The sequence below is a fragment of the Falco punctatus genome, assembly GCF_963210335.1.
Source record: "Falco punctatus genome assembly, chromosome: 8".
In the NCBI taxonomy this organism is placed as follows: Eukaryota; Metazoa; Chordata; class Aves; order Falconiformes; family Falconidae; genus Falco; species Falco punctatus.
Window position 1 is genome coordinate 28,192,485 of NC_137588.1, and position 576,716 is coordinate 28,769,200.

The window sequence follows — 576,716 nt, forward strand, 5'->3', positions numbered from 1 at the left end:
TTCAACTCCCTGACACTACGGACATGAGGAAGAAGGAAGAGGAAATGACTATTTCCTCACAGAAAACAATCATACTTAATTTGTTCAGCTTGGGGGGGTGGGGTGGGGGGGGGGGGAGATAAAAAGGAGATGGGGCAGAAGGCACAAAGGAACACTGGGCATTTTAATATTATTAAAAAAGGGCATATATTAGCTATGGATACATCCATAATAAAAATTGGATGATGGTTTCTGACCTCCAGAGGGATAAATACCTACCACTCCCTTCAAGTAGCTGGATAGCGTTTAGAATACCTGACTTGTTTTAAAAGAATCCCTTTTCAAAAGTACTCTGAATAGTTTAGAAATTTCTTTTTTTGACTGAGGAATGTGGCTTAGCTCACAGGGAATGTTGTGAAGAAAAATGAATGCATGACTGTGGGATGTCAAAACAGCTGCTAAATACTAGGTAGCCAGAGGGGTTTGGCTGTGAACTTTGCCAATAGCTAAACATGTAGGATGTAGGATGACTTGTCTACAGGCCATTCTGGAGTTTATCCTAGTGTACCCTTTCAAATTAGCCAGATTCCAGCAACATGTTATATAATGTACATGAGCCAGAGCATAGTGAATATTTTTCACACTCAAATAGTGGATTCACGTAGGTAAAATGAGCCACAGTACTTGAAATGTCAAAATCGTTAATATAGCTTTGCATGTGTTTGGGTGCTAATTTGTATTTATCGTCTAAGCAAAAAAGTGTGGCGAGGAACAGGTGACAGGCTTTCACCAAAGTATCTACTCCAATCATTTCTTAATGATAAAAGGATTTAGAATATGTCTGAGATGAAAGAGGATTTCTGATCAACTGAAACTAATATGAGGGTTAACCGTCTTCCCATGTTCTTGGATATATAGACGAAACCCCAAAGCACATAGCTTTGATATACTCTAAACCTTTTCAGGAGGTAGATTTTAGCAGCTTCTGGGTATTCTGTGAGCCAAAACTCTTTTGAAGTATGTAAGGCTAATATCTTTCTAACAAACAAAAGAAGCTGTGGATGTCCCATCCCTGGAAGTGTTCAAGGCCAGGTTGGATGGGGCTTTGAGCAACCTGGTCTAGTGGAAGGTGTCCCTGCCCATGGCAGGGGGGTGGAACGAGGTGATCTTCAAGGTCTTTTCCAATGAAACCCATTCTATGATTCTGTGATTCTGTGAAACACAAAGAACTAACACTTGATTTCAGGGATCTCTGCTGGAAATTGGGGATCTTCCTTTCTCTGTCACTAAAGCTGTTTCTTCAGGTGTGTATCAAACAGCTGGGGTGGGGGTGGGAGGGACAGCAAAAGAAAAGGTTTCTACAACAAGAAAGCAGGTATTCTTAACAGGTGTAAAGTGATATAATTCCAACATGCACTGCAATTACAATCCACACTGCTTATCATCTCCACGGTGGCTACTGTTGCAGCCATTCTAGCAGGATTTCCTATTCTAATCCAAGGAAATAGCTCAACTGCCAGGGTGAATTTACCTGATGTGCTGACTTTCAGTGGCAGCTTGCACTGGGGGCACCAGCCATCTCTCACTGCATGCTCTAGAAAGTAGAAATAAAACCAAGTTGTCTCACTTATGCACTTACCCGACGAGAAGTTTTCATCTCATCGGGCATGGTGTTGGTGCCTGGAATTCTAAGCATTTGGCCTTCTGCTGCTATAAACTGCTATGTGAGCTCTAAAGCAAACCAATGCACATTTGTCTTCTGTCAGTGTTTGTCTTTACTCCCATACCAAGATATTCCTTGGTGAGGTGGCACAATGGGCTCTCCTGCCTGCAAGCAACTTCTCCCGAGCTGACAGCAGAAGGCTCCAAAATCTGAACTGCGGCACTGGTTCTTGTTTATCTCAACAACAGGAAAGGGGAAGTTATGTGGAAAGAAACCTTATTTGACTCTTTCTTTCCCCCCTAGTTTCATAGCATCTTGAGCAATATATAGTATGTGTATGTGTTTGCGTACAAGTAAGCAAGAGTGAACAAACATTGGCTTGTGGTTAGTATAAATTGGGCACATATTTAGTTAACATCCTCTTCATAAGACCTCTTTTACAAGAGTAAATTGCTGTTTACTGCCCAGCTCCTCTGGCTTCAAGAAAGAAAAACAGAATCTTTTTTGTTTCTTTTATTATTACAGTTGTTGTAATTGCAGAATTGCTTATCTGTGATGTATTGAAAGTACATTGTAGAGATCATTAGATTTATTGCTCTTCTGTTTAGGGAAAAGAAAGAAGTGGCCAGGCTATTTGTATCTTTATATCAACACCTAGGCATGTCAAAGATTAAAAGATAAACTTAAGGTATTTTTCTGTTCTCTTCTGAGTACACTTCATAGTTCAAAATATAATTTTGTCTCATGCTGGTATATTTCCTACCACTGACATTTGATGTGTGCCTCAGTTACTCCTTAATCATCAAACTTTATGTATTTTGCTACTGATAAAATCAAGTTGTTAGTATGGATGGTCTGATCTAAGTTAGATAAATTACGTCTTCCGTTCTCTTTAGTTTGTACTTTTGAAAAGACTTGATAAGTGCAAAGCACCCGAATGCTTCTTAAAATTCAATGAGATGTGAGATCGTGTCTCTCTGAATAAGTACTCTATGACAGTAAGAAACTATGACAGTAACCTAAAAAGGTAACCTAAAGGTGTCCCTGCAGTCTTAAATTTAGCCTTCATATTCTTCTTAAGAAATCCCAACCGTGTAACTACAGATTATGTTAAATAATATTATATTTTTCTCTTATGCAGAAAATGCATTGAAGTATCTTAGTTGTACTCCATGTTTATAGAATGGTGGCTGCTTTGCCACTACGTCACGCCATGCACCAGTATTAGGAATATATCAAGGAAGCCAAAGAACCACGTTTCTTTTCTCTCTGTAGAGGCCAGTCTGCCAACAGCCTGACTTGCATTGCTTTCCTTAGAGCTGAAGATAGTTGTTCAGCAAGCATGAAGTTTATTCACATCTGTAAATTTGATTTGTCTTTTTCTTCTGAGGCAGAAGAAGGGCTGGTGTGCTACCCTTACTTCACGTGCACAAGCTGACATCCGTGGAAAAACCTGGGAAAGCTCTTGTTGCATTCAGTGGCAAAAGGCAATTTTACCAGCAGACTTGAGGACTGTGATTCTAGAATGAATTTATGCAGAAAGGTGTCCTGTCCTCCTTGTCTGCACCTAACAACTTTCTTTGGTCAAGAAAGGACTCACTGGAACCAAGGGTTGTGACCTTCCTTGCAAATATGCTCAGACACGCTACTGAAGGGGCCTGCAGTTGAATTATGTATATTTTTTCAACCTTTCTTCAGAGTTCAGCTGTCTCTGTATGTTGTTCTCCAAAGCAATTTTTCAAGCTGATCCTTTCTAACATATGTATGTGCTGGGGAAGACTCCGTGAAAACCTGCCCTATTCTTCTTTATTCAGAGCTGCCAGGAATTCCTTTATATTGGATTAGAACTCGAAACTTGTGAGGTGTTATTTGTCGGTTCATGGTTTATTTTGTGAAATGTAGCCACAGTGGCATTTCACATAGCTAGTGATTCTGCAGTCCTTCAAAGTTTACTACAGCTGGAGAAATGGCTAAATGATGAGCCATCCTCCCTGTTGTCAAACCACAGCACAGACTTGCAATTCCAAAGCAAGCCTGGTGCTGCTTTCTTTCCTGCCTCCATTGATTTCTGATTCCATATCATCACAAAGTGTGATTTTGTTCTTGTTCCTCACACTTCCCCTAAGCTAACTGTGACTGTTATTGTGTTTTGGATTTGGTTTCAGATTCCAAGTGATACTTTATACCTTTCATATAGAGTGTGAATTAAAAAAAAAGAATGGAGGAGGAAAAAGCTGGGGTTTAACGTCTATAGGCCTTTTGGTGTCTTGAGGTGATTTTCCAGCCTGATCTACAGGACAAGGTTTTTTTTTTTCTTATATTTTGTCTTTTAACTCCACAGTAACTATTGCAATTCTGCACATCATTTCATCAGCATTGATCGAAGGGTGAATATATAGGAGACTTCAGCTTCTCTGTGACCAAGCCCATGGAACAGGTCTTCTCTTACTGGGCTGCATGCTGGAATGTGCCCTTGGTTCATTGCACCATAATACATAGTTTTACTTACAGAAGATAAAGAGGAACAAGGGAGTGGTAGATGAAACCTGGAATTCAGGACCAGGAATTTTGGGTTGTTTCCAGCAGGCTTCCTCTGCCTGATGCTTCCATTTCTCTATAAATGTGAAAAACATTGTGGAAAAAGTTAAGCTCAGGTAAGTGTGGGGCTTAAATCTCCCTCAGATGTGGAACTAAAAAATGTCACTACATTTTGGGGTGGTGAGCTGTTATGGGGAAAACTAAGGATTATAGAGAAAGGGAAATGATCAGACTTTAGGAAAACCTTTAAGTTTACCTTCTTTATCACTGAACAGATTATGTTTATACAGTATATTCTACCTGGAATGCCTAGGCTAAATTCCAATCTCTAAGTATGGTTGTGGGATATAAAGCAGCCAGAAATTCTGGTCTGGTTTCTTGAGCCGACACAATATCCTCACCATCCTTGTTTCTATAAGCTTAAAATTGAAATCATCTATCTTCAAAGGGACAGCATGCTGATGATTTGTTTCATATCTCACTCTAAAAATGACATATTATTGTGAATCCATCACTTCTTGCAGTGAGTGTGTGATGATAAGGAATCACGGCACCTTTAAAGCAAAGGCAAAACATGAAACAACGGTTGCTGCTTTGGCATTGATGAGTTAACTTGAATTTCTTTTTTGCATCCCAGGCTATCCAGATTGAGGAACTCATAATAAATTGCTCACATTACATTTCTCTAAGGCTTCTTGTTACGGAACTTCTTTGAAAGGTTAATTGTCAAACTTTAGTTCAGGACTATATAATATACTTCACAACCCCATAACTGACTTAAGTATTAGCATAAATGTGATGTGTGATAAAAAGAGTTGTTTTACATATTATTTTGAAAGGTTGAACTCATATCATTATTCATGATAGAGTAAATAGATTTTTATTCTAGGGTACTAATAAATAGCCAGCACTATAAATACCCACTTTAAGGTTTCTGGATCTTGTGTGACCCCCATTGAAGTTGATGGAAAGGTATGTCTTGATATACATGCTCCTTGAATCAGAATCTTTATCTAGCGTAATTCACCTTTCCTTGGTCATTTTGGGCAGTATCTTCAAAACTGACTCAAAAGAATGAAGTATAAAAAAAGATGTTGTTTAGTCAAATGTTTGTGTTCCCTTTTCCCTTCTTTTCAGTGAAGTGATGCAGGAATTGTGCAAATTACTCTGATTGTTGCCCTTCTTCTCTCATCCATTATAACATTATAACAAGGAGTTAATAGGACAGATCTTTTCTATAAAGTTCCTGGAAATCTATTGAGGGAAAAGTGCTATGGAAGAGTTAGGTAAAAGAGGTATTGCAGAAATTCCTGTTTGTTTTCATTTTTCTTTGACCCTGTGTTACCTATTTGTGTCTTCTGAGCCCAATAACTCAGTTGGATAAAGCCACCTTCTGAATCTCACCTTGTACTGACTTCAACACGCATATTCTAACAGTAAGGATAAGAAGATAAGGAGCGCTGACACTGACAATGTCCTTGAACAGACTGTTTAGAAAAGTGGTGAATTTTCCATCATTGAGCATATTGAAGAAGAGGTCAGAGAAACATTCATCAGGAAGGAAACCACTTTCATTGGGAACAGGCAGCAGAGTAGAGAGCAAGTTGAGGTCCCTCCTTAAGGGGGACCATTTTTTTAGTTGATTCCAAAACTATCTTGAGGCAAAATAACAGCAGTTCTATAACCACGACCATTCTGATGATCAAATGTGTTATTCTAGCTGGTATCACTTCCAACATTTGGGAAATATTTGATGGCAGCTGTTCCTGTGGAATAATCTAGCATTGCAAGGGGTGACTCCACAGTCTATACCTAATGGCATGGAACCGGATCATCGGTTACTATACCGGGTGTCTGCTCTACTGCTGCTCACGAGGTACAAGGCAATTACAAAGGATCTAGATAAAAACCCATCAGGGAAAGCCACTCCTCTCAGTTGCCAAGATCTTTTATTAGGCTTTGCACAAGACTAGTTGTATGGCTCTGAATGTACAGTGAGGTATGGGACTGAATGTGCTGTAAGCAGGAGTGTGTGGGCACCTAGAGCTGCCAGTTCCTCACACCATGCAATTGGGCCTGGGTGGAGCCTCAGTTCTTCATTTTCCTCATGTTGTGTCCCGCACAGCTAAGTCACCGCTGACACAGAGCTTAGCTATGGCAGAGAAAGACCAGCTGTGTCTGCGTTCCCTGAAGGAAAAGTCAACTTTAACTTGGTCATTCCCTTGTGTTGGGGAGTTGCAAAATCTTGCCTGCTCCCTTGCTTAGGCCAGGCTGTAGGATGCCCTACACAATATCTACTGTACATATATATATGCCTCTGTGTGTGTGTATATACATGTATGTACATATAATATGTATGTCTACATACAAAAATATGGGTGCATCTTTCTGTCTGCTGATCTATGTACACACTATGTATAACCAGTGAAGCCACAGTAAAGAGATGTCTAAGCCAAGTAAATAATAAATGAAGATGATGTTAGTTTTGGACAGTGCTTTCCTGGCACGAAAAGTCCTATATATCATTCTGTCACTGGACCCTGGTCGGGAATTGGCAGCATCTCTGAACAAGTCCACTGCAGAATATTGTCTCCCGCAGATAAAAGTTTAGCGGCTATTTCTGTAAAGGAATTTTGTCTCTCTGAGCACAGATTCAGGACACAGCTGCATTTAAGTGAACCTTGTTATAGCATTTCTTAGATCATACCAGAGAGAGTTATGACCTTCATAAAGCCAAGAAGGACAAACATTGCTGCTTTAAAAGCTTTTAGGAACTGATCATTTTTCATGCCCACTTGTCTGTGGCAGTTATAGTAAATTTGCTGTTCTCTGCATGGCTCCAAGATATACTTTCCCTTATTACAGAATCACAACAAACAAACAAACAAACAAACAAACAAAAAGTCTGTGTTAATATATGATTCTGGCTTCAAATGGAGCTGTACTGCTTTGGTTCATTTCCATTTAACTTAGCAGTACTAACTGCACACAGGTGGTTCTCCCTCTAAAAGGTGACATCTAGAAGTCCATAGAAAGGGTATTGTTTTTAATTTACAGCTCACTTAGATCCAGGTGTCCCTAGAAGTATTCTGCTATAATAGTAGGTGCTTTTGCCATAATCCAGAATCCTTTTTACTCTGTTGAGTGTATCTACTTAAGTCCTTGCCCAAAAATCTTGCAATCTCAAACAATGTATGATTTCTACTGTTTTCATAACTATTATTATTAATGGAATAAGTAGCACAGTGGTTCCCAACCTTAGGATTTATTAGGCCAGAAAGGAATTAACAAACAGAAAACCTTACTGCCACAGAAACAGGAATCCAAACAGTTTTATCTAGACCCTATTGTGCTGAATGCTATACAAACAGAAAGAGTGCTCTTCTGACACCAGATATCCTATTACTTAAATGTAAGACAAGATAAAATAGGTGCAAACTCCATGGAAACAAAGGTAGACTCCTGGTAAACTCTCCTGAAAGTCCAACCCTCAAGGACAGCAGAGTCTGGCTTGATCTTTTTTAACAGTGCTGTGATATAAATAATTAAGACTTTGCTAGAAGTGTCCTTCAGGTAGAAATATACAGTCAATTAAGCTAACCTTAGCTTTGCTATTCTCTTCCTTTCTAACAGCTTCCAAAAATGTATTTGTGCTCCCTTTTTATGAATGGCTAAGGAGAATTTGCTAAGCGAGAAAGCACAATCTTAACCACAATCATTCCAGGATGTTTGTTTTGAGATGATTTGCCATGTTTCAGTTTGTTTGTGTAGCAGTGGAATATGGTGTTCTCCCAGGTGGCATTTGCAAGTTCTGGCATCAAATCTGCAAGGCATTGTGTGCCCAGATTTCAAAGAATGACTCTATTTCTTAATAGAGCTTAAAAGCTGAATTTGGAGATTGGAAACAGACAGAATATCCTCTGTGGGAATTTTCACAGGTCTTGGTCAAAAGCAATAGTATTCGGTTTTATTGATGTTATATATACATACCAATAACACAGCTGAAAAATATACTCCCTCTGGAATAGATTTCTGTAGAACCCTTAAAAACACCAAATTAACAAAGGAACAGAGCTACAGAAAGTGGGTCATGTTCTATTAATTTTTATAGCAATTACTCTTAAGAGCTCTAAAGATATATCAATATTAGGAGATAGTAAAGTGTGTTAAAGTAAACAGGAAAAAAAATAAAAAAAAGCTTGATTATTTTTATTTTTTTTAAATCCAGCTCATAGGAGAAACAGAAAAAAAAACCCCAAATCTCTTAAGGGATCTGATTTAGAATAACGAGAGGTTGAGGTGCAGCTAACACATAAGAATGCAGTTTCTGTTTCTGTAGCGCTATGTGTGCCCCTGAGTCATGTTTTGTAGTTGTGTGAGTGGGTCACAGCCTTTTGAAGTAAACCTGGGGACGTGGGTAGCAAGGGGGCTGCCCACAGTGCTGCAGTCCCCAGTCTGGCTGATCAAAGCACCAAATTCAGACGCATCCACAGTGGAGGTATAAACAAGGATTCTTGCCAGCCAAACATGTAAAAGAACTGACTCAGGCAGTGGAATTCAATATTTAGGGATTCTATGAGACTATTAAAAGAAAAAAAGGCATTGTGTCCTTTTTTTCTTTTTTCTTTTTTTCTTCTGGTTTCTGTGTTTGGAATAATAATAATGTTAAACAAAACAAACAGCCTCGATGTGCAGGCACTTACTTTCTTTAAGAAACAAAAGCTGAGCATTTCTGTGAACAAAGATACTACAAATACTGCAAGAATCAAAATTAATTGTTGAAAGCTGATAATACTGCAATTTTTTTAAGTTAAAGGAGGCGAGACCTCTGCCATGTAAGCCCTTCCTGCAAGCCCAGTGTCGCTGAGATTCTGTATATACTTCACCAGGAGGAGAAAATTTATTTTTTTTTTTTTTTTTTTTAACAAACTGGATGAGACACATGTTCTGTAGTTCAGTAATGATGACTCACAATGTGGTATCAAATATTAATGTTCTTTAGGACATCTGGAAAATACTGACTGGAAAATTAAGATGAGATTAATGTTCCTTTTGATGTTTTTATCCTCTTCACGCCTCATCACTATGCCCACTCTACCATGAGATCAACAAGATTAGATGTCTTTGAAACCTGCTCACCAGCAGAATGCGATATTCAGACTGAGGTAAGAAGCTAAAAGCAACTGACCAGCAAGATTAAGGTGACAAATTAGACCTCCAACAGGACATCTTTGTTCTAAGTAAGTGAGGTATGAAACCATGATGCATAGATGTGTTGACTTCACAGCTGAACTGTAATTCATAAAAGCTACAAACACACATTTAGTCGGCTTATTGTTCATGGTTCAAGTAACAATGAATAACAATCAACACACAAGGCAGGGGAAAAGAAAGAAAGAACTTTGAGTAAATAAAATCTAAATAAATAATAAATATTATGTAAGAAATTATTTATTATATAATGGTATTGTGTATATATAAATTATATATAATATATGTAGTATACATATACATATGTTCAAAATGTATGGCATGCATATAGGCATATATATGTATGTTTATATATAGAATGTATATGCAAAATGGAAATTTTAGAATGCACTAACATGTATTTTTTATATATATATACACACTTATTTATATATTTTATATATTATATATGTAAAACTCAACCCATTCTCCATGTTCCTAGAAAAGTAGCTCAAGATGGAATAGGCTCAAAATGCAGCTCCATAAGTTAGACATTGGGAAAAATACTAACATTTACGCTCACGGATCATATGGAACATAGTAGTTTACATACATTGCCAAAACCGAGTTTGAACAGGCTGGACAAACATCTGCTAGTCATGATATAGCTGTATTTTACCCTTAAGTCTAGATTTCTTTTCAGCATCCTTCCAGCCCTAGGATTCTATATCCTCTTAGACTTTTAAACTGTGAACATCAGTACTGCATTTAACCAAACTGGTGCAGCACTGAAAGGACAAAGTCTTTCCTTTCTCTGGATATGTCTGTTAAAAAAAAAAAAAAAGGTGAGAGTTATCTAATGAAGACCATGCTTTTCTGTCCAGCAGAGTAAGTCTTTGCAGGTTGTATCCATATGACTTAATAGAACACAGAGGCTTAAGAAACAGTGTGTTATGGAAGTGGAATAAAATTTAAAAGTGGTCACCACTTCCGAGACAGAAGGAGGGGGGGAGGTGGCAGGGGAAAAAAAAAAAAAAAAAGCCAAATAACCAGGTGTTTTTGTGCTAGTAATTCAATGTTTCACAGAATGTAAGTTTTATATGACAACGGGAAACTAAGCAATGTTCCTCTCTCTCTCTGACAATTACAGGTTTATTGTGCAGAATTCTTTTTACACAGACACCTAAAGGGTAACTAGTGCATCTTCTTTATAGCAATCTGTCCTGATTTCAGCTGGGATAGAGTTAATTTTCTTCCTAGTAGCTGGTACAGTGCTGTGTTTCGGATTTAGGAGGAGAATAATGTTGATAAAACATTGATGTTTTAGTAGTTGCTAAAGTTGCTAAATGTAGTAGTGCTTCTGTTGCAGATTATCTTAAAATTTTACTGAATCCTCCTATATGTTGTGTTTATGTAACAGCTAGTTATAAGAGCATTTTGATTTTAAGGAGTTAACGTTCATGATAGAATTATGTTAGGACTTATTAACCAATGACGTATGAATTGCTGTACTGCTTGTTATCCGAGACTGTTACTTGAAGTCCCTATGCTATAGACCATAATATCCTTAGTCCTTATTCTCCAGACCATAACCAGAGCACCTAGGTTCTACTGTGTATAGGATGAGTTATTGGACAGCTTGGCAAGGCCAGTATCTAGCCGCCCAACCTGGCAACAAAATTAACTTTTAAGGTGTCCTGAAGTGAACTACCTTCATTATAATACTGAAAATCACACCCACAGGTCAAGAAGACCCTTGCCCAGGTGAAGACCCTTCCCCTGCGCAAGTGTAGTAACAGAAAAGGATGACACAGCAAATATTACAATTATATGCAAATTACTAACCAATCATTGTAATTGGAAGTGTACGACCTTGTAATTTTATGTATAAATGTAACGGTAAATGCCACCGAGCACCCAGCGCTGCACTAAAGGAGTGCTTGCTTCTTAATGCTACATTGGTGTTAAGAGGTTTGATTCCCGATTTCAGCGACACTTCCTCTAAATCAAGGACTTTTCAGTTTCTCAGGCCCTGCCAGAGAGAGGGCTGGAGGGGCACGGGAAATTGGGAGGGGACACAGCCAGGACAGCTGACCCAATCTGGCTCAAGGGGTATTCCATACCATAGGATGTCACGTTCAGTATATAAACTGGGGGGGAGCTGGCTGGGGGCAGCAGATTGCTGCTTTTGTACTGGCTGGGCATCATCAGCAGGTGGTGAGCAATTGTGCATCACTTGTTTTGTTTGCTTTTTTTTCCCCTTGAATTTTATTTCTCTTTCTCTTTTTGTTATCTCCTATTCTGTTACAATTATTAGTTATTAGTATTAGTACTACAAAAATTAGTATTATATTTTACTTTATATCAATTGTTGAACTGCTCTTACCTCAACCCATGGTTTTTACCTTTTTTTCTTCCCCTTCCTCAATTCTCATCCCCATTCCATGAGGGGATGGGGGGCAGTGAGTGAGCAGCTGTGTGGTACTTAGTTGCTGGCTGGGGTTAAACCATGACAGTCACACAAGAATATTGTAGAGCTTTTAGGATCAGATAAGAAGGAAGCAGTTTGCAAAGGACACTAAAGAAATGCATTCTAAAAGAAATGATGAGCAATTCAATCATCAGAATGTATGAACAGAGTGAGCTCCGAAGTGAAACACAGTGACCAAAGAAATTAGTGGAGCCAAGTTGCTAAGCAGAGATAAATAGGGGTCTAATTGGTTTTATACATCTCAATTGAGGTACTTATTCATGTGCAAAAACTCACAACATTAAAAATAATTTGATTTAGAAATTGTTTTCATGGAAAGCATTTGGTATGAAGTTCCTCTATCAATGTAATATAGTGCTAGCAGAAGAGAAGATATTCCCAATTAAACACTTGAAAGCTTCATATCCATAAATTAGTTGGTAGGCAATGGAGTTCATATGAACTGTGGCTCTGGATGGGAAAATATGTTCTCTTCAGAAAAATCAGGTAATTGAATGATATAAATATAATCTGCAAATTCTGATAGGTCAGTAGTTATCTCTGTAGTTAAATGGAAATTACATTTTCTGATACGTTTAGCTGCTGTCTTCTACTGGTGGTTATCAAAGTAACTCCAAACATTTGGGTGCTCATATGACTCAGGGAAGCACTAGAAGTATGTACATCCTTTGTTAACTACCTCTTTCGTTTTATTTTGTATCAGTCAAAATTAGTTTGGGATGCCATTACCCAGAACTTTCGAACCTCATGCAGATAAAATAAATTGGCTAGTAGCTAGATTATCCAGTATCATGCCCTAGTTCTTTTCTCCTGTTTCCTTCTTACCCTATTCTTGCTGCTCAGTAAGATAAGAGGGGTGAGAACAAGTTGTTTAATAGCTGACATATTCCAGCTGGTGAAAGATGGGAACTTCAAAGCTGTTTACTCAAGATGGAATTAAACCTGGATGTCTTACTGGATGGGGTCTTTAATTGCTAGAGCTTGCAAGGTAACCTCAACTCTACTATGTGAGCTCCAACTCGCTCCTTCAAAAAATTTGCAAGGACCTAGAGCAGTAGTTCCCAACTATTTTGGTCTCATCTCCTTCTTTCCTTTGAGTTATAGGCCATGCTGTTGCACTGCACTGCACTGCTCTCACCTTACCTGCTGGGACTTTGTTGTGTAAGTGCCCTGGCTGCTATCGCTTTTCTTCGATACCTACTGGTTTTTGCATCACCAATACAGAAGTCACCATACTCTGTCCAAAAATGCTTAGCAGCTGAGACACTACTTTCACAGCAGTGAAAAACATAAGGTTGGACCTCACCAGTGGGGAACCTGAGATCTTGGCTAGAGATCCTGACTGGATCTATGTGGGACACGTTTCTTACGGAGGAACATGCCCAAATGAAGGACTTTAGGAACTTAGTTCACTGCAGGTTCCCCAGTGAGTTCAAACTCCACCTTGGGGCTATATACTTCCAACTTGACTGCTTTTATTTCACATAAAGAATGCTGTGGGCACAGAAGCCCTGTACTTTTCGTGTCTTTGAGAGCAAAGGCACTTGACAAAAAAGTAAAAGTTTAGCCAGAATACTGAGAAAACAGCCATGATTAAAGCAATAGTTCAGTAATGCATTTGCTGAACCAGTCTAAGATGAAGTCAAACACTGACCTTCTAGATTATTTCTTAGAAGGAAGGAAGGAACAGACAGGCACTGTTTTTTGCTGGAACTTAATGAAACAGGCATAATTCAATGAAAAGAAAACAGTCTTCTCATTTTAAAACATGCTTTTAAGACAAAGAGATATGTCATATAAATACTGACATAACTAAATTAATTTTGAGGGTTTAAATAATAAGCTTTAATTAAAATTGTATCTCAGTAAATGTAAGGTTGTAATAGTTCAGATAAAAAAATAATATAGATTTTTTTTTCTAAATGGAAATTAAACCCTTAACAATTTTTATCTTCTACATAATTTTCATCAAACTTAATTCCATAAAGTCCACTTAGCAAGGAAAAAGATGTGGAGAAACATATCTCTGTCAGATCTATATGTAGTGAATGTTGAATGACAGCTAGTCTGGAAAACATGGGATTTCTTGCTTTTTAATGAAAACCAAGATCTCCAAACTACTATCTTGCCTAGAGAGAGTTGCCGTGTACTACTCAGCCCAGACAAAAGGAACATCATTGTGAAAGTCCTGTGGGTGAGGTGAAGACATGGACTGATTCGCCACACCTCACTTCAATGCTTTGGATTGTGTGTAGCACAGATCTTTCCCCAAATGAAGAGAATGAGGATTTTTATGAACTGAAAGGCTCCTTACTCACCACTTCTCCTATTACTATCTTCAAAGGGGCTAGCCAGCTGGAGGTGGCATTTAGACCAATTTCTTTCTGCATGCTGTGGCATGGCTTCAGTCATTTGGTGGGTTGCAGACTGACCGTGTGGTGTATGGCTCTGTAATCCACTGTTGGACTGAACCCAGGTTCAGGTTGCTTACTGGAAAGCACCATGGGGTGTGCATGGACTTAGAATCATAGATTCACAGAATCATTTAGGTTGGAAAAGACCTTTAAGATCACTGAGTTCAACTATAAACCTTATACTCCGAAGACTATCACTAAACTATACCCCTAAGCACTATGTCTACACATCTTTTAAATACCTCCAGGGGTGGTGATTCCACCGCTTCCCTGGGCAGCCTGTTCCAATGCTTGAGAACCCTTCCGTTGAAGAAATTTTTCCTAATATCCAATATAAACCTTCTTCAGCACAACTCAAGGCTGTTTCTTCTTGTCTTATCACTTGTTATTTGGGAAAAGAGATTGACATTCACCTCACCACAACCTCCTTTCAGGTAGCTATAAAGAGCGATGAGGTCTCTCCTCAGCATTCATTTCTCCAGGCAAAACAACCCCAGTTCTCTCAGCTGCTCCTCACAGGACTTGTTCTCTAGCCCCTTCATCAGCCTCGTTGCTCTTCTTTGGGCATCCTTAGGAATGGAGAGGATGAATGCAAAGGGCAGAGCAAACCATTTCTGCTGAAAGCATGGCAAACTTGTCCTCGGGAAGACCTGAGGGAGAGAATGTGAGTCAACTGGAAAGACAGTAGGGACAAAATACTTGGAAAAATTGCTTACAAATGGTGACTGTGCTGCTTTCCATCAGTGTTCTGGTTTAACCCCAGCTGGCAACTAAGTACCACACAGCAACTGGCTCACTCCCCACTCCCATGCCCTGCAGGATGGGGAGGAGAATCACAAAAAAGGTAAAACTTGAGGGCTGAGATAAGAACAATTTCATAATTGAAATATAATATAATACAATATGATATGATATAATGTAATACAATGTAATATAATATAATAATGACTACAAAAATTGTAATGAAAAGGAGAGAGAGGGAGAGAGGAACAAAACTCAAAAAAAAAAACCAACCAAGTGATGCACCATACAATTGCTCACCACACACTGAACGATGCCCAGCCAGTCCCTGGCAGGCCCCAGCCATGTACCCCCTGTTTATATACTGAGGATGATGCCCTCAGGTGTGGAATATCCCTTGGGCTGGTTCAGGTCAGCTGTCCTGGCTCTGCTCCCTCCCGGCTTCTTGCACACCTGCTCACTGGCAGAGCATGGGAAACTGAAAAGTGCTTGATTTAGGGTAAGCGCTACTTAGCAACAACTAAAATGTTACCAACAGTATTCTTATTCTAAATCCAAAACACAGCATTGTACCAGTCACTAATAAGAAAATTAACTCTGTCCCAGCCAAAAGTAGGACAATCAGGGGACTGTTTCAGGAATGCTTAGCAGCATGGCTGGAGTCTGTTTTCAAAGATCATAACTAGTGATATGTCTTTTTAATTGCTTTTATTACATGTATTATACTAAAGGCAGCAAAGGGCAGAGACTGTCACAAAGCCTGGAAGTCAAGACTTGATCTTCAACTTTCTATGGGCTACCTTCAACACTTCTGTTCCCTCAGACTTCTGGGTTTCATAGCAGAGAAGCGATCAGCAGGAATCTGACCACAGAAAGAAATAACTCAATGACCTAAATTTTTCTAACCAGTTCACCTTTAAATTCCAGCAACAAGGGACTGTGACTCTCTCTTTGGGAGTCTGTTCCCTTTGCTTGAATTAACACAGTACAGGCAATTTTTTCCACTGATGTTTCACACAGAAGGTTTTTTCCCAGCAGTTAGAAGCAGATACTTAGCTGCTTTTGAAACTTGAGGAGCTTTGTAATTGAAACACTAAGATATTCTTTGCACAAAAAAACTTCAGTCAGTTGCTGCTCACTCACAACATATGCCAGACTTTGGGGGTTATGTTATTTTCTTTATTTTTCTATCAAAAATGTACAGATCATCCACTTTACAGAAAACTGAATTTTTCTGAACAAAAAACAGAGAGGGGAAAAAAAAACTTTGTGCTTTTTTTTTTTTCTTTTTTTTTTCTCCTTTTCCCTAATTTGGTAGTTCTAGAGGATAATGTTTTTCTGTGGTCATGTCAAACTGACATATTTTGGTGTTCTTAAAATCAACAGGTATAATGTTGAATGTATTCTAAATGATCAGAGTTACTCTGACCTTATCTTACAAATGTTTACAAACATCTTAAGGGTGAGTGTCAAAAGGATGGGGCCAGGCTCTTTTCAGTGTTCACCAGCGACAGGACAAGGGGCAACAGGCACAAACTGCAACACAAGAAGTTCCATCTGAATATGAGGAAAACTTCTTTATTTTGAGGGTGACAGAGCACTGGAACAGGCTGCCCAGAGATGCTGTGGAGTCTCCTCTGGAGATATTCAAACTCCCCCCCCCCCCCCCCCCCCGGATGCAATTCTGCACAACCTGCTCCAGGTGAACCTGCTTTAGCAGGGGTTGGACTAGATGATCTCCAGAGGTCCCTTCTAACCCTGACAATTCTGTAATTCTGTGACCTGCAAGGCTGTTGTATAGGATCTGGGGTTAATACTAAATATGGTAACCAGAGTAAATTTTAAACAATATGTTACAGCTACAGAAGTATACAGATGAGTCTTGTAGACCTGGTCTATTGAACTGGATACATACTTTAAAAAATTATCCTGAAATATGAAGTAGTGTTAACAGCCTGCATATAAAGACATATATTTTTGTACATATATACATACATATAAGCGTCTCTTTGTGTGTGCATGTGTGTGTGTATGTACGTGACTTTTTCTGAAGCTGTCTGAGAAATAATATGATAATGTCTGCAGAAAATATGTCTCACTTTAAAAGTTTTCAGGATATTGAAACAAATCAGCCACTTATAAAACATAATGCATCCTAAAGCCATTGACTTTGGAATATCTCATAGCAAATAATTTATAATCTATCTTGAGGGTATATGTTAATTTTCTTACAAGAACTGGAGCCCAGCTTCTTAAAGGTATTTTACTTTCTAATTCCCAGTGAAATCAGTGTGGATTAGGGACTTAAATTGGCATTAGACTTTTAAATAATTTTGAGAATCTGGATATAGTCTCTTAACTACAATGGCATTTATAGCAATTAATAAAAATAAAACTCAAATTATAAGTATAAAGTAGTTTTCATTATTAACTGAAACTTATCTCTGTCAATACAGCTAAGGCAGTACCCCAAATCGAAACATTCAACTGTGGATTGAAATTGTTGTATTTGAGAGGTCATGGAACTGAGCCACTGTCAACATCCTAGTAAAGGACACCTGTTGAAAATACAGAAAACTTTCAGTGGCTGTCTGCTGGCTCCTGGGGGACCCAGTGAATATCATCAAATGCTGCCTAGCCACAGACCTTAGCACTGTGTCTTGTCCATGCAGATGAGTTGTCCTCATCCCTTTATAGGGCACCTAGTTGTCCAGTCTTCCCATATCTTCATTGAGATGCTTCACTCTCTTTTTTTTTTTTCAGTTGCTTTCTTGCCCCTTCAAATATTTACTGTGCTGATGAGTGGTTGTTTTCTTCTGCCCTACAGGTGGCTGCATTCATCTGTGTGGTGGCTGAAATAACTCCCAGACAACATTTATGTTCATACACAGATGCTCATAGGCACTGGGGATGAAGGTGATGGATATGTTGTACAGGAAAGATAGTATTCTCCTCCTGCCTGGTGGACAAAGGTGGCTGAATTATGTTAGCTGGTGTAAGTATACACAGATACACACAAGTATGTTTATACAGTTTGTAAAACTGCTGCTTTTCTTACCAGGCCATTGTAAGTTTTTACATTTCAGCTAACCTGGTACAACATAGCAGTCCCATGCATTTACTTCCACAATCACTTTCCATTTTTATCCAGCAACTATCCTTTTAATTAGCTGCTGCTAATTAAAAAAAAACCTAACAAATATCCAGGCTGTTGTGACAACTGGTGGTAGTCTATGGATTAAATGACTAAGGACAAATAGAAGTTAAGCTCATTAAGGCTTACAGGGGTTAACGAGCAGAAACATTAGTAGAGCATTGCTGAGAATTGTAAAGGGAGGCTTCATTGGCCTGTGATCTAACACGGAGGCTGGTTCTAACAAGGTGTATGGGGACATGAACAAAATATCACAAGTGAGGGCAAGGATTTACAGACATCAGCCACTCCACAGTTGCTTTTATGGAATGGCCAGCATGTTGTGAAAACATATGTAGATTTTCCTGTGATAAAAGATGGGTGAATGGTGTTAACGGTGTGATGCAATGGCTGAGAGCTGTGAAACTTGTTAAAGTGAAAGCCTTTGCATGGAGGGCAAACACACCTCAGCCAGCAGTGTAGCTAATCATAACCATTTACATCTGGAATTGGTTAGAAAAGTCATGGGACTGATGCCAAGCAGCCCAGTAAGCCAAGGCTTTTGGGAAAGCTCAGTGTTATATGCAGATAGGAATTGCTGCAATACACTGAACTCCGTTGCTGCTTTAATGATGCATCATACATAAATGAGACATGACCACACTTGGGCTAACTTTGCAGATGCAACATATGTATGTGTGTGTGTGTATATATGTATATCTATAAATAAAATGCATGCAGTGTTTTAGCTAACTGCTGAGCCTGTGCTGCATATAATGTTGTTGTACAATACAGCTTATCCAAACAGCTCTCTGAATGTCCAAAATGTCAACTGCAACTATTTCCAGGTCAGGTTTTTTAGAATAAATGAAAAAAACAACCTAAAAACCTAAACCAAACAAAATTTAAACAAAACAAAACCCCTTTCCTTATTGTTTCAGACAGACTCAGCTAGATCTAGCTGCCCATGAGTTAGTATATGTTTCATAAGTTGGGTCCAGCCACACAGATGCTGCACCTGAAGTATCCAAGAGAATTCGTCTTTTGCAGTAAGAAGGCTGCTATTTTTGTAAGGCAGCAGAAGATGTTTGTATTGGCAGGAGGTAGGCACTAAATGTCATTCCAATTCTGCCTAATTTGAATGAAAAGGGGTAATTATGACGGTGGCTGGGGATAGGACAAAGAAACCTAGGCAGAAGTATAGGTGAAAATGGCAACTAGGAACAAGCAAATTAAAGACAAATGAGGCCTAACAATAGCAAAGATAAAAATGTATTAAAAAGAGGACATAACTAGAAGTCACTCTAGCCCTCATATACATACAGAGTGTTCGGTGTTGAATCAGGTTTTTGCAAAAGGTGTTTGGTACTGGCATCCTCTCTGAGGAGAGGCTGGTGGTTTTAAGAATCTCAGTGAGAAGGAGCTCAGCTGGTTTTAGACAAAGGGATAGGCTTGCTTTACATAGAAGTCTTAAATTACCTGTATGAAAGACTTGATGTTTCGGATCTCAGAGGAACTAGAAGACATTTACCTCAGGTGTTGACCATTCTTTAAGCATATTTGACCACTGCTTGGTACAAATTCTGCTGGGAATAGGGTGCATTGATTATTCTAGAGGAAGCTTGCTCTAGTAATCAGCTGAGAAAGAAAAAGAATCCCTGATGACTCGCAAAGGTTCTGGCTTATTCCTGGTATTTTTAGGTAAGCTAAAGTATGAGGTCTCTGAGGCTCAACAGTTTCATTCTGACTTCCCTGGGACCCAGAATCATGTATTAACAAAACATTGCAATAGGACTAGCTTTTTTAATCTTACCTGACCTTTGGTGCACAGATGTGCTGTTGCGATTCTTCATTGGTCATAATAACTTCTCTGCACAACATTTCTATGGAGCAATAATAATAAAAAAGTATCCAGTGAGTTCTCAGTAAAATGATTGCATTTGAAATTGTTCTTTTCTTCTTCCGATGTCCCAGATTTTGGGATTAGCCAGTAAACAGGAGAAGCAAATTAACCTTCATCCAGCTCTTTTATGTGCAACTCACTAGTCTCCAATATGAAGGGAAATGCAGCTGAACAAAGATGCAGATTATCAATATTAAAAGGTCATTTTCATTATAATTAATGTATGGGGAAATAACTGGGGTACTGAGGGATGCTGTGGCAATTAGTTTTGTTTGGGGTCTAGGGAACAGAGAGCAGCTGGTTTGAGTAGCACAACAACATTACAGGAAGTTCCTTTGAATTTGAATTTGAAATATGGAAATGCAATATAAGGTTAAGACCTCTACAAGTAGCACCCTCTCTGCATAACATAAAACCAATTTTCTGGTTTTACAATCATCAGGACCCAAAAAGCTGTATCAAGATGGGACAGCCGTCAAATTCTTTTCAAAGGCCAGACCAAAAGCCAGAAAGTCTAATTTGTCTGCAGAAAGATGCCAGACCTCTGATAAACCTGGGCCATGACCCAGCCTACCTCAAATCGTAAACTGGAAATGTGGTTAGCTGCAGGCCAAGCCCCCACTGCCTACAGGGCTCATGATAAAAGGGAGGGTTAGTATTAATTTCAAGGGGCAAGAGCTAAAGGGCCACATAACTATTTATTATTTTTAAAATTTTTTTGTCTCTTAGTAATAGCTGGATTTTCTCACAACTGACAAAGCACATGGGAGCATTGCTTTGGGCAGGGTGCTGTGGAAGGGTGCTGCTGAACCTTTGAAGGTGACTTGCACTGAGGTCTGTCCCCTCGATGGGGAATTTGGTTCCTGAGTCTGTTATTTAGGACACTTTTTCCTGCTTTGTGATTTATTCTTTTCCTTCATGGGAAATGGCATCAATTTTGTATAGGTCTGGTGCAAAAATCACGTGTTCAGATGTGTCCAGACTGTTTTGCAGACATTTGACTTCTTGAATAGGGGAAAGTTTCTGCATAGAAAGCTCACCAGATTTGGGGAGTTTGTATCAAAGAATCTAGTCACGCTCACTACCAAGGTTTATTTCAAGACCTAATGTCTTTAAAATTATTTGAAAACTACCTTGTTCTTTTGATAAGTATCTGGCTTGCTGTGTGAGAATATACAAAGGAGTGCTTCAAACTATGTTTTGCAGATAGTGCCTGTAGATATTTTGACTACTGGGTAGGGAGTTATGCCTTTCTATTTCAAAATACTTCCAAGTCTATTATTACTGAGGGGAGATGAATGTATATATGAACGTATAGTATTTTTGGTCCTCTGAAGGAGACAGTCTCCTGATCAATGTGTGGAAGCTGCGGGTGTATGAAACGTATTCAGTGTTGCCCCCCTACTAAGGGCCATTGTGAATTGGTAATGGTGGTCAACACCACTAACACATTCCGTATGGGTCAGTAACATCATGTGAGATGGTTTCTGCCAGGAAGCCATTAGTCTTCAGAAATTAGAAATGCATTATTGTAATGACTTCTGAGACACCTGCTACAGAGGCTCTGAACTCTTTAGTAGATGCTCTGAGTTACTTCAGGGTATGAAAGTCTTGAGGTGAAAGAGCTGGGATGATATCTTCAAAGAACTTTTTCAGAGCTCAGAATATCCAAAGGTACCTTGAAGATATTTAAGCCTATGCTTTTCCTAGTAAGTAGTTATCCTTTGCTTAGATATAAAAAAATCTAGCAAGTGTCCTTGAAATTCAACAAAGTTTTGACAGAAAATAAGAAATGGTTCTTTTCTAAAACTAGCTAACTTTAAAAAGGAGGCAAGATAATTAGAAAACAAAGACAACAACAAAAAAAAAAAAAACCCAAAGTTTTGAGTGAAACTGAATAATATCTATCCTTTGAATTAGTTTTGCCAATGAAAATTATAAATAATAAAGCAAACAGTGGTGTTTTGCTCCACTGTCAATGTTCACAGAAATACAACATCCTGAGAGCTTTTCTAGAAAACAATCTTGCAGGCTCTGGGAGGTTTAGTCGTATCATCTAGGAGGTTTACTGAATATGCTTGTATTTTTTTCAAGACTTTTCCTTACAAGGCTGAAGAAATAGAATCAAGCAGTTCCACAACCAGAAGAACCAATGAAGTCCAGTTTCACACGGCTTTGGACATTCAGATTGATTTCTCAGCTCTCATCTCATGAGGACCGGGCGGAAGCTTTCCCTGGAGACACCTGCCTTCCCCAGGCGCCAGCGAAGGGGCTCTCTTCGCCTGGCTTGATACACGGCTGAGTGTTTTCTCGAAACTCATAGGAACACAGAGCTGGTAAAGGCACACCCTCCCAAACGCCAGAATAGAGGGTGTCGGTACACGTGCAAGTCGCTCCGGGTAAACCCCCAGCAGATGGCGCTTGAGAGCACGCCGCGCTGCTGCGGGGGTCGGTTGGGTGATAAATCCTTCCCTGGGCGCCCTGGCGGGGTTTTGTCCGTCGATCGTTTTGCAACATCTCCAACAGGAGCCCCCTCATGGGAACCTCCTGGCTGCTGGAGGCAGCTGCGCCTGGCAGTTCAGAATCACCTGCAGCTGGGGTGGGCGCAGACACGGTGATCCTGTTGGGGGGCATTGCTTGTGCTCACAGCTGTGGTGTTTCCTTCTGCATGCTAAAAGCTGAGCTGCTCTGAGTGGGGGAGCACGGCTGTGCCTTGCCAGGCGGGCAGGCACACACGTAGCAAGTGCAAATTCCTGCGGTGCCGCACGTGGGGGCGATGCTTTGGTGGCTGCTCGGGGAGCGCCTGCTGCGGGGAGAGGTAATGCTCTATTTTACTGCTCCGAGTTGCTTGTTGTAAGGGAAGGGTGGCAAAGAGTTTGCTGGCCTTGTTGACCCAGTCCCCACACTTTGTTCAAAGCTCTGCCACCAGTGCTGTGATGTTGAAAGGCCTTTAAGTTGGCTTCCTTAATTATTTCCTTTTCATGTTATTTCTGCACTACTGAAGTCTAGTAAGTTAAATGTGCCATACCCAGTTATTCCTTTGTATGACAAAGGCTTGGCAGGAGATGTTTATTGTGACGGGGGGGGGGGGATATCAGGGGTGTGTGTGTGGAATTTATGTAATTTTTCATAGATATGACTTACTGTTTTCCTAGCAACTCTACCACAAGGGACATCAAAGCTGTAGATGGAGGCAAACAGCATGCCTTAATGTGAGAGGGGAATTCTGTTAGCACTTTGCTAGAGTAATGGGCAAAATTATGCAATTGTGTCCCCTGGAAAAGCTGGCATTGCAAAGGGCCTTTTCATCCCAAATAAGCACCTGAATAATGTTTTTGACAACTTATCATGAAGCAAATGCACAGTGGTTTTAAGAAGGGTTTTGGTTTTCTTTTGCATAGTTGCAAACAATTTCACCTTTATTCCATTGCCACATAATATAATGGAACTGAGCACCCCTTTCTAGCTTTATTAATATGGCATATTTCATATTGTGTAGAAGATTTTGAACAACTTACTCATGAAAACATTGAAAAATCTTTGTATTTCTGCAAATTGTTTATATGCAAATCAATCAGTTTTTTCATCAAAACTGCCTCCAGCATTCTTGTTATTACCAAGATTTACACTTCTTTTCTGTAAACCTTTTCCTGCAAGGTGGCTTCAGAAATACTAAGTCATTAAACCCTTCAGCCAGTCTTGGTGGCCCGAATCTGAATTTGTGATGCCTTAGAGTATTTGTTCAAACAGTTAGAGCAGTGAGAATCTTTCCATGGATCAAGCTCACACAGAGACCCTTAGGGGTGAAGGAGCTGGTTTTCTGCTGCTTGAAGCTGCAGCAATGTTCCTGCTGGCTTCATCTTGTGTTGGAGCAGGTACTAAACGTTTTGCCCAAGTTGCACGGTGAGTCAGTTTTAGTGGAACAGATTTCAAGGGTTATGCTACACTATCACCTGTTCCTGCATTCCTGTAGTTTAAATTCTGAAGAGAGATCAAACAATCCATTAACCTCCCACAATAAACCCTAAAATATTTTATAAGATTTAGAGCCGCCGCCTTGCAGAGAGGTGAAAAGGTAGATGAAGAGAGAGGGGTGAGGGAGAGAAAGGTAGTGAGAACTTATTTAGGTCTAGTTGACCCTTCAGCATAGATTGAATAGATGAAGAAAAAATAATAATTGCAGAAATAAGCAAACAGAGCGAATTGGACATCTTTTTGGAGGATGAGGGCAAGAATATATGCATGCTTTGATGCAAGACCGTTCTCAGTATTCAGAGGACACCTGACTACCATTCAGCAAAACCAGAGACTATACAAAGCTGAAAAAGTGCTAATACTTAAAAAAAAAAAAAAACCCAACAAAAAAACAAAAAAACAAACCCGTGGGGAAGCAAAGAAATTGTCGGGGAAATTCCCACTGAGATATTGTGGTAATGGTTTAGAAGGTAATACAGTAACTGTAATCCCGCAGACGCAGTGTATTAATAACAGAGGATGTTAGTTCTGGGATAAATGCCCTAGCTGAGTTAACAAACTGCGTCACTATCTATTATTTGCTGAAGGAAAATATAAGCAGTTAATTAATGCTTTGGGGACTTAGGGGGAAGAAAAAACCAATAACAGCAAAACAAAACAAAACAAAAAAAACCACTACCCACAACTAAAAACACAAAACCAAATCAGTTTTCTCCCAGATCCCCAGGGATAAGGAAATGCAGGAGGCAGAAAATCATTTATTATTTTATGTTATTTTATTTCAGCCAGAACTTTGTCACAGGGCTACAAAGTGCAACTCAGCTTTAATCAGTGGAAAATTTGAGCTTGATTCATTTCTGAGTAGCACTAAATTTCATTGGGTTTATAATGATATAAATGTAGAGCTCTCAAGGTGATCTAGTCCTTAATAGTTACTGGTGAATTTGGCCCACACGTTGCATTAGTTAACTGTACTATAAAGATGCTAATAAGGTGAAGAGTAAGTAGGTAATTCTTTGCTAGCATAATTCCAATGAACTATGAAGGAATTCATTATGGTGTAATTTGTTTGTTCTGGATAGCTTGGTCTGTAGTGCAAACTAATGGAAAGACCTTTTGGTTGGGTGGAGAAAGTTAAGACACCTACTTAGCAGTAGATGTTATTATTTATATATAAATAGTTAAAAAACTAAACCAACAACAACAACAAAAAAAGCCCCACACCACTAGCAAACGTAAGTATTATAAAAATAAATATTCAAAAATAATGTCTCCAGAAAAACGGTGTTCAAGTATTTTGAATGGGGGTAAGCTGTAAAAATGTGAAGATACTGAAAGAGAGAAGCTGGGCTGTTTGACGATTCTGTCTAACGATAGGAAAGCTGCTGGAACAATAGAGATGGGAAAAGTAGAGCTCCCCTCTGACTCACTCAGAAGATAGTTTTGACCTGTTGGAGTCATCAGAAACATTCTTGCTGATTTTCTAGGGACTTCAACTTGGGTACTGATGAACTGCTTAAAGCCTCCTGAAGCCCATGAGTAGTGACGGGGTGGAGCAGGAAGGAAGGCAGGGGACAGTTTTGAGCTGAAATGTCAGCGTGTCCTGACAGCCCAGATGCAAGTCTTTTGGAAAGCAGTCAGCTTCACTGTTTCACCTGAATGTCAATAGCTCCAGCCTGTCTGTATGTGGTGAACATTAGCAGTGAAAAACAGCTGTTCAATATTTTTTTAACTATGCTGATTATTTTTAGTTCAATGCCTCTTTAGACCTGAACTTCTCCCTTATCAGCATACCTCTGAGAAATCTGCCTTCTGGCAGTTTCCCTTTGAAATTTGCTTTTTGCCCATAAGGTGCAGATGCTTAGTAGCAAGCCTGTTTTCCTTCCTTCTCAGCCTTTTCCACAGAGAATACAAAAGGAAACTTCATCCAGATTTCATGTTGTTCAAGAAGTCAGAGGCTTATCTGGCAGACTTGAGTTCACTGGGTTTTGTGCCTGTGTGTGTAGATGTACAGATCTGATTAAAATGGGCACTTGGACTGCAAAGCTCTGCACGCTGCAGGAGATGTTTTGAAAGGGTGCAAAGTGGTGTATTTAAGCTTGTAATGCATATGCTCCGTGCGTGCACATGTGCACTCACACATGGATGTAGTTGTTGCAGCTTGACATTGTGGGATTCGGCTTGCAAAGTAGGGACACACCTACATTTATGTATTGACAAGTGAGTTAAGAGTGAAATTTGGTTGCCTAAATACTGGCATCTGGTGCCATTGTAGACATTTTTGGATACAGTACTTCTCTTGTCTCTCATAAGAAGTCCTCTATCATGTCTGTCAACCATATGTTTGTGTTGGATATTGGAAATGGCACTAGGACTGTATGTTAAGAAAGTGAATTGAACCCCTAAATTAGGTACCTTAACCTGAAGCTGAATCCCTACCTTGTCAAAGTCAGGATAGGTTTCAACCTCACATTCACATCTTTAATTTGACAAATAGAGAAGGATAGTGTCTAACCTTGCAAAGACATTAATTTATGTTTAATCATTAGAAAGACTCCGTTGCTGGCCTTTTTAGCTATGCTCGATAAGCATTGGTACTCTGTGATCTTCTCAATAGGCGTAAGCCCTTTCTGGTCTTGGCAGTGTTGCCCATCCTTACAGCTCTACAAATGCTGTAAATTTGTGTTTGGACTCTCAGTTGAGTATTCTGATACATCTTGTGAGACAGTAGCAGAGATAGTGCATAAGTATGAGAACTAGACTTTCAAAACACATGTGATACGGGTTTTGAGCTGTGAAAGCTGATTTTTTTCCAATTGTGCATAATGTTAAACCTGCAAAGTAATACTGACAATGACACTAAAGTTTTTGCATATTGAGCATCAGGCTCTTTTGTGGTGCTGAGAACTCAAAAGCCTGTGGAAGTAAATGGCAGGTTTGTGTGTTTCTGGCCCACTTATCATGCCCAAACCAATTAAATTAGTGCAATATTGACACTTGAAATTTAAACTCTTCTGAACATTGATGGAAGTTGCCCTGATACAGTCCCTCGTGACTGAACATTTCTTTTTAGTTCTGGTTCTGGATCTCTTTCCATAGTGTATGCAACATAGAATTTATGGCTGGAGGCAAGAGCAAACTTGTTACAGCTTTCTATTTTGGCAGCCTACAAGTTAGCTCTTCCCAGTATTTCTACAGAGACATTTTCTTGTACTAGACTCTAAGACAAGGACCAAATAGGAATTTGATAACGGAAGCTCTAGTCTGAGACAAGTAAACATTGACAGGTTTTTAATGCAAGATGGCGAATGTCGATAGATGAGACAATGTCATGGAGATTTAGGCCCCAAATGCGTAAAGCCTTAAAAATATTCAGTCAATCACCAGTCTTTAAACAAGTTTTTAGCATTTTATGAGAGTCCTGTCAAATATCTAATGCAAATTTAAAGCGAATTAATTCCCTACCAGGGCAGCAAACCCCTCTGTTGTTTAGTTTACGTGACTGCATTGATAGACTGGGCCTGAAACGTAATCCTTACCCAGAAAATGCTCTTTGAGTATGGCTCCAGAAACCATTTCCATAGTACAGATAAATACTGCTGCTGTGAATGTTTCCCATTTTTCCATCCCGGGAAATAATTTCTGCAGGCACTACTCCAAAACCAAGCCTGCCATTACTGGGATGGAACAGCAGACCCCATGGAGCTCTGAAGACCTGTTGTCCCTCACAAATCACAGCATGCCTAGCTCAGGAGCACCCAGCTCTCCTCCAGTTGGGCTCCCTTTCAAACACAGTTCCCTTAGCTACAAAGGGCTGTCAGTGCTGGACCCACCAGCTCAGACAGCAGCAGGAACCTGCTCTGCAGATCTTACTCGGTATGTTTCAGAAAGCTGCTGCTGTTCTATGAAGAGCATTTCCACAGGCTTTCTCATGGAGCTTCTCACTTAATGAAAAAGCTTCATGAAGCACGAAAAAAAAAAATCAGTCGCAAACCATTTTGTAATGTAGTTGCAGTTTCATTCTTCTTTTCCTTGAGGTGTTTGACTTTTTGCTCAAAGATGATCAGTTGTTTGGTTTTGTTTTTTTTAAAATAGTAAACCCTCATAATGAAAAGGAATGTTGTAATTAATTATTGTCTTTTATTTATTTTAATTACATCAACATGTAATCTCGGCAGTTGGCAGCAACCATGCTAGGATGTGACAGATACAGGAAGGAGAGCAAGTGAGGCAAATATAAAGGAGCCTTTAAAAAAAATCATGGAATTCATGTATTAGCCAATTTGTGGCTTTTTATCTCCTGTCTTTTTTAGTGGATCATAATATATTAACTAATTGTCCTCATTATTGCCATCATAAGAATGATTTTCAGTTTCTTTGGGCACCCACCGTACTAATCCTGGGTGTACTTAGATCCAAAGTCAGTCTCTCTCTCTCTCCACCTCTCTGCACTTGGAGTCAGCAGCTCAGCATGTGAGCTGTGGTCCCAGACACACAAGCCTTGTGGGTATCGGTGCCGGTTAGCAAGTGGGATTTAGGCTTTTAAATACCTCCTGGGATAAGAGGCAAGGAGCAGCACACCACTTTCTTTGCCTCAGCGAAGCCAGGTCTTCCTGCTGTGAAAGAAGGAATCTTATTCCGTGGAAATAGGGACTGGGGGCTTTTCATTGGCTGAGAAGTGGAAACCTATGCCAGAAGGGGGCTTATAATATACGTATAAATACATATATATATATATACACACACATTCCTGTATACATACATTTAGGTGTATGTATTTTGTCTGTGTGTATATGTATGGGGTGTGTGGTGTATATAAAACAACATTGACCTTGAGGAGTGAGCAATTCTCTCTGCTTCTCACAGTAGTGTCTCAAGGTGATGTGCTGGGTTTCAGACCCCAGGATCATCACCTGCCCTGATGGGTAGGAGGAGTCCCTCTAATAGCCTCTCCTTTTCAGCTACAGAGTTTCTTTAACTTGATGGTGTTGAGGAGCCCCTGCATCAGACTGTAAGGGTCCTGCACAGCAGTCTGCTCTGGAAAATAAAAGTAATTTCCTTCTGCAGTAACATTTAATTGCAATATTCAGTGAACTTTTGGCAGTGTTGGTGGAGGGGACAGAGACACAGTATCATCTTTTCCCTATCACTTTTTAAATGGTCTCCTCTGAGTGGGAAGCAGACATCTTTCTGTCTCCACATCAGCTTGCAGCCTTTTAAGAGGACAGGGAGAACTATCGAAGGGAGATTTTTGGTTAACCATATGCTGTTGAGGTGCTTCTCCATCCTGGGCACCAGCAGCAGCAAGAGACAAAGCTGATGTCTGTGCAGGGCATCTACTCTCTGTTGCATGAGCAGAGGAATAGCATGAAAGGCACAGTCTAGTCCTTGACTATACTTGGTATCAACAGGGAATTCTGGGGTGTGTGTTTTACTAAAAACGGGTTTTAATTGTCGGTCTTAATCAGTCTTTTGCATACAGCTTAGGCATATCCTACTCGTGGAAGACAGCACACATATATGGGTTCAGATGTATCCTGGGGCAGAGAAGTCCTGCCCATGTCACTATTTCCCATGCCTTATTATGACTGAGAGAAATCAGTAGGAAAACTGTTCCTGCTTTTCTCACTCCTTAATCAAATTCAAGTAAGGGATGACCTTAAAGAATAGAAGGTCCTAAGCAAGACTTAGGATGGGGTCCAAAAATTAAAAGAAATACCAAATTTCTCAGCTGCCAGTTAAAAAAGAAAAAAAAGAAGGGGAAAAAAAAGAATATTTTTTTTTTTCCATTTCCATTATTTCCATTTCCAGTAGTTGTCTTGTCATGGAAACTATGATATTTTAGGCATCAGCTCCTGAGATACTGCCTAGCACTGATTTCCGTATGGAAGTAAAAAGTCCATTGTATGTTTCACTTCTCTTGTTATCACATATTCCTACCCCAAAGCCAATACTCTGCTCAAGTGGGCAATCCTTCACTCGGGAAGAAAATGCTTCATTTTAACCATATAAACAATCTAGTAGACTGCTAGCTTAGGTTATTGAAGCTGAACTATTTCATGCTGAATCCTTCATTTGTTATGTAGCATCTTGTTGTCTTTTATACATTTATCATCCACACGTTCTCTCCATCAGATGCTGTTCGTTTCCTGCTCTTGTCCTGTTTATTACACATTATGTTACAGTGAAGCTTGTAACATACAAAATATTCCCTTCCATAGTAAAGATTTTTTTCCCTGTAGCTTAGCCATAGCACAGACCCAGCAGCCAACTTGTACTTTGACGTGGTCTCCTAATTGAGTGAAGGGTAAAGCAGAGCTCCTCTGCCAGATCTCTGTTCCCAGTTTCCTATTGCCCAACACCTGGCAAAGTGGGAATTAACTGAGAACTGGTCCTTTGGAGAGCTGGCCGCTCATTTGTACCTCCTAGTGAAGCAGGACTGTAATACACCACATGGTGGATTTCTTATCCCAGTAATACTTGCGGTGTGAGAGCTGCTTGTGGTAGAGTCTAAATCATGCTATTGGTGCCCCATCACTGTTTTGTTTTTGCAGCATGGCTTGGTCCCCATCACTGCAGAGGTCATTTTGTTAGTGATGGGTGCAGGGAGTAAGGTGGAGGAAAATTAAATGGAGGGGAGGGAAAACAAAAAAACCAGCAAAACTTCTTTAGATTAATTATGCTATAGTGAATGCTGACACCCCATCTGGTAAAAGATCTATCAGGCTGTTTTCTGTGATTGTATAGGGTTAAAAAAAACTGCAGGAAAAGTTCTAAGAGAAGTGGGTTTGCTTTGTCTGAAAACAAGGAAGGCTGAAGAGTGTGGGGAGCTGGAGGGATAAGACAGCTGTTAAACAGCGAAAAAAGGCTGCTGCATGACAGGAAGGGATTGAGCTGTTCTCTTCATTCCCTTGGGAATAGAACAAGCTGTAATGGGTTTAAATTGAGGCAAACTCTCTTTGGCTTCGGCTTTAGAGACGGAAAGAGCAATGGTCTCAAGCTAAGAAGAGTTAAATACAGACATCACTGCCGTGGGGGGCTGGAGGAACAATATGACCCTGTATGGCTGCATTTCATGATTTCTTGCTAGGCTAACAGGTATAGAAAAATAGGCACTGACTGCAGCAGCCTAGTACTCGTGCTGTGGGGAAAAAGCAAAAAAACCCCAACAAACCCACAGCTAACTATAGCAGGGCTATCCTGCGTTTCTTTCACAGCAGTGCTCACTTAATGGTATTTGCCTATATACATTTTGCCAATGGACCTTTGTTTGAAGGAGTAAAGCTTTAACATAAAACACTTGCTAGTCATGCAGATGCTGCAAAAGAAGAGAGGTGGGTTTTTTTGTTATTAGTCTGACAGAAAAGGAGAGCAGGTGCCAAGGAAGAGGGAGATTTGACAACGATGTACCATGATGTCTTGTCCCCTCTTCCAGACATTGCGAACTAGCCATAAACTGCAACTAACGATATCTTGCCAGGCTGTCAAAGAGGTATATGCATTTCCATTACACTAGTGTAATTAATGCATCCTTCTGAAAAAATACCTTGAACTCATCATATGAAAGTTCAGGAAGAAAAAACCATAGTGAATTAAAAAAAAAAAAAAAAAAGGCATGGGGGAGGCTAAAGCAGTTACCTAAGGTGTTAAAGAAGAAAATATAATATCTCTCCACTCAGAAAAACAGAAAACATGTCACAGTGACATTTCCAGCTGGTAAGCCACACAAACTTAATTTCCAAGGGTTGAATTAAAAATGAAATTGGACTCAGTACTGTCCTTACAAGCCTTAGAAAGGTTACTGCCCCCACTATATTAGCTATAAAAAAAAGAAGGCTGGAAGATTTATATATGTATTGGTCTGCTGTGCTCATTTTTTTCTGAGAAAAGTAACTTGGGATGGGATTCACTGCAACATGAAGTTTCTGCAAAGTCAAGTGATACCTACACCCACCTCCTGCACCCACCGGGAGCAAAAGAAGGCCAGGACACTGCTATTGAGTAGGATGGCTTTTGTGCCTGTGTGCTGCATGGCTGGTTGTGGACTGGGACACCTGTGGTAGGCTGACTCAGCCCTGTCAGATGGGCACTTTTGCACCATTGCCTGCAGAAAACCAAGGCAGGTGCCACAAATCTGTCCTGCCAGATAGCACACCTCCACACAGGACCGGAAACACTTATTAATCCTGTTTTCTGGCTGGCAGTCCATCCGGAAATGAAGGGGAAAAAATAAAACTCATAGAGAAGTTCCTAAGATAAGGAGACTACATCTCTCCTGCCAATATATGTCTCTGGCTAATTGAAACACAGAATGTGTAAGCACTCAAAGTTTAGGATGGGGATTGCACCAAATCCAAGCATGTGAAACTCTTGAAAGAGTCCTCCTCTTGGTACTTACTATGATTTGCTATTTTCTAAGTCAGTGTTTACAGCTTCTTGGTAGATAGTCTCCTTTGAAAATCACAGTCTTTGATACCAAGAGATTTGTGCTTTCGGTTTCCACGGAGGGTGGAAAAATAATCGGTGAGACTGAAGGCATAAAGCCAAGGCAGAATCACGGAGCCTGAGCCAGGCCCAGTTTCTCATGCTAGGGACAAGTGTCGAGGGGGCAGCGTGCAAGTGTGACCCTTGCGGCAGCCAGATGTGCAGCTGTTGCACCAGGGGACGTGGATGAAGCAGGACACGTGTCGTTTATGCATGGCAGGCTGGGGAGAGAGTATTTGTGTGTGCACATGTGTGTGTCAGTACCTGGAAGGTGATAGAGCTACGACTAAGCATGTTCTCTAACCAGAACTAAAGCACGTTTCCAGAATTGACTTTTAACCCCTTAGGCACCTGTGCCCTTATGCACTCCAGGCAAGGTTCTGCAAGCCAGCATTAATGAGTTCTGTCAGGGACGTGGGTGATGACCAGATATCCTCTGACAATAATTTTCAGCCGTAGCTGAAATCAATAAATCCAGGTTGTGGGCACATCAGCTTTTATTACTGTCCAGTGAGATCTGTTGGTTTAGAGTTAACATGTAAATGTCTGAAAACTAGTTTTTATATAATCCGCACTTCTTAATGTCCAATCAGCTAGAAGCTAAAATAAAAACACAGGAGGAGGCATTTGTCTTCCACACAAAATCATACAAAAAGTCTCTTTTTATTAAATATACATTAGTTACAGTTTAAGTCTTTCTTCTGTACAACAGTAACCATAGAAAACAAAAGAAGCTAAGGCTAAATTTATTCAGTCCCCGAACAGTGTATTAAGACATTTTACATTGTCTACAAAACTGACTTGGACTGAGGCAACGTCCTGTGGAATTCTCTTTAGAAAACCAGATAGTGAAAGGGGAATAATCTAAATCTCCATTTTGCTTTTTACTGTAACTGAAAGACTCTCACATTACCCTCGGATGAACCATTAAAAGAAGAAGAAAAAAACAAAGTACTTTTTTTTTTGCTTTGCTACTGAAATGAGCACTATTCTGAGAGATTTATTTATTGTAATTTTAGTAGAACAAAGTAAAATGAATGATGAAGGGCTCATCTGTAGAAAGAACCAATTTTTTTATTATTACAAGCACTTAATATCAGCTAGCTTTCACAGCCTGTAAAGCTGCTCTTTTTGCATTTTATTTTTTTTTTTGCTTTTTAGGGTGCCTTCATATTTTCAGGCAGGATGCAGTTCCCCACAGGCCACCCAGGGATGGACTCTATTAAAATCCCTTAAAATCCTTCCAAAGTCTGTGGGTGGGCTCCCAAGTTGGTTAACAACACACCACCCACAGACCACCCTGCCTCCTACGCACATTTCCAGAAACTCCTGAAGGTGACTTAAGCCGTGTCATGGGCTTAAATAGAGCTGAAGTTCAGTGCCTTATCCCAAGTTTTATCCACAGTTCTGCCAGAAGACACACACAGTTGCAGTGAATGCAACTCTTGTTGACAGCAGTAGGGGATGACAAATATAAGGTCCTGACTTGAATTCATATATGTCAGCCCCAGTTTGCAGTAGATCATCACTGCCCTTGCCTAGGGTAATCCAAGGCTAAATTCATCTATGATGTATCTGCATTGACCTCAACAGGATTACAACTAGGTCTGAAGCTGTATCTGTTTCTTTCACAAAGTGGGTTTCAAAGCAGGTCAAGTACTAAAATGTTTAGCTTCTTGCTATCATTTGGATATAATGGTCTATGTTAAATATTTCATTTGCAAAACTCACAGAGTAGAGATTTTTATGGCTAAATGCCTGAAAAAGCATGTAGCTGCTTGCTCTCCTAACCTTTACTTGAAATTTCATGGAGTGGGCTTGGGTGTCCGAGTACTCCTCTGTGCCATGAATGGGATGTGAGGCTGCAACTGGCTGTATCTAAGCTTTACCTCAGAAGCAATCAGTTTTCTTTCTTAACGATACACGTGCTCAGCATTGGCAGCAATGGCAAAACACATCAGAAAATGGTTTGCCTAAATGATGCAAGAAGGAACTGTAAAGGGCATGCAAAAGTGAGTAAATAATTTCCCATGCAGAAATTGTATCAGATGGATTCTCCTTAAGATTGTGGGCTTGGAATCCATGAAAAGTAATGACCAAGAATATAAAGAAGCAAATGGTGTTGCAACATGAACAGCAGTCTGCAGTTCAGAAGAAAGTTTCCACAAGCATCCTAAGTGAGGGAGGGATGGGGAGAGGAGAGCCTTTAAGTAAACACCATTCTTTGGGTCAGCTGTTGTACCCAACATTTCATTAAACGTTACACTTGTTTGAGGGAAACCATCCACAGTTCTTCTTTGGGGTATCGGGGAGAGCGCCAGGGATGTAAGTGGAGAGATGCAGATTAGTCAGCCAGAGGTTTGAAATCCTCTCCCACGGTTGAAGCACATCTCTGATACTTTACAGATCATCAGGACAATTGAGGCTATGTTTTAGCAGGCTAACTAGTAATTCATTCAATGGCAAAAATGAATTATGGCAAAAGACCTGAAACCTGATGGTTACCATGCCTTGTTTCCAACAGCATAACCTTTCTGAGAGCTTTTGATCTTGCACTGCCTCATTGCAGTTGTAATTTGGAGTGTTACGTCCCCACTCCCCCTTACAGGTCACCACCTCTAGGTGACTACATCTCCATGGTGGAGTGCAGCCTGCCTTCTGGTTGAACACCTGGCTGACATTCTGAGAATCATGTAATTTCTTCGAATTTCTGGTTTCTGTGACTGCCAGGACAAAAATCATAATCTTAGAACTGTAACACAAGTTCCTCTGCCTCCTACCATCAATTTGATAGTCTCACCTGTTAAAGAAAAAAGGAGAGAAAAAGAAAACAGAGGTGAACTAGACATGGAGTGACACTATCAACACAAACTGTTGCCTTAATCCTTCCTTAGCTGGGCTTGTAGACTCAGTACATTACAAACAACAAACAACGAGCTTACAGATTACAATAGTTCACCAGAAAGTGTGCTTTTTTTTTTTTCCCCCAGTTTTTGTCAGAGTAACTTAGTGCAAAAGATCACAAAAATAAGTACCAATATACAGAAATACCCAACCGCCTATATGCATGACTCAAAATAAACAACCAAAGAAAAAAGCTACTTCAGACCCAAAATGAGAGTGTGTTTAGAAGTTTCACAACAAAAGGAGCATGGAGGAGAGGGCCGCCCACACCAAAAGGGGATGCGAAGAAATTTTCATTGGGAAAGGAAGTGCAGCAAAGCGCAGAACCAAGGGAACAAATCGTGCTTTGAAACTGTGATAGTAACTTGTGGGGAAAAAATAACCCAACAACAAAACCCCCAAGGGCAACTCGTAACCGCAGTCAACCAAGAGGTTTCTCCTCAACCCCCAAAAGACTCTGAATAAGGCCCTTGGTTCGGCAGGGATATAACTGTCACTTGGCTCATTTGGTAAGTAGGCATTACAAAACTGAATGAAAGCTCTGAAATAGCACTTGTCTTACAAAGCTTCACAAGGTCCCAGTTTTTGCTTGTTTTTTACAAAGTGTTGCTTTCTGAAAAATAATTTAAAAATACTCAGAACAAAAAAACCTTTGTGTCTGTGAAAAGCTGTCAGTGTAGAACAACGCTTGAAACTGATCTTCTTCAGTGTAAGCGTCGTGTAGGTGATGGTAACAAACAATGCCATGAGATGGCGGAGCGCAAAGTCACATTCTGCCTCCTGTGACACTCTTGTTAAGCTGAGGTGAAGGGGACACTAGCTGATTGGTTTTCATGGATGGAAAGGAAGACTGATTTTGTTTTGAAGACAGGATTATCTTGCACCCTCCCCTGGACTGCTCTACGATCTCAGGAATCCCCATTTGGCCTTGGCCTCTGTGAAATGAGTTGGGCAGTTATGCGTCCCTTGACCGTACCAGCAATTCTTGCAGGGCTGAGGGGGAAAATGGCACTGGCTGTACTGGAAACATTCCTTATCTGAATCCTAACATATCCTAACAAGGCTTGGAACATTCCTTATACAGTACCACTGTCACTGGACTTCTGAAAAATTCCAGTAATTATCTACTTAGACTGTAGCCAGGATGGAAATAGACTGTTGACTAAAGCCATCTCCAACCCTATAAACAGTGAGGCCCTATTGAGCTATCCGGGACTGCAGTAGCTGCAAACAGCATCTCGCTCTGAGTGGAATACCTCTCAGCTTGCAAACTCCAAAGTCTGTAAAATTAGGAGGACCATCACTAAAAGCTAAAGCTGGAGCCTCAGCTGATACCCCCACTCCTTGAGGCTCAGCCTTTTGCCCATTGAGAAATGCAAAGGCATGCAACATGAGTATTTCACTGGACTGCAGGGGAACTTTTAACATGTATACCTTTATACATTTGTATATATAACTTAATACATCTATTCATTTGTGACTGTGTGCATGTGTGTGTGAATTGGTTTAGGTACCGCATAGTAAGTATAGTGTAAGTATTACCATTTTAAATCCATAGTTAAACCACTTTTGTTATTTAAGTAAATCCTATTGATCCACTTTGTAAATAATAAATTAGTTACTAATTAAGTGTTGCTAAAATCTTGTGATCAACCTTAAACTGTGAACAAATATTACACATTTTTTAGATATAAACCATTGTCCAAATCTGAGAATAAGATTGGATCTAGCCACACGTAAGCTCTGTTAAGAGTTTAGAAAGCAAAGGTGTCTCTGAACCTTGTGACTCAATAGGAGGGTCTCCCTTAGCCTTTTAAATTTTTAGTCTCTGTGTAAATCATTCCAGCTTAATTTTAATTTTATTCTCTCTGTGATTTATCTATGTAGTAAGTAATGGAGTGAACACTGCCACTGAACTTTGTGAAGTCACGCTCCCACAAATTCATATTAGAATGATTTCGTTAATATGTTTGATGGTGATTCTTCAAGAGACCTAAACCACAAAACTCATTTATCAAGAACTTAGGGGTTCTGGATGGCCACTTACCTGTTGGCTTTTTCAAATTATAGTATCAGACATACCTGCTTGGGGCTAGCAGGTGTGAGACATGAGAGAAACTCATCTCAAATGGCACCAGACACATAGGGCTAGAGAGGCATCTTAGGGGTCTGAGTTAGCTTTGGATTATGAAATTTGTGTAGATCTGTGTACATGTATGCTATCTGCCAAAGCTCCTACACGAGAGAATGAATGGATCTTGGGTCTAGAACAGAGTTATCCTCTCCCAAGCCCCATAAATTACTAATCAGGTGGCCACTGACTCAAGCGTGTGCTTTGATACCTGATTTTCATATATTCAGCTGTAAGTAGATGCATGCATTTCCTAAGCAGAGATGCTTAGTGTAATTTCAGATGCAAGGAGGTGTCCTTCCTTAATCCCAGCTGGCATCTCAATAAAAAGAAGGTTTCTTTTAAGACCTGAAGACAGCAGATGTATCTACTGGAGCTGCAAGATTAGTATAGATTCCTATATGTAGGCAAATTCAGCTAGAAGTAGTTAACCTATTGCCAGGAGCCCAACCCTGTCTCTGTAATCAATGGAGAGAAAGATGCACCTCTAGAGAGTGATACGCTTAATCTTACAAGATGTCTGAGACATTTGCTCTGTCCTCACTGACCACAGGACAGGACTGGATGACAAGTGTAAAACAGGTAGCCTGTAAAACCAAATGCAAAATGAAATAAACCCAAAAGACTCAGATAATAGCAATCTTTAGTGCTTCCGTAGGTCTAGGACTCAATCTTATGCTCAGCAAAATCAATAGCTGACTTCATTAGAAGAAGATTCATATCCCCTCACCATGGTGAAACTATATGATGTATCGATTGTTTCTCACCCAATATGTGAAATATGTGATCAGCTAAATGCTAATATAGACAAACATCTCATTAAAATAAGGGCTTGGCTTAGACTGTAAAAACTAAGCAATTGCTAAATCGGATGGGTTACATCTAGCTAGAACAGGTTAAAATAAAACAGAAAGCAAGCATCTCATGTTTGTATTTGGCAATCAGTTTTAACTTAAATGTCAGAGAAGTCTCATGGCTGAATACAACCTGATAACAGGACAGCCCTAAATGGCTTGTTTTCACAACTATGTTCACCCAGATGAGAATCCTGGTTTAGCCAATGTGAGTTAAAAGCCTGTCTCTTGTTTGGCTTTGTTTTCACTGCAGACATAATCTAAGTGCTGTGCCAGGCAAGAAGAAGAAAATTTAAAAAAAGTGTTAAAAATTTACTCAAAATATACACTGTCCTATCTCTAGTAAGTGAATAACAACAGATGAAACACTTAGTGCAAATTACACAGGTGACTTACTTAGGACCAGCATTTTATTTCCAGAAGAGAAATGGGACTTAGTATAAAATATTTAAATATTTTTGAAAATTATTTCAAAACATTTCACAGCAACGGAGAAGCAGAAATCCAACTGAAATTAAGTGCTCATCTTGTTTAGTCACTTAGAATTGATCCATATCCTCAGGCAACTAAATTCCTTTGAATGGCCACACTTCACTCAGGTGACAGCTTATGTCTCATGGAACATTAGTGGGATTTTGTTTTTGACAGACAGCCTTTATTTTTTTCTATAGCCAGGCACCAGGGCTCTCAAACAGACCTTCTAGGCATCCAACTCAGATTTTGCATAACTAAATATTTTTATAAGCATGGTTGTTATTGGCCAATTAATTTCTGGAAAACAAGAATTTGCAGTGCCTAAATCCATATTTAAGTGACTTAGACATTTCATAGCCTAAAAATCCCTGCATAGCAATAACAATTTTCAGAGGTTACACACTATTATCACCAGGAGTAAAAAACCAGACCTAGCACCCTTCTACCAACCCCTTAACTTTTGTTATGAAACTTGTCTTAATAGAAGGAAGAAAACCCAAACAATTCTTTGATATTCTCAGGTTTTCCATTAAAATAAATCCTGACATTTTACATATGAAAAGTATTATCCCCTACGTTTACTGAAAAATGTTATCTAGAATGATAGCTAAAAGAAAAAAGAAAAGACAACCCTCACCCCCACCCACCATTCAAAGAGCAATTTTAACAAAAATAGCAGAAATGGTTTGTAATAGATGGGAAAAAATTATAATTTGAACTGTAGAAAATGAAAGCAATTTGAACGCTGGTAGATTTTTTTTTTTTGTAATTGCATTTTTCTCTTTTTTTTTAAAAAAATATTTTTAATTGCTGTTAACTGGTACTGAAATAAACCAGATTACTCCCTCACTAAAGAGAGCATTATAACAAAAAAAGAAAAATAAACCAGGGGGAGGGGGGGGATAAAAGAGTATTAGGGTACTTCATATGGTATCTTTGAGCTACTTTTTAATAAGAATATTGATATCCTGATTTAGAACATAGGATTTTAAAATGGCAAGTCCATACAAATGTGTTCATTTGTCCAGCCCTGTAGCATATAACCATTCATATCTCATTACATCCATGAGTATAGATGCATGTGTTTCTGTATACTCACGCATGCATTTATGTATGTGCAGTTCTTTCTTTTTTATGGATGCATACCGACGTAGCTGCATTTTCAAGGAGTTTTACCAGTCTGGGCGAGATTAAATGAGGATAAGAAAAAATGGACAAACCAACCACTTACACTGTTTTTCCAGGTCTGGGCTTCCACCCAGGACTGAGCCACTGAGCTGTATCTGAATTGTTTGCTGCAAATCTAGTATCTATATTTGGGGAAGGAACTTGAGCGTTCTTGAAAAAGCTCAGCATCTTGCTGAATCAGGCCCTAAGATGACTGAAAGTAATTTAGTCACTTGAGAAATGAGAGGACTTTGCTTCATTGCTCCGTCTCCCTTTTCCAGCTACTCCACTGCTGGAGCTGCTTTGAGCTTTATTGTTGCCCTTTACAGAAAAGTTAGTCCTGGGAACTAACACGTAGGAAAGCAGAAGGGTGATTTGCATCTGTTAGTTTGGCAAGAGGAAAATACAGACCTGTGGACTTCCCATTCCTTCCTATTCCGTTCTTCATAAAGCCAATTAAGTACATTAGGACTTCAGAGATCTTTCATGCAGAGGCCATTTCAGATCAGATGACTCAAACACGGGCAGAGGAGCCCGCGCACTCACGTATTCCTCCCCTCATGCCATGCCAAACAAAGCAACTTTTTCTGGGGGAAGGAAGGAAAGAAGGCGAGGAAAATTGCTTTGCTAGGATTTCACTGCAAAAGATAAAGCAACGTAAAAGGAACACAGCTAATGAGTCCATCATTACACACCTCATCATGCAGAAACACTCTCAAGTAATCAGGTATCATGCAAACAGCCAGCATGAGGCAAAAGAGCTGCTGCTGACCACGATCAAGGAAGAATGGCAGCAATATTAATTTCAGCATAAATGGTTTTATAAAATTGTTTGGTTAGAGTTCTGGTTATAGGGCTGGCCTCACATATTCCTCTTCACTTGAGAGCAATATCATTCCAAGATTGCTTTCTCTTCACGGGTTGTTACTTCTGAAGTCTTCCAAAAGAAGTAGCGAAGAAACACCATACCCAAACTGTCATTTATCTATTCTTCCTTGTCTGTCTCTGTCCCCTCCTCCCATCATAAAAATAACCAGCTACGTACCTTTGTGATGCACTGCCTGGAAAAATAGCATCTGTTGCATGTGTAACTTCATCTCTAGTTTGCTGTGGGTTACTACCTCATACTGCGATTCTTTGATTTTAGTCTATGTAAAAAGGCTCACCATGCGGAAACCCCAGGATGACTGCAGAAGGATGTAGAGGGCAAAGAAAGAAATTCAGCTGCACAATTAATTATCTTGAATTATACCTTATTAAGAGTACTCCAATAACTATTTCTTTTTCTTAGCTGTTGGACTGATTTAACTCCTGTCAGAAACCTCCAAGACTGACAGCAAATTCTACAGTCCTCAGAAGCCCTGCGAAGGCAGCATGTCACATGGACACAAGCAGGGTGTGGAAACCTCCCTCGGTGGGACTTCTCCACTTCTCACCCACGGGATGTCTGTGAGGGAAAACAAGGTTTTTCAGCCTCACACTGAAACTGTGCAGCACAGGTGAAATGGGCAGGGTCTGAGTCTTCAGTATTGTTCCTAATCAGGAAAGGACAGAAGACTTTAGAAAAACAGGAGAGAAGATGAATTTGAAGTATAGTATTTGAGATATTTTTTAATTTGTTTCCCTAATGCTCTTCCTTGTAAACAGGGATGATTAAATATTAACCTTTTTAGACATGACATCAGGACATGACATCATGACATCAGACCTCTCTAGATTTGGCAAAGATACTCCAATTTCTACAAGCAGGAAATACCAATCAAACTTTCATGCAGGTTTTTTTGGTTGGGTTGTTGTTGTTTGTGTTTGAGGTTTTTTTTTGGGGGGGGTGAGTAGTTGGATATTTTTTTTTTTTTTAGAAGAACTGGCAGAAGGTGTGACTCATGTTTAAACTATTTTTGTTTTTTCTTGCCTATGTACTTTTTCTTTGCCACAGCAGCAACAGTGTTTAACCTCAGTGCGAGATAATCCTCCATATGGCATGAACAGGTATATGCTGCATTTCTAACATTTCAGACAAATATAGAGCACCTAAGTCCTAGCAGCTTCCTAAAACCCTTGGAGATTCAAGCTACTATTTTCCATGCTTCAGCTAGAGTTATGCTAGAGTACCTCGGGTCTACATAGCCAGCCTTATGAGATGGAGGTGAAAGAGGTGCACGGGAATGACATTTATTGTTGATACATATATTGTTGGAAAAGTACTGATAAGCCTAAAAGTTACAGTAAAACAACAGGAGGTTGGGGGAAAGAGCTTAATGAGGACAGGTTTATATTTCCTTATCTCATACCAGCTTCTCAACTGGTATAAATTAATGTAACACTACTGAAATCAATAGATATCTATCAATTCATATCATTTGAGAATTTGGCCAGTTCTTTATGATTGTTGTAAATGAGCCTGTAAAATACATCAGGCGTTTTGGTCTCATTCTTTCCCTCTATCCTGTCCCAGTATCTGTAGAGCTATGTGTTCAGCTACTTTACCTCTAGTTTACATAGTCCAGCTCTAGTGTAAAAGTGATGAACTAAAGGGCTCCAAACTAAAACATAAATAAATGTAGGGACTTTGAAACATCCATGAACCTACAGCAGAAACTAGGTGTGTATGTGGATATTGTTTTGTGTAGGGTGGGATAACAGGTCTCTTGAACTGCAGAAGTAAACTGTGACTGCCAGGTTCTTGTGCAGAGAATGAGGCACTGTGACTGTTTTCAGTGTTTCCTGTGCAGGGCGGTCTTTTCCAAATGAAAAAGAAGTTAGCAAAAAATGAATGTTAAAAAAAAAAAAAAAATTACAAAAAGAAAAAAGGAAGGAAGAAGGGGATAAAGGAAGGAAGGTTAGGGGAGTAAGATTAAGAAGAAATTGCGCTGTCCATCAGATGAAATATTCCCGTTTACACTCGGTCACTGTGTTTTGCAAGTCAATATCAGCTTTAAGGGAGCTCTCAAGGTTTTCTGGGTATTCCTTCTCCTTCGTCTGGCTACTTCGATGTGCTTGTTTGTGTTGATAGAGGAATCTGCTCATGATGGCAATGATGCAAAAGATGATGAATATCACAACTGCAATTACACCTGAAGAGGGGTAAAGTAAGGAAGGATAGAAAAAGTAAAAACCAAAATGAAACAAACCCAAACCAATATACCTCAAAAAATACATTACCAATGCACAACACCTAGTGGATATGATGGATAGTTCATCTCAGTCTGTACCCAATCATCTGCCTCTATCACATCCTCCCTGGTAGTTTTTATTTCTATTTTGTCACCTTACATAAGACTTAAATCAGCAAGCATTGACATAATTGACCTTCTAATTTCAGTCAAATTCTGCTTTCACTGGAAGTGGAGTCAGTGTGTTTGTTTTTTAAAAACTAGATCTGTATGCTCATTCAAATTCTTGCTCTGTCATATTTTCTTCTGTGTTATCTCTGGAAACCTTGCATGAGCCTTGTACACTTTGGTTTATAGCTTCTAGATATATCAAAGGCAGCTCCCTACAGGGCATCCTAGAAAATAAACCGAGATAAATTGCCTTCCATGTTGTTAAAGGAAAATGAAAACCATACATGAATCTATGGGACAACTTTCCCTAGTATATAAATGCTTCCATATGACCAAGTGAGTTCCACTATGCCACCAGCTTGCGAAGAGACAACTCAAGAAATACAGGATATGTGAATACGGTGTTGAGGCTCTCGTCAGTGGTGTGTAAAAGAATTACTTGTTAACTGGGTCTTAGATCACAGAATCACATGGAATCAGAGCATGGCTGAGCTTGGAAGGGACCTCTGAAGGTCACCTTGTCCAAATCTCCTGCTCTAGCAGGCATACAGACAGACTTTGGTTGTACTTTAGAAAACCCGGGTTCTTGACAATCCATAATGTCTTTTTTCTGGGTGATATCCAACATCCCATGCTGCCACTATTGGCTTCATACATAATGCAAACCCCTATCTAAGTAGCTTGATAGAGGTATGTGCTAATAAATACAGCAAATACTAGAACTGCATTAGATTACAAAAGACTTGAACTGGATTTTATGGGTCCCAGATTTAAAGTATCCTAGATGTTTGCCTTGACAGAATTATTCTTCAATTGCAATCTTTAAAAACGAAGTTACCTCCAATCACTGCTGAATCGCTTCTGACTGCATTGGTGAGAGGCTCTTTTTCATCTGTCTTCCCAAAAGGGTCTGCAGTTGGTGAAACAAAACAGGACTTATTTTCTGTATCAACTATATTCATTTTCTCTGTGGTTTAGACAGAAGCATCTTCCTAGCCTCATGAATTCTAATCTGTTTTCAAAAGATGTGATTTGGAGGATTGGAGAATCAAACCAGAAAGCTCTCGGGGCCGGGCCGGGGGGGGAAGTGAGCTTGCAGGACAATTTTCTTCTACATCTTCAGGAACAAAGTCTGTTAACGGTATATTTAAAAGGAAATAGAAAGGCTTACACTAACATCTGAAAGTCTTGTCTCAGTTTATCAGTAGAAGAATCAGAGAGATGTTTGAACCAAATAGCTCATTGGGAGCTTTGGGAACTTTCCTCAGTCAGAGCTTTTCTGTTACGGGGGGAGGTTGTTTTGGGGTTTTTTTTGTTTGTTTATTTGGTTGGTTGGCTTTTTTATTTATAACTAAGAAACAGTATCAGAAGAAAAAGGAAAGCAAGGCTAAATAGATTTAGACCTGACCTATGTTTGTAGATGCATATATAGCAGTCAAATTCAATCCCATTAAAAGAAGCAGCCTCTGCTTGGGACAGCTTCTTGGAAGGCGTGTTTTTCTCCCCACTGCAGAAATGTGGTGCTCAAATTGGATTCAAAACAGGGAGTGGACAGAAATTAATTTCTATATTAAAAGCATCTTGATGTTGCAGCTTTCTTGTACCCAATCTATACATGACTACTGTCAAAACATATGTCTAAACAATCTATACGCTGGTAGTTTCAAATTCAGACCCAAACCTGAGAGGTCAAGCTCTCCCTGAAGCCGGTGGAGCTCCAGCCCACTGTACTACGGGCCACTACATCCAGTGTACTTACTGTACTCCTTGCTGTTTCGGAAATGCTGTGTTTTCTACTGCTAGCAGAATCCAGCTTTTCTGCACCTTCACTTTTTTTTTTTTTTTTTTTCTTTCAGCTTACCCTCTCCTTTGATGAGATTCCTGTCTGTGTTTCTCTCCTTTACAAGTCTCCAGGCTATCGCACAGAGGATGTACATGAGACTTATGGATGACTTTGCTATATATTATACTGCTTTGCCAAACTAGTCTTTCCAATGCAAGAGGTGAAAGCCTAACTGAGAAATTCAGTCTTCTAAGGTTTGTTGTAATTTAATATCCTTGCCTTGGTAGCTGTAGTACATTTTGGTATTCACTGTACAAGATGTTTTTTATTGAAACAAGCAACAATTTCGTATTTGTGTATCAGGACGTTTAGAGTATCTATACATTAGAAAATTGACACAGACGTATACAGTTAACCTCAAAGTTATAGTTTTCGTCTCAGACACTCAATAATGAGAAATTGGGAACTGATTAATTGAGATATGAGCAGTAAATCTGAAAGTTAATCCTTAATTCTGTCTTCTTTTTATTTCTTAAAATGTATATTCCATGTAAAAATGTAAATCTCAAGTACATCAATACAAAGTATAATTTGCTAAAAATTGGAAATTTTTTTAACAAGAATATACCGCCCAGTGCTCTTACTTTAGCATATAAAGACATGAAGTCTTCAGAAGTAACTTGTTCTAAAGATCTTATTCAGGCTTTAATGAAATCCAGTGTGAATAGTGAGGCAGTAGTATCAGTTAATTTAACATATTGAGAGGAAATCATTTTTTAATGCACAGAGTGGCAAAGACAGGAATAAGCTTTTATAATAATTCTGACTTTCTGATGTAACAGTGTTTAATCTTGACAATAGAGTGCAACTGATTGTAAGTTTCTGATGTAACAGTGTTTAATCTTGACAATAGAGTGCAACTGATTGTAAGTTTCTGATGTAACAGTGTTTAATCTTGACAATAGAGTGCAACTGATTGTAAGCTTTAAACATTAAAGTCCAAAGATGCTACATTCTGCTCTGGGTTCTGTCCTGCAGTTCTGAGCCTCAGGTTTTACTGCTTTCTAAACTCTTTAGAAAAATTAGATCATCAAGGTGACAGATCACAGGGCAAGGAGTTCATATTTTCAGTATCATTGCCCATTTGGTATTTACAAGACACATTTCTTCTGTGTGTCAGAGCAGGTACCTTAGACAACTCTGGGCGGTGAGAAGAAAGTTGGGGGCTGGGGAGAAGCACTGGCAGCCATTCTCCACAGAGTAATCAGCAGCCTTTTTCCCTATGCAGAATGCTAATAGCATCATTTGTTTTCTGCTGAATATCTTAGGCAGAAGCTGCAGGAAATGGGGATTTGATGCAAGTGCAAATGTCAAAGGAATCATATTATGATCTAAACTAGAGTTTTATTAGCAATCAGAAAAAAAGAAAGTGGCTTCATAGGTCAAGGGGCAAAAAATAGCCCTTAATTTGTACCCCTTTCTGGTCATTAAGAATTCTGCCACATCCACTGGTGACTAAAGCAGCAACTTGATTGCCCCTGTTCCTGGTGACAACACTTCCAGCTGCTCTGAGTTTCCTTCTCTGCATACAAATTCACATATGCAAAATACTTAAGATTCCCAGAGGACAGTTTCAGAATTGCAAAAGATAAACGAACTATTGGCATCATGTTACTGGTACTGCTCAAGTAGTGCTCCTTGTCTTTAGCTTGAGAGAATAAAGTACAAGCATTCAATAGAAGTCACACACATGTGTCGAGGGGTTTGTACAAGGAGTTTTTGTTTGTTTCTGCTAGGGTGGGAAAAAAATTGACTTCTTTGTTGTATGACTCCTGTTGCTTCATCACCACTACAATACAGATTCTGTGCAACATGTATGTGCTTCTTTGAGATCTGCACACTGGAGCTATCTGGAGTGGACAGGAACAGCAAACCAGGTGCATAACCATACTTCCAATGCTGTTTCACTGCAGCTTTGGGACCTTTTTGTTTGTTCTAGGCATGTTTTATGTGATCTAGGAACTTAGTCTGAAAACTTTGGTTCAGTACAAGGACTTCTGAAGTGGCCTTGGCTAATCCTAATGCCCATCCTCAACATGCCTAATTGAGAGAAAAGGCAACTTCCAAATCCAACACTGATACTATCACAGTTGCATTACAGCAAAAAGGAAGGAAACCTCACTCTACAATATCCTTTAAATTCCCCATTCCCCTCTAGGCAGGACATACCTGATGAGGAATATATCGTGGTTACCGTGTTCACATCAGCTTCCATTATGGACGAACAGCTGGATTCAGTCAAGGAGCCTTTGACAGTGACTGGAGCAATGCTGGGATGGCGTAAGGCAGCTTTCAGGGGAGCAATGTGGTTGTACTGAACAGAGGACAGGCAGCCAGTGAAACCATAGGCATTTGCCTTTGCGACTTCAGGATCCAGTGACAAACTATCTGCAGTACAACAGAAAAACACTCCAGGAATTATCTATTTTAGGAAGGCATTAAAAAAATGAATCCTTGCCCCTTTTACTTCTCCTCATGCAATCTCAATTGTTCAGGTTTTATTTCAGCAGACACGTTGTCCCTGGCCTGAACCATGAGGTTCCCATCCTTCCTCTACAACACTACTTACTTCGAACCAAGTTGGCTCTGACATAAAAGCCTGCATCGTGCTTCTTTCCTCATCCATTTCCTCTAGTATCTGGACAATATCTAGCACATCATTGGTGCTAACTATGGCAATAACAATAATAACAATAAACAGTAAAACCAGCAACACTGAATATCACAGAATCCCGGGGATGATGCTCTGTTTCTGCACCCGTTAAAAACGTCAGTTTCACAGATATGGACCATATCTTCAAGGCATTCTATCTCCTCCACTCTTTTAATGAAGGAGCCTGCTCTCTGTTGTCTATTATACGATGCTTCATATGGCCAAATATTGAATCGCTTGCTAATACAGGCTTCCACCCTTCTTGAAGAGTTCATTTTTCACCTTACTTTGTTGATGCACCTAATCACGTTACTACATTTTAAAACCAGAGCTTCTAGGAATCCTTCTAGTTATAAGCCAGGCTCTCACTTTGCTAGCCCTATTCCACTAATAAAATAAAAAGCAAAACTATACCTCTCCTTTACTAAATCAAAACCAAAACCGGTATCTCCATGATCTTTTCCAGTCTAAAGTGAGAAAACACAATTAATTTATTTGTTGGTCTGTGCTCATATAAATTACACAAACAGAAAGCAAATTAAAAGGTAAGTTTTTTTAATTTAGTTCCTAAAGTTTTAATATCAAAGATTGTTTGGGAAAATCAGTGAAGGATGGTGAAGCCATCTTCTCTTTCCTCCAAGCTGTCATTTATTTACTTTTCAGAAACTGAAAGTCATACTGCTCAGAGAACTATAACATGATGCACCTTATATCTAGGTCAATCAAACAAGAAAAAAAAACCCAAACACAAATGCACACATATATATTACCAAAACTTATTCAAAGTCTTAAAAATTATCTGTTAATGAAAAAAGCTTCTAGCATTAAAGGTTTTAGAAATATGTCTGATGACATTGGACAAAAAGGATTCCCAGCTTTTTAAGTTGTTTTTTTCCAAAGCTTGAAAAGTAAGATAGTAAACTTCAAAATAAGGTCAAATTTTTCCACCATCACTCAAATACAATGATCGTACAAGCTCTTAGCCAAAAAGATTTCAGAAAAAAGCAGACCTTCTACAACTGACATTGCTACCTAAATTACAGAAACTCTTTCTATGTATAAGAAAACACAGAGAAGCCTCAAAAGTAGCCCAAATCACACATTATTGTGATGCTCAAGATCTGTGACCATTCTGTCATGCAATCAGACGGAATTAGCCAAGAAAGATTTCTAATCTTGTTTGAATGTCTTCATGGAAGTATAACGTGGAAGAGTTTGGCTGCTTCTCAGCAAAGCAAGCTATGGTGTGAGCTTGCTCTGCAAGGGGTCTTACAGGAGAAATACTCACTCTGCAGAGTTGTCATGGGGACAGTCTCTGGGCTGTGAGTAACTGCAAGAGAGAGAGATTGGAAGGGAAACAGCGAGGCTTTGCCACTGAAAAAACCTGTAGCCTTGCAGCAGTTCACATTTACTCTTCTCAGAGCGTGTAGAGATTCACTGCATTCAGGTTTTTAATGAGATTTGGTAGGGGTGTTATAAAACAGACAAAGAATTGTTTCCAAGTTTCTGCAAGAAGGGTTATATAAAACTAAAAGACTGATTTACAGTATTTGCCATCTTTGTTGAATTTATAAAACCTGTTGTAAACATTTCTACTCTCAGCTTTTCCTTTTTTTTTTTTTTAGCTCTGTCACAAAAGGTGGATTTGTTGGTATCTTTTAGACATCAGGCAATCTAAATTGCTCTGTTCTGCCCCAATGTACAGAAGGTAAAGCCTAAGAAATAATGAATTCCTTTTTCATGGTACAGTAGTCTGAAAAATCTAAGATACAGCACTTTTGGTGGCTTTTTCAAAAAGTCAAATTAAGGGCCAATTCCAGGAGTCTTTTGTCAAAGTAAGCTTTGCATGAATGAGACCTAGGAGATTTGTTATTGAAAGGCTTTGAAATTTGAAAAAAAAAAAAAAAAAGAAAAGAAAACAAAGAACAAACCAAAACCAACTTCAGAGTCCTCTGGAAAAAATCCCATGCGCACAGCTACAGTTTGCTTTATAATATGGCTTTAGGTGCATGCCTTCTGTCTTTCGGAAGTGGGGCTTTCACTGCTCTCAACAAGAGACTGGTGTAACTTGGAAGTGAACAACTTGTGCTGCCCTCTGAATTCCTGAATGGATGATATAAATCTGTAGTTATGACACGGTTACCTCTGTGAAAAGCTTATTAAAGGCCATTCTGTGTCTTGAAGTCTTTAAATCATGATAAAATATTTTTCCGAAAGATATTTTCACTACATGACACAGTGCTCAGTAAGAGACACAACTCCGTGAAGTTCCAAGATCTATGTTGAAACAAGGTCATATGTAACATCAGTGGCCTTCCTCTGACCTCATTACACTGTAAATCTTTCCATGCATTTGACTGGCCTGGAAAATCACACTGAATTGGTGCTGATGGCTTGGTTTGATCTTCTGATATTTTAGCATTGCACTTCTGTTCTTGGTACTGGAGACCAAGTTACTTTGGATGATTTCTATATGGGGCCAAGGCCGCAATCTTTTTTGGCTTTTGAGTAATTTAACTATTAATTCCCCATAAGTTAATTTTACCAATGTTTTTAGGAAATAATTTTTAAGCTTTGTCTGCCGAGTTGTGCATAAGTTGGCCTGGCTTCTTGCTGGGCCTTCTAGCTGCTCCCTAGAAGCTGTCTCCAATGTCACAGCTCAGTAAGCTTTGTGTCAGTTTTGCTTTCCTATTTTCCATGTACTTGCAATCGCTTTTCATGTTAATGAGGATTAAGCCTAACATGTAGTTCTATTTTATAAGCTTTATTGATTGTATCAACATAATTTATCTGCTGATTCATTCCTATTCACCAAAACAGATATCCTGTTCCACTGCTGTTTCTTTGTGCACCTGTGCCATATACAGCACACTTGTTTTAAGATCTTAAATAAAGCAATTTTAAGTCTCAATATCTCAGTAATGGAGAATTAATTTTCACCATAAATAGAACTCTGCTGAAATTCTCAAGGACCCAGCATTAAGCTGCTCAGCAATGTATCAGCAAATTGATACAGTAAACGATAACTAATATGACAGATAACTGGAATCAAAGGGAAATCAAAAGCATTCTTTGCATGCAGGGAGAGTAGCTCAAAAGACCTTCTTTCTAAAGATACCACTGTGGAAAATGGGACTATAAACATTATTCAATATCTTTTTGTTCTTATAAACAAAAATTTCATGTCACTCCGAAACTTAAATCTGAGCCTGAAGTTTACTTGTGTACTCATTTACATCCAGGAAGGCCCATCATGGATTTCCTTAATCAAAATTTATTTTTAACATCAGTGAGAGCAGACACAGCCTGTTTTAAATGTCTATGCCCTAATTAATTAATTATTCTAAGTGAATTGCTGGCAGAAGGCAAAGGGTAATTTACTCTGTAAACTGAAGCACTGGTTCTTTTTTTGAATCTGAGAGAGATGATTTTTGTGGGAGTTAATGTTTATCCCTCATTTCATTTTGACAAGGTGCTAAACAGCACAAGCAAGATTACTTCTTGGATGTTATAGCTAGATTTGAGCCCATGACCTTGAAGTTAAAGACCTGTAGTCTCCACACTGCACCTGTCTCAGAAAAGTTGACTAGCAGGTACTGTGTAGTTACCTTGAAAAATGTGCTGCTATGTCCTTCAACAACCTCAGTAAACTTTGCTGATCCTAACCATTAATTTAGAAAGGGCAGAAAGCATCTCTTTGATTAGAGAAGAACGCACAAAAAGGCATCTTTGGAATAATCTCGTTTCCTGGTGGAGCTTGCCACAAAGACAGTGGAGTGAAAAACAGATTTTTTTTCCTGGTTAGAACCTTTCTTAAGCTCTTGCTTAAGAAAAGGATGAGTTTGAACAGGAGACAGGCTTCAGGCATTCAATCCACCTCCAAGACACTTCCAAAAAAGCAACGGACAGCAAGAGCAAAGTAAAAGTACTTTTTCTCACAAGTTTTCCCAGGAATGAGCAGAATGCACCAGGATTTGCTTGCCAGCAACTGAACACTTTGTGCCAAGTGGAACATTTGAGAATTTTTGTTTCATTAGGCTTAGCAGAGATAATTTCAGGCGTTCATTTAGTATGTTTTCTTAAAGACAGTTTGTCATCAAAAATGAAGCACCGCTTGGAGTTGTATTGTAAAATTTTTTACGTGTCACAGTTTTTGACATTTAAATCCTAATCTGTCACAACACAGCCAGCCCTATGTGATTTTGCAGGGGCTCAAAATATAATCTATAAAAAGAAGAAAATATGCAAGAATATGGAGAGAGAATGTGCAAAAGAATACATGCTTTTCTCAGGAGCAGACAGCTAAAATCTATTCAAGTAGCAAGAATTCAGACTAAAAATAGAATTCCTGGATAGAAGTAGATGACCTTGGACACAGTATTATTATCAAGAAAATGGGGATGTAAGCATGGTGTTATGATCATATGGTAAATGATATTGCTGCGCAAAAAGTCTGAAAAGATTTGGTCTCCTTTTGATAGACATGATGGCATTATTGGCTTAGAGCTTGGATTGTTTAAAGTGCCTGGGGTTGCAAAACTTTCCTTATTTTAACTACTGCCATCTTGGTCCCAAATGTCTTCCACTTTCATCCTAAAGTGGCCATTTCCATTTTCTTAATGTTTTACTAAGCTACTTGGAGGAAAAACTTTTGAAAGTGCCCCATCATGCACCCAAGAGATGTTTTTCTGGAGTATGGTCCTGCTAAAAAATAGGTATTCAGGGTAAGAAGAGTGCAGCAAAGAGTTTTGCAGTGACCAGAAGAGTCCAGCCAGTATCTCTTGCACCCATTGGTGTATTGTTTAAAATGCTAGACCACAATATTCTGAGACTGCGTCTTTAAATTTCTCAAGCAAATTGTGATCTTGTGAGCTTAAAAAAGGGAATGACATTCCACCAAAAAAAAACGGACTTAAGTCTTTTCCATAAAAACTCTCTAGAAAGAGGTGTTTCTTAGGGAAGCTTTTGTATCTAAGAATTAATGCCAACTTACCCCTTCTGATTTAATTATCCTGTTATCATCTCCCCCAACATAATATCACTCTTGAATGAATTGTTTAGTGTATAGATTGCATTTTCTTCTTGTGAAATTTTAATAAGAAAAGCTATTGTAGAAATCATAAGGATTGTACTGAACCTACATAATGATTTTAATTAAATGACTTTAGAGAAATTTTCTTCTACATACACTTTATATCAAAGCTGAATGCTTCAGTGGAAAGGCTCCTACAACTTGAATGTGTTTTAGCTCAGGCTTTTAGAGATAAAAGATATCATGATCATGTGCTAGACTACACAGTTCTTTACATTGCCAGTGTGAGAAGGTCTGCTGATTCATCACTTTGAAGATACAAGTAAATTAGGTCAATATTAATAGGTGTTAAAGAAATCTTTGGAACCTTTTTCTTCAGAATACTCTTGAATCCTTTTCAGTGTTGCCCTTTTACTCTTGTATTACTACACAGCTGGTACACCGAGTTGCACAGAAGCAAATATGCAGACAATGAGATTCACTTCTCTGCATTAATGATTATTTTTCCAGGGACTATAATGGTGAAAGGTTTAGACGTGCTGGGGGAACAATAAGAAGTTTTCAAAGATTCCAACTCCAAAATAAATAAATCATATTTTCCATTGGGATAGTAGTTCTTCCTAGACAAGACCTAAACATATGTGAATATGTCTCTGAGATCAGAGAATGACACAATAATTTAAGTTGAAAGACACCTCTGAAGGTTATGCAGTTCAATCCCTTGCTCAAAGTACAGCCAGCTTCACAGCTAGGTCAGATAGCCAATAGAGCTCATGTGGTTAAATACAGCAGTACGATCTCTTCAAGGAGTACTTAAAGTAAATGAACTGGGACTCTGGTTAAGATTTCACTGAGGCTTTGCCATAAACTCTATCACCCACTTGGGGCCTGAATCCAGTACTCACTAAAGTCCATGGAAAAATTCCCATTGATACTGATGAGCTTTGGACAGGTCCTTTTGTGTCTTGCCTCTACATTTGTGAAGTAAAAATGACAACAAACTACAGGATAATAATAGTTTTCTATTACTGTTGGCTGCTGTGAGGATGAATCCAACAAATGTCTGTTGGTTACTTGAATGCTGCTTCTTTTTACTCCCTTGTCTTCAAAGCCACACTTATATTTAGATTGATCTTTCTAAGGCAGCTATATGGCCCCATTACTGTGGATCTCAACAGCTCACAGCCTTTAATGCTTTTATCCTCCTAGCACCCCTCTGATGTAGGGAAGCTCTATTATCCATGCTTTACTGATAGAGAACAGAGATAGTAAAGCTCAGACTGGTTCCAGGGGGAATAAAATGCCTGCTTACCTTTATATCTGCACATAAATGGCTTGCCCAAGGTCATTCAAGCAGTCTGTAGCAGAGTGTGCGTCCCTGTGTTTTGAATTCCAGGTTAGCCTCCTCTGCCTTAAATGGAGATTTTTTTCCCCTGGAATTCAGAGTTGGGTATAGGGCAGCCATTGGAAAATACAGCAGATTTGAAAAGCAGGAAGAAGTATCAGTGTTTAAGTAGCTTCTGACCAAAAAAAAAAGTGTAATGGGGCTGGGGGGGAGGGGTAGGAGGCGGGAAGCACTATTCTTTGAAAACTGGTGACTGTAGAAAAGTGCGCTTTTCGAAAGTTCCAGCTGTGTTACAATGATTATCATAAGAAAATCTGGTGAGGAAGAGGTTTCAAGCTTTTATGATGTCTTGCTGGAAGCTCTCTTGGAGATTTATCAGCCAGTGGGAAATGAATGGTGTAGTCAAGAAAGGAGGTGGTATAATCATCTGGTTAAGCAGCCAGGATCAGGCCGTTAGAGCAGGCAAATGAGTAGTGATGTGACAGGGAAGAAGAGAGACAGTTTTTCAGAAGACTATAGCATGTGTATGTAGGACACGAAGAACATTTTTTTATACGGTTCTATCTCAGCGGACACTGAAATGTTCCTAACGAATGCCTTTACCTAAATCCTAGCGGCATCCAACCCAAACACTACAGGAAGTCTAGGCCTATTTCAAAACATCACATACCTCTGGAAGACTATGCTTTGCTGAGGGGGTGAACAATGACAAGGAAGAACTTGCAGGATATTGGTTTAGGTCACCAGTATTCACCTTCTGGTGAGTCATTATTAAAAGATAGTATAGTTGAATTTTTATTTATATAATAATATAAATTCTATATGGACATATTTATCTAAGTTCTACATTCCTAAGATGACAAGGCCCAGCTCTCCTTTTAATACAACAAGGCAATACTCTTGGTTTGTAGCTGTATGGATTTGGGTTTGGTGGGGTTTTTTTTGCCAGTATGGGGCAGTGCAAAACCTGAGTAAGTTCGGAGATGATACAAAACTGGGGAGAGCAGTTGGTAGACCAGATGATTGTGCCACCATTCAGAGAGACATTGGCAGGCTGGAGAAATTGGGAAACAGGAACCTCATGAAGTTGAACAAAGGAAATGCAAAGATCTGCACTTGGGTTAATAACCCCACTCACTGACACTGTTTGGGGCTGACCAGCTGGAAAGCAGCTTTGCCGAGAAAGACATGGGGGTCCTGGTGGACAGCAAGCTGAACATGAGCCAGAAATGTGTCCTTGAAGCAAAGGCAGTCAACGACATCCTGGTATCAAGGGTTGCATTGGGAAGAGCACTGCCAGCAGACAAAGTGACCCTTTCCCCCTACTCTGCGTGAGTGAAACACCGCTGGACTGCTGGGTCCAGTTCTGGGCTTCTCAGCAGAAGACAGGCATGGACTTACTGGAGTGAGTCCAGTGAAGAGCTGCAAAGATAATTAAGGGACTGGAGCACCTTTCATATGAGGAGAGGCTTGATAGAGCTGGGAGTGTTCACCATGGAGAGAAGACTCAGGGGGATTTGTGCTTCTGTGGGAGCACAAGGACTCTACTCAGAACAGCTGCAGCTCTAGGATAAAACTTGGAAAATTAAATCCTGACATAAAGGAAAAAGTCTGCAGAAATTCACTTAACATATGAAGAAGAAGCCAAATTAGGACTAAGCTGGAATTAAAGTGACTTACGAGGATGCATTGTGTGATTCCTGGTACATCAATAAGATCACCTGCAACCTGGATGGCCAAGTTTATGGTGTTAGTGTCATTACAGAACATGAACTACTGGTATTATTTTTTATTATTATTACTATTACTGAAACAAAATCCCAATACACTTTGAGGCAAGAGAGAAAAAACAGAGGGATATATCCATTAAAAGCTGTCTGGAGACAAGTCCATGATGTTCAGTGGAACTGAACGTCAGACTTCTGGAGATACATCCGGGCTTTTTTGGCTTTGCAATAACATTGCAGTTGTAAAGTTAATCAGATTTTTGTGACCAAATCTACTTTATCTCCATGATGCTGAGCTGCACCTGATCAGTTTGCTGGCTACGTGTTTGAAGGTCTTTCTATGTTCCATCTTGCTGGTTAGAAAAACCTTGGTTTATTGGTTTGGTATCTATAGCTGGAGCTTTAAGAAGAAGCCATGATGAACAATATTCTTTTAGATCAGAGGTCCTCAAACTACAACCCGCAGGCCGGATACGGCCCCCCAGGGTCCTCAATCTGGCCCCCGGTATTTACAGAACCCCCCCCGCTGGGGGTTGGGGGGGAAACCAAGCAGCCACAGATGACTGCCTGCCACTTCATCCGCAAGCCGACCCCCTGTTTAAAAAGTTTGAGGACCCCTGTTTTAGATTTTGGGCACTGTAACTGACTGTTGACAAAATGAGATTTTTAGCTTAGCTCTGACTTGGGTCGAAAAGTGTCAGGTCTCCAGACCTGTTCATAAAGTCTTGGAAGACTGCTGCATTCTGAACAAACATTAAATATAATTAAGGGGAAAATCAGTTCCTGCCCTTAATTTACTTAGAAAAACATGATGCAGAATGCACTAATATCTGTATATACAATTATATCACACAAGTAGACACTAGAGGATGTCTACAATTCCTGTCCGACTACCAGTCCTGTAGACCTTGGGTGCTACTGAAAAAACATATGAAATTGTAATAGTGAAACAGATGTCCGGCTTGATATGGAGGTCCAATTCTAACAAACGACTAAAATGCCTATAACCAAGGAAGCTTTTAGAATGTTACTGGGAATAAAGGATACTCTTACATAAAGTAATATAACGTATCTGACAGCAAAATAGAGGAGTTCTACTTTCAAAATTTCAGGTAGAGTTTTTCTGGTCTTGTAATGGCTTTGTAGTGTGGAGGGGTAAAAATCAAGAAGTTCTGTGCATAGAATATGCAAAACTGTGGCCTTGGTGCTAGATGTAATATAAATATTCCTTGTAGAATTCAAATGGAAAAGGACTGGGAGTGAAAAAAAGGATAGAAAGGATGAAGGCTCACAGTGCTGTTCTTATTGTTAGGAATCAGGGATGGTTTGAGAGAAGCAAGCTGTAGTCAGCAAAATAGTATCATTAGCTAAGATGCCACCCTGTGCAGCCACATGGGCAGTATGAATCACTTTACTGGAGGGAGCAATAGCAGAAGTTAATATTGCTATCAGTGCAAACAAGTAAAGCTGCCAAATTTTTGCATTGATGAGATATACCAACAGGAGTACCAGGATGCTCAGGGCAGCTTTTCCCGCTAAACCAGCCAAATAAAACCCCAATCTTACTAAAAATCCAACACACAGCACAGGTTAACTCCAGTACTATAACAACTGATGAATCGGGAATATTTTCAGTAAAACCTACCTGTGACCTTGCCCAGTGTGAGTGATTTAATGGCCTTAAAATCAATCTCAGAAAAGTTGTGTTTGAGTTTGAGAACTTGGTCAACCTGGAAGAGGTCAATAAAATTAGTTCATTACAACAGCATGCAGACACCCCTAGATCTCTCTGTACTGCAAACTTCTGGAAGGCTCTCAGCTGCAAATCAGTTAATTCTGCCCCCAAGTGTGATTCAGTTTCTAAAGATAGCAAAGTGAATGTGCTTTGATTTTATCATGAGAAGCTGCAAGATAAACCAGAATAGTCATATAAAGGGCTTTGAAGAAACTTCCCTTGCAGAAAAGCTTAAAATATTTGACACTGAAACCCGCCTGCTTCCCGAAATCCATGTCTAGTCACTTCAGAATACACTCAAAGGAGGCCTCTCTAGAACTGTATTGTGAAGAATTAGTTCTGCATAGAAGAAAAACACAGTGCAGCAGACAATAGATGAGTGGTACTTGAGGAAAACCCTGGCTTTTAGCATAAGCCTCCTTCCTAGATAATCAGGCCTACCCACCCTAGTTGCGTGCCTACTGTGTTAGCATTTTACCACTGAGACATGGAAACTGTAAAGAAAAACTGTGACGCTCCCTGTGTTTCTGTCTCCTCACTCTATTCCTTAACACATGGCTTCTCTGTAGATTCTGCCACCCATCCCTGTTAAATGGCTGCTGTCCAGATCTAGCGATTTGTTTTGTAATATGAACTGCTATAATTAGCCTCAAAAGGAGCAGTAAGATGGTCCTCTTCTCCCTGCCTTGGAAAAATAGGCGATGCAGGGAAACGAGACAGAGGAGGGTGCTTGTCTCTCGTGAGGCTGTCACAGTCAGCATGGCTTGCTTCTAGCAAAGGGACACGGTATCATCACGCACATGGTGGCTGCACCCTGCGCTCCCTCAGCTTTTCCTTCTCTGTGAGAGGATAAGGCACCTGGGGTCATGTTCTCACTCGGGGCACATACCCCTAAATGAAATTACATTCCCAGGTGCTCATTCCCCAGCTGTTTTTCTCTCTTTGACAGCTTTTTAATGATCCATACTGTGTGCTTCCTCTGGGACTATAGCTCACACAGGCAGGCCTAAGCTCCAGAACCATTCCAGTGGTCCAGAAGAACTTCTGGGCAGCGGTGTTTCCTAATTCACTGACTGTCAGAGACAAAGGAAGGATCACTCAGTGGAAAACAACACAGCTGGGCACGCTTTGAGGCTGGTCTGGGTGGAGCTTTGGTTTTAACTGCAGCCCTGGACCAGCTGCTGGACCAGCTTTGGTTGCACCAGACCAATGTGAAACCTTTGCCTCAGGTGACAATCAGGTATTGAAATTAGTGGGTCTCTTTGTTGCGTGAAGTATTATTTAACACCCAACATAAGCCACGGCATACCTGAATGGTGAGCTCTCTGCCTTCTCTGTTAATCTTCAAATGGTGCATCTCTCGGTTGGCAAAATTTCCAGAGTCAATGGTGAAAATGAGGAGCCCATCCTTACTCAGCTTGTATCGGACCTGTAAACTTCCTTAAAAGCAGAGCAAAATCCTACGTATAAAACCTGTGTCAATAATGAGATACTGTTCAATACCTTTACACAATATATAACTCGTTTTCTTTTTATTACAGTGGAGTAAGAAGGCTAAAAAGTCAAGAAAGAGGTTGAAGAGAAATGAAAAAGTTCAAACTGTAATGAAGTGTGAAAAAAAATGCACTAGAAGAGTTTTCCTTCCTACTAGCTAACAAAGTCTGCTATGGAGACCATAATTTAATTGAGTAACTAACTATATCAAAGGAGAGTGTGTCTGTCTGCAGGTCAGGCATTTAGCACTGCCACAAAAGCTGATCTACACTAGTCGGCTAAGGATCGCTTCCACCAGAGGGCATGCAGGTCTTACACTGTTCTGTTAAACTAATATTGGTGGATCTTACTACTCCTTTTCATCAAGATGCAACAGACAATGCAGAAGACAGTGACAACTGTGAGAATTACTACTTAATTTCAAACAGTTAAAGGCCCAGACTCATTATAATTTATATGCAATACAATCAAAGATATATTGTAAATGATTATACATAAAAAATATTTTTACTTTGGTGTTCTAACATATTTGAGGAAATAAATATAATTCATATAAAAATGAATGCCAAACTTCTCTTTCAGTCTTTGTATCAAAATAGCATTGTGACTTCTGATAAATAACATTACCATAACAAATCAAATGCACAAGAAAACAAGGAATCCAATATGAATTTTAATCCTTTCACAAATGACTACAGGGATAAAAATGCATATGCACACATATATATAATTTAAAAGAACCAATTCTGATAAAATCCTTTCAAGCTTACTTTTCTGGGAATTAAGTAGCAGGGAGAAAAAAAAAAATCTCTGAACTTTTCAAGCTCTTTTTACGAATCAGCAACCAAAATACAGGGAACAGTGGTACCATAGAGTTAAAAAGCTTTCAGGGGCTACTTAGTTACTGTCTCCAAGGAGAAAAAGAACACTGACAACACCACAACCTTGAGCAAAGGGTCCTTCATTTATTTCCTGTTCTGAAAATCATCACAAAAAAGCCTTTTGTCCCTTTCCATTTCAGCTCTTCTGTTAGCGCGAGTTCAAACCATTCCAAGTATGGCTACGTTCTGTAGAAGGCTACAGGCAAATGTTTCCTGTGCTGAACGGCAGGGACTGCCTGACTGTCACTAAGGATGTGTTCACACTGTTTTAGCTCTAGGACCAGTTTCAGTGTTTGCAGCAGCAACACTTGCGTGCACATCATGATGCAGCGCCATGTCAGAAAAGCCCATGGTACACCTGCACAAGCTGCTGCATGTGCGTGGTGCGCTGACAGTTATTCAGAGGCACCTCTGACCCCAGAAGCAGTCTGGCTGTTCAACAAGGCGAATGGGCAGTCCTGCCTGGCTCCTATATTCAGCTGTATTAATGCTGGAAGACTGCTCGCAGGTCCAGAGTTAGTGAGAGAGGACATGGGGCAGTTCTCCTTCACTGCATAGCGTGGATGCATCTGCTCCCTTCAGTCTTCCAAGTCCTGCCTCAGTAAGGTCAGCTCTGTTGTCCTGCAAGCTACTGTAAAACCACTTAATAGCGAGCTTAGAATAAGGTGCAAATTTCCTGCAGCAGGGGAATTTTGCCACCTCTACACAACTCACAGTGAAGTTGATAGTCCTTCCAGATGGACCCAGAGTCCAGTTTAAGATCATCCCTCCTTTTCCCTCACCAGCATGTTTGGCTTCTCGGGCTCCTAAGAGCTGCACTTTTTGTAACATTCAGTGTATCCCAGGTGAGCACTGCTGCTTTCTGAGCTTTGGAGGATAGAAACAGCTTCCAAAAATGAAGGGGAAAATAATAATGAACTACTGGGATGAAGGCTTTTTAGCTGATTAGAGAGGGCGGCTGGATCAGGTGAGCTTTTAAAGTGAAAATCAAAAAAAAAGGAGATAAAAGGCATTTACTTTTTCACACGTAGTCATGGATGTTAGAGGAGAATTTGTGAAGAGATCAAGGTCAGTAACAACTGCTAAATTATTCAGTGTGATATTATAGGTCCTGATTCAGCTGCCCTGAATCATACTGCAAAGCTCCCATCCCCTCATTGCATAGCCAGGACAAAGAGCTACTGTCCATCACCATCAATGTCACATTTAAGGTCCAAAATGACACCACAATCTCATTTTCAATGAAAGATACATCAACAGGGAATAACAATGTAAAACATTTTATAAACCACTTTAGAAAGACCTGAGAAAAGAAGTCCATACACAAGGAAGCTATGGGACCTTCTTCAGACTTGTTTGTTAGGGCAGTGGGAGAGTTGATAAAAAATGGAAAACTTGCCTGACCCTGCACACGGCAGCTGAGAAACAGAAGATCACACAGAAGAAGCTGAAACTAAGATGTGATAGTGTAACAGATTGGTCCAAACTAAATCACGTCCCAGCAGAAGTATTTTGTATGCTGCCTCTTACCTGGAGCCTTTGAAAGGGAAGCAATGCAAAAAATGGAAGAGGGCCCAGATTTCGCTTGTGACCTTGTACTAGTTGCTTAGTTTGTGAATGCAAAAAAACTTTCTCAACTCTTTTCAAATGCTATGAACACACCAGTATATAAATAGTACTGCTATATTCAGGTGATCAATGTAGCAACCAGCACGTTTGTGTTCGGAGAGCCAGCAAGATATGCAATCTATCTAGGCTCTCAGGTGCTGCGAACAGGGATCTATCCATTGACTTCATGAGAGTAGCACTGATTTTAAACCAGAAACTATCCTTAACATTTTTTGGGACTCAATGGAGGAAGTCCTTGACATCCATTAAGAACAGATCTTACTTTTTTCTAGTGGTACGATTTTACTTTAAATGTTTTGAAGAGATCAGTAAATAGCATCTGATTTTACCAAATTGCTTTAAATTCCAATGGCAACTTTTTTGGGATGGCTACTCTTCAAAACTATTGAATTAAAGTTGGTATTTTGCAAGGGGGAGATTTACATTAATATTAACCAGAAGAACATGAGCTCATCTCTCCAGAGGTGTTTTGGAATTTGCACCACCATAGCTGAGAGCAGATTCTGGATAGCATTCAGTACCAAAACTTCTTCTGTTTTCAGAGTACAGCAGATTACATTGCCATTTTGCTACTTGACAGGCAAAATAAATGGATTATTAATTAAGATTATTATTAAGAATTTTTTTTATCCTTTGGATTTTCATTATCTGGTCCACTGACTTTCTCTATCTACATCAGCCCAGCATCACTAACTGCAAATAAAAATATGTGCATCAACCAGCTCTATTCTCCCAGCTCTCTAGTCTTTCGATTTTGCATCATTTTTGCCTCACAATAGGGATTCTCGCTAATCATGAGCAGTGTAATTTCTGGTAGACTTGTTGCAGTCATGCCTGTCATCCTCTTTTCAGCTCCCCGTGTCTGAGCATGCACACCTGGAGTGCCATAATGCTCAAGCAATGCACTACCTGTTGTGTTTTCTTCCTTCTCTAATGTATGTGGAATTGCTGAAGGTAATTTCTATTAAGCACATAAAAGAGGGAGGGAAGGAAAGAAAGAGGTATGCTTTTGGCCTTAGGCTGGAAAACTTTACCAGCGTAATTTTGTGCATATTACCTCAGCAGTGTTAGGTAAGAGTAGATTCACACTTGATTATTATAGTCATCCCTTTCAGCTTCAAATTCTGCAGACTGCAGATCAGCATGCAGATATGCTGTGCTGGCTCCAGAACAGCCCAAGAGGGGAGCAGGCACACTATAGCCACAGTGTCACACAGTGCAGCGTGGCCTCTTTTCACCACTTCTGGGCGACATGAGTCCGCACGGGCTGCTGTGCTACTGTGATGAGACCACTACCAATATCAAAGCTGGCTTGCTACATTACTGTGGTCTTCGGTGTGTAACCTGCAGTACTGTAGTCCATGACTTAGGGCTGAACCACGTCTCTCTACTGAGGTCAACAGCTACATTTTAACAGGGGTTCCCCTTGTGCAGAGAGAAGTTCTGGGAAACAGACCAAAGGGCAGTATTTATGCCATCCCATGCTGGTGACTAGGTTGGGGATAATTTCCTGAAACAAAACACTCCAGAGACACTCTTTCAGTGGTGATGGAGGCCACGGTTAGTACTTGCTAGGAGTACACTAATGACCAGCATCAGCAAAACCAGCTTCCAGGCAGCTACAGGAACAGCATGGTGTTCTCAAACTGCTTCTGTCTTTTTGCTGAGGACAAGAAAGATGTAGTAGCAGCTCTTAAGTATAGTGGTAACAAGGACATTAAACTAGTTAGAGATTTCAAAATGTTCAGCCTTAGGACCAAAAATATATTCTCAAACTCAACAGCATGAGAAACACCTTGGCCATGATGTTGCATGTTCTATGTCCAGACCCTTTTCTGACTGAACACGTCAACAGGAGGGTTGTCTTTCTTTTGCCTGTGTCTACAGCAGTGCCTGAGTGGAATGTCAGAAACATCTGGTGGCTTTGTGGCCTAAGCCCACTAACTTTACATTCATTCTGGACTGTCAAAGCTTGTGTTGAAAATAAAATAGCAATTTTAAAATCATCAGCTGGAAAAGGGAGCATGGGAAAATATTACAGAGAGTGTTCTAGCTCAGAAAAAGACTTCCTGGCTTGAAAGACCTCACCCAGCACTAGGAATTTGGCAAAAAGGTTAAAGCAGCTCTGCAGAAAACAAAAAACTTGGATACCAGGAACTTGGTCTGTAAATCCATCATGCATAAGCAAGGTTCTTGTCACATGTCACCAGGACCACAAGTCTGGTGTCATTTAGTCTTCAAGAACCAAACAGCAAGCAAGGGAATATGTCCTTGGAGTCTGACACTTCTCTGCAGGACCTTCATTTACAGAAGCTGGTTTTAAATGAGCCCAGACTGAACCAAACACCTCCACCAACTTCAGCAGCACTTTCTAATGACTTAAACTGGCTGGACCAGCTGGCAAGACACCTTGCACTGCTCAGAGAAGCTGAGATTCATTCGGGGAGCACATGTGAGTGGCACACATAAAACATACAACTTTGTCACGACCACGTAACAATAGGAAAGATAATTTAAATCAGAGCAGCTGACAACTCTGATTTGGAAGAAATGTGTACATATAAAATAACAGAACACTGCATCAGGAAAAGGGCCTTGGACTACCTGTGGATTTCCCATTGCCTCAGAGGCACGCAGAAACAAAGGAGTTTAGAAACAACAGAACATCTTACAGCTGTCACAAACCAGCAGTCACCGTCATCAGACTGTAAGGTGTTAACTACACCACTGCATCCACCCTCAACACTCACCTGGGCTATAGCTAAAAGGGAAAATAATTAAGGAAGGCACCAATTAAAAAAAGGATGGAATATATCAGCGAGGCTACTGATGTTGCTATTATAAGAAGAAAAAAATATCCCAGAAAGTAATTTTAAGCTCATATAGTGGAAATGTTTTCTCATTCCTGATTGCAGAACAGCACATGACAGTTTTCAGTCATCTCTACCACAAAATACCTCTCTGGCAACTTGCACAGCTTCAGCGTGACACTGTCCCTCTTCATAGCCTAGATACATAAAAATGAATCTCCGTTTCCTCGGTTAGGAGCAGCTGGCTAAGAAACCTGCTCCTTAATTAGCAGCTTCTCCCCAGGGATATTTACTCAGTAAATTTACTCTTCAGTGGAAGTGCCGCTGGTGATTTGAATGAACAGGGCCCATCTCTCCAGTGTTCAGTGGTGTTTAACTAAGGAAGTACTTGCACATTTTTCAGAGGTGACTCTTGCTATTTGTTTTGCATGGAGAAAACAAAAAGGTGAAGCTGTTGAACATGTTTGCTGATATGATTACTCAGCTATTGCATTTGCTTAGGTGACACTGTTTAATAGGGTTTAAAAAAAAAGTCGATCCCCCCAATTTGAATGCCTCCCACTCTAATGCTTGAGACATTCAGGACTTAAGAATTACATGCAGGCCATTCTGTACTAACAAAAACCACTTTTATGTTGCATTTCTTCAACTTGGAAAAAACCCACACCCCCAAAAGGCCCTAAAGGAGCCTATCTGGAAGCACATGACCTCAGTTCACTTTACAATCCTGCTAGTCAGCTGGAGCCAGATTGAGAATGTCACTTAAACATCAACAAGTGTAGCCAGCTCCCGCATGACTGACAAATGTGTTTAACATTCGTAGACATCTCATTCCCACCAGCAGCCAGCTGGCTTAACATAGGCTGACCAGCAATTAAAAAGGAACTGGCAGATGCTTCTTGCTCCAAAGCTAGAAAATGTTGCAAGTCTAAAAGATGACCCAGAGGACCAAAGTCATAGAGCTACCATGCACATACCGAGTGGCTTAAAGACAGGGCTTATTCCAGCGATTTTAAAGGGAAACTCATCTAAACAAAACGTCCCACGTCCATGCCGAAGTGGCTGGGCCTAAAACGGGAATAGAACTAACTCATGGATGTGGGACAATACTAAACACTGTCTCTCCAGGTTAGCTTATGGGTAAGCATACACGCTGGTGTATTTGTGTACCCTGCAGGTGATGGACAGAGCCCTGCCACAATTTGGGATCTACCAGCTTGATGACAGCTGACAAATTGTCTTCCTTCATTGTGTCACAGTTTATCTGTTGGTGGAATAGATGACTGTCAACATCCTTTGGAAAATTACATAAAACCTCTGGGTTTCAGCGATTTAAAAAAATATTACGTCGTTATCATTATTGCTTTATTCCTAGTTACTTCTTTCTGGTGAAGGAACTGATTGCTGTTTCTTTTACAAAGTGATGCTACATTAATGATCTTTTTTCCCCCTGAAGGTGGAAGATGAAGGAAGGAGCTGAGGGCATCAGATGCAGTTAAATCTCCCTGAAATTACTTGCTTTCTGATGGTGAGATTTATTCTGGTAAATTTTAATCTGTACCTTTTTTACACATTTTGTGGAATTTTGAAAGTCACCTCAAGACCCTTAATTAACAAAAGCTATCTGTATGGTACTCTTCAGTCTGCTGCTCAGATCTCTCCTCCCGTCTTTTAACACATGCTGGATACCATTAGCCTACTCATGGTAGGCTACATTCAGTAGGCCCTATGGTTTACTCACCTTTGTATGTGGAAGAATCTTACCTGGCTTTCATCTCACACTGTACTTTTCGTTTAAGAGTAGTGTAGCAGCCAGGCTGGCAGGAAGAGTTTTTATTCTTTAGCCAGTGAATGAAATAAAGAGTATCATCCTATGAATTTTATCTCAAAAGTTCAACTTGGCTTTGCAAATTATGCATCTTCCCTAACTGTGTGAACAGCTTGCAGGCAGAAAAGACTGAGATCCTCTGTTGTGATACCCGGAGGAATTCATACTAACCTGCCCTCACCGAGATCCTGGCTCATAGATTCCGTTCTTTTCCTAATATCTTTCAACTGTTCCTGTTTGAGTTTTGGCAGTACAAATACCTGTTCAAGCAAGGACTTGTTTCACACTGACCTAACAAATAACCATAATGTTCAGAATAAGAACATGGAAAAAGCAGACTGAACAGAAAAAAAAAAGCAATCAATTTGAACACTACATGATGTCTGTGGAAGAGAAGAGCTAGCAATACTGTTTTAAATAAAACTAGAGAAGAATAATCATACGCTTCTCTTCTCAAACCTCCTTTTTGTTCTTGACTCATAATAAAGACATCACAGAATTTGTGGGTTAATGGTTTTCTGAGGTTAATGATCCTTGTTTGTGTTGAGCTTTACAGACACTGCCTGGCTGGTCACAAATCTCTGGGAAATGTTCTGCTCCTCTGACCAGTAAGTCCATCTACTAAGCACAGCCTGTTTCATAGGTTATGTCAGCTCTGTCACTGGAGAAGTTGGATCCTTTAATCAGTGATCCCCTCCTGATTATAGCAAACTCTCAAGGGAAATCTTTGAGTTTCATAAAAAGCCATAACCATTGGCATACAAAGAACTGACTTATGTTCTTAAGTCATCTAATGGAAAAATTAGAGGAAGGATGAAACATTTGCTTAGTAACAATCCTAGTACAAGAACCATATAATGGTAGCATTATGATGAATTTTTCTGCAGCAAAATATGTGCTTATATACATATACTTTCACTACTTCACCTTCAAATGCATCATACTTCTGCGATCTGTCACAGAATCATAGAACGGCTGATGTTGGAAGAGACCTCTGAGGTCATGCCATCCACCCCCTGTCCCCCACTCAGGCAGGGACACTTAGAGCTGGCTGCCCAGGGCCATGTTCAGATGGCTTTTGAGTATTTCCATGGATGAAGACTTCATAATTTGCTACAAGTTGTGTCAGTGCTCAGTCATCCCCATAGTAAAAAAAAAGTTTCCTGACCTGCAGACAAAACCTCATGTGTTTCAGTTTGTGCCCATTGCTTCTTGATTGGCCTTGAAAAGCCATCTGTCAGCTCCCTCAGCACTCCTGGGTGCACCCTGCCAGGGCCCATGGATTTATGTATGCCCAGTTTGCTTAAGCATTCCCTGATCTGATCCTCTTCCACCAAGTGTACATCTTCCTTGCTCCAGACTTTTCCCCTGGTCTCAACCTAGGATTCCTGAAGGCAAATCTCAGTCATAAGGATTAAGGCATAAACACCCAATTTCATCAGAGAAGGACAAAGTCACCTTTTCATTACCCAGCCGGCATAACTTGTGTGTTATGGGAAAAAACCACATACTAATAGGGACACTACGAGCAAGATAGAGAAGAAAGTTTCCTTGGACTCAGGTTTTTTCAAGTAGTATTATCTTGGGCTTTGTGCTGTTTGGAAACAGCTACAGTGCTCCAAGGCAATGCCTGAGCCAGCAGTTCTACTGGGCTACAGCTCTCACTACACAGCTCTCATGTCCACAACACAGATAATTCACAATTTAAGAATAACTGAAAAGTTGCTACTATCAATTCTCAGGGCTAAACAATTTGGCAAAAATAGTTCTAAGACTGTAATTTCAGAATTATTGAAGAGCATATATGTATCAAGCATCTATTTAAACATAGAAGTTTGCGACCTTCTGTCCTTCCTCCCCACCCTTTTCAGGACAGCTCCACAGATATCCAACAACAAAAATGACTTTTCAACTGCAAAAATGGAGCTAGGAACTGATGTCCTCTAGGAAATGAACACCTCCTCCAAGCAAATGGGAATGCGTGCCTTCTTCCTAGCTGATTATTTGCAGCCAGTGGTCTGGGGTTTTATGCCAGATACCGGTGAGTTCAAAGTCAGTCTATATACATGCAGAGCACAGATCAATTATTAATTGCACGCTCAACCTTTCCTGCTCAATGTAATTCAATTATAGTTCCCTTGTTTTTCCCTTGTGGGTCTCTAGAACATCTCTTGACCCTTCAGTATGGCAAAATAATCTTCATAAGTACAAACATGTCCATGAATTCAGCTAATGAGGCAGATCTTTCAGTTCTCTCCTCTTGGAAAGCAGATAAAGAAATCTGCCGGTCCTTGGCTGAATGTTGTCGCTGCTTCTCCTTTCCAGTTAGTTTTGCATACTTAAGAGATTTAGTGCCATATGCTAAAACAAACAAAAAGAGCTGGGTTTGGGTGCCAAGTTCACCTCTTCCTGCAAAGAATTTTTAGTGTTGGATTTGAACTGAGAACTCTAAGCAGCATTCCTATTTTCTGTGATGTGTGCTTACAAGCAGAGAATCATCCAAGGCACCAGAGCTGTTTATACCCACAGGAGTTTCTCTGTTTACATAAGGACACTGGTTGGGAGATCTTCTGCCATCCCAACCCTATTTACTCACGGTGCCACAGCCAGCTTCCCATTTACAGGCCATGGGGAAGATTTCTTTTACATTCACCATTCCCACTCAGACTCTCACCGGCCCCTCACTCAGTAAATAACATAAGCTTTCAGGGCCAACTACAACAATTGCTTGAAGTTGTATTTAGAAGATATATAGTCCTATCTGCCATATGAAATCACGTAATGGCTGTGAATAGACTGGGGTTGCCCCTCAGTCACTCACAGACAGTTGCTTGAAAACTAGTCTCCTCAACAAAGCTGTCTTCTGCACTTCTGATCTGTTAAAAATAACTGTACCTGAAGCTTGGCACTATTTTCCACTTCAGTCACACATAAATTGTGCAGGTTGTTTAATGGGTGTTCGAAGTCTATAAGCCAGAAGGTGCTCTCAAAAAAAGACAATAGTGCTAGCAATAGTATAGCCTAGAGGGTCTTTCTGCCACAGTTATGTTAGCTACGTGGTACCCACATCCCAAAACATAAACCCGCAAGGTAGTAAAGCTAAAGAACCAGAAAAATCACCTCCAAAACCCACCTCAGTGTTTCAGTAAGTTTTCCACAATTATTTTAGTTTTGCCCCACTGAACTCCAGAGCACACAGCGTGAATGGAATCAAAAGATTCTTTGTCTCAAAGATTGAACTAGATTTTTTACCTTTCTTTCCAATGAATGACAATAGTTTTGGGTTTGCTTGAGAAAAGTTGCTGGAAATGCAGCTCAACAGACTTGTAAAGCAGAAACAGCAAGGAGAATTTACATGTCTTCAACAGAAAGGCTACTTCTGACTTAGAGACAGGAGGAGCTTACAGTAGATTTCTAGTTTATTAAAAAAAAAACAACCACCCACCCAGTAGCTTCTCACTGATGACATTTGCTTATTTTTTGTACGGTATTAATTCAGCTTAGCTCTATTACAGATTTTGTTTTCTTTTCACATTTACTTCATGTGTCAACTGATTTCAAGACCTTATAGGACAGGGCAGATAGGACTTGATCTAGGTCCTGCTATTTTCTGAGTATCAGAAACTTAACAGAAGAATTACTCAAGCTGCTTTCATTTGTACTTTTGTTTTTAACTATGTTTTTTCCTTCTCTTTAATCTTTCCTATGCGATTTCAGAGTCCTGCTTTACAAAAGATTTTGAGAACAGAGCTCACTGTGATGGCAATAGGTACTGGATAGAAACGAAGAAAAAAATACTGAAATTGTTTAGTTTCTTATGAGATCAGATAATAAATACAGATAAATTTTCAATCACTGTTTGAGATTCTATCTCTTTTCTTCCATCTGGCTATCTGCTGTTTTTCTGGATCAGGTATTGTATTGTTTCCACAGAGGAAGCCAAGAACATGGAGAATCAAAGACTTGGGAAAACATTTTCTAGACAATATACTTCATCATATTCATATAATATTTGATTATTTGCAGGGGGGGAGGAAGAACAGAGCATGGAGAAGCAGCAACAGTTTTTCTCCCCCATCAATTATTGTCTTTAGGGATTAAGACAAAGATAATAGTGCTAAGGTACTGGTAACTTGCTGAAATCTCTGTAGATGCAAAAATGTACAGTGAAAATTTAGCCTGGGAAAGAAAAAAATACTACTTTCTTTGCAGTAGCTTCCCATGATATCAAAACCTTCTGTGGACTGACCCACTGAAAAGGCTAATTAGAGATGTTTACCCATTTTCTGTAGCTTAGTAATGAGCACTATAACTTGAATTTTCTGCAGCACTGATATTAAAAAAGCACTGTCAAGTATTACAGTACTGCTAATCTTTTGGATGTGGGATCAATGGGACTATGTGAGCTTTACATACCACATATGTATATATCTATATACACATATAAATGCCCATCTATATACATGCACACATACCCATCTATATACAATGCATACACATCAATGTACGTGTGTAATTTGAAACTCCATGGGTACAATATTAAGACTGGGGAGGACAATGCTAAGTTATTGCCTGCAATTGTCAAAGATTTAGAAGCATAACTATTAACTAATGGCAGAAAGAATCCCTAAGTCATCTTTAAAAACATCAGCTTTTGAAAACTTACCCATAAGCTGCCAGGACATGAGCCAATTGATCAGAGGCAAGAACAACCTTGTGATATAGGTAAGTTCTTTGGGTGGGAACCATTTCTAGAAATATTAGATGCTAGATCCTATTGAGCATCTCATTTTATAGAAGGAGGTAATCAGTATAGGTCTAGAGTTGTATCTTCTACATTGACGTATGGTGGTACCCAACATCTGTCATAACTTTTATCTCCTTCATGAACCACCTGCCCTCTAAGGCTCCAAGCACTGCAGGGACCTTGTGTGTGGACAGCATTGATCTGGATGGGTGAAGCCACAAGTGGGCATGTGGAGATTTTATTTCCTTTCCCTGACCTGACACTGGCCTGTTTGATCTCTAAATGAATCATTTTGCTACCACAAATCTAGTGTCTCAATCAATACGTACTGTATGTTCTGATGATAGGAACTTCTTTACAGACTCTCAGTACAAAGTGTATTGGCATTAAATATGATTAAATTAATTTTACCAAACCCAATTGATTTTACAGGTAATATTTCACACCTGACTGCATTAGACCATAGCTGCCTATACAAGTTCACTTTCATATAAACCCCTTTTAATACAGTCTAACTACGAATAACCCTTGCAGACACTTTCACTTCTTTTATGTTAAATATTTAACGCTAGAAGTCTGAAGTACCAGAAATATTCTTCTCATTGTCACTCTTATTAACTAATAATTTGCCTAATTATTTTGTGGCTAATAGAAAAAAGAAATAACAAGATACACAAGTAGTAGCTTGTAAAATACTTACAAAAGGTGAAGCATTAACACAGGTTGTTCCAGTATAATTTCTTAACAAGTGGAAAGGGTCTTGGGGCTATGGCAAAGAATATTCCTGTTCACCTCTCAAGTGAGAATGCCCATTCCCATTTCACCAGGAGCCTAACCTTTATTTAGCCTATCAGTTATCCAGCAGGGACCTGCTCAGGTCCTACTACACACTGCCAGACTCAGCAAGCTTCCTTGAAAATGAGCCAATAAAAGAGACTGAATCGCGCTCCCTTTTAATGCTACAAAGGACATTGTTATTCATAGTCCAGTAACTTTATGGCTAGCATAAACCTCTTGGAGGAAGAAAGAGTAACATATCTCAACATTATTTTCATTGGAATAATTTCAATTCCAACAAGACCAAAAAATAAGAGGATAAGAGATTTTAAAAAATTATTACATTTGGGACAAAAGGCAAGGGATATACATGCTGAAATGATTGTCTTGAAAAAATGACACAGTAGCATGCACAGATCAACCCTGAAAGTGACTTTCAGGAGTTAACTAAGGTCAGCTCAGGAGTTAATCAAGGTCAGCTAGTTCTCTTAATAATTCTTTGCACATTCATAGTCCAGAGTTTTGGAGCCTGACATCTCACTAACCCTCTAAACTACTGTTATCTTCATTTTACAAGCAAGTAAATAGAGATACAAGTCTGAGAAAACCACCGTTGTTTCATTTGCCTGAGTGTGCTGAGAGCTGCTCTACCTAATTTCCAGAAGCACTGAGTTTCTATCTCTATCTGAACCAAAGCGGAGACCTGCAGATGGTGCAGCCACAACGAAAGGCTTATCTCTGCTCCCGCTGAGCTGCTACAAGAGATGATCCCAGTGTCCTAATCCCAACCCCTTTCGCAATCACCATTAGAGTCTCCCCTTCCAGAACTTCACAATTATAGCCTGCTTATGATTGTACTCCATCAATAAAAGTCAATTGGCTCATGTTTCTAAGGTCATTTTACACTACTCTGGCAGCAATGAAGGTGCTTTAAATTGATATTACATTTTCACTCACTTTAGGGCTACTTTTGATTGCCTCAGTGGCATCAAGAGACCCAAGTGTAACTGAGAAGCAGATTCCAAGGTTTCACCCTCAGCAGGAGCAAACCTCTGCCACCCTGGAGCTACACATTGGAATATTCATATTTCTGAAAATCATAATCACTTCCCTCCGAGAGCAAAGCAGAGATGGAAGTCTGGGACTGGGTGGGAGAGGAAAGAGGGTTTCCGTAGTAGTCCCACCGCACTGCTGCACCTTTGGTTAGGGGAGATGGGTCCATACTGATACTGTCCCAGCTGCTCCTCCCAGGGATTTGGATACTCATCCCATACCAGCCTGAATGCTAGCTGCATGACATAACTAGGAGATAAACCAGTGCAAAGCCCATACAGAGAATAAAACTTCTTTTTTTTGTTTCCCCCTTATAGTTTCATTTGATGGTACTTGAAAGCTTACCTACTTTGGAATTCACACACTTTCAGAGTGGTCTGGGTCATTGGGTCAAAAGTACATATTCAACCACATAGCATTAACTTTCTATTGTTCTGCCACAGGCTAGTGACTCACCAATACGCTTACTCATCACTTCCAGTGCTCCAGTGCCTGATAACTCTTGAATAATTCAAACATCCCCATTTGTCTAGGATGATGTTTGTCTGGAGTGAGTTTTCTGAAAGCATTGCAAGAACTCAGGAGCCAGAATCTTACTGAGAAGACATAGGGACTAAACCCCTAAAATCTTTACATGATTTCAAAAACTCCCCACACCATGTGCCTTTTAACAGAAAACAGATTTACAGGTCGTTTTGGTCAGTGAACCTAGAAAATGTTGACATTTTCTGGCGCTTTAATATTCAGGTGTGCTAGCCATACTCCATTGAAACAACCCAGTGAAGAGCAATGCAAAAGGTTAAACTGTACTATATTTCTGCACCGAGTGCTCTTGTACATTCATGGTATTTCTCATTCCCTTATCTTGGAGGCCTAATGAATCTCAGTGTGGAATAAATAGCAAGGAATTGCTATTGTACGGTCTTGCCAAATGAAAGTCAAAGCACATTTTAAGCCCCAACAACATGATTATTCAAAGACTGAATAGGCAAGTGTGGCACCGAATGCCAAATAAAGGGATATAAATAAGAGTGATGGCCATTTGCATGAGCTGAATACCATGAAGTTGATAAAGTTGCAGACACAGAAATGAACTTAAATCAGTGCAGAATTCTATATTATTCTCCCAAAAAAACACTTAACACAGTTATACTGGTGTCCCTTTGGTAGCAAATCAAGAGCACTTACCATTCTTGGAGAGGATCACAGCCAAATATTCATGAAAGTAGGTGTTGATGTACAGCAGAAGGCTTGGAGTATGCGCTGTGAGAAAGCTAAATGCAATATTTTCCTTGGACATGACAGCATCCGCATAAATGGCAGAGCTTGGGGTACTTGCATTTTTTGTGACAGGATAAGGTTCTTGGAAAATATAGGTAATGGAAGTGCCGGCTTCAAATACTGCAGAAACCTCTGAAAGCAGATATACACCAAGGGAATAATTTCAGTTACTGCATTTTCAGATCCCCCAGACAGGCATGGACATGAGCTGACTGTCTTGGAAGCAGACAACTGCTCCTGACCCAGCTGACATCACTGTTCCTTGGTTTGGACAAGCAGCATGTCCTTCCTTACAGTCTGTCTGTCTGGCACAGAGAAGGACAGTGTATGGGCACAGGCCTCTAAATTCAGCTATTTAAGTGCTGGAATCAGATCTCCACAACATGGAACAGGCCAAAATGTCTGTCAGCCAAACAAATGCCCAGTTCACCATCTTCTGACAGCCGACAGGTAAGGCAGTATTTTGTCTTGCCCCCGCAAAAGACAACATATTTGTCCTTTCCAGTCTCCTGTTTAAACAAAGTCATTATTAAAGCAAGACATTGACTCAAAGAAAGCCAGTCCGGGAAGCTGTCTTTGGTAGCTCCAGAAGAAGAAAAACATCTACCTGTGCATGCTCAGATCCCAAGAACTTGTGTCTTCAATAATCACGGCATAGTCTGGCCATGAAATACAGGTGTGATAAAAGCAATTTTTTCTAATGTGAGGCATAGTGAAGTCAGGATGGTGATATCTTCAGCTACAGACCAACTGCAAGTACTTTCCCTCGTAAAGCAGCTCCACCTCCACAGCAGCATCCCCTAACAGGGCACTGTGTGGTTATTTGTTACACCCCTAGTGGCACTGGTGTCAAACCCTCAGCTCCTGCTAGTGAGCACAGCTCCGGTACAACTAAGTGGATTTACACTGGCAGATGATGTGCCCCACTCAGTAACCCTGCTGCGTTTGTGAGGTGAGGGGCAGCCATGGAAATTAAAACACTCACATTGCACTTTGTTGTTATGGAGCAAGAGTTTTGCCAGTTCCTTCCACTCCCAAAGAGCATGCTGTATCTACATTGGATCTTTATTTGCCCTGCTCCTTTTTCTGGTCTTGGCAACATCTCCTGTGAGCCACCAGAAAGGTTCAGTGAGGACACATTCACCAGAGACCAAACTATGTGAACCATTTTTCTCCTGAATATTTCATGCTTATTTTTAAAATCTCTTAAAATTTGGATGGGTTGTCACAGGAATGGCAAAAAACCATAAGATGACTACCTCTTTTTGTCACACCATTGCCCCAAAACTCTGTAAAGAAAAGCTCTGAAGATTTTGTTAACGTGGATGAAGTTTAAAAACGGGCAAACTAAACATTCAGGCATGGGCAGGCAACTGTTATGAAAAATTTCAGCCCTATTTGTTAATGACTTACCCAACTTATATGCAATTGAATACAGGAATCATAGTGGGATATAGTTGGTAACTTTAATAGTACAACTATCAGCATTTTAATTTCTGGGGCCATCACTGAAATCCACAAAAGGAGGCATTACAGCCTGCTCAGGAGAAGTGCTTAGTAATGCTAAAGGGACAGCTGATATTAGAACTTCTTGTAACATGGGGGACACAAAGCTGACAAAGATGAAACTGTGCTGTAATTCAGAGACCACTAGGGACTTTGGCCCACCTTCCTTGCAGAAAGGTCCTTCGTAGGCTGAGTTGGTACAGTCACAGGAGTAACCATTATACTTCTCCACACACTTTCCTCCATTATGGCACAGGTTACCGTAACTGCTGCAATGTCCTGGACATCCAGGTTTAACACCAGGTGTCATTTTAGCTCTCTCTTCAAGGTCAAGTTTCTGCCCATTTAAATGCAGAGATCGAATGCATCCCAAAAAGCCCTTTTGTCTGGAAGCTGTTCCCCCTGAAAAAGAGAAAAAAGGACATTCATTCTTTGGTGAGTGTGCACAGTAATCAAAGTCCTGAAGTCCAATCCAGAGATACAAACATGAATCCATGAATTTTTTTAAATATTATCTATTACATCAATGCATACAGTGGTAAAAGATGACAGATGGACAGCCCTGGAAACTAAAGGTCTCTATTTATCTTTACAGAAGGACTAAAAAGCTGTATGTGACACTTTTCTTCTTGTCATTCTTCTCTTTCCTGCCTTATCTACTGCCCTGTCTGGCATTTAAACTGCAAATTCATTTGGGAAGAAGATTAGCTTTGTTATCGTACGTCTGCATATCATCTAATACATGAGAAACCCAAACCTAAAATGTTCTTTTTTCTATTTGTTGCCATAGTACAAAGTATAAATAACACCCTAATCCCAACAGCAGGTGAGTTACAAATGCTGATGGGTCCAGATAGCAGGGATGAATCATGTTCAGCACCAGACCTGCTGGCTGAAGGAAAATGGCTTGAGTCGGAATTTATGCATGACTGCCCAACCTGATGTTGCATGTTAACATTTGTTGTAGGCAAGAAACATGAGTTCAGGTCACAGTTGTGTTATTTATTACAATTGTTAAAAATAACTGCATTTCTTCCTAAAGACCAGGCCTGTATGGATATATGCAAGAAGGCAGTTCAGTCACCACCAGCTAACTAGTTTATCTGCCCAATGAAATAGCTAACAGTATTACAACAAAGACACTTTTCCCATGAGAGGTAGTCTCTGAGAATAATAATGACAAATGTTTGAGTACTTTGTGAAAACATCACCAGTTTTCTTACTGTAGGTTTCGTTTGGCAGTTGCCAATGTTTTGCTTTTGAAGATACTGCAATTCTGATTGCTGCTAAGAAACCTAATTCTAGTTCATGAGTTATCAGCCTTTGTAGGCCCTGAAATGCTAGCTTCATTGGTGATTCTCTCGCAAAAGCAGTATGAAGTAACCTTTCCAAATTATTCTTCTGTAGAAGTTTGTTCTATATCAAAGTGCATGAGATAAGAGATTACATCTTTCGGTAAGTACCTACAGAAGATCATCTGTTTTTTCATAAATTAATTAAAGCAAGACTTCTGCAAACTAAGAGAATGAAGCAACAGCATTAAGAGCAATCTCACCAAACCCCTACTGTTCTGTGATACTATTCTAGCATATTTTTCTTTCTGGTACACTAATAGCAAAAATAGTGGATTTGAATTAGAGTAATTGAACTATAGATAGTATGTGTGAGACAAGTTTATTTCATGCTAATTTTATGATGCCTTTCTCAGAGAAACAAATATTTTCAAATCCTTCTTTAACCAGCTCTTTTTTTGAGGTGAGCAAATGTTAGCTTACTTATTTTGAAGGTCATCTGAGCACAAGAATCAGGCCTTCTGCATTTGCTGCACTGTGCACACAATCCTTTTCTTTGGAGGTTTTGCCCCAAACCCAAACATTCCATACAGAATTTCCAGTAATGTACAAATAAGTAGAAATGTGATTTCTCCCTCTAGGGTTACTGGTTACTCTGTTGTTTTGTTTTTTTGGTTTTTTTTGCATGGGAGGGAATCACAAATATTACAAGGATAAATGACAGTTCCCTTGCCTCTTCTCCCTGCACACATACAAATCCCACCTGTAACATTTAAAGAATGAGTACAAACTATTGCTAACTATCCCACAGATGTCATATTTATTGAATACCCATATTCTTACTGCTTGCTCTCTAAAGCACTTTGGAAAGCCATATAAAGTAAATTTCTCACTCTTCTCCTCTTCTAGTGTCTGGAGAGTATAGAGGTTAACAAAGACCATCTATATGGTCCTAGATCCACAGAGTATCAATTAAGCAAATCTGTTTATTAGCTGGGCATTTATTTGGGCAGCGTCATTCAAATGACTAGACCTAATCTTAAAATACATTCCTGCAAAACAGAGAAAACCTGAAAACAAACAAACAAAGCTCTTCCCCAAATTAAGCATCACAGATTCTTCCTATTCTAAGAGGCCTGTGTGACTAGGCAATTTCATGGATGTGACCTAATTGTTTTGATCAGGAAAACAGGTTTTAGGATAAAGCTCAGGACCGTAAACACCAAGGTTAAAGGTGTTCGTTGTTGAGTGGAAGTGACAGTCAAATGAGACATGTTATGTTCAGCAAGGTATTTACGCAGCTGAATTTTACTGAGAAGCCTTGCGGCGAGGAAGAGAAAGTCTGAGAGGAGGGGGCAAGATTCTTACAACTGAGTACACATAGTGTAGCCTGGTAACACAATTGGCTAAATAATTAACATTCTATCAATGAATTGAGGATTTGCTTTAAAAAGCAAAGGACTTTTTGTTGGTAAGAGCTGGATTAGGGAGGCTTAAAGCAGTGTGAATAAGTATTAGGAGCATTCTTGCTTTATGTAACTATATACAAAGAACAGGAAAGGGCATGGGAGCATGAAAATCATAATTATTATTATTCAGAAGTAGAACTTGCTATGGTATTCCTCAGAAAAAATCCAAGTCACACTTGCTGGTCTCAAACTGAAATTTGTACAAAGCAGTCAGGGTACACAAGCATTATTTCCTCCTCCTGGCCTCCAGAATATTCCGAAGTGTCTACAGGTTCCTCTAAATACAGTAACAGTAAACAAATTATGTGTCTTCTTTTCCTCTCCTTCCTTTTCTCTGTTTCCCAAGGAAGTTTTTCAGATGTTGATTCTCTCTGGAGTATGTTGCATTTGGACTGTCTACAACAAGACAGAGGAGTTTCACCCAAGAATTCCTCACTTTGCTCTGAAGACAAAACCAGGAAACGAAGGACTTAACTTTGCTAGTCTTAATGTACCAAATGAGGCACAAAAACTACTGATCAAGGCTTTATGCATCAAATTAACTTCTTAGCTTTTGTATTTTGCTTCTCTGGTGTTACCAGTCTGACTGCAAACCTTGTTCTCAAGGAGGTCTGCAAGGACTCTTTTCCCTCCCCTTCCCACACTGGAGTGTTACGGTCATGCCTCCTCCACTAGATAAGACAGTTTCATCTCAGACTACACCATGAGAAGAGATGATGGCACACCTCCTCCAGGACCACAGGGATATACCAGGAGCCAGCTGCACCACCCAAAAGGATGTCACTCATCTTGAATGGTGAAAGTAACTGTCCATTGGAAGGAATGATTTTTGTCTGTCCCTTCAAAGCAAGTAATATGCCAAATGAGCATGTTGCTGGGCAGTTCAGTGCAGTTGATATTATCTAGCCTGTACATTTGTTTGGGGTTTTCTCCTTCAGCTGTAATATTTTTAATTAACAGAAGAAACATAGCCAGGTGTAAGGATAACCATGCTGTGACTGAAGATTGCAAAGCAGCCTGAAGCAGCCAGATACCCAAGACCCACAAAAAACCCCCCAGAGAAATGGTTTTCTAACTCTTTTAGGCTGCTTTAAAATCCAAGCTTGTTTGATTTTGAGTGTACTGGCAATGAAAAGTCATTTCTCCCCTCCACTCTGCACACAGAGAAAGCTACCACAGGAGCCTGCCACATAGAATCATAGAATCATTTAAGTTGGAAACCCCTTAATCACTGTCAGCATGCAGAACGCTGCAGAAACAAATATCTTGTGGATTATAGGGGGAGTAGTGAATAATATTATGTGCTGATGCTTCTTTTCTTTTTACAATGTTGTTAATGCATTTATTTTTCAGATGGGATAAAATTCACTCTGCATGGCTGAGGTATTAAATCAGTTGCTTCCTATTAGAGAACGGAATGAGACCTTCAGCAGAGACAACTAATGCCACATCTCTGTGTTGCTGGACTTCTGCCACCTTTTCCTGGAGCACACCCAGGGACAAACAGTGTCATAATCAGGAGGCTGCCCAGGTTTCCATCTCTTCTGCTGCTCTGAGGAAAAGTCAGGAAGTCACAGACAGTTTTGGCCTTCACTGTGGTAAAGGCATGGGCTGAAAAAACACTCCTAAAAAATTAGGTTTTCAGTCCCTTTTGCTCAGGGTTCAGTAAAAGTGTGGATGGACAACTGAATGCATCTATTTACTGCACAATGAGAACTTTTCACCCCTTGGCTGAGATAAAGTAACTATGTCCTAGAGTTCACTGTATATATTAAGTATAAGCAGAGAAAAATTTAGGTTGGAAGTCACTGCAGGGATCAACTGGTCCAACCTGTTCCTCAAAGCCCTGCTATATTTAGATGAGGTACAGATTCACTTATCCACCAAAAGCAACTTGACCTTTTCTGCACAGCTGCTACCTATCCACTCAGTCCTTAGCTTGTATAGATGCATGATGCTAATCTGCTCCAGGTGCAAGGCTTTGCATTTGTCTTTGCTGACAAGGGTTCCTGTTGGCACATTTCTCTGTTGTGGTCCTTAAGTACCATGAATTTCCATGATGCAATTCATCGATTATGTCACTTCAAAACCACCATGAAGTTTGTGGAGGTAACCTGTTTATTTTTCTGAGGCAGAGAAGCAAGCTTATAGGCAGATACTACTTTTCAGATGTGAGATGGTAAGCAGTAGATATAGATGACTTATGATAAATCCATCGGTTTTACTCCTTTAAAAAGACACAACCAAAAATTTGCAAAAGTCTATCCAGTCATTAAATTCAGTAATTTTTTTCTAAATGGAAACAGTACCTTGGCTAGATTTCTCTGATGTTTCTAAGGTGTCTAGCAGCCCAACCCCACTGCCTTCAGGCCTGGCCTCCTGTAGAACATGTTCTTAGGATCATATTAGCATTTGAGAAACAAGCGATCAGCAGCATGCTTCATACCAGAAGACAGAAACCTTGCACTGTGAGTGTTAAGCCTCCCTTCTGTGAGTTCTTCACTGAAACTTCCGCTGGCTGAGTCTATCAGAGATCATTTTATGTATAAATCAACAGCTATGTGGGAAGGACTCCTAGCCATTGATGCAGCTATATCTATTTATTAGATTCATTCCTTATGTACAGAGCCCAGTAATTACTGCACACAAACACTATAAAAAGCTCATATAATAAATACCCCAAAACCTTCTTAAATCAAAGGGTGTAGATACACAGATAAACTTTATTAAAATGAATTGACAGATTGAGGTTTGCTACAGCATTTCAACTAAGTAAGAGAATCCATTTTAAGGAAAGAATTGGTAGTTACCTGAGCGACCCCGAATAAGAAGCAGGTTACAACCCACTCCATCACTGAGCGGATTACTCAGAAAGACAGTGTTTGAATATAGACAAGGGAGAAGTCCCTTGGTAATCCCTGATTATATTCTCAAATACAAGCTGGTCCCAATTTAGATTTCATTTGCAAGGGAGATGGGGAAACAAACTATATGCAAACAGAGATTTTTAATTTTTTTTCCCTTTGAAATATCACTGTCAGTTAAAATAATTGTATTTGCTTTGACTGTGTTCATAGTTCTCTCACACATGCACTCCATGGCCAAATAAGGGTCTTGGCAGACATGCCTGAAGGAACAGACTTTAAGACCATATTGTCATCAGGCTTTGCCCCAGAAACTTATATGACAAATTTGTGCCTTTTACATTCCATCTAAAAAGAGAGATCACATTTCCTACAGCAAATTACACAGCCAGAACCGCACAAGAAGAAATACTATGAATTCTTCAGCAATAAATATGTTTCAAGCAATGTCAGACCCTAAAACCACCATCTAGTATAGTATGGTTAAACTATGGTTAGCGCTTTGAGTGTAAAGGCAGTAGTTTGGGTTAACTTTATGTTGCCTGTGCAGAAGTGAAGGAGGAGAGAGCAGAATTACTTCACCATATGCAAGCTCAATGATAAAACAATAGCATTACCAAGGTACGGACATAGAAATACTGTATGTATCTACAGAAACTCTTATATGGTCCTTACCTACAAATAGCTGGCTGTTGAGCTGCAAGCGGAAGTGCCCCTCCGCAGGTGCCTCCAGAACCTTCTTAGGGAGGTTGTCCACCTGGAGGGAGGTTTGCTTGAGGTTCCTCTCCGCTCGCACGTAGTGCCACTGGTTGTCATTCAGGGGTGTGGGAGACTGCACGGTGGCTTTTGTGGGGCCATTCCCAACATCTATGGAGAAGGTGATCTCTTTGGGGGCTGGAATAAACAGATGTGAAGAAGAAGTGAAGGTCTGAATTAAATTGGGGTTTTGACATCAAGAAATCTTACATAAATACAGGGTCCATTAACTTTTATGTCAGCAAATAGTACAGCATCATTTACCTCCCATCTCCTGCACAGCAGCTTATACATAAATCTAAGCCTGCAGCCTCACTCTTTGATCTCTGCTGTGATTATGCTTGGCTGTGGGTACCCATCCTTTTTTTGGTATAGCAATTACAGTGATCTAGAAACAGCAGTTCTCTTTTTGAAGTAAGAGTGCCAAATACTGTACAAAAGTCGTACAATGGCAGCAAAAGGTTTTGGACAAATAATGCCAAGACAGGAGAAAGGGTGAAAGAGCTCTTTCTGACTGAATCTTTCAAAATGTACGTACTTCACAATTACAGAATTTGGCTGCATGTGGTAGGAGAGAATCCTACAAGCATTCATTTGCCTGAATAAGCCTGACCCAAGAAGCAAGGAAAAACAGATGAGCAAAACTAGTTCACTGGTGATCCGAAACTAAAGAGGCATATGTAACAAATGTCCGGAGATAATAGGGCTCCTAGAAACAGGATGATAATCGGCAAACAGCCATATAAAGGAGTCCATCTTGCTCTGCTGGAAGCCTGAAGGGGGCCAGAACTTTTAATATTCCTGCTACTGATTATTATTCCTCTTTCTAAAATGCTAAATACAGCAGAAAGGCTAAGAACAAGGTCCGCAGACCATACAACCAGAAGGTTGTGGATTGAAAATTCATAAAAACCCTGTTATTTCAAACCCAACAAATTGGATAGGTCTGGTTTTGGAAGCTGCTTCTTAGACAGTTAAGATAGGAAACACTCCATAGGGATAGACAAAGATCTATTCTGAGCCCCTGCATCTGCTAAAAGGCTGTTTCCCTTCGAAGCAGCTGGTCTGCAGAGCTTCCTTGATACAAGGCCTTTAGGCTGCAAGTTCCATCTGGCAGCAAGAAACACAACACCAAACTACTAATGAGAAGCCTAAAGTTTAAAAGACAAGACCTTCCCAAACTTCTAAATAACTCGTTTCTCTAGGAGTAAAGATTTAACACACGCACAAAAGCTTTCACTACAATCCTCTTCACGGTTTGCAGCATTTGTTCTACTCAAAATGCCATTTTTACTTCTATTTCCCTAAGACTGAAATGCAGTACACTCAAGTACAACCAAATTGGACTTTGATGTGCAATTAACAGTAAATCATACTTCATTACCTTGTGATAATGCACCATGACATTTACCATTGGTTTAATGAATCAAAGGGCCTTGGGGCCCTGTTTTATTAAATTTTATGTTGGGGTTATTATAAGCATATTACAACATGCATAGCATTCAGTTTGTTTTTCCTAAGCTTGACAGAATTGGGAATACAGAAGTCATATTTCATGTCAAAGCCACAGTATTGTTTTGTCACTAATAAATATTTGAAGTCATCAGGAGTGAGGTAAAACCTCACTAATTAATTTCCCTGGTACTTTCCTTTATATACGGAGTAGCAGTTACACCGCAGTCGCTTACAAGATTTTGAAGTATTCAAGGCCTATTACAACTGTGACTGACTTATCTTGCATTAGCATCCTGTTCTTCATAGAGTCACCTCATAGCTGTACCATACACAAGAGTTCCTCTGAAACACTAAGGCTGCATCAGACTGGGTATGTACTGATACAGAAATAAAGGTAACCATCAGAGTGGTTGTATTAAATTTTTCATCTTCCAACTAAAATTACAGTCTACATGTACACCTAACCCATAGCTTTTTCTCTAAAGGGAAAAAAAAATTACATTGATATCAGTGTTGAAAAAGTGAATTCACTCACCTGTTTGTTTGCGAAAGATAAACCTAGCCATAACAAGATTAAGTGTAATGACCAAGGCTGTACAGGGAAACTGAGAGGAGAGGTAGGTAAGTCTACATTAATGGTTCTTTATGTCTCTACCTTATCCTTTTCAGGCATCTCCAACCATCTCAAGACAGAAGAAAATATGTCCTTCCCACCTCCCTGCACCTGCCAAATCACCAAAGATTCCTCGGCAGTGAAACTTACAGTTAATTTCAACTCGTATGAAGTCTTTAATCCCAAGGTTTTCCAAGAATACCCCAGAGACAGCGGAAGTTTTGAAGAAGAAGGAGATGTCTGCGCTGACCTCGGCGTGGAAGGTGGGGAAGTGCAGGTAGGAAGCCTCCGTGTTGAAGGAAGCAGCGTTCCAGAACTGCCCTGCAAACACAACCCCCTTCTCTATAGTTAATTGGCACAGGAGAGCAGCTGCAAGCTGCACATGGAGAGCTACCTTCATCAGATAAATACATTTTAAAAAATAAAAGTAAAAATAATCATAATCATTAAAAAAATAAAGACACACACCCCCCCAAACAAAAAGAAAGAGGGAACATTCTGTACCTATGGAAATTGAGAAGAGCTGGTACTCACTGTCTCCATAGCAACGCAAAGGGCCGATTTTCCAAGCAGCCTCAGAATTTGATCTGTTCGTGTCAGTGATGACTATCTGAGTTACAGGCAAATGGTCTTTGAAAGCAAGGAGGCCGGTATCATTTGCCCTGGATTATAATAAACAAACCAAAAAGAGACAGATTAACCACAGACAGGATCCCCAGCATTCCTTATGCGAAGCAATATTTGAAGATGCTCACTTAAAGATGAAAGGTCTTTTGCAGAAATGCCTACAAGAGTTGTGACCAGTACATACTGCTTAAGATACATATGTGCACATGTATGCTTTATGCTTATACATAGTATTGATCACTGAAGACGCTGTATTTGGTTATATGATACTGTCTGGTATGGTAACTGTGCAGCTGTGCAGAGTGATTGCAAAGCCAAGGCAGAGTGCTGCCACTCTGCCAGATGGGCACTGATGTAACCTGGGCTCTACTGGTTTTCCTCAGTGGGATGAATTCAATGTGGATCAGGTGTAAGTTCAAGTTTGCATTTCTGTTAAGTTAGCTGGAGACAGACAACGGCATTTATACTGCTTTAAGCTTTATCTGAACAGGAAGAGGAGACGCGACACCTGATCCAGCATCCTGCTAAGCACGGGGCAGCCAGGCAACGCCTGATCCAGCTTCAAGGTGGCTGGTACACAGCTGGCTCAGGCTGTGAAGGCAGTTGAATTGGCGGAATGAGTTTGCACTGAATCAGCCCTTTGCATTACATGCCTGTGGAAATTTTGGTTCAGCAACTGAAACACCGAAAGCTGATCTACTGCATTGAACTACAGTCTCGTTTGTATCAGTTGGGCTTATCCTTCAGCTGCGACTAACTTACACATGGCTGCTAGGAAGGGAAAGAAAATAAAGATTCCTAAAGGATCATTTATTTGTCTTTACTCTGAGTGTGCTGGGAAAATTATTGTCCTCACAATGCAGCATGGCATTTCATGGCAACCTTCTGGCCCCTCAGACAATTCATGCCTTTGACTCTGGCAGTGTATACAGATGTGTATTCATCCCATGGTACTTCACGAACTGAACTGAGTCCCTCAGGCGTCCAACCCTGACCTTACTAGAGCCAAACTGCCCTTTCAAGGTATTTATTGACTGATTATAGAAAGGCAAGTGCTACTCTTGGCTCTTTTTCTGAGGGTTGAGATTTGCTGTGCATCTAGGTACATAAGGCTAGCAAAGCATCCTTCATGGAGCTGAATCTCAATAGTTTTGGAGAAAAAGATCCCTACCTCTGAGCAATCTGCATGTAGGGTCTGAACTCAACTTTGTCTGCTCAGAGGTGAAAGACTACCTGCTGCACACGGGGATGGCAACTATGACTGTATCCAAAAATGCCAATAATCCTAAATTAACACCCCCTGGTTTTTCAAGCAGGTATGACACAAAGCCTCAGGAGACAGGTATCACTTTTTGAGTGATACCAATGCCAAAGAGTCTGACATCCCAAGCAGGATCCCAGACTACCTATGTGCTCCTTCCATAAACATACCTCTCATCATAGCTCCAGTTGTGGTAAGGGACATGGGACCTCAGCAGAAATAATAATCAGGATGAACACCGCAGCCGTACCCCGATACATAACCTCGGATATTTGCTTGACTAAGTGCTCTACTCTGATTAATGTTAGAAAAAAAAACAGAAGGAGTATTTTGATCTTTTTGATAAAGGCTGCATACATTTCATTTATTTTTCATTGTTTCTAATTGCATGCAGCACAGTTAATTGTCTCATAATTCCAAGGAGAAAAGGAGAGGTACCTTCTCCGACCCTAACTTTTTTTTTTTGCTTCAGTGGGTGTCTGACATGCAGATAATTACAGACAAAGTTCAGCAAAATGAAATTCCCAGGCATGAGACAGAGTGATGCCTTCAATGCAGACTCAGAAGGAAAAATACCATGTATGAATGAAAAGTACATGGTCTCCAAATCTCTTCACGGAGGTCTCTCAGCAGCATACTCATAGAGCTTATTGTATCAATCTTCAAAAGTTAGTGTAAATGGTCTCAACAGATTTTGAAACAGTTATAACAAAAGCTGAACTATCTGAGTATTTCTTAGGAAGATAATTAAATAAGGTGTTTCAGTGGATGGGAGGAAGATAAGTAGGCAGAATGAATGAAAGGCAGAGAGATGCACAGAAAGAGGACATAAAATTATGCAATATAGTCATGAATAACTAAGCTTGCATTTACTTTTTTAAAAATAAAATTTAAAAAAGATCACAAAATATTTAGGGAGGTTTCCTGCAAATCTATTTTCATTCAAAAAATAGTGCAGTCTTTTGACTAGCTATGATCAGCATTAAAATAAAAATCAGTATCTTCCTGCACCTACCACTGAAGATATCTACAAAAAAAAATGAAATGGTGACATTTTAAAGATATCTATTCCACGTCTCTGAAAACTGCACTGCTTATTAGATATTCTGTTATATTGCATGAAGTTCTTTTATAACGAATTTTATGACTGAGTTTTTACTAGTTATATGCCAGTGTCACAGAGAACTTTAGAAGCATAGCTCAACAGTAGAGAAAGAAAAATATTCTAGAACTAATAAAAATCTTCACTTTTATGTTAATGCCTTGAAAACTCAATCAAATTTCTCTTGAAGCTCAAACAGCACATTTTATGTATTTTATTCTCTCACACATGGGAAAAAAGTCTTATGTAAGGATATGTATTCTCATGCAGGCAAACACTGAAATAAAACCTATTAGAAAAACATTCTGCCCTTCAGAAAATGTGTTAAAGGCAGGAACAACATACCTATTGTCACAGCTTATTAGCATTATTTCATGTGGGAAACCAAGGTTTTGGTGAAAAGTCAACACCTCAGATGTTTCAGCTACGAAAAGCAAAAGAGAGATTTGAAGACTCTATGCAGGCCCTCATGGGAGCTAAAGTTTGAGTGTCTTAAATTCCTTGTATTCTTTAAGATGAACTTATTTCAAACTCAGTTTCTCACAAATCACCATGATTCCTCTTCTCGTTATGTGGTACACCATGGCAGCCTCTCAAATAGAGCATATTATGCCTCAGAGAGGAGCAAGAGAGCTTCATATACCTGTACGGTAATTTCCTAGAGGCAATGCTGTGGCACTACAAAATCCAAATATATCGGGCTTTGGACAAAACATTTGGAATTTTGCCTGAAGGGGGCTTATGGATCACTTTTAATGTACAAAAGTTTTCAAATAAAAAGTGCTATTTTTTGATAGAAAGCATCTGCACTATGATGTGCACATACATGATTTTGTCTTTTAAGCAAAAATAAAACCTTGTTAGATTCATTGGTTTTGCATTTGTTCCTGGAGCTAGTTTTTACTTATATGTATTTTAATTTAGCAGTTCACATACACTTAAAACCAAATTATATTTGGTTTTCCACAGCTGCTTCTCAGGTTAGCCAAAACCACTACCTTATGTCTCCTAGCAGGTTTCACATAGCACTCTGTGACCACTTCCAGCCAAGCATGCCTTGGGTACCACTCTATACTCTGCTTTTCAGCACTGAGAACTAGGGGTGGGCCCTGAGGGGTGATGCTTCTTGGCCAGGAATGTAAGTTAAGTCCAGATTTCACAAAAATCAAAGCAGGTTTTATCTCTTTCCTGAAAGGAGTCCTGTAGAAACTGTATAAATAAATTAATAATCTCGGGAAACAGACCTTCTGCTTACCTGACTTGGCACCCAATTCATCACAAATTCAGGTGAAAGTCTGAATGCTTTTCAGAGGGTGGAAAGCACCTTCAACAGAGATGTTTCTCTGAGCTCTGCATACAGGGTAGCATCAATTTGTACTTCCCACAAGCAAAAGCGAAACAAAACAAATCCAATAATGCCTATTAAATTAAATCACTGCAACATTTTTAGTTATGGGTATTAAATACAGTTGGATGTCATCTGTTTATCCATGTCTGAAGATTAATGTCTGTATCTACCCAAAAGACTTCCTCAATAAACTTTGACTCATGTTGCACATCAAAGAAATGCTCTATGTATGGGAGTAGGGGGCAAAAGAGAAAAAAAAGAAAAAAATTTGCTGCAAGTGCAGCAATGCTAAAGGTGATTGTGCAGCAACTAGATATTTTAACATGTAGCACAGGTACCTTACTTGTAAATGAAAAATAACTATTTTGTAACATTGTAACATGAGGCTATTTTTCTTCCTCCTGGCTACTAATAAAAGCATGCTCAAAAAAATCTCACTCTATGGTATCCTAACAGTGTAAGGCATCATAAACTGGTAATCTCTAGGTAGCTCTTTCCATATTTTTTCTAACAGATGGTAGAGCACTGGTGCCATTAAACATAATTTCTTCTCATATGATCCCCTATTGGTATGTTTTTTCTTGTACATTAATGGGGTACTCTGGTGGGGTCTGAGCCTCAGTAGCTCAGATATTCAGTATGGATTTTCATGAAAACAGTACATTTGGGGAAAAGATTACTATCATCATCAGATGTCAATGAACTGCATGAGGAAGCGGTCAGTGAAACAGGCTTCCATCAGAAAGTTTTGAGCCTTGTGTAGGCCATACCATGAATAATCCAAAGGAATACTTTTTAATTGCCATCTTACCCACCAGCTGCATCCAAAAGTGCTTTACTGGCTACGATAATATAAACTCACAATAAAGAAAAAAAAACAGCAGCAGAAGGGGACACACCTACTAGTTGAAGGCAAGATGTGGTGGCTATTTTTTGCTGAATTAGAGAAGATGTAAAAGAAAGAGTTTGGTAATGATAGTAATGAACTGATTCTTGACACCTCAGGGGCCTGCTACAGTCAGCTCTCTGCAGGCAGCTTTTCCAGTTTGTTGACAAATGCAGTCACGAAGGCAGATATCCAAGACAGCTCTATACAGGCCAGGTCACCTCCGGCAGGGTTTATTTATGAGCTCACAGGCTCTGTGGAGCTGTCTGCGCTGCTTCTGGGGGAATGGATTCTGTGCAGGATAGTGGCTGAGCAAACAGAACCTGTCAGATCTGGGCTCGTCAGTGGCTGGGTTTCTCTGCCCTGCTCTCCTAGCCACTCCAGTTTTAGCATCCTGGCTCTGACACAGCTTGGCATAAATATAGTTTGTCCAAAGAGGGCTTCACTCACTTCTGCGTGGCTTTGCTTCTCCTCGAACAAAGCTGATGTACTCAGTATATCTCTGGGAGCCAAAGTGGGTCTGACAATAGTAACATCCCCCCTCCCTTTCCCCTCTCCCCCTTCTTTTCATGTCCTGGGGCTTCCTTGTTGCTTGCAGTACCACAAAGGCACGGGAAAGAGGTGGATGAGTATTACTCTGGCAATGGAAAAACTCAAAGGCTCAGTTCCCCAGTGAAGAAGGCTGTTCTGGAAGATGAAAGAAGGGGATACTCTTAAAAGTCTGAATAGTAAGACAGGAGAATAGAAATAAAAGATGGCCAATCAGCTACTGCTTGGAGGCAACACTGTCCACCACACTGCTGAGATGCCTGAGCTTCCTGTACAAAATGACTTCCAGTGATGCGGTTATTTCTGCACAAAATAAAAAGCTGTAGATTTCTCCAAATTCACAGAGCTTCTTGGTGAATGCAATCAGTAAGAAATAGGTTTGGTTTGATGACTGACTTCAATTAAGTGTTTACATTTGAAGTGGGAAATGGATTCCAGAGAGACCAAAGCAGCAAACAGACTTCAGGACAGTCATGTGCCACCATGGCATGAAAGAGGTTCCTCCCATTTAAATGAAAGGTTTGGTGAGCAGCAAGACTGTCATTGCCAAGGCAAGAAAATTTTGCTTGAAGTGAAAGACAACCTGGAACAGGTATTTAAGGATCCAAAGGATTTCTACAATGGGCTTAAAATAATGCAACCCTTTCTGCATTTCAGAAATGCTTTATTCTCTAGATCACTGTAATAACTTTCCCCAGTAACGCTTGCATCAGGAATGCACCTTCTGTTTGAAACAGGACATATCTTTTGAAAGACAATTGCAAACCTGTCTCATCTACACATAACTTGTCCCAACAGTTAACAGTTATCAGTGTTGGGGAAGGGAAAGAGAGAGAAAGAAAACATTTTCTGAACGAGATTTAGCTTCAGCTTGCAGCCACTGGATTTCTACCAATGTCCCACCCACTAGCAAGGGCTTTCAACAGCCAGGAAATCCCTCTTTTTTGGAGGCATGCATAACTAACCTACAGGCAAGTCACATTTAACACCTTTCCAGATCCCTTGCTTAGGCCAGTGTGACAACTTATGCCTCTGCTCCCTCAGCAGAGGTCTTCTCCCATTCTCCAGCAAATACCATGAATTCTGCAGACAGAATTCACTGTCATCACACTGCAGAGTTTGGAACTATGGTGAGGAGCTGGGTCGAAAGGATACTTTTCACTAGAACGCTTTAATAAAAATAAAGGTGAAAAATACAAAAGCCTTCCCCATATAGCATGCAACCAATTATATTCCTGTTCATCTGGCCAGCATAACTTCAGGGGGACTAACTTGGCATCAAGCAACAACCCAGAGACAGCAGCTGGCTCAAGCGTCTGCTTAGATATCATTTAAAGGTCAGCATGCCCAGAAGTGCATATTGTATGCTGCCAAACACCTGGCTCAGGACTTTTTTTAGGCCTGTTTTATCTTGTTTTCCATTTCTTTTGCTACTCTGACAAATTAGTAGCTGCTTCTGCACCCAAGACTTAGTCTAGGGAAACCAAATCAAAGCAAAATCCTAAGCCTGTCTCCTCTTCAGAAGGACGCTCCAGCTATTGTCCTGAGTTCCCACCTTGGAGCTGCAGTGAGCAGTCTGATTTATTTAACAGGAACGAAAATGATTTTCTGGTTTTCCACTCTGTAGCACCCATTTTATTTCATGTAAGGCAAATAAATGCATCTACTGCTGTCTTGCTCCTTCCACTATAATGTATAGCAGGTTAAAGTCACAGTTCAGGTATCAGCAGGTTTCAGATTCAAATGCTCATTATATATCAGGGGGTCAGTGTTTTAGCAGAGAATCACAAAAACAATCTTCAAAAGGCATAAGATTTCTTATGTTTAAAAACATTTTTTAAAGGTCAGGGGGGTTCTAGCTTTTAAAAAGGCAACCTGCAATATAGAATACTATCAAAGTCCAAATTTCAAACATTAAAAACCAAAACAGAACACCTGAACCCCCAAACCAGAAAACAGTAGGCAGCTTAGCTGAGGAAACTTCTATGCATGTCCTGTTATTATAATGAAATTATGAGAAAGTAGCTCTGTGAGCTGCCAAGCTAATGAAGCATGATTTCCAACATCACTCTCCCATGAGGGTTTTCCAAAATCTAATAAAAGTGTACGCTTCCTTAACTTCCTTCTTGTGAGTTTTAATTGGCTTTTTCCCCTCAGCTTGGCATAAATTTTCATAGAATGTGTAATTTCTAATACTTTTGAGATTTCTCCCTTCAGTTAAAGATGTTTGAAATGCGTCTGCTTGTCCAAAATCATTGGGTGTGGGGGGAAAATGGAGTTAAACACATACAACATAACTTGCTTAGGTCTCATTTCCTTAGGAGACTCAGCTGAAATATTCTAAAACTTCATTCAGCTTCCACCTTGCGCTGGTTTGCACAACCTAGTGGTGCACCGCTCTGCCGTCTCAAACTACACCACCAGTGGCCCACCACATAACACACCCTGTTCCGCTTCAGTAGTAGCTCACCAAAAAGCAAAATGTAGATTATGAAAAGAGCCAAGCACCAGTAAAAACAGATGCTTTTGCTGCTCCTGTGCGAACCTCACCCAAGTGCACCTGATAACCAAACATTAAGGAAAAGAGAGATTAACATGCACAGCCAGGCCCTGCTATACTAATCACATTCATAAACCAATACTTACATAAATATCTTCCCAAAAATATCCCCTTACAGCTATGATTTTTGAAAGTGAATAGTGACCCCAGGGATATAAAGGGTCCAAGCAAGCGATCGCACTGTCTGGAAATCAAGCAACCAGAAAAGCCCACCGCTTACAGTGACAAGTCATTTCTGAATTTTTTATTTGTTTCAAGACCCCTTACACCTCCTTTCTACTCATTCTCTTTTAAGTGAAGGTTTCACAGGGATAATTTGGACACTATTTCAAACACAGTAGCCTATTACAGCGATACATTTCTTGTCTACTTCCATTATTCGTAATTTCTGAACTACTCAAGGTTATGGTATCTTCTTTTGGAGAAAGGGCAGCAGCTCCTATCAGTGAATGGTCCAGAAGGGAGAGAGGGTGAAGCAGAGTTTTCACATATATTTTCACAGTGTTTCAAACTGTACTTTCAACAACTCTCAGCTGGTGTTCCTATTCCCTCCAACACAAGTATGGAATTAATTGGAATGTTCACCAGCTAGTCTTAGCTGAGTCTCTGAAGGTGCAGAGAACGAGCGAAGGTTGTAAGGTGGCCTTCACAAATTCATGGGGTGTTGGGGCACAAATTCATGGGGTGTCAGAGCCCAAGGAAGGCTCTGAACGTTCATGCTCTAAGTTTAAAACTTCCTATGGCGACCAAACCAACATCTACAGAAGCCAAAGGAAGTCTTTCCATTGACTTCAAAAAGCTTGAGACCCAATGTAAAAGAAAATTAAGGCACATACAGATATATTGTTTCACAATAAACCCACAAGTCTTTCTTATAGTACCTGTTTCTTGTTCTTAAGCTGTCTGTACCTGAATTTTGCTGTCTATGCCTGAATTTTCTGTCTGATGTATACTCATGCACCAACCTCCTAGAGCCTTTATTCATGCAATGCTCCAATTGAATCAATGGAAATTTTAAAACAAATAAAATTACTTAATTTGGCATTCAACAACAAAGAATTTTTGAACACAACCCATCCCAGCAACCTTCTTCGGCCAGATATGTTGTCTTTGGTTCAAATAAGACATGTAAGACGAAATCAGGAGTCCAAATTCTAGTTTGACTTTCATTCTCATTTGATCATACTCAAGCCATTCAAGCTTCCAGACCTGTGCATCAGGAAAAGATTTAAGCCTCCTTGCCCTACTTTCTATCCCCAACTCTCACACAGGCACTACTATACACATGTTAAAATTATTACCATTCTTCTCTATCTGCGTCACAGTTGCAAAAATATCTCATATCCAGACAACTTTCTTCCAGTCCACACGCACACTGTTGAATGCCCGGAAGAGATCCTCCCCAGTAAAGATGCTTTTCATTGGCACGGCCAACCCACCAAGCAAATGGCATTCCATCTGGATGAAAGGGAAAAAGAGGGGGAAAGAAGAGAAAAAGAGAGAGAAAGAGAACTTGATAAGCAAATTGGATTTTCCTGAGAATGAGACAGAGAATGGAGGTGGACATGTTAAATAATACTGAAAGAAAAAAGGTGAACTACAGACCAAGTAACAATCCATAAACTTTGCCCAAGGTCTATTTTATGGAATACACATCGAGAAAGCAACAGCTCTATGGTAATCCCATTTGGTTTGAGGAACAGATGTTTTCCCCATAGGGATCACATGCCAATCACCCATCAGAACTTTGGTGCATTTCAGCTGCAAAGACATTTGACATATGAAACCAGCCCCACTGTCTGCACCAGCTGTGTCCAGTGTTTTTGTATGATGCTAGAGAGGAGACCTGATCACTGAAGGAGTTTAAAAACAGTTCTCCTGCCACGACTTGTACTGCACAGCTGTCTTGAACCATCAAGTGCTGGCCAAGGACCTCTTGCATGGGCAACCAGTTATGAAGGAGACTCTAAATCTTACATCAGGATTTTTTACCTTAAGACTCAACAGAAAAATCTTCAAAAACAACTCGTGGACACACCTATTACTAAGGGCTTAATACAGTTCCTCTCAAAACTGACCAGAATTGACATCAGTTTCTAAGGGAGCAGGACCATGGATTTCAATGTATTCTGCAAGTGTGGAATTTGCAAATGCAAAGCTCCATAAGATACTAAACCATCCAAGTGTAACGATTCAGGTAGGGCATAAGTGGGGAAAAAGATTTCCCTACTTAGGAATTAATTTGTCTCTTTGAAGTTATTTTCTGTCTACAGGAGCTTTAAGATCTATATATAAACCAAGATAGGTTTTGTTTACATTTCATAATCTGTTATACATCAAGCATTAAATATTACCAGTCAGATACAATAAGCATATTCAGATGTAATGAAATCCACGGATTAACATTTTGCCAAGACTGACTTTGTCTTCCAGCTTAGATAACTTTTTCATTGACTTCTTAATCCTTTGAAATGTAATCACTTACACACACAGGTAGATGGTAAAATTTAGCAAAATCGACATATCATGACTTTTAATCAAAGGAGCTTGGAAAAATAAACTGCACTGCTAATGTAGAAAAATGTATCAATTTATTCTTCTGCTTTACTAACATTATTAGTAGGGAGTACTCCTCATTACACAAAGAAGGAAGTCTAAAATGTAAAATGTAATCAAGGTTAACTGTAAAGTGTGAGGGACTAATTAAAATTAGTTTTAGAATCACTTGCCAAAATTAAATCATATTTGTTTTCCTTCTAAGCTTAGACTGCTTAACTGTAAATTCATGAAAAAAGGAAAATAAAAATAGGAAGAGTAACTCCATTCTCATGATACCAACAATTAAGACGTGACGAATTTGGCCAATACCCAGTGGTACTCATTAGAAAAACACAATTCAAGACCATCTAAGGATTCATCTTACAAAAATGTACGCAATCATTTTAGCTGTCATATTATTGTCAACACATTTATGTTTTCTTTTCAGCTGATTTTCTTGCAGAAGATTGCTGCAGCCAGTGAAACCAGTCTATACTATATTATTGGGAAATTACTTGGTAAAGCTTGGAATAGTAATGTTAATTGAATAAAAGGGTGATTTGTCTAGGAGTTGAAATAGATATTATACAGAAGTGCTTAATCTAATTTTAAAAGTGCCCATTCTGGAAAAAATATTTAGATAAAGACAAATCCTTCAGGCCATCAGCAGTTAATGGTATTCATTAATCAAATTCAACCTGTGTCAGATTCTTTTGGCAGAAATCATTATACACTTAAACATAACAGTGAAATAAGCAATCATTCACATGAATTAAGAGTAAGTAGTTTTCTGATGTCTTTTTCAGATCTGTTGTTATTTGTTTTATCGAGCAATACCAAGCAAACACATACACATTCAGATTTATGATATAGACTGGGGAAGTGGTAGAAGCACCACAGTTTGAGTCATTTACAACTAAATTAAATACAGTGCTAAAAAATAGAGCATTCAACATTATAAGAAGCAATCTTAGATTGTCAAGGGAACAGACTATAAAAAAAGAGTGTCATTTCAAAAATTCTATTTATTAGGCAGAGTTCTGCCACCCTTTACTCAAGATGACCGAATTTTTCTCCCTAACTAGTCCCTTAGAAATCAATTGTAGTATTAAGGAAAATTATGCCCTGATTCTTCAACTGTTTTCCACGTGCTTAATTTTTAACACATGAGAAATCACAGAGCTATTCAGCAAAGCTCTTAAATCTAAGGTACTTCAGCAATGTCTAAAGTGTTTAGGAATTACTGAAACATATATTGTATGTCGTATATCTGTAATGCTGAAGTAATTCAATATTTCACTACCAGTGCCAATCAGTCTATCCCTGAGTTCTTTCCAGAAAGTTTACATTGTCATACACTGGCAGAGTGGGAGGGTGTCTTGCACCGAGACCAAGTTTGGCCAACAGCTATTGATTAAGATCCTTTCTTCTAAGCCTGTAGATCTGTTGCATTATCTTCACTTTGGTAATCATGGTATTATCATTTTTTCAAAGCATTATCAATTCTCTACCACCTGAAAATAAATTAATTTACTTTCTGTGGCAAAGCCACAGAGTCAATTATGTTAATCAAGGAATTAACATGGCCCAATAAACTAATGCTTACACAGGTCAGTAGAACTGCTCTTTAAAATTTCTAAGCTAAAAATGCCATTTAATAAAAAGTGCTAGTAATTCTTCAGTTTGTGCTTACACTGTACCTAATAATACATTATTTAGTCAAACAGCGTACAAATAAAAGTATTATTTTCTATGCAGTTTTGTCTATTTAGAACTGGAAAAAAAAAAAAAACCAAACCACTATAATATTAAAGTTGTCTTTGAACTTCATATTATGGTTCCGAAGGACAATATGTGTGAAAAAAATCCCAAAGCAAGCAAAGCAAACAAGCCCCAAGTGACTGAATTCACCAGTAAAAGAAGAGAGACTGGTTTCTTTCAAGTAATTTTCTCCTGTACTGTGAAGCCTTTGGAAGGTTTTAATTTTGATAATAAAATCCCCCCAAAAAGCAAATTCTTTTTACTTTTTGCAGAGGATAATAACCCTTTCTGTGATGATGCTGTCTGGAAGCCTCTAGAAACAGCTGTGATATTTACATCACTTTTTTCACTATAATTTAATATGTTCTCAAATAAAAGAACCGAGCAGGCAGAGAGTATTTTATATCAAACCAAGTACTGCTACTCGTTCACACTACCAGGCACAGGCTGCAGAAAGGAAGGGTGGCACAAGTGTCTTGAAAGGAATAAATAAGGGGTCTCATCTCCAGCTGATGATGTTTCCCTCTACTGTCTCCACAGGCTAGGCTTTTCTGGTCTGACTGGTCTCTTCAAAAGCTACCGTGCGTAGCCAAGTAAGACTTCGGAGAACCTAGTATATACAATATAATATGGACAAGAAGCCAGTTTTTCCCCATCCAGCACAGAAAAGTAGGCTCCTTTCAGATGACAGTTCTCCAGCAGATCTCCAATAGCTGCTCTATCAATGGGCACAACTGAACTGCTCATCGTTAGCTCTCAGTATGAAATCTGTTTCAACAGAAGCAAGGCTGGCACAGACCGCGCAGTTCGCAAGCACAGAGGCTGAGGACTATGAAGAGAATAGCAGACACAGAGAGGTTGTTTCCAGCGATCCGTAGGACGTGATGCAGACTGAGATCAAATTCACCTGCAGTGCATATCTGGCTCTTCTAGTGACAAGAATGGCTGAAGATTTATTCAGTGTCCCTCTACCTGCTTACAAGAAAATGTCTGTCCTCTTAAATCTCCCTTGTACTGATAGCTCTCTCATTTTCTGTATTAGAAGGCATTGACATTGCTAGCAATACAAGTTATATTTAAAGGTTTTAGGCTTGCTCATGTTTTAAAGGGCAGATATTTTTTTCAAAGATTATTTGTATAGGCACTCAGAAGCTGGAGGAGGGGGAGAAGCCGCATACCCCAACAGCATTTAGGACTAAATTACTATGTATATAAATGCCAGACAACTTCTGTGGACTCAGTTTACCTTTATATAGGCAGAAAATCTTAGCACTGGCTTTGGCATTTATACAACGAGTTAAAACAAAGGCATGCATTTTTAACAGTATTAGAGTTAAAAGATTTGTCAAGATTTTCCTGCATAATTTCCTAGGTAGTTCTTGTTATTGTAACAAACAAAAATCTAATGATGGAAGTATAACAAGATCAACTGGATCCCTTGTTAAAACTCCTGTGCTGTATAAACCTAAAGTCTAACCCAGTAATTACACACCCATAAAACTAGTAAGGCTTTTGGGGTGCCCAAGTACCGAAACAGGTCAATTACAGGTCTTTTCCAGCACCACAGCAAGTCTATTTATTTGTATCTGTCTGTTGAAACTCTGAAACCATATTGCATTGAAACAGCATCCTCTTGGCAGTCTTCATGTTCAGGTTTTCTCTAAAATCAGAGTTAAGCAGAACTGAATTTCTTAAATATTACATCTATACATCTTACTGATGAAAATGTAGATTAATTTACACCTATGCTGTTTACTCTTAAAAGGATTCACATATCAAGAGATAGCGAAAAGTGGGAAAATATTGATTGTAGAATTGCACAAAGCAATTGAAGCCAATTCTTTGCTACTGCACTCAAAAATGTAAAATATCTGTTTGCACTCACCACATCAGCAATATCAAATCCTGCAGATGGCTCACCTGATACGTTGCTCATTATGTGAAACAAGCAGCTGGCAGATTTTTTTTTATACATGTATCTGTACATACACACACACACACATGTATACGAGGCAATTTCAACCTGAATGACTCTGGAGGCCAATTCAGAGTACAAATTATGATCTCAGCTAACTCATTGTTAAAAGGCTCTTGAAAAAGTGGAGAAAGGCATAAGAGACTGAGAACAAGTGACTCAGTATTTCTTTGTTAAGAGTTTCCCAAGGTTTTGTTTTCTCATGCTTGATTTTTTTTTCCATCACAACATTTTTCTACCCATTTTAATAAGAATTTTAAACATTAAACTGAAGTGAAACCAAACGTTTACCCCTCCTTTTCAACAGGAAAAAAAAATCTACTTTTGATAAATCAAAGAAAAAGTGTTTACAATTGTTCTGAACAAAATTATGGACAAACTGGAGAAATATTCCATGTTTAGTGGATAACAAAAATTTAATATATTGCTAGAGTCTGTTTGCTCAGTGAAGAGGTCTACGGTATCAATGACGTGGAATTAGTATTGGTTTAAACGACAGCTCACAGCTCCGGGAGAATACGCTAGCAAAGCAGGGTGAACTAAGGCTGTGCTGCATTAACCGGTTTGTGCTACCCATTTTTTGAAGTGGATGCTGAGATTTATCAGTGAAAAAAAGTTGTTCTTCAGTTTACAGCCCCCAGCAAGGGTCTCATGGTTCTGCCCCAGCCAGAGGAAAGTTACACCCACCCTCCAAGGTGGCAGGCTCTCTGCACTTCACAAAAAAACCCCCAGCTTTTAGCTCAAGATCAGGTAACCTTGGAAAAAAATTAATACATGTAATATGGACCAGGGGAAAAAATGAGAATCCCCAGTGGCGCAGTTCCTTTGAACATTATTCATTGACTGAGCCACCAAGTCATCCAGTTGTTTTTGTACCATACTACTCTGCTTCCATGCGGACACACTTGTTTTATGCCTGGCTCTTCTCTTTTCAGTACAGCTATAACGACCATCTAACACTTCCTGCCTTTTACTCAATACGTTCCCTACGGCAATCGTGCAACTCAGTTTTGTTGTCTTTTTTTCTTTCTTAAAACTGTAGCCCACACACCGCTGCCCTATTTTTTGAGATGACAAACATGACTGTGTTGAAAATCAAGCTGGTCAAACGCTGCAGCAAGACAGTAGTACAGAGCAGCAATGGTGCCGGTCAGCGTTATTAAGATTCGCACTGAAATTGATTTCAATTTCTGGTCAGATCCTGTAACCCTTATTCAGAGCTGTTAGCCAAAAGTGAAGTACTTCTGCTAATGCCAGTGAACCTACTCCCTGGGAAAATGTTACTTAGTCACAAAGTCTGTCCCTCATTTCAAAATTATTTTGTTAAGTGTGGTTAGGAAAAGGGTAAAGACAGACAGTACTTTGCTGACACTTTCTTTCTCATTACTCAGCTTTCTGCCAAGGTGCACTGCTTTTGTACAGGGTCTCTAGCTGAAGTAATTGCTTAAAAAAAGACAAGACAAAAACATGCAGCAGCATTTGTCTGCATCTCTTCCTTTTAAGCAAAGAAACTGCACCTCCCACTGAAGCAGCTGTTATCATGGTGTGCTTTGGTCTTCCCGAAGTTGTTAAGATATTCTCACAAATGAGAATGGGCAGAAAGAGGGAAATAAACATGGAACTTCTCTTCTTCTAGGTTTAACAGGAGGGTAATGAGCAGAACTGCTGAGCTGCAATGACAGTTGTGCTATTGCACACTAACAGCAAAAGCAGCATCAACCCTTTGTGAGACAGATTTGAGGATGGGCATAAGGATTTCAGACCCAAACACTTCTATACACTGAGGAAATTTAAATCTACATGCAAACTAAAATTTTATGCCTCATGAATGTCTTTGCTGAAGGCCAAAGAAGGCTGAAAAAATTATGAGTACTTGCATTCTCCTCTGCCAGCTCAGGCTGGGTTGTTTTCTCAATAAATTTCTGGCCAAGTGACAAGTTTCCTGAAAGATGCAAGTGGGACTCCAGCCAACAACAGAAACTATGGGAACAGCTGAAGACATGCAGGTTAGAAAGAAAAAGCAACAACAACAAACCGACCCAAAACCCAAAAATGCAAAGAAGATTACAGCTTTTAAGGACGAATGACTGAACAGAGAAAATATCATCTTTGAATCCTCAGGAGTTTTGCTGAAGATGGACTGGGTATCCTACTCTGTTGAAACAAAAAAAGGTAGCTTATTTCCTTTATCTCCCGCATTCCAGCCTAGCTTCACTCCAAATATGTCCCTCTTGTGTTCAACTCCTTTCCCTCATTCCAACCTTTCCCATTTTCTCTGTTTAACCTAACTCCTCCAGGTAAATTCAGTTAAACAAGCCCTGCATTGCCTTAGCAGTTAGGTCTATGGCATTGACATGTGTTCTGCCACATCCTTGCTCTGTTCTGGGACCAGAAACTTATCAGTGGCCTGGATTGAATTGCAAGTGAATGATAATCATGGATAAGCCACAGTAGTCTCCAGCATGACCCTGCCTGGGCCAAAGGAGCAGGTCCTGCTCAGCAGATGTCTGGACATTTTTTGCTGTGTCATAGGTATAGCCAGTAAGAGTGATGGCAGTAAGATGATGCCATCATTTGTTGAACCCACACTGCTCATGAAGCTCCTATGTGTTCACCAGTACCATCTCCCCCATTTCCACTGGAAGGTCACTCCAATACAGTGCACATGACAATGGACTTTTGTTCTTAATCAGTTCTTCTGTGTAAATATAAAAATAGTTTGTGAGAGTAAATAGTAGCAAGTGTTGAAGTAATGGATTCATAAACAGAAGATAAACCAGATCATGTCATTCCAGTTCTTGAGAAAATGCCATGGGATGCTGAAGGATCATACATAATTAAGTCCCGGGGTTCTCTGCATCTGCAGCAGAGCAACGCTCCTCAGTGGCTCTCTGGGGACTGAGAAGGACAGCAAGAGCGACATGTGCAGCCAGCCTGCGCGCAGCTAGTACCACAGCCCCATCCACCCACGGCCTGCTGAAGTGTTATCCACACTACATTACAGCCTCACTGGTCGAGGTGGCCTTGTTTTAGATCATCAAATACCACATGGACTGGAGGAAAGCATGGGAGAGATGAGTGAGTTTGTAAGTTTAGACACATCATATGCTCTTCTTCAGTAATTTCTTTTTAAAGTGTTTTATAAGAGATGTGAAAGGCCTACAGGGTAGACTGCTGAACTAATGCACTTTATAAACTACCATAAGGTGAAAAGAGTAGTTTAATCGCAGAAGTTTTTGTTCTTAAATGCTATTTCACTTTTCATAGAGGAAGGTAATTTCAGAGCTGAGAAATAACATCACTGAGGACAGAGGGAAATAGTTGAAGACTATGAAGACTATGAATGGTGTATCAAACTGTAAACCAAACATTTCCCCGCAAGAAAACTAAGTATTCAACTTTTATTCACTGAAATGTCAAAGTGAAACAACAACTATTACAGAACTGTAAAAACTACATTAAGAGCAACTGTCCCAGGAAAGAGTGCCAGGAAAAAAAAAACTTTGAAGCTCATTCATTCACTATTATTTACCAGGGATAAAAAAGGCCATATCCAGCAAGTGGTATAAAAGCATCTGGCTCCAGCAAAATCAGGGTAATCATGCTGATTTTCACTCACTGCACAGGCTTTTCACAGAAGGCCAGAATGGTTGAGGCTGGAGGGGACCTCTGGAGACTGTCTAGTCTAGCCCTCTGCTCCAAACTGTTCTCAAACAAATTTGTGTTGTAAGAATTCCTTAAATAAAACTCTGTGGCTGTCACTGGGACAGATAAAAGCACCATCTGCAGGTATGCAGGGACTGAAATAAAGGCCTGAAGGAACTATTTTTAAAGGGTGCAAAAAAAGGAAAAGTAATTCTATATTTGATCAATATACTCCTGAAAGATCCATCATGACAGCTCAGGATCTTGGGATACGGCGTAGATGAAGAGAAACCGAGGGACCCTACCTGCAGCACTTGCACTTCATGCACTCAGTGTGGTGCAGTGGTGGAGCCCCTAGGTCTGCACTGCTCCCAGGCTCACGTACCCTCACCTGCTTACCAGCCTGAGCCCTTCCATCGACAGATTCCACAAAAAGCCAGCTCTACAGCCTAGCCTAATGGTAGTCTGGAAGTCAGGGCATAACTCAGAGCAGGCTGCACATGTTTATGGACAGAAGTCAACTGGAATTAATACAAGGTTTAATCCATTTCTTGCAGGAACCCATGAAAGGTTTGCTGGATCATGCCCACAGAAAAATACAATTTGAAAAACTAGAAAAAGAAAATAGATACAATGGGGACATTTGGGACATTTAATAGCAGACTGGATAAGTTACAGAAAAATATGCTGTGGAAAGCAGTCTTTGCTTGGTCCTTTGGGAGAAACTACATACACTAATAACAGTTCTTCTCCCCGACCTTTAGTTTGAAAAGTGTCAGAGTAAAAATGGAATTACCTTACTCAACAGAACTGTTTCCTGTATATGAAGTTTTAACTACCAGCATTAATAATGAGAAAAAGTATCCTTATTATTACTTTTTTTCCTTCCTGCTCACATTGCATCAATACAGTCAGTAGTGACCAAAATGGACTGTCTTCTGATTTCACAACCCTCCACAAAAGACAGATTAGTTTTGTTCCCACTGTACTTGCAATGGCAGTTTCTAGAAATAGTGAAAACTAGATTTGGGTCTAGAGAATCTTTATTAGCAATATTGATTCACAAGGCAACGAGAACACACCTTGTCTTTCAGCTCCCAGGTTAATACAGCATGGCTGACAGACAATAACATCTATTTACACAGATTGAATCTGATCAGTAAGTCATTGGGACAATGTCATTTCCACAAAGTGCCTTTTTGAAGTGTAACCATTAACTGATTCCTGTAAGTATCTGAAAATAACTACTGAATTTCATGGTTTAGATTAATCTTAAAGAAATTTAAAAATAAAATAAGCAAATACGCTGAATTTCTGAACTGGAATAAAAACAGAAAAACAGTCTTAATAAAACATAAATTAGAAGAGGTAATAACATACAGTCAATCACTTTGAAGCTGCAATCCCTAATTAAATAAATGAGTGGATTTTCTTAAAACTGATAATAGCACTCACAGTTACTACTGGGATGATACTTCTGTTTTGAAAAGAATCCTTTGGAAAATGAGATGTGAGCATCTCAAGCTCCCTGTAAAATTAATTGGGCAAATGAGCATCTTTGGTAAGAGGGAAATCCAGTATCATTCCCCATGCAGCTTTATACAAAAAGCCAAAGATTTTTTTTTTTTTTTTTTTTTTTAAAAGGCAAAAAAGCAGCATATTTAAATTTATGTTAAACAGCTGAAACAGTCCCTGTGCAGAGCATGCAATATATTTGCTGTACTCTGAAAGACAACATTTGTAAACAACCAAAAAATGAAACCAACACCCGGAAAAGAGTTTAGAGACTAATCCAGGCACAGTTCTGAGTCTCACACTAATTATAAGCCAACAAGGCAGCTTGGACAAGAAGAGTGAAAACCACACTCTAAGCCTCTCCTCCTACTCTTCTGTCACATTCCTACTGAATTGAAGTCTCACATGGCCAGTTGACCTGGATTGTTTATTTTTTGTTCCCAAAACATGTTAGGTGGCAAAAGATAACACTCAGCTTTACTTACTATGATCATAACAGCATTCATCTGGATGTCCAGCACAGCAGTGGATGAAGTCTGGGTTTAAGTGCTTTATCAAAAGAACCCCTCAACTCATCAAACTGCATCCCAGCATCTCTGGAAAGCTACAAGCATTACTGCAACTCATTAAACTTCTTTATAGTCCAATGTGTTACAACACATTACAGAGCAATGGTAAATAAATAACTGCTGATTTGACACTGCTTTCAACTGCTGAGCAATTCTGCTTTCCTCAATGTTACAATTAATGTCAGCAGTTAACGCCTTAAGTAGTGGAATCGGAAATGCGACTACAATAAACAAATGCAGTCAAGTCTCAACTTAAGGATACAGCCAAACTGCAGCATGGTGTTGGTTCACCTGTCCCCATCTCAGGCTGTAATTAGAGTTCTGTTGGTCTGAGCAGCAGGGGCATCATTTGTCATCCTAAGGAAGGCTGGAGTGCTGTGAAATTGGGCACTTTGGAAAAATGCAGCTGTAGCAGAACACATGTATAGGCAAGACCATGAAATGAACTGGCTCCAAGCCAGCATATAAGGAGAAAAACAAGAGAATATAAATGAAAAAATTCATAGAATATTGTACTCAGAAGATGCTCCTATTGATATATCCTGACCAGCTTTAAAGGTCAGGATGACAACAATCTGTCTTCTCTGTGGAACAGCTTAATCAATTTGCAGCTCTTTTTTCTTCACTCTGTTAGCAATGAGTTTACATCTTTCAAACAGACCTTCTATTTAGTTTTTGTTGTTTAATTGCTCTCAGGTTCCTGTATGTATCTCTACACAGCTGTAGCAAACAGAAGGATATATACATGGTTGTGTATATACGTTCGTGCACAGACTGTACTGAATAGAACATGAACTGCTCAGCTATGCTCCATAGCTCTACTGTCACTAACAGGGATTATTATTCAGCTCAAGAGGCAGTTTTTTGCTCCTGGAGCAGAAGAAAGAGCTCAGCTATAGCTTCGCCACTGCAGTGAATACTCAAATGGGCAGAGGCTGCAGACCAACAACGACCATGCAACCACAAGAAGCCACCATCTTCTGATGCTGAACAGAACCATGTGGAGACACAGACTCCTTCCCCCACCACATGCCCACACACATATGCATACATTGCAGAGTGAGGCTGGGAACTTCAGCAGCTCTAGGAAATGTATTAGCATACACCCAGTATCAAAAAGTCAGCCACAAAGCTCAACACTTTCCAGAGACAGCACCTCCTGCTCTCTGGGCAAGATCAGGGCATCTTATCCCAATCCAACATAAGATGACCTGTCCTCAATCATTGATTTCTTGCCAGTACTAGAGCACAGCTCTTGACTCTTGAGACAGCTCTAGTTGCCACATCACTTGTGAGTATCACATAGGCTGCAATAGGCACATCAAATACATTTTAAAAATTTTCTTTCTTCCCATGGAATACAGTCGACAAGGTTACAGTCCTTATGTGCAGAGTAATTGATCTTCCACTCATCTAATCTAATTTGCAGTACTTAAATGAGATGGCTACATCTATGTGCCTTCTGTATTTAATGACTAAAGAAAGAACCACCATCGGAGCCATTCAGTCAACCTACAAGCTTCACAAAATAAGGATTGAGATCTTTACACACAACATAACTTCCTACTGTAGGATTTTCATCACAGCTGATGAAAAACAAACCTTTCTTGCGGACTGTATCAAGGCTTTGAATCAAAATCCCACAAGATCATCACATACATCACCATCTTTCCTTCCAATAGTAAGGCTCCTAAATTGAATGTACCTTCCTCAAGACCAGTACAGCCTCCGACAAATCCTGTCTGCTACTGGTTTGGAGGGACATAGGCATCTCCCCTCATGTAGTGATGCTCGGGGTGGAAGCAATACAACTGAGACAGGTAGGACTGTCTAAGACTGGCATAGGATTTTGGGAAGGTGTACATATGTATATATATATGTATATATGTGTATATATATATATATTGTTAAGAGTCCTGTCTAATCATTTGCCCGCTTTCTTTTCAGGACTCAGAGCCCCATGGGACCAGTGGTCAGAGGAAATGAAGTCATGGACAAGATCAGACCTAAGACTCACATTTTAGAGCCAGTCCCACACTGGGCAAAATGGGAATCCGTGAGGGGCAAACTACTTTTAAAAATATATGAGAGCCCATTTCTCCAACCTCTTCTCTCCATACATATGCCTCCATTCATACGTACACCTCCATAATGGAAGCTTTTCCACTCACATTTACATTAAGGAATTAATAAATATAAGTTACACATTTATGGCTGTAATACACTCCTAAGGATTATGCTTTTCCTCACATCTAAAGAGCAGAACGAATGCAAAGGAAAACATTACCCTGATGTATGCTTCATTACAGAACAGACTGCAGAAACAATCAGCAATACGCAACTTCTTGTAAATAAAACTGACAACTTTCCACCCCTCTCTCATCTCAGCATTGCTTTTTTTCCCCACTCACCCTCCGAAAAATGACATTTGGTAATGTTGACACTATGCTGTGTATTTCATTACACTCACATGGAACTGGTCAAGGTAAGGTGCAGATGTCCAGAGAGTCAGGTAGATGTAGCTGTATTATGCTGCAAATTCAGAGGTATGGAAAACAGACATGCATAAAAGAAGCAACCCCCTAGTACAGGAAAAAATGTATTTGTCTGAATTTGGGTTTCTTTTCTATTCCACATTGTGAGTAAAAGTTTTAACCATACAGCTTTACTTTTAAATGAAATACATAAATGACTCCCAAGCAGCTGGTCTACTTAACACTACTATGTAAACATCTGTTCACATTCATGCATGCAAATAAGTACATCAACTAGCAAGTCTCTTAGGCTCAGATTAGTCTTTATCAAGTCCTCCCAGAAACCACCGGGGTGGAGGTCAACAAGTGTGTGAAGGGGGAGGAAAGGGAATTCTTAAGCTTTTTTTGGAGAACCGACCCTTAAAGAAAAAGATGGATGATGGAGAACGCCAAAAACATCAATTCCCATGCTTTCTGTTTTTCAGTATGGTTGCTGTAACGGAAGTTTTCTTTCCTGTCTCTTTGTGGTGGTTTCCTACTTCATCACATATTTTAAGAGCTTGTTATATAAATGGACATTGTGTCAAATTTTTATTCCCCTTTATTCAAATCATCTTTTGAAAGTGCCAGGGAACCCAGGCCTGCTCCTGCTGAACTAAATGGGATTCTTGACATTGACGTGAACAGAAACAGGACTAGGCTGGCTGTACGCCTCATTAGATACGCGATTCTATAGCAGCCTCTAAAATTCTGCTGAACTCTCCCTTTCAAGCAAATAAAGCAGGTAAACTCAAAGGCCATGAAATGTCACTATTACATTTCAACACTTAAACTAAGGTACCTAATGAATTAGCCCTCGTCTTGCTAGGCATCTTGGAAAACTGCAGCCCCCAGGGGATCTACCCTGGCCGTTACCACTTATTGCAAAGTCAAAGAGAGAAAGCTAAGGTTATTGTTTTGCCTGTGGAATCAAAATATGCTGAGAGCGCATGTTATTCCCCAGACTTAGAGGTTTATTGTGTTTCTGTTTCACACCTAAGGTCACCATATGTCTAGTGACTATGCATTCTGCTACCATGGCTACTGTCATCATTTTAACTCTAATACTAAGTAGTCCTAGACTGGAACAATACTGGCTTAGAAACAGCACAATTTAGTACTTCTAGCAGAAGACTGGTCTTCCGATTAAAGATGGAAAATTAAATATTCTGGTTCCACCTTTGGGTTTGTCAGCCTCTCCAAAATCATACAAGTCAGTCAATCGCTCTGGACCTTCGTTTTCACACCAGAAAGCCCAAGAACTGAAAGCCCTGAATAAACAAAATAAACAAAGCTAGTACAGGAACAACTGTGTCTTCTCTATTGAGAAAGGTTACTAAATGAATCAATCTTTGATCAAATTTCATTCAGCATTTAAAACAAGATAAAGTTTGAAATCAGTTTCTTGTGGCCTGATACGATTATGCCATGATGACGATGCTTCCCTCTGTATAATACATTAATGTGAATTTGACCACACAATTGTCATTTCTTGTCATTTAAGTAGTCTTACAGTTAAGCAGCCATAATTGTCCTTTGGGTGTTATCTTAAATACATTAAAAAAGAAATTGAATGCTTTCAGCACATTATAGCTGGGACACTTTTTCAAAGCTAATTTCTATGTCTGTGAATTATTCATAATACACTTCAAACAGGCTCTCCTGGATAAGGTAATTGACCTTGTCTGCATTAAGCACCTACTACCTTGCCTTGGGATAATTAAATCTATGATGTGGTCCATTATTTAAAGGTAATGTCTTTTCATTAGGTTAGGCAATATATTATCACTCAACTAGTCACCTAATTCTGCATTTAGTGCATTCAAGTTTTCACTGTTTTGTCATGGGTTACACTTATCATAGCAATATCTCACATTAAGTAGCATGGTACAACAGTAAGACAGCATTCCCTGGATAAATGGAAGCAGGATTTTAAGGACTAAAGTTTCAAGATTTACCTCTGTATTTGCAACCTCAGTTGGTCGTGCTTGTTTTTTCTGTGAGTAAAAGCAATAAAATGTGTCTGTTCAGTAAAAACCAGTGTCGGGTCAAAACTCCGGTACAGCTAATATACCGGGTAGCAGGTACCTATATAAATTCACATACTGTTCAGCAGTAACACTTATGTGCTGTTGAAAGGTATGCTAAAACACATGTATTGAATTCCATGATATAAACTAGCTCAGGTACTTCTAACAGTGTTTTCTTTTACTGTGTAGAGAAACCCTTGGTTGGCCTGACATCCAGGAATTCAATTAGCAGTGCTGGCTGCTGCCCAGGATAGCTTTGAACCATTTCAGCCCTCCCTGTAAGAGATTACTAGGACTCAATTCCCCACTACATACTGCCTCAAAAGATGTTGCTCAGTGAAGACCAAACTAACTGATTATATATATGTTTTTGCATATTCACGGAGGGAAAATTTCTGAGAGAGAAAGGTAAACAGTTGAGCACCCAAGTCTCACCTGTGCTCTAACTACTTTGAACCACTTTTTCAGAATAAAGCAGCTCTGAATCTATTTTAGTCAGCCACTGACAAAGTCCTCCTACACTGGTGAATTCTTGAGTGGCACAGCAATCTGAAGGAGCTCCTGCCTCAATCTCTTTCCTGGCTCTGAAAAATGGCCAGAGATGGTATTCTAATTTATACTTGCACCACTCCAGCAACCAGAGTTCAAGATGCTTCTCCACCTCCCTCTACTTCTGATGTGCCGGGTTTACCTGCATGGAAACACTGTGGTGGCTTTTTCAATCTAACAGTGTTGAAGTGTTTAGGCTCTGAATGCAGATCCTGCATTAACAAGCCATGGATGAGCTCCTTAGCTTCTCTACGTATCTGAATTTTTACAATGTTTTTGTGTTTTGGAGTTTGTTTTACACTAAACTTGAATTTAATGAAAGATGCAGTAACTAAGGACTTAATCCACCATCTCAGTTGCCTAAATCAGTATAAACGTACCAAATCCAATGGAAATGATCCTGCATATCTTTGAGCTTTGTATTTTTTTAGTTGAATCACTTGATATTGTAGCTTCTCTCAAGCTGTCCATTAATAGAATTTTATGATGATGTTAGCTATTCAAAGCTTTTTAATTATGTTATACAAACACAGTTCAGCCTATGAAATGTTTATCTTGATTAGATACTGTTCAAGTGTTCACTTAAAATTGCAAAGCACTGTTTTAGAGCAGAAAAAAGACAAGGGCATGGAAAAGACTTCAAGGTGTTAGAGTTAACATTTACTCTGAAGGCCTTTGGCTGAATTCCTATTTGCATGAATATTCAGGAACAATTTGTTCATGCCTCAGGAACATTCCTGCAAACATAAACATCTTAGTATTATGGTCCAGAATAATATAAAAAAAGGATTGTGAAAATTATCAAAGTGAAATTGAAATAAAATTCCAGTAGGATAGGAAAGAAATAGCTGTCATTTATCATTTTCCGTCAGCTAAAACAAACTAGCCAAGGAAAGTACTGTTCTAAGCAAGATTACCTGCAACTGGCCTGTCTGCTAAATCATATTTCATAATGGTTGACTGCCTTCCATTGTGTGACCACAGTTGTGTACTATGCATTGATAGCTTTTGTCACTATAATACGATTATGTTTACCCATTAGTTTCTGCTTTTGTGCCACAAGGAAACAACTACAGTATTACAAGGGTTCTAATGGCCTGTTTCACTTTGTTGATTTACCTATTAATTTTGGCTATGGCATATTTCATGGAACATAAATTTCATCCTCTGAAAACATGACAACCTGTAGTACAATATGGTCAGAGAGATTCTGGAGCTTTGTACAGAAGTAAAAAGAATTGTCCAGGGTGGCATTTGGGAAAGAACACACCTCCCTCTGGAGGCATTGGTTGTATCTAAGATGATTACTTCAGCAGTAATAGGACATAATTATTCACTCAATAAAATTCAGCCACTATTAAGTAGGTACTTCTAATGCTCTGCAGATTGACTGGTGGCCCTAGCATGTCTCACAGAGGCAGTAAACAAAATGCAACACAATCTCTGGCTGAATCCAGAACATGAACGTGCACTGGGAAAGAAGTGACCCAGAAAGCTGGCACTGCTTTGAACCTGGAGGCTCTGGGAAACAAAACTCGAAAACAGAACCTGAAAAATGCTTATGGTCAGGAGGACCTTCTCCAATATATACTAAAATGGCAAAACAAATGGACCAAACTGACTTTTCATAGCCAGAGAAAAAGCTAAAGGGAGCTGAAGCAGACACTACTTCAAGAGAAGACAACTTGTCCTAAAAATCCCACTCTCTGCTGTTATGTTAGCATTCAGTCATGAAGATCCCTCTCTAAGGAACAGCCTCTAAACTGCCAAACATCAAAATAGTTTCATCTGGATAAGATCTGAGAGATTGAAATCATGGTGACAATGAGAGGTGAACAAATTCTAATGTACAGAAAGCCTTTAGCTCAATGGGGAGAAGAGTAACCAACACTAACCTGTCTTGTTTCAGGCCTGACAATGATCCATCCATCCCAAGCAGTTAAGTACAGTCAACCTTCACTCTTATTTTCTTCCTAACCTATTTGTACATATCTACATAAATATGCAAACACATTCTTTCCCCAAAAGAGACCAATCTGTCTACATCAATAGATAATTTTATAGACAGTACTGACCATTTGAGTCAGCAACTAAAAGAAAAAGTTACTAGTTAAAATAAACATATAACTTAATTGATGTTACTTTTTCTTCAAAACCACTTTTCAGATCTCTGCTAATTTTTTAAAACATCCCAGCCTAGGCTTGGACTCATCTATAAAAGCCTGTCAGACCTGAATTAGGTTCAGTAATACAAAATTGAGAAAAAGAACATTATACCCCACCTGAAATACCATTACCTCCCTTGCAATTTGGTAGGTTCATAAAAAATCACAGAATCACGTCTTCCTTGTTAAATCACTGTGACTGTGTTAATCAGTTTACTAGAAAGAACAAATGTACCTCTAAAGGATGACATATTCATTCTTCCATTAGCAGCACTGGGGCAAGGCACAAGGTACCCACAAAAACCTCACGCTTAGAGTGCAAGACTTCAGAGATGTTTATCTTGGAGGAATCACTGTTCTTATGGTTCTTTTTTGTGGCTGCACAAAACTGGCCATTGGTTTTAGGGTGGTACTTTCAAATAGATCTAATGGCCCATACTGGTTTCCAGCAAAATTGTCATCAGTAACAGCCTGATGCCTCAATTTTCTTTTCTGCTAAACAAGGTAAGAAAACTACCTTTAGAGGAGGACTGCATGGATTAATTAGTTAAGCTTTCTAAATGCAAATGTTAAAAAAAAAAAAAAAAAAAAGTTTTCTTCTGGGACCTTTGAATTCAGCTCTTGACAGCAAAGGAAGAAGGCTCTTGATGCGGCTTTGAGTCCTGGACATCCCAGGCAGGAGCACACCCCTTGGCTAAACCAGTCCCCATTAAAGTCTGAGCCTTCCTCCTACCAAAGAGGCTTGGAACAAATTCAGGCTCAAAAGGTTTTACATTTTTGTTCTCAATCTTTCTGGCCCAGTAGATATGAAAAAAAGCTTCTCTAAAGAAAGTTTTAAAAGAATTTTCTTTGAGATCACCGTATCTTTCTAGCTACTTGTCAACTCTCAACCAGATCTGATCCTCCCCACACCAATCTGGGTTTGGGGGAGGTAAATAATTCTCAATTGTTGTTAGATGTTTCTTGGGAGTGTAAGTAGTACACAGCTTTTTTCCCCAAAGGCCTGGAAATGTATTCTCCAAACATGCTTTCTTACCCCATATACTTTGGTGTTGGTTGGGTTTTTTGTTTTTTTTTACAAAAGAGAGTAGCAGACAATTAGAAAAGCTACTTTTATGTTCCCCTTAACATCAGATGCTTCACATAAGCAAAACACTGAAATAAATATTTTTAGGGAAGGCTCTTACTCTGTTGTTTGAACACTAAGCACAAAGTAATATGAAAATACACCCTTCAGCTGACCCTCATTGTTTCTTTTCCCATCTCTGCCTTCACACTGTCAAAAATAGAAAATAAATTTCCCATAGGCTGTCTTCACACTGTAACAGGGGTTAGATTCCTGGACTTGAGATTTACAAGCAATGAATATGAGTCTAGCCCAACCTATATGGCATAAAAACTTGACTCTTTTATCCATAGGCTTATATTTTATTTTCTCATAATTACACTATATAATTAAATTCTGCCATTGTTCATTTTGTGTATAGCCTCTTGAAACCTCTGTCTTCCTGGACAGGTCAGACCAATTAAAGCACAATCAAAGCATATGGGCTCTGTCCCATTCACTGGCTCCATCCCATCTGATTTTCAGCAAACCTCTTGCTTTGCACATACTTTTTTTAAAGCAAGAGTTAAATGAACCCAAAACATATAAAAAACAGGTATTACAGCCCCAAATGCTTTGCTATCCTCAAAGATAATGTGAATAGAAATATAAACTACTATTGCTCTACTCATGTGATTCTTGGTAGAATAGGTCAGCTGTGAACTCTTCCACGGCTATGACTTACATCTTCTGTTCTCCAGAATCAGAAAACATCACTCTCTGCACTGGGCCAAATTTGACAGAGAAATTAGTTTAATGTCAGTAAGACAGTCTGAGTCTGGAGCCCAAGATGCTCAAAGTAGCACAGCTGAATGAAGCAGACAAATGGAAGTGTGATGAAAACACACTCCCTGCTGTGGCTCTAATGAGGGAGAATGCACACTCTTCTGCTCAGCAGCAGTGCTTTTTTCCTTCTTGAATGGTGGACAGTTTGCTGTCATAGATAATGATGCATTAATATAACAAGCCATAGATTAGCTGTTTGTTTCTAATCACCATTACTTATTTACTGTTAATAATATGCTGAGTCCTGCAAATTAAAAAAAAAAAAAAAAGACAGACTATCACTGCTTGTGATTAAGGGAATGCTGGCTGAGATAGCCTGAAAAAAATGTAGGTTTTTTCTTTGAATTTTGTGTACAAATTTTCTTTGCATTGTATGTACAAATAGCTTATACAACTGGGTCTCTCAAGTCAGAAGTATTATTAGGACATGCTTGTTTCTGACACACATGTATGTCTCCTAAAACTGTCCATTTCCAAACTTTTATTTGGACTGCAGAATTCTCTGAACTCAAAGTCCATTACTGAACTATAAGCATTTATACCATCCCATAGGTTTCACAGATCGAGCAAAATATATCAACTTTACTCCAAACCAGAGGTTCTTTGGGAACAAAAGGCCCAACCTAATGAATTACAAAGGTTAAGTAAACATCTTGCAGCATCAGTTCACAGCACTGACTTCCTTACAGCAGCACCAATAATAGTTCATGCAATGACTTCCAGATTCCAGGCTCAAAATCTGTTCTCTAGGTTTACATTTCATTTACCTGTCCTGTGTCTTCATTAATACCCTTGGTGCAAGCTTCCAGTATATCAGAAGAGATACTTTCTATGTCAATAAAACACAGTTTGGAGTAACAAATTTGTTGTCTAGGTAAACTGCAAAAGGTCACTTAATTAAAAAAAAAATATCCAGAATTTCTCCTGCCACAACAAAAAAAACAACAACCCAGAAATATCCAGTGACAGTAGAAGTATGAAGAACATATTCTGCAGAAGCAATCAAGAGTTACCAGTACAAGCCTCTTCCTCACTACTCTATCAAGTCCCCACTTTGAGAAGTGCTTTCATACCCACTTGATATATTGTGTGTAAGGCAAGCATAGATAGTGGTGGTCCAGTATCCACTGGATTAATCCCAGGAGACTCATGCCCTTCTAGTGTCATTCCAGAAGTATGCCAGGTCGCATTAAGCCTGTCTGCTCGTGCAGTGGGGTACAAGGAGCAAGGAGGGAGCATGCTTTCCTCCCACTGGGTTAAAAACCACTCAGTGTATGACTGAGCAAGGATTTCTTCCCATGTCTTTCCCATCACTTGGCCTCTTGGCCATATTGCAATCTCGGAGAAAGACAATGGGACTAGAGGAGAAGTAACACAAGCAGCTGCCGTTCCTTCCTCGGCAGCTATAGCACGCTTTACCTCACTGCCAGTCAGGAGGTATCGTATATGGCAAGGGAAGTAAAGGCTCAGAAATTGGGATAGTGGTATTTCCATTACTCACAGCTGCATGCATGCTAGATGCCAAGCTACCTCTCCCATGCAGCAGGGTTTTTTTATTCTGTTTAGACCCCCTGCATCCTAATCAGCTGCACGCTAGCATCTGTAAAAATGGCCTCTAAATCTCTGCCCACAAATAAGGGGGCATGTTGCGTTACTGTGGTGAACTCTGTTCAGAAGTCTCTAAACACAGCATGAGTCTAAAACTGTGCTTGTGAGAAGCTGCCAGCATCGCCACTTCGGAGGGGAGAGACAAGGTACGGTGGTGGAAACACAGATGGCAATTCAATCATTCTCAAGAAAGGGATCCTAATTACCTAAGAATAATTCCAACATACAATCTAGACCTGTCACCTATCCACCGCTCCCTTCAATATAAACCACTTTTTGAGAGTGGATTGCCCTGTTCCATGTTATTTTGTGCAATGACAAATACTCCCCTGCTAATGCAATAACAATTTGAAGTTAGTTTGTGCAATGACAAATAGTCTCCTGGTAATGCAATAACAATTTAAAAGTACCTGGAATGATAAAATGGAAATTATATTTGAAAGATATAATAGTGAGCAAAGATCCAATTATTATGGGCCATTTTATATCACCTCATGGTACATCTATGTAAAAAACTTCATCGGAACCCAGATTTCACACTCTTTTCTCCATAAAGATTTACACTGCTCTAAAAAGTGGTCCCCACTATATGAAATCTTGGTGCAAGCCATGCCTCAAACGCTGTGGATCACTTCTGGTGAAAAAAAGACTAGAGCTAGTGAAGGTCCAAGAAGGGCAGCTAAAAGGACCATAAACGCACTGGATAAGTGCAGAACTGTGATTCACTGCATCCTGCAATACCAGAACTTGGTGCACTAAGTAAAACATTAATTTAAAACACATTATATTAAAAAAAAAAGTAGTTCTGTACGCAACAAGCAGGGAACTCCTGGAATTTCCTTTTCTAGGAGGCTGCCGAGGCAGGCAATATAATAAAGTTCAAAAAGTTATTAGATAAATTTATAAACACCAGATCCATAGTGGATACTAAAAGGGATTGGCAATGGCATAAACTCTAATGCTCTTAATAGAGCAGCTGTGGGTGTTGGGAACATACTGAGGGATGTGCTGAAGACATACAGACTTGTGTACTCATTCTAAGCTGCATCTTCTCCAGCAGCCACTGGAAACAGGACCCTGCAGGACATTTCTTAGCATCTTGTGCTCTGACATCACTGGAGGTCTCATCCAGAACTAGAGGCACCCTGCACAGATGAAGAGCTCTACCAACACACAGGGCACAGATAAAACGCTACCGACCTGTCTCAGCAGCAGAATTAAGTCTAAACTGAAGTCTAAACACAGAAATTTTAAACACAGAAAGCCCTGCTGTGAGGTGGCACTATGTCTTTTCCTCCAATAACGGAGGTACAAAATGCAAATGCAGTGGTTCACAAGTGAGGGCAAACAGCTGTCTGACATAAGGAGTTACAGATCTGGATGTGGCACGTGGTGCAGATCGGCACCAAGATTCAGGTCTAGCTGGGAGGCAGAGGGAAGAAGAGGAGGTAGAAACCTGGGTGCAAGTCATATAATACTAGGACTAGACTGATCTTAAGAGGGACAAGCAGAAAGTTCAGGGAAGAGGCACATAGTTTAGAATGGGTGTTTGAAATCAGTGCTTGAGATGATGTGGTATGGGAACCCTACTGGAAAGAGAAAAGTAAGGAAGTCAGGAAAAAAATACCACCTAAAGACATTCCTTTTTCTTTGATTTTGCTGTAGGACTGATCTTTTCTCAGTCCCTGCCTACACAAATGCACTATGAACTTGACAGACTGTCAGGCAAGTATCGTAAAGCAAGCTACCCTGCAACTGATACAGCCATCACTGTGTTAAGTCCTTGATAAGGTGGATGTGAGGCAGCTTCCCAAATGTTAAGTTTTTGAGTCCACCCACCACTTCTAGAAAACAGAGCAAATTCAGTCAGAGCTGAGAGTTTGTTCAGTAATAAAGTGTTTACATACCTTCACATATGTTTACAGTTTAATTAAACATACATGTGCACACATGCACCTATCCTTGTACACTTACCCTTTTCCCAGGTGTTACCTGAGATGCTCCACAAAGAAAGGAAATCAGAGCCCCAGGGGCTTGAATTTCTTTTCAGATTCCCAAAATACAGACAGCATATTTAGAGGCAACCCAGGCTTCCCACCCACCCTCCTCCTCCCCTGCTAGCTTGTGTTGGTCTGTGCTTCTAGATGAGACAGCAGTAAAGTCTGCAATCTTGCTAAGAGTGTGGATGGCTGCCTTAATTAATGCCAACTGTCAGATTTGCTCCAGTTATGTGTGTGTCTCTCCAACAGGCACGGAGAAGTCACAAGAGACTTGCAATTACTGGTCATAAATTACAAGTTTCATTTGCTAGCATCATGAGAAAGCCAGGTATTCCTTTGATGAGCAGACATCTATGCTGATGTTCACAAACCTCCTAAAAATCTATCTGATGGCAGAGATGTACAAAAAATGCAGTTCAGAGCAATTTAATTTTAGTTTTCAAAGACATGCTTGCAGCTAAACTGCAGAATGACAGTGAGAACTGATAAGGCTGTTCCAGACAGCAGGAGGTGGAGATGAGTAAACTCCTTTGCCAACTGCCAGATTGCATGTCTGACACGTTGCAGATGTAAATCCAAGTAACTCAATGGGGAAACTATGCTGAATCACACCCGCTGGGGATGTGTCTGTGTCTTCAGGGCAAGAGGTAGTAGGAAGAGAGGAAAGACAAATTCCTTGATATAAACTGGAACAATTTTATGCAAGCCAGAAGCCTCCCTTGATTTCTCTCTGAGGCATCCCCCCAGAGTGCCATGCTTGTCCCTTTGCCCAAGCACATGTTTTTTGGTTTTTTTCTCTCCACGTCAAAGCTGTGAAAGCCAAAATTGCTGTGTAACATGTATCTTTGCTGGAGAGTAACGTTATGACTGCGAAAGGAAAGAGAAATCTTTTTATTACTTCTATGTGAAATGTGAGAGTGTTTAGATCCTGAAGACAAGGGTTTGGGCTTTTGGTGCTACCAGCTGAGATATCCTAATCATGGGTTCCATCTCCTTGTGAAAACAAAAAGCAAACAAACCAAAAAAAAACCCCAACAACAAAGCCCAGATCAAGAGGAAGCTCAGAAATGGATTAGATTCCTTGCCAGAAGGGGAACTTTTATAGCTCTATCAAGATCAGGTATATCTCTGGGAGATGCTGTTCTATCAAGCATTCACCACTGGCCTCAGTCCAGAAGTATTAAGGAGTGGTGGTAGGCAGCAAGCTGGATTAGGTTGCAATGTTTCCTGCTGGCCTATGAATGCGGCATTGTCATCAATACATGTGCATTGTATACTGACTTCTGAAGGAGATCCACAGTGTGGCTCATTAACCGTAATTACACATTATGACACCCGGGCAACAGAGAGAGTACACTGTGCTTCAGACATCCAAAAGCCTAGGCCGAATCAAGAAACAAAATGCAAAAGTTCCAATTTTTGTTCTGTTGCTCTGGCCCCAATTCTCCATCCAGTTGCTCCTGCACATAAACACCACAGGTGAGAATCTTCCACAGTGTGTCCAGAAAAACACCCTAGGGTTATTGTCACTTGTGGTTCATCTTCATGTTTAGGAATGTAAATTCTTCAGATCTTAGAGCTCTTCAAGACACCTACAGTGTTCATCACCACTGGGTCTCTAGGCTTTTCTCTAATACAGCAGCACTTCACCTCAAACGAATATCAATTGAGTTATTTAAGGCTTTGGGGGAAAAGATGTTCTTCTATAATTTAAAAACACTTAATATTCAGCTAAGAACAAATTGTTACCCATATCTTGCCATTTCAAGAACTCAAATGATATTCCACATCTTGCCAAACTTACAGCCTTAGGCTATTGAAATTGAAAGTGTAATTAAAAATCATATAAAAGGAAGAAAAAAAGAGGAAAAACTGATGTTATCTGCCACACACAGAGCACTGGATGTCAATTCCCGCCCCCCCCACCCCCGATTTAACAGCTGGAGTTGTACTGAAGAGTTATGAATTGTGCAATTATTGTGTGGTCAACTGTCAGGACCACAGTGGCACTGCAGCAGCTGCAAGGGAGCAAGCTGAGCTGCTGGACACTGCCCCTGTGTCCTCCCTCTTGAGCAGTCAGAGTCACAACTTTGGTCCTGGACAAATGGAGAAGCTGCCTGTCAGGAATTGCATTAGCCAGTCTTCCAGTTGGTAGATAGCTTTCACCCTGAAGACGGATAGTTTATATACTTCCAATATACACAAGATTATCACTATTTTTTCATTTCTTTTTATTGAAGGACAAGTGTGTTTGGAACCTTCAGAAGCATCCCATGCTTTATAAAGGCACCATGTACAACAGGTATCTCAAAATGTACACATAGTCTACTTCTCTGGATATGCGTGACCAAGTACCTCACAGAATTGTGTAAACACATGCAGGCCTGCTCTACCATTGTGGCCTTCATCCTCAAAAACACAATTTGGAAATAATCGCTGTGTGATTATATCCTTAAAACATGTCAAGTATGGTGTGGGGTGCAGAAGCCAGAAACACTGGAATTATTTTTAAGACATTAGTTCCCCTTCTTTATGAGCACTTATGCCTGTGTTTTGTTTTCCCTTTGTGCTCTACCCTGGATGCTGATACTAACATTTCATTCTTTAAAAAAATATTAGCAATACAAGCAGGTTTTGGCTGGTAAATTCTGATGATAACAAAAGACGTAATTCACAGGTTTTAAAAAACAACTGACTATAAGGCATTTGATTACTGCATCCATAAATATTCAGTGCTACAGTAATGTTGCTGGAACCAGGCAGGTTTTTGATACATCTCATTAGGCAATGTATTTTTGACACAATAGGAACTCCCATTGCAAGCTCCCCTTAAGGCTTTCCACGAGATTTCTTCTAACCTACCGACAAATTTAGGAGTTGTTAATATCAAAGAATCACTAGGGCCATCCAGACATTTCAAGTAACCAGATGAGACCTTGAAGAGATCCAGAAGCCTGCTGCTGTTAATGTCATTAATCTCTCTGGATAAGCAAACATAAAATCCTGACGCCAAGAGAGAATCAAGTGGAAGACAGCTACTCTGAGTAGCCACTGGAAATTTGGTACCTCAAAGAGATATAAATCGATCAGACCGTCTGCTTTCTTGTTGCTGCTACGTTAAGTCAGGGCAAAACACTTTTTCCTTCTATCACGAGGGGAAAATTAGTTTTGCCCCAGAAACTGTACTACCAAGCACCTTAAACATCATATTCAGGGTACACCCCTCCTCTCTCCAGAAACACCATAGGTCTGGAGAAATCTAGATGATTTCTATCTTTAACATACAGTTAAACATATCCATTTAGCATCAGCTAAATACAGCTTTTGTGGTTTCTAAGTAGTACTTTCCATAGTAGAAGCTTTCAGAGCCTTTGTATGCATGAACTTACAGATATTCCCCCACAGAGCTCTAGACATTTTATATTAGAGGACAGGCACTGCACAGTGGTATCCAAGAGGGTAAAAGGCTTTTCACTCTATTCTGTATTACTACTGTTAATTTTGCGTCTTTTTCTCCTCAGTCACAGGGCAGCCTGTATCTGCTGTATAATCAGTAAGAGTTAACAAGACAAGATTTGGGATCGTGGCACTTACTTGGGGTATTCAGGAGACGTGCCTTTTTGCAGTGGTAGGCTGCCTCCTGTTCGCAGTACTCTGCACTGTTTATCATGGCTTCAAGCTGCTCTGCACTGCTGTTGTAGTTAAAGGACATGGTGTACGGCTTCTCCGGATCAGCTCCTTGGACTCTGGTTAGCCCTGTGTTGTTGTGCTGCACTGCAGTCCAGATCTTGTCTTCTGTTAAATGAAAAAGGATTGAACAGGAAGTTAAGAGCAAAAAACTTGCAACAAGCAGGGAACGAAAACCGCATGGGAGAGAGCATCAGCAGGACCCCAGGCTCTGAAGTGGTCAGTCTGTGATGATGACTTATTACAAGTCGGTGTAACACAGAGATGCTTCTCCCTGAACCACCTCTAGCAAACACTACAGAGCCTGCTGAGCAAGACAGAAACTACAAGCTTCCTGGGAAACATGGGAGATCTTTGGCATCTTCTATTGCCAGGTATCTAAAGAAGATTTACATTTCAGCTGGCTTTGGCCCAGAGAGAAAAGACATAATAATATGGTTCATGGGTTTTTTGCAAGCATAGCTCTATGGGAGAGCACAGCCCACACTGTTGTAACAACAAACGGTAGTGGAGAACTGTGGCTGATGAGCTTGTACAAACTCACCACAAACTCTTGCCAGAAAGTTAAAACTGAGAGTATGTTCTTACTGACCAGTTGGAAGTCAGATCACTCATTTTACTCAGTTCTCAGATTTTTCTACATATAAGTTGAGTGATGTCTGGTTTGGATGATGGTGCAGAACAACATAAGATGCAGCATCTCTAGTACCTGTGAATGTTGTTGCTTTTCCACGCTGGGGAGCCCATTCTCATCTCCTTCATTGCATTTACTGGCAGAGCAAGGGATTTCATAGGTGACAGAAAGCAGAACCTGAGCTTAAGCACAACCTGCATCATAACAACTCAGCTCATGACCAGCATTGGAGTTGGCATGACGAGGAGAATATCACAATTAGAAGCAATTATCTTAGCAGGGAGGCTGTTCCCAGCTGGTTCTGGTGAGATAGCAACAGGCAAGATAAAAAGGACAGCCTGAATGGCCAATCTGCCAAGCTGACCTGGAGTAAAAGGCAAACTCTTTAATGAGGATTCACAGAAGTGAGCCCTGCATGTGCTTCACGATGTTAAGAGCCACATCCAGTAAATTCCCTCTTTATCAAAGACCCTGCTTGCCTAGGGAGGATATAAGATACTGACAGGGCAAAAATGTAAGGAAGTAAATGTTAACCATTTGATGAGAGGAAGATTTCAATCTCACTTGCAGAAACCTACTGACTGTTACAGAGAAAGAGTCAAGACCTAGACAACAGATTCCTATTTTCTCTAGTCATGCTTTAACAGAAAAACCTTAGATAATGTTGAATCAGATCTTTTCTAAACCAAGCTTAAAAACTATGCATGTAAGTATTCTGGTTTTACCAGATTACCTGGTCTGAGTTCTTGCAGAGCATGAGCTTTCCAGCTACTCCGCAACAGAGTGGCATGACGAGGACAGTAGCTTTGCGGCCACTGCAATGCATTGCAGTTGAAGTATTTGTCATTGAGCTACAGATATCCCACAGACAACTTCACCAGAACTCTGATAGGTTAGCTAGTCTGAAAAGGACTGTCTGTGCAAAAACACTCAGATGATTTAATGGATTGTCATTATGGAGGCATTCAGATGACAGGCAAGTAACAACCACCATCTGGAGATTATTTAAAGAGGTCTGTTCCAAGACCTGGCTGCAAGTTACAGAGAAATTATTCTCCCAGTAATGTACGGCATTAACTGTAAGGACAGTTTACTTAGAAAACCATACATTCACTCACAACACTCTCATCATTTCTGTGATGGCAGACAGAAGGAGTTTGCTCATAGATCTGTAATTCTGTAGTTCTGACTGAGTGCAGGATGCTGCTTGTGGATCCTTTGAGTTGGAGCTCAAAGAAACATTCCTGCAATGTGTATTAAACAAAAGCTAGATTAAAATTACAAGAAATACTACAAATGTATTGCTTGTAGAATTTGCCCTAGTGGTTGTAGTCACAGTCAACACGGTAGCACAATACCCTGCACAGTCCTGCATCCATATTGCTTTCAACACAACATAATTCAATGACTTCATAACACACATCCTGTACATCTGAAAGTAGCGATTTTTATCAGCCGGAGTCTCTGTCTGTGTTTTGTTCTCTCAAGGATTAACATGAACAGAATGGGGTTTTCAGAAGCAGTTGCAACTGAGATAACCTTCCTCTCATGGAAGCTGGTAGAAGTTTAACCCCTGTCTTCACTGAAAAATCTACTAAAAAGACAAATATAAAATTGTTAAGTGAGCTGTAAAACCAAGAGATGATTGAACAAACTGGTTGCTGAAATTCTGGATGGGCAGTTATAAGCTCCTCCCCACAGAGAGTTATTAACATAATTTTGAGAAATCGCAATAAAATCAGTGCTCACAGAATGGCTACAGTGTTGCTCAGGATGTACAACAGCCTAACACTAGAGTTTCAGAGTGGTTACTAACACTTCTGCGCTTTCCAGGCTCTGTACTTACACACCAGGAAAGGTGCTATGTGGGTACCTGAAAAGCCAGAAGCATCAAGATCTAGTAATTTAGTAGCAATGAAGGGTTACTAGGAAAAAGTTATTAAAAGTAGCATAGCATAAAACAGTCTCCCCAAGAAGTGTTGGAAATGTAATTAATTTACATATTTGAAATGAGGTTGGGCAAGACATCAGCAAACATACTTTCAGCAACAAGCAATCATTAACAAGCATGTTGGACAGAATTCAACAGATCTTCCTTGTGATTGTTCATTAATTTTCAATGGTCTTGCTATCATTACAGCTGCACTTAGCTGTCCCCCTCAGATCTGAACTTCCACATTCAAGAACTGCTTTTCTCCACAGGATCTTTTAGATACAAGAAGCTAAATGCATATTTTCCATCCTCTAGTTTGCAAAGACAAAGGAAAACCAAACATCTTTCCTTCTGTACTCAAAGCAATTGTCATTTAGCAAGTACAACAGAACAGAGAATTAAAAAAAGTAATAGCAGAAGGGAAGAACTTCAGAGTTACATTTCAGACATTTCCTAATCCACACATGCCTGATCTGTTATGCTTATTACTTTTACAGGTCAGACCTGTGCTTTGCTCATCACTTCAAAGATTCCCTCCATGCTCCATCTTTGAAGTAAAGATAACCACCCTTAAAGCTTCTCAGAAAATATAGACGTGTCGCTCACGGATCTAGTGAAAGTAAAGTCACAGCCACCAGTAAGTATACCTCTTGGATGGCAAAAGCTACTGCCACTCAAAAGTTTGTTTCTTTTCCCTATACACAGTTGGTGTAGAAAAAGCATAGAGAAACACATCCTGTGCTACCTTTTTTAACAACACCAACGGTGATGAAATAGGCTTAAAAAACCTGGAGTCTGAAAGGAAGTCTTCAGATTAGGAGGGTGGCCCAATGCACAGCAGACGCAAGACTGCTTCTGTAGGTCAGAAAATGACACAAAAATAATCTTAGCCTTTCTTCTGAAACCCTCACTATTCAGGACAACTCCTGGGCTTTATTCAAACACCATTTTCTCCGCCTCAAACCCAGCAGCATTTAGAAAAAGATCATACTAGTTTCTTAAATTCACATGCACAAGTTTACCTAAGCCTGCTCCCAGAATATGGCTGCCTGCCTCAGAATGAGGGCAAGGAATTATACCCTTACCGTTCAACCAGCGTGTACTCTGAAGCCTACTGACAACAATCCGGGAGCTTGCATTGCAGCTGTGCTTCTGGACCTATGTAAGAAACGCTGTTGCAATCTGGACATGAACAGACCACTACAGCTATAAAGTGGTGCAACGGCTGTCTGCAGCTTAGCTCCATGACTCACATCGCTCTTCGCAGAGGCGCACCTCTGCACGGAAGATGCCTGTGGCTTTTGAAAATGGGGTTTCAAATAATGTTCTTATTTTACAATATGAGGATTGCTGTTTTGGTTTTGGTTTGGGGTTGTTTTTTTCAATATGTATTCTTTTTGTTTTCTTTTCATCATATTTTTAGATAGTGACACTGTAAACACAGATCCAACCAAAAGTTGAGTGCCACTAGCTCCTTCTAGCCATTTCCATATCTGAAAGCTGTTAAACTAGGCAGACAAGGCCCTCCTTTCCTTTATTTGAACAAAGAAGTTATCATTATCTTTTTACGTCTGCCCATACTATGTGGTTTTTTCCTGTTTACTCAATTTAATGAGCTCTCCCTGCACTTGTGAATTTACAATGAGAGTGAAAAAACTGTTCTCCAGGCAAAGGTCACCGTTTATTTTTACCTTCCATTATTCCACTTTATTATTTTATTACTTTCTCAGCTTGGTAAAATTTCAAACCACACACAAGCTGAAAGTCATTCAAAACCCAGTAGGAGAGTGCAGCCATTTCTTTTACTGTATAACCCGGAACAGTTAAATGCAGCCTTTGAAAGCAGATTTCCTAAATGCTTGTTAAATTGTTCTATAATTCAAAGGTGACAATGCTTTAATTTCAGGGTAATGCTACAGCTTTATGACTTTGCAGTTTTATTTAATGGTCCAATTTTCTAGGATATTATGCTGCCTGTATTTGGTCCTAGGAGATGTTTTTACAGCATGGGACTGCAATGCATTCAGCATTTTAGACCCTCTGTTTAGCCTCACCCATAGTTCTATCACCTTACTGGAAGCCTTCAAGTTGTTTTTGATGGCACACAAATTAAATTGTGGGAAATTAGAGCAGCTGGAAAACTGGCTTTCTATGAGTTCTGTATTGTCTAATTCTCATTTTTATTCTTCAGTTTGAAATATCTCTGTGGAGCACATTTCACCTATACAAACTGCATCACTCCTTTGTGATTTAGGTTTGTCACAAAACAAGATTATTCAGAATGATTAAATTGCCGACAAGCCAAACATACGGTAAATGCTACATGAGAGAGAGAAAAATTGCTCTGAGAGCTCATATGATGCATTTGTTTCATGGTGCTCTACACTGAATGCCAAATATTGTCCTGAAATCTAAACCTGTAACTACAGGAACAACCACACAAAAGACAGGCTCTCTTCCTTGAACACTCTATTGTTTTAAGCTGCAGTGACAGTTTAACTCAGCTGCTCTAAACATACACCCCTCAAAGAATATGAAGACAACTTCCTATCGCACACAGCTTTAACTCACTGACTCCAAGGAAATGTTTTCCAAGTATCCTGTGAAATCCACCCATTATTTTATTATTATTATTATTGTTGTTGTTGTTTCCTGTCTAGCTTTTTTTTTTCCCCTGCTGGCTCACCGAGCAATACATGCTTTTGGTTTGTGCTCATCAGCCTCCTCCTGATTCAGCCACTTCCAGCCAGTGCAGAAGTACCACGATGCATTTCCATGGAAACAAGTCTGGGGGGTTCCTGTCCCCCCAGCCCTGCACACAGCCCACTCTCTGGTGGTACTGGCAGACTGCACCTGCCAACGTGCATTCCTCAGAGATGCCCATACCTGGTATTGTTCTCTGTCTGTACATCCTCCCTGGTAGTCAGTAGCTGGCACCAGGAAAGCACCACATACCCAGCTCCACAGACATGATGCCCCAGGTCTGGCAGAGAAGGTAAAGCTGGGTTCCCAACTCTCTTACCCTCCAGGCATGAAGTTTGCCCACTGAACCCAATGTTTGAGGTGTCTCTGTCAGCAGAATGACAATGCCAGGCAGCTCTGATGGATGAGAACAAAACACCTCTTCTATGATCCCTTGTACCCTCATTCCCTGGGTTGTGCTGAAGCCCAGAGATGGCAAACCATTATCCTGCCAGCCTACTTCTTGGTGATCCTCCATTTCTGCATTTCCTCTCACACAGCGTATCAACAACAAACAGTGAGAAATATTCCTCTGCAAAAATTGAAGCAGCAGTCTCTGAACTACTTCCTAGTGCAAAATGAACACTCATTTACTGTGCTCACACCTCACTTGTGACAACAGTGCAGTCCTCTCTGACTCAGTGTCCTTCATCTAAGGTGAGTTTTGAGACACTCAACATAATCACTTTTCATAGGCCTTGTGACAGCTCAGACATCTGCACGAGCCTGCCAGACAAGAAATGGAGCCCAGAGAAGACCTGCCATTCTTCTGGTGCCACACCAGGAGGCTGGGCAGGACACCTGCAGGTTTCCAGCAAGGCCCAGTTCTGGGGCAGAATGGATCCACCCCTTGTAACTGAGATAGATGGAGCAACTTACAGAGAACCACAACTGACTTCTAACTTCTGAGCACTGCAAGTGTGGCAGGAGAGTGGTTAAGTTGAAGTAACCCTTGGTTAAAAGGTAAAGGCTAGAGGAAAGTACCTACAGTCAGGTTCTTCTGTGATAAAACTTCCTTGGGGGCCTCCTGCAAGTGTGACAGTGAAGAAGATCTGCAGGACTTCTGCTGTGATGCTTATCAGAAACACAACCATTTCCCTGAAAACAGCAAGGCAGCTGTTGACAGTGCAATGCTTTTGGCACAATATAAGCACTTGTTTTTCATTTTATAAAATTCTGGAATATTTAATGACAATTCAAACCAGAAAAGTATAAATTGCCAGAACTGCAGCGTGCCAAAAGACCTGTAGTGCTTGACGGGATAAACTGTAAGTCTTTTAGAGCTGTCTTTAATGTAAACAGTAGGATATAATATGTAAAGGATTCCCATGCATTGCTTTCTCCAGTGGTACAGTCAATCAGTTACAGAGAGGAAGCTGCAAGGTAGACGCTTTAAGAGAAAAAAAAAAAAAAGTCAAATAACAAACGAAGAAGGCACTCCAAACATTTCCTTAAGAAGTTCAAAGCTGTAAAATCTTCTCTAGCTCATTCTAAGAATCTCAGGGAGTTTCACCCCTCAAGTTCTTGTGCACAATTACATAGTTGCAGGTAGTAACACCAGAATTAAGGGCATGACCGCCACTGCCTCCTTCTCCTCTCTGTGATTGTCTCAGCCTAACCAACGGCAGCCCTCTTCACCCGGGGGTCTGCCAGCTCCACAGGAACTGTGACAAGGGATGAATCACACGGTGGCTTCTCTATCAGTGTAATTGCTATACAAAATAAGAGGAGATGATTCCTTGTGGGAAATTGGATGAATAAATTATATAAGAAGATGAACTGAGATACCTGTGTGCAAACAAAGGGAAAGGTGGATGCTGTGTGGACAGTAAAACCACCAGTTCCACAATTATTTGGGGAACATCACTGAGGATCCCTACTGCAAATATTGAGGTCCAGCCAGCTCTGCTTTGCAGTAGTCCATCTCTGTTACTCTGGTCTGCTCCTGTTCACAGAAAAGTAAAGCTGAACCGCTACAGCATTTTCCTTAAATAGGACCAAATATCATACTGCAAGTGGGACTATTCAGACACTTAATGTATTTAGATACTTCAGCTACAAACACAACTTGTATCTTCCTGAATTCAACCCTCTTTACATGCCATGGAATAGGTACTATATGAAAGAATAAAATCTTCGTCATTGTTAGCTGAATGAACAAATAGGCTAGAGGCAATTTATAAAAAATTGCAAGTATAATTTTGGCAATCTCCTTCACATCTTAGAATCCCTTACTTTGCCTGAGATCTAAATACAATTTCTATACAGTTTTTTGAGATAGAGAAAATAAAGCTTTACTTTTTTTGCATCGGAACAATAGGCATTATTTTCATTTTGAGAGGAGACTGCAAACCAGAGATGATCCACAACAAGGAGAGACATATATTTTGTTCATTATTTATTTTTTCACTATGGTAGTTTCAAAACCAGATCTTGGAATAGCAGCAAGACCTGGGACAAGGACTCATTTTTCCCTAATCTGCACCTCTGGAAGAAAAAAAAGGGAAACGGTGTGAGGACTGGACAAATATCTAAGATAAAATTAAACACTGATCTTAGTCATGGCAATTTCTAAGCATTATTGATTTGATAGCCCAGGGTCTGCATACAGTAAAACAGCATCAGTAAAGTACAGTAACAGAATGACTCAACTGTATTGTAAGCAAATCTTTCAAATATCAAGGGTAAAATTTACTCTGGAGGAGATGAGGAAAGGTCATTACAAACACTTTCTGTACAGGGTAGCAAAACAAGTACATAGATGTAGATTGCATGTCTATAGACTTTACACTGGAGAATATGATTATTAGCATTTAAGTAGTATCCAGACAGATCAATAGATTTCTAAGCAACAACAACAACAAAAAGAATAAACCTCACAATGATAGAAAGACTGCCAGACCAGAGTTTCAGAGGGTCCATTAGCCATTTTCTGTATTGATTGTTATAAGTCACTTCAGCAGGAAGTGAAGATTAATTAAACTGGGCTCATTATCAAACAATCAGCCTACAGGAAAAATTTCTTTCCTACCACTGGTGGTTGTTCATTACCCCGAAACATGATAGGATACATTTTCTCTGTACTTTATGCAAAACAGTGCGGGTATAGAGTACCCAGGTAAAGCAAGGAGACCTTGCATCTCCATCCAAACAAGGTTCACATTCCTGTGCAGGCGGCCCTGGAAACAGGCTATGTTCCCATGGCGCTTAACACAGTCATCCTAAATTAATAATCCCTGCAGACCCACACAAAACTTCATGGTGTTTCTCCCAGCATTCAGCTACATGTGATCATGGTTTGGGCACATATGACTAGTTCACTTCCATCACACACATGCACATTCAGTGCAGATTCCTCATTGTTTCCTAAAACTGGTGAGTTTCCCCGTGAAAGTGACTTTGCTTTGTGTATAATGGGCATATAAGGTGAAGAAAACATTATGTTAATAAGGTGCTATCTTCTTTTTTTAATCTAGTTTTCAGTTTGTTGTCTTTGACTGTCATTGAGTTGTCTCTTTATTCCTATTGTAAGAAAATGCAAATTAACATCCTCTTCCTTCAATGTGGCCTATTCACTTTGGGTCTTCCCAACCTAAATAGCTCTGGATTATTTACTTTTAACCTCTTTTTGTGAAGATATCTTTCTATGTCTTTAATTAGGTACATGACTGTTCCTGACAACCTCCTTTTTCAACAACTTATTTTACTTTTACTAGAAATAAACATCTTTCGAGATAAGATCCTTTTATAGTGCTTCACACACACTTCCCTCTTCTTCACCAACTTCAATAATAGTATGTCATCTACAATTTTTGCCACCTTGCTTTTTCAGCCACTTCTCCAGACAATGAATAAATGTCTACCCACTCCAGTATCAGCAGACATCCTGTGGCACTCTACTGTTAAATTTCTTGCCATGCTGAAAATTGGGTTACTATTTTAAAATATTTCCCCTCTTTTTTTCTCCCCGCAAAGTTTCCCTTCCCTTATTTCTCTCTGCCTCTTTGTCTTTCTATGATTGTTCAATTCCCTTTCAACACACAACTGCAATGTCTTTGTTTCTTCAGAATTTTTCTTCAGCAGTGGGCTGTTATGTTTGACAGGCTGCAGAGAAGTCACTGAGACCATCGACACAACAAATTAACTTGTGATGTTGATACTTCCTATATCCGCACCACATATTGGATACCTAGGATCAGACAGCAGTATGCAAGAAACCTGATGTTAATCTGCCATGGTTAATAACTGGCTACAAACGAGATTCCTATCTGTTCAATTAAACAGGTAAAAACTAGAAAGGATTTTAGACAAATGTAAATGAACATTAAGGAACAACACTCTTCTCTAAATGCCACGATGGTGCTCATTTCTGATGAACTGATTCCCTCCTTGAATTCATCCTTCACAGACTCAACACACTGTAATTCCCAGAAGCCATTAGCTCAACTGCACTTCTACTTTTAAAAGCACTAAATGAGTCATTTCCCCAGATTTTCCATTCCACCTTCAAATTCTTCAGCCTGGACACGATTTAGGCATAAAGAGATTACCACTTTTCGAACTGTATGCAAAAAGAACTGCCAGCCTGAGCAAAAGCAAAGTTTCATTTAGCCCAGGAACCCATCTTTGCCTTTGAGGGCAAACAGATACCCAGGGAAGTAAGGGAAGGCAAAAGGTGTTCCTGAAACTCATTCCCATTTCCCAGTGATCTTTGCCTTGCAGCTGCCTGTGTTGGGAACTGCAACTAAACTCCACATTTAATTGCACCATCTGAATCTATCAGACAAGACTGGGGCTTTTTCCAGCCTGTTTTTTCCCCTCTGTTAATACACTGGCCTCCTTCATGTCTGTGGTAGTAACTTTCAAGTTGAATTATTCATTGCATGAGGAAAAAGAAAACAAAACAACCCACCCCCCAAACAAATCCTGCTATCTATAAATTTAACTGTCCCTTAGCTCCTATATAATGGACAAGAATCAACCCTTATTTGCTTTTTCTACGCCACACATGACCTCCATGCTTTCCTGTGACAGTTCCATCCACCATCTTCCCATACCTGGAAGCCATCCACACTTCTGACCATCTATGTTTCTCCATTCACAGGAGGTGTGCTATGGATTTCTGTCACTGAACAGTAATGAGACTTTTTTTGTCTCTCTTCCTTGCATGTTCCTAATGTAACAACATAGAATTTCAGTTTTTTACTTTCCCTGAATATTGATACTTTCAGAAAACTATGCAGAAGCATTACCTGAGAAGAATAAGAAATTCAGAATCCATCCCTGTGTACATAAGGTTGAGTTATTTTTCCCATACTCTGCACTTAATCTATTACTGTAAACAATTTTTATCAGCATAACAATAACGTATGTTCCCAGAGAGAAAAGAAGTTCTTGTGATTAAGGCACCCAAACCATATTTAGATGATACAGAAGCATAACCCAATTGTACCTCAAATTCTCTGGACAACTGTAAAATAGTAATTTCTTTCTGTGTCTTGGTCCTCTTTTATGTGATAGGAATAATAGGAATGACAAATGACCTTCCTCTGCCTCAAATGAGACATCTAGGGGAAAAGAAGGAATATAAAAGTTTTCCAAGCTAGGAGGTTCTGCCAGTTTTCCCCACCTCCACTTTTCTAACCAAAATAAAATAAGAATGTCAGCAAGTTCATTATAGATTGAGAGAAAATCAGGTATATGCCTCCTGCATTTCTGCCAGATAAAATTTATTAGAAGAAAGCAGATGCTTTCTGCAAGGAGTTTGTCAAAAATCCTACTTCTTCAGCAGAGATAAAAAGCACTGACAATGTTTTGATCACACATATTTATATGATAAATAATAAAAATGAGCACATTTCCCATACTGGAGATCAAGGAAGGATATTCAGACAGAAAGGTGAAACTCCATTTCAATTCTTATGAGACTCAACAACAGTGAAGGAGACACATTTTATTAAATATTTGTTACACTTGAATAAAAAACCACACTTAATAATTAACCGGTGTGCATTTAATTAACATAATGATTGAACAATTAAATAAAAATGAAAATTTAATTTGAGACATTTAATGTACAAGGAGATTAAGGATAAAATACGAATATCCTGAGTCCTTAGTTTTCAGGACCGAGTGTTGAGGTGATATGTGACAAAGTAGCTCAACCAGAATTAGCAATTTAGAATGGGTAATAAAATATTCTTCCATCTGCACCTGGCCACAGAAAGCAAATAATGCCAAACAGGAGACAGTCTAGGAAATTTCCTCTCCACTTTAAAAATAAAAAGCAGAAAGGACACTTGTACCATTTACCCCAATCTGCAATATGGGCAATGTAACCTTGCATGACAGCCCTATATACAAAATAGGACTCACTTAAGGGGAAAATTTGCCAGACAGGTATATTCATGTGAAAGATTTTTATTTTAATACTACAAAACTTTAAGGTTGAAAAGCCTCAACCAATAGGTCACCTGGCCAGACTCTTGCTCCATTACCTGACACCAAATAGAGTCCCTCCTCCTAAGAGCATCATACCTTCTCCTCCATACAGATGCCCAGGACAATCAAGGTTTATATTCTCTGGGACATCAAAGGCAACACACTCCTATGAGGGGAGGTATTCCTGTTTAAGTCAGACTGGAAGGGCTTACAGACATCTCAGTGCAAGGAGCTTAATAAACATTCCCAGATGTAGTGCTCTAATAAAACAGAGAAACCTTTCAGTTACAAAAGGTTTGAATTCTAAGTTTCTACATCTTTAGTAAAAAACATAAATGTCTCATTAAAAGTTATGATAGCATGAAATACATCAGCAGTGCCCTTTATAAGGTGTGGATACCACTGTAAATACCACTTAGCAACAGTACAAGGTGAATACTTCAAATTCAGTTTAAAAATCACTTTTACATGGATCCTATATAAGGAAACCTCTCAGGGTTGAACCTCAGCTGCTACGAGTTCTTTGCTTTTTCCCTGCTACTGAGCAGTATTAGTGACATGTCTATCATTGTACTACTAAGACGACCACACAATCATATTACAGCCAACCTAAAGCACCGAAGACAAAGTTAGGTCATTACCTGTTATATTGCAAAAAACGCGGAGTGGTTCAAGTGGTCCACTACCATCAGAATCGATGTAGAAGAAACCTGATGTCTTCCCTTGGTGTCGGTAAGCCTCACAAGATTGTTCATAGATAGCTTTAAGAGAGAAAGTGATTGTATCACAAACAAGAAGAAAACAGACAGGCTCTTTATACATGAGTACTGCTTTAATCACTGTCATAACATAAACTGTTGGTTTGCTACTGATTGGCATGTGAAAAAGTTTACTGCATTTGGACTGAAGTCCATGCTCAAAAGTTGGCATGTCTTTAACTACTTACGTAACTGGATGTGAACTTTCAAATGTACCACCATCTAGTTGTGGAGTGATACATTTATGCATCCACATAATGGTATTTCAAAGACATACATACACACACCCAAGTATACATGATCACTACCTAGGCGTCTGCTCAAGTCTTGTCAACGCAAATGACAGATAGCTTTGCCTGTCCTCAGCTTCCCTGCAGGATCCTTTTAACAGGCATCTATAGACCCCTACCACCATCTACCACCCAAATGAAAACAAGCCGTTGTCACTAGCAGAAAAGCTCAGGCTCAGATATGGCCTCCATCCTGGGTGATATCTTTATGCTTCAGACCTATTTTTATACAATCAACTTTTTCTCTCTGCTTATCAATATTCATCTTTTGGAGGATCAGTGCCTGTGAAAATCCAAGTGGTAAATAAAACAAGCACAGCCAGCCACTAAGAACAAGAACAAGAGGAAAAACTCCCACGTGCCAGTGCAATTCCTTGTATTCGAGGCATGTTTTCAGGCAAGATATCATAAGTGTCACTTCACACAGGGCAAAGAGAAAACTCCCACAAGAAGGCAGTTAAGAGGTATCAGAAAGTTACATGTGTGATCCTGGGTCTTGAACAACAGTAACCTTAAATTCCATTGCAGGAGGATTGATTTTTTTTCCACCTGCTTAAACACTTACTTGATTATACTGACAAGGTTATTCTCCATAAGAGCTTATGATTGTTCAACTAATTGTCAGCAAATACAATAAAAAACACAGAATCACTTAGCAGATAGATCAAGACTTCCTTTTTTCTTCCTATGAGATGGAGTTATTTGGAGTTATTACCCTTAATCTTTAAGTAAGCTTTTCAGTGCTACCAGTAGCAGAAAACACCAATATATTTGGACAACATCTGGCTACTGCGAGGCCAAATCTATCTTTTTCTTATCCCCTAATTTTAAAAGCAGATTTAGCTGCTATTTGCACATTCAGACATCATTATACAGCAAACACAGGACTTACACAGACTGGGAGATATTCAGGGGAACTTGTGAATAACCCATATGTTAATCACTGCAAATCTTTCTTCTAGGTACCCTCAACTCTTCAGGCAGCAGAGCAGCACAATTAAACTTGACATGGCATAGTATCTGCTGTGTCTAGATTGTAAATACAACTGCAAAGTTCCCAGTGCTTTTAATCTGGAAGGAACTGGAGATTTGCAAGCTGAGTGCAGGGATAGCACTTCCTTGCCACTTCTGAAATGCAGTCCCAGTGTTGCCTGCAGAAGCCAGCGACTGCTCTGCACCAACAGGAATACTTCCTCATTCCCACTCCTGCGCAGGGATGGACTCATATCCCTCCTTTTCCCTCATTCCCTAAAAGTAGTTTCTGTAATGAAACAAATTTCAGAAGGGCTTAAATGGCCAGCCTGAAGTAGCCTTGTCTGACTATTACTCTGAAGAATGCTGTAAGATAGTTTATCATGCAGATTTTAATGAAATTTGGACATTTCTTCACTTCTGCCAGCAAAATAGAACCACAGTTCTAGGGGCTCCGATTCCAAACTGACTATGAATTAAGAGTTTTGCCAGACAATCGCTTGTACCACCCACCAAAATACGCTTTTCCCTTGCACATTTCTTTCCTGACCAGACATCTTTATCAGGCAAAACATCACTAAGTACTAAATGTGCACAGCATTACCCTTCCCAGAGTTAAGAAGCTGCTTAAGATATTCAGCACCTAGTGAGGCAGCACTTTAATTAGCATCCATCCTTTAATAATTAGAATTAAGAAAGCTTCTTCTTTACAGTCCTTAGCCTGATGTAGAAAGCACTGTAGGAGTCCAGAAGATCTCTAAATTCCCGCTCTGATAGTTGGCCAAGAGTACATACTAATGCAAATAAAATGAAATCCCCTAAACCAGAAACTATTATTCCACTGTTCACAGCCTGAGGGTCTAACAGAGTCCCTCAGTTGCTGCAGTGCTGACAAAAGTAATTGGGGTATGGAGGGTCAGGAGAGGGAGTGTAACAGGCGATTAAGTAAGCAATCAAGGAATCACGTTTTGATCAATTTGCAAACTTCTCAAACAGCAGTTCACTTAGTCAATTTGCTGTCATCATCATAATAGGGCACTTTATCTTGTCTCATTAGGGAATATGCCAGTTGCTTCCCCTGAATTGTTTGCTGAGTATTTTTGAAGACAAAGGATGGTGCAAAGGGTAGAGACTTAAAACTAACATGTTGTCAGTGAACTGGCACAGTCAGAAACTCGTTCTTCATCACAAACTTTTTCTTACTCAGTGTTATGCTTCTTGACTGTCATTTTGGCTGGAGCCCAGATCTACTATTCTCGAATTAATAAGGAAAGATGTCAAGATTCAGCCATTAATAATGTGGGCAGATTCAAAGAAGGATGATCTACTCACCTTTAGATGGCCCCTTTGTCATTGCATGTTTAGAAAAAAAAAAGGATGTGAAGGGCTGGAAATCAGGCTAGGAGTGCTCAACTAGTATAAATCTGAAAGGATGTACAAGCTTCAGTGAAACTATAGTTATGTCTGCAAGAAGAAAATCCATCCTGGTATGTTTTCCTTTTGGTTAGGTGAGAATTCTAGCAGTAAATACTAGTGAGTATCAGAGTAAGTGGGGAAAGGCTACAAACCTCCAGCTCTAGCACATAAAACATATTCTAACTAACATGACACAGAGAAAATCTGTTTTGGTGGACAGTTTATTCTGTAGCTGCATGCTGAAAGTTTCACATACCTGTATCTTAAGCATTTGGTACTGTATACTTCTAGACTAGATGGATGGATCATTGCTTTTAGTTCTCTTTTTTGATATTTTATGCTGTATAATATATCCAGGGGAAAATTATATTTATTTTCCAGTCACTGGCAGATGCTCCCCCAGACATTTCAAGTGCACCATCCATTCCCAGCTCTGCTCAACGTATTTTCAGGCTGAGCCAATTCCTTGTTTCAGAATAACGTTATGTAATTCCATTCACTGGAAAAGGCCCTATTACTCCAGTGACAACAACCTCAAGCTGTCTTTATGGTTCAATGAAAGATAAGATGTCTTTGCAGTCATTCTTTTCTTTATGCAATCAGAAATATCATACAAAAGTAAAAGCCAACAGTCAACTGTGACTCTGAAGAACCCAGAGCCTTAACTTTGAAAACCACCTTCATATTTATGTTCTATTTTGTGCCAGACTTCTCTGATATAGATGGAGCTGTAGGAAACTGTTATTGTAGTCATCATTAATGGGTCATGAACCATTTATGCATGTAATAGGGCTTCACTCTCAAAAACCAAGCAGCATGTGCAATTACAGAACTGTTGACAAATGCATACATCTTAATGTCAACACTTGCAGTAGCTACGCTTTTTTAATAAAGGAGAGGCATTTGTCAGTTCATTCAGAGTAGAACACATCGACAACTTTCAAGCATTATTTTAAAATTAAAAAATAAAAAATGCATATAAAAATAGTGATTTTATTCCTTTCTGTGAAGAATTTTAATACTGTTTATACTTTCACTCCTTCAAGTTTGTTGTCAAATTTTAAAGTGTTCACTAAAATGGGAACAAAACAACAAAAATAATGTTCTTTATAGGCTGTACATACAAAGCCTGTTTTCTTAATAAAATACTTACTACTCAAGCACTTTTTGAAAACAATTTTAAAAATGAAACCTCTAAGTTATCTTTTGTCTCAAAGAAGAAATATCAGTTTTCCTTCTTTTAACCCTCCCACAGCTTTTTGGGACTAATTTTTACTTATACCAGCCACTGAAAATAAAATGATAGTTTCCAGCAAGATTTGTTTCACTGAGCTAGAAACACCAAAAATCACAGTTTACAACTTCCAGCCCCTGGTCCATTTCCTCAAGCCCTTTTGGGAACGAGCTGCACTGCCATGCAGCAATAGCTCTGCAGTTCCTGCCACCAAGTTCCCATCAGGATGAAGCTGTTTTCCTCACAGAGTTGCATTGCGCTAGTGCTCAACAGAAAGAGATGTCAGTAGTGCATGTGAATCCATCCTACCCTTCTGCAAGTATGTCTTGGACCTCACAGTCAGGTATGGCAGGTAAAAGCATTACAGTAAACTACAGCACAAGGCAAAATCCAAAGTGTAAAATCTGTCACAGGGGCACAGTTTGGCTGATGGGCTATTTCTGGGAACAGTGGCTGATCCAGGAAGACAAAACAAGAAACAGCTTGACTCCAAGGTCCTAGATTTAGTAATGGAAACTGGACATCAGAAATTTCTTTGTCTTTTATTGCCTTTTTTCTCCCCCCCTCCCCCTTCTTTCTTTTCTTCCCCCCCGTCACTTTTAAGCTTTAACATTGGACCCTGTGCTGACATTTTTGTAGTGCCCTTTAAGGAATTTTTTTAAAGGCTACAGCTGTGCTTCGCAAAGAAATTTTAAGTCCTGCCAGAGCTAGCTACTGAAACTGATGCAGCCTGAGCGCCCCGTTCTTCATACCAAGAGCTGCTTTCCTAAATATGCCACGTGCTCCTGCCTCCCCGCTAGGATGGGCTGTGCTGGTGGTGCTCAGGCATGCACAATACTGACAGAGTTCAAGAAATCTGTCTCCCAACCCCTTATAATCCTCTGTGAAAAACAGATAGCCAATTTCTCCTTCAGGTATCTCTTTCAGCCTTAAGTATCTCAGATTAAACCAGCTTTTCAGATCAACTCGTCATCCCATCAGAGCATTCATTTTGAACACTGCTTTACACACGGATCATAATGGCCATCTTTTCCTTTAGCTCTCACTTCTCATCTTCCCAGGCGCTTAAGAAATGGTTTGTCAAACTTTGATCAGCATTTATAAAATAAACACTTAATCCCCAGAGACAGATCAACATCATCCAATTCTACATGTTCTCTTACATCTCCTGGGATATAAAGATTCAGAAACTCAAAAATCAAAATTATGGATCTGAAACATACACATCCCATATTTTTTCAAGCCACAAACACTATGTCCCTACAGAAGCATTGTAGCAAAACTATACATATGCACTTCGACTGATCAAGGTTCAAGCTATAGATCCATGATACAGACTTCAGTGCTAGAAAGGCATCGAGAGATTTTAATATCATTATAATAACCAATTTTGACCTTTTGTGTAAAATCAGCTACAGAATTTCATTTTGCAATTTCTGCACCATGACCCTCGTGGCTGGTCAGCCAGAGCACATACAGTAGCTCTCTGCACCCAACAGTCCAGTCTGACAGGGCTGGGATCCCTCTTAGCTTGGCTGATTGGAACTTCAGCCTTGATTCAATATGCTACAAGAGCCTGAAAAGTTTTAAATATGAGCAGTTTCATCCCTGTTCAGCTCTATGAAGTATCTTGAAGCTGTTAATCCAGCTGTTTTAACTACAGTCCTTAAACCAGAAGAGATTGTATCCCTGCCACAGCTGAAATCTTTAACAGCACATGGCTGAGCACAAACATTTGCAAGGTCAAACTTCCATTGTTTCCAATTAAACATCTTTATATTCAGTTTTTCACTGACTACCAGTTACTATATTGGCTTTTGGCTTCCAATCATACCTTTGCCCTAACCAGTTCACCTGCAGCCTCCATCATAGCCTTTGCTAAGCTCACTCTTACTTTGTTATTGGTGAGCTCCCTGGAAGATAAGCCTTCAGCTGGCCTCAGTTTTCCCAAGTACATAACTCTGTTTCCTTTGCACCCATGTTCCTAACTTATAAAACCTCTCCTCTCTCTCAGACTACTTTAAATTTTCACCTCCAGTTCTATTTCTGCTAAAAAAAAAAATATAAAAAAAAATAAAAAATTACTGTGCTTTATGCAAAGAATTGAACTTATGTGAATAATCCCCAGGGAGCAACATATTCAAAGCCCCCTCTCTTTAACGGATAAATGAACTTGCTAGCCACCCAGTAAGACACATCCCTTACCCATATTTAAAATAGCACTGGCTATTGGACTCAATGCAAAGGTTGCAGGGATACCCAGACTTCAGCTTCACTACTGGGAGACCAGGCAAGGTAAAGCTCTCTCCTGTCCACCCAGCAGTGCGTTACTGGCATAGGTACAACAAGGAGCGTAAACTGCAAATCAAAAGCAATTGTTTGTTTGTTTTATCTGCAAACTCAGTGCTTTTCAAATTTAATGGACGCCAAGATAACCTTCCTCAAAAAAATCATATTAAATAAAAATAAACCTTAACATTCTCAAGATTTCTTTCCCACTGTACTTCTGATTACTCTGGAAATTGGTCACACGTATTCCATTGCAAATAATCTGAGCTGGAGACTCAGAATTTGAGCTGCGCTAGTTATGATTACCAAAATAATTACTGTAGTATTGCTGTTTCTAGATTGGATTCTCATAATCTAATAAAAGTAGCTGATAATTTTTAATTTCTCAGGGGAGATAACATTTTACAATGATATAATAAATAAAATACATTAGAGACCTAAAAACTTTAATTCTTGATTTCACTGGGAGGTGTTGACACTCTCCACTCCCCAGTTAAAATGTAGCCATGAGATACATGTTGCTTTTACAACCTCGAAATAATTGCACAGTCATGAAAACTTGTAGGCAGAACACTTACTGTCAGATCGTTTGGGACTCATTTAAGTGTTTTGTAATTCTTTGCACTGTAGATGCAAAGAATAATAATAGCAACTCCTATAGTAATTATTATTTTTATTGTATTCTGAGGTGAAAACTTATGTACTGGTTGGACTGGAAAGGCCAGTAAGAGCTGGGGATTCCATTGGGATCTACAATCAGCCCTGGACTGACCTTGGACAAATCAATAGAGACAAATGCCGACACAGACTGAATTAAACATTCTCACCAAAATGCTCAGAGTTCCTGGAAACAGACTGGAGATGACTGCTTCACCCTCTACTTCTATACCTCAGGCCTGACAGATTTGTTCCGACAGACTTGGAGTAATGAGTGTTCAATCGAGGATTTTTCTAAATAACAAATAAAGTGATATGCAACAGGAGGTTTCTTCTTTTCTTATTCCAACAGCAGAGGGATTAGTACAGGCAATGAACTCTGGGAATGATTTTCATTCTCACCCTTATAATACAATTGTCTTGTTAAATGCCAGAAAATGAAATCTGTACTTTCGAAAACTGGATTTTGACAACTCTGCTGTTGACAGAGTAATGCAGTCTCTGCTGTGATGTGCCTAGATGACAGATGGCTTATTTTTCCTTTTTAAAATATGTATTTACTCATCTGATAAAGAACGTGTTATTTCCATAGCTAGCTTTAAAATTACTTTTACCGCAATGTCACCTAAATGGATGTTTGGGAGAGATCCTTCCATTACACATGGGGATTAGAAAATTTCCTACCATCCAAGCTGAGGCTTCCCCCAGCTGAGGTATGAAAGGTCATGTCAGCCCGTCCTCCCCTGCCGCTTCCCTGCTGAGGTTTGAAGGCGGCTGCGTCAGTCACGCACCCCAGCAGCCCCTGCCCAGTGCTGGTGCTGGGTGACCTGCAAGTCCTGCTGGTGTAAGGAAGCAGTCAGGGAGACCTATGCTATTTTAAGAGCAGTGTTGGAGAGAAAGAAGAAATCAAAGCTTGAAGGACACCATGCAAAGCATGGTATTTCAGCCTTGCTTTTGAAAGTACTGGTGTCCCTCTGGTGATGGTCACACCTGACACAGGTAGGCTTCAAAAATTCAGTCCCCACATACTCTGTTCTGCAGTAAAGTCCCAAAGTGGAATATTCTCTGCATTGTTTATAAGGAAATGTCAGGCAAAGGGAAAAGATTTTTTAAAATAAACACCATTGAGAAATGCAGATGTACAATTTACAGATACACAAATTGAAGGGAAAGCATTAATAAGGCAGTAACTTATTACAAAATAAAAAATGAAAATTCATATGCCAGAAGCATGGTGCGAACAAAAATATGCAGGAATACCAAGTACGGCACTGAAGGCTTGATGAACATTAAACATGTTTTGTTTAGTCAAAGAATACCATTGTGTTTAAATACACATGTAAACAACTTATTCCAAGAATCTCAGACAGGAAAATTGGCTACTCAGGACATGCAAATTACATGACCAGAATCACTGTTCGACATCTGGCAAGACAAACTCTCAGAACCCCATTTGCTCAACCAGCAAACTGTGTACACATCCCCCCACGCTGGAACACAGGAGGAGAGAATTACCAAAACCATGGCTGGTGCTTAAGATGCAGCTCCAGTACTGCTAACAATCTGGCTGAAGCTATATTAAGCTTTTCAGATAAAAAATGATATATGCAATAAGTGTATTAATATTAAAAAGTAAGTTTTCAAAGCCTGAAGTTATGTTAAGTTTATGTCATATCATTGACTATATGACACTTCTATTATTGGATGGTTCTTTCCTCCAGCAATTACCTAGGCCCATAAGACACATGCCTGTATGTGCAAGACAGATCACACACCAAAGCAAATATCCAGAATTAAATTACATTCTTCTAATTATCAGCTTGTAAGGCTTTGGGACATGTTGACTTCCCCTGAACATGAAGAATAAAACCATTATTTTATATTTCTCATCATCTTTTATATCAACGTTCAGCCCTCTTTAGAACAAAAAAATATACCCAAGACTGAAGGGCATCTGAAAACTATCATATATAAAAATAATAGAAATACAGAAGGGGAAGATGTGGCTTTCTAAGGGACTAACATAACTCATAGAGAAGATTACTAATCATTACCTTGCAATAAAGTTATAACATTCTGTATCTCAGGGCCATTTTACACTGGTCTACTGCTTTCACTATGAGATGATAATTACAAACACTATGAGAGAGATGACTATGCAAGATTTAAACTACGAACTTTCAATTAAAAATATTTTGTATAAATATAACCTGTAACTCTTGTCCCTCTGTTTCTCTTTCTCTTTCCCCCTATAATTCTGATCTAGCTTCAGTTGCCTACTGTATGTCTAAGCTAAGACAGCCTCCCTCTATAGATGACAGACACTGGCATGTTTCAGAGGTGGTCCATGAACTTACCATGGACAACACACCTCACAGTAAGATTTGTCAAATTCTGAAAATAGCTCACACTCTGCTATATATATAGAGAAAGAGCAGACATCTTAGAATAGATGTCACAGTATCAGAGAGAAAAAAAAAAAAAAAAAAAAAAGAGCTGAATCCCACCCAGGCCTTTTTCCCAAGCTGTGTACCAACATCAGTTTTTCTATCCAGAAAAGAAAACAGAAAACAAATACATTATTATCTATTTTGCTATGGTTCACACATGTGATTACATAAATTATCCTCTCCTATCTATTTACATTATATCAGACTACTCCAGTACCTGCTGGATCAGTAGGCTACCCACCACACTGCAGAAAAGGGGAAAGTTTTTATCATTAAAAAGGCTTCAGCTAAGCTAATCTTCCAACCTATTTAAATGCAAGCTGTGTGAAGCACATTTAAAAGATAAACCAAAAAGCAAAACCATGCATTTTACAGACTTGAGATAAGATTGTATCCTCAAAGCACTGTCTTAGCTACCAGCTCAAGTAGCAGTAAGCAAACAGTAGTTTCAAAGGAAAGAACCCGTACCATTTCAATAGATGCTATAGATCACATACTTACAAATTGGATCTTATTCCCAAAAGAAGTGGAGAAACTAAAGCACAAAAAAGTCATACACGAGCAAATGTAACTCACCTACCATTGGCTTAATATCATACAGGGTTATTCCATGACTCCTAGATTTCCCAAAATGCAGGTACTGAAATGGGTACCCAGGGACAATCAGCACAAGTTCTAAATTTCCTACCAAATTGCATGTTCACATGCATTTGTGACAGCAAGGCGCTAATACATGCTTTGGAGTTTCACAGTTACAAATAGTACACAGATGAAAACACAACTGCTCATCAGTGCTGTGACTAGCCAGCAAGATGATGGTAATTGCACTGGAAGCTGGAATGATGACAGATAAATCCAAATCCACTTTCCACACTGGAAGAAAAATAAAAACAAACAAACAAACAAACAAAAAAAAACCAAACCAAAACCCAAACCAACCAATCAACCAAAAATCCTAAAAATCCAAAAAAAAGACTTGGAAGATATTGATAACATTCCATTGTGTCAGCTTGTGAAGGAGGATTAGCCATGACTAAACAGAGAAATGGACTTATGCATCTGGCAATAAGCTTTGCAAGAAATAACCCGTTTAGAAAACATTCAGGCTCTTCCATATGTTATTGAAACCCAGGAAACACCAGCGGGTTTTAGCACGATTTTGCCTGTATTTACAGCTATGTTCAGAGGAGAACAGAAGCAGGACCAGATGAGACTTCAGGGTGAAACTTGTCTGCCACAGAATAGCTATTTAGTGGGACATGCCCCCCCGCCCCTCCCCTTTCGGTGGTGGACCTTCATCTGAATCAGGTAGATTGCCACACCTCCTGTGACAGTTTAGGAGCTTTCAAGATTAGAAGGGACTTTGAGCAACCAGAAGGGTAGCTGAGGTTTGCAGAAAACTGACTGCCTCTAGGAAAATTATATTAAGACCATCTTTAGATCTAGCTAGCTCTTTGTATGTGTCTTGAGATGTACCCGTTTGCTTCATCCACACATCTTGAATTTCAACTATACCCATTTTCAGTCATAACAGACAAAATCTTGTCCCACATATCTGACACATTCATACAAACACTGTCCCAGCTGTTTCTTCTATCAGCTTACTGTTCTGCCCGGCCACTGTCTACTTCGTCTCTGTTGCATCAAATGTAAACTATGTATCTTTGCTTTTACGGCACATTCCCAACCTATCTACTTGTCATGATTCTGGCATTTGCCTTGTCAAAAATGTCAAATTCCTTTGGCGATAGCCTTATACTTTTAAAACAAGCAAATGATTGTGTTCTCCCATGTCATCCCTTCATGCATGCAAGCATTGAATTTCTTCCACTTATTTATCTCTGCCTTATGATTTTTGCCTACAAGAAAGCCTAGCAATAACTATGTACCTGGTAGACTGAAACTGCCAACTATGATGCTGTTGAAGACTTTCTGGCACTACATCACCTGTGCCAGCCTGTTTTTTCCCCCCTCAGAAACTTAACTGCAAACTCTTTGGAGAAAGGACAGTCTGTGTTGTTAGTTGCTCCTCACAGCAGGATCTAGTGTGGTCCATGAATACTTGGAAGAAACCAGTAAGATTGCTTATGTATCAAACACAAAACTTATTTCAACACTTTACAGATTATGACAGTAAGTTAGGGACAGTGTATCTTCAGATCTCAGTTCTTAGAATGGTAAGGTCACCCAGTCTCAGCTGGTAAAACATAAACCAATTCTGTTTTGTAGATGTATGTTATGTAGTTCTTCCTGAAAGCAAGACAAAGAATGGATCTTTTTATATTGTTCAACCAGTGGCACCCATGTCTTATAACCACCACACCAAAAAGAGGTGAAAAATACACTGATGCAACTCAGACAGAAAAGAAATCCAGCTGACAATGAAACTATTCACACTATGTTTGACTTGCAGTAGATTGCCAGTTAAATCTTTCCACTGTGGCTGCATGGACTTGGGTCTGAAGGGCAGTTTAATAAAATAAATGGCCTCTCCAAAATGGTATGAGTTCTGTTTCAGGCCTGTCAGCCTGAGTGTTCTAGTAAAAATCAAAATCTGTTGAGATAATATTTCAAACCTTAAGAAATTAGATCTTTTACTTTGATAGAACTACACTGAATTAAATGATTGGAAGAGTTGCCTGTACATCGAGGATATTCTCGAGTTATGCTGTGATCAAATCTGCTGCTTTCATTCACCTGGTACAAGGTACTCCTGTACGTCAACCGCTATCACCTGAAAGTGATAACGTCTCTTGTTCTGTATGTTTCTTATCAAGAGTCTGCATTTGCCTGCTAGCTTTGAAATGGTTTCATCACACATTTCAAGCACACGAATGCACTCCTCCAAACTAATGTTGCTGTTTATCAGTGTTGCTTGGCTTACAGGGCAGCTGACTCTACAATCTAGCTGGAATCAAATTAGCTGTTGATTATATGGTTGTAAATAAGCTGAGCAGCTGAATAGCTGTACATCACATGTGTGCACAGCTTGATCTGCTGGGAAGTCTTAACACAAGATCTACATGAGAAAGTTTCAGAGTAGTTTTTATGTAAATGGACCTTAAATAACTGTAGCTATGAATATGCCTTTGAGAGTACAGACATGAGTTCACAGAATCAGGAGGCTTCACTAGCTCCCTGCAAATGTCTATGGTGAAAAATAGTCCTGAACCAGTCCTCCATAGTGATGAGATGGTCTCCTTTGGACACTAACCACACTGAGCTGGCACGTACATTGTGAGCCTCAGGCCCTAAGCTAATACAACAGGGGCAGATGTAGCCTAGAGGTCAGCGTCCCCAATTGCCTTTGATGGTCAATAACGATATGCCTCTTCCTTCCCCAGGGAGCCTCTCCCTTCTCACCAACTGATTTAGCCACCTAGTTTTGTACCTACCATCAGCTGGTGTAAATACTCTGCTATGATCTCAATCATCGCATGTACTCTGGGTTGGATTTGGAGGTTTTGAGGAGGGGTGATGCCTTTTAGAATGACAAAAACATTACACAAAAGGTAAAACTTCTTTTCAAAACTATAAACTCAGCATTTTCCTTCCCATCCTTCATCTGGCTTGGCACAACTTCTGCACCAAACCCTTAGCTTCCTTTGTGCTTACAATGTAGAGTTCAGGTGATGAATCTATGAATAGACCTCTCAACAGCCTCTCCTGTCAGCTGCAGACCCCACACCACAAATGATTTCACCATTAATTAGCAAACCATTAAAGTCTCCAGAATTGCAGTACGGTTGCCAATATTCTCAGCTTCAAACCACTAAGTACCTTTTCTTCTTTCCTGCTTTTTAGCTGAACAGGGAAAAAAAAGCATCTCTCACCAATCTGATCCTAGCTGTGGCCCAAGTACTCATCAAATACCTGGAGTGGTTATAGTTGTCTTCCTGGAATTGTTATTCTTACTCACTCTTTTTTTTTTCCTCTTTATTTCAAGTGATAGAACAGGAAGTTTGCCTTCATTTTCTAACTATTTTCCCTTTTAGTCAGCTGTACAAACAGGCTTGATTTTGGCTTCCCCTTTCTCTCCTCTGTTTTTCATTAGAATCCCCAGCATGTTGTGCCTCTACTGTGACACTTTAAAACCAACTTTTAACCACCTTAATATTCCTTTTACTGTGGATTTCAGTAGCTGAATGGTTCCTGTACTGCCACTGTTTCAGATACTGTATCCTTGCTAATAGCAGCAGACTAAATAATAGCCAAGAAAAATTCCGAAAATATAAATTGTTGAAAACTGGATTCTGGCAACATGAACTTTCAGATAATCTAAACCCAAAGAAACCCATGGTACCAAAATTAGCATACAGCCCCAAACAGAGATTAAAATCACCCAGCTCAGCTCCAACTAAATGTTTAATGACCAATGGTATCTACAATGTGTATGTAACATAAATGAATTAAAGATTCTCCAAAAATGTGGAAAATAAGTTACAATAATCTGGTTTTGTTTTCTCTATAATATTTGTCAAGAAACATACATATTTGCAAATGGATTTCTGTGTATTTCCAACCCAATTCCTGACTTTTTCATGACAAGGTTCATGTCAGGACATGCTACGTCCTATAATATGATATGAACTCTCTCAAAGCTCCTCTCTAGTTTATGTGCACCTTGATGTACCAGTTGTAGTACAAAACACTGTACATGTGGGTTTACTTACAGTTATGACAGGTAGCTCCCATGTAGCCTGTATCATTACAATCACAGTAAAAGGTGGTCCAGGACTGAAAACATTTTCCTCCGTGCTCACAGTAGTTGGGTAAACATCTAATTGGAGAGAGTTTTTTAAAAAATAATACCAATTAATTATAAACATTTATGTAAAAAATATGTGCTTGAAAAAATAATTATATAACTGTCTCAACTCCACATTCAGGCAAGAGCTTCCGAGGGCTGAATCACTGTGTAATACCCAAAATAATTATTTATTCTTCTGCTATGTGATTCACTTCCAATATCAGCACCTGTGGACAGCCACATCAATGTGCGTAGGTAAAGCTGCTCTCAGTAAACACCCCACTGCTCCTCCATTGTTAGCAATTAAGTTGTCAGAAACTTTCTGAGCACAGACAGGGACAAGGAGCAGGTGAAAATGCTTTTGAAATCTTGTTTCAAAGGATAGTCCTCTGTTTTCTGATGAAACAGGCATCATTGCTATCAGATTTAGTCTGAGTTACATTTGTGATAACACAAACAGCATGACAATCTCAGAAGTGAGGGGAAAAGTATGCTTCAGTTATGAGTTCTGTACTCTCTCTTCTTTCCCTCATTTTAGTTGATATGCCTATAAAGTATTATCGTGAAGCAAATTATTAAAAGAAGAAAGAGGCATAACAGCACCCAGCTTGGGAAGTGAACAGAAACAAAAGCCGTGAGACATAAATTCAATCTCCAGGACAACAAGTGAATTCTGATCTGAACTACACTGCTGTAAATGCAGGCAGTGCAAAGGAGCTACATCAGCCTAAATGGAAACAGACATTGTTCCATTTTTTGCCTTTTCTCCCTGAACATTTCCCCCCCCCCTTACTGAATATTAGATAATCTCTTTTACACTATATGTTTGACTTTTGAAAAATGAGTAACTTGTTTATGTGATGGGTGGGTGGATAGAAAGCAGGCAATCAATTTGTATCTTACACACCAGCACTCCATTAGGCTTTGCTTTGTGGTAAATTGAGCTTCAAAATCCTTTTTATGGCCCAGATCTGTCAGTGGTGCTAGTGGTGAAGTCACTGATGCTACCTAGATTTGTACTTGCTGAAGACATGGTATTATTGTAGTTCATCTTATCCCTGGAAAATGTTCTTGCACTTAAGCGTGCATATTGCCTTCAACTATGGCTTTCAATCTGTTTCTCCAAGGATCCTTACAATTAAAACACATTTCATGCATGTAAGCAGAAAACCTGTATGTCACTAACAACCATCATCTTCACCAGCCTCCTGAGCCCTATCAGCCAAGCATTCATAAACTAACTTGTGACCAAGGCTGTTTAGAGGTGCCAAACACTGATAACTCAAGAAACCTGTTTATGCACATAGAGGCCAATCAGTCTCCTGTGTCCTCAGCCTGCTGTGTTGCAAGGAAGGGCATACCTACACAGTCACCTGTATAACTGTGAGTCTGGGGCTCGTTCTAGAACTCAGGTCTACTTGATCTCTATTTATACCATTGTGCACAAAATTATAAAGATCATATAAAATACTATTTTTATTAATGCTTACTCAGTTATTATATTAATTATTCAAATACTAGAGACATATGCAATTAAAGAATAAACTAGGTTATTGATAAATATCTGTAACACCTTTTAAAACAATTATAACATGTATTGGTCTGATAAAAATCATTGTTATGGCTTCTATTAATGACTGGGTTCAAATACAAGATGAGGAAAGACAATGGGAAAGACACGCTTGGTTTTCTATCTCATCAGGGAGCTTTTTCCAGTGCTGCAGAGAACACTTTGTTTCTAAAAGCAAGAAAGACACACAGGGGAGGGCCAAACCTGTTACTTTTGCTCCGTATTTACAAGGCAGGAAGTCTGAGAAGGGATGAGATTTTGGGCTTTAATGGTACAGTCAGAAATCATCTGCCAGAGCCTAACACCCTGCTGGTACAAGTGACAACCCAGCAAGCCCCTCTTGCCATCACATACTCGTGGCAATAGTGAGGAGAGATTTAGAGGCTTTGGGCTGATGCTGAAGAAAACAAGACCAGCCTACAGGGTGGCACAAAGGACTGGCTGTTGCATCATCTACGCCCAGCTACTCTCTACAGGACCGTGCCATGTCCCTCAAACCAGAACTCCCCAACAGCTTTGGTCCCAGAGGCTGCAGAAGCAGCACGGCGTTTCAACAGCTCTATGGCAGCATATATGAATTTGCCTGTATGAGTGGATTTGCTCATATTTGTGCTTTGGTCATGCCTGTCCTTGCCCACAGCACATCACCTTTACTTTTATCTACTATTTAGTGATAAATGTTCATTCATGTCACCTGTACAACAGCAGCAGTTAATATTTACACCACAGAGGTGCTTGCGACAAGAAACATCTGATGTTAGAAAAGCTCTTTGGAGAGGTAAAAAGAACAGCACTGTGTTATTAACATAACTTACATCATCACTGTAATGGACAAATATGCTTTCTGCCTATTTTCAGCTACCTTTTATTAATTAACCCAGTGCAGTAGAGCTAATTATTAGTCATCTGTGGTTTGGCAAAGGCCTGCATCAAAGGCTTAGCCACATTTATTCCCTTAAAACAGTTTCCTTTTAAAGGCTTTACAGAGTTGAAGGTCACTTTTCATTTCTACTTGTCTTACAAATACAGACACTTTTTCTTCCCCCAATAATGCACAAAACACAAGTCAAACAAGCTACCTAAGCTTTTAATGATATTCATAAATTCAGAATTAAACCTTTTTTATTCCTTAGTCTATTTGCTTTAATTAGCACCAACCACACTGATCTTGTTTTTGGTCAGATAACTAACCTTTCTAAGAGCTTATGAAACAAATTTCTTTGCAACTCTAATAATTACCATAATCCCATTCTAGCTGAGCAGTTGTGTCTTCATTAGAAGCAAAATTTACCCTGTCAGAGAACTCAAAATTAAGAAATAGCTATGATTAAAATAAATCAATGCAAGGATAGATCATGGGTTGTTCCGTTTGCTAACTGTCCGGGATCCTCATGTTGAAGGATTTAAATACCTCTAATTTAAAATATAGATTAATATTTGCATTCTAGTAGAATCAAGCAATTTTACCAAAAAAAGCAGTGGTATCATAGCAGGTTTCATAGCTAGATATCTGCAGCAGGCAACTCCTGACCTATTTGCAATTGAAATGAACAAACAGATCAATTCATTTTTTTGCAAGTATCATAAATGGGACACTTTGAAATGTAATGATTTGCCTAAGACAGTTTGTGACAGACCAGGGACTCTATCTTCCAGATTCCAGATTAATTTACAGAATATATCTTGGTGAATGAATCCTATAAAAAAATAAATGAAGCAAATAAATTTTTGCCTCCTTTAGCCAAGCTGGAAAACACACACCTTAGCCATCTAAGCAAGCAATACGCAGAGCCTGCACAAAAGCATTCACTGTCCTTAGACGACGAAATCTTCACCTCCAAAATTGTGCACGTACTTCCTTTGAATTCAAAGGACAAACTGCATAGAAGTTAGAGGGCAAAATTTGGCCCTTTGATGGGAATGATGAAGAAATAACAATGACAAAGTTACTTGAGTAGGAACACTGACAGAGTTCTGCACATTTGATGTTACACTTGACTGGAAATAAACCCAGTACTTTCAGTAAGCACCTCTCAGATTTTGTTATAGTCAGCACAACACATCCTGCCTTGCACCACTCCTCTTTTTTTTCTCTTTATTTAGGAAGAATAGGAACTATGAGAGAAAGAAAAAAGAAGCACACACCCTAAATATTAACACTGTCAATACACATAATTTTGAGACAACCACTACGTCCCTAAAATTCAACAATGCCAAAATAAGAAAACACATGAAATTTAGAAGTTTTTCTATCAAGAAAGAATTTGCCTAAATATTACCTCAAATTCATTTTATTTCAGCATGTTTTCCTATTTATGGGCTACAGCTAGTTCAGGTATAATTAACAAAATATAACATTAACATGGATGACTTCATATATATACATATATGATGAAACTCATGGTGTTACTGTAACAGCCTGTACTTTGCTTCAGTAAAATGGCGTCTTTCCACTAAATTCAACAGATTGAGGCCAACTGCAACATCATGGATTTTTCCCCTGCTCTGCTGAGCCATAAATCTGTGAGATTCCTCGCCAAATGTTATTTTAGATACAAGAAGTGAGTTCAAGGGGAGACCATACAAGTGTTTTGAAGAGAAATCCACTAAAATTACTACATAGACAACTTGTAACAACTTCAGGGATTTACGAATGGGAAAACAAATAAAGATCGGAGAACACTGGAAAAGAAAGAACCACAGGAGCACATCCCACTCTTATTTTCCCCTGGATGTCCATTTGTGGCAAGATAGTGGGCTAGGTATCCTTAACAAAAAGGAGAAAAGAGAACTACCAGAACCAGAGGGAGGAAGGGAGAGAGTAAACCCAATGTTAAGATAGGTGGCAAAAGGGTTAACGCTCTCCACATCTTTGGTTTTCCTCAACACACATTCCCTCCTCATCACCACACCTCTCAACTTCTCTCTCCTCTTGCAAGTTTAGAATACTCAACAACTTTTAAAAAAGTGTTGTGGTACACTTTAGTTTCTTTGGGTCTTTAAGCCATTTACATTTTCTTCCCTAAATTTATTACATTCTGTGAAGTCATGGAGTACTAACAGAACAAGAGTAACATCAAGAAAGACTGTTATTCTTTTCCACGCTGGAAAGGAATTTGTTACAAAGGTAAGTTTTTCTTCTTCCTGTGATTTGCACAACTTGATGTCTAAACCTTTAAAATATTGTATTATTTCTGTTGTTGGACACCTTGCTCCTCAGACTCTGTACTTGCACACCACTGTGCGACCAACATTCAGAAGATCTGAACATCAATACCAACTGCCCTCCAGCTTGTGGCTGGGACAGAACTGTGGGAGGAGGTTGTGCTGGGATTAGCACAAGTGAAGGGAAAAGAGCCTGTTATATATGCCTTAGATAAAAGGCATTTTTTAAAGGTTTGATTGCTTTGTTGTTAGAACACCTACATTTTTAATAGAGGTAAATGTGCTGACAGTTTGGTTTGGCATCAACAGAAAGGATTTTATATAAATAAATTTGAAAATGAAAAAAAAAACAAATAAACCATCCTGTACAGACAGCTGTTCCATTTAGAATTCATCATTTTACAAAACAAAAGCAGAAAAGCCATCTGCAAAAATCAAACAAACAAACAAGGACAGGATATTATATCCTACATGCATCCCTGTAGCAGGCCTTTAATTTACCATGGGGTTGCACATCCCATGAATTTTGACTCTAAAGGAATAGCAATGGAGGTGAACTCTATTCAGGTCCCCCCAGAAATTCAATTCCACATTCAAGCTAGATTCCAAAAGCCACTTAAATAGCCCCCTACCAACCTTCAAACTGCCCTTTTCCTCCACAGGGATCTCATGCAGGGCAAATCCCCTCTCCAACGCTAGTGGGAAGCTCCTCCACCCTGTATCAAAGACAAAAACTATCTCCAGCTCCAGCATCTTCCCACATGCACAAGTCACCGCAGTTATAGGAAGGAGTCCACCCTGCTCAAGCCAGTTCTGTAGTTACCCCTTACAGCATTTACTAAACACAGTTTTAAGGAACAGATCAGCACTGTTCTTATTCACTTTGCAGTGCCATCAGGTAAAGGAGATTTATCTGGAAAAGAACAAGACTAAATTAAAACATGATCTGTCTCCAATCCATATGCGGTGATGTGACTGTGGCAGATGAATCCATCTTTATTTTCCTCTGCAACAGTATTTCTAAAGACCAGTGCACCCTTCATGGGCCTGAATTTTTGTTTTCCACAGCTGGTCTTGCATGTATGAAACAAAGTCAGGGAAAACAAAACACCTTAAAATTAAGGCAGGGCAGGCAAAACCAACTCATGGCACTGTCCAAATAATCTTAAACATTCCCTTTCATTCACATTAAAAAAATCACAAAGGACAGAAAACTCCTTGTTCAAAGGTAGCATCTTCCACTGTAACTGCCTGTTTTTACAGAGACTGCTTTCTACAAACATATTCTTATTTTATAACCACCACAGACCATGCCCACCTGACAGCACAAAGCTCATATACCAGTCCAAGAGCAGGGAATTCTTCTACGTGGTTTTATTACCCTCCATTGTCAGTGAGCTCTTAAACTGTCAGAGAGGGAAGCTCTGTCATTACCTGCATTACCCAGCTAGGTTTAAACAGTAGAACAGATAAGGGAGGACGGTCTTCAGATTTTAATTCCAGCATCTAGGGTTTAGGTGTTTGTGGGTTTGGATTTTTAAAATCATGCTCAGTTTTTCTGCATCCTGCCTTTCCACTCCAAAATTTGTGTGGAATTATTGACAGGTTTCCAAGACTCACACTCCAAAATTAGCTACCTGCAATGGTTTAATTACATTAGTTAGCAGGTCTAATTGGTGATGCAGGTGCATACTTTTGGGAAGGACCCAAGGGGTTCTTCAACTCTCATAGAACGTCATGTATCCCTCTATATTTTAAGACTATTTTTTCCACACCGTATATTGATCTTTACAAGGGATTAAGTCATTAAGAAGCCTTTTTCACCTTTTCCTTCCCTGTCATGTAACACAGTTCGGATTTAAGATATTTTGCCCCTTCCATTTCCACGTCACTATTTCACTTCAGTTTTACTACAGAGAAAGAGGGAAAAGATAAACTCTGTAAGGAAAATTTGATGAAAAAGAAAGAGACATTTCTAACAATATTGTAATTGTTGCTGCATAAACACAAAGCAAATTGTCAGTGTTTTGCAAGGTACCAACACAAGCATAAGAAAGGGAAACTTTTTGAAAATCTGTCCATAATTTCCTTAATTAAAATAGAAACTGAAAGGAGACATGAAGCTTCAGTGTGCCCTGTGCTATTTGTAAACATGTCCACTGGAGCCTACACTTGAAACCAGCAAGAGACACAAAAGGTGAGGAGGAAAATACTTACAGCACTGAAGTGATCTTTTTAAGGTGACATAAAAGATCAGAAGAACTATAACCTGGACCATCAGATCCTTCTAACTAGGCAGGACAGCCTCTCATGTATGTAGCATTTAATGGAACAATTCTAGAAAAAGATCCAGATATTCCAGCACCTGAAGGTGTGCAGTTTAAATGCTTTGTTTTGGATGATTCGGATGATGGACATATTGGTAGGCAATATTCTAATCTACTTTGAGATTTACCCCAAATCAGAAAGGTTTTAAAAAAGGACAGATGACAGCCCTTTTTATGTCTTTAATTCATCCCAGCTTTGATCAGCATCCAAATTCAAGGAGTGTGATCTAAAAACATCCAACTCATTGCTATAAAACCAAGAAGGGAATCATAAGAGGATTTCCTGAGGAAAAAAAAATATAATCTGGACTATGAAATAATTACAATTTCTGCAGAGAAGACATTAAATACTGAAAATAGGGATACTAGAGAAAATGAAAAGAATGGATGCCAAATTGTGGGTGGTGTGGTTTTTTTTCTATTATTATTCATTCTTTCTGCAATGCACTGCAGGTATTTATGTGGAGGTGAATGCAATATTAAGTGTTTGCTTTTTCAATCCCAGCCTGGGACTGTAATAATTAAAATTAAAACTCACTGGGCATAATTAGCCAGGGTATTTTTTCATTTGCATGGCCAACTTTGAGGGGAAAAAAAAACAACATATGAAGTTTGGCTTCTGCTGCAGGGCATACATTAAATCTTAGAGGAGATTGGGGAAATGCGAAAAGAGACTGCTTTCATCAGATTTATCCTAACACCTTTCACCTGCAATAGTAATTAATTTCCCAAAGGCCTATTTTGACAGTACAACACATGAAGCAATGTTAAGTTCCATACTAAAAGGAAAGGAGTAAAAAGTAAAAATTTATTAGTTCTTATGAGCAAAAATTGATTGTAAAATCTAATGGAATCTACAAAGGAAATAGGCATAAAGCAGGATTTAAAAGGTCAGCTCTATTAGCAAGAAAAAAGAACACTTTAAGCTAATTTATTTCTAAAATATTTAGAAAATATCCGAAGAAGTTTCTCAGTTAAAACATGGGTAGGGATAAAAGGATAGAGACTAAGGATGTTATTTGTGCTCCGTAACTCAAGTAGTACAGAGAAACAAACTCATGAATCAACTCAGTATGCTTCTCCCTAATGAGGTAAGCTGTTAACGCCAATCCCATTGCAGCGATTATTATGTATACCACATGCTGCTCTCTCCATTTGTATTTGCTAGGAGAACTGGAATATGCAGATGAATCTTGGTTTAATAAGGACAGCAATATCAGTGTGTGTTTGTGTCTGCCCGCTGATGCTAGAGATGAAACATCGCCAGGATTTATAAGAAAACATCTGAGGTCAGGTTTGTGTTCCTCATTGCAGATCTCTGGAATTCCCACGATGTCCTGCAAGATGCGCTATCCATCCATCCGCCAAGGTGGATTGATTCAACGTGAATCTTTTTTTTTTTTTTTTTTTTTTTTCCCTTCCCCCTCCCCCAGGTCACTTCAGGGAACTGAAGTTCCCAGTGTTGTCCTTGACAAGTACTGTCAGTATTTGCTATAGCAAGGGCAGGGTGCCAGCCAAGTAAAAATAGGACAACTCAGTCAAAGCTTCATCAGCACAAAATCAACATGAACTGCAGCAATCAGATTAAAGTACGCTAGCAGCTGTAGACAGGGAGAGCAACACATGCATTTATCTATGTCTTCACGTGAATCTGAGCCTAAAGGAAAGCAGGCTCTGACTATCCTCGTAGTTCATTTTTGAATAATGACATGTTCAACATATAAATGGCCTCCTTAATCCCAATAATACCTGGTCATATACTCAAGCACAAATAGTATATAGAACTTACGACAATATAACTATGGGTGTACACCACCTTGTGCTTCCGCATCTGCCTTAGCTCTACTTCTGTCCAGGTAAACTTTGCTACCAAAAAGTCAATAATTTCAACTTCTTTCAGCCCTGGCAGGAATAGCAGAATCATATGAAATTTCAGGCTTCTAAACAGACATTTCTCTGTCACTGGCCAACTTATATACCACATTCTTTTCGATGGTGGTTGAGGAGTTCAAAAGCATTTATGTAACCAGCACCATTGTTAAGGATGTGTCTCAAGAGGATGTGACACATTTAAGGATATGCCTCAAAAGCCTGGTGGAAGCAATCATTTGTCTAGCACCATCCTGAGGGGCAAAGGAGACTATTTCCATGAGAGGTGTCAAGTCAGAGGAAAATTACGCCAGTTTTCCCCTTATGACAGCTGTTTGGCACAAGCTATCCCAACTGCAACACCTCCTAAGCACTTCTCTTTACAGAGTTTGGGGAACTGGTAGGAGAAGCCACACCAGATCTTACTTCTTTGTGTACACATGGAGTGCAAGAACTCCTGGAAATGGAATTTTCTTCTTTGTAACTAACACCGCACACACCAGTTTGTCCCACTGCATGCAGGAAGTGAATGAGATTAATCAGCTCGTGCCTTCAGGCTGCAGGCAACACCACAGCCCTTGCTGCTATATTCCAAGGGGGTACATCTGCTATAGGAGCAGACAGCCTTGCTCGGCTCAAAGGGAGCATCTGTGCCATATGATGAAGGGCTGGAAATCCACAGTGTTTCTGGACTGAGGTTTAATGATTTTCTGGCACATTTTCCTAATATCCATGGCAACTCTTGTGCTGCAGTATCCCTTGAGCCCAAATTCCTACATCTATTCTCTGAACAGGATGCCAACCACAGCAAACACCCAACTCAGCTTCAGGACTGAAGCTAGTATTTCTAGTCCCAAAACATGATTCCAGCCAATTGCTGAACGGGAAATCCCAAAGCTTCTCAACAGCATGGCCAAATTCTCAGCATCTGCATATTTGTTTTCCTACCCATTTCATTTATTTTTAAATGAGAGGCTGCCTGAATTCCCTCCAGGCTATGCCTTCTATTGTTTGCCCACACACAGACAGAATCACACCCCTACTATTCCACTGCCATGTAGAAAGAGAAAACACAGTGCAGAAAGTATTGGTATGTAGCAGAATTCACAGTCAGATACCAATGTATTTTGAGATTAGTACAGCTATGACAGGGTATATTTTGGTTTTGAACAATGAAGGTACAAAAAGCTGCTCATAATGAAAATGATGTTTTTTTAAAAAGTAAGGAATGTGGGTTTACTAGTCCAAAAATTATCATCTCCCTCTGGATTTCACTTCAGGTCAACAGTGCCTCTCCTCCAATTTCCTTAATCTGACAGTGTCACAGCAAAGATGCTGATGAAATAATTTTAAGAGCATCCCACTGAACACTTTGCCAGCTTCCAGCAATCTGTGGCTTATGGATTCATGTATGCTTTATTGGCTTTCTCCTTTATACTTGACCTCTGCAGCATCTAACAACATCCAATTTGATGCTGTGTAAGATTCGAATTTGTAAGAAACAGCAAACTCTTGTTTATTATTCACCTCCTTCATGCTGCTCCTCATCGTACAACCCTGCCTAGCTCTCTCTTCTCCAGGCTGAAGAGTCTTAGCCTATTTAATCTCTCCTAGTAGAGAACAGTTTGTGGCACACAAAAGAACCGTGTCAGTTTTAGAAACAGCCGAGAGGTCTGAATGACAGACTCTTATAGTCAGAACTGCACACAGCACCACCTCTGAGTGGCCCAGAGAGGACATACTTCTTGGGAAAGGCTGGTCAGGCCAAGGTTGAAGTCAGTGAATACATCCAACTGGATTTGCATTTAATCTTTTAGCAATTGAAATACAGGTTGCAAAGGAATCAGCACCCAGTTGTTAGCTTGATTTACTAAGGGGAAGATGTTCCTAGTTACAGTCTCTGCTTTCTCCCAACAGCTTACAAACTTCTCACTCTCATTTTGACCACACCTGAAAGAGGGACAGACACCTGAAATCCAAGAAGTCAGAGGATCTTGTTAAAATAGAAAGCCAAGTAGAAGGGAACCAAGTTACTGTTCATCAAAGAAAAATACACAGATTGAGCTGAATTGTCATTCTAGACATCATGGAATCTGCAGAGAAGGAATCCCAAGATAAAACAGGGCATTAAATTCTGCGATCACAGAGCTTCACCTTGCAGTTGCAAAAATGAATCACACATTTTTAGAATCAAAAACCAAATCAGGGAAGTGACAAATAAGTGTGGCTTCTTCTCCCCCACTCCCTCATACTCCAAGCTTAACATATACACTTCATGTTAAAGAAAAGCCATCAAACCATACCTATGGGCTACACAGTCCCTACTTGCCGCCACAGCACTGCCCTAGAGTGTCTGAGATACACCTACCAAATCAGCTTTCTCACAGCTGTGAGAAATGCTGAGCTGAATTCCCACATGTTTGGATTGGGGTATTTCGGGTGGGTTTTTTTTCTTTTTATTCTTTTTTCTTTTTTCTTCCTTAAGCAGTGTTGTTGTTGACATTTCAGAACCCTTAAAGCAAGAACAAGACACAGTTGTTCTAGCTAGAGGAGAAGCCTGAGTGAATGCAACAGAATTGCACAGAGCTGGAGGGAATTTAGAAGATCACTTAGTCCATGCTCACACCCCAAGGCAGGATCACTCATACCCGCGTTTGTTATTTCTCACAGACTCATCTAACCTATTCATAAAGCCTTCCAGTGACAGAGACTTGACAGTCTCCTCAGGCAGTCTATGCTATGGCTGTTCTCCTATACATCCTGGTCAGAAAAGATCGTTATTCCCTTCTGTGCTGCAGCAGGCTTTTAGTACCTGGAGACCATTATGCTGCCTCCCCTCAGCAATCTCTTCTGATTAAAGAACCAGACTTAATCTTTCTTTGCATGGGATGTTTTCTAGACCTATTTCATGTTTTTTTCATATAGACAGGGCCATTCAAGAAACAGTTTTGGCTCTCTGTATGTTTACAGAGAACATAAATTTGGAAGCATGACTGCTAATGAACCCAGGACAGTTAATCACCAAGTGGCAATCCTGACTAGTGTTCACCTCACAGGGTTTGCTCAACCCACTGCTGCTCCTCACTCAGACACAGTTGCCCACCTGTTTTTCTCACTGGCTCTGTTTTGTATTTCAAGATTTGTAGAGTTGCCAGTTATCCCAAATTTCAAAATGAAGGCTGTAGATGTTAAGAGCTGGGTATTTTGGTATCAGTGTTATGGCTCAGGGGTCCCACTTAGATCAGGGGAATGGCAGCAAGCATGTTTTCTTTTTAAGCTAACAAGAGAAAACACATGAAGAAAAGCGCAACTGATCTAAGCTTATGGCCCATCACAGCTCTAAATAAACCTCAGGTTTGAGAATCCTTATTAGCGCTAGAGAAACCAATACTTTCGTTACCACTCTTCTGAAGAAACAGTTCAGGGTTTGTCAGTCTGAGAAGGCACAAGAAGACTCAACCCTCTGTTCTGCCACAGGCACATGCTAGCCAGGGAAGGGAAGCACTGGCATCTGTGGGGACAGCAGCCTCGTGCCTTTCATCAATGTTAAAAAGACTGAAAGAAGAGCTCTGCAGCAGCCACGCTCTGCCCAACTGGCTGCTGCGCTAGATGCAGCTGTGATTTCTTACCCAGCTGAGTGAGAAGTTTCTGTAACCACATCCTTAACCCATTTCCAGAAGGCTGTTTGATAGGGTCAAGCAGTCTTTGCAAATGCTGTAAAATACTGAGGAGGGAAATGCATAAGTGAAGACACCATAGGAAAAAGACATCCTGTTGTGGGTTTGTGGGTTTTTTGTTTGGGTTTTGGGTATTTTTTTCTTTTCTTTTGTCTAACCAGAAGTACTTAGCAAAGTCTTTCCAGCTTGTATCTGTAACACACTACCTTCAGGTGAAGGACATGGAGCTTGGCCATCCACTTAAAGCTAAAGACTTAGTGGGGCTCAAGAGAAAGGAGTGGATCCCTTCTGATTTACAGCATCTGTGAGAAGTAAATTAATTTTTTATGCTGCTTGTCACCTACCCATCCCTTCACATTTATGTCCTCCCTACAAATTAAGGGCCAAAGACAGAAAGCATTATTCTGTTCTCATTAGACTTTCTTATTGCTCAGGCTTTCCCCCGGAAGCTTTTAAGCTTAATATGTCACACACCCCCAAAAATGCCTCCCTTCCCCAAAAAAACTTATAGTGCAAAACACCAGAACTGAGGGCTGTATGGTCCCTGTAGTCATGAACTTAATCTATATCACTCTGAACTGAAAATAAATTCAAAGAGAGTCTGCATTTATTTGTTTGGGTCTATGCCAGATAGCTTTTCGTCAGAGACGGTCAATATATTACATGTACTACTGCAAAAGACTGCATAGATACTCAAGGTGCTCTTTTCCTCCCCAACAAAAAGTCTCTGAGTTCAAGGACTTCATAGCACCTTCACTTTCCAACATCTCTGGCTTATTACTTTCTGCTCTGTACCATGCCATAGAGGGGAAATGCCAGCAGGCTGTAAGGAAGTGTATTTTCCAACTTATTAATTCAGCATAAGACAAACAACCCCTGATGTGCACCTGCATTCCTAACCAAGCAGAAATCCTTGAAAAGGCAACAACAAAGAGGGATAAAATGATATCTACTTTCTTTTAAATACGGAGCAGACTTCTATGGCTTAGCAGGATATTGCCTCATTTCTTCTTTACCTCTCATTGGAATAGGAATAAATACATTGCAGGCAGCCATGACCTCTAACACTTCATAACAGGAGCAGTGTAAGCACCACACTTTGCAACCTCCTCAGAAAAGACTAAGCAATCTGTGTATTTGGACAACCACAGCAGATATACATACTACAAACAACAGAAAAAAAAGAAGAAAAAAAAAAAGCAGCTGGATTTACAGTAGGCAGGCAGTAGGGATAATGCCAAGAGTCCTACACACACATTGCTACAAGAAAAAATGCTTCCTTCTACAGATTCCACTTTTGGCTCAGTATTGGGGCCAGTTCTTTCTAATATCTTTATCGATGATCTGGACAAGGGGACTGAGAGCACCCTCAGCAAATTTGCAGACAACACTAAGCTGGCAGGGAGTGTTGATGTGCAGAGGGCAGGAGGCTCTGCAGAGGGATCGGGACAGGCTGGACCGATGGGCCCAGGTCAGTTGTATGAGGTTCAACAGGGCTCAGTGCCGGGTCCTGCCCGTGGGTCACAGCAACCCCCCGCAGCGCTACGGGCTGGGGGCAGGGGGCTGGGAAGTGCCTGGAGGAAAAGGGCCTGGGGGTGCTGGTCGACAGCCGGCTGAACGTGAGCCAGCAGTGTGCCCAGGTGGCCAAGGCGGCCAACAGCATCCTGGCTTGTATCCAAAACAACATGGCCAGTGGAACAAGGGAAATGATCGTCTCCCTGTACTCGGCACTGGTGAGGCTGCACCTTGAATACTGGGTTTGGTTTTGGGTCTCTCACTTCAGGAAGGATGTAGAACTGCTAGAGAATGTCCAGAGAAGGGCAACAAACCTGGTGAAGGGTCTAGAGTACAAGTCTTATGAGGAGCAGCTGAGGGAACTGGCGTTGTTTAGTCTGGAGGAGACTCAGGGGGGATATTGCTTTCTCCAACTACCTGAAAGGAGCTTGTAGCAAGGTGGGGATCAGTCTCTTCTCCCAGAAAACAAGTGACAGGACAAGAGGAAATGGCCTCAAGTTGCACCAGGGGAGGTTTAGGTTGGATATTAGGAAAAAATTCTTCACTGAAAGGGTGGTTAAGCACTGGAACAGACTGCCCAGGGAGGTGGTGGAATCACCATCCCTGGAGGTGCTTAGAAAACGTGCAGGAGCAGTACTTAGGGACATGGTTTAGAGACGGACTTGGCAGTCCTGGGTTAACAGTTGGACTTAATGATCTCAAAGGTCTTTTCCAACCTAAATAATTCTATGAATCTATACTTTCCTGTTCCACAAGGCACTAGGAACAGTTTGCAGAAACAGTTTTATCTTGAAGGAGGTGAAGAAGAGAATACAGCACTACTTTGCAGGGCTTGTGGAGCAGACATAGCTCTGATAAGAATAGATTGGGGATGCCTCTCTTTGCACAGATCTATCACCTAAGGACAACATGTAGGTACTATACAAGGGGATGGCAAATCAGAGCAACTTGATATGCAGCAGTAGGAACATTAATGATGCTGGCACTGCAGCTGAGGCCTAGAAAAAGCAGTCTTTTAATAGCAGATGATGCTAACTAGCTTTTTTCCATCATTGGGACAACCCATACTGGTGTGTTCAACCCCAGACTCTACAATGTCTCAATGCCCTACTGAAAGCACATAAAATACAAGTTTGCTGTGTGTTATCTGCTGATCTCAGCCCCCACAGACACATCCCACTCAGCCAAGACCAGAGCAGCTACAGAGTGGCCTCATTCACAGGATCGCTGAGGCTGCAAGGAGCCTCTGGAGGTCTCCAGCAAAAGCTGCCTGCTCAAAGCAGGGTCAGCGAGAGGGTCAAGTTCACTTGTGTCTCCAAAAGCACCTTAACTTAGCACTGTCTCCCCAGACACCAAACTGAAAGAAGGCAGAACTCTTTATATTTCTATGGACATTGCCATTTTTTGTGCGTACTCTGATACCTCAGTTAGTGACAAGGCATTTATTTCCAGATAAATAGCTACTGAAGGATGGAAATAACAAATAACAGGGAGTCAGAAGGCATTCATGCCAAGTTCACTTGAGCAGACATATAGTCCAAATACTAGAGAAATAATGAGATATTAAGGCTTAGTTCCTCAGATGGCTCCATTTAAATTAATTAAGGCTGGTCACTTTATACAGGGAATCATGGGGGTGGGGGGGTGTGTATCTGTAATATGCTTACACAACTAGATTTTCTTGTGAAAACATACTTCTGGCACCAATAATAGCCCTGGTTTATCATCTTTCAAAACAAAGGCATTAATTCTCTTCTTAAGAGGAGGCACAAGATGTAGTGAGCTGCCTACCCACCGCTTTCAGAGCCCAGGCTGGAACGAACTTGGCCTACAAGCCTGTAACAAACTACTTTCTAAATAGAGGCATATTCCTCAAAAGAGGTTTTTTTTTGCTTAGATAACCAAGATAAACGTCCCATTTACATGTTAATTAAGGTACACAATTCCCACATGCACTAAAATTACAAAAACACGTACTTTACAGTGTACACAGCAATAAATCTTATAATTAAGAAAGGAAAGACCACATTTCTTGAAGAAGATGCTTTTACACAGTTTTAACACTCCTTATATAGAGAGAATGAGCAGCTGGATACTGTACGCCTGGAGCCAGATCCCAACTTTCCTACAGCCCAGAGCTGCTGTGGTACAGAGCACTAGGTCAGCTACCGTGACTAGCTGAACTTACAGTGACAGGAAGGGTCTGACATTTTGTGCAATGAACCAATTTGCACAAGATTTGAAAACAAACTCAAGCATATGCCATGCAGACTACAGTGCAATGCAGTCTTCAGATTTGAATTCAAACCTCTTATTCTCCCGAACTTTCCATCTATAGTTTGTAATAACCAATTATGCCGTAATATAGGCTTGCAGAACGTAGAATTTTCAAAAATGGTAACAGACTCCATGAATACTTCGTTGTTCAGCCTTTCCCCAGCTCACCCCCAGGCTTAGAAATAATTGTGTTGATAAAATAACACCAAGGATTTGCTCTTGTCTGTATTTTCCTTATTTATTTTCTTTGAATTTCATCCCACTTTCCAGCTGTCCCTAGCTGCTGTGACTATTCTTGAGTTCTGTACTGCACCAGCAGTACTTCATCCTGTGAATTTTTGAACAACTTTTTTAACTTCCTGAAATTAGTTCTGTAAATTTAGCCTCTCTCAAAATTGTGACCCAGATGTGTAAAATGTGTAATATGTTTTAGAAAAAAAAAAAATCCTTTCTTATTCCCTGCAAAACAAATTCAGCAGATATTGGAATTGCCAGGCAGGGGGAGAGGGCGCTGGGTGTTTCACTCAATGAGAAGGCTGCAATCTCCATGGCTCCAGTGAGGCTCGCACCCTTCTGTGATGTGGGGAATTTCTGAACTTCAGCCCAACACCTTCCCACACCACAGGCTTCTCTCTCCCCCTTCAGGGCACCTCCACTCATACACTAAATCCAGCCGTAAGAGAATCACTTTTGGCAATTGTAAATCAAATCCTTTTTTTCCCCCTTCTTTTAAGTCTGCCTTGGTTTTGTGATCAAATCTACCTTATGATCTAGGTATATCACATCTGCAATACGATCTACTATAGGTCATACCTACTATAGATCTACCTATATCATATAGTACAGACACATAAATTTAAGGCTGTCCAGAGACCCTCATTGGAAGATGGTACTTTCATCTTCACTAGTTCACATGTAACTTTTGTTTACATGTGTGATACATTCAAGGTAATGATTATGTTAAGTGCCATCATTCTTACTACGTTTGGATCCTTGGCCTGAATGATTGTGTGGGATGAGCACAGACTGAGGGTGGTCATCCTTGGGATACTGAAGATAAGCAAGACACTCACAGTAGTACCACAGATGCCCGTTGCATCCCGGACTTGGTGACAATGAGGGCACTGGAGACATCCCACAGCACCTCTACATCAGAACAGAAGAGTTCTCTTCTGTTTCAATACACAAACATACAAGTTGCCTTTGAATGGTCCACTCAACCTTAAAAAATCTTTTTCCAAGAAAACAACAAAATACTTTCTCTTAATTCTCAGGAATGTTTATATTTTCCTTCCTTCTGTTAAGTCAGCTGCATCTTGTTAATTCCATCTACCATTTCAGGCACACCAAGTGTGAAATTCGTATCCCCCTGAATTCAGTCATCGTTCAACGTGGAAACAGATTTGATCAGCAGAGTCAGCATTTTCTCTGTATAAGTTAACAAACATGAACATACAAAGGTGAGCACAAAGGTCTCACATAACAGAGCTTTTGCCCACTTTTCAAAGGACTGCAGCTCCAGCAGCCTGATTCCTCCTGCAGTAAGCAATAATGGAGATCAGCCTTCAGCTCTACCTCCCTAAGCAATGTCTGAAAAGATCATGTTAAATGCTTAAGCTCCTAACGCATTTCCAAAGCATCCTTTACTACCCCCTTAACTATTTGAAGCATATGAAATTTCCAGCAGTATTTTTCAGAACTTTGCTAGACTGAAAAAAATAAAATAAAATAACATCAAAGCCTATTATTCCATGTACTAACTTCAAAGTACACAGTTGCAGAAATAATTCAGTAACATTTAGACACTAAAAATCCATAGGAAGCAAAGGAGAAATTAGGAAATACTTAAAAAAAAATAATTGGTTCCTTATTTCCTCTCTATTCTTTATGAGAAAATCTGGGTTTCCTGTCAGGTTTCAGCTTAGGAGGGATTCAGAGCAGTAGTTAAACTGAAATGTGTCTCTGGTAGATATAGACATTTCATCATTATATTGTCCTACTGAATGGCCAGTATGTCGCATGAGGTGTACCATATCTGCATTATAAATGTGCTGTGCTCTAATGACTAACAAGAAAAACTGTAAATGATCTACTTAAGCAAAACCAGCTAATATATTAAGGGGATGACATGTTCTGATGAATCAAATAATTTTTTTCTCTTTCATTTCCCTTTAAAACTTCAAAGCAATCAAATGTTGTTTATGCATAAAATTTAATCCTTTCACCAATCTGTAATTTGATTGAATTTGCATACTCTATTTCCCGCAAGTCAACGTGAAGAGAGCATCATGTAATTGAAACCATTTCCCCTCCAGTCCTACCTTTGCTGTAATATTTTCTATTAGTAGTTCTATTATGCCTAATATCTGTAATGTTGGCAGATTACAATTTTCACTTAATACAACCTGTATTTATAAAGCACTAGGATGAAAAAAGAACAAATACATGAAAAAAGAAACAATAATTACCTGTCTTTGATGCCACACAGATCAATGTGTAAATCACTAAAATTCCCCAGGGAGCCTTGCTGAACTAAAATGAGGTCCTTGGGCTGGTTATCAATAAAGATGAGCCTCATACAGCCTTGAAAAGCAGTAATGGGATTTAAACATTGGGAATCAGTGAAATTGTCAGGGCACCCTGTGGGAAAAAAAGAAGAGGCAGAGAAGAATATTGGAATTTTCATCTATTTCTGCTGGGATTTCCTGATGCAAGAACTCAGAGGCTCACTATTCAGTTCTCACTCCTTGTGCCGTGCAACCTCTTGTGTTATAAATCCTTCAGTAAGGAGACGGGGGGGGGGGGAAATAATAAAAAAAAAAAAGTCAAGTGCACTCAGCCACTGGAAATATCAGAGTATGAGGTTTTCACATGTGTTAAGCGAAAACAAAATGTGGGGGGTTTCCATCTTATTTAAACTCCACAGCTGATAGCAACTGACTCCCATAAAAAAACTGTGCAAATGGGTTAAATTCTTCTGCTGCAGCAACACACAGAGTAAAAGGATGAAATCCTGTGGACAGCAAGCAAGAAAACCATTTATATCTGAGCTTTCTCAGTATTTGGTCAGCTCTAAGATCCAAAGCCTCCTGTGCATCCTCACGTAGTGCTGTATAGGGCAGCGCAGAGGGTTCATCAACATCACAGCCTCACTACAGTAAGCAGTGCACAGAAATAGGTAAAAAGACAGTTGATGACACTTCCTTTTCCTAAATTAATGCTTGCACTCCAGAAAACAGAAGGTAGTATTTTTCAAGACTGTTCTTTCCATTTTCAAAATTGAGCAAAACTTACATTCATTTCCATGAGCACAGTATCTAAATACCTTTGTAGATCTGAGCTGTACGTCAATTAAGCTCTGAAGTTTAAAGTTTCTGAGGACAGTGATATTTACAGGAATATCAATAATACTAGTAGTCCTCGGGATTTTTAACTAGAAAGAAAACCCTTGTGGCTAATACAGCTATGTAGCTTTTGTATGTTTTGTCAGCTAGATGCAGGTACACATTGGCTACTGTTAAGGGGTTCTGACCTTTATCCCTCTTAAGGACTGACCAAGACGACTCTTCCATCTTCCCACAAGTGCTCTGCAGCTCAACAGGGGGCCTAAAATCAGTTAGCACAACATATACTCTTGGCTGCAAAAACTGTGCACATGGGGAGACTTCAATGGTGAGCACCTGAAGGTCTTTATTAAGAAAACCTGTCCTGCATCTGTCTGAATCAACCTACCTCCAAAATAGTAGCTGTTTCCAGAGTAGATCCTTGAGACAGTGGTTGCATGGCTAGCAGTGGCAGCGTTGTTATCCAGTGTCAGGGTAATGCGATGTCTTCTAGCGTTGATGTTAACAGAATGCCAGAGCCCATCGTGGAGATTGGTGCCTGGCAAAAAACAAGTATAAAAAGCGAAAAAAAGAGGTGCGGGAGACAACCATGTTCTTCAAACCTCCTTTTGCTTCCAGCTAGTGACCACAAATGTGCAGCTGATCCCCAAAAATGCAGAACTGGCAGCTGAAAAGAACTCACTTCTGGAAACAAACCAGATAGAAGAAAAGGCCCAAGATATTGAAAGGTTTTGAGAGACTTAAGTAGGTGACCTCACATTTTAAGCTAATTGCTTCTGATACCACAGGCACTCATAGAGCTGTCCAGTCCCTTCACCTTTCTGGCAGCACATTACTACCATGTTGTGGGTATTTATGTCTGTCCATCTTCAGTCTGTTGGGAAACGCTTGTGGCTCATGGGAGCGTGCAAAGATCTCTGTTGAGCTTCTGGTACTAAACACATGCCTGAGACTGCAGAGGATTAGATTCAGTGAGATGGTCGTACCCTGTCTCAGGCTCCAATATGAAACATGACAAACTCCAGTGGGTACCAGTAGGATTTGTGTTTCTTAAAGCCCTTCAGCACTAGGTTAGCACACAGTCTTACTGATGGATGTACCAAAGCCCTTCTATACTGGATTTTGTCATGGGTCTTGTGAGAGCTGCAATTGTTGCTCTGACCAGAAACCTATGAATCTGTGAGAGATTATAGTACGGGGTAGCCTCTTTCTCTTCTCGACACTTGTGCAAAGTGGGAAATAATCTTTCTGTTTCCTTATTCTGAAAATCAGTGTTGCATCTCATGGCTTTTGAAATAACACCACATAGCTACAAAGAAACCCCACATCCATTCTGACAGCCATAAAAATCAGCGGGCAAGCTTCTGAGCTCACACACAGTGGTGCAGATCAAAAGTAACCTAATTACAGTTCAAAATACTCTACTGTCAGGCTGGAGTCACTGAGATCGAGCACAGACAACTAGTGTTTACTCCCCTCCCTAATGGAATATTTTTCATTGATGTAGCTTTCAGAAGAAACAAACGAGCACTTAGTGACACAAGGAGGTGTGAGAACAGTTCAAAACAAAATAAAAAAAATTGTGGGTGTTACACGTATGAAAAGCCATTTCATTATGGATTTGAAAATGAGACAATTTCCACAGTAATGGCTGTTAACGCATGTACAATTTCCATAGAATAAGAGGCTGGTTTCCCAGCAGAAATGGGTAATTTTTCACTAGAACAAGTCCATTTTGAAGTGAAATATGCTGCTGAAGTTTGAAAAGATGTCAAAACAAAACAGGTCCCATTTGGGGCAAAAATAGGTCCATTCTTGAGCAAGCATGAGTTTATTGTGAGTACCTGACATCTGCAGAACATGGCACTTACACATGGAAAATATGCAGAAATTGCAAGTAGGCAGTTTAGAAATGTTTTGGATAGCACCAAAGGCTGGGCTCGGGTTCATGATTTCAGAACTACATAAAAACAAATACACCAACCAAATATTGACATTGTCTCAGCATTGTCGACAATTTAATTAGGACTGCAATAAAGGCTGGAAACTCAGTTTACAGCATTCAATAGCAGCAAGCTAAGGCGGTAGCAATCTACATGAATAAGGATAGATGCACGGCTGCCTCATTTTCTATCATAAAGGGGAACAAAACACGCATACGGAACAGCTCTGCTTTGACAACTGTCAGATTTTATCTCTGCTTCTTTTAATAGACACATCTGCCCTCTTTTAGTCAGTACTGGGAATATTTTAATATTACATATTTTTAAACAGCTGCTCTTGAAAATATCATCATTATTATTATTCAGTTCCTTCTGAGTTCCATCACTATTACTCATCCACCTTTGGAAACTGGGTATTCAACCCATGCAGAAAATTAATTTCCCAGTCTCCCACCTAGCACTGCTGCATAGCAGTGGAGTATGTGCAGAGGGCCCTGGTCTTAGAACATTTCAGTTTGGGATGCCAGCACAGCTTATACAGGTCACACTGGGATAGCAGCGGGGCTGTTCTGGTCATGCCTCTGTTGCAGAGTCTGAACTGTTTCCCTGTTGTCTCTGGGAGCCAATGTGTAGCTGTTCTGGTAAGTATTTACAAGCAATTTCCCCTGAATTTTAAGTCAGAGAGGCAACCCTTTCACATTCTTGCATCCCATCAGCCGTACACAAAGCAACTTGCAAACCGGCTACGGAGCGCAGTGAAGCAGTGTGAGGAGAGGAAGCCCATGGTCAGCCTCTTTTCTGAGCATAGCATAAAGGGCGAGTGTAAAGCTACAGTTAGGGGAAGAAAATCAGCTCTGACACTGCCGTGACTTGGGCTGGGGAACAGTGCAGCACCTAAGCTGGCTCCCAGCTGACTTCAGCATAATCTGAGCATGGGAAACAGGAAGGTCTTCAGGTGACCTGACTGAAAAAAAAAAATATATTGTGATTGTTTAAGAACACAGAGGCCGAGCTAATTGTCAGGTAGATTGAGACTGGAGATCTCAGGATGCCAGCTTTTTATGCATAGATCTACTTCAAGCTGCACAGAGCACCTCTACCACTGGGAAGCAAGAGAAAATTTAAAAAGATAAAGACGATTGTGTGCTTCCTTATTTCACCATCCTTTCATCCTGTGGGGTTAGACCTTAGTTTTTTAAAGGGAGACAGGTGAGAATAAACAAAGATTAAGTACCTTCACTGATTTCCACTGGGTTCTCTGTCTTTTTCTGAATAAGTAGTGTCAATCTCCCACCATGGAGGTAAACCAAGAGGGGTCCCGAATTTTCAGACAATTCAGTGAACAGAAGTAAGCCGTCTTTATTCCATGTTCGAAACTGGAAGCTGACCGACAAACCATCAATTTGAGGAGTCCCAGGTAGTAGCAAGTAGCTTCGACTGGTGCTGACAAAGGTGATAGGAACGATTTGTGGTTCTGAGCAAGAAAAGGTCACGTTCCCCTACAAATAATAACAATCAAACGTAATCAACATGACAATTTTTATCGTTCATCTCAAAACATCCATAGTTAAATAAGCTCAAATCCAATAAATTGGATTTCTAATGGCCCGCAAGGCTGAAATAGGTATTGTTATTCAGGTACGAATCTTTGGAACTCATTAGCAAATGTATCCGTCCATTCTAGGAAAACACATTGGATTTAAAAATTTTACTTTCACCCTAACTAGGGGGTCGGGGATGGGATCAAAAATCAAAACCTCAGTTCTTAGAATCTAAACGTATCCAAATGTCCCATATCAAGACCATGACTAGGTGCAGAAGGGCTTATTTGCTAGCCCAGACAGACCACCTCCACATGGCCACATCTGCTTTGTGTTTCCCAGCACCTCCCATTTCAAGGTAAAGTTTAGCTTTATGTTAAGAAAATCAAACTCATTTAGATCTATGCTAACTTCAGGAACTGGCACCAAAGGAACAGTAAGTCCGCTTGCACTTTCACGTGCTGTGGGATGTGATACAAATGTCCTGCGTTGGCTCTGCACCGACGGGACTACAGGGGTGTGAATTAGGCAAGCTGCAATTGAGAAAACAAAGCATCCTCCAACGCATAGGGATCCTACCAAGCAGACTAGATTTATTCTACATAAGCCAAAATGCAGTGAGAGTGCTTTTTCTGCCCATTTACACCAATGTTAGATAATTTTAAAAGTAAAATCTCCCTCATCTCCTAAAATCTAGTACACGGGGCAAAATATGAGGCAAATTTTCTGGGTTTATTTCAAATATACAAAATATAATTTGCAATTGCAGTACTGGTTATGTTTTCTTTTACCTTGAGTGACACAGCCCTGTGCTGCTCCAAATAATGAAAGTCAACCTAATGATGATAGTATCACAAATAGTTTAAAATAATTACTCTGAAATTATTTCAAAATTCATAGGGAAACTCAAGGAAATAGTAATTTGAATACAGTACTTATAGTGGGATGAAACAAGTGAGATTTCCTTGCCAGTGCTAGGTCCCATGCTTTTGATCAGATATTTTGAGGAATTATTAAAACATTAGATACACAGCAAGCATGGTGAAATCTAACACTGCTTACTGCCAAACTTAGTTGATCACCTCAGTCATCCAGCCCTGAAATCAATGGTGTTATTTACCCAGAAAAGCAGCACATTTTCTCAAAGCAGTCAGCAGAATTTGTACCATCATGTACCACTGTAGTTTGTAGAAGAAACGACTCAACCGTTTTGTTCAGCCATCGTAGATTAGCCAGCCAGGTCAATCAAGCCACATAATAAAACTGTAACAATGTATAAAGCCAGAACGCATTTAAACAGCCACGTCTTTCAAAGCCAATCCAGGAGATTGTTGCTTTGAACTAAATTGCTTTGTAAAATACCAACTGGAATCTGATAAAAACATCTGGGTAAAAGGCTTTCTCCATGGTACCACTTTTCATCAGAGCTGGTACCTCACTAACAGGATAATTATAACAGCACTTGATGGATGTATAGGAAGTTGCACAGTGCTTGGGGAATTTCTCTTTCAAATCTCATAGACAGCTGATGGAACTGCTCCCTATCACTTTCAAACGTCTTTCTTGTCTTTATATTAAAACAGGGGAAAAAAAAAAAAAAAAGTTCCAGAAAGAGACCAAGCTATCACTGAATGAAACAACCCTTGACAGATTTATATCTATATCAAGTTATTTCTGTATTCCTTGCCCTGTTAGGTGCAGAATGCTACATACCACATTTAACAATGGCAAAAGGTTATCCATGGGTATATCATGTTAGAATAAGTTTTGAGATATAATCCAAAGTTTATCCAAAGTCACCTGAAGATTAGTCAGGTGGGAAGTATGATGGAAATTTGCTCTCAACTTTTAAAACTTTTCTACTAATTGTTGGGGGTTTTCTGCATAAAAGAGATGCCATAGGTTTGGTTGTGTGGGGTTTTTTGTTACTGTTGTTATATTTCTGTCTCCATTTTCATCTGAATTAATGACAGATTATAGAAAACTGTCAACTGCAGCGATATAAACAAATACAGTTAACTTACTCTAGAGCTTTTTAAAGGTTTAGACATTTAAAATGCCGATGACAAATTTTCTTTGCAATTCTAGACATTTACAGTGATTCAAGTAATTCCATACAAAGCAGTAAGACATTTACAGACCTTATACATATATAACACTGAAGCTTGGAGGAACGTTCAAACATTATGAGTCTGCATTCAAGTATCTAATTTTCTTCACTGGCAGTGGGAGGCTGTAACAAAATGCAAGACTGTAGAGGGGAAGATTTGCAACTTTTGGATAGGATTTCTGTCTCAAAGCTCTTTGCAGATTTTACCCACCAGAAGAATAAGCTATGCCTAGACTGACTTAATGGTGCCAGAGAAGGTGAATGTTAAGATGAAAAAAAACATGTTTACAATGCACAACAAACCTTCAGATGACCTTAAAATGAGGCAGTGAAGACCTTGCATAGTCAATATGCTTTCAGCTGTTTGCAGCAGCACCATATCAAAGTACCTCTGATACATATGTGTGGGCCCAAATATAAGGTCAATTTTCTGCCTGATTTTGATATATTTTGTCTGTGTTCTCAGCACATGCAACTAGTCCTGAACTCATGGATTACTGTGACCCCTTGAAAAATTCAGTAATACTTCAGTCAGTCACACCAGCTAATAATTCACGCCATTCAAGTTCTGCATAGAAGTCTTGTACTGGGACAGGAGCAGCAAAGAGCACTGACTGACCCCACAGCCAATGCTGGGACACATGGGCCGGACCTATGAGTCTCCTCCCATGCTTAACCTGGTGAGACTTCAAGCTCTGTAGACTCTTCATGGACCACACTGAAGGAGAGAAGGTGCGATCCCACCTTCCACAAGAGCAAGCAGGTGGGAACGCATAAAGGCAGTGCTGAAGTATTCTGTGTTCTGGGACTAAAATAAATCTGGGGGATAGAAAAGAGGCATGCTTGCCTTTTGGGGGCGTTCTTTTAACAAGGTATTTTTTTGTTACTTTTATTCAAGAGTTGAGATCTCCATGATGTAAAGGACATAAACTAATTTTAATCAGAGCTAAAAACTAGCTAGGAGATTTGGAAAACCATGTTAAATAAACCAACAGATGCTATGGAAACTTAAATCAGTTCAACTGACTCATTTAGGAGGGAAACATCTTCTTAAGCAGCATTACAGAGCAAAACTGGATTATATAGTGAATATACACCAACAGTAACTGCTGATGGCCTCACACTGACCAATGCCATCTACTTAGAGACAATAACATGAAAATTTGGATAAAGAAATAAACACCACTGAAGTGGCATAGGTTCTTATTACAAAAACTGTTATATTTGCTCTGAATGTTATTCTCAAATTATTCTAGCAAGCCTAAGTCAGAAAGGTAAACAGCTCCCCCTAAACCTGCATCTGATCAGGAGCATTTTGCTTTAATTGGCAGCAATTCTGGAACTCTCAAGGGTACGTGCAAGACTTCTGGCAGACACTTGATTTTATAATTGAACCCAGTTTAACTGAAAAGTAAAAGCTCATTGGGTAAGAAATGGGATAAGAAGAGTCCAATCCCTAGAGAAAATAAAGGAGATTCTCAGCTCTACCCAGCTGCTGGAAACTTCAGCTATCATGTGGTGTTTGAGAATTCCATTGAGTCTATCATCTCCAGACTGATTAATGACTTCCCTAATAAACAGTGAAACCTTTTGAAAAGAGTTCTTATTGTTCTTACAAGATAAACCTTTTGAATCTAGAAATGTAATGGAGATATTTGCAATTTGTTCACTGGCTGCCATGACACTTGTCTCAAGAGTGCAAGCACCCCAGATTTCTACAAGCAGGGTATGGTTGCAGAGTGGTTCTTGTTCAAGTAAGATGTTGAATGAACAGGTGACAGACAGCCTGTTACAACATTTTAAGAAAGAATCAGAGACTTTCTTATTAAAAAGAGAATGGAAGAACACAGTTGCTCAGTGATGAGGATGAAAGTGGATTACATAGAAGACCTTCTGAGCCATAGACTCATCCAAAACTGACTGGAGTATTTCCAGTGACTTGACTTCTGCAGGACTTCAATGACACCTGCAAAACTTTAATGAATCACTTCAGTCTTTTCTGACCTTTCTTCATGTAGTATTATGTACTGCTGAATGAAGAGAGGAAACTGCTATAACACCACAGTCAGGGCAATTGTTGATGAGTTTCTCATACATCCCCTTTGCTCTCACAGAATATTAATCAAAAGTAGTATGTACTTGGGAAATTATTCAAACTGCCAGCTGAATTGAAATCCTCAACATCTAGCCTACCAAAAGATACATGTCAAGATCACAGCTTGAACAGTAAGAACAATAAATGAGTATTTTCTGAGCTCTCATTCTACCTGCAGTTTAGAGCATCAAATGGGCATTTACCTTCCTTATTAATCACTATGGATACTATTAAATAAAAAGAATTTCTTGTTTTCTGCAGAGAATTAGAAAGAAAGATTTCATATGACAGGTAAAGGGACTAAAGTCCCAGGCCTGGCTGAGATACAAATGTGGACGAACTGGAAAGAATGTCTCTAGCTTGGAAACTGGAGGACTACTTCTAGCTGTGAAGAGACTGAGGTTGCAGAAGACTTTGCAAAGAGAGTAACAGAGGAAAAGAGATGACCTCTGATGCAGTTTTAAAAGGATAGGATTAAAGGTTGTGATTCAACTCTGAGCAATTAGATTTCAAGAATGGGGGAGGTCCCTTCAAATCCTGTTTTTAAATTAACTATCTCAAGCAGAACAGATGTCAGCAGACCCACATAGATTTCAAGTACTTCTCAAACCAAGACATTGCTAAGCACTGAATGAAAAGCAGATCAAAGCAAGATGCCAGCTCCAACCTTCTGAAATACTGGTGCAAACTGCCTGCAAACAGGATGTGAGAGTACCAAGGCACACGGTGTTACTTAAGTTAGGACTAGTCCACTGACTGAGCAACAGCGTGGCTCATAGCTTAAGGGAAATTCTTATACTGCGGTGGGTTTCTCTTTTTCCAAGCAAAATTTCATGATGGAACTCTGAAAGCTTTCCTGATCCAAGTTTCATTGAAACTAACACATCTTTGTGATAACCAACCCTGTCATAGGGAACTGCCTACTCACTGTAGGCATCAAGCATGTCAATAAAATGTTAATTGTTTATCACATTGATTTAAGTTGTTTATATTAAGTTAAAGTTCCTATGTGGAAAACGTAGCATTAAACGAAAAGGAAAGCATCAAAAAAAAACTTGAACACTGTAACTGTGACAGAATTAAGGATGAAATGCTTGGCTAGGTATTTCTAGATGTTCTTTGTCTCAGACTCCTAAGCTATGTCACTGGCCAGAAGTGGAACATGGGATTTTACCATTTTTATGCCCACAGTAACTGTACATTATTGTTCCATTATATGGTACAATAGCTACGAGTTGCTGACAAAAGATGGGAGCAAATATAGAACTATTTTGGAAAAATCATACATCATTTCCCTTAGAGAGACAGAAAAAGGAGGAAAAGAGCACAGGAGGAAACACACACACACACACAAAATACAGAATACTTAATATTTTCCCTCTGTCGTGGGTGGACCGTGGCTGGATGTCAAGTACCCACCAAGCTGCTCTATCACTCCCCTCCTCAGTGGGACAGGGGAGGAGAAAGTAAGATGGAAAAAACCCTCATGGGTCAAGGAAAAGGCAGTTTAATAAAGCAGAAGCAAAGGTTGAGCATGGAAACAAACGCAAACAAATAATTTGTTCTCTACTTCTCATCAGGAGGTGAATGTTCAACCACTTCCCAGGAAGTAGGGTTTCAGTACCCATAGTGGTTGCTCCAGAAGACAAACACTGCAATAACAAATGCCTGTCCTCACACACACACACACACCCCAGGCATTCTCTCAGTTTTTATTGCTGAGCAGATGCCATATAGTATGGAATATGCCTTTGGTCAGTTTTGGTCAGCTGTGCTGGCCATGTTCCCTCCCAAGATCTTGCCCACCCCCAGCCTACTGGTGAGGGGGGAATGTTGCAGAGACAGCCTTGATGCTCTACCAGCACTGCTCAGCAGTAGCCAAAACACTGCTGTGCTACCAAACACCTTTCTAGCTGCCAATACAAAGGCAGCACATGAGGGATGCTATGGGGAAAAGTAACTAGGTTTCAGCCAGATCCAACACACCTTGCTTTGAACAACAAGCAGGAATGAAGCCAGCCTTTCAAATTCGTCTTGCCAAAGTGAATAAGATAAATGTCTTAGATCAAACTGGCAAATTTGCACAATCCAAGACCAATTTTTGTTCCAGTTCAAGGCAAACTGATCTACAGCTTATTAGGTTATATTACCTGGGACAAAACACAGCAGCAAGGAGATTTATTATTATTATTATGAAAACAGATCCACATGAACCTTAAAATAAGAAGTACACAGAAAGCAATTCTTACCAGCTTTTTTTTTTTTTTTTTAATGTATTAGTTTTCTTTATTAGATTTTCTTTTTTAAAATTCCAGGCATCCGTGTATCACAGCACAGCACCAGCCTACAGGGTTGGTATGAACTGCACTTGCTCCAGGCTCTTGACTATGATGGGGTCAGTTTGCCCCTTTCTGTTACGCTGGGCAGCCAAGTAACCAAGCAGTTCCCAAGACCTTACCTACTGGAATAAGACCTTACGAAAAAGGACATTTAAGCCTTGGCTTTACAGCAAATTACATGTTCCCTATTTTCCTTATCCCCTGCTAACTCCTATGACAATAATTAGCCATCTTTCTTGCTCTCCTACAGGGACTAACAGCTTTAACACCTCCCGCCTTGAAACATCCTCCTCTGCTCAGCAGGTGCTAACTGCCCTATTCAGTCAATTTGACTATCCAGATAATGTAATAAATTAAACTCTGAACAACTGTTTCTAACCTCCAATTTGCTGAAGGCTGATGACTCTCAAAAAGGCCTTGTTTGCTCAAAAACTTGCCATTTTTTTCCTGCATGTATCAACTAGTCTTACAAAAAAATATGGTCTGTCTCTCTCTAAAAGACTTTCTTCACTTGTGGCCATCACAACTATCAAAATTGTAAGACAAAAACTTTTATGTCAAAAATAGGAGAATTTATTGTGGTACCTACATGATGGATTAAATATTTACAGACTGAAAGTCTTTAGAATAGTAGACAAAGCCAACTTAAATCAATGGGAAAGCTATCATTTAAATAGACTTTATTTCAAGACCTTGATTGAGGTGACACACTTACTTTCTTTCAAAACAATCATGTTAAACTATTCAGCAACAATAAAACAGAACCTTAAAATGAATACTATTTATATAGACTTTCTTACTATTCCACACCACAGGTAGGATGTGAAGGACACTCATCTGAAGACCCAGAAAACAGGCAGGAATAGAAGAAACCATAAAAAGTTGGTTTTACAGGAACCAAATATTTCTGGAATCTGAGTTCACCTGTCTTATCTAAAGAACAGCAAACTGAGTTATTTTTTTAATAAGGATTTACTACTCATTTTTTCATTAAATAATTGCATAAATTTATTTTTTTAATAAAGTTAACCTAGTCCTGTAAAGTGTTGTGTAAAACGTCACTAAATAGTTCCAACATTTTTTATTTATCATTCCTATATTCTGATTGCAGCGCAAGAACTAAGGGCGGGGGAGGGGGGAAGATACACTTAACTCCTGGTTCTCCAAACCTTTGTAAGGTCCTTCACAAATCACCAGGCTGACTTGCACTAGCACTTCAGTAGAACGAGACATGCATAGACAAGTAAATTATTCTCAAGATGAAGGTATCTCAAATCAGCTTAATAAAACAGCATGTTCGGATTCTCTATAAAGGGAATGAATTATTAGTTTACATTCTCCTGTCACTAGGTATCCTTCCCTGCTCTTTGATGCTGGCAGTTGGTTATTTCCCTGAAGCACCACAGTTATGCATTTACATGTCACCAAATCCCTTGCTGTGCTGAATTGTCACTCCCAGATCCGATATGGCAGGCCAATGTAGAAATTCAAGCATATCTGAGGGGCTGACAACTTCTGCCTTACAAATATCCTACACTCCTCTCAAGTCAGTGCAGGGTTTGCTCTGCTAAATAAAAATACTACTCCAATTCCTATTACCTAAAGGTAATGGAAGGGAAAGGGGGATAGGGTGTTCCTCAGTTTCAGTGAGTACGCAGGCTAAAGCATTGAGAAGATTAAACACAGCATCTATTCATGACCTCTTCACTCCATTTCTTCAGCTAGACAGCTTCTTATTTTGGCATCACAAATCAGTAACACAAGAAGACTTAAGATCCAGGCCACAGGTGACATCAGAGCAGTTTCTAAGGGTGCAACCTAAATCTAGCTGTAGGTAACCACTGGTGGCCAGGATACTATAGCTATTTTCAGGATACTATAGCTATTTTTCTCTTAACTACTCCCTCAGCCAGACATATTTAGTAATTCTCAATGGATTTCTCTTCACAGAACTTGTCCCATCTCCTCCTGCATCTACATACACCCTTAACAAGCACAAAATCCTTCAACAAGGACTTCACCATCTCAGACAGCAACAGCTCAAATAACCTTCTTTGAAGGACAATTCCCCCTGTGCTTCTTGTAAATGTGGCTCCAACTAGCGTATTTTCCTCCTCCTAACTACTTGCCCAAGAAGCCTGAGTAACTGTTGTACAATTTCGCATAATGGGCAGTCTGCACTTCTTTTGTGCTGAGAAGACAGCTAGTAAACAGGGTAGATCTTTAGATCATTATTTTAAAGTGCTTTCTGAGGTTTCCCAAGGGTCCAGCCCTACCACCGTGACAATGGTAATTACAGAAATTTGACTTCTCTTAACCTCTTGCAATTAAAACCCGTAATCCCTTCAGAGAGCAAATAAAAGATGCCCTATCACTTCTCCACACTCAATGACCTAGGGGATAAAAAAACCCCACAACAACAAAAAGCCTTACAACATGCCATCGGGGACAGAAGAAACCCCAGAGGGAAGATAGATAGACTGTCCAAATAGATAGGGCTACCATGTAGAGAGGTTAAGTATCACACAATATAAAAATGGAATTCTGAAAGCAAGTTCCAGTTCAAAGAGACAGGCTGCCTCGTTATCTTGAGATGTCTTCTCAAGGGGATTTATTGCAAGTCTGACAACTGCAAATGAGCTACAGAAAAGAACAGGCAGAATGATAATCACAGCCATCACCCAAGAGTACAATACATAGTACAGTATGCTGTTATTGACAACCTGTAGTTTCTTCCTCTGACTTTAAATGTAGCTGATTTGGGACCATTATTTACATAGAGGAGGAACTACTTCATAAGAGGAAATCTATACCTCCAAAGCTGTTGTATCATTTTCCTGCTTGTGTGAAAGATGTCAACAGTAAAAATACCAAAGTTGATCGGTACGAAAACCCACAAGTTTGGCTCACTGACTGTGTCATCGTTCACAAAGGCACAGACAATGAAGTGGAGCCTGAGTATTGAAGTCTGCTTCCCTTTTGGAGGCAAAACCTAGTGTCTCTGAGCATTAATGGCTTTCTAATCCCAGACTGGTTTGTCCTCAAATGTCATTTGTTAGGAGATAAAGGTATTTTGAAGGTTAACAACACAGAACCATCTCTGGTGATATCCAGCTTGTGCGGAGGCAACACAAGCATATGACACATTGTTGGAAGAAGCGATTCCAAGTCCCTGCTATATTTAATTATTCTTCTGTGCTGTTCCTTTCATCACATTTCCACTCCAGACCACCTTAGCAACTACAAGAATGCAAAGCAGAGAAGCTTGCAGCTCTCTGGGGATACAGATTGTTGCTTGAAAACCTCAATGAACTTTGAGTAAAAGCATTTAGTGCAGAGGAAATCCAGCAAGCAAAAAACTACATTCAGCAAGAACAAGTCATTTTCATTTGAGTAAGTAAATTGCTAAGGAGTGGGAAAGAGCAGAAAGACAGGAGAGGGAGATTATCCTGTGAAAGCTAGAAGTACCTGAGAGTTGCCAGAGATGGATAGCTGCGATGGAAAGGATGTTGGAAAAACAACAGATCTGCTGGAGCTGGTTCCTATAGAAGGATGTTCATCTACGATTATTTGGCACTGCGAGTGTGGCAACCTTTCCATGCACTTTGCATATGCAAGTGTCACAGGCACAGCACATAGCAGATCATAAATCTCACAGAATGCAGTACAGCAGCCAGCCTTTGAAAACTATTGCATTAAAATCATTGTTTCTGTGAGGGACACTGAAAGGTGGGGGCACATCACTGCTACCTTAAATTGACAAAAGGAGCAGGATTAGATCTAGTTTTGTCTAAACCAAATATTGTGATAACAGAGTTTCATTGCCTGGGGCCAGGCTATACCTAGACAAAAGCCTTCAGAGAAAAAGTGCATTACAAAGTTTTTCTTCTCCCCTTTAGGAAGGCCTTCCCATCACCCAGTTGGCAAAACAACCAGCTGTTTAATGTCCTAAGAAGCAGACCAGGGCTCTTTGCTCCCCTTAGAAAGTAATCTGAGGGGAAGAGAAATTTAACACAGTTCATAAGATCTCTGCCTTAGAGATCAGATTTGAGCTTATTAAAGCAAAGTCTCTCAGTCCCAGGCTAAGGGAATATCCTGGAGGCAAGTCTTGACTGCCAGCGAGAAAGTGCAGGACTTCCTACCCATCACCTTTCCATTTTGACATTCCCTGTGTATTCAGCCTCGCCCTAGGCAGGGAAAGTGGGGAAAGGAAGGACTTCTTGTGATCTTTTGGCTTGCTTTGTTTTAGCTTCGGTCTGTTTATATACATTACTACAAAGCAGAAGATGCCATGAGAGCCAAAAGCAGTTTCACCTCTACATTCTGCAAATACACAGCCTTAGCCAAAAGGCACATATCAAAGCATGGTGCAGGAGTGAGGCACAAGATAAGCAAACTGAATTATTTACAATTTGTCAAAGCTGCATGGGAGTGTACTATTCCCTCTTCTTACAAAATAAAATGTTCTTTATTTGCTCATTATATATTTAAATATATCTGTAATTTTGGACTGTATTAGGTGTGATGTTACATTTATGTTTTATGTTAGCAGGCTGGATAAGACCATAGAACCTTTTGCTTCACCTCTACTGTACCATATTTAGAGACGCTATTACCAGGTCAATGGTTCTCAGAACTGCCAATACACTGAATATAAGGGGAAGCACAAACAAAAATATTTCCAATAATAAAATAAACATCTATTCTTCTTTATAATACCAACTCAAATAGAAGAATAAAATTTTGCTACTACTGTACTCCACCACAGAGTGGAGAATGGTTCAGAAAATAAGATTTTATCTGAGTTAACCAGAAAAAAAATGTCTTTATGACTTCTATTATGCCATCAAAAAGACACATTTTACTCTTGGAAAAGGAATTTAAAAGTTTGTCCAAACAATTTCTCATACACCTGGAAAGTCAGTGAAATGTATTAATTTCCACACATGTCTTTCAATAACTCTTACCAAAGCAGTCAGTGCTGACTGGTGTTAGCCTCAGCAATATAATTTTAACAAGCTAATTACGCCCATGGCTATCTAAATCTAAATTCCACCCATTCAGTGCAGCTGGGAACACCAACAGCATGGAAGTAGAGAAGGAAAGCATACATTATTGTCTCTTACCACAGTATAGATCTGAGGTTTGCGCCTTTTTGCGAGGTCAATTATATTGACTCCGTTGTAATAAAGGTTCTCAATGCACCCGTGGAAATTTTTCCTCTGAAAGGTTCCTGGCTTCCCTGGAACAGGAATCCCTCCGAAACTGAGCTTTTGGAAAGAATAAAAACAGTATTTGGTTATCACCCCAAAAGCAAATGGGCAAAGCCCCACACCATGCAGCCAGCCAGGATATTATCTAAGAACCAAGTCACACAAACAGTATCACCTCAGAACACAAAGCAGGATCTGGCTGCCCAATTACATTACAAGACTACAAGCTGCATAGCATTACAGCTGTTGGAGAAACGCTGCTGTCACAGACAGCTCACTGTTTTGGAAACAGCAGTGAAGAGCCTTGACACACCACTTCACCAACATAACACCACCAGCCCCCCACCCAGGAACACCCAACGCACAAGATAACATTTAAATGGTCTCCAGCCCACAGCCCCCACTGGCCTGGAGGCTGTCACCCAGCAGCAGACCACAGTGGCCAGGAACCACTGAGCAATGGAGGAATAAACCTCAAAGCATCGGGTTCACCTGCAAGCTGGAGTCACCCCTTTTCACCAAGCAGGTCTCTGAACAGTTCTGGTTTCAGCCAGTGAGGGGTAGTACCCCACACACAAACTACCCCATTTGCACCTTGCAGCTGTTTTCCCTAAATATCACTGCTGTTTGGTCTTTACAATACTCGCATGTGGTATCTGGGACTTGAGCAGTGTAATGGAGAAAGTTTGAGGTTTTACTTTTAAACAAAACTTCTGCTGTAATGTTGTCTAATCAGCATTGTGCAGATTACAACTCATCACTTAACTGGAGGGCTGAAAGCCCTGGAAGGACAAAGACCCTAAGAAAATAAAGCTTCCACAATCCTTGAAGCATAATAAGGGAGAAAGAAGATGGAGAGAAGGCAAAAGAAAAAAAAAAAAAAAAAAAAAAAGGAAAAAACCACACCCCTAAACCCCGCAACTCAAAAAAAAATATAATTCTATTTTCATTTTCCAGATGACGTGGCTCATTTTTAATTAACCCTACCGGCTTTTTTTGCTAAGTCTTACTGTTGGTACCACTGGGTTTTTATTAATTTTTCCCATCGCAGCCAGCAGCATCGTGAGTGATATAATGCAGATCCTGCAGCCACCGTACTTCACAGTGCTTCCAGCACATCGGGAGCTGTGCTGCAATCCTGCTGCATCCACTGCATCAAGGGCATGCACTGCTGTGTGGCAACACTTACATGCTGACGGCTGCTGGAACCTGGGCAGCCTTATTTTCTGTCATAATTCCTACCCGCTCACCTCAGCTCAGTATCACAAAAGTAAAGGGAAATTTGGAGGCTATTTTTCCTCCCACTCCACCTAGCAAGCTGGGATACATAAACAAATAAAACCTCCCTGGACGACCTTGAAAGTACTTCTTTGAAAACAAGTCCTTAATGAACTTGCACCTCAGCTGAATTTAACTGATCACTTCAGAGAAATAAAGAGTGAACAGACTGCTACTTTACATCACTTACAGGTTCATTATTGGCATAAGTGCTTATGTGCTGGCAATGTTTTGGTTTTTTTTTCCAGTAAGAATCATCAGTTCTTCCTTAGAACGCCAGAATTTCCTTTTTTCATGTTCTCTTTAAGTCCCCTGCTTAGGGACTATGTATTGGATTTCAAAACCAGAAGAAAAATCAATAGCAATTATACCACTGCATTATTAAGAAAAGTTTCCTTTGTGATTGGTAATAATTTTAATTACCAAACTAATGGTTTTATTACCCTCAGTAAGGTCTTTCATCCCTAAAGTGTGCTGAGATAAACTTTCAATAGACTGTATTGCTGTAACGTTCAGCTGATCGTCTCAGTGAAAATGGAAAGAAAACACAGTGTGGAAAACTAAGCACCAGGGGCCAGGACTGAGTGCCACAGAATCAGCAGTGATGCTGACTTACATCAGCTGAAGATCTCTACCATGCTCCCTGTTTTGGAACATCCAGAAAAATGTTCTGCAAATTACATTGGAGCCTGAGCGTTCCCTAATTGGCATCAATTTGTAGTAGGAAGCAAGTAATTTTAATATTTTGAAATTAGGAAAATGGAAGACTCAATCATTTGGCTTTTCTCAACTCCACCGTGAAAGTAGTTACAGCTTTGGCCCTTGCTAGTTCAGTCTGAAGCTGTTCCAGAATCTCACTGCTCAAATGTGTTGTTCCCAATAAATGTGCTTGTGATTTGGTACCGCAGTACTAGAGTACAGGTACCACTCACTTCACCCTGCTTTGTGAAATACAAAGAAGGGAATTTCAGCTGGAACATGAGAGGAACAGAGAGCAGGCACCTGACACTTCCAAGCCATCTGCTTTTGTCCCTTGGGTGTGCTGGGAATTTATCCTTTCTAGAGAAATGATTTCAAAGTGCAGAGGGGAAACTTGTGGTCTCTTAAGCAACGAACCATGCCAGCTCAGTGCATCCAGACGGGGTGATGGCTCTGACTGTGCAAGCATGACCCTGTGCCTTGTGGGCTAGCAAAACTCAGTACACAAGTGCATGGGGATAAAAATGAACGTGGGTAATTTGCACACAGGTGTGCACTGGTGACGGGAACAGATGAAGAACTGCCTTGCATACAGATAGGGGATGATATGAAAGTTTTTAAGGTATTATTTACTATCAGTCATAAGCACTGAACTGCTGGAGTGATATAAACTACACTCTGTCGCACCTTGGCCTCATGACAGGGGAGCACACCAGCCTTGAGTTTAATGGGCAGGCAGGATGTTTCCTCTGTTCAGTCCTTCCTCGGCAGAGCAGCTCTGGCTTCCTAGACCAGGATGCTCTGCATCACAACCCCACATGTGAAGGGACCTGGGTCAGAACTGTTTATCTTGACAGTCATGCTTAGGGTCTTTAACTCCTAGTGAGAAGACAACGGTATTTATCTACTCATCTCTATGTGGGCACCTGTAATCCAAAAAAGTGGTGGCTGGATAGAGGCACAACTCAGAGCTGGTATCATGAGAGGTCATGCCAATCAGATACAGGGATGGCGCTCAATGCTTGCATTAAAATCACATTGGAGATGATGACACAGCACCTCTCCCTACAGATAAGAGCATTTTCTCCCTGAAGATTTGACTAGAACCCAGGCTATACCTTTTAATTTAGCGCAAAGCTTGCCTTACTTTGAACTGTAAGCATAATCCAATGCATATTTGCCCAGAGACTGGCCATTTCCTGGGACTGTTGTATACAGAGCTGCACTGACATAGTCAGTTAACTATGAAAGGAGCTCTCTAGGACGAAAATATTAAATAAAGAAAAGATCTTTGCTGGAAAGAAACAGCTCGTAGGGTGGTTGTTTTCCATCACATTCATTTTATACCAGCTCAGCCTCACCTCCCAACTTATAACCTAAAAGGCTTCACACACCTCATAATCAATGTCCAAGTGATCTGAATCGCCCTTCGTTCGGAAATGTTGGGTGTGCTTGTCCACCGTGAAGTTCACTTGCTTGTTGAAGCGCTCTATGAGAACCGAGTGCCAGTGCTGATCATCCAGGAGGCTGCCCAGGGTGACGGATGTGTGGCTGTTACTGAAGTGCAGGTTGGAGTCTCCTGGAGGGGCAGAGACAGGCAGAAGACACCAGGGTTACCCCCCAGGCCCTTAAGTGAAGCATGGGGACTCAAGGGGGGCACAGAACAGTCCTCCTGGGTGCAAACAGGAGCTCTGCCCATCAGAATCAGACCCTTGTCAAAACTTGCCTGAGATCCTTTGGGCCTCGCCTCTTATTCATATATGTGTGTGTATATGCACACACACATTTTTTCCCCTGAAATCCTTGTGATAAACCAGAAGATTGTCCCAGTGCTGCACCCACCCACTGCAGCACACAGAGGATCACCACTGCGCCTGTGCCCTTGGCTCTGCTGTGCGTTCCAGGCCCTGGTGTTTTAAGAGCTCCCTTCAGGCTGCACAATAATCTCCTGTCTGTTCACATTAACAGACCACTCGTGAGACTTCACAGTTTCAACTATGTGCTTTTTGTATTTTCACAAGAAATTGCACCTGTCCATTTTCAGAGAAAAAAAAAACCCAAGTCAGTGAAGTAACATGAACGCAAGTGTTTTGCTCAGCTCAAACAGATCCTTACACCTGGCCTAGATCTCCAAAACTTTAGATCAAGAGTCATAAAAATATTTAGGCCCTAACCCTGGTGAATTCAAGCACTCTTCTGTTTTCCAGCTGGCTATATATCTGAACACTTCAGAGCCTCTCATTGAAAGAGACTGTGTGTCCTTTTTTATATTCCAGCAGAATAGAGAGAACACATGCTCCAAAACTGTCAGGGAAGATGCAAGCGGGTTCAAGAGCATACATCAAAACCCTTGACCATGACATATGAATGCACAGAGGCGACTTGAAATGGCTAGAATCTGTGCATTTGGGGCTACTGCTGAAAGAAAAAAAACACCTTATCTTAGACCACATATTCACAACAGCATCTCCTCTGGAAGAAGTAACAGAATATATTTAACTATACTATATTCTTATCTTAGTATGAAACATCTGTAAGAGGAGAACAAATCAATGGAGTCAAAGAATCTCACATTCAGAGGCTTCTGATGTAGTTACTTGGTCCAAGTAACATCCAAATACCAAACTGGAAAAATGCTGCATTATCATTTCTACTCTCTGATGCATTAAATAAATAAAAAGAAAGAAAGAAATGAAGGAAATGCTAGTTGGAGACTAAACAATTAATGAGCTTATGTAAAAATGAAATCCAAGACCTGTGGAAAATTGTTACTGACATTTAAAACAAACGTAATTAAGCACGAGGGGAAAAATGCAAAAAAGATTTACCTATGAATTCTGTTTTAGTGCCTCCAGTTTCCTCCCACTAGTTTATGATTTCTTATAATTCCCCAAGTCATAAACAGGGGACTGAGACACTGCACTGTTGCCTGCTTTATCTGCTCTAGACAAATTTCCTTAAGTGTCTTGGAACTGCTAGTCTGGGATCTGCCCCTGTTAATACTATACATCATTAGATACTACGTCTCCCAGTTTTATTAAAATCACCTTTGGCAGTCTAAGCGCCATGTACATTAGCACATGCAATGATTCAGATTACTTAATTCATCAAAGTTATTAGGATTGAGAATGGCAGTGAAAAACTTGGACCTTAAATCTCTCCCCTCCTTGCCCACACCCTCATGGTTAACAGAAGAAGAGGCTTTGTTTCAGTTTTCTGTCCGGATGGGCTGCTGGGGCTTTCAGACCAAGTTAAATACCTGAGCAAGGTAAGTGGAGCTCCTGTGCTGACCAAAGTACAGCAATGCAGGCGTGGAAACTTCTGGCCAACTCAAAACCTCAGTATGAGAAATGTGAGTCAGTCGAGACTGCTGAGTCCAGCACCATTGGTCACCCACAGCTGAAGCTAATGAAGGTTTTGCAGTAAGGCTGGGGGAGGGGGTATGATCACTCCTAATACAGTAGCTCCTGGCATTATCAAAATGCTTTAGCATATTCACCAGGAAAAAAACCAAGCATCCTTCTATGGAAAGAAATTAAGCCAGCCTTTCATTTGTCCCTCTGATACAACACAATAACACAGTGATGGCTTTCCAGATATACACAGTTTTCAACTGAAATCATCTCAGAAACAAAACAATACCAACGTGCACGATGTTTTGACAAAAATGTTTTCATTTAATTTCTGTATTCTCATCTCAGTTCTGATCATGGAATGGAAAAAATAAGACACAAACCAAAAATAAGCGTTTGCACTCCAAACCAAATCTCCTGAGAATGCTCTTCTTAAAAATAGTAACAACAAAAATAAAAAAAGGAGGAAGGGGAAGAAACAGAACTGGTTTTGTGGTGTTTTTTTAAAAAATCACTGTTTGGAAGCATCATCAAGCAAAGGTCAAAACTTCAAAAGTAGTCATTCAGCAGCTCAGCCTTGGTCAGAACTAGTTAGAAGAATCAAGATCTCTTCTTGGCTCAGCTATCATGTCTTGTGTGACATCAGTCAAGTCTATTTTCTTTTGCTTCCCCTCCCACCTTCTCTCAGCTGGAGTTTCTAGATATGACTTAATATAAACAATAGATTTATAAAAGCAAACCTAGACAATCCTTGTTACAATAATATGTGAACCAATTAGGATTAATTACCCTTACCCAGGTTGATGTGCAAGGAGAGTTTTCCTTTCTGCAGTTCCAAGGTAATATAGTCTCCACGTTGTCCTTCTCCATGGAATAAGACTCCATCCCCCTGCATGCTCTTGAACTTCAAGGAAACCACATCCTTGAATGTGCTCATAAGTTTCTGATTGAACCTGTAGAGGAGTGAGCTTCTGCCATCGAAGTCTGCAATATCTGACTCTGGGAGAAAGAAAATGGCAAAATGAAAAGGAGAGGCAGCATCAGGAGAGGGACCATATTTTTTCAGAATCTTTCCAAATATCACTTGGAGCCAGGTATTCTCAGAAGCATACATCCATATGACATACGTGACATTTGGGCAACCACATTTCACCCATTTCCAGTCCTCTCCCTCTGTCTGGGGAAGGGGAACACCAAGATAAAAACAGAACTCCTCTGGACTTGTCCTCTCTCTCATCAAAGACTCTTTTCTCACTGATTTTTTTTAGAACAGAACAGGTGCCTTCCATCATATTCAGATCTGCCGAACATCCCTTGCCACATTTGCTGTTTGTCTCAAACACACCCAGGATGCTGTTTCATTACTTTGAACACTACAGTTCTCGCTCCACTTTTTGTAGCATCACAACAGTCTGTTGAGCTGTTTCTGCATGTCAGCCATGCCTGCATCCACCTTTGCATCCAAATAAGTATCATTTTACCCTCTGAGGGTTGGCTGTTTGTTTGTGATGGGCATTTATCAGCTATGTTTCTGCATGCAAATTGACTAGGTTGGCAGGAATAGTCAAATATCAATTCAAAAAGCTTTTGAAGGGATTTCATGGCAACTGGGCATCTAAACTGATTACACACCTTTGAAAATCCTGTTAGAAGCATATTTTCCTCTTCAGTCAGCCTCTAAAACTCAATCACTGTGATAGAAAACAAGCTTTCAATTCTTCAATTGCAATTAATATTTCCTTTGGCAGCAGCAGCCTGCAGTACTGTCTTTGCTTTATAAAGTAGTATTTAAAGCAAAATGTATTTTTCATAAACTTTTTTAGATTTTTATATATATATATATAAACAGAGCATTTCAGGTAGCTTTAAATACTTTTAACTAATAGATTGTATTCAAACATGTGACTGTCATACATTAATTCAATTTTATTTCTATCTAAAGACAATTTGGCACAAATTATGGACATATCTACTTGCCAATAATAAACCTGTTAATCCATATTTCCTGTTTTTAAGAAAAATACTAAAATTTAAGACCACCAGAAAATGAAGCATCTGAACAAGGGTTTACTAAGCTACATAACCACTGGGATACATGCATAAAGACAAAGAATACCTTCATAGTAACCAAGAAGAAAGAGCATAAACTATCTTTGTTTGCAAACAACATGTTTTAATGATAATCCAAAGCTATCAGTTTTCCATTTTCTTTTGAAAAATAATTGCAAGGTCCATATGCAAAATAATCAAGATTTCCAGGTCAGCAACTGCATTATGAAGCTGGTGATTTGTCACCTATGTTCCCTTGAGAGTTCTATCCTTTTGAGCATTAATGGTAGTTTCATTTGTTCCTCCTTAAAAAGGGAAATAATAGGGATTAGGGTTTTCTTCCCTTTTTTTTTTTTTTTTTTACTTTTTTAAATTGAACCAAGATTCAAAGAGGATTGCAATTAAAAACTATTGTAAGCTCATAAAATAAAAGACCTCTTTTTACCATGGAAACTACCATCGATAGCTTCTGCATGTCAGTATGACAGTATCTACAGAAGTTTGATGGCACACTCACAAACTTGCAGGGAGCTCAAAATTTAAATTCTACAAGAAATTCTGTCACAGCAAAACAGATTCCATTCCAAATCATAAGGCAATTGATTATTTCTTATGAGAATAAAACTACAAAGAAATTCAACCCTGGGAAAAAATTCACTCCAGAATAAAGTAAGACCAATTTCTTATCTGTGATGTCAGAATTATAACAAGCTCTTTAACATCATATGCGAACAGTTGTAGTTTAGGAAGTATCATGAATACAAAAGTATTCACACCATCTGCTTTTACTATTTTTTAGTTCTGATTTAGACATTTAGAAACAGCTCCTTCAGAATAGCTTCTTTCTCTCTATTGACACCTTGACTGCCCGTTTCTATAAAGGGAATTAAATTAATAGTTTAATTCTCATGAATTTCCCCAGCTACATTAAATACTTCAATTTGTTTAAAGTAAATTGCAATTGTGTCATAAAAATGGTTTCATTTTAACACAGGCAGAGATTAGGAAATAGCTTATAAAGAAGCTACAGTCTGATTTCCAGTGGATTTTGCAGTTAAACTTGGTTTCACTTCTACCTCTCAAAACCAAACATACCCTAAGAAAGCAATGATTCAATGTTGTCATAATAGTGGTCCTTTTTTCTTCTTCTTCTTAAGATCCAAGCCTTCAACCAGTCTGAATTCACACTTCAGTCCTTATTCTTCACTCTCCACTAAGTCACAGCATAACACAGTTTCTTGATTTCTTCAACAGCTCTACCGCTGACATTTACAGAGTATAACACAAAGGAAAACCTGTTTCTGAAAAGTTCTGCTTCGCTAATTATCGGTTGTGAGTACATCGGCCAATAAATAGCCCTAAACGAAGTGGAAATATGTCAAATAAATGCTAACACTGGCAGCCAAAAGTCATTAGTGTCAGTTTGCGTGACAACAAATCGTTGACTTCCCATTAAAAACTGAAAGATACAGCACAGTTCTAATACACTCATTCCAGAAAACCTGCCTGTTTGCTTAGTGTTTATTGAGTCCACGTATGTCCATAATCCACTTGCAGCAAGAAAACAAAGATCAGAAATGTCTAAGTCTCAAAAAACCTGTAGGAATAACAAACTAAAACACAACGTGTTGTTTTGTCCTGCACTGCCTGTTGGTTTACTTACGCATAGACTTTACTCAGTCTGGGTACTTTTCTACACTGTCCTCATCAACAAGGCTATAAAACTCATCAAAAGTGAGATCAGGCAAAAACTGCTTCTTTCATGTTATTCTCCACAGACCAACAATTCAAACAGATGTCTTTGTTGTGAATACATACATAATCACAAAATTATTTAGTTTGAAAAAGAACTTCAAGATCATCGAGTCCAACCGTTAACCTAGCACTGCCAAGTTCACCACTAAACCATGTCCCTCAGTACCACAGCTACACATCTTGTAAACGCCTCCAGTGACGGTGATTCAACCACTGTTCCAATGCTTGACCACCCTTTTGGTGAAGAGATTTTTCCTAATATCCAATCCAAACCTTCCCTGGTGCAACTTGAGGCCATTTCCTCTCATCCTATCACTTCTATATGGGGGAAAAAAAAAGAGATTGACACTCCTGCTCACAGGTGACAAAGTTCCCATGAAACAGGAATTATTCATCATGCTTTTTTTGAAATTCAGTAGAGGCTCTGGCCTCAGGGGTGCTGGTTACATCATTCCATTTGAATTTCCTTCCTCAACACAGATCCAATCATCAAAGTCACTTGGGGGTGGGTGGAAATACAGGCAGTGAGTTGAAAGTGGATTATCAGGTTAATTCAGCATTTGTGTTGTTTTGGGGGGATTTTTTTATATTTTTTTTTTTTTTAAAGGAGCATGTGACCACAGGTTTTAGCCTGTAGGACCAGCTATGCTGAGAGGAGCCAGACTGGGAGCAATGTGAAAGCATGGAGTTTACTTGTGCAGCAACCTGCTCCTAGCAGCAGAGAGGACATACATTCATACTTACAAAGACAGTTCTCCCAGTGATTTTGGACAAAGTAAACACTTGGCAAAGTTATTCCAAAATACAAAAATATTCCCTAGAAACAGCTGCAATTTGAGGCAGAAACTTTTTTGGGTTTGCACTTGCCTCAATAAACAGGGAGCTTTAACTCCCCGCAGGAGGAAAAAGGACTGTTCCTGGTCTGAGCAGATGTCTCTTCTGGCCAGTCATACTTTACTGGCTTGAGTGAAACTAAAGCAATCCAACTTCCCCCTCCATACCCCTCTCAGACATTCAATCCAAGGGATGAATGTGGATGGGCACTTCAGAGGTGACTGTTCTGCTATGCAGCTGTATCACAAATCTCTATCTGCCTCTTGGTAAGCAATTGTTTGGGTATTTATCTTATGCAGTTGGTTACAAACACTACTGCTCAATGGTTCTCTGCAATGCATTCTTTTCTATCTCATAGGAAGACAAAAGAGAGGATAGAAGAAGATGGGGGGGGTGAGAGAGAGAAAAATAAATCCAGTAAAAATATCATTTAATCAAAAATCACAATATCAGATCATATTCATTGAAGTAATGACAGCAACGGATGAGAACTGCAAATTAATAACTCAGCTCTCAAAAGCAGAAGATACCCTGTCTCACACCCTATCATTGTTCCTCCTGTGATTTCCCAGCCTGTTAACTGCACATACACCTGATTCTGCTGATGCATTTTGGGCCATTAACCAGTTACAGAACATGATCAGCATCTTCAATGAAGCTATAAATCTTATCCTATAAAAGCAATTGTGTCAGCAGATTTTTGTTGTGTGCTGAGCTAACAAGACTTTTCCCAAATATAAAGACGTACCCATTCCCCACTCACTGCCCCCAGCATCAAAAGCATTTGATTTGCCATTTCTCTGGGCACATCCTCTGCTGCAGCTCTGGTTATCCATGATAATCGCACTGCTTCTGGAGCCACTGCTGCAAAGGAACACCGAGACCTTACACATACTTCTGCAAGGAAATTTCCATTTAACTCATCATAAATCCTTTTCTGAACGGGAAACATCACTGCATGTTTTCAGATCAGTATCATCTCCTTCCTATTTCAGTACCTCTTCTGAGCACATGAAGTGGAATCTTTACAGGAATTTCAAATAAATGTAAATAATTTTCATTTAAATACATACTTTCTTTGTAAGAAAGTAAACAAAAATTAGCACATGTTATCTATGAATTCCAGCTGAACCGATGGCCTTGGAATGCTTTGTTGCACAGGAACTTCGATCTGTATGGGATAAGGTCAAGCACACTCAACAGCTTTACTGTTAAAAACGTGTTTCTATGTTCAAGACAAACAATGTCAACTAGCAGCCAATTAGAGGGTGAAAAGAAAAGAGAGCAGGGGGGTAGGGGAGGCAGGGGAGGGCAGAGGATAAAGAAGAAAGCTCTCATTTGACAGATAAGTTTTTGAGGTAAATTCATAGTAGTAAATTACTTCTAGCAGGAGCAATAAAAAACAGCGAATGCCATTTCGAACCGCACTGCACTCCCATGTTAAGTTAGCCACTTTGGCATCCACTGCATGTTGCAGTTAATCTCTCAGATGATTCTTCAGTATTTTTTGTTACTGTGTCCTGGCAGAGCATCTGGTGACCTACAAGACCTGATGCCTTTCACATGCTCCCTACTAAACAGCCATCACTGAAAGCTGCATTTGCCAAAAGTTAGCGCAAGGTTCTGTTCCTGGGACCTCTTCAGCAGAGTATGTTGCACAGGACAGTCATACCCAAAAAATGAGAGATCAGAGCCTTGAGCTGGCACAAGAGTGTCACATTCACCTAACTTTGCCTTGACAAAAATGCTTAAGCAGCAATGAAGCCACAAACCTCTCCTATAGCTGTCATCTTCTGCTCAAATACGCAAGGTTAAAAAGGAGTTGATGTGAGCAGAGACCATCCAAGGAACCACAGGCTATTTTGCATGCTCTCATGTATCACAGCAAGGTGCTCAGCTGCATGTTTGGCAGTAGTCCCAGGGTTTTAGCAGGTGTGCAGCAGCACATGAAATTCAGTGCTGACTGCTAAGCTGTCAGTGTCCCCAGACTTATGTTTCAGCCATCCAACAAATGCTGCCACTCACACAAACAGGATCTCCAGCCTGCCTGTAAATGAAAACCTCGCTTCTGCAGTTTTCTGCCCTGGATATCAATATTAAAGCAACTCTGTTTTCAGATCAAGTGCTGCATTTCTGGGGCAACATTTGCCTGAAAGATGGAATGGACAGCCAGTGGTCCATTATCTGGTAGAAATGACCCTGCAGTCACACATGTACATTTGCACAGGATTTGGCTCATAGGTGTTCCCCATACCGATGTTCTCTTTTTATACTATACTTCAGGGTTGGATCCAAATCTAAAATGCCAGTGAAAATCCTTTCTTTAACTTCAGTGGACTTAAGATCAAATACTCTGGGTTTGTTTACCTATAGAATCCTTTAAGTCATTCCAGCAACTTAAAGAGGATTGGGCATAACTGGAATTAGGCTTGTTACAGATGAATTGTATCAGCTGAAGCCTTTGGTACAGGTAGGTGACTATAATGCTGTTCCTACTTCCAGACTCATATCCCTCCTTTCATATACACACAGACACTTGCATGAAGGGTCATCTTTTAGAGATGGTGCATATTTGGGACGTTTGTTCTTCTTCTAGCTCAGTTTTCCTTCCTGGTTTGTCCAACAGCCTGTCACTAACAATCTTTTTTTTTTTTTAATGCTTTTCAAATTATTGATATATTTCTTGTGCCATAAATTAATATGGTGGATGAGTCTGTATGCTGTCAAACATTACAAAGTGCAGTTATGTAGGTGTACACCAGCTCAGGATCTGCTGCAGATATCCTGTCAGTATAACAGCAAAGATGACATTTTAGAAATGATCAAACATCTTTTGTACAGTGCTGGAATGCTTGGGTTAGCAGTAGCCAAGAATGTGAAACTATACAAGCAAAACTTGTAGGAAGGTATTGCTTGGCATATGCAATTTGCCAGAGAGAAATTTGAATGGCACATTTATATAAACGGAATGAATATTTCAACACTCTGTAAAACTTTTATGAATCCCTTTATTTCTTTTCTAGCTTGCTTCAATCTCATACCTCGATTCTGCATAACCATTTTTATTTCTTGTAGCTGCAGGGTACAGGACAAAGATGAAGACCTAGATGATATTAGTGCAAGGAAATTCAGCCTGCAAGTGACTCTGAAGTCTTCTTCGTATCACAGAAGATACAATCACCACCTGACATGAGTGTTCATATAGTATTTCACATTGACTAGCACCAAAACACATTCAGCCACAAAAGTTTCAGCCTTCAGTTCAAGTTCTGTTTGTTGCACATCTGCTTGGACCATACTCTTCACTGCAGAGGTCTGGTCATCATTAATAGAAGAAAGCTCTTTGAAAGCAGATTAAATACCTGCTTTGGAATGATGTCATCAAGAGCAGTTTTGATTCATAGGTTTCAGTTTCCATGTCCACTAGTAGGACTGGAAATGGTTCCATTCAGACCAGGCTGTTGCAGGTCTGTACTTAAGCAAATGATAGTCCACAGTGCCTGAGCACCAAAGCAGGTGGAAATGCAGCATTTAAAAAAACATGAATGGATTATATCTACACATAGCTACACACAGACCATAACAAGGACCTTCCTGTGAAACCACGTGAATCCATCCTAAGACCCAAGCGTACTGATGAGGGCACTAAGAGTGCTGGAGCACTCTGTTCAATGGTATAGTGTGAATCAAAATGTTTAAGACACCCTGATTCTGCTCGGATGAATTGAAGGAGTCTCCCAAATAAGAGGTTTTCAGCTTATTATCTTAAAATCTCTTTTCTGCACCCAGCAGGAGTGGATGAGGACCTAAGCCAAATGGGGATATGTAAAAGTACAGCAGTGTCACACAATGGTGACTTCTGCCATACCATGTTGAATTTACTGGTAAAATGCTGTTAATCCCCTGTACTCTCCCCAGCAAAATCTCACCTTTCTCCAGCAGTGTCTCAAGTCACGTTTCACCATTTCAGAAATAAACCCACAGCCACCTGAGAAACAAATACCAGACTTATGCTTCCTCATTTGTGGATTTATTTCTGTTTAGTGCGAGGGAGCAACATCGGTCCTTTTTCTTTACGCTTGCACTCTTCCATGGTGATAGGTCATATATCTGCAGCAGTACACCAGGGCAACCATGTGGCTGAAATGCCCCAAGGCAACAATGTTTATAGGCTGCTCCAAAGCCCATGTGACAAAATGCTGCAGACCATGTCTTAGAGGATCATCACCATGTGTTATGAAGACAAGTGCCAAAGAAAACACTCCTGCAAAAGCAGTTAAAGCAGCAAACAAGTTCTCTGCTTTCTGGAGCTTTGAAGTCATGAGCCTCAAATAGAAGTACTAGCTGCGTAATCTGCAGCACTTCCCCCAACAACTATTTAATTTGACTTAAACCCAAAAATGAACTATTTAAGCAAAAGGTGGTACCATTCCTAAATAAAGCCCTACAAAAGGTCTGAAGTAGCTCTGTGCCCTCCAGCCGGGCAGGAGTTTTTACAACATCCGACTGCTTTGCACTGGGAAGAAGCAGTAAATCAGTCTGTGGTAGGCTCAGCTCTGAAAAAGCTTCACTAGCTGAGCTAGGTGGGCCTGCACATCCCTGAACAGAAAGACAAGAATAACTACTGAAAAAATAAATGATGGCTATGTATTTCACATTACAATTGAACTTGTAAAACTTCTGCTGGACCTCTCCCACAGCACTGACAGCATCAACAATAAGCTCTTTGAAAATACGTGGGTTAAGATGTAGCCACTTACTATAGGAGCAGCCGAAGACCTCAACTCTCAGTCCTATCCGCCCACCAACATTCCACTTCAGAGGGATGAAGCGCAAGAAGCGGGCTTTCATGGAGTGCAGAAATTTGTGGTGAACCACACTATCAGCATTGCTGTTCCCTGTGAAAACCTGGAAGGAAAGAGAACCTTGGTGAGACATTTAGCACCGAGAGGTGAATGCAGCACTCTGAATTAAGGCTGTGAACTGCTACCCCTCTCCCTGATGCTCAGTCTCATAAATTACTCAAAATAATATAAATTGATTTTGAAGTTTTCTTCTAAGTGCTGTGTCTTTTATGGAGGGAGAGGAGGGAGACAGCAGCACGCAGAGCACCTCCACATAGCACAGAGATGTATACAGGGAGTTACAAAAGCAGACCATAGATGGGGATGTTACAGAAGATGCTACGTAATTTCTTCAATCCAAGGATATTCCTGTGCACCACAGTATTCCATCAGCCCCTAACATACACACCGTCCCTTCAGTCCAGTGAAGGATGGGGACCAGTTTAGCCTTTGGTGCATTCAGGGTAGGAGAAAAAGATAGTCACAAGGCACCAAGGTTTGGCCAGAGCCTGAAAAATGAACAGGAAAGTGTAGATCTAGATACGCCACAAAAAACTCAAGCGAGAAAGACACAGGAAGAGACAAAAACCTGAGTCAGTACATGGGAGAGCCAACATTTTGGCCATGTTTGCACCCAAGAGAGTGAAAGCTTGCACACAATAATAATTTAAGGTTTTCTTTTCTTGCCTATTTGATTAATAGCCTGCAACTGCAAGCCAAAATTAATGGCCCCACTCAGAACTATCACTTAACAAAAGCAAATTCTTTCATGGGTGAAGAATGACTGCAGGATTTCAAAGATAAACATTTAGACAACTATCCAAGCTATGACCCTGCCTGAAGATTTTTCAATTCATCTTTACACCCTTAGTCTGTATATCAAACTAGGAATATCATAGGCTTCCTGCAATCTTCAGAACATTTGAATAACTCAGCTAGGATTTAAATTTGAAGCTAACAGTTTTGTAAAACATGAAAATCAAAGACCGAACTCACAAAAAAAAATTACACAGTAAGGTCATATTTGTAAAAGATGTCCTTCTCTCTGTAAGTATAAAATCTCATCACAAAAAGCTGTATCAGTTTTAAATGCTTCTGGAATTCAAAAGCTGGCAGCATTTACCTACACAATGTAAACTGCAAGCAGAAATTGGAATAATCCCAGTACAGCAGATCTACAATTTTTTCCCGATGGCCAAACAAGGTGCTAAAGAGATTGGAGGTTTCATCTCCACTCTGAAAAAAAAGGACTAATTAGCAATTGTTTTTTACCTAAATGCAAGCATTTCAACTTTTTCCCCAATGTTATTAAAAATGGTGTAAAACTTCAAATTCAGTGTCGTCTTATTTTACTAAACTTAGCATGCTATTGTTTTATTAGAACTATATTGAATAAAAAAAATTCTTGAACTTTTCTAAGGCACAATACTTTGAAACCATATAATTGCTTATTTCATTTCACCTTAAAAACTCTAACCTGGGCGAACTCTCTTATATGAAATAAGCCTTATATTCCACCCAGTCATGATTGCAAAAGACAGCATATATCTCAATTCCTAAGACATGCTTTGCAAGTGTATTTCATTGACGGTATTGCTTGCCCCTGAAAATGAACAAATTTACTGAAACAATTTCTCACAACTCCAGTTACTTCAGTGAAGCGAAGCACCACCTTTCAAAACATGTGATCTGTAAAATTATTTTTATTAGGAGCTTATCAGGCTGGAAAAGGTATATAATTTGGCTATCCCAACTGTCCACAAAGCTTTTTCTGTCCTGTATCTCTTCTTCTGAAATTTTTATGCGCAATATGTTGTTTTTTACAAGTATTATGCAATGCTTAACTAACCTCTCTCTAATTCACCTATATTATACAATTACATTTTTTTGTATGGAGATTCTTGTTGATCTGAATTCAAAGTTAACCACATAGAGTACTTCAGCAGTCTTGCCCTTCAGATATGTTTTGAGGAGTGCCACAAGTAGCACTTCAAGATGTCCTGGGCTTACTCATGCTGCTCTCCAGATAGGAGCCAAATTCAAATTCCAGCAGAGTATTTCAGAGGTTTTTTCCTTCTATATTACAAATGAAAAATCCTGTTCTTCTCAGTAATGAAACTGTCAGGAGAGGGTAAGTCTCACAGAGCTGCGGTACTGCTCACATTTTTATTAAGAGACTCATGGATATACAAGATGGATAAAGGGGACTGTTGTTTTCTGATTGTTTTCTTAAAAAGCTCATCTTCGTGGAATCTTGTGATTATGTAAAAATTTCACCTTTCATAAGAGAAGAAAGAAATAAGGAAGAAAGAAGAAAAAGAACAGAGGGGGAGCAAAGAGTTCCCAGTCCTCCCAATTGCAAAGAAAAGCTTAAAACACAGTGACTTAGAATGCAAGCGAAAGGTGAAAATTAAGATACAAAAGAAAAAGTAGCCTTTAATACAGCAATACTGTGAGAAATAAGGGTCGGTGGTGGCGTTTTCTCACAAAGCTCTCATACACAAGGCTCTCAGTACTGTGCATTGCATCATAGGCCCACAAGGTAATCATTTCTTGGTTTATAAAAAAAAGAGAACATTTTGGGAGAAAGACCAAGCTGAAAAGCACAGCACCTCTAGAAATATCTCCTTGCAATTACAAAGTAATGGGAACTTGGTAATTTGTGAATACAGCTGTGTGCTAAGCCGCCCACACATTCCTGCTTGGAAAGCAGGTAGGAACGCAGCCCACGCTGGCACACAGTGGCATGCTGTGATCAGTGGGCCCTCGCGGCTGCTGGAAAACTGTAGAGGCAGTTCACAACTACCTGTAACTGTTGGCAAGGGGAGTCTTGACACCTCTCTTGCAGAGCAAACCTGTAAAGCCGTTTTTCGCAAAGCTTGTGCAAGCTGCATGCCCAAGCACAGCACACAGGAGCATCACTGCTGCTCACACGCACAGAGGCAGTCCTCTGCCTCCAGGCACGGGGTGTGCACAGCATGCTTCAGGGTCTGCCTGTGCAGTCAACAGAGCTTTGTGGGTTTGCCAGGTAAAACAGACGGCTGTACCCCACTGTCCGCAAGCAAACCCAGATGCCCACCCGCAAGCATCTGTGCTAGATAATTTCTTTCATGACACCTCAAGGAAGAGCCAGAATTACCTACCATACAGTCTCCAAATCAGTTGGCTCCAAACCTGATGTGCAAATATGTAAAAACATCCTTCCCACATTGAAACAGTCATGCTGGTAAAAATAAACCCTTCAAAAGTCTAATACAGCCCTTACAGCAGTGTTTCTCAAGCTTTTCAGATAACCAAATACCCAATGAAGTGGGTTTTTTTGGCAAAAAAAACCCACAGGCCCATCAATCTTGCCTACGAAATGATCTAGCATGCAGCTGGCACATCACTGTTTGCTGTTAACTGTGGGGTGTCACTGTGTATCCCTTTAGGATTGCTTTGATTTTCGCTTCCAACTCTCACTGCTGCGCAGATCACCTTCTGATGTCTTATGGACCACCTGTGGGCTGTAGACCATTGATTGAATAACACCAATTGCCATGGATGGTCACTTGAAAACTTAGATCCACAGCTGACACAGAAATAATCCATCCATTAAAGAAGATGAAACAAGGATGCAGTACCAAATTTCATAGCCCTGGAGGTTCAAATATTGATTAACAGTAAACTTACTGGTGAGAATGGCAGAAATACTTCCTCTTGAGAAACAGCCTCTATTACAAGTTGTTGTTGATAGGGATTAATTTGCAGGAACAAAACGACAAACTAACAAAGAAAACAAAGCACCAGCATGCCATTTCCCATGCTACACAGTTGCTCTGGGAGGGATCTTAGCACTGAAATCTGCGGTTTCTTACAAGCCCTGTGAACACAACAGACTGATGATTTACCTGGGAAATTCTGCTTCTGGCATTCTATGGGGCTTATAAATCAAAAAGCTCCATTAGCGCCAAATATTGCCACCAGCTTCTTGAAGGCACAAGCTTTTCCCTAGTGCCATTGACTGCAAGGTTAACAGCTTGCCACAGGCAGGGCAGCCTCTCAGACCAACCTTGTTTCATGACGCCTGGCTACGTGGTGCCCTGCTGTGACACACACCATGGCACCACAGTAATACTTTATGACTTCTTTTTTTTAATGAGCCAGCAAAGGCAGGTCCCCACTGGTGCAAAGAGGTGAGGTGAGAACAGCAGCACTGGTTTGAGGCAGGGTGTGACCAGCCCAGTGCTGCCTCTTTGAAGGGAAGAGTAAGAGCCAGAGGATGCAATGCTTTTTCCCAATGCTCAACCCACCTGGTTCATGGGTTATAATGAGGTGAAACAAAATAGAATTCCTATTTAGATGAGAAATACAACTTTCAAAAGAAATTTAAATCTCAAAACCATGGTCGTTACCTGGAATTTGGGGAATTTGGATGTATGACTCCCTCAGGAGAAACAACAATTCAATGAATGGCCTGTTTATACAACTCCCATTCAGGGGAAACACAAAAGATGTTCAAGGGCAGCTCAGAAAAATGTCACACAAATGTGGCAAAATATGACAGTTGTTTAATAACCCTGCAGACACACATTTGTTTCTCTACCTCATTTATTAATTCAGATCTATGCCAGATCATACCAGTAAGATCTGATGTGCTAAACTTTAGATACCCTGCAGCCAAACTCTTAGACTGGTCTCCACCTTTAGACAGTCAAGTGGAAATTGGGTGCAAGAAAAGTGTCTGCTCATGAAAGCCTAATCAATTCAACAGATAGCATCAAACACCGGACTTTATCTCAGCCTCCCCTGCACGCACACTCTGCACAGCAAATGGCAACTTATTTACAGAGCTGCAGAAGGTGGTTCCTATAACGACTCTCCTGAATATATTTTGGTCTCCCACTTTGTTAGGCAGGTAATGGGATGGGTTCAAAACGAGCATGCAAGCAGCAGCATAAGCACAATCAGTCCTGAACGGTGGGCAGGCAGACCTGAGGTTAACTGCCTTCTAGGGGAGATATTTTAAGAAGTATTGAATACTCGTTTCTGCCAAAGTCACTGTGATGAACTGAGCTGAGGGAAAAAAAATATCAGATTATAAATGTGCAGAGGGCACATAACACAGATGTTAGCAATTTACAACATTTCAACCTTCACCGAAAGAAATACAAGCACAGAAGAGAGCACTCCACCTTCAAATCTTACCCATGACATCACAGTATGCTGCCTCCAGTGCCTAAAGAAATAAGGACGGGAGCGCACTTAATTCAAGCTATCCAGCAGCTTAGTGAAGGAAAAAAAGTGAGATAAAAAGCAGCTAAGCCTGTCATAAATCCCAAAACTGCAATACTTACAGTAAAACAATATAATTCTCCTTTTTAAACTTCCTTACTAGAATAAGAAAGATCACAAGGCTAGGAGCTAGCACTGTGGTACAGAACATGCTTCCCGGTGTATGCCTCCCAGGACCACCTCAAATATTTGAGTGTACATGCACTTTAAAGAAAACATGAATTTCCAGCTAAGAAACAACATGAAAATCTGAAACAGGAAAGAGAAAATACTGGCTACCTTTTCACATTTTCTAGGTTGAAATAAACTCTGACTCGACGATAGTTTTTATCTTCTCCAAAGGCAACAAAATTTCAGTTCTGCTCAAGTTTGTGTTACCTGGGATGCAACTCAGTAGGGCTACCAAGTGTAGGTGTTAAATTCAGGTTTGGGGGAAACCAGTCAGAACTAAGTTATGGTAGGGGTCCTGCACCTCTGCTTGTATGCGTGGAAAGAAACTGAATGCTACCATGACAAGGACACAATACAGCCACAAATGCACCATATGGAAATTCAGAAGCTACTGATTTTAATGGGATGCTACAACGTGTTTTTTTCACAGACTGATTATACCGCATCAGTGCCTGCTAGCAACACCTTGGGCCTGGATGGGCTTTTCGTGACTTTTTGTAACAGTGAAAATTAAAAAATCCATTTAGTTTCAGCTGTGAAACAAAAGCAACTATCAGTTCAGGCAATTCTAGAAAAGTCCCCCTTCATCTCAGCCTGGCTTTAAAATATAAAGGGACATTAACACACCACACCCCCCCCACACACACACACACACAAGAGGTTAAACAAAGATGTAACCAAAAAAAAAAAAAAAAAACCACAAGAGAGAAAGAAATGTGGAAGAAAAAATACAACTTCAAAATCTAAATGTTCTTTTTACATTTCACCTTTGCCACATACTGTGCATGTCAACAGTGAAAAGTGTTGTTTTGCTGATGTAATGGAAGTCCTGCCCAGCACATCAAACTGGAACTGTTAATAACTTGTCATAAAGAAACAGAGTGAAATGGCTTTGCTGTCATCTCAGTCGCCCCGTATCCATACTGGGAGCTGCTAAAAGCTCCACCTGACTTGGTGGGTGCGTTAAGAGCAGCTCTCCGGCACAGGGGTTCACATTAGGAGCTAGCCCCTGGGACTTGCCCTCTTTCAGCATGTGGCCTTAAAAATCCTTTTGCTATTAGAGGGTGTCAGACCACAGGGAGAAGGAAAGGATGACAAGGAGGACTGCTCAGCTCCTTAAAGAGCTGTGGTTTAGAACTTTGTTTTCACCTACCGTGCAGCCACATTATACATATGGATGACAAACCTATGCATTGTGTTTTCTCCCTTGTCTTTCTCAAGAGGCAAGTTAAATCTTCTTTCAGTTTTCTTTCAATCTCTAAAAATGAAGTAAATTTTTTACTTCAAGTACAAGAAACTTGCCTGCTCTGGAGAGTTAATGGGAGCCTTTTCCACCGATTTAAGATTTCAGTCTGAGCCCAAGAGGAAACAGCTGCCAGCCTGGTCCAGTGACTAGAAGCTGGAGGGCAGGATGTGTCCTCTTAGGACATCACTTGCCTCTGAGCATCTCTTCCTACTTCATGTCTGCCTTTCCTGTTAATGCACCATGGTCTTCATGACAAAAGGTAACCAGTCATTTCTGGTTAACAACCTTCTGGGCTGACGAGCTTGTTTCCAGGCTCATGTTTTCCCTTCCAGGTTGAACACTTTGACTCTATCTAGTCTAAAGCGTATCCTACCTTCAGAAAGAGAAGCCTCTATTCTGATTGTTTCTTTTCTTCCTTCCTAACAGAAGCTACATTTTTGTCTTTGAAACACCCATTCTTGACAAGCACCTCAAAACCAACATCCCCTGGCACAGTGTCAGAGCTGTTATTAGGGAGGAGCAGGGGGAAAAAGAATACAAGAGGTACCTGTCAAAATTATCCTCCCATAACGTATTATCTGAGAAAGTGACAACTTCCCTTCTCACTCCTCTACCCACAATGGGGGGAAATTAAGAAAAAAAGAAAAAAAAAATTGGTCTACAAAGAGGTAGTTTAACTTCCCTATACAATAAGAATTAAAATGAATGGCTGCAGTATGGGTTATCAAGCAGGAGTCCTACTGGGAAATATGCATTACATTTGTGACCTATAGAGGGGCTCCCTGCTGTGCCTCAGCAATCCAGTGTCCACCTGGGCTCCTGAGCATTAGTTAAGTCACCTCCGAGCTATTGGCAGTTTCTCTGTGCAGCACGGTAGTCCAGGGAAGATAAGATGCAGTAATGTGACAGGGTCTACTTCATCACTTCTTTGAATGATGTACTCAAGTGGGAAGGTTACTTGTTTCTAATCTACACCATTACCCTGAACGTACACCTTTCTCTCTGGTTAGTTACTTTCCAAATACAGAAACAAATACTGTTAACAAAATCATTAGCCTCAGATAGATGACTGCCTAAGGTAAACCACATTTACATGAAGGATGTTGTTTATTATCCTTCTGCTAACAGTTAGTGGAACTATTCACAGATTTTCCAATAAACCCATAATTTTTACACTATAAAAATATTTTGCAAAAGAAAACATTTTAAAAAAATAAAGAAAATCCATTAAGAAAATCTATGTAATATTTTGTTTTAAACAGGTCTCTATCAATCCAGAACAAATCAGTTTAATGACGATGACATTAAAAACATGAAGCTTCTTGGGTCCCTTCAGGACAATGAAACATATTTATTTAGATCAAAGCAAATGAAGCAAAATACTGCAGAACTTTTGCATTCATTCTTTGTGCTTCTTTTTTCTTTTTCTCCTGTTCCAATTTACCTTTAAAATATTGTAAATTATTTTCTTGTTTTGGTCAGCAGCCCCTCCAAAATGCTGGCTTTCTACACTGGAATGGACAGTTGATCTTCAAACAGCTTGAATTAGCGTTAATCTGTTTCCAAGGTCTGCCAGACTATACCTTGGCAAAGTCTGAAATATTCTATCCATCAGAGACCAAGGCAACTTGGCTATGGTGATCTCTTTTGAAGAAAGGAGAATTTACCAAATGGATAATGTACAAGCTACATCACTCGACCTCAGGACTAGAAAATGATCCCCATCTTCTTCTGTTTACTCATTCAGATGTAATCCAAGTGTCTGATCCAATCTGTAGTTGGGCAGGCTGCCCTTCTTCTTCCCAGCAATGAAACAAGTGCAATTTCCTTACCCTGCCGAGACATTCTTTGCATGCATATGTGATATTGCATCTCACACAGTTGCATCTCAGTGATGGAGAATTGATCCCCATCTTTAGTTTTTAGAGTCAGCTCTGTCTTTGGAGAACCTGGAGGTGAAGCTATTATCACTGTTATTATCATCACTGCTACATAAATTAATAATAATGGAAGCAAGAAGCAGCAAAATTAAACCCGTAAATTACAAGTCTAAGCTAAAAGTCAGCAGCTAATTCCTGTTTCTGCTCAGCCTTCTGCACTTTATCTTAAAGGCAATCCTACATATAGATAGTATTTTAAGCTGTATCACAGCAAGGATAAATATTTCCCCAGTACCTTGACTAGATTAACCTTAGCCAACAGACTGAAACTGCTCTTTCCATTGCCAACTCTAATCACAGATTTCAACTGTTCCACATAAACCTCATGCAGACCTTCATGCTTTACATTAAATTAGTGGGATTAACAATGCAGCGAATGTGTTTTTGTCTGGCAATGTTGGGGAACTCTGGGAACCTTCCCTGTATTTAGCTACATCAAAGTGTGTTTAAATAGCTAGTGCTGTACACTTGGTATTTCTCTGGTTATAACTTGCCAGACAGATCCAGCAAGATGACACCAGAGAGGTGTTAGTTATTCCATGCAACAGTGACATCAGACGAATATTGTGCTTCATTATCTTACATTATTTCCCTGTTATGAAGTTTGACGGCATTTTCATTTGGATCAGTAAAGTAATATCCTGTGGAAGAAGATTAATAGGTAGGCTTGATTTCCTCCAGTGTCTTATAATGCACTGAAACGCACATGCATACACACATATTTTTCGCTATATACCCTCTTCTGCACCACACATCTATGTCATCTGCTTTCACCAGAATGGATGTGGCAACCCAGACAGAGCTCCCACAAAAACATGCAGCCGTCCAGGTCCTGGGCTGCAGGGTGTGCCAGAGCCTTTCACTGGAACCAAACGGCAATAGTGAGAACTGCTGTGTGAGGTATGACCAGGTGGACAATCTGCTCAGCCTGTGGCAGAACTACGAGAGGAAGTAGAAAAGTTAAAGAGCATCAGGGAGACTGAGCAGAAGAAAGACTGGTGGAACCGTGCTTTGCCCTCCCTGAGGCAGAAACAGGAACAGGGACCAGAAAAAAAACAAGATCAAGGTGATCCTGTATTCTCCCCCCCACCAGGCTGAAGGCAGTGGCTCAAAGGAAAGGAGTGAATGGAGGCAAGTCCACACTTGGGGCAGCAGGTGAACCCTGTCCTTACCCATTTTTCCTTCCCAGGTGCCTCTGTACAGCGGGTATGAGGCTCTGCATGTGGAAGGCCAGTCATATGGATCATGGTCCATCTACACCAGAGGTGTTGCTGAAGTCAGAAAGGCCTACCCCCAGTATCACAATGACCTCCAAAAGAAAGAAAAAGGCAGGTTCTTGTTGTTGGTGACCCCTTTCTGAGGGGAACAGAGGCTCCAATGTGCCAGACAGACCCTCCTCTTAGGGAAGCCTGCTGCCTCCCTGGGGGCCAGGTTAAAATCATCAGGGAGCTTCCTAGCCTTGTATGGCCCTCAGACTATTACTCATTATGGCTCTTCCATGTGGGTGGCAATGAAGCCCAACTTAAACCATCCTGACATCTGCTGGAAAAGTAGCATGGCAAGCTGTAGGCAATCCAGGAGACTCGTGGAATAATTGAGGATAACTTCTTAAGCCAGATAGTACACAGCCCTACCAGAGGGGATGCAATACTGGACCTGTTGGTCACCTATGCAAGTCAGATATTTGGTGACGTTAAGCTTGGAGGCAGCCTGGGCTGAAGTGACAATGCACTGCCGGAGTTGGCAGTCCTGTGGGATATGGGTCAGGACCCTGAATTTTAGGAAAGCAAACTTCCAGCTATTCAAGAAATTGATCAATAGGACTCCCAGGGAAACTGCCCTCAGGGACAAGGGAGCAGAACAGAGCTGGCAGATCTTTAAGGATTCTTTCCATAGAGTGCAAGAGCTCTCAATCCCCAGGTGTAGAAAAATCAGGAAAGCAAGGCAAGAGGCCAACATGGATGAGTCAAGACCTGCTGGTGAAACTAAAGGGCAAGAGGGAAATGCACGGGCAGTGGAAGCAGGGACAGGTATCCTGGGAAGAGTACAGGGACATTGCCCGGTTGTGTAGGGATGGGGTCAGGAAGACAAAGGCACGGCTGGAGCTGAAGCTGGCAAGGGATGCAAAGTATAATAAGGAGGACTTCTACAAGTACGTCAACCAGAAAAGGAAGGTCAAAGAAAGTGCACCTCCCTCAATAAGCAAGGCTGGCAAACTGTGACTACAGATGAGGAGAAGGATGAGGTACTCAACTTTTTTTCTCAGTCTTCACTGGTACCCTTTCCTCCCACACCTCTTGGGGGACTGGAGGAGTTAAGTCCCTCCCACTGTAAGAAAAGATCAGGTATGTGACCACGTGAGGAACCTGAACATACATATGTGTATGGGACCTGGTGCAATGCATCTCAGAGTCCTAAGGGAATTTCTCCATGATATTTGAAAAGTCATGGCAGTCAGGTGAAGTTGCACCCATTTTTAAAAAGGATGGAAAGGAGGACCCTGGGAACTACCGACCTGCCAGCCTCATCTCTGTGGCTGGGAAGATAATGAAACGGATTGTCCTAGAAGCTATACTAAGGCACATGGAGGTGATTCAAGACAGCCAGCATGGCTTCAACCAGAAGCAGGTTCTGCCTGACCAACCTAGTAACCTTCTATGATGCAGCTATTACGTTAGTGCACAAGGGAAGGGCGATAGATGACATCTATCTGGACTTCTGCAGGGCCTTTGACATGGTCCCCCACAACATCCTTCTCTCTGTATTGGAGATATCAATTTGATGGCTGGACTGTTCGGTGGATGGGGAATTGGTTGGATAGCCACATACAGAGAGTATTGGTCAATGGCTCCATGTCTAGATGGAGATATCAGTGGCAAGTGGTGTCCCTCAAGGGTCCTTCTGTATTGTTTAAAAACTTCATCAATGAAAAAGACTGCAGAATCGAGTGCACCATCAGTTGTTTGCAGACAACACCAAGCTGAGTGGTGTGATTGATGCGTCTGAGGGATGGGATGTCATGCAGGGGGACCCTGGAAAGCTCAAGGAGTGGGTCCATGTGAACTTCATGAAGTTCAACAAGGCTGACTGCACAGTCCTGCACCTGGGTTGGGGCAACCTCTGATATCAATACAGGCTGGGGGATGAAGGCATTGAGAGCAGCCCTGCCAAGAAGGACTTGAGGATCCTGGTGGATGAACAGCTGGACATGAGTTGACAATGTGTGCTTGCAGCACTGAAAGCCAACCGTATCCTGGGCTGCATAAAAAGAAGCATGGCCAGCAGGCTGAGGGAGGTGATTCTGCCCCTCTGCTCTGCTCTGGTAAGATCCCACCTGCAGTACTGTGCTCATCTCTGGAGCCCTCAGCACAGGAAAGGTGTGAGCCTGTTGGGGTGGGTCCAGAGGAGAGCCACAAAAATTATCAGAGGAATGGGACACCTCTTTTGTAAGGGAAGGCTGAGAGAGTTGGGGTATAATAGAAGGTGCCGGGGAGACCTTAAGCCTTTCAATGCTTAAACAGGGCTTATAAGAAAGATGGGAGCAGACTTTTTTAGCAGGGCCTGCTGCAATAGGACAAGAAGGAATGGTTTTAATCTAAGAGGGCAGATTCAGACTAGATAATACGAAGATATTTTTTTTTACCATGAGCGTGGTGAAACACTGGAACAGATTGCTCATAGAGGTGGTAGATGCCCTGTCCTTGGAAACGTTCAGGGTCAGGTTGGATGGGGCTCTGAGCACCCTGACGTAGTTGAAATGTCCCTGCTTATTGCAGGGGGGGTGGACTAGATGACCTTTAAAGGTCCCTTCCAACCCAAACTATTCTACCATTCTGTATTTTTTTCTCCTTTGAATAGGAGAACATTGATATCCTAGCAAAGATAAAGTTTACATCATAAAAAGGCACTGCAGACTGATCTCACTGTGCAGTTTACCTTGCTCAAGTTCTTCTCTCAGCAATACCATCATCATAAAGTACACAAACATAAGGTTACAAAAAATACTAACAGCAGTGATTGTTTCTAAGGTTTGATATACTGTGCTAATTGTAAATTAGAAAAAAAATTACATGTTTTTGCCCATACAGTTCTGTAGACTTTTTCAAGCATGCCTTGTTAAACTGCAAATTCTGCTGTGTTGATACACCATGAGTTACACCCTGTATCGGTATAAAACATTACCGCACCCTGCAGGGCAGTGAAACCATGCTCGTGTGCATCTGCCATAGTCTTGGCCTAGTGAGTCACACAGACTTCTCTCTTACCACAGGAGGGTTAAATCTAATTGACATAGCTTCCTCCTACAAGACCATTACTGTAATACTTGCAGCATCCTATATTTGAGTCGTGTCATTCCACTTTCATATTTCGGTCCATCGTTGAACCACATGAAGTTAATCTCCAGGACACTAAACCAACTTATAGAAACCACTTCTCTTCCTCCTGAAATAGAGTAAGACAAGCTTTTGCAACATCTCTGCAGGCATATCTGCAAAGTTTTCCAAATGCATGTCTGCCCATTAAGTTTCCAACCACACCAAAAAATCATCAGCAGTAGGCTTTGAAGCTCACAATGTTCTCTAAACTACAGCACAAATAAAGTAACTTTCTGTTAGTGATCCAAGGAGGAGGTGGTTTCACATTCTGACTCTGAAGTGTAAATTTTGCCTGTATATGCAAAAGGCCTGTAACTGTTTTTATGGTAGGACATTAAATGAACTCCTGATAGATTTGGCAGGTCCAAGACCACAGTAGGCCATAAATAAAAATTGATCCATAGCTTTTGTTTTGAAAATGGAAAGAGGACGGGAACTGCTCAGCAAGTTGGAAGTTCCAGCTCTTGTAAGAAACTTATTTCAAAATGAATACGATCACTGTGTTGCTAAGCATAAGGGAAAGAACATGGAAATCGTTTCTTGCAACAAGAGGAGTTTCTACACAACAGAGGTTTCTGTAAATATGTAAAAGGGGTTGCATTATTCTGGACTGTCTCTAGGACCTTTGATAGGAGCTCCATTCTTGTTCTTTCCCCATGGAGGTTCATCTTAGAGAAACTATGTCTTCACACCCTCTAACAGCAAGATATGTGACACTGATTTATAGAAAAAAAAATCACCAGTTTTTAAGTAGGTGTAATAGATTGCCAATAGGAAGGCAAGACTGCTAGTTGTCATCCCCTGCTGTACACCTCCATTTAGGCAAGGTACAAAGAATGAGGTGTGAAAATATTCCTAAGCCTTGCACTCTGTGGCACTAGGTTCAGGAGCCTCACACACCATGTCAGAAATGTAAGAACATTAAGAAAACTAGTTTTTTTCTGTATGAACCTGCAGCCCAACATTTACCTTAATGGATACTTTTAAAGAGATCACATTAGACCTATGGCTTAAGTGAAGAGAATAGGTTTAAGTGAAGGAAAAATTAGAATGATATCTTAAAATACCATGTCAATAACTTTAGTATAATGCCTCTTAATACTAATTGCATAGATTGCGTTCCCAGAGTGTTCTTTTAGCACACATCTTGTAAGCTGCCCTTTCTCCTTTCACTTCCGTACAGTTTTCCCCTAAATCATAACCAGGCAAACACTTAAACACTAGATATCTTAGGAGTCTCTCCCAATGGTACCAATATTTCCTATTTAAATACAGAAAAAAAGGGGTGGGTGGGAGTGTGTGTGTGTATCAGTAGCTGCTTAACAAGCCCGTCTCCTGAGGTGTGAAATCTAGCATACAGGGCTCTTTTATTCTTTTTAATCTCATGATAGTAAATGAAAGAAAGGACCCATGAGTTGGATCCATGAAAGAGCTTTCCTTTCGACAAGAAATAGAAACACCTAACATTTTTTGACAATATTAAGATGAAGACATTGTGTTTAACAGTCTTTTCCTGAAAGCAGTATGAGTAGCTACACCTTGAAAGGTAACAAAGAAGGGAAGGAAGAAATAAGTGTTTTAGACAATGCAACCCACAGAGAAGAAAATTAACCTATTATAGGATTTCCTTTCAAAACTTCTGCATACTGTGAGGCCGGCATAATAAGCTGTGCTAAGACATATGTTCACTGTTCAGTCTTAGAAAAGATGAGTTCATTTTCTGCCAAACAGAAGAAGACTGCTCAAATATACAAATTTAACTTCTAATAAAGAAGGACATTGATATGCCCTCAACTGCATCTGCATCAGTACTATGTAGTCACACGCATGTTTGAACTCATCAGGTTTCTGCAGTATAGCATTAATGAACACCTGAAACAGTGCCCATGGACAGAAAACACAACATTAAGATAACAGTTATTTAAAGCACCACTAAAAAAATACATTATGACTAAAAGAATATTCAACAATTCTGTAGGCTTCCAGTTATTTTATTATATGATATCCTTGGAGAGTGTCAGATTAGCATTTTCAGAGAGTCCAATTTCCCTCTGTGTTGGTGTTCATATGACTTACTGAGGAATGAATTAAGCAAAATTCATTATTCTTGATTACAGAACAGCACAGAAATGGACAAAATGCACACATTTTAAACCAGTAATGTACGGTCTCAGGAAATCAAGTCCCATTTAAGCAAAACATGTCAATACAGGTCTCTAGGGTTATGTTAAATGTACACGTGCTAATTCTGGAAGTCTAACTAACTTGGGTGAATGCCCTGTGTACTCAAAAATACATCCCAGCAGACATATTAGTGGAAAGCCAATGAAGAAGGCAGTGCAGTTGCAGGGTACAAATTATGTAAGAATGGAGTGGGAAACACTGATAAAAGAAAGGTGCTATGCATTAAAGAAAGGTTAGAACTCACTAAGAACAATGAGTTAGGACTGATCATCCCAATATCTATGTGGATTGAAATTCTTCCACATTAGAGTGTTAGATCTGGGTGATCAAGAGCATGATGAGGCAATGTTATTTCACACAATGGTAGATAAGGCAGTAAAAAGAGATCCATGACTAGAGAAAACAAGTGAGATCTCTGTTGCCTTTGAATAGAGAGGGTAACTGTCATAGTGACCTAAACACTAAAATTTAGAAAATAGAAATGCACAATTGCTGGAGCTGGTGGGCAAGGTACCCAACATGCAGACACAATGCTTGCTTTAGACAAGCAGCACTCAGGATGAAAACACTGCTATTGAGCTACTCTGCAACACTGGCCACACTACACTGAAATTCAACACATCCAATTGCAGCACTACACACACAGAGGGAAAAAATATTCCTTTAAGGCAAAGCTTAATTTCAAAAAGAGGAAACACTTTTAATTTCTAACTAACAAGTCCTAGTTTTTAGGTAACAACAGCACCATAGAGGTATTTTAAAGTAATCATATTAGAGATTCAAATTAAATACATGTCACTTACTCTGAAAACAAATTTATTTATAAGGAAAGAAAAAAAGAATCTGGTAAAAATGAGAGAATAAAAGAAGTTCTTTGAAGTAGAAAGACTTCCTTTTAAAGAAGTCACAATTAAATTATGAAAATCTAAATCAGGATGAGCTCTGTAATTACAGAATAACGTACAACTTAAAAAAATAGTAAATAATTCGATATACTGCATGAAAGCTAGCAATAAATACCTTTTTAAACATGTGAAGGAAGAAAACCTGAGAAAAAGTCTGCAAGACCGCCTTGAAGAAGACAAGGCCATATCTGAGATGTTAAATTAATTCTTTGCATCAGAACCAAGCAGGATACAGCTTAGGTTACTTCCAGCTCTAAGCTCTTTCTTTTGGAGGAACAGGTGAGAAAGCATTTTGAATTGAAATACTGAGTTAACATATAAAATGAACAGAAGAAATCCACTAAGTTCAGTTAGTATTTTTCCACAAGGAAATGCTATATAAAATTGCTCACCTGTAAGGTACAATGTCTATCCCATCAAGGAAATGTACTTAATTACCAGAGAAACAGAAAGTGGCAGATGCAGGAGTATGTTTTAAAGGGCTTTAAGTCAGGTCTGGGCACCCACATACAAATAAATGTAAAAATCAGTAGAAATTATTTTAAAAATCAGTGTAAGCAACCAAGCGGGTAATTATATGATCACTAAAAGATGCCTTGTTTTTTCAGAGGGAAGACAGATCTCACAAATTTATTAGAAGTCTTCAAAGGGATCAGTTTATGTATTGATAACGATGGTTTGATTGATACATGTGCTTGCACTTTCATCAAATTTTTGTTGAAAATCACTGAAAGAAAAAAAGTAAACAAACCACGCTGATATATGACAGCAGGAATGTGCCTTTATGGATTAGTAATTTATTAAAGAATAGGAAAGAAAGATGAGTTGGGAAGAAAATGATCAGTGGACACTAGGGGAATCTAGTCTGATCTATGCTATTTCTTGACTTCATAAATGCCATATTGAAGAAAATGCAGAATATAGAGAACTGACACGATGTTATGATAACATGAAATCTGGTAGCTTGTAAAAATAAAGACCGACTATGAAAAGCTGTACAAGGATCTGATGATACAAAATGATTTGGCAGTAAAATGGAAAATGAATAGCATCAGCAAATGTAAAGTATAGAATCACAGTAAAAAGTATCACAGCACACAGACAAAATCATCCTCACCACACACACCCTCTGAAATGGGTTGTAAATCCACTACCACCATTCAGGAATTTTGAAATCTTGTAAACTGTTTGATGCAAGCATCTGTTCTGAACTCAATCATGGCCAAAAAAACAAAGAGGTTTTTAGGAACTACTTGAAGTAGAGAACAAGCAAAACAGAAAGCACCAAAATTACATTATATATTAAGCAGGTATGTGACAGCAACTTGAAAACTGTCTGACAAAGATACAGCAATATAGTATAAAACATCTTTGCAATCTAGAAATATTAAGCAGACCAGGATTTTTGATGTAAAAAAATACCTGAAGTAGAATACAACACAGAGCTATAAAACAATGAATGACAGACATTGCGTGAGATTGGGGAAGTATTATTCACGTTTACTAGCACATAGAAAGCTAAACAACTAACACCATTTTCAGACATCTTGTGGACCCAGCAGCTTTTCTTTTACTAGGGATTTCTGGATAGGCTGCTTCTGGTCAGATTTTTAGGTCTCCCTACATGAAATGTCAAATCTACTGCTCAATTTTGCTGATCTCTTCACCACCACTACAAAGAAAAAGAAAAGGAAAAAAAAAAAAAAGAGCACAGAAACCACAAAAGTAATGAAACGTGTAAAGTCTTAGATAAAGACAGGTACATCAAGATTCATAATTATTCAGTGTCTCAAAATATTTACTGATAAAAAGTTAAAAAACATCTACTTCATTTCCCCCAGTGAAAAAGATGAAGAAATTTCTTTCTTTGGAGCTAGTGACATTTCACAGGAAATTGTGCCTTAAAAAACCCCAAAACAAACCAATTTTATTTCTGTGCTATTTATTCATTGGCTTATTTTCCAACAACTACACTGAACAGAAGAAATCTGAAAAATAATATAAATCTGATTTGATTTCAAAGTTTCTCTTTGAAAAATGTCACTGAAAGTATTCCTTTCCCTTGAACAAAAAAATGGTACTGACACAGGTCATTTATCAAAAGGAAAATTTCTCCATAAACTGAGTAGTCAGAACCTGGGACTGTAACTGCAAAGTTATTTGGAAATCACATACAGACTTTGCACCGCAAGCCCATTGGTTTCCTTCTACTCCTTCCTAGCTGAGCATCCTTGCAAACCATACCACAGTTATGAAGCATCAGTAGCTATTTTCTAAATGGATGAACTCTTCTTCCATATTTTTTTACTGTAAAGTTACATAGAAAAGACAGTTTATTTGTAAGGTCACCCTTGGCATTAGTTTTCACCCAGTTAGGTCAAATACCACAAAGCATGCACTTCCTTACCATATCCACCCATGGCACAATCAGATCATGGTGAATAAAAACTTCTTCAAGCACCTTCAGATGTTGCAACTAGCAAGTTCCAAGCCTGGTGTTTAGGACAATGCATGAGCTGATACATGACCCCAATCTAGACAAAGCAAATGAGAGCACAGAGCCAGGGAGACCTGCCTGTGAGCTCTGCCATACCAAAAAGAAAATTAAATTGAGCTGGAAGGACTTTGGGTCTCATTGACTATCAAATGTTACAAACTTACTAGAGACTAACCTTATCTGTGCCCTAGAGATCCCATTCATTATGTATTAATTTCTTTTGTATGGGTTCTGTGAGCTTTATTAAACCATTCCTCTCCCAAACTACCATAAAAAATAAGAGATTGCTAGCCTCCTAGACAGACAGACTGTAAGTTTTGCAAGCTGAGCTGAAGGTCTCTTTAAAGGAGAGACAGTACCATCTGTTAGCTTTGTTCTAGCACTCCATTTCCTGATTCATTCCAAAACCCTAATCTCAAATCAGAGATCCACCAGGAACTTTGCAAAACATCCAAATTTACCACTCCTACAATCTACAATTCTAAACTAGATTGGAGGGGGGGTGAGCAATCAATCTTGTTAATTACCTTCAATCAATTAAACCAGATTTCTGTTATTTCAAGCAGGGATGTCTGGTTTCAGTTGGGGGGGGGGGTGTGTGTGTGTGACTCAGAAGTAAAATGCTTTAGTTACGTGAAACACCCTTAAAAAAAATAAATCTTCTGTTGGATAAACTTGTAATTATAAATGCAATATGAAATTTACGCCTATATAATCCAAAGGGACTGAGAGGTGAATGGGTCAAAGAGAAAAGATAAAAGACTGAGTCCCAGTTTCAAACAGTTGCCTTAACTCATATGATTCTGTATGTCCTCCTAGGGGGTTTTATTACATTGTCTTCATTTCCACAGCTTTGACTAACACACGGTCATCCAGCACTTGTGTAAGCAAAGAGTTCTCCACGTTGGCCCAAGAAACTGGAAGCGGCTGTAGCACGACTTACTGTTTACTTGTTAGGTTGACGCTATAGTGGTTTTCAAATAGCCACTTGGACTCCTGCAAAAGGCTAACTGCAATATAAACAAACACAGATGGCATTGTTTTGACATACATAAAATCTTGAATCTGACATCAGTGATGTGAGAAATCTCTAGCTTTCCACCATCCAATTAAATAAAAATAGTCTATTTTTAATAATCAGGCAGATGTGTGCACAGCTATCACCAGGGAGATATCCAGGGCGTTTTAAACTCTCTCCAAAGATCTAGAAATTTTTAAATTTAAGACGTTTTAAAAAAAACCTGGCATGAATATCTAGGAAAGAATACTGGGAAAGAGGTGGCTCCAGAATAAAAGGACATGCGCTAAAAAAAAATGGCTTCTTCTCATCACTAATTTCTCGAAGTGTGATATTCTGTCAGACATCACTAAACATGCCTAAGAGGCGGTTGCAGCACAGGCAGTACCCACCTCTGTCTCCTGCCTGAGCCCAACAAGTTGCGGTTGTTTTGAATCACCTAATCCTTTGCCCACCATTTTTTTCCCATACTGTGATGATTTTACGAGGCAATTTAATGAACTCTACAGATATTTGAAGTATCCCACGTCACCTTGGTACGAAGATCTGACATTTTTAATTCTTCCATTCCGGGCTTACCCAGGAAGGTGACACCTGCACTTTTGCACCCTCTTTCTGGGAACTCACATAAGCCCTAGTGTTGAAACACCCATAACAATTAGGATAAGTGACATTACATCCTCTTGCTCACTCCTTCTAATCCAGCAGAAAAATCATCCCGCCCCAGAAGCAGTTAATAATACAACACTACAAAGTAATCTGTGTCTGTAATAATACATTTCTTCAATGCATCATGGGAAAACTGTGTTTAATTGAATTATATTAATGGCAAGGTTTTTCATTTGTTTGATTTTTAGCCTTTCAAGCTTTTTCTGTGTTTGCTTGTGCTTGTTAGTTTTAAATATTGGATGAAGAAGAAAAAAATTATAAAACAAAAAAATGAAATAAGGAAACTGATGTTGGAGAAAGAATACCAAGTTTCTAGCTATTCAACCATTTATCCCAGATGATATGACAGCACTCTAGTAAGTACTTAACTAGAAAACAGAAACCTCTAAACCAGGAGTCAGGTTGCATTCTACTAGAAATTTCAAAGGACAATCCTTCCCCAACAAAATGCTCCCAGTCCACACAGACAAGACAAAAGCTTGACTGAAGACAGTACTTATCCCTATATTGTTATAATGGGTCAATGAACCACAAAGAAACTTGCCCAAGGTGAGGACAGGAGCCTGTAGCAGCATGTAAAAATCAATCCTTTATCTCAAATCACAACCTACATATTTAAATAAAAATAAAAAGCAGAGCATATTTTTAAACATCTTGAGAGAACCAAAATTCAAAACTAAACATTTTGGAAACTGAGAAAATCTACCTAGTATCTCTGATCAGGCTCCTCGCCTCCAGAAGCAGGAAGTTGTCAGGCAGTGGAGTAAGGACCTGAAGTTTGCCTCAAATTCCAGCTCTAGTGAAATCTAACAAGTAGCATCTCTTTATGTCAGCTTACCAGTGGGGATGCCAGTAAATTTTAATTCACTTATAATTCAAACACAGGGTTACAACAAGGGGAAAGTTTAGGAAAACACAGAAATTCTTGAGTCCTGTATTTGCTATTTACACTTGCCTACCACTTAAAGCACCATTAGCAGCAATTGCTTCTAGAACAATGGTACACAACCTATTTCTGCTGAAGGTACTGATGAGGGTCCTTGCAATTGATTGTAGGAGTTTCACAACTCCACTGAAACCTGAAGATGAATACTGAAATACACGTTAATATTCACAGGGTAGAGACATCCTCTGCCTCTGAAAGACTTAGAGTCTCACCAACACCTTGGGATTTGAAGTAACACAATACCAGGAATTTAAATGTATATTCTTTGATTTTAAGAAGAAACTATACACTGTGTGAACCTTAGAACAAAGCCTCCATCAGTGGCTATCACAACTACTTAAAGCCAAAAATACCACATTGTGGTATAAAAGAAAATATCTTGTTTTTTAAACGCCTTACTGTCAGTAACTGCCCCACTATGAACGCATCAAAACATAATTGTCAACATGGAACTATGAGTTTATTGTCCTTTTTAGGGTATTATAACTACCTTTTAATTCCTTTCTATGCTTTGCTGCATTGCCTAGATATGTAAGCAGAATAGGAGTCTCTTATCTATTTCAAGAGCTCCTAGAGGGACAGTCATTTCTTGTATGACAAACTGCACTGTATTCTCCTTGATAGGAATGACACCATAATATTGTAAAGGATCTGCAGGTTGCCCCCGATCTCAGTCTCATAAATAACCTTCTGTATGCTTGCTTACAGGGATATGGATCTTACAGGGCCTGAAACATGACCCAGACTAAATAAATCAAGGTCCTGATACTGATTCTCAAAAGAAGAATACAAGAGGACAAGGAAGTTCCAAAAACTTCAGCTCTTTCCCTTTTTTTTTTTTTTTTTTTTTTTTTTTTTTTGGGGGGGGGGGGGGGGCAGGATGGGGGAGTGATGTAGCTGGCATTAAAACTCCAAAATTCCTACCTTTGAGAAGCATACCGAATCTATATTGAGGAGTAAAAAAAACTGTACCAAGGAGTGAAAGTCTGCCTTACTGACTGTCTGCAGCGTTCTTTTAGGCCAATGAAACTTCTGCCCTTCTGACTCTCTACTGATGTCTGACTCTGCCATTATCAAGTGCTGGAAGTACAGAAGCCATATCATAGGTGTTTGCAACAACCACTGGCAAAGCTATTTATGCATCTAATTTATGCTGACTTATCTCAAGCATGATGATTCAATGTTCTTCCTTGTGAAGGCTCTGCCAGTCCTTGGCCTTCAGCCTGTTTGCTGCAGGAGGCTACTGCAACCAACTTGGATTTGCAAGGCAAGATTCATTGAGAAGGAGCAAGGGACTCTATTCAGCAAGAAGCAGTATCTAACATACTGCTACAAATGCACAAAGCAAGCTCACCTCCTCAAGGTTTACGCTGCTCTGGATGACAACACTCACAGACCTGTGCTACAACTGCTAAATGCGTATACACTATCACCTTCAGAGAACATGATTAAACAACATCATTAAAATGATTCTCAGAATACCTTTCTTCATCGCTGAAATTCTGCTCATTTCACTGGGACATATTTTAATCTACATTTGAAGTACAGTATTGCTGCAAACAAAAGACACTGCATGTTTTAATGACAGTTCTCAATGGTTTTTGTGTGTGCGTATGCAAAATTAAAACTGATTTCACTCACAACTAAACTCTTGTGCCTTCCACTTCATGATTCAGAACTGTATTTCTTCAGTCACAAACATTATGTTTTGGGCAGATGTGGTTGTTGAAGTAACATGCAATTTACGAAATGGTACTGTAACAAAGTACCTTCCTATTAAAACAAACAATTCACATGGCAGATAATAAAGATGCTCTTGGAGTCTATTTTTAGAAAAGCAGCAATACTGCTGGAATTGGTTTTAGTGGTGAATAGGTGTATTAAAATGCATTCAGGTAGGCAGAGGAGATGGACAGCAAACATTTGAAAAAAAATGGGACAGCTTAAACTCCATAACGCACAGCAAGGCAGACAGCTAATACAAGTTTTTCCACATTTGCTCTACCCTCCATTGTCCTTTGAAATAGTGCACAAGAAAACATATCTAATTTATTGCAGTAACATGACACTTTACACTGAACAGCAGCTAAAGTAGAAAGACTCTCTCAGGCTACAACCTGGCATGAAAATTTCCAAGATTGCAGTGTGCTCATTTCATCTGTCCCACAAACTTCCTGCTTATCACCCTGGTACCTACATTTTTAAACCTGGAGTCTCAATTTCTTACACTCACTGTATCTTAAAGTAACTTGGTTTTGTCCTTAATGACTTACCAAGTCCGCACAATGCTCACCAATGCACCTGAAAACATGAATTAGATTTTATATTATTATGGATAGGCAGCAGTATTTCCTCTCACAAGTGATCTCCACTAACAGCCCAGCCCGTGCTGTGCAAGTCCTGAGGTACCCACAGAAATTACACCCCTTATATGCCATTGGACTGTGTTTGTACGGCAAGGTTGTGGTAGCAGGGGGGCCACAGGGGCAGCTTCTGTGAGAAGTTGCCAGAAGCTTCCCCCATAGCCAATGGAGCCCTTGCCAGCCAGTTTCAAGATGGACCTGCTGCTGGCCAAGGTCAAGCCCATTGGCCATGGTGGCAGCACTTCTGTGACAGCATATTTAAGTGGGAGACAACTGCAGTGGAAGGGAGGAGTGAGAATATGTGAGAAAGACAACTCAGCAGAGACCCAGGCCAGGGCAGAGGGAGGGCAGGAGGGCTCCATGTGCCCGAGCAGATGCCCCGGCAGCCACAGCGAAGCCCCCGGCGAGGCGGGCTGTCCCCTCGGCCCATGGAGGGCACCGGGGGAGCAGATCCCCCCGCAGCCCGGGCAGGGCCCCGCGGGGGCAGGGGGTGCCCGCAGCCCGAGGGAAGCCCCGGCTGGGGCAGGGTCGCTGGCAGGGCCTGTGCCCCCGCGGGGGACCCCGGCTGGAGCAGCCTGTGCCTGAGGGGCTGCGCCCCGCGGGGGGACCCCGGGCTGGGGCAGGGCAGGGTGTGAGGAGCCCCCCCCGAGGGGGAAGGGGGGCTGAGACCAGGGCTGAGGGACTGACCCCGGCCCCAGGAGAGACACCGGGAGGGAGGCTGTGCCCCGGGGGGAGGGAGGGGGGAAGGTGGTTTTAAGATTTGAATAGTAATAAATTCAACAACTTTCCCCCAAGCTGTGTCTGTTTGGCTCGTGACAATAACTGGTGAGTGATCCTCTGCCCTTATCCTGACCCAGGAGCCATTCCTTATATTCTCTCTCCCGTGTCTGCTTGAGGAGGGAAGTGATAGAGCAGCCTTGGTGGGCACCTGGCACCCAGCCTGGGTCAAACCTCCACAGCCATGGAGCTACTTCTCATTCTGACACCACAATCACTCAACTCCAGCTCATTCCAGGTCACACAGGAGGAGGGCTTATTCAGCATTCCTGTGTAGTGTCCTTCCTAATGAATGCCACAAAGTGACATGTTTGGCTGTCGCATCAATAGGCAAGTTGAAGCCATTGTGATCCCACCAAAGTGAGGAAAAGTGCACATGAACCTCCAGTGTGTAGTGAACTGAAGAAATCTGGCTGTGTCTCTTCCAAAAGCATCATGTTATTCCTACCAAATAGCATTATGTTTTCTCTTTTTCCTGAAATTTGAAATTAAAACTACTTGATTTCCACTGACAGTGAGAAAAAGCATTTTATAATAGATTCTATATATTATTAGCTTTGGCATTTGCCAGTTAAGGTGCAATACACAACCAGACTGAAATACTTCAGAACTAACCATTACAGGCATTTAGCAACGCTAGAAGGAAAGTTCAGCAGCCTGCAGTTTAACATACGTGCGCTGCTCACAAACTGGGCAGTCTCTCTGATGACATCTGAAGCGCACTTACCAAGCTGCTTGGTCCTGTGAATACCTTGGCCTTGCCTCACAATGCTATGCTGACTGCTTACCCATCTTTCCCCTGCTTCTGCATCCCACTTTCCATGACAAAGAAACTTAACTACATCAACCATTAGAAATTTCTAGCATGCTCCAGATCCAGGCCCCTGCATTGAACAATACAGGACATCAAGACCCAAAAAGCAACACATTATTTTTTTGCCACTTAACCCAGACAGTCCCTGGGGCCTGGGTCCGCATCTGTCAAACAGGGGCAATAATACTTTGTGAGTCTTTTTCACCTACTTACAACTTCTTTTAAGCAAAAATCATCTCACTTGAGCAACATCTGTTATGCATGGCAGCACACAGTTCTGATCTTAGCTGAGAACTCTTTATATACTTCTGTGAAAATACTCTGAAGTAACAGTAATGTAAAAATATATTCTCTCTCTCGCTAGAAAACCATTATCCACAGTCCACCAAGAAATTATCACTAATTGTAGACGTCAAGAAAGCTGAGATCACTGAAAAGTGCTAAAAACTGAGGAAATACTCCATAATTAAATGCACAAATGCTTTCCAAGGTATACAGAACCTATAATGGCTAAACAGTGGAGGAAAGACTAGACAGAGGAGTTGTGAGGCTACTAAGCTTGAAGAATAATATAACAGCTTGTAAAAGGAAACTAATGGACTGGACAGACTTTGTAACAGCCACCCCACCATCACCCCTGAAGAGAAAACCAACAAAACCAAAACCAAACCAAACCAAAAAAACCCCACACAGATTAATAAAGATAAATTTCTACTTCTGGAATGCTCTTGGATGTTGCATAATCTTTTCATATAGGATATTATAGGGGGAGTCTCTCACCTATAAATAAAGTGAATCAGCATTGATAATCCCACAATGCTGCAGCAATGCTTCGTTATCTCCTGTCATATGAAAAGTTAGAAGAATTGACCAAACAGGCCCAGACTCCAGCATATCACCTAAGAGGTACAGACTTTATTTTTTATAATTATAATATAATTTATAATTACTTATTTTAGAAAAGAGACTTCGGCTAATTTTGGTAAGACTATATAAAATAAATATACTGGGTTCAAATGACATAAAAACTCATTTTAACCTGGGGTAATTTTTATTTCTTTGGCATGATAAATCTGCTGCTTACATGCTATAAATTGAAATTACTGGGTGTGGCATATTGCAATTGTTTTAAGTGAAAAGTGTTCTTCCCTTTAGCTGCCCTGTGCAGTTTTAATTGAAGGCAAAACTGCTGGCAATTCATATAAATAAATTGCCTCTTTTCCCTCCCCAATGGACAGAATTTACTTATGTATGGAGGCATCCTAGGGACAATAAGCAAGAGCATTTCTGAGGATTACGTTCCCCTTTGGATCTGTTCTCCTAGACCTTGCCCATAGATAAAGAGCAGGTTATTCAAATGGTTTATCCAACCCAAAAGATTGCAGAGTTCATAGAGCTGACAATGTCATTTTACTGTGACCATTCTCATTTCAAAATTATCACCTGGGGCCTTTGAGAAAAACTTCTGATCTCGTTTTTCAGGACCATGGACAAGGAAAATCCAGGTGCTCTTGCTCCTTGCAGCTGTTTAAAAGCAGCAGATAAGGCCTCTCACCCTAGTTTTGAGCCATGCAAGATTCAATGACACTACACAACAGGGCTTGTTTATTCCAAACTTTTTTTTTTTTCTTTTAAAAACCATGGACATACAGATATCTACATGCTTGCACACCAACACATGCACACCCATCCATCCACCATCCTTTGTCAAAAATATGAAGGCAGCCAAGCAGATACTTAAAAATCTAGGAAATACCAGTATTCAGTGCCATAGACACTACTGTGGGCTCCCCCTCTCCTCTGTATTAGGTGGTCATTTATTCTTTCTGCAGGACTCTGGTTTCAATCAGCAGTGGAGAAAGTTCCTAGAAAGCTTTACTGTTAGATGCAGTTTCTCAGTAAAGCACGTGTTGCATCTAACACTTTCACCTTTGCAGAACTTGAGGGGTCAGCAGTAAATGAGCAAGAGGAGGAGAAGCCAGAAACAAAATAACAGTTTTGTTCATAAGGCCTGGGAGAAGACACTTTTTAATCCCACCTGCACCTTAGACAGAACAAACCACCAGTTATGTGATATCAGGTTATGGAGAAAAACTAAATGTAAAAGGCAACAAAGAGTTTTGTTCTAAAATACTGTTTAATCAAAAAATGCTGATTCATGGGAAGAGTTTGTACAGTCTACTATAAGAGCAAGTCAGAATAACTGATAGTTTAGGGCTTTCAACCAAAATTTGAGAATTTTAGACTCATATCCTGATCTACTCCTGGAATGTGGGCATTTATTAAATGGAAACTGAAGGACCATCTGGAACCCTGTTTTGAACTGTGCCTTGAGGGACAGAGAGCTGACTCTCTTCGTTTAATGCTGTTGCCTCCATCCCTGTGCTTTAAACATTAATCCTGTTATTAAGAGATTCATCTGGAAGTGGGAGACAGTGGCTCAGTGTTCCCAACGACAGGTCACTTCTGCCTCTCAGGCAACTACCTATACTACTTTGCCATAAATTATTTGGGTGCAGTCACCTTGTGGGAAGCGTACAATTGTAGGAAAACCATGCAGACGGAAATGCCAAGAAGGAGCAAGCACGACTCTCCTCATCAGTAAAAGGCTCAGGCGCCAGCTCTCAGGAGTATGCTTGTATACCAACCGGTAAATTTTAAATGCAGAGAAAGTATCTATTCCTAGGAATGGAGAAGGTAGGTATATTTTGATAGCTACCTCTTCACCACCACCAGGGTTGGTCTTTCTGATTCATAGCAACAATTCTAAATATGGCTGTCTACCATCTCAGAGATAGGTTTAGTGCCTTAATGACATGGCTAGGGAGGCAACATCTCTCTCTGGCACAAGGCACGTTCTTGCCCTCACTTGTTTTTTTTCTTTAAAGAGGTCAAAGTCTTGTTTTCAGCCTATACTAGGTGGGTATTAAAAAATATTTTAAAAAAATAAAAAATTTAAATTAAAAAATATGTAAAAAATAAAAGTATTTAAAATACTGTGATCTGATTTGCTCCGCCAGGTAGTATATGCAACCGATGTAAACTGAAACTATTTTTCAAATGTGTCTAAACTGTTGAAAGACAGTTTTCTTTGCCTTAAACTAAGTTTCCAAATTAATGTGTGCTTTTTCTTTGTGACACAATTCACTGTCTGAAAAAACATAATAACCCATTATCCCTTTTGGATGGTGTGAAAATAAGCAAATATTTGTGAAATACATTTTCTTGTGAAGTGTACTTCAGAATTTTCCATCAAGAAATGAATAATTATGTTTTTGGAGCCAGGTTTGAAGAGTATACAATGAATAAAACTTAAGGCTGCATATTGAGGGGAAAACAAAATACTGAATAGTTGCTCATTAATTAAAGACTATCCGGTTTCTATGCTGAAAGGAGTGGAGGATGCTGTGCAAAAAATAGTTTGTGATCAGGTAATTAAAGCCCTTCCTACTGCATACACATTAGGGGGTCTAATTAAGTATGCAATGACATTTTCTATCCTTCAGGTTTTTAACTTTGCAGCTTAATAATGTTCTTTTAACATTATTCTCCATTTGCAATAGCTCTCTACAACGCCCCAACAAAACACTTATACATTAAGGTGTCATATATAAATGCATCTACTTTTGATCTTTTTTTAGAAGAATTTCTCAGTCTTTATACCACAGGCATAAAATGAAATATGTAACACTTTCTTGCCTACCTGGAAATTCAATACCTCATTTTTTCCCCAGACACTTTGAGCCCTTAGAATATACTGTGGGATCTCCATATCCATCTTCACTCCAGCTCTGGAGTTAACAGCCAAAGAGCTCTCAGTTACACAAGAAACAAGGTTGATGGCATCAGTACCACATATGTACAGACAGGTGGGATTTCCATAGAAAACAGCCATTTCCCAGACTTTTCTAAAACTCTCTCTTCTCTTTAGAGCACTCGCCTTTTCCCATGAGCCTGGGCAAGCCATGTAAGAACCGGGAAATCTTTAACCCTGCTTTGCTTTTTTCCTTCCTCTTTTACAGAGCCAGACATTTAAAGCCAAGAACATAAATTTAAATGTAAAGAGTGCAGATGTGGGAATCCCTATTCACACAGAATAGCGTGTGAAACACTCCTGCCACACTTTAGTTCTTTATCCTAATGAAGAGTGAAGTTTTTCTTACTGAGACTTGAAAAGCATTCAGTCATACCCAATTACACCCTAAGAAACATGAGGATACAGACCTCAAAACCGAGGTATCACTTACGTCTTGTGCTGACGAACACTACCTTTCAATACCGTACTTAAAGTCCTCCCTCTTCTCACGAGCTCAGCTTTCCTCCAGACACTCTGGCAGGGAACAGGTACCTGCAGCCAACGGGCCCAGACACCCTGCCTTTTCCTCTGCCACATTTGCAGGTGCTGAGGATGCCTGGGGCCAAATCACCCAGCCATGCATTCAGTGCTACTGGAGAAATACAGAGGATTAAAACTAAAACCCACATCTCCTCTTCATAATCTCCATCCCTCCCCTAGAATTAATAGAACCAACCACCACAGCACAAAGTAAAGGTTCCGTATACATTAAAGAAAGCAATGCTTATAAATTACATTTCTCTGCAGTGGACAGTTAAAGCCACCACATCTTATCACTAAGATTTTTCTCTATCTAATCCTATTTGCAATATATCCTCAGTGAATATCAACAATAACTCATTTAGTTTTAATGACATTAAGAGTAGAGCCTGTCCTTGAGATAGCATCTAATTTTTCTTTATGAAAGCCAACATAAATTCTATGTATGAGGTCTTTGACAGCCTGGTAATAGAGGTGTTGTTAAAGTGAGCTAAAAATATAAACCAAAGGAGAAAAAAAAAAAAAGTATCTTTCAGAGGAATCATTAGAGAAATTGATGAGGTCTGTTTGCTTTCCTTGCAATCTCTGAGGACACATTATGTATATAAAGCATGGAACTAACACTAAGTCTATCACACAAAGATACTAGTTGAACAGATCTTGACCTTTCCTTCCACCTATGCAATAAAGATAAAGTTTATTACAGGAGTTCTGCGAGAGCCTCTTATTATAGTTATACCACACTTCATACGACAGTTAGTAAACTTGCAGCTATTTTTTTTCCCCTCCAGGAATCCCCCATGCAGGGGAAATATCAAGTAATAAAAAATTTGGCCCTTAGGTCCTAGATCAAAATGCATATAGTTAAAGGAACCAGACTAATGTTGCCCAGGCAACTAGTTCTGCTATTTCCCAACAAGACCACCGAGGCCAACTGTTAACCCACCACTGCCAAGTCCACCACTGAACCATGTCCCTAAGCACGACATACACACATTTTTTTAAATTCCTCCAGAGTATGGTCACTCAACCACATCCCTGGGCAGCCTGTTCCCAACACTTGACAACCCTTTCAGTGAAGAAATCTTTCCTAATATCCAATCTAAACCTCCCTGGTGCAGCCTGAGGTCAATTCCTCTTGTCTTATCACTTGTTACTTGGGAAAAGAGATTGACGCTCACCTCTCTACAGCCTACCTTCAGGTACTTGTAAAGAGCAGTAAGATCCCCCTACGAGTCTCCGCCAGACTAAACAACCCCAGTTCCCTCAGCCATTTCTCCTTAGACTTGTGCTCCAGACCCTTCACCAGCTTCAGGGCCCTTCTCTGAACACACTCCAGAACCTCAATGTCTGCATATAATCCCATCAGCAATATATATGGCAGAGAATATGGGGTGAGAAGAATGGGGTGAAGGAACAGAATTGCCATGATAAACTGAGATATGGAAAACAGGAGCAGAAAACAGAGGAGGAACATAATAACTGAACTGCAGAACTGCTTGATGCAGTGTGGTGCCAATGCCAGAGATTTGCCCTGTCATTTCAATAGGGGAAACGCTAGTCTACAATTTCTCTGAAGATGCCCCAGTCCGAGGCAAGGACTCAATACCTCAAGTTGATTAAACATGAACATAAAATTCCCACCCATAGGTCAAGTAATGTAAACCTCCAAATGCTTCATAATGAAAAAAAATTCTGCTGAATGGAAAGTTTTGTGGGAGAAAGAAAACACCAAGTTGCACATTTTGCAGTAAGAGCAAAGAAGAGAAATTATGAGAGATGCACACACAGGCTGTCCTTAGGCAGGCTGCCTGATGTAATACTTAGTTTCTTCTGATACCACATGCATTGCTAACACACAGATTTTGCTCAGCAGTTTTATGTCATTGAACTACACATGTATCTCAGGAATAAAAGATTACCATTGGTTTGTCCTGTGCAGCTTTAACTTAGAGGTAGAAACAGGAAGAAAATTAAGCATTCCAGGGACAATTTTCTTGTTCTGTCATCTCTAACTGCTCCCCTCAGTCAAAAAAAAAAAAAAAAATCACAACCAAACCACATTTTTGGATTTTTTTTTCTAATATATTTTATCAAGAACATTGATCGCATTCTTATTTTTACTGTCTGTGGCAGAAAACAAAGCATCCTATTTACATAAAATGCTGATGAGACCCAGAGTTAGTTCCTATAGCAAATCAAAATCTTGTAGTATGTCAGCAGCACATTTCCCTGTCGTAAATCTTGTGCTTGACTCTACAGTTTGCACATGCACATAAGCCCACAATAAGGAAAGTATATTTTTGAAGTTACTAGCATGACTACTAGTAGACTCTTTTTACAGAAATCCCTGCTGCAGTCTGAAAATGTAAATACAGACTCTGTCTGAACTGCAGAACAATGAACCTCAGAGGCATCCTCACTGTTCTGGCCCTCTGTTTGTGCCCACTGTGGGGTCTTTTGGGACGTTGTCGTGTGCCTCTCCAGGCAAATATACCCAGATTTCCAGTGGCAATAGGCAAACCAGGAAAGATGGCAGGGAGGAGGATGATACGGCTCATGCTGATGTTCAGGCTAGGCAAGGTGAGAGTGCATGGGTGGATGTGCTTTATAGTTTGTCCAAAGTCCTGTATTTAAGGGTGGTTGGACAACCTTATGAAATCTCTTAGCTTATGTCCCTCTCTCTCTATCTCTCAAAACAAACAAACAAAGAAAGAAACAACACCCCCCCCAAAAAAAAAAAAACAAACCAAAAAAACCCACAAAAAAAACCCCATCAGTTTCTTTCATCATAAAGGTCTAATCTGTTTTTAAGAACACTGATGGGAGTTTCACTTCACTTCCTGAACAAACAAACAAACAAAAAAAACCAAAAAACCAAGAGAAAACAGATTTAGGCTTTGTGCATTCATCCAGCTAAACTGTGATTAGACATGAAATGATACCTGATGCGTAAAATACTGTTAAGAAAAAATGAGTTATTTTCTTATATTTTACTTCAGCTTTCTGTAAATCTTCAGGTAAGCTTTTTTTTTTTTTCCCCCTGTTCGTGGTCCAGTTTCTCCAAGTTTGGTTCTTGCCTATCTATTAACTGGGTAGCAACAGTAACGAAGTGTTGAGCTTTACAATAACAACTCTAGCACATCGGTTTAAAACAAAAGTATTTGTGTTAGTGCAAACAATTGCTCGTAGTGTAGATGGCAAGTCAGTATGCCTTGAAACAGAACACAATACTTCTGGAAAAGATAATGGTATACTGTAAAAAAACAAATGTAAAGTGCATATCAAACAAAGACAGAGTAGCTAATTATCTTGAATAAGGATTCAGTGCCCCACCAAGCTATCATTGCAAAACATGACTTTCATTAATATAATCTGGAGACAGCGGGCAGAAAAGACTTTATAAACAAATTTCTAATGGTGGGTGAAAGAATTGTTCTGCCAGGAGTTGGTATTTTTCTTGGACTCTGCAAACACCAGTATTTTAATAGCCCAGATGCATAAGTAACCTTTGGCATGTTTGGGGAGGTGCGGTGGAATTAATGCCAGCTCCTTTCTGAAAGGATTTGTTTACCCATTGTTTTGTCATGGGACCTAAAAGGTCAGATCCAGCCCTGATCCCAAGAATCATTACATATTTCTTAATGCTTCCAGGCCACTCAGATCATGAAAACTAAGAAAAACATTACAGCATTAATGTGCATGTTACTTCAGAGGGTATCTGATAGCCTCAGGAAGAGGAAACATCCCACTTGGACACCTGGCAAGAATGCAATATAAATCTAGACCTACATGAATCTAGGCTAAAATTCAAGCAAACTTTGTGAAGTCATGCTGCAGTAATCACACAGAAGAATATTAATTTGCAAATTGATGATTAGCCAGCAGTGATGTAGGAAAGTTGAAGGTCATGGTTTTGCCCAGAAGGCAAAAATAAAAAAAAAATCACACACACAAAACCACATTAAAAGCCTCTCTCTCTCTAGGAAACTCCAGGACATGTCAAAACTTAAACAAAAAATGGCAAGAATCACAAATAAATTATAACAAAAGACAAAGATATTTTTGTACTACTGCTACAGTTTGCAATGTTTATTTTTTCAAGTGAGCAATAACTGGATTCATAATTCACTAACAGCACTGCAGGGTGACATGTTGAGAATTGATGATAAGGTATATTCATCAATACAGTAATGAACTTAAGAGGCAGCATGCAATTTAGGATCCTCCCAATTTTGTAGCCATAACATTTTATCAGCTTAACAGACCTTTTCTTCTCTATTTAGTTTTAAATATAAAAAGAAGAAAAAAGAGAGGAAAAAACCTCATCTGCAATGTTTGCAGGCCCCTCTCCAAACGTTTACTAAATTATATTATCTATTAAAAATTTTTTCCTCTCTGATCAAAAGATGAAAAAGAGTAAAAGTCAATACCAATATACGATAAGATTTTAAGGATCTTACAAGCATCTATGCACACAATAGGATCCTTTGGGGCCTGTGTTCTCATCAGCCAACAGTGCATTGTTCAAAGTACAACTCCCTCCTTTCTCCAAGTCCTGCTTCTTTGGCCAGGATGCTTGTCAGAACATCCTTCGGGAAATTCATGGTATGTCTCGCTCTTGTACAAATGTTTTCAATGAGAGCGGCTTAAAAATTGGACAACATTGGTGCTAGTTGATAATAGTGACAAAGTCACCTGGGGTCAGAACTCATATTGGAGCAACCAAACCCAAGCTATTACCAAAGCTTGAATAAAGCAAATTCAGACTAAACTATGTCATATTAGCACATGAATAGAATCATTCCATATGTACTTCCAAAGAGTTCTCTAAAGTTTTGCTTGCTGCGTAGCAGGTTCACAGGAACATCAAACATTAGTAAAAAAATGCAGCACACAAGGACCAATGAACCCTGGAAATGAGCTTTGCGATCACAGAATGAATCGCAAGGTCCAGTATAACAGACAGAAATGAAAGGTTTACTTAAAGCTTTCTTTTTGAGTAGTGGACCAGAATTTTCAGTTGTATCCTAAAGTCAAAGGAAAATGAAAAAACCTCCTCTCTAGACATATGATTAGGTCCTCTAGCAAAATTAGGATGCCGTGACTTTCAGAGAACTAAGTTTGATGAAATCAAGATTTTTTCTTTTTTTTTTTTTCCCCCCCCTTTGCTTTTATTCCAGAAGACTTGAGTTCATGCTGTTTCTTATGGGACTGGCACCAAAATATTCCCTTAGCTACTTATCAAAGTAAGTAGTAAAGTATATCTTTTTGTCTTCACTACTAATGTTTAGCAGCTATGTGGCAACAAAACGTGCTACAGAAGTTAATGAAAACACTACAACAAATAGTACATATGGAAATTACATCCAGCACAACCTTGAAAGATGAAATAATAGAAGCAGCAAAACTACACCGAAGGGAATAAAAAAAATCAGAAATGAAAGGTGAAAGAAAGAGGAAGGGGTTCTACAGGAGCTCTGCCCAACAGTCTCTATAAGCAGGTGAGTGAGTGGTCTAAATAAACACTGAAATATGCTGATCTCCATGTGAAGCAAACAGCTCCATTGGCATAACGTCCACCATGCCCCCCAACAGCACCTATTTTAACACCTGCCATTTTTCTAGCTTTTATTTTCACCCATAGTTTAGCTTTTTACTGAATAAGCAGCCTCCAGAGTATGGTGCCTTGCCTCACAACATTCTGCTCATCCCTCTTTAGAAAAACACAAACCAAAACCATCCAAACAACGCTCCCCAATATATGAGAAATAATGTTTTAACAGATTTGTTACGTTCCCATTCCACTAGCTATTTCACCCATATGAAAGTTGAGATTTTATGCTAGTTTAGGTGTTCTGCTCAGTGTCACTGACCACCTCACACCTCGGTATGCCACAGAGACCCAGGAAATCAGTGCCTGCAACAGATTTTTAAAGGTTATGTGTACAACACTGAATTGGCCTCAAAATGCACACTGACTAAGCAGCCTTTTCTCCTCTCTTGCTCCGGAATGTCAGCCCTACTAAATAGTAAACACAAGCAACTAAGCTCCCACCTCTAACATGCTTTTCTCTGCCTCTTCCTGGGAAGTGTGAGGGAATGAGTCGTATGACTGGCAACGCATAGTTGAGGTGAGAACAAACAAGCAAAGACAGGAAATATTTCTTTGTTCCCTTATGCATACTTTCAAAAGGTTCTGATCTACCATGCAGTGAGGAGGTGTCTCTGGACCCCAGCAGGGGAAAAAGCCAAATGACAATTCAGGATGGCCTGAGTGCAAAAGCAACTTGCACAAAATAGCTCTGAAGTTTTGTAGTGAGCTCTGGAAACCAAGACACTGAAGGGCACCGCTGTAGCTCCCACAGTGAGAAGACTGGCAGAGGAGACTATTTATGCCACTTAGTAAAACGCAGATACATTTGCTCAGACAACAAGTGACTGAGTGGGTTTAACAAGCACGATAATGGCTCAGGATGTCATTTTGATCTGAATACATAATAAAAGGGGATCAAGAAAAGGCTCAGGTTTTGAAGTGGCCTTGCATATCTGCAGCCTAATTAAGACTGATTTTGCCAACCCCTGGCTCAGAACACGAGTCTTCTGTTTGCACTTGGTTTCCAGTAAAACATGTCAGCTGCCTAGACATCGGCATATCTTCTGCAGGAATTACCCACACAGAAAATACGGTGGGTTCAAACCTGGCCTGAGATGGTTATATACAAATCCTATGGGTTGCTATCTTTTAGCTTTAGATTACTCATGACAAGTGCAATCAATAAGGCTTGTTAGCTTGAGGCTCAGAAGGGCTGTAGCTATTTTTTTCATCTTAGCCTGTATGCATAATATGACAGGGTGGTGAGGAGGCACAGATGAAGCATTTTGTTATTTATGACAATATCAGTCAATGCACTCTATTACCAAACGAATTAGGCAGCACTGCAATAACTGGCTTTCCTGCTGCAACTTTGGTTTTTAAAAGTTGCACATAAGAGAGATATTGATCTGCCCAAGTCTACTGTGATTTTATTACTATTCCTTCATGATGGAACAGAGTCCCTTCTACCACTGCCCAAAATTTATGTAACCATAAAACTAGATTCATCTAAAGATTCACAAAAGGACTTGAGCAGATTAAAGCCTTTGAAGTTCAAAACTGTGATTCTAAACCTCTCAGCAAAGCATCTAGTTGACCCAGGAGATTTCTAAACTCTGACCATTTAACATGAAGGTTCCCCAATTTCCTATAGGTCTCTTTCTCTGGATGTCCAGGACTGTAAGTCTATGCAGTCAGATATTTTGCTGCTGCCTAACATTGGACCTAGTAAAGGTGGACCTACTGAACAGTGTTCTCTGATGCTAGCAGTGTCTTTGGTGCCGTTACAAACAGAAATGGCCTAAGGAAAAGAACATGACAGGACCGTGGTCAGCAGGTGGAGGGAGGTGACCCTGCCCCTCTGCTCTACCCTGGTGAGGCCACATCTGGAGCGCTGTGTCCAGTGCTGGGCTCCCCGGTTCAAGAGAGACAGGGGAGGGTCCAGCAGAGGGCTACTAAGATGGTGAAGGGACTGGAGCATCTGTCTTCTGAGCAAAGGCTGAGGGAGCTGGGCCTGTTTAGCCTGCAGAAGAGAAGACAACAGGGGATCTTATCAATGCATACAAGCATCTTAAGGGTGAGTGTCAAGAGGATGGGGCCAGGCTCTTTCCAGTGGTGCCCAGTAACAGGACAAGGGGCAATGGGCACAAGCCGAAACACAAGAAGTTCCATCTGAATATGAAGAACTTCTTTACCTCAAGGGTGACAGAGCACTGGAACAGCTGGCCAGAGACACTGTGGAGTCTCCTACTCTGCAGGCATTTGAAACCCGCCTGGACATGCTTCTGTGCAACCTGCTTTAGGAGAATGGGCTTTAAACAGGGGGTTAGACTAGATGATCTCCAGAGGTCCTTTGCAACCCTGACAATTCTGTGATAACAAGAAACAGGTACCTTGGGAATGAAACATCTCTGCTCATTTGCAAGTCAAGGACCTGGATTCAGCTCTGCCTCTTCTCTAAAGGAAGCCTCACCATAGAGCCATAATTTCTCCTGTTGTTTGCAACTACTAAAAAAGCTATTTAATTCTGGCTTACTGAGCCTGAAGACCAGAAAACAACAGAGAACCTGAATGCAGCTCTGGGCCAAAGCCACTCACCTTATCATGGGAAAACCTCAGGAGATGAAGCATTTCATCTCAGTTGGGTTGCTTTCACCCCTGAAGGAGGTCCAAGGCATACCAAAACCTAAAATAGCCTAAGGTTGCAGGAAGTGTATGGCTGCATAAAGATGAAAGATCTGTGTGAACAGAACAATACAAATGCTGGGATTTCAGCTTTTAATCAGCTATAAAGAACATTAGGGAACTTCAGCCTATTTGCCAAATCTGAATTACAGTGAACCCATTTATACAACTATGGGCTTAAAAGAAAACAAGTGTAATTGGGCCAGGAAGGTAATGATTAAAATATGATAAAGAAATATGTCTAATCAGTAGATTTAAGACAAATTGATAAAAGACAAGCCACAGGTCACTATCTAGGGCTTCTAGACATCTAGAACTGACTGCACTGCTACTTGATCTGTGGCATTGTGATGTTTTGTTTATCACTGTGCCTGCTGCTCTCCAGACAAAGAAACCCTCTGAGACCATTTGATGCTGCATCAAGTTTTGTGCCTGAATGCATAAGGGTCCCTAGAAGGCAGCAAGAGGGCTCTAGTTATTAGATAATGTTACAGAAAACAGCAGCAAAATTGGTGTACAACTGTGCAATTGTGTGGTAATATCCAAAAATTTGGCTATATATACCTGGACATCCACCAGCTACCCTTTAGCATGCCTCTTTCTTTTCACACCTCAAAGCCAATGGCATTTTCAATTTTGGTAGAGTCTTTTTGGGGATGGTAGAAAGGTAGGATAAGTTTTCTGGCAGCTGCAAAGTTATCAAAAACATAGTCTAGGATAAAATAGCTTTATAAGTAGCATGGGCTTTGGAGGCCATGAAATCAGCAAAAGTTTTCTTTGAATGACAATACTGGGATGGGAACTACCAGGGAAAGGCTTTGGTGGGCTTGGAAGCAAATATGAAACCTGGAGCCCCCAAATTCAGCCTAATTTTAGCACTAACCATCCAGCTTTTACACAAGTAAAATGCAGAAAAGGTGTGCTCTGAAGTGTGAATAGGCTTATTTTTAGATACCTACTGAAAGCATCTCCAAAGAGGAACTGTAGGTGTCTTCCATGTAAGGGTTGGTTTGGTTGTTGCTTTTTTTAAATCTGGAAGAATAAACAACCATTTCAATTGATGACAACGATTCTGTTAGTGTAAAACCAACTTTGATTTGGTGTATGCAGCTAGAGGAAATTTGCTTCCTTCCACCTCCTTTTTACAACCAACTGTATGAAATAAGAACCTGGACTAAGTCCAAAGGACTAAACCAATTATGATAAATAGCTAAATTTGTGAATATGTAGAATCAACTGATCATCACATAATTACTTATACTCCTGAGGCTATGGTAAAATGTGGCAGCAGAATCATCGTTATTTTCATCACAGTAATTATAAATCATCATCACGGCATTCTTGCAGATATGGCTGGATGAATGCCACCTGAAACTCTGCCTTCCCTCTGTGTCTCAAATTTGCTTCTCCGCTGTCCTATGAATTTATTTTTACACACACAACTGCTCTGCATGTTTGCCAATAACTCTTCAAACCTGCCTTAACTATCTGTGAATCTTTAATTTCAGAAGATTATTCCTTGTCAGATCACAATTTCTGTTAACCTTTATAATGATGTATGCATTGCCACGTACACATATTTCTTAGACTGAAATAGTGCACATATTTTACAAGGCTATAACCAAATAATGTCCATGGATTATAAACACAGTTTGAAGGCTTATAAAGGTACCTAAGGCTAAACACTAAAAGCTGACCTCCAGCTTAGTAAAGGGGGAAAAAAGAAACAAAAGTTAGGTGAAGGATAGTGAGAAGTCAAGGCCTTATTTCATAGCAATGTGCTGTTGCAGCTTGTTTTAAAAATCAGACTGCAGGTATGCATTTACTTCTAACAGCTCTGGCTAATCACAAAACATAGGCAGGAAGAAAGCCCCTCAAGATGAAAAAGTAGGCAGAGAAGGAGTTTTCCAGGAGTGGGGGAAAAAAAAACGAAACAAACTTCATAGCAAATGAGAAAACTAAGTGAGTAACTTTCAAGATCAGCAAGTGTATAATTTCATAGCCCTTACTCTACAATATGTTATGTTCAGTACCTAATTACAGGTGTGGGATGAAATCCTGGCATCAATGGAAATTTTATTAGTTATTTGGAATCAACATTTCATTTCCTCATTTCTAAATTGTTATGCTTCATGGCTCATTCTGCAAACATAAATGCATGAGTTAAGTGCTCATATGTTTGCCAGATCACGGGCTAAAATCCTTATTCAGATAAGTAGTTACTTGCACCTGAATAACCTCACAGATTTTAGAAAGCATTGTTCAAAGTCAGTTACTACTTGCTTTAAGTAGAGGTAACAGAAAGTGGTCCCACTAAACAGGAGATACTGAGAACTTCCAAAACCTCAATAACTGTCTTTAGATCCTTTTCCACTTGCTAATTTCCACCAAAAAATTAAACAGCCCTCTGAAATCTATAGGAAAGTATAGACTATTTAGGCTTTAATGTTTGCTATACTTTCCACTATAATATATACTCAAGTTGGGGACGTAACCAAAACAAAAGCAGTCTAAGGTCTAATGTGTCTAATGTGATTCAGTCTAATGGGACAGATGAGTTGGTAAGGGAAAAAGTAAAATGAAGGAAAAAAAAAAAAAAAGAAGAAAAAAAAGGGCTGTAGGTAGTGGGTTTGCAGAGGAGGACAGGGAAGAACATGAAGGGAGAAGCTGAAAGATGCCTTTTTCATTCCTGCAGTACACAAAATTCCCCTCCTCCTACAAGAAAATTCAGCAGCACATCCAGAAGCTACTAGACATGACCTCCATGGCCATCAGATTTCAAAGCATCAGTTTCTCAAAGGGTGACTGTCTTTCCCTTTCTTTGTGCATGTTTGAGCCCCACAGGCTCCGCAGATGGAATGGGAGAGCACATTTGAATGCTTCCTGCTTACTGTACTACCTAATCTTGATATTTACTGCCAAGAAGAAGCTGCTGCCTGTAGACGTGTCAATCACAAATTATGTAACTGCTATATAAATCACAACTACTTGAAATTTTCAGAATCATTCTGCAGGCATAGCTTTTGCTTTGGCTGAATGAACTTTGTTATGGTTTGCTGGGTGTAATTTGTTAACACAATGTGCTCTCTACAGAAGTCAGCTGCATGCTTCAGCTCTCTGTGCTGACGTAAAGAACTAAGAAACTTGGGAAAGGATCTAATTCTGGTTAGACATTACAAAACTGTTCTCTACACAAAAAAACCCTCCAAATTTTGATTTTTCCTTCTAGAGAAAACAAAATCAAGAAAGGGCTACATAAATCAGTCCACGAGCTCCAAACCTTCTTCAGCATAAATTATTTATGTTTTGTTTGTGTGCTTGCAATCTTGTAACAATGAACAAGTTGAAATTAGAAAGTTTAAAGAGATAAGAGAGTGTTTATAAAGGGACCACATATTGCATACACATAAAAGCCTGCGTATATGCACCTGGGACACAAATAAAAAGCAAGGAAAACTGCCTATTTTAAAGACATGTAATGAACACAGTGAAAGATGCTTAACCAATGGTTCCACAGTAAAAGAACTCTGAAGCCATGAGGTTGAAATATTTCCTAAATTTCTAAAGAATAGTTTTTTTCCAGAGATCGCTTTATGGGAAAAATACTGAAGTGTGCCCTCTCCCTTGGAAAGAAAATTCTTTTCCCTGAAGCACCAGACGACGGAAAAAAGCAGTAACTGAAAGATATCCTTCAAAGAGGATAACTCCTGGTATCTGCTCTCCTTGCTATACTCTTATCTGTATTTATTCACCAAGTAATAGACCACAGAAGGCATTTCAGAAGGCATTTTTTTCCAACATTTTTTCTTTCCTTGTCCTATTTATTTTTTTTAACTGAAGTCCAAATGAGAAAGCACCAAGAAGCATCCCTTGAGCATACACAGCTTGCAAATAGAGCCATTAATGGACACTGCTAATAGAAAGATCTAGTTCACAGGGCACACATATATTATGTGTGGCATACAAATTTTGTTGGTCTAAAGAACTCGACAAGGAGAGCTGAGCAACTGTGGACCAGCTCTGTAGTGCAGCGTGAGCATCTGTGTCCAGAGGTTACCAGGAAATCAGAGATTTGGGTCTGACAGAGGATGTAGGGGACACTTTAGATGTTTAGGAAGACTCTCAATGACAACAGAATGTAAAATAGAATTAGAAATCCTGGATCCAGAACTCAGACTGCAGTTTTCTTTTGTTACTACTATAAAACTCCTACCTCGTAATCTCAATTCTCCCCCAACACCACACAAAGAAAATACTTGAAAGCATCAGCTGAAATTGGCTATCATCCCAGAGCCAAAAGGACCCGCACCTCTTGGATTTGTGGGGATTTATTGAAGGAGATTATATAGAATTGCTAGGCATTGCCAGAATTGCTTTAGTCCTCAAAACAGTTCCCAAGTGGAAGTTGTAAAGTTCTTTTGGATCAGCTTTCTTAAATAAACTGCCACAAGTTCAGATGCTTTCTTGACTTTCTATCAAGACATAGACCCTCCTGAGGCAACTATGACACATATTTTAAACGGATAGGTGTAATTTCCAAATGGAAGCTATTATAAATGAAATCATTATTTTTGAGAGCTGAACCTAAACAGGAAATACTCCAAGAGAGTCAGTCTTTCCATATAAATTCTCCCAAGTCTACCAAATCTCATCTCAGGAAAGCAAGAATCTTCTCCAGAGAAGATTCGTCCATTCTTATCACTGATGTGGGAGTCTCCATATTTAAAATAAAAAGAAGTGACTCACATTAGATTTTTGCCAAGTAAAACAGCTTAACTAGTTTTTATTTGAGGCAAAACTCATCTCTCCTCCAAGCTGTAAAGGTGTATATACGTGGGACTTTTTGTCATGTTTGCAGGACTGCCTTTCTACCCCGAGCTCATGCATACATTCCCTGAAGAATCAAAGTTCTTCAAGTAATACTACTTCAGGATTTACCCTCTATCTTGTTTTGCTAACACTTCATTTTATCTTTGATTACTGACTCCACAACCGTAAGCTGAATCCCGCAGAACAGGTGTATGCAGCTCCCCAAAAGTGTCAGATACATATTAAGAAGTTTCACAACTAAGTTAAATTTCAAAGAAACATGGACACACTTATTTATTCTGCAGATACTCATTTTTGTTCCTACATTTTTTTGGTACCTCAAGGGATCGTCTATGGCAGGGGTCCTCAAACTACAGCCCATGGGCTGGATACGGCCCCCAGGGTCCTCAATCCAGCCCCCGGTATTTACAGACCCCCCCCCCCCCATCACACACACCCCCGCTGGGGGTTGGAGGGGAAACCAAGCAGGTGCAGATGACTGCCTGCCACTTCATCTGCGTGCCGGCCCCCTGGTTAAAAAGTTTAACGACCCCTGGTCTAAGGATTTCTGTCCTTCTCCATTCTCCCAACAAACAGCTTTGAGAATCAAAAGTACAATTGGTATAATGGCCTTCAAGACTTGGCAGTCCTGGGTTAACGGTTGGACTTATGAATATTAAAGGTCTTTTCCGACCTAAATGATTCTGTGATTTAATGATTATACAAGTGTTTTATAAATTCACATGCATTAAAACTTGGAAGCCACTGAAAGAACACAAAATATACATCACACATTTGGAAAGGCAATGTATTAGAAGAGGTCCTCCATACTAAGAATACTACTTGTATTCATTTTTTAAATTATCAGGAATCTCACTAATTATTCTTTCTTTTTAATTAGGCAACATATCTAATAAAAAACATTAAATATTTATATTTTCTCTGTATTAGACATTAAAGGAACAGTGTTTCCAGACTTGGCATATTTCAGTACAGGCACTGGCTTCTAAAAATATCAGATAAAACTTGCTTCTAAATGAGAATGAAATGAAATAATAAGAACAAAATGAAAAAAAGTTCTTTCTGCAAGGTAAAAAGAATCTCCTAGTTTTCTTTTTTTTTTTTTTTTTTTCATTCTCTGAAAAATAAATCCATATTATGCTGAAATTACTGAGGAGGTTGGGAGGGAGGAAAAGGCGTATTTCCAACACTGTAAAGATTATGTCACTACAGAATTTCTGGGTTAGCACAAAGACAAGAAAATATTACTTATCAGACAATTCTAACTGCACAGCTCTTTGTGCTCTTTGTATTATCTTATTTATTTTTTAAAAATATAGAACAAGGTGACCTCAGTTTCTACTTTATACATCAGTTAAGTAGAAAAAGTAATTGGTCCCTGTCTTCATTCAAGGAAGAACTGTGGGGTAGACTTCTAGCCAGTACATTTTCTTACCTTTACAGTTCTGGGATGCCCAAAGAAGGCCCCAGCAACAGCAGTAGACTCCCAATCAGAACATAAAGACATGCAGCAGAATACCCACATAACTGAAGAGACTTACAGAACATGGGACTTCTAACAGCCTAAGAAAATTTAAATACATCAGGGTCCTCTACCTATCATCCAGGCCCTTGCGTGATACCTGAGATTTTCCATCTCCCCACCCCTGCTCTGCCACTGTGTGAAGATCCAATCTTAATGTTGAAGAAAAGTTTCTGTAAAGACAACCATTTTCCAAGAAAGAATCTCAGAAATAGTTTGTAGGGGCCTCTTTGCAGCTGATCGGTGTCTAGCAGTAGGAAACACCAAGTGTGTTAAATGGAAGCGAGACAGAAATCTGCTAACCAAGGATACAAGAAGGGGATGAGCAGAAATAAGAGCTCCTTGGTTTCTGCTGATACTGAAGATGTAATGAAAAAGGCCTTTATTCCAGCTTAGGCATTATAGGTCATTACCTATAGCTTTATCTCTCTTTGTCTGTCTCCTCTGTGTCCTCATCTCCATTTCAGGTATCATGGTAATTCTGTCCTTTCTCCTCTTCTCCTTTCAAGGTGCTCACCAGTTTACTAGCACATCTTACCACTAAATCTGGTGTCTATATAACAAAATGCTATCAATGTTTATTATCTTAAAATCTCAGTCATAAAGTGGTTTGCAATTATTTGTTTACAGCTCGCCTCTTCTTTGTATGTGCCATTTCTGCTAGCCATAAGCAACATGTTTCTACTTGTCTGTTCATGACCTTTTCACTAAAGGAACAATGCAAAGTTTAGAAAGGACTCAGAGCAAAATAGGTACGAACTTATAACAGTTGCTCAAGACCTGAACACTGCAAGTAAAACCAGCAGAGCTGATAACCTAGTTATTTATTCAGATTAACCTAATCTAAGAGCGATTTAGTAGAAATGATACACTTTTCAGCAGCAGGACAAGCTGTCTTATTTTATAGTACATGATAGTACAGTAAGAGTGCTCATGTCAGTCAGTTTCCCCAAAGAATTGGCTGTTAAGACAGCTAGAGCCATTCTCAGTTGTTACAAAATGTAACACAACTGCAAATAAACTCACCAAGACCTGAGCTCTGGAAGCATATGGACTGAAGCACTATTTGTTCCAGATGGATTTATAATTTGTAAAGGCATTTATTTATAGCTTCACATACCATAGAACGTGATTTGCAAACAAGAATAATAAAACTTGGTCTACTCATATAAAGGAGTTGCTGGCTAGAATCCCCATCTGAGAGGAAATGTCCCCTGTTTTCCACATCAGTCATCTCAGCGTGCTGGCACTAACATTTACTCTCTTAGTAGATGCCTGGAAAGGAAAACAATAGCTTTCTGGTGGTAGCAGACAGATCTGCTGGAGACAGTTGGAAGACATGTTTTAGGGCCAGACTTCACCAACCAGAACCATGCCAGCCACTCTTTCCACTCCAATCCATTAGAGCCAACACTATGGAGCCATACCCTATAGTCCCTAGCATGAAGCAGTGGAGAGTCAAGATCGTACAGAAGATCTAGGATGTAGGAACGAGAAATCAAGGAACATGTCACAGCCTTCCTGTCCTAAATGGTTACAGAAAAGGTACATTTCAGGCAGCTTGCAAAGGAATAAGAGTAGAAGGTCAGTGATGATGGCACAGATGGCAAATAATCATATTTCTTGTAGTTTCCTGGGTCAGGGTGAACTGCTGCCAAATACCAAGCATGGAGAATTACTGAAGACATTGCTGATGGATATCATGTTAATATCAGCATTAAATTCTCTAGACTCCACCTTAATATCACTTTACAGTTAACCAACTAAAAAAGCACATTGTAAGGTCACAGATTTCATACAAAATTCAGTTAGCTTAAGGCTAACTCAAGTATCTCAACACTAGAGGGTAATTTGCAATCTAAGTATATCCATTTTATTCAGGCATAAATCCATACAGAGTGCACTTAACAAAAACAGATATACTGACGCTTTGAATTATCCTCCCAATGGGAGAACTGTCCTGGTGATAGCAAGAAAGACAGATTTCCTGAGAACATGCTCAAGAGGCCAGGTTTGCAGCCAGCTCAGTAAGTTAAACCAGAGCTAGAAGCAAATCAGTTATATCCAAACAGCATCTTGGAATCAGGCAGTCTTAAATTGGAACAGTTCTACACACAACAAACGGATAATGGCTGCCTCTTCAAAACCTGTAATAGCATAGCTCTTACAGGAGAAGCAAGGAGAACCTTTGAAAAACCTTGCTTCCCTGCAGCAAGGCTGAATTGGTTCCTGCGTTCCTACTTGAAAGTAGCAATCTGGGGTTTTCCTTCTTTGCTTCTTAGGGCAAAGGTCATGGAAAAGGAAATAATCCATAAATACTTGCTGTTTAACACCTATTTGCCTGGCAATAATTAAGGTGCATAGAAGAGACTAAATATATCTGAATACTAGTACAGCAGGAAGTACTATAACAAGACAAGCAGAAACTCATTCTCTAATCCGAACAAAAAATGTAGGTCTTCTCATTGCTACAGGTTGATTTTTGCTCTGGCCTTGCTTGGAGGGCGTTAGGACTAGGAGCTAAAAGATGCTTTAGAATAAATTAGCACAACTATAGATCTGTCAAGAAGATTAATATTCTAACTATGTTCATGATGATTAACTCACCAAAACAGTTCCACAATCATTATCCAGCTAGGGTAGAAATGGGATAAGTTTACAGCACTCCTGTAGATTTATAAGCCAATTAAGAGCAACCCTCTAGATTTCATTAGAAAAGCCTCTGGTCCGGCAAAAGCTCACACATGCAAGTAAGAATTTTCCCAAGGAAAGGGGATGCAAAGGATCTTCATCACCTCTGTTAAACACTTTTCCTGCTCCCTTGATAACTGCATATTCCCAATGCATCTTCAGCCTCCTGTCCACTCTCCAGCCCTTGCACAACACCCTCGCACCTGCAAGAGGGATTGACATTGTGGCACTTCTCCATGGGGAAAGCTCTGCTCCATACCTTGCATGATCCAGATATCATGATCCAACACCAGAGATGCACTTCTTATCTTGTGATCCAGCTGTGGGGTTAGGGTTCACAGCCCGCCTTCCACCTGAAGCTATCTTCTCTCTTCCATGAGGAGCTGGACAGCAGATGTGTAAGAAGCTTCATCAACAGCCAGCTCCAAACTTCTGCTTAGTAAGTGCAAGCATGTGCATGTGTTTGCACAGCATATGAACTATGTCCTTGCTGTACCACTTTTCCCCTTCATTGCCTTTCTGCACAGGTTCATTGCTCTAATGTAAGAGCCTTCTCTGCCACTATCAGAACAGTCTCCCTTTATCTCCAATTCCATAACTTCCCCTTCTCCTTTCAAAACTTTGACTAAATAACATGTCTTTTTTCCTTTTGTTGCATACATCTATGCTTGCTCCGTCCTCTTTCCTTTGTGTCTTTCTGCATAATTGCATTTTTCAGCTTTGTAAAATACTCTTCAATACAGATAGCACAAAAATTGCTGTCTAAAATGAAATAGCATTGTATCACAGCCCAGACTTTTGTCCCAGTAATATACTAAATTTGGACCGACTCAAGCTGTAGCGTGTATGCAGGTAAAGTAAATTCTGAATTATTCAACACTTAAAAACACTGGAAAATCATTTACTTGTTACAAGCGATAAGATTTATATTTTATGTCTTCCAATCAATAGCTAGTGTGTCCACACACAGCTGATTTATCCATATTGAAAATATAATTATAAGTCTAGTTTGCTCTGAACCACAAAGTCCTTTTGTAACAAGATTATTTAAATACAAATGGGGTTGGAAAATTGGTTTTAAATGGCTAATCTGTCTTGTCTTCAACTCCAGCTGCAGAATTTACTAACATCATAAACACAGGCTGAGTGAAAATGTAAGAGGTTTTCTGATTCTCCTCGCGATCTGTCTATGCAGCTCTCATTAATGGTGAAGTTGATGGGAGCTGCATGCATGCCATGAGAGGAGGCTAATAAGCCTTGTAATCTCTATAAAGAGAAAGGGATTTTTACTAGTGATATGTCATATATACTGGTGTGCAAACGTCTGTCTTATCGGCAGCCCAATAAAGAATTTATGTACGCTGGTCTCAGATGCACTGAAGGACACATATGCCATATGGGTGGACAAAATCTATACCCAGATGGCTGGAAAGAACTCCTCAGGAGCACCACTTGCAATATGGAGCATCAGACATTTGTGAAGACATGATTAGGAAAAGTTTCATCTGGGTGGATTTACTCAGGGATTATGAAAGGAACTACTTATTGCCTTCCTGCTGTCTCCACCAAATGTGGCTGATGGCCCATGAAATGCAGCAGGGAAAAGCTGTGCCACTACATCCTCCTCCAGGGGAGCCCTGAAGTGCAGCCAGCTAGGAATATGCCGTAACTTTGTCTCTGGGTCATGCAGATAGGCTGGGAGAAACTACGGTTCAAATCTGACTTGGATTGAGTAGAGATTAAGGATTTCTGCCAGTTTTAGTTTAACAGACATAGTGGAGAAGACATTTCAAGACTCTATTTTCCTTTGCTGGAACGCAGACAAATTAAAACGGAAGTGAAACCTCAAATTTCTACTTGAAATCAAATGCTTGCCTTGAAACCCAGGTGCTTCTTGCACTCTTCTTTTTGTATATTCCATACATGTTACTCTGTCAAATGGTTCTCCGCATAGTTATATTGCCTTCAGAAAACAGATTCACCAGACTGTTTAGGTCCTTTATACTGGTACGGACTCCCCTTTCAACAGCTGCAAGTGAATGTTGTCACCAGTGAGCAATCGGTGTGAGATGCTCAGTAATATTCATATAGTAAAGCACAAACTTCCAGCTAGTTTTACTGAAGTGGAAGCTGTATCAGCAAACTTTACAGGTCCAGTGCATATCAATATGTTGTATTGATACAGTAGACAGCATCTAATGATCTCCAGGCAATAACGATTTAGGTTTCACAGTCTCATCTGAGCTATATGAGTCAGTGTTGACCACCTCTTAAGTTAGAAATGGCACAGCCTTCTGAAACAAAAAGCAATAAAGTGGGTAAAATGCTACTCCTTTTAGCTGTACACAAACATTTAAAAGGACATCTTAAAAAGCTCAAAGTCGTGACGGACACAGAAGTACTAAAATCGTGTCCCTAAAGAGAGCAAAAAAAAAGCTTCAAAGTTAAAAGTCTGTGGAGGTGGGGGGATGTGTTCCCCACCCAGCCATCTGATATTTCTGAACATTTTCCACAATAACCTGAATTTTAACACCTCCACACCCTGTGCATGAGAGAGAAGCTGGTAACTTGCTACCTTGCCCTGACATAGGAGACTCTGACCTTGAAACCTGCTTTGAAAGACCACCCAGCCATCACAAAAAAAGAACGGGAAGAAATGTTGGTTCTGGCTGAGGTAGTGTCAATTTTCTTCATAGTAGCTGGTATGGGGATATGTTATGTATTTGTGCTGAAAACAGCGCTGATAATTCAGGGATGTTTTCGTTATCGCTGAGCAGTGCTTACACAGGGTCAAGGCCTTTCCTGCTCCTCACCCAGCCCCACCAGCGAGGAGGCTGGGGGTGCCCGGGGAGCTGGGAGGGGACACAGCCGGGACAGCTGACCACAATGGACCCAGTGGACATTCCATACCATGTGGCATCACACTTAGCAATGAAGTAGGGAGAAGGTTGGCCGTGTGGCTGCTACTGGGGGACTGGCTGGGCATCGGTCAGTTGGTGCTGAGAATTGTTTTCATTTGCATCACTTGTCTTTCTGGGGTTTTGTTTCTCTTTGTTATTTGTTATTTTCCTTTTCATTACAATTTATCATTATTGTTGGTAGTAGTAGTATTTTATTCCAATTATTAAACTGGTCTTATCAGGAGTGGCTCCATGTGCTGGAGCAGATGCCCCGGCAGCCACAGCGAAGCCCCCGGCGAGGCGGGCTGTCCCCTCAGCCCATGGAGGGCACCGGGGGAGCAGATCCCCCCCCCCGGCAGCCCAGGAAGAAGGGAGAGGTAGGGGAAGGTGATTTTAAGATTCGGTTTTATTTATTACACTCCACTGATGTGACTGGTAGTAAGTTAAACTAGTTTCCCCCAGCCGAGCCTGCTTTGCCCGTGACGGTCACTGGTGAGCGACCCCCTGCCCTAATCCCGGCCCAGGAACCTTTCGCTGCATTTTCCCTCCCCGGCCCAGCTGAGGGGACAGGCAGAGCGGCTGGGTGGCACCCGGCACCAGCCCAGGTCAAACCACCACAACAGCCCACTTCTATTTTAATTTTGTGTTATAAAAAGAAAACCTAAGGAAAAGATAACTGCCAATAAAACAGAAACACTGCAACATTTGAAATTATAATTCTGTACACACTTCTGAAAGCCTCTTCGACTTGCCTCTTTGTGCTCTGAATGGTTCTCAAGATTTAATTTAATTCCATGAAACAAATCCAAAAGAACCAAGAATAAAGAATCAACTTTCTCTTTCGTCAGAATAAAAATTGTACAGGAGGAATTCTTGAAATTTATTAATTCCATGGGCAGACATATAAGCTCCTAGGTGTTAATGAGACTTGCCAGTTTAGGCGGACTGTAGAGTGTAATGAAATGTCAAGTAAGCCAACTCTGGATTTTCACTATTACATACTCCCAACAGCAAAGTATGGTGATGCATCCTAACAATCCCTTCAAGCCCTCTGTCAGGGAACATGGAGCAAATCTTTCTTCTGGACTGGAATTATGTTACTAGCTCACATGATCAGTGTGACTTTTAGAAACTAATCTGAGGGGAAAAATATTCAAACCTTTCCTCAGTATTACCTTTTGCACATCCAAATTCTGTTTCATTTTTCCTTAATTATATACTAAACCATCCTCTGTAGCCTATGACTATTTCCATTAGAAAAATGTACAAAAATCACCCCTGCAGAAAGCAAGCTTCTAGACCTACTGAAGCTTTAGAAGTTGGGTCAGGGTCTGCTCTGACTCAACTTCACGCCTGACCACTTAGTAAAACAAGATGAGTTCAGGGTCTTCATAAATCCTCATTACTTGTTAAATGCCTGCTAGGTTTGTTCTTACTCTAGTGCACAATATTAGGTGCCAGGTCAGAAACTCACAAAAATGGCTCCTTAGGGCATAAAGATTTGCTATGGTAAATTCTACTGTTGTCTTTTCAAGTTTCCCTTTAACAAGAAAAATTTACTAAAGAAAATAAAATGTCAACAGTTTACAGAATGGAAAAGGTCTAAAAAGTTAGACATGTAATAAATGCATTTGTCTTAATATAATATTTTAACAAAGCACATAGTGTTTTCAGGGAAAAGTTGTCTCTCTAATGGAAGAGGGATTTAATTTGCTTTCCCTAAATCAAACCATGCTAAAACAAAGACAGTAGCAATGCAATGGATTTTAAAACTGTAGAAGTTAACCTCCCTGTACATGCAACCCCACTGCCTGCAACACGCTCAGGAGAAAAATTAAGCAGCCCTCCTCCCCTCATCCTGCTGCACCACTACTCTCCTCATCTGCAGTCATTATGTTCCAGAAGCAAAATCTGCTTTTGCAAGACAGCATTTAACCTGGGTGTTAACCACAGAAAAATTTAAGACAAACCCAGAGACTACTTGGTCACCCTTAAAACATTCCCTTTTGTTTTCATAAAGGAAGTGTTTCATTTACCACCACATACTGTCATACTACCATGACTATTGATCCTCAGAACTACAAAACATAGCACAGTTTACAATTCACTAACAATTCACATTTTCCATGTGAAATGAAGACTTTTAAACTTCTGCATCCACACCTGAGGTGGCACCGCTACCACGCACAGTCCTACCGACAGCACCTGGCACGGCCACACATTGAACTTGCAACACAGCAAGCAGCAAGTCTGCATTAAAATTTTAGGAGAAGCCTTGAGCACTTTTAGTGTATCTGCTAAGTCATCCCACAACTCCTGCTGCAGCTCCAGCCTTCTCCAGCCAAGGAGCAATTTACCACCCACCTCCCCCAGCACGAGTTCTGTTGTTCTGGCCAGCATGTGTGCGTAAGACAGTTCATTTCTGTATTTCCTGAGGAAAGTATGTAGGTGATTAGCCCCGTTTACCCTGGTGTGCCTGAATCAAAGCCAACCAAGGCACAGAAGCATGCAGGTCATTTTGAGTGCCCTGAGCATCCTCATAGTCTGAAAAACAATGTAGTCCTGAGGGCCTAAACTTGTATTACAGACAGTCAATGACATAACCCATTTAGATCAAAACACCCTGTAGAGTCACTCTGATCCGCTCTCACCACTACAGCACTCCTCTAATCTGAAACCAAAGCTGTTTCTCCAAATGCCAAAATAAACCCAAATGAGAAAGATCTGGGACCACGCACAATTCAGACCTACCCAGATGGTGTCATCTTGTCTGTACTGTTTCCAGTTGCGGCCGGTGTCGCTGAACATCAACATATAGCTGGTTACCCAGTCAGAGCTCCCATACCTGCCCTGGGTGGCAACCGCAACAATCTCCACTCTATCTCCCAGATCAACCTGGAGCCACTGCTGCTCATTTGAGTCCAGCGGGGACCAGCCACCAGCTCCTGAAAGATTAGGTAAAGATAATTTAGATGACAATGACAGTACAAGAAATTATAATTGAGAAAGAGCCATGATGATATTTCAGGTCATCACAGAGGAGTCTACTTCCCATACACAAAGCTGATTGTTCATATTTTTATTTTAGGAAGTATGGTACATGAGGTGTGCTTCCTTTAGGTTTTCTTAATCAACCTGAAGTTCATAAGAAATATTGAATTTCTATGAAATTTTAAAGAAATTTATTCTTTATCAGCTGGACAAGTGTCAGTGAGGTTGGCACATCTTCAGTCACAAAAAAATGTCATATCTATCCCCTCCTCACATGCTTGTGCAAATCTGGGAATACTGATTTCTAATTTCTAATTGGCTTTGACATTTTCTTTTTTGTTACGTTTTGAAAGACATGCAAAAATATTATCTTGGTTTGAGCTCTATTAAGTATTTGGAAGAACAGTTTAATTACAGGTTGTAAACGCACTTCAGATAATACATTGTAAAGCTAGAGACCATTTGACTGAACAACTAAAAGGACTGCCTTCACACTGGAAAGTAGTCTCTTCCTTACACAAGATGCTTGTTAAGTGAACGTGTATTTTATCTTGAACAAAAGAACAAACAAGCTCTTTGTAAGGACAGATAGAAGTTGCAAGCTATCCACTTCCTTGATCCACTTCTCCATTCAGGAATAGAGACTTCAGAAGTCATAATCATAAGGAAGCTGGTAGCTTGTAACTCATCTTTACTTTTAAAGGACAAGTATATGTACGATCCCTTGAATTCTTTCGGAGTTAAGGCAATGAAACACAGAACAGCAACCACTGCTTGAGTTTCACTTCACTCACTACAGTAAATGTGAGCTTATGCTTAAAGGCAAATCCTTCCAGGCTGAAATATATTATTTTATGTTCTCTTGCTTTCTTTTATACCCTTAAATTATAGGCTGTGTTTATTTTAACTTGTTTCTACTTGCACACATTTAATCTCTGTATACATTCAGCATTCACTTTAGCCTTACAACGCAGCTAAGAAGAACACGGAAGCCTGTTACTAAGTCTCCAAAGCAGCAAATTTTCATGCTGTCACTGCTTCTGCAACCCATCATCTTGTTTGTTTTACCGTTATTAGTAAAGTTTACTAAAGTACTTCTGTGTGATTACAGTGAACATAATTACATTGGGAAGGAAGGGGAAATACAGAGCTGAGAGCAAAGCATTAACAATTCCTCATGTAAACCACAAGAGTAATTCCAAATATGTGTTTCCAAACAAAAAGCATCACTAAACTTTAGTTATAAACAGCTAGATTTACCTTAATATTTTAATCTTATTAACTGCTCTCTCTCCAAACTGCTCCATGAAGAGTTTATTGAATTAAACTGAAGTTGAAAAATCAATAAATGTGGTTTATATCAAAGCAGTCAATTTCAATAAATTAAAAAAAAAAAAACAAACAACTGGAATGCATTGTCTTTTTCAACTCACAACTGAAATTCCTTTCTCTAAGAATAGGTATTAGACTTTTCATTATTTACAGTTCATTAAGACAGGACTGAGTCCTAATTCCTGAAACAGAAGTGTGTTTATTCTGCAGCTTGAATTGAGTATTGTCCCTGCTCCCCTGGATGACTCAGTTTTCATTCCTGGACGAGAACTCTCGAGGGAAAGCAAACCAACTGGAACCAAACCAACACATACTGCGTGCTAGTGCCGTGCTTTGCTTTACCTTTTTCAATTGCAACAGAAGTCTACATGTTTGTTGTGATTATTTTACCTGCCTTAAATAGAACACTCTCCCCTATAAGCATGCCATGAAAGACCTAATGAGAATATTAGGAATTTCATCACTCAATTCTTCTCCAACTACTTCATAGCTCTCTTATACAACCTTTATATAAGTATGGATTTACAAGACTTCCCATTAAAAATCCTAACAATGTTTCTTCTTCCCCAAGTACCATATAAAATATATTTCTGTCTGGCTTTTAAGATACAAGCTATATAACTGCATTCAAAGACAACAAGCTGCATATGCCTCCTACATGGAACTGTGACTAATGTAGATGGGAGCTAAAGGAAAACTTCCTTTGGACTGTAGTATCTATTTTCTGAAATAGACTCTGAACACAAGTTGCTGCTTTGTTTACAGTTTCATTCCAGGAACTGGCAGGACATAGAAGTTCTGGCAGGTCTGTGGCATAAAGTTGTTCCCTTCAACACTCCAAAGAGCTCATTCTATAGGTTTTCAATAAATATTAAAAGAAAGGTGGGCACTTTAGTCTTTCCTTTATTGCCTTTCTACAACATAAACAGCAACAAACAGATGAAGGAAAATCAGTTAAAACAAGAAATTTGTTTGATGAGTTTCCCATTTTAAAAAGGCAAAAAGAAAAAAAATCTTTGCTTTCTCTGTTCTAGTTTATACATAAAGATCTTAAGCCAAGCTTATTACCACAGGTACTTCCCAGCAGTTTGTTAAAACACCATAACTAGCACCCACTCTATCTACTTTATGCTCTGTCCCTTCTGCTGCTAGAAGTGGCAGAAAGGTGATGTGTTTTCCACAAAAGTATTTGGCTTTACTATGCACTGCTGTTTTCCAGTTTGAGTATGACACAACAGGCTTGTATTTTTGAAGTAAGTCTAATAAACAATACATACTAAATGGAAATTTGGGAGTTCTATGGTGACCTTGAGCTCTCAAATTACAAATTACACAGCATCTCTGAAGTGCATATCTCTTCACATGAGCACATTCGTCTGTTGGGAATGTCACTCTTTAGTTGTAAGCACTGCATGACACAGTAGTGACACCTGCTCGTAGCATCACCTCTCCAGAAGCTGGTCTTGCAAGAAAGATGTTATTGGTAACAGACCATGTCTTTACAGAACAGCAGCTGCTTCATACACCTTTTCCCATGTGGGAAAAAATCCACTGTATTTCCTTCTTCCAAACATTCCACTATTACCACTTCCACAGATGGACAGTAATTCTACTGACTTGTAAGAACAGCAGTTAAAATCCCTGCAACAGAAAAGCAACATTGGCTGTGTGACTGAGGGAAGAACTAAAGCTTTTGCCATTTAGGCTCTCTCACTTTTCCTAGTAAAGCAAACACATAACTTCTGCTTAATTTATGGGTATCCCAAATTCTCAACAAATACTTCTGTGAGTGCCAGAAATCAATAGATGTTCTTTTTCCTCCATATTTGCTCTGTGGTACTGAGCAGGTGGCACAAGGGATACTGGCAGCTTCTTCCAGAGCAATCTGTGCACATTGCTTTCATGCACATCATTCCTTAGAATGTGTCAGCACCCTAGCCCATACTTTTCTAAGCAACAAAAAACCACATCCACAGTGTAACAACTCTTTTACATCCATTTTCTCCTCTACCCACCAGTGGTGCTCACCCTGGGGAACAGTTGTCAGGGTAGACCCAAGACAAGGGACAAGAAGGTAGCATGTGAAGGCTTTAACAGGCAGCAAGGGCTACTGAAGAGACAATTTCCATGACATCAATTCCTTTGAACAGGTAACAACCACAACCCTGACACTATTTTCCCACAGTTGGGCACAAGGAAGTTGAAGAGGACCATACATCTTTTATTAAACAGCGTAGCATAAACATAAAACAGACAAAATGTGGCTCTGATTACACCCACACTTGTTTTTAGATAGCCTGGAAAGAACTAATGTATGAAGACACCACATTGCCACTTGCAAGAAAATAAGAGAAAGAGAGGATGCTCAATAGTCAACTCATTTGGCACTGTATAACATCATGTCTGAGGAACATACAATTTTCCCATTCTGCCCAGCAGATTCCCACTGGTATAGACAGGATTCTGTGCATTGTGCTACACCGTCATTCCCCAGTTCACAGATTTCACATTTTCTGTGGATCATTTCAAAGGAGAGGTTCAACATGGTATGGACAAAATGCCCTACTAGAGAAACAGTCCAACAGGAATCTGATATATTGCTCATATTCTCCATGGCAACAAATCATAGTGCTAGAAATATGAGGAGAACAAAGATCAGATGGTTTCTCAGTTGGAGACCCATATGACTCCGAGAAATATGATCAAATACTTTTTTTTATTATTATTATTTTCAGACCATTTGTACATTTTGCCATAGTTCCAAAAACTGCATTTAAGCCCAGTGTTATGCAGTCAGTGCTCCTTGATGTTCTACAGGGCTGCTCAGGATGCCTGTACTTATTCGTAGCTTATTAATACGAAGCAAAGGAAATGCTTGTTTCCACCCTACAGTGCCTTCCAAACAGCTCAACTGGCTTTATACTGTGCTACAAACTCTTGGACTTCCTGCAGCAACTAAGTGCTTCCCTGCTGCAAAATTTTACTTTAATGCCTAGATCAAACACTTCTTGGCCATAAACCCAATTCTTTTTGACGTTATATATGTTTTGTATTCCCCTACATAATTGCCTATAGTGAGTACTCAGGCTGAGAGTTAATAGAGAACTGAAAAAGCTTACTTAGTTGATACAGTCACATTGTAGCAATTTTCTTATTCTTTTCCATTATTTATTTACTGTAAACAAAAAGCCGATTAATCCCTCTCATGGGTATTGTATTTCATACCTCAGAATCATATTTATCAGAACTATACTAACTGCTTTACTATTACCAGTACAGATTTATCAGCATTTTAATTGAGCACTCTAAGCAGTTCACACAAAGCTTTGCTCATGGTAAGTTCGCGTGGTTTGTTTTTTTAGTGGCACATTTCTGCTGCAGGCCTTGTTTTAAACAACAGCCTTTTAGTTATTATCTATTACTGAATCAACTTGATAAATTAGAACTTTCTATTGATGTAGCTCTGGATTGTATTTTCTAAATTCATTTTCATCTGTTGCACTCATGTTTACATTAGCAAATATATTTATCTGGCTTTCCACCTGGAGGCACTGTTACTTGAAGCACTGTCTTATCATTACAAACAAAGCTAAGCCAACTCATCAAAACACTCCAACATTATTAGAAAGCCAAGGCACAGTCCTTGTCAGTGAATATTATTTCTTGTAAAGGTATCTACTGGCACTGCATTCAAGTGCCAGTCAAAACAAGTTCCTTCAGCCACCATCTACCACTGCTTGCTCCTCCAAGATGAAGTACCCATATGAATTCTGCTGGCACTACATCTGCACATTTCTACAAAAGTCTGTGCAACAAAAGAATTAAGCAAAGTAGAATTTAGGTACTAGGTCTCTGTGTTGGGCTTAGTTCAACAGTTATCACAGAAACCTTCAAAACATGAAATAAAAGCTGGTGAAAAAACTTTCTAGCTCAGAGCTCAGTTTTTCTACTCTGTCTTCTTGTTCCTGTGATTTGTGCCTAAGGACAAAATGGATCTTAGCAACGCACTACTATATGTCTAAAGAACTAGAATACCTTATCCCCCAGTGCATGGGAAATCTACTTTAGCACAGCTAAATAAGACCTGTTTCATTTTCTGTCCTTAAATTGCAATCATTGTCAATTTATTTTAGATACTGTTAATATCACTTTAAAATACAATACAGCCAGAGCTTGACTTGCAATAATATTGTCTTTGAGTCTCTTCCTCTTTTCTGCAGATAGAATTAGTCATTAAAGCAATTTGCAAAATCACATAAGCATGTCTATGTACCGACCCAGCTAGCAGATGGAGACAAAGGCAGGACAAACTCAACATCATGCTCAATGTTTACAACTTTATGTTGAGCAGACACTGTATGACCTTTTATTCGCTGAGAAACTGGTTCAGGAACTTAAACATGATATAGTAACTTCTATCTAACACTTTAATGACCTAGCAAAATCTTATCATTTATGTTAGGCATCTAAGAGAGTGCCCTTTACTGTCTTTCTATAGATTTATCAGTCTTTGATGAAAACAGGCATTTCAGAGATCGTTTAAGTAGGAAAACTAATTTCCTTTTTAGTAAAATCTTTTTTCTAGTAGTGTACTTTCTAGAGTTTCTTATAATGAAAGTCATATGTAATGTAATAATACAGGGCTATCCTCTTTTAAAGGTTCTTACTTGGGAATAAGATGGGAGCCAGCAACCCAAATTTACAATGCAGTGTCAAATGATGTCCTAGAAACCGCCAACTACTTAATAGTTTCACCCCATGTGTGCATTCATTATCTGGGCCTCAAACATTCTTCTCAGCAAACGTCTGCAAAATTTTTTCATTCATTTTCACTATTTCTGCAGAGTTGTGTAATCACTGAATTCCACTGGGACTTTAATATCCAGTTGTTAGTAGCTTTAAAAAACATCTACATTTTAGAATAGGGCCTCAATCCTAATGATATTCAAGCTCTAAAGATTATGGGAACTCTTCAAAAGCAAAAAGGCTATCTGAACGTATTTCTACAAGAGGAGAACTTAAAATTTAATAGTTTTCTATAATAAAGGAAGGAATTGCTCCTAAATGGAGCGCTCTCAGAAGCATAAATTAACAGCTCTGTTCAACTTGGCTCTGAATGCACTGCATACAAACAGCATAAGAAGTTATTCTTTGTAAATGTGATTAAAAAGAACAGTTTAAAGCATTTCATACTGCAACCTTACCATCTCGCCTGTTGAGCTTTGCAAAGCTGGGACTGTGAGAACTGAAGAGCTCAGAGGAACTGGTAATGGCTGTTGAAGGTAAGGGAGATACCAATGCATCATCACAATTATCTAAAAAAAAAGCAAAAAACACAGAACATACAGAGATCATCACATGAGCAACAAATACGCCAATCTGTGCTATCTTGAGGTGATGTTTGTTTTTACTTAGTAGACAGAGACTGGAGGAAGAGCATACTTGTACTTGAATTCACATGTGTGCCTGGTATTTACCCTCCAGAATGACAGTCTGATGGGATGGCAACTGGATGGGAACTGTTGTTAAGACATCAAATACTTGAAAAGCTGGAAAATGTTTTCCTTTCAGTGAATGGAATTTGATGATCTATCCTCCAGTTAAAGAGGATAACGACTCCTGCAAAAGCCACTGGAAGAACGTAGCAATGCCCTGGCAGACTTTAGAGAACACCCCTGGTGGTACGTTCAGTAAAGTCTCTCCACAGAGTAGATATGTAATATAGGAGTAACAACTTCATACTTCTATAGGGAAGTGACACACAGGGATATGCCACCTGGGCTTCTGCAACATGCAAAAGCATGTCTTGTGCTTTACAAGAGTCCTATGCTGCCTTTTGATTACAAAACCTGAACACTTCCTTCATTTCTTCCCCAAGCTCACACACATATATGCAGTCAAATCAGTTTTGTTCACTCAAATGAGTAGTCTGCTATGTCTTTCCCCTTTGACTTTCATATCTTCATCTGAGGACAGATGGACTAGACTAACAAGTTAAATTTTTGATCCCATAATGTTTGAGTAAGGATAGAATTAGATAAAGTAAGTTTGCTCATTATAGTGCTGTCACATACACGCTCAAAAACATAATGCAGGGTTTCAGTAGGGAATAATAATAATAATACCACCACCACCACCACCCCCTCTCATTTTTAATGGAATCTCCCATGGAGCAAAAATGGATGCAGTTATTGGAAGAGTCCTGCAGGTTAGCGGGATCTCAGGCACACAGTATTCTCACATTCACAGAGTAAATATACAGTTTGCAAGGATGGTGGGGGGTAGGGAGGAAGTAGTTACTTCAGGGCTACAAAGACAAGTAATAAAACAGAAAATTACTTTGTAGTGATGACAGCAAATTTAAATGTTCAAAACTGGGTGGTGCCTTTCCCATAGCAAGCCAGATTACATCAAAATATTTTTCATCTCATTCCAAAATGACTCTCTAGAACAGCACAGATACTTCTGTAACCAAAATCCAGCTCTATGTGAAAAAAAAAGTGTAATCAGTGTATGTCATATCAGTGCATTAATTGATGTATCTCAAAAAGCAAACTTCAGTACAAAATATTTTCCAACTCTTCAGTTACCATCAGCAAAAAGGCCTGACAAGATCTGCAAGTTAGAAAAATTAAGGACAAGTATGCTACTGATGTTTTAACCATGAGGATAAGCAGCCAACAAAGCAAGTTACCAAGGTTCTGAGCAGATTATTTGTCACTTACTGCCTTTGAGTCTCAAAAGAGAACTGCTGACTGCAATGCATAAGGGTCTGTGGGGCACTGTGCCACCTAGCACGGCATGAGGTCAGGCCACAATTGCTCTGTCTGGACTTAAAAAAAAAATCTGTAAATTAAAACAAGGCTCTTAAATTCACTGTCACTTGTGACCTGAGCAGTGATTTAAATAAAGATCTCAAATGGTAAGTTCATCAGGGCACCAAACGCAAACTTCTGCATTCTATAAAAAGCAGTGGAGGGGCTGGGAACCTCTCAAAGAGAGGCTCAAGCTCTTAGTGGCAGCTCTACATGACTATTTAGCACCACTTAAAACCCAAAGGCGGAAATAAATGAATGCAAAGATTTCAATGTAAATAGTGTCTAGATACTGGCTGTCTTCAGTTCCTTGTGGTTGCTCCTGGACCACAAGTGAACACAGTGCACCAGTCTGCGATGCACAAGTTGTCCATGACAAGTCACAGTGACAATCTCTGGGTTCTCACTGTAGCCCAAGGGTATGATTGGATACCTATGGGACACCAAGTGTCTCAGCACAGTAGCAAGTGTAAACTATTTCAGAACAATGCATGAAAGGTTTTCCCTGGAATCTCTGTAGGCTCCAGCCTGGGAAGTGACAATTAGCAATAACTACCAGATGCTTTGTCTACATTTCCACATCCTTTGCTTTTGTTCCCAGACATACTCACATAGATCTCTGCTGCTACAGCACTACGACATCATTTTCACACCAAATTCTGGGGTCCTTACTTGGTTTGCTCTACAAAAAGCCCACTTACTGGCAGGAACCCTTCCCTGAATTCATATCTAACTACAAAAGCATGTAATTATAAGGATTTAGGACTGCATTAACAATTTGAAGATAGTTCTGAGAGCACGGTCCAACTTCCAATGGATAAGAGTGTTAATGACTGATTAGAGTGCAAGCAGGAATTTCCTCCAAGTGAAGCTGGTTTTTGAATGCATATTTTTATGAGATGTAAGGTCACTCTTCTGCTTTTCCCTCAGTCAAAACTAACCTTGCAAGATTGGAGGTTGCACCTAACAGCTCTACATTCACAGACCTACAGTGCAGGACACGGCACAGCCTTTACACGCCAAATGAAATTTCAAAGTACAGTAAAGTGCTTGGGATGTATTAGTCAACTTGTATATGCACAACAATCCAGATCATATGCAGAACAGCTGTGATGCATCCCTTGTCAGAGACACTACACACAAACTGTACAGATGTGAGATTGATATCTGTTTGTAAAATTGAACTGAAATAGGCCACAGTACTCAAAAAGGTACGATGTGCACATACAGCGACAAACATCCCATAGGCTCTGCTTCCATGAGAAGGCAGAATTAGAAAAAATAATAATCCCTCCCAAACCAACCAAACCAACCAACCAAACAAACCAAAACAACCACTCAACACACACCTCTCCAGCTTACAAAACTCTCTAAGAAAGGGTATTATCATATTTCTTTTTGTGCTGGGTGCTGACCAGAAAAGAGATGAAACATTTTGTGCTTATACAATGTCAGAGAAGACCTACAGTACAAGCAAAAGCAAAACCTGTGTGTATCCTGATTCCCACTATACAATCCCAGCACACACATTTCAAAAGGTTTCACATCCCTCACTCGGTGTGACAGAAAGAGACGTTTATTGCAAGTGCTCCATGTTTCTAGTTCCTGGCCCTACTCCTTTTGCTTTGGCTGTTTGCCTGTCAGAACAAGAACTTTGTTTCTTTAAGTCAACTGCATTATATGTCTATTAAGAACATTGCATTTAACAAATAAAAATTCTATACTACAGAATCACTTAAAACAACAGGACGCTCACAAAGAAAAGCATTCACTAGCCAGTCATTTTCTCCTGTTTCCTTGCTGACCAGATAACTAGCACAAAAAAAGTGTGTCTAATTGTATCTATAAGCCACCTACTTCATGCAAATCACGTAACAATACAGATGTTGACTTGCATTTGAGAAATGGATGCTGACCTTGACTAAACTGACTTCTGAGAAACAGGCAATTATGGATAGCATTTACAGTGTCACACATTATTTACTCGAATCAACTGGATTTTTCTTCATTTTTTATTTTTAGAAAAAATTATAAATTAACAAAAAAGAAATGAGAAACTCACCAATATGAAATTGTTTGGTTTATTGGTTTTGATTCTTTTCTTGTAGCTTTAATTGCCCTCCAAGTAAAAACAGGGAAATTTTCTCTCCCCCTTTCCCTGTGTATTTTAATTTTCTCCAAGACATTTTATTTAAAAACACAAATATAATTGTTCATGCAAAAACATCTAAGTGAGATTTATACACTAGAACTATTGGGTTCCTTCAAAACATGCCAGATACCAGCTTTAGCTAATAGTTAAAAAAAAAAGGGAACTTCACAAAAGGCCTTTCGCCCATGTATTTAATTAAGCTCTGTATTTTGTGAAGACCTTCAGTGCCTGTGACAAGTACAAAAAAAATAACTGAGAAAAACGTATACAAGTCCTAGAGAGATGGGATTCCAAATTCTTCTGAAGCATGGCAGGCTTCTGAAACACAGCTAAAATATTGCCAAAATTGAGTTTGCATCGAACTTAAGAGATTCAGCCCAACTTTCCTAATTCTTCTAATACATGTTTTACATCAGTGTTAGGCATCGCATGGTCCAGTTTATAGCTTTCTTCAAGCTTGAGACAACATTCAGTGGCAGCAACCAACATAAATTTAGATTTCCGATTAGTGGAATTCGAAGGTATTTAGAAAACCACAAACCCCCAAAACCCATTGTGAACACACTAGTGTTTCTTTCACCCTGTCCTTTGAAGAGGATCAGTCCCTGGAACACAGGCATGGTCCTTATCAGCCATGACTGAGATGCGTTAATAAACCTGTCCTGCTGCTATTTCCCTTCTCTAGTGGAAGGATCAGTGGGACAAAACACATTGATTTCCACTTGTGAAGGCCATCCATAAAGGTCACTAATGTTTTCTTAATGAAAGCTTTGAAAAGAAGACGCAATGAATGAAAAATCACCAATCCTTGAGCTCCACAGATCTCCCATATATCAGATTTGAACTGTTTTTAGTAGCACTGTACCCTCACAGAGAAAAATGTACAGAAAATATTTGACTGTGAAGCTCGCTCACCTCTATGTGGTGGTATATTGTTAGTTAAGATCACTGATCAGTATGATAAGTAGTATCATACTTACACTAATGATCTCATATCACTGTACGTGGAGAGTATTTGACAGGCCCCAGTAAGACTGTGGTCTATGCTTCAGCTACTCTATTAGCAACCATAAGCATCATAAAATAGTTATAAATACCAGAAGACTGCAGCACCCAGATTAGGTTCATGGAACTAGTATCGCTCAACAATGCAACTGAAGGAAGGTTAGGGAACAGTTCTTAGCACAGAAACTATTAACAGAGCAAAAATTACCTCCTCTTTGCAAAATATACACATTGGAAAAGGTAAAAAAGAAGAGAAAATTATAACCCAGAAACTGGTATAGGTTGGTCTCATAACAGAGTCCAAAAGATGAATTCAAAACAGGGTAAGTGACATGCCTCCTGCATCATCCCACAGTAATAAAAGGCTTTTTAAGGGAAGATAACTGCCTCCTGCTCTTCAAGTACACAGGGCCTGGTACAATAGCGAAGAGCTCCCAGATCAGACCTTGCTCACAGGTCTCTGCTGAACAAGATACAAGTTGTACAATGAGGGCAGGAGGGCTTGCGAGCAGCTGTGCAGACCCCTGCCTGATCCACATCCCTGAGCTTCAGAGGTAGTTTAACAAAGGGCTTCACAGAATTACACAGACCCTTTGGCCACAGCTTGCTATTTAAGTGTAGATATATCTATTTTATAGTAAACATGAAGGAAATTTCAGGGTAAATTAGGGGCCTTGTAGCTTGCTGTTGGAGGCCTCACTTGGAACTTAAAGGTATTTTATTTAAATGGGACTTTTGTTGCCAAGACATAATTTTATTCATTATTAAAATACCAGCCGAGTTACAGATGGTGCTGAAGTTAAATTGTGTGCATCATTTTGATTGCAATTGTAAATTGTCTTCGTACAGGGATTTGAAGTTGAGAAGATTCACTGGTATTTATAGGCTAGATAAAAGTCCTCTTCGCATTACCCACTTAATGGCGTACTTTGTTTTAAAGACGTAAACCATGCATTTTGTACCATGCCTCTAACAGTGCTCAGGAGTGACAGCTGATGCCTTCCACTTCATCTGTTTTTCCCCTGCCTTCTGTAGCTACAATTCTCCTTTGCAAAGAGGAAAAAAAAATATTTAGACTTACTGTGGAAATTAACCTTCCACCTTTAAAGTTCAATAAGATGCTTGCGTATGGGAGAAGGAGGAGCTTCTGCGAGGGGAAAAAAAACCAACACCCTCTCGACATCCCCCCCCCCAAAAAACAAACAAACAAACAAACAAACAAACAAGACACAAGAAATGTAGTAATGCAGAGTATGGCTACAGATTTGGAAGAGACAGAGAATATGTCCATATCAAGAGTTTCTACACACAGCATCTCACCGGGACTACCACGCACTACTAGGTTCCACTACCACGAATATCTTAGTAAGTGATTCTTAGAAAGATAAACCATTTATCTGTAAAAATACATGCTTTTTTCTTTTTTTTTTTCCTCCTTTTTTTCTTCTTCTTTTTCCTAGAGACTAGCTACATTCACATGCACAGCTGTGAACTCCATCTGTTAGCTGAAAGGCATGGAGGCATGGCATATTTTTCAAGATATAAGACGCTAGAGAAAGTACTTAACCGCACAAGGTTCCTTTTTCTTTCCTTGGTATACTGCAAATAAACATCAATAGTTAAGCTAACCATGAACTCTTCTTAAATGACTGTAAACTACGTAAGTGTTCTTTCATATGTCTGTAAACCTTGACATAAAAGTATTACTCAATCAGTGCATTTATAGAGCTTCCTTTTATGATACAGTCTGCACATGTAACCTTGTCTCACAAAAAGTGGTCAAGTCTGATTCTGAATAACACAAGGGGCTCTCAGGAAACTCCAATTCAATAGTGGGTCCTTTTTTTTTTTTCCTGAAACAAGCATGTCTGCCATTAGCTCCTACTCACAATAATGCAGTAGGAGTCAAATTTGAGGAACAGAGCGATCACGTGACGCCTGGGCTCATGAAGCCATAACATGAATTTCAAATACTGCAGCTCCAGTAAACTAATATACACATGCAATACTTGTTTCAAGAGCATCAAAGAACATCAGACAAAGCCAATTACCAACAAAAATTAGGTAAAGAAAAATGGTCTTATGCTTAAGGAATGAATGTTCCCAGATTCTGGCTTTGTCATAGTCCATCCCATTTAGGCGAGTCATAACGTTTGCATCTAGAAAGTGAAGGTATCCATCACTTTATCTTATAATATACATTTTTCTTTAAATCACAGGTGATTTTTTTGGTGGTGGGTTGTTGGTGTGTTTTTTTTTTTGTTACAGGAATGCGCTGGTGCCAATGAACAGCAAATCTGTCACAGAAATCCACTGAATAAGAGGATAGCCTGAGATTTCAATAATTACTGAAAACACTGTTATTTCCATATAGAAAAGAAGACCACATCAAAAGGATGTGGTGACTCAGCTTGTCAACATTTATATTCCAATGAACAAACCTGTGAAAGCGTACCATTGTCCAAAGCTGTGATTTACTCTCAGCAGGTGTAACAGCAGTTGTCAAGTGTTCTTAGAACTTTCTACTCAGAATATAAAGCTTCTTGTAAATATCTGCCTTTTTCTTCCACATTTGTGAGATCCTGTTAATTTGAGAGTGCTCTGATCTTTGGCCTGAGATCAGAAAGCTACAAAGCTGACCCAGGGGATGGAAAGCTTTTATATCTGAAGTTTGCCTTTTTGACATTAACACTCTTTAGTGGACAGACAGCATAAATCCCTTCAATACATGGTAAGGCAATATATCCAGAGATTGCCTTTCTGTACAGGAAAACACAGGCAAGTGATTTTGTCAGCACAGGGCAGTTTTTTCTGTGTTATGAAAAATACAATTCAAGAACACAGAGGTCCTTCACAATGGCCACACAGTATCACAAGCATCCTTTTTATCCTGGCCTACACAAGGCTCCTTACTTGTGCACTTCAAACAAAGCAGTTGATATAGTTCAAAGATGAAGGCCACCTTTTAAAGTCTCAGAGGTTTTAGCAGCACTCACAAAACCAAACTTGATGCCCTTCAAAAGCTTCAGACCTGCAGCAAGCATGCTCTGTTCACTAGAGGTCATCACTGAAGGAGTTTGGGACTCCATCAATTAAACTGTGGATTTCAAAAAACAGAACAGCATTTACCTTAAAATATTATAATATGTACAACACTGAATTTGCAGGACAAAACATTGTTAATGTATCTGCACCCATCAGCAAGGCTGCAAGACTCACTGTTAGAAGAAAAATACAAGAATAATCAGAGGCAGCTGGACCAAGTTCAGTACAGGCATTCACAAACAAAATTAAAATGCAGAGGGGATGAGGCAGATTTTCTCCTGATGTTACTCAGTGTTAAGATTGTTCAGGAATTCATCAGTGAAACAATTTTTCCAAGTTGTCTAAATATGATATTTTAAATAGGAATGCAAATACTTGTTTCAAAGAGAATAACGTTTCTTTAAAAAAAAAAAAAAAAAACAAAACAAGAAAACCAACAAAAAATAAACAACAAAAGAAACCCACCAGGACAGAAATAAAGAAAAACTTTCTGAACAACAGCAGCATCAAATAGGTTACCATGCTGACTGGAACATGAAAACCAATTTGGGAAATGGGAGCGCTTCATTTGCGGGGGTAGGGAGAATGGACCATCTCAGGTAACTAACACCACTGGGGAAAAAGAAATCCGTTTTCCAGTCCAATGTGAAATAGAATAGCTTCAGCAATCTAAGTAGAGCCATGCCACTTTCTACCACCTAATATTCGGCCCAATGAGACAGAAGTATAGTTCTGATTACTTCTCCAAACTAGGTCTTTCCTACAGATAGACATCTGTGATATTCCTCACACCTTGAGTGACCTTAAAATTCACCACGCTCGCAGCAGCAGTGCTGCAAACTTCAGTGGAGCATCCCAACACCAGCTGCTTACCAACATCTCACCTGTGACCACAGACACAAAATCAGACCCTTTAGTAAAGAATCCTGTTACCTTACTCTGCCTCTGCAGAGGTGCACAGTGTTAGTAGGAGTACCTTAGAGAATAAAAACAAGAATCCAGTTCCCATGGTGGGTTTCCTTTTGAGGATTCAGCACTTGACCCTGATCCGCATGAGTTCAGGGATGAATGTAAGAAGGGAAGTTAAGGGAGAATTAGCCCTTCATAAGTTGTCATCTCCTTCTGCTTCCCCAGCACAGTACTACGGTTCATATACTCTCAGTTTGTTTGCAGTGCTACAGTTTCATCTGTCCTTTGAGCAAGACCCATTAGTATCTGCATGTGTGATGTCCCATTCCCGTTCTCTTTTTGATCCAACCACCGCTTCAGAAGGACAATGAAGTTGGGCAATCTCCATTATGTGGGAAACTTGATCAGACCTTGGCATCCTCATGCTCAAACACAATTTTTCGGCTCTGGTTTTCCTACAGACTTCTCCAGAAAAGGGCTCATTTACACAGGCAGTATTGCAAAGACTTTCAGATGGTGCCATACCTTTTTGTCTGGTAAGGTTGTTTTGTGCACATCTAAATTCACAGCTGCTATCTCTAAGCAAACAACAGAAGCAGCCAGAAAGGCGTGGAATGCTGATGAATTTCAGAGGCATACCCAGGTAACAATGCACAGCAATTTAAAAGCCATCAATAACCATGAGGTTGTCCTTTGAATTTTCAGATCAATCATGGTCAAGTGAATTCAATTTCTATTTTTCCTTTGAATCTTTGTGAACTCATGGATAAAACTGATTAAAGGGAAAAAATACACAGTATGGGGCTCACTAAATGTCTTCTGTTTGGAAGAGAACTTGTTCAAATCATGTAACATGCAGGATAGCATACTGAAAGGCAATTACAACTCTGAGAATTTCAGTGCATCCCATAAGGCTGAGAGAATGTTCAATTTGCAGGCTGTAAGCAAGGATTAACAGAGATGAAGGTAGTAGTAAGTGCCCATGTACCATTGCATTTAAACGTAATGTCATTTCAAGGAATGATAAGTAATCATTTCATGTCTCAATAACCTCCAAGAAAAATGCCTTATTTAGCCCCAAAACACCAATTTTTAAGACTCTTCTATGCAAGTTAATGGTTTAGATAAGGGACCGGACTGAAGGAAGTTAAAAATTCCCATTCTTAAGCAAGGTGAATGCAGCTTTGGTATCAGTTTAAAGATGTAAATTTTCTGCCAGGCATTTCTTAGGGTAGTGTGTTCTCTCTTCATCAGTCACAGTGGCATTTTTAGTGCCACGGGAGAAAAGAAGCCTATAGATCTCTTAGACTGAACACACTGTCAAATAAGCAAGAAAGAAAAATCAAAATTTTTGTATAAACTAACTAACCATGATTATTTTGGGAATCAGTATTGAGACCCTTATGCTATAGTCTTTGCTACAATCTTATACTATGTTAGGCTCCAATCCCATGCTCTGAACAAGACCTATGGCACTAAATGATCACTGTTCTCAGCCTTCACATCGTTATGGTTCCAGCCCATGTCTTCAGACTCCTTTCAGCATCTGTGTCACTGAATTTTCTTATAAGTGGAAGGTATTTCCTGACCCTCTGAGAAACATCCACCACCCACTGACATTATGCAATTATACTAGAAGATGCTAGCAAATGCCAAGGACAGAGGACTCCCCAGCAAGATGCCAGAAGACAGAGGCACACCAAGAGGGTGATGGCAGCAGCATCGTTTCCAGTGATGCCCTATACATCAAACATGGATACTTGGCACTGGTGAGGATGCACCTTGATACTGTGTTCGGTTTTGGGCCCCTCACTTCAACAGGGACACAGAGGTGCTGTAGCATGCCCAGAGAAAGGCAAGGAACCTGGTGAAGGGTCTGGAGCACGAGTCTTACGAGGAGCAGCTGAGGGAACTGGCGTTGTTTAGTCTGGAGGAAAGGAGGCTCAGGGGGGGACCTTATCGCTGTCTACCACTACCTGCAAGGAGGCTGTAGGCAGGTGGGGGTCGGTCTCTTCTCCCAGATAACAAGTGACAGCACAAGAGGAAATGGCCTCAAGTTGCACCAGGGGAGGTTTAGGTTGGATATTAGGAAAAATGTCTTTCCTGAAAGGGTGGTCAAGCATTGGAACAGACTGCCCAGGGAGGTGGTGGAATCACCATCCCTGGAGGCACTTAAAAAACATGTAGAAGCAGTGCTTAGTGACATGGTTTAGAGATGGGCTTGGCAGTCCTGGGTTAACAGTTGGACTTGATCATCTCAAAGGTCTTCTCCAACATGAAAAATTCTATGATTCTATGAAAGTGAATCTACTACTAGCTACCTACTCAGGACCAACAGGGACTACCGAAATTTGAACTTTATTTGCATGAAGAAATAGTATTCTTCTCAGCCGATACTAAAGATTCTTTCGAAAACATATATGCCCCAAGAGATCCATTAAAAATGGATAATATTTATATATTATTTATATTATCTATTATTAATAGATTCAGCGTACACGTTCCCTTCACATACATTAATGATGTTTTTCAATTCAGCATCCAGGAAAATCTGAACAAACCCTGGAATGCCCTTAACAATCCCAGAGAATGAGATTTTTTTTTTCCTTAGAGGAAATCTCAGAAGCCAGCTAGGCTGGTGGTGTCAAAGCCACACTTGTCACACCTGTTTAGTAGCTCACTTCCCAGTCCTGATCAAAGTCAACTTTAATATTTACATGTAAAGATAAAGACTTGATATAAACATATCTGCTAATTCTCATGATATTTCAAACCCGTCCAGTATTTTCTACAAAGTTTTTCAAAGATACGGATCACCACCAGTAGCTCTCCTGGATTTAACACAGAATACAAGAGGACTGGAGGCTGGGGGAGAAAACTCCCATAACTTATGCAAGTACAGGTTAATAAAAAAGAAGGGAAAAGGACATAACCAAAACATAGCAAGACTATTCATGCTAGGGTTTTACAAGATTTGTTCTACAACAAGCTCACAAATATTAGTAACAGAATAGAGAGGCAAAATACACTAAGGTTTGCAGTGCAGTATTTCTTTCACGTGGGATTAAATAAAACCAGGCATTCTTAATTTTTAAAAAAACACAGTGAAAATTCAAGCAACTAAAAAATAAAAAAAACAGGGAAATTCAACAAGACAGCAATTTTGATTTAAAGTATTATTAACGTATCAGTTTTAAAGCCAGCAGAACTCTAGCAGTCAGCTACCTTTAACTTTGCCGAAAGAGGCCATTTTTTCACCCAACAAGAAAAAAGGTTCACCTTCTATCAGTAGTCCTTATGTGATGAACTTTGCAGATAGAAAATTAAAAAGCCTTAATTAAAAAAAAACAAACAAACCTCCAAACACAAAAAAACTACGTTCCACTGCCCCCTGTCAAAAACAGTATACAAAACTGAGCCATCTTTGTAAAGTTACTCTAAGGAGCCTTTGGAGATACAACTGTCAGATGTGAAACAATTTCAGTAATAATTTGATAATTTTTTTTTCAGATATGACAAACAGACAACTCCCCCAGGCTCTCTAATTGCTTGTCAGTTTGTTTAGACAGATCCTACTCCTGTGATATTGAATGACTAGCTCAAACGCTTTCACATATAATTATGGCTCAATCCAGTCATGTTTCTTCAAAAACAAAGTGTATATATTACGATAATAATCTTTTAAATGCAAAGGAAGGCTCACCTGTGTATTTTCTTACTCTTTTTAAACCAAACTCTGACCCTGCTTAGATTTCTGCTGGTTCACATCCCATTTTAATTCACAAACTCCCACAGGTTTTATCTCTTCAACAAAGCAATTAATAAAGTGTATCTTAAGCCATTAAAGGTTTGGTTTATGCCCTTCTAAATCCCTTGAGATAAATAGGATTTGATGTTTATTTTGAGCCTTTTGAAATCTGAATAATTTCTGCAGAGTCCTGCAGCCCTGAAACTAAATCTAATTACCTGCAAGTGTTCACAGATATAAGTATATATTCAAACTCGCTCCTCTATGTGGCAAGCTTTTTAAGGATCAAAGAGTTACATCTAGCCTTGAGGATCCTTGTTTGAAAATCCACGTTAACATTTAATGGTGTCACACACCAAAGCCCTGCACGTTGCTTTGAAAACTTACCCCTCCATGGTGGAAGCAGTTGTCCTTGCTACTAGTGCTAACCAAAAGGACCAGGATACATCTTCAGAAGATCCATAGCCAAGGCCTCCCACCCAAGAAATGCAAAGTGCTTGTCTCACAAGCACTTACTATTTGCAGCATCCTAACTCAGTACCGTCAGCCCAACGAAAAGGGTGTAAGAGATCTGTTCCCTTCAATTTTTGCCCTGGAGGAGTCAACAACCAGCTCTTACTCCTTTCCTTACCATGGAACAGGATCACTCATGAAACTCCAAATGGAAGAATGGTTGAGGTTGGGAGGGTTCCCACAAGGTCATCTTGTCCAGTCCACTTGCTCAAGCATGGTTCCCTACAGCAGATTGCCCAGGACCATGTCCAGACTCATGCTGGTGCCAGTAAGGCTTTCCCCTAACCTCTAGGGGCAGAGAAGCAAGGTCCACTTTGTAGGAACATTAAATCTATCTTACATTGGAATACGCCATTCAGCAATAAAGAAGCTCTTCGGGTGTCCTGATGGACTGTAGCCTGGAGAAAATATGAAAACCCACCTTCTGTGTCCTGCTAAGCTGAACGGGAGTGGGAGAGCTTCAGATAAATTAATTTGCCAGAATATGAAAAAAAATTAATCTTATAATAACATCTTAAAATTTTAGTCCAATGTTCTGCATTATCACATAAACAAAAGAGATGATGGTATGGAATCTGCCACAGGTTTTTGATGAAGGGTTAACGAATGCAAATAATTTTCCTCTTTTCATCTGTATTCTTCCTATTTGTTTTCCTCTTTTCTTAAAAAAAAAAAAAACAACAGTTCCAAATCAGTAAATGTAATTGCTTATATTTAGGTGTTTATTTGGGTAGGTTTGTTCATCAGAGATGCATCTAAAATATGGAAAAAATCAGGAATATGCTTGAATAATAACATGGGGTGGGGGTGTCATTTGCTTTTTAACCCTGGGGACTTTTCAAAATTGTGACAAAAAGAAAAGAAACATGTCAGAAAGTTAATTCTAAGACATATTTCTCCATTACACTCATTTTTAACTGTGAATCGTGTTACCCAAGAGATGCTGAGGTTGCAGCACATATTACTAGAGATGACACAAGAGTTCACATTGGCTTTTGCTACTTTTCAAATTGCTCCTTTCACCTAGATTGGTAATAAAAAGAATAATGAAATAAAGTGGTCAAGTCCCTCCCAGCAAACCCGTGAAGCTCCAGAATGACCTGAGCAGTCCCTGCCACACTCATCCCTGGAAGGTTAAGTGGATTTTGATGAAGCCATCAGCTTCAGCCACAAAGAGCTTGAGCCAATGCCAAATGAGGTCAAAGGGATTTTTTTCCCCTCCATTAGCTTCAATGGGTTCTGAATAAAACCCAGTGGGCTCAAGCATGCCTACTAATAGCAAAGGGAATTAGAATCCCAGTAAATCATTCCAACTATGGACACTTGAAACCAGAATGACAAAAGGAAATTACATGATCCCTTGCATATCACTGTGTGAATCACTGAATTCATGCCAAAACCATGATAATGTTGTCCCAGAACTTAGGAATACCACCTCAGGCAATGCAAACCAGCACCTAGTACACCAGATTAATTCTTGTCCCCTTGAATTCCAGAGAAAGAATTCCTCATAAATCCAAGTGACTTTTTATGTACTCAAATCAAACCCCTAAATAGCCTCTCTCACTCTCAAAGGTAATCTACTTTTCACAAAAAAAATTTGAAAGTTCATGTCTATTGGTATAAAGCAGAGACTGATTCAAAGGCCATGATACTATATCTTTTATGAATAAAAGGTATTGAGTGCAAAAGTTTTAGATGGCCACATATAACCTTATTTTTTAAATAAAGCTAGGCCAGTTTGCTAACCAAATTCACAGCACAGTGACAGTCAAGCTGTTGGCATACAGAACTTCACATTGAACCATTCTTTATACATTGGTTGCCAATATGATGCTACTTAGCAGTTACTTAATTATTAACTGGAGGATGCTCACCGCCTTTTGTCATTGCCTTGGATAATGTTTAAATATAATCATAGTCACGTTATTTCATTTTTGTTTCCTGACTACGCAAGTGTTTTCAGAACAAGTCCGTGTCCCTGTGACGTTCACAGACACTCTGCAGACAGTTGCCCTAGCAGGGCTATGCACAGTAATGTCTGTGGGTAGCACATATGAAATCATGCCAAGCCTAGTTAAACGAACTGAAGCAAGTCCAAGCTTGTTTGTTATTCAAGTAACATGCAGCAGCCCTAACTGCAGTAGGGATCATGCAGTGTAGGAAATGCATACAGTAAGAGACCTCTTTGGAATGGTGCTTTCTAGAACACAAAGCATGCCCTCACTTTCTCTGACAGGACATGTTACAAACATGGAAATGAGACAGGAGATAAGGTCACACAGAAATTTTTTGGGGATAAGCGGAAACTGAACTGCCCTCTGGACTCCCCCAAAATTGAATAGCTCTGTCTCCATTACTCCTTTTTGTTGTCCTGGTAGAACCACAAGAACAAGTCACTTGAAACTTGTCAAATGCATGAAAAGTGCTAGAATTGCTTCTGGGAAGAGGGCAGGGAAACTAAAGGAAAAAGTTAAGAGTACAGGCATTAGGAGAGCTGAACAGGACAAATACAATGAGAAGAGGACAAGTCAGAACAGTTATAATCTTCCACTTTGAAAAGAGTTCAGGTTTGTTAGTATAGTATTTGAATGAAACAAAATGAAGTGCTAAGAGGATGGTAAAGTAGAAGCTAATTTAGGTAACATGTCTGAAGCTTAGGTTGATTAGGTCATTCACAGCCTGAAGCTTTCTGGCCATAATAAAGCCTATTCCAGACCATCCCTGCTGTGCCTCACTTCTGTTTATTTGACTAGATCTGTTCAAGGTCCAGATTTGGCAGAGCCTCTGTTCCCTCCAATGTGCATTTCATTCCCAACCATCTGCTGAAGACTCAGAGCCTCCTCACTGAAATTTGAAAGATTTAATGACAATTAGCTTGAAAATCCTCTTTTTAATTTTATTAACAGATTGTAGAATCAAGAAAATTCACAGGGGAGAAACATATTAAATAGCACTGCTTTTCCCTGTCACTAGACCTGCCTACCAAGCAGTACGGACAAAGCACATATGGGTAGCTGCAAAGCGCTCTGAATTCAGGGGCTACAACATTAATCCTGTAAGAATAATCATGACGCCCAACTTGTGGTATCATGTAGCTTCACTGATCTGAATAAGACCTTGTGGAGTTGCATTAAGCCATATGCAAGCCATTCAACAGAATCTTGTTATTTGGTGTCAAATCCCCTACGCACTGGCCTAACCTCCAGCTTCCTGCCCCCTCCCCAGATATGAAATTCAACAAACATTAGAGGAAAGCATGTTCTCACATCATTGGTCTGGGAAGTTCAAGCTGAATAAGACTTCATCTGGAAAATTTCATCGCTGCATAATAAATGTACGATATGGACAACTTCCATACTTAGAATGACTTCTACTTTTTAAAAATCAAAGCCACTCATTAAGTTTCCTTGTTTCAAGATATGCATAAATTCATGAAAATTCCATATAAGTCAAAGGCGCTTCACTTTCATTTCTTGGAAACCGCTTGTTTTTTTTTTTTTTTTTTTTTAAATAGAAATTGTCGCTGCACATGCTCCTTCTCAGCTTCATAGTAATTCATGTCTTTGGCAACCTTTAGAAACTTGACTCATACTGTTCATGTAGTAAAACAAGACAGACGTAATTATGCCCTGAAAGTAAAATTTTTTGTAAGCTTTAACAGCATCCCAGATATCAATTGGATTGGTTCCACTTGTCAAAATATAGGTGGTCAGATGTGTCTCAAGAATATCTGTCTACTTGAGAGTTCATGTTCAACTACTTATATTTCTTTCAAAGGAGAAATTACCTCTTTTGGTACATTATGAAGCCAAAGTATTATATTTTTTCCAATTGGAAGAGGCATCAGCTCTTTTCCTTTTCAAGCTTGTAGCCAACTCTGCCTTACAGACCCAATGGAGAGGTATAGCACCAGTCTACGGCCAGATTTATTTACGGCTCAGATTCCCCTGTGTACTCCATTTGCCCAAGCCACTGGTTCTGCACAGGACCATCCAGATCAGTGCAACTCAAGCCTGCTCTCGAAAATAGTTTCTACATAAAAAAAATCATACAGGCGAGGACTCCTGAGCTAGGGTTGGAGGAGAGGCAATGCTTCAGAAAAATTGGTATACAAAAAACAGTCTAGAGTACTTCAGGAGGTCTGTTTACTTCTCAGCCCTGTTAATTATATCATCTGGAAACCTTTCATTTCAATGGGCCAAGGACAGAAGTAAAAAGGTGAGTTACCTGTGTTCAAAGTAAGTACATTTTTCAGAAACAAGGCACAAAGTCTTGCATGCACTTCCACTTCTCATGAGGAAGCATTTTTGCCATGTCCCTTACTGAAAGCACAACTTGATTATTTTTAGAAGTGGAAAGGGAGGAGGTTGGGATTTGGAGCTAGTGGAAAAGTAATAGCTAATAAACCAAGCAACTGCAGCGTGAAAATATGACAGGTGCAAAATTAGCTTCTGTATTTCCATGCCAACCACAGTGTGCTTACTCATTCATAATTAAGCTTTTCACACCTTACACAGTCCAAACAGATTTCTGGCAATGTTTACTATCATAACACTTCTCTTAGTAGTAAAGATCTCAGTAAGGAAAAGTGCCTTTTGGTCACACAAGTAGGGATGAGGTCTTTATCTCCTGCTCTCATATTTTATGTTACTGTTAAAACAAAAACTGTTTACTAGGGGTTAAAACTTCTTCCTTTAACTGAATAGTTTTCCATAGCTCAACAAATACCCCATAAAAATATAGGTAATTTGGACAAGTGGAAAACTTTCATAATTTTAGAGCTGTTTTTATTTTGAAAACTAGTTCATTTCCAATCTTGCAAATCAGTCATCATTTCCCAATTCATTCTGTCATTTATTTTTTTTTACATGCCACCTCAGTAACATCTAGTTTAAAAAAACCCTCGAACATTGTTATACTTTCCTATCAACTTGGCTTGTGAAATGAGCTGTACTTATCTCTCTATAATTCAACAGACTGGGTATCGAGAAAACTGTGATCAAGAACTAAGATACAAAAGTAATGCAATAAACTAGAAATATCCAACACTTGTTCTAACAAACTTTAGGTGTTTTATCTCCATTCCCCTCTTGGGGGAAAGACTGGAAGATGTGTGTATTTATATCCCATGGATTTAGAAGGAATTTCCACTTGAGGACTATATTTTAAACAGAGATTTCCATAGAAAAATGTTTTTTAAAATTTCTCATTTTAAAAGCTTACACTGGAAATCTGAATTATTTTCACGCAGCTCTATAGTAGACCTGCTATTTACGCGTTTGATGTGAGTAAAGGTTACATTTCTCATCTTGTCGTCTCACTCAAACGAAGTATGGACTGGAACTTAATTTTAGCTCAGACCTGGAACAACCTGGCACTCCATAAAACAAAGTTTAATTTGTAAACATAACACATTTTTCTTTTTCTGAAACTTAACCAAGCAATATTATTTGCATTGTTCTTACAAGTTCTCCAGGACTGGGCCATATTTAACGCCTACTAATTTTTTATTACTTCTTGTTTTTTATATTTGAAGATGCTTGTTACTGTTCTTTATGGCTATTAACATTTAGAGTTAACAGCCTTCATCCCTCTTTTGCATTAAACTACAGGTCCCACCAACCTCTGGGACCCAAAGTTCATTTACGACATGTTTTCCTGAAGCTCTTGATGGTCCAGCCACACCTCAGCATGGTCTCAGGTGAGCAATGACAGCCTGCAGAGCAGGTCCTACCCAAGAGCTCCTTCCTCCTTTCTTCCCAAAAGGACCAGGGAACAGCTGGCTGCACAGTGAAAGCTTCTCAGACAAGCTGGAACCTCCGCTAGTCTAAAGCAAGCCCTGCTACTACTGCTTCTGGTTCATCCCTTCCTCCCTTTTGGAAAGCAGCAATGGAAGCACCTCGCATGGTGCTGTACAGCAAGGTACCTTGGCTGCCACTGGGAATCAGCTATCAGTGACTGTAATATCAGTCATGTTATATCCATGTTATGGAGAAGCCCGTAACATAACCATTTTTAGGACCTCGATATGTGTCCCTACAATGTGACATTGCAGTGCAGCGAGACACATCTTGCACTGTGACAATGTGCTCCAAGCCACTGCTATTTTGCTTTATCTTCTAGTCCTCTAATGTTTCGCTCCTAGGTTTTTGCTAGACTTGCTAGAAAAGAGACCATCACATAACATCCCAAGTAACTTTGCCTTTAGGCTGTTTCTTCAAGATTTTGCAGATGATTTCATCAAAATGCAAAGGAAAATAATCACAGGTCTCTGATTTGCTGCACTAGATGCACCAAATGCTCTCACTGACTTTTTCCACCAAGGCATTTCACTGCAGGCTTAATTTCATTAGCAATTCAAAACACATGAATACAAATCCCAGAGGATTCATTTATACTTGGGAGTAGTCCCAGCAGGCTATTGTGTGTGGGTGGTATGGAAAGAAACTCCTAGTAATACATCTCATGCAGTCTCACTCTGTATCTAGACCTATACATTTCTGAGACTTGAAGGGACTGTTACCTTAACTTGTTTAACCTTGAGCATAACTCTGGCTCTACAACTTTGCATACTCATTCTTGGACCAAACACAATAGACTGTTGTCAGATAAAGTTCTGGAAAACTTATTTGGGGGGGGGTGGGGGGGGATGTTTGGTTGGTTGATTTGGGTTTTTTTTCTTAAATGAATATATGTGTTTTTTTAAAAGAGCAAATCACAAAGAAGACAAAAGACAGAATTTATAGTATTTTTTAAAAATGCATGAGGAATTTTTTTGTGTGTGCAATCTTGTGCTTCCTTCCTGCACTGTAAATTACTGTAATCTAACCATTATTTTCATCTCTGAACATTTGCAGGGTCAGCACCGACTATATCCAGCTCCCCAAAGGCAATTCTGAAAATGTTCCTTCCTGCATTTTTCCTGCATAAGAACCTTAACAAAGGTGTTATATAAAGATCTCTCCAAGCCACTGAATGGCATTGCTCTGTAAACGAGAAAAGTAAAGCTGTGCTGATAAGGTGACAAGGGGAAAAAAAAATCAAAACAATCAAAACAACAAAAAGCCACAAAATCAAACACCACCACAGGCTTCTGATTTGGCCCCTTAGATTTTTCACGGGAAGGGCAAATGCTCATCCCTGCAAACCCCCTTAAACCTCTTTGTTACAATCCACATCAGCTGAGATCTCCAAACACTGACACTCCTATGTCACATTGCAGGCTCTGGACTACTACTCAAACTACCATGAAAAAGGGGACAGGAAGAGATGGATTAAGTTAAAGAATTTTAATATTAAAATGAATCTCGTTTTATTTGGTTGCTATTTTAGGAAAGGGGGTAAAAAAAAACAAACCCCAACAAACCACCTTGGTGCTGATGTCACACAAAGCTGAAACCATCAGTAAGTCACATCAGAGAGACCGCTCTTGATTGTAAAAAACACAGGGAAAGTACTTTTTAGACTACTATCACTTCATTAACCCACAGAGCATTGTTTTGTTCCCAGTCTTACAGACCAGAGAACAAGCAGTAAATAAACAGAACAGCTGTCTACAAAGCAACCTTCTTCCTTCAGAAATGCTTCCACTGCCCACACAACTATCAGAGAACTGCGGACGTGGAGTCCGGTGATGAGAGGAAGCTAAGCAATGGTCTCTCAGCACTCCCTGAATAGGACTGCAATATGCAGAATTTTTAAGCCCAACAAAATAGATAACTGCATTAGAAGTACGGCAACATCTAGATTATTTTCCCACTTCCCAAAAAAGGCATTAAAAAAAAAAAGGAAAAAACCTAACAATTTTCACTTAACAACAACAACAGCAAAACATGCTCTCCGGTGTGAAGTGTACAGATCATCTGCTTTTCTTGATCAGTATTTTTTCCCTCCAGCTCCTCACCTCACTTCTCTGCAAGGAATGAGACTGAGAAAAGAAATCAAGAAAGCAAATTAGGAAAAGACCAAAACCTGACTCTTTCAAGGACTAAAGATTTTAAGCCATTAAAATGAAAAAAATTAACACACCAACAGAAACAAGAAACCAACGCACATTTTAGAATACTTCAAACAACTGAAAAGCCTGGTTTGCCCTTTGACTCTGTCATCAACTTGCAAACACCTATTCACCTGGCCAAAAACAGAGACTACAACCAACCAATAAAAACTCTAGGTCATTAATCTTTCCCAGTTATTTCCTCTTGACTATTTCAAATAGAGATGCAAAGCTTCCTCAGACTCAAATAGCAAGATGTGGGAGAAGGTAGCAAATTTTGTTTTAGTACCTTTCACAGAGAACTACAAATGACTTTAGAAAAGGCAAAAAAGCACAGCACACTAATTACTGGTTAGATACACCCTCCCCTTTATTTTGTATTCACCAAAATGCAACTCTTCATCATAATGTTTTCTTTCCACATACATAACTTCTGGATTTTTTTAACTCAAACACACACAAACGAAACAATCCACTCTCTCTTAGCACAAAATCAATCATCCATCACTCCCAACAAATTACACATAGCCCCAAGTGTTATTCAAGCCCTGTAAAACTGCCTATAGAACTCACACAAGTTTCTACCTCTGATTTTAAATGAGAACAGTGTAAAGAGGTTTAACAACATCACAGTACCTATTTCCACCACCACTCTATCCTGCCAAGAATCCTTCTGTTATTTTTAATTGCTCTGCTATTTCAGCTGTTGTGTCTTAAAACAAGTGCCACACTGAGGCTTAAATAAGAAATATTGAAAAAACGGTCCTGGAGAAAACAAACAAACAAAACCCAATACCGTGGTGGAGATTGTAATGTGGGATTAAAATAGAGTATATACCCCTGTCCTAGAAGACTCTTGCCTGTACAGCTACAACCACAATTCTGTGTTAGTGTACTACTAGCAATAACCCCTCAAAGGTTAATCTTATAGCAATGTCTTCCCTTTCAACCAACATAGTTTAACACAGCTTAGAACAGGGAAGAAAGTAAATGTTTTTTTCTCTATCGGTTTATATTTTAATGTTGCACATTGAATTTAAGGGGGTTTATGCTACCACCAGGAAATTATAACAATCCCAAAAGATTTTTCAGAAGCAGTAACTCACTGCATGCTTGGTCAAAATACATATGGGTTTATTTTTATTTTCTTGGGCTTCTTCTAAGTTTTCAGATACTAATATGCATTCTGGCTGCTTAAGGTAAAAGCAAAAGAATATCCTTTTCAAAAAGTAATTTGTAGGAGGAGGTTACTTTACTTCTATAAAACTTAAGCAAAGGGTACACCTGTACCAAGTGTTCTACCCAATGACCATATACTTCTGTGACAGAAATGTTACCTAGAGATTGCTGTGAAAGAAGTATGAATGGAAATGCATGTGAAGCAGCAGAAAGCAGCGCAAAGGCAAAGGCAAAACGCCTACATTGATAAGGACCCCATTCCCAGGACATGGTTCCAGCAGGAACAAGAGGAACACCTTGCTTATGGCATGACAAAGCCTACCTCTGAGGAGACCACAGCATGATGGCTCATCAGCAGAAGACCCTGTATCCTTTCAGCAGGAGGATAGCAAGAAGGTTGCAGCATATCATGTATACCAATCCTTTTCTTGTTAACAGAAAGGAGGCCAGACCTCCTCCATATTCAAAATAAGGAAAAAAGACAGTAGGCAGCAATCCAGATGAAGATTTATGGAAGCTGCAGTGAGCAAGGTCCTGCAAGAGCTGATGACCCCCAAATACCATAAAGGACCTCTCTGGAAGCTCCTTTGCCACTGTTGGCAAGAGGTACCTCTCAGACATGATGAGTTGTTGTTGGCTGGTGTCCCTTATTCCCTGCAAACAGTCCACTTGGAGGCACCCCTCTTGGTGCTTACACAGATGCAAGCGAAGTCTATGAGTGCAGAGCATGAACACTTAAAATCAACTTGCTTAAACGTTTTGTAAATTAATATCATTTTCCCCTTTCAAAAGATCTCACTTTACCTTTTATTACACTGCTTTCAATACATGTTTAGGGCTGAAGAAGACCTACTGAAAACCCTCTGAGTGCCAGGGAGAGCAATTAGCTCATAGAGGAAGAGGCAGCAGGGTTTCAAGGTCCTGTACCTTCCTGGAGCAGAGGCGTATACTTTTTCCCCAAGCAGAAATCAGTTCTGCTCCTAAAATAAGCCTCAACTGGATCAAAATAAGACCTACTTTCATGTGGTTTATGGTAGCGGCTCAGAAACAGGCATCTCTAATTGCTACTTCATTGTGATTATCAATTTACGCAGGGATGATGCATAGCACACAGTAAAACACAGCACAGTCCTGCCTACACAGAGCACATCATACTTAGAGATGATGGGAAAAATTGATCATAATTGTAGAGAAGATACCAGGCCCAGTTTTATTGATATTTACATTTGGGTAGGCTCAGGAAAAGCAATGCCTCAGGGAATGTGAACAAAACACAGACCATTCAGGTTCATTCCAAGATTATTTCAAGCAATGCTGGAAATAGAAACTATACAGCTGCTACGATCAGGAAATCATGAAGGTGTTGAAGTCCCAATGAATACAGCTCTACAGAGAAAAATATACCTCTCTTTTCCACTGTTCAAACTTCTTTCAGTTCCTTGAGGCTAAGCAAGCACGTCTTGGTGAAGGATGTGATTCATGTACAAGGAGAAGCTCACTAGACAGAAGTTCTAAAGAAAAGCCATGCATTTGTAACTAACATATGCTAACATTCTTGGTCACTCGGCAAAACAGATCTTACTTATTGAGTTCACCAAAACAAGGTGATCTTTCAGTACAAGCTTTACCGGTAATAGTCAGATTCATATATCCTGAGGTGCCTTTCTGACTTGTTTTCATAACAGATGTCTCAAAAGGTAAGCATTTACCCTTCACTGCTCTACAACTAAGCCTATCAAAATCTGTATCCTTACCAAGTCTTCATTCATTAGAATGTCATCTTATCGCCTTGGGAATATGTAAATTTAAGCTGAAATATGATAGAAAAAAATCCAGTCCAGCCCAAAAGGTGAGGGGGTAGGGGAAGAGGAAAAACACCCTCCCCTAAGAGCGTATGAGACAATGTTTTTCTTTAGGTTTCTTTCTGTTACTATTTTTAACCCAGTTCTAGAAACAGAGGTGCTGCAAAGGGCAGGTACCCTGGTTAACATTTTTCTGAAAGTCTTTGTTCTTCAAATCACATGACTGGATGATAACCTCAGCACAAGAAGCATTTTTACTGTGGTCATATATTGAACAGACTACATTTATGTCAGAAAATACTTCTACAGGGTTGTGCACAAAGTCTTTTTTTTGGAATATCTTCCAGTAAAAAGTAAGACCTATCGATCTCAATATATTTCTGGTGCAAACTCCAGTGTGGCATTTATTTGTACATTGCTTTAATTTATTCAGGTATTAAGTAGGAGAACAGAAAACCCAATTTCCCCCCTGAAAGCCACTCATTCACTGTGAAGTAACAGATAGAACCCTTCATCTTCATCAAATTCACCTGCATACCTTAGCAATCACCTTTTCATAATGCCAGCTGCTTTTGACTGCTAATTTACCTCTGCCCACCAGATATTACCTATTAAAAAATAAAATTAAACTGTCTCTTGGTAGTACCAAAAGTTATCACGCACGCAGGAAATAGTGTCCTCTCTGTAACTCCAGCTAGTTTAAAATGTATTTGCCACCACAGATATTTCTGCGGAAAAGTAACAGGGATCTCAATTATTTTAAAGCTTGTTTTAGCTGAAGACAGAACTGAACAAAGAGTTAAGGAGAGGAAAAAAATAAAAATAAAAAAAGAATGAAGTAACATAGCAGCTAAATTAGATTTGCACACTAAGGTAGTTACCTTATTTCATCTCTTTTAAACAGAGCTTCATTGCAGAAAACAAAAACTTTTTAGGTCCAAGCTGGAATTAAAGGTACTTAATCACTGTCAACACTGCAGTGAACATTTCCATAGTGAACACTAAGTGGCGAAGTGGAGCTTCGCACAGATAATGATAGCAATCAAAGTACACATGGACTACAAGCAGTGAGCTATTTCACTGGAGAGCACTTTCACGCGATTCATTGCTGTAGAGAAGTAAGTAAATTCGGGAACATGTTCAGAGCTATTTAAAGGTGCTATAATCAACAGCTAGTGCATTTTTTTACAAATAAAAAAAAGGTCCCAAAGTCTCAGAAGTGCCAGAATGAATGATGTTTGTGAAATGCTGGTTGGACCCCCTTGAATCTGAAGTCTTTCACGACACAGTCCTAGGATCGCTGGCTACAGTGGGGCTCCTACTTAGCACACAACACAAAAATCAAAGCCTGTGTAATAAAGTCCATAGGGTGAATGGGTCCAAAGGGTCATCATCCTCACGTGTTTTTCTACAGGACCACTCCCCTTTGCTCATGTTTGAAAAGATGCACTAGGTACAGTAGAAAACAGAAGAGAAAGGCAGTTTCAACCCTCACCTTTGCCCAGGAGATCTTGTAGCTGGCTGAAAAAGTAGCAAGACAATTTCTAACAGGTATTCCTGCATGGAAGCATTAAAGCTTACACAAATTTGCCTGCTATCTGCAGAGAGAGGCTTAGCACCACGATGAGAAGCCTAGGGGGTTGAGACGGCTGATCTTCACACATCTGACGGTCAGCAAGGGTTTTCCTCAGTTCAGAGCACATAAAGGTAGTTTCTGCCCTCATCCACTCCCTTTCCACTGACCAGCCTCCCATGCTGTCACCAGTTCACTAAACAAATCTGAAATAACATCATAATATATTAACTTTTGCTTGTGAGTATCAGTGCTAGTACCGCAAAATCCAAGCTTTAAGGGCTCAGTCCTGAAAACACTTGGTGTCTTCACCACCCTGGAGCTCTTTTCATCCAGCTGTTGGGCAAAGTAATCACAGATGTAGCTTAATTAACCACTTTGGGACTTCACAAGGTGAAGATGGAATACAGACCAGTGTCAGCTCTGATTGATTCCTATTTTCAGTCTCCGGTGTACAAGGCATTAAGTTATTTATTAGTTTAAAGGCATAGATTAGATGAGAGAAAGAAAAAGGATGTTATTGATTACTTTAGTTTTAAATATCTCTTTGGATACAAGAAATTTAATTATTTTTTCTACATCACTTTCCAGCTTAATTGCTGCAGAAAACTTTCATCAAAAAAATTAAAGCTTGTGTTCTCAAGAAATCACAGTAGGAACAACAACAACAAAAAGATAACATTTTAATTTCTCTAACAAGATCTACCTGACCTGGATGAAGACCTTAAAATGAATATTCTAATATGCAAATCTCTAGGGAGGAAAGAAGAGCGCAGCCACTCTGAGGTGAAGTAGCAGGTGCTGAGAACTAAAAATCAAATTTCTCAAAGATGCACTGAAGTTCTGTTAAACCTCCAAAAGCCACAAAGGTTTTAGGATGGTTGTGGTGAAAGGAAATTGGAGCACTCCTGCCTTCAAACAAATAAGGACAGAAAATCTTCTCCTCTGCTTAGCTGGTCTTAGATTATCAGAATCAAAATGTTATCTTAGCTTCTATTGCCACTCACTACCAAGGTCCCCAAACACTTTTTATAATTTAAGCAAATACTATAAGCACAAGGACAACTGGAAGTCAACTGATTTTATAACTTCATATTAGTAAAATTCTGTGTAACTTTACAAGCCTGATACTGATTTAAAGTAAACTTTTAAGTGAGGACTAATAAATATGTGTGGCATTCAGCATCAGAAGCATGGCTGCATTTTCTTCCAGATTGCAATTCACCTTTGCAGTGAGAAATACGACTTGAGAATTTTAATTTCTTCTGTTAAACAATAAATTATGCAGAGATAAACAAATCAGATGTCTGTAGCTTCTGTTCTTAGCTCTCACTACAGAAGGATGACATTCTGTCATGCTATTGTACAAAAAAATTGTATTGTATTTTATTTCCAGTTTCAACCAGCACCTTGAACCATCCAAGATAGATAAAGCTAGAAATAAGCAAGAGTACACAGTAAAGCGTATAGTTATTTCTTCTGAATATGTCTTTAACTCATTTTAAGTAATGATGCTTTTGTGTGGATCACATACAAAATAGCAATATATTTCCACATCTCCTTCATAGACTAGCTGTCTTTCTGGGAATCCAGATTGACACATTTCCATCCTCATGCCAATTTCTTCAGTCAAAAGACTTGACATAACATGTTTAGGACAGATTTTTCTTTAATGCTCAGCAAGCAAACAAGGAAAAGTCCTGAACTATGAACGAGATAATAAGGGATACTGCAAACATGTCATTAAGTTCAGTGCAACACTTCAAGTCAATAATACCAAATATAAAATATTTTTTTCTTCTTTGTATCCAATTCCTTTAAAGTCTAACACCAGTGAATGGAAACTAAGATCACCTTTCTACATTTCTAGAGCTGTCTGGAAATGTTCTGTCATGATTTCCTGCTCATCAAAAACAGTTTCTACAGAATCTGAGTCTTCCATGGAGTATGTTTTCTCTGATCAAAAACCAAAGTGAAATCTGGCTGTATTATTTAAACTCAAGCCAGCTCTTTTGTCCACGTTTTCTTATTCAGGACACTAAATTCAAAACTCAGAAAGCCAAATTGACCCCTACTTTATACCCAGTTTGCACTTAGCTATTTTGGTATAAATTTAATAAGTAAGGACTAAAGGACATGACTTCTAGCTTGCAATTATAGAGTTTGAGATTATATCAAGAGCCCTTTTCTTTCCAGATGAGCTTGTTAATTTCACCATAAATACACTCCTTATTAAATAGAGCAAAAGTACCTGGTCAGAGTCTTCAGCTGGATTTTTCAAAAATTGCCCCTGGGCTTTGGTGTAACTGAGCACAAGTATGCCCTTCAATATTGACATGGTGACATTGTCCATTAGAGCATTATAGCCCCATAAGGCTTATAGATCATCCTAAAGAACATAATATTCTTAATACATTAGAAGTAAAAAACATTCAGTGAAATAATTTGGTCTGCCTTGGTCAAGGAAGTGAAAAGCAGAGAGGACACAAAGGTACCTGAATTTTCCTTAACCTACAATAATAAACACCAGGCAGATATGGAGGACTTGACCCCACTTCAAATAGTTCTTGGGTATAAATATATTAATTGCATATGCACAGTTGTCCAAAGTACGTGCGGGTAAAGTAGATATACTTTTTCATTCTTGTATTTATCACCAAATGCTACTTGTTACATAAGAGATTTAGGAATACAACTTCATTTACAGTATTGCACACCTACCTCGCAGGTCTGTAATTTGAATGCTAGCAGGACTGTCAACCTATCTGTAGCAAGAACACAGGTTTACAAGCAGCTGCTGTTCACTTGCACCTCAACTGCAATGCAAGCCCACACACATTTTTCTCTGGCTTCCACAACTAGAATTAAACTCAGATTTTACTATGTTATTCTGTAGAACAAAGGCACTTCCGTAACAGCAGAAAAAACCAAAAGCACCTGAACCCATAATCATTTACCCGCATTGCATTTTATGCAGCTGTTGTTCACGTACAAATTCCACAGACAACTCATACATGGGGTTCTGTGGCAGATTCACATTGAAATGCATAACAGTGCCAGGCTAAGGGTGAACGCTGGAAACAGCAGCAAGACCAGAATTGAACCTGTCTGGCGTTTTACATCAGCAACATTTGATGACAGCAGCGCTGAGGAAAATTGTTCTTAATCAAATCCCAGGTGATACTCGGAGGGGGGTGATGATGACAACTACTTATCAAGCCACTTCCTCAGCAAAAGGGAGCCTATGGTTCTTCTGACTAAGATAAGAATATGACCCACTAAATTTAAATTTCTAGAGCTATGGCAAATTTAAAGCTGGCAGAAGGAGAGAGATTGGCTGCAGTGAAAATGAATTTCTCTGTATACTTAGAGAAAGAGATAAAAGGTAGTCAGAGCAGGACTATTTTTCCCCTCACAGAGCATGTCCTGCTCACGTTAGTTATTTCCACCTTCGCCCAGATCTTTAGCCTCAAAACTGAAAGACTATGGATGAGGTGGCAAAGATGAGTGAAAAAGAATAAAAACCTCAGCTAATCCACAACTATTAAAAAGAAACAAACAAAAAAGCCACACAAGCCCTATCCCTATAAAATTTTACTTCATAGAGGCTGAAACAAAATGCTAAGTTGTCCTACAGGCATAATCTTATTTCTAATTGAAATATATGCAACTGTTACAGTGCACTGCATTATTAAATGTAACTTAGTAATACAATTTGCCTTAATGAGAACTGTATAATAACCACAATGAAATATCACATATGATGTTTTAATGAGGATTATGGCATGTTAATTTTAAACTGAACAATAGGGCGTGTAATGTAATCCATGCCCAGTGTACAGTTCAACAGCTGCCAACGTGTTGGACGGGTTCATACTTGTGCCTCACACAGTTATATAATGAGCCAGTTACAGAACTGCTTGGTACCCCTATTTATGGTGTCAACTACTTTTTTGAACACTGAAATGAAGTCAGGAGGGCTCCATTCAACTCTTTACAGATCTTTTGTGCTTCCACACTGAGGACACCATTTACAGTCCCAGTGTTTTTTTCCTGCATCTATTTTAACTTGGGAGTACATAAATCAACCGCCCAATATGGACTGTGTTGACTGGTCTTTATGAAGAGCTTCAGCTATTTCTAAATACAAATTTACTTTTCATCCCACATGTAAAGCTCCAGGAAAGCTGTTATTCTTCTACACTACTGCACAAGTCTGAAACCAGTTCCTCACAGTCATTTAACAGGCGATGGGTGAAAATAATAAAGGCAAGCAATAATTTCACATGGTCCAGGTACAGTTTTAGTTTCCACTGCCAATAGTGTCCTGCAGCAAACAAATCCTGCAAAGCACAGAGCTCTGAAGTGTAAAGTCTAAGCATGAAACACAATGAAATGCTACTGCTGTGTAAGGAGCTAGGGAAGATACTGTTCTCACTAAAGCACGGTATCACTGAACAGACCAAGCCGGCACAATCAGTTCCAACGACTCCTATAGATTCAGGGAACTTTGAATGAGTGAAAACCAAGACAGGATCTCCTGAGGTGCAGGCCAAAGCTGCCATGCTTTCTAGAAAAATCTGGACGCTAGAAGCACTGATAAAGTAGGACCTGTATTCAAAGACAAACCAAACCCAAAACACACAGAACAACCACCACCAAAAAACCCAAACCAACCAAAAAAACAAGAGCTACCAGAGAAGCCATGTAGAACAGTCCTTCCCCTGTAGCAGGGTCACGCCAAAGTGGCTTCAACTAGAGCTAATCTTTGCTCTGCAAGGCTCTGGCCATTCAGGGACGCAAACCTTGACAGGGTTGATGCTTCCCCTCTCCGTAAACCCATATGTTCAAGCTTGAACCCAGTGTACCCCTCATCAAGCCCCTCACTTGAAAATGGCATCAACAGAACATTATCATTTTATTTAAAAAAAAACCCCACATACTCCTCACTGGCATTTAAAAGTAAATTAAAGTCTATTTCATCACAGGAAGGCTAAGTAGCTGAGTTCTCAAAATCTTTCCCTCCCCTCTGCATTTTCAGATGATTACATGACAAGCAGCAGGCTAATGTAAAATAAAACCTCTTTTCATGCTAGGAGCTTATTTTAGTAGGGCTTATGACATATCCTGTTTCATCTGAAAAACCCAAAAATATCGTTAAGGAGGACATAAAAAATGCCTACCCCCACAAACACATAGGAGGAATGACTGATATTTCCCTCCCAGCTTAACTATCAGATGAAATATGGAAATTTCAAATTTTTTAAAAAGATTAACTGATTAAAAAAAAAAAAGAAATCTTTACATGGATAAATACTTCCTTATATGCTTTTAACTTTAGAGGTCTAGCATGTCTAAAACTAGAGTTTAGAGTAAGAGGAAAAAACCAATTCCTAACAGTCCAACATAGGTGACGTTCAAGGGATGCTGGCTTTTTTCCAATGGTTCTGCCCTTCCTTCCCCAGGGATACAGAGCTTTCCAAGGTGGTATCCACAGATATGCCACCTAAACTTAGTAGGTTTGTTAGGATTTTTTCCCATGCTCATTTAAAGGTTTTTCCTTGGAAAGGAAATCTGAAGCTGTAGGGGACTCTTCTTCAGCTTAAAGTTTCAGGCAAAGAAAGTTGAATCTGCGAGAGAGGTTTTAAAATGAGAAATTCATTTACATAAGCAATTTTGAAAAAGCAATAATGCGACTGGTGAAAAAAATACCATTATGTTTCAGAGACTTGATTTTGGTGTATCAAGTTTTGGTGGGTTTTGTTTTAATTAAAAACAAAAAGGTTCTTTTATTGAAAGCTCTGACTCAGAAGAGAAAAAAATTGTAACTGATAGTTTCTACATCTAAGCAGCAGCTTCCAAAACATTACTGGTAAAACATATTTTACTTTCTTTCTTTCACCTCCCTCCCTAAAATTGCTTTACCACTTTGTTATTCTAAAAGGTCATACATTGATATAGGATATGCATCTTACCCCTTTTTTCTCCCACACTGGAAGCTGAAAACAAGGAGCCAGACTGAAGAGAGGTTTCTACACAGAACTGCACCAGAGACAGAAATCCACCAGCTTACCCACCTCGGAGTCACAAAGCTGCTGAGCTACTAGCCTCAACCCAGGTAGCGAACCTCCCACTAAAAACTCCTCAAATGCATCTGGGTTGTGGATGGTGGACACAGTGCAAGATGGCTTTCTTCTATTCACAGAGCCCTGCCTTCACTCTGGGTTCTTCCTGGTGTTCAGAGACATCAGGAGAGACGTTCTCGAGTCAACTCATCCTGTAGACCCACCTCAGCTTCCCCAGACACACTGTACTGCACTAAGCATAACTCTGGAATGAACTTAAGGGCTGTTTTGAATGATTTAGGATTAAACAAACAGGCTATAATGTATTTAAACATGCCAGAAATGAACAATGCAGAATGAGGGTGCCTACAGCTGTCAGGATTTTAAAAGGGAGACTGCGTGAATGTTTATTATTTGCATCACAGCAGCTGGTTACTGTAGAAGGGAAAAGCTAAGCTTGGAAACATGCTTGACTTCTTGCTGCAACTGTACTAAAGAAGCACAACCACTACTGACAGTCAATGTGAGTAAGAATATGAGTGTCCAACACAGCGGATTTTCTACTGCATAATTCAGAGAGCATGTGTTTTCTGTTAAAAATATATGAACAGAAAATAGAATTCAAGGGAACCAATCCTTGTGGTTTCTCCTCAAACACACTTTTCAACCTCTGTTCTTGCATGCACTGAACTCTACCACGAGTAACTGGCACCACTAATAATCCAAGCTTGTCTTTACCACTTGACTTCCAGCTTCTGGAGCACCTGAACCTCCTTTGACAAGGACAAGGCAATAAGAAACAAGTAAAACAGGAACCATCTTAGCTTTATCCTTCCAGCCCTAAATCTCCAGACTGACGGAACGTCATATCCTCTCCACAAGCACCCAGCTTTCTGGGAAAGAAACCTCAGAGAAATATCATCTAGCACTGGAAGGCAGAGAAGAGGCACAGGTAGTTCCCTAATGAAATGCCCTTAAAGAGAAGCTTAATTCTAGTTGAAGCATGTGCACAACAATATAGAAGACTTGATCACAAACAGGATACCAAAATCAAAGTTTGGCAGAAGTTTTCTCAACGCTGCTATACAAACAAGAAAGAAGTGTTTTCAAAAAGGTTTCATTCTGGTTTGTGAGATATGCAATCCACTTACATAACACTGGCAGAAGTTGCTATTGACAAATTAGGAGACAAAAACCTTTCACCTCACTGACAATTCCCTAATAATTACAATGCAAATAATTTATAAAAATCAACAGAAAAAGAACCTCTCCTTTCTCTAGATTTTGGGGAAAAAAAGAACATAAAAAAACCCGAGCCACAAAGCAAAACCTTAAGTCTTAACTGTGCAGACTGTCAACAATTCAGCCAAAACCCCCAAACTGCTTTGAAAAACACACACAGTAAGATAACACTTGTAACAGCTTCTGAGACAGCCCAGAGAGTGTTCAACATACTAAAAAGAAGTGATTTTTTCCTACACAGTGGAAGGAGATAGCAGCTATTTTTAAAGTATATTAAAATCTTGCATCTGCTCTTGAGGTATTGTCCTGCTAAAAGACAACAGCTTAATACAAAGGTACAATGATAAAATAATCATGCTTCACCAAGGAAGAGAAGCATTACAGAAGTGATACGTGTTCAAATGCTTTGAATAATGACCCAGTAACTATAATTTAAGGAACATAAAAATCTATTGAGAGTCAGCTTCTATGATTTATAATGCTTAAAAATGAGCAACAATGAAATTCACTTAATATTTTTTGCAAGTCCTGTGTTGCACCCTCATTATTTTGAGAGTGTCTTACACTACAGTATCAAGACACTAACTACAACAGTTTAGAATTAAAGAGTATTGTGCTTCGAGGATTTCACAAGTGATTTTCCTCTTTGCATCTCCTTTCATTTTGCAAGTTGATGATTCCATATCAGCGAGATGGGTTTTGATCCCACTTTACCCTTTTTCAGAAAAAAAAGCACCTGATTATATTCTCTGTAGATCTTTTGATGATCGTCCTTATGATTTCTTGGAATAGGATATTCTCACTAAGTCACAAATGGAGCAAGGCTTTACTTAGTACATCTTGTCCCATCAACAGAGTTTGAGATTGAAAGAAATTAAGTATGTGAAACACCAATAGGATATAATCAAAAATTCACTGTGCTAAGGACCTAGCTTGGTGTAAGAACTGAATCTGGAAGAAAGAAATGCAAGTTATATTATGACCATATCTAAAAAAGAAAGAACAAAAAAACTACGTTCTCCACCATAGCACAAAAAAGATGCTGCACCATACGTCATATATCTTTTACTTTGCAAGATTAGCTGGTGATTCTCTTGCCCCATATAGCTGGATGAATTTGGGTGAAGAAACAGATTTTTTTTTACTAGAGCAAGCACTCCACCCTATCAAGGAGTAAACACAATAACCAGTGGTCTCTCTCCACAAGCAAGCATGAGAAGGGCTGTGAAGTGTTTAAAGGCTCAAGAAGCAACACATACTTAAATGAACAATTGTGTTGAACAGAGGAAACCCCGTCAATTATCCCTTTCAAAACATTTCCTGATGTTTCCCTGCCTCCCTGCTACAGAGGAATAAAATGAGACTTTAAACTTCCCCACTAAAGGTGGAAGTTCTTGTTGTGACTTTATAGTCTAGATTCCTTTCATCCACTACTTTAATAAATCATGATTCGATGCCATCGCATACAATTTTCCATCAGTTAGCTTGTCTGCATGCATCGACCAAACTGCAGCTGCAAGCAGCCAAAGACATGCATAGAACACTACGACATCTGGTGATGGCACTTCCATGACCCAGGTGTAGATCTGTATTACTGGAAGATCTACACATACCTCCTCCTCCAAACAGCACATAAGGTCCTTCAGTAACATCTTAGCAATAAAAAACGCTAGCAATGAGCAATCCTACCAAAGCTAAAGGAACTACATCTAGCATAAGAATAACTTAGGTGGAAAATAAAGGGATGGAAGGATTATTAGCAGTTACTCGATTTTCCATTTACCTAATTAAACAGTATTTGAAGCCAAGGAAGGATTTTTCTACATTTCCACCACAATGCAACTACTTTCAGCTGGCAAATTAGCTAACAAGGACCACTCTAACAAGCACTCAGTTTAGGTTCCAAGCACATCAAGAACTATATAAATCAGTCATTAGCCTGACTTCTCAGAAGAAAACTAACCTAATTACACTCTGACATTTCAGCTGAAATAATAGGAGGAAAAAGAAAAAAAAAAAACACACAACTTATTTCATGGACATCACTTCTTTTTTTCATTGTTCAATGAGTTTCTGCTGCAAGAAACAAATTCAGATACTAAAAAACCCTAGTCATTTACCCTTTAATCTTTGTAACTTCCCTTCTACTAACAAATACTGCAACAACTCTGTGCTTCTCTCTCTACTGATAAAACTCACTTATCGCTTAAATTTTATTATAGCTGAGGCTTCCATAATTCATTTCTACTCCCAGTTCCCTTTATTAATAGGCATAATTCCTCCTTTTTCTGGGGGCTGCAAGGAGAATATCATCTTAGTTTGTCTCATTATTTTTGACACCCGTCCTACTCAGTGGCATAAACTCCGCAAGTCCATGCCCCTGCTGTTTTTGTTTTCAGCACTATGTATTTGAAGCCTCTCTGGCTGTGGTACTTACACTGCAACCTCTGAAAAATTAATAAATAAAAAAAAAATCAAAAGAAAAAGTAGACACATGGGCAAAGAAATACCTGCTGTTTGTCCAACTTGTTGCAAACGTTTTAAAAGCCCCTGGCCCCCAAGTAATTAAAGAAGACAGCTTGAACAATTTAATTATTAAAAATGCATTTTATTATTTAAACATTTCATAAAGGGAACACAGAATCTCTGCAGCCAACAAAACGGAGGTACAGCCAGAATGCCAAGTGCAAAGTATGCTGTCAAAAAGAAATAGGATTTTCTTGTATTCGGTACAATATAAATTTACAAACCCTGCAGCATAAAGAGGGAAATTGTTTCATATTAACCTTAAGCACAGGGTTCTGGAACAAAGCTTTGGTCACAGCTTGTCAATTCCCTGCTTTGCCACCATCACAAATTCACTGCCAGTGTCTACAGAGGTACCATTCAGTTCAAATCCAGAGATCAACCAGTAATTTTGCATTATTTAAAAAAAACTACACAAATGCCTCCTCCCTACCTCAACATCCTCAGCTAGGCATTGGTATACATTGTCTTGAGTGAACATGTTACTAACATAGTAGTTCTGGAAGAAAGGCAGGGAATTATTTTTGGTTTGGGTTTTGGGTTTGTTTTGTTTGGGGGGGTTCGTTTGGTTTTGGAGTGGGTTTTCTTTATTTTGGGGGTTTTGTTTTTTGGGGTGGTTTTTTTGAGATAAGAAATTGTAATAAAAAATGGAGGGCAGAACAGACCCACATGAGCATCTAGCCTCCTTGATTCCCCCAGAGATTCATTTGCACACAAACTCCGACTGCCAATTTATCAATTTGTGATTAAAGAACATCATCTTTTAGTGAGTAGACAAAGCTACAGCACCAGGACAGATTCATTTGTGTCTTGAAACATGTACATTACTGAGGCTGTGCCTTATTCTTTGAGCGCTGATACGGTGGCACTGCTCTCTGGGCAAGAAGAGGGCAGAGATAAAGACGCTCATGCTTTGATTTACATTTACAGTGAAAAAAAGAGCAAAGACAGAACACTAACGCATCGTGGTTGTCTCAGCTTTCACCTGCACTGTGTTCAGGCTCCCACCTACAGCTGTCAGCCGTGCCTGCAGAGCACATTTTGGTCAGTCACCATTCTGACTTGAGCCCTGCTTTGGCTTCTTGCACCCAAATGGAACTGCCTCTGTTAGCCAGCCTCTTCCCAGATTCAGCTCAGTCTCATACCTTTCTTGTTGCTCAATAAGGGCCACAGCTTTCCCATTACTTAGTTTCAAATATACTTCGGCTGACACCCCATAAAAGAAGTACCAGCTTTCCTTTCCTCCTCCTGAAAAAGACTTTTAAAACACTAGAGTTCTTTTAACCTTTTATTCTTTTGCAAATTAAGGCTGGTAGCCTATATGAGACTGAAGACAAGAACACAGAAGTTAACAGCTTCCCCCATTGCTTTCTGAGCACCATTGTCCTTTTTGTCTAGCTATTCTCTACATAACTTGACTGGTTTTCACACAGATCCCATTAAAAGTTACTGTACTAAGCATTCATGCAGGATGGGCTTAGTAAGATTCTATACTTAGATGATCTTTATTTCCCTGAAAAATCACCTCCAAACGCACATGGTTACTGTATGTTATGATTCAGAGACCAACACTTCGCAGAAGCCGCACAAGCTCCAAACATTTAATAACACGCTTCCACACTCAAGTCAGACTTAAGCAGTTCAAAGCTAATTTTCCAGGAACATCAGAGACTTTGACTAAACAACCAGCTATTGAAGGATGCTCCAAACACCACCCCACAATAGTTTTTGACGAAGATGTCTGCCACTTGAGTCATCCTAGCATTACCAGACTTAAGTCGAAATCATTCCAGGATTAAGAGGGCACTTCCAAGATGCTGCGGGGTATCACAGAATTGCACTAAGAGACTTTATAAAACACTTCCCAGCCAGCAGCTGTTGCCACCTGGAGCTTTTTACTTCTGAAAACCACCACTTTTCCCACCAGGTAGACCCACTCAGAAGGGAAGAAGTACAACACTAACCTTGTACAGGTTCAAGCCTCCTCCAGAAATTCTACAATGGCAGGTTGTTCCACTTTCTCACTGGTTTCTCAGTCTGTGTCTCACTACTACATCTCAGCAACTTCCTCTCCAAAACTCCACCTGAAACCTATCCCACCGTGGGATGAAACCCCTTTGGAGACCTGGGTCTCTGCTGCCCATGCCCAGGTGTAAATGACCACCTGGTCACAGCTGAGCACAGGGAACTGGGTCAGTCTTGCAAGCCCATCAGCACGGACCAGACCACAAAGGCCAACTTTCCATTGTTACAGAGCAAGTTTTCTAAGTTTTGACCTGACTTCCATGTCTCTGTTTCTTAAAAAAACTGCTACAGTCCATCTGAGCTGTATGAGGCAATATAAATATATATAAGTAATATATGTATTTATAAATATAAATAAGTAATTTAATCCACTCCAGTTTGTTCTTTGAGGGGTACTTGTATATGTTTCCTCTTGCAAAGTTTTACATAGCCTTCAAGTAATGAGCCAACCATCACATTACAAACCATACTGCTATCACAGGAACGGGCAGAATGGAACTACGAGCTCTTGTCCAGCTTTGAAGGACTAACCAGGCTACGGCCACCTAGGAATTGAGTGAAAGAGTATGGGACTGTGAAGAAAATTTATTAGTAGTTTATCTCTCTAAAGCATTGGGCAATGACAGTATTAACAAGGCTTGTTTCTCTTATGTCCCATACGATTCCAGCAAGCATTACCTGAAAATAAACTTCCGTGTTTTGGACTGCAATGCAGCACTGGAGAGCAGCAGTCTGTTTCTGCTTTGCACTGTCCTATTTGCAGCCAATATTGCGACAGCAAACTTAAGCCTTGAACACAAACCACCAAACACCTCAAGAAGCTACTGTGCCACAGGAAAAAAACACAGAAATTTGGGTCATGCAGTAACATGAAACCTTCCAGGTGAATGTTTCTGCTTGGTCTCCATGTCTTTGCATATTCAGTGAGATTTTACAACAGTTGTCTTGCCTTCATTTTTCCCCATCCAGTCATAATCCATTTTTCTAGACTTTTCTTATTTCTGCCTTACTACTTACAAGATTTGAGAAAGGACATTTCCCCCTGGATTCAATCCAAAACTACACTTAGGCATACTTGAAACGTGAAGGACACAAGTGGTCCAAGTGCAGCCAGTGAAATAGAGCATACATCTAATTTTTCAGAACACCAGATATCCAGCAAAGTCCTGTCTTTTTCCTACTTGTTTTTATGAAATTTTAAAGCAAAATGAAAACTTCTTCTTGAGATTCTAAAATTGTTATTCCATTCTAAATAAATATAACCCAGAACCCAAGATTTTTGACATAACAGGAAACATCAAACTTAGAGAAATACTGGCTTATTTTCTCGTCTCTACATCAAACTATACCACTGTTGTCAGATTCTTTTTTTGTCCCTGTCCTTCTCAGGGCCAGTCCCTGTTCATGATGCTCTGTGGTAGGATCAGAAAGGAGGGACACAATAGTACATGATGAGGGACAAAACTGACACAGAAACCCTGATCCAAGTAAGAATAAGCACACTAAAATAATCACACATGAAAAATCCAAGTTTGTGATGCAGCAAAGCATGTCCTATCCAAGTAACAGATGTAGAGTGTTTTGAACAAAATGCTTCACTTAAAGAGTTCCTGCAGAAAGAAAATTACAAAGTTAAGCTTCTGGGAAACCTTGCTTTCCATTGAAGAAAACTCTCAAAGGTATTTCAGTCTGAAAATATTTTGAATGTACAGAATACAAAAACCAGCACAGAATATAAAGAAGTCCATTCAATCAATCTTATAATAATGAGAACAAGGTGAAAAAAATTAATCCACTTAAAAGAATAACAAAGGCTGAGATGCTATGTGATACTGTCAACAGGCTACAAGAAGGATATCCAAAACGCATTTCATCTGTAGTATGTTTGGTTGTTCCCAACTTGTTCTATAAATGCGCTATAATAATTTTTCCCTATTTTTACCTAATTTATATAGAAATTATGGTAATTAACCCCATGTACATGATCATACAAGTACTTCTTAGCTTGCCAGGCTCCCAAATATTACATCTGGTATTGGAGCAAAGGGAAAAGACATTTACAGTTTCAGATGACCAAAACCACCATTTTTAAGAGGAAATTTCCAACTGTAATTATTCACTCCATGTCTTATCATTCTGTAAGTTCCTATCCCCTCTACTTTCTAAGGCACCAAAAGTGGTCTCTTTCCGACAACTGAGATCTTGTTGAGGAGACTGCTGTTGGCTGGAGATGTTCAGCATTTTTTGAAGTTTTTAACTTTATGCTTCTTTCACTTGCACTTATTCCTAAGAACGTTCAGGATTTTCCATTCTTTCCCTCTTACTTTTATTGTCTTCCTTTTCTAATACAAGCAACCATGTAGTTTGAGGTCTGCATGCAAATTAAGTCATTCTCAGTTAGCAGATACTTCTGTAGAAATACAATGCTCACACATGCTTTCTTAGGTTGAGCTACGGATTCTTGTAGTTCCATAACCTGTCCTAACTGTCCGAGTAATGCTCCTGAAACACACGTGTGTTAACAGGTATAGGGCAAGAAAATGCCACACTCCTGCAGTGGTCCATTTTGGCTGTGGAACATGGCATTTGATTATTTATAGAGCAAAATGATAATATTCCAAACTTGAGTTGGTTCCTTCAGCTCCACCAAAGTCAGTGCATGACTAGCTATATATTTCACTGTAAAAATATGTTATGTTCTTCTTGGTGACACTGACAGATGTATTCATAGTATGTTAAAATGTGTACCTAATCATGTAGAGATAATGGAAATTATCATACGGCCTTTAACTCCTGTAAATTTTTTTCTTGATAACACAGAAATATCTCCCTGGTAATTTCTCTCTCATTACGTACTTTTGAATTTTGTGGATCTGCTAATTCCTCTGTACTTACTATGGTGTCTCAAACTGATTTTATGTATGATAGCTAGGCAGGTCAAAGATAGCTCTACTCATAGATTTGTCCCTAAGTTCTAACAGCTACAAAGCTGTGTCTAGTTTCTGATGATCAGCCTCTTTCAGAAGATCCATCTTGATCTGACATAATATTCTACAGATTCATATTTAATAAGACTATAAGCAGAATATAAACATCACTGAAATTTATAAAAGGTCATGCCTTTTGGGATCTTAACTGACAAGTCTGATTGCAAGTGGAATTAAACTATTTTACACTCACTTCAGTATGATCACTGTAAAGAGATGTAACACAGTGTAAGGAAAAAAAAAGTATTTTTTTAAAAAAGTTATTTACTTCACTCAAGAAAATAGGGTTTTTTTAGTGCACAGAAGGTATTTTCGACCTAAAATACAGAAGAAATGTAGCCATGGTGAATTAATTCTCAGTTATGATACCCACTAAGAAAAGAACAAATAACTGGGGGGGAAAAAAGTGAATAGCCTATTGACACACTGAAAGAGCACAGTTGAGAGTACAAATGTGGCTCTGCTGGATCATCTGTGGTTCTGTTTGTTTCATGGAGCAGGATAGTTGCAACTTCAAAAGGGAATTCCCGTATTTATAATCCAGGAAATTCAGTAATAGGTTGGCAGTGGCAAAACTCCTATAAGAAGGTGATGTGGAAATTTCAGATCATTTTGCTGTTGTCCTTGGTTCAGAAATTGCACCTTCTTCTTGATTTTTGGCACTATTTCTTAATAAACCCCATACGACTTCCACACTAATAATTTTCATAGTGTACAGTCATTCGAATGGACTCTGTGCAATTATTTTCCTGGTGTGCATTTTCTACTCTTCCTCCCTCTGATATCTTATAGAAGGAACAATACAGGTTAATAACACCCTATTAAGCTTCAAAACTTTCTAGTCTTTTTAATGAGCTCTGCATATTGCTAATTAACCTGGTTTTATTAATAAATCTGAACTATAAAATATATTTTCATTTTATGGCTAATCCTTATCTATTGCTATAACATGTAGAGACTCTTCCCTGCTAAAAGTGCAATGGAAATTAAAGCTAAGAAATACACTGGGTTTTTTTCCAAGACAGCAGGAAATATATATACAACAACTTGACAGGCAGTAATTGCTCTAAAGAAACATGGAAGTAAAAGTCAGTTGAAATAAGTGGTATTTACATGGACAAGATGTTTATTTTTTACATTGAATTATTTGCCATATGCAGTTATGTGAAATGGATCCAATTTAAATTCCCTGAAGTCAGCCCACACATAACATACTGTTCAAGATCATGGTGGATTTTCCACTGAACAAACCATGAATATAGCAATACCATCTTAATTATGTCACTGTAGGACATGAAAATATCAAAAGGATAAATTTAATCCTTACCATGCAGCTTGAATAACTGTGTTCAGGAAAGAGGAAATGAGATTAGGGAAGAAAGGCAACTCCCACACTAGAGGTACTTGTCAGTCCTTTTGTCTATCTCAAAGTTACACATACAATTACCTGAAATGTGCATGATCAAAAAAACCCTGAAAGGGTGCATGGGAGGTATTAATTATGAGATCCCAGTACAGGAGGAAACACAGGTCAAAACTGAAAATGCCTCTGAAAGAGAATGTCCCCTGGATCGCTCAAGCCATTAGTGTCGTTGGACATCCCAGCAGCATAGCCTCCCTCAGGATCTGAACCAGCCCTAAACAAGGCAGCAGGAAGCAGGAGGTTTGAGGTCTTAAAAACACAAACATCTAATAAATAGCTACCCAAGTGAAGAGGAGATACACTTTTCTTAAGACCCTTCCTTTATTTTAAGGTTTATTTCCTTATTGATAGTACTGGTAGGGTCAACTTATTGCTTTTTGATATATTTTAATTTTCTAAAAAAAGAAAATTATATGAGCTGCAGTAGAGTACCAAGCAGCAGCTAAGAAAATAAAAGGGGAAGAAAGGCAGCAGAAAGCAAATAGTCCTGTGCTTTGTTGCAGTTCCACATCCACAGCTGAAATCCAAAGGAAATACAGAAACCCTGGAATGCACCTGCCTATTTACAGTTAGAGCAGTATGAGAGAAGGGATTTGGGACATCTTGCATGGATGTTCTTCAATTAACAATTTATTGTCAATTCCAGACATAACTGTAGCTCCTTCAGACACCTACTCCATAACATCAAAATGACTAAAGAGAGGTAATTACAAATATAAAAGACCTGAATAACAGAGAAGAGATGTTTGTCATTGTTTGATCTCTCTCCTTGCCTTTGGTGGTAATACAAAAGCAAACCCCATGAGATTATTAATAACAGGTGGTAAGACCCCTCAAAGGCTCTCAGTATCAGTAAACATATAACCAAACTAAGGGGAGACTTCTCTAGAGGCCAGCAGAATGCTATGGTCTTCTGAGCATGTAGTTAATTTACTGTGTATTTACACACTGGTTTTCTCAAATTGCTATATACGCAGTCTACCCTGAAAGCCACTCAGAAGACTAACAGTGTCAGATGTGGCTTTCCCTGCCTTCATGCTGACCATCTCATTTGCAAAATTTACAAACTAAACTTTGTAAATATGTTCACAACTTTCCAGCTAAGTGAGCTTGCTCTTAACCTAAAGATGGATGTAACTGGAGCAGAAGTTAATCTCTATATTACCCCAAAACTCACCGCTACTGAACTGTTATGAGTCTATCTTAAAAATATACCATCCATTTTTCCTAGGAACAGTAACTCACATTAATGCGGTCAAAACCAAACAAAGCAAATGGAGGATCTTGTGTCACTATAAACCTAGAAAGAGAAATTAAAACAGATACTCAGTGCATTGATACTTTTCACACTTAATAGGCTGAGTGTTGGAACAACAGTATCTGTTAATAGGTTTGTTAATTACAGGTGATGTGAAGTTTTTTAAGAACTCATGAGAAAAGTATTGCTCTTATCCAACAATTTTGAATGTGCAGGTTTCCCAAAAATAAGCTGAAGTCAAACAGTCATGAAAACAGAGTCATATTTATTGCTTGGATACAGCAAAACACATATAAAGGACCTATTCATTGGATGGCAATCCCTTGTGCAGGGGTACAAAGGCTGTGCTTCAGAGCACGTCCCTTAGGATAACCTGAGGACACCCATTACTTCTCAGAGATAAACAAGATGACATTTGGACAGTGTGGTAATTATGGCCTTTTTTTTTGTCTTGTATGTTATCTTTATGTATTTTTAATGGATATGACTAGAAGACAATCATTCATATATCAAAAAACTCTGCTAAGTTTAATCGAAAAAAAACAGGTTCTCCAGAATTATGCATTTTACCCACTGGGTTAATTTCTTATGCTGTAGACAAATTCCTCTTCCAAGCCTCATTGGCTGAAAATGTCATTCTCATTCATCCCCACAAAATGTCACCACTTGCCATCTGATGTCACCTCTTCCATACTGGGCAAAAAGGATCTTGCACCTCCCCTGTTGTCTCCTCCAGATCATGTCACCTGGTCCTGCTCTGAGCAGCTCAGTGAGCCCAGACGGTCTGTCCCAGTGTAGTGAAGGAAAAGCTTTCACAAAACCCTCCAGCAACGCAGGGAGAAAGGCAGCATCCGGCACAGGGGCTCATAAAAAATAGAAAGGTGCTGATGTCTCCAGCTGGCACAGCTGTTTACCTTATGAATGTCTGTTCAGTGCATTAGATGGCAATGATGAACTGAAAAAAACTGACAGGAGGTTATGTGTGAGTAATAACTGAGATTCTGTTCCTGGTTCTGCCCCTTCTTTTTCACAAGGGTCAAGGCAATTCATCCATTTCCTCCTGTATAAAAATGGGATTAACAACATTTATTAATTTACCTTAGAGTTACGGAAATGATTAGTTAATGTCTGTGTGGTAATGTGAATATGTCAAATGGGCAATAAAGACTAAGTATGCTTCCCACCTCCATCAAGAGGCAGCTCACACCCACCTGTAATGTATGAAATATGTATTTAACATTTTAAAGCTTCCTTCATAAATCACTCCCATTTGTCCAGAGGAAGCCAGATGGATTCTTGAAAAGCCCTTACTGGCAGACATACAAAGCCCGCAAATACAGGCAATGAAGCAAAACTTGATACACTCAAGCAGGAATCTTCATGAAATTTGCTGCTCTTATAATACAGTTTGAGAAGAAGGAAGAAAATAACCTAATATTTTTGGGGCTATAACCACTAATTTCATCATACCAAAGATACATTTTTCCTCCTGTACGTCTCATTATTTCACTTGGAAAGTCCCATCCTGTCTGTCCTGTCCATCCATCCCGCCCACCAACACACACACACAGAAAGAAGGGAGAAATTAAATTCAAGTTTTGTATTGCGTAGAATGTTGGTGAACTTGCCTAAAGTCAACCTTCGTCTATGTGCCATCATTATAGGATTCATTTTATGGCTAACCAGCTAATTAATAAATAAATATAATGCAGTAACCTTCCATTTAATGGAAGCTTCCTATATATTGTTCCAAAACTACTTTTGCATTAATGAAACCATTATGACTAGCCACAGCCTAAGTGCAATCAATGTAAATGCCATGAAGATCCTACCCATATTTTTTCCACAACTTAATTAGGATGGTGAGAGTTTTAATAGCCCTGCACCTCTTTCCCCTAAACGAAGAAAATCTCATTGTCCTTGTAATTCTTCCTTTCATTACAACAGCAGCATGAGAGATGGATTCGGTCCCTAATGAGCCTTTCAAATGAACAGCCCCATGAACTTGCTGAGGCATTGTAGCACAAAATGTATATTAGTTAGACTTTGGCCTTTCCAAAGTAACAAAAATGCAACATGAAATTTCCCACACACACACACACACTTTGTTTTCCCATTACATTTTCAAATGCAGGATGTTGAGAAAGTGGGAGAAAACGGTCCCAAGAGCAACTGCATCAAAGCATAGCACCGGTTAGTGGTGTCCTCTAGTGTCCTTTTTTCCCCTTTGTGTTTTAAAACTACTGGATCAAAGCTTTTAAATCTCATTAAGATAAAACTGAATTTAAGTATCTTCTTGCCATTGCATTTTATTTATTTATTCTTAAAGGTAGATTTTCTCACATAGCCACAAAAGCAAAGGCTAAGAGCAGAGCTAGGCACATGCTGGGGTTTATATTAATGAGAACTTTTACCTGCATTAGTATTTCACGTTGGGGCAGAACCTTTAATTCACATTGGAAATATGCAAAATTTTATTTGTGCTTTAAAGTCTGTCAAACTAACTACAATGCAATGGGGGACATCAAGTGTAGAACCAGGAAATTCTGCTTCCTTGACCTTAAAATCAAGCCACTGGAAAGATCAGCCATTGAAGGGCAGCGTCACCCATGAAATCTTAACTTCTTGGTGTTTTCCCCATACACTTTGCTGAGTGGATTTCACTGAATCTTAACACATGTAATGCCTCTGTCTCCTACCTGAAGGCCAATTTCTGACCTAAAACTTTTTAAATTCTAATAGTGCTTAAACTTTTCTCTAATACTGAGGGAAAGTAGGTACAGTACCTCTGACTACATCTGTTCACATTATTATGAATATTCTTATTATATTGTTTACATTCATACCAAAGGAGATGCGTGAATGAAAAATAGGTATGAACAGAGATAAAGACATGGGGAATGTACTGGAAAATAAAAGCTAGCATATATTCCAACAGGAGAAACCCCTCTGTACTTCTCCGACCATTCCTCGGTGTGTGCATGTTCAACACCCATTAGTGACAAAGCTGCACAAAAGAAAATTCATATCTTGAAATAATTTCTGCAGCTAGAAAGAACAAGCTTCACTTTGGCAGAAACGACAAGCTGACATGGATTTCCCGGGGGCATAGCTGACGCTGATTTCTGTGATGCGTGAACTTTTCCACAAGAAAATTACCAGGGAGCAGCGTGACAGCCGCCAGCTGGGCCACGCCGGTGCCCCAGCCCTTCGTTGGCATGGCCATCCACCCTCCGTGGGTCTCTGCAGACAAGGGCAGGGCCCATCTTCCCAAGTTTGATCCTGACTGCTAAAAAGATGTAGCAGCTGGACAAAACACACAGGGATGCAAAGGAGGATTATGACAAACACACAAAGACGTAGGCCCATGAGGCTTTTAAATCCATGCAAGGTCAAAGTCTTCATGTACAGCCTTGGTAAAGCTACGCAGACAGGATCCCACCACGGTGTGCTGGTTTTGGCTGGGATAGAGTTAATTTTCTTCACAGTAGCTGGTATGGGGCTGGGGTTTGGATTTATGCTGAAAACAGCACTGATAATTCAGGGTTGTTTTCGTTATCGCTGAGCAGTGCTTACACAGGGTCAAGGCCTTTCCTGCTCCTCACACCAGCGAGGAGGCTGGGGGTGCCCGGGAGCTGGGAGGGGACACAGCCGGGACAGCTGACCCCAACAGACCCAAGGGACATTCCATACCATGTGGTGTCGTGCTCAGCATATACAGCTGGGGTAAGAAGGAAGGGGGGATGTTCAGAGTGACGGCATTTGTCTTCCCAAGTAAGAGTTACGTGCGATGGAGCCCTGCTTCCCTGGGGATGGCTGAACACCTGCCTGCAATGGGAAGTAAGGAATGAATTCCTTGTTTTGCTTTGCTTGTCTGCATGTGTGGCTTTTGTTTTACCTGTTAAACTGTCTTTATTTCAACCCCTGAGCCTTCTCACTTTCCCTCTTCAGATTCTCTCCTCCATCCTGATGCTGGGGAGCGAGTGAGCAGCTGTGTGGTGCTTAGTTGCCAGCTGGGGTTAAACCACAACACATGGCAAGACCAGGGCAGACCTGGCAGCATGTCTACCTCTTCTCCTTGAAGTACCTCCACAATCCTAAATGGGCTTCCAGCCTGAAAAACTTTGTGTTTGTAGATAAATTGGAACAAAGGTCTTCTTCAAGAAAACAGAAAAAGCAACTAACAAATATCCCTGTTTCCACAGTGTGCTAAACAGACAGGTTATTTCCTTAGGTCTGTTGTCAGTCCAACACATAACTAAAACTTCAGCAACCTCTGTGTTACAAACATTTTTTCAGTATTTTCTCTAGATCCCTAGAAAAAAAAAAACAACTGTATTCCTATTAGAACATGGCTGTGTGCCTGATACAACTGTTATAGGGGCCTGTGATATTTGCAGATACACGATTGTGCTTCCCCTGCAGGTTTCTCCACCTGCCTGTCCCTCTCCTTCCCTTTGTGCCAGCCGGCTCAGCTGTGCTGCAAGGAGGAACCATCCCCTCTCTTTCCTCCTCCAAAGTGCCGAGTCAAGACAACAAGAAAATCATCCATATTGCTCCTTCAAGATACAGAAGTTTGTTGGTTTTGGGGAACACAGTACAATTTGAAGAAGTCCTAACAATGAACATGATTTAAAGTGGCCTTGAAAATGAAAGATTAATTGATACAACTGCTGGCAGCTGCTTCAAAATTATTTTTTAATCAGGGAAAAATAATTTTCTACTGGGGAAAGGTCTCAGAAATGTAATTACCACACTATCGATTTACCCTTATAAAGGCTTCCCAAGCGATAAGATACCACCTGGCAAGACGACCTCATTTTCCTGAGTTTGAGTTTATGTCCTTATGTGGACCTGTTGGAGCGAGTCCAGAAGAGAGCTGAGAAGATGGTCAGAGGGCTGGAGCACCTTTCCTACGAAGACGGGCTGAGAGGGTTGTGGTTATTCAGCCTGGAGAAAAGGCGGCACTGGGAAGACCCTATTTGCAGCCTTCCAGTACCTAAAGGGGGCCAGCAAGAAAGCTGGAGGCTGACAAGGACAAGGGAGAAGGGCTTTAAACAGAAAGAGGGTAGATTTAGATGAGATGCAAGGAAGAAATTCTCTAATATGAGGGTGCTGAAGCACTTGAACAAGTTGCCCAGAGAAGCTGTGGATACCCCATCCCTGGAAGTGTTCAAGGCCAGGCTGGATGGGGCTTTGAGCAACCTGGTCTAGTGGAAGGTGTCCCTGCCACGGCAGGGGTGGCAGAACTGGACGATCCTTAAGGTCTCTTCCAACCCAAACCATTCTATGATCCTATGTGGAATTTAATGCCTAAAGAAGATGCTTCACTAACCTTTCTGAATAGGAGACTGGAGCCCTGTCGCCCTCTGGAAAGGAAACTATTTTAGAACAATGGGATTTAGTCTGGATCAGGGCATGAAGAGTAATGTGAGGGGTGAAATGCTGTGCGGAAAGGCAGCATTTTGAAAGCACTTCTTATCTCAACAAAATGAAAGGTTTTATCTCATAGACAATGTATTCAAGTATTCAATATATTCAAGTCTGCAGGAACATTAACTTAAATTTAAGAATAGTTACAATAATTAAAATTAAAAAAGTTGTTTCATTCATATGATCTCAGCCATCTAAAAATGTTCTTTAAACAAGGCATCTGTCTTAAGTTTTGGTAATTAGACAAATGCTAGTTATTAACCACATTTCTTCGATATTACAACTTGTCAGAGTGAATACTGCTCGCAGACATCTAACAAGAAACATGGAAATACAAGGTATTTTCTTGAAGACCCTCTTCAAATAAAGCAGAAAAGGAAGCAATTCATTTTCATCACTCCTACTAGGACATTGACTCTGAAATTCATACCCAAATATTTATTTTTATAATAATATGCATTTGTGTGTGCACACAGAGAGCACCATGAGGCTGCTATGTTCATATGACATGAGGTTCAGGCCCCTCAAGAGAAGGGCAAGGCAGGGCAGGGTGCCTGATAACAGCCGCACCTGACTGCTAGACCCCTCCTCAGATACCTCCTACTCCCCATGTGGCAAAGAAGCACCAAATAAGATGGCACAGAGGAAAATCAAACACCAAATCCCTGCCAAGTCTCCCTTCCAGGCAAACACCCAGAGCCAGACCCCATCCTTCTTCCACATAAAGCCAATGGAGATTGTACAGGAATCCCAGCTCCAATCAGTCACTACTTGGATGTCTTGACTGGGATACTTAATGATGTAAAATGAAACTGATTTGCAGTATTTCTAATGCATCACAGTTTAATTAGTAATATCATCTCTCTGGGCAAGCTTTTACAGATCACGTTTCAATTAATTCAGTTTATAGCTGTCTAATTATGGGTGCTTCTTGAGTTCATGTATTAGTCATGAATGAAGTGTATATTTGTATGAGGGGAGGAAAAAACCACCAGGAAATACTAAATTGTGTTAGAAGGCTGGGTCAGTACTTGAGATGTATCCAGAGAGGCGGCTGTAAAGGCTGCTCCTTTTTCTACATTTATTTTTCCTCAGTGCACTGCATGACACCTTGCAAGTTAAGGTAAGATTTTTCTAACTGGCTGCTCACATACTGGTTTTGAATCTGGAAAGGGCTAGACCTCTCTTGCTTCATATAGCTCATTGCCAGTCATTTTCTTGTGTATATATATATTCTGAAATGCGTGGAAGCTGAGAAAAAACCCAGTGTGCCTTTCTGCGTCCACACAGTCTCCACAGTGCTGACAACGGTAAAACCAAATAGTTTCCTTTGGCAGCAAACCTAAAACAGATATAACCTGGAAGTTATCCAGGAAAGTGATATAAGTAGCACCAAAGTACAGGTCTGATGGAATCATTCTTCTGATCCTAGAAATGCTTTTGAACCTGCTGTTCATGGTGTTTCTCATCTGCTATGTCGATAGCAACTGAAACTTGTTTTGTCAAAGGTGAGCCCATTCCTTCTAGGTATCAAGGTAAATGAAAATCTGTTTTCTAAATGTCCTGCCAGGGTTTAAGGTTGTTTGGGGTTTTGGGTGGGGTTTCTGGTTTTTGAGGGGTTTTTGAAAGTAAAATTTATATGAAAGAGTTGAATACAGGGAAAAATATCTGCAGCCTGAAGAAAAAAAATAATTCCCTCCACCTGAAATACTGCTGCGTAGTATTTATGGCAAAGTTCCTGGAAGCAGTAGCCTGTGGCCAGCTGTGGCCCTCTACTCCAGTCATACAGTTCACAGTAATAGTATCTTCCTTTATATTATTACCAGTGAATGCTAACATATCTCTCAGTGTGCTGCCCTATGAAAGGTTTTTGAGAAACCTTCAGAAAAGAACAGGTTTCTTCTCTCACCCCAGATGGCATGTGACACAGAACTCAATAGACAACCAAAGCCAGTGTCAGAAATTGTCTCTCTTTTCATCAAAAATATGAATCGGAGTTAAACGCCTACATGGAGAAGCGTAATGTCTAAAGTCTTGCAACGTTTTGGAGGCAATGTCCAATGTACATTAAAAACAAGTGTGAAGGGAAAAAGATAATATTTTTGCAGCCATATAAAAGAATTTCTGCTGAAGGTACCTTGGACCCCAGTGTTGGCCTCAATTTGAGGCTTCCCTTTGGCAACTCTTCCAACCCTGTCCCTGCTGCACATCATACTGTAATCCCTTCTGTATTTAATGTGCACCACCTCTAAAAACACTCCCTAAAACTGCTCTTATTTTGGTTTTGTTTGTTCTAAAGGACCTTTTTTGAGACATATGACAGGAGGGAAGATTTAACCGACCTCCTAAAGGATAATGTCATCTTTAGATCATGCTCATTATAATTCATAAGTACTTCTCCACTTGACAGCTCTTCAGTTGCAGTTTCAATCTTATGCTAGTTTTTTCTTGAGAGCCCTTTTCAATTTTCCACATTGCTAATAGAGCCTGAGGCAAAGCTAAAAATCATTTGGGTTTCTTGAAAGGATCAATAATTTTTGTGTGCCGTGCATTTTAGAACACACAGCATCACTGACAAAAACACTACCCCTGCACTGATAAATATAACACATCAAATAACGTCAGAAGCTTCCACATAACATTTTTTTAAAAATTTCAATAACTACTTGCAATCCCACACGCAGAAAGCAGCTTTAAGTATATCTCAGACCAAAAAAAAGGTTTAAAATAAAGTCATCCGAAGACTGAGTAAATAAATTCTTTGCCAAACACTGTCATTTTCTCTGCATCCTGGCTCATGTAAGAGACTATGCAGGGCTAGAAGGTCTAATAGTTTCGCTATTTGTAGGTGTATACCACCATAAAAGCTGACAGAAAAAAGTTCATTCTGCTTTCCCTGTCACCCATCCAAGCAGTCAAGGATATCTGATCAGGTGCTTGAACATGCTGTACTCAGTTAGCTCAATAAATTATTCGTTCAGCACCATGCAGAGCAAATTATATTTTAGGTGGACAGCATTTTTGCTTGCAGTTAATTCACTTACAAGACAAGCAAGAGACGGCAGTGAAAGAAAAGGAAGGAAAGGATCACTAATATAGAGCTGTGTTTTTCTCAGTTTAAAGCTTCTAAAGACATTGCTTACAGAGCACATTGGGGCTGACAAACAGTGCTACTCTGCATGTGCCTTGTTTAGCCCTTGCCAAGAGCACGTTACTTCACCGAAGGTATGTTGAAGCCTCTAGCAGACTGAATGGAGATGCATATGTTTCTCAAAGAAAGCGAGTGTTGAAGCAGCATTAGTCAGACCATACAGCAAACGTAGTTTTCCATAAGGAATCCTCTCAGAGACATAACATAGGATCAGAGTATAAGGAAGGAGAGAAACACAGCAAAGAGATTCTTATGTTACTTCCCCCCCCCCCTTCATTCTTTGCTTCTGCCTTTCCTACTACCATTTCTAATATAATTTAGACTGCTTCATCAACTCCCCATGTCTATGATTTCCAACCTTCCTTTTCCTTCTCCACTGCTGTATTCTTGAGATTAAACAGGAAACAGAGAATCTGCACGCTTGGTACAGTTCTGTAAGCAGGTCCCCTGTGCAGGCACCAGAAAATAAATGAATGTCAAGTGTTGATGTGTTGGTGTTTTGCATCCACTGAGTTGATCCTGCCTATACAACATTCAGCAGAGCACAGCATGTTTGGTTGTATTTTCATGCCTGACAATTAAAAAGACTTTAACTGAAAATGCTTCACTGAAGAAAGTTGTAATGAAAGTAGAACTGGTCAAAAGCCTTTCCCAGAAATAATAATTTTGACCAAACATTGTTTAGAAAGTTCCCAAGGAAAAAAATAAATCTCCTTTTAGAACAACAACATATTTTTAAACCTCTCATCCCAAATGGAAATATCAAAACTTCCCACTGACTAAAAAGCTTCTTTTCCACACACACACCCCACCCCCGTTTTGGGGAGAAAGGAAAAGAAGGGAAGAAGAAATGGGGAGAGAATTGTAACCCGTATTATTCAGACAACAAAGTGACATGGGTATATCGGGTCCAGATCATTTGGATGAGGCTGAACCAGATGCATAAATTAAGCCAACTCAATGTCAATAACTGCCCAAAATAAATTTTTCCTTTGTCAGGTGTGGAAGCTCATTACCCTTTCCCCCAGCTTTTCTAGCCTGCTGTATGACCAGTGAGAGACCAGTCTCTGCCCTGTTGGGAGGTTTTCTGCATGCTGGGAGAGCTGGGCTTCAGCTTTTGGATCAAGCAGCATTCCCCCACCTGGGTGGGAGAGGGCCAGGCAGCAAAGGTGGGAAGCACACAGGTACTGCCCACACTGCTGTTAGAGAAAGGCATAACAGGAGATATGCCTACATTGGGCTGCGAGCAAGGGTGGAAGGGCTGAGCAGTGACCCACTCCGTTCCATGCTCATAGGCGGTACTAACTGGAGGGTTATGAGCTACCCTGAGACCCACTTAACACACAATTAGTGATGATTCTGCTCTCCCTCCCAAGGAAGGTGCTATAACTCTTCATTAACCTGACTGACAGCTCCCCTTCCCCCTATTGATACAGATAAAATTTGTGAGGCAAAATCTGAGATTAACTTATGTCTCACACTTCAGTAATTGTTCCAACCTCTGAAGGGAAATTTTCTCAGTTCACCACTGCAGAAGTCCAAGTAAACACATCTTCTATCTCACGGCTTGCTTTCTTCTGGCGGCATACTACTTTTGCCTAAGCTGTGCCTTTGCAGCAAGCCTAAATCGTGGCTCCAAAGTTTCAGGAGACATGCCTTTAAGAACTCCCACATTTATTCCTCACTTACTGTGCTGCCACCCTTTCATCGGATGAACTTGCTTTCATCATTGTTTGAGCTAATTATTTAACATCTAGCTGAACTGCTTTTACCATTCATTAGGTATTTTTGAGCCAGAGGTTATCATACGATCCAGTATTTCTTGGTTTTCATTGTAGCTTCGTATGTGCTATGTTCCCATGGTTTAGTGGTATGTTTTAATCTGGCTTTGAATACCATCATTGGGACCAATTCGTATGAATAGCACAAATTGCAAGACATGAAAGATAATATAAAGCACCAACAGGAACCTCTATAGCATCACCTGATCAAGCCAGCATGCTAAAATGATGCTGACAAATCTCCAGTCACTTCAGTGATACAAAGCTAAATCTGCTACCTGATAAAAGGGGTTTAAGTCCACTGCTGTTAGCAGGCTGAAATGGCAGAGACTCCTAGCATGATTATATGCATTACAGAGACAATAAAGTAAATGTGAAAGAAGAGGAGGGAAAAAATCTGCCTCATTTTCCCAAGTTTTTGAATGGCGCATTTCCATTTGAATCGTAATTTTCATTTTTATGTTAATAAAATGGAATCAGGTTTTGAAGTGAAAAACAATGATCAAGTCTGTCTTTCCTGCTTCTCTATTTCTCTCCCTCCAAATGGAGAGACTAATTTTCTTTTTAAACTACTCCGGCTCTGAGAAAATTACAAAGATAAGAAATGAAAAAAGGGAAGGGAGGGAAAGCAAGGAAATAAAGGGGGTAGAAGAAGAAGCCTAACTGGTTTGGCTCTTTGAACTAATAATAAAACTAAATGAGAAGCCTCCTTTTTATTAACAAATCAAACTCATTTCTCAGTAACAAAACTCTTCATTTGAACTATCAAACCTTTGCATATATAAAAATACTTTGAGACATGCTTAACCTATTTCTCCAGTGGGACTCTGTGCACTACAGCAATAATTATTTTCTGCAGCTTTTTCTCTGCATACATTCCCTTTTTAATGACTTTTGGAGTCCATATCCTTATGAAAGATTTAAAGGGAATTTAAAACTGTCCCCTCTGTCTTCATATCTCTGATTACCTCCGAGAGAGTTCTCAGCAAGGGGTCACACAAATCCACATTCTGTTTTCAAACAACATCTAGCATTCACATGTAAACATCATCCTTCTCCTCAGTTTTCTACCAGAATGAATACCGCTCTGAGACCCATGGGTACAATGGGTATCTTCAGCTCCAGTCATGGACTCAGAATCCAGGACCCGTATCTAGAGTAACATCTTCCAGACCTACAACTCTACACACTTTATACTAACATCAACCTCCATCCCTTACTCCCCAGGAGACACTGAAGTCTTAGTTTGAGTTTTATACTGAAACCAGAGGTTAAATGATATACAGGGGGAAAAACATTCCAGGTTTCTTATTGCTTTCTATAATTCAGATGGCAAACAGCTGAGCTCCTCTGTGATGGCCTGTATCACCAACTGACTTATTAGAGAAAAAGTTTTGGAAGTCCTGCCACCATTCTGTTTTCTTCTTCCCAGAAATGAAAAATAATGGCTAACCAAGTGTCATACTTCTGTGGCATTCCCAGTATGGTCAGTCTGCCAAGACACATGATATGGGAATGGAGATGGGAAGAGGCAAGGTTATATTAGAAATGCTGAAAAAAAAACATGTATGAAAGACGACTGTAATAGGAAAGATTTATAGCAGTAACTTCAGATACCATTTGAGAAGCATTTCACAGTTCATCCTGTGCCAGTATTTCTCTTGGTGACACATACGCACACAAACCACTGGAGGAGATGCTACAATCAAAATCAAAATAATGCAAGTGGATTTGTCTTATTGGCAGATCAGAGTCTTGTGCAGCTCTCTGTAGAGAATGCAAGATAACAAGATTAGGGATGAAAAATAGGATACTGTATAAATGCAGAAAAGCAAGCATGAGAGACACCTGAGGGTAGTTGTGGATCATTTCACTAAGCCCTGTGTTTGCCAACAAGAATGAGCAAAGTAAGCTGTGGGATATTTACAACCAATATATATGTGTATATAGCACACAGAAGGGCTCTGGTTGCAGTGCCTCCAAAGTGCTGTTTCAGGGCTCTTGCTTGTTCTTTGACATACAGTGTGTCAACGTGTTGGGGTAGGCATGTGTGTGCTTATAAATATTCAAACGAATCTGCTCGTTTCCTATTCTGCTGTAGTAACTTTCCCACCCAGCAGGAAGAAAGTTACACGGATTTTTGACAAAAATTTGTATCTGTTTATTTTCCTTAATAGTTAATTGTATTCTAGGCAATTGTACATTTGCAACCATTCTTAATTATCAGAACCGATTTATATATTAATTTTTATAAATATGATACAATATGCTAAATATTTTATCCTACAACAACTCCTCCTTAAAAACAAAAAAACCTAGCATATTTTCTAAAAGAAACTAGTTACATCTAAGGAGAACCAAAAACCATGTCCTTCTAGCTTGTGAAAATTTTAACCTTGAATGCTTGTTTATTATCATTCCATTCCTCTCCCACTCCACTCCAAAACAGAACATAAATTGAAGTAATAAATAAAAAGTTTGCAAAATAAGATAGGTTTTGATTCAGATCATTGGAAGATAAAAGGAACAATTAAAATATTAATTCAATAAACTGAATATCTTCAATGTTATGTCAAAACATCCTTTGACAACTTTCTGTGGCTTGACTGAGTCAGCATTTTTGAGCAGGAAAAATGCAATTAAAGCAGTACAAGCCATTCTTCCTACTTCTGAAAAGTATGCAGGAAGATCCAACAGAAGCTGGGGCACGAAGCAAGTTGGTAATTTGTTCAAGCCCAGACAAGAAATCTCTCTTTTCTTCTTAATGATGTCCTTGTCCAGCTGGCTTACTAGCTGCAGTAATTTAAAATCCTTACTACTGCATAAGACAACCATAAAGTTTTCACAGAGAGGAGAAGTCTGTAGACAGCATATGTATGCCTTAGATTTAACTGCAAATTCTTCTAAAATATTCTAATTCCATGAGTTCAAAATTTAGTATCTGACTTTTTTCAGATGAAGTCTTAAATGCAGCAAGTCTCACAGACAAGCTCAGGCTCTGCTTCATAAAGAGTCAGTAGAAGAGATGTAAACAACTCTCAAAAGTCCAGAAAAACACATTATATTCTACTAGTTCTGTAGAAGTTTTTAATATATTTTTGAGCATGAACATCTGAAAGCTGTCACATAACCCACATATATATAAAAACCTATATTCATTTGTAGGTACATGTTTGTATATAAACATATAGATATGTACACAGATATGTTTATATACATATACACACTTATACTTGTGTGCAAATATAAAAGCATTCAAAGGAAACATGAATCACCTTTGGATGCCAGGTTCTACAAGATTTTGGACCTCATGGCTTGGAAAAAAGGATTTCCCAGAGACAAATAAGCAATAGATACAGAGGAGAGGTGCCACGCTGGAGCAGGTAAAACCAAATTCTTCTGTCTGAGCTGCTCATTCAGCCCGAGCATAAGCAAAACTGATCTGCAGTTCCAGATGAAATTATATATTTTCTTTCTTTTAACAGGAGCTGTGTCTGTTCAGAAGGTGATTCTCCTGAAATCAGGAGTACTTCCAGTGTTTCCCATTATTAGTCTTATATCAAAAGACCCTCACCTCAGTATCCCTTCTCTTTCTGCTTTATGTAGATTTTTACCATAAACAAACATTTCCCATCTCGTCAGCCACCTCTAATAGAAGAGAGGCAGGATTGTATTTATCAGCATGAAATAGAGTGGTTGAAGACTGTATTTAACCTTGAGGAAGAGTAACAAGATTTGGACACAGGCTGGACTGCAGAAAGCCAGGGGAGTCTATAGTGGGAAGTCTGAAGGACTCAGAGGACAGCGATACAGCACTTAAAAGTGATGAGAATAAGAGCAATGGTGGGAGGAAGAGAAGCTCACCTTTTGGATTCTTTGACTTGGAGACACAAATTAGTCATTGAATCAGAGGGTTGAACAGAATAAGCAAGAGGAAAGGAAGAAAGAAAAAAAAGGAGGTCAGTACAGTGTGACTGAAGACTAGTTGAAAGCTAGTGAGCGAACTGACTAAATGGTGGAGACAGAAATCAGGGCACATGGCCTGTGTGAAAAGGTCCTTCTGGATGTAATCTTTCTTCTACCAGAAACAGCAGCAAGCTCTTGAGCAGAGGGCTCAAAAGGTGTAAGGGTAACTAATCGTGTCCCTTTATAGGCAACTACTTTGGTGTTCTTAAAATGGAATATAATCAGTACAGAGTCTACCTGTCCTTACACCACAAAAATTTCTTTGCATGAAATTTATAATAAAACAGGGAGATTTTAATCATAGCAGATACCAATAAAAAGACACTGTGATGAGCTGAAGGTATTGCAGAGCACCAGGGTCTCACTAGCCATCATTAAATGACAAATGATAGAAAGTCACAAAGTAGAGAAATTCTTGGAAAAGATTGCATGCAAGAGTCAAATTCCTAATGACATCTTAAAAACATTTTATAAGCAGATTAAACAGAATATTGAAGTTATGCAATCTTAGAAAATTATTCCCTCCACAAAACAAACAAACAAAACAAAAAAGAGTACAATAAAGGCAATAATAAAACATGAAAGTGGAAATGAACGGACTTCATTGGGAAACTGTTTGATTCTACCACCTCATTTTTGGTTTTATTTTAGTAATTGTAAAGAAATGGGTTTCTACAAAAGCAACAACATCTAAAATACCATGCCCTGTACAAAGAGCTGAAAATAGGCACACATTTTTTTTTTCTGTTAAGATGTCATATATCGGTAAACACACACACATAAGTCAGTAGAAAGATCTGGACACACCTATTGAAAATTAGATTTCAAGTGTTGCATTTACAACAGGAAATTGTGAACTGAGTAGTCAGCAGAATTGAGGAGCAGACTATTTTGAGGATTTGATGTCTCATCGTCAGGGCTGAGCATTCTTTATTTGATTTTATTCCATCATCTAAATGTTATTTCCTCCACCTTGGAAAGAAAAAAAAAGTTAAATTCCCCTAAAAGAAGGGGAACGGGGAGAATTTATTTTCATCAGCTCTATATACTTTTCAATTAAGAGGAGTCTATTAAGAGGTATAAATATTTTTCTTCTAGTTGATACTTGTGATACTGTATACTGGAACGTTTGGCTTCTGAAATGAGTACTCTGTATGTTCACTGTTTACATTGCTTAAGTGTGCTATTGCTTTTCTGAACAATATGCTAAGAATTAAGTCCTCTGGACTCAACTGAAACATGTTTATACTGTAAAACCTAACCTCAATAGTCCTAATGAGATTTTGCCATTTGCTTTTTTTTTTTTCATTTTCAATTTTCAATTACAAAAGCAGGTATTTCAATGTTAAATAAACAGAGCATCAGGTACAGAAACATAATGTGATCTGAAAAATGAAGATAATTTCCCCACAGATTCTTAGAAACAGCACTAAAAGTGCTTTCTCTCTTGTTCTTTCATCAAAACTGACCAACAACCTTAGAAAACTATTCAGCCATTTCTAGGAGACATTCATCTGAGACAAATCCTTTACTGACCTGTAAAATACCAATGCTCTTCTCTATTCAGAAAGGTCTTTTTTATTACCTTACTTATTTGAGACACTCGATTCTGCCAGCATTTCAATATTTGAGAGGCTCAGCTTTTAACCTATCTGAAATGATACCACAACACTGAAGCAGCTTCACGTTGCAGCCTGCCAGATCTCAGGTCTTTGACAACTTGGTGTTACTGAAGTTGTTTTATTCAGAAAAAAGTAAAGGGCAAAGCTAGAGAAGAGCAGCAGAGGAGAGCAGCCACTACTGACACTGTTGCTATGAGGAGAGGGAAGACTGAAAACAGTAGTTAGTGCAGATGGGAAGGTCCAAACTCACAAAGGAGATGTTCCTATTTCTTGCCTGTTTGCACCTCAACCTGTTCCATCAGCAGCCACCAATTCTCCAAAGCTCTGGCAGAGATGAAATAGACATGACTTCCTATTCTGAATTACCCTTGAATCTTTTAATTAAACCTTTCCTTCCCCCCAGGGAAGCTTAATCAAAAATACAACCCATCAAATCACTGACTTAACACAGGAAGATTCGCTCTAAGGCTTGTTCATTTGCATAGCTGATGACTGTTTCACTTTGGTTTGATCTTCTTGGTCACTTTAGTGAATGAACTGAGGCTATGCATTATGTGCTGTTTATTCATAATTCTTACACTGAGTATAAGCATAAGATTTATTTGCTACTGTATAGCAAGAATGTTACAGGAAGCAGTTTTTAATCACTGACAAAATCTATCATGGAGTGGGATAATCCTATGATTGCACTTGGCTTTAAACACACTAGTACTAGCCTCAGACTTTTTCTTTGGTACTCTGCCTTAATGAAATAAATGGACTTACTGATTAATGTAGTGCTCTGGAGTATCATGAATGACTGCTACCGTTTTTCATATACTTATGCTCAAAAGTAGGTTATGGACATGGGAAGGAGGAGGAGTTTTCCATCACTATTACTTCCTAGTTGAAGAAAATCTACAGATATACATAGATCATGGATATCTAAGAATTAAACTTTGCTACCTTCAGTATGAGCTTAAGTGAGTGTCCTATTTCTTAGTTTAGGGCTAAAAAAAACCTTTTCATTCCTTGGGGGCTGAGGGATTGGTTTACTAGTCTCAGACTAGGACAGTCTGCCTGTTCTCATCAAACTGTTTCCGCAAAGTCATCAAAGACTCCACTAGTCATTGACATGCTTACAAACATGCTGAAGCAGCAGAAGATGCATTTGCACTTGTATGTATTCCTCAGAGCTGAGACTTGGCTGTTTTCATCACTGGCACGAAGAGATCCTCCCACTAGGATGAAGACCTTGTGCTTCACGCTTACTAACACAGAAACCACGTTCCTATCCTGAAGGAGTCTAAATCAATTACCCTTCTCTGTGCATCTTGTGGGAGGGAAGAACAGGCATTTCCAGCTGTGAACTGTTTTTCTCCCTGCCTGAACAGTGAATTAAGTGCCTGTCTTGGAATTCACAAAGCTTAGGCTGATCATGACTTTATAGATTCGCTCTAAATTTCCTCTAAGCTAAGATTATAGTTTCCCTTAATGTAAGAAATAAAAAGGAATAACCCTTCTCCTGTGAAGTTCTTTTGGCTATCTCAGGACAGTTGTTTATAGTCATATTTAGCTGGTTGTTATTCTTCAACTTAACATGAATGTACCATTTCCATCACGCAATTATAGTTTAGCACCAGTGCAGGCAGCTTGGTGCAAACTCACATACCTTTGTAGGGAGATGCCAGATAGCGCTACCCACATGTCCTATAGAAATGACTGGAATATTACAGTGTTCAAAAAGTGTTTTGTTTTCCTGGGTCACAGCCAACCAGCCCCTAGTTCTCCCACTGAAGACTTCATAGTTGTAGATTTAGACAAAGATCCTAAAAGTTGTTGCATACAGACCCCTACAAAAATCACCAGGGAGAACCAACACAATCACAATGGTTTAGAAACTCCATTATTTATTGATGCAGTCAGTACTTTTGAAAGAAGTGTGTTAATAGCATTATCACTTACATTAAGTTACTGCCTAGCATAAGGGCCTCTTTCTTTAACCCCTGTTGTTAGGGGTAAGTCTGTATACACTAGTAGATATGAACATTTAGCCCTAATGAGACAAACCTGGTAAACTCAAGCTCAAAGCAATTAAACACATCACCTGATGGTGCCTAGGAAAACTTTCCAAAAGTCAAGCATCAAACCCAAGCCTTTCAAATTTGAAGATGGTGCCTCTCCCCTAACACCCACACTTTCATCCTAACACTTAGGGGTTTTATGTTAATTTTCATATGCTACATTTTTCAGTGCAGCAGAAAAACAGATAATTGCACTTGTAATTGTGGTGTTCCCTTGTAAAGTCTGTCAGGTGTTAGAATACTGACCCCAGTGCCTGTGCTAATTAGATGAAGTTGCAGAAAAAGAGGCACTATAAATCAGATGCCACTAAGGAAGGTGGGAGGGAGGAGTGTGTGAGAGAAAGAAAGGGTAGGAGGAAAATCTGTTCTGTTACAGCTCTGACTCACTGTCTGCTTGTAATCAAAGAAAGGTTGTCAAATTGGGACATCCTTATTTAATTCACAGAAGTCATTGATGTCCAGACCCGGTGACAGAATTGGTGAGGTTTGGATCAAGCCTGTCAGAGCAAGTGAAGTAACTTGCATTTCCTGTGAATGGGATGAGTCATGGCAGTTGATACCTCCTTCCATAAGCTAAAGTGGAAAATTACTTATGATTTAGTGACCAGCTTTTTTCTATCGTGCTAAGGTCTCAAGAAAGTAGGCAGCTTCTTTCATATTGGTTGACCTTGCCCAACAAAGCCAACCACAGCTCCTGAGCAAAAGTACAGATGAAAAGCGTACCTCCATTGGGTATCTGAAAAACAGTCTGGGCTTTTGCAATGACTCGCTGATGAATGTGGGTGTGTAAAGGCGTTTGTAATCCAGACTCATAATGATGCAGTAAATAGGCTGCTTTGAGGCATGCGCAGCAGATTTCAAAAGGAGAATAGCTTATAATTTGCAAGAAAAAAGTTAATGTTGTAGTTAAAGTGTCTAACGTTAGTCGGTCTTAGGGAAATTTAGAATTCAGGAATGACTGACAATACTACTTTTCAGCCTGATTCAGTTCACCCTTTTCTCCCCATAATACCTGGTTCCAGCCTATATGCTTCACATGAATGGCAAAGTCAACTGTTAAATTTTTTGATGGCTTTCCTAGAGCACAGAAATCATACAGTAGCTCACCACCGGGAAACTGGGCCAGAAAACAAATTAAATTACTCCAATGCATTTTGTTAGAGCAGAGAAATAGGGATGGGAAAAAATGTGGGATTTAGTTTCTTTAAAGGTATCAGTGTGGACTTTTATACATTGTTATGAGCAACCTCACGTATCAAATGTTACTAACAAAAAGCTAGCTGTATTTTTTCCAGGCTGGAACAAGCTTCATCTGTCCAGCCAGAAGCACCAGCAGTGTGAGCTCATACCTGCCTAAAAGACAGACAACCAAGAATACCTTTGGACTATCAGCTTTTCAGAACATTTAAAATACCTTCTGTAATGTTTGTAAGAAATTATTATCTCAGTGTAATCCTATGTGTTATAGCAGCTGATTCACCTCAACTCAAGAGAACAGGAGGACCCAGGAAACAGAACAACTGTTGGTAAAAAAAATGCAAAAGGGTGTGCAACTTTAACTTATTATATTGTCAATAAGTTGGATATATGGTTGGCATAGAATATGACAAAAGAGCAGCCCAACACACTCTCATATGATATACTCAAAAGGAGCAGCAACAATCGGGGAAACGAACAGTTCTTTGTACTGACAGGTACAAACATCTTGTATCGCATACATTGCTGGACAGCTTTTGAGGAAAATAAACTTCACAGGAGAACAGTAACAAGGATTTGTACACTGGATGAACTGATTTCTGGGGAAAAGATTATTTGAAATTCAAGTTGGAGTCACTCCATTTTCAGGAAGTTTAGACCAGGTTCCATATGAACTGAATATGCATAAGAATTCAGTAAGTAACTGTCCAAGAACAATGAGAATTAATATTGCATATAAGATGAGTACTGCAGTTAAGAGGCAGAGCTGGGGAAAGGGGAATTTGATAATCTATAAATATTTGAATGCTGCAGCTACATCTGATTGAAATTCATCAAATGTTCATCTTCTTTTCCAAACAAAGTGTCTCTGAAAAATGCCATAGCTGCTTAATCTTGCTCAGGGCTGCTGAAGGAGGTTCTTCCTCTAAAATTACAACACAAACTATTTTGATACAAAATTTAAAACAATAAAATACCCATGAACCAATCCCTCTGAATTTTGGGGGGCAGGTAGGAGGAAATCCTATGGTACTGTTCTGTCTGTGTAAGGTTTCTCTTCTCCCTTCTCTCTGCTGCTCTGCTTAGCATCCACATAAGCAGTTGCACCAAGGGTAGGGCAGCCGATGGGTGAAAAGCCCACCTAGAATCCAACACCTCCAAGTTCATATTCTGGTTTTTTCAGAGAACTTCCTAGATAGCTTCAAACAAAACTCTTTAGCTCCTCTGAAGCACCAGTCTCTGTAGAGGTGCTGATTCTCCCCCTCCTGCTGACATGAGCATCCAGGAGCAGACAGGCAGATGTCCATCGGGATTATCTGAACACACAGCATCCTGCATGTTCCACATGTGCTCTGGCTAGGTGAGGTTCACTGTGGTCATCTTCACAGACATGTAGAGACCACAGGAAAATCATGAACCCTTACAGCTACTAAAAAAAAGTATCTATAATTACTCATAGAGGTAATTTCCCCAGGATTATTTAGAATAGCGGGTACATGACGTGCTCCCAAGGCCAGCTTTAGAGCACCATATCCTGTGAACAGAAGCTCCCTCTCCATTTTGCTTGCTATTCCAATTGGGTTTAGCTTACCCTTTGCACTGCAGAGAATGAGTGCTCCTTAGCTTGTAATCCTGTGGGGCAAGCATTTCTCATAATCTATTAAATATTTAGACCTTCATATAGCAAGTAATGCTGCTAACTTGTTTGACTTAAATTATACCCCACTGGCAAATCAAATTAGAGAAGATTTGAGTAAATCTACCTTTTAAAACAAAAGCTGATTTTCTCCGTGTTCAGCCATTTGTGGGATTAACTTTTTTAATGGGTTCTTATGTGCACAGTGGTTTTGTTTTCATGGATACTAGAAGAGGATGAATTATTCATCAAGGGGAAAAAAATCTACAACATGCATTTTCATAGCATATTTAGTTCCTTTTGTCCTATTCATAATCGATTCTGGTTACAAATGAATGTGTTACTCTTAATGGTGCACTGATAACTCACTTGGACCATTCATTCAGACCTCCTCACTGAGTGCCTTAGGAAGCTGTCACTAGCAATGGGAAACTGGGAGAAGATCCATTGCGACCTCCCCTCTTTTCCCTACAAAGAATAGACTCAATCTCCTGCTCTTTTCCTTATCTATAATTTTATAGACACCCTGGGAACAAAGAGAGGATTCTACCCATTTTAAAATTATTATTATTATTTACTACTATATTGGCAACACAGTGCACTGAATAGTTTTAGAAGAAAAATTTATGCTCCAGAATTCCTAAGGGCCAACACTCAATCCTTCTCAATACACACAATAAAATAGAGAATGAAAACACATTTATTTCCTTTCCAGTCCAACCGCTGCTGTGCCACAATGGTTAGTATTGAACACTATTCTGTTTCAAGCGTTGGAACTCTATGCTAAACTCTAATTACCAATGTCAAAAGGGAAGCATTCCCCAGAATGATACCACAGTTATTCTCTGCAGTTTCCACTGCTGTGGTTGTTGCTGAATATCTTGAGTATTTCTGGGTACGGGGCTGAAAGGAGTACAGTGTGTCCCACTACAATACTGTGCTCTTTCATCCTATAAAGATCACACAGATCCCAGGCAATTAACAGTTTGCGAAGGAGTACATTAACACCAGACACTAAAAACCTTTTATAGTCTAGAATGGCATTGAATGAGCAATTACAAAGTTAGCTTTTCATTGTTATTGCTCTTAGGAATCCATGTAACAGTGATACTCATCAAGAATACCCTCTAACCTCAAATCTGGAGTTGTGTTGTCCAGCATGGAAACAGTGTTGGCATATTATAAGCTAAAAATCAGACACATTGCACCAGTGATGACTATGACAAAAGGAAGTCACAGAGACTTTTCCCAGGAAGCCCCCAAGACCTACGTCCAACTGATCGGTAACCCAACTTCCATGGTCAGGAATCTGGACTTCCCTGCCCAATACAGGCACACCAACAGAATCCTGGAGCTGAAATACCTCCATATGTCAAATCACAGTGATGTTGATGAATGTTACTTTAAAATTAGTTACTGAACTGTCGCAGCACTCTCCAAACTAGCCAGCTGCAACAAGGTCTTTTACCATCACATACCAGCATACTCTTCATGCCAGTCACTCTGCTGCCTTCTCCTCACCCAGGGCAGGCGCTCTCTCTCTGCTCCTTCCTCGGCTGCTCTCTCTGTGTTGGCTGCCCAACCTCTTAACAGAACCAGCCACAGCTGCACCTTATCTACATCAGCCACCCCCCCAAGCCAGCCCACAGCTGTATATTAATGTTAATATTGCCAGCCCAGCTTCATTCCTCTACACTTAAGTAATCAACACTCATGACAGAATAGAAATTGTTGAGCTGCCGTTATCCAAAGCCAGTTTCAAACAGAGTCAAACTGAGGGAAAAATCTACTAGTTCACTTAAAAGCCCATTTCCACCCTAGCTCCCTAGAAACTTCCTCCCATCCGCAACACACTGCCACACAGGGGTCCGATTCCAAGCCTGTCTCCTCTCTATGATTTGCCACACGCATAGGATGAGGACAAGAGTTACACTGGTATGCTGCCACTGATACAGAGGAGACTAAGGAACTAGTGTCACTTCTGCCACGTGAATCATTACTTGATGTTTCATATTTCTTTCTAACACTAAAACCTTCTTCTCAGTCAGAAAAATCCCCAAATACATATACAGCATCTAAAAAAAAAATAATAAGTTGAACAAGCGTCTCTCTTCCAAAATTATTTGCACTGAAGAAAGAAACCTTTTGTCCCAGGTGCCCACAAACTCATCACATCCTGTTGCCCTGCCCTGCCTGTAGCACACTTCTGTTATTTTAGGGTTATTCAATGCCTATGCAGGTTGAGACCTCTAGGGTTGCACTAGAGAGGTTGAACACCGGTGAGGTCTTTATTATGGTAGAGAAACACTGGAGAAAATAAGAGCTACCATTACCTAGAAGACCACTTTGTCTCTCTAACTGAAAATAAGATACAGAGCTCAAAGTACTACAATTGTACATTCAAAAAAGTCAACTTAGCAGGCTTTTAATTCACAGGTTATAAAATAAAGTAATTGAAACAACCAGTATTCTAATACCCTTTTATATATAAATAGGTAGGTTCATACAGATTTCCACTGCTTTATTCAGAACCTGTGTTGATATCTCTGAGCACAAACTTCTGTAGGAAATGGACCAAGTTACCCATGTTCCAGTATGCGTTTGTAAGAACGTAGAGAAAGAGCTAGTACCATGCAGAGGCAAAACAGCTAGAAAAATGTGGTTTCCTCTCCTGGAATACAGATCAGGCAAGATCCTTCATGGCATTTACAAATGGCTTCATGCTCTCTCTTTTACTAGGTTACTTTATTTTTGCAGCAAATACCAGCTAAAATATGAAATATTTTCTGCATATATATATATTTAGAAGCGCAGTTATATCACCACACTATGAACTAGCAATTTTTTTTAACTGCTTAACAGAGTGTATAATTAAAAATAAATAAATCAATGTTTTGACATATCTTTTTTTCCTCTAGATTCTATACTGCATTGTTTTCATAATTTAAAACATCATCAGTTGCACTGATCCAGTGAACAGATGGAATTATCAGCCCACAAGAATCTGCACAGGGCGATTAGAAAATTCAGAGACAAGATTAATACAAGGAAATTAATTTTCAATGATATCAGTCCAGCACTGTATACAAAAATTCTTATTTTCCTCTGACTCTACAGAGACATGCTAATAGGTCTACTGATGCTTCCTGCTTTACCAAGTGATGCTTTCAGAGTCTCCAGGAACCATTACATCAGGATTGTACTATTCTTTCCCCTCTTTATTGGTTTGAGTAGAGGGAGTTTAGTTAGGAATGGGGGGGGGGGGGGGGGAAGACCATGTCTCTTAAAGACACTTTAGTGACAGCAGAAAGAAAACAGTCACACATTTCTACCAGGTTTTTTTTCTCTTTTTCACCCTCCCTTTCTGCATAGACCCAGAAGAAAGATGTCCAGAGAGAATCACATCCTACCGATGTGATGCAAATGTAGCCCTTCTATCAGTAAGGCAGCACCAGTCTGAAAAAGTGAATGCTACAGAACCAGAATACCTTTCCCCCCAATTCTGGGGATGGGAAAACCTAGCAGAGTCTTTTTTTTTTTAAAAAAAAAAAAAAAAAGCCAAATGCACAGCAGGCAACCTGGTGCTCTATATAGGCAACCCACTCCCTTGAGCACTTGATACTACTCTGGAGGCTGCTAGGCTCAAGGAAAGCAGATGCATATAGCAAGCCCCTGTCATGTGTGATGCTGGCAGATATACCTGCAGTTCTGTGTTTCTCCCATTCTCGACTCTTTCAGAGCAGGGAGTAGGGTAAGACCGTAATTCAAGTTTACCAAGTGAGCTGAAACCCGACATATCTATAGGAAATGCATTTGGGGGGCTAAAAATAAATAAATGCCTTCCCACACTCCCACTGCCTTTGGATTCTTAATCATTTCTGTATTAAGCTATCCAAACTCCACTTGCTTCAAATAGCAGCAGAGGAAGGGGAGGGAGGGGAACAGGAAACAGAGAGCAATCCATGAATTTACAAATTACTACATATAGGAGGGCACATATGAACGTGATTAACAGAGCACAGGGCATGATTGCACCATATGAGATCAACTCAATTGACCCCAAAGAACTGATTTTAGATACTTAAATGTACAATCAATGTGAGAATCTATCTCCAGGCTTGCTTATGATACTCTGCCTCAGTTTCCCATTGGTAAAAAAATTATTGCAGTGATTAAAAAATATTCATCAGTCCTCACTGGGGTGCTGGCAGAAGCCTGTACATGATATGTGCTGGGAGAACTTCACAAGTGTGTTGTTCTACCCAGAATCATCATATTTTTCCACTTGAAGTCTATACTTTGTACAAATGTACCAAGCACATTTGAAAACAATTTGTTCTTGCTGTTAATTTATACAAAAAATCCCACTGCATTGGCATGACATTAAGAGGGGGGGAAGAAAAAAAAAAAGAAAAAAATAAATGTCCAAGAAGACAAAGTATTTGATACTGAAAGGATAATAACCCTGGATAGATTCCCAGGCTGGCGATGCCATCTGCCTAGTGCATGTAGAATCCAAGGACCACTGTAGTCCATGGAAAGACTGTCTTTAAGACTGATTCAAAGCCAAGGAGTGCTAGTTGAGTCAAACTGATTGAAAACTAGATAATGACAGACGTGCAAGAAAGGCATTGATCAGCAGTGGGTCGTTCACAGCCTTTCTCAGGAAATCTCATTATTCTGTTCCATCTCTTCATTGTTGCGTCTGAAGGCATGAAAAAGCTATATGTATATGTTTTTTCTCCCTGTATGGAACTAAAAGGAAGAAAGCATGTCTGAATACTAGTCTTTTGTAAAGACTATTTAAGTGCTGGAGTCAGAGGAAAAGCCAGAGCTGTGTGTCTGATCCTCTTTACTCAGCCTGCAAGCAGATGAGCTGCAAACTGAAATCAGATGATCAATATTCTACTTATTTCAGCAGATCTCTTAAAAACTTAGCATTTCTGATGACATGGATAGAAAAGTCACCGTTTAAGAGACCTCTTGCCTTTATCACTGTTGACCCAGCAGCTCTCACTCATGCTGTTACAAGTCCCAAATACACCAACTGATTTTGATGGCCTCAAGTATCCAGAATCAATTTGCCTCCCATAAGTTTTCACATACTCTTGTTTGACTCCTGCAGTTAAAATAATTTACATCATTGCAGAGAATGACTAAAATCACAATGAGCATTTTTGTTGCCTAAAAAAAAGTTTCCTCATTGAACAAAATGTATGCTCTCTTCAATTATTTTTTATTATTATTTCAGGATAAAACGAAATAGACACACACTACCTATCTTTTAACTGAATAGAGTTATTTAAGACATCTCCTGTAAAGCCACATTTAAATGTACTGCAGAGTAGCAGACCATACTGTGACCATGTACTTCAATAAGAATTTCAATAGATCCGATTCTACCATAGAATGAATTTCTGCAGCTTCAACTGACAGTTATGACCAAGCCCAAGTGAAAGGTTTTGAAAGTCTCGTGACCAGGTAATAAGTGCTTGTGAACTGGGATAATAAGTGCTAGTGATTCTGTTGGAGGAAGAGGAGGCTGTGTTCAGGAATGGAAACATGTAATCATTTTGAGAATAACTTTTGCAACAGGAGTAAGAAGGTGCCACTTCTCCGGGAGGTGTTTTAATCTGCCACATCTTTCTGGCCATATGAGAAAAAGTCAGCCAAGAAAGATATAAATAAGGGGCCGGGGGGCATAATGTGTAAAATAATAGTAGGGAAAAATTCTAAGATACCCAACACCAAACCATGTAGGTGGAGGATCACTAATGAGGAATGATCCTGTGATTCTTTTCTGCAGCTGCAGGCTAGCCCTGAATTGCTATGTCTAAGTGGTTGGGGAACACATAAGTTCATTTCTCATTTTGTATTTTTCCTGTTTCCCTCTCCCTTCAACTGTAAAAATGAAGAAGAAAAAGGAGAAGAGAATCTGCACTCAAGACTGGAAATCTAGACTTACCAAAGCTACTAATGTTTCCATATCACAGAATATGCTGCTAAAGGGCAACTAATTTGTTATATGGCAGGCAAGGCTTTCTGTCTCCTTGTCTACCTGATAAATGTAGAAGTCTGTTCCCCCTGATATCGTGTGCAACACATTTCCAGTGTTACATATGTGGCTGTTTATTCATTTTCTAGCAATTAGTATCCTGGGGAGAAATTCTATTGCCACTCTATTTACCTAATGTAATAAAATACTGCAAAAAGCAAAGTGGGAGGAATGTCTTATATTTTACTCGCATTTGCTAATTTTGATCTTTCTAATGATGTCTACTGACCCCTAGCCTGTAGCTGCATTTCAAAGCAGTTTCTTTAGCAATTCTTTGTTTAATTAAAAACTATTACCAAAGAGGGAATTGAGATCAAATATCTCAGCGGTAGGGAAGATTTTCACTTATTCAGGATTTTTTACTTTACAGAAACTAAATAAACCAGAAGAATAATTTTAAGAGTTTCCTAATTTAGAAGGAAAAAAAACAGACTGGATTAATGCCACATCAGATATTAAGAAGAAAACTAAGTAAGTTGCATTCTTCCTCCCAGAAGCATACTCCTATTCCACTGTAAATACTGTCCCCAGTTCTGCTCTTGTTCACAAAACCTGTCAGAAACAAGCCTGTGGAAGCCACTGTAAATACACCAGTACAGGCATCTGAATGCGATTCCCTTGGCCAAACTGTTCAAACTGAGGAGGCACAGGAACAATCCTTTTCCATTTGCACTTTGCTTTTCGAAAAGAAGGACCTCGGCAGCCTGTGCTGAAGCTTTCCATTTGCAGAATTTGGTAACTTCTTTTGGAAAGTTTACTGGGTACCTGGGAGCACAATAATCCTTAAAAGCCACGGCACTTTTATATAGCTATTTAAATATACTTCAGGATACTACTTACAGGCACATAATATTCAATATTTTTGCCCACGTATAATCTTTCTTAGCCCGAAACTGAGGAAGCCTCCCTGAGCTCCAACACAGAGAGATGATTTATTTAAGAAGGTGATGAATTTTCATACTGGATGCAATTATTGAGGTCCATATGCGCACACAGGTATCTTCACATGCGAACCTAACGAGGTTTCTAGGGAACTTGCCGCTATTACAGATTCACAGGCTCCTTCACTCAGCTCCTAAGAAAGCACTTACAGCTGATTCCATGCTAATTCATTGCTCGATGAATAAGTAAAATCTGTACAGTATAATAAAACCATTGATCATTACGCTTTAAAAAGATTGACTCCTAAATATTTAGGAAGCAGTGTGTATTCAATGGAAATGTTTATTGGCACTGGGAAATTAAACTGTCACCCATGAAATAGTAAAACTCATTAATGCAGAGTTTCTTTTTAAGTGTTAGGAATTAACTTTATGACTGCATCAGTAATGGCAAGCCTCAGCTTTAAATCGCCTGCCATTTAGTATTCGTGAACATTATTAAAACATATTAACCGTAATTTAATTGACTGGGAATTAAAAAAAAAAAAGGGAGGGAGGGGGAGTAAGGGGAAGAAAAAAGGTCACAGCCTGCAGCGCAGCAGCTGGATGGGGAGCGATGAGGCGGGCGGCACCCAGCACCGCGCATCCCGCACCCGCATCCCGCACCGGGCCGGGCCGCCGGCGGCAGGACGGAGCCGCGGCCCCGCGCCGCCGGCGGGGCAACAGCGCCCTCTAGCGCCCGCTGCGCTCCCGCGGCGCCGCCGCCCCAGCTCCGCCGACGGGCCGCGTCCGCGGGGGAGGCTGCGCACCGCGGGGCCCCGCTCCCCGCGGGATCGGCCGCCCCGTCCCCGCCCCGCCTCGCCTCCGTGCGGGGGCAGGACGCGGAGCATCTCCGGGCTCCCGGACCCACCAGCGCCGAAGGTCCCCGGCTGCACCGCGCTCGCCGAAGCGCCCGTAGAGCCGCCGCCGGTTCCCGCCCGCCGCGGCACTGCAAAGCCCAACAGAGAGGGAGGCTCCAGCCTGCGGGGACGGAGCTGGCTGGCACGGCCCGTAGGGCCGGCGGCGATACCTGGGAAACTTGCTCGGGGATCTCCCCAGGACGGGGGAGCAAGCGGCGGCTTCCCACCCGGGATGCTGCAGGGGCAGCGGGGACGGCGAGCACGCCCCGGGACCCAGCCGCACCCGTGGGAACCGACGGCGCCCGCCGGGCCGGGGAAGATCCGCGGCGCCACCAGCGCCGCTCCGCCAAGCCGGAGCGGGGCTGCGCCCCCAAACCCCGGCACCCCCGGACTCCTGCGGACAGGCGCGGCCCCTCCAGCGCGGCAGGCGGGGGCGCCCGGCCCCGGCCCGTCTCAGCCGGCGGCGCGCAGCTGAGGCCGGGCGAGCGGCAGCGACACCGGCCGCAAAAACTGCGGCCAGCGGAGGGGCAGAAAACCGCGAGGGAAAACCCGCGAGCGGCTGTTGCGGGCTCCGGCGGCTCCCGTTCCCGTCCACGCCGGCAGGACGGTGCCGCGCAACCCCGCCATCGGGCCCCAACTTGGCATTTCTAGGCGCCATCAGCCAGCCGGGGCCGGGCTAACTTTCTCAGAGGTCACGCTGCCTCAGCCTCCCGCCTCGGGGAGTTTTTTCCCCACGTCTTCCTCTCCCCCCGCCCCCGGCAACTCCTTGCGCTCCCGCTACTCACAATTTGTTGCGGTTAATCCCAGGTGCCAAAAACTGAAGAGCAGCAGAGTGACGCCCCCGAGGGCTCGGGAATCCATGTTCGGCCCCGGAGGGGGAAGCCAGCCGCCCGCCCGTCTCCCCCGGTCCCTCTCTCAGCCTCTGCGCGCTCCCTCTTCCTCCGCTCATTTACTCCATCCAGCATCCAGGCGCTCCGGGGGAAGGGGAGCCGGGGCCGGCGGGGGGAACCTCCCTCCCCGCCCCCGGAGGAGCCGCTCCCGGGGCCGGCGGCGCGCCCCAGCCCAGCCCAGCCCGCTCCGGCGCCGCGAGAAGCCCCTCGCGCGCTGCGGCGGGAAGCGGCGGCCGAGCGCTGGGCGCCTCCTTATAGGCGACAGCCGCGCGGCACCCCGCCCCCGCCCAGCCCCCCGCAAGTCACTCCTCCTCGCCTGCCAGGGAGGATCCTTATTGCAATCTTCACGCCTTGTTGATAAGCATCAGAGTCACGGAGTACATCAGATGCCTGGAGGAAAAAAAATATTTAAATCTTCCTTTTTTTTCTTTTTCTTTTTCCTTCCTTTCCCGCTCCTTTGGGGACCGCTGTGGCTGGAACGTTTTAAAGAGCCCCCAGCTCAGTTGTTTGTTTGCTTATAAGTACATACGTTACACACACATACATAAAAGATACATTTATACCCCGGCATATACAGCGCTGGCACATCCCGCCGAGCCCCAGCCCCGCCGCTCGGGGCCCGGCCTCACCCCCAGGGAGCGGCGATGGAGCCTCGGACGGGGCTGATGCTGGATCCGCTCCCTGGCGGCTGGCCCGGAGCCTCCCTGCCGAGCCCTCCTGGCAGGCGAGCGGCGGTGGCCCCGGGGGTCCCGGCGAGCTCTCGTTAGTGCCCCCCCCGCCCCAAGAAGACGGCGGCCCCCGGCGCTGCGCACCGGACCAGACCTGCGCCCAAGGGCTGCACCGCCCTCCGCGCCGGCGGGGCGATGCTTCGCAAAACAGGATCTCATGACCGACCGGTTGATTTGATGACCCGACTGCTCAGCAGCGGAACAGGCCGGGGTTACCTTCCAGAGAAGGGATACAGGGAAGCAGTTTAAAGACCATCCAGCCTTCCCTGGCGGTCTGCGGGCGGGCAGGCGCGGGCTCTGCGCCGGCACCTTGCGCCGCGCCCAGCCGCCTCCCCGCACGCCTGCACACACGGGAGGCAAACGCCCTTTCAGGAACTCTAGTTTAATCACTGCTGAGATCTAACCTTGTTGCTTTGCTGCGGCGTCACCCCACATCAATAGAGTGCTGCATCAAAGTCAGGTCTAAATTGCATTAGTGATTCCGCTGTAATCTGCAAGGAGAGTGTGTTTGGACCATTAAAGTCTTTGTAGGGGGAAAGTCACTGGTCCTCAGCTGTAATCCCTCACAATGGTGAGGAATAATCAGAAGTAATAGACTGTTCACCAAAGCCATCCTGACTTGCCAATGGAGAGTGGAGTTTTAAATTGCTGGCATGCTGTAAGCCTTATATTAAAAAGTAAGCAGGGTGGAGGAAAGACATCATGCTTAGCTATTAGGTACTATATCAAAGAGAAGTGTCAGGGGGACATCTTAGCTTTAAAGGAGTACTCGGCTAGGAAAGCAGAAGTCCACTTTTAAAAAATGACCTAATTATTTCACCTTCTGTTGTTACAAGTGACACAAGTGACACAAGGTTAAACAGGAAGGATAGCTGCCTAGCACTGAGACTTTCAGTCAGAGTCAAGAAAGGATTTAGTCAGACAAAACCAAGACTCAGGAGGAACGTAAAAGCCTAATGAGCTCTCGAAGTCTTTCATTTTTGGCTTTAAATACATCTGCACACACCAAGGTTTCATCTTTGCTCATGCAAAGATCTGACCCAGTTGCTCTATGCTTCATTTATGTCTGAGCCCAATGAGATTTTGGAAACTAGGGTGGGAGACCATTCAAGGCGAACGCATCTACAGGAGGTGTCTGCCTTCCCTTCCCAAGACCTTGAAGGAGGTGTTCAACTAACCACCAAGGAGATGTTTGTGTAAGGGCACAGGAACCATCTTCTCTGGGCAGGCCCATTTCTGAAGGTAGTGAGCTCTGCTCATTTCCCTCGGTGGATGGGGAAAGAGAGGGTCTCACCTTCATGATTTCTGGTCCTAGTCAGAAACATCTCATCTTCTCCATACCAATCATATATGAGACTCTGGCCCAGAAACTAAGAATTGTATTGCTTTGCTGCATTAGGCCAGGAGGCTAGAGTATTAAGAAAACTATGTTATTAAACTTGACTTTTTCAGGTGAGTAACCAAGCTTTAGAAGTGCTAGCAGTGCTTCCAGAACTAGCGCTTGAGTAAAGCTAAGCTGCAGAATGTATCAGTAAGCTTAAATACAGACTGGATTTGCTGGGGAGACACACAAGTCTTTGCGTGATCACAACTTTGCAACTACGTATTCTGAAATTAGCAGGGGAGTTCAGGAGGAGATTAGATATGGGGTGGGGGTTTTTTCATGCTTTCCTTTTAAAAACTAATTAAAATTAAATGGACTGTATTTCAAATATTTTCACTGTCTCTTTAAATTATCTGGCACACTGGTACACTTTTTAAGTGACTCACTGAACTAATTAGTGTCATGTTTATAGGAAAGCAGATGTGGAAATGAGCTATGTAGACTAATTAAAAGCTATAGTAAATATGAACCCAGTCCTGCAATGCATCCCAGCGGTCACCAATATGGATCTGACTGCAAGATCTGGACCCCAGTTACACTGCTGGTTTTCAAATCACATTTGTGAAACACACAACTGCCATAAGCTCCATTGTATCATAAATGCCAGGCAGGTGCCTTAAGATTTGTGAATGTTTGGGTGCAGGAGCACTACAACTGAGAAGTTATGACCGGAGTGGAGGGCTACACAGCTGTTCATTGCAGGAAATTATGTAAATAATGTCATGTTTAAGGGCTTTTTGCCAGCAAGATTTTTATTAGAGTAAATTTATTAATCACTATTAAAGCTGTTCAGGCAAAAAGTGTGGCTTGTTCTCAGCCGCAGATCTGAGTACCCTGGGTTTGGGGAAAATTCAGTTCTTGATTTAGTTTTAGTGTGTCTGGACTTTATTCAAAATGACTGTGATGGTTGCCACTGAAGGCATTGCAAGCCTCGGCAATGACTGAAGGCTTTGTTACGCATGTAGTGATTACTCCTTTCTAACTCAGTGATAACTTCTTTCTAACTCTCCCCTTCACTGTGGCACATGTTTTCTCCTCCTTGATGAAAGCAAAGCTGACCTTTACAGTGAAGACCCCGAGGTCTTTCCTTTCAATTCCTGCCCCTTCTTTGACACATTTCCTTTATAGCCTTTTGCCAGTTACTTGACGTTCACTCCCTGTTGGTTAAACAAGGGAAACACATACTGTCTCATCTCATACAGATAGCAGGAGGACAAATATCCTCATGTCTGGCACATGTTCAGACTCTGTAGTCATGGTGATTGTATGAGCACCTTTATCATTTCAGAGGCAACATAGATCATGTTTATGTCATCTGGGACTGTATAGAAGGGGCATTAGTTCTAGGTGAGAAAGCCTAACATGGGCATTCAGTTATACTCCTCCCCAATGGCAGCTGAGAGCCCATATTAATACTGCTCAGGACACAAGCAGTACAGACCTGCATGATGGGGAGAGGAAGATGAGCAGAGTTAGACCAGTAGCTGTTCCTATCACAGTCTTACTGGCTTTACAGTGCAAGCAACAACTCGCTGAAATTCAGCATTTAAGTTTTCAGCCCCAGTGTCCTACCCAAGTTGTTCTACCAGTTTGGAGCTTTGTTATTTGAGCAGAAGGAAACATTTTCAGGAATGGGATAAGAGTGCAAATAGGAGAGCAACAGAAGCACATGAACGAATAACGAAGAGCAGGAAAAGCTGTCTGCCACCAGGGAAATATGGGTACACATTTTTGAAGGAGAAAGCTTTTTTATTTAAATGTTTATCTGAGGAGGTAAGTTTATCTGTAATCAGATAAACTTGTCTTTCCTAGAGTCAGTAAACAGCATTTGTACTGCTATAGCCTGTGTTGAGTTTGCCACTAGAAGCAATAACAGTTTAGCCCAGGAATTCAATCAATCCAGCTGTTTGGGTAAGTACAGCTGGAAGATTTGTGTTTGACCCTAACCATACAGCTTTCAGGGGAGCAGAATAGCTTTATGTATATGAATTTTGAAGAGCATATACTACCACAAACTTTATTGTACAGGGCTTTTGGATCACATATTGCTATTTCCTGTTGATAACTAGAAATTTATCTGAAGAAGATCATGTTTCTCATAAAAAAACCCCAAAACTAAAGGTCATGTCAAAAAAAGTTTTTAAAATTATTTTTATTTTTCCCTTAGAGTTCCCCTCTATGAAAAGAAAGGACTCATTCATTGAAGAGAATATATGGGGAGCTTTCATAAAACACATCAACCCCAACCAGGTGAGTGTTAACAGCAGGCTGCTCATTATCCTTGGATAGTTCCACGGCATACGTAAGTCTAAAGGATAAGAAAATTTAATGATCTGCTGGGATAATCTGATGGCCAGTAGCATTTTTGAGATGCACGCTGAGATTAGGGTAAAAGAAATCAGATGTTAAGCTGTGCAGTGATTATTGGAAGACAAAGAACTAAAATCACCTCTTCCTCCCCCCTGCCTTTCCCTATAATATTTTACCGCTGTCTGCTGCTATGAAAGGACATGCTTGTGTCAATCATGGCCAGATACAGCTACCAGAGTTAATAGATCAAAAGATCAATAACCCAAGTAAGCAACAGTACAAATGGCTATAGCTACAAATTACCTAGGGACTTCAATGGGCCTTATATGGGACACACTCCTCCCTGGTGTAATTCATTGAATGCTGCAGATCAGGACAGTCACAGGTGTGACAGAGGGCGCTGTCCATGTTCTGCTCTCTGTGCTGGTTCCCCAGCAAACACAGTGGTCAGCTCCAGCTGGGCCAACCACAGTTGTCCCCGAGTGATACAGTATTTTTACTAAAATGCAGTGTCATCCTGGCATATTTATTGTCCCAGAAGCAGCTGACTACCGGTGTCCCATAAGAGGATGGACTTCATGAGGTGTTGGCATAAATGCAAAAGCCATTCCTGTGGTCTTATCAACTTCAAACATCCCTAAAGAGGGATGTAAAGATACACAAACTAAACAATGCAGTTCCCCTCCTCCCTGTTTTGAAGTCACACAAATTAGAATGAAGAAACCCCTAAAAGGTCCCTGAACAGTTAGGTGTCACAGGATGGATGTAATCCTTGGAGAACAGCTGACTAACTAATGGGAACATACTGTAATAAGAACTATGAGTCCCAGCTGAGGTCAAAGCCCAGAGTCTGCCCTACAGTACTTAGAAACTTCAAGGCAAACTAGAGAAGCAAAAAGAAAAATGACAGAACGTAGGGAAGCATTTTAGCAAAAATCTCTATTCAATAGACATTCCAATTCAGACAACAAAATCTGAAGAGAGACAGTGTTATCTGTGTGAATGCCTATTCCAATAGGTAAAGAAAGCAGCTTTATTTGTCATTCATTAGTGTGTATCAAGTCTCCATTTTGCAGATTCAGTCATTCAGTCATGGAATTACAAGGTCTGCCATGTCACTGACGTGAGTAAAGACATATAATGAATAGACACTGGGATAGATTTTCAGAAGCAATTAGTGATTTTGCATGAACAAGCAATGTAACCCTTAAGGGGCAATTTTTCAGAATGATTTCGGCCTTTACCTGCTGAATATCAGTGCCATGATCTGTCCAAACAGGACAGTTAAAAGGAGAGGCATCCAAAATCATTAGTCTCTATTGAACACTTGCATCTCAGTGTAACACTAATCCATAGTCTCATGCTTGAGGAGAGAAATAATCACCTGGGCCTATATACATAACAAACAACTTCAAATGTCTTCATCATTTTGCAAAGAAATTTTGCAAGGAGTGAAAAAGAGAGCTAATTTCATCAAATAAATCATTTGTGACAAATGGCTCATCCAGTGCTAGCACTCAGAAAATTATTATTAGCAACAGCTGGTCTTGGAATGACAGCCTATATTGAGGCCTTCTTTTTGCTTTTCTGCCTGTCCTTTGCTAATCTCTGTTATGGATAGAGGTCGGAGCAGAGTTAAAAGAGGAAAGTTGCATGGAAACTAATGCAATTATTAGGTCATTTTTAACTTTGCTGCAACTATCATACAGAAGCAGCCAAATGAGAACAATGGAAGGCAAGACTGTAATTTAGATACCTCTGAAAAAGAGGAAGAAATGAATATACCTTCTCTCAGAAGCCATCAGGGTTTCTAGGTTTAATCCTTGCAGGAATGAGCAGCTCCTGAGCACTCCTGTGCTACTTCTCAGTGTAGGCACAGGAGGCTGAGTCTGGAGCGCATGCTTGTACAAAACCCTGCCTTTCTAAGGCTGATACTGTCATATATTTTGATGCAGGCATTGAAGGACATGGAACAGAAAATGGCATTAACAGGGCTTCCTTAATCACAGTGTTGTTGAGATGCTTCTGGACAAAGTACTTGCTGAGGGCTGGGCTGGAAGTTAGTCTGGACTAAACTATAAAAATACCCATACATGTCACGTTGTATACATAGAGATATGTATACATATGTATATGCACACACACATATGTGTACATATGTATATGCAGACAGATATAAACACAGAATTATGTATAAACAGGAAATCAAACAAGGTAAACTCACCCCTCACTAGGAGATCCATTTATTTCATACTTACCGACTAAAAATGTTTATTTCCTCTAGGAAGTGAATGCATTTGCATCAAAATGAAACAATTCCATGTAGACCTACCACTGTCTTTTCAAAGCAAAGTGATTTTAACTCCGTGAGGGATAGCTGATTATACCATAATGTGTAGGCCTGAGTCAGGCACACTTCTCTTACTTCTGACTTGAGCCAGCTTGAGGTGTAGAAAGCCTCTGCTTTCTGCCAGTCTGGATTGCAGATTGCACTGGAGTTAATGTATCCCTCCTACTCGGTAAAGATTTGCTGACAACATGAGAATATTAACATAACGTAGCTATGGAGAGGGGTGGATATTCAGGGGTTCTTTTGCAATCAATGTATTTTGCATTTGTTAAAAAGAATATAAAATCATTAGTGATTTTGAGCAACTACTATCAAAACTAAGTAAAAAAAAAATCCTACTTGATGCACTTTTTTTTCTGACTCTCAGGGGCTGTTTTTTGTTTGTTCTAAGGATAATTATCTATACTTGGATGATGTGAGTTCCAGGGTAAGGAAAAGATCAAACTCACCGTTGAGAATTTTTATGCCCAGGATTTAAACTAGAGCAAACAAGTCCCTCTAGGTTATCATCAAGGGGGGAAAATCACAGCTAGTCAAACTTTCTTTTCTCTTCTGAGATGTGTGTTGAATCAGTTGAGGTTCAAGCAGACAATGTGAAACAGTACCAACAGAAATTTCATTGAGCTCCCATGAAGGGAGCCCTTCCTGGCTGTGTGCAGAGTTGAAGAAGGAGGGGTGAAGTGCAGCAAACTACACCTTGTAGCTCACCAAAACCCCAGACCTTAACCTGTTATCCACACAGTTTGAACATGAGGTGAGTTTAAGCCTGAGACTGGATTCAGGCTCACCTTCAAAGGCTGCAGACATGTATCCAGGGTCAAAAGATAGGAAAAAAAAAAAAAAAAAAAAAAGCCGCAAACTTGTATGACAGAGCCAGGAGGCTAGGCCAAGTTGTCTTTGCTTTCTGCATTGGAATCTTTGTCCTCTATTATTTCTCCTTCAATTTGCAAATCAGTTTCAGAAATGCAACAACTCAAGAGGATGATAGTCATCTGGGACAACAGCATACAACTCAGATCTTATCCAAATAGACAGCACAGTACAGCATAAACACCTTACTTGACTTTTTTTCTCCATCTTAGGGGTTAAGATGCTCATTGCAGGCAGATCCAGGCAGCAAAGAATCTCAGCAGTGACAGGAACGCCAAAGGCACTCAGATGTGCCCTGTAGAAACCTTTAGCATTGCCTAATATGAAGAAGCAAATGTGGAAATTAGCAGTATGTATTGACACGTACCCTCTACATGTGTTAGTACCACTTAATGTCATTACATTTATTATAAGCAACTCAATTCCCATAGTGCAATTATAACAGATGGATAAACAAGATGCAATATACTGTTCACTTTATGACAATGATCACATAATTCCAGCTTCCCTGCTTTTAACTGTTTGCATGAAACATTGATTAATAAAGCTTTGAAAGGCTGTCAGACAAGGATATATGAATGTGTAAGTGATACAAGTGAAATCATTTCCCAGTATTAATATCCCTAACATTGCAAAACTAGTGAAGCTGTATCACGGATGAACATGATCTGTTCTGTCCATCAGGTTCTCCTTGACAAAGGCTAGGCAGTGACTACAGCCAGCTATAATCATTATCTTCCACTTCCCTTCTTTTTGTATCTACTTCTGTGTCCATTTAGACCATAAGCCTTTGAGAAACAGCTGCCTTCTTCCCCGTCCATACGTATATGTGCTGTAGTCCTGATCCCACCATGAAGTTTGTAGAAGTATGCACAGTATTACCAGGGGTCAAGCATTACAGAGACAATTACAGAAGTCTGCAACCATACCAGTGCATAAAAGTCACAATAAAAAAAAAAAGGAATTAAGTCACAAAGAGCTTAGAAGGATGAAGGGTTAATTCCTTTATCACAAAAACATGTTACTGGAGCTGCATTCTGTGGATTAACATTACTGATATATCCATTTTGTTAAGTGGGTAGTTGTCTGCTGACACATATTCACTTGAGATGATTGCATTATTGAGGTATCTTGCAAAAACTGATACCAATTCATGTCAGCGATTTTAGCAACATCATGGTTTCAGCTTTGAAGATTTTGAATCTTTTTAAATAAAGAATGGACCGTTTAACAATAATTTTGGTCCTGAATTAGAAAATGTGTTTCTTAAGAATTAAATTATTGTCTGTGTCAGGAGAAAAAGGGGTGCTCAACCAGCAAATAGATCAGATACCTGGCTCTACCTAGGTATATCCCTTCCCTTTTTTATCACCTCAGCAGCGATTGAATGAAGTCAGGAAATCTGTGATGTTGTGCTTGTTAGGTGATATGCCATGACTCTAGTTTATGCTTCTGGTGCCTAAGATTTCCAGAGAAGCTCTTCTCTGAGAATTATACAATTCACAAACCTGCTGAATATACCATGTTACCCTTGGGAGCTGCTATTTTGAAAACTACTTCTTAAACTTTCTGGGTTAGAGCATCCCCTGACGGAACTGTACATAGCTCCACCTAATTTTAATGCTGACTTACATCAGCTGGATGCCATATAGTGCCAGCACAAGATGTAGAAGTCAAATTCTGAAGGTCTGATATAATTTTAAGCTACCTGGAGAAATCAGGAGTGTTTAGCTCTGGGGATTTTGAATTAGCTTGTCTCACACTGATACAAAAGAAGATAACATCAGATGAAGAGGACATGAAGCAAATAGATTTTTTTTTAATTCTGCTCTAATCTTCACAGTTGTTTTTCCTTTTTTTTTTTTTTTTTCTTTAATTCCATAAGCTCTTCTTAAAGTGTAGACGATAGGCTATTTACTGGGAATAATCCTGTTAGGAGGATAGTGCTGTATGCACACATCTCTATATATATCTAATTCCATAGGGACACCAACATTTGAAATCAAAACATGATTCCTAGCCCTGTTTTTCTTAGAGATCCCATCTTTATTACTCTCCATAATCTGTATCTGTGATATCAAATCATAAAGCATAAACCACAAAGCAGAGGTGAGAAAGACACTTAGAATTTGTCTTTTTGATATCAAGAGTCTTAGGGTGAGAAGGCATCATCAACATCCTCAGTAAAGTTTTGAACAATGGATACACTGCATGCCAAAGGGGTCTGAAAGAGCCTGAACTAAACCCCACAGAATACATTAAAAACCATTGATTTGATTTTAGTGGCTTTTTTTTTGATGGCTTTTTTAGTGAGATGTTTTCTCACCCAAGTATGGGGCCCAATTTTCTCACACTAGTATGATAGGCAACAAACATCCCCCAATTCCAGAATACCCTGAATGTAAGAAAGATTGGCATCTGGCCTCAAACCCTCTTTACTATTTGACTTTTTGTCTGCTGAATGACTAAATTATATGCTTTCCTTCTCTATTGTATCCTTTTCTGAAGATAAACAGTTATTTTAATAGAATAGGAGATTGCATAATCATTGTGAAGCCCTTGAGCTTTCTGCTGGCTGCAGATTTCTCCATTCAAGTCCAGATGAGCTATACAATATGAAAATATATCTGATAAGTTTTTAATTGACATTACTAGGAAGGTGTAATGACTGTCAGTCTAATGTCAGCAGGAGGTGCTGTCAAGAAGGGGAAGGAAAAAAAACCTCAAACACCTCTGCAGACATTCAAGAAGAAATCTTATACTGTTGAGTAATTTAAATTTTCAAAGAAAAAAAATAGGCTTGGATAAAGCTGGAGGTACCTTTATGTTTTTCCTTTTGAACTCTTCCATCTCCCTGACATGATGCTTTGCTGTTCTGTCATTTCTGTCACTGTGTCATGCTGGGCTAGTTCTTTTTTCAGGGGGGAGAGAGTATTTTTGGTCCTTAGAGACCCCACTGTGCAAATATTTAAAACAAACAAAGTCTTTGTTGAGAATTTTTAAAAGTCTTGTAATCAGCAAACAGATATATTCTTTGTCTGTTGGAAGAGAAGCTGCAATTATCAGGGGAATTTCATTTCAAGTGGCACGCGTGTTATTCGTGTAGGTGGTAAGGTAGGCAGCAGTCTCAGTGGTAGGTTATAGTCATGTTTATTATATACTTTGAATGTTACTTTGCTGATGTCAGTATGGTGCTTTTTTCTGAGGTGCACAGGAAGCCCAGAGCAGTAAAAAGCCTCCCTTCCATGCTATTTTCCCACTTGTAAAGAAATCACGACTGAGATTGTAATTGTTTAGGTATGCAGTCACAGAAATTGCATCCCAGGGAAGTGTTGTGTCATGCTGCAAGTTATTGCTGTCCCTTTGTCTAGACAGAAAATGGCTGAAAAACTCTCTTGCGTTACACCATTTCTTTCCTGAATGAATCCTTTCCACCGCCTTCTTTCTCTTTCACTTTCTTCTCACCACTCTATCACCCTTTTTCTTCTCAATTGCTTCATGGACCAGTCAGGTCATGTGCCATCAAATGACACCCTTCCTCATGATCTCTTGGCCTCTCATATGTTTCCTAAAATCATCAACAATGTGGTTTGGTTTTGTGGGCTTTTTGCTTTTTTTCTGATTGAAACTGCTGTTCCCTCTAATTGCTTCTTTCCTCCCTGAAAGTCTGTTGTACTTTCCTCATTGTTTCTATCTCTGCTTTCTGACTCTTCCATTAGTGTTCGTCCAGGCTTAGAGAGCTCTGCTCTCTGTAGTTTTGCTTCCTGTTCTCCAGTTTGGGAGAAACACATCTATCCCACTATGGGTAATTTTCCTACTCACTCTTTTTCATTGTTTTACATGTTTTTTTGTTATTACTACCTTTACAAACTATCTTCACCTGTCACTGTCTGCCCTTGATTTAAAAAATGGAGGGCAGGCTATGTATCTCGCTGCATGGAGGAAATATTGCTGATAGAAAGCTGCAGGGCTAAAGCCAATGGCTAAAATGCTCAAACTTTTCTGTACAAGATTTCCCTACAACCTCGTCTTCTTGATCTATGGCTGTTTTATGACAGTGAAGCAACCACAGATTAGATTCATCTGGCCTAGTGCTTTCATATTTCATCTGTATATATGTTGAAATGTATTTGCTATTTGCTGTGTGCATTTGCTATCGCTCTTTTGTATTTGATGAAGTGTTTTTTTCCATCTCATAAAGGCTCTTTGGGTGGGACTCAGCTGCCTAAGTATGGGCGTATTGTGTTATTTTAAACAGTGCAGAGTTTCCTGTTTGACCAGTTACTACCTCTCCAGAAGGGTATGAAGGCTTGCACAGGTCGTGTTCTCCATGCAGATGCCTCATACTGCTGTGGTATACATTAGCCTGCCGCACATGCCCTACTGCATCTGTATATTAAATGGATGTGACTAAACAACACAGCATCTCTCTCCTTATCTTGCCATCTTAAGCTTCCTTTGGGAGCTTTTCAGGAAGTCATAGGAGTCACACTTGTGCAGAAATGAAATGGAGGCACAAACTGTAGCAAATGAGAAACAAACCCATACAACAGAGCAATACTTTCCTAACACAAATATCGAGTGAAAATGTGAACTCATGCATAATATTAAAAGAGAAAACCAGAAAAAAAAGTAAAAGAGAAATAAAACAAAATAAACCATTAAGAGCAGCCTTATCAGAAAGCCCTGGTAAACTCAGCCATCATAGAGGTCAGGCTGGACTGCCACATCCTTCTTTATAACTTCCGTTATCTTAATCCTCAGTTTGAGAAATACTTGCTCACCACTGTGGATCTTCTGCATAATCTTCTACTGTTCTACTGGCTCCCACACACACCTTTTTATTTTACACGTTTTTCCTGAATAAGTTGTAGTCCCTTTCAGAGTAATGTCTCTTGTGTTCATTAAGTTGGCACTGGCATACATTTGTTTATTACTGCAGGAGCAAAAGGATTTTCACAGGACCTCTTTCAAAGAGACTCATTGTAATTCCACTGAATTAAGCTGGTTAACGTGATGAACTCACCCATATTTCTGTCTCACACACACAAAAAAGATGTTTCTGCTGGGTAAATTAGAATGTGAATTATACCTCCTTTTTCTGGCATATACTTTCCCCTCCCTTTATGGACTTCATATCCCATACGGAAAAGACAAGACAGAATTTTCTACCTATTATTTCTTAAAAACAAATCATGAACAAAATTCTCTATAATTATAGAGAGTCTCAAAATGTTAGAGGTAATAATGAAATGTTGACAGGCATCCAAATTCTACTAGGGAGGAATGAGCGATGTAGTTAGGATGAGCTAATAATGTATTTCCAGTGGTAAGTAACAGCTCTCTGTTCTGGATAAAAATGATTATTTTAATAAGGCTTGAAATTGCAGGCATGATATGTGCTCTGATAGTACGTAGGATGAACCAGTAATGTAAAACCAAAAACACTAAATGGAGCTTGAGCAGGGATGCTCTTAGGGATTATTAAAGATTACAATAATAGTCTGTTAGCCATTGAAATTAGATTTACATGATCTTGCATAAAACAATTATTGCAATCTGAAGAAAAAAACCCAAAAAACAACAAACACCCCAAAGTCTTTTTTCCCCTCATCTTTTCCTGTATTTTAAAAATATTTTGCTTTTTAATATTTAAAATGCATTTTCACACTTTATTGTCTTTTCCTGTTTTCAAGGATGATACACAACTTAATTCTACTACTGCTTAAAAAATGCAGGATATATCTCAGGGTATCATGTTAATATTAGAGGAAAAGTCAAATCTCTTCACGGTACAAGCTGGGGTTGCTGTTGATGTCTTTGTTATATTTTATTAGCAACAATAAGTTAGCAGTGGAAGAGGCTCATAGTCTGTTATAAAGCCCACAGCCCTCCGGGTAGCCAGCTATGTTACTTAGGAACATACTAACTTCTTTGCTTTCTATCTCTGATTCTCTCCTCACTCCTCTTTTCTTTGTAAGCTAAAAGCTCTTCTGGGAGAAGCTGACAAAATCTACTACACTAGACTGTGCTTGGCACAACAAGACACAGATCTTGGCTGGAGCTTTTCGGCAATGCAGTGATACAGATACTATGCTGATAATAAAGGTTTCACACCAGAAGATCAATAGGCACAAGACATTAGTTCTTTATAGCCTCCTCTTTTTTTATGATTCATAGGGAACAATTCATATGCAATCCATCACTCTCATAAGACTTTTGTAAAACTTAATTATGTAGTAATGCTTGCACAGTGCTTTGAAGATGCAAAGGCAGACCCCCCTCTGTGTTAGAGTGCAGATAGCACAAGGTAGCCTAACACAACCAAAGCAAAAACTTTTTTACAGGATTTCATGGCTAGTGAGTGGAGAGCAGCTGTGGAGGTTACTTCACCATCTTTCCAAGCCTGGCTGTTAGGGTGAGAAGTCTCCTGCCTCTCTCTGACCTCATCATTCCTCAGGGATGGAATCAAGACAAGCTCTTGGTAGAAAGGAGTCCAAGGATACTCAGTGCCTCCCAAAGCTCTCCTTCATCTGATCTGGATAGAACAGGATATTGGAGCACTCAGTCCAGCAGCAAACACCCAGCTCTGCATTGGCACAGCACCCAAAGCCAAACATGTCTTGAACTTTCCTCACTCTTTCAGCCTCGATGTAACTTCAGCGGTCCAAAAGCTAGTGTAGACTTCAAGGCAACTAAGTATATTCTGCTATGCCTCCTTCCCCACCTTATTTTCTCTTTCATCATTTTTGGCATAAGATCTAACTAATGAATTTCAAACTCTGTGCCCTGGGTATATATAAACTGTATTTAATTCCCAGAAAATTGACTCCAGGTTTGGCATGCATCCATGAGTTACACCTACACCATTTGAAATTGATAGGCCTGGGAGGGAGTTCAGTTAGCACGGAGAAGGCTAGAGGAAAGGAGTTAGTGTTTTATGTACCAAATCTCATCTTGATCAAGCATTTTGTGTATGGAGCTTTAATTATTTCAAATCTCCATCTCCGTGTCATGCTGACATTTGTCACACTGTTAAAATAAGTTTGATTGAAAAAAAAAATCCATAAAGCAAAATCTGACGAAAATAATAGACATTTAATGGGGAAGAAGAGAGCCTTTTTCAGTAACCTACTCTTATCAAGGAAAAATGCTGAGGAAACCCTGCTTTTATTTTTTTAGAATCATAGAATCATTCAGGTTGGAAAAGATCTCCAGCTGTTAACCTAGTGTTGCCAAGTCCACCACTAAACCATGTCCCTAAGTGCCACATCTACACACCTTTTAAATACCTCCAGGGAGCGTGACTCAACTGCTTCCCTGGCAGCCTATTCCAATGCTTGGAAACCCTTTTGGTGAAGAAATTTTTCCTAATATCCAATCTAAACCTCCCTGGTGCAACTTGAGGCCATTTCCTATTGTCTTACTGCTTGTTACTTGGGAAAAAAGAGACTGACACCCACCTCACTGCAGCCTCCTTTCAGGGACCTGTAGAGAGCAATAAGGTCTCCCCTAAGCCTCCTTTTCTCCAGTCGAAACAACGCCAGTTCCCTCAGACACTCCTCATAAGACTTGTAACACAACTTTTGAAACTTCAAAAGCACTTCTGTAACAAAATAGAACTGAACAACTCATATTCATTTCTGTCCATTTAAGCTTCTTAATGAGTCTAGATGGACATCTTTCAAGACTTGCACAGAGCCATAAAGCAAGGCCAATTCATGCCTTCCTGCGAGCTCCTTTATTACAACTGTAAAACAAAAACATTTCTCAGAAAAAGAAAAGATTTCAATCTACTTTAGAATAAGTCAATGGAGCAACCTGCCTAGAGAACTGTACTTGGGGTTTGGTGCCTTTCTAACAGAAAGTAGTTCAATGACACCAGAAGTTATCAGTTTGTCGTAAGAGCCACTTCACAAAAATCTATGCCTTTCATTATGCAAATGGTCTCAGAAGATTATATTTTCTGGCTTAAATGTATATACCCATTAGTTTCCTTACAGTAGATCACAGCTCATCACCAGCATTCACCTGTTTGCAGGGCAGAGTGGGAAACAGAGATCCTGGTGTCTTTTGGTCCTCTGAAAGCCTGTGCTGTTATTTTGGTGAAGTAGGTAATGGAAGGACCAGTTCATTCACCATCAAATGATGGGATTCAATACACAAAATTGATGGCAGTCAGAGTAGGAAGCTGTGATATTTTTCACAGAAACAAAAAAATGTACTAGCAGAAGAGGAGGGAAAACCAAATCCTTAAAACAGCATGTGCAAATGCTTTTGATGCTCTGATTTTGACCAAGCATAAAAAAGCGAAGAGCTGCTTCACAAGCACTTTTTGTCCTCCATTGACTTCCACTAAGAATCACATCTCTTGCTAGCCTCAATAATAGCTCTGTGTGTGTGCTTGTGTGTATCTATATGCTTAGGTGCAGGCTTTCTCATCACGGAAGATGGCAAGCGCTGATGCAGCCCTGCTTACACCAGCTCTTACCTAGACTTTTTTCTTCAGAGCACCCTTCTGTTTCCTCTTATTTAAAACCTAAACACTTCTAGAGAAGCTGCTTCTTCCCAGAAAATTAAGAGGCTTTATTATCAAATAAATCTTTATAAAATAACAACAACAACAATCCTAAGAAACAAAACACTTTGAATAATTGCACAAAAGGCATGAGTCTTAGAGAGCAAGACACAAGCCCACCTTTACTGTGAACACAGAGGTGTCCTGGTGGTTGCTAGCTAAGCAATAATGTTAGGTCTGTCTCTTTTGCAGTTAGAATCCTAAACAGTTATTGCTGTTCTAGGTTTCTGTTTAAACTGCACACAGGAGTTGTTCTAAAAAATAACTCAACTAGAATTCTCTTCCTGCAGAACAGATCATGATTTATATTGCTTTCCATTTGCAAGAAAAAGGAAAGTTAAAAAGTGCAGGTTTTTATATCAACACACAGAAATTGGAAAGTTTTAAATTGATGATATTAATACAAACTCTTTTGAGGATGTTCTCATACAGAAAAGTTTGCTGTTTCAAAACAATTTTCTTTCTCTTGAACTAATTTTATAAAATTTTAGAACATTCTTTTCAAGTCAGTGTGAAGTAAGCAGCACAGCATTTTTTGATGGGAAATGCTCTGACAAGTCAATAAAAGCCTATTAAGATCTACTGCAGATACCGAAGTGTGAGTGCAGCCAGCATCTGGAAAAAAAGAGGATGGCACCAGCTAATCATGTTTAAAGTCATGGGCCCTATGGTACTTTTCTTCAAGGGAGGAGTCAGCAGCAAGGGAAAACCCAAAGGTCAGAGTAGTATACTCTAGCTTCTGCTCTTAACTCCTGGCAGGCACAATTTTCAAAAAACCCAAGCACTTCTTATTTCACTTCCAACTGATATGACTGCAGGTATTCAGCACTGGAGAAATTTCTCTCCCTTGTTTCAGGCCAGTCTTAAAGCTTTTCTCATTAGAAGTTTAACCATTTGTACAGCACATCTAAAGATTACTTTCCTGCTGCACAGAGACAGGTAGTAGACAGGAGATGCAAATAATTTTGAAGGATTTTCTGTTCCTTTGCTGAAAGTTGTTCTAGAAGTGGGAAAATACTGTTATGGTTCTACAACCAGTTTTAACAGATTTTTCAAAGGTCATTTTAAATGGATGGAAATACTGGTTTAAAAGCCAGGAGACTAGTTTAATATTACAAATCCAGTGGAAAAATAGGTTATCTTCTCCTTTTTGTGCTGATTATTTGAGTTTTTGTTGCATTTTTTGTTCATAGCTATTGTAAAAACAAAATGTAAATTGCACAATTAAACATTTGGAACAGCCTCCTTTATCCGTATATAATTCACAGTGTGTCAGGGACATCTAATAACATGCTATTACAAATCATTTATCAGATAGTTGTTGAGTTAACTGCCATTATCTTCTTTGCCATCCCCCATAATTTGACGTGAATGGTTTCTGATATTTGCAGGGTGGTTATAATCTTCCTACATTGTTATGCAGTCCTTTTTCTCTCATTTTTAGGACTCATCTCCTGTTCCTGTTGTTTGGTTTGCATTATCACCTACCTGCAGGCAGCACTATACAGATTATACTACTTCATGCTTGCTCCTTCCTTATACCTTTCACATTGCCCACTGCCATAGACATCACATTGAGCTAGGCTGACCTCGCTGTGGTTTGATGGGGCTGCCATTATGTCTGCAATTACTGCTGGGGATCTGTGCTTTCTAATGCAGATGCAGATTTACCTAGGGTGACTAAGAGCACTAAAGCTCCTGCATTAGCACTGCCTGTCTGCTGTGGACATTGTAATTGTCTGTGATGCTCCTACTATCCTATTATTCAGGCAGCTGGCTGGGGCTGTCTTTAGTGTCTGTTGCTAACTAATGCTGCATAGATGTGGATGAGAACCAGTTTTGAGGACTCATTTCCCACTTCCCTTCTACTCCCCTTTCACGAGCAACAGTTGTGGCTTTTTGACTTGTTGAAGGCTGGGCCTGCTCGCTGTTGCTGCTCTCTGGGAGTCTCACCAGCCCAAAGGCGTAGGAGTGCTGTGGAATGGTGACAGCATCTGTTTCACCCCCAAGGCTGGGCAGCCTGAACACCTGGTCTCCACCATGAGCAGCTTCTGCTCCTCTGCCCTCTTGAGCACCCTCCACGGAGCAGTCAGCTCCCAGATGTGCTTGGAGAAGCTGTCTGCAGACAACATTCAGCCACATGTGGGGAAGGGAGGTGGGAAGAGGCAGGGGCCACAGGCTCCATGATCACTGGCCAGTCTCTGGCTGGCTTTGTGCCTTCTTGCAACATTTTTCATGAGGATTCAGGTAATCAGGGAGAACCGTTCTGGTCAGGAAACCTAAACCTGAGCTCTCTCTCATGTAAGGAGGGAAGTTTTGTGCCTGTGCAGTCTTTGGTAGTAGTCAATGCAGGCAGCTTGCAGCAGGTTGATCAGGGTCTTAAGAATTATAGTGCAAACTTCATATTTTTTATTGTTCCCCTTCAGCTCTGATTTTTAAGCACTCTGGTTCTCTGGTACATCAGTACTACAGTTTTCTCAGTACCTTATAGTGCATATTCTGATAAGATAAAGCCACTTGAGAAGAGAGCAGCATGTACAACAGAGTAATAAAAGAATTAATGCTGCCTTTGTCAGAAAGCAGCAAGCTATTCCTTGGCTCACTGTCTGGTTGTCTTTTTTTTTTTTTTTTTTTTTTTTTAAGGCTTTTTTATGTTGAAGCCAGGAAAGGACACCCCCCTGACAGTCTGAGCTTGATTTATATAAAGTGTTTCACAGCAGTCCCTGCTCTCCTCTTCAATATAAGTGACAGCACAACCCTGTGCTTGGCTGGGGCAGGCAGCTGTTCAGACCAGAGGAATATAACGCCTGGGGAGTATATATCTGAATATGGACCTGTTGGTTAAAGACACCTTTAATTTTTCCCTGCTTGCTTTACCTAGGAATTTAATTTTTAATCAAATGGCAAAGTTGACTAAGCAGTGATTTTGTAATACTTTTTCACCAACTGACCTAAAGTTGGAACGTGTAATGCGTCATTAATACTCCTCACTACAGCAGGCCTATGTTACAGTGTTAATATTCCCAACTAGAAACACCCAAGACTCTTAACTGTTGCCTCTCTCCCTGTGAAACACTCATGAAAAATGCTTGAGAATATTTTGGGGTCATTCATAGCTAAATAACAGAGTATCTTGTAGTGCATATCTCTTCTCCCCCCCCCCCCCCCCCCCCCCCCCCGTCAAGATACTCATTCAGAATTCAGCTCAAGTCACCATAAAGTACATGAACACATTTCCTAATAAAAAGTGAAGTTTCCCTACAGGAGCAGTGAGCTGTCAGCTATCTTTCTGCCTGCCTTTATTTATTTCTCTGCCTTTCCCTTTTGCTAGCTCTTGTCAAATTTCTCTGGAACATTTTTTCTCTCTTTGCTATTCTGCAAAGGCAGAAGAAAAGAAAATTGGGGGAGAAAAAAAGCTAGGGGCTTTAAAGTTTAAAAAATAAACACAATTTGGGAACTGTAGAAGCAGCTGTTAGTTGCACAGTCCATAATTTACTAGAATACACATGGCTGTAGTCAGCAAAATTAGTGTTTGCTTGGGTTTGCATTTCAGGCAACTCGCCACTTTTGAAACCAGCATATAACAGAGACATCAAGGAAGGCAAAGAAAAAGGGTTTTTTTTTGGTGTAATTTTTATTCTAGCACACTTATTTTCTTATACATTTCCCTTCTTCAAAAAATGTGTAATTTCTTTCATTTTATGATCACCATCATCATTCTGTGAATATCAGCAGTCAGTCTGGTTACCAATATCATGCAAACCTGAATTCAGGATAAGGAATGACTGTGGATGGGAGAGGTTTATGAATTAGGTGAAAAATACAGTCGCTTGGCTTGACTACATTTCATTTTCCTTCCACCAATGCCTAACATTAAAAGATCTTGGTAAGAAAAACATCACTTGTAGGGTCCCATTCCAAAGACCATCTGCTCCTCTGTTTCTTACTAGGAAAGAAGAACCATATTTCAAATGCTTGGAAATTCAGAGATAAATAAGCCAATTCCTTCACTTCAATTCAAAGTCACCAGCTAACAAAAATAAATACACCTTGGGGGTTTCTTAACCTGTTGCTTCATCAAAATGCACCCAGAAGTGACTCTGTGGATTCCTCCATGACATCCCTCATATCCAGGCCTGCCACTTCATTTGAAGGTCTCTGCAAATCCCACAGACTATCAGTAGGGTAGGGTAATTACACCTGTAAAATCACAAGTCAGCTGTGGCATTGTAAAGCTGAAATGCCAACCATGTGTTAGTACTCACATTGTTAGTGCAAAGCATGCACGACTTGACGTGGTCATGTTTGTTTATAGCTCTGGAGCGGAAGGGGTAAATGGAGGGAATGAAACTACTAAAAAGTTAAGTTTGAAACACAATCTAAGTTAAAAGAGTTTTTGGCCAAGAATGAATATTTGATGTTTCCAGTAATGGAAATCCTGATTCTTTAAAGGGCCCAAAGACTTAGCACAAGTCCATGAGACACAGATGAGTTCAGATATTCTGGTTTGAGTATCCGCTCGACCACAAATTCTTATTTAATCTTGGCAAAACTCTAAGGATAAAATTAAGGTCTTAATTAAAGGCTGAAGGAAGTTAGGTTCCCTAATTACCACAATACTTTTGGAAATGTTTACTCTTTGACCTTCTCTATTTTCAAAACATGCTTCAAAATTCCTCCTGATAATGTTGCCAGCACAAAACCATTAAAAACTGTGATGCACACAAACAAGAAGGCAAATAGCTGTGGTATCACAGTAGCAAAAGGCAAAAAAACTCCAAACAAAACAACCCACAACTATTTTATGTTTGCTGTTGGTTTCTTATGCAAAATGAGCCACAGTAAGAGACTGAAATATGTGGCCTTTTAACAACTGTCAGTACTGCAAATACGGCCTTCTTGCTTTCACCTTAAAAACCATTGTACTAAGTGAAAATTAACCCCATTTGCCCTTCAAGCCACTGTTCATTATGAGATTACCTATCAGTACCACACTACCGCAGCAATGTTTGATCAGATAGATACTCCATCAACAGAACCGAGCCCAAATAATAAAAATAATGGGAAGAAACAACAACTAAATATAAATTTGCTGATTAAATATTGATGTAGAAATTATTATTTATATTTCCTGACTTTCCTACATTTAGTACTTGTTACCAGTGTCCCTCACTCATGAAATATTAATGCTTTATTTTTATGGCTCACTTCTGTTCTTAATCTGAGTTATTTTATGAAATGACTCCTTTTTATGGTGCTGAGGATTCAGATTCTTTCTGACTATTGAGCTACACCATTATTGTCACCTCAAGTGCAGCAATTTTTTTAAAACTATTTTTAGAAGGAAGGAGAGTCTTTGTTACCTTTTACAGATTAGCCCTTGTGAGAGATTTGAGTATGCCCATGTTCACAAGCTGCAGAACATTCTCCAGACACATTGCTTTAGGTGTTAATGCACTGTCAAAGAGGTAAATCCTGTAAGCCTTCAAATATGTGAAGTACTGAATCAATGATGTGATATCAGCATAAACACCATGAACATCAGGATAGACACAGCCAGTCAGACTGTGGTTCATTTAGCTCAGCATCCACTGTCCAAGGAGGGCTAGTAACTTGAGAAAGCATGTAACAAAAGACAAAGGGTACAATCAAGAAAATAATAATGTTTTCTCACTACATCTTCCCAGATTTCACGTAATCTGCAGCTTAGAAACTTTCTGAGTCAGAGATGTCTTGGTGTCTGACAGCTTTTGTGTAGCTTTTTATTCATGTATTTGTCAAAATCATTTTGTGGGATGCACAGCCTTCTACAGCCCAAGCTATGCAAACATGTCCTGCAAAATACTGAATGATCTGCTTTGTTTGGAAAGTACTGGAGTTGCATGGAAAGGTTTTGGTAGTGGGGGCTACAGGGGCAGCTTCTGTGAAATGTTGCTAGAAGCTTCTCCCATGTGCGATGGAGCCCATGACAGCTGGCTCCAAGACAGACCTGCCGCTGGGCAAGGCCAAGCCCATCAGTGACAGTGGCAGCACCTCTGGGATAGTTAAGAAGGGGGGAGAAAAAAATCTCTTTTTTTGAGAGAGGAGTGAGAATATGTGAGAAAGACAACTCAGCAGAGACCCAGGCCAGGGCAGAGGGAGGGCAGGAGGGGCTCCATGTGCCCGAGCAGATGCCCCGGCAGCCACAGCGAAGCCCCCGGCGAGGCGGGCTGTCCCCTCAGCCCATGGAGGGCACCGGGGGAGCAGATCCCCCCCAAAAGCCCAGGAAGAAGGGAGAGGTGGGGGAAGGTGATTTTAAGATTCGGTTTTATTTATTACCCTCCACTGATGTGACTGGTAGTAAGTTAAACTAGTTTCCCCCGGCCGAGCCTGCTTTGCCCGTGACGGTCACTGGTGAGCGACCCCCTGCCCTAATCCCGGCCCAGGAACCTTTCGCTGCATTTTCCCTCCCCGGCCCAGCTGAGGGGACAGGCAGAGCGGCTGCGGTGGCACCCGGCACCCAACCAGGGTCAACCCAGCACTAACTTGAAGATGTAATTGCATTCCGCCAAATTTTGTGTTTTGAGAAGCAGTAAACGATCATTCCCTAGTGACCTTCCCTGACCTACTTGTGACTTTGCATCCAGGGCCAAGGCCCGAGTCCTAGTCATATTTGCTACTCCTCAAAAGTAAACAATTCCCCATATTTTATCACCTTCAGAGCACTTTGGGCATGTTCTGGTAAAAGAGAAAACCAGCAGAGTAGGGACTACTGGCTATGATTTTTGCACATTTCTCCTTTTCTCTATCAGTTCTGCTCATGCTCCTCTACAGGAAAGTCTATGGGGAAATATCACTTTAAAATAACTTTAGGATAACTAAACATTAGTAAAGGAATTTGGATTTCTGAAGTCTTGAAAAACTTCTATGATCTCCCTTGTTTCATTTTGCTTATGTGCAGAAAAAATGCAGCAGTTCAGAGCAGTTCTCGTCCTGGTGTAAGGCAAATGGCTCCCACAGCTGGTGTTTATTGATGTAGCTCTATTGATTTAAAGAGTGCTACACTGATGTATATCAAGCAAGGATCTGGGCCTCTATGTCCCAGCAGAATCCAGTGATAAACTTTGTTTTAAAACAAGTTATGGGGAGTAACTCTGCTGAACCACATCCTCGTGCCAGGTACATGCTCCTAATGAGAAATTTTTAAATGTTACTGGACTTAGAAAGGCAGCATCTGCGATAATAGCAGCGTATCTCTGTTGCGGCCACAAGATGGCCATATTTCTGAACACAGTTTGTCAGGAGCATTATAGCACAGGAAGTGAATTTATTCCTTTCAGATGGAGAAGGCAGTCACCAGCGACAGTGGCGCTGTGCTTAAGGCTCTTGCTGTGTCTGAGCTGTCTGTCTGATGTCACTGAATACAAAACCTGCAGGGATCAGTAGATGCTGATATGCTTTAACAAGGGAAAACAGCCTGGAAGTTGCAAGAAGTATGTGAACTGGATGTGATTCCTGATATCCCACAGATGACAGACCACACTCTTAATTTGGCTGTGCCAGGTTATTTCTTGGTCTAAAGATACCCTCCATTAAATCTTTGCCTATCAGGCATAGCGAAACTGTCCCATTCAATCTGTGGCACCAGCAACAGGATGCTGGAGGAACATACCTGTTATCTCACTAGCTGTCAAAACGGATGGAGTCAAGACATAACCTGTATGTGATTTGGTCTTGAGTTTGAAAGCATGATGTGGCCAAGACAATTCTGATCTGCCCCAGGTTATTGGATCAGCAAATCAATTAACCAATGTGGCAAGCTGTTCATTAGGAAATCAGAGTGTGTCTCGACTGATAAAGCATAGCTTTCTGGTATATACCACACAGCTAAAGTTCAGCATTAAAGTAGAGGGACGCTAATAACTCTTCAGTCTTTAGGGTTTTTAGTAAAATAATTCCTCCATTTTATAATTAGAAACTGCACATCACTCACTAATCTCTCTGTGATTAATGTCTGAAGTTTGTTCTTCATTTAATCTATCAATTTACATTTTATTTAGAACTTCAGAGGTTTATGTATCTGTTTATTTATTTACATGCCTACTGACTCATGCAACAGAAGAATAGATGCAGGAATGAGAATTTTGAAATGTAAGGGGTCACAAGTCTCCTATAAAAGGTTTAACTGAATATGTCTTTGTCAGCTCTTGCACCCATCCTTCACAGCTAAAAAGAGAACATCACTGCTTTGAAGTTTACCTGCAGGGAACTGAAGCATATGGTTAAAATGGGCCTGATTCAGCTCACAATGGATTCATCTACAGAAATGGCAATTTGTCTTCAATAGGAATAGGATCAGGATGGAACAAGCAAGAACAGAGTTGCAGTAACAGTCTCTGTTCACAGGAAAAACTGGATGATGAACTTTGGAGTCCTAGTCTAGTACCTCAGCTGCTTGACTGCCTTACAAACTTCTCTTTGACCCCCAGTTTAAGAGCGTGTACTTAACCACATGATAACTTCAGGAATATGACTCAACAGGACTAGTTATGAGCTTATATTTATTCATGTTCTCAGGTATTCCACTGAAACTCCATTCACCCTTTGAATAGATCTTTCATATATCATATTTTCTTTTTATTTCCCAAAGTATATAGAAAAGATAAAAACCAAAACAAAATAGGAATCCAAACAACAGAAGCTGATGTTACCTTGTAAAGCAGCTTCCTAGTTCATTACTATTCTTTTGTAATTATGACAGAGATCAAGAGATCATCAATAAGATAGGTTGTCTTCATTGCTCGTTCCAGTCTCAATAAGATCATAAAGTCTGCCTATGGAGAGGTTCTTTGATATAAACGGTTTTATTGATTGAAAAACAATGATACCAAACTACATATGAGACTTGCAGAGATCCCAGACAAGCATTGAACAAGAAATAATTAGCAAGAACATGCTTCTGGGCTGCTCCAAAGCTTCATCTTCAGCAGTCCTGGTCCAGCTGTCTAATTGGCATCCTTTTCACAAAGCTGTACTGTGTAATACAGGCTCAAGACCAGGAAAATCCCAAATTCTCATGTTTCAGGAAAATCTTCAATTGTATCAAAAACCTCTGCAACTAAAATGTTTGCAGGAATTAATTTTTGCATATCAGGCTGGTATTTTAACACTATAGACACTCCTTGTTTAACTGTTGATAATTGGAGTACACTTAAAAATGCACATACATTGCACTTCCAGTATTTTAAGAGAAGTAGCACAGCAAATATTGAAGCGGCATACACCTATTATTTCCTCTCTGACATCTAGAATTGGGAAGGAAAGCAATTTGCAAATGTTCATTTGAATTAGATCAAGAGACCAGTGAATAATTTAGTAGTCTGCCATAAATGCTTTCTGAACAGTCCAGCTTCTACAAAAAAACTACTAGAACATCAAATACAAACAGTATGTGAAATGTATGCACTGTTCTGATATTGCCATGGCAAGATCCCAGATGCATGGAGAATAAATGGTATGGAGTATTTCATGCTCTCCTGATCATTATGTGGTATTATCATAGTCTTCATAAATTTTAGACTTGAGGCAGGACTTTGTGAACACAATATAAAAATATGGAACCAAATAAAAGCACTCATTCCAATTCCATGAAAAAATAAAATAAGAAAAAACAGGTGAATGGCAAAACAGAATCCAATAAAATGTTTGACAGTAGGATAAGTCATGGTCTGGCAATTTACGTGTTGTCAATATTTTTTGTGGGTATCTGAAAAATGTTTTAACAGAGGAACTGAGAGAGGACAATGACGTGGCTTAGTGGGTTCCCTGGGAAATGTCTCCCAGACAGCAGAACAGAATGGCAGGAGAATTGTAAGTGCTTGCTTGAAAATTTAACAAGTGAGTAAAATGGGTACCAAGACAGAGTGGGAACAGTGAGTTGTCCTCTCCTCAGTTGGTTAGAGATACAATATGGAGGGCAGACTGGAAAGGACTTTACAAGAGGGACAACTATGTCACACTTAAAAGTTTGAACTGAACAGTTAAAACTGTTAATATGAGAATTACTACAATCCTGAATCCTCTTCACTGAAAGAAGTCACTGATCAGCACAGCATTTAAATAGATGCTCATTTTGCAAATCATTATTAAATGTTTCTTACTGTCCCTTTGCTAGATACTGAGGTAGCATGACCTCTCCTTAATCTGCTTCAGACAGACTTATTAAACCATTAAGAAAAGTGGATTGAGTTTACCCCACTCATTTCATCTGAAGCGGATTAGGGAATGCTAATCCATTCCCTACAGATTTGGGGTTACTAAGCCTTCCAACATCACTATAAAATCTGGAAGATCATGTTTATTTATGACCACATTAAAACAAAAAAAAAAAGCTTAGGCATGACATATCCTTTGATCAGACAAGTGATTTAGGCTTTTTACCCAGCTGTATAGCTTGGGACATGTTTTACAACAGGATGTACCAAGGCACTGAGGTACCTGGCATAGTCTGCATGACACGTATTTCATAAGACAGGTTTCTAATGGTCACTGAGACTTTCCAAAAAGAGGGAGAAGACAACACTGGAGGACAGAAAGCCTAGCCCTGACTACTTGGACTACAGATCCTGGGAGTCCTTGTACCAGTGCTGGGAGCAATGTGGGCAGCACATCCTGCAATAGGCAGAATTTCACCAAGAGTTGGGCAAACTCCTTTAGTCAAGAATAGTTTTATATAAAACCAGTTACCGCCATTCAGAGCTGCTGTTTCAGGTTCTCACTAGCTTCTTCAAAGATATCAGTTAAACTGAGATATGTTTTCAAGGTTTTCCATAAGACTCTCCAACATTACCATTACATCTGGAAACATACTAATACAGTCACTCAAAGAACCCTTTTAGAATCATAGAATGGTTTGAGTTGGAAGGGACCTTTAAAAGGCATCTAGTCCAACCCCCAACACTCTTCCCACTCAGTAAAGCAAAGCAAAGCAAATAACAAGTTGCAGCAACTTTTCCCTCCCTAAACAGTCTCAGTATGTCAGTAAACAGCATCTCCTCATGCTCACATGTTTCTTGGGACAAAGTTCACAGAATCATAGAATCATTTAGGTTGGAAAAGACTTTTAAGATCATAAAGTCCAACTGTTAGCTTAGCACTGCCAAATCCACCACGAAAGAGTGTCCCTAAGTGCCACATCTACACATTTTTTAAACACTTCCAGGCATGGTGATTGTCATGGTTTAAGCCCAGCCAGCGGCTAAGCCCTACGCAGCCACTCGCTCACTCCCCAACAGTGGTATGGGGGAGAGGATCAGAAGAATAAAAGTGAGAAAACTCGTGGGTTGAGATGAAGACAGCTTAATACATAAAACAAAAGCTGCGCACACGAGCAAAGCAAAACAAGGAATCCATTCACTACTTCCCATCGCAGGGAGGTGTTCAGCCATCCCCAGGAAAGCAGGGCTCCGTCATGCATAATGGTTATTTGGGAAGACAAATGCCATGATGTCAAATGTCCCCCATTCCTTCTTCTTCCCCCAGCTTAGATACTCAGCATGATGTTGTATGATATGCAATATCCTTTTGGCTAGTTCAGGTCAGCCGTCCTGCTCTGTCCCCTCCCAATTTCCCGTGCCCCTCCAGCCCTCTCACTGGCAGGGCCTGAGAAACTGGGAGGTCCTTGACTTAGTACAACCCTTACCCAGCAACAACTAAAACCATCAGTGAGCTATCAACACTGTTCTCACACCAAATCCAACACACAGCACCGCACCAGCTACTAAGAAGAAAATTAACTCTCTCCCAGCTGAAACCAGGACAGTGATTCAACCACTCCCTGGGCAGCCTGTTTCAATGCTTGACAACCCTTTTGGTGAAGAAATTTTTCTTAATATCCAATCTAAATCTCCCCTGACACAACTTGAAGTAATTTCCTCTTGTCCTATTGCTTGTTACTTGGGAGGAGAGACAGATACACACCGCATTACAACCTCCTTTCAGGTAGCTGGAGAGACTTTAAGCCTGTGGCAGATTTTTGCCTGCTTTAGAAACTTGAAAATGAAGCTGCGTTCCCAAGCTGAGGGAACTGAGAGCTCTGCTGGCATAAGAAGGATGTGTCCTCTGGGGCTGGGCAGATTGGAGCCAGGAGGATGAGGGGGAACAAAGAATGGCCTTCAACACCTGTCAACTCTGTCAGCTGTGACACCTAGAAACATTCTGTGTTTTTATCAAAAGCCAAACTTGGGCTGTTTTTGCATCTTTCCAGGATTCAAACCTCTTGGAGATTTCAGTGGGTTGAAAGAACTCACCCAGATGCAACGGTGGGACTGCAACAGAGCCAAGCTGAGGCAGAGCAGATGGTTAAGGAGAGGTCCCCTCTGGCTGCTCCTCCTTCTAGTCCTGTCCTTGTGCCTTACAGGCATTTCCCTCTACCTTAACAGTGTTTGTTTGTTTGTTTTTCCCCCATTGTGGGCAGAAAAGGAATTGCCTATATTTTTTGGCATTGTCACATAGTAGTTCTGTCCTTGTGTCAACAAGGGTGCTGACCTGGCTGCGTCTTGGTTGGTTTGGGACCACGCAAAATTGAGCTTTACTTCTGTTTCCATTGCAGAGAACAACAGAAAATTCAGTGTTCTATTTTGCATATTAAATAAGAAGTTTCATTTGGGAATTTGTTAAAAAGCAGCTTTGCATGAAAAAAGACCTGACTTTGGCTGTAATAGGGTTGGTGTAGTCACACCTACATTTAATCTCACAGGTGCCAAACTGTTTGACAGCCTATGATGCAGAAACAAAATTTGTAAATGACTTGTTGAGCTTGGTAGAGAAACCCAAGGATCACCCTTCACAGAGGTCAGATAATCTGCTAGGGCGAGAAAGATCATTAGATGCCCATCTCCTTCTTTAAAATGAGCACCTGCTTATTCAAGTCAGGTTTGAATTGTCTCCTTTGTACAAGTGAGGTGTTATTTTAAGATTTGTTTTAGAGATTGTACTCTGCATTTAAAATCTCCTTTGTGCGTAATCTTCTGCTATCTCCTTTGCTCTTGTAAAACATACAAAGGAAGGAACTCCTGCCAGGTTTTTTGTTTCTCATTTGGCATATTGCTAGAAATTGTACACACAGACCTTCATAAAAGCTTTTATTCACCATCTTTTATTAAGAATCTTTGTGCAAGTGTATGTGTCTGTATTTATAATCATCTATATTTGCATAAAATTGAAGAGGCCAATACCCAGAATAAAAACAAATAAGAATGTGAACCTTAGCAGTCTGAGAATTCAGCCATGAAATTGTTAGGCTTATTAAAGAATTTGGACTAATTCATGGGAGGTTTCATCTTCAAAAAGTCCTGGCTACATTTGCTTATACATGTCTATCAAATCAGTTAATAAACCAGAATTCTCCAACAATCCAGCTGCATTTTTTCATGCAGTTTTCCAAACAGTCTGATATATTGAGTTGTTTTGCATTAGAACTGAATGCAGTTCTTTACAACTATTATGCTGAGCACATTTATGTATGTGTAGTGCACTTTAGAAATACAAGGTAGCACTACCTAAGTGCAATGTATTTATTCAGTGTTGTAAATATTCATGGTGCTTCTTCTGTCAATAGAAAATAACAAATTAGATTGTGTTCTTGGTTATGGTGATACTGATCTTTGATTATTCCACTGACTACATAGAGGTGTTCTAGAATTTAAGTGTAACTAAGATAAGGATACGGCCTGTGTAAGAAAAGATGGAAATAAAGAAAAAGTATTGAAGTACAAGGCCTTTCAGGCTATGTGTTTGTTCTGCTCCGAGATCTGACCTAGAGTTAGATGACAGGCATTTTGCAGTCAGACTTGAAACTGAAGCTTGAAGCATTTGCCTTAGGAGAAACTGCAGGCATGTGGAAAACCTTTGTGGGTGTTGTTAGTCATTTCCAAGAACCTGGCGAAGGTTGTTAGAGAGTATTTGCTAATCTGAGCTCTAAACTTTCAGATAATTCCTGTGCTAATGAATACTGACTGTGTTAAAACAGTTAATGTCACTATGACAAAAGACAGAAGAGGAGAAAGAAGAGAAATGAGCAAACTTTTGGCCAAACTCTACAGGCTGTCCAAACTTAAGTTAGTTAAAGGATACATTGCCTTTGGCATTTGCATAGCTGCAGGTGAGCACCTCATTGCTCTTTTCCAATATCCCTTGTATTAGTTTGGAACTCTGCAGAGACTTCATATTTTAAGTACTGGAGCAGTCATCTGGTAGGTTAGGAAGTGGCAGATGAGTAATGGTTAAGTCTGAGTCTCAGTGCAAATGTATATAGCTGGAAACCTAAGGTTTGCAGTAAAAGCACTCTGTAACAACTGTGACTTAGGAATTTTGAAATCAAATAGACTGAGTATGGTTTTAAGGGTAAAGAGTGCAGATCTCAAGCTTACCCACGATACCCAGGGGTGTAGGTAGAAGCTGGGAGAGTTGGTTCTGGGCACAAACCACTAACATCTATTCTGGAGGGGTTTTGCAGCAGGGTAAGACAAAGTTACCTCTTGTTACCCACCTTTTCTTTGGGGGGGGAAAAAAAAAGAGAGATTAACACAGAAAAAGATTATATATGTTTGTCCCTTTTTAATTTTGAATGCTGAGATGGTATCCCACCTACATCTTCAAGAAAATTTTAACAAATCAATGAATGAGATGTCAGTGCCTAGTTCTTGGATAGGTATCTTAAACCTTCACCAATGTACATTGCTGGTGCTTCTTCATTATCAAAACATGTAAAACATTGCAATTTCTTGAATCTTAAAAAAATGAAAAGCAGAAATTATAAGAAATAGCCTAAAAATTACTAAGTTTTTAATAACAATAATAGGCTTTCCAGCCACTCTTCCTCAAGCCTGTAGTGTTGTGTGGGGTTGCTGTGACCCAAGTGTAGGACCCAGCACTGAGCCTTGTTGAACCTCATGCAATTGACCTTGGCCCATGGATCCAGCCTGTCCAGATCCCTCTGAAAAACCTTCCTGCCCTCAAGCAGATCAACGCCCGCTCCCACCTTGGTGCCATCTCCAAACTCACTGAGGGTGCACTTGATCTCTTTGCCCAGATCATTGATAAAGATATTAACCAGGACTGGCCCCAATACTGAGCCCTGGGAAACACCACTTGTGACCAGCCACCAGTGGGGTGTAACTCCAGTCACCACCACTCTTTGGGCTTGGCTGTCCAGTCAGCTTTTTACCCAATGTAAAGTACACCTGCCCAAGCCATGAGCAGCCAGTTTCTCCAGAAGAATTCTTTCAGAAATGGTGTCAAAGATTTTACCAAAGTCTAGGTAGACAACATCCACAGCCTTTCCCTCAAGGTGGGTCACCTTGTCATAGAAGGAGATCAGGTTCATCAAGCAGGACCTGCCTTATATAAACCCATGCTGGCTGGGCCTGATGCCCAGGTTGTTCTGTATGTGCATGTGATGGCACTCAAGATGATCTGCTCCATAACCTACCCCAGCATCAAGGCCAGGCTGACAGGCCTGTAGCTCCCCGGATGCTCCTTCCCGCCCTTCTTAAGATGGGCGTCACACTGGGTAACCTCCAGTCTGCTGGGACCTCCCCGGTGAGCCAGGACTGCTGATAAATGATGGGAAGTGGGTCAGTGAGTGGTTTTGCCAGTTTGCTCAGCACCCTTGGGTGGATCCATCTGGCCCCATAGACTTGTGTGTGTCTAAGTGGGGTGGCAGGTCACTGACCATTTCCCCTTGGATCATGGGGGCTTCATTCTGCTCCCCATTCCTGTCTTCCAGCTCAGATCTTAAAAAGAGGTACATGAATTACAGATTTCAGTCTCAAAGCCTTTTTCTTCTGTGATTGCTTTAATGGTCATAAGACACACCGTACTGATCAGTTTTCTGGGTGGTGTCCTGTATTTGTTAGGAAGACATATAAAGTCTTCTATACTCTGTCACTGCCCGCTGTATCTCAGCTGGTAAAGCACCTTCAGGATGCAAATACATGAGTTGGTCTATGTTTCTCTCTTAGGTTTTAGCTCTTAGGTTTCTTGACCAATGGAGCACCTTTGCATGCTAAACTTGGTGGTGGTTTCAGTGATATGGATCCAGAGATCTCAGTCCTTCCAACTCCTTATGTTCCCATTTCTTAAAACGTAGTCAGAGGCTTAGAAAAATAAGTGGTGGGTCTGGTTGTTGGGACCAGTCCCCAAGTATATGTCTGCACCTCTTTGGGAAATCAGTGATCCCAAAGACAATAAACTGCTGTTTAATTTCACCTTGGTTTAGGCAATTCGAGCTGCTTAAGGGTAATACTGTCTGGTCATAGTTACAGAGTCCAATATGGGGTGGGAAAGCAGAACTGCCAGGGCTGGAGGGGTTTGTAATAAATAAAGGGAGGTCCCCTGCATTCACTGGCCGTTCTGCTCACTACTATATTTCTCCTTTTTCATGGCGTTATATTCATAGTGACTAATTCTGTAAGCAGCATTTTTATCTTGCCCTCAATATCTCGTGGCAGTGAGACCCAGAGTGTGCTCTGTGGAGCAGTAATTCATCCTCTGCATTTTACATCTGGACAGAATAATTTCTTTGTTCTGGGAGAGTAAATAAGAATGTCAGATTTACCTTCCTCTGGACATGTCTCTCTATATCGTGATTTTTCTAACTCTGCTTCTCTCTAAACTAACAATATTAACCTATTTCAATTTCTTCTATCATTATCCATAATGGACTTTCAGAGCTAAGAGAAGTGAGAATAAATACAAGCAGAGATCATTGTTTTTTCACAGAAAGCTGATCACATAACTTTTGTTTTACACAGCTCTCAACTATTTACTTATTTACTGATTTAGCAGAGGAGTAGGAGCAGATAGTACTGATGGAGACAGTTATAATGAGAGAGTAGCGTAGCTAAATGAGTTTGCAGAAAAGATTGGAAAGGAAGAAGTGAAATCACTCAGCAAACAGCTCAAGGAACCCTGCAGAGACTGATTAACATGGGGAAAAAAGCCTGACAAAAGTAAAGGAAGGGTATAGTGGGCTGAACTCAACCACCTATAGGTGGTAGCACTAGCTGAAATATTTAATTGACATATCGCTGGAGAATATTTTGGTTTTTGTGATCCAAAGATACAAGGAAAATACAGACCATGTCAAAAACATATACCAAATTCAATTAATTATTAGTGTTAAAATACGTAAATATTTTTCTATTAGAATATATATATTATTTCACTAAAAAAATGTTACTTGGTCTACTAAAAAATCAAAATGCAAAAATCATAATAAATTTAAATAAGAATAATCAGAATAATTTTAAATAATTATTCTGAACTAAGTACACCATACATTTTTAATAGCTGAAATGATCAATTAAAATAGTGGAGACACAAATAGTCAGACATGAATATCAGGCAAAAAAGAGGTACAGAAAGAGGTACAGAAGGAAGTGAAACCTGAACATGCAGATTCCCTGTGTTTTCCTCTAATGACTTATCCCTTCTTTATTAAATGTGTGAAGAGATTTACTACCTTTTTTTTCTTCTTCTTTTTTTTTTGTCTTTTTTTTTTTTTTTCTTTTTTTTGTTGTTGTGTCAGTCTGGATTATTTTATGTCTATCATGAAGAGCACTGGAGAATTCTGGAATTCCTCATGCTTTGGTAGACTGTATATTTTATAATCACTAGAGAAGAAGCTGATGTTCTGTAGTATCAACTTTATAATCTCTTTATTACAGTATTTCTGCATCAAAGCTGTCAGGACAATTTCCCCATAGGAGACCCTGCAGCAACTCCACAACAAATATGACTGTAGAAAATATCCTATGTAGTTCTTTGTTTTAAAGAACTAGTTTAAACAGAAGGGCTTTGGGAACTGGCTGACAATTTTGCAGGCGATGAACAAAGCAGATGAAGACTCAGTTTCTGCTGCTTTATGCTGAACTGTGTTGGTTAAATGAATTAAAAACTGTAGCAAAAAGGAAAAAGCAGTTGCCAGCTACCTGCCAGCCAGCATAAAAAGTAACATTTTGGCTGGTCAGATCACAGAATCAGTGAATGATTTGGGGTTTCAAGCTTAATACAGTTCACAGGGCATTTGGAAGAGGATGAAACCACAAGAGCCTGCTACCTTACTTTGAAGTTACAGGTTTTGAGAGGGCTTTTTAGTATCGCTTTTGCAACTCTTCTGGAAGAATCGTGTACAAAGGGCTGCTTATTACTGTCATTTAATCTAGGTCCTATTAAAATCAAGGGAACATTCAGGCATTTAACTGTATATTTTCAATTTTTACATATGTTACATAATCATAAGAAACAGAGCTTGAAGTAACATACACCAAAGCAGTGTCAGTCACATTGGAAGTAAAATTGGAGATAATTTCATGGATTTGAAAGATGGTTTAAAAATCTGGGAGGATACTTCTCTCAAAAATCAGACCTTTTTGTCTAGGCTTAAATGAGTATTTTAGGAGAAATTACAGTATCATATGAGGCAGACTATGAAACAGGATTTCTGTACCCTCTGCCTGGTTCTCTTATTCCTCTACTATACACTCACTGACTATCTGTCTGTGTTTTCTTTTCCTGTCACCTATTTGTGCAGCTAAGTTCTTTCTTAAGGGATTTATTTGCACAGTGTTGAGCATACAGAGCCTGATTGCAGTAACTCTTGCTGCTATATTGCTTTTTAACAACAGTGCTCATGAAGACACAGTGATGTTTTGTGATTCAGTTGTCTTATGACCCTCAAAAAAAAAGGTCAAGAAAAATGTTTTCAAATGTCCCTTCCTTCCCCACTATAATGCCAGGAAAAACTGGAGCATAAACTGGACACATTGCCATAAACCAAAAAATTCAAACATCTAGAACAGAGTTTCAGGTATTTATTGGATTTTTTTAGATAATGTGCCAGATAATTTCCCTAAATGTAAGAGTGGAGTAATTCCACTTAAAATGTCCTAGATACTCTAGGTTTGGATCTGTATGAAGGACAGTGCAGTCCCCCATTAAGCCAAATGTAAAAACCAAAGAAACTTTTAGTTCCAGCTCTGGAGAGCATCACTGATACTATTTGTTTCCATGGAGCTTATCACAACACTTTGAAGAACTGGATAGGGAGTGGAGTGAAATCTATGAGTTTCAGTCTCTATACCCATCCCAATCAAAACAATGTCTCAGGTATAGGAATAAAGCAAAAAATGGAGTCAGTATCAGATGATAGGATTGCTTCCAGCATATTCTGAACCCACTGTGGCAGGGAGCTTTGTGCAATCTGTATGCCCTGATCTGGAATTCCTCACTCATACTTCAGAGTTTCTTAGGTGGTGAGCACATGAACTAGCTGCAGGCCCATGAAAGCATCTTTGTGCTCTGAAGAAGGAGAGCAACTGATCCTACTTCCAAAAAATCTCTGCTGAAGCCATTGCTTAACCGAAGGCAGAGGAGCCTCTGAAAGGAGCTGCTACATAGCAAAGCAGATCATGTATGATACACCTGCATGATGATATGCTAGGGGCCGGTCTGGATATCTATGATTTTCTTGTGCTTATCTTGCTGTTTTGGATTAAAGCCTAAATTAAAAACAGAGATTAAACGGATGCATTGAGGTTGAACTCATCAGCTGCTATTAAACACAGTGGTCTAAACATAACCTGTTGCTAAAATGTCTTTGAAGTGTTGATTGATGAAGGCTGGAAGGATAAAGGCAAGGGTAGAATAACTTCGGATTTTCTGTTTCTTTTACTTTTTGTCAAGTATTCACACCTGGAGACAGAACCAGGATACTGAGCTACCCCACTGCTTAGCTTAACCCTTTCTACATCAGGCCATTCATATGAATCTGTTATTTCTTTATGTGAATCATGTCTTCTTTGAAGGTGATTGTCCTGAGTCACCTTGCATTTTAAGTTTGAAAATGAGTTGCCTCAGCATGAAGTTTGCATAAAAAAAAGACATGTTAATTCCACTGAGCTAAGGTAGTGTGGGAGGACAAATCTCCATGGATTCAGAAGCTCTCCTCACATACATTTTCACACATCCATTAGTTTCAGTGGACATATGTGGGCTAGGACTTGGAACCTACTGCCTCTGCATAGTCTGGGAAAATACATTACATGGAAGGGGCTCATTATTTTTGCAAGCCATCAGAGAGAAAAGTGCCAACCAAATATTGTGTGTCTGTTCTCAAGCAAACAGAAAAGGTCTGTGGCATTTTCCCTCTTCACATACCTAGGGAAATTCTGCAGCAGCTTAATCTGTTTGTTTATGGACTTGTGGGAGAGGTTGTGAATCCATGCAGAACTGTACTGATGATAATAACGTTAATAACTTTCTCAAGAGCAGACAGGCTAAGACAAGGAAGAACATGGTAATGAACTGAAAAAAGAAGACAAAAGAAGGTTCATACTGCACCACAGTTTTATTGATGTTTTGCTAACAGAGCATTTAATGATGGAGGGGAATGCCCTGATCTTTGTATCTGACCACATCCTGATTCTGTTCGCTTCTCCTTAGGTTGCTGTTCTGGTTTTTGTCACCTTAGCAGATCAATGCTGTCTGTTAGCGGAAGGGTGCCAAGCAGGTAGTCTTTCACTTGCATCTCCTCTTCAGGGAATATGACCAGAGATGTTTTTATATAAGGACAACAGGATGAACTGTTTATTTGAAAAGGAGCAATTAAAGGAATCTGAAGCCAGAAGAAAAGTATAGCCGAAGTCCTGTTGGTACTGCTGACCCAAGAACATGACTTTAAGCAAGTTCCCAAGAACTTCATTGTTTCTTCCACAACTTTTAGTTTCTCATTCCAGTCAACACGTGAGACACTGACAAATTTTTCTGTGTTCCCACCTATTTTATGGGTGATGTCCCAGATATTTGCTCTGCCTCCAATAGCTATCCCTTAAAGAAATCCTGCCTTCCAGAGCTGTGAATACTAGGAGTTTTCCTGGCTAGGTATGCTCTTAAAGGATATATGATGAAGTTTTCTGATTTGGAGCACTTGATAGATCTTTTTAGAATATCCCCTCCACACTGACTGTTTCGTAAAGACACTGCCAGTCTCTCACCCAGTCTCTCACCTCAGGCTTCTGAAAATCTGGTGACTAGCCATTCAGTCTCTGTGATAGGGATCATTTTACCAGAGAAAAACTTAATAACCTAAGAGCTGTATTCATCTCGTTTGACATTTGCCATCTAAACCAGAGGTGTTCAGGCCAATCTAGTTTTCTAGTCTCCCCCTATATTCCATGGAAAGAAGAAACAATGCAGATTTTGCTCTACCTACTTTATAATCACCATATGCATCAGTGTCTGGATAGGAAAAATCACTCCCTGAGTGATTAATCTGTGCTTTACATTGACTACAGGGGGAGTTGAGACAAGATACTGAAGCATTACAGGACTGAAGTTAGCATACATCTTCCAACCCTCTGAAGGTCTGTCAGGAACATGAACCCAGCCACCTCCTCTACCCCATTTCTTTTTCTTCAGGAATATAAAGACTAATTACATGGATCTAAATTCAAAGTACTTTTTACAACTTTTAGAGTCTGAATGGGATGAAACAAAGTTTCCTTCCTTCAAAATAATAACAAAACCTGAAGATATTACACTTGGACAACTGTCTGACCTGTGCAATCTAAGACTGATTCTTCCTGTGAATAGAGGCAGACTCTCCTGCTCTCCACCATAATAACAATATTTTGATTTATTCAGCTAGGCTTTTCCACAATTACATAAAAGAATATAACACCTTCATAGAGTTGTAGTAATCAACTGCTCAACTATTTTTCCCCTGCTCTTTAAAATGTATTAGACAAATTAATGTTTCAGCTGTTTCCAAAGCTCATTTATTCAAAGGCAGGTTCACACCCACCTTCGACAGACAGCACTGATGTACTGTGGCAGCAGCTCATGTATGTTAGGGATTAGGGAACGTAGGAGAGGGCAGAGATGCTTCAGTCAGTCTTTGTTATAAAAGAAATCTGACTTACTGCAATGATACTTTACCAGGCTCTTAGTTTATCTACATTTCTACTGAGCCCTGGAAGCAACATAAGGTTCCTCTCTTCCTGCTGGTCAAACCTTCAGATGTATAATCTCCATTTAAAACTGAAAGATAGGCTATTTCCTTTTTGTCTGAGAAATAAATGATATTAATTCCATTGAAATTTTTTCTTTTCATTTTAATGAAAGTATTGTCTGCTTGCTTTCCCTCCTCAGATCCTAAAATTCTGTCAGGAAGCATCCAGATTTTGGTAGGATTTTGTATGCTGGTTTTGGTGAAGGAAAATAAAGGCAACAAAATGATATTGTTACATGTGGGGAAAATCCAGTTTTATTATGGTTGAAAATACTTCATAAGAAGTAGCTTTTAAGTGACAAGAATCTCCCAATTAGAATAATACAAACACAATGCTACCATTCATTCTTTTTTCTTCTTTCTTTTCTTTTTCCACCCTCTTTTTTTTTCCTTTTAAACAAGGTTTATTATAGGACTTCCTGAGAGGAATAATGCAGTCTTTCATTAGTGATCAAATCTCATCTCAAAATGTATCAGTACTTGCTGGCTGAATGATACTGAATTCTGGCATTTTACTTTGATGTAATGCTGCATGATGTGTGACTTGCTATTCAATATAGTTGTTAGAAGGACTTATCAGCAAAGCAATTGCTTCATATCATACCTGTAGCATAAGAGGGTATTTTAAAAAAACTTTCTGTTTTCAAAGGAAATCTACTTTGTTTTCCCCATTTCAAAAGGCAATGCAAGGTTCTCTGAGTGGATGTAAAACTCTCCAGGCACCTAATGTATGCATAAAAGACTAGCTTCAATTTAGCTAGTTGCATCCCTCATTTCAAGCTACTGCAGACTATTAACTCCAAAGTAAAGCTTTCTTATAGAAAGGTAGCATTGCTTTCTCTTCCAGCGCTCTAACTGTAATTTATTTAGTACTTGGTGTTACATGGTACTTTGATCCTGTAGGGATACAATGTTGTTACTGGATACAGTTTCAACTGGCCTTTATATGGCCCAGAAAAAGCTGCATCAAATACAGATGTTTGGACACACAACCTGACTTTTCAAACTACTGTTTTCATGCTATTAAACCCATTACTGCTTGGAATCTGACTGGATACCAAGTTATCCGTTCAATGCACATCAGCTTCACGTGGAATCCAGCTGCTATTGCAGGGATAGCACAGAAACTGTAAAAGGTTATTCAGCGTAGTACTGCCCTTGGCTTTAGCTCAGTATAGGTCAGTTTGTCTCCTTTATAGTCAGACAGGAGAAAGGACAGTGTGCAGTGCTCCTTCCCAAGGACAGGTTGTGTCAGCCTTGGCTAACTGCTGTGTTAATCTTTCTGCCTGCTGCCAGAGCCAGCTAAGGCATTTCTATGCTGTGCTTCCTGAGTCTCAACCACCTTCATGTTCAAGAGGTGTTTCTCTTGAGCAAGAGAAAAATATTTAATCCCTTTTCACATACTGCTGTTTTACACATACTCCAGGACGTGTTCGGGTGGAGAAACTCCCACTTTCTGTACAGCATCAGATGAGCAATCCTCACTGCACCAGGCAAGGGGCTGAGTAACTGTTTTTGGCTTCCCAGCACAAGGACCACATCCTATTTCAATGGAAAAACTGAATCTCTGAAGTGAATGTGTAAAAACTTAAAAAAAACCCCAGTTTTAAGAAGTTGGTGTACTTGTTCATGTGTCACCATGTATTTGGTTGAAAACAGTCTTAGCAAGAAGAAAGGCAGTGCTAAGGAGAAATCATTTTCCTTCTGCGAGTGGCAGCATTATTAATCTGTGTGATTAATTCTGCAACTATTAAAGAAACTGCAAGGCACTCTCCATTTAGTTAATATCACCAACAAATACACATCTGTCACTCAAAATGCTGTGTACTCAGCAATGTTGTTCTTACAATATTAAATATTTACTATTTATTAAGATTGTTACTTTTGTTATTTATTGGCTTGCAGCAGCCAAAATCATGCCAGGCAGGCTGGAGAGAAAATAAAAAAAAACATTTTCAAACCAGCCAGCTTGAAAGTGAGGTGCTTAAATACAACACTAAATATTTTGGCCTTGATTCACAGAAGTCCTTTTCACCATATGTCCAAATCCTACACGGCGGGTGTTAAGCACATGCTGAAGTTATTTGCTGGGTAGGGAAGGAATTAAGAGGAGTTTTGCTGGATAGGGGTTGTGGCCCATGGCTAGAAGCATCCTTTTGCCTTTCACTGAACAATAGGCTTTCCCCTTAGGTAGTAATGAAAACGGGAGCAAAATTTGATGGAGATTCACAGATTGTTTTCCTACAGGGGCATTTCCAGCAGATGGATCTTGATATTGTGTTTACACATATTTACTTCTATTCTCAGCCTGAGTAGTAAGAAACGCTCGATACAAAACTTCCTCTTTCTGAGCAGCACCAATGGTCTGCAATCCATTCACAGAAGACCCCACCAATCCATTAATGCATTTTTAAGACTTCACATCCCTTGTACCTCTTTGGACCTATGATTCTGATAGCAGAAATTTAGTGGATAAGAAGGAAACAGCAAACCAACTTATAATAATAGTAACTCAGAAGAAGAATGCCTCTGATGTAACACATTAATTTCTCTCCAAAATACATGCATTGATTCTGAAGTAGCTTTTAAGTAACTGCTATTAAATTGTGGATGACTACAACTATAGCAAATATTGCTTTTTATGTCTATATCATCATATATATTCATATCTTCTATATTGTCATATCTGTTTTTTTATGACTCCTAAGGAGCTGAAAGAAGCTACGATAATAATTGCAGCAATGTTCAGTTTCCATGCCTCAAACACAAGCTGAGTTTTGACAGGAGGGATGTTTCCCTTCATGACGTAAATTGTTTAATTTTTCAGGTTCTTTACTTCGCTGTAACTTCTTTCTCAGGTGGCATTAAGTATAGATTTTTACAGAAACAAAACAGACTGAGTAGACCTAAATGAACATTCATTCAAGTACTTCCTATAATTATGTAAGGAGTTTGCAAATTGTTAATAAAGTTGGGAAAGACATTTCAAGTACAGGAAAAAACACATCTTCTATGTATTATATTCCACTGTTTTCTGCCTGGTGTGACCATTTTTCTGTTGTATTTGTATTGCATGTTTTTTTATATCTTGTAAAATGAAGTCATATTGTGTTCTCAAAAGATTTATTTCACAGGTTTTGATAATTGACTATGTTCCCATAGACTTCACTGAATTGCCTTTAACTGAGACCATTTGTTACGAGATGATTTCAGAGTTCAAGACCAATGGTTGGGTTTTCTCTTCACTGTGTTGCTCCCAGCAAACAATCAGATAGGAGACTTCAGAAACAGAGACATTTTTAACTAGCAGTATAACTCACTAGTAAATATAGAAGGTTATAACATCTTAAAATAATTTATAGTACTGTCAGGGCTGAAGAAGGAAAGACTTCTCTTGGGAAGCAGTTTCAGCAGGAACTTCAAAAATTGTATGTTTGATAAATAGCACTACAACTAACAATGTTCAAAGTGCAAGGATCAAGGGAACTTTAAATTAGGAATTTAGACTCTCAGGTCCACATAACACTATTATGGAAGCAGATGCTATGACCAAGCAAAAGACAAACACTTAATGTGTCAATGAAATCAACAAGAGAAACATATCTGCTGATCTTTTGGGATCTGAATTTTGATCTGTCTGTATGCCAGGATGTCACTTATAAAGAGTGAGAGTTTTTTATCCTAAAAGAATAATATATTCCACCCATCTAAATTTTTTGAGAATCTTAAACATTTATCTATCTCATATTCAGGCCCAGTATTCAACTTGTCAATAAAAGAAGTAAACTGATAATAATTATAGCTGATAAAAATGAAATATTACTATTACATGATTTTTCAATGCTTATAATTTGTATCTTTCTGAGATGCATTATAGCTCATATTTTAAAAGAGTAAGTGGCTTCATCTGGAAATAGTTTCAAAATGCAATGCTTTAGTTTGAAAATATTTTTTTCTTTTAAAACATACTACACCAAAACGTCCACTGAAGTAGAAACTCACTAAAAGTACTGCTTCCTACTAACCAGCATTTTCCAATGAAAAAGCTTTTATAGGAAGATTTCTGACAAGTTCTATCCTTTGTTACAGGTGGTGGCTTTTGGAATAAATGCATTATTGAGGACCAGAAGTCACTTGCCTTAAAAGAGTGGTCCACTTACCCATAGGTTATCTAAGGATGGATGAATAGATGTGCTTTGAAATGAAATCCTCTTGACAATATCAAAGTACATAAAATGTTAAGTTTTGTTAAGGCTCCCTTCAGCTCCTGTGGATGTAACCACTCGGCATCCTGAATTTAGAGGACATCTGCATTCTGCTACTGTTATCTTGGTTCCTTTGCTAGGACCATATGCTTTGACAGAGATAAGAAAGAGAGGATTTGCTGTTTGTGAGTACTCATTGTAACTGTAATGAATGAGATAACACTGATTAACAAAGAAATTAAGAGTTCTGTTCTTTGGAGAACAAAGTACCTCACTCTATCAATCCATTTAAGTACTCAACATTAAACAGGTAAGTCATTCTACTGATCCCTATTTCTTATAGTTTAAACACCTGTTTTAGTGGTTTATTAACACATGGATCTCACAATTCCATTTCATATCAAAAAATTCTTTTAAGAATAAAGCTAATCAGAAACAGCAAAAATATGATTTGACAGACTGAACACAATCTGTCCACACCTTGTGTCTAAACAGTTGCATAAAATATTTTCTGTATGTCTGCATCTCTGTATATCTGTGTAGTACCTTCTTTTTAAATGCTCTCCTTTGAGATCTTTTTTTACACTGTGGTGTTTGGAACAAACTTCTTTATTGCTCATTTAAATTACTGTTGGAGTCATGGTACTGATTTCAAGATATTTCTGATAAGGAAACACTGTCTTTTCAGAGAGAATAGAGAACATAGGCATAGCATCTTTGAGCTCAGATTAGGGAAGTATCAGAGCAGTATCAGAGAAGAGAATAGTGGTACCTTTCACCTCTAAAGAGTTTCAGGCCTCAGGAATATTTCAGGAAGGAATCCAAACCTGGGCCACAGCAATAGCTTTCCACTGGAATGACCAAAATATAACACAGAAACATGGAATAGAAAATATTGCTCAAAAAAAAGACCATGCTCTTGCTAAGTAAAAGCTCTGGGATTCAACTAGTCCTCTGTGTAAACACCCAGATACTCACACAAACATACTCCCCTCCATACGCCTATGCCTATTACTTCTTTCCTGTAGCGAGTCCTGCAGAGGTGGAAACAGTTGTGCACCTGATTTGCTCAACAACCAGTCTCATTGGGACTGCTTACCACAAAAACCTTGGAAGTTGTCTTTCAGCCTCACCCTTGAAACTGGGCTCAGCAACGCATCTGTGTCTCTGTCTGACTCCTGGTATTTCTAGCAAACTGATCACTGAGGACAGTTTTCCCAGATGTGCAAAGGCAAATTACAGTTCATGTGTTGAGAGGGGAGACCACAGAGTGTGAATATCAGCAGTCCTCAGGAAAGAGGTTGTTTAACATGATCTGCAATTGTGTTCCTCTGTAGCAACACATATGTTGCCTGTGCCCAGATTTTTCAGTGTCTTTCCCTTATCATCGCAACTTCCAAGGCGGGGGGAGGCAACCAAAAAAGACAAAAACAACCAAAAAAAGACATCTTTTTTAGAAATTAATTTAACCGTAAAAAGCTTTCCAGAGGGGCTGGGACAGCTACTTGTACCACACAGAGCTCTTTTTTTCATTAAGTTGTTACCTTCCCAGTGTCCTTCTTTAACTGTCTCACTCTCTCAACAGCTGAAAATCATCACAGGTGTTTAAAACGTGTGCCAAGTCCCACGCTGTTACACGTGTACAATGCAGTCACACAATGCTCAAAAGGCAGCCTGGCCTCTTTGCTGCTGCTGCTTGCCAGTTATGGCACAATGGATCTTATTTACACCCCAAGCTGTACTCTTTTTAAATTCCTTTCTTACACTGGCAGTTTTAGGAGAAGTTAACTACACTGGGTAAGCTGTGATCCAAAATGCAATGTCAGGGAGCTGTTCCACCAAAACTACAAGAGCAACCTTATTTTAATACATGCTACCCTTACGCAGTCCCTCTGGGATCTGGGCAGGCTTCAGCAGAGAGTTGCATCCAGGAGTTTTGCTGATATGATCCTTTGCCAGCTAGATAATCACCTCTTAAAACCAGGCAGGCAGGCAGGCATCTTTGTCAAATGAGCACATTTCACGATCGTAAAGTGCCATCTTCAGAGTACTTCCAGACCCCACACTGTGACTGCAGGCTGGTTGCTCCCCACCCCCCACTCCCTTTAATTAAGAAGCCCTCTCGTGCTCATGCTGGGACTGTTGCAAATGTTGAACCTTGGCATTTTTAGATCCATTTCTCTCCTTTAAAGCCTTATTGCTTCTACACAATCTGCGGACTGTTGCATTTCAAACTGGTCTTTAATGCATTCATTTGTACATAACTTTGCCCCAGAAAAATGTACAACAGGAATACCAAGCTGCCATCAGCTTGATGTACACACAAGTATCAGACTTAGTCTGACTCCTGGTAAGTAGCCATCACCTTCAGAAAGATTCAAAAAGACATGGCAAAAAAAAGAGCATTTTCAGCATATTTATTGTACCCACTTCCCATCTGCAGTGTTCACTGTAGGTCCATCAGGCCAGGTATGGGGGAGGCTGTGGCACGTTGCACTTAGTGGTATAATATTTCTACAATATTGCAGTCATTGAACCAGGGATGAGGATGAGACACACATATAAAATGAGGTGGAAGAGGAGAAATAGAGACAATCTCAACAGCAAGCTCAGCCCTATGAGACTCTTCTCCCCCTTCCTTCCCCCTCCCACCACAGGAAGGTCATCCCACCTCCTCTTTTGGAGTGGTCAAATTCACTTCTACTGATAAGAGGACTGATGCTTGGAAGATTTTTAATCCAAAGAGTCAAAGTCAATCTCAAATTATCTTAATGTAAATTTTCCACTCTTGTGGTAAGATTACCTCATTATTCAGGGCTTTCAAGACATGTCTGCAGGTCTTTCAGACTGTAGTAGTTTGATTTGTCCTTGGCTAGCCTATTCAGCTGCCCATGGTGTTTAGAAATCAAGATCATAAATCACATTTTTTTATATAAAGATCAAAATAAGGTAAGAATGTACATATTTGTGGTCAGATTTTGTCACAGTAGACATTTTTCTTCTTGTTATTCTCCAGCAGCTGAATGTAACAGGAAATTATTTATATATTCCTTTTTTTTTCCTGATGCCATTTAATAGAGGGCTAAAGCTGAGCTAAAAAAGGATGGGTTGTGGGTGGGTGGGTGGTGTGGTGTGGTGTGGTATTCGCTTTTTGTTATTTGTTTTTTTTTTTTTAATCAGTCAGATATCAGCTGTAGTGGTTCCTGCAAAACAAGATACAACCTTAATAATTCATGCAGCCTTTGAGAAAAGAAGGGATTAGTGTGGTGTATCCTCAACCTAGAAATTAATATTGTTCAGAAAGAATAATAATAATGAAAAAAAGATTAAGCATCCACATCCAGGCTAGAATTGCTATTGTAAATGAGGCTGTAGACTGAGGAATTGACCCTCTTAGACAGAACAGCTGAATCTTTCTGTGAATTATGGGACATCCCTGTAAGTTAACATCTATCTACAGCCAGTGATGCTTTATACTAGATAGAGAAATGATGTGCTGTGATGTGGACCTTGCTGCATATGTAATCTAGAGTGTGAAATGGACAGTGCTCTTATAAGTAACTGAAATGTCCCTGACAAACAGCAGTCCCAAGGAAATAATTTTGGATTCCCAGGACTCTGAATCTATGCTTTCATTCATCTTAGGGAATTAGAGAGGAAGCCCCACTGCCACAGTCAGCCTGTCACCCTTTCATGCTGGTATGGTTTCTGAGATATATCTTCTGCTTTGCTTTGACTTTTAATGATGGAGTAATCATTTGCCCCAGATTTTCTCTAGGAAATCTGAGCGTTGGGGTATCAGGGAAATCGGTATGATGCTTGCCTCCAGGAAACTTTTTTAATAATCTGAGGCTAAATCTGCTGGAGTGAATCAATTTTTGTAATTCTGGGACAGAAACATGTATGCAGGGAAATGACATTTCTGTAGAAATATCATAAAGCACAGTACTTGCTTGCTTTGGACAAGCCTGCAAAGCAGTAGTGAGAAAACACTTGCTTTTCTATCCATTATGCAATGGCATTCAGTGAAGTATTCCCTTGTGACAGGGTGGTGTCTGGGGACGTGGAAGATTCAGGTTCACTGCAAAGGCAGCAGAAAGGAATAATATGTGTCCACATTTCATCTGCTCTAGCTCACAGCCATATATGAGCACAAAGGCACCTTCCTTGCTTAGCCCAGCAGACAAACATGGTAGTTTTAATATGGATCAGTTACCACACCGTTGCTTATAGCCTGGCTTGCTAAGTTAGGTGCCCCTTCAGAGGCTTACGAGTGTCATGACCTAAACTGAAAAGCAAAGGATGAGCAAAATATATTCCCACTGAGCTTGCTTAGATGGTGATGTCTGCATTATTAAGCACTGCATAAGTCTCTTCACCCTTTGACTTCTTATTGTATCTTCAGACCTGTCTGTAAAGCACTGAACACAATTTTAACACTAGATAAATCATGGGAAAGAATAATAGTTTCTGATTGTTTACACTACATGATTTTTTTTTTTTTGTCCTAACCTGTCCTTTCTGACAGCTCTCCATAGATGCCAGCCATGGGCTTGCATGCTGTTTTCAAATTTATGTACTTCTGACTGCAGCCTAGCTGTCTCCCACACAGCTAAACAATTATTCGAATATTGGTTCTTTGATGTTAATACCCACCTTTTATTGCTTCATCAATACTGAGCACAGGGTGAAATAAAGCCAGCTGCAACTTTTTAAGGCTTAGGGATCATGGTCATGAAGATGACAGAAACAAATTCACTTTGTCCATAGTTTATGGGGTTTGTGCTATACCTCACACCAGTGACATTTTTTTGGTGACAAAAGTGAAATACTAAATTCACTAAATGCACTTAAGAAGAGATGCTGGAAGTCATCCTGATGTCTAAACATCAAGTGGCCTCAAAGGACTTACAACGTAATGAAATTAAATGAGCAGATTTTCTATTTTGTGAAGGAAAAGAAAAAAAAGTTTTTCTAGTAACACATTCCATTTCATTTTTTCTCCTTAGCAGACTGAGTCTCTTTTTGTGTATCAAATTTTGCAATATTTTTGCCCAGATTCTCAGATGGGAAATTTTCAGCCCCAAGTAAAATGGGAAGTTGAAATGTTACAAGGAGAGCAATTTGGTCCAGTGTCAGTAACTGTGGATGTGTTTCCTTATCTGGAGATTTGGTTGTCATCTTTTAAATACAAACTCCGAAGAATAACTTTGTATCTTTAGGACTATCTGGTGTTGTTGGTAACTTAAACCTGTTTGTGTGCTTATGTACTCTGTGTTGCTTAAATGAGATATTAATTAATGAGAGCATCATTACACGGTGATGCATGAAGCCAAAGATCAAGTACAGCAAAATTCTCTGGTACAAATCGTGGTCTAACCTCTTTCAAATGAATATAGTTACCTGGCAGCTCTTGGGGTACAGCTGTGTAAGATCAGCTGAGAAACCAGAAAAGGAGGCCTAAGAACGGTGAATAAAGGAGTTTGCAAATTTGCCTGGATCAAGCATTACTCATCTGTCAAGAACTGCTCATTTGCCCTGTTACTGCAAAGCCATTTACGCAGAATAGTCAGGGAAATTGTCAGAACAGACTGAAGCTTTCCCCTCAGAAAAGGTAGCAAAATCACATCGTTTAGGTTGGAAAGGACCTCTTGAAATCCTCAGGTTTGATTGGCTTGGCTGGTTAGACAGGGAGTAGTCATTCCCACATTATTTAATAAAGTCTATCACTCAGATAATATAATATGGTAGAGAAAGCATAAAACAAGCAGGGTAGGGTAGATGAGAAAACACTGAAAACTAATTATGACTCCTGGTAAGTGTTTCCTGTTGAAATTTTTCAATGGATAATGGGTTTTGATTAAAACTAACATTTTTGCACGTTCCTTTCTGCATTTTTTAGCTTTTTTAAGAGAGCCAACCACTCTGAAAAATTATATTTCTAAAAGAACATAAAATGAAAATATTATAAAACATACATATATATTTATTTTATATATATTTTGCATATCGATTACTACATATAAAATAGCAAATAATTTCCAAGGAACTCTATAATTAAGAATTGACCTAGACCTAGTTACAATTTTCTTCACACAGATTTCTGTTGCTCACATGTCCCATCTTACAGTCACCTTCTGGAAATACAAAAGTCCTCGGTTAACTCAAGAGTTTCAGCAAAATACCAGGGTGTGCCTGACCAGCAGCATGGCAGCTCTCCTTTTTTGGGGCACTGTGTCATCAGCACAGCTTCCCACAGTGAGGACATATAGCAAAGGGCAAAGGCAGCAACCTGTGCATGCATCCCAACCACTTAGTAATATTGCTAAACATGAGAAAACAGAAACTCCTGAAAATAACAATTTATAATGCTATTACAGCTTAGAAAAGCCTGAAGAGAATTAAAAGGTTGTTCCGACATGAAACAGAGATAGTCAGTCCAAAGATACTTTTAAAGGCAGTCATTAATTCCATGCCCTAATCCTTATCTACAAAAGGATTCCTCTCAACAGGTTTTGATGAGCAAAAATGGAGGAGTGGTTTATTTTCCAGAACTTCTTCTCAGCCATTTCTGAATAATGTGAGACTTTCACTGGCCTGTCTCCTAATGAGTGACTCCAGACACAAACATAACGCAGAGCTGTCTCAGCTGGCCGTTATCTCCTACTCACATGCAATATCTATCTCCCTTGAAGGATAGCACCGCAGCAAGAGACAGAAGCACTACATGGTTAGGGAAGCAACAGCTGAACCATGGAGAATTAGTTTCAAGGTAGAAGAAACTTAGCAACATAATCATCTGTCTTTTTACAATGTTTACAATGCCAGGGGTTTGTTGATTTGTTCCTGTGCTTATTTTTGTGATACTAAATTTGATTAGAATGAACCTTCCCTCTGGGTGCATTGGCAAACCATAAAGTAGAGATACACTGAAGCCTATTATAAAGTCAAAATCTATAAATAAATTTGGAGTTACACAAAACAATGCTAGGCATACTGAGCATTTTATTATTCAATATGTCTTTTTGCTAGTGGCATATCTACTTAATTCTGAGAGATCTGTGTTTTACTAAGCCCAGCAAGCATTTAATAACTAGCACTTTACAGCAACTTTTGTATAAACAAATATTCAAAGGTGCTTTTCAAAGATCCTAGCTCTTTTCTTTGGTAAACAAATGGAAATGTAAAGCTCTTTGGAAGGTAATGGACATTGTCTAGCTGATGAGTAAAAAAGAAACTTGGATCGAAACAGCTCAAACTGAAACCTGTGACTACTTCTGGTGGAGCAGAGTGTTCTTACACAGACAGATCTATAAACTTTACATGTGGGTTTGATATCTAAATGAGACATTTGTGCTTCCTACCTGAACAACAGAGCTTTCAGTTTGCTAAAATTAGGGGATTTCTCTATTTCTCATATAAATTAGCTCAATCCTAATAAAACCCCTTAATTTAGATGCCTAACTCTGGAAGATGTGAATGTCATACATGGCTAGATTGGTATAGCATGGCATGCGGGTCCCAGGATTCTCAAAATCAGTGGCATTCAGACCTTGTCATGCAATCTCTGTGCAAAGAGAAGCTGTCTACTGACACCTATTATCTTGTTAGATCCACAGATTTGAAGGAGTATCTATCTGTTTCAAACCCACATCTATCTGAATGCTGGCAATTTAAATTCACAACTATTACCCTAATTTAAACAATGTTTTCTTGATTCACATCAAAACTAAACTACCATCATAAAATGCATCCATTTATACTCTTTGCATACTCAAAGTTAAATAACTAATATTGGAAGGGGTCCAATGTAATATAAGACTTCCTTTAGCACCATATTTTTTGAGCTACTCTACAAAATTGAAAGCAAAACAGTTTATGTAATCTCAAAATTCAAAGATGTTAAGATCAGTCGCAGAAATAAAAAGAGGCATTAAAGGTGTAATTTCAAAGATCATTATTTTCACAGTTGAGCATCCTTAGTTAGGGTCTGCTTTTCAACTGGACTGACAACAAACAAATCATCCTGAAACAGTGTGGGATAAATGCTTGGTACTTTTAACCATCTTGGCATTTTCTATAGAACAGAGACAGAGTACCAAGTGAAGCAACCAGTAAGTTTTCTTTTCATTGCTGTTACAGAGATGACACTGCTTTTTGACTGGAGATCACCGAGAGTTTAATGTAATCTTCCATGTGTCTTTCAAACATAACTGTGCTGAGCAGGAAATTTCTTCCCATTTTGTGGATGGATAACCCAGGTTCCTTTAATTCCATGAGAAAAGGAGAGTCCTGTCTCCAGCTGCAGGAAACCGAAGGAGCAGTGTCAGGCTGTGTCAGATGAGGTTCTGGCCTGCAGATTCCCCTTATATTTTTGTATGTTCTGAGTAAGGGCAGAAATTACCTCAGTCCTTAATCAAGCAGAATTTCTTCTGAAGTCAAAGAAGGTTTCATCCACATCAATTTGGTAGGAATTTTTTTGAACATTGCAGTTATGATTACTGGAAGCTATAACTGAGTGTATGTTAATATATTAATTTCAAAGCCCTAGCAAATGGCAGGAGAAAGTAAAGTAGACGTCTCTGTTAGATTTGAAGCAAGATGAGCAAATGGTTTTCCAGGTAGAAGAGCAGTTGAATATCTGAATGATGCTTGTGTTAATAGTATTCCCAGTTGGAACTGTCTTAAGCTCAGCAAGTTTCACTTTGTGAGCACTTCTAGACCCAAATGGCTGAGCCCTAAAGCTATATATATAGTTGATCCATAGGTCATGCTAAGCACTAGACTTGCAATTCTTAATTAACTCATTTTGATACTACAGAACAAGTAGCATTATCAGCAAACCATCAGCTTCCACAGAGAGCTGTAAATGCCATTGCTCTGCATATTTAACACTTAATACATTAAAATTTATTTAAATTTAAAATAATATATATTATTTTTAATAATTCAATTTATTGTATTTTCTTTCTCTTTATACTTGTTAAATCTATCTCTCATGTCATTTTTTTGTATCCTTTACAAAATGTACAACTTGTAAATAAATTAGTACAACCCTTTTTAATTTTTACACTAACTTAGTTTCTTAATAGAGATAAACATGACTTCTCAGAATGCAACCATATTTTACATGGAAATGGTACATTCTTTTTGTTGACTGTTTTGTATTTTGTGATGCATATTAATCTTTAAATCAAACACACCAAGTCAAATGCCATTAACATACATTCTAGACTACAGTTTTGTTTCAAAACCAGATACCCTATGGTTCTGAAAGCATCAGTCTAGAAGCTAGGCATGGTCTGCTGCATGAAGAGTGGTAGAAGCTATTAAAACAAACACTGATAATTGCAATTTGATATCTTCTGTTGTCCTGAACTTTTATAAATCAAAATCCCTTGTGAAAGAAGGCAGGAAGGAAAGAGAATTCCTTTACAGCAAAGATGCAATCCATAAAATAAGGCAATATCAATAATCCATTGTAATTATTTACTTTTTTTTTTTTTTTTTTTTTTTGCAACTCTCTGGTTTTCTGGCATCTCAAAAGTCAAAACTGCAACAGCTTTTGTTGCTGCAGTAATTTATATTGATTTACCAAGCTGCAGTTTTCATTGTCGTTGCCATCATCGTGTCTGCATTTGTTGAATGAAATTAGAAAGTCTCAAGAGACAATTAGATTACAGCAGAGAGATAAGGTAGAGTGGAGTTGAGTTTTCTGCTTCAGTAAGGGTCATTTCATTGTTATGTATTTAAGAATATTTAAAGGCTAGTTTTGCAGCACAAACTAGATAGAAGTAGCTATGGTTCTTGCTTCCTATCAAAGTAATTTGAAAAAAGCTTTCCAATCTACAGAAATTAAGAAATCTGCTGAATTAAGAATCTGTCCTTTCCCTGAGAAAACAGCAAAATTTAAATGGACAGTTTCCAGTCTGAGAGTGTCTTTGTGATAATACTTGAAATCAAATCTACTTGGCTGTGATCATGCCAGGGTTGAAGTTGCCTCGGTACGTCATTTTTTTTTTCCCTGAGCCTTGTGATCATTAGACTGGATTAATGAAAGGAACTGCCCAGCTATGCTGACAAGTAAGGGCAGCTACAACTTCACGAGAGAAAGCAAAAGGAACTCATAAGCTGATCCTAAGAGGAATACCTCCTTGCCACTGAATAAACTCTACATTACAGTGGGATGGGCACTGAGAAAAATTTGTACTTTATTTTAAACATTTGTGTTTGCTGTATTTCTTTAAAAAATGTAGGAAGAAACTGAGCAATTGTGTCAATTCTGTCATCAGTGAGACAAACTTTCCAGCCACATGAACAGGCTGAGCAGCTTATGCAGCCTGTCCCCTCTTCAAAGTGATGTGCTATTGATAATTGACATTCATGTTTATTTAAACACATCTGAATTCTGTTTCCTATTCCTCAGGCATCAGTGAATTAGGAAATTTGCTCTGTTGCAAATCAAGAACAAAAATCCCCATACATCCTGTGTCTTGAAGGCAGCAAACTTGCTGAGCAAGTGTACGGATGAGTTGTTTAACACTAAGGTTATCCAGTGATTCTCCACCTTGGTCAAGACTCCTGGATCGCTTGTTTTTCACCACAAGGGTTATGAAGGACTGGAGCCTCCTCTGACATATGACAGGCTCCATTGAGAAGATTCACATGTGCCAATTATTCCTAGAAAGACGAAACGGTCCCCAGCCTGTTTCGCAATCCCAGTGAGCATTACCTGCACTGCTGCACATCATTAGGCTGAGATCAATTCTCTTTCTCCATCATCTAATGATTTTGCAGATGGTAGTGACAACATATTCTCTCAGTATCCAGTGGGAAACTTGCCATGGACTTGCAATGAAGCCAAGATTTTAAATGAAGCTGTCAGAGGGTGAGGAAAGGAGGTATCGCTTTGGCTGTCTGTGAAAATGAGGCAGAGTGAATGTGATCCTGCCTCACGCTGTAACCCTGACACGGTCCCGCATGGCATGAAGTGGCTTCGGAGATGCGCATGGACATGTGGGAAAAAATCTGGAAGCCATGGCAAGGAACTGTTTTGCCTGAAGACCAGGTTGTAAACACTTAGAGGCTGAGTGTACAAAAGGGCATGGCAGTAAGTGAGAACATTTTGAAGGCAGGGGCCTCTCAGGCATCGTTCTAACCTCCTCCCCAGCCTGGGGAGAGGATAATGTGACTTACACAGACCCTAAGGACTGTCTGAGCTATATGCAAAGGCTCTCCCACCCAGCGAGCCCGGGCTACCATACAGCCTTCCCTGTCCCTCCTCTGCCTGCTCTGCACCACTACTGACACTATGTGAAGTGATACCCAAAGACAGTGAATGGTTTGTGTATACCCAGTGCCCTGTGTAGTTGATACATTTGCTGTCATGGACTCGGTGACATAGGATGACAGGTCTCAGGTGGTGCAGCAGGTCGCTGGTGTCTGAGTATATGCTATTTTTCCTGAAGTAGCCAAAATTCATCCTATTACAGCATTTACCCGATCAGAACAGTGTTCTTTTGATTATTTAAATGTAAATGACATGATATGTTTATTTCTAGACTTCTGCATTCTTTACCAAGATTTCATTTTGGGGGTTTGGGTTTTGCTTTGGGTTTGGTTTGTTGGTTTGTTGTTGGGTTTTTTTGTAATTTTGACTGATGTTTAGTACATTTGACAGTTTGATTTAATTTGATTTCTAATGGAAGTGTGTCTGATAATCTAATGTTTGACAAATAACTCTAGATTGCTATTTATTTAAAAAGCGAGGTTTTAAAGTAGTGCCAACATGAAATACTCATATCAGGAGAAAAATATTCCTGTTTTATGCCTTTAAAAAATCAGTCCTTGTCATCCCAGTACCCACTTTATCGTTCTTAAACATTTTTACTTTGAACATCTCATTTTATTATTTTTTAAGCATGTAAAATATGAGGCCTAAAGGAAGTGCATATTGTCCTATTAAGTCAAACCCTTACATTACATTCTACAGCTTAGGGTTTGCCTTGGAAAAAAAAAAATTAATGAGGTTTTGTGTGATGTTAGATATTATCCATGCAGGTACAATAGGAGAAATGGTTTCTTACATAGCTTATAGGGAAAGAAGTTCACTTGTAGGCATGTAATTTCTGAGGAAAACACATTTATTATTCACTTAGTGGAAACCTGAAGGAAAATAGAAAGAAAAAAAAAAAAAAAGCTAGACTAGAGCTTTTGGGAAATGCTGCTTTCATCCTCTTCTTATAGGAAATTTAAGTGAAATTAGAACTAGCGTCTTCTCATACAACATTTATGAGCATGTTAGTTTTGGGGGAAATTATAATCTGTTTTGACTAATTGTCAAAAAACACTCTAATTTTTACAACTATTCACAAAATGCACAGCACCAACACACAGCAGCACCTCTGGGTAACTACCTGCCCCCACCCCCTGAATAACTCCACACCATTGCTTTGCATGTCACTACCTACAGAGACAATTAATTGCTTTTTTGTACCATGCTAATCTTTGACCAGATCAGTTTCTGGAAAATACTCCAGTGCTAATGCAAGCAGGAAGGGCAGAAAAAAAGCATTTTAGATTTAAATTAGCTAAGAGCAAAGTGGTAAACTCTGGTGAGCTGGCCACAAGCCTCATGAGGGCTAGAGAAGCTGGGCAGCCCCTGGAGGCCGGGAAGTCAGTCCACTATTAGCATCAAGACAGGGGAGAGGAGCAGACCGTCACAGTGTAATGGAAGAACCAAAACCAGAAAAATTGTATCTATTTATAGACTGTAGTATATGATGCTTCCATTTTGGAGAGGACATTCAAGTTATCAAAGGGTGGAGAAATGCTGAAATTGAGGCCCTACTCAAACAGTGACCACAACTGGTAGAAGCATACCCTGACTGCTGCAAACCTCGAATCCACCACAGAGCCTTAGATTCCACCACAGAATATGAATGTCTTTATTCTCGATAATCTTTTATTCTTTTTTTCCTAAGCTTTAAATCCTATGCCTGAGCTGACAAGAAATTTTTCCCACCTTGGTATCTCTCAGTCTTCTGAAAGTTGCATCTCTTTAAAGAGGCCAATGGGCCCCTACTTTAACAGAAGCATTGAAAAGAACAAGAATCCCATACAACAATTGGAAAAGGGAAAGATATATGGATCATTGCATTTCACTTCTTCCATGACTTCATTTTATACAAAGATATACAAATAAGTTACAGCTAGCTCTCAATAACTACGTTCTCCCATTCACAATACATGAAGTTAGCTCATTTCTCAGGAAGAGGGAATTATGACGTTTCTATGGAAACGTCATAATTAATAGCTTACAGTATTAAACCTTTTTCACTTGCAGATTTCTAAGTATTTCCAGTGGAACTGCAACAATTAATGCAAGCCTACTGTCCACAGTCTGGACTTTCCTAACTACCAACCACTTGGAAATATTACACAAAAAACACTGACCCGCTTCCCTCATGTCCTTGATTCTAATTCATTTAGGCTTTAGTTCAGTAAATGGTTTAGGTCCCAGTGAATAAATATGCTATGTCCCATTAAGCAAACATACTCAATGACTTTGGTTTCAAATATAACTACTTATGTTAAATGTGAGCACGTACTGATATGTGGTTATGGATTAGGGCATCAGTTATTAAATCCTTTAAGGCATAATTGCCGTATTTGTACCACTTTCATATCACAGTCTGCTGATACAGCAGAAAAAAAAGAATAAAGATAGTATTGGACATTCCTAACTTTTCTATTTATAACTGGAGTATACTTGGTTGCATGAACATCTCAGATTTCTACTTCAATAAATTAAGGCGAGAATATTTATACCAAACATCTCTGGAAAATTAATTAACTTTAGAGGTCCAATTAAGGTCTAAATTATTCCTGCTTGTCTGTGATATCAATGGTCTTCATTTAGGTAGTAAATTTAATTTGTAGTATTTAAAACCATTGTGCTGGCATTTTTTAAAATGAGATGGCTAAATGCAGAAAAAATTATAGATGTCCTGAAAAATGTGCTCATTTATAAAGCTGAGCTTATTAACCTTGATTAGATCCATTGCTTACATGGTACGTCCATCATCTCATACTGAGTTCTTACAGGATTTGTGAGAAAGAGGGAATATGCAGCCGAGAACTTATGAATATCTCCTGTCAGAAAGATGCCAATCGTGAGTTTAAACCACATTGGGCCCCAAGGATTGCCCACTTACAGAGGACAAGCCTCATGACAGGCATCGGTAAGAATCCTCTTTTATTAGCCTCTTTTTCCAGGACTACTTATTTTTACTTTCAGATATGTTGACATAACTGCATAAATTATTTATTTGTTTTTATTCTTTTTCTCATGAAGCACCTAATGATATATGTATAGGAGAATTCAATCTTATTTTGCAGAGTTTAGTGGAAGTTTTCTTTGTTTTTCCCTGCACCTAGTTAAAGACTAGATAGGATGCTGAATAATTGAGAAAGAGAGAAGCATTATGATGAAGAAGGAAGGGTTGGGCACTTCCAGCAATGAAGTATAGAAAACAGCAGATTTTTCTGCCCTTAAATTCTTCTTGCCATGGCAGTTTAAGGAGGGACTACAGTTTCTGTTTAAGACAATAAATTGTTTTAAATCCTTTGAACCATCATTGAAATGCCAGAAGATGGCCTATATTACAAATGTGAAGACACTTATTCAAGGGATACACAATTTACAGCCAGATCACTTCCACAATGAGCTGTGCGTGATTCCTTTTTACCTTAGTAGTTGCTTTTATATATACATTTCAATTATTTTTAACTTTAATGATTCATTAACATAATGGAAGAGCATTTAATCAAAAGAATATTAACCAAGTCAAATAGAGATTGCAAATGCACACTCTCCAAAACTGGAGGGTTTTCAAGGACCTCACATTCTGTCAGGCTCACCCACTTAGTTCAATCATGCAAGTAACTAATGGGGTTAGTGTAAGAGGAAAATTCAGGCTGAGTATCCAGAAGGGAAAAACAATAATCTGGACAGCGGAGATGCGTTGAGCCATGAAATTAGCCTCCCTGAGGGATGTGGATGAAACAAGAAAATTCTAAAATACCAGAAAGTTGCTGTGAGGCAGGGAGCTAGATAGAGGGATCTGAGATCTGAGACAGGCACCCTCTGTCTGACTCCTGGAGTGATTTAACATGTTATTGTGCTTGCTCTCCTGCCAGACAGGATCACCTCCAGAGCAGAATCAGAAGGCAAATGGGAGGTTTATCAACTTTAGTACCCAGCCTTACTTTCTAGGTTGAACACTTGATGAAATGAGGTTAAGCTCTTGAGTCAGGCTGTCAGTTAGTGAATGTGGCATGTAGGGTCCTTCTGGATTATGTCAAGCCTTCTACATAGTGTAGGGGAGGAGAGAAAGGAGCAAGCTCAGGAAAGAGAAGTCATAGGACACCTGTCAGAGCTCTGACAGTTTTGGGGGTTTTCTTCTATTTTTGACTCACAAAATAGCTTAAAATTACAAAAAGAATAGCAAGGAAAAAAATAGGCTGACACACACATCTCCAGAGACAGAGAAATAAAAATAGACCTAAATAAGCCAGGATAAATAAAATTGTTAAAGGAAAATTCACACAAATTATCTTCCACCCACTTCTGTGTTGGTCCCCCATATTTAAAGCCTTTCCTCCATCCCAAGAGCTCTGATGGTGGCTAGAGCAACTATTCTTGGCTCTATTTCCTTCCTTCACACACTTTATTGGGTAAGAAAAGCTGCCAAAAAGTGGGAGGTTTATGAAAGCAACCATAAAATGTTATGGGTAATGCTAAACAAATTATGTGTTACTCCACAAAAATGGCCCTTTGTTTGGGTAAAAAACAACAGCTGCCTTAGAGAGATCAGGGTACTTCTCTCAAAGCAATGATAAACCTATTATCAAGGGCTATAGCTGGCAACTGTGAAGGCTATGGAAAGTCAACATTATTGAAGCTGCTGTCCTGACAGTCATTTCGGAAAAGTTAATACTGATTTGATATCTTGATGTCCCTAACTGCCAAATGTATTTCCACACATAAATGAAGTCCAATGTCCTACCCTGGGATTCAGAAAACCTCAGTTCATTGCTTGTTATTGTCCTGTAGCTGCTGGGACCTGTACTAAAACATTTTCCTCTTGTTCTAGCAAGTTTATTACTGCTTTACTAAGCAGGAACTACTCTTACTCTCCCCTCTGTATACTGGCTGGCATGATGGGACCAATTAATCAGTACCACTACACAGTTACTACAAAAGATGCTGTTAATATTTGGGCTGTTGGGTGTTATGGGGGGGCTTCTCCCTGTTTTTTTATTGTTTTGTTTTGTGTACGTTAATCAAGTAAACTGCAGGCAGTTTATAAACTATGGAAAGGAGTTCAATGAAGTCCAGCTCTGACAGTCAGTATAAGCTCTTCCTATATCCAGCCTACCATTCTCCTAGACCATAACTATGATACTACTATGGACAGCTCTGGAGTATCATGCCTCTGAAAACAATGGAATTTTAGAAACTGAAGTGAAACTTTTGCAATATTTGAAGTAGCTGGGTGCAAAGTCTTAAAAGCTTCCATTTAGCTGACACCAAAATTTGGAGGTGAAGTGCTTTGGTTGCCTCAGGTTCTGTTTCTCCATATGCTAAGCTAAAAAATGCTTCTTGTCTGACTCACACAAGGAGTATCACAGTCCACACATTAGGTATTTCTCCAAGTATCACAGAGACACCCAATTCAGCAAATGTTGTTGGGGCACATCTACCCCACAGCAGTATACACAGTACGCACCCATCTAAAGTGCTCTCCGGTTAGAACATGCAGCTGAGAAGGAGGGGACCTGGATGTAACTCTTCTTTTTGAGATGCAGATCCACTCTTCTAGAAAGTGCAATAACTACTAATCAACTGGCTAATGTGAGTTGGCATTTTCAATTTCTCCTGTAAAAACCTATTCCACATTGCAGAAAAGACTGGAGGGAATGGCAGAGTGCAGCAGAGCCTGACTCCATGTTCCTGTGATAGGCACTCACCTGGAAACAGAGAAATGTGGGTTTCTATCTTCGGTAAAAGTACTGTTTATGCATTTCATTCCATGACTATTTAATGCAAAAGATATAAAATTAGGAGTCCATGAAGCATTAATTAATTTATAACCATTGTTCATTGGCTTTCCTCCTCCGAGTGTAGAACATGCTGCGCTCTGCAATATGAATGACAAGTGCTGCTTCCCTACCCTCTCTCTGTTTCCTCTGCTTCCAGTTCCACCACATCACAAGCTCTTTTACCTACACTTAGACTGTCAGAGTGCTTCAGTGCTGGCTTGTTTCAGGTTACCCTATAAAAGCCACATGTGGAGAACAAAGAGTGCAATCGCATGACAGGCAAATAAAGGGAGTTTCCAAGGACAATGCTTCTGGCAAGTGACTTCTTAGAAGCACCATAAAAAATTCACAGTTCATCTTAGCAAATTTAGTATCTGCCTGTGAAGCTATTAAGCTGTAACAAGGAACATCTTTGTGGCATTCCCTCCCTTCAAGGTAATCCCTGTCATTGTTGCAAATTCTGAATGATTGTAATGATAAACATTCACACATTCTGGAAAACAGGATTCAACATGAAATTCCAGAATAAAATTATGTTTTATTGGCATGAAGTGAAGTACACTTACGTAATGACATCTATTCAGTGTAATAGGTGTTTTTTTCTGGTCATGATTTCTGGCCTTTTATAAGAAATGAAGAGGATTTTATTATTTTGGCTCACTAGTTTGCATGTGTTCCTTCATCAGTGAGAGGGCATTAGGAATATTCCATCATTGAAGTCATATTTTAAGACACAGACCAAGACTTTAAACCAATGTTTTTGTAGATGAAGGTGTGGTGCAAGGGACGTGAATCCTTGTTTGCAAATATGAATATGATTTTGCTTTTATTGGTATAATCAGACCTTTAGCTTTGCTGTCCATACAGGGAGTGGAAGAAGCAGTAAACAAATTTGTGTATTTGAAGTGCAGGAGCAAGGAAAAGTCAGGAATCATGGGATTTGCTTATAACATTCAGAAAACTTCTATTTTATGGTTTCACTCCTCTGGTGATTTTTTCTGTTTTCTAACCACATAGCATAAAACAGAGGATGCTGTAGGCTCTATCTGTATTTTAACTCTGGAAAAGTTGTTTTGAACTGCTCCCTTTTCTTACGTTATAGGGAAGAGATATTTAATTTTTATTATTGCCTGGTTTACTTCTGTTTCTAATCATTGGTTCTAATATGTTAGTAATTCAACAGGAGCCTATTTTGTGATATTAAACTTGTTTTGGAAAAGGAAGACCTCAGTTCCATGAAAAATTTATGTGGTGAGAAAATACTGTTTGGCAGCTGGAGGGAAAAGCCCTTTCCTTACTTCACATGCTGAAGTGCTTCAGCCCTGGTCTCGGCCAAGAAGGAAAACCTCTTGGTCTTCATAAAAAGATTGGGATTTATGCGTTACTGCACAGATTCATTTTTCACCCTTTCTTTGTGGATAACACAATTGGGAACACATGCATGCTCACTGATAATTTGCACACACTGGAAGAGCAGTTGGTGAGTGAGCAGCTAGTTACCAGTAGGCATTTAGCTGCACTCATTGCCAAATGCAAAGCAATGAATCTGAAGTGCCTTATATTGGTACAGACAAGTCATATCGCTAGTTTCTTTCATGGGTTGACTAAACTTCACCAAACTTTTGAAGCTATCTAGGAAAGCAGCTAATTCTTTACCATGAACAGCAGGCAGAGGAAGAGAAAGTTAGGACAGAAAAATAGCTATAAAATAGCCAGCATGTGAGGTCTACCAGGGAACCCTGAGGCAGACATTACGTGAACAACACTGTTGAAGACAACTGATCTGCACTGATTTTGTCAGCTACAGGGTTGTGCTGCTTGACCCTAATGCAGACATACTAAATTTTTCAACTGTTTCAGGAAGCAATTTACTATTTTAAACCACTACTTTTCTTCAAAACAAGAGCTGGAATGAGACATTAAAGATTTCTTGCAAAGAGATATAAAACTCAGCTCTGCAAGTCCATTTTTTCTACCCATGTAAATCAAGCTTATAATGTAAAGATCAGAGAGAAGCTTGTATAGAATATTAGTCTTGGACAAACTGGACTTAAAAATAGAAGAAATTAATACAGCCCATGGAAGTCAACATGGTCGAGAAATCCACGTAATTACCCAGGATCCTGAGTACTTTTTACAGCCCAGGCTATATGCCACACTCTTTCAGCTATACTAGTATTAATATTGTGCTAACATGTGGATAACTATCTCAAATAAAACTTAAAAATCAGTCCCACATTCCTCAGAAGCAACGTTAGTGAGCACAGATTTGCAGTAGTTTTCAGAAATCTAATTAATACAGCCAGCAAGCCAGTTCTTCCTCCCACATACACATTTTGAGTAGACTGAAGTGCTTTGCTTGATCTGGAGGAAAACTTTCCTATTCTGAACATCCATTTATTTAAAAACTGCAGTTGAAGGAATTTCTAAATATAATGTCATATCAGAGAAATAAACCCATTTGACTTAGAAAACATTACACAAATTAAAAAAAATACAAAGTTTTAAAAATTATAAAGAGAAACATTTGTCCTTTTCCAACCTTTTCAGGTAGTTTAATCTTTTTCATGGGCAGAAATAATTTAGCTCAATGCCTCATGGTTAGCAACATTTATATTCAGAAACTCACACATGATTCATAAAGACAAAGGAATCTAACTGAAACTGCCTCTATTAAGAGGAATGTTAAACACTAAACCCCAAACCAGTAAATAATTTTAATTGATGTTTTAGATTTACTAAAGTGATTGTGAACCTGTTACTCATTTAAACTGGGCTAGATAAACCCTTCTAGCCAGCTTTGCCAGTGAAATCAGAAGTTAGAAGCATAAATTCCTTTGAGGGTCCTGAGCAGTTTCCTAACGTTGGAGAAAATCAGATTCAGTTTCTTAAAATGTCATGATTTTAATAATTCAATAAATGTCATAATTTATTTTTTTTAGTCATAACAAATACTAAGCAAGAGATATACTGCTCTTTCAGGACTCCTTTATGCAATAATGAGTAAAAGAACTCAGAATGACACTACTCTAACCCATATATCATAAATTCCAAAATAGGAATACAAAAATTACCCAAAAGCCGAACAAATACATCATACACAAACAAAGCCATAATATTGCTAGCAATATGAGACAAGAGGTGCATATAAAGATTTCCTACAGTGAGACTGAAATGATCTGTTAAATATTTTACTCTAATGTCTTTTTAAACTTTTTTTTCAGGCTTTTGCACATTTGTCAGGACAGAATCTGTTGCACTTTGAGAGAGACTGCAAACAACAGCAACTCTGCTTATTCTCTCTGTTCAGTCTTGGCCCTGTTAAAAAAGAAAATCTGCTGCCTGCTCTCCCCTCTATTAATTTCTCAGCAGCTATGAGCAAACTTTCACAATGTAAAGTTTACTTGTAGAATTATTCAAACTTTCTGGGTGGGAATGGGAGCATTCATGAAGCTTTGTGGCTGTTTCTGCAGTTAGGATTTGGAACAAATGCATTATTTTGTTACTGAATAATGAAGGAAATGACGCATAATGTAGCAGATATATTTCCGTATGTGTGTGTGTTCGTGAAAACATTTAAAACTTGTGGCATTGAAAGCTAATAACTGATAACAGAATCAAATTCTAATCCAGACAGTAATGTTCTGGCTACCTGATTTTCCCTGCATTTTGAATCTAAAATACTATTCTCCACTCAGTCCATATGCAATCATGTAATGCAAATACGTCCTTTTAAATGGGTGGTATTTCTGTCGAAGTTAAAAGGTCATGGATATTTATTTTCAAAAACTTTTATGTAGATAATCAAGCAGTAAAACCTTTATTTGCTTTCTACCATCACTCATGAGACTGGTGATTTAACCCTCTGAAGTTTGCAAACAGTTTTGAATTTCTTAGGAAAAAAATTTCCATTCAGCTCAGTGGAGATAAGGAAGTTTTAAGGTAAGAGTCTTGTTTGACCCTTGAAAAGAAAGTTTGCAAATGGATGAAATGCTTGTGCAGACATTCAAAAGCCCTACAATGCTGTGTGCACTGAGAAAGGCCACCTAAGCACTTTCCAGAATACTCAGTTGTGGGTCCTAACATCAAGAGATTCATTGCAACTATTTTGTAGACAGTTACAACAAGTCTTAAGATAATTCAGGGCTCTAACAATCTGTCTTTCACTCCCTACTTTTTCTAGCATGTTGGAATCAGATGGATTCAGGTGAGATCTCAGCTGAGAATATAATCAGATGAGACATTCCCAGATTTGATTAACCTATGGTCCAAATAAGATAATGACAGAAGAAGTTGAGTCACTTGTCTCAGTTCATATAGAAAATCAGAGTAAAAGCTGGAAATCAAAGTCCACTTAAGTCCAAATCAGTTCGCTTTGATAACCACTGGACAGTGCAACTTCTTATGTGTCCTATTGGACAGCAATGCAAGAAAGGAAATTTTGACACTCAATCTTCAGGTTGACACTATGCCAGAGAGTTTAGTATTTGTTAATTTCAACATGTTTATTCTTTTATTACCTCATCTCCCTGTTACTTGTCACAGAGACTAAGGCATATGGCCATATGTGTGCCTTTTGAGATAGTCCCTTCAGTTGACACCAGCTGCACATTAAGATAAAAGCCAACAGCCTGCAGAAATATCTTGCACCACTGTGTTGCTTGCAATGATGAGCAAAGACCTCAATCCCAAATGTAGCTGAGCACTGGACTCAGGTGATGTCAGTTCTAAGGATACTGGCCATAAATAATGAGGCTGAGGCCAATCGTTTATTCCACTTATCAATGTTGTATTGATCAGAAGGTAAAGATTTTGAGCTCCTACAGTGGTGTTTTATGGAAGGATCCCTGAGCTAACAATACTGATGTTTCCCAACGGCTGGGTCAGAAAAGAAGACCAGAGTCATAAGGCATTGGAAATGCCTTAATGCCTGTAACAGAAAGAAAATCTCATTCCCGAAGTGTTTGTATCCTTCAGGGTCAAGTAACCTATAACTCTCTGTAACCTCTCATAAACAGAGTATTGTTATCATGGACATTTTCTATTCTCCCCTTAATAAGTAAATCTGGAAACAAGTGGAAACAGAACTACATGATGTCCTTCCTGTTGTGTTTGGTTTTTTTTCAATTCATTGCCAGCATTTCTATGTGAAACATGAAATACTTTTCATCCCACTTTTTCTCATCAAATATAAATGAATACTAGTTAAAAAGAGAATGTATATTAGTAGTTTCAGTATTTTAGTGAAAGAAAAATCTTTTCTCACGTTGAGCAGCACTTCCAAAATCTCCATATGCAACAGGTTAGAAGACCAAAGATCAAAGCAAGAGGAAAATAATCCTGAGGTTGCAAATTCTTCTTCTGTGATGGCAAAAGCCAGGCTAGCCAGGCAAAAAATCATGTTTACTACATAAAAGAAACTTATTCATTTATAATGAAGAAGAAGAAACAACCATAGGAACAAACAACAACAAAACCAATAAACATGCAAATTCCTAACTCTGCCGTCAAAATATATTCAATTTTAAAACCTGTTTATCCTTCAAAGCAGCTGAAGAAACAGGAGAGAGAAAAGGGAAAAAAATGTAATCTCTAGCTTTAAGAAATTGCTTATGGAAAAAGCTTAAGCTGATGAGACTATTGAGTGAACGAGATGATTTCATAATACAATTTATGCCTGTTTGGTAATGACAGTAAAGGTGTAGAATAAAAAACAAGAACAGTCATTCCACAATTCAAGCAAAGTCAAGGTTTATTTATTTGTCTTTCTAATGTTTTTTTGCTGGTGCCAGACTTCTTCCAGAAAATAGGTGGATTGAATTAAGCTGGACAGTGCAGAGGTTTATTCTAAACTTACATTCACCACTTACATCCTCTTCCAGAACATGCTCAATTTTTACTGAAGTTTGGAGGAAAAATTTTCTGAGATGTTTTCTAAAGGAAGCAGAGAACTAGGCTGCAGACTGCTTTGTCCCTGGGAGCTATGAAGGCACCTTGGCCACTGCATGAGAAGGCAGGAAGGTGAGTATGATCTTTTAAGTATGTTTTGAAATAACAAAGTTAGTTCCAAATTATATTTCTTAAAGGCTACAGAGAAAATTGAGAGTCAAAACTTTCTTTTGCCTTTTGAATGGGGTGGATCTGCTTTATGATACAGACATCTTCAAAGAGTAGAGAAAGCCAGTATAAGCACTTTTTGTTGGTCACTTCTTTTGGAAATGCTGAAGTCTTTTGTGGTATGGCAAATGTTGCAGTAGGAATTCACCCCATCTAAACACAACTGGTTAACAGTCACTTTCTGCTGATTGTTTAGAGAGTGAGCTGAGACATGGCAGAGAGTCTTTTCATTGATGGTAGACACCTAGCTTAAGATGTGATGGTTCATTTTCGGTAATGCCTTTCTCTTTCCACTGACTACAACAGAAGCCTGTTTGACAGGCTTGGACTGAACATCTTTCAAGCAGACAAGATTAGTCCCCCCACTCTTTGGCTCAGGCTGGATGTGATTCATCGTGTCCAGATGTAGCCAGACCTCATTTCTCCTTGTGCCTGCTAAGACTTACATCTGTTAGGGAAAGCTTCCTGGGGGAAGATGAAGCCCACATAAAGAGAGCTGAGGGAAGGATGAGTCCAGGTTTTATCGCATTGCAATGGTTTGGTGTTCATTGCAATGGGTTCGCTGTGTAAGCGAAAGCCTCTCTGTGCTGCTTGCATATCTCCTCACTTTCAGTGGCTTCACAGTGATTTCCAGAAGGGAAATTCACACCCTCTTGGACTTGGTCAATAGCTGCAAGGATTGATGCAGAAGAGAGATTGCTATTGCTACAGTCTGAAGGAAGCCCCAAGAGCATGGCTAGAGGGTACTTTGTAAGTCTGTCACACTTAGTAGCAGTGTATCTAGTAGCAGGTGAATTCTGGGCAAAACAAGCTGATACTGGAGGTAAATAAAATAACATACTGCTTATCATTAGAGGCACTCAAGTGATGCCACTTAGAATCCTGAGTAACAAAAACTGCAGCTAAGAAAAGTTGTGAGATTAATCCTTAACTATTAAGCACCAATATAGATAGTATGGTGGTAGATTATTTCTGAATTTTTCTGGGTATTCCCTGAGGCCAGCATTCCAAATTAAACTGTTTGCACTCCATGGAATATGTAGAGCTGAATCATGTGACAGGATAGGTAGAGTGACTATCTACTTCAATATTGTATAATATCTTTTCTATTAAAAGATAAGTAAAGATGACTGTGAGAAAAAATACAAAAGTAGAAATCATGCAGTCCTGGTTTTAGACCTTGTTCTTCCACTGACATTATTGTTATTATTATTATTATTATCGTTGTTGTTGTTGTTATTTGGGTTTGGGCAAATCACTTCAATTACATCTCTTCATATCCTTAATTATAAACTCCAAAACTCACAAAAACAAGTGTTCTCCTGCCTTCCTTGTTTCAAATATCAGTTACTGACTGTACAGTGCATTGAACTTAAAATGTTAACTATTATCTTCTCATAAATACCAGGTCTTAGTATTGATTCACTGAAATGGTTACTTTACAGCTGTTATAAAGGTTAGTTTTATTAGCTGACCTTATCTCTCTGCTTTTTGTATTCTCTTTCAACACCTGCACCTGAGGTTCATTCAAGTTAAATTTAAATTACTTCATCTGTGTCTGACAGCAGTTATTCAAAAGGTAGATTATCTCTGAGTTTACTGAATAAATATACTTAATATATTGCTGACAAGGCTTGACTCTTAAATTCTGTTTTTTAAGCTTTACATCTTACTGCAGAATTTTAGTCCTTGCAACAATCCAGGAAATACAGATTTTTGGGTTTGTTTTGCCAGACAATGTACTTTAAAAGGCGCTTATACTTAAATCTGCTATTCAGACTATGAGCAGCTTAATGGATTGTTGACAGAGAATGTAAAGCTCCAGCAGGATGTGATAATACCAGGTGTTTTCTTACTTTTATAAAGTTTATGTAACTTTTGTTTTCATTTCATTCCTGGCTGTCACTTAGCACAGTGCAACAACAATGACCTTCATAGTAAAAACTACAATTATCGGAGGAAAAAGGGGAAAGAAACTGTAGAATTACACATCAGAGATAACAATATGCTTCTTGTGGCCAAAGGAGGTTAGATATCTGTGACTGACTGCAAAATGAAGGAAGTTCAGATGATGACAACGAGGCTTTTACATATCAATAGTTAAGAATCAACAGAAATCAAACTTTAATAACTGAAGTTTACTTTATGAAATTTCAGAAGATGCTTTTTACGGAAGGAACAGCTGTATGGCTAGGCTAGATGGGGACACTCACAGACAGGTAGATGGGTTTCTTGTCATAAATCTGCCAGAGTTGTCATACTGCTTTTTGTTTTTCCTCTTTGGTTTTGTGTCACTATTGCTTCAATAGATGACTTCAGAGGACCTAAGGCTGCAGAGCCATCATTAATCAGGAAAGGTTTCTTTTGTGGATAGCTCTATCTGCATATACATCTGCATATTACATGCCACCACCTTCCAACATATTTGGTTCTTCTTGCCATCCAAAGACTCCCTGTAGAGATATGGTGGCTGAAACACAAAGCTGTCCATCCACTCCTAGATTCATGTAGACTGGCCCTTCAGACAATGCCCAAGGAAGAGGCCTGTAAATTACCTGAAGAAACCCCTCATGATTACATTCTTTTTCTCTGAATAAGATAGAAGGTGAGACAAAGGAATAGAGACAATCTGCCTGTTCACCTTCCCATGACATTTGCTCTCAGCAAAGATTTTTAAACTTTGTGGTCATCTCCATGCATTTTTCAAGTTCATTCATACTAAATCATAATTACTTGAAATTGCCACAAGAGACACTCTAATACCATTAGAAAAACTGTCATCTTACCCAGCAAGAGAAAAGTAGATTACTGCAGCAATGGTACAGAAACCAGTTTTAATTTTCTTGTTTATTTGATTTTGGGTAATGATGGGGGACCGTTTGTAGTCATTGATTATTGATAGGCTTTAAAGTCAGGTGTGTATATATATATATATATGTATATATATATGTATATGCATGTCATTTTGTTTTTATTTACCTCAGGTAACAAATGTTTGAGACCATAATTTGTACTCATTTTCTGCATTTTCTGTTTCTTTGGAAAGCCAGACCGACAGCTAACAGCCTGTGCAAACTAGTGCCTGTTAAAAAGGGAACTGCACTAGCTACACTCTACTTCTAGCATGCAACAAAAAGCATCCAATCCCAAAAAGAATCAAAGTCATTTTTGTCAAGATTTTTACCATGACACTGGGAAATAATGTAATAACAAAAGTTATCAGTCACAGAAACCTACAGCTAGAAATGAGGGTTTGGTTTAAGAGAAGGAAGTTAGCTAATTATTAAAAATGGAGCATCTCAGTCCTGGCTCCTCTCACTTTATCTTTTTGTTCAATTGTATTTGGATTCCAGAAAGTGGGTTCTACTAAAAACTGAGTCAAGAAGACAGCATAAAGGGCAGGTCTGCAGCCATTCCAGCTGGAGAAAGGCCCTCTTTATCAGTTATGAGAATGGACTGAAAACCTGAGTCTTTGTAATAAAATTAGTCCACTGTATCCAAAGTGGTCTTTAGTTGATTTCAAGGACCAAATTTAAAACCACTCACAGTCATGAGCAGTGTCCCTAAAGTCATCATACCTTAGGGTCACTTTGGTGGACGAGGGTCCTCTGGTGACACCAAATCAATACAAGGTGAGTGTTGGCTGCACTGTACAACTTGTAGGTAGGAGTCCTCATTAGCATGGTCATCCTGATTTCTACATTGGTCTATTGGGTTCAGCTGCAGCTGGTATGATGTTGACTATTTTAACACTAGCTGGTGCTGAGAGGATGTTTAGAATTCAAGCCCACCCACATGGGTTTATAAGTATCTTTGCAGTCACAGACTGTACTGTTTAGACATCAGATTTTTTCTATTATCATTTTTCTCACTAAGGTTCAAATAAAGCCAACTTCTATTAACAGCCCTGCAAGCAAGCAGCATTATCTAGATATATCACTGGTAAATATGGTTGAAGATTTCACACAGTGGGGACGTAAATTGCAGGCAGCTATTTTTATTTTCTTTTTTTAAAATCCTGCTAGGAGATCTGTGAGAAATTACGTTTTCATTCTTGGATCTTTAGGATACTGCAAAGAGACCTGAGAAAAGAGTGGAAAGAGGCATCTATAAATTACCTGGCTTTAGGGCTGAGTCTTGTAGCCTGGAAGCAAGCTGAAGACAAGGAAAGAAGGAATTCCAACTTTGCAGGTGATTTGGAAGACAGATCAACTTATTGACTTCATGTCAGCAGAAAATGATGCAAGACAAATGACAGGTCTCTTTGCTGGTGAATTCCTCATTTAATATCACTGTCTTAGCCAGTGGGAACATCTGACCAGGAAACCACTTTTGTGATGATTACTTGTAGCTATCTATATATATGTACACAGAAATGCACCTTTCCTCTGCTCCACAGAATATTCTGAAGCAACTTGAAGTGAAAGACAATGTTTCCAGAATTTCCAGCTAATATTTATCCTCAGGTCTACATCTCACATGGAGTTAGATAATTGAGATGCAAATGATATTATTAAAACACAGGCGGAATACAATAAAGGTCATGAAATCTCATACTTTGTAGATTTCAGGTATGCAACCTGTGCTGTCAGAAAGCAACCATCTTACTAATGTAAAGTCAGCCAAAGTGCTTATGACTATATTTTCCTGGATTTCTTGATATGTTGTCAAGGGCTGCCAAGTTTCCTTTTATTTGCCTTCTTCTGGATGCAAGACTCTCAGAGGCCTCAGGGAGCAGATGTGGTATTTGCAATTTTGTTCTGAACAATATGGCTGTTTTGAAAATATTCACAGGAAAACACCAGCCACAACACCAGATGTGAATGTAGTAAAGCAGCATCTTGTGTTTACATTTTAATTTCTCCAGCTAGGAAGGCTGGAGTGCTTATGCACTGGGAACACATAATACAGGCTGCATGCTCTAATAATCTATTACATTTATGTGGTGCCATTCACCTCACGGTGCTCTGCCAGCCTTCTGCGTAGAGGACCCACCCACTCCAAAAGTGTGTCCCCCACAGGTCTGTGACACAGCAGCTGTATATTAACTCTAAAAAGTTATAACCTTAGTGTAGGAGTAAAGGGTAAATGAAAACTGCATCTAACAGCAGCTGCTGAGAAGGCTTTAAGCTGGCAGGTCTCTAGGTGCTTGTGTGTGTGTGTGATTGTTACAGCTTTTGAACATCTGCAAGAGTCGCTGACTTTATAGTGCTGCTGCAAACACCTCTAAATAATCAGGTCCCAGGAATCTAAATTCAAGGCATACAGAGTGGAAATCCCAGCTCATCTTTTGCTGTGGAAGCGGTATTTTTCTGTTCTGTATGTTTGAGGGAGCCAAGTAATACCAAGCAAGAAACAAACCCATCTGGCATTGTGGCAGCCCATTTAGCTCACTGCAGGCAGTAGCCAGGTGAAGGATCTGACTCTGAATTTCATGCCAGGTTTGAAGTGTGGCAGAGATGCTGCTCTCCATGACAGAAGGAAGGGATGACATTGCACAGAGCTCAAATCTCTGTATTTCCTAACAGTGGTTTCAGAACAATGCTTAGTGTCTTCACATACACAAACGTAGGAAGCTAATACAGAAAACTCAAGTTACTGTTAATAGGATGTGGTGAAGGCAGAGGTATGTGCTAATGGACAAAGGATCCAGGAAACAAAACCATATGCCCTATCAGGAGGTCTTAGCAAGTCGCCACATTTGTGTTTTTATGTTTGTGCAATCAGATGGGAAAGGATTCGACTTTGGGGACTTACAGTCAGCGTGTGGCCTGTAAAGCCAATGGCAGCACAGTCAAAGATACAGGAGAGCTGTTTATTCCTAAAAACCTTCTGGTAGCTGTAATAGAGACCTGGCCTCGCCAGCTACTGCTCTGATACCCGCAGCCCCGGCAGAGGAAGGAATAGAGATGGAACTGCAGTGTCCCTGCAAACCCCATCTCTTCAAAGCTGACCAGGCCACCAACATCCTTGTTTCATCCCCCTCTGCTCCACCTCAGTCTTGAGACCAAATCTTTCCCTTTCAGTGAAGACCTTTAATGACAAGGAGGAGTAAATTGAAAACCCTTCCTCCCGATTAAATCAATGAATTCTCACTGTGGCTGTTAGAATAAATGTTCAAGGAACCATAGAGCACTACGTCATCGAAAATAGGCTGAGTTTACATGGAATTGACTTGAGCCTGGTACTTTATGGCTCCCGTGTGAACTCGATGTGGCCAAATTGGCTCTCTCATAGGACACTTTATCAGGGAGTTATATCTTTTGTCTAATTAATGGGACTCAGCACTAAAAGACATGACTGTATGGAGGATTTAATGTGCAGGCTGCAGTGGCAAAGGAATACTTTACTATGTACTGCTACTCGAGCAAAAGGCAGTGGTGGTTTTAAGAAAATCTCTCAGGAAAAAAAGAAAAAAAAATTCCTATCCTGTTTTTCCCCAATATCATATCTATGTATGGAAACTTCCTCCCTAAATCTTTAATGAAGGCAGAATGGGGTTTGAAAAACAGCTGGAGGACATTGATCTACACATTCCAATTTGTTTATGTATAAAACATGCATAAAGGATTAAATGCTGCTTAACAGTTTGTCTGCTTTCAGCTGCTTTCATGCCTCTGCTTTGCTATAGCACCAATCCATGTCAGAAGATACCCTGAGGGGCTTTTAAATAATAAATAGGTTCCTTTGGAGGATGTCTTTTTTTTAATCTAATATTAATTGGCACACAAAATGGTAATTACACCTACTCTAGAAATTCACTGTGCCACTCGTTCTTCCCTGGTTGATGGCATTTGCCCTGTCTCACAGTAGCTGCAGGAGCATGGGAGACCAGAACTAAGGCTGGGGAGTGACATCAGACTAAATTAAGTGCTCGTGCATTTATGTATCAGCATAAAGCAATGCAAATGCATTTATAAGGTATGAATGATTTATCAGGATGTTGTTTTGATGCCTTTCTGTTGTATGTGGCTAATATGGTGAACAAGTCAGTTCATTGATTCCAGGTCAGGATCCTGGTTTGTTTGTCATTATGAAGGGGCTGTTTCAAAAGCCTCAATTTTAAGTACTTTTCTTTTTTCTTGGTTGTTTTTTTTTCCAGCCCTCAGGGGTTGGCTCACCTCTATCAGCCTGAATGATTTGTCAAGCAAGAAATATGACTGGCTCTGCTTACAAGCTAAATGCTGAAAATGGTCTCTCAAAAATAATACATTGCATTTCCCACTCATCTAATCCTATTTTACACAGAGGCACACAAAATAGATTTGAGAGGCTGGTAATTTTAAAAGATAGGCAGCTGTCCATGCTACGGGAGGTCACAAGCACATGCTGTGTAGAAAGAACCAAATAAGTCACCTGTCACTCAGCTCAGCAGTGGCAAAATTCTACTTCATGGTGGCCTAAAACCCAAAATTTCAGCTTTTTTGCAGATATGCCACAGATAACTGACAGCTCTGTAGCATCGCATGGGGATAAGTTTGTAGATAAGATCAAAACAGTTCTAGCAGAGATGTGAGCCTCAGTCTTGTGTTGGATATGCAAGATTTCTTATCTCCCAATGATATATCTGTCTCCAGCATTCTTGGTTCACAAAGTGAGCCGTGCCAAGTTTCACAATTGCATCCTATAACATAGAAAAGCACCATATGGTCACATTCTTTATTCTTATCCCAACTGTCATCATGACTCCAGGGTCTTTTAGGATCCAGTATCAGGCAGTAAGATCAGCAGAGTTAAAACTGAGCACTCTAATATCTCTAATGGGATATGTCCTAGCAACACAGTTAGACCAGGCTCTTATCATGATGATCCATCGTAACTCGCACCAGCACGCTCCCAGAGAAACTTCCAAAGAATCAAGACCATAAAGTGTTAAAAATCCATTCATTTTGCATTCTGTGATACCTTTCTATTGAGGAGAGACAAATGAAATGCTCTTTTAGTTTATACTGCTGCTAGAAAAAGGCATATAATACTTTAGGAGAAAGAAACCAGGTCTTCTGGGACTTATTCTCCCAGGTGCAAATGTAAGCATGGAAAACTGGTGAAAGCCATGGCCTGCAAGAAAGATTTGCTAATGAAATCCCCAGAAAATCCCAGCATAGGCCAGACTTTACTTAACTCAAGGCTAAACTAACTCGACTGATCACATGTGCTGTCAAGCATTCAGGTTACCCACACAACAGAAACAAATGCTTTCCACTGATCAAGTGACTGTGGGTTACAGTACAAATCTTGCCTCTTCAACCCTTTTTCTTATTTCCAGATTCATGTTATTCCTGGACAATTTAAGCCAAAATTGTGCTTGTTTTCATTAATTAGGAGAAGAAACGCTTGTACATCCTGTCAAACTCTGTGACCAAAATGTAGATTTAAGGGACATGAAGAAAGAAAAAGGAAATTTCAAATTCCAAAGGGAAAAGAATGTGGGGTTGTTCACTTGGTAAATATAAATTGACATATTGACTTCACTAGAATTACAGGGACATATGCAAAAAATTATGTTGGTTCAATCCATGCATCTTTTAAAAGCCTTATTGGGCCTTTCTCCTCCCTCTACCAAGTGCCACCAAACAAATCAGGCATAGAGAACTGAAATTATTTATCCAATGTCAACAGAAAGTTTGTAGAGGATCTTGGAGGTCAGTTCTTCCCACCCTTCTAACCCTCTGTACTCAACTCTTTCAAGATACAAGTCCCATGGCCATCCTTGCCTGAGGATCTTTCAACCCCGTGGTCTTCTAGCCTCCACCCAGGCACATTTCTCACACTTCATCTGCATAGTGTTTGAATTCAGTGCTGTTGCACACAACCTAATACAGCTATTCCTTGATTCCAGCCCTCAGTACCCCTGGGCACAGTTCCCATAGGTCTTTTACTGTACCTGCCAACCTTCAGCAGATGCTTAGGTCTCCTAGGCACATATGTTTAGGAACCTGAATCCATCCTATGAAAGACATTCTTAAAGGAACTTAGGATTTTTTCATCAATGCTATCTTTTTAAGGAATATCAGGTGCTTACCCAAAAATCATTGCAAACCTCACCCTGAGGTCTGTCCCAGCTCTGCTCTGGTAGGCTTTGGATCTTATCCTAGGTTCATTTGAAAAACAAAACAAAATCATCATCTTTTTTTTTTTCTTCTTATATTCAGTGTACTAAATATAGATGTATAAACAAAATCCTCAGCTAGATAAAGATAGCAGCACACAGATGGCGTAAAAAACAAAGCATTTAGCAAGCTCTGAGACAGGCTGTACCCGTGTATACTTTGTATTACAGCTTGTTGCCAGGTAATATATTTCCACAACTGCTAAAATCTCACTCACCCTTGTAAATTGTCTCACTTTATTAGTGAATAAATATTACAAATAGGTCTCTGTGATTCTTCTATGAAATCTGAGTGGTTTTGTGTCTTAAAATATTTACAGTTTATTTTGTGGGCAAGTGGTTTCCTGCTTTCAAAACACTTTGCTGGATGCCTCCCCTTCCTGATGCATGCATTCATCCAGTATGCACACTTGTTAGACCCAAGAATGTGGGGACTAGGATTGCTGAGGTAGCAGCTGTTTTTCAGTCTGACTCGTTTCTGCCAGACAAATATCATTATCCAGACTACATTTGGGATTAGATGAGGGAAAGAACATTCCTTCTAGGCTTTCCAGAACTGCTGAGCTAAATTCTCCTACTCAGCGACTAAACTAGCTATGCTTTTCTTTGTGCAAGGCAGACAAAAGTGGTGTTCAGAGAAAGGTCTAGTTCTCTAAGTTTGTATTTAAAAAAAAAAAAAAAATTGACATTTTAATGCCAATTTTTTAATTTAAAAATTATATTCACATTGTGAATGTTTAATATTTTAATTTTCCAGATTTTAATTAAAAAAAAGCAGAACCCTCAAGATCTTTATAATGAAAAATAAATACACATCAGATCTTTTTTTAATATACATGCTACAGGTTTTGCTGTTTCCTGCTTATTCTTTTCCCAGTCCATTCTCTATGATAAACTGGGAAACATTTCAGCAAAAAAAGAAAGGAAAAAGAACAGAAAAAGGTGGAGGAGAACTGAAAGCCAAGAAAGGAAAAACTGGAAAAACGGAAATATATCCTGTGTATTTGATAAACAAAAATATTAATATTTCTTTTTTTAAAGTTACTGAAAAAACTGGGAACTTGTGAAACATCCATACTTTTTTAAACACGTCTTTATTTCTCATAAAGTTCTACAAACTTAGAAAAAACTGGCAGGATGCCATTATTAAAAAAATGTAAATGGGATTACTTGCATAATTACAGTTCTGTCAGGTTCACATTGATCCTGTGCAAATTACTAGAACAGTGGTGCAGGGCTCAATAAAGAATTAACAAAAGTTGAAATAATTAATGACAATGAACAGTTTTATTAAAAATAAATGTGATACCTTTCTATGATATTATGAGTTCCATTAATAAATGTAGCATTTGGATAAGGCATTTCACTTGGTACCATGCAACCACTTTGTTAAGAATGATGTGCAATCAACACAGTATGTGTTCAGTGGATATACAATGTGCTAATTTATATTTATGAATGATTATAAACATTCATTATTAAATGGTGTAAAATAACATCACAAAATGTTGGAAATACTGGGTCAGCCCAGCAGTCCTGTGTCCTTCCCAACAGTGGTCAGGAGCAAACAGTCCAGCTCCTCCTGGGTCGACATGACCCTGCAGGAATCATTTTGGAACACTGACTTGTAAGAAAACATACATCTGTCACCGACACAGTGCAGATAATGCAAAGATTGGGGGACTGGTGAATTATTCAGTGGTTACATTTTTAATACATGAAGTTTAGAAAAGAAGTACAAAAAAATTTGTGTTTCAGTATGGCCAGACCTGAAATCACACATCTAGAAACAGTGGTGTTCCTGTGCATGGGTTTGAAAAGTTTTTCTCAGAAAAATAGTTTCTGGGACAGGCTCTGAGTTTTTGGTGGCAATGAAATGAACATGAGGTATCAATGAAATACCACGGCCAAAAGGTGGAGCAAGACCTGAAGCTAAAGACAAAACATGAGTTCTGAAAGACTAGGGTATCCACACTATGCTGTAACTGGAATCCTATAGCAAATCTGGAGATGAAATTCAAGGAGGATATTGAAAAGCTGAAGAACAAGTTCACTGGAACAGGAGTCTTACAGTGAAAGATGCAAAGAACTCAGTACTATATTTAAGAGCAGATTGAGGAGTTTTGTAACAGATTCACCATCACTGGTAATTCTAAATCCAGATTGGATTTTTTTCCCCCTGAAAGTTATATTCTCCTGCAGATGGGAGTTAAATCTGGGTGCCTCATCAATGCTAAGGCAAGATAAACTCAGTACGTCAATAAGTATGTTTTATGAAATTGATATAGGCATTTAGAAACCAAGTCTAGACTTTTAAAATGCTGTTATATCTCTTCACTCTGTTCTGATAATTAGCTGATACTCTGCAGCAGAAAGGAAAGGAATGAAAAAGAAATGTAATGGAAGTGATGTTGTAAAATGGGAAGGGAAGGGAAAGGGAAGAAACTTTGTTCCCCAAACCTTACCTAAGCTGTACAATTGCACACTTCCCACCCCACCCCCCCCCCCCTAATATGTACATAGTAAAAGCCATTTACCTTCTACCACTACCTACACAGACCTAACTTTCCCAAACACATGCATTCACTGCTTTTTTCAGGACTAAAGTACTCCTCATTAATCTCCAGCTTTTTGGAGGTTATCGCTTTATCTTTCTCTTGCTTATCTTCATTCTGGAACTCAATTACAATGATCACATTGGCATGCTGTGAATCAGGCAGGCAGAACACAAATCAATGTAACTGGTACACTTAGTTATAGTGGATGTTACAGAGAATAGACCTAGTGAAAATCCATGAACAATTTCCAAAAAAGGGGGTGGGGAGAAGAGAGAGACAGAAAGACACATTTTCCTTCTAGGGATCCTTTTCCCAGTATGGGAAATTGCTGTAATAACCTTTTCTCAGGCTTGAGATTAAACTATAGTCCTTTATAATGCATTGCATAGGGATGTTTTTTGTTGCAAAATAGTTAATAATAATAGTAATAGTAATAATAGTAATAGTAGTAGTAGCAGTAGTAATAACAATTGTTATTGCTATTATTATTGTTGTTGTTGTTATTATTATTGGATGGGATTGATTCCAGCTGACATAGGAGAATTCAAGTCCCAAATCAAAAATGTCCTTGAAGTGCTGCTCAAGAGTGAGTACACCTTTGGATAGCATTGGTTCTACACAGATGATTTAAGTTACAGAAGCTTTCAGGACCAATTACTACTGGATCAGGGATGAACTCCAAGAACTACTCCACATTAAGATCAGACTTTATCCCTTCATTGGAATGGTTCTTCTTCACTTTGGCCTCAGTGAAGTTGATAATATAATTCTCCAACATAAGACCATCTTTTGTTACCTTGCTGAGTGAGTCGCTAGCAGTATTGGTGGAACGGAAGTATGGTTTTCAAATGGAAAAATGAGCTGATAAAATAGATAAGTTATTTACCTTCTTATACTCTCACTTGTTGGAACAGTGGGAGTATTTTAAACCAAAATTGTTGTCATTTTTACTTATAAAAAGTGAATTTTCAATATTTTTACTTGGGTGGTAAAAAAAATAATAATTCCTCTGCACACTCAGAAACCCAGCCTAACTTTTTCAAGAATCAAACACTTTTATTACCTTCCTCAAGTCTCCTTTAAAATAATTGATTAGACGATAAACATAAAAAGCTCATTAATTATGTGAGAAAAATTTTAGCTCAACCTCCAACTTGACACATTTTTCTTTCACAAAAGCTGCTAAATTGCTATGAAACAATTTGATACTGCTTGTAATAAATTTCTAAACCTAAGCTGTGTAGATATAAAATGACAAATTTAACTGCATTTATATTAAAGCAATTTTCTGCCCATCAGACAGATGAGAAAATTAATATGTAAACCATTAACTTATAGTCAGAAATACTGTGCACTGCAACTGAAATAAGGATTTTTTGGATGTTATCTCTTACATTTTATTGCTTTCTCAAAAGGAAAATGCTTACAAAAATTACAATCACTGCATTTAAAGGAGGCTCATTAGAAGAATATATACTTTGAGGGAAAGCATCCATGAATTATGAGGCAGTCATGTTTACAAACCCTTAATCTGTTCGTTTGTTGGTTTGGTTTTTTTTTTTTTTTTTGGTATTTGTTTCACTAGTCTGCAAGTAGCTCAGTGAATTTCCAGTGCAGCAGTCAGCAATATACAGTGTAGTGGTAATGCTCTGTTGTGACCCTTGCAATTGACCAAAATAAAGTTAACTTGGAGAAGTTAAACATGTTATTTTAGAATCCTGATGTGTTCATATTTTCTGCATAAAAAGCAGGTTTATTCCTTCTCTGTGCCAGCCCTTCCACAGCCTTCATCCCTTTCCATGCACGCAGCACCACCTTTCTTGGGAGCTTGACATGACCCCTACTGAGGCAGAAGCGCCTTGAGCATCTGCTAACCCATCTTAGATCCCAAGGCTGAAACTGTAGATCGTTATGACTTTCTCACCCTGTGTCACTCATAAGGAAAGATCCAGCCTTTCCTGGCCTTGCTCACTACACACCTACCCTCCTTCCAGTTTTTATTGCCACTTCAACATGGTGGTAGTGAAGCAGGCACCCAGCTGGGAGGTAGGCAGGGTATTTCATCCTTCCCAGGAACAAATCTTAAACTGGTCCCATGTGCATTAAAACTGCTTCTAGGTCTACTGCAACTTAATCTAATCAGAAGTCTAGAGCCAGAATGATGTCCCTGAATTCTGGTTATCTTCTTTGTATAGATGACTTCTTATCCTCATGTCCTCTCAACCTCCTTCCTGCTCTGTCGATGGTACTCCTCTCCCTTGTGGAAAATCCATCTCACCCTGTTAAACTGATATCTCATCTGTCCAAACCAGAAAGGAAAATAAATTTTAAAATATTTGGGATCATAGTCACTGCTCTGCTACAAAGTGTGCTTGCAGCTAGTCAGTATTAATCTGTCTTCATTGCCAAGTATCTTCCCTTCTCCACATCTGCTTTGTTTATTCCACATACTACTCCCTTCCTTTTAACTACAAACTCTCTAAGACAGAAGTAGTCACCAACTACAGAATAGATGGCATCCTACTGTGCTGAGAGACAGTATGTCACTGAATGGCTTCAAAGGTATAAGAACAAGTTGTCACCTTTCCTTCTCAGCTCCTCCCAGGAGGATGTTGCTTCTTTGTGGAAAAGGTTATTTTCCCTCAACACAGCACCCAGATGTTCTGCACAGCAGGTGAATTATGGAATCATAGAATTATTTGTGTTGGAAGGGACCTTTAAAGATCAGCTACTCTGACCTCTCTGTGATGGGCAGCAACATCTTTCACTAGATCAGGTTCCTCAAAGCTTCATCCAGCCAGACTGAATAACTCCAATGATGAGACATCCACAACTACTCTGGGCAGCCCGTTCCATTGTCTCATCACCCTCATCGTAAAAGAATGTCTTCCTTATATCCAAACTAAATCTACCCTCTTTCAGTTTAAAACCTTCCCCCTTTGTCCCGTCACTGCAGACCCTGGTAAAAAGACTTTCTCCATCTCTCTTACAAGCCCTCTTTTTTATAATGAAAAGCTGCAATAAGGTGTCCAAGGAGTAGGAGGTCCTCACGGCCAATGTTTCTGCAACTGATGGCAAAAAAGAATAGACAACAAGACAACAATAACCTTCTCCTCTCATCCCCAGTGGCTAGGACTTGAGACAGTCTGTACAGGGAAGCCTTTTCATATGAAACAAGGCTAAGCTTGAACAAGACGGGATAGGTAGAAATCTGGGCACCATCATTTGCTCTTAAGTCATTTATTATCTCACATCTGGGTATTTTTGCCCTTCTTGCAATAATACATAACTTCTATCTCAGTCTGGGAAATCAGACTAAAGAATAGTATATAAAATAAGGAAAAGCTGTGTACTATTCCTTAGTCTGATACCAGTGCTTTCTTAGCTAGTAAAATACACAAAATATACAACTTATTTGAACAACAAGCTTTAGTTCCAAAACTTCAAGCCATAAGCTGAGTCTCACCTTCTCATTGTTTGCAGCCTTATTAATGAACTTCAGGTTTTCCACTTACAGATTATCAAGCCACTGCCCTGTCCAAGTGTGTACACTCTTTATTGAAGTGTTTAATGGGAAAAAAACCCAACATGCTCTATCTGGATCTGCCGCAAAGGCCACCTTGACCCATTCACTTTCTCATGAAAATACTCCTTGGCACAAATGTAAATCAACAAACCCAGAAATTAAATACTTATGGGAAATGCTTCTTACACTGATCAGCTGGGGCATTGATCTGCCTTGGGGTGAGGGGAATCGGAATTCCAGCAAGAATAAGTGAAGCTTTTTTTTTTTTTTCCTTTTTTTTTCCTTTTTTTTTTTCCTGGAAGGTCTGGGCAGAATAAGCTGAGGAATAAGCAGACTAAGAGAAGGACTTATAAATGTGTATTGTCCTGTTCCTCAAGACTTTGAAATACCGCAGTTGTGTCCAAATCTTTCTCTTCTGTTGTAACCATGGACACTGAAAAATACAAACCAGAAAGGTATGGGTTTGGGATTTTTTTCTGGTGCTTGGGGGTACATAGACTTGGACTATCCCTCAGAAAGATGGAAATCTCCTAGGATTCACATATATTTCCTGTATTTGGGACACTTTCTTGGATCCATTATTTGCAGGTACAGATTACCTGTGCCTTTGAGGTTCTCTTGAATCTATTTCAATGCACTTCAAGTAAAAGCAATGGGGTCTTCTTTTATTTTCCTGCTATTGCTTCACCTGAGCTCAGTAAAGGGGTGTATTTTCATTGACTAAATGGAAAACACAGTCACAAAAGAGCAAAATGAGAAAACATTAACAGAAGTGATTTCATATTAGTCAAACAATACTGCTTGAGTTGGATCACAACCCGCTTATCTGATGACCCTGGCTCTCTTCCCTCAATTGTCAGCTTCAGCCATCCTGGAAGGCATTTCTCTGACTTTCCCATCAGATTCCACTGTTAACACAGCACTTCTCTGCAAGTCACAGTTTATTTGTTTATTTTTTTATATATTTTTTAGTTCAAGGCTGTTTTCAAACAGAAAAAAATTCACAGTTTTTGTTGCAAATGAATTAACTAAAATCACACATCACAAATTACACTAGTTCTTTATAAAGAATGCTTTTTTTGTGTCCCAAACACATTTTGCCAATGCTTGGGTCCTGTCCACAAAATGCACAAATATCCTGTTATCTCCTGGGTAGTTTTAACACCTAGAACCACTGCTGTCATGTCCTTATCAATGTTATCTCAACATAAGACTGTAGTATTGGCAGAGAGTGAGAAATTACAGTAGCTGGTGAAATAAATCCTCACTGCAGGGTAAACACAAAAAGCCTCACTCATATCGCCCTTCCTTACACCAGTTGGATGTGGGAAACCTGAATGGGAGACAGAAGAAAGGATCGGTCCCTTAACTGACCCCTATCAACAACATGTGCATTACTCCCTATAAACTTAATTAGGTCCTGTGGCAATAGTTTACCTACCTACAGACATGATCCCCACAAGAGGCTATTCAGCGAGTGTGGTAGCTGCAAACTATCCCACTATTTACATTGAATTGCAGAACCGTGAAGCAAAGCAGAGGAGCTTGACACAGGAGATAGATGAGTTGTACGAATATGATTTCTCCCCCCCCACAAATGAAGGCAGCAAATTCAGCTGCAGTATGCAGCATCAGGATATTTATTGCTTGCAGGTGTTCATGAAAATATATGAGAATCCCATGAGGTTCACAGATTTTAGAAGGAATTATTGTGCACCTGGAAATTTGTCCTGCAAAGTGTGGTATTTGTTTCCTGTTGTTATTTGCTGTCCATTCTTTTCTAGTCACCATGCATTATTCATGGTTGTACTTGTAGGAGAGCCAAATTCTACAGATACTCTTCATCAGCAAGAGGAAACAATTCAGATAGAAAATCCTCCTTGAGAAAGGAGGACTTGTTTGTTTAAGAGATCCACTACAGACTGAATTTACCTTCTGAATTCTTTTAAAGCTTAATTTCTGTAACCTACTTTGAGAAAAAAAAAAAAAAAAAGGAAGAAAGCAAAGCCAGTAGATTTAATATCTTTGCCATGTGTAATATAAAGCTGTCTTTGTCCTAGGTTTATTGTGCTAAACCAGCCCTCTTGTAAAGACTTCAGGAAGCTGTGTACATTTCCCTTTCCTTGGAAGTTTCTGAGAAAAATAAAAACTCCTTTATGCAAAGTGCACTCTTCCCTCTCTTTGCTGAGGAAGTAGAAACTGGAGAACCTGTCAAGGTGATTCCCTTCCTCACATATTAAGGATCCAAACAATTCACAAACACCACACAGGCCAGTTCTGTTAGCATAACACACTGTGGCGTAGGTCACAAGACTTATTATAAGACACTTAAATGCCAAAAGCTATGGTAAAAAAGGTGACACAATATACAGATGGTTCCCCTGACACAACTTTTAGTGAGATGAAAGGATTCACAATAGATCTCCAGGAGTGTGCAGGAGGTGCAACTACTAGTGTAGCCAGAGTGATGCCTATCGTGTCCCTGCACTTTGGCTGAGGGATAGAGATATTATTTGGACAATTAATTTGGTGTGCATCAGTTCCCTTCAGCCTTCAGGAAAAACGGTAGCAATGCTCCTTTAGTTGCTTGGCCAGCCAGAATGGAAGCAATTTTGCAAATATTTTAAAATCACAAATCCTTCCCTAAAAGGAAAAATGAAAAAAGTATCTGCAAATAGGAGGAAAAAAGTCAGATACTATCCTATACATTGCTGAGCAGGTTGACATCATCAGCATACTGAGACTGATACAAATTCTGTCAAGTTGCATTTTCAGAAAAAAAAAAATTAAACTTCAAAATATTAATAAAAGGTTTCAGGGTTTTCCCTTTTTGTTTTTCAGTACTATCCTGTACTGAAATGTCAGCTTTGAACTGTAATAAAAATTAGAAAGTTTTGTGTGAAATAATATGCATTTTCTTACTGTTCCTGTAAAATATATTTCTCCTTTATTCACTTATATCTAATAGTTCATTACTTTATTGGGTTTGTGTAGCAAGCTTTTGGTAGTGAGGGAGATACAGGGGTAACTTTGGTGAGAAGCTGCTAGAATTCTGCTTCTCCTGTGTCCAATGGGGCCAATACCAGCCAGCTCTAAGATAGACCCACCACTGGCCAAGGCTGAGCCCATCAGCGATGGTGGTAGCACCTCTGAAATAACATAGAATCACAAAATGGTTTGGGTTGGAAGGGACCTCAAAGATCACCTAGTTCCAAACCCCCTGCCAGAGGGAGGGATACCTCCCACTAGGCCAAGTTGCTCAAAGCTGCATCCAACCTGGCCTTGAACGCTTCCAGGGATGAAGTGGCCACAAGTTCTTTAACATATTTATATGATAACATATTTAAGAAGGAGGAAAATAACCCCCACAACAGCAATTGCAATCAAAGAAAGGAGTGAGAACGTGTGAACTCAGCAGACACCAAGGTCAGTGGAGAAGAACAGGCAGGAGGTGCTCCAGGTGCCGAGCAAAGGTTCTCCTGCAGCCTGTGGTAAAGCCCATGCCAAGGCAGGCTGTGCCCCTGCAGCCTGTGGAGGTCCAGGGTGGAGCAGATCCCCACCTGCAGCCCGGGGAGGACCCTACGCCAGAGCAGGTGGATGCCCGAAGGAGGCAGTGACCCTGCAGGGGACCCCGGCTGGAGCAGCCTGTGCCTGAGGAACTGCAGCCTGTGGGAAGGGACTCACATTGAGGAAGTTCATGAAGGACTGTCTCTTGTGGGAGGTACCCCATGCTGGAGCAGAGGAAGAGTGTAGGGAGCCCTCCCTCTGAGGCAGTGAAGTTAAGCCTGGGAAGAAGGCAGAAGTTGGGGGAAAGTGCTTTAAGATTAGTTTCTATTTACTCATTACCTTACTCTAATTTAATTGGTAATAAATTAAATTATTTTTTCCCCCAAGTTAAGTCTGTTTTGCCCAAGACAATAATTGCCGAGTGATCTCCTTGTTCTTATCTCAACCCAGGAGCCTTTCGTTATATTTTCTCTCCCCAGCCCAGCTGAGGAGGGGAGTGACAGAGCGGCTGCGGTGGGCACCTGGCACCCAGCCCGGGTCAGCCCAGCACAGTTGTTAATAAATCAGTCAACAGTCTAGAGTCATGGCCAAAATTGGACTATAGAAGATTGAGAAAATTCTGTATTTCTTAAAAATAATTTCCTTTTTAGCACAATAGTAAAATGATTATAATTACAAAATAGAGTTCTTTCACCCTCTTACAGCACAAGAGGAACAAGACAGCTTGACATAGTGGAGGCAAACTATTAATGAAGGAATATAAAGAACTCTTTACACGTTGGCCTGTCCCAGTGAACAGCAGGAAGTCAAATGCAAAACCAAGTAGCACTGCATCAAAGAAGCCGAAGTCCTCTGTGTAACTTCTGTGTTTTCATTCAGTTTTATATACCATACCATTTTCTTTAAAATGCTCTTTGCTAACTGTTCAGGCTTGGTCTGAATAAATCTCAGATCCATAAAGGAGATGGTCAGAAATCCTGTAAACTTGTCTACAACAATTCTACATGGCTCAGCCTGTCCTTCTGTTTCTCTTCCCATTGTTTTCATCCCAGGTATGAAATCTTCCATTTCAATTTTGTATTAGAGGGGCTGAATCTGCAATGGTCTCACCCATCTTCTCCTGGATAAGCAAGAATATTTCTATTCACTGGAATTCAACTCCCATTTTCACACACCAGTTTCTCCACTCTCATCTCCTCTCCAGTTTCATAACTCATGAGAAAAATTATTCCTCCATGACAACATTTCTGTCACTAGCACAGCAAAATGGGTTGAAGGCATGTTCACAATTTGATTTTCAGTCTGTTTGGGAGGGATAGCTAAGACTGACCCTATCTAAGAACACGTGGCAAAGTGACAGCTTTCGTTTAAAATGCTTTACACCTCTAGCAGTAGTACCTTAGCAATTCTCAGAAAATAACTATCTAGTGGATGTTTCTTTTTTAAATTTATGTTAGAAAACATCCTTTAATACTATCCCCCAGATTTTCCTCTTGGAATTCCTGTTCCCTGCTAAATGACCATCAGGCACTATTAAAAATCTCTGCTTCTTTCTGCTCTTAATTATATATAGACAGGGTGATAACAGCCTCTCTAGATGGCTTTGTTCTTCTGTCTGGAGAAAAAAGTCCAGGCCTTCATACTCTGAAACAAATCATGTTTGGACTAAGGCAGCCTTGAAACACACTAGAGGAATTAGATTAATTATGAAATCAAAGCCTTTGAAAAGCTTGCATTAGAAACCCTTGCCTCCACCCCCATCCCAAGACAAACCCCACAATATACCTAGAAGCTTTGCTGCATTTGAATATCAATAGAGAATTTCCTTAGCATGCAAACTGAAATTAAGACTGCACTGTGGTAGGTGTAAATATACATTGGCAACAGAAACAGATTGTGCTGAATATTTTCTAATTTAAATAGACAAAATAAAGGGTGAAAAATAAACCAGAACTCAGAAGCACAGAGACTCACTTAGAACACAGGTCAAGAACAGAGCTAGAAATAACCTCAGATGTTTCGGCTCCCAGTCCAGTTATTCAGCTGAACCCTTATTTCTCCTTTAATCTTTTAGAAAGAAAATAATAATACTTTTCTTACTCACTGGAGCAAAAATCCCCACAACCTCACATAATTTGTCATTCCATTTCCCTACATGGCTGGCCTGATATTTACATATCCCCTCCCTCATAAACACTTTATTTCACATGCCTAACTAAGAATTATTTTGTGATAAAATTGTCTAAACTTCCTCATTATTAACTTCTTTAAATTATACTGTCTGAAGATGTTTATGGATTAGCTAAGTAATCTACTGTGGAGCACAAACTGCAAACCAAAGTGAAATTGAGTTCCCAACTGACTGGGAAGGTAATTAATGATTTAACTGCACAACTGTTAGCAGATCTATAATGCAACTTAAAAGCTAATTGAGAACTGTACAGCCAAAGGAAAGAGGAAAGCATAGAGCAGCCACAATACTCCTTTGAGTAGCATTTGGTCAGCCTGCTGTCAGAGAAAGTGGAAAAATAGCTACCCCTACCTCATATAAAAATAGAGATACTATACAAAAATATGTGCTAGCTTTGGGGAATTGGCATTTTGTGATCACCTCATTAAGAGGGCAAGTTTCTAGCAGAGCATTGAATTCCACAACTTCCTCTTCTCCCTGGCAGGTAGCATTAACATGCTCTATTTCTCTCCCCACTCATAAGGCATCAAAACCCACCCCAATAAACCAGCTACCCAAAAGAGTCAGGAAATGCTTTCCGCTGCCATTTTATAGCCTGGTTATCTTAATTAGTCCCAGCTGACTGAGGAAACCCAGAAATAAGGCAATAGATTGGGTTATGCTTTTACCTGAAGGAACTTTTCCAGATTTGTGGCAGCTGCTACAGAATCTTTAAGGATCGACAGCTCTTTTGCCACCTTATGTCTGAGCAATTGTTAATCCTTTCACAGTACATGTGAGTATTTAGCATCCTACTACAGCTAAGGAAGTGAATAATGATTTAAACTGTACAAGGATTTGCCCCACTCCAGGAATGTGCAATCTAGAAGGAAGGCTATAGATTAGATTAACCAGATAAAGTGCATGCCTAAATCTCACTGTTATAGCCCTCAAGCCCTATAACATAGAGAGCATCTACAGATCCTGAACTTTTAAAGTAATGATTATTAGTAAAGGTGTCAAGGCCAAACTGTTTAACACTTGGCAGTACCGAAGACCTATGTATTTTTCAGTGTGAGGCACTCCTTTCAGCAGCAAGTCAGGCTAGCACACATTTTCCACACCTATTTAGTAGTTTGGACACCACTACACAAGGTATTTTAGAAGGACATGTCAATGTTCCCTTTTGTCATGCTGCTATGTACTTAAAGAGTCACTCAGATGTGATAGGGATCTGCAGTCACTCCAGTTCTCTCTGAAATGACACGAACTGCACCAGCGGCTACCATCAGGTCAGCTGCCATAACCTGTACCTCACAAGTTGTTCTAAGAGTTAATCTAGGAAAGTGAGAACACATATGTACTAAGATTTCCTCCAGTAGAAAAAGTATTTCAGCTTGAATCAGTACCTCTGGGTCGCTGTACTACCCAACCTTCCAGTGCCCATCGCTGCAGGTCTCTCTGGCCATATTTTATAAACTAGAGTCGGTCCAAGTGTGCCAGTATGAGAAATGGACCACAGACCTGGTTCCTTTTTTAATGTTGCTGTCTCCCCACAGGTCAGAAGAAGGCACACGAGTCATGTCTCAGGACATTCCCTCCTCAGCATCCCCCCTTGGCTACTTTTGGTGCCTGCCCACTCCCTGTGCGGGCACTGACAGAAATGTTCCTTAGCAGATACTGCTTCCACAGACATGTAGATAACATTGATGAGGGCTCTGTATTCTATTCAGCAACCAAGCCTCTAAGTATGTGGCTCCTCAGGAACTGTGGATTTACCTGTAATTTTTTTCACTGTTAGCAGTAAACTGTTCCCTTTACTGCAGACAGACTTGTTTGAAAATGCCATTATAAAATCCTATGAAAGTGTTACACGGGTCAACAGAGCAACAGGAGCAACAGCCAGGTAAGGAGCAAGGCCAGCTCCTCAGTACAGATCCTGTTACCAATCTGTTAGTGAGACCATCATGTCTTTTAGATGTGACATACATGTAGCTTTCCTCAAATCTCTCTTAATCTTGGCTTAAGTTCTTCCAAATGAAAGTCATGTAGAATGAAATGAATGTGAAAGAGATTAGATGTTATAGGGAATTATTAATCTTCTATAGCCACAAGGTCAGCGAGAACTGAAACTGACTCTGCACCTCAGGTACCTGTATTACCCCTTAATCTCTTTTAATTTCCCCCATCCTTTATATATTAAGCTGAAAAAATGACAGCGGTTCTGTTTCTGATCTGATCTGCATTTGATCCTGAGTCATACACATTCAAGTGCCGTCTGTGTATAGCTGTACACGGTGTCCAGTATGTACTTGCTTACTGGCTTCTTTCTCTTGAAGCAGATAATGGACTGAACTGACTTTCTGCAATTAGGAGCAGAGGCTGTGAAGCTGTAGGAGGGAGAACTCCCTGCCTGACATATTTGGTTGAAATTCATCAATAAGTGCAATAGGTATTGGGATTAATGATTTATTCAAAATCACCACCACCAACAACACTGTATGAATAGAGAACACAGCCTTTGAGTATCTAAACTAAAACACTGACTGAAACCCAAGCTGGATTGAAATCCTGGCCTTGCTGAAGTCAAAGGTGATTATATTTCAGTCCTGACAGTGTTTCACCTTACATGTTCTATGAGCCAGCCTATGGAATTGTATATCAAAAAGACAGCTGTTTGTTTTGGTAATAAAATAAAAAGAAGATACTAGTAAATCCATCAGTGTTCTTCCCCTCCCTGATGAATATATTCTCCACAGTCTCTGCCTCTGAAAGGTTAGCTGTCTCCTAAAGGCAGGAGCAATGAAATTACAGCGCTCAGCTCCCTGCCTTTCTGTTTCACCTAAACTGTTTTATTTGGAGGAAAAGGATCCTACATTTCCTAAAATCAGCACTTAGTTGTGCACTTCAGCCCCACAGTTACAAGGTAACCACAACAGGTCTTTGATTAGACCTTAAAGTTTTCAAGCACAGTGGTGGGTTTTTTGTTATATGCCAATACACTGCCTGACATAATGAAGCCAAAGACTTTCTGTGCTCAAACCCTGTGCATAAGTAAATAAATATATATATGTCAATAAAATGTCCCATGCAGAGCAATCTGAAAAATCAAAGCAACAGTGGTTTTCTTTTTTCCTTGTTTCAATCCATTTTGCAAGCCAAACCTACAGAGTTTAATAGAATGCAGAGCCTGTGAACAGACAGGTTGTCTAAAGGTACAGGTTGCTAATCCTCTAGAAATGGCCTGTTATCACAGTTAAATCCCTCTCTTCAGAAAAAAAGAGAAATAGAGAACAAGAGAGCGACTCCCGTACTTATGTGTATGTTAATGTATTGTTGTTTAATTGTCATCTTGCGATACAAGTAATGTTTTATACCCAGGACATTCACAGGAGATAAGAAAAGCTCTTCACCTCTCCCCTAGTCCCTTATGATCTGTGTCCTGACCAGAGTTGCTGAAATATAGCAAGTTTTTAAATAAACCAGTTTTAATTTTAATGCAGCTTGTTCAAAGCTTAGAAATGCTTTTGCTGCTGCACAGGTGGAAGGAGAGCTAAGGAACATACAATCTAGTTAGAAATATTCCCTTTTGTACTTTCCTTGTTGGCAGTGTGATTTTTAGATAAAAGAAGAAATCTTGCTTGCTCTGTTTGGAGCAAGGCCATTGAAGAGAAGGAGAAATGTTCTGCAGATCCCCATCAAGAGAGTAAGAAACAGTTTGATCATCTGCAGACTTCTAAGTCCCTCTAAGCAGTAGAGGTGAGGGCGTACAGTAGCAATATACTATCAAAGCATATTATAGGTATCTTAGATCTATTAGCACATATGGATGAACGTAACGATACCTGTAGAAAATACTAGAGGTGCCTATATAGGATAGCAGTTACAAGAAAACTAATGGTGTGTCAGACTGTTCGTTAACTGCATACCAAAATGTCTATCCTGATTTTAAGATTTCATTAACCACCTACAACCCTCTTAATGTGAAGTGTGGAGGGATAGTATGCAATAATGACATCTGTAAAGTGATTATGTATAATCAACAAAACCGAGATGATATTCACAGTGAGTTGGGTTCTCAGTGTATGAGATACCCAACCTTATTAGATGTCTTACACATACTTTAGATCACAGTTCAGCAACTGAAAAAATCTTCCACATCCTGGCAAGTCCTGGCTCTTATTTAATAAACTTTCATGTACCCAAATATCAAGACAGTGTTGTTGTAGTCACTCAGGAAAGTCATGTGTACCACTTGGTCATGCTGGGTCAAAGAATGTTATTAAACAATCAGAAGAACATTAGCAAAAGAAAATCAGCTTTCTCATGTACTGCTAGTGTCTCAGCTCAGAGGAAAACCAGTTAAAATGCCCTTTTCAATTAAATCAGGTATGTACATAACTACTTTGCTAAAGAGGAATAAATACAGGCACGTGCCTTGGTGCTGTGCTGAATCCAGGCCTGATATAGCATTTCTCCTTTTAAGCAGCCATTGGGAACAATATGTTCTTATGATATTAATATAACCCATCTGCCAGTTGCATAAAGGCTGGCAAATTACCTCATCGTTTTTCGTCCTACATTACAAGAAAAAAAGCGAAAAAGAAACCCATCCCCAGTACTACTGGGATGCTACAAAGCTGTGGACGAAAAACTTGATGGTTTCAAAGCAACCCTTGCCATGCTCTGAGTACAGACCTGTACTTCTAATTAAGTGTACAAATAATCCCAGAACATCAGGAAGTCAGAACAGATCCGTGCAGGCACCAATGTTGGCAGTCACAACTGTATTCTTGCTGTGCCTTGGCTGTACTCTTGAAAACTAGAGCAGACATCCCTCTTGGCCCTAACAGTGACCTGCAGTTTATATTGTCCAAGGAGTGAGGTATTCCAACAACTGCAACAGCTACAGCAAATCATACCTTCTTCCTAGGCAGATCTTTCTAGAGCCTGGTATGAAGGCTACTTTACCCTATTCACGGGCACTATTGGTAGAGCTGTGCTGATAAATGGGCATTGGTAAAAAGCAAGCTCTGCTTTTGTAATCCTGGAACTCAAAGTGTAGGAAAAGTCCATTCAAATCTACATACAGAATGATATCACTCAGAGCTAATTAGGTCAGGTGCAGCACTGCACTAGTATGCTGGGCTTAGATTCAAACAGGTAATTTCATATAAACTGACTTAGATGCTCTACCATGGTATGCCTCTCTAAATCATGCTCCACTTTGACCTTGGTGAGGAAAGACATTTTTTCCCCCCTTTTGGTGCCAGGTTTTCTTGGGGAGAACAATCCTATTCATCTTCTCCATTGCTGTGCCCCAGGGACAGAGAATGACTGTTGTGTTGCAGTTGTACACAAATATGAAATGGTACCCAAATTCTGTTCTGCTTCAATAAACATGCAATGGCTGAAGCAATGTTTTGAAAGTTGATTCTACAAAATTGAGCAAAGCTAGCAAGGAAAGGACTGTTTCATATTATTCCCCATGTGGTCTTACATATTATACTGCTATTGATCCAAATAATTGTGGAAAAGTAATGCTGAAATATAAAAGAAAATTGCATTTTAATTATATGTATATATTCAATTTATGAAGAAGACTTTACATAAGAACATTAGACGGTATCAAACATAAAATAATCACTTTTCAAGGTGAAAAGAAATCATAAATGTTAATCTTGACTGACTGCCTGCAGAGTACAAGGCAAAGGCCCTTACACACTTGCAACTAGACCCATAGTTTTTGGCTGAGCTAGATGTTAAGGAAACATATTCTAAGAAGATACCTAGTTCCTGATGAAAATACACAAATAAAAATCTTCCAAATGCCGCACTGGGCCATACCAAAGCTTAAATTTCCTGATGTAAAAATAGTGACTTAGAATTATTAATTTCAGTAGAGCTATAACAAATAATACCAGCTGTGCTTTTGGCTCTTGACTCAGGTTTGCTTTGTATTTGATGGGAGTAGTTCTGTTTATTTGTACCAGTTTTACCATTGCTTTCATTACAAGGGCACGAATCCAGTGCAACAATTCCAGAGACAGGACCTCAATATAGAAGACTACTTAGAAAAACAGATAATAAACTTCCTTCATAAGACTTACACAAGCCTGCAATAAAACTCGCAGTAACAATGTTTATGGATATTTTTATTAGGTTTTGTTTTATTTTCTTCCAGGAATTGTTTTAAGTTTGAATCACAATCATTCATATCATAGCTCAAAAAGGAACAATATGTTGACTGAGAACTGGCTAAAGAAACATAAACAGGAGGTAAGAATAAATAATCATGCATTAAGATGAGATGCTGTATGCAGTAGGAAGAAAGGGGCTGGAGCTAGGCCTGCCTTTACTTAACAGCATTATTAATGGTCTTAAAGAAGAAACAAATAGGACATTAATTAAAGTCTGTGGATCCAACTAAATTGAGATGTTTTGCAAACATCATCGTGAAAGGGAAAGTTATACAAAGGGAAAGAGACAGGTTAGAAAAACAAGCACGGATCAGCACAGGCTTCACCTTGACCAAATGCAGGTAATGAGATGAGGAAAAGCAAATTTACACATACATACTCAGTTGATGGGAATTCTCAGAAGGAAAATATCCACATAGACATGACAGAAAAAGTTAAATAGAAAAAAAATAATTTTGTAACAGGTCAATAAGAAACAAAACAAGATAATCTGAAAAAGGATGTGACAGTAAGACCCTGACTCAGAAAAACATCCAACCTTAGCCACAGCTATCGGCAGAGGGAAAAATTCTGGCTTGGATCCACAGTTGTTTGGTTTGCATGAGCAAGGGCTTCGCGTGACACATCAAGGCAACACACCTGCACCTGACTGCAATACCACACCTTTCAGATGCTAGAGTTATATCGAATGAACAACCAGAATGGTATTTGTGGGAAAATACAAAATGAGTCCCTAGCTGTCATTTTTAAAAGAGGTTAAATCACAGAGCTGTCAGTGCTTATTTTTAATCTCACATCAGTGGGTAACAGGTACAGCACATTCCTTTAGATAATGTATCATCTTGATTGGTTTGTTATTAAGATTAATAGTTCTTACTAGTATCTGATAGACATACAGCCTCCATGCCAATCACACAGAAACTAGACTAATTCTTCACCTCTTAATGCAAAGAGGAAATACAAACACGGAAGATTTAGAAATAGAAAAGTTCCAAGATCCTGCAACAGTTAGAAGGAGTTAATTGCAAAGCACAGAAGCACAGAAGCCATTAGAGACCCAAAGCAAGCAGGTAACGACTGCAATTTTGACTTTGCTAGTGAACCCCTCTGAGGCTTCAATTAGCCCTTACTGAGCATCTCACCAACCCAGCTCAGACCTTTGGCCCCATGAGGTTAAGCATTAAATATCCAAGTAAGAATGAATGCTTGAATTTGAGCAGTGCAAAATCAGTGGAACACTGAAAAGCAATTTTAAATGAACTCTTTAGCTGATCTACCACTAAAACCAAACCAGGCCTTTCCTGTAGGCTTGTGCTCCCTTTTCCATGTTCACTGCAGGCTTGACTTCTTTCTCTAAGTCATAAATATTCATAGCTCCGTTGCTTTTTTTTTAAGTATGCCATTTTACACCAAGTGAAAAAGATTGTGTAGATGGTGAGGCAAAGCTGGTCTAGGCCACTCTTTACAATCTCTGTCACCTTGATCAGCGATGTGACACATACACACCAACTGCACAACGGGGACACAGGTCTTACTCCTGCACTGTCAAAACAGCATGAATGAACTTGGATATGGTGCAGATCTGTTACACCCCTACAGCTGAATCAGTAGACCAGAACCTGCACTTTTGTGCATCTTTGGTGAATCAGAATTTATCTATGAGGTTCAAGAATAATTAGCGGCTGGTTACTTGGCACTATCCTAGTTACTAAAGTTGAAATTACATTCACTGTGGTGTCTAGGCAATCCACATAAAAGTTAGGAATGGAGTTAATGGAATCAGATACAGAAAAGGAGCATTTAAGGTGAGTAACAAGAAAAGTTAGAGATGGCAAATCCATTAGACTGGAGAGCAGTCTCCATTCTGCATGGATCATTTAAAACTACTCTCAGCATAGTATAGGGAAATATTGATGAAGGAGTAATCAATATTTAGTTGAAGACATGGAAATGCAACAAGTGTTCTAGCTGGTTTCTTCTTTCTATAGTTTTTAGGACTGGCTGATTTCTGTAGATTTTGTAAGTTTCTGATTTTTAAAATTCTGTCAGGTGGGTACATTTGTTAATCACTATACAACACAAAATCAATACATACAGAAGGCAAGAAAAAAAAAAGAAAATTCCTCAAAAAAGTTAAAAGCACTGAATAAAACCTGAAGGATTTTTTTTCTACTATTACAGTGAACACCTTTACTTTCATAAATCACAATTGGCAGTAGTTTAACAGCAAGAACTTATTGCGACTGACCATAAATGTGCTGGTAAAAGAAACACATGAATATACAGAAAGTAAACATGTGTTAGATACCTCTGTTTAGCAGCTAGTAACTCCAAGTAGCATGGCAATAGCTGTGGGAGCTTGGATAACATTCTTTATATGCCCTCCTGATGTAAATCTGGAATAACTCCATGCAATTCACTGTAAAATATCTGTATTTAGTGTGGTACAAATGCTGGATTTGTAAAGTACTTCTGCGAATGGCTGAAGTTTTCCAGTTTCTCATCTGAGCACAGAAAAAAACTATATTCATTTAAATACAAGTCATGATAGATTTACAGCCAGAGGAAATGAGAATTATCTTTGAGGGTAATGCAAAACAGAAAAAAATCCAAAGGTAAATTTAAGAGTACAGCCTTGCTGTGTTTTACCCTTCTTGCCAGGAAACAATGACTTGCCTGAGATCTTGCGATTGACAAAGTGTTCTTATGTCAGTTTAATGCTTCTGCCCTGAGAAAACAAAGCAAAATTAATGTAACACTAGCACTGGATGCAAATGAAAGGATGTCACTGGTAGGATTTTGCAGAGGTCTGTTCTGTTAAATACATCCATTGATGATTTGGGAAAGAGAGGTATCTGTGAGGTTGTAAAGGTTTGCTTATCGTTCAGAAATTTTCAGGATAGGAAAGATGAGGGTTGATGGTGAAAAATGGAGAAGGACTTAATAAGACTGGATGATTAAGAAATAAAATGGCAGATTAATTCAGTGTAGATAAATGTAAAGTGATGTACTTAGGGGCATAAATCTTACGTTTACAAATAAAAAGACATTTCTGAGCTGACCATTACTACTTACTATTGAGATTCTGATGTTGTAACAGATAATGATGAAAATATCACCTCAGTGCTCAGTAGTGATCAAAACCCAAGTGTCAACAAATAAATAAAGAACAGAACATAGTATCATGATCACATTTTAGAAATCAATTACAACAGGAAGGTTTGGTCTACTGTCTCTGAAAGAATATGGCAGTACTGTAAAGGCATAGAAAGATGATACAAGAATGGTCAAAACTGCTGAACAGCCACCAAATAAGGAACAGCTACATCCACTTGTCAACACAAAAAAAGAGATAATTAAGGAGAGAAGTGATAAAGGGCTACAAATTACAACTGAAGAGAGCAAATAGGAATACATTTTCACTGTTGCTGCCAGTAAAGAACTAAAGGTTGTTAAAGTCAGGGTACTGGGTTTCCAAAAAAACCCCAAACAAAACCCAGGTGGTTCTTTATACAGTGCATGGATACGCTGTGGTCCTCCTTACACAGAATATTTTGGATGCTAAACACTTTTTCCAGGAGTTTAAAAGGAGATTGAACACCTTCATGGATCTGAAATCTGTTGAGGGGTATCAGGCACAGCTAAGCTGAACATTCCGGGGGAGCAGGAGAATATACTGAGAAATATTTGCTCTAGTCTTCACGGGTTTCACTTTTAGCAGTCACAGATGGATCTTTGTCTCAGCAAATACTTCTGTTCCTATGTTCTAAGGTCATATAAATTATTTTCTTTTTATGGATAGAGGAAAACTGAATGATGGAAATTACTGGCTTTTTTCTGATGTAGCATGTTTTAATTTTATTTTATTTAATGTCTGACAGAGCATTCCATATCGTTACTTAGCAAAGCATTTAAGCACACACTAATTTAAGCCACAGGAACAGGATTTTCTGAGTTGTTTTTTTTTTTTTTCCAGAAAGAATATGGATATAAAAAAGACTACATATAGATTAAATTTTTGAGCAAGAATGCTAGAAGAACATCTTTTTTACAGAGGACTTCAACTACAGCACTCCCAGAAAAAAAGGGAATTGAGGATGGTACAGTTCTTTTTTATATGTGAAGGCAACAAAAACCTGTAAGTGCTTTTTCAACCCCTCGCCCCTCAAAATATTAGAAAGTACCTTCATTATCTTTAATAGTCATAGGATCAGACAGATTTGGATAATACATTTGCTGATGACTTGTGCTCTGAATAATACCAGGTTAAAGGCCTCCCAGGAGCTCAAGTAGTCTGCTGGGCTATTATGGTAGAAGCAAGCCAATTTCTTTTGTGGGTTGACCCTGTGCAGGAGGTCAGATCACCCCATTAGACTCAATATTAACCACTTTCCTGAGACAGGGGATCAGATTCTCATTTAAAACATTGCCAGCTGGAGGAAGCTTTCTACATAAGTTCAAGTGGGCTGAAACTCAAATCTCTAGGTTTGTAACAAGATACTTTAATCATTCTGTTACCAACTTTTGGTCTGCCTGGGGCTTTAGAAGAAAAGAATAAATATAACATTTTAAGGAGATCATAAAATGCACCAAGGTGTGTAGCTGTTACAAGATAATTACATACTCTAGGGGTATAATGAAGGCCATGTACCTTGAAGATATACGAAATGTGGGTACTTCAGCCAAGTACATTCCCTGGAGTATATGATTCTATGCTGAATAGGGTATAATGGACTCTTAAGTGGACAAAAACAGAAAGGCTAAGTGGTTCTGAGCTAAGTGTTGTTCCATCATCACACAGATTGAGCTCTTAATTAGTCAGTTAAATTACTTTATCTCTCCTTTTCATTGGCTTCTGTTAGATGTTGTCTCATCTGCAAGCACAATTTTCATTTTGCCAAGGTTGATCATAACCACAGAAGACTACAAGAACTCGCAGTAGTCTAATGTAACCCCCTAATTGCCCATGTACATTAACAAAAGGAATAAAATGTTACTTTGTATCAACATCGCTAAAGTAATAAAAGCAACATCCTATTAAAAAAAAAAGGGGGGGGGGAAGAAAGAAAAGATGAAATAGATATTTTCTGTAATGTCAAGAGTCATGTATCTATGGTAATAAAACAAAGACATCTATAATGATCTCAAATATCACATACCATAATTATTCTTTCCAGATGGGACATCCCGTTTGACAATTCTTTTAATCCTCTTCATGATTCTACAACAGTCAAATTCTGATCTCACATGTGCTAGTACAATGCACAATATGGCACCAATAGTCTTACATCAGCAGAAAGCAGAACTAAAACAGAGAGTACCGTTCCCATTGATTCTCCTGTCACCAGCTGTCTCCTATCATCCATTCCCTCATTTCTGAGATCTTCATATCAGTCTGGGGATTAACATACTAAATTTGCTTGGATAATTTATTCATCCCTTTAAGTGCTCTGGCATCTAAGTTTTCAGGTTCATATTGTTCCTACAGTCTGATTGACCAAATATTTGTTAAAAAGAATCCTATTGATGTGGCATATGTTTTTTATTTTCTGTTTTACTAACACAAATACACGCACAACCCAAATTTACCGTGCTGCATCAGATTCCCAAGACACAGGGCAATGTATTACACAAATCACATTTGCAAAACTCATTGTAAATACCGTTACCAATACTACTAATTTTTATGATGGCATAAATGACAAGTCCAGGTCAACCCCCAAAACTTTGAGACATCAGATCTTACATAAAACCAGTTGGTCTCTGGTTCTGGGAGTTAACAATATATAAATAGGAGATCTTGGAGCCTTTGGTGGGACCCATCTCAATTTCACATTCCTCCTAGAGGTTAATGCCATTTGTGTGCTCAGCCAACAGAGTCAACACGTACCTGGTTTTGGAATATAGGTATGGTTTGTGCCTCTCTAATTGACCAATTGAAGAAGTATTCTAGACAACCAGCTCAAGCAAAATGTCTAGCTGGTATGTAACTAGAAGTTGGTGACTTGTTATCAAATCCATATTATTATTTGACAAACACCATAAGATCCTTGGGCCTTTCCAGCCATTGAGCTCCAATGAAAATGCTCAGCTGTGCAGCTGCGTGCATTCTCACATGCTTACAGATCAAACTGAGCTCACAGTGCAGTGCCAGCATGAACTCCAAACTGAATGGGCAGAGAAAGCAAGATACCAAAAGATACCAAAAAGATACTAGGTTGTGACTTTTTTTTTTTTTTTAGACACAAGCTATTACATTTTCTGACAGGACTCCTTCTAAGCTTAGCCATGTCAAAAACAGGACCTGAGGTGGATTAATTGCTTAAGTGTAATAGTAATAACATTAAAAAAACCTCTTTTCTTTGTTCAAAGATGTAAAAAGATTTGCTTTTGTATATTTGTATCTAATTCTATGTTTATTTCTGAACCACATTACATGTAAGATGTAATTTATCAGTAGAGAAAATAAAAAAAACACCCTTGATATCTAGACATGCTTTCCTATCAGTCTGGAGAAACAGAAGATAATATGTGATGTGTTTCATTGCTCGGGGGGGAGGGGGATGGAATATTAATTTGACTCATAAGGAAGTAATAATACGTGCTATAAATTTTTAATGTATGATTGGCACAGTTGGACATATGAAATGGTGAAATCACAATCCTGTTCCTGCTGGAACTATCTATTAAGGAGCACGTCTGCACCTGCAGACCTGAAGGCGTTTCCTTAGATCTCAGATTTTAATTTTGCTTCTCTGTTTTCCAGGAATTCTCTCCAGCCCATTGAGTCACCAATAAATACTCTTGAAGGATAAAGATCTAAAACATTCAGGGAACACTCAAAAGCTTGGCTTGGCTCTCTTTTCATCTCAACTGCTTCTCTTTCTGAAAAGTTAGGATTTGTTCCATTCTCAACAGAATAAATTCATAAATAACAGTGGATCACATTGTTTTATTGAATAGGTGTAGAAAAATCCCTCCTAACCATACAGTTACTTTCCTTTTCTCAGAAGAAAAGGTCCATATAGTTTTCACAACACAGGAACAGATGCTACAGTAGCTTAAATGAAATTGCTCTGATACTTGCCAGGAAAGCGGCCTCCAAACACTTTCTGATTAGTGTTAAGAAAAAAAATTTGCATTTCAGGAAAAAATATAATGCATTTCAATCCAGGATGGTTAAAAATGAGAGATTTCCTATGTAGCTGCTGAATAAACACAACACATTTATACAGTAATAAATTTAATTGTGTCTCTCTTTTCTTCTGATCCAAGGAAGTAGAAATTGTAATATCTCATAATATGATTAATATTGTTCTTACTGTTCTAATCACAGAAGGCTCATCTACTACAATATTGCATTAGTGTCTACAGATAATTGCCTTCCTTCAGAGAGTGGTCTGAATAATAAGCTGGAGTAATTAAAATAAACTGGCATAATTTCAGAGTGTATTGCTACTATACAAAAGTAACCAGGAGGCACATTTTGAGGAAGTAAACTTCACTATGACTTATTCCCTCACAGATGGCAAAGGCATTTTATGGCGTCATAGTTTAATTCCTGGCAGTTGAGAATTCTGCAAAAACTTGCCTGGATATGTAGAGTTTGAAGAATGTGAATGAGGAATGTGAGTTGTTAAGTATCTGGCTGCATGGATGCATACAGAAAGTTCCCTCCCCTCCAACACAGAACCATGTGGACAGTAACCTGTCAAAAAGCTGTGCAGCCATGTGAAAGGCATCTTTTTCTTTAGCTAAGATGCCCAGGCTCTCAGCCAGGATTACAGCTGCGTGCAGAATTAATAGAGATCCATGATTCTTCAACCAGTTTTGGCATAAATCCAGCATAAATCCAGCCACACTGGATGGGCTTTGAGCAACCAGGTCTAGTGGAAGGTGTCCCTGCCCATGGCAAGGCAGTTGGAACAAGGTGATCTTTAAGGTTCCTTTCCAGCTCCAACCATTCTTTGATTCTATGGTTCTATAAATGACAGATTTGGGGCTTATGCTTTCTCATCCTGAAGGGAAGAACTACAGGTGAAATTTGTTCTATTTAATTTTAGCATTCTAAAACTTAAACATCTCATTACCAAGGCCCTCTGTGACCCATGGAGCATACAGAAGCATGACAGAAGCCTAACCTAAAACATTGCATCAGGTAAGATAGATGAGTCCTCCTCAAAAGGTGCCAATATCTATTGTCTGTGGGGAAGAACTTAGAGAACTAGCATAAGCCTGGACTTCAGATTTTTACAGGGTTAAGAAAAGCAAGTTTCTGCATCCAGTTGCAATACTCAAGGCACATTTTTCCACTCATTCCTATCGGTGTTGTGCATCCTTTGCAGAAAGGCTGTACCCTGAACCAGATGCTAAATCAAGGTCTACGAAGCTCTTTCACTGTAAGAAATTTTCCTTTTTTTTTCGTACAAATTTTATTATTTCCTGCATGTGCTCCAGTTTTGCAACATCCCATTAAAAATATGACCAGAACCAGACAGTTTTAATTTATCAGTCTTTTGGTATGACATACAAACTTAAGAATCAACTCCTCTACAGCTACTGCTTCCCAGTTTATAAATCCAAAGATCATATTGTACTTTTATTTTTGGCTCAGCATTGTGTCAGAAATTTAAGGAGAATTTCTTGTTTACAGATTTTTTTTTCAGGTATCTTTCCACACACTCTATAGAATTGCTTCCAGTTACAGCAACAAGGTGTGGAAGTCTGAATATGTCTTTATTAAAATGTATTTTATCTACTCCATTTTTGCCATCACTTGTAATTCTACCACCCTTCACCTCAGGTGCCAGTTTTAGCAGCAGTAATATTACATGCAACTTACTGACAAAATTACTGAATAACATCGGGCCTACCACTACTTCCAGCAGTGAGGCAATTCAATTAGCCAGTTCTTAATCAATTCAACATATGCCCTTTTAACATTATATAGTACTAATATTTTTTTTCCAGGGTATTTTGCAGTACTTAATCAAATGTCGCAGAAAAGTTTAAGAGCAGTTCATCTTTTCTATTACTCCTCAGACTTCTAAAGTCATCAGAGAAAAGAAATTGTTTGAGCAGATTTATCTTCCATAAAATAACTTCGGTATTGATTACATTCCTAGGCCATAATTGTTTTTTAATTGAATACTGTATCAGTTCTCCATTTTACGTGGGATTGCTGGTAGACTAACAGTCCACAGCTACTCACATCATTTACATTCCCTTCCAGGCTTTTGGCTTTTCTCCAGGGATCAAACTTAATGGCTAACCAAAGATTTTCTCAACAAAACCTCCTGGGATTCCTGAGTGAACTCATCTGAGCTTGTTCTTTTAAAATATTTTTTCCTTGTGGAAAAAGTTTATTTTAAAGTTCTTATTTACTAGTGGACTGCGAGTTGTTTTATTATTTTCACCTGCTAAAAGTACATCCTCCTTCCTCCCAGATAGTGAACACAAATATTTATTGAACACCTTTCCTTTTAATGTATTGACAATAACTACATTATTAGAGGCAGGTATAATAGTCTTACTCAAGGATTAATATTTTTTCCCTAATATGCTAAAAAATTCTCTCTTTATGTATCAAGCTAGACCAGCTCAAAACTATTTTCCTGGTATCTTTACCTTCCCTTATTAATACCTTCAGTTGCTGTGCCCATTATTTCCTCTTCCTTACCCATTCTGGGCAAAAATAAAGTGTTGTTACCTGGTTAGCTGAGACTCCTTTCTGAGGTTATCTTCCACAGAAACCCCCTTTCGTTGTTCATCTTCCTAATCTTTGATTTGGAATACAAAGTTAACATGAAGTTAGAAGTATCTCCCAGATAGTATTTCCATTTAAAATTATCACATTTTTACAGTATTTACAGGAACAAAACCAGTCATGATCCTAACAGCAGTGAAGAGGGCATTAGAGCCATGTGGATGCTGCTGTAGACCTTGGTAGGGAGAACACTGGACACCAGTTGGAAATGGTAAGGCTCTGAAATAGGCAACACTCCTTTACTAAAAATAATATGCCTGATTCAATAAAGGATGAAAACCTGAACACACTAACTAAATTCAGCGGATAATTTTTAATTAATACCAGGTTTTCCTCCTGAATATGACTTATCATGTCAAATTTCCATGCCATATTCCCTAGCATCTTGCTATTACATTTCCAGTCTGCAAACCCCACAGATGGTCTATAAATTTTCATGAGTTTCTTGCTCAAATGTTTTTTCTCATCTTTCTGTCTTCTCTTCTTGTACCACACTGCACAAGACCTATACCTTATAATTCCAAGAAACCTACAGTTGTCTGCAGAAGTCAAACTATCTGTTGCTTTAGTTGTTTTTGCCAGATAGTTTTGAACAGTTTCTGTGTATAATCCCACAAATCTCTGTGTAATTTAAATGGGTTTATTTCTCTATTCCTGGAATGGATTTTTGCTTCAAGATGCTTCTTCAGCTGCTCATAGTTCACCTTCCATGTTCCAGACATTGCTTTAATCTCTTTTTATTAACTTTATATGTTATTCACATTTGTTTTGAGATGCGTCTGAAAAAGCTTTCATATGATCTTTTAATTCCTTTTAGTAGTGGTCTCTAACCTGGCATTCGTTTATGACAAACTGCCAGTGAGGATTCGTCGCTATCGCTCACTCGTACGAATTTTGAAACCTGCAGCTGAAGCCAACAAGAGCACAAATCCAGTACCACCATTCTACCTTACGTGTTCATCATTGCTGAAAGCTGGGATCACTGCTTATAGAAAGCTTCCAAATACTCTTTTGATTAGTGGTGACCAATTCTACTTTCTGCCAGCTATTTAAACTTATATTACCCATCTCTTTGTGATCTTACCTGGGAATTTTGTCTTCAGCCATACCAAATAAGGAAAGTTTTGATTTTTACATAGCTCACAAAGTATGCTGCTTTCATTGTTTTTTAAGATAACATATTCTGATCTATTTGCTTTCTGATGTCGGAACTCTAATTTGTTTACTTAAATCTAGAACAAACTATGTGATTGCAGGTTGTGAATTACAGTTTGTATTATGTGGACAACTGTAAAAGGCTTGTGATGATTCAAGTTTGCTTCAACCCATACACCGACAAAAATGAAGACAACCCAGGCAGCACCAGGATATGATGAGGTCACATCAAGTCCTTTTGGTAAATTATGTTTAAGCTACACTACACAGGTACTCTCAAAAGAGAAAGACAAAACAAACCTGCTTCTTTCTAATCTTTACGTTAGGTACAGATGAAATAATATCTTTTGTGAGCTTAGCTAAATCTGTGCCTGCAGGTAACAAACTTGAAAACAAAACTGATAAAAACATTAGATGTTCCTAAAATAAATTGCTTCAGAAAATCTAAACCACTAAACTACTCATCATTATCACAAATGATCTGACATATCATTTCTGTTTCATAAACAATTGATCCTATCCCCTAAAGTCAGTCTTTGTTTAAATCTGGGGGCAGTAGGAAACACAGAATTATTTAATATAAATATTAATGCCCATTGCATCTGCTAATGAATTAGAAAGAAGGAAAAGCATGAGGCTTCAGTTTGTACCTCCAACTTTGCATTGCAGTTGAATGATGTAAGCAATGGTGTAACACTGAACTAACCTCCATAAAGCAAGCCAAAAAGGAAAACAGCTTTTTGAGGGTTTTGTTGTTCTTATTATAATTATTATTTAACTTAGTTTTGAATAAACATAAACCAATGTGAAAATGTTTATTCAGGAAACAGGTGTATACGTACTGCAAGATCTGCAGCTGCCCATTGGAATTAATGCTTTTCTCAGGATCAGTCCAATGGTTTGCAGTTTTGGTTTGACCGAAGTTTCTAGGGCTTCCTAAATCCTGGCTTCATATGCAAAAGCCTGGAGGCTTATGTCTATCTGTTTGCTCCAAGATGCACTGCATTCCTGTGTTTCAAGTAGATCCATAAGAAACATGCCTCAGGTTTGGTAAGACACCTGAAAGGCCAGGATAACTCAGAAAATTCTCACATTTTTACTTTTTCTAGAAAACATTAACTGTTCTGGTGAGTGAGATTAATAACTTGCATTTAAGCTTCAATTTAGATTCACTTTAATCTTAAGGAAAAAATGATTTAATTTAAAAATAAAATTGCTGATAAATGTATATATAATATACAAAACACGCAGATGAGAACTACCCAGAAATAGCATGAATTTCTGTGGGAAATGTCATCAGCAACAATTTTCTAAACTCTTTTTAATCTTTCCACAGAACTGTTTCCGTTTCTGCACACCCACACAAAATAAGCAACAACAACAAAAAAATAATACGTATGTGTTGATAATCAATTGAATTAAATCAGGAAATACAAAGAAGAAACAAAGTTTTCTATGGAGAATTAACTATATAAAACTGCATTTTTAAATTTAAAAAAATGCTCAGTCCAGGACTACTCCTAGCTCAAACTCAGGTGATCTTCATCTTTTTATTCTGAAATTAATCTCCACTGTAGGATAGGTTCTTAGTGCCAAATTCAGAGAAAAGAGAGATGCCTGTGAGCCACTTCTCCATTCCCATGATTTAGTCTTTAGCAAGTGAAATGTTGCCAGCATTTGTGGCAGAGGTTCTCAGAGGAACCACTCAGTTGTAGAGGGGACGAGCTGAATTACAGTGTGCACTGACCACTTCATTTTCAGCAATGAGGAAAGGGAAGCCCCAATTCAGGTACAGTAATTCTGGCTTATTCCTTCATTACTGGTTTTGGAACAGCTTTAAGCATGGCTGAGTGATTGGGCAGGACTACAGCAGCACTTCCCCTGCTGGTTCACAAATCCACGCATCCTTGTGTGGCCAAGAGATCTACCATTGCAGTGAGTCTTTCAGGTACAGCAACAGGTAAAGCTAAACTATTTCATGGGCTTTCCTCTGAAGTCAGGTCTTCTGACCCAAGCTGGTGAAAGTACCAAAGAAGAACGTATTTCAGCCATTGCAAGCTCCACAGCTTTCACTGTGGCTTTTGAAAACCTCACGTGCTGAGGTTTTCATTTTAGCTGAACCAAGGATAGTATCCAAGTTCAGACTATCATCTAGTGGACCTGACAGTCTCCCCCTGGCCATCCTCTGTCTCCAGAGCATATAATTATGACCAAAGCTCAGTTGTAAAGTGCCAAATGCTTCCTTCCCGTCAGATGAGTGCAGAACTTGGAAACCTGGCCTAACAGCAGAGGACTCAAGGTTAGTCTTGAGGATGGTGGGTGAATCCAGTCTTGAAAGTAAATCCACTTCCAGGCTTATGCAGCATGAAAAGTAGAGTCAATGGTAGAGTTCTGGAGTGGGTTCGCATGTCAACACAGTCAGCTGTGTCAGATGTGGGAATGGGACAGAGTGGGAAAATCCTGGCAAATTTCAACAATGTGCCTCTGAGTTACTCTGAGGACAGGGAATGGGAACTTTTTATACATGATCCCTTTCTCAGGGCTGTGCCTGGGGTTGCAATCTAGCTCTTAGAGCAACAGCTACAAAATGTAGTGATGGCTCCTGCCAGGATAATTACATAGCTGCAGTGTCACATCTTTCATGAGCAAAGTAATACAGAGGAACTGGGAACCTTAATGTGCAATATCATGTCATTGCTTCTTTAGGAAGAGAGGGAGGGATAAATGAGGGGGAGATTGTATTTCAGACATACAGCATGTGCACAAAGGCTACAGGTCCTGCAGGGAATCCTAAAACCAATTTTCTTCTGTCTGAAAAGCTCAGGGGTCTGGTTAGACCTCAATGACATTTTCATTCTCCTGGTAGGAAAATAAAACATCCCCAGCAGAGTAAACTCGCACTCCTTAATAAGTAACAGGCGTTTTAAAACACAATGTTATATGATTACATTTTATGCAGACATCTAACTCATAAACTCAGAGAGCAAAGAAGGATAAAGAAAATGACAAACTAGGTATAGCACACATTAATATATGGTGGCTGTAAAAATCACAAAGGATGGATTGGCTCCTTACACACAGGGGTAAACATGGAAAAAGTCTGTGCAACCAATAGGGATATACCAGTTCAGTCCTGGAGGGAAACGAGATCTGAATCAAGCCTCAATAGCTCAAAACTTATTTGTCCATAAACACTATCGTTTAATACAAAGGCAAGGAACTATCAATGTCTGAATAGCTGTAAACATATGTTATTCAGCTGCTATGATCAATGCAGTCATTAGCAACCTAAGCAGTTCTTGCTCTCTATGTAAAATCATTTCTCCTTGCTACGTATCTATCAGCTGGAGATCTAAAAGAGAGCTGGGTGAAGTCAGGTAGCAAGCATTCAAAAAAATCTAAAGGAAAAGTCCCGGTAAACATTTTAAACAAGAAAGCACTAGATTGCAGTCCTCAGCTTAGCTCTGTTTCTCTTCAGGCTAATACAGCTATGTGTTATACTCAAAATCAGTATGTGCGTAGTAAAGACCTTAGCTGGGTTGTGAATGGCACACGTACATATCATCGTCTTGTACTGCTTCGAACTGCAAGATTCTAGTTCAAGTTGGGGACTAGGTGTTTTCACATAGCTAAAACCCTAATAAGTCTGTAGAACTGTGTGTTTATATGTATGGTGTGTATCCCACACATGCGGACATTTCAAACAAAATGTACCTCTAAGTAAACTCATTTAACTTTGACCAACACTCAAGGTCAACTCAGCACACTCCACCCCACTTAAAGCAGGGCCAGCTTCACAGCTTCCTACCTAATTTATTTAGTGGATCTATGATCTATCTATATATAAATACATAATTTCATACATGTATTCTTGTATGTATGTAATGCAAGTACAACATACAGCCTTTAAAGGACAAGTCTGGCTGGGATCTTGGAAATGCAGCACTGAGAGAAGCAAAATGCATAAACAGGGCTCTGGAAAGGCTCTGGAGGAGGAACCATGTACCAGCACAACAATGGTGGGATACTACTTCCATTCACAGGTGAGCAGAAGGAAACTGTCCTATTGCAATATGTCAATATCTCTTTCCTGCTGTTTTCATAACTATAATTAAATATATAACTTGGAGAAGGTGCTGATTATTCTTAAACAATGAGACGAATAGAGAAATTAGTTCATAAGCTTAGAAGACTAGAAATGGAGAAGGCAAAGCAAGACCTTAATTGAAAAGTTTCTTTTGCACCAGAATGTTATAAACGATAACAATTAAAACAATTTTATTTGGGGTTCAATCAATTTAGGTTGAGAAACAATAAGCAAAAACAGCACTGGGTGCGCGGAGAACTCAATTAGTTCCACCACACGCACACCTGAGTCCTAAAAGCAGCATCTTTTATGCCCGGATCTTGACCAATCTCTTCTCACCGGATGTTCGTCCTGCTCCTTCTCCATTGGGTCATTAGGGTACACCTTCTCCTCCTATTGGCTCTCCTTTGGCACGCTTTTTCAAATCTCAAGGTCTTTGTCGCCTTCAGTGGGCCTTCTCTGGCGTGGTTTTGCTTTCCTTATCTCCTTCTGCGGGCTTTTCCAGGCAGCGATTGCCTCAGGGGAAGGGGAAGCCATCACATTGTCTTAAAGGAGAACCACACGCGCCCACTCACCACAACTGCGATACAGGTCCCAGATTTACACAGGGTACAACAATTACACTTATCATAGTACATTCTATTTTTGACATGAATCATGACTGCGTTTATCACAAGAACACCTTCTCTGATCCACAGATCCTCACTTTGTTCCAGTTAGTCATCAAACAGGAGTAGCAGAACAGATCACCCAACATCTCTCTGTTGGTCAGCGTTATATTTAAATGAACAAAATCCATTTAGCTTTGACTGAGAAGTCACTAGAGTTTTTACATGCACCAAAAGCCCTCACTGTGCAATTCACCCTGGAAGTAGCACTCAGATCTGAAGCTTTGAAGATGAAACAAAATAAAAGTTTGATTTTCCAATATTGATGCCACAGTGCTTATATCCTGTGAGCTGGACAGACACACGCTATACCCCAAAACACAGTGTAGATGAGATGACATTAGTTTCTTTACCTATTAGGTAACTTAGTCCAGGTTTGGGGTTCTCTGTTGAATATTCACATTTTGATTCCTTTTTTTTTTCAGTGTAGTACCGAAAAAATAACTATGTCTTTGAATATTTTACTGAATCCCAGCTTCAACCGCTGTTGCAATAATGCATTTGCTTGCAGTCTACCATGCAGTTACTGGATACGTGTTAGCGATAGAGGAAATCCAGGACTGGTTACAATCTTTAATAAAACAGAGGCACAATGCTGGAGCTTGAGCTGTGTGGAAGTTCAAGTGTTTTACTGTATATTTTCCACGGATTTCTTCTCCTCATTTGGTTTTCTCCTTTCTTTGCATTTTTAATGACACTTTTTTAAAGACATTTGCAGAGCTCTGTATTTTATTTCTTTTTATGTACAGTCATGACTCCAAGGGCATTTTTCATAAGAGTATTTCACACCCATCTTGTGCCATCTCCTCTACAACTTTATGCACATTTATTCTCACCCCTGCACCACCCATTCTTTGTGCTGTTATATACACATTATACAGATGTTTTTGGAAGCTGGCAGGGAATCAGTGTGAGAGACATGTTAAAAATACTCTTCCTGATGCCCAAACGGCACAGAGTAACTGCTCAGAGATGCATTTTGTCTTTAAGCAGCAAAGGTATTTATTTTGTGTAACATTGGGGAGCTAGCTGATTCGCAACAGACAAACTAGCTCCCAGGTTTTCAATGAAAAGTTAGGTAATGTATACAGTTTTCCTGAAAGGTTACAAATCTTTACATACATATTCATGTGATTTTGACACCCAATCATTCTATTCATAATAGGTTGGATCTAGGTGGAGTAAACCTTCCAACTTTCTTTGTTCAACGATTTCCTGACTTGATGGTCTCCTTATCTCCTTCAGGTCCCCACCTCATCTTTTCTAATTATTCAGAGTACATTACTTTAACACTGTTAGTGGTGCATTCCTTTATTTTAACATCTCAGTGAAACCTTTTCTTATTCAGCGTACTTTTCAAAGTACATTCCTTTAACATCATCAGTGGAACCTCTTCTAATTATTCAGAGTATTTCTCAACACAGAGCATCACCCAGAGCATTGTACCAAACTCATCCTGACCAATCTTTTTAAGATCTTGCTCTGTTTCATTCCCTAGTTAGTTAGCTAGTTACCTATCTACTTATTTATTTATTTTAAGGTTTAGTTTTATCTTGGGTCAATTTCATGATTTATTTCTCTGCCTGTTCCCATACAAAGTTGCTGTGGCACAGCAAAAAGGAAATGTGGGAAGAGGAACACAGGGTATCTGAGGACAGAAACTATGGCCATTAGCATTGCTTTCCAGGGACATGTCCTTAAAGCCGTTCCTGGGAGACAGTCCCTTCTCTTCCCCATATCTGAAGCTTGCTTCTGATCCAGAACTGAATGATTAGGGCTAGACTTGCAACTGACTGAGATGAGAGGTTCAAGGTCAAGCCCAAACCTGACTTAAGTTTATGACACATCAGAAATTGAGGATGTGAATGTGGTTGCAAGGGAAGTAAATCAATTGACAGAGTGGTGGAGAGAACCCACTCATCATCCATGGAAGGCAGGTGATCTACAAAGCAGGCACAGCAGGAATGCTTATGCTGATGGATTTATGGTGCCTGGTAGACTTTGGCCTGGAGAGGGTAGAACTAGCTCAGGCATCAGAGAAAGGGGTTTTTACATCATTATTTGTTCTTGTCACTCAAGGACATCAAGGGAAAGATTGGCAGGCAATCAGGAGAGGTTTCTGACAGGCAAAAAGGCAGATGATGATTGGAGAAGCCTTAATATAGATATTCTTCACAATAAACTTAAAATAAACCACAGAAGAAGGATAGTCTAGATAAATTCGGACATCCTGGAATGGCGACACATTCTCACTGTATATACATGTCAGCTTTTGATTTGCTTCACATATAATTAACAAGCATTTTAAACACTGTGCAGCTTTTTCAGAGAGGTAAAATAAAACATGTTCCCAATTTCCTTATTAAGCCACTGCAAATTCCTCTGTACTAAATGATAATTCACACAGTGTTTACAGTACCAGAAGGCTCAAAGTACAGGCAAGAAAAAAGATGGGAAAAATAACACTGAGTGTTTTGCAAAATGACTCACAAATAAATGATTCTGATTGAATCATTGTAACTTGAATGTTTAATCCTTCAGTCTATTTTCCTTTCGAAAAAATCTTGAGCAAGCTGTGAGTGAGAATATCAAGGTTTGAGTCTAGGGATATTAAGATTTTCTCACCTCACTCAGACTGGTAAAAAGGTAATTATTTGTTGCACATATGGCTGGATTCATTGCACATATGTGTTCAGAACTGTCTTTTTTACAACTATGGAAGTCATACGTTTCTTATGCTGGTGTGGCAGTGGTGCAAATGCAATGACCGTAAGGGATTGATTTCTGGGTTGTGTCACTGTTGGAAGACCTCGCTTCAACTCAGAGCTGGCTCAAGAATTCTTACTTCAAGCTTTTTGCAATTACTTTCTAAAAAAAACCCAAAAACAAACAAAAAGCTCCCAAAAAAACAACAACCAAAAAAACCCCCAAAACCACTACGAGCCTAATGGCTTGTTTTCGCCCTTTTAATAACAAATGCATTCTCCTGTTACCTACAAAACTGCAACATAGCAATCAAACCTTTTTATTTATATCAATTCAACGTAAGCATGCCTTCCATTCTTTTGTTGAAGTTGCTAGTGCAATTGTGTATAGGGAACTTACACTCCTTTGGCTGAAAAAGCCCCTGAAGTCCTGTAAGTTACATACAAGTGGTATTGCAGCTATCTGTTGAATTTCGTTTCGATGCTGTGTTAGGTGTATAAACCAAAGGGCCAGATTTATAGCCCTGGCTAGACTTTATATACGTATGACTGGCATGCAGAGATTTGGATAATCGTTCTGCAGGCTGCAGAAGATAAAACACCAACAAGTATGCACATATATGTGTTCATGCACATGTTATATACAAAGAGAGGACAATAAGAGTCTTTGCAGCAGGCTAAACAAATACATTTAACAATTAATTCAAACTTGTAAAACTTATTCTATTTCTAAATTGCAGGCAAAATGTTATACTTGGCCCTACAGCCCTCATCCTACTGGACTTCAATTAGCAGAACCATTACAATACTCAGCTGAAAAAGGTTCAGAATAAAGTCCTTATCTGATAGCACTTCCTCTGTCAAGAACTTCCTTACCCACTAATCAGGTTACCGGAAAAATGACTTCTCAGTTCTACCAATTAGTTATAACACATTTGTATTCTATTCATTCTCTTTCTAAAATAGTGGTGATTTCAGCTGACAGCAGCATGCACTTCTCAGGAGAACTGCATTCTCTCCTGCTACACAGACCTCAGAGTCCTTAAATAACACAGAACAAATAGCAATCTCTGTTATAAACCACAGACAAGTCTTGGGAATACACCACAAGGTGGGCATATTAAAGCATTTGAACAGTTTATAAAGCCAGTATTAGGTGGAGAGAGAAATTAAGATATACAAGCAAAGGAGAAAGGATATTTTACAAATGGGCTTTGAAAAATATTGAGATTAAATGAAGTGAAGAAATGTTGCTTGAAGTACCATATTTTGTTTAATGTACTGAACACATTCTCCTTCTGGAGCTGCTGTGAAAATGTGTGCACATGGATGCTCACACACATGCTTAAGCGTGTGTGCACAAATACACAGCAGTACATACAAATACTTTACAAATATAAATACATATGCACATGGAAAGTGAAAGCAAACTGAAACCCTATCACCGAGCCATAAAATGTCAGAGATATTACTTAAAATTAATGGTCCATGTTCTGAAGCCCTCACCCTACAAAAGGAGTTTTAACAAAGTAAGAATATAACAGTTTCATGCCAACTGCATAACACTGATACTTGCAAAGTAATTTTAAAATCTTGATAGAAGGGCACAGAGAAGGTTAGAGTGCTTTTGAAAGCACTTCTGTTACGTTTATGGGTAAGAGAACTGAATACCTCAAAATCTTCAGCATGTTCATCTTCTCAATATCTTCTGAGAAAAAGGGGTACAGGTTCATCACATACAAATAAAACAAGCAGCAGCGGCCACAGCCAGGTCTAAATTGATTACCTGAGTCAAGTTTAAGGTCACCTACAAGCCATCAAAGCCTGTAAGCAGTATCTCCCAATTAAATCAATTCAGCTGAGCTTCTGGGGATGAAGCTTTCTTTCTCACCACACTCCTTCATTTTTCAAACTTAATGTCATGTTCAAACTTTCAAGCAAAGGAATTCTGCCTGCAGCAGTTGTGGGTGAACAATCCCATAACACCTCTCCAACTTCCAGAGCACAGGCCTCCTCCTCCAGTTGTTCCTAAGGACAGACAGCCTCAGGAAGACAACACATCTGCAAATAGGTTCCTAGAAAGGCTTTCTGTTTTACACATTCCAACAGAGCCTGGATACATTCTAATGTGTTCAGGAAATGTATAACTGAAGATGGGCAGCCTTGGCAGGGACTCATTGATAATGCTGGCATGGTGAAAGTATAGCAGAAATGAGCACTGCTACTTGATTCATTTTTTATTGCAGCCCGGTTGGCTGAAAGCAGCACTTCTAGCTATTCCAGATGCTGTATAACATCTTTGTAACTGAGGACAGTGAAGGGACACAATATTCCACCCAGATATCTATTTTGGCCTGAATAGCCTAAAGCCAGATTACCTTTCTATGCTTCTTATTTACTTTTCATGTTGAGCAGATACCCTTTCCTCCCGCACCGTCTGACTCCACTTTCTCACTGCTAGCACAGGCAGAACAGGCAAGAAAATAAAGGTTTCATTATGACTTTTTCTAAGTCACAACTGGATGTACTGATTCCTGGGACTCTGCGGGCAGTTCGTGCTGCCTCTTCATCATGGCATCTCATAGCGTTACTGTCTAGCCCAATAAGAGGCTCATATTAAAAACTCTCATTGGTTTGGTGAGCGAGATAAAACATAGTGATCATTTTTACCATATAGCTGTTCGGTGCTCCACGAAAGCTGGCTGTAAAATCCTACACTGCTTAGATAACTGGCTATCAGTTCTGACCTTCAGAGGTGAGGTTATAGAAAACTGTATAAATATTGAAATTAGAGGTGAGGCTGAACTGCAGAGTTCAAACTCAGATCTCATATCAAACTCACCCAACACTTCAGTGCGTTGGGAATGACTGATTTGGTTTGGGACCATCTCTAATTAAAAAAATATATGTATCTAATAATCTCACATCATTCCCATCGCTCTTTTTGCTATGTACCTTGCCCTAGGTCTCTCTCACTTATTTCAGAAGCCTGAGTCATACATTTGGGCTTTGGAGAATTGAGAGTTAGTTACAGTATGGGTAACTCTAGCTCGTAATGAATATATAGTATCCTTAGGAGAGTCCATACACAAGCAAAGAGTGAGAGAGAAGAAAAATACAGCTGCAGTGAGAATCTACACAAGAGCTGGCAGACAAAAAAAAGCAACTAAAGTGAGCAACTCTCTGTAGCTAGGAGGCAGAGAAAATGCAACCAAGATGTGCTCGTGGGTAAGCAGTGGAAGAAACAACAATAAACTGGAAAGGGGCATCAGAGAGGCATGACTGAGGTGACTAATTTATTCAAGAAGATAAAAGAGAGTGCTACCTTTTTCTACCCGTGTGAATTTACTGTGGGCTTCAGCTGTGTGTTTCTTGCCACCCTTTGAATCAAGAACTACCTGAACCACTGCAGGCCAGCAGCAGGGCTTCGGCTTCTTGTGGGCCTGCAATGTTATGATTATACTGGGTAAAACAAAACCAAAACCAAACCAAACCAAACCAAAATCTGGCATATATAATGCAAGTCCAAGTTATGATCCAAAGGGACAGCACAGAGTAACACCATTTTAGTCAGTGGAAGTACAGTTAGAGAGCTAAACCGCCACCTAATGTAAAACCCCATAAGCATGAAATCAATTGAGTTCATTAAAAACATCGTGTCTCACCAGTCTTTGCTGATGATAAATTATCTGCTGCCTGTCAATAGCTAAAAACCAAGCTGGGTAACAGAATCCACAACAGAGTAATTTTTTTTTTGTCTTATCACTTGACAGTTCGTCTAGATGTGAAGAAACAATTCTTGTAATATGTGGAGCTTCACAAACATACTGAAAGCTTCAGTTAAGAGTTTCATCTATAGCCATCATGGCTAATTCTTTTTATTTCTACCCTACTGGCAATAGTTAGATTTATATCACATGAGGCAGAATATCAGAATCAGTCTAACCAAGAATAATAAAATCCACAGTTAGGATTACCAGAAGCCAGACACTTCCCTGATCAAAATCTCCACTTGTTTAACAGAACAAATTCACACCAGGTCAGGATCTTCCCTGGTAATTATGTTACCTGAAAAGCTGAATCATTCTCAATATCATGTATAAATATTTATATTTATATAAATATATAAATAAATGAAAATATAAAATCATTCTCAATAAGGATGTTTTGGTGTATTCAGGAAAATGCAATTTATGTTTGAGGAGACTGAATTGGTCAGAAAATTGTTTTTCCTACAATGTTGAGATAATTTTTTTTACAATTCCCATAGCACACTGATTTTTTGTGTAAACTGTCCTAAAAGGATTTCAGTTTTCTAAGAGAAAACAAAAGCTTCCTAAATTAAGTATGTGAATTCTGAAAACAGATCATATTTTTTTAGAAAACTACTTCCTCTTAAAAGAATTTTTCAATCCAATCCTAATTCTGTGTAAAGAAAGCCAGTAGTTGGTAGGCAGCTTCTTGGGAGTGTTTTCTATAGACAGTGCAGTGTGTAAATTATCAAAAAGAATTGTAAGAGGGAGGCAATTCATGATTAGCTTACTGTAACACAAATTGATGATAGATGAAAGGAGGAGAATGTATGGTATAAGTGATAGGGGCCATAAAAAGAGTAAAAAAAATATAATAAATAAAGACACTGAATTTCAGTGGATATAATTTGTGCAAGAAGTGTTTGCTGAAATCAATGGAATGAGGCTACAGAGGTAAAGGACACAGAGGAGAAATGGAAAGTGTTCCTAGGCAAATTAATGTATACCCAAAGGGCTGTGAGCTACCTAGCAATAAATACGTTTAGAGTGGGGGGAAAGAAGCAAACGGATGGATGACCTATGTAGTGAAAAGAGTAATCAAACAGAAAGAAGAGGCACATGCAAGGAGTAAAATAACAGATCCAGAGGAAGGAGAAGATTATTCAGGAATTCTGCTCACTAAGATTACTAAAAGATGGTGGGAACATGCTGATTATTACATACGCAGTCAGGCAGGAAAGGAGAAATGGAAGAGAAGGAGGAGAAAAGCATTTGTCCAAGTGAGAAGAATGGCGTCAAGTGACTGAAATGTGCCCAATGTTTTCTGCCAGTTTACCACTGTTGAAGTATTTTGCTTTTTAACACTGTTGATGGTGTAAAAGCTGGAATCCAATCCCTACAGAAAATGATCTTGCTTAGAACAGATGTAAAAAATGGTAAACTGTTATTCTGTCCTGTAAAATATTAAAGACCCTCAAGAACATACCACAGACATAGGTGTGCTGTTAGCAACAGTTTAAACCGGAGGACAGTTCTGTACATCCCTGTTCTGCTCTCCCATGCCTGCATAGTTTCATCAATGGTTGTGAGGCAAGGACAAAAGGGAAATCAATGGGAAAAGCCATGTCACTTTCAGTGAAGTCAGTGGCTGTAAACAATAACAGTTAATATTTTTCAGTCATGCCAGATTATGCTAAGATTTTTGACACTAAAATTATAGTGATGCTTCTGCATAGAAAACCTCCGCTATACCAATTATAGGGGCTGTGGGAGACATGTAGCTCTCATGTGAGGACTTGAGTCTTAGCTTAGCTGGATGGTACCTTAGAGGGATATATTTGCAATCTCTATTAGCAAGTCACCTGAGCTTGCAGGCCCAGAAGCTGAGAGGTAATTGCTCTGAAAGGCATTTCTGTAAGCAGTATGTCAGTGTTTACGAAATGTGTTATTTCTTTTTTCTTTTTCATCTTAGGAATCTAATCTTTCTGTGCTAGGAAGAAGACTAAAAAAACGCACAAATAAACAGTCTAGGCTCTTTAGGAGAAATTAAAATAATTTCTGGAAGCTGGATATTAAAAAAAAATGATTTCTGGAAGGCTTAAGAGGTACAAAAGAATTTAGGACCAAAAGGAATCAGTAGAAATTATTCTAATTCTCTGTTAGAAACTAATACCACAACAAGGCTACATTGTGAAGATCTGGCTAGCTTACTGCAGAAAAGAGTACTGGTAGACAAAGAGGAGATGACATTGATAGGAATTGAAAGGGGAACAAAACTTTCAGTTTTTCAACAGAAAGGTAGGCAAGTGCCATCTAAATTTCCCTGTCAAATCACAACTTTTTGTCAGCTTTTATACAGGAAAAAATGTAGCAGAGATTATAACTTAGGTAAATGATAGACGTTTACTGAGCTGAACACCTTTCAGAATTAGAGGACACTGCTGAGCTAAACAAGCAAGTGTAGGCAGCCACAAAAATGCACGTTCATAACAAATGATGAATTAAACTAAATATGGTCCCTAGGAGCTGGCTGTACAGTGCAGAGTTCATCACGTGTCTGACAATTTCACACAAAATGTCTGTGGTAGAACAGCAGACAACCTGCTTCCCTGCATCCCGTTAGCCACAAGCCAACAAGCAGCTTACGCAGGTTTTGGGTCAGCCTCTCAAGTATCACACACATTTCAAGCATTTCAAGGCACAGCGTGTGGACTGCTTTCCCATGCACAACTCTCCTGCCCTGACTTCACCTATCTGGCAAGTTTTTCTTTCCTTTTTCTCTCATCTGCTCACTCTCATTGCTCCCGGTCACTCAGTGCTATAGAGGAGACAGCTATCTTCTCCACAGATCCTGCCATCAAAACCTGCTTTTTAATCTCACTTTTAACATCTCCCACCTCATCTTTTCTGCAATAGCATCTGAAACCACTTCCCCCTCTGATTGGGTCCCTGGCTGTTCATCCATGGGTTTTTTCATTCTTTTAAAAATTGCAGATCCTTTAGTAAATGATTTTAGAAGTTGTTTGCAGGTTCACAGACTTTTCTCCTTCCTTGTATTTAAATCAATATTTTGGATTCCCTCCCAAGGGGAATTTGACTGCATTGTTAATTTATTTATTTCCTCATTTATCTTTTAGGAAAACATTAAATAGCTTTGGCTGTTAAGGATAGTATAATCCCTTGATTTATGACCTGGATTAAGGGATATTTTGTAAGCAATAGGTATCGTATAAAGTCAGATGGGAGAAAAAAAAGAAGTATGAATACATGCTTTTCAAAGCCTGTTCTAAATATTTTGATTTTTGCAGGCTCCAGTGTGCGACTCCTTGAAGAAAGGATTGAAGAGGGCAATCAAATGAGTGGAAGGAAAGAGATGCAGCTATCACTTTAGTAATTGTTTTCAATCTTCACTGGAAAACAAAAAGAAACTAAGGCAAAGGAAGCAAAATTGCTACTAGGTCAAAAATCTCCAAAGTGTCAAGTGAGGGAAACCACAGTGTAGATTAGTTTGCAGAAAGACTGACCATGCCTTGAAGAGAAAAAATATTCCCATTCAGTTAAATGGAAGATTCCAGAAATCAGTAATGATATCTACTAATCCTTCCTTAACCAAAGCAGAGATGGAAGAAGAGATCGCAGCATATCGTTTAAATTAATACCTTCCTGTGTTTTTAAAAGTTGAGAGAAGAAGACACAAAATATGACATTAGAGTACAAGTGGCCTGTAAAGCAGGATGTGAGAGCTCATAAGAAACCATAGCTAAAGGAAAAGTAACTTAGGTTTCATACTCCTAAGCAGCATATGTAATTTCCATAAAGTGTTGTGCATCCTGCTTCTTATCACACTAAAGAGCATCTATTCATACCTTATTGCCCTGCTGTAGAAGGACTTGCTATGTAGCTGTCATGATGCCGTAAGTGCTCTCTCTCATATGGAAAACTAGGTTTGCCCCCTCTGTTGATACTAAGGCATATAAGACTTACATTATTTAATTCATGTTTTTGGAGGAATTTAATGTTTTGCTGAAGAGTTCCCTAGAACTTCATAATTGTATGAAGAGATCAATCACTCATTCTTTGCAAGCTCTGGGTAGGCTTCAAGGGGGGAAAAAAGAAAATAAAAGACAAAATCAACATCCGCTGATTCAATGGCTGGAAAAAATATTGATCAGCTGGGTCATTCTTTAAGCTCATTTCATTCTCTGTGTGAAAGAAAACAGCAGTCTTCTAGGAATAAAAGATACTCTAAAAGCAGCATCTCAATGCATTTCAACAAAGGGCATGTTTTAAATCCTTAAGGAGCACTTTATGTCCTCATTTTTTAAGCCATCATTTTAATACAGGTTTTGCATGGGCACCTAATTATTGCTTTATACTGCAGTGCCAGCTAGAAGTAGGAAATAAAGTTCAGCTGAGCTAGGTGCTTGCTAACGTTAAGCCATAGCCTGGCTTCCCACTGAGGGGCTGTCAGTCTAAATAGCCAAAACAGGATAAAAAGAGAGAACATATTTGGGAAGCCATTTCGCAGACGTGGAGCAGACCCACTGAGAGGCTGAATGACCTGCCCAGGGTAACACTAGCAACTTGATTCCAGTCAAGAATACAATGCAGATTTCCCAAGCCAGTGACTAACATAGAAAATATCCTTCTTTTCCATTGCAGCTATGCTCACATTCCCAGTAACACCTCAAAAAACGGCAGAGTTTTAGTTGCAGGCACTTCTATTTCTTAGGAGTCAATGGCAAGTTAGAATTATAAATACCAAGCTGGGCCATAAGTGTCCCATCTCTCTTAAGTTTCTCAGAAAAAGTAGACATCTTCAGTCCAACTCTGATGTGTCATTTTGTCAGATGATGTCACTTGGCACTCTGGAGCAGGCAGAGACTGCGTGACTCAGCACTGAAGCACAGAAGAACACCTGGCAGTGCGTGAAAAGAGGAAGGAGACTGCAGAGAGGGAGACACTTCATTTTAAAAGGACCTTAATACAAGCTTTTGCCTCTGGAAGAACGCATCACATCTCTTTCCACAAAAGCCATCTGACTCCCTCCATCCCCATGAAAGCACCCTTCTACACAGCTGGAGTGTTAATTAGAGTAGTGCTTTCAGGCCCTAGCTAATCCATGTGTTGTGGCTCTGTCCCAGGAATGAGACATAAGAGCTAACTAATGCTTTGGAAATGTTACAGTCTAAATTAACAAGGCTGAACCATAAAGCATAAGCAAGAAAAGTCAGGAATTAGCTTCGGGTCATGCAATTGTTTTCAGAGGAAAGGGCTCCTGACCTTCAGGAATGTCCCAACCTGCTGCATCATTTTGGCCTGGGAACATGAAGGGAAAAACGTGACAGTGTGATCTCCTTATTTCCAGTGATGCTGCACAGAGTTTTTAGTGACACCATGGTATAATGTAAGTGCTGAACTGGAACATGAGCTCCATGGTCATAGTGTGCATCCTTTCAAAGTGGAAAGATGGGAAGCAACATTTGTTAATAGTGTGTGGGAGGAAACCCTTCCCGACAATAATAGGCTCTCAGCTCTTCCTAGTAAAAGCAGAGCAATGTCTGAAATAAGCTTCAAAGAACCAAGTTCAGGGAAGGATATCCACTTCACAGAAGATGAGAGAAAACTGCAGGAAGCAGAGCAAATGTGAAAATGCCTTTCCCTCTCAAGCTCTTCTCTTGCCATTAGTTGGGACAGGAACTCGAAACCAATCTCTTTCACATCCTTCTTAGGCAAGATGACTGCTCCTTGCTTGACTTTGAGAAACCATCTTTTAAAATCACTAGATTTTAAGCTAGAGAGAAAAGCCACGATTTGATCAGTTTATTACAGCAAGTCATTCAGGAAAAAAACTGCATCTTTTCACATTTCAGCCACTGGTTACATATTCTGATGCTTTGTGGCTTACGTTGGTGGGTCAAAAGATTATGAGATAATACATTTTGAGTAGGTTTCTTGGTCATTCAGTCCATCCACAACCCTAAATCTCTGGTTCTATTGAAATGGGGGAAAACTATCACTCATAGGCTTTACCAGGGAGACAGAGAAGTAGGTGTCTACCTACGCTGCGATTCAGAATTGCATGGTTTGTAGCAGTAGCTATGGCAATACAGCAGCACAGGCTGTGGTGTGGTAGCAAGCCAAGAAAGTACCCAGAATCCCAGTGCTGATTTTCAGACTGTGCAGTTCTTTCATTTTTGTTGCTACCTGCACTTGCTAAATTAGATCTAAAGCAAATATAACTACCTGAGCTTCAAACATACCTTGGGAATGTGGAACGAGCATACCCTCAGGCAGGGGAATGTTGGGAACGAGAACAACCTTTGGTAGCAATGTTCGTTTCTAAAAATAAGTGCATCACAGCTGACAATAAGCATTTTTGCAAAGTATTGCTTTCACATCCTAGATTGGAACAGCTGGATGCTTACTCTTTCACTTGTAGAGTCAGTTTTTGGATTTCCAGAAACACGTAACCCAAAACTCATCAGCTACTGGAAAGCCAACTGTTAAAGTTTTTAATGTCTGGAAGAAATGTTTTCAAATTCATTCATTTCAAAAGAATTTTATCCCTCCAGAGATAGGTGAACTTTATTCTGAATGCTTCTGTGAAAATCTTTTCAGATTAAACCTGTGAAATCTTGCAAATCTAGCATTTTTTTGCTTCTTTCCTTCTGAGGTTTTGTGTTTGCTGCTTTTTTTTATTCTTCCCCCTGCCACCCTCAACCACTTGGAAATATAGAAAAAGAGAGAAAATACCAGAAGTTTTTTTTTCAGCCATGGATAAAAATGCATTTCAGGCTTGGGGTGAAAATCTAGGTCAGTTCTAGTTTCATCTGAAGCAGTTCAACCACCTCTATCAGCAACACAGGGCAGGATAAGCTGCAACAGCCAGTACACATAGGAAGGGGAAATGACTATTGTTACAAATAAGGATTGTATTATAAAAACCCTGGATTTACAGCTGAGAGAGTGGCAGTGTTTCTGTATATATGTGCTTGCACAGTTGCACTTTTGATTGGTAGAAGAATTACATCGATAGTCCTTGTTTGCTTGGTGCTGCATTGTGGGTTTCTCCAGCTTTGCTTGTACTCACAGACCACAATTCAGATCACAGTGATGATTAGCAACATCCACTGACATGAGAGCTAAAGTGCTACAGACAAAACCAAAACCTGTGTTACAAAGTGAAGAAAAATATAATTCTTGTTACTGCTGTGCGTTGATTTATCTCCTACAGTTCCTTTATCTTTTTATTTTGGTGAGAAAAAGCATGTTTAACATGTTAAAAACAAAAGAAAAAATAGTAAAAAATATATATTTTTTTACTGAAATTCTCTGCTTATATGTAAACATAACCAAAGGTATGCATATATTTCTTAAATATGCAAATATCCTTGACATGCCTGCATACTGTATTTTGGAACGACTATCTTTACACATTCAGAAATAGAAGGAAATTAATGTTTGCGGATAGCCTTTTTTAATTTGTGGTGTTAACTAAGATGCCTTACATTTTGCTACCATTTTTTGTTTCTTTGTTCTCACACCAAATCTACATATAGCAATACCAAGTAGAGATTTTCAACACTGGCCTCTGAGCAAAGCCCCAGCCCAGCTGATGCACAGCTAACTGTTTCTGTGCAGGGGCTGACGTGGCAAGCCATGCAGGCTGAACAGCCACTTCCATAGGCAAAGAAGTCCTTCGAGCACTAAGGCAGCTGGCCTAGTAGGATAGGAAGGACGTAATCCACAGTCTGTGGGAAGCATGTCCTCTATTGTGGAACAGGCTTTTATCTCCAAGGCTGATAGCTGAAAGAGTTTGTGTAAAAAATATTCTAAAATTTAAAATCCTTATTTTTGTGCAGTAGTGAAAACACTATGATCTGTGATAGCCCTCCATAGCACTTTGCCAGACATCAGACACATGTTCTGGTACGTGTCTGTCTACAGAACAGAGTTTTCAACCTGGAAACCCACAGCCTGAATTCAAGCAGTATGCATATATATTCACGTATAATTAACCTTGCTTGGTATTGTTCTTATTAAAGGGTGATTTTTCTTGCAGCAAAACAAACTAAGACTCGACATCCTTGCACCAGATTGCACTACTGCTCTCTATTGCAAGAAGTTTTCATCGGCACATTGTGTATCCATCTCAGAAACAAAATTTTCTTTGATTTTAAGAAAAAGATTATGCCACAGATGACTTCACTGTAGTGGGTAAGAAGAATCTGGTCCTTGATTTGTTCAAGCTTGGCTGCAGGTAGGATGCTACGCTACTTTGAGTGAGTGGTGTATATAGAAGAAAAACAGTTTTCACATTGTGTATGATCCGTGTGAGCACTAGAAAAGCACTCACAGTACATTTGCTGTAGAATGGGACAGGACAGGCAGTACCTGGATCTGTGATTCCAGCTTCTACTGTGGATACCAGCTGCATGGTCATATCAGGACTTTCACAGCCCTTAAAAATGTATACAAGCCTCTCTTTTCTCCTAAGCTGCCAGCAGTTAGTGAAGTAATTTTGCTTAGTGTCTCCATGTTCTTTATAAGAAAGCACAGTTCTTGCCACAAAAGTACTTTTCTTGGAGGTCTAGTGAGCTTTTATTCAACTCAGCAAATTAATGTCAATGAAATAATAGAAGAAGTTATTTTTTATGTTTTGATTACTGATGTTTTCAGTAGGATCAGAATGATAAAGCAAGACAATGCCCTTTTATTTTGTTAATGCTCTTTTGATTGATGTCCACATACTTGTTAAGCATCTGAATTTTCTTAGGCAGAGGTCCCTGTCAAAACTTACTTCCATGAGTCAGATCAGTGCTGTGATTATGTCTGCTGTCATGTTTTTGTCATTTTGAATGACTGCTTTGAATCTTTGAGTCACTGCGCAACTATTCAGCTATGTCCAACAAGACTGAGATGCCTACTACTCCTATGCCATCTTGGTTCTCCAGCAAGAGCTGGGTGTGCAAATGGTGGGATGGGTGAACATGTATCCAGTGAGTCCATTCCCACTTTATAAATATATTTTCTCTAAAAAAAAGTACTGAAAAAATATACATGGTGTTACTTTGTGGTGCTATCTTTACATTGTCACAATGCAGGTTAATACTTTGCTTCAAGGACATAAACTTGCAGTAACAATGTGCCATCGCATGTTTTTTGCATCAAACAAATTAGCATCCTACTGTATTAATTTTAAACATGCATATATCACTGTGTAGAACTCACTTATGATACTAAAATTTTGTTGTCCATTTGTTTCAAATCACCACTTTTAAAACATAGTATTTTCCTTTTGTAACATAAAGAAATCCCTAATGTATTTGTGAAGGCTGAGGTATGGAGATGTGGATTAAAATCCCAACAAAAATAGTAAGAATTTTTTAATTGTCATTCACGGGCTTTGGATCAGTTACAATTCGGGTTTCACAGGATGTTCTTTCATTCAGAAACATTCTAGTGTAATCCACAGCTAGAGGCAAAAAAGTCCATTACGAACCAATGTAAAGTCACCAAATTGATTTCCTGCTGTATTTTTAATGACATTTTTTGCAACTGCAGCCAGTTGCCTAAACCATAGGGGCCATTGGTAGCCTAGGTATTAAGAATAGCCACAGAAACAGCGTATGCTAAAATACTCAGGCTCCAAATAAACAAGGCAGACATAAAGCCAGGAAGCTCAGAAAGTATCTTCTGGGTTCTTTAACCTCAAGCATAATAGTGACTCAAAAATTTCAGACCCCAAAAATACTTACAATGAACGTGGGTCTTTAACTTCTATTAATGTCTTAAATGCTTTCTCAAAGTTTCACTTTGGTAGGTTTGTATAAACCCCAGAATTTAGCTCCACACAGGAGCTGCAAACAAAGACCTAGAGACAATATCCTTGTTGGTTTCAAAAAGCAACTGGGCCACTGGTGAAGCAAATTATGGGTCTTGTGTCTCAGAGCACAGCCAATAAATTAATTCAGGAAAGCTGCCACTATTTCATAAACTGTATATGTGGGTATCTGAGGTCATTCAGCCTTAACTTGTACTTAACACTAGCACACAGACCTGTAAAACTTCCTCCTCTCATAAGTAACACTTCCAAGATTTCTTCATTTAAAGCAATTTCTAAAGGGTCATTAATTGCCTTAATAATGTTGTCTATTTATTTACACTAACTTTTTAAAACCTTGGATTGTATTTAAGATTCAAAAACATTTTTAGAATGCACTACACAGATATATATACATACATCTTTACCTCTACCTTGAAATAACAGGCAGTTTTGTTTTAGTATAAAGCACCATGAATGTGCTAGAACACAGTATGAATAAAATTGCTATTTGCATTTCTTTGGCTATCACGATAATTTCCTTAGCAAGTTTTCACATGAGATATTGATTAGCTTATTCCCTGCACTCTGCTAGGTAGGTAAAATGAAAGATGGTGATATGTAATCACAATAAAGAACTTCACAGCCAAACTGTGAATTGTTTCTTGGTAGAGTTGGGTCTTAGGCAGCTCTCTTTCTATCGTGGTGACTGACTTGACAGTCCATACTCCCTTTAGGAAAGGGGGTAGTGTGCTATTACTATGACTGACCAAATGTAGTGACCAAAGAAGTTTCCTGGAAAAATGCAGGAAGCTTTGAAATCACTATTTTCTTATTGAAAGGAAAAAGTCAACAACAAATATACATACACACAGAAATATATATATATGCACACACAAATGTATGTATGTAAAATGTGAAAACACGCAACTGAAATGAAACCTTTCAAATGATGTTTTGAAATGTTGAATGTATAGTATGCTGGTTTTGGCTGGGGTGGAGTTAATTTTCTTCACAGTAGCTGGTATGGGGATATGTTATGTATTTATGCTGAAAACAGCGCTGATAATTCAGGGATGTTTTCGTTATCGCTGAGCAGTGCTTACACAGGGTCAAGGCCTTTCCTGCTCCTCACCCAGCCCCACCAGCGAGGAGGCTGGGAGTGCCCGGGAGCTGGGAGGGGACACAGCCGGGACAGCTGACCCCAACAGACCCAAGGGATATTCCATACCATGTGGCGTCACACTCAATGTATAAAACTGGGATAAGAAGAAGGGGAGACATCTAGAGCGATGACAATTGTCTTCCCAAGTAATAGTTATGTGTGATGGAGAGCCCTGCTTCCCTGGAGATGACTGAACACCTGCCTACCAATGGGGAGTAGTAAATGAATTCCTTATTTTGCTTTGCTCATATGTGCAGCTTCTCTTTTTACCTATTAAACTGTCTTTATCTCAACCCATGAGTTTTCTAACTTCTACTGTTCTGATTTTCTTCCCCATCCTGCCAGGGAGGGGAGGGAGTGAGTCGCTGTGTGGTGCTTAGTAGCCAGCTGGGGTTAAAGCATGACAGTGCAGCTATTTCAAAATGAAATATTTGTTCTTCATTTCAGCATTTGTGAAGAAATATTATCATGACAATTGCTGATATTTAAACCTTGCTCATCCCATTTTGGGAAGAAAACATATGTCAAAATATCAACTTTTCCCATGGGACAGGGATTTTAAACAGCTCTAATCAGTGTCATTTTCAGTAGCTTTTGCTCTGCTGTTTGTATCTGTCCTCAAAACAACTGCTGCAGGTTTTCTATCATTCAGGAAAAAAGACCCATGGAATTAGGAGATAAATAAGGGACCTCATGAGTTAATCCACTCTGTTGTTCTCAGTATCATGTAAACCTGATGTACGTGTTTTGTTATCAGAAATTATTCTTCGCAACCATCTGCTTTTACCAAGACTGGAAAGAGTCATGGTGTATCATTCTAGAATTTATACCTGCTTTTTCATCACCAAAGAAGGATTCACCTCACTTAATCTTTTCTAATCTGAACGTTAGACATCTAGTTGAAGTTAATCAGCCATTCTCTGTCAATAATCACAGCAGAGAAAGAGTTGTCTATCTTCCCTCAGTATCAATAGGCACTGACAAAGAAAGATTTATCCATTGCAGAACACACAGATGGACCCACTTTCCCAATGCTAGTTCTCTCCTCTGATTATCATGGGAAAAGTAGATGAGATTAGATGCTTGCCTTGAGATTAATTCTCACATAGGTCTACACCTAACATGCAGATTTTATGTACTAAAGAATGAAGTGACTTTTACCGTGGCATTCTGTATTAGCATCTTTTACCTTTCTGTATCTCCTTTCACCTGAGAACTTCTTAGTGCTTCATAACCCTGAACTGGGAGTAAGATATCACTTTCTTTCATAGTTAGTTAGACCAATTATTAAACAGAAATGGCATCATGAAATTTAACTAACTTTCAGCCGTTTGCCACTGACGTTATCAATGAAAGGGACAATTAAGGGAGAAGGAGACAATGGAATTAAAATATCTTGCATCACCTTGTGCATAATGAAATGCTAACAAGATGACCATCCACAAGAAAGCCTCCTAAGATAACAGAATTAGTGTTTTAAAAGAGCATGTTCATGAAAGCTGAAGGGAACAAGTAAGCAGGATTGGTTAATATTAAGTGGTGAAACAATAACTGAGGAATGACATCAGGTGTGAAAGGGAGAAGTAAGCCTGAATTCATAAAAGAAAGTTAGATCCCTCCAGCCTTCTTGATTCTTTGTGAACATCAACATGAACTGACAACTCATTCTGCTTTTGAACATCCTTTTCTCTGCCATCCTGAGTCATAGAGGAAAAGATCTTGCAAACTACAGCAGGTTTGTACCCTCTGGCTCTGTTCAATGTTAAACATGTAAGTAGTTCCAGTGAGGTCAAACAACTTTTAACAAATCAGGAATTTAGGACATGTATTGCTTAGTATACTACAGAAGAGTCTGGACTGTAGGAAACCCATGAATTAATCAACCTTTTTTCGGATGGTGCAGAAGAAAGGAAGGGGAAAAAAAGTGAAGACATTCCACAGCATGGAACTATATGAGTGGATAGCTTAGTGGAATTCAGTGTTGATGGAGCTGCATAAGAAGGATCTGTCCTTGTCTATCATGCGGATTCTAAATTCAAGCTACCCTAGGTATAACTTATGAGAACGAATGAAAAACAGAGTACTGTCATTTGACAAAGTGGTGCAGACTGACCTCTGAATCTGGGAATCATCTCAGATGCTGTACCTCACAAGCAAAATGTGAATGTCTAGATACTGGCAGTGAAGTTTCCTAGGTGTCTGATTTTTATCAGGGGAAAGATGGACAAAATGATTACTGGAAACTTAAAGATAAGAGGAAAAAACAGTCAGACTTCCATGTAGTAACAGTTTGGTATGCCCAGATTTCACTGAGCTGGATTTTTTATTTCTTTCTTTTTAGTAACATAAGCAGGAGTGGATACCCAGCAACTATGAGAAATTGAGTATTTTAAAACTGTTAAAACTGGGTTAATATTCCATGCTAAAATTAATCTTCATGCATTTCTGCAACACGAAAACTTCTGCATACATGAGTTTTTCAAGATTCAGACAACATTTTGACATTTATTAGATCATTGAAACAGCGACTGTTAGAGATGCTGAGACAGAAACAAAGATCCATGCTTCATGGCCTAAGTCAAACACTAGCCAAGTCTGAAAGGAAAAAAGAAAAGAATGATATTTTAAAAGAGTGTGGAGATGCACATGAACCACCCTGTAATATATGCATAAGTATCTTGATGGTCATGGATGTGTAAGTTTGTTTTCTGTCATTCTCTATCTCGGCCTGAAAGTTAAGAGAAAGTGTTTATGACCAACTCTGTTTAAGAGTACACCCCTTTGATGAATTTCACTCAAGTGCTGTTGATGGAAAGACTTGCACTTTGTTCTTTCTGGGAAGTCAAGATGCTTTTTGTTTGTTTGTATCTTTTTAAAATCACCAAATTTAATTGTTTGCTTCCCTGGCTGTAATGAAATAAGAAGATAATGAGTTTTTCATTGTTCACTAATTGTATACTAAAGATGAGACACAGTCAGCCAACTGTAAATTGCTGCTTTACTGTAATGCTTTGATATTTCAGTGCAAATAGTCACAAATACATCTGTTCCTGCATAAAGTAAAATGTCTGTGTTATGAAAACAAGCTGATGTAGAGAGCAATAAAAAAATAACTATGATGACTTCTGTTGATTAGGATTTGGTGTGTTGTTTGAGTTGCTTTTGACATCTCAGAAACACACTTGCATGTTTCAGCACCATACAGACAGGCGATATTTTAGCAGCTTTTCTTGCTCTATAGCATTTAGAATTGCAAACCTGGAACTGATATTCATAGACAATATAAATCCTGAGATCTAAGTAACTTTGCAATGCAAAATGACAAAACATCTTAGGGCTCAACAGTCACCATCTTTTCCTTATCTTGGTTGTTTCTAAAAATAAAGGTTCCAAAGGTGACTTAAGCATCAAAGTTATGTTAACTCTGAATTTCCTGGCATGTGTGTGTTCTCAAGTTTTTTCTGTCATTTTTGGCAATGGGCTAGATTTAACGTTCCAATCTGATCCAAAGTCTCCTGAAGGATCCAGTTAGAAATTTTAACCCTATTGAGTTTAGTGGCAGCTTTAGTATTGATATAAAAGTCACTAGAATTCCATGTTAAGACTTTCAATCAGATCATCCATAATGTATGTTTCAGTTCAGAGGCAGAAAACGACTGTTTAATCACGAAGCCCATTTCTCTGTGGAACAAGGAGGTGTCAGTAGACAATGTTTCGTAACAGACTTGATCCAAAACTCACAGAAGAAAAAGAACAGATTCATGTAAGAAAAACAACAGGCTTTGGTAGACTTCTGGTGACTGACAAAATTCAGTATGACCACTGTTCAGAATTATACTGCTTCTCCGTAACAGCTCAGTTCTCTTTAATAAAAATGCAAACCTACTTCATTCTACAGAGAAACATGTTTAGTAGTTATTTAGTGATCACAAGATACCGTAGCATGATAGTAGTAAAAAAAAGTATCTAATTTTAATTATGATATTCCAAGTATATTTGCTCTGTCCAGCTTTTCCATTGGGAAATAATAAAAAGGAATGAATTTGAAACTAATAAATTCTGCAGATATTGTATCATGGGAAAGCATTAATCTTGGCTCCAGAGGGGCATACTTCTCTGTACACCAGTCGCATTTGTCCTGCCGTTAACCATTCTGTGGCACAGCTCAGCACAGCTGCTGAAGCAGCCTGGCAGCTAGCGGGGCTAGAAGCAGAACTGGCACCCAGCTGCCTAATGCGTGAGACAAGCCATTGCACGTGCTCCCTGCCTTCACCTGTGAGCTTGTGTCTGCTCCCAGCTCATCTGAGACCGACAGAACCATTACTGGGGAATGCCTTGTGGGGATCATTGCTTAAAAAGCATATTTAAAAAGCAAATTGTTTTATGGAACTGCAAGTATATTTCACCCAAGATAGGCTGTGAACATTTTGCCTTAGAAGATTTTTTAAATTGTTATTATTTAAGTGTATTTTTAGTTCTGGCAATCCAAACTAACACAGACCAGTTTGGTCTTTTTTTTCCTGGGTCACACAATTAGCACAAAACTGGGTGACTGGGCAGTGCTATGCATTATTTATTTATTTTCTGAGACCTTCCACCTTTTCTCCATTTCATTAAGGAGAAAAATGAAAACAGAGGTAGTTCACAGTTTGGAAACAACTGTGTGATAAGCCTATGCTGGCAGGACCATTTTTATATTTACTATTATTTTCTAATTTTATACAGTCATATATGTCTTATTTAAAATACGTATGTTTTATATGTATTTCTATTTATAAGCCATATTTGTAGTCACTGGCAACTGGTGCATTGCTTTGGTGAAGAAGGGACTCAGCAAGGTCCTACCAACAAGGAGGCTAACTAGTTGAGTGAGGATTAGACACCTGTGTGAAGAGCAGGGTTCTGCATGTTTTTAAAAATCAGAACAAACTAGAGGGACAGGTGACCACCGCTTTATTTATTACTAGTCCCAACTTCAAAGACGATCTTGTTGTCATCTCTGAGTGTGCTGTTGGGAAAAGAGACAATATTTTTCCTAGGATTTATTAGTTCATCAAGGCCTTTCCTTTAGGTTTGATCATTTTTGGCTTAAGCCCACAGTTGCAGCTTTTATCCTCAGAGCATTGAAGAAGCAAAGCTTTTCCAGCAGAAGCACCTCCAGAAGAATTCCTGGGTTCAGAACCAAACACCCCTGTTCTGTGGCAGAGGCTGCTCCTGCCTGCAACTGAAGAAAGAATGAGCAAAATACTGGATTGGCACTCATCATTGTATCCTTGAAGCAGGTAGAAAAAGAAAATAATAAGCTTAACACCATGAAGAAGAAAAACAAACATAAAGTCTCAAAAGGAAAGGAACAGAAATGACAATTCTAAATCCATGTGCACCTAAACTCTTTACCCTGTGCTTTGTGTGGAGGGCTGAGAGGAAGAACACACATCCACTCATGTTTCTCCCCAAATGAAAGCTTTGCAAGGACCCCATCAGATAATCCAGAAGTCTCCAGGAGGTCAAATATATGTTACAGAGGTTAAAGATCAAGCAGCTCTGAGAAGGACACTATTCAGAATTAAACTGCGCAAAGATTTTACATTCTTCCTCATTATTAGTGGCTTTAATAACAGCAGTTCTTATGTATTATACTTCTTTTTTATAGCAACCATTCCAGCCGCTGGTAGTGAAACAGACCAACATTTTTTAAGCCAATTTTCATCTAGTTTATGTGTGCTTCTCATGAAGATCAGAATCTTAATGGTGACAAGAACTAGTATTTTCTGAATTCCCACTACGGAGAACCTATAACACACCCAGTGAGCTAAACTATTCCAATGACTTTGTCACTTGTCTACTTAAAAAATGTCATGAAAAGATTACCAGGATAAACATACATGTGTGTAGGTGGGTATTACTATTTGCCTAGTGGTGAATGGTCTATTTGAGTTTATGCTCAGCACTTATTACCACGCAAACACTACTAGTCACGACAGTGTTTGCTGCTGTCTGGCTCAAAGAGGAAACCTAGTAAGGCAAATACTTGGTTTAATTGGTAAAATTTAGCTTTCTTCAGCCTTGTACTGAAATGGGATTTTTGCTATTGATTTCACAATCAAAAGGACTGCTTCAGTGTTACCTCCAGAGGGTCTGGTTGTGTTTGCTGTTCAGGCTGGATCTTTTCTATCTCATCTTGGCCAGGCTGTTTCCTGCTCTGTGGAGAGGTTAGTTTTAAGGCCCACCAAAGGAGCATCACAACAGCCCTACTAGTGGAGGCTGCTGGAGGCATGTTTTGAATTAATGGGTCTCTATCAACAGACCACAAGCTCTACCCAACTACTGCCAGCAAAGATCTCAGAAAAATGCCAGCCACTCTCCCTATTATTGATTTTTGCTTTGTGTCCCACGCCTTGAGTTAAATTTCACTTAGATTAATGATTTCCTCAAGGTGACTTCTTGTAAAACAGCAAAAGAAAGTAAAGACTAAACAGAACAGAAAAACTGTAATTAAATTTCTTCACATAAAGTAAAAGAAAAAAATGCAACTGTCTTTGAAAAAAACATATAACGTCTTTTCTAACCCTTTTCCTTCTCTCTAGGACCTTTATTTATTGCATACTTCAGCAGCTACTATCAGGCGATGAGTCTATCAAATGATAATGTAACTGCTGACTTCATTTATTAAACTTCACAAGGGCCAGGCATGAAATGTAAATAGAAATATCAGCGTGTCTGGATGCCAACAATGATAATTGCAGCTACAGCTACTGTGAAGGCAGTGGAGTGCTCGGCAGAGTAAATGAGAGACAGGTTTTTCTTCAGTAGATAAACATCCTGTTATAGTTCTGAGTGAGTGGAGAGATAACAAAACAAACACCACAACTGTTTCGCAAATGTACTGCTTATCATTTGGCTAGCTGAAGGGAAAAGGTAGGAATTATAAAGTCAAGAAAAAATATAGGAACTAATATTGAACCCTGATCAAGAGAGAGATATATGGCCTGACTTCTGTCCAGGTCAACGCTACAGTGAGAATGAATTTTTAAATTACATCTCTGCATTATTCAAATAATAACTACTTGTTTCTAGCAGAGCATTCCCCTTCTGCCTCCCCGGGGGTATCTTTAATGTGTTCCCATGGGTATCTTCCAGCAGTTATGACTCTCATATATCACTTTGCTTTGAAAGTCTAAGCTCAATGCAACACAATATTTAGCAGTGTTTCAGCAGGGAATGAAAGAAGGAAGATGGACAATTCTTTACAAAGAAAGCATCTTTGGGCACAAGCTGTAGAGGTCTCATTTTCATGCACAAAGACAAGGCTCAGATGTAAGCTTTGAGGGATTTATTATGACAACACTGAATGACTAAAAATGCAAAGCCTAGGGCATTGCCAAAGCAGAAGAAATAAGTTGCACCCCACTCTTTACAAGCTCATTCCTGGGTGTCTCTTTTGTTCAGTGAGAGTGAACAGTCCTGTCATTATGCCATGAGCTGGAAAGTCAGGAGGCAGTGGCTCAGTTCATCACTCCACTCAAGGCCAATGCTAGGGACAGATAAGCAAAATGGCATCTCCAGACCTTTCTCAGCATCTCCTCTCTTGCTTTTGCAGGAGAGGCAAATGAAGTAGTGAGTTCTATCAAGAGTAGAGTGTCAGCAAGGGCAGCGTTTGAAGGCTGGCTGTGCTTTCTGAGTGACTTTTGCAAGCCCAACCATTAAGGAGAAAGTGTAATTCTTTCTCCAACATCAATGATAAGCTTGGAAGCAGTCTTCATTTTACCACTATCCTTTTGACTAAGGCCAACTGAATCAGACTGTTCATCTGTGCCTCAATTTCTGAAGCAACAAAATGGCAACGGTACTATTTCCCCATTGTGTTTCTTAGATAGAAAGCATCTGAGTAGCAAAAATATGCTGTTTGTTATTATACACCTAATGGTAGGAAGAAAGACTGGAAGAGTTGTTATTGCTGAATATATTTGATGTCAGAAATTATTAATTTTTTGCCAGCAGTGAAAAAAACTGAGCAGATTTCAGGGCAGGTGGTAAAGAACCACATGCCGTTGACAAATTAATAAATCTTCAAATAATAACAAGAGTAACTTCTCAAGTGAACTCAGACTGAAGTTTTTTTGGTAGTGGGTCAAGCTAACATATGGTTGGCTTAGACACTGAGATGACAGACAGAATCTGAACAGAAGCAATCAAAACAAAATCTGTTAAGGAACAGACAGCAAAAATATGATCAGTGGAGGCAGGAAAATTAGACTGACAGCTGAGAGAAGCAGATAAATGATAAATGACTGATTTTTTTTGTAACAGGAGTTCAAGCAATTGTCCCCCGTGCTATATTATTTCATAAACGTTGGATATCTTCACACGATAACAATAGAAAAGTCATTTAAAAGAAAATACTGTTTCCATAGGGAGAGTAACATGAAGCAAAAAAAAATATACTTTTGTCATTGCCTGAACTTAATCTCTCACCAATACAAAGTAGATCTAGACAAATTTCTATGCCCATTTTTTGCCAGAGTTTTGGCCATGTTAAACACTGCTAAACACATGGAGGAACTGAAAGACCTAGACAAATCTCCAACAGGCAACTGCAGCAGGAGGGTCTCAGCCTTGATTTTCTTGGTTTGCTAATGGCTACTGAAACATTCTTTGGGAGACATCAGACAAGATATCTGCAGCAACGCAGGTGTTATCTTTAACCCTCCATCCCCCTACTGCTGTTCATTGTCAATTCTCAAAACAAAACACACCATGTAGAGCTGAAATAGCAGAAAAAAATCTTAGGAGCACTTTTCATCTGTTTCAGTGCAAACTCAGCCAACTTAGTTCAAACACTATTTTGAAGTAAATCATCTGCCCAAGTCCATTATCTAGATCTGGCAATCTTCAACATATGTAGCAAAACATGGGTAAAAACTACAGCTCCAATGGAATCAATTTAAAACCTTCCTATGTCAGTGGAACTAAAATATGTAGCAAACACAAACTGAAAAACCTGCCCTTGCCATGGCTAAATTACAACCAATGCATAGTCTTACTTCAGGCTCCTCTTGAATTCTTATCTAGAACTGTCAGTGTGTGGAAGGAGAAGATCTAGTTGAAGAACCACAGTTAAGATCTCAGTTTTAATATATCCATGTTTGCACAGGTGGAGATATATATATATTTTTGGCATGATGTCACAAAATCAAAGAATTTTGACAGAGTTCTTATCAATTAGCCAAAGTAGTTATGACATCTTTTCATTCATCCCTTTTTGCTTTCTGCCTTCTAATTCATAAAAGAGCCATAAGCTCTTATGAGTTATTTTGCTAACTCTACTGTGGCCACTCCACTGTTGCCAGCTACAACATAGTTTTATTATTTGTAATTGTAGAATAGCAGAGTTTCTATGAGCTCACGTGCATGCTTTCAGAACTGCAAGAATAACAACAAAAAGTAAAAGTTAATCACTGATTGCACTCCAAGCAGTTGCATATTCATGTCTTAGAGGAATGGTAATTTTCTTCATGGGCAAATGTTTATCTGTAATGATGTATTATATGCAAAAATTGTATTTGACCTCCAAGTGCCTATTAACAAAACCCAAACGGCAATGTGAGAAAGCCAGAGGAGATTTAGGTGCTATATAAATAAATATATATATTCCAGAAAAATGACTAAAACCTGACCATGTCCAGAGGAGTTTAAAACTCAATATGCAGCAAAAAAAACTGCACCAAGACTATAACTTTACAGATGACCTTTCATCACTTCTGGTTTGCTGACTGGCAGTATGTAAGAAGTGGACAGCTCTGGCTTCTGACTCTTAAATGAAAAAACTATGCCTTGTGCTTGGTGTGGTGAGCCAGAACTAGACCCAAACCTCACTCTCTGAAGTGAGCATCTCTCTCACAGCCTCTCCTTTGGCTCACTAAGGCTTCATTTCCTTCTTGCACAGTGTCACAGTCTGAACACGAGGGACAGAAAACGTATCTCCTTTACACTGTATTGTACTCAGGTGTTTAGGGTCCTCCCTGTGGATGCAGTTTTTTAAAGGAGGTGTTTAACTGTGCAGATCCAGGAGTGTCTTTTGAACCCTATATCTCCACCTGATTTAGGTGCCCGGTTCCCACAAAGGGAAGAGGGTTTAGAACTCGCCATCCTCTCCAGCATTTGTTTGGCTGGTAAGGTGACTTCCCAGTCAGAAGGAATCAGACCATCATGCTGTGGCCAGACCATGCCGTGCTCCCCACCTTTCCCACCAGGACAGAGCTGCCACCTCATTCACCAAGAGCTGGGGACTCACAGCTGAATCCCTGGGGATCCATAGGTGAAACATTGGAAATGGAGGTGCCAACAATGGGCAGTGTGACAGGGAAACCCCTTGGTGAACAGAACCCTCTATTGGTAAAAAAGGGACATTGCGTCTCTTTCCTTACAAGGATGCATTCATTCATTACGACTAAAAGTGCTCAGGCTTGTGATGGTTATTCAAGAATTAGTGCAAAAATTAGCCTAATACACAATAGGAAGGAGGTGCAGCTAATGAAGGCTTTTCTCCCTCACTGAACAAACTTGTTTTTCAGATAAAGTCTTATTGAAGATTAAAATAAAACCTTTCTCTGTTTTGCATGCTGCAGGCAATTCCAAGTTCTATATTTGCATTTCAACTTCATTTCTGTTTGTGGTTTTCTACACTCTTATGAATAAGGAGTTGGGTTCCAGAATGAGAATGCTGGACTATTATCCCAGGTATGAAATATCAGGATGTATATATTTACACTTCCTAAAGAACATATTGCCTAGTGGCAAAAAGATAATAGAGAAAATATAATACATGTGAAAGATGCTAGTATGAAAAGCACAGAATCTTTAAGCCCTCTGAAACACCACTAGAAAAGATTTTCTGCCTAGAGATACAGAAAACAATTTGTAAAATACTAGAACAATGGGATGCGCTTAAGTCTGTATTAAGTCATCGTGAAGTGTCATAAAATGGATGAAAAAATCCATAAAATCCACACAGATTGCATGAGTTAACTATGTTCAGATTATGATTTACACTGGAAAGAGGATTATCCCTGCATTGCTATTGTGGATGGTACAATCAAGGCAGGAGTTGCTTTTCAACCAGCTGAAATTAAAACAGCTTGGACTGGACAGACTGGTTCATGTAAGGTAGAGGTGAAATTAGAAAAGGGCTGATCTGAAGGATAGAAACTCTAAGGTCTATGAAACAGTGTTTTGCAGACTGATGACTGTAATGTGTTTCCAGCACGTTACGTTATAATATGATGTAAAATCTATTAGAATCTTTCCTTTTATGGAACTACAAGTTTGGGAGATGTTTCGGCTGTGGAGCTTGAAACACACACCTCACTTAAATATGTTGCTCTGATGAGGTTCAAGAGCTTTACTGAATCAAAGCCTTTCCTAATAAAATACTTTGTGATAGACACACAGAAAAGGTTAGCATTCCTCAGCCGAGCTGCAATAGGCATGCATCTACAGGTGAGCTGTCTGCTACAATGTAAAATCAAATCACTTACCTGAAACTTTCAGTTGTTTACTTTTTCTTGTATCACTTCAATTAGATCATTTGCAGCTATCAAAACAGATATCTTGTCTGTCACCTGAGCTGACACCCCACTCCCTACCTGCTGGATTTCTCTGAAGCTACAGTAAGTACCAAATGTCCCAGTTCCAGTCATGCAGGGACAGGTAGGAGATTTGTATTAGTCCTCAAAATACACTGGTTAAAAAGTCCATTTCTTTCAGCGGCTGCCTTCTCGGGACTCAGGCTGCCTTTCTGCAGGAGTGAGACACTATACAATTCAATTTTTGCCATTTGAGAACTGCAAAGTACTAGTAAATATTTTACTATCCATTTTATGATTTTTTGTAAATGAAGTGCATTAAGGAGGTAAAGAGATTATAGCATTTTCTGTATTTCTATTCCTTCTTTATGACACCCCAAACATTAGGTGAAAATCTGTAAGTTAATCCATAATGTGCAATGATACAGCACATAGATTCTAATAGATGGTATTACAGTGCATAGATCTCCCAAAGCAGAGGCTGATGAAAATGGATTTCACTGCATGTGGAGCTGGAAACATACTTGTCAGCTAAGCATTTCAACAATATTAAATTCATAATAAAAAAATAAATCGTCATTATTATTCTTGGTGTAATTCCATGTGATTGCTAAGGTACCTGGCTGCCACTCTGATAGTAAAGGCATATTTAAAAACGACAATTTGTCCAGACCATAGGCTGCATAGGAAGAACTGCAGTGCTGCTCTACTGATAATTAATTTTAACCCTTTTTCGTTAACATGAATATTTGAAAGAGGGATTCAGCTCTGAGTGTATATAAAAAGATACTTTATGGAATTATTTCTTAAATCCTTTATCTTTTTACAACTTCTTGTATCTCTTTGCTCTCCCTAATTAGTTAGTCAATACCTGTGGTGTTGAATTGTTTTTGCCAGAGAAAGCAATCAATGATATGACTAGAATGATACTCAATCTGATCTTACGTGCTTGGTTTTAGATTTCACGTTGGCTAAGCCACTCAGTAGAGGTAGAGTGGCTGTTATTTTCAGTTCACCCTCGAGACAGGCACATGCAAATTCAATAATGAAGTATGATGAAGCATTGTTTTCAAATAACTTCAGCACCAGAAAGGATATCATAGCTCAGAAGTGACCACAGATAATATTTTTGAGCTATTTGATTACATTTTAAAAGGAATTTTCAACAGAATTCAACCATAAATGTGTGCCACAGAAAAAGCAAAAAAGCAAAAAAGCAAAATACTTTCCTTGCTGATAAACACACAACGTATTTATGAGCAGTCCTGGCTCTTGAGTTAGAATTAGCAAAGCATGATTAGGCCACCATCGGATGGCCTGGCCACCACAGTCCTTCAGAACATCACACTATTGTAAGACATTGAGCTAATGAAATTTCAGACTGTCGATGGGTTAAGTGAATAGTAGGGAAATTGCTTCTTAGGAAACATGAGGCAGTCTGGACTAAATTTCAGTTTGCCATTTCACTAAGGATGATTTTGGGGTGAGCACACTAGCTATTATCACTCAGATACTAGTAGTTCTCTAATGACTTCTTACAGATCTGCTTTCAAGCTTGCAGAACCAAGTGAGATGCCCCAAAATGTAGCAAGGAAAAAAATCATAGCAGTTCAAGTAACTGCATTGTTCCTCTCCTCTCTTCAAAGTCCTTGCAAGGCTTAGGGACCCTACTACCAAAGCCTAAGTAGCCCAGAGCAGGTTTTACAGTGTATCTAATCTGTGCCAAAAATATATATTGCATGCCTTTTCTTTAAGCTCCTGTACCCTGGACAGAGAATATTGCAGTGGTAAAGCCACAGTGGCTGATGCAGAGGCATAGGATCCTACAACCATAGAATAGGATCACAGGATCATGGGATGATCATCTGGGATGAAGTGGACCTCAGGAGATCTGTAGTCCAACCTCCTGTTCAAAATGGGATCAGCTATGAGATCAGACTAGGTTGCTCAAGAGTTTTATTGAGCTGGTTACAAACTACCTTGATTACACCCTCAGCAACCACTGCAGCTGTGCAGGAGGGCACTGAGTTTGCTCTTCAGTGATTTGCTCTCAGCCAGGGCAAAGGATAAGGAAGAGGGGAAATGCTTATAGAATCATAGTTAAACTGTGAGATGAAAATATTTTTTTTTATTCACATAGGCATTAATAGGCCCACGCTACAGGCAGCTGTCTGTCCACAACAAAGTTAAGACTCTTACTAAATAAAACACCATCTGTGTCTGGACTCTATGCAAAAATGACTAAGAGTTCAGAAAAAAGTATGTTAGCAAGGTTTGAAGTGTAACAGTGTAGGTGGATGGCAAATCTGATTTTGGCAGTAGGACTGGATGTGTAAGTGACAGTACACATGTATGCTTACCCTGCTCTGCTAGCGGATACTTTTTGCCTAAGTAAGCATGTCTGCCACACAAAGAGAAACTCAGAGCCCCTGAAAGAAAGATAATGAAGAAGGAGACGTCCCCCGACAGCAGAAAAGTACAGTCTTTAGATTGAGAGAGATGCAAATGGGGTGTTCTGTAGAAAGCAGGAATTACCGCAGTGACAAAGTCAATAGGCAAGGATCTGTTCGCACAGCTGGCAAACACAGGCTTGTGATTTATTAGGAAGGCTCAACTTATTGCTGTAAGCCTTGAGAACAATAGCTTTCAAAGTTTTCGGTTTCACAAACACGTAGTAGATTATGCTTGTTTTTCTCTGGCCACATCTGTGACCCTGATCCACAGCTCAGTGCCTGAAATGGAAGGAGCATTAGAAAAATGCTCACTACTATAAAATCACAGAGAGGTGATAAGAGTCTTTCTACACACAAAGCAGATATGATGAGTGCTTCTGAATAAGCAACCCTGCTGGGGTGATTGTATTGATTGGGAAAAGAGGGATAATCATGCACTGATTTGACCTTTTTTTTTTTTTTTTAATCAGATATGCTCCTGAATTTTCTAAGCAAGAAAATCTAGTGGATAAATTTATTACAAATGTATGAATTTATGCTCTGAGGCAGTTGTATTTTTACCTTTCCTGTCTCAAACTCTTCTGCAGTGTGAGAACACTTGTATTCTTTCCTAGCAGTGGCTGCATTTCAGGAGTGAGACACCATTTATGTGATCAATTGATCTTGCTTGCATGGTGTGATCCAAAGGTATCAGGCTTTATTGCTATCTTTATTCTTGCATTATGTAGTATAGTAGCAGCAGCAATGTTTATTGTATTCCTCCGTGCACACGGTAGGGGCCAGAGCACCCAGGATTTATCCAGTATAAGAACTTGTTAAAGTTCCAGAAGTACCAATCAGTGAATAACAACCACGAAGAAACTGTTCTAACACACTTCTGCTTTCACACAGGACCATCCAAATAATTAATTCTTGCTCTTGTCAGCGATTTCCATCTCCTCTTCTCTCCCCAAAAGGCATCACAAATCACTTTGGGATTTTGATTCTCTTTTCCAGCATGACCCACTGAATGGCTCAGAATAGTTACAAGAACTCCAGTAAGCAGAGATGAGAGAGCAGTGTCCCTGTCAGATCACCTTGCAAGATTGCTAGTCAGACAGGTCGTAACAGGCAGCTTCTTCCCTGACCTCCCTCAGCTGCTCAGAGAAAAATGACCCCAGGATTTTTCCAGAGTAAGCCTTTAAGCATAAATAACTATTTACTCAGTTTCAAGGATAGCATCTGAAGATACCTGTGTTGAGAGTATGTCCACCCACTCAGAGATTTAAAAAGCTCTCATTCCTGCAGTGTAGTTGCTATTGCTGAACAAAGACCAAAACAGTACCTTGATTTTGGAATAATTTGTTCAGAGTCATGTAAGACATTTATTAAAAGTATGATAATTTGCTCAGTCTCTCTGTAAGGTCCCTAAAGCAAAATCATACAAGCAGAGTCAGATCCACTAAGACCACTAAAGAGTTACAGAGTCTTAATTTTTAACAAGATGTGTCAGGGCTGGATGGATATAGCAGATATTGTGGAAATAATCTTGCATACAGAAGACTGCAGTGAAGAAGTGCCAGTTGCTTTGGCAGACTCCATGGTCACAGAAGAGTATAAGCAAGACAGAAATATCTGCTCTGCTCCAAGGTGTTTCTTATCAATCCTTTTTGAGTGCAAGTCTCACATGATATCTACCAGGGTAAATTTAGATTTTCTCTGTATTAATCTGGCAGCATAAAACTGATACATCAAAAAGTGCAAAACAAACCTCTGTTTTGCTTTCCAAGGAGTGAGATAGGCAATAGGAACATAACGCAGCTGATACCTATATGAAAACAGAAGACTACTTGTTAAATAGAGTCACAGCCGTATATTACAGTCTTCTGTTTAAGCTGGCTAGGCTAAGCGCTTGAATAAAAGAATCCTTTTTCAAACCATAAAGCTGTATAGCAGTGCTCATAACAAATATCATTTTTATTAGTCAACCAAATAACAACAGAGGATTTTTCAGCATTTCAATAATTCTGATGAGTGCACCAGAAGCATTTTTTCCACTGGTTAATTCTCCAGTAAAGAGTATAGTGCCTTAGCTTCACATGCTAGGAAAGCCTCTTGCTGCTGTTAGTACTAGACTTCTTCCTCACAAGCCTCATCCTCTGTTTCCCACCCTATGTCCTTTACTATTTCAGGATGTTCTTTCCCATGTTTCCTTCCTTGATACAGCCTGTTTTCTCCCAGTAATTAGAAGGGATTGCTGTAGAAAGAAGCTGGCTAGACTGTCACAGTATTTGCTTCGTTAGAGGGCTGTCTCATCAAGGAGCTATTTGCATGTTCTCTCTGCCCACCACATTACCTGCGTTGTTTTGAAAGAAGCAGAGTCTCAAAGAAGTGCCTCAGCCTATGTGGCAGACAAGTACGCTCCAAAACCCCAACTAGTCAATCTCAGCATTATATGCAGAAATCTCCTGCTTTCTTAAAACTTGTCCCTGTGCTTAATTTGTCTCTAGCACTCCTGGAGTCAAGGTGATGCTTTATAGATGCCTCAACACTCTGCATCCTGACAAACAGATATAAAAAAACTAGCTAGGACACAGATCTGGGCATGGACTCCTGAGTTTGTTTTCTTTAGATGAAGGTCAGGCACTGCAGTTTCATTTTTCACAGGCAATCAGGATGCATTTCCACTCTACCTGAATGGAGTGCATTCTCTGCAACAGTAACACAGGCTGATTTATTTTAAAAAGCTGGAAAGCCTCAAACCCTGTGTATAAATTCTTTTTTTTTTCACCTGCTTTTAGCCCATAAGGGAGATGTGCCAGCATATCCATAAGGAAGACAAAGTGGTTACTCTGTCCACCACTATGCTGTGGTGAGACTCTGCCAGCCAAAGAGATGTTTCTGGGCCATCAGCACAGCCATGTACTCTGTGGAAATCCAGCTCTATTCACTTTGCTCAGATTGCAGTGTCACCCGTGAGTGTTATTTGGGACATATTAGCTTTTACCATAAGATTCAACATAGCATTAACAAATGTGAAATGTTTTGTTGATTTTTTTCCTTAGTTTTCTGCAATTGAAAACCACAGAATTTTCCACTTTGTTCCATAGTCAATTAATATTTTCAAAGTGTATGAAGCAGCCACAGCAACAACCATTTATGATGGCAATACATATTTAACTGAAAAGGTCACCTGTCTCCATCCCTGTCACAGCCTGCTTGGGAGACGGGGCCATTCCCCTTCTGCTTTTTAGTCTGGCACCCACTGACAGGCCTCTGTCTTCCACTTCAAGGCATGTGATGACAGCCAGCTTCAATTATCTTGTTTGGTCCAGCTATTTCCCTGTGGACAGCCGCCTTCTTAGAAATCCTATGGATCACTTCCATTCCTCATAGAGAGGCTAGAAGCTGCAAAAAGCTATACCCCAGGGAGTCCGAGCTCCTCTTCCCTGCAACCAAGTGGAGGTTTTTATCCCTGATCCATCAGCCCATTCAGTCATTGTGAATACACTGCAGAAAGCTAGGATACACATTGATTTCCTCTTCCCTCGCAAGATCTGGGAGGCCACCTCATCACAGTTTGAAAAAGCTTTGCATGAGTTAAAAGGAACAGGCTGTCCTTGATGCAGCCTTTACTGATGGTTAATCTGTTCTCTCCACCATAGACTCCTTTTCAGGATTGTGTTAGCTTGGAAGAGCAGTAATATTGTAAATCAACATGACTCAAAGCCACACAATTAAAAGGTTTGACGCCGTGTTTTAAGGCTATGTTTTATGCTTATATCTTTAGTGACAGTACATGTCATTTAAGCCAAAACCAGATTTGACTTACAGCAGTTCGGGAAATGTGTCTAACCAAAAATGGTATAAAAGATTAAGATCTAGAAAAGCTACATATACCTCAGATAAAAAAGTTAAGAAATAAACCCCCTTGTAGTTCTTGATGAATAAAATTGAATGAGATTGAACAGGCACCACACCAGTGGGATTTCTATGATGTGCACCATGGAAAATAAGAAAATGTTTAAGCTTTGTGCACTTGCACAAAGTATCTACATTTATTACTCCTAAAGACAAATTTGCTGGACAGCCGGCTGGACAGTTCTGTGGCTCACTGAATGTTCTAATTCACACTGTAGCCATTAAAGCAAGGGTATACCTGTTAGACACGCAATATGTTTGCCAGCTTCCAGCTGTGAAATGACACGGCACTGGGAAACAGCACATGCTGGTGAGAAGCCCCTGACATGGCGTTCTCAGAAGACTGACTGCAGTTCCAACTAGTGGTGTTTCACGTCAGCAGAAGTACTTTGCAGTCAAATAGCACTTTTGTTTACCAAAAAAAAAATAAACAAACTGGAGAGACACAGAATGTTCTACCAATGACCAAAAAGGTACATGTGCCCTTGTGGTTGAGGCAATGGCCTCAGCAGTGATGACGCTTTTCTCTCAGACTGAATTAAAGTGGTTTTTTGAATCACTTGAGCTAGGATTTGATTTTTTTCTCCCAGAACCACGCATTCAGTATCACAGTCTCTCCCAAGCCTACACCTCTTCCCCAAGTTATAAAGTCAAGTTTTGGTCTGAAAAAAATACAAGACATTTGGAAACAATTCCAGATACCATATTTTTTTTTTTAATTTCCTTTGAGCCATCAAACAGATTTGAAGCTGCAAATGTTATTTGGAGTAATCAGCACCCAGCATTTCATTAACAGCTCAAGTGATGATAGATGTAGCCTAAGCAATACTTATGTCAATAGATGACCATTTTTATAAATGTTGAGTAGCCACCAAAGACAGCTGTCCGATGAGAAACAATACAATTGATCACATCTTTAAAAAAAAAAAACAACAACTCCCCATATATTTATTCATAGCCCCACTTGGGTTACACCATTCCAGCTTATTGCATTCTCTCTCCTCTATGTTGTACCTTTTTTAAAAGTTGTCAGACCCTATTTTTTTCTCCCTCTTTGGGGAGATACAATTGCGTATTGCACATTTATGGGGTTCCAAACGTCATCTGCAATCATCATTCAAAAGATTGAAAAAAACCCATGTTCTAAGAATTACACTAGCAACATAGGAGGCAGCCAGCTGCAACGTAAAGATCTGAATGGTATTTACTTTGCATTTTCTAGAGCTCACCACCAGCTTTAGGCACATTAAATTTTAGATCCTTTCAAACACAGCCTCTACCAAAGATGGAGCTGTGTCAGAACATGATGATAAAAAGTCAGATAAAGGTCACTGCCTTTAACACTACCAATTATGTTACCTATTCCACACATTTTGGCTTAAATCACTGCTTTGAACATCAGTATCTTTTCAAACTGCCTGAAAGGATGTGGGAAAACCTCCTGGTTTGTTTAGAAGGTAAGTTTACTGAACCACTAACATTTTACAGAGGTTGTTTCAATCCAGGAAACCCTGTTGCTTTTTCATGCTTCAAAATAAATTTTACTGCATCTGGCATGACTGTCCACACTCTTCAAGAATTTCTCCTGAGAAAGTTGTTGTATGCTCTGACCTGTAGAGTTAAGTAGTACTTTTGCGAGTCTACTTTAAACATATATCTTGGAAGTTGCTGTGTTAGAAGACAAGTACCACAGAAGGTTTTTTTGAGATAAGCTTTCCTTTTCCTTTCTGTGCCTGCCACTTCCCCTCAAAAGCAAAATGTAGTTGAAGCACAAAACCATCAAAATAAGAACTGAAAAAGTAAAGTTGGTTTAGATGTTTTAAATTGTTTCATATATGAAAATAAGATTTTTACTTTGTACTATATATACCCATGTCTTCATCTGTATTACATGAAGAAAAGGAGAAAAATCCCAGGAAAGTATCTAAGAAAGTTTTAGAGGAATAAACATCAGTTTTTCGGTTGGTTTGTTTGTTTTTTTCTAAATTATAATTATTATTATTTTTTAATAACCAAAATTTGTTTTACTGCCCTTCAGACTTAAGCATATCAACTTTCTGGGTAACAGAAGAGAAAAAACAGGGAACATGTTTTTCTGGATTTGGAAGTTAAAACTCAATTTTATTTTTCCTGTAACATTAATACACTTAACTGAGACTAAAATACGTTTTAGTTTCTCTAAAGAAAGTTCACTTAGTGCTGCAAGTCTATGGATTAGGACAGCTTTCCCAACAGCTGATTCAAAGCTGGTGTCTTTGATTACAAAAAAAAAAGAATCTAGGACCAGCCAGAGGTTTGGTGTTAGTGGGTACAGAATAGGTTCCTTTTTCCAACATTCAGGAGACATCTGCTGTCATCTGCTGCCATCTCCCAGATGCCACTGCAATATATAGAGTTGACTGCTCCTTAACTCAGGCCAGTATTCAAATTGCTCTGGTTCATCCTGGAGGCCAAACACAGTCTGAGGAGTTCTATGTTTACCCCCTGCAGACAGCATGCATGAGCTGGTAGTATTGCGACTGACATGCATAACTATGGGAAAACTATCATCTTTATTACACATTTTTATTCATGTGCCATAAAATTCTCACGCATAAGCCTGAAAAACACATTCAACATTACTCTCTACATTTCCAGAAATAATCACAATTTGGTCATTTGAAAAGTAGCAAGTTCCCACAAATCTTAAAGCAGACACTGTTCTATGAAGCAGAACCTTGTTAAAACCTTTTTTTAGCCAGCATTGGACTAATTTTTTTCTTCTGAAAGTTGAACAATACAAATCTAGGCCCTCTTCCTATAGAGGCATGATAGATAAAAGAAATCTGTCATTCAATAAGAAAGCTGGCAAAACCCAGAACAAAACTACTTTTTTTTTCTTTTAAATACCACAAGTATTTACTAGTTGTGTTATGCATAGCACAGCACTGATCAGCTAGCAGTGCAAAAGTAAATGCTTCAGTATTCTAACAAAGCACTTCTAAAGGATACAGAAAAGGGGAGCTAACAATGCAGATGCCAACAAAAGAAATTTAAGCAGCTTTTTTTAGCTATTTAAACTGCAGCATCACTATTTTCAGACCTAAAATAGGATTTCATGGGTGTGAAAAAGGTTTATTTCTTGAGTGAGGTCTTAGTCAGCTGGGCAGAATGGTTTCTTTATTCCTTCTCTGACAGGCACAAGGGAACAGTTTAAAGGCATGGTGTTACCTCGACTGCAATAATCTACATTACACCCTTTTGTTTTAAGGCCATGGCCTATTGCAGTGTAGAACGATGACAGGATAAGCCACTGCTGACATGCTGATAGATGTTCTTCCACATTGTTTGGGAGGAGGATTCACCAAGATCATTGTTTGACCAGGGATGAGATCTCCCAGACCAAACAATTTACACCCGAGATTTTGAAGCGTGGGAAGGAGTCTTACTCTAGGGATGAGTACACATAAAGGGTGATACATAGAAGGCATCAATGCACAGTCACTGGAGAAGGTCAGGAGCTAGCTTTGGTGTTTGGCTATCAGGATACTTATTCTCATGACTTGCTGCAGTTCTCTATCCTGTTAACTAAATTCAAGTCTGAAATTATAAAAAATAAACAGAGTTTAAGAGTGTGCAGCCAGCGCACTGTCCTTGCAGCTCAAAAAGAAATCTGGCCATTGGTATGATAAGCCATTGGAAAAAATAGGCTTTTTAAAATCTGTCCATTTGACTGGTCCTTCACCCCCACGGCTCTCGTCTGCTTGAGTCTCACAGTCACTGACCCACTAGCTCGTTGATTCTTGCCTTTCAGCTCTGGCTGTTCCTTTCAAGCTATCTCTATATCCTTGTTCCCATAGATCATAGAAGGTTGCTCATAAGCCCTATCCTTATACCCATAACACATGATCTTGATTAAAAAAGGAAATAGCTTTTTGTGGGAAAGAAGAAGGTGGGAAAAATTTTAAACCAGCAGAGATCATGAGAAAAAAATTTAGAAGTATCCATATTCACTCAGCTGGAGGAGATCATATATACAAATAATGTATTCATATAGAACATAATTAGTTTTAAAATGAAATGTTATTTTGGCAATTTTAACACAGCCTTCATAATTTCTAATGCATAGATCTCTGCAGTATGAGATGCCCTGTAAACAGAAAGATGAGTTGTAACTCGGGGAAAAACACAACTTTCCTCTCTCTTAGGTAAGATGTTTTCCAAACAAGCTCCAAACCCAACAGCTGGCTCCCATGAGAGCTGTGCTTTCAGTGTGATTTACGCTGTTGAAAACCGGCGAATAGCCCTGTAAATGGGTTCTGTGGTTTAGCAGGCTTATATTCCCAAATAATTCTGGCTGCAGCGATCTCAAAGAAATAATTTCACCATGAAGGGACTCAAGGCTTTGTAGTAGGGTACAGCCCATCTTGAATGTTGATATAACCTGAGTATGTCCTATACTTGAAGCTGGTAAATTTTGCTGGCATTGCTCTAGCTACACTAATGAGACACTAGCAGAGAATTCCCTTGTGTCAGGCTAATTTGCAGCTAGATCTCTTATAAAAGTAACATTATATACCATAAGGCAGATGTATGCCAAGACAAGGCAGGTTGCAGCAAAACTGAGCTCTTGGAGATTAGCTGATGTGGGGGGTGAAATATCTATTGAGGTGTTTTCCAAAAGCCTGGGAGATGAGGGTGAATGGTTACATGGGAGTTGTTTTAGCAAAGCTGAAAAAATCCAATAGACTGGATGAAATCCCCTCCCCCTGCCTATTGCTGATGATATGTCTGTCTAAATGCAGGAGATGCGAAGGATGTAAAACTGAACAGCCCTGCAGCAAAACAAGAGTTTGACAGGAACCAAACCAAAATAACATAATTTCCTTGGAGATGAGAGGCTCTAATGGCAAGTTAGTTTGGAAAACTTAGTATTTTTAGAATCACTCAACAGAGCAGATGTAAATTAACATTTACTGAAAAAAAAAATTATCTCAGCAAAATTTAAGTGGCCACTTTCAAAAACAATATTTAGACCACCAGCTTCTAACTCGCCCTGCTCCCAAGTGTCTTACGTGTTAGAAACCACAGTTCTGGTTCAGCAGCTGGTTCCTATCCAACACGTATTAGTGCCACTCAGCTAATAGTACTGTCCCAAAGAGATTAATATTAAGTGGAGAAAAATAGCTAGAGGTACATAGCTTATCAAAACTGGTGACACTCCCCTGAGATCAACAATTGGTACATTCCTCCTTCCAGCCATGGGGTTACTTTCATCAGTAAAATACCTCTTGTAGCAAAATGGTTGTACAAGCTTGTTCTCTCGCCAGTTACTTCAAGGTAATGTAATTTAACCAAGCAGAAAATGGTGAAAGTCTACCTGCAGTACTTGAAACTGAGTTTAATCATTTTCAAATAATTCTGTTTGAATGAATCTGAACTCTCATCAAAGCGAGAAGGGGAGGAATAAATCGGTCAACAGATCAGAGTCACAAGGAGTAACTGTAAGTCTGCAGGCTGGCAGAAGCTCACATTTAAGCTTTTAAAATGTTCATGCCAGTCACTCGTGAAACAAGCAAAAGCAAAATCAGAAATTAAAATTATTTTGCATTTCATTACCTGAGCTAACATATTCACAACTTTTTGTAAAAGGAAGATGTTGTTAAAAAAAGTCTGAGGAAATGAGAAGCATTTTATGAGTTTTTCAAATGTCTGACATTTTGTGCTGTAAGAGGCAAATGAGATAAGAACGTTTACTCAATTTCTTCAAATGTATTGACTTTTTATAATTGCTTTAAGAAGCCTGCTAATTCCACTTCCCTAAATGGACACCAATTTATTGTTAATATTAACCAGAAAATATATTGAATTAGTTAAGGAACATGATGCTCTTTTGATTCATCTTTTCTTTTTCTCAATGATGGGTGTTGGGCTACAATCTGAACAAGAAGATCTTTTTCAATGATTAATTTTTTTTAAAGTTTTTGAGATATATTCTACATGGAATGAATCTATGTATAAATCTGCTATCATAATTCTTGTACTTACCATGTAAAACTTTAAATGTGCAACTTTAAATAAACAAAACAAGATCATGGCCACATTACATTACAAATTGCAAAACCACCTCACAGATTTCCATATCATGACTACATTCTCTCTAAAGAATAAATTTGTTTAGAAATATTTGTTTGTCAAATATTTTAATCATTATTCACTTGCTGTGTGCTTCCATATGCAAGCACTGTTAAAGCAAGACCTATTATTTATCAAGTTGCCCCTAAATCTACAAGTGCACTCCTTCTTTTCTCATACACGGATGTCAAACCAAGCATTCTTTCATAGCTATGACAGTTTCAACTTTAATGACTTCTTCATAATGAAGTGGAACTGGAACATTCATGTATCTTTATGAAAAGATCAGAATTCTTTTGCAGCTTCCCACCCGCACCCCAAGGAGGCTGATTTTCTGGGAAGGGGAATCTCTTCCTATGGCCTTTGGATTGATAAATGTGAAACTGTTTTCTTTGTTTGTTAAAGCATATATATCCCATAGAACTGTCAGAACAACATAGGTATTTTAAAGACCAAACATTATGGCATGCCTGATCCTGATTGACACCACGCATTATCTCCAGCCTAAAAGCTCTCAGAAAAGGAACGTCAACTTAGTTTTAGGCTACATAAGACATCAACAATACCACTGATTCTATCTTGCAAAGTGTTTGGTTACCAACTTTTTCATTGATTCAAAAGAAGTCAAGAACTTATCATTAAGTCAAGATTCTTAAACGTTGCCAGACATTGCATGTGGTTTATAATTAACCAGGTCTCTGAGAGGGACCTTAAACCGTGCAGTAAAACTCCATGAAAGGAAATTTATCACTCATCAAGGATTAGTCTTCCCTCAAGACATATGAAGAGGGAACAAGTGCAATTAGGGAATAAGAATTACTGTGTTGCTTACCAAACAGCATTATTCTGGGGATTCTTGAATTGGACATGAGGGAGCAGCTGAACTTTACGTGCTCTTCTGCACCTCAAGAGAGCCTGTTAAAATTTCATTTTAGTTCAAAAATGGCCAAGAGGGGAAAAAATAAACTTGAGCTTCATGGGCTAGAAACCCTAGTGACTTTTAGTCGTTGTTTAATGATAAACTTCAACTTGGTAAAATTAACAAGTTTAAAAAAACCCAGTAATATCTGTGATCATTACAGGGCACACCTAATGGTATATTACTCATACCAAATGGAAATCTGAAGTTGCATAAAGCTCATTGTGATTCACATCAGCTGTTACTCAATTATCATTATGACTCATGAGACACTGCAATGTAGAATTCTCACACGAAATAACGATTGCAGGGCTCAGACTAGTATGTCTTTGAGAAGATACTCTCCTTCTCCAAAGCAGGGTGCGTTAGGAACACCTGACTGACAAGGTTAATCCAGAGCTGCCTGCCAAGCTGCAAAGACTTATACTGACATATTTCTTCTTTTAAGCCTAAAGCAACATTTAAAATACAAAGATCCCATAGTGACACTGTCAAACCCAATGCATGTACAACATCTGAACCTAAGGAGATTGTAATTCAGCAGTGTCCAGGGAACACAATAAATGAGGAATCTAAATGAACTTCAAGCTGATATGTGCCGGGGTATCACTGACAGACACGTTCATTTATCACTCAGGATTCATTCATCCCTCATATAATTAGCACTCTCTTTGTAAGGTTCTATTACTCACCAAAGGCCTCTGATTAGAGTCAAATTGAATATTCCCAGCAAGTTTGACAATTTATTGGAAAATCACTCTGCTGAAACCAGCAGTAATGCACTTAAATGACTTTAGAAGGTATGGATACCTCCCAAATGATCTTGCTTTGATGCACTTTCATGGTAAAAGGCTGATGGCTGGACAGAATCATAGAATCGTTTAGGTTTGAAAAGACCGTTGAGATCACCGAGCCCAACCGTTAACCCAGGACTGCCAAGTCCACCACTAAAACATGTCCCTACACAACCACATCTATGCATTTTTTCAACACTTCCAGGGATGCGAATCCACCACCTCCCTGGACAGCCTGTTCCAATGCTTGACCACACTTCCAGGGAAAAATTTTTTCCTCATATCCAATCCAAATCTCCCCTGGTGCCATTTCCTTTTGTCCTGTCACTTGTTATCTGGGAGAAGAGATTGACCCCCACCTGCCTACAAGCTCCTTTCAGATAGTTGGAGAGAGCAATCAGATCCCCCCTGAGTCTCCTCTTCTCCAGACTAAAAAACCCCAGTTCCCTCAGCCACTCCTCATTAGACTTGTGCTCCAGGACCCTTCACCAGCTCCATGGCCCATCTCTGGGCATGCTCCGGCACCTCCATGTCCCTCTTCCAGTGAGGAGTCCTAAACTGAACACAGGATTTGAGGTACAGTTTTCAAGGTGTGGCGGGACAATCGCCACCCTGGTCCTGCTGCCCACACTGTTTTGGGTACAAGCCAGGATATTATGAGTCTGGCCACCTGGGCACACTTCTGGCTCATGTTCAGCCGGCTGTTGACGAACACCCTCAGGTCCTTTTTGCACCTGGCAGCTTTCCAGCCACTCTGCCCCAGGCCTGCAGTGTTGCGTGGGTTTATTGTGACCCATGTGCAGGACCCAGCACCGAGCCTTGTTGAACCAAGGATCTGTGAGTGTACCTCAGCATATCGGAACAGATGCTTCCAACTACAGAATCACAGCCCTCAAAAACCCCTGATTTCAGCTGCCACTTCTTCCTGCAGTCATCTATAGACTTACACAGAGGTCAGTTTTAGATCTCTTGGCCATTTAGATTTCTACTGATGAGCATGAACAGGACTGTCTTCATCCTAACAGAATATGAACCAGATGCCCAGATATCCTCAGGAACGTTAAACATGTGGTTTCTCTTCCAAAAGCTGTCCTTCTAGTAAGTGCACCCAGAACATATGTTGAGCTCTGTACAAAACTTTGTCAGACAAGCTGGCACTGATACCTTCCCCATTTCATTGGCTTCTCCTAAATTTATCCAGTTATTTAGAAAAAGAATTGTAAGAAATAAGCACAATTCCTTCCCTAACAAGGGTTCAAATTCACACATCTTCCCTGCCAGAAGAGCACGCTAATTACCAAGCAACAGGCAATGCTGGATCATGGTAGTGACATTTCTCCAGCAAGAAAGGCCTTACAGAGGCCAGAAGTATTTATACATTGATAAACCAGAGGTTTTGGCATCAAATACACTTCAAAGAGATGCATTGCTCAGCTCTCAAATGCTGTGAAATCTACATTCTAGTCTCTGCTAGTGTTTGGTAACAAACAGTAACCAGCTAAGATTTATTTTCTTTTCCTCTACTACAGACCTAAGGTTTTATACTACACGAAGCCCAGACATGCAGGTCATGCGTAAGAAGTCCAAGGTCAAATGAGGCGTTTATAGGTCAGGAGTTGCAGTACAGTCTGTGACATCAAAGACGTTTCAAGTAACCCTATTTCTTCCACAGATTGTTTAAAACTGCTTCTCTTCACCACTCTCCTTATGTACATACGTTAACAACACAGTGCCCTCTGTGTAACTCCCCCTCCCAAGAGAGGCAGAGTTGTATCATGTTTTTCATCCCTCATTACTATCTGTTCTCATTAACTCCATCTTTATTGTACAGTTTATTTCTAAAACATAAACATCAAGAAGCTGATTACCTCAATTTGGAAGCAGAAAAAGCTGACATTAGAACAGACCTGACCATAGCAGAATGGTTTCATCTTTCCCATTCTCCATCAGGGCAGTGCATCATTGTACAAAATTGAAGAACTCCTAAAGAAAGCACCAGCCTACAAGAAGCAATAGCAGTAGGCAGTGCTAAACTTCAAAGAGAGCTTATACACCCATTCAAATAACTTGGAAGTGCTACCTACAGCTTATTTCAGACAAGAGACACAAGTCAACTAAGTGGACATCCCAGCAAAGAAATTCAATAGCAGAGAACAGATCCAAGACAATTTCCTTGGTGTCATAAAATTCCACTTTATGCTCAAGACTATAATTTCTTTCTCCAAAGCAATATGTGAAGAGTGAATTTGGTTAACTGATCGCCTGCTTGAACCACCTCTGTAGTCCCATGAATCTGAGAAACCCATGAATCCCATTCAAACTTTAAAGAGCAATGGGAATATCATAAAAGTATATAATCTCCACTGTAATCATAGAATCATTTAGGTTGGAAAAGACATTTATCATCGAGGCCAATTGTTAACCTAACACTGCCAAGTCCACCACTAAACTATGTCCCTAAGTGGCACACCTAGATGACTTCTAAACACCTCCAGGGATGGTGACTCAACCACCTCCCTAGGCAGCCTGTTCTAATGCTTGACAACCCTTAATCATGACACAGGGAGATCCAAGAAGTGCTTCTCTCCCTGCTCAGTTAAATCTTCATGGTATTTAACTGATGCACAGAATTCAAGTATTTTTGATATAATAGTGCCAAATTATTTTTGGCTCATCAAGTATCATACCTCTTGGCTGGAAAACTGCTTTGACAACTGACCTTCTGTTGGTTCTTGAATTTAAAGACTGATCTTATCTTCCATATCCATGAAGCAGATGGAGATGAAAATTTATTATTTTGAAAGGTAAAGATGGCAAAAAAAATAATACAATTTAGGAAGTACAGGTACTTAATTTTTTTCTGTGTGTCATCTCGTTTCACCACTAAAAATTGTTGTTGTTATTATTATTACTATTACTACTGCTACTGCAAGTCCTCTGTACTGCTCAGGCTATCTGGAAAGCACTCATTCTCTGACACTTCCTTGAAGGCGCCTGTAACAAGGAGTCTTACACAACATAAACCAGCTAGGTTCTGCAAGGCCAGTTCTGGGCAGAGAATTTTATTTTGAACAAATGCTGTGTACTGCAAACACACACACAGATCCAGCCTAAACATGCCACCTGTGCAGTATGCCTCAAAACAGAAATCCAGCACCTAGAGAGCAGGCTAATGCTCTGGCAAAATAACCCCTCACTCAAAGCGCATCTTTGGAAGTACAAGTTCTTCCAGGGTTATGGTGTGCCCTACACCTCGCAGATAAACCCAGTCACTCTTCATTGCTGAAGGTCTCATTTGCACATAACCACCTGAAGGAGTGGTAAATGAACATACCTAAAAGCCACAAGGGAGCATGTTAAACGCACACACTTTGCTCTCAGTTACTTTGACAGCCCAGCTCCAGCATTAAGCAGCAAAATTTCAGCTGTATATTGTGCTGTTCTTCATTTGAATATATAAAAGCCCACTCACAACATCCTTACATGACTTTTATGTATATTCAAATTTATATTTATCTCTTGATTTTTGGAAGGGGAAGTTAGCTGAAAAATATTCACAGCTTGAATAAATATGTCATAGGGGTTAATTACCTGGGCAAATCTGCCATGGGATTTTCAGTGCTGTTCCAAAACTTGTGTAAATGGCACAAGGAAAATCAAGTATTTGCACGAGTACCAGCTGCTGCTTCCTTTCCCTGCTTCCCTCCTTGTTCTCACACAGAATCCCACTGGGGTCAAATTAGATGAGGGCTAGATGAGCAGATAATCTTAGATTTAACAGACTCACCTGAGACTCAGAAAACCTGTATTTGTAATCCAATATGTGTTAGCTTTTGCTGCAACTTCATCTATCACTATTTCAGTTTTTCTAGTTACGCTCTGCCTGTCTCATCTGATGAGTCTCTGCCATTCAGCTTGCCTTTGGTGGTGTCACAACAGACAGCCTGGTCCTGGTCCCCCAACAAAGGTCTGCTTGTGCTGCTGTGACCTTATCTGTTTTACAGTCAGTCATTTCTGCACAGAGTTCCTTCTGTGTCAGACAGAGAACTTGCCTGCCCTGCACTGTGAATGCCAGAGAGGGCTTTGGGGGAGAAGCAACGACGCTGTGACAGACCTACCTCCATCCTCACTGCAGAGTTATATAGTTAACATTCATAGTTTGCTGTAGTCGTCCACAGATGACTCAAAGCTAAGGCAGGATTAGTAAGCAGAACTGTACTTCCCAACTAGCAATTTGAGGATTTTGTAGGCTTTTGTAGAAATGACCTCGCCATGACTTTTTGAGGAATAGGATATTATAAAAACACCAGGAGAAAAATAATAATATAGGTTTGATTGGAGTGGAAAAAACGCCTCTGTATTGTATCATAACTTCCCAGGTCTCCTTTATTTCATTCACTGTCCTTAGAATTAAATGATACTCATTTAAAATTACTAGTTTCATGAAGCATAATGTAAAATTAAAGGGTATGTCAACTTAAAATATACAGTTCTCCACCAGAGCAATTAATTGCTGAAATTTGTCATTGTTTCATAAACTGAAAGTGAGTAAAATACATGTCTTCAATTGACAAAAATTTCACCAATATCCCTTAATTATTTTGCCAACTAAGTCATTAATATTTTCTTTACTTTTATAAAGACAAGGTTTTCACAGTATAGTATTAACTTGCTGATATCACCACCTCTACTTCCCAGGTTGACTCCTTCCCTTTTTGTGCTGGATAAATAGCACTAAAATGCAGCAATTAAGAATAAAGGCCACCCTCAGGCTGTACATGAGTGGCTCCAGGTTTACCACAGCATGAATAAAAGCAGAATTGCGCTTTTCAAACCAGGTTCAGATTATTTCTTTTTCTGATTTTGCCTGTGATTGTCATGGGCCATAATGAACCAAGCTTTTCAATCCAATAGTAGGAAGGAATCATTACTTTATATTTTCTTCATACTTCTTCAAGATTTAGGATGGTTTCAGTAGCTCATTAGTTGCTGACCACTCCAGATATACATGGACTTAAAAATACACTTTAAAGAGAACACTCTGCCACTGCGAACATCCATGGGCTAAGAACATGCTTTGAGTTAATGCCCCAAAATTCATCACTCTGAAGTCAATTACCACTGAGCACAGGTCATGTGCATTCAAGCAGTTATAACTCATTCACTGTGCTACTCGTGATCTTGTAATATTGACTTGGAGCTTTTTAACTCTTCTGCAGCCATTGTTAATGGAAATGAGATTTGACCCGGTAAAATTGGAGCTTCAGCTTGTGCTTTCAAAATTTAAACATCCATATATAATGCTACTGCAAAAAATCCAGCCAGAGATAATGTTTATAAGCTGTAGCCCACAGAGGAAACATGCCTGATGAGACAGACATGCTCAGAAACCTTTAAACAATGCAAATTTCCATTGTAAAAATACTCTTAAGTCTGAAATAATTCATTTGAAACAGCTTGGTTTTACTAAACCCTAGAGCAATGTCTAAGAGAGCCTTGCTGAGGTCTCCAGCAAGTGAGGCTACTGGTGCCACATACACTAAATCTCTGTCCATACTGTTTTACAAAGCAGAGAGAGCTTTTAAATGTACCTGTTGCTGGGCACTTCAAAATGCACGCACCAATCCTCCAAGGCTGCCTGCAGAGACCTTACCTTTGCACCACTATCTGTCTGTAGCTGCAAGCACCACGAACACTCCTTTGGACTGACCAGCCCCCAAATTTTATGAAAGTTCCCACTCCGCCAGAATCTAGGGAGGAAAGAAAGACAAAATGGTTTCCATTGAACTTAGGAGAAATTAAAAGATTTAACTCTGAAACACTGTAATCTTTCAGTAATTTATTTAACCTGGGAACTGCAACAACCTAAAAATATCTGCACAGACACCGCACTGGAATCGTAGCTCATCACCGACTCACTCACAGCACGACCACATGTCCAACTGCCTGAATCCTTGCAGACGTGCTTCTAGGAGCTCAAACCTCATGGAGAATCAATAGTTTTCAGGAGTCTAAGGTATTTTGTTCCCTATAATTCATACTATTTTTTTGGTCTTAATGTGAATTGCTTTAAATGAATACACATCAGCTGAGGGAATTCCGTTCCTAGACTGCTTGAAGGGTCAGGACTCTTACTTCAAAATTAATTAGTGAACATTAATTACTCAATAACAGTTATGAAACATTTAGAAGGGAAAGGAATATCCAGAAATACTATTAGTAAATACATTCCTGAGGAAATTATTTAATTAGTGTTTAATTACTAGTAAAGAAATTTATTAGCTGCTGAAGTCTAATTACATAAAGCACCATTTTTGAACAGCTAGTGCTACTCATAATTTAAGTAACTACTTTTATCTATGTATTTATTTTCCTGTGTTAAGCGGGTCATTTCTCATTAAAAGTAGAACATAGCAAATGATATATACACCAGATTGACTGCTATTCTGGCTTGACCCCAGCTGCAAGCCTGGCATCTTAGATACCAAGACACAATTCTTAGCCCCTTGGAGTTTAAAAGCAGCTCTGTTACGTGATAGCAGAAAGTAGTTTCTGTCATCTGTGTAAACCAATACTGCCCCTCAATTGAAGAAACAGATACTAATTATCCAAGATGTCTTGGATATTCAATAGCTGCTACAATTAATTGCATCAATGATCAAATTTGAATCCAGGTCTCTTGGCACTGATTTCTGCCCCATTCAAAACTGGGATGACTTTGCCAATAGCACCAGGAATCCTTTTTCCCCCCTCTACACCCAGCTCTTGGTCATGGTAACACTCCTTTGATACAATGTTAAAATGAATAATAAAATAAATCATAGGACTATTTCTGTGAGTAGTTCCGAGAGTGAAAAAGTTATTCTTATTGTGCTTTGGTGTGTGCTTGCACTTTGTGGGGTGTGCTTGCACTTTGTGGGGTGTTCTGATAAATCTTGCAACCTCATTTGTGTTCTGCTTAGGAATAGAAGATAGTAATTTCCACCAAGTCTTTATATTGGACAAATTATAGGGACACATGTCAAAATAGTTGCATTTAGTGCCAGATTATCCAAATCATTAGGGATAACAGTGGAATACAGTGGTCAATGAGGAATGAATATAATTCCTCAGTTTTCCAAAGGATATTGTGATATCACCTTAGGTCTCATTCTACCCTTCCATCTGTTTAAAGGTGTTACAGAGCAGCCTGGCTCCTACTAGGTTTAATTAAATGTCTTATCTTACAGATCTCTAGTTATGACTTTTTTTCAGAATTCATTGCAATTTCAAGTTGAAGCAGGAGAGGAAAAAAAAAAAAAGGATTTGCTCATGACCCAGATTGCTCAGTTAAAAAAAAAGTTATCCTGCTGGTTTTTAATTGAAACCATCTGTTATTCCATTTCTTTCCTGTAAAGAACAAAAAATTTAAACTCTGTTCTAGGTGTCATCTATATGTAGCATGAAATGTTAGTGCCCTAAGTTTGGGGTGGAAACGTGTTAGGAGACATTGCAGCTGATGTACCACATATCAGCATTGTTCTTATAGACAAGGGAAAACCTACACAAACCTTGTTAAAACTCTAGAAAATGATTTAACATCCCCCCCCCCCTCCCCCCTCCTTTGCTGAAAATATTTGTATGGTTTTCATTTCTCTTTTCATCCCTCCTTTAGTCAGGCAAACCCAAAATACTGTTAACCTCCCTTTCTTCGGGTGTTTGGAAACAATCCAGTTCATTTTAATTTTTTTTGATATATTTCTAAGGATGAAAATTCTACAACTTCTCTGGGCATCCTTAGGCCTGAACCACCCTCATCATGATTTTTTTCCCCTCACATCCAACCAGAATTTGCCTTTCTGCAACTTGTGTCTAGCTCCTCTCAAATTCTTGTACTTTGAGAATAGTCTGATTTAACTTCCTAACAGGTAGTTATAGAAAAGGTGGGGGCAGAAGATACTCCCCCCTTTGGCCTTCTCTCTAGGCTGAACAAACATCTCTCCTAGAACATTCAGGCCCTTAACGGTCTTGGTGATTCTCCTCTGAAGTCCCTCCAGTTAGTCAACATCTTTTCTGTACTGGGAAGACCCAAACTGGACATAACACTCCAGATGTGGTCTCACAAGCACTGAATAGAGGGGATCAATCATTCGCCTCCACCTGCTGGCTGAACTCTTGCTAGCACAAATCAATATGCATTTAAAATTTCATAGCTGAAAGTAAGACATGGCATACTTTATGATAATCCCATTGAAAATAAATTAAAAAATTACCTAGGACTGAAAACATCACACGAACATCTTGACTGCATATGAAATTAGGCCACAAAGAGGTGTAAAACCAAGAGAAGCTAAAATTTTATTCCCTTTCAGATCAGGAAATATCAACACAAGTAAATTCCATTGCAGACTGGAAGGATGCAATCATCTGTGTTGGTTTACAGTTAGTACCTCATTGCTATTTCTGAAATGATATTATTGTTCATTTCCTTTTTTATCTCTGTTTCCCTTGGAGATGGTCTTGCACTAACATTGGGGCCACTGAAGAGTAACAGGGTGAGGGATCATCCTGTAGATCAAGTGAATGAAATTATTAATAAGGAAAAAATGGTTCCTGTATCTATCAATAGGAAATTTTCAAAAAATAACCTCAAGTTTAATTTTGCTTGCATTGGAGAATCGTATTGTTACAGATTTTCTATTACGTGGTATCTATGATCACTTAGCATTCCTAATCTTAAGATTTTTTCATTTCTGGTCTCATCAGCAGGGTATTACTGAATTAAAAAAAATATACACTGTATATAAGAAATTATCATGCAAACATACTCACTTTCAAAAGCCTCTTACAGAAATGGCTACCCTAGGCCAGCACAGAGGCAGCACAGGTCTGACAGGGTATGTTTTCTGGGGTCCTGCATCACAATAATTAAACAAAAAAAATACTACATTGGGTTTTCTTCCTAAGTTATTTTGCCAGACTTCTTGTCTGGGGTATTGTAAATCTGAAGTATTTTAAAACATGAAGTTTCCTGCAACCAGCCAAGGCACGCTCTGAAGTAAGACACTGTTCCTATTGACATATCACTGACAACAGACAGCTGTTAGGATTTTTTTGCCCAAAAATGTTTGATGTCTTTATAATGGTACCTGTTTTTTCCACTGACAATGACAATAGAAGTCAGCTACAGTATTTCTTCTTCTTTCCTGAGTCTCTTTGAAATGCTGAGTAGAACAAATATTTCTTTGTCAGAAAGCAGAATCACTGAAAATAGTAAGGCAGAAGAAGCCACAAAACGGAATATTCATAAGGTGTTTGCATTTGACATGATGTAAATTGCTGCTGGTATTACTGCTTTTAAACACCAAAGTATTTTGGATCAGCCTGTCAATTCATTCCTAATTCCACATTAAAATAATTACACGTATTACATAGTAATGTTCAAATGATTTTCTTTTTTCTTTGCATGGAAAGGAAAAGAATTAATGACATATGGTATCCATCATATCCTGCCCTTCTTAGGAAGTTCAATACACAACTTTAATGCATGTACCCTAATGAAAACCTCTTGAGAATGTTCTCTTTAGGTAGAGTCAGCTTCATCTAGCTTTAAATGCTTAAGTGAGGCAACTAAGTGTGAAACCTAAATGCCTGAAGCAAGCTGTATAGTCCATGATGAGAGATGCATACCCCTAGACTGTGATTGAACTAATTTTAAATACCACCTTATTTAAAATGTGTCTAAAGTCAGATAGATGAATCTGAATCATAAAGCTCTGTATGTATAACAAAGGCCAGGAAAGGATTCAGGGCTAGAAGCAAAAGAGGACAATTGTTGACCGTACTTCCTATCTTACAGCCCTGGCAAAATCTCAGGATAAAACATTCCTGCTGTCTGCCAGTTGTTTCAGATTCAGTTTTAGATGAATGTTTTTTCATTAATGTGGCTGAAGAGTTTTACCCACCCTGACTAGATAGCACAGGATGTTGGTGAAATAATTTTAGAACTCAGTAGACAGAAAAGCATTAGTAGGAACACCAAAAATATTACAGCAAAAACAAAACAATGAGATGTACTTCAGACCTGGTGTTTCCAAACACAGATTTATAGTTTCATCTAAGGCCTAACTTCCTTCTGAATGCCAGTTATATTATTTGCAGACCAGCTCCGAGAAAAACAGAAATATCATATTTCAAAGAAAACTATAGCACAGGGAGATTAAGGTCAAGGTCTTCAAAAAAGTTAGATAATTTTGGTCCTTTTTTTCTAGATTCAGTTTATTGGATTCAGCTTTCACAATGGAGGCCCCTAAAAAAAATATATCTTAAAAATGTGTCCTAAGTTGCTTTCCATGGTGATAGAGGAAATCTTTCACAACCCCTAACATGGAACCCAAATTTCCTTACTGCTTACCCGCCAAGTAATAGTCAAAACATTATAAAAAAGAGAGCAACTGATGCTGTTGTATTTACCTATTTAGCTCAACATAGGTATTGGCATTCTTTATTTGGAAGGATGTTTCTGAAGAACAAAAACATTCTGGCTTTTAAGCAGTCATTCCCCTCCTTTACTCACCTGTCAAAGGGCAATGTCTACTAACTTTGTCATATTCCCAATTTGTTAAGATCAGCTGCACAACATGCTTCCCTCTCATCTGCTCTTCTACTCAGCCTTTGAGGGCTACCCTGGCATTTCTTTGGTGTTAAGAGTGTGATCTGTGTTAAGGCTTGTTGATAACTTTGGCCACCTGTTCAAGTCAAAAGTCCCACAGTCCTGCAGTATTTCCATACTCACCAGCAACAAAGTGAGCCAAAAGGAAAACACAGACTTAAAAGCAAGTGAATTGGAACAAGAGTTAATTTTGTTTTCATTTCCCTTTATCCTTTAAAAATTTGTGCTGCACTTTATCTCCATTTCTCTGGAAGCTACTCTCAGAAAATATGTATCAGAAACCAGACTCTGAGCCCAGTCATGCCACTAAGATGTATATACCAAGACCACTATGCATTTGCCTTAATGTGAGGAAGACCTGAACTGAAGACCAAAGCATAATCACAGAACAAACATCTACTTTTTTCTGCTGGGGCCCCCCAAAATCCCCCTTCCTCTAGTTCTTCAGACACCTGCCTGTGAAGCTCGGTTGAGCTCCTAAGCCGGTTCTGTGGCAGTCATTAACAGCAAAAGCAATAATAACTTGTCAAGAAGGACTTCTTGCCTTAATTCCTTGGGGCTTTTAGATGGGAGAGGAATGGGAAAAAGGGCAAATAAGCTCTTAAAACTCCCCTAGCCAGACTAAGGACATATTTTCAGAAGTGTTTAGGTATCTGGAAATGGACACAAGCACCTAGTAGGATTCTCATAAACAGTCATGGACCATGCTTCCTGTAAAATCAACTGGACTAGCGAAGACAAAACAAAAATCCTTCCAGGGACTGATTCATACTATAAAACACCTAAATGACGAGGATTTTGGCCTGTGTGGATGATATCTTTAGTAGGACAAACTGCTTTTAGCTACACTGCTGGAAATCTGGGGTCACTCTGCTGTGGTCACGTGCAGTGACGGCTTTTCTGAAAGATCTTTTCCCTACAGGTAGTGCCATCAAAATGTGGCTGGAGGCATCAGTATGTATTTCAGTTCTCCGGTCCTTTTTATCTGCCTGGATTTGCATGATCAAGTGTAGCATTTAAACTGGAGGGGCTGTTTCATCAACATAGGGAAAAGAAGCAAGCACCACAACCAAGTCCTTTAAAGGCCCATTGCCTCAGAGCATGATTTACTATTTGAAACAAAGAGACATGAATAACAAAATAAAACTTCACTGACAAACTGCTGGCTGCAATTCCCAGAAACACATCTTCCCTCTGGATCGCCCCTTTTTCTTTTCATTTTATAACTCCCAAGACACAAGATATGAAGAAACTCTTTAAATCTTTCCTGGTACTTTACTCAGGATATGACTGTACTGCAGTCTGCAGCGTTGTGTGAATACACTTGAGGTTGCTTCAAATGAGCTAGGTTAGATCCTGAGAGTCAGTTGCCTTGCAGTAGCACAACGCTCAGTATGAGCTAATTCTCTCCACTTCTGGAGGTTACAGAGGGATTAATGCTAAGCAAACACACACAGACACCCCCCTCTGGTGGGGGAATGATGAGAAGGAAGAGAAGTGGTGCCTTTCATCCACATTGTCAAACAGAAATAACAACGAAGGGCAGTCAAAGAAAGGTTTTGAAAATGACAGGTTTCTGTCAGAAAATTATAATTAGACCTACATCACAAGAGTCCTTAGGAAGGCAACAAATTGACTGGCATTTTCAATGACAGCAAAGAAATCAGAACAATTAAAGGTTTTGTTTGGTCTGTATTATGTCCATTTTTCTTCTATTTTATATTTCTGTTTGAATAAGATTGCATCAGCACTTACAAATCAACTGCTCCTTACGCTACGTTGCTTTGTTTGTAAAGAATTACTTCACAGGAAGTTTAAAGCCCTTCTAGTTGCATTGCAAGCAGGGATCTGTGCAATGTACCACAGGGGGGCTGAATGCTGCAGTCAGCCTCTTCCTTCTGTCTCACCTTAGATACCAGCTTGATTATTCTGCTTTGTGCTCTCCTTTATCGGATATGACCCACAAACACTTAAATGAAAATTTACTGCATTTATACAGCTCTGTTTTACTAGCACCGTAACTATAAATAGTATCTCAGTAGAAGTTGCTATAGCCCTGATACTTCCCAGTAGGGGTTTCACTCAGATATTATATGGTGGGATGGAGGTTCCAATGGGCATTTGAATGTACACTGAAGCCTTCTAAATAAAACAATGAAAAAATAAAATAAAATTCATATCCAACCTCAGCTCTTCCATAGTTATTAAAAGGCAAGATACCTTCTCTTTAACCCAATACACATTATTCTGTCAGACTAGCTGCTTTTTAAAAAATAAAGAAGTATTTGAAATACTTTAGGGGTCATTTTCACTTCTCTGCATTACAATATGACAATGACAATACATCTCAGATCATACTGTCAGCTCTTCATTAAAATAATCTTTCCTTGTATATGATGAAACTTTTTCTTCTTGTAGCCATATGAGCATTGATATGAATGATCTTTTCATTGTAAACCATAGCTGGAATCAAGAATTTATAAACACAGAACAATAACAACCCCTGCCTCAGCTCGTTTGGTAAGAACTGAATTTTCACTGATTTGAAGAGATGCAAACAAACACAAAAATTAGTGAGATGCTGCTCCCAGGATCACTTTTAAGTGTTACCATGCTATCTTGATTAGTACTGAAACTTGGACCTCATTGTGAGCACAATCTATAGTCATTATACAGAAGAATATGTACTTCAAAATAAAGGACAAAATCTCGACCACATACTCATGAGATCAATCACATGAGAATTCTTACTGGGGAAATGAGACTTCTGCCTTGCAAGACTAAAGGTATCAGGACCTTTGCAGGAACTATGAGTGCAAACTGCTAATGCATGTCTGACAGAAGGAAAGACAACGGTAAAATAGGAATATGAGCACAAATGTGACTGAGCAGCTTTAGTTCATCTGATAATATATTTTTGTAATTCAGAAAATTACATAATCATGAATACTGCCATAATTAAGGTATCTAGAAATAGGAAAGGGAATTAAAGCCATCTGCAGCTGAGACTAGCAAAGTCTGGAACACCTGTATTTCATTTCTGCATTTGTTTAATACTCTATTGTCATTATTTCAGTTGACCCAAAGAGGATTAGGCTACTTGCCAGCTACATTGCATTACATTCTTTGCTAACAATAATCTAGGGATATTACCAAAGTCCAAAGGGAGACATAGGACTGACATGCTGTTAAAAGGTCAATACTTGCCTCTGGAATCTGAAAGTAAAAAGTCCTATAGGTGTTCAGAATATGTACAATATCCTACCAAAGATGTTAACTGCTTGACTTTTAAAAGACATAGAAAAGCTTCAGCTGTCAGACATTTCTATCATAAAGAAGAGTGGGTCAGCACAAACATACTGACCTGCGGTACTGAATTTTCTATCATAACTTGTCTCTAATACACTGTAAAAATAAAATGAGAAATAAACACCCAGAGCAGATTGAAATTATACAGTTCATTCTGCATATGCATATAGAGAAACACTGTCAGTGAAAAAAATCAAAGTTAAAAGTAGTTTCAGGATTTGTGCTGGTTCCAGAGTCCCCAAGCCAATTTTTGACAAGCACGTAATTTATATTATATACATTTTTTTCTCTCCTCTATGACTGCCTGAGATACTCATACTAACAACAGAATGTTGTCTGGATAATTATACAAAAGGATGTGTAAAACCGAATGAACACAAGGTCAAATGGAAAAAGGAAACATACTGAAAGGTACAGAGGAACTATGTTTTTTTCTCTAGTATCACCTATACATTGGATTGTTGAAACTTGAAGTGGAAAGACTGTCTCTTGTGTTTCAAATGGTGGACATGGATTCTGCCAACTAAACTCAGTTCTCTTGACTTCCTGTTTAACCTGAAGTTACTTCACTTCGGTTATCTGGACAATGCAGGCATTGTTCCCTTCCATTCTGGTTCATCTACTTAAATTGTAAACTCTTCAAGGCAGAGATCTTTCCACATTATAAATGTATACAGAAGTTGATGCAGAGAGTCCTCTAGTTGCCGGTCTGAAAATATAACACTATCAGTTAAAACCTCCCCATTCTGTCCTTTATTTCCTCCAGCTGAAATCACCGAAGCTTGGCTAACTCCCCTTTTCCAGCCTACTGATTTGTGCCTGAGGGTTGAATCCTCCCTTACCAAGCTGAAGCTATGCAAGAGAGCCCCATTCCTTTTGCACGTGTGTTCCCAGGGTTAACTCTCACCATTGAGTATATAGTCGCTTAGATTCACAGAGCAGGGCTAGAAGTGACCTGTGCAAAACACCTGGGTCCACCTGCCCTGCTCTAAGCAGGACCAAGCTCAAAGCCAGATCAGGCTGCTCTGGGTTTCATCACCTTTGGAATTTCCCAGTTGAATCCATGATCATTGTTTGTGTGTTGATTTTTAATTTTTTTTGGTGGTGGTCATTTTGGGGTAGTTTTTGTGGTTTGTTTCTTTATACTTTTTGGGAGGGGTTCTTAAATCTTAGCCCTCAGTCAGCTTTGGCTTTTTACCAAATTTTCGGAGGTGATTTTAAAGCCAACTGAAATCTGACTGTAAGTCGACAGCTGACTGTATTTTACTCCCTCTCAGTATTTTTTCCTTTTGTTGTGTAAAGTTAGTAAAAATTTCATATAAGAAACGGTTTCCACATCCAGGAAGAATGACCTCAAGCCTTGTTTCTCATTTTTCATGCTTTTTAAATTAATCATGTTAATTTGTAAAAAGTCAATTGATATAAAGGTAATGGGGTTTTGAGAAAGCTGTTAACAGTAATTTGCTTAATTAACAAATCATGTATAAAATCATGCTCGCTATAAACACTGCTGTGGAGCAAATGCAATCCATTAAGATTCATACGAAGGCATCATGTTCTGCTCTGTCAAAAAGGTTTATCTGCTGATGAGCAGGTTTTGAATCCTGAAAGCTGGAAAAAATGCATAGTTTCCTCTTGTACATCTATTAAACTCTCTTGTACTGTTGGCTACTTGGGTCCTAACCTGTCAACTGCTCCGATCTGCACTGAAGTCTTGTACTGGGATGTAATGGGGATGTGTTGTTTCCCATGAGGTACTTAACAGGATACCTTTTGGAAGTTAGTGGGGAATGTTCCGCTTGTGACAACGGGCTAGAAGCTGTTAGGAACAGTGATAAAATCAAGCAGTACAATGTTATGAGGATATGTTGAAATGGAGGACAAGGAAGAAGAGAAAAGTATAGCACACCATGACCAGCTTCTCCAGTCACAGAAGAAAAGAGAGAACATCTTCAAATCATTACAGCAGATGCAAAGTAGATATTTTATTGTAGAGAAACATCTGTGCACTGATAATCCAGTTTATGAAATCCACCAGTTTTAACATGTCTTATTAGGGCCCTTCTCACTCTGCTAGGTCAGCATGACAGAGCTGCCTGCAAGTCAGTGAGTTACCAGCCAGGGCAAGGGCTGGTGAGCAGCCAGGAACACATTAAAGATTGTTCCATTCACCAGACTCAATCTACTTCCTTTAGACTGATATTGCTTTAACGAAGAGAATGAAGCTTCTCTGATTTATTCCATGAAAGAAATTACTTTTTCTTTCTGCTTCCTTTTGCATTTGATTTAGTATAGCAGTTTGCTGTTGTCTTTTATAACACCAGCTGATCACTAGTTTGCAATGACCACTATAGTAGTCAACACGTTTCAGGTCTTGCTTTGCCAAATTCAGACCCAGACTTGCAAGGTTTCCATCCTTGAGGTGTCAGAGACTTCATTATTCAGTTATGATCAAAGGCAATAGACAGGATCATCTTTCACAGTGATATGAAAACTATGATATCTTTAGAGATGAATAAAGATGAATTAAATCACATTTTCTGGAGGACACTTTATAACAAAGACAAAGGCCAGGAAAATTGTATATTGATGCAAAATTAGGCAGTTCCCACAAAATAGTCCCTACCTAACTAAGACTTCTTTAAGACGTCTGAAAATATATAATAAATTATTTATAATAAATGGCTTATATGTTCATGGCAGCTGTGATGGTAAATATAAAAATTGACATTTACATTTAAAAAAAAAAATCAGTCTCAAGTCTTTTGGGATTGTTGTCACATCATAACAAACACTCCACAGCAACCTCATTCAATCTATTTACACTTAGTTTCCACCAGGCAGTGGTTTCTAATCATTTATATAAGCTGCAAAAGGCACTTATGCTAGTTGGGATCTTTTGACACACATACACACACACACACACACACACACACACACACAAACAAAGCTTAAACAAATTCCCCTGGTCCACAAGGAGGGTGTGCAAAGTGGTCTATATTACATGAACTTGCTTTTAGATACTAATACCTGTGTCCTTTTGTTCATTTACAATTATCAGACAGAGCAGGGAACCATGGGGAGGGCTTTTTCCAAACCAGCTTTGAGAAACAAAAAATTTTCTGACACTAACTAGACCATTTATTACAACCTATATAGCAAGCATTGAAGGTCATGGGTGTATTCCAACAAAAGTTTGGTGAGGGCCACACAGTTCACCAGCTTGGACACTCCTGAGAGCTGTTAATGCTTCTAAATTTTAAATCTAATATGGACTAAGGGTATTTAAAGAGAATCCTGACTCCGCTTGAGGTGAATGTGTCAGAAACTGCCCTTTTCTCAATTCAAAGTCTTTCTACATATGCTGTATCAGTCACCATTAGCCTGTTTTCTGTGCCACTCCCTCTGGTACAACATACTTGAAGCCAAGAGAGGATGAAGGCAGGGTTCTTGAAATCTGGGACCCTTGCCTAGAAAAGCCATGGATGCAGCTGAGCCAAAGTCATAATGTTGGATAAGGATTCACTACACATCTGGTTTCTGCCTGCCAGCCATCTGTCAAGTGAATTGGGTGTTGGCTGGAAAACCCCAGTTATCAAGAGAAAAACAAAGAGCTGTGAATTGGGAAAAGACAAGTGAGAAGTGAAAAGGCAATAAAAAGGAAAAAGGTGAATGATGGAAAGTTTATGAAGAGCACACTGACATTTTACCAGACCTTTTGTACTTGACTCTTATTCTTAAAAAGCCAATTGGGTGCAAAATTCTGCTTTTAGGGAACAGATAGGCTTGAAAAAAAAAGAAAAAAAACCCAAAACACCATGGGAGATGCTGCTCAGAGAAACAGTAGTGACCATAATAAGACTAGGAACACTTAACAATACAAATTATCCCTTCAGATATTCTGCTATATGGTGTATAGCATTAGCTTACAAAAGTTTTATAGGACAAAAAATCTAGCCAAATGTAAAAAAAAAAAAAAAAATATGTATGTGTTTGCCTCTGCGTGTATATGTATACATACATATCACTCTGCAGTTTCCCTGAAACTGTTCTGAGCTGCACAAGCCAAGGAGCTGGCTGCCTATGATGAAAATATAATAAAAATGTAGCCATATTCCAGAGGAAAATGAGTATCAATATACAGTTTCTGTATGATACTAGTATCATTGATTTTTTTACAATAGTCTGTGTATGATTGAGCTATAGTTAATAGCATGGGAAGTTGTAATACTCCCTCTTGTAAGTACTGCTTATTTGTTACCACACTCTGCTATGAAGCGAAAGGAATCTTTGGTTGCTGGCTGCTGTGAAGCTCAATCATAGAGCTCTATGTGCCATGTCACGGTAATTGTTTGGCAAATGATTAGAGTGAGTGCGTGTGAAAACAATGCAACTCTGCCTAAAGTTCAGAAAAAATGCTGAAGAAATCCTGCGACTTTTCGCTATTCACAGAATGCTACTCATACAATCTATGGCCAGAAGAAACCACTGTGGTCATCTAAGCTGATTTTCCTGAAAATCCAGTTGCAATACTATCCCAAAATTAATTATTTGAATTAAATTCCACCAAGAAAACTAAGATGTCTGATCGTGATTTTTAGAAATTGCTACTGATGAAGATCAGCCATTGTCCCCATGTTAATAATTTTCATTACTTAGAAGAGTCTCTTAAATTTTTCTACCTTTAATTTTGAGTCAAAAGATCTTGTATGTATGATAAATGGAAAATGTCATTAATATATATACACACACACCATGGATACACAGATATGTCTGACCGCTCCTAATATTAATCCATATACTCCTTCACTGCTTTTTTTATACATCGAAGTCTTTCACTGTTTCTTAAATACTAATTAAACAGAAAATACTGCTAGTCTATTTCCACTGTGGTGAACATCAGGAAATTTCTCTTTAACAAATGTTTAATAAAAAAAGAAACAATAATTTATAATTTGACTAAAAATTCAGACTTATTGTAGATTCCCGATTGATAGTGGTGAGTTGCATAATATGGTGGTTGACTTTGGCTTGGTTGAAATCGGTTTCATATCTTTTATGATTTGAGTTGTATCATGTACAAAAAAGTCCATGTCAACATTTTGATAATAGTTTATGGGATTAAGAACAAGTGTATGGTAAGAATTCATACATAGATTCTTTTGAGATATTATCTCCATTCTTCTTTTACTGTGCTAATCACAGTATAGCTTAAACTTGAAGCGGTCTCAAGATGTCAGGAAAATGTAAGTGCTCCTATTTAATTTGTTAATACTACTCAGACATTGATCTTGTGTCCCTTTCTAAGCCAGTATGTTCAGTGATGTCAGGGTGAGGTGTGTGAAAGACTTTTCAAAGAATAGCTTAGATTATACACAAAATAAATAGGTCTGAGGCTAGAACGGCAAAAAAAGGTGAAGTAATTACTTTCATTTCTCCTTTTTTTCTTTCATTTCTCAGACACATTTATTCCCTGGAGTAAAAAAAAATAAAATTAAAAAAAATTAACATGTATGAATAGCTCATCTTTTCAAACTTACACTATGTGTTTGATTTTTTTAAATTTCCTCTCAAGATCCTTTGTTATCTTAGACCATATTTCTTGGAATTTGCCCCAATGACTTCTAACCATTTTGGGAATGTAACAATGGACCAAAATGTGAAACTCTGTCATACTTCAATCTCACTTTCTGTTCGACAAAACAAAGAAGTCATCTATGCTAGACCACTTCCCATGGTCTTTTGTCTTATAACCCAGGAAGCTCTGCTGCCTTTTTACTGGAGCCTTGGGGTCCACCAGTGCCTTGGCTCCACTCATTCATTCTTCACTCTCCCAAGCATGCAGGGGGCACTGATCAACCTGCAGCTGCTCACTCGTTTTCCTGGGTGTTACTCACCCATGGTATATGAGGTGGACAGGCATACAGTAAAATTATAACATGGTCCTCATTTGCTCAGGATCTGTATGTCTGTTATACAAACCTCATGCCCCTAGTAGGCTTTCACATATATTCTTTGTGGATCCTTTATTAAGGCATATTTAGTGCTTGATTAATTTGTTAACAAGACAGAGTTATCTTATGACTCCATATTAATGTGCCCTAAGTAGGCTAAACATTAATAAACTTGAATGTGACAGTAAAATTTTAAGAGGCACAGTACCAGCTGAATTCCCCCTCCTTCAGATCAGATGCTGCATAATGACTAAACATTACTCTGCTAGTTTTATGTAAATGAAGGAGATGGGAAGCTAAACCTTAAGCAATTTAATATTTTCTTGATTGTATTTAATTTAGTATTAACTAACCCTGATTAAACAAGACCTTACAAGTACATCAACAGCCTGCAATTAACATGCTGTTGGTAAACACTTGGAATCAGAATTTTTTGTCTCTCATACCACAAGAAACATTTATTAGTATATCTTAGCCTGCAACATCTAGTAGTTAAAATCATGAAACCTGCTGCATCATAAGCACTTCTGATGCGTCCTCAGATATGTATTGTGAAGAAGAAAAAACAGGTAGTATTTCTAAAAAAAAATTTTAAGTGAAGATGTTAAAGTGTAGATAGGTAACTGCAGAGTCCTCAATAAACCACACCACTAAGCAGAACTGTGGCAAAGCCAAGATGGTTCACAATTAACTTTCCAGAAGCAGCTTCAGAATGAAGGGCCAAATCACAGAAACCAAAAGACAAAAAGAAAAGATGGTCTCACAAGGCTCATGCAAACTGGCTTTGTCCTGCTTGCAAAAAAACCTGCCTTGCTACTCCTGGAGAATGGAAGGGGATAAGATTACAGGAATGGCCGTTCAGTACCGGTGAAGCAGGGCTCTTCAACCCCTTCCCAGCAAAGTCAAAGCCCATTCCCAAACAAGGCTGTGCCCAAGTGGATGCTGCTAAACCGGTGCCAGTGAACACTAGCGATTTTCTAACAGCAGCTGCCAACAGTGATACTTTGAATCCCAAAGTGCTTCACATCCACTCTTCCATTCGTCCTCCTCGAGTGTTGTGGGTCTGCTCACACATCCTTTCCCACTGTCTTTCTGCCAGCTGAACAAATTACTGACCCCACCTCCCTCCAGCTGTGCAGCACAGCTTTTCACTCTCCTTACCTCTGCCTGCTGAACCACTCACATGAATTCTCCTAACTTGTTTCCGACAAAAATAACTGAGGTTAGCAAGGACTTGCTGCTTAAAATGCTGCGGAAGTTTTACATCATTTTGGGGTTAAATGGGTGAAGAAACAATTCTTACAAGCAGCTGAGCTTGCCAGTCACTGAAGACTTTTCGCTTGGGTAGAAGTCTTAAGTAAGTTTTATTAACACCAAACAAAATACTAGCAAACTTCCCAGGTATGAAAAAATGGGTAGAAAGCAAGATGCTCTAAGTTTCAGCAGGAGAGCCAAAAGCAACAAGTCCTGACAATATATCTATTTTCCTTTTTAAGCAACTGACTGCTTCCTTCAGAAGCACTCTGCCTTTCTAAGGACTGAAACAGTCTGAATTACCAGGAATGATAACACATTTCCCCCACTCGGACTCCTGTTCTCTGAAAAACTGGGTTTATATCCAGAAGCACTGAAATCATGAGCACAGTTAGGAATGGAATAAAGACCCAAAGAGTGACATTTAATTTCACTTACTGGTGTCTTTCCCTTCCCTCTTGGTAGTCACTGGTAATTCTTACATAACATCTTAATTTCTTAATTTTTTTGTGTTTTTCTGAAGTTAAAATGATGGTAATATGGTCCAGTCTTTAAAAGATCGACTATAAATCAGAATAATAAAGATCACTTAGTAAAACTGAAGGAGGTTCATCTGATATCTACTTTGGTACTACAGCTAGTCAGAAAATTACTCCTAGGATTTTTTTTTTTGATAGGAATTTTGTTTCAGATGGGAATTAATTTATAATTGCTTTTGGTCTTGAGTTTACTTTTTAGTTCTCTTTTTAATTTTAAGTAGAAAAATAGCAATTTCTTTATAAGAAATAATTTCCAATAAAAAAATCCTCACTGTTCTGAAAAAATAATCTTGAATTTTACTTAAGGGTGATTTTTGGTTTTCTAATAACTACTTCTACAGAAAGACAGATTTTTTTGGGGTTTTAATAAAACATTTTTTTAAAAAAATATTTTTACCAGAATGAAATCTTTTTTCCTCCTTCCTATTATTTTTTCTCCAAGTGTTCCCTAAGGGAGCTGTCCCTCGGTATGGACAGTGTGAAGGTTAAATAAGGGCTGCATTGCAGTGTATTTAGCTGCTTGGAAGCATTCAGTCTCAACTTTAAAGATATTTTATCAGGTTCTTTGCTTTTCATTCCTTTTGAACCTACAGCCTGTGACTATATAAACCATTACACCAATTGCATAAAGTTATGTAGTGGAAAGACCTAAAATGAGTTCCACTCAAAATTTTAAAAGCTCTTATTGCCTCTGCATATACTACTTAGCCTTGAGGGAAAAAAAAAAAAAAAAAGTATCAATATAAAAGTACCATGAAAGGCACAAAGCATTTCTGCTTTCTTTGTCTTGAAACATTGAGTTTCCAGACCAGATTCTTACTGTTTTTCCAACACAATAAATCTGGAGTAACTTAATTTGAAATATTGGGATTACTCTGGTGTAAAACCTAAGTCTGTGAAAGAGGAATCACTGTTCCTAACATCTTACTGTAGACTGAATTTTCATCATGAATCTATCAGGTAAAACAGTGATGAGTCTTTATATTTTTTGTTTTAGTATTCCGTATGAAAAAAAAAAAATAAATCAAAAGCTTGCATAGTTTCTACTTCAGCTGAAATATTATCTTCAGTCCTTAAAAGAAGGGTTTTTCAGTCGTTTACTCCAATTCTGGAGTACAGTAAATAACATAATTGAAATCACTATGTCATGAAATCAATAAAATCACTCAGGATTTATGTTTGTCTAACTGGGCTCATTATGTGGTCTAACCATATGTCTTTATACACAGAGCACCTAGAACAGCAACGCAGCAGCACAGCACTACAACCAGTCAGACTTCCAAAGCTGCCTTATTACAGAACATGAATTCTATACTTAGTAATATTTAAAAGAGAATATTTTACAGTTGCAGTGCCTTAATCTACAGAATTACATTAATTACATCACTTATGGAAGAGAAGTGGTTAATTACCAGTAATTATGTTCTTGTTCTACAGATTTGCTTGTCAACACCTCCCAGGCACATTAGCTGTAGGGAAACTTGTGAATGGCATACAACCTGACTTCAGGTCTTTCTGTGGGTTTGGGATTTATAACTAGTCCCCACTGTTAGCGGAGGGAATGATGTATTAAGCACAATTCTCCTCTCAGCTCAACTGCTTAGCACTACTACTATTCCATCAAATCAATGGCATAATATTAACCCTTGAACTGTTGTGGTATGAGCAAGGAAAACATGAGGCCCTGACACGCTTTGAAAGGACAGTATCCTTTTTCCTTTTTTTCTTTTTTTCTCCTCCCTCGACTCAAACAAAAGTCCACAGCTATCCACTAAAAGGTCCAAAGGTAGCAGGGAGATCTTAGTAATGCGTGGAAAGCTCACATTAATTTATCAGCTCTTTGCTTAGCTTAGTACTGTCAAGACATTCCTCAGTACTCATTGACTCTTTCCAAAATCAAGTAGACATGAAAGATGCATGTAAACAAAGCTTTGCAGTCATCCAGCTGAATAGATATGATATTGGGTCAGCACAGAGTAGTTAGCAATAGTCAAGGATACAATGATAAAGTGGTATTTTTACTGGTACAGTTTGGTTCTGTCACAGGGGACAGTTTTCTAATGTTGATACAAAACACAGTCTACTGGTATGGCTGCAACTGGACTATTTCCTCTTCTGGTCCACAGCTACTTCTATATCTTAAAGTGTTGTGCTGGTTTTGGCTGGCATAGAGTTAATTTTCTTCACAGTAGCTGGTATGGGGCTGGGGTTTGGATTTATGCTGAAAACAGCGCTGATAATTCAGGGATGTTTTCGTTATCACTGAGCAGTGCTTACGCAGGGTCAAGGCTTTTCCTGCTCCTCACACCAGCGAGGAGGCTGGGGGTGCACGGGGAGCTGGGAGGGGACACAGCCGGGACAGCTGACCCCAACGGACCCAAGGGATATTCCATACCGTGTGGTGTCGTGCTCAGCATATACAGCTGGGGTAAGAAGGAAGGGGGGATGTTCAGAGTGACGGCATTTGTCTTCCCAAGTAAGAGTTACGTGCGATGGAGCCCTGCTTCCCTGGGGATGGCTGAACACCTGCCTGCAATGGGAAGTAAGGAATGAATTCCTTGTTTTGCTTTGCTTGTCTGCATGTGTGGCTTTTGTTTTACCTGTTAAACTGTCTTTATCTCAACCGACAAGTTTTCTCACTTTTCTGATTCTCTCCCCTATCCCACCACAAGGGGAGTGAGAAGGTGGCTGTGTGGTGTTAAGTTGCCAGCTGGGGTAAAACCGTAACAAGTGTTTAGAACTGGCAGCCTATAGAAATACTACTCAGCACAGAGGATATTCACGAACAAGCCTTTGATTACTGTAAAGCTTTTTTTCTAAGTAATACGTAATGTGATTAAAAATAACAAAAAGAATCTCTTCAAATTATATTATCCATACCATTTTACAGACCTTCAGAATAACATTTTCCAAAGCATAGTCTGCCTACAGGATGGATCATCTTGTTTCATGCTAGACATTCACCATTATAGTATCTGGGTCTTGCCTGACTTCCCTAGGTCTTTCCCTGTGTGTTTGCTTGGTCAAGGATTTTTGCTACTTGCCTTTTCTTTAATATAGACTATCAAAATCTAAGGCAAGTGAGGAGGTCTTTAGACTTCCTAGTGCATTGTTCCACCATGGTGAATCAGACAAACGGAAGGCAGTAAACGTCCATGAAGAATTATGGGTTCACAGTTTGCTGTGTCAAGGACGCATGACACTTGAAGATTTCGTTAAGAGCTTCAGAAAACATTACCTCTAGACTTCAATCAGTAAAAAAATTAACTGGCTTGGAAAGAATAATTCAAAAATAACCCCACTTCCAATGATTCTTTGGTCTTTTAACAGAAAGCTGTTCCCCTTTTCCATATCTTCTCCATAAGATATATAGACAAGCTAGTCTCTTAACATTGTCTCAGACTAAAACCAACAGAAACCAAAAAAAAAAAACCAAACAAAAAAAAAAGGGGGGGAGGAAGAAAAAAAATAATAAAAGGAGAATCTGCCTCCTGACTTTGGCCACCAACTGATCTTTACTCAGTGGTGCTGCATCTAAATGGATGATAAACAGATTTTAACAATTGTGGTCAGCCTCATGCCAGATACAAACCTGCCTGGTGCCAGTGTCTATGCTCCGTGCCTCACAACAGACAGCAGAGAAGCTAAGTGAGCTCTCCTTTCACAGTGGAGCTTGGTAGTCTCAGGTACAGAGTCTCCAGTACTTACAGGAATTTGTAAACTGCACATTGTCAGAAATCCCCACATCATCACAGGCCTACATCAAATGGAGTCTTGCTTTTCCTAGACATCCAATCTAAGATGCATTCACAGAAGGCTCATTATTTGGACACCCACCACAGCTAATTCAGAACCTTGGTTTCATTAAAAAAGAATGGATTTTTTTCCCCCTAAAAACCCCATGTTCATCATTAAAAGCAGTAATGAATATTTAATTCCCGATTTTCCCTCTCTGAATACATTGTAAGATGACAGTTCACATTGAAATCTTAAGAATAAACAGAGTACAAAACCCACACGTAGGCCCAGCTTTTATCTTTTCCTTTTTGGTGTTTTCTTTTTCTGTTTTTTCACTGAATTTCTCTTTTTCCCTTGGGACACACAAGATGGTAAGAATGCTTGTGCAATATGGCAGAACAAAGAAACATGTAACGCTTTTTATTTCCTTATATGAAATGTGTGTTGTGTGTACCAAATAGTACATTTAGCCTAGATCCAGCATATATCAAGTTTGAGCAATCTTTTCTCTGTTCTCTTCTTACCCAAAATGACAGTTTGGCACTGAAAGCTCTGGGAGTTTTACCCTTTCTTTTCCACATTTATGCAAGCTGAAAACATGTTACTATCTGCACATTGGTAAATAAGACAAATTTTCAGCCTGGACTGAAATCAGTGTTTTATGCCAAATATTGTTTTTTCCTGTTAGCCAAGATTGTAGAATGACTTTGAAAGGTTAGGCTGCTAGATATAACTCTTGCAATTGTGGAGCCTATACAACAGATTCACAAGTATCCAAAATGATTCATGGAAACAGGGAACAAGAAGAGGAAAATCTGACTTTGAAAGTGAAAACAGATTTGAATATAGAAAACACAAAAAAGAAATCTAAAGCATCTTTCCAAGCTAGCAGAACATGGCACATTACAAAGCTGAAGTTGGGGCTCTGACTCAGAGCTTTGCAGTGTATCTCATTTAATAACATCTCAAACAGCTTGTGTTGTGATATTAAAAGGGCTTCATTAGAGAACACATAAACCAGTGCTTCCCCTCCCCCCCTCCCCCAGACCCTAATGAATTTGCTACTAATTTCAAGAGATTACCAACCATCCAAGTATACAAACCACGACTGTGGTGTGAAGAGGCCTGCAAAAAGGCTTTTACAAGTTCTCTGGTGACACCCAGGACAAGCATATATGGAGTGTTCAATCAAATGCTGCTCAAGATATTACAGACTAATGATACCTACATTTTGACCTTCTGCTACAATTCATCAGTTTCACCTACTCATGTACCACCCTGCACAGAGCAGGAGAAGAAAGCAGCAGTGAAGCAGGGGAGGGAAATGACTCAAAGTGTGAAACCTTCCAAACAGTGAAAATAGGGTTTTGTGTGAAGCCAAAGGAATGCCACAAATAAGCTTTGCAGAGCATTGTGGGTCAGGGAGGAAAAGGGCATCAAACTCCAGCAAACCGAAGCAAGTGAGAGTAAACAAGATGGATATTCTCTTCTCTTAAGTCATCCTTCACAGGCACTCGGGCTTCTGCAGCTGTCTCTCTGTGTTAAACAGCTTGCTCTGTAGAAGATCATGTTCTCTTTTGAGGTCTTTTGCAGTACTTCAGCCTCCTATGGTGAAGTAACTCTTAATACATCTGTCTTGTTGTACAGTGTCTTGGAGGTCCTATTGAAATGCCTACATTTCTTTTCCCAGTGACCTCCAGAGACAAGGATCTGTCCCTTTAGATCTGTGAGCCCTTTAATAGGTTACGAAGTAAGCCTATTTCATGTATGGCTTTGTCTTCATTTAAATAAAAATCTGTTGTTTTGTAGTGCCTGCATAGTATTGTGTATATTTTAGTAAAAATGTTGTTTCTTTGTAGTGTTCTAGCGCAGTCCCAAGTGTTGTAAAATATAAAAAAAACATTCCAGATATAAGCCGGAACAACTGAACACTTATGAATATTTTTTAACTGTCTTTGGTCACAACAGCTTATCCCTGTTGCCCCCCTCAATCAAAATATATTTAAAAGCTAATCAGACAACCAAGCAAAAAACCCCAAAATTGTCCATGTCATTTTCCCCCTGTAAGATTACTCACTATGCCTTTCATGGAAAATTAAATCTTGAAGAGAACATGAAGTGCTGAAAGGAACCCCCACATCTAGGGAATTGGAAGCTACATACTGAAATGGACAGCCAGAGTTTTTAAGAACAGTTTTTAAAACAAAGAACCATTTCACACAGTAAGTAAAGCAAAAGCAGCCCACACCCAGATTCAGCTGCCAAGAGTAAAAGGCCACAGGAGGTTGTTTCTGAGGTGTTATTTGTATTGGATTTTAAAATGGTCTGAAGGGACAGAGGGTTAAGCTATCAATTATGTAATTGTAAACGAAGAACCTTTGGGAAGAGAAGCAGAAAATTGTACACTTAGAGAACGAGCAAGACATTTAGAAGAGGTTCAAGGTTAACTCTTTTCCTCCGCTCCTCTGAATTCTGTTAAGAGTTCACATCATGGTACAAAGCCCAGGGAACAATTCTGGAGCAATAGGAAAGCAATTTCCAAAATTGTGATTTGCTCAGCACCTCGAGGGATGCAGCAAAAGCTGTTACAAGAGGAAGGAAAGGACAAATAGAGTCCCTAGCCCACCAAGGCCACGTTGTAGCCACTGCAATTCAAATGCCACACACTTTCTGTAAGGCTATTGTAAGGCATGCTGTTAATGTTCCTCTGCCTACCAGCTACTGTCTTACTGTCAGCACTGCTGGTAATTTAAAAAAGAGCACAGCTAGTGTATAAATGGGAAATCTGATAAGAAACAAAACTAGAAAATGGTCTGTAAGTGTGCAAATAGGAAAAACGGAAAGACACAATAAATGCCCTTCCCTAACTCACACTGTAAAGCAGAACTACCCAGTTGATCCTTTTCAAAAGCTGAGACAAATCCACATGAAAATCTTTACCTTGGATGGATCTTACAGCTGCTGAAAATATTTACAGCTTTTCTGGATATACAGGCAAGGAAGCAGTGAGATGGATTGTAAACCTTTCTTCTTCCTCTTCCCTATTTTGTTTTCTAATAGCCACCTAAAAACCTAAGACCCACCTTTCCACCCTGAGACCTCATTTATCGGCCTAAGCACCTCAGGCATTTCCTTCAGGTGGTTAAATCATGCTTCTGCACTTTCCTAGAAGCACTGCGGTTCAGCTAGGGCTTTGCAGCTGGGTTCTGGGGTAGCAGCTGCCTGAGCGGGTAAACTGTCCCACCTCCTTTCCATCTCCTTCCTTCACCAAGCTGCAGGGAAAGAGCAGGGTCCTACTCTGGCATTTCCAGCAGGAAAGTCTGAGACCTTATAAAAGTAGCTTTACTGCTCACTGCAGCTCAGAGCTCAGGAAAATCCCACAAAAGCATTACATCAGACCCTCCACGGAAAGATTAAGTTGGCAGAATACTCAGGAGATTTGGGAAAGTGTCTCCATTTCTTGCAGCACAACAGGCTCCCCAGTCAGGGCAGAGAAGGTATGGGGCTCTGACAGAGAGAAAGAAGGTGGGGAGACATTCTCCCTGATGATGTCTTTTTGGGTTGGTGAGTTCAGATGCTAGGAGGTAGCAAGGATGATAATCTGCGGTTCAGGCAATAATTTCGTAGCCTGCACAAGGTGATCCAGCATGTTAAGACAAGAGACACGTGTTGGATGCATCCTCTTTCAGTTGGAAGATGCTTTCACTGTGTGTGTGTTTGGTTCTGAACTATAGAACTGTGCTTGTCCTCCTGTATGTTCTGTAAACTGCTTAACATTCTTCTGGCTTATGTCTACAAAAGTACCAGGCCTGACACACACGCAAAAAGAAAATGATCACTTCAAGAAATACTCAGGAGGAATCAAAGAGCACCAGCTCAAAACATACACATTTTTGCTTCTGCTTGACTGATTTTATTTTTCCCCATTGAAAAATCTGTGGAGCAGAGAAGACACACATTTTTAATTGAAATCAATGGTCTAGGATTGTGAGCTACATTGCCTGACCCAGAACTCAGTAAAGTCAATGGCAGTCTTTCCATTCACTCCAGTGGGCTTTGAATGAAATCCATGCAGCTAAAAGTGATGACTTGCACTTTCAGATACAGTCAATACACACAGCTGTTAAATTTATTACTATGATTTTCTTGCTATGTCTCTAAAATATGCCATTTATTCACCATGATATTGGTTAATACATAGATACGTTAGTACTAAAAAACACGCTTTCCATCCTAAGACTGAAATTACTGTGTTTCTCATAAGCAATTCTTATGAAATCAAATAATTTAAAAAATGAATGCTGGCTTTATTTTTCATCATTCTATAATGATGTTTTCTTGAAAAGTTGTCTTTCACTGAATGTTTAATAATACTTAATTCCAATCATATAATTATAATTAGTGATGATCTTTGCATAAGGTATTCTAAGTAGATAGATCCTCCAGCATATTCAGTAACCTTATCTTCTGATCATCTAGACTAGAACATGTCATTGCAGACTATTTGGTTTTCCCTCCCATAGGAATGATACTTTCCTCCAATATCGGCAAAAGACAGAGCCTGGATGCACCAAAGCATTCACCCAGTCCCAGGAACATGGGGAAGTACTCTTAGGTCCTGTACTTTAGACAAAGCCCTGACATATTTTATTTTATTGTTCTCAGGTTTGGATGAAAGCCTATGGTACTAGAGATACTAAAAAACACACACACACACAAAACAAGCTTTTCCCTATGCCAAAGGGCTTACAATTTAAGTAAAAGAAACCAAACCAGACATAAACAGCTAGTCTCAACTGCATTGACCAGAAAGCAGCAGACCATCACCTGACCTACTGTGACCCTGTCATAAAAGACAGTTTTAAGCAAAGATTTGAAGGTAGATAATGCAGGGATCCTGTGAGAGTCTCCCTCCCCTGTGTGTCCATCTTGCCACTTTGAAAAATGTTCATCGTGTTTACCAGAAAAGACAGGAACTGTTTATACTAAAATATAGTCCTATTTTTCTTCATGCAAAATAATTTCAAATTTCTAATAATTCAGCAAGCTTTTGCACCTCAATGATTGCTAATTCATTAACAGAGAAGATTAACAACATCTAATTGCAAGGAGTATTAATTAAAGCTAGTAGAAAGAATGCCTTGGAATGAATGGCATAAGTGAAATGCCAAGTATTTTGTCACTGACATCCAGGGCTCAATTGGTGACTTTTAAACTTTCCTTACAAAAATTTCAGGGTTGCCTTGTGCTCTACCTATTTAAGAACAGAAGGGCTATACAAGTATATCCTTATTTTCCATGGCAAGTACACAATACAAGTGCACTGACACAACAGCAGGTGAGCTGGCTAAAATTAAAAGCAAACCATAACAACTGGTGTCAAATAGGAAGATCGTTAACAGATTATCAGCACTGGGATATGTTCCATTTGCCATTGCAGCTTCTTCATCAAATGAGCTGCAATTTCAAAACCTCAGAATTAGAATTGGTTAAAAAGATGTTTGGTCTTGCCTTTTCTTTTAGTGAGAAAAGCTCTTGGCTAAAAACACAACACCCTTCTGATTTTGAAACTCTGCCTCACAGTCATCGTTACAGAAATGACTAATCTCTTGACCCTGTATGTAAGGAAAGTTTCGTCATTACACACATGTTAAAAATATACCCAGGAGTTGCATGCTTTTTTTTGTTGTTTGGTTGTTTTTTTTGTTGTTTTTTTTTTACAGTTGGTGATGAGGACACTCATCTTGGATGAGGAATAACTGCATGTAAATGGCTGTTCTGAGCTGCGCAGAACAGGGATTTCAATCTAGATGTCCCGCAGACTGCAATGAGTCTTCTGACCAGCTGGTGGCATCTTTCTAAAGATTTCTCAAAGAATTTGATTTATTCATCCAATTACAGGTGAAAGTCCATTGCTGGGCAGCGCTCAGCTTAGTGTGACCACACTACCATGTCCCACTACCTCAGGGCACCTTTGAACAAGAAGAAATGCAAGTCAGATTGCAGAATGCAACACTATGGCAACTTTAGGATCATTTTGCAAGGCACTGATGAAATTATTTTTCCTGCAGTATAGCTGGTATGTGTCACAGGTGCTCCTGTCTAGGTGGTTAGGTTTGGGTTTTGTTTGTGGATTTTTTTTTTCAATAACATAAGTGTAATTACTAAATGTACGTTAGAACTGAATGTTAACAGATCTGGAATCTTTAACTTCAACTGCTTGTTCTATCAAAATCTCCTCTTTAAGATATTGTCATTGGGATTAATCAAGCTATCATAGGGATGATCAAAGTAACAAATCTGCCTTTAATAAATATTTTAGTTTCTGGGTTAGATTCTATAGAAAAAAAAATTAAAATAGATAAAACAACAGTTGTTCTCAGATTAGAAGCCCTCTTCCTGCTTTATAAAATAGTCTTTTACAAAGAACAATAAAGTAAGGAATTAACTCAGGTGCTAAAGACTGAAATCTTGTGAAGACAAAAGCCAAATGAAAACAACTGTTGCTTCCTATAAAGAGGCACAAATATAACTGGTAACGTAACCCTCTGTAATACCTATTCCTCTCCCTCTAAGACTTGCTAAATTAAGATAGAAAAGGTAGGACTAAAAAAAGAGGTATCTTCTGCACAGGGATGACTTATGGATCAGAACTTGTAAATTTACAATGATATACGTGTATTTTTCATCTTCTTCATCCTACATGTTGGAAACTAATAATGATTTGGCTTATGTGGCAAGAGGGATATAACTGCCACCAGAAATATGATGTGCACTTACATCAGTCGTGACTGCCACACAAACGTGTCCTGTTCAGCTGAATGTGTGCACCAAAGGTTGAAAGCTATCTACCTAGTGGTGTTTAAAGAAGCACCACTACTTCACAGCTTGGCAGTTTTCAATATTTTCCTGGACTGCATGAACCTGGACCTATTCCAGGAAACACTGACCTGCTTTACGTCATAATTTTTGGCTCAGAAAGATGGTAGGTAGCACACACTCACCCATGAAAACCTTTTGCAGTCTCATTGAAGGCTATCCTTAAAAAATCTGAAAAGTGCTCAATTGTTTATTATGCCTTGTTTAACAACAAGCACAAAATATAGGAAAAGCATGTTCCCCCTTCTTGGAAGAAGATAGCAATACAGTGAGGAATACAACACTTTAAAACTTCGGTTGCAGATATTTTAACGTTAATTAAATTTTGCCCTTCTCCAGAGAAAAAAAAAACCCAACCAAATAATGTAATGACCCAAATCAAACTATGTATTTTTAATGTTCCCTATGGAATAGGTGGTGGGGTTTATTTTGTTTTTTCTTCTGAATTTCAACCTCAGTGAGAGAAGATAGTGATGTTTTTTGAAAGAGAAAAGCCTAAAAACTGAACAGTAAATTCAATGAGATAATATAGAAAAACGTCCCGTGACTGCATTAAAGAAATAAAACCAATATGCTAACTAGGAAGACAAACTGAAATGGTTCTTTCACAAAATAACCAAAAAAAGCAGCACAGCCATACCTGTGAAAACACAAGGTAGGGAGACAGGTTGAATTACAAAACTATCAGATACATGGTTCTTACTCCTACAGAAGCTGAAGGTGCTCTGTATTGCCTTAAAAATAAGCCCTAATAAGTAGGTTAACAACAAACAGCAACAACAAAATTAAGAAATGAGAAACCCGTGACCTCACTAAGAAACCTGTCTAGCTAGTAATTTCTGGCCTTGGTTTTGCACCTGCCGTCATCCTGATTAGGTTTCGCTTAAAACCTAGTGCTTGTTTTAAACTTGCAGTCATCCCACTCCACTACAAGTGTGTGTGGGATCCTCAGAATCTCCCAGGATTTTGCCCTTGTTCATAAGCCAGTTTTTTCAGGTTGTTTTTGGAGGAATATATAGACCAAGGCTTAGATCAAGCTCTTGGACTAAGGTATTGAAGTTATATGTTAACAAGCAATGTGCAAGGATGTTCAGATTCTTACATAGCAATTGCCTGAGTAGGTCCAGAGGAAAAAAATAATTACTGCTAAAATGCTTTAAAATACGATCAATAAAAAAGATCATGACAGGCCTACTTCTAATGAAATTAATTGCTGGGTAAGAAAGATCAAGGCAAGACGTTCAAACCTATTTTCAGTAATTTGAAGTGCCCAAACTATCATGTCATTGTATTTCTGTGCACCTGCTAATAATAAACTATCACAGGATATCGATTAAGAGCTTGATCCTAAAAAATGCTTGTTCTTAGAGCTCCTTTCTTAACATCAAGCACAAAATAAGAGGTGTTGTGTAAAGCAGCAATACATGTTGCTTTTTCCCAAGGCATAGAAATACCTCTACACATTCGGCCAAACTGTACTGCAAAACAATTTTTATTGAAGTTCACTAGTTATGCAGCCTGCACGGTGGTCATGAGAAGCAGCTCAGGTAAACTTTTTACCTCTGAAAATTAGCCATTTTCTGTATTACTGATTTTATACAGTAACTTTTTTCTTTTTCTATTTTGTTTTTGAGTACCTATTCTAATCAGTCTGCATCACTCTCCTAAATGGAAACAACATTTTCACTCACAAGTGTAGAATGGGGTAAATTACGGTCTTCTGAGTGCTGAATAAAATTATCATCTTTACCAGTGGCAGAGTTCTTTGGTGTTAGCAGAGAAAAAAAAAAAAAATTTCAGAGAAGACACTGGTGCAGAAGCAATAATGACTATCACTTGATACAGTTCTCACCATTTGTATAGGACATGAAGCAGTTTGAATTCTGAAAAGCCAGTTACTGATATAAGCACATGTGGTAATTTTCTATGTGTGTGATCTAGGAGGACTCAAACAGAAATTTTGTTTTTCCTAAGGATCTCTAGCTATCTGAGCTGATTGCACTGCTTTACATACTATATTTGCATTATTTATTTATTTGCCTGTTTTGTTTTGTTTTTTTTTTTTTTTTTTTTTTCCTAAGGAACCTAGGTGATGTAGGTGTTTGCAGGAAATGTTTGCAGAGGACTGAAAATCAAAATGAAGAACAACAACTTGCAAGTTCCAACAAAAATGCAGGGGCTGTGTTTTTCAGCACATTGTAGGTCACACCACAGGTGATGAATCTTCTTCATTAACAAATATGTCAAAAGAAAGGTACTACAGCCTAGCTGGAGGGTGTAAATGCCCCCATGATCCATGAGAATGGAATCATGTTTCCACTGTTAGGAAGAGGACAAACAGGCAGTGTGTCCTTATTTTGAATATTTGTACCAGGTAAAGATCAGTTAAGAAATTTCTGTTTATTCCATGTTTTCCCTAATACCTGACTGAGCATTTTCCCCAGGAAAAGTTATTTTGGAAGAATTATTTGTTCCCCTGGGGATCAGGAAATCAAAAGAATATTAATATGTGAACCATTGTTTGGTCACAGCTGGGCACACCAGGTGCTGTGTTAATTTGCTAAATGAAAGACTGAAGTTCCTCACAGAAGAACTTAAGATAAGCAGTAAGAAATCTTTTAGTAAAGCATGTGAGAGTGATGTAGAACTACCACTCCAATAGACTAGAGCAGCACAGTATAGTGAGAATCTTGGTAACAGCATGAAGCGAAGCAAACCATTTTGACATTTCCAAACTCTACCTTTTCATATAACTTTTTACCTCTGTGAAAAATTTTGCCATTTCATTTTTATTTTTTCCTGACTCAGAACCAAGTGCCAAAATATCAATCTCTTGTGAGACAGAAATTCCATTTTATATTAGTTTTCATATCAAGAGTGACATCTCGTTTTCTCATTTGAAGCATCTCTATTTTTACCTTTTCCCATTCAGCCTCTGAAGAAAAATAATGTATGTTAGAACATGGAATCATTCCGGGGTCACTGCTTCTATTTTATATTCTCAGTTCACATGTAGTAGTTCAGATTTAAGAGGTTCAGTCTGTTTCTTTCCATAAATTTCACTTTAGCTGACTACATTAGAAGGCACAAGGTATCCGCTCTGCTGCCGGGAAGACTCACTACTGTGTGCAGCGGCTGGTAAGTTTAGCCCTGTGAAGACCACTCTTGGACATATTCCACCAGGAAAACGTAGTGAAGAACAGCACGCACATCTCAAAATGCTTAAATGTCACTAAGAATCTAACAAAGGTCTTTAAGATGTGTGCTGTGGTGCCTTTCAGAGTGAGTATCTTAATAAATTTATATCCTACTGGAACTCACTGGAGGTATGTGTTAATTTTAACTGTACCATCTTGCACTATCAGTTACACTGAGCTGGTGAGCAAACTGCTTCGGTGCAAAAGGAAGATCCACTCCCATCTCAAATTCATAATTTCAAAGGTAAACCTTCCCAGCTGTATAGCAAGCAGGAATAGCAATGGGTGTAAACTATATTCTCCCAACTTCATTTTAAAAAAATAAAATCCCTTGGCCACATAGAAAAAATTCCTCACATCATTATAATTTTCTTTTTGGGAGCACACGTAGAACCTAAATCAGGCAAAGACATATTATTATGTCTACAGGGTAAAGAATTTCCCTCTTTCCAAAGAGACAATATTCCAAACACAATAAAGTGTGAAGGGGAAACAGAGGTACAGAGAAAGAAAAGTCCTTTGCTTATGATCTGTCAACAGGTTCACGTCCAAGCCAAATTTGATAATTCTCATTTTGATGCCCTACCCAGGAACCTTCTAAATCTTGGATGCAAATTATTACAGTGTGACCTGTTAAAGCAGTGTAAGAAAATACTCCAGAAGATCATACAGTTCTTATAAGAGGGAAAGAACAACAGTTGTGAATAAAAACAGTAGATTTGTGACCAGCAGAAAGAAAGAAACTTGCCTTCATATGGATTTATGCCACCAGTTTGAACAAAGTGTACTCTCAAATGTCTAGTAAGCATTGAAGTCATGCTACAGCCTCTCTCTTATGGAAGGAGATTAAATGGGTCTCTTGTTTTTACCTGCCTTTCTATTTTCACACTGTAGGAAATAATTTCCTTGAGACCTCTGTCCTCCTGTCAAAAATGCAGTTGAAATTGCCCAGTCAGCTCAACATTATGGTGGGAGAGGGACAAAATCAGACATTTAAGCAGTTATACACATATTGTTTCACATACACTCATGCATACAGCATGATCTAAGAAGCCATATTTCCTTAGGAAAACAGGCTGGAAAAAAATTTTCTGACAGCCATTTGGAGCTTTGGCAGGACAAATTGTTTTATTCAATAGTATTTTATACAGAAAAATATAAGCTACAATATTGCCTCCTATACTCCATGGGGAAAATTAATTTGGCCTCTAGGGCTCCTTGCTATTAATCTCCATCAAGTACCCCTGCCAACACCCCCAGAGGCCATGATCCTGCAGAAGCACTTGTGCCCATGAGCAGCCCTATAGATTGAACTGTCACAGGTTTAAAGTTCAGCATTCCTGAGAGATCACTGTCATGGTCTTTTCAGTCTTTAAGAAAGTATTGAGAAGGTAGGTCTGGGCAATATGCATCACTGAGATATTGTAATAAAATCCCTCCAACTTTCTTATTCTACTCTGAGGCAATTTTGCACCAGAGGTAAAAGTATTTGGGTCAGGAAAGTTAGGTTAGGGTAGATTTACCCAATGTCTGTACCTACCAAACATCTTAATAGTGCACTTGGCAAAGCATTTGCGAAGCTAAGATGGGAAATCAAAGCTGAATAACTGAGAACTGAATCCAGCCCACAGGCCCTGAGTAATGCCACAGATACAACAAAGGAATCAGAAGACATATATAACCAGTTTGTGCTGTACTAGCTAAGAACTGTCAATCAGGTGGGTGGGCTTTTTCCCAAGTTAATTACCCTTCAGAGTTGATCTAAAATCCATAGATTTATGAAGAAAAAGCTTTGGTGGGATTATTTTCAGAGTGATCAAGGTCTTCTGAAAGCCTAAGAAGTCAAGTATGACACAAGAAAAAATATTATAAGCTAGCTGGTGCAATTATAAATAATGCAAATCAGGTACTTTTGAACTCCAAATTCCTACAATACTAAGCAATAATTTAGCTGTGTGTGGCTATTTAATTGTGTAATTTTTGCAAGAATTTCAGCTCTTTTCTCAGAACATATAACTAGATGAGTAATCTCAAACTTTTGCTGGCCAATGAAAGAGTACTGAAGAAAAAACAATGCAGAGGATATTGTACTTTGCTTACTCTGCAGACTTGGCGTACAGTGGTGCAGCTGTGGATGTAGATAAGTCAGAGGTCTCTAAGACAAAGTGTTGCCAGTGAGTGACAGAATAGAGGCCTTTCAAGTCATACTTCAAGGTCATGAGGAAGGGAGGATAAGTCTCTTCCTTTTTCCACTTCTTAAGTGTCTATATGTATCACCAAAGAGGCTCTTTTTAGCTTTGTTTTTATCAATTAAATAGTCAGTGCCTTCTCTGTAACAGATCCTCAAAAAGTTTGGAAATATAATAACAGCAGTCATTTATTGATTGCTTTGATCAGATACTAGGCAGGAGGGAAGAAAACCTCAAGAAACACGTCAATAAACAACCTGGAGCCTCTAAAGCCATACTGAGAAAGTCTGAGAACTAACAATGAGGCTGAGATGCCCAAAAAAGAAAACCCATGACAGCGAATCAATATAAGCCTTGTGGTAAAGGTGCTGAAGTAAGAAGAGGGATGTTGGGTCGCTGTGAAAAGAGCTCTATGGCCTGCATTAAAATTCTGAGACAAGTAACAAGGGATGCTTTAGGTGTAGGGAGTGGGTGAGACTATCTACCTCTCTCCAAATGACTGTAGAGCAAGCTTGGGGTGACAAGGCCTTGAACAAGGGTCAGGTTAGACAGGCTGAATTGAGGCACTGATTTTGTGGTATATTTCTGACATCAGGAAGACATGAGACCTAGTGGCCTCTCCTTTTCTCTGGAGACAAGCGACTTGTGCTTTATATGGGTGCTAACAGTATCTGAATGAAGTGGTGACTAAGCTCTACAGGGCTATGAGCTATTTATGCTGAAGCTATTCCCAGAGTGCTTATAGTATAGGTACGCTGGGGAGTCATCCAGAAAAAGAAATGGAAAAGGAAAAAAATGGCAGGAGATATGCAGCTCTTTATTGAAGATTATTAAGAGAAAATGACAGGACAAGGCTTTCAACTGAGATGAAAGGAACGCTTGTTGGAGGAAACTGAAAAAAATCCCACTACCTCAATAGTGTTCTTTGAAAAACCCAGGTTGTGACCCACTCAGAGGGTCAGAAAATTTTAGAATCTGTTATGGTATATTCTGTGTATGGCAAGCTGTAAGGTAGAGCTGCCTATAGACTTTTAAGATCCCATTGATGTGTTTTTCAAAAGCTCTGTTTCTTTCACAAAAGTAAACACACAAGAAGTTTTTAGAAGGCTAGTCATTCCCTTTGTATAACCGATTCTGAATTCTGAAAGGGAAAGCTGTTAAATATGCAGATATACAATAAACTTAAGTTACTCAGCCCCTAAAATAGAGAAAAGGTACAAGCCCTAATACCAATACCAAAGCCAGTGAACTCAGTGGTCTGAAACGGTCATGAAATGAAATGAAGGTTTCAGCAAGTCCTGGAACTATAACACTGCAACAGGTTTTTGGAGTGTGTTACACAGGAACTTTTAATCTTCATGTTCAGGCTTCAAAGAAACTCTAATCTTAGCTCTTTGGTGGGATTTGGGAGCCAAATTCATCCATGTGAGACCATGGGTATACAAACACTCCCTGAGAGGAAGCATGGCCATGAAATGTGCACATTTGTTACCTTCTGGTTATTGTCTGTGTGTTCACTTTGTCTCCATTAGTTTTGGATGTTTTACCCCTCAGTAGAAGACATGTAAGCACTCTCACATTTATTAAATGGGTATAGGTATGCCTGCAGGCTCACATGGAATAGCGAATAGAATAGCTGTTGTGACCACTTATCCACTTTGCTAAAGCAGGATAGGATTGAACAAGTAGTATGTGAACACTGGAACTACCAAAGATGGATTTGAACTAGGATTTGCATCTTGTTGACTAACTTTGGCTTAAAAAGCTCTATCAGTGTGCCAGGACTGGCTTGCTTTGCAGAGCATCCTGCAATCTTGGTCTCCCCCATGCATATCCTGACCTTTTCCAAAGCTGTGACAAGATGGGTTACACACAGTTGTCCACTTCTGGAAGGAAGCTCTTGAGCATTCTCCTGGAGAAACTGGCTGCTCATGACTCGGACGAGTATACTGTACACTGGGTAAAAATCTGGCTGGATGACTGGGCCCAAAGAGTGGTAGTAAATAGAGTTCCATCCAGCTGGCAGCTGGTCACAAGTGGTGTCCCTCAGGGCTCAGTACTGGGGCCAATCCTGGTTGCTGTCTTGATCGACAATCTGGACAAGGGGATTGAGTGCACCCTTGGTCAGTTTGCAGACAACATCAAGCTGAGAAGGGGTATTGATCTGCTTGAAAGCCGAGATCCCAGAAGGATCTGGACAGGCTGGACTGATGCGCTGAGGCCAATCATATGAGGTTCAACAAGGCTCTGTGCTGGGTCCTGCACGTGGGTCACAGCAACCCCCCCGCAGCGCTATGGGCTGGGGGCAGGGGGCTGGGAAGCCACCCAGTGGAAAAGGGCCTGGGGGTGCTGGTCGACAGCCAGATGAACATGAGCCAGCAGTGTGCCCAGGTGGCCAAGGCAGCTGACAGCATCCTGGCTTGTATCCAAAACGGTGTGGCCAGCAGGACCAGGGAAGTGATTATCCCCCTGTACTGGGCACTGGTGAGGCTGCACCTCAAATCCTGTGTTCAGTTTTGGGCCCCTCGCTACAAGAGGGATGCAGAGGTGCTGGAGCGTGTCCAGAGAAGGGCAATGGAGCTGGTGAAGGGTCTAGAGAGCAACTCTTATGAGGCGTGGCTGAGGGAGCTGGGGTTTTGTAGCCTGGAGAGGAGGAGACTCAGGGAGTATCTTACTGCTCTCTCCAACTACCTGAAAAGAGGCTGTAGGCAGGTGGGGGTTGGTCTTTTCTCCTAGATAACAAGTGACAGGACAAAAGGAAATGACCTCAAGCTACAGCAGGGGAGATTTGGATTGAATATGAGGAAAAAATTCTTCCCTGGAAGTGTGGTCAAGCATTGGAACAGGCTGTCCAGGGAGGTGGTGGATTCATCATCCCTGGAAGTGTTTAAAAAAATGCATAGATGTGGCGCTTATGAACATGGTTTAGTGATGGACTCTGCAGTCCTGGGTTAATGGTTGGACCTGATGATCTAAAAGGTCTTTCCCTGCCTAAATGATTCTATGAGTACTCCAAAATATCCCCAGAGTTAGAGAAGTGCCAGCCAGACAACAGAGCTCACAAATGACCCACCTGCCCTGTAGCAGGGACTCAGCCCTTGAAGGTCCAGACTCCAACCAAAGCTTTTTCTGTGGCTTAGGCACAGACAATCCACTCTGCATGGAAATGCCCTAGTGTCTAAACCCGCTTGAGATCATAGTGCAGTTCCCTATTCACGCAGGATACTAACAGGCACTCTTTTTCATCCAGCTGATTAAACAGACAGCAAAAGTGTGAGCTTCATTTCCCTAGGAAACTAGGGAAGAAGAGCCTCCTGTGAACTGCTGAAGATCAAAAGTGCCAAGTTTTACCAGTTCCTGTTGCTAATGAGGAAAACATTCATTACAAGTGTTTTTAAGAGTAACAGTATGTTTGCTCCTGCAAATGGGTATCACTGACAAGCACTATTTGTAGATATTTGGTAAATGCTTAAAACTCTATTTTTTAATGCCATAATAAAACCAATGCAGAAGCTGATGAGTCAGCAGAGCTATAATAGTTTTTTGCTAATTATGTGCTAAGGTTTATGAAACTAATAACTGTTTTTAATAATAGCGAGGAGGAAAAAGATTACATTTAGAGAATGCATTAAAATTTGCACAGGTAATTGGATTGTATGGGAATTCAAGATAAGAATAACTTAATTAAAATGAAGTTTTAAAACAAATGACCCAGGTTGTTTTTTAATCCTTTCACACCACCTTGAAAAAAATAATTTACATTTCAGTGTAATTGGTAAATAGTCATAATTGGGCACTACGAGTACTCGATGAGGAGAAGAACTAGGCACAGGACAGGTATATAAATGAGGAAAATGGGATTAGAGGTTCCAGAGCTCATCTATTGAAATTATACTCATAAATGTCCAGACCATCGTGAAAGACAAACAACGAACTCTTAAACAAACCACCCACAATTTCTTATTTCTTTTGTCACTCCTCCTGTCTTTCCCCGCTGTGCTGGCTACTTTCTTTTAGACCATTATCACCAAAGCAAATCAGGTTTGCTCTTGGCAAGGTCAGGTCTACATTCCCCTATTCTCACCCAACTTCAGAGTTGATACCAGCTCTCTTCCAAGTCCTAATAAATCCGCATTAGCTAGCAACAGTCCAACATTTCTGTACTGTGTTTTCACCACTTAAGTTCCAACCTGGAAAGGAATTTTTTCTTAGTAGTCTTTGTGTTGCAGGTACCTCATCATACAATACAAAAATTTAGTTTCATATTTGAAATGTTTTTGAGAGGAAAGCAGAGGATATTGAGCCTGTTTATCTGTGAGTCTTGCTAATTAGAGAGTGCTCAGGATATGAGAGGAGGCATCTACATGGTGTAGGAAAAGGGAAGGTCTATTAATTTTTATTCTGACTTCAGTACCTGGAACCAGAGATCAGAGATCCACCATGTTTATGCACCCACACCCTGGCACCTGTCAACCTGAGCTCAGTAACTTACTAAAATTGAAGTATAAATGAAAAGAATTATTATCCCCAATTAGAGCTAAGATGGAGAGTGCAAGTCACATGCTCAGAATCCCATAAGCTGTCCCAAAGCAAAGAAGTGAAACCAAACCCTTGGACTGCCTGCCCAGAAGTTTTTGCTCCCCTTGACAAAGTGCAAACTTCCTTCAAACAGAACAATTCCTGAATCACATATCACACAAGGAAACACTTTTATTGCGAGGGTGACTGAGCACTGGCACAGGTTTCCCAGAGAGGTTGTGGAATCTCCATCCCTGGTGATATTTTTAAAATGCCTGGACACAGTCATGGCCAACTAGCTCTATATAACCCAGCAGTGGGGGGCTGGACATGATGACCTACAGAAGTCCATTCCCACCTCACCCATTCCGTGTTTTTGTGATCTACACCTTTCCAGTAACACAGTCAAATCAGTGATGGTTGTTCCCAGATTTGGAAATTACACTGCCTTTCTGTCTGCCTCTGTTGGGAGAGCTAAAAGGGAGCCCAGGCCTGAGGTTACACTGTGTTCACTCCTCTGCCCAATTTCACTGTGTCTTTCACAGGATTTAGTTGGGGAAATGTGATTATTATTCTGTTTTTATTCTGTTTTCCCAGAGAAAACTGCTCTTCTCCAATAGGATAAAAATAGCCTTCCACAATTGTTCTAACCCTTTAGACTTAGTGAATAATTGAAGAATGCTTTCCCGGTAGTTAGTAATGAAAGAGGTTTACTCTGAACCTTTCTCCATTATCCAGCGCCAGCAGTTTCCTCTACTGCTGAGGCTGCAAGAGAAAGCAAGGGGTGACAGGTGCTTGTATATCTCTTCATGAACAAACGAAGCAAAGTCTGCTGCAATCTGGCTTGGAGTAAATCTGCAGCAACTCCACTGGATACCTGAAAAGTCTTCAGACTTCCTCAAAAATAACTGAAAGTAAAATGTTCAATTATATTTTTCATTTGGTATGTTCAAAAGAACACGTGACTAATGAGACTGATGTGTCTGTAGATGTATGGCAAAATATCAACCCATATGGCTTGCCTTTTTTACCAGCTCCTCCCTCCTACTCTCTTGATTATTCACCTGTAGGTACCAACATTAACCTCAAGGCAGCTTTCCTGCTCTTATATCTTGGTTCTTCTCTACCCATGTTAACCAAACTTCATTCAATTTCTTCTCTGCTAAATAGATACTCCTGTTTGTATAAAATAGTTTCCTATGGCAACCACCAGCAGCTTAGACTCCCAGCCTAAGGAAGGATATATGCAATAAAAAGCCCTGCCTCCATTCCCAGCATGATTTGTCTTCCCTTCTCTTTTATGGCAAACATCATGGTTACATGGTACAAAAACATGGTTACAGCCCCAGTTCAGGGTCTCTTGCCTCTACCTTCTGCTGAAAGATTGGGCCCCTAATTTAATTTTTGACAGAGGTAGACTTGAAGTACCCCACCGTATGGAAGTCAGAAAAGATGCTGCATATTCATTCAACTGCTTTAATTTTCTTCTAATTTCTTTCATGGCTTTAATGGCAATTATATAAGCTCCATCTTAAAAGAGAAGACATTCATATTAGCAATTGGGGGAAAAAAAGAGCAGGTCATTTCAATATTTTTTTTAAATTTATTTAGGCCTTGTTTTGTTTGGTTTTGGATTTTTTGTTCTTGCAAGTCAGGAAGAGCAGGGAAGATTTTTGAAAGTGTAGGGACACTAGGGGACATATGTAATACATTAAAAATTCAAGCCCCAGAATTGATGAAGGCTATTTAGGTTCCATTTATACTATGGACTTCCGGCAGCTTTTTTTGTAAAGAACAAGCAAAGGGAAGTCCTGCAGCTTATTTCTCCTCTCAGAAGAGGAAATTAAAGGATCACAGGTATAGTACTGAGAAATTAGAATGAAATATTACCTCATTTTCTGTTACTAGAGCTTTATGGATACTAGAAATACTAGAAGTGAGGTTTTATGTAACCTGGATGGAGAGTTTAGTAGCAGAAAAAATAAACTACTAGAAGCCCCATGCTGAGAGCTGGCATTGAATTGAACCGAGCCTGTAATACTTTGAGTGTGAGGGAACATGGTACAGAGTCAGGCATCCTGACTTTGTTGTGGACTTTAACCTGATGACTTTAGGAAGCAATGTTAAAATGAATTGTTGTGCTTGTGGATACTGTAAGACTGAAAAAGAGCAGCCATTAAAACTTGCTTTCATTTAAAAAAAAAACAGCTGCTAAGGAAAATCAGAGTCCATAATTGTGAGATTGTTCCCTCACTTGTCTCTTCATTTTAAATTTTTTCTGAAATCAAATTTGCTTTGCCTTCTAATGCAAACACTAAACCAACTACCATTACCTTTTATTTATATATTCCCTCTTCTTATAATTTTAAATTTTTCATGTTGATTCCTAAAAGAAGTGCAATAAAAGCAAATTAATAAAAATTAATTTATGTTTCAGAATGAAAAAGTTACAACTTCATTTAAAGTGCCTTGCAGTAAGCTGCATATGAGATACTGATACCTAAATCACCCGACCTTTTGAAGAGGTTAATTGATTACAAATCATTGCAGTTGGTGGTGTTTCTTGAACAACCCCTGCCATTCAGTGAGGACATGTCATGAAGAAGAAAGGGCAAGTGAAAACAGGAGGAAAGGGACCACACTCTTTGAAGGGCAATGTGGAAGGCATAAGGATCTTTGAGCCAGAAGCAGCTACAGTATGCAAGAGCAGCATGGGAAATGTTTAAGGTTTTCAGCCAGTTCTCCTTAAGATTCCGTAGGACTCCATGGACAAGACTTGTGCTCCTCCTGAACGTCAGAGCTTATGTTCTTTTACTGAACTATCACTTCCTACTTGTGCTAGTCTTCCTATGGTTTCAGAATGTGCTATGTCTAGCAATTTAGGGTTTTTTTTCTTCCTTTTTTCTATTTTTCAAATGATCTGATGCACTAACCTTTTCAGCTAAAGAGACTCCTTGCATCCCTGGACAACTATTTATGTTTAATGCATAACCTAAATAATTATTCTGTATTCCCAGCATTCTCCCGTGAGTGCTTGTGTGTTGGGACATAACTGTTTCTTCCTTTAGATTCTGTTAAAGTTGATGGCACTAGTTGGAACCTGTAAAAGTTATGCAACTTATTTCTTAAAATGCTGGCAAGATACAACAGGGTAAAGAGGTGAACTGGTGCTGACCAAATAGGATTCAGCTCTTTGGCTGGGATTAACCATCCCACAAGGAGTAAGAAATCCAGCTGTGCAGGCATATATCTTTATATACTGATGAAGCTATGTGTTACCACACAACTGGGTCAGTTAACACTTCATTACTGGATCCAGCTTTTCCTATATTAACTACAAAGCAGTTGACTAAATGAAGACACGGTGCGAAGCAGGATCACAAACAACTGTGGTCATTAGGCTATATACTGCTCTGTGGGAGAAACATGTGTGAAATAGCACATATGCTACAAGAAGTGAGGTTGAGTGCGTGGTGAACAGGGAAGACTAATCTCTTCCAAATAGAAAGCGTAATAGAAACAGAGACAAACCAAAGATTAATGGAGAATATGTTGGAAAGAACAAGTAAGAAGCCCCAGCTGGAAAAAACTCATGTGTGGAAAAATAAAATAGATTTAAGTGGGGCAAAAATCAGTTGGTGGTATCATGGTATCCTATTTTTATGTTATATTTATACCATCAGAAACAAAAGGAAAGAAACACTGTTTTTCAACTTCTCAATATACTGGTTAACGTTATAGCAAGATGGGGAGGGTCTTCTATAGAGATACACCACCAATTTGTTTTTCAGTTTTTGTTTCAAGAAACTAAACAGGGTGCAAAGGGCAAATGTTAGAAAATTACTGGAGAGGGAAAAAGCTCAAGTGAAGGGAAAAGATACCTAGCATTTTCTGCAGCCTCTTATTTAGACTGCTGGAGTAGGTGTGGCTTTTTTCTGTAGTTTACAAGTTGGAATTGCATCTTGCCCATCCCCTCTCCTAATTTACTCTGACATCTTGGAAAAACTCTTGTCTCCCTGTTAACTGTATACCAAAGAGTAATATGTTGTGTGTTAGTGTGCCTCTTAATAATATTGCAAATATTTTTGAAGCATTTTTTTTATTATTATTTCTTGATCATCACTACAAGGGAAAAAGGCAATAGAGACATTTAAGCATGTGTTAAATTTTGGCAGATAGGAACATGATTTTCTTTGAAGTGTAGTTTTCCTGGTTCTAATGGTTTGTGTGAGAATTTTGCTTGCTAAGTTAAGCTCTGTTACATTAATTCCTTGTTACGTTATCTTGTTCCGGTACCACAAACATTTCTTCATGGCTTTAAACTTTGGTCAAGTAGATTTCAGCATATAGGCAAAAGTTAAGCATGAAGAGTGTTGCTCTTACTACTAAAACATATTTCTCATTCCTGCAGGGTGCTGCGTGAAGGAAAACCTTTTGAATTTGTTTAAGAGCTAATTTAGGACTACAATAGTAAAAGAGAGGGGTGAGGGTGAACAATCAATTTTTGGAAAGGGTCTTTTTGTTGAGGCTTTGTTTCATTTATAGGTTGAGAATCTTGCAGAAAAGCTGATCCCTAGTCAGTTGTGCTTTTCCATTTAGCCATACAATGAAAGTATTTGTATAAAACAAAACAAACAACAAAACCAAGCCCTTTTTTTGCTGTTCTGGGGATTTTTTTGGTGTGTGGGGTTTTTTTTAAGAGGGAGAAAGATGAAAATACACAGTTTGATAATAGAAGATCATAGACTATTTTATGAATTGAAAAATTATTTCAAAACCTTGGGAAATCTAACTAGCCTGAAACTTACAAATAAATGCAGAGAACATTTTTCTGCATGATTTACCAAATTTTAGCTAGTTTTAATAAAAATTATTCTTGCTTTTGTGGAGGTTAGGCATCACAGCTTGGCATTTATGGTGGGTGAAGGGGGAAAAAGCCAGGCTTAATTCCTGCCTGTTTAAAAAGGGGTTTTTATATGTTTCTTGTATCACCCTATTGACCACCTAGGGGTTTGGAAACATTTATGAGTAAGACTGTCTTCTACTGTATCACATATACATAATCACAGGATTTTATCCTGCCTATGCAGAAGTCGATGAAAAAACTCATTTCAACTTTAATTAGAGAATAAACCTCTCTCTTCTGACACAGCAGATGTGTTAATACATGTGAGTAACCCTAAGAATCTCATTTAACTCTGGCACCAAAAATGACTGGACTGCCGCTATCATACTCATCTAGTAAATGGGGTAAGGAAAGCTACTCTCATGCTATCTCTTTATAGGACAGGATTATAAAAGGAGATGACAAATATTATTTACTTGACAGTCACTCCAGCATGAATTTAAATATTCATTATAAAAAAGGGTAATACCACAATGAACTGTAAGGAAGCTTTGCAGTACTGATTTTGGTAAAGTTATTCATAGTCCCTTACACAAAGGAAAAACTGCTCAATGAAGTGTAGTGCTGTGATCTTCAGATAATTTTCCAAAGATTGGGCTGAGTCATATATCATATTGGGGGTGGGGGGGTGGGGGAGGCTATACCCATCAAAATGAAAAATGAAGTGTGGTCAGCAGACATTTTCTGAAACAAGCAATTATAGAGGACAACTATTTGCTAGGCTGCATGTAATCATGAATAATAATAATTAATTAATTTCTTTCAATGTATTTATTGCTACCTAAAACTCATACTATGTATTTAATAACAGTAATATCTAGCAATATGTATTAGCTGGTACTCAAATATTTCTTGTTTTCAGAAAGACATATTACTACTCTGTGCTGGAAAAAACTGCTGTGAAACGCCACCACCTTATAAGCCTTCAGGACTTCAGGGATAGAAACGAGCATTTATAACCAAGAGCAGTTACATAATGAACCTCTCATGAAGACTTTCTAGATGCATATTAAAGCTGAAATATTCAAAATGAAATTAAATTATAGAAGTCTTGACCTGAGGGTCCAGTTAAAAATGAGTAACAAGAAGGTATGTGAAAAAGAATCATTCAGACTAGAAAAAAAATCCAAAATATTTTTCTGGTTTGATCTAGTCTGCCACATTACTGCTACTTCCTCAACACTGATATCCCCACAAGATATTTTAAGGAGCCACTTACATTAAGTTTGTTTGACAAACATAAATTTTTAAGAAAAAAAAAAAAAAAAAAAGCAAAAGTGTTGAAATGCGTTGGGAAAAATAAGATTATGGAAAATATCCCTGTCGCATGCTTGGGGATGAATATTATTTACCTGGAGAAGATGTACAGCTCCTTATCAACTAAGCAACACTGCACAATATGTCAGCATTCACCTTTGTCACATTATAACATCATATATTATGACTGTCCTAAGAAAGTGTAAGAAAGGTCTCTTTAAAGTGGGAAGAAAAGAAAGGTTCCCATCTCCTACTCCTTATTTTTATACAGGACACTTCATGGTAATGAGGTTCTTCATCCTTTGGATATTAAGAGAAGCTCCGTCTTCCACTTACCACAGGGCAACGAGAAAGGACAGTGGGAATCCTTACTGTTTTTAATGAAGCCTTCACTCCCAGTAGGCACAGTTGTGAATGGGCACCTGCTTAATTAAGTTTGAAAGATAAAGGCATCTAGATATAATTTGCTCTTGGACACTGCCAGTGATAGGAACTGTCTTGATGTAAGCTCACAGGGTTTAAACTTAGCCTTTTTATTGAGGCCACTGTTCACATTGAAATCCATTCTCTTGATGTTAATGTGATATAAATAGGTGACTTCCTTATGTCAACGACTACTCATCTGGTCTGCTGTACAACACTTGGCTCCGTGCCACAAGATTGATTGCTTTTCTGAATGTTGGAATGCCTCAAAATTAAAGTTGAGTTACACTATTAATTGATTAAAGATGGCTTTTTTGGAGTCATTATGCTCAAGAAGGGTCTGTCAATACGATTTACTCTCAGTTGTCACTACACCATCAAATATAATGGGGTTGCATACACACTGCCTATTAACTTGCATGAATACAGCAGTATTTGCCCCCAAAAATCTCCATATAGAAGAAATACAGAGAAGGTGAAGTTACGTCTAATCTGCTTTGTATTGCAGAGGATGTTATAATAAATACAGTTTCACTGTGTATTTGGAAGCTCTGTAATATTCATTTCTGTATCAAGGTAATGGTGCTGTGTTGGTAATGTAGCTGTGTATTCACACACTTTAGGCTCAAATCATTAAAATTCATCACTGAGATAGAAGACTGCGCAAACACATGTTGCCTGACTAATCCCCCAAACAGCCTTTTGAAATGCATTAAATTGTATAGATGAGGGAACAGCAGTCAGGTGCCCAAAAGCTCAGCATGAAACTCAAGTTTAGAACTTGGGTATACACAGATTAGGGACATACTCTAGGTAGTTGATCACCCGGCCTTCTGAATAGGAAAAAATTCCAGTGTGCTCAAACCATCCTAAACCAAGCTCTGCACAGAAGCAAGATCACCTTCAATAAAACATCTTAAAAATGGTTAACATGCAAACATCTGTCTTCCACTGTCTTCTGTCATTTTCCTAGAGGACTGTTTTGGAAATCTTTTGTTTATTTCATGCTAGCCTACAGAGAACTGCACATTGCAGTCTTTTTTCTGTTTTGTTTGGTTACAGTCATAGATGGGCAGATATACCACAGGAAATTTTTCTTCAACATAATTAATGTTGTATTTCTGCTACTTGTACTTGCTAATCTCACTGAATTCCAACTGGTTTGTAAACCTTTCCCCACTTCCTTTTGTTACTCAAAACTACTTCCCAGGTCCACTGACTCTCATTTTAAGGTGACACCTTTTCCAAACATACACTATTTTCCTTTCTACGGTCTCCAATCAACAGCAAGATAAAAGCCCACTTTATGATTAAACCTTTAAGTCATAGGAACTAAGTGCATTCTATTCTCTAAACTTAAGATAGTCTGTCCACTGTAAGTAAAGAATTGTGATGTTTAGAATTTTACAGAAAAACAATTTGATGGTCTTCAGACAAATGTAGACTCCCTTTCACTGCTGTATTAATTTAACTTACTTGTGCCTCCAAGATCCATCACACAGCAAATATGCCATTTTAATTTCATTCCCTGTTTTGGGATAAAAAATATGCAAAGACACCAGGCTAGCTTACACCCCACAGGCTGGGATTCACCTCCAGTAATCCTATTAAAATTGAAAGGATGACCTGTATGACTGAGTGCTGGAGAAGTAAGTAATGGTCACAAGTGTATAATGCAGATGCATTGCCTAGATGTATTATAAAACATCCACTCTTGATTAAGTTAGTTAACTTCTTTTTCACCACCAAAACGGCAGCTGTTCTCTTGTGCAGCAGAAGCACAGGTTTGCCAGCGATTTAAATCATTACTTCTGCTACTTGCTTACAGAACAGGATTCAAACACCTGTTAATATGCTAAGGCAGGTGTTTCTGTTCATCTTCTCTAATCACCCTTCCATAGTTTGCATTTCTCAGGTTCTGTAGGGGCACTGAGCTAACCAGTCCAGTTCATAATTCAGAGGAAATGTAATCAATAAATCACCTATATTAGTCTGATGTCCACACACAGGGGTTTTATTATTAAGGATATTTTGAAAGGTTCACTGAATATTACACATAGAAATAAGTGTCTGTTGCCTGGGAGCAATTTCCAAGCTGTCTTCTGGGAACTAGGACACACTTAAAAGGATTTAGTGGTGGAAATCTTTCATTTAGAAAACCCATTTCTGCAATTCACATGTTAAAGAAATAGAAAATGTTTCTTTGCCAACTTCAACTGCAGTAAATGCATGCGAATAACTCCCCACCCCTGAAACAGAGCTAATTTCTGCAGAAGTTCATCCCAGAGATGTATTTCTGAGCAGGTGTTTTGCTTCACTGTTCACATCTTGAATTGTGTGCAATCCATCATATCTATCATTTTGCCCTCACACAGTCAAGGAATTTGGTCTTTTCAGTTGAGTGAGCTGGGAGAGTGCATCACTTCTTGTTTTAAAACATTCCATAGTACTTGGAATAAAACATATTCAGACATAGCTCCTGCATATGTCTGAAAACAGTAAATGTGTAATGAAATAGCTGGGAAAACAAAGAACAAATTACCACATATATCATGCTCCACATTTACAGAAGCAGCAGCAGTAGCACTTTGGAAGAATTTACCTCCCCCCTCTCCTTCGTGATCATTGCTGCTGTTGGTTTTGTCCTTGTTTGCGGAAGTCAAAGTGTTTCCATCAGTCAAGTCATCATTTCTCAGAAATGAAGATGATCCAGACAAAGTCAGCTCCAGTTACAGGAGGCAAGTGTCTCTAGGCACTCAGTTGGGAGGTTTCTTCCCCCAGCTCAGTCCTTAGGCAAGGATTTGGGCGAGAGGAAAAGAAGAAAGGGTCTATTATTGGGTCTTATTTTAAAAGATAGCTCCTATCTCACACTTGATTTCCAAGACTAGAATTTTTCAATGAGAAAGGTCACAAGTATTAAGCAAAAAGTGATTTTCCAACTTGAAATCATCAAACGAAAAGTCCAAATGTCTGATTTCTCCTGCTGATACCTGATTTTCATAACTAATTCTACCTTTGTTTCTATGGAAATTAAATGTGTTGAAAGAAGAATTGATCAAATTCTCAGGACTAATTCCAGTTGTAGACAAATTGAGCTTTTCAAATATGCACTCTGTCAAGACACATCCTTTGTGATTTCAGGCTAATTTGTTACCTTTCCTAAGACTTCTCTATCTATAAAGGAGGGGGATTATACTTCCCTGCCCCATGTGCAGATGGTGAGCTAAGTCTTCTAAAGACTATAGGGCTCTCTGATGTACAGTACAAACTCTGGGTTTTTAGACACAGGACAGAGTATAGTATTTTGGGTCTAAAATATTTCCATGGGAAGTTAGCATCTGAGCAGTTTTCTGATCATTATAATTGAAAGCTTATTTCAGTGAATTTTCTTGGCCATCATATACATGATGTTTGGATGAGCAACCAAAACAAGAATTTCCTCAACATCTTAGTGAAAGACTCTGAAAGAAAGATGTTTTGGCTGTAAGACCCAGAGAAAGTTGTTTTTTCCCCATCTGGCTAGTTTTAACCTAGAAACAATGCCATAAAGAAAGTCTCTACACATCTTTCTCTGGGTTACTGGAATTTAATAGAAGCCAGGCTGCTATAGCTGGAGACCCAAGCTAGCTCCAGATTCAGAGGAAGACTGCAACTTGTAAGGAAAATATCACTGCAAAGGAGTCTGACACAGTAAAGATAAAGCTCAATACCTTTCAGTTGTCTGGGATTTCTCTCTACTCACAGAAATTTTCAATGGAAAGCTACTGGGGCTACTTCTAGGAAAGAGCCAAAACCCTGAAGATTACTTAGGAAACTAGCAAGAAGAGACTGCCTGGGCAAGTCATGTTGGCAGGGCCACAGGTTATTAACTTTCCACAAGGAGAGGTGTGTATTTACCCAGGTACTCCTACCGCAGTAGACCAGGATGCCTCCACCAGTAGGAAACACTGGATTTTTGACTAGGGAATCCTCTTACTATATGATTGCTATACAGCCTCAAGTAAAAAGATAAAATGACACACACGTTGGAAAAAGGAAGTAGTCTAAACTTGCGGAATCAGACAGTAGGAAAGGCAGGATTAGACTGCCTATCTCCTGAGAACTGACCCACTGGACCAACGTTTTCTCAGAGCAGAGCTGTGCTAAATCAGCCCCAAATGAATAACAAACACAGACCTCCTCTGGGCTGAGCACTGTGATCCAAATAACTTCCCTCCACCTTTGAATACATATCCTGCCATTCCAAAATAGAAGGTGGAGTACCCACCACAACAGAGAATACAACCCAAAATTTGTTATTCTGTATTTGCTTTGCTTTTTTTTTTTTTTTTTTTTACTATAACATTCTGCACATCATTTTGTTTGATTGGGTCACTTTGCTCAATGAATTTTGTCATCCTTCCAAACAGATGGTGTAAACCTAGGAATGGTTCTAATAAAATTCTTTGTGTGCTGGTTATATGGCACTTATTTGGCAAATGTCACTCCACAGACATGCTTTAGGTTTAAGATGATACTGTAATGGCTTAAATCTCCCACCAGCTGCCACAAAATTAGAGCCACATTAATATCAGCAGAGAAATTAGAAGTTCTGGTAATTCAGCTGGGAACAGGGGGGGAAATTTTATAGGCATTTGGAAGATTTGCAGTGGGAAGGGACTGTGAAAGTCTGCCCTAGTAATAGACGGCAACAATATTATGGCTTGGAAGTCTGAAATACATTTTGTCCTTTACTCTTGGAGCTGACCAGCCAACGCAGGTGGTCCATACTTTAATCTTGACAGCCTGGAAGGAATGCCCACAAGGTGTACATATCTTAGGTGAATATTATTCAATGAACTATCATCAAAATGTTTTTGAAAATAAAGTTCATGCCATAGAGGGCTCTTTACTGTGAAGCATCTCTAAAGTGGGAGTTTCCTAACACCTGTAGATAAGGCTTCTGCATTGCATGGAGTGCAAGATTGGAGACATAGCCACACTTCACTGACTAGGTCTGCTCTGCTTCCACCCCCCATTCCAACTAACAGGTTGGCCTTTAAAACCAATTACAAACACCTGGTCAGTCAGAGCTAGGTAAATCTTTCATTACACATCCTGAGTCACACAGAGAGAAAGTGCAGGCCAGAAAACAAAACACAACGCAGAGATCACAGAATAACCAAGGAATGTAGTGACAGATATGCAGAACATCATGGTATATGGACAGCCCAGACTTTTATAAGGAGAGGGAGTACTTGGGCAGGCCAGAGAGCAGGGATGACTCCATGTAAAATCAGAATAATTCTAAGCAACGGCAGAAGAGTGCAAGTTCAGATGCTGCTCTGGTTGTTACAATCAGAGTGACTGCAGAGGCATACAATTGTTTTAATGAGACATATTAATCTTCCCCCTTCACCTCCCTTGATCTCTAAAATGCCCCAGACATCAGTGAATTTAGCAGGGCTTTGCACTGGAAGTGAATGATGTTGATGATATGCTACACAGTTAAACACAATCGCAACAAACATCCACCCATGGGTAAGGCAATGCTGTTCAGTTATTTTTACTCTTATGGCCAATGGGGAAATTATGTTTTCTTTTGGAATATATGCGATTGGCAGTGGTCTGAGATGGGATATCACAATAGATGGACCACTACTGTGCTCTCTTATGGCAGCTCTTGTGTTCCAGAGTGTATGCACATTATTCAATAGCTGCAAATGAACATATAAAAGTTAAGAGGCTTTTTTGAAAATGTTTTCCAGCCTGCAATATTACATTAATTACACCACAGAGGTATGAGAAATTATCATTAGTGTGATCACACTATAATGATGGATAAAGAAACCATTATAAGTAGAAAGGACTGAGTAGCCAGGATAATTAGGAGTTTTTCTGTTGACAACAGTAATGGCAAAAAGGCAAAAGGAAAAGAATGTTAAATAATAAAAAAAAAGGTAACTTAATATCATAAGAGAGGTCTTGAAAATAGGGCAGCTAATGGGGATATTCACTTAAAGAGCTCATTATTATAAATCTGCATTAGCATTAGATTTTCATATCACTGCTAGATATAAAATCACAGTTTACAGACTGCAGAGAACCTAGTTTTAACTGTCAATCTGTAGAAAAACGAGTCTATGTCAAACCAGATTCAACAGCCAGCAAGTACACTTGGCTAAATGTTTCCTGATATTCAGAGCTGAACTAATGACTGTCATTCTGACTGTAGCAGGCCACTCTGTAGTTTTATTAGATCCTCTTCTGGGACCTGACATTTTGAGATGTGTTTGAGGGGGGGGGGTATATATTGTGGGTTGGTTTTTTTTTTTTTTGGGGGGGGGGTTGAGAAAAAAATGCTGTAATAAGCCAGGAAACATTTAAGAAGCCCCAAAGCTAAAGGTGAGGCTAGTCCAGCCAGTTACAATAATAGCTGGATTTTCTGAGACTTCTATACATTAAAAAGAGTTTAATGATTCCATTGGGTTGCGACCAACAACTCACTCTGAAACACTACTCCCAGGAGCTAGTTTGTGATGTGTTACCAGCAAATTAGTTATTAAAGCTTTCAAAATGCAAGTCAAACAAAATTGAATCTTTTTTATTTTTATGATCAAATGAAACCCAATGAGTTATATTTGGCCATTTTTTACAGTAGTCTTTTTGAGAAAGAAAAGCAAAAAGACTAGTAATATCTTCAGAGATATTTGTCTGATTGCAAACTTGCACGCACAGATTCGTGGTCCAGCTTTGTTTATACCATCACCACATGGTACATGTGTGATTGCTGTGACTGCATGATAGCCAATTAATTGAACAACTGAATTGCATTACCAGTTTACCTAAGCCTAGTGACTGCACCTACAGACCAGGTAATGAACCACACAGAGCTATTTGCACATGAAATTGGAGATACTGGTATGCGTAGTTTGATGTGCAATAAGATACCAAAAAGAAAAGCTAGGAAATTACAGCAGTGGTGTCTAGGTTTGCCTTACATGACTTTTCTTCAAAATGGTTCTTGAATTTGGGAATACTTGAAAAAAATGTCTTTTAATAAAAAGATGTCATATAAGGATATGCATGTTCACATATATACATGCATATATGTACATCAATACAATGTAGAGATATGGTTTTGCATATATATGTATATACATACTGTCATGAATTATTAACTCCTGCCTGGAATCTCAAGGATTTATCTATACACGAGCAGCACTATATAACCATTAGCAGAGCAGGGAAGGACTTGAGTATTTGATTTGTGACTGCATGGAGGTTTCATTGGCTCTAATTGAGCAAACACTGGTTCACTGGGCCTGACATTGTTCTTGTACTGGTATAAAGCTGAAATAACTCTGTCAAGGGCAGATGACCTCTGTGAACATAAACAAGGAGAGTTATGTCCTCCAGTGAATAAAAAGCATAAAGGAACAGTTCTAAGATGCAAGCAAGGAAATTCATTAGGTTTGGGTGTTGTCTTGTCCTCCCTGAAGATTATGCTTGTGACTCCAATAGAAACTTCATTTGCATGTAATTTTTAGAGACTTTAAATTTGGGGATTTTTATCTTGTTTTGGTCTTATTTGTTCTAGCTGCTACATGTCTAGTACTATAGCTGGGAAGTTGCTCAGATACATTCTGTTAATTCTCACAATGAAACTGCTCACTGATCTACCATAAATGAATAGACCTTGAACAACAAAAGAACTTACTTGGAATGGCAAAGGCATGAAGTAAACTCCCATGTCTTCTGTTCTAAGCAAACATCACCAGCCCTAACTATGGAGTTAAAGGATTTGTGTCCCCTCCTCTAGTACCACATGTTTATCTAGACACCTCTGTCACGAGATGCAATAGTAGTTTTCAGTGCTGCACTTGAACCTTACGACAGGAGCCAAATAAACCTTCCATTGAAGACTAGCCTCTTACACTGATAAACCTAAAACCGATGCTGCCATCTGTTTCCTTGTCTTAAAAGCAGACAATCTGGGGACAGTAGCAGAAGCTGGATTTTTTACTTTAAATGCATTTTATCATTTAATATTTTTTCCAGTGAGTTTTTTTGGAGCCATTCTGTGCTTACAACTGAAGAAGACAGTCAAATGAATATAACTGTGATGATTAAACACAAATGTTGCTTTAGGTATTACTAATGGAACTTGTAGTCCTGCTTTTTTAAACAGATATTCAATTTGCTGTTCAATTTTCTATTAGAACATTTTCTCTTCTTCTGACTTTAATTTGTTTCTTGCTGCACAGAGTAGGAAAGAAAAATGTTTGCTGCCTTGACTCCTACCTTACCTCTAAGCCACATGCTCTTCCATAACCAAATAGGGAAGAAAAATGTCCTTTTAAATTGTTCTGGCATACAGTATCTTACATTCCAAGGCACTCCACAAATCAAAGTGATCATGTTTCACCCACATTGAATTTACATCCCTGGTTTCATCACAAGACTAATAAGATATTTGTTAGGTCTGTCAGGTTTCAAATTATCTGTCAGAGAGATTCTGGATCTGATACGCTCTCAAAACATTCATGACCAACTGTTCTGAATTTTCTAAAAATAATAGGAAATGATAAAAAAAAAAGTTTTTTCCATTTTGTATGGAAACTCTTTTACAAAAAATAAAGAAGTTTCAGAGCAATAGTTACATCTCAATGTTATAGGTCCAAAGAACCTTCTTTAGGCTAATATCCCTCATTCCGTACAAAAATTACAGAAATTTTTGTAAAGCAATCTTACGCCCTCATGCAACAGACACAGGAAGCAGCAAAGCTGGGTCCTTCCAGTCTGAAAGAGCAAACCTAAGACTGATCTAGAAAAAAATAAAGAATACAATACAAAGTTATTCCAGGAGTCCCATTTAAAGGTGATTCCAATCTGAGCAGTTTAAATTTCTCAGATGGGCTTAAATTGCTACTCCAAACTTCTGAACCTGAGGCATGCTGAATGGAGTTCTGTAGAGAAATTAAGAGTGAAGTACTTAGTCCAATTGATTTGGTAGAGAAGAGCTACATATAGACAGGAAAAAGAAAAGTGGAGGTGATGTTTTAGTTTATAATTTCTTCCTTGCTTCTTACCTTATGTTAATATTTACTGTATTTTGGGGTTTTTAAAAGAGAAATTCACTCTTTTGCAAGACTTAATTATGAGGCCTCATGTATTCTTCTCACAGGGCTGCACTTTGCCTCTAGGGTAGGCACTGCTAATGAAATATTCCAGGCTCCAGGGCTTCTAAACTCAATTTTGTGTTATGTATTTTTACCATATTGATTGGTAGCCCTGTTGACCAAGTCTAGGAGGAGACTGACATGGAGAAATAAATTGATGAAAACAGTTCAGTTCAGGAACACAAACAAAAAATGGACAGAAGGAAAGGAAGTTCTCCATGCCAAAAGTTGTTTACAAAGAACCATTTATGTCACATAAGGATATTTTTCCCATTTATTTAAAGCATGAGAATAGTTTTCTGTCTGGACATCTCAGCATGTGTCTGTAATACACTTAAAATATTTTTTGCAGCCAAGTGTAATTAGAGTTGCACCAGCATAGCTAATAACTGAAGATGCTGTGGTTTAGAATTCAGACTGCAGTGGACAAATCTATCAGTGTCCTTAGTTCCATCTTCAAGTTATTAGCCTACTCCTTGGCAGCGTCTGTACTGATGTTATTACCTGTATTAACTGACATGAATCTGCCTGTTCATCCTTATCAAACATTGGATTTATGTAAAGGAATTCAGAGAACTTTTGCCCAGAGAAGAATGAAGATCATGTGCTACAACCCAAAAGAAAAGCCAAGAGGATTAGTATTCAGCCCTAATCGATCTCATCTCTAACTTCTGCATGGGTAAAGAGAAAAAGTCTGGTTTACATCCAGTAATAGTGATGTCCTTTCAGGTGAGGAGCCCAATACCAAGGGGACATACTGTTGACACTCTTTTGAATTACTGGATTCACAGGGGCTACAAAACACATGGATGTGTAAGCCCTGTACACCAACTGGGAGAGTCTGAGATGGACAACACCCTACGTGTAAGAGCAACATACGTTCAGAACACCCAAAGTAATAGTTACCAAGGAACCGCTAGAAGATTGCAGCTATGAGCAAGAAGGCCCAAACATTATTTTTTGAGCCTTTCACTTTTTTAGCCTCACCCGTATAACCTGTATCCTCCAGGAAGGAGCTGGCAAAGTATGCTATTTCATTGTCCTTTAGCTCATGCTATACCCTCAGCTTTAGACACCATGAAATATTGATTCCTTGTACTTACAGCACCTAAAAATAGCAGGGAGTAAGCAGTTTTCCCCAGCACCAGAACTGCACACTGTTCTTTAGAAATGTCCCGGTTCTACAGATGTGATGATTTAACATTTTAACACCCAGCTAGCACCAATTAAAAATCAAAAGTCATATTTTGGCCGATTTTTACTGGTTTGGACTTAGCTCTCAGATTATGCATGTTTGCTCTCCTTAACCCTATTATCAATCTCCTGTAGTTTCCCAGCTGAATGCTAACCTGACTTTTCTGCTTTCAAACTCCACTGATCTAGCCGTGTCTGAGAGAAAAACCAAACTCATATTGATAAATTTATGCACAATTAGAGTTAATTCATTTGTTTAGGAGCTTCCCAGATGCAGAGCAGGAAAATTAAAGCATCTCCCAAAGACTGGCTAATGTAAAATTGTGATGTAGAAGTGTGTCCAGTTCTCTATCCATTCAAACTCATTAAGTACCAGCAACACCTGTTCACACTGGTATGCTGCTGAAATTCCCAGGAGTTTGAAGGAATCTGTGCTTCATATACTCTTTAGGTAGAATTCACCACTCTCTATGTTGAATGGTGTTTTATGTTCTTAATTTTCCATGATGGTCTTGTCTCTGACTTTTACATCATAAGGATGTAATATGAAAGTTTCAAGAAGTATCATCTCAGCAGCCCTCAAAAGCTTTAAACTCAGGCATGCAAAATAATTACCATCTGAACATAAACTGCTAAAATGGCTAACAAATACTAATCATTGACTACAAGCTACCTGTAGGAGGAACATGGGGTTTTCTACTGCTATTAATGAATATGATCACCAATATGATAGAACATCAAGTGTCTCCTTTTCAAGAGGAGCTCTCATAAGAGCATCAGTATATTTTTAATTAACAAGGCCAAATATGTTACCAGAAATTTCCTCACGAGTACTAAGCTGATTATATTGGGAGTTTAATATACCTTTCAAAGTAACTCAAGGGCTTTTGACCACCTTAACAGCATCCAGATATAAGCAAAAACCTGAACAAAACTGTTGAGCCACTACCTGTCGGTTAATCTTATTAAGTAAAGCCAATAAAATACATATTGTTTTGATATAGTCGCACTTGTCATTCAGCTGCAGGCCTGAAATGGTTGTAACAGACTACAGATTCCCAAAGAATGCCAGTGCACCTGATTTCATATTACTTTATTGCTATACAAACCACAAAATAGTCATATCTCCAAAGATATACAATAAACCCATTTCATAATCTAGATTCATAACTTCCTTCCTCATTTAGCCTTCTCTGTTAATGACATACTTGTATTTTAGAAAAGCATCTTCAAAAACCCATGCCTTACATTTTTTCCATTTTGTTTCCTTTTGTCAGGACACCACAAGGGCTAGGAGACGAGGGGAATCTCAGAGATAGCAGCCCTGAGCCCAGGGCATCAGACACCTCCGGAGTCATACCAAGACAAGGAAGTCAGCTTGTGTGTTGTGGGTCTGGATGAGACCCACTGAGGGCAACCAGGGTCAAACACAGCTCTATGATGGCAAGGCCAGGCTCTGACATCAGCCCACGTCAGGGAAGTCACGATGGTCAAGACCCATGACCGGGCATAGAGACCAGACTGACAGACCCAGGCTAAGCTTAAGTAGGGTCAAGCTTAAATAAAGTTCTTGAGCTCATGGCTGTGGCTGAAGGCCCCAGGAGATGCTGATCAGAGGCATTAAGGCCTATTGGTACCCTCAGGGTTCTCACAGCTTTACACATTAATTATTCTAAATTGTCCCTAAACCATATTTTCTTCTGTATCTTGCCCATGACTTAGAGTATTTTATTCAATATTACCTGACCAAAACCCTTTCAGACTGCCACCTAGCATCTGTTCTTATATTGAGATGGCAGTATTTATTTACAGCTGAATCTTCCATTTGCTTATCAACTTATCCAAAGGCAGAAGAGTTGCAGCAGACAACCAAACACTTCTGCTAAGCATAGTTTTGCTTTTCTACTTCCAGTTAGCTCTCAGCCATTGTAACCTGCAGGTGAAATATCATAGGTAAAATATCTCGATAAAACTATATCAACACACGCAGTTAAGCCTAGGTTTAGCTAAAACTTTACTACTGCTATGCTCTTAATCTATCAACCTCTTTACATGCACTTTCAGCAAAGTCCATTGAAGTTAATAAGGCAAATTCCACAGGCATAGAAAACCTCTGAATCATGCTGTAAATTATTTATCACTGAATTATTACTGGCCTGAGTGTGGCTTAGTCTTTCTAAGGTAGTTTGGAGGAGTAAATAATATTCCTGATTAAGTTAACTATACTGTAGACCAATACCAGGAGAAATAAACAGCCAGTGCAAGAATTACTCAAGAATCCCAAGGCTTCTTCAAGTCTCTGAAACCTGATTTATCTGAATAAAATTAGATATCTATGTCTATAACCATTTTTAGTCACAATTCATCATCTGCTCCAAAGCAGATATCTTAGAAGCCAATTTGCACAGTGACAAGCACTAGGGACACGCAGAACTCAGTTTCAGGACTACAGCTGTCAGCACTTTATTGGGCCATACGCTCAAAGTATAAGCCATACACAAAAGCCTTCCATGTTTTTCCACCCATTTTCATTCTTTATCTTATTCATCACAAACACTTCTGCAGAGAGAACTTGTTTTCAAGCACAGATGAGACCCTTTATATAATAAAATGCATGGGGAACAAGATGCACAGAGGAAAAAAAAATAAAAGCATAGTAATCTCTGTCAGACAGCTCTGAAAGCACCAGGGTGATTTTCTGTGTCGAAAAATAAATCAGCAGAAAGAACACTCAGCAAATAACCTGGTATCTCCAACAACTGACTCAGTGCATGGTAATCACCAGGGGAGTCAGGTCGCTCTGCCCACACACATTCCTGCAACTGGACAGCACTCTTCCAGTATAGTGCACTACACTCTCACAGCATCTTGCTGCAGTGTCCACTGCCAGTTTCATCTCATGGGGGATGACATAGAATGGCATAGGAGCCAGGGGAAGAAAATAGAGGGAAAGGTTGCCACAGAAGCAAATGCAGCCAGCTTTCCACACACTCTTAGATCCATTTTACATGGACTATAGAGAGTAGGGGTACAGGACTAGGAAATTGCCTGAAGAATTCCTGAAAAAGATTCATAAACATATCAAGAATTACCTGTTCTGCTCTCCATTATGCTATGATTTATTTACTTTTGTCCAGCAATAATTTTTCCCCTCAAAATTTAAGTAACTTTTACACTTCCCCTCTCCCCCCCCCCACCCCCTTGCTCTTTGGCCCTTTGACTCTTTTACCCTTCTAAAAGTATCTTATTCTTCTCCGAGTGTTTTACATTAGGAACTAACCACACCCCTTAAATGCAGAGAATGGGCAAATTAAAAATCTGATATGGTAAATAATTGATACCTTCCAAAATATGCATGCAATATACCGTATATCTAAATATTTATTAATATAAACTACATGAAACCATATTTTATCATATTATTTTTCTGCAATCTATCAGGATTAGTAATAATAAAAATTATAAAAGCTTTTTATGCAAAAGATTAGAAGTTTCATGAGGAAGTATCATGTTTTTCTAGCCACCAAGAAGGAGTTTTTTGTGTAGCAGAAACAGGACTCACTGTGACTTCTCCTAGGTACTGTATATTCAGCTACAAAAACATAAAAACAACTAGTAAGTGATAGCAAGTATTTACACCTCTGTTCTATGAGTGGCAGATGAGATAGAGCATGAAATCTCATTTAAGCTATAGACAAAATTCCACTACAGTTTTACAGAACCAGAATTTCACCTGTGGATGTATAAGTGTCAGAAGCCACATACCATATGACAACAGAAAAGAGAGCTAATTTCAGAGCCCCTGTCCTGGTTGCGGCTGGGATAGAGTTAATTTTCTTATTAGTAGCTGGTACAGTGCTGTGTTGTGGATTTTATATTAAAATAATATTGATAACATACTGGTGGTTTAATTGTTGCTAAGTACTCTAAATCAAGCACCTTTCAGTTTCCCATGCTCTGCCAGTGAGCAGGTGTGCAAGAAGCCAGGAGGGAGCTGACCTGAACTAGCCCAAGGGATATTCCACACCTGAGGGCATCATCCTCAGTATATAAACTGGGGGTACATGGCTGGGCCCTGCCAGTCACTGCTCAGGGACTGGCTGGGCATTGTTCAGTGGGTGGTGAGCAACTGTATTGTGCATTGCTTGTTTGTTTCTTTTCCCTTGGGTTTTATTCTTTTCTCTTTCTTTCTCATTTTCATTACAAGTATTATTGTTGGGTTTATATTTCAAATATTAATTTTTTCTTACCTCAACCCATTAGTTATACTTTTTTTCCAGTTCTCCTCCCCACCCCACTGAGGAGCATGGACCGAGCGAGTAGCTACATGGTACTTGGTTGCCAACTTGGAGTTAAACCACAACAGCACCTAAATTTTGGACTGTTTAATTAACCATAATTCTATCTGCAGAGTGCTGATATATGTGAAATAATTGTTTTGTTATATGCTTTGTTATGAGCTATATAGAACACATATTCCTGTAGGGAACAGAAGAATCAATAAATACCATCATTGCTTATCCAGATCTGGCTGGTGCTAGGTTCAAAAAAGCAGCCAAAAACTTTATATCTTAATGTCAAAAGCTGAGAGAAACCGTCCCCTAAGTTCTTTCAGAGACAATGTATTCTTTGGAATTAAACAGATATCAGATGCTGTTCTTAAGCATACTGAAACTGAACAATCAATGTTAATGCTTGTGAACTTATATGACAATTTGCAGCTTAAAGACAGTATTTTATAAAAATCCTTAAGAAAAGAGTAACATGGGTAATAGCGGTAGAAGGTTCATTGGAACTGTGCTAGTGGGTACAGATTTCTAATTTTTCTTATTATTTCTGTTTGATGTTTTGAGACCACAGAGTGATTAATTTTCTGGATAATAATTCAAGTATTTTATATTTAAGTGTCCCTGCCCATATGCAGTCACATCTGTGAAAAAGAAATAGCAGGTGTTTAATTTTTATGATTTCCTTCTGTTTATTCTTGACAAGTCCATTTGTTATTCTAAAAGAAAATGAGAGCCCATTTGATTCGGAATAGAGTGCCCTGTCTGTTTACTATCATTAGTATTCCCATTGCAATAGTCTGTCCATTACATAACTAGATACAGTTAGCTAGCAAGAATAAAAATGTTCTGTGCACCATTTGACCTGATCCATAAAAGAACAAACCTATTAGACGAATATCACTCCATTTTATTAGTTTTCATATAACCAATTTTAAATCAAACATTGTTCAAACTTGTCACATGCTAACACCTGTATGCTTACATACTGTAGCTAATAAAACTTTACAGATGCAAGCAATAGACTGTTTCCTTTAAGGTTACAGTGATGTGACAAGAACAAGAAGGAAAAACTTCACTATCTACCACTGTGATCTTGAATCATCCACAGACGTGTGATTTCATTATGCTGAGTTTATTATGTAAGAAGGGTTATTGTATATAATGGAAAACAACAGTAGAAATAAAGTAAGCAACAGATGGGTCACCACTGAAGCACCTTCTCTGTTCTGTCAAGGAAGTATCAGTTGCTTATGATTAGCACATAAATGAGAGATCTCCCAAGAAAAATCATAAAGAGAAGATCCTACTTCAGGAAGTGATCAGTGAATCACACGACTTAGCATTGTCAATGACCCAGTGTCATTTACCTAATATTAAGAACCATGGTTTGGATGAGATATAAATGTTTGGGAAAGAGAAAATATCTTACCAGCTTTCTAAGATTTAGGTATAAGCATGTACCATTATATGCAATTTTAGATAATTATCTAAAGATAGATGAAACAAAAAAGTTGCAGAGGGTCATGCCCAGCCATAGAGACATCTGCCTCATCCGCAAAGGTTTAGTTATTAAAATTCCTCCTGCAGTGCCAAAAGGAGATTCAGTTATTTTCTATCTCTGTTACACAGTGGCCTAAGTAAATTCTACTGTCTCACATGTGCTTATTTGCAGAGGTGGGTGAAGTTAATTTTGTATGCACTACCAGTCTTGAACACCTGACTAAACATCTAACTCAGAACAGAAAGTGGTTGTTTAAAATACAAAGCTAAGCACAGAAATGTTAGGGATAAGTTATTAAATGGGAAAGACTCGTTTTCAGACCAAAGAAGGGTGTTAGAATCTCAGCAAAGACAGGTAACAGCTGGATGTTTCTTTTCATTCCTTTAATAAAAGAAAAAGCTTGTAAACTCCACAGTGCTCTGGACAAAGCTTGAACTTCAACATTCAGCTCCACCAAAGGTCCAGACAAAGACCAGGCTTTACTGAAGGTGACAAATAACAACAGACCATAATATCCAGTCTCTTCTCTATACATGACGGGGTGTTAGAGAATGGCTGTGTGGGTGCTTGGCTGCCAGCCAAAGCCAACCCATGCCAGAGACTGGTGATAGAAAGTACACACTTGATTTCATCCTCTGCCACTGGAAGTCACTTAGAAACACCTAAAGATCCTGCTTTTAGAGGGAGTGTTGGTCACAGAGTTTCTCTATGCCCTTAAACATGGCTCTATGGAGGTTCTTGGCTTTAGTTATCAGTACTGTGATCTTCTGGTTGGCTCAGGGCCTTTGAAGCGGGATCATTTGCATCATCAGGTCTTGAATATGCAGCTGTCAATACAGCAAATTTGTCATTGGTTTGGACCTTATTAAGTGAAAATTCTTGTTTTATTTTTGAAGCTACAGTCTTGGTTCTTCTTTTTGGTGCCATTTCCTGTGACATCCTTTTAGATCAATCAGGGTTAAAAATAGGATGTGAAATTATGTTTCAAAATAGCTCATACTCCAATTTTATTAAAATCTTTTGCTCTATAAATAGTCTTTTAAAACCAAAATATCTGTTAAAGTCTTTAAAATAAGTGTATGTGTGTGTAAATGTCATCATTTACACATGAATGAACACTTCAAAGAAACAAGTTTTTTTCTTATCAACCACTGGCGAAGTAAAGTCTATCATCATTTTGGTAAGATGTTGCCTTAGCATTGCCAGATAATTAGTAATTTTCCAGCTAAACTCCATATTTTTAAACTGCAATTAGTTTGTTATTTCAGAAAACAGTTAAGGATTGTCTATAAACCTGCTGCATTTTAACTGTTACATCTCAGTATTCATGATATTGGGCAATTACTGGTAACAAAGTATCCAGAAAATTTTCATATAGAAAGTTTCCAGAGCTAGAGAATGCTTTCTAAGTAAACATTTTTTGCAAATGATTCCACAAGTTACATATTCAAACGGCAAGATGTTCACCTTCAACATGGAAAACTTGGTTAGTAGTAATAAATACCTTCTGCGAAACATTTCTCAATTAAGTGATGTCCTCAGATTTTAAAGCACTGTTTCCACAAGAAATCGGTTTTATTAAAGGTTTACCTATTGGTTTTTGTTTAGGTTTAAACTACAGGCTTTCCCTTTTACAACAGAGAAAAAGGATCTTCTTTTATGGCATATTTTACAGGTCTAATAAGACATATCACTATTTTGCTTGTTAGGGGACAAGCTAAAATTCCTTCATACAAAATCTTAGTCCCTTCCCTTCCTTCCCCTTCTCTTTTTTCCTGATAGAGATCACGTCTTTACCAGATGAGAGCCTTATATAAGGAAGCGAACACATGGTACTGTGCTTGTTGGCTACTTTCCACAGGAATTGTGTGACACTTCATGATTTTCTGCAGAGGAAGATTGCAACATTGCAAGACAAAACCTTGGCCAGATATTCCTAGGCACTGTTCTTGTATCTATTTTGTACTGAACCAAGTAAGTCTCACTGTAAGGTATAGCGACCTCGAGAGAGACTGGGGCCTGTGGATGGGACAGACTCATTTGTGAGGTTCAAAATCACACTAACTGTAGACAGTGAGCAGCCTGACAAAGCCTCCGTCACCAAGCTTTCTCTTCAATGTTTGTTATTTTACCCCTTGATATATTAAACTACCAGTTTTACATTCAAAATCCAAGATTTCATTAATCACTAACCAGAAATATTTTAAGGGGAACAGAAGTTAACAGCTTATAAGCAGAGCAAAAGTAAGTACAGAACATGCATCTAAAACCTGCAGATAAATTTAATATTCCAGAAATCCAGCAGATCACCAGAGGAGCTCCAAAAAAGAATGTTGCCCCTCTGTCCAAGGAAATGTTGCTGCCAAATACGGGCAAACCTGTACCTTGTGTTCAGCTGGGTTAGAGGCACTGAGACTATGAGTTGGTTGGGGAAGAAAAGTCACTTACCAGTCTGCACTGAAAGATTTCAAAGAACCCTGCATGTCAAGAAAGAATGGAACTTTTTGAAAGACATCAGAACTCAAAAAAGCAGAGAAACATCTGGGACAGCTCTGAGGATTTTCAGTTCAAACATACCACTTTGAAAAGGTAGTAGAAAGCATAGTGAGAAGTCAGATATCCAAAATTAAGGAAGAGTGAGTTACATACTTAAGTTTGATGTGGGTAGAAATCAGAATTAACGGCAAAACAGCCTTCAAATTAATTTCCCCAGATTTACTCTCTACTTCTGTAACACTTTTTTTACATATGAAATAATGTGATTCATAACTAATTCACAAAATACCTCGATAGCATTGCAAATCATATTAAATATTTATTTTTTCTTTCAATATATAGTGATCAACAAAGAACAGAAATTTAAATAGTTAAAAACTGAGACCAAACGTGGCTGCAGATAGTAGCACTTCCTTTGCCATAAAATCATGTGTTTTCTTAATCAACCACTGGCCATCCCTGTGACAGAAAGAGAAATACCTTCACTTAGAGTATAAATTTTCAACAGAACAACCAGGACAGAAGCATAGAAGCAACATGCATGGAAATACTGTTTATTTTCTAGTCAGTAAAGATGAAAACAAGCTTGTAATAACTTGTCAATTACTGAAATATTGTACTGTTTTATCTCAGTACATGGAAATGCATAGTTATGCAAGTAGCTACCATCAAACAGTGTTGATGACTCATTCATCACTCAAAAGACATGGTAATACAACATATCTATAATTTTGTTCTTGCCTTTTATATATATGCTTATGTACAACTTTGATCCTCAAGAAGATAAACACTCTCCATAACCATTCCATCTATCTACGCATAGGGTCCAGTATAAGTTTCCTGGGTGATTGGAAGGACTTCTGCTTAGTATAAAGTTAGCTTTCAGTTGGGAATGATGACTGCGAAAATATCTTTTACCTTCCTAGAGATGTCAGCCAAGGCCAGTGTACCTGACTGTTATGGGGTCAGAAAAACCACTAAATAGAACAAGCTGAGAGAAGAGATGAGATATTCAAAATAACAAGAAGGAAAACAGCCCAACTGAGAATGCAGTTTCTGAAACATGACCAGGAGTCTAACTTGACAAACATTGATGATCTGGGACCTGGAACTGCAGCTGATCAGACAACCGGGAGAAAGAGCTCCATGAAGAGTTGTATCATGGGACTGTTTGGGCAAGCATCTTCAGTTAATATTTTCCTGGTTAATATTTTCCTCTATACAGAAGCTACTGTCTGGTGCATGAAGTTTTGAGTACAACTACTAGAAAGTAATGATAAGTTTGACAATTTTCTGTTGAATTTTTGAGCACTGATGGCAACATTAAGGTTTCTTGGTTTGGGTTTGTATTTTGTTTGCCAATGCCATTTTAACAAATTATCAGTACTGAGCCAGAAATACAAAATCTTGGGTTTCTGCAGTGAACACTGAGACAGCAAAGTTTGTAATAAACTATTCAGAAAGAAACACTCAAAAAATTTAAATGTGATTTTTTTCCCCCCACATTAGTTTGCTTTGCAGACAATCTTTTTGTGTGGGACATTTTTATGTGTCTGAACACATTTCTTAGATACAGAACACTAGTGCACTACAACTTTCTGAACAAGCCAGACACTTCCTTTTATCCATAAAAACTTGGTATAAGTTCTACAGATAATACAACTGACCCTAGTTAACAGTTTGTCCAGTTAAGGTGTTACCATAGCAGCCATATAATGCAATGAATGTTGCTAATTTCTACAGAAACATGTGTGGTAATGGCACTGAAAATTCTGCCTCAGGCTCATGCTGTATTAGGCAGAATAGATTAAAAAGGAAAAAAACAATACCCTTTATGACCCACACACTAATGAAAACTTAAAAAAAGAGGTAAAAGGGTTTTGATCAAGTTTTAACAGTGTGTCACAATCCCTTGGAAAAACAACAGCACTTGTTAATTTTATTACCATTCATACTCTTGTCCAATATTTTGAGACAGCATGAACAGTTTTTCATAAAACATACTTGCTCTTTTAAAAAGTTTGCTCATGTCCTATTAATAGCAGACTGTGGACAATGGAATATAATATAGAATACACTTTGACTTACAGCCTTATGTTACATAGTTATGAAATGAAATTATTAAATTAGCTTAAAGTTTACATTAAGTAGTATGTTTTCCAATATTCTTATCTCTTTAATGCACGTGTACATGTTTCTGTATTTCCATCAGAAATACAGATGTTGATATTTTTTATTTTTTTAAATTTCAGTAACCTTTAAAATGTACCATGGTTTACTTTACACGAATAGACATTTCTATCTTACAAATGCTGTGGCTTTCCTTATGTAGCCTTATAACCATTACAGGGAATGGCTTGTGTGCTTCAAAACCCAAACTTTTGAAGCAGTTAGAAAGGGTCTGTGGGCACAAAGAGATTAGTTTTTAAAGATTTTAGAGTATGCATGTGAGCCCAGTTGTATTTATGAAAATCAGATCATAATCCCAAGAACAAAAAGGAATGTTGCTCTGTTCGTTGGTCCTGCAGAAGACTAGCATCACATTCGCTTATCTTAGCTGTTTTATAGTGGTGGGTTTGAGATAGATGCAGCTATAGATTTAAGCCATTCAGCAGCTTCTTTACAGAATCCTGCAAAATGAGTCAAATGCAGCAAGTATTTGGAAGAGTTAAAAGAACTTAAATGTCTCTGGGCTTGTAGAACTTGCCCTAATTTAGCAAATGGAACTTCATGGAAACTTGCTGCAGTGTATTTATAACCAGGCTCCTCAATATTGCCATTGTCCTCTGTAGATATTGTGTTTAAATTAAATAGGGACCATGTCCCACATTAACATCCACTGCACACCTGACTTCTTTTATGCTCCACTTCACCAGCCTGTTTCTCAGTAGTGCTGGCCTCCACAAAGTTTCATGCTGACTTGCTGTCTTTCTTCTTCTTGATTTTGTGATCTGCTGTTCCAAGCTTGTCAGTCACTCCTTCAGCAGCAGCCCAGATCAATGTGAATGTAGACTGGAGGGAAATTTTCAATAATGGTAACTCAGGCAAAACAGGGAGCTGCAAAAGCTAGCCAGGAGAAGGATTCTTTGAAGTCTTAAAAGTTTTGTTCTGCTATGACTTTCAGCAGGGAAGGTAGAGTTGGGAGCAGTGTAAGGTTTGTTATAATTGCCCAGCAAAAATGTTCCCTTAAAATGCCTGACACAGTGCATTAGGCATTGAATCCAAGTCCAATAATGTCAATGAGAATCCTTTAGTTGACTTCCAGTGGTGCTTGGATTGTTCTTTTTTCAAACACTATGTTTACTTGCTTGGTTTGCAGACACCCACTTAAACAACCATAGTCTGAAAAGTGTCTGGACATGGCAAACTGCCCTTCTTATGCTAAAGAATATTCACTGATGATAGCAGCTTCTGTTCAGTTGTGTTTAATGAAGCCGGTAAGTATGAGTTGATTTTGAAGTACTACTACATGTCATTCATCGGCACACAGTGTATAAAAGAGCGAGAAGCTGGGACATTTTACTTATCTTACTACATACCATTGAAGTATCATTGACAGAACTGGAAACTCTTTTTTAGTATAGAAGGTCCTTAGCGATACAAACCAAATGATTTAGCAGATGTGTGCAGAATTCACAATTTTTGTGATCATCTCGTCTTTCTTTTTTTCCCTTGGATTTATTGTATGCAGGAGGAATAAGTAACCAGAAATAGACCACACCCTTTGAGGCATTTTGTTAATTCAGTATTCAAGCACAGACCATCAGTCTGTGTTGTCGTTATTTTGGTATGGAGTTTATTTCACCAATACTTATCTCAGACTGTCCTGAGCTATTTCTAACTGACCACACAATACTCTGCAAAAGAAGGCACTCCTACAAAATGAGAACTGCAGAAAATGTATGAAAATTGCATAATTGAACATTTTCTAACACTGTTTCTCACCCACTGCTTGTAGTAATTAGACTACACTTTTGCCTAAGGGAAGAAGAAAAGATATGTTGAGAAAAAGATACTCAGCTAACAATATTCTCTCTACAGCCTTCCCTTTACCAAGGATTAAAAAGATTGCAAGGATTTGAGGTTTTCCTCCTCTAAAATAGATGACAGTTGAATTCCTGTTATAAGAACTCTGTACTCTTATTAACTAAGGGTGCCATTGGCAAACAGATAGTAAATCTATGCTGCATCATCATCTTTTTCTGTAATATAATTGCTCCACTGAAACCACCTCATCATAGATGTCTAGGTGTACTAAAGATCATATTTAGAAAAACCAAAACATGCCACTAATGAGGATCCTTGACAGGTGAATGCAGTTGTGACTTTTTGATAGGATAATCATAAAGTTATGCAACTTAGAGAAAAGAGTAATAAGGCACCTGTAGGATGTCATCCAACTGAGTTATTGGCAGAGTTGCACAGATGCAAGAGTTCAAAAATTCATTTACTTTTCAGCAGGGTGCTTTGCTTACAACAGGTTTTTCCACAAAGCATACCATATCCAAAGCTTAGTAAGACTGAGCAGAACAGAAGTATCTGTAAACTATGGCAAAATTAGGCATAAGAAAAGGCAACACTGAGAACACTCACACGGTGTCATGCAGTGTAAGAGCTCATTGCTGATTCTGGGCCTGATTACTCACTACATTACTGCAGGTTTATATTTCAAACCATGTCGATAGAAAACAAAAACAACGCAGTGGAGAATCAGGCTGGCAGTGTTTATGCAGGCTGGAAAAAGAGAGGACGCTGCAAGGCTGACCAGAAAGCAGCCATCCTACAGTTCTAGAGCTAGAGTTCCCACTATTTTGCTATGTTGCATCTTGTCAATGTCTTTTGGTCATATCAAGAGCTGAGATGAATTTTGCCTGTTCCAGATCTCTTGTTTTTCCACTACATTTAACACAAGCACAGCAATTTTCCATTTTGCTGACAAACAAAAAGACAGAGCAAATTGACCAGTTTATTCTTTGAGTAGTGGATGACATTCAATACAACATTTGACTGACATCACTGGCCAGTCCATCAACAGCTAAGCCATAGCTTTCAGCAAGAAAATCATCATCAATAACTATTCTCTTTAAAGCACTAGGCACATGTTTGTATATTGTTAGTGTTTCCATACTTCCTTAGCCATGAGAAAAGTATTAACTGTAACAGGAGTTGTAGGGCTTAAGCCCTGCGCAAGTCAGTGGAAATTTAACTTCTTTAGACCCCTTGAATGCTACTGGAGTTTCAGACTGCTGATAAGGGAACAAACCTCAGATGGTTTAAAAACAGCAGGGCTCCACTCACCCCAAGAGAGTTTCACTTACACAGGTTGAAATTCTTGCTCATAAGGTTTTGATAAGCTCTCTAAACTACTCCGTTCTCTTTCCAGCTACTCACAAGCCCTTCCCCAGAAAAAAAATAAAGATATTGATATTTTCTGTGCTTACATGACCACTACTACACTGTGTCGCCAGTAATGAGTTTAGTCTGGTTTACAAAGTGAAGTTCTTACTTTATATTAATCCTGAATTGAAAGAAAAACAGTCGGCCTAAGAAGGTTAAAACAGTTGCAGTCTCAATTTCATCTAGCTAGAATCGCTTCCTTGAAAACCCAACTTTACTTTTGTGATTTGTGAAGTCTATGGATAACTTCTCTCATAAAAAATGCCATTGTTTTCCTCCTAAAGGATAAAATTTCAATCAGCATAAAGTGCCCATATAATTTCCTTCTTGTGTTCTTTAAGTAAAAAGTCATGTAAATTCTCTTGTGTTTTGGAACAGAGAGGTAAGACAAACACAACTAAGATGTAGTCCAGCATTACTCCTGTAAATTTCAGGTAATTTCCCAAATAAGGCTTAAGGGCAAAGCCACCTTTTAAGTGCTCTATACAGTAGTATTGTTTGCAAGTCACATCTCTATAGATACTGAAAACTGTGGGCTAGTAGTTCTCAAGTACACATACGTAAACCAATGTTAGGATATCTTCTAGGGAATGGATTTTACACTTCTGTGAGAAAATCAATACTTTTTCTTTTTTAACCATAGAAGGATCAATTTACCAAAGGCAGAAATGTCAGAGTATGTTTCTTAAAGTAATTTTAATTAGATTCAGGCAAGAAAGCAGGAAATTTCTCCTGAAAATTTTAATAAAGCTAAAAAAAAATTCCTTCAGAAACTGTTCTTGCAAAAAATATTTCTTTTGGCAACTGAAGTTTGTGTCTTTCATTCTGACATTCTAGGTACATTCTTTTTTCATCCAGCATTCTCTCAAGATACATTCTGCCCCTCATTTCCAGTAAATTGCAAAATGAGGGCTTTGCAATTGTACACTTCCATTTTGCCGAATAGTTCAAATGATCAAACAGCAATAAGTGGACAAAAGAATAGGGCACAGCAGGGGATAAAACCAAAAATATTATTGAGCTGTCACTTTAAATCCTAAGAGTATTTACAGGCTTCAGTCTGGATGAATATGATTCTTACAATGAATACCTCAGAATTTATGTTAGACTACACACACTGATGTTACTAAATAATACAATCATGACCAAATCCTCTGCGATCAAAGATTGTTATGAAAATGAAAAATTTAACAGTTGAAGGAGAAGACATAACCATTAGCAGTCTGCGGTGATTCTGAAATTGCCAATAGATAAATAAAAGCCTCTTTTATATTTATTCTGTTATGGAAAGTTGTATTTGCAAGATGTTAGCGAGGGCTAGAAACTCAGAAGCGACGGTTAAAACTTGCATAGAAATCACTTGACTCCAGAAGCTGGAACCTGAATAAAAGTAACTGTTCAAACCTTTATTACAAAACTTATGATAGCTGGCAACAATGAATGCAGTGAAACAAGCAACACAGCAAATTGGAAGCAAGTGGCAGGTTTGAGGTTACAAAGATACTTGCATCAAGAGAACTGGTCAGAGCTACTGTTAAGACTACTGTAGTCAAAACGAGAGGGGTGAATTTTAGAGAGAAATGTCCTGAGTATTGCTTTCTATCCCAATATGACTTCAGACATTTCTCTGGATTTTTATAACATACATAGAAACAAAAATAGTGTTTTGAATATTATCTGCTAGAGATTGTCAGAAGATTTTTAAGAAGGTATTCTGATATTTTTGAAAGTTTTTTTGGTATATCTTTACAATTTAAAAAATATATATATACACATTCAAGCACAAATTTATTTAAATTTATTGTTTGTTTGCTTTTAAGTTGGGAAAAATACTTGATTCTGTTTTTCAAGTTTGGATATCTAATAAAATCCTCAATTGGGATTTTATGAAGCTGTTGTGGTTTAACCCCAGCTGGCAACCAAGTACCACACACCTGCTCACTCAGTACCCCCACAGGGGGATGGGGGAGTGGATCAGAAGAATAAAAATGAGAAAACTCAGGAGTTGAGATAAAGACAATTTAACAGGTAAAGCAAAAGCCACGTGTGCAAACAATGCAAAATAAGGAATTCTTTCAGCTATCCCCAGGAAAGCAGGGCTCCATCACGCATAACAGTTACTTGGGAAGAGAAATGCCATAATGCCAGATGTCCTCCCTTCCTCCTCCTTCCCCCAGCTTATATATACTGAGCATGATGTCATATGGTATGGAATATCCCTTTTGGCTAGTTCAGGTCAGCCGTCCTGCTCTGTCCTCTCCCAATTTCCCATGTCCCTCCAGCCCTCTCACTGGCAGGGCCTGAGAAACTGAAAGGTCCTTGACTTAGTATAACCCTTACCCAGCAACAACTAAAACCATCAGTGAGCTATCAACACTGTTCTCACACCAAATCCAACACACAGCACCGCACCAGCTACTAAGAAGAAAATTAACTCTGTCCCAGCTGAAATCAGGACAACAGCTTTCCAAAAAAGGATACCACCCCTGGGTAAAAAATAAGTGCGAGAAACCTGAGCCCAGAGGACAACTATTTTACAGTTTTAAGTGCCTGAAACCGGGTCTTGTTTCAACTATAACAATTGTGATGTTGCCACAATCAGGAGGAAAGCAATGTGTGTTCATAATGAAGATGGCTTTTATCATGGAGACTGAAAGTGATTCCTCAAAAGCTAAGAATAAAAACTAATTTGATTGGCTCAGAACAGGACTGGATTTATTCTAAAACAAAAAGCAGGATCAATAAAAAAAAGGATAAAAACAGGGGGAAATTTTTAATGTGCAATACAGATTATTTGCTATTCTTCTGGTCTTCCTGTCCACTTTTTCTTTTAACACCACAACAGCTAAATAATTTTTGGTCCCAGATGATCACGAAAACTCCTTCACTGTAACAATGAATTTGCTGTAGATTCCTTAAAGCTAGGTTGTTAGTTTTCAGTGGAGGTTTTCTTTATTTTAGGAGTTGAAACTGCTTTAATTTTTTTAATGTGATAGATACTTTAATTTCCTCTCTCTTTTTAATTTAAATTTAATTAAAATCTGGCCTCACTGACTTTCACTTTCAGGTCCTGAGCTGTCTCTGTGTTTACCCTCCAAGTGTTTCCAGTACCTTGAGCACATTAGGAATATTAAGCAGTTAATCAAGTGTAAAAAAACATTAATTTGTTCTCTAGTGTCTTTCATCAATCTTTTTTTTTTTTTTTTTTTTAATCAGAAGAATATCCAACAACTAAGCCCACAGATTCCACAGCAAGCATTTCATCAACAGGCACTGATACTTTGCTTCACCCAGGATTGTGAAATAAATCTCTGCTGACGTGACTGAACGGTCTTCTGTACAGGAACCATCCCAGCCCCAGTGTAATCACTAAGATTCTCCCCCACAGGTTTTAAGATAATCTAAATAAACCCAGTCAGGGAGAAAGAGAGAGAATACACAGAAGAAGCTGATTCTTGAAGCCACAATAAATTCTCTATCCCGCTCCTAAAAGCTGAACGCAATTCAGCATGCCATAAACCCTATCTTCTCTAGCTTCTGAAGTCTGTGTCAGAGCCACCATCCATCTTGTTTGTGCCAGCAAACCAAGGCTCACCCTTTTGTGGCCTAGGTTTCTAGAATTTGTTCAACTAAACGGCAGGTGTGAAATCCATTTTACACAGAGGATCTGATCTAATACACTGGCACAAAAAAAGTCACTAAAAGAGGCAGAGACCTTTCAAAGATTGAACTGTGCTAATATCTTTATTTTTATCGTAGTCGTTGATGCCTCTGGACCAAAATACACAGCACCTGGTTCAGAAACAGAACTTTGAATTTGGAAGATCTGTTCATGTCAGTGCAGGTATACTAATTCCTGGCATAAGGATGGTTTGCCCTCAGGTATCAGCAATACTAACCAGCTCTGGGTAATGTCAGTTTATGTATCTTTGCATTAGACTTCATTTTGACTCCAGTATAATACAAATCCTCATTTGGGAAGAAAAATCTTTTTTATGAGCTACAGTGGAGCTATGCTTTTTGAAATCCCCAATCTAAGCATATATAATTTTTTGCAAAATTTATAAAACTAATACAATAATTATTTAGATTATAAATATGAGGCTTCAGTCATTATGCAGTGATTGTTTTCCATAAAATCAAAAAACCCTAAGAAATATTTTTTTTTACATTTCCACATACCCAACTGAATGGAATACAAATTTTTTAAGCTCTTCTTTTGATCACAAATCTTCAGTCTGGGGCAAGGTGGAAATGCAATTGCCACACAAACTATACAAGCTTCTGAGGTGCCGTAAACAAAACCTCAGGTCCTGAATTAACAAAGACATAAAACAAGTTACTGGAACTAAGAAAGTGTATCAAACTATTTGTGCTGAAGTCTTTTAACACTTTGTAAACAACAACTACAAGCTTCTTCCAGTTCACAGATACAAACAAAATACTTTTAGAACTGATTGGAAATGTTTGTTGCTATTGTTTCCAAGTGTAAATAGTTTTTGTCTTTTTTGGAAAACTTGTAACTCTTAGTTTGTGATTGTGATGAAAGTATGAAAAACTAGTTGTCATTTTTGTTTTTCTCCCCTATCTTGGATACCTGGGATAAAACCCACGTAGAAACTTACTAGTAGATCTGAGGATAGAATTTATTGAGAAATTCAATCTATGTCAAGTTTTATACTTGGAAGTAGCACCCCACTATGTAATTCTGATGAGCAGATGGTTTTGTAAAGATTCATTGGGTAGTTATTTACAGGTGAATTCAGAGTGATTGCAGTGATAACACAGCTAATTCTTTTTTCTTTGTGTAACTAATAATGCAGCATCCCACATGAGCAAACACTAATGTATACTCATAGCTTTAAATTTTGCTTTTGAAAGTAGGAACTATTAGCCTTGATCCCCATAGAAAAATTATGATGTAGTAAATGAGCCTTGCAGTGCACAAAGTCATTCTGAAAATCTATGGAGCTTATTAATTCAAGGTAAAGTAACCCTACTCCAGTCCCACCTCAAAGATGAGCACCATGCAAACCAGTGCATGAATCACATAACTACCCAGTCTGTTGGTCCAAAGCATGCTGGTTGGTCTTAAAGCACTGGGCTGTAAACTGCAGGAGAGCAGGAATTTCTTCCTGAGCAGCTTACCTGACTGCAGAAGCAGTAGGTCAAACAGTTAAGTGGAACAATCTCATCAGATCTGCCAATATAAATTGCCCTTCTTCATGAATCAGAGCCTGAGGTATGTGTATGGAGGAAGACAGAACAAAAGACTAACACACTATAAATTCCTGCCTATGCATACTGCACAATGACATCTATATGCAGACAAGCCCTTAAGGGTAAGGAAAAAACCAATAGCAAAGAAACATAGAAAATCTGAAATAAGTCTGTACCTTTGTGAAAAACAGAATTTCATCTTTCATTTGTCAATTTACTTGTATATTTTCTTATGCATACTGCATTTTTTATGAAGTGTTATATGCACTATGTTATAAGAAGTGCACACAGATCAAATATCTCCAGACTTCCCTGTTTGCGGTCATAGAATAACGTAAGCTGAAAGAGAGCTCTGGAACTTGTCTGATCCAATCCCCTGTTCAAAGCAGAGTTAACCAAAGAGTAAGACTGGGTTGTGTAGGCTTTCACAGACAAGTTTCAGAATTCTCCGAGGATGAAAATTCCACGTTTCTCTGGATCTTTGTTACATGCATGACTGTCTTTGTGGTTATTATTTTTTCCTTTTAATTAATCAGAATTTCCCTTCCATTGCCTCTTGTACTTTCATTTTATACCTCCAAAAGTCTGTCTCTGTCTCCTCTGCTACTCACTTCAGGAAGTGAAAAAATGCACATAGATACCTCCAACTCTTAGCTTCCTCTTCTCCAGCTTAACATCCAGCTCCTCCTCCCTGTACGTATTAAGGCCCTTAGAGCATCTTAGTGGTGCTATGATCTCACTCTACTCAAAATCATGTTTTTTAAAGGTAGTGAGGTAGCATTGTGAAATGTTTCTGAGGTGCTGAGACTGCGCAACATTCCAAAAGAAGTGCTTTGTCATGGTACACAGCTGAAAGTAGAAAAAAGATTTAAATTTGAAAAGTTCATAGTTTATGCCATCTATCCAAAACTTTTCCTTAACTGGAATACTTTTCAGTGTCTTCTCTTTAGCTAAAAAAATATACTGTGCTAGGAAACATTCTCACTGCAGTATACCTGAAACCCCAAAGAAACACTGAAAAGAACGTTTGCATTACTTTGTATTCATGATAGTAAAACTATAGAAAATAAAATTTGGTGACTTAACTCAGGTCACACACAAAAAACCCTGACACAGGAAAGTGGGATTTTAGCAATATACCTTACTATCTGGTGTACTACTAAATTTCTGGATTAGATAAATATCTTCTCTGTATTCACTCCTGTTCTCCAGCAACATAATGGAAAATAATTCCTTACACATGAGTTATGAAAAAGAATTACGTTCCGTGGCTTTTAAACACAGTGTTGCTGTATTATTTTTTTTTTTAAATAATATGGTACTTTACTGTCAAAACAGGACACATCAGTTCATCTCTGCCTATAGGATACAGTCTGATTAAGAGCTTCTAATGGAGGCTAACACTGCCTTGATTTACTGTGAAACAAACACTTATTTGTTGTACTCTTTCAAGTGTTTATACGACGACGAGGAAATGAAAATACTTGTGAAGCTGCCAGGTTAATTTCATGATAGATCAGTCAGGAATGGCACACAAGAACCTGATTTTGGGCATAGCTATTAATGTCTAACAACTCATTTTGGGGGGAAAAATCAGCATTGAAAAGAAGTAATCAAAAGATCCTCCAACAGTGAGGATATCAGTGCCAGGTATTTATCACTAGGAGTATAACAAGTTTACTAATCTTAGTAAATTGGAACAAGAGATACATTAATTCCGTTCATTAGGTACCTCCTGCTGTTATGGTTTGATTGTTATTCATAGTACTTGGACATTTCACATAAGATTGGATTATTAAGACTTCTAAGTACTGCACACAAGTATAATAAAAGTCCAGCCCCAGCTCTGCTTTACAGTCTTACAGAAAAAAGGACTTGATTTGCAGTTTGGAAATGGGTACAGAGTAAGGTTATGCAACCTGTGCTCTTGCTAAGAACTGCATAAAGACATTATTCATCACATACTTGTATCTTAATGCCCTTGTATCATATCTTGCCTGTGGACTTCTCCCACTGCCATGATATATTCTTTTGCTTTTACTTGTCTATAACCATCCAGATAATACACCTCAGCAGCAACAGCCATCAGACACAGTGGTATGTCAACAGAGAAAAACACTGACAGATTCGCATTGCTGTCAGTACCAAAATATTCCAAACGACTCCAGAAATCCACATCTCAAAGTAGGTCTCTCATAATCACAGTCTTTAATAAAGCAGATCTCTTTAACCAACAGAGCTTTAAATTAGATTCAAAGTGGGAAGAGAATAAAACAAAGTTGTTAGAGATGAGGCTGTGGGCAGTAGCACACCAGTGTTTGAGGTAAGACTGATAGCACAGAAGTGCATCTATGCTAATGTCTGAAGCATGGGCAACGAACAGGAGGAGCTAGAAACCATCCTGCAGCAGGAAGACTATGACATTGTTACCATCACAGAAGCACGGTGAGATGACTCACATGACTGAACTGCTGCAATGAATGGCTACAAACACTTCAGAAAGGATAGGCTAGGAAGGAGAGGCAGTGGGGTAGCCCTGTATGTTAGGGAGTGTTTTGACTGCCTAGAGCTTAATGAGGTTAACAACAAGGTTGAATGTTTATGGGTAAGGATCATGGGAAGGCCAACAAGGCAGATATCCTGGTGGGAGTCTGTTATAGACCACCCAACCAGCATGAAGAGACAGATGAAATATTCTACAAGCAGCTGGGAGAAGTCTTACAATCGCTAACCATTGTGCTTGTGGGGGATATCAACTTACCAGGTGTCTGCTGGCAATACAACACAGCAGAGAAGAAAAAAAATCTAAGAGGTTCCTGAAGTCCTGATGCAGCTGGTGCGTGAACCAGCCAGGGCCCAGGGAAGATTATGGAGCAGATCATCCTGTGCACCACCAACGCAGCATGTGCAGGACAACCAGGGGAACAGGCCCAGCCAGCATGGGTTTATGAAAGGCAGGTCCTGCTTGACAAACCTGATCTCCTTCTATGACAAGGTGACCTGCCTAGTGGATGAGGGAAAGGCTGTGGATGTTGCCTACCTGGACCTTAGTAAAGCCTGTGACACCATCTCCCACAGCATTCACCCAGGGAAACTGGCTGCTCCTGGCTTGGGCGGGGGTGCTCTGTGCTGGGTTAAAGCTGGCTGGGCGGCCCAGCCCAGGGTGGTGGGGAATGGAGTCACATCCCGCTGGTGGCCGGGCACACGTGGTGCTGCCCAGGGCTCAGTGGTGGGGCCAGTCCTGGTTAATACCTGTATTGATGATCTGGAGTGCATACTCAGTCAGTTTGGAGATGACACAAAGTTGAGGGGGAGCGCTGATCTGCTTGAGAGTAGGAAGGCTCTGCAGAGGGGTTGGGACAAGATGGACCAATAGGCCAAGCCAATTTTTCTTACAGTTCTTGCTGCTAGAAAAGTGATTCTCATAGAGGGCAGAAATTAAAAAAACCAAATAAAACAGCCCCCCCACACCCCCCTCTATGACTATTAAAGTGCAATATAAGTACAAAAAACAAAACAGTGAATAAAAATGCCTTATGAGTCTCCTAAAGGGAAATTTAATGGTATTTAACTAGGGTAGTACTGTGGAGGAGTGTTGGCTCATTATCTTACTGAGCACTGAGATTTTCCTTATGCTTTCACACAGAAGACCTGAGCCTAGACAACAGCATCTGAGTCTGTCCTGCCCTTGGCACCTGCCCATAGGACTCTGCTGCTGTACGGTTTAATTGTGTAAATCCAAAGCAGCTAATGTGAGAGATGATTCACAAGAATATTTAGGTTGTGAAAATTATTCCTTTCACTTACTGTGTTTCTTGGACTTTGTTTTTTGAGAAGATATACTTACCCACTAGAATCCCTGAATACTTTTATCTGAACTGATAAAAATATTTTTCATGAGGTTTCAAACACAAGTCCAGAGGTGCAGCAAATTTTCAAGGATATTCTGACAATATACATGGCACGAGGAACTGTGACCGGTTACCCCAGCTATGAATCAGCTCCTACCAGAGTGGAGCACCAGACATAGCTGGTCAGCACAGTGCCACTCAGACCCTGTTTTTTATTGTTACAGGAGCATCAGATACAAGAAAACAAACAAACAAAAAAAAATCATTTTGTGCTTCTCTCATTAAAAATAAAAAAAATTGAAAATAAAAGAAAGCAGAGGACAAAAGAGACTATTTAATGAGCACAAACCTAATAAGCATTTCTGCTGGGAAGGGTACACTGATGTCTTTAGAGGCAGTACTCATGTGGAAGAAGTTAAAAGGCATGTTCTAATTTCATGTAAGTCTTTACGTAGGAGGGGGAGAAAAACCTAATACTTCAATTGAGATTAAATTTTACAGCTATTGCTAGTATAGATAAAAATTTATAGTTTCGCAGTTGTAAAGGTTTTAGATTTAATTAGGTGAACTTCTTTCCCTCTACATGGCAACTTTTGCAATGAGGTATGGTCTGACAATTTGCATTAATGTGCTTTATATAATATTTACTGAGTTTCCTGCTGTGAGTTGCTATGCAGTATCATATTTTAGAATACAAATGAGAAAGGAAGTCTTCATTCTTTCTTTCTTGCATTTGGAATTTGGGTGTTTTTTATTTATTTTAAGAATGATGGCAATAGACAAGGTATTTCCAAGAGCAAATCTACTCACTAGGTCTTAGTACGTCTGCAATAGAAAGTTTGGTATTAATGAAGTTCATGAAAAATTGTCAGAAAGTCTTCCTAAAGGGTTCATTAGCATGTTCACATGATGGAAAGATCTTACTCTGACACACTTCTTGTTCACTTTTTGGTATATACAAAGTGAGGATTTAAGATTTATTTTTTTTTTTTGAGGATGTATGAGTTTATAAGCCTTCAAGGCTGCCATGGTTTAACCCCAACTGGCATCTAAACACCACACAAGCTGCTCACTCACTCCCCCTTGGTGGGATGGGAGAGAATCAGAAGGGTAAAAGAAAATTTATGGGTTGATATAAAAACAGTTTAATAATTGAAAAAAAAAGTAATGAAAACAACAAAACCAGAGATAAATAAAACCCAAGAAAAACAAGTGATGCAAATGAAAAACAATTGCTCACCACCAACAGACTGATGCCCAGCCTGTTCCCAAGCAGTGCACCCTGGCCAGCTTTTCCCCTAGTTTACATGCTGAGGATGATGCCATATAATATGGAACATCCCTTTAGCCAGTTTGGGTTGACTGTCCTGGCTGTGTTACCCTCCAGCTTCTTGTGCCCACCAGCCTCCTTGCTGGCAGGGCAGCATTAGAAGCTCAAAAGTCCTTGATTTAGTGTAAGCACTGCTGAGCAATAACAAAAACATCAGTGTGTTATCAACGTTATTGTCATCCTAAATCCAACAGTACTAAACCAGCTACTAGGAAGAAAATTAACTATCGCAGCAGAAACCATGACAAAAGGCAGACAAGAGTTTTTTTAAACTTATTTTGAGAAGACATGCTTTCCACAAAATCCTGTGGACAGGCTCTAGCAACTGATCTACCATTTTCACTACAGTTGATGTTAATTCATTTTCCAGTGCTTATTTGGGTCTATGTACCTGTCACTTTTAGAAGTGTCATAACATTGGCCTACCACATTCACTTTTCATACATCGTGTAACACAAAACAAATTTCAGATCTGAGCAGAACATGCCTGTTTAATAATTTGGATTCTAAAGTGTTAAGGATTATTGATTTTAAATTAAGAATCCTTAGCAACTGCTGTTGCTAACATCATACTTAGTTAAAAATAGCCCAGAAAAGATTAAACCACTGCCATATTATATCATGCTGGTTTGTAGATATACACATGCTATGTAAGTATGGGTAACTGCAAAACATACCTGCATTTTTCTGCATTGCTAACAAACCGCAAAGCTCCACAAAGAATTTGTTATCCCCAATATATTTTTCTGCTTGTTATCAACTCTGCTAGATACCAATGTTTCTGTGACACATTTTAGCTTCCCTTATCAATTCTCTTTTTAAGTTAAAAATTATATTAACACATTCTTCCTCTCTTTTCATTTACTGTTGCATTTTGTTTATAGTTTCTGCCTTTAACATTGAACAGTGGTGGGCTTGCAGTCAGTTGTCTTCTTCCCAGACTGCAGAATCATTTTTTTTTGCCCATCAAGACTTCTATTGTGCCTCCTGTTTTCATTCACTTTCTTCCCCCTAATTCCTCCCCACTCTCTTTCAGAAATCAACCCTCCTGAAACACTCTGTGTGTAAAAATAATACTGGTTGGTACTGTCTTTTTTTTCTTTTTTTTTTTTTTTTTTTTTTTACTAGATTTCATGTATCAACAGCACTCCCAAAGCAACCATAAACTTCCACTGTGGTGATTAAATCATCTTTGTCAAAATGACTTCATTATTTTACTTTTCTTTCTTTTATTAAGTGCAAAAAATCTATAGTTTGTAGAAACTAATGGCGTTTTATTTTGGCTGCATAAAGCTTCCAAACTGAATTTTCTATTGATAATATTTTTCCTGTCCACACACTACTATCAGTTAGGAGTCCCTTCACTGGAATTTGGTGGCCCATGTCAAACCTCTTCGTGGGCACCACAGCAAATACATGTACCCAAAATGTATTTGTTAAGCAGAAGTTAGAACTTATCAGGAACATGTGAACAACTGGACAAGAAAAAAAAAGAAGCACCAAGAAGGCAGAGAGAGACAAGACACTGCACTTGGCAGTGCCTCCTGGAAAATTCTAGTTTGAAAATATGCTCACATCAGGATCACCTTCCTGGCAGCAGACACTTTTCTGCTGCCTGGGGATAATAATTTTAATCTTCCCAAAGGCATTTATGAGGATTTTTGCTCTTAGAAAACTGGAAGTTGTCAATTTATCTCCTCTAAAGTTCCATCTTTTTCTCCAGAAACTTCAACATTTTCTATGAAACGTAACTTCTTTCTCTTGACAACTTCACCCCAGCAGCACTCACAGTTATGTAAATGAGGGAAAGAAAAATTCATCTCCAAACCCAGAAATGTTCAGAAAGGAAAAGGGCCCAAAGAAAAGCAATGAAACCATAACTCTAGCTTAACAGTAGACTGTGAGGGTAACTACTGGCACCACAAGAACAGGCAAGTCTTGTCCATGTTCCATACTCTTATGGACTTGATTTGCCCCTTTTTTTTTTTTTTTTTTTTTTTTAAAGATAAAGGGAAACATTAATAATTCAGTTTCCTGTATTTGGCAGTATTTCTATCTAGTGGCAGGAAGAAAAAATCCTGATATTCTATATGCATAACTGGGATATTCTATATGCATAACTGGAAAAAGTTTTTACAATGCAGATACTGAAGCTGGGTTTGCTTTTTTCTTGTTCCTTAAGAAACTAAACAGAACAAGAAGTTATCATCTGTCACCTGAATCACTGTAGGCTCTATTCAGGCTAGTTTAAGAATGGGAAATAGTTCACACAAATTGTATTTCAGCTGGTCAACTTCTTCCTTGATAAGACTTACATATATTGTTTAACTTCCTAAACTATAAAAGTATGCAACTTCACATTACAGGAATACTGAAGAAGCATCTAGACATTGCTGGAAGAAGCCTTTAGATATGTACTTCAAATACCACATACAGTTGCTGAAGATCATGATCAGGTTGAGCCACTGCTTATTTTAGTGTTTCAGTGGTACCTCTGGCTTATAACTGAGAGGAGTACCACATACCTTAGGATTTAAACTCTAAATCTGAGGTAATGTAGCTAAATTCAAGGTCCTTGATACTCTGTTCAATCTCCATACTGGCTGTCATTTTGGCTTCAGCCTTGAGTGACTGATGTTTCAGGCAAGGAAACCCATGCACTGGGGTGGAAGGAGACAAAGACGTGCTAGCTTACACTAAGGCTTCCTTGCAGGGACTTTGTCCTGAACTTCATTGACAAGTGGCAGAACCCGCCCCCCCCCCCCCCCCCCCCCCGTTCAACCAGAGCCAGTCTGGCAATATCCTCACTAGAGCTCCTCTTTGTAAGGTTGTATTGCACCTCCTCAGCAAACCTTCAGGCTATTGTAGCTTGAACATACGGTTTCCACATTTTCTTTCTCAGTTCTATTGCAAGCTGCACATACTATACATTTTATTATATTTAGCCAAGGGTGATCTAGTTCTTGAACAGGTGGTTTTTTTGCCTCTATAAGATATATAAGTAGGATTTATGGGAGCAATGCAAATAAGTGCTATTAGTTATCCTGTCAGCATTCCAATTGCCACACTGGAAAGGCACTGGTGTCTTCACAAACAGGCTTACAACATCCTGTTGCTTACAATCAAATCAGAGCTAGCGTCAAGCTACACACTTGCCCTAAATCTTCGGGCCACGATGAGACTGATCAGCTGATTCCCACACAGTGCATGGCTGCATCTGCTTTGCATTGCAGAAACCTGCATGTTAATACTTCCCAGAATGTACTGTACAGTCCCATAACACTATACCCTTAGTTAAAAGGCTTTACTGATTTTATTAAGCACCTCTTGCAAGACTGTTACTCCCTTTTCTCTTTCTTAATGCATTTGCCTAACTCTGGACCTCTAGGCCTCCACCCATCCTTCATGAATTCTCTAACATTTCACAGATTGCTTTGAATTCCTCAAGTACTTCAGAGTAAATTTTACCAGCTTCCACCAACTTAAACAAATCCAACTACTTCTTTGTCCATAAAAGTGTTAGAAGTTACAGCTGTTGTTCACTCTTAGTCAAAGCAGACACTAAGAGCAGAACTAAGCTGACTCTGTGGATGTTTGGATATGCTGAGATGGATAACACTAAAGATGGGGGGGTTGTTCAGATTTTGTTATTGTGTTATGAAAGGATAGATAAGTCTGTCATACAGATATTTAAACTCTGTCTCCAGAAGTTTCTCTAGAATATTGTGGTGTTCTTTTATAAATCAATAAAAAGCCAGACTGTGTTTAATGAGTTCTAAAAGTCTTCATGATAACCAAGCGATGTCTTCCCAGCAGCATTCCAGTAAGAATGAAGTCATACATTCATTATACATGAACACTTGCATTTCATAAAACAATTTTTGGCAGTATCCCAGCCACTTTCACAGAATTAATCTTGTCCCTTTTATATCAGTGATCACTCCTTTAAGATCAGCTTCCCAGCATTCTCTGTAATCCCTTGTTCTCACATTCTGTTGCTGAAAGTTGAAAGCTTTTTTCCTCTTCTTCTCACCTCACTTGACTACTCCACCTCAATGTTTACTCTAGCTTAAAACTCAAATGATGGAATGAATGATCCACAGGATTGCATAAAAACCCCTAGCTGAATTATAACTAAATACAGTATGTCTTTTGACAGAGTTTAATCTGGAACTCTTGTAATTACTCCAAGGAAATATAGTCCTTAGTCAATTCTTTCTCCGTCATGTCTTCTCAGTCATCAAATTCTGTTCATATTTCCTCAGGCGCAGGGAAGGATTACAAATCAGTCTCCTTTTGTGCAAAGTCTGGCACAATAGGTCCTTTAGGTTCTACTGGAGTGCAAATAATCACCACGTTCCTTGGGTGTTTCAATGTCAGAGATGTACTTAATCTAACCAGGTGCACAGACAGATGAAAGGAAGAGTTAATTGGAGAACATCAGCTTCCAAATAACTGATGAGATTTTTCAACTCAGTTAGAATTATTAGCAAGATCTAATGCGCTTCTCACTTTGATCAGAGAATATATACTGACACACTAGTGTACCTACTCTCATCTAAATAAAATGGGACTTCTCTTAACTTCTTAGAAATGACTAAAGGTTGGATTTACTGCACAAAGAGTGGGTTCCTCTGACAGGAATTCCAGGGATCTGCCTAGAGCTCAGAGAGTAATAGGATTCAGCAACCCAATGCAGTGCTTCCAGTCCAGCAAACTACATAATCCACTTTACAGTTCAGGTGACTCCAGCCCAATGAACAAAATAATCCACTCCAGACTTTGTGATTTCAGACCAACGAACAACATAATCCCAATTTTAATCAGAAACTATGGGCAAAGAGAAAAGGTTTTATGAGTAATCAGCATGTAAATGTGCTCTATATAGCCAGAAAGAGAATTTGTACTAGAAGACTATTAATAAACTAGTGTTTTAACACTCAGAACCTCTATGGAATTCCATTAGCTCCAAAATAAGAATGTAATGGTTTCATTAACCATAGCATGTAAATTTGTCTGTTCCATCTGACCATGGGTGATTACCAGGCAGGGATGATGTGTTTGTCACTTCAGAGTATGCTCATTCTACATTTTTCTTATCACCCAAACACTCCAGATTGGATTAGAAGTGTGTATTATTTTTGCAAAAAAAGCCCCAACACAGATAAAGACATTTTCAGTTCAGTCTGATTTCTTTCTTAGTTTGTCTCTCTACATTTTATTTTAAATGTTTTCATGCATTCTGTAGTTGTCTTCTGCTTTCTTCTTTAGTATTAACTTACCAAAACCACCCAAGAGATGTGGAATTAAAGAACACAAAAGCAGTTCTCTGAAACCTCCACTTTTAAGTACCCGGGTCAAGTGATAAGAAGGCTTACTTATGAAAAAAAGAATGCTACAGAGGTCGTGTCTGGAGAAAGGAACATTGAACACTATGAATTTGACAATAAGGATTATCTCTTTCAGAATGGATGGAACTTCTAAAAGGTCACCCACCACAGAAATAATAACTGGAGAATCATGGACATGTCAGGTTTTTTAAGGGTTGGTAAAACAAGCTTGCATAAAATAATTGCAGTTTTAATCTCTAAAATTAAGGTGGTTCTTATTGGCTATGATCACTGTCTATAACTGTTCACTACTGTCTTGCTTTCACCTATTGCCCTTCTATATGTCTGACCATGATGTGCTACCTACAGCTTCCATCAGGTCTATCTGAATGGAGGGAAATTAAGACCCCTGCCAAAAAGGATTAATATCCTACAGCATGCTGTATCTGTACAAGTTCACTATGGATCTCGTCCATTACTTAATATCTTTGATCCTTCCACAAGAGTAACCACAGGAAAAGAGAACACTGATGTAAATTCTAATTTGTCCCTGTGTTAGCAGGAGATTGACATAGATTACCTCCAGAGATCTCACACTTATATTAAGCTAAAAGAATAAACACGAGTGAACATTTATGGAAAATTAAGTGAAAGATGCACTGAACAATTGAAGAGTTAACATTTGCAAGCAGATTTCTTCTGCAGTCACTGAAGCTAAAAATAAACTCAGTGTGGAAGGTCTGTGTTTCTACTATTACTTTTCTGTATTTCATTTTACCGTTTCCAATGCCTGACTCTTTGTTAAGGATGAGTCTTCCATTTCTTCTAAATATACCACTGGAATCTCTCTGACATTTTCCTAATTACATCATTATCATTTACATCAGTGGTTAAGTCTTAAATATGCTTATATTGAAATCAGGATTTTTCAAAACAATATTTAAAACTTAAAAAATACATTTCCAAATAAAACTGTTCATTAATAAGGAAAATTAATAATTAAATATGTTAAAATAAAATATTTGATCACTAATTGGCACTTACGTTGGAAAAAAATGGCACACTTTGTCCAAACTTCCACTTCAATATTGAAACATTTCACTTTGGCTTAGGCAGCTTCCAAAGGAATGGGTGCCATCATGTGTTTCAGTTTTCTGCTTATTCCTCAAAACTTTGATAATTAACAATTTCCTATGTTAAAAAAAAACCACAACAAAATTTGCATGAAAACTATATCAAGAGACCAGGTTTTCTCCTAAGGTGCAAATTATTTTCTGATCAGTTTGATTTGAGAGTTATTACTTAAAGCGTGCTTTTATCCTAAAAAGAAGTGTTTGTCTTTATCAAATATATTAATTGTTAGCACACTTGGACTATGAGGTTTTTTCATGTTTTGCAGAGCTCCAGCTGTGACAGGGACCATTTTCAATGTGGATGTTAGTATAATGTGAATAAGAATGTATTCCTGCCTGTTCAACTGTACTAACAGTATACTCTTGGAAATGACCTCTGGATTACCTATCGATTATTTTAAGATTCTGAAATGAAAAATGCCAAGGAAGTACAAAATCTGCCATAGTGCCGTCCAGATTACTTTATGCAGTTCTAGCTATGTGACTTCCAGTCACTTTAACTGGCACCGAGACATGTACTTGACAGTTAGTAAATGGAGAGTGAAAACAGCTACCCAGCATCTTCAAAACAAGGGTGTTTAGTGGACAGATTGTCTGGCCACTGCAGTATGATCCCCATCCAACTCTGAAAAGGTTTGCAAGGAACAACATGAATGCCAAAGGTGTTCAAGAGCAGTCAGCTAGTTTAAAATGCTATAGAATTCAGTTTCCTGGCAAATGCTCTAACAAGCTTTGCTAAAAAATGTCAACATTTGGATTCATAGCATCCCAAGATACCTGTTAGTTGCAGCTCTGCTGAAGCTCTGAAGGTTTAACTATCTGAACAATGAAAAATTAGTTAAAGCTGGAAATATAACAGCACTGAAGCCTAACTTCTCCTGAAAAGTGTGCCAAGAATAGACAAAAATTCTTCTGAGCTGAAACAAACATGCTAGAACTAAACTGATTTTGGTTCTTTGGTAATGTTCTCTTCTCCCAAAACATGTATTATTGGATGAGTTATAAAATGTAAACTTTATCCCATGAACTGCTCATCATTTCATGGTGTTCAAATAATAAACCCTCAGCTTCTTCTGCTTTGGTTATAAGAGAATGCAATGTAGAGGTATGTTAGAAGTAAAGGGATACAGGTGGTCAGGCCCTTATAAATTTGCTAAATGATAGGCTAGTGATACTTTCCAAAGTCTCTACTTCATGTGGAAGCTTGCAAACCATTTTCATACATTGCAAATGAATAGATTTTCCAAAATTCTGTTGATGCCTTTATAAACTTAGCCTTTGGCCTAAGCCATAGCACTAGACCTATTTTAATAAGCAATTGTGAAATTTTCCACTTGCAGTGACAAAGCTTAAATTACATTCTTAAGTTCTTGATTTCTAAGATACATTTAAGTCACCTGATCTTCAAAGATATTTAGGTGTGCCAGTATCCTGACTGTCTTATGTTTAAAGATCAATACTCTTTAAAATAGAAATTCTGCAAAAAATTATGGGTACTACGGTGTTAGGATAACCTGAACCAGGCATATATTCCTATTGTGTTACGCATTGCGCAGACAAAGCAATTAGACCATTCAGCTATGGTGGAATATTCCACCAGACAGATGTTTATGGACACTACAGTAGGAAACCAAAAACGGCCTAGGCCATTACTAGCACACAATATTGGGAAATTCAGGTCTTGGGCTTGTCATGGTCTGATCTGCCCACCTGAAGTGCAGTGTAGGGTGGCAGATCTTGCTTAAAGACGTATTATAAAATGGGGTTTCATAACATGACAGAACACACAAACATTAGATAGAAAATATTTGGTTGGTTGGGGTTTTTCTTGCTTTGGCATTCCTTCCCTGCCTCCCCTGGGCCTTGCTGCAAGCCATTTGCTCTCAGTGCACAGAGCCTCTGGCTGAGCCACAAAATGCAACAGCACAGTTAGGGATTTGATGGCAGCATGCAGACAAGTTGGGAAAATACAGAAGATGCGTATCTCAGAAACCTTCTGATCTAATTTACCGAAACTGTAAAGTTTTATCTTCAGTACTGAAGCATACTGTAACTACAAATTGGTAGAAGTTTCCTCCTTTTCCTTTTTTTTTTTTTATTTTTGACTATGATGATTAAAGCTTCTCTGTGTCATTTGGCACCTAAACACCTTCCATTTTTGAAAATCTCAATCTGGACATGAATTAGCATTGCTTAAACTCCCCATTTATTCTTATGTTCCTGGCTTCAAAATTATTTCATGTGATTTTTTAAGAGCTACATATATAGTTTAAAATTAAATTGAAAAATGTCTCAGTCAAGTTTCTTATTTTGTCCGATTTCAATATAACTCAACTATGGCAGAATTTCTTTTCAGTAAGCCTTCCCAGCTAAGAAATATTTTTTAAAAGTCAGGACTAAATAGAATTCCAAGGAACATAAAAAAGAATTTCTACTACATATTGAAATTAATAGCTACATATATAAAAAAATATGCATTGGCTCCATCAATATATTAATAATTTAATAAATAAAAAGTCTCTGAACTGGCCAAATATCTTATTGTCCTGAAGTGCAATGAAAAGTACATTCTCAGTACTTATGCAATAAAAAAGGCATAATCTAAAATCATAATGTCTTTTGTTCCCAAGGATCATTTTCAAAATTGATGCTGGTACTTCTCCTTCTGCAGTGTATGCCAAGTACTAGAAGTCCATCATCACAGTATTTGCAAAGTATTTTTAAGTACTTTTAAGCATTTTGATTTCCCATCGCTAAGTCAAGACATAGCTGCTGAAGGTGTTTCCTGAAACTGTGTAGCTATGTTATTACAATCTTCCATACCTGTGCTAAGGGGTTTAAGCCTACTCAGCAAACACCTAGACTCTCTTCTGGAGCTTTAATACCATTCATTGCCCCACAATCAGCAACAGATACTTAATAATGAGAAAGTATAAGGAACCACACAAGGACACTACAACCTTGTGGTGTTATGTGCACATATATATAAAACCTCATATATATATTAGGCCAAGTCATTCAAGCACAGAAAAAAGTTTTCAGTGGACAGGATGCTGCTGGTAATATTTTAATTATTTGGATCCCCTGAAACTTCAGCAGTCTTCAGTGTATTTTTGGACCTCTTTGGGAAACGGTTTTCATATAATATGCCCTTCATGCAATATATTTAATTGTGTACTTTATGAACATGTCATTAAGTCATGCAGTAGAAAATAAGATAGCTTTGGCTTGAATTATTAATAGGATAGTATATAAGACTACTCATGCAACATAAAAACAAAAAACCCACCAACATTCCTAAGGGCCCCACATAACATTAGTTTAGAAATACTATTTTTATCCTAGTCTATGGCTTTAGAATGTTTGATCCTGCCTATAAGCTTAATTGCAAAGCATATGTAATAATAACCAACTTGTAAAAAATAATGAGAAAAAAGCAGCAAGATCTTTTTCATATATATAGATTACAGCCTGTATAATTACTTTGTTTGACTGTCAAATATCTATGATATTTGAACTACTCAATTCCGAAAGAGAAGTGAAACAAAATAGTAGAAGTACTTGGACATTTTCTAATGGAGCAGTGTTCCATTGGTATATGTTAATAAGATGATAGCTTTTTCTACAGTGTTTTAATATACATTTATAGAAAATTTCTAGGGAATTTGAGCAACACATTTAAAGTGGTAGAGCCAGGGGTATAAAGAGTAATAGTATGTATTTTGTAATTTTCATAACAAGATACTTTGAAAATGACAATGCAACTTCTCAGGTGGTGTTCATTTTTCTAATGAAAAATCAGATTCATTTTTCATTTATTCTCCATTAGTTTTGGTGCTAACGCACAACAAAATTAAAATTTCAAGAACCAGAGGATCTCTTGCAGATCAGGAATTCTGATGGCTACTTTAGAAAATATCACATCCATCAGTTTTTATTATCTGCTTCTAATAGAGTCAACTTAAAGTGTTGTGGACTGACCGGCTCCAAGCCTGAAAGTATCTGCAATGTGTTAGAGCTCAGGATTGACTTTATTCATTTATCTGTAGAAACAGACTAAAGCAAGAAAGTACAGTATTACAAGTAACGATTTTTTCTTGCTTTCTATTTTGTATGGTAACACCAGCCGGCTGGTAACAGGCAACAGAAAAAAAAGAAATTGTCTCAACTGTTCAGGTAATTATTTCCTCTCAACCTAAGATAGGACTATTATTTTGGTGGGACTGCAGAGTGCTACTATTAGCCATAAATCTTTTAAAGTAGTTACAATCAGTCCTCTTACCCAACACTATGTCTCTAAAAGGTTAGTATAGAGCTATTATTTTTGTTAGGTAGAGCCACCAAATATTTTGGATATGAGCAGCATTTTGAGAATCTGAGGATGTAAATCTGTTTCTAGATGACTCAATTAACTACCCCATAAAGATGTGTGAGATTACCGACATTGACAGACAAGTCTTAAATGAGGGCAAACCCCCCATTTTCCAATTTCATTTTCTAAAACAGTTCCAACAAAAAAAAGAGAATTTTCTAAATTGTTTGGCATATTTAGATCAGAAATACCTTTATATTTTTCTAAGTATAGATTTTACTCACAGGAATGACATTCCCAAATCTCATCATTTTATCAAGATGTCTTTTATTCACTGCATTCATTTGTATCTACAAGCCAGCGTAATCCACATGTGACCTCTTCTGTCATGCTGAAAAGCTCGCTGCTCTTAGCATCTCTAAACTACCACACTAACCTCTGAACAATGTCAAAAAGGTTGACAAGTGGACCTTGTCAGGATAACAGAGATGATGTACTGCAAAGCAGATTAGTAGAACTAGAGCCTAGACTGACAAAACCACAATGATCCGTTTCCTACTGGTCCAAGAGCAGATTTATTATTTAAGATCTAGATCTTCATATGCTCAGTATATTTTATGAGTAGGAACATTGCCTGTAGAGTCCACAGAGTGTACACCATGTGCTAGACAACCAGGTACTGTAAATGGGTCTAATTCCATTGATTTCCTCAGAAGTATGATGATTTGCATGAGTGGAGCCCTGGCCACCTGTCTCAGCTGAAGTGCATAAGCATCCTTTTTTCTAGAGTACTTTTGTCATTTCTGCAAAGGGAGCCCACTTGAGCATAAAAGATCCCCATGGCAGCACTGAATTACACCGTAGTTTTTTATAAATCATCTTGGAAGACGGCTATTGGTATACTGAAAAAATGGTTCATAAAGAATTAGTTTTGCATAGTGTTTATTTTGTGCTGCTCTCTAAATTAATAAATCTGCCTCCTTGTTATTAAAAATAATGCTTATCTACATCTTGCGTTCTTTTTCTCAGCTCATCCATTTCTAGAAAACATACCATCATTAGTCTAGTTTTCCGTGTATATAGTTCATTTATAGTTTCCTTATATTACCTGCTGTAATTCTACAGACTCAGGGATTACTACACATACCTCAAGAATTTAGACCAGCAGGAAAACAGCCTTATTTTTCCAACCTATTTCATACACACAACAATGCTCTTCAAGGAAAAAAACAGATAAATAAGAGTAAGGAGACTTGAGGTCTGCTCTCAGCCATCCTATACATTTCCCTTCTCACATTAGGCAAGTCACTTGACCTCTTTGTAAATCCCTTACTGGTTTGAAGATGTAAGCTATAATGCTAAGCTGCTGAATTGGTCAAACATTGTGAAAAGGAGTACTCTATAAATACAGCTCAAATACCACAAATTTATGTTGATTGCATAAAAAATATTTTAAAGCAGTCAAAATCATCTGTATTAGCAAGTGCTTCACAAAATATTTAAAGGACTCACAGTAGGTTTTTTTCTTTATGATCTTACTTAGAAATGCAGAGTTATATTGCTGACTCACTTGGCAGGCAGAACAAATGGGCCCTGTTAGCTCTAACTCAGGAATATAAAAGGAATATATAAAAATTCTTGTCACAAGAAAACAAAACAAAAAAAAAAAAAAAAAACACCCAAAAAAAAGGAATAACAACAGCAGATGTTCCAGGCTTTTTTTTCTGCTAGGCACTGTATTTGAGAGTGAGTAGGGAGGGAAACAGAAAGAGATATCCAGCTACCCTAACCCAATTACAACTAAAATCACTAAAAGACTGAAGAAAGACCTGATCAAATCAGTTTTTGCTGCATATTTCACCAACAAGTT

General features: G+C 39.3%; 1 protein-coding gene across 5 annotated transcripts; it reads right to left on the reverse strand.

Moving 5' to 3' along the window:
- Window positions 1-29,825: 29,825 nt before the first annotated feature.
- On the reverse strand, window positions 29,826-348,525 carry CNTNAP5 (contactin associated protein family member 5). Of its 5 annotated transcripts, none has more exons than XR_013929928.1 (24): window positions 329,056-348,525; window positions 256,525-256,635; window positions 249,749-249,942; window positions 197,174-197,321; window positions 188,571-188,774; window positions 185,817-186,001; window positions 182,359-182,502; window positions 170,382-170,646; window positions 167,593-167,742; window positions 166,329-166,500; window positions 147,384-147,490; window positions 133,286-133,405; window positions 120,802-121,002; window positions 93,750-93,906; window positions 84,266-84,777; window positions 81,967-82,185; window positions 75,829-76,068; window positions 74,068-74,292; window positions 58,970-59,100; window positions 57,571-57,655; window positions 47,338-47,556; window positions 44,164-44,235; window positions 40,453-43,115; window positions 29,826-35,311 (listed from the first exon to the last, which is right to left on the reverse strand). XR_013929928.1 is itself a non-coding variant. In XM_080398711.1 (24 exons), the coding sequence occupies exons 1-24, from the start codon at window positions 329,129-329,131 to the stop codon at window positions 42,919-42,921; spliced, it is 3,921 nt and encodes a 1,306-aa protein (XP_080254837.1). In that variant the 5' UTR covers window positions 329,132-348,525; the 3' UTR covers window positions 29,826-42,918. The 5 variants fall into 5 exon arrangements, 4 of the variants coding, with proteins under 4 accessions (XP_080254837.1, XP_080254836.1, XP_080254838.1 ...); XM_080398711.1 differs by having other exon boundaries at window positions 29,826-43,115; window positions 84,266-84,436; window positions 84,650-84,777; XM_080398710.1 differs by having other exon boundaries at window positions 29,826-43,115.
- Between the last annotated feature and the right edge of the window lie 228,191 nt (window positions 348,526-576,716).

Excerpts from the sequence above, each read along its gene's own strand:
- CNTNAP5 (XM_080398710.1), bottom strand. The coding sequence starts at position 329,131 with ATGGATTCCCGAGCCCTCGGGGGCGTCACTCTGCTGCTCTTCAGTTTT. Across the intron at positions 84,778-93,749 it reads GACGCAGATAGAGAAGAATG|GGCAAATGATACCGGCCTCC; the intron begins GTAATAATTTTA and ends ATTATAATCCAG. Across the intron at positions 82,186-84,265 it reads CATACGAGTTGAAATTAACT|CCCCCAAAGAGATCACCTTC; the intron begins GTAAGTTTCACT and ends TGTTTATTCCAG.